The 554,225-nt window shown below is 36.0% G+C and overlaps 6 protein-coding genes and 1 long non-coding RNA gene across 23 annotated transcripts; 3 read left to right on the top strand and 4 right to left on the bottom strand.

The window, feature by feature from the left end:
- Positions 1-5,195: 5,195 nt before the first annotated feature.
- On the top strand, positions 5,196-10,521 carry LOC105253957 (ATP-dependent RNA helicase DDX54). Of its 3 annotated transcripts, none has more exons than XM_025412602.1 (12): positions 5,196-5,310; positions 6,985-7,096; positions 7,198-7,574; positions 7,654-7,969; positions 8,064-8,274; positions 8,378-8,604; positions 8,687-8,878; positions 8,954-9,095; positions 9,250-9,445; positions 9,662-9,800; positions 9,892-10,045; positions 10,302-10,521. In XM_025412602.1, the coding sequence occupies exons 1-12, from the start codon at positions 5,225-5,227 to the stop codon at positions 10,490-10,492; spliced, it is 2,343 nt and encodes a 780-aa protein (XP_025268387.1). In that variant the 5' UTR covers positions 5,196-5,224; the 3' UTR covers positions 10,493-10,521. The 3 variants fall into 3 exon arrangements, with proteins under 3 accessions (XP_025268387.1, XP_011260645.1, XP_011260644.1); XM_011262343.2 differs by lacking the exon at positions 5,196-5,310 and adding an exon at positions 6,502-6,569; XM_011262342.3 differs by lacking the exon at positions 5,196-5,310 and adding an exon at positions 6,627-6,730.
- Positions 10,522-18,386: 7,865 nt separating this feature from the next.
- LOC105253958 (phosphatidylinositol 4-kinase beta) lies at positions 18,387-29,683 on the top strand. The gene is made up of 12 exons (XM_011262344.3): positions 18,387-19,030; positions 23,625-23,870; positions 24,850-25,847; positions 26,092-26,209; positions 26,317-26,451; positions 26,566-26,732; positions 26,860-26,990; positions 27,062-27,292; positions 27,375-27,668; positions 27,754-28,130; positions 28,221-28,693; positions 28,785-29,683. The coding sequence occupies exons 2-12, from the start codon at positions 23,689-23,691 to the stop codon at positions 28,970-28,972; spliced, it is 3,294 nt and encodes a 1,097-aa protein (XP_011260646.1). The 5' UTR covers positions 18,387-19,030; positions 23,625-23,688; the 3' UTR covers positions 28,973-29,683.
- Positions 29,684-31,727: 2,044 nt separating this feature from the next.
- On the bottom strand, positions 31,728-33,852 carry LOC105253959 (protein ST7 homolog). Its single transcript, XM_011262345.3, has 2 exons — positions 33,082-33,852; positions 31,728-32,901 (listed from the first exon to the last, which is right to left on the bottom strand). The coding sequence occupies exons 1-2, from the start codon at positions 33,509-33,511 to the stop codon at positions 31,778-31,780; spliced, it is 1,554 nt and encodes a 517-aa protein (XP_011260647.2). The 5' UTR covers positions 33,512-33,852; the 3' UTR covers positions 31,728-31,777.
- Positions 33,853-51,305: 17,453 nt separating this feature from the next.
- Positions 51,306-215,312, top strand: LOC105253960 (serine-rich adhesin for platelets). 3 transcript variants are annotated; one of them, XM_011262347.2, is made up of 14 exons: positions 51,306-51,617; positions 53,455-54,027; positions 110,318-110,457; positions 134,825-134,909; positions 156,750-156,863; positions 205,301-209,527; positions 209,839-210,150; positions 210,225-210,285; positions 210,498-210,904; positions 211,298-213,166; positions 213,287-213,412; positions 213,498-213,664; positions 213,807-214,021; positions 214,140-215,312. In XM_011262347.2, the coding sequence occupies exons 6-14, from the start codon at positions 205,319-205,321 to the stop codon at positions 214,562-214,564; spliced, it is 7,791 nt and encodes a 2,596-aa protein (XP_011260649.1). In that variant the 5' UTR covers positions 51,306-51,617; positions 53,455-54,027; positions 110,318-110,457; positions 134,825-134,909; positions 156,750-156,863; positions 205,301-205,318; the 3' UTR covers positions 214,565-215,312. The 3 variants fall into 3 exon arrangements, with proteins under 3 accessions (XP_011260649.1, XP_011260652.1, XP_025268364.1); XM_011262350.3 differs by lacking the exon at positions 51,306-51,617 and having other exon boundaries at positions 53,284-54,027; positions 210,642-210,904; XM_025412579.1 differs by lacking the exons at positions 51,306-51,617; positions 53,455-54,027 and adding an exon at positions 90,406-90,589.
- Positions 215,313-219,784: 4,472 nt separating this feature from the next.
- Positions 219,785-468,045, bottom strand: LOC105253961 (disks large 1 tumor suppressor protein). 13 transcript variants are annotated; one of them, XM_025412584.1, is made up of 22 exons: positions 466,890-468,045; positions 447,220-447,356; positions 408,978-409,082; positions 402,405-402,572; positions 340,743-340,778; positions 311,693-311,728; positions 290,141-290,416; positions 287,049-287,261; positions 283,899-284,061; positions 281,896-282,034; positions 230,693-230,906; positions 230,200-230,357; positions 229,767-230,016; positions 228,866-228,968; positions 228,155-228,193; positions 226,655-226,696; positions 225,078-225,194; positions 223,253-223,402; positions 222,971-223,143; positions 222,733-222,842; positions 222,555-222,646; positions 219,785-222,294 (listed from the first exon to the last, which is right to left on the bottom strand). In XM_025412584.1, exons 1-22 carry the CDS (start codon positions 467,311-467,313, stop codon positions 222,185-222,187), a joined length of 3,255 nt encoding a protein of 1,084 aa, XP_025268369.1. In that variant the 5' UTR covers positions 467,314-468,045; the 3' UTR covers positions 219,785-222,184. The 13 variants fall into 13 exon arrangements, with proteins under 13 accessions (XP_025268369.1, XP_025268370.1, XP_025268372.1 ...); XM_025412585.1 differs by having other exon boundaries at positions 283,899-284,058; positions 466,890-468,044; XM_025412587.1 differs by lacking the exon at positions 228,155-228,193 and having other exon boundaries at positions 466,890-468,044.
- A 1,894-nt stretch (positions 468,046-469,939) lies between these two features.
- LOC112639252 lies at positions 469,940-547,014 on the bottom strand. Its single transcript, XR_003123395.1, has 3 exons — positions 546,398-547,014; positions 545,955-546,127; positions 469,940-470,016 (listed from the first exon to the last, which is right to left on the bottom strand). It is a non-coding gene; the product is annotated as an uncharacterized LOC112639252 (long non-coding RNA).
- Positions 547,015-551,669: 4,655 nt separating this feature from the next.
- On the bottom strand, positions 551,670-553,408 carry LOC105257385 (elongation of very long chain fatty acids protein AAEL008004). The gene is made up of 4 exons (XM_020029342.2): positions 553,329-553,408; positions 552,769-553,040; positions 552,116-552,418; positions 551,670-551,900 (listed from the first exon to the last, which is right to left on the bottom strand). The coding sequence occupies exons 1-4, from the start codon at positions 553,375-553,377 to the stop codon at positions 551,670-551,672; spliced, it is 855 nt and encodes a 284-aa protein (XP_019884901.2). The 5' UTR covers positions 553,378-553,408.
- Between the last annotated feature and the right edge of the window lie 817 nt (positions 553,409-554,225).

Genomic DNA, 554,225 nt, shown 5'->3' with positions numbered 1-554,225 from the left:
TACGAATACAATACAATAAATCAATTATATATTCATAGATATTTGTTTTTTTTTATCTATATAAAAAATTTATTCCCCTTTCGTTCCAATTCAAAAATTTATCACAAGAAAATATATCGCACAAAATGTCAAAGAATTACACATCGTCAAACTTAGCTTTTAATTAAAAAGAAAAATTAACTGTGATGATTAAATATTAATATTTATTAGGATTACATATTTTGCAGATTTAGATAACTTAAATCAACGATATTCGCGCTATCGCATGCGCCATCTTGATTTTTAATTGCAACATAAATTCTTTTTTCGTTACAAACTATTTCAATCGATGTGTAATTTCGATGAGCTTTCGCTTATATTTTACGAGGACAATATTCGTTGTCACTTACCAGAAAAAGGAAGACAGGAGAGAACGCTGTAACAACAGGATGCTGGTTTTATCGCCAAATATTCAATACACTCCGAGAAAGTCTTGAGGAAAATTCGCCAAAGTCTATTTGAAAAACACAACCGATCACATAAACGCACGCAATCATATAATATCGTAGCAATCGCGTATGTTTGACCGGTTCCACGGCGATCTCGCGTTTCCGAAAATTAATACAAACCGTGATTTCTCTCGCGTGATACACTTTATCGCGTTAATCTTGAAAAACTTTACCCGAAATCGATCGACGTACGTTCGCGCGCTTGAACGGCTACGGAGACGAAGGAAGAAAATGGATTCCAATGGAGCCAACTGCGAAAAAATTTAGTAAATATCTAGGGTGTGTTCGAAAGACAGAGAAAAAACAGAAATGTCACGGCCTTTTAGATGATCTTTGAAAGCGATACTCCCTCTATGAAGATTGAAAAGATATGAACTACAAACATTCGTGCGACGACATTCAAAAAAAAAATACTGGTGCGAGACATTAAAAATTCATTTTCTTGACACGATCGCGATCAATATTAGAACATTGTTTGTTGTATTAAAATACGTAAAATATATTTCGAGGAACGAACAATAACACGGTGTTCGGCTCGATTTTTACACTAATAATATTTCTATTTAATGATGTATAATAATATAATTTGCTCAACATTTAAACGAAGCAAAATCATGCATTATTCGATTTTTATACTAATGATATTTCTATTTATCGATATATAATATATTTACACAATAACTCGAATCAGTTGAGCCTTAGAAAGACTAAGATTAAAAAAGACGTATGCATTTTTTTCAGATATTTCTATTGAAAAAAACGCATCAGATAAAACTTTCCTGTACATTTTAAATGTGCCAAAAGATTTGCTCTTTATTCCACTTACTGCAATAATGTACACTAAAAATGACAGATCTATATTAAAAATGATAGATCTATATGTAGTAGTTGGAAAGAAAGAGAGGAGAAATGAAAAGTGCATCTAGAGAATTTAAAAGAATAAAAATCTAAAAATAATAATACATAAAAATTAATATTATGTATTTTTTTCATGAGGAATGTGGGGCGCACATTTATGCATTTATTTATTTAGATGAGATTTACTTTAGAGCACATTCAGTATTCAACTTTAATTTTATTTTATCTTTCTTATGATATATAAGTATAACATAATTACCTGCAAATGCTATCATTTTTGTGTGCTTACAGTGATACAGAAACAACATTACAAGTACTATATTTACAGATAACATCTGTATAATAAAAAAAGCACCAAAAAACTAATGATGAAAAAAGGATAAATATTGTAGACCAGCATAAGTATCAACCAATTATTCCACCGCTCTGTTTCATTAGAGTTGCAATTTTCTTTTATATCATAAATATTATAAATAAGATAAAGATTTCTGTACGTTTCAAATAAATTTATATATTTTATGTATGTAATACTGCGCACACATATTAAAAGGTGATAATATCGCAGTTATAATAAGATACAATCCTGGCAATGTAGTGATTTTTGGATCCTACTTAAAATAATTTAATTTGATTTATTTTTGAGAAATACGCACAATACTTGAGAACAAATTATTTTTGTGCCATGTATTACCTGTGTAAAATTCCACACACAGTATCATATTGTCTGCGATATATGAAAAGCTTCATCGATGAAATATGATTGAGATATAAGAAAAGTAATATAGTACTTGTAATGAATAACGTTAATGTGGAATACATAAATATTTTATATTTTAATTTCATATAATCAAGATGAGATAAGACACTCATGATTACTTTAAAAATGTGTCCACAAATATCATGTAACTTCAATAGCTGCACATTCGTCAAATTAATCCTATTACGTTAAATGAATCACAGCAGCTTGTTTTAATTTAATCTAATCTAACCAATTATATTATATGCTTCTCATTAAAATGTGTAAAACTGTACGTCGCACATTTAATACGATTAATATACTACGTAATAAAATGTAATACACTAATGAAATAATTAAATATTATTTTTGAAAGCATGATAAAATCCAGGCAGCATACGCTTGTGTTTACATTCGACAGCCAAAGCATTGAGAGGTTAGGTTAGGTTAGATCGAAAACATTTATCGTTTAACAGTTGGCAGCCCTACAAGATAGGCTGTGCAGCACTGCGCGTATATAAAATAAATTTGAAATCGCTTCTAGCCTAACCATCTTCACGCGATCGACTTTATTTGAATTGCACGGCATCACATCGAATTATGATGCGGCGCCGATTTGTTCGAACGTAATTCAAGACATCGCGATGCTGTATAAGCGTCGAATGAGCACAAATTGTCACACAAATATGATAAATCAAATCTACTCACCGTTCACCGGCTGTTCCACAGGCCGCTCCACTCGCTCGCCTCGGGACGTCCCATTCCGATCTTGATGCACACGATATCATCAACGCGAACACGCGACACTTTATTCGGCACTCCCGATATTCGCTCGCATCCGATAATCATCATCAAGGGCGCAAATAACGCGACGCGACTTCGCTCCATCTTCGCGATCGAGCTATCACTGAACTGTTAAAAACAGATGTCGCGCACTTTCACTGACATATTATGAATGTCGCGCGATCATCCTTGAACACTTTCGACGCTCTTTCACTCGCGATATTCGTTTAAAAACGGTTAAAAGACGTGAAAAATGCGGACGTTCGACGATCCGTGTAACTGCGTATGACTCCGAGTCACGTATGACGCGTATGACGTAGCAGTCACGCGCTAACATGGCGGCCGAACCACTGCGCATTCGTTTCTGCGCATGGCCATTCCTGTGCTCAACGTTCGCACAACTTTGATTTCTGAATATTGTCTACGGCTTTAATTAATAGCACATAATGATAAATATATAAAGATTGAATCAATTAATCATATTGGTCATATATGTAGACTTGCCTGAAGAAAGAGAGAAAAAATTGAGAGATATTTTTAATTTTTTTTTTTAGTAAGAAATGGAAATGTCTATTCATAGGCTTGTTCTTCTTTTCCTCTTTTGTGCAATTTTGATTCAATATATAACGTAGAAATTCGCGATCATTTTTTGACATTTACAATACTCGTGTACCTTGTTCTCGATGTTCACTTTTAAAAGAATAAAGAGAATTATATATAAATGTAAATAAATTGTCCGAAGAGAGAAAGAATTGAGGGATATTTTTAGTAAAGGTTGGAAATGTCTATTCATGATAGAAATGCAAAGAAAGAAAATTATTATGTTTAAAATAATAATTTCATATGAAATACAAAATTAAAAGTTACATTATAGAACCTGACCTTGTAAAAGCGTAATAAAACAATCAAATAGTAGACAGAGAAAAGACTAATTGTAAAAGAAAAAAAGTTGTTAACTTAACTAAACCATTTAACTAAATTATTATCTTTTTAACTGGAATATTTAACTATTATAAATCTAACATGACATTTATTTAACTTAAATATTTCGATATTTCAATTAAAAAAATAATAATTTAGTTAAACGGTTTAGTCGAGTTAACAACTTTTTTTTCTCAGTGTACGTGTGTGTGTGAGACTTTAAAAATATACTTGGATATAAATACACTTATATTATTAAATGATTAATACATCTCGTGAGGTTTAATAAATAATTAATCTGTGTACACTGAGAAAAAAAGTTGTTAACTTAACTAAACCATTTAACTAAATTATTATCTTTTTAATTGAAATATTTAACTATTATAAATGTAACATGACATTTATTTAACTTAAATATTTCGATATTTCAATTAAAAAAATAATAATTTAGTTAAACGGTTTAGTCGAGTTAACAACTTTTTTTTCTCAGTGTACGTGAGTGTGTGCGTGTGTGCGCGTGTGTGTGTGTGTATGACTTTAAAAATATACTTGTATATAAATACAATTCTCACATACGTCACAGTACGCGTTAAATATTTCGGCAGCGAGCTAACACGTCATTCAACCTTGTGACGTCATTTGGCCTTGTGACGTAGCGCGCTATTGTTTACATACGCGACGACCTCCCCTCATTCGCACGGCGACATTCCAACGGAGAAAGTAGCGATACGGACCGCTCCGTATTATCGAATTCTTTTCCTAAAGGTACGATCGCGATTAGATCAAAATATAATAATTTGACTATTACAAATGACAAATAATTAACTCTTATAATAAATGCAATTGTGGCGACGATAAATTCATCGAAACGCGATCTTTCATTATTGCAAATAAAAATTGAAGCAAAAGGGGCAAAAATTACAAATTTTCTCGCAATATTCTCCGATTATCGAACTTTACGAATAATAATTATTTCTTTAACATTGCATAGAATGAAATTCGATTTCGCCCGATGTTTTAAACTTTCCTAAACTGCATGCATATACATCATATTAATTAAACGATTGCTGTATCAGCAATTTACATTACTTTAATATTTTAATCTTATGATTCGCGTTATTAAGCATATATTATACATCAACAAATAGAAATAGTTAATTAGTGTAAGAATCGAGTGGTGCATGATTTTGGCTTCGTTTAAAAATCGAGCGAATTATTGTAATTTTTGTGTTCCTCTCTTGCAATAATAATAAAATAATAATAATATTATAAATAATAATAATAATAATATTATAAAAATACGTATCTCGTATGATTATTTTGCGATCGGGAGTGCCGTGCAAAGTGTCTCGCGATCGTTTCTGTATATGACTGAAATATAATTAACTGAAATATAATTGTTTGTTCGCGAGTGACTGCTACGAGGAAACAACAAAGGATGAAACAACAAAAGAGAAGGACATCTGAAAAAGTATCGGACAGTCAGAAAGCAGGGAGAGAGCCTGAAGCAGCCAGAGACATGCGGTGAGTAATTTATAAAAATTATTTATTATTTATATACACTATTTTTAAAATAGATATATTGCTTATTATTTTATTATCGTTTTATTTTTCGATCATTTAAATATATAATTCGGATTGAAATGCAGTAAAACAATCGAATTGTAGATCTAAATAATTAACTTAACAAAAAGATCCATAAAAGATATATCAGTTCTTTTAATAAATAATATCGTATACTTAATCTATAAAAATGAAATATTATCTATTTATTTCTAAATATTAAATACTATAAATTTAATAGTTATATATTTTGTAAAATTTAATTAAAAGAATCTTTAAGATATTCCAAAAGAAACGAAGAACTTTTCTCAACGTAGAAAAAGTTAATTATAAACAAATTTATATTTAATTATTATAATTAATTTGTATTTAATTTTATTGCATTGTCAAACTCTACTCGATCTCTGTAATGATAGCTATTCACGAAATAGGTACAGTGAAATAATCAATTATTATCGAAAAGAGGCAATAATATACTTTTAAATCTAATTTAAACTTTTGATAAACGATATACAATTCTTTTATTATGATGAGAAATCTTTATTAAAAATCATAATTGCAAATAAAAATGGAAATAACTTCACGAAGTATTAATCGTTTAATAAATAATTAACCGTGTACGTGTACGTGTGTGTGTGAGTGTGTGTGTGTGACTTTAAAGATGTGTGTTTAATAAATTATTAATCCGTGTATACGTGTATATCTATACTATCGGACGCCATTTTTGCTCCAGCTTATCTTATTGAGATCAAAATTGCGGTACTTTGTTAATCTAGTGACTTTACATATAATCTTATGCTATGCATATGCAGCTATGCAATTTTGTGTGTGATAGCCTTATTACTTCCAGGGATCACCTAAAAGCGGGCCATGACATCTCTCAGTCTTCTCTGTCTAATGTGTGTTCGAAAGATCTTGGGGTAAAGTGACATTTAAGTGACCAATCAAATTAAAAGGAGCAAAGATTTCTTTGCTTTGATTGGTCAATTAAATGTTGCTCTTCTTGAATAGAATTGGCCGCAACAGTTGAGAAATATTACTAGATGTAATTCGACACTGACTGGTCAGATCTGAAAGTAGAAACCAATCATATTCGTTTGCGTTTTAGAGGTTTTTAGTCCGCTCTTAATTTTTTTATGCACATGTGATTATTTTTGGTTATGTTTTTCTGTAGGGTATGCTGAGAGAAATAGTGTGCACAGTTATTACAACACATATAAGTATTGACTTTGTATACAATATTGCACATAATTCTAATAAATATTAGAAATTTTAATGACATTTCTTAAAGTTAAATTTTTCCTTGGTAAAATATCAAGGCACTGTATAATTTTCAAATTATAAGCAATTGGAAAAGAACTTTTCACTAATTAAATTTCAAGTAAGCAACAAAATTACATTTTTTATTAATTTAAATAAATTTTATTCGAATAAAATTTCAATTATAAATATATAATTGCAAAGATTTATGATATAAGAAAATTGCATGTTACAATTTATAAAAAAAAAATTCGACTATAAGTTAATCACAAATCTCTTTAGAATTAAGATTATGAGTTGTGAAAATTTTGCATATTTATTTGTGTGTATGTGTAGTAAATTTATTTTATATATTTATGATAAAATCTTCAATAGAATGAAGGGTCCCAAGAAATCTGGAGGATTTCAATCTATGGCTCTCAGTTTTCCAATATTAAAAGGAATTCTCAAACGGGGCTATAAGATTCCTACACCTATACAAAGAAAAGTATGTTATTAAACGAAAGATATTTAGATTTACATTGAGATTATAACATTCTAAGTATAATAAGTCTCATTCAGCATTAATATCAAATTATTTTTCAACAGACTATACCATTAGCTCTCGAGGGAAGAGATATAGTAGCAATGGCTAGAACGGGTAGTGGAAAAACTGCTTGCTTTTTAATTCCTTTATTTGAAAAACTCAAAACAAGACAAACAAAGACCGGAGCACGGGCATTGATATTATCGCCTACACGTGAATTGGCATTGCAAACATTGAAATTTATAAAGGAATTGGGAAGATTTACAGGATTAAAGGCAGTTGTGATATTGGGTGGTGATAGTATGGATAATCAATTTAGTATAATTCATGAAAATCCTGATATCATTGTAGCTACTCCAGGAAGATTTGTACATATATGTATAGAAATGGATCTGAAATTAAAAAATGTTGAGTACGTTGTCTTTGATGAAGCTGATAGGTAATAATTTTCCTCTTATGCGTGTTTTTAATATTTGTATTTCTGTTAAACATCTTAAAAATGAGATTGTGCATTCCAGATTATTTGAAATGGGATTTGGAGAACAGATACAAGAAATTGTAAACAGATTACCCGAAACGCGTCAAACATTGTTATTCTCTGCCACTTTGCCCAAAATCTTAGTGGATTTTGCAAAAGCTGGTCTAAATGATCCAGTTTTGCTTCGTTTGGATGTTGAAAGTAAATTGCCAGAAGGGTTAATGTTATCGTTTATTACATGTCGCCCTGAAGAGAAATTGGCTGTACTTCTATGCTTGTTAAAAAGGATTATTAAGCCTGATTCACAAACAATTATATTTGCAGAGACTATGCATCATGTGGAATATATTCATCAGGTAATCATTAATATAACCATTTTTCTCAAATATATTTTGTAAATTACTTAAAATTTAGTAATGAAATATACAATATAAAATGATTTTTAAACAGATATTGGATAAAGCAAACATCTCTAATACTTTTATTTACTCGAATCTGGATCCTTGCGCGCGTAAAATAAACGCAGCTAAGTTTCAAACTGGCAAAGTAAAAGTTCTTATAGTAACAGATGTTGCTGCTAGAGGAATAGATATACCATATCTAGATTATGTAATTAACTTTAATTTTCCTGCAAAATCTAAACTCTTTGTACATAGAGTGGGTATGTTTGTAATTATACTTTTAATTACTATATTTAGAAATCACAAATATATATATAACAAGCATTTAATTGTATTCAGCTATAATAATAATTTACTTTTTAGGACGATGTGCTCGAGCTGGACGTGTTGGAACAGCATATAATATTGTGAGTTCGGACGAATATCCTTATCTACTAGATTTACATCTTTTTCTTGGTCGGCCTTTAACGATAATGCCGAGTACAGGATCCATTGAAAACGTAGAATCTGCTGTGGGCAAAATGCCACAATCTATGATAGAGGAGGAACTAGGTGAATTAATAAATTGGCACAACAGTTCTACAGATCTTGTAAGTATATTAATTCATAAATTAGTATTAACTAATTCTCTTTTCCTTTTTTATTTCATTAAGTGAGTATTTGTATTCTCAGACAAATATGCAAAGGGTGTGTAACAATGCTTATCAGCGATATGTCAGATCACGTCCAGGTGCTTCAACAGAAAGTGTTAAAAGAATCAAAGAACTTTGTATAAATGAAGCTGGAATTCTACCACAATATTCTGATGTTTCTCCTACAGCAGCAGATATAATATCCAAGATGAAAAGCTATAGACCAAAGGGGGTGAGTAAACAAAAACAAGTTATATATCAAGTTATATTTCAGTTTTAATATTCAAATCTTTTGTACATATAATAGACGATATTTGAGATTGGTACAAAAGCGAATTCAGTAGATTACCAAGTGATGAAGACGAAACGAATATTTCACAAGGAGAATATTTTTAATTTTCACAAAAAAATAGAAGACCGCAAAACTGAAGAAGTTAACATGACATCAAGTAAATTATTATGCTAATAAATTATATTATATGTGTGTTTGTGAGTGTGGGTGTGTGTGGGGAGATATGTGTGTGTGTATACATATATGTATGTATGTATGTATGTATGTATGTATATGGAACAACCATAATTGAGTTTTTTCAACCTTTATAGAAAATTTGCCAAAAAAGATTAATCTGCCATCCAGCAGTGCGGAAGAAATTAATGCTGCATTCAGTACAGTGATAGTTCCGAAAAAAAGAAGTGGCGATGATTTATATAAAATTTCAAAGAAAAAGAAAACACATACAAAACGAGATGAAGAATATTATATACCTTATTCCGCACCAGACAAGCATACAGAAGAAGGGTAAAAAATCAGTTCATAAAATCAAACACAATAAGTTCACAAAATCATTTTTATATCATATATTTTATATTCTAATATATTTATAACTTTTATATAAATATTATTCTGAAATAATAAAATTATTCTCTTATTACACTATATTTTAATTTAAAAAAATGATATTTTAATCTCAGTTATTATCTATATCCTATTTAATATTTTGTTTTATTTTTTCAGTTTAGCTGTTAACACTTTTGCCACAGAAGCTGATAAAGCACAGATGGATTTGATGGCAGATAACGAAGACAGCCAACATCTTCAAAAGCAATTAAAAAAATGGGATCGGAAGAAAAAGAAAATGGTCACCATTGATAGGGTACATATATGATTAATGATTAATATATATCTTTATATGTTATTTTTCATCATAGAAACAAAATAATTTGCTATGCATTTTGTCGAAACAGGATCCGAAAGCGAAAAAAATACGTACCGAATCGGGTGTATGGATACCTGCTACATATAAAACAAATCGGTATAACATGTGGAAGGAAAAAAGTAAAGTTGATGAAAATGACAATGAGAGTGATAGTGAGGAAGAATCTTTACAGACGCAAAAATGTAAGTAAATATACGACCTTATATTAAAAAATATTAAATCTAATCACAACATTTGTTCTACAAATTTCTTATACATATCGATTCATTCGATGCATTCGTTATCATTACATAATTCTGTTTTTTCGTATATGATACACATGAAGTGATATAAAATCTATAACATATGTAACGCGATCTATAGATTTTTTATTGCTTTATGCGCATCGGAAAACGAACTCGAAAAATACTGTAAAATGCTGTTTTTGTTTTATTTCAGTGCGAACAACAGCAAATACACATTGGGCGCGACACAATCAAAAACTGAAAGACAAAGTTAAAACAAAGAACGAGCTGAAGAAACCTGAGCAAATCTTAAAAGCGCGTAAATTACTCGAGCGAAAGCGCCGAAGAAACGGTAGGAAAAATAGTAGAGGTAAAGGTCAAAAAAATCATAAGAGGAAGCATTGAAACATTTTTAACTTTAAAATATGTTCATATTTTAACAGTATATGAACAAAAAAACAATTATTATAATTACATTTTGTAATATAGTATATTTTTTCTATCTGGAAATTATTTGAAATATTTGAAAAACCCAACTTTTCAAGTCTTTAATTATAATCATTAATAATGTTATATATAAGATAAGCATAAAACGTAACAATTTTTTAAGCTTAGAACAAGATATAAGGTGTATAATAAATTTTACACACATCCATGTGCATATATGAAGTAAATATTTATTTATATATATTTATATATAGTAATGCAAATATGATATATTTATATATACAATGGATGACGCAAATAGGACGCATTGGCTAAAAATAATCGTGATCAATAATATCTCTCGAAAGCACAGTGACCTTATAAGTGAGTGTTATATGATTTAAATTTGATCTTGCATCATCATAATATAGTGTCTATGTTGCACAATTGTGGGGTCTCCATAAGGTATTACGAAGACTCGCTAAACCCGCTTTTGCGCGAAGCCTTAATAAATTTTTGCGTCATCGAGAAACAGACAATTTATTTGCAGTTATAAGTCGCTAAAGAAGACGTTAGTAAGCTGATGTCATAAATTTTATTGAATTAATCGTTGGCGGAAACTTATCTCTGAGTTCCGTAAAAATCACGAAATGTCCGCATGATGAAGCAGAAGAGCAGCTTCCGCGAGAACATAATGTATCTGGTTACTTTACATCTAAACATGTCTTAAAAAAACTAATAACTATTACAGTCCCGTGTCATCACTTTGTAAATATATCATATAACATGCGATGTTTGTCGGCGTTTTCATATTATGGACAGAACTTGGCGTGAAATAACAATAACAAGTTGATGCGCAACATTATATCTTACGATTATCTGAAATATGTGTTATCGCGTCGATGTTATCGTTACAATAGCTGTCACGTGAGCGACAATTCCTATAATTTAGAGATTGTATATGTATATGAAAAAAAGGTACAATGCAAGTAATTGAGATATCGATTTCTGACAGGTAGTTTGTATTGACTATTATTAACAGTCAATTAACATTGGATATGCTCGATTAAGCTTGCTATCTGTGTCATAACAAACCCTTCTCCCTTTATATCTGTTTGCCCCAGCTATGATCTGAAAAGCAACACGACGCCAATCGCGGTTAATATAAAGCTAGGATAACGATGTAACCGGATCCCAAAGAGACTCGAATTACTCCGATTTCAATTTCTTTCAAAGCCAATGCGTCCGACAGTATCTTGACAACATACGTAGTTTATACGCAATATTTCTTTCGCCGCTAAATACCTCTAGAATCTTTTCTTATCAGCGAAAAAGAGATAGATTTCGTGCTTGCGATAGCGTTCCTGTAATCATGACTAACATTCCTCTTCTCTCTTGTTTGTCCTTTCCTTTTTTCATCATTTTAATTTCCCTTGTCTTTCTTTTTCGTTCTTGTTCTCTCTTTCTTTCTCTTTTGCCCTCTCGCTTCAACTATCGTGTTGCAATCTCACTAGTCTTTTAAACACGTCTAACTCGTCTATTTGTCTATTCGTCTTCTTCTCGACCGTGCTATTCGAGCTCGACCTTCCCCTACTCGAGTGCTTTTAACTCGGAACGAGAACATCTGCGCTGCTACAACAACGCGACTCAGCCGACCCTCCGGCCTAAAATAGAGATTATTATGATAGAGCATCTGTGTAGCGCGAGTGTTGGGACGAAGAGAACTCTCGGCGAAGTACGAGAAAAAGTACAGCGTCGAACGGCGAGTTTACTGGCGCCGAGGAAAGCCGTGTGTATATTTTTGGACGTATGCACGATGCACGTGCAGCATAAAGTACGACCGATTGCATCTCATAAAATTAGCTGCTTTGTCTGAAAACATTAAAATTAAATTGAAAATTAAAGTGAAAATTAGTACATATAAGATATCATTCTTCCTCATTCACGTGGTTCGATTTTGGGAAGAGGATGCAAGAAAGGACTCGAAGAGACGCGAATCTGCTTCTCTCAACTATCTGTCATATCATATCATTTGCAAATTACAGACATTAGCATGGAGATTGCATCGAGACATTACATGCTCGGAGTTTACGTAACAAGTATTTTTCGCACATTATAAGAGCTTGCTTCGTATCATCAATGATAAGAATTGAATGATCGCGATATTTTCGCTTTTGTTTTCTATCGTATTTTTTCATCATTTATCACGATTACATTCACAGAATCAAACTAAATTTAAATTTAAAATCCCGTCGGAATAATCAACAATTATGCGCGACGAGTTGACAGGCTTGATTCTTCTATCAGCCATACGCATCTCCGAATCTTATCGTGTATTCGTTTCATCGTGGAAAATAATTCAGTCGCTAACGAACGTGCGTGAAAAAACAAAGCGTACGCTCGGTGGTCACGTTACTACGTATATATTACACGCACTGCGCGAGAATCACGTGTCGCGTCTCTGCCGCCCGTTGTCCGCTCCCCCGACATCGGTATGCGCGACATTAATTCATGCGCAAGCGAATGCATACACACGGACGTGCTCTCATTCTTACGCCGGCGTGTCCAGGCGGCGGCGCGGTGTCGATCGTCGACGTCGTCGACGAAAACAATCGGAGGAAGTGGGGAAGAAACAGTGGCGTAATAGAGGACGAGCGGAATATATTCAGGATCCCGCATAACTTAGATACCCCACAGAAATTCCACAGTATATACTTTCTCACGATCTCGATCATCCGACTTGCAGACTCGATGTGTAAATATAGCGAAGTATTAGCCATAAAAGTTTTATGATTTGTTTGTTTTTTTTTATTTTCTCTCTTTTTTTCTTTTTCATTCTTTCTTCTCTCTGCATTCTCTGCATTATTCTTTCTATCCTTTCTCTCCTTTTTTTACCTGAAGCGTGCGAGCTTACGTTATTTCGTTCAAGGTTCCATGATTCATTATTACGTCTCTGAGAAGGAATGTCCTCCGCAATTCACGAGCCTGATCACTAACGAGCGTAAATTTCAATGAATTCAATATAATCTCTGAGAGAGTGGGAGACGGAAAGACGGAGAGAGAACGATGATTTCATTCTATTTTAATATACGTTTTTTGTGCCATCCGCTTTATTCAGATCAATGACATATCGCGATAAAAATAACTCTTGTACGTATTCTGATATATCAAAATTCCTCAGCTTTCAAATCAAGAAAGTTGGTTGATTATATATGTGGCGCATTTACACTTTCTAAGATTTTTAAAAATATATTCGAGATACATGATTTCTCCACATTTTATCTAACTGAAAACTAATGAAAATTAACTCTTTAAAAAGAAGAAAAATGTCATGTGGATAAGAAATAGTTTACACATTAATTTCTCCGTTTTTAATTTTTTTATAAATAATATAAAGAAAAACTTTAGATATAATTTCTTATAAGGAAAGATGTTATTTTAAAATTAAAATAGATGAGTGCCGTATCAATCTGAAAGATTTCATTATTCAGAAAAAGTAACATCTCTGTAAGAATAATCTGTGTGTGAAAAACGAACAAAAATAATGTAAATCAAAGTATCTCAGTTCACAGTTCATAGACCGCCCTTGCGTCGATCCATTATACTTTGTCGTGCACTTGGCGCAGGGTCAAGTCTGGTCACATCCCTATTGACAGTTACAAGCATCGTCAGGTGTCAAATTCCTTAAATAATATCTTGCAATTTTTATAACGAGTTTCTCATCTACAATGAGTTTTTAAATTGGAGAAAGGATTAAGGGAAAAATATGTTTTTTAAAAGAGAAATCACACACGTACAAAAATGAAAAGTTTGTTTTGTTTTTTTATCATCAAAAATATCACATTCCGATTTTTTTCAGATTTGATATGAAAAATACAAAAAGAAACTTGCGTGCAAAGACTGTAACATTAATAGAAATTTTGTGTTAGACATCATATCAGAGAGGATTAAAGATAGTTTCAAATATCAGATTCAACTAACAGCTTTTTTTGAGTTAATTTTAAATTAATGACTTAATTAAAAATTGTTCTTTACTCTAAATACAAAAAAAATTTATTTTTTATCCAAGTAGTGACAATCTTTCATTTCAAATATATATGAAAAATACTCGAAATTGCCTCATATTTAAAATAATATTACTCTCTCTTCTCTGCAAATCTTAATGTAAAAACTTGTTACTAGGAAAAGATATCTGATATATTATTTAAGTATTAAATTTTCTTGATTCCAATTTAAAGAAATAAATATGTAAGAAAATATATATATAATTTAAATATATATTAATTTAGACTTTAGACTGTAAGTCATATTTAGATCTTGGCTCAATACATTGTCACGGGACCTAACTAAAATAACAATTATAATGCAACATTATTGGCTACAGTAATTTTGGAAAATTTGTGCAAAGATAGAGAATTAGAAAACAAGACAAATAGAAAAAATACAAAAATTACTATATTTCAAGAGAGAAGAACATTAAAAAAAAAAAGAAAACTCGCTACTTCTGGCATTGTTTTATATGTTGCATGTTGATCAATGATATATAACTATGTATACCAATGGCAAAATATTCAACTATATCGTGCCTGTCGCATATATCGTGTTCTGACGCGCAGGCAGGTAGAAAGCGGAACAGTCCAGGAAGTTGCCGATACTCGCATCTCTCGGGATTCACAGTCGTTATATTGCCAAGCAAAAACAGCGGTACTTTCGTTAAGAGATACGTGCTGTTCCAATAATGCATACGTGATGTTGCAAGCTTATTATAATTTTAGACGATGTAATAAAGATAACAATAAGAATAGTGATAGTAGCAATAAGAATTTACCTTGTTACTTGAAAGACATTTGCTTTTAGGACAAACTTTTTAAAAAATCAAAGAAAATTATTAATCCATTATTATCATATGATTACAAACTTTAATATATGATTTTCATCCTAGCGATCTAAATAGTATCAATGTATAACATTTTTGAGAGAAACAAATATTAAATAATTAAGAGATTATTAATTTAATGATTTGTATTATGTAAAGGATCGTATCAATAGTTATATAATCACAGATATATAAATACGCTTACAAACAGTTATGACTGTTTAGAAAAGTTAAATAGATAACAGGATAGCTAATGTGTGACTAACAGCAATGGATAAGCGATGCGATATTAATTAATAATATGTTTTTCATTTTCTTTCAATTTTAATAGATGATAAAGACTAAACCTTACAAGATGGAATAAAATTGAAAATTATTATACGATCTATAATGCAAACGATCAAATAAATGTGTGTAAACGCAACATACTAATTTGCATAAATTAATTGTAAATTCAAACAAGAAAAATAAGACATAGAGATTCTTAAGAATTATTTTTTAGCGAATAAAGATCTATCTCTAGCATTATGCATATATATTTAATATATATATATATATATATATATATATATATCAACATGATAATTATGAAACGATAAGAGCTTAAAAACGATGATATTGCGTTTTTTTTCCCTATATATATATATATGTGTGTATAAATTTTTTACATATATATATATATATATGTATAAATTGTTTTACATATATATATATATATGTATAAATTTTTTAACGCAAGTAGCATTAACATAAATGAGTCAGCGCGAGCTGTTCCACGATTTCTTCATTATCAAAAAGCCATTAATTTTGTGTGCAGCAGTGATATCACGCGCGATAGTGTTTACGGTGAACGCTGAGGTATGCATGACTGTTTCAAACACGAACGTCATAATCCGGCGACGACGCATCGCGTCATAGCTCGCCAAATGTCACAGCTGGATGACGCAGCGTGAATTTAAAGTCCACTTTTACGGTAAACACAAAGTGCAAATGACAATACTACGATTATCGTAATCTAATAAGGAAAGAAAAATATGTTCTTTATTATCTGTAACAATTTTAATAATATCTGCAGCACGACTCGCGAATATGCATGTGTGTCTGTGTGTTCTCACACATGAGAACTAGCAGAATGCAGAAAGTTTCATTGTCTGCCCTGGTTGCATACGCGCGAATGCATACGAGATACGAATCGAGCAAGGCAAGAGAGCCCACGAAGAAAGCAAAAGGCCGTGCTGTTTGAAAGGAAAGCAGCATACAGATAACACAACGCATGGCTGCATTTGGAGCACCCAATGCTCCCAAACTGCCTGGCTTATCCGGCCGTTCTACGTTAAGTTGCGCGTCGCCAGGTACAGCTGCACTCGCGGCTGCACGACCTTTCCTCCTCCCCCTCCCCCCTCCCACGCTCGAGTAAACGTCCCCGTCCGTTCGGACTGTTGCCAACCTAAGCGCGCGATACTAACGCCCCGACGCTGCCGGGGCCGTTTGTTATTCAGGTGCGGCACTGCAGATCGTCGCCCACAATCTAGAACAAATCTGAAATGAGAGAGAAGAAAGAATCGCGCGGCAAATTCCACGAAAACTTTTCACTCGAAATTGTTAACATAAAAAAAGATAAAGAAGTAAATTTCGTATCATGCGTTTATCTCTGAAAGCGATATAAATGATTAAATTCAAGATTTACGAGAGGCCGATAAGGCCAATTTTTGTATACTTTGAATTATATTATAATTATTGTTTTCATTATTGTATTACTATTATTATTATTAGTATTATTATTATTACCTGTTATATAATATTTCATTATATTATATATTGCATTGTTATTGTTATTATTATTATTATATCGTAGATTTTGTTGTTATTGTTATTATTATGTCGTAGAGATCATCGTTTTTTCCTTCACGTTTTATAACTTTGCGATGTCATATTTTTCTGATAAAAATGAGCGTTAATTAAGCCAATACTATCCTGTAAGATATATGATTGTCAACGATTTTCTTATCTCGATGCTGCCATCCCGTTCGGTTGATAGCGCGTCGGCTCGCATCTCAGGACTGTCAATGCCTCTACGTCGAACAAAAGTAAAGTGACAATGAGATGAAACGCTGTCAATACGCCAATGAATATTGCTAACGCTATAATATAATAGCCGTCGCTGGAGAATTATGTCCGTCCCTTGTATAGCGAGAAGGCGATAAAATCGTCCATTATTGCTATTTAAGAGTGATTTAAACTGTCAATAGAATTGTTACGTGTGCATCTTTTTCTCAATCATTTTTTGTGGCATCCGGGTGTAAATCGAATGCATAAGCAAGTGCATAAGCAAGTGATATATAAATTATTTGAATTTTTCGAACAAAGAATTATATATCCGGACTCTTGTATTAATTTCCATTTAAATGGAAAATTATTTTTGCTACCACGTGTTTGTCTAATGACGCGCAAGTGATGTAGTGTTACACGCATATACATAGTCAAATCGAATCAAGTGTCTCATGCTAATCAAAATGAGAATATATATATATCGTTTTATCAGCGAATTATTTAAAGACGCAAGCTTATGAATCATTTGGACTTCACGTGAATTACAAACTAATTCTAAAATCTTCACGCATTATATATATATATATATATATATATATATATATATAATATCTCGTTTTTAAAATTTAATTTTAAAGCATATCGAAAAACAGTCGCATACGAAATTTATTTTCTCAAAAGTTGATTAAATTATGCTTTGTAACGATATCTAAATTCTTTTATTTTTACACTTCGAGCGCAAAGTTCAATTCGAATCGAGGCGCATCTCCAATGAAACGAGTCGACGGGAAAAGATAAATGCGTCGATCGCTTTCGGTGCGATAAAAAAAAAATTTGCCCGCTGTCAGATCGCGCGCACGTGGCCCGCCGATCCGCTCGTACGTTCCTGCAACGGCGCAGGCGCGCTCCTAGATATCCCCGAGTCGCGTCCGCCGCGTTGATAAGTTGGCAGCAGTGCGTCACCGAGTTAGTGTTGAATGTGTCGTGCGACGAGCAACAACGTCGGGCCTGGCGAGCAGTCGTTGTCGTAGCCGTCGCCTCGAGTAAGCATCGGTGATACATCGGAGCGGTAGACGCGCTCGCCCCGCGTCAAGCCCGGCCGCGTAACGTCGAGTGTCGGCGAAACGGTGGTGCAACGTGTCGTCCTCGCTGTCGTCATCGTCTCGCCCGTCAGCTCGTCGCCTGACGATGCATCGTGCGCATCACGTCCGCGACGACGGAGCCGCGATCGACGCGCGTTGTTGGGCGTAGCCGGCGGCAGCGAAAACCGACAGGAGCGTGCGTGTGACAAAAGCCTGTGGGAACGCTGCCATTGCGAGGGAACGAGTGCTCTCACCCGTGCTCTAGGTGCGCCTGCACTCGCGTGAGAGAATAGAGACGCGAGGCGAGCACGTATATACGCATCGCTCCTCTCCCGTCTCTCTCCAGCGTCTCGCGCTCTTCGTCCCCGGCCGCGCGACACTTCCGTGCCCGAAAACCCGACGCGCCTAAAACGACCGGAAGATCGAACAACGAGAATCCAACGTCGCGAGGCATGTCATCGTAGCACCGTACACGACTCGTGGTCTCGAGATCTCGGATTCGAGCGCGAGGTGAGTGCCGTTGACGTTGTTGACGTTTCGCGTCGCGGCGGATTGATCCTTCCGTCGAAGGACGGCGAGAAGGAATGTGCGAACGTATATATGCGCGTAGAGGGATTTTCCAGCATTGTGTCAACACGCTCTCGACGACACGTAGGAAGCTCGCTCTCGCGCGCACGGCACACCCATCTCGCTGCGTGAGCGAGCGAGAGTACGAGCGTGCGAGCGAACGCATCGTGTGCGGCGCGGAGCGGCGTGTCGACGCGGTGGCGGCGGTGCCAGGAGACGCTCGCGCGGCGCGGCGAGACGAGGAGGCGGTGCAGCATACATAGATCGAAATCGCGAAAGATCGCCGCCGCCACCGCCGTCGCCGTCGCGGATTCTGCGTAGCGAGGAAAGAGCACGCGATGATTACCACTCGGATTTTCACCATGTAGACGCACCAGATTGCTTTCCGACTGTCTGTTTATGTCGGTAATGGTTGTTAAATTTTAAGGATATTAAGGTAAATGGCTATATCTTCGTCAGCGGATATAATTTCGTCAAGTCTTCTCGACTTGTCGAATTGAATCAATTAAGCAATCTCGCGTATATCGACGATTTCAACATCGTTTCAAATCGGGAAATTAGTCAGTCGATATACGCGAGATTGCTTGATTTATTTAATTTTAAGAAGGCTTGACGAAATTCCGCTGACGAAGTTATAGCCACTTACCTTATAAAGAATTATGGGGTTTATATATTGTAGAGGCACGCTCATGTCATTTATTTCATAATCGCGACGATTGATATGCTTTTCTGGTTGCTGTAGCGTCGAAAAGAACTCAGAATTTATGGAGATCATATCATTCCCCAGGCTCTATTATAACTGATAACCCAAGTATAATTAGCCGTCTCTGCGATTCGTTATTTCTGATAATTATGTTTACAATTAAATGATTACTTGATAAATACAAGTCTTTACAGTGGTATGTTTTGAATAGTGTCACGTGCATGATGAATGTAGAATGTCAAATGGCACGATTAATTTGTAGTTATCCGAAACCTCGGATACTATCTCTCTCTTTCTCTTTGATGTTTATTACATGTAAAACGCGAGAAATTCGCGCTAACCGGCTCGATACACATTGAAGATTTGACATACGCAGAAAACTTTCGCAAGGTCTTGCGATGTCGACGTTCAAATTTCGCGGAAGCCGAAAATGTCATCCAGCCAGAGACCGAAATGTAATTTAAAAGAATTTACATTGAACTAAAAGAATTAAATCCACAGTCCAGTGTGCCATGTAGACGCTTAATCGACTTAATTTCCGCGATATATTTTTTATTTGTCAAAGAATATCGAAAATTGGAAAGTTAAATGGAAGCTAAATCACTTTGCATCTTATAATTCCTGTTAATTCAATGTAAAGCGATCTTAAAAGCGAAGAGAGTTTCAAAATTTCAGTTTCGAGATATTATAATCGAGTCTTTTTTCCAGCCATCGTTTCAATTTATGCATCTAAACATTTTAATTTATTCAACATTTATTTGACATTTTGCGTTTGCAGTTTATTTTATATGGACCACTATTTGACCATGCGATACTATATAAATGTTCTCTTTCGCATTCGTTCTTTGAACGTCGCGAAAAGCTTCGCAAAGGGAAATTCTACGCTCGACTTTATTCACCATGATGCGCGTTCGGCTTTCTAGCGCGAGTTTCACGCCCACGCGAGTGAAGACGCGCGCGTAATCACGTTCAAAAAGTCCATCGAGGCCCGGTCGAGTTCGATCACCAACATTGATTATTAGATCATCGACGGAATTTACGTATAACGGCCCGCATTCACGTCCGCCTCGGTGTTTATACTAGACGGGAATTAGTCATTAAATAAAAAAAGAAGCATATCGATACTCTCTTATATCTAGATATTATTAGTATGGTACTAATCATCTATAAAAAATGTTAATATCGAACCATCTCGATAGATACTGTGTCGTGATCAAAGAACTTGATTGTTCGATCACGCCACAAATTTCTCCTTTGATATTATCTCATGAGTAATTATAAATATAAATCAACATGATGTATGTCATGTACTTAATGATTGCAAATCGTGAAAGTTGCGAATATTGCGAATTAGACGGATTTGTTTTTATATTCGACGTGTGTCGATGTTCGATTGTGAACGGGATACGGGTCGATTCAACTATGGAAAGGACGGAATACTGGGAAATATATATGTGCATATTGGGAGATATATAATTTCTCTTTACAAATTATTATTTTTTATTTCACGCTGTGACTCTTGATAATGCTTGACACTTTTAGCGTGACTACGAAAGTATATTGTCTTGTTTAATCTACAAATGAAAAAAATGCAGGAGAGATGAGTATCGATGAACTGTATTGGGGTAAAAATTGCAATTTTGGAACCGGGAATACGCTCGTAACATCGAGTACGCGCCGGCACCGAAGCAGATCGGTGAAAGCATATGGTTCCACGCGCGTCGTGAGTTTCGAGTCGGCGGAATTTTGCAACGCGCAACCGATCCGTGTGTCGAGATAGAAACCTCGGTTCCGCACCGTAACACTCGCGCCGCAATCTTTAAAATAGTACGTTTTATTGTGTGTCACGTGGAAGGTATTTCGTATTCATTATTTCAACGCGTGAAAAAAGAAAAGAATTATTTAATCTCGACGAGAATTTAGCGGTCAAATCCCTGATAAAGTAATTAGCATTGACTGATTTCATACGATATGTTTGTATAATTATAACGATTATCCAGAAATGACAGTTTAATATTTTTTTTATTCCAAATATACGGACTATAAAATTTATCATCGAATCCAAACGTTTTTGCAAATTTTACATATATGCAATTTTTTCTGAAAAAATTAAATTAATTATTGAAATTAATAATTGAGGAAAAGCACTGAGAGCGAAGCTTTTGATGTAACGTCTCGAAGTAAGTAAATATAATTTGTGGTTGCATAGGATGCATAAAAGCTCACGTTCACGTAGAAGATTAAAATTGAATGAAGCAGTTTTTTCCTCGTGGAAAAAGCATTTGTTTTCCACGTAATTTTCACGTAACTCAAAAGTATAGGATTTTTCTTTTTTTTCTACTTCCGTTTTATCCGCGGGATAACTGCGTAGAATGGAGCCGGCTTCAACTGCGTCAGGAAGAGATCCTAGAAAGTGTTCGAATTGATAAAAAGCCGCACTTTCTAAATGTCTATATGTATTGCGGCATCGTAACTTTTTCCATTCGTTACCGTCAACGTGGACATTCAACGAATCCGACGACCTCTTGTCAACTTTAACATTTCTTCCGATTGTATTATCTGAAATATGCGTGTGCATGTATTTTCACGATTAAAATATTTCACTACAATGTCAGTTAACTTTGACAAAATTACTCAATAAGAAAGTATCGAGATATGTCATGTGTTTAAGATAATCTGAAAAAAATAAAATCTTTAATTAACTTGAAGTTTTTTTTTTCGATGACAGGAAAGAGTTCTGCAGCGAGAAAATTGCACGATAAATTACGTTCGGTTATTTATTGCTCGAAAAGAAATTTCAATCGCACATTATCTGGGGCACGATCGACCTTCCTGACAGACGCACGATTTCCGGTCGCTCGGTTTCGCAGCGTAAACAGTCGAGAAGTCCTCCCCGTCTTCTTTCCGCGCGCTGCATCGCATTATATAACCAATTAATTTCTCAGCGCTGCGCGCGTGAATCGGGAAGAGAGCGTGTGTCGTTTGTTGTGTATATTAATAAAGATACGGCACATTTCTCTCTCCGATGCGAGACACTGATTCCGTTATCGCATTTGACATATCGCGGCTTGATAACGACGGCGGACGCGTGTTCTTCTCGTGTCAATAGTTATCGTTGACGTTACATCGAGTACGTAGTTTTATTCGTGTCGCGATATAGTGGAGATCGCATGCGGAAAATGATATCACTCGCCATTATCAGCCTACGCTCCCAAAAATAATGAGAATACCGGAAATGTGTCTCGTTTCTCGATGTGCTCGCGTTGCTTTTCGTGCAACTAACTCCGTAAATGTATCGCACGAACTGTTGACTTTCCTTCGCATATGATATTCGAGGCCACGTCTATTATTGATTAGGATCTGTCCTTTTTGATATGATATATCCGTTTCTATGCAATCGATCAATTTATCATGATATTATCACGATGTCACTTTAAAAATCATGACCGAAGAATCTACACAACAGTTTGTTTCATTATCTATTTAATTATTAAATTACCGCCTACGATACATACCGTGGTGTGTGTCACTTATAATCAATCATATATACATATGCATATAATAAGACCACTTTTTTTCTCTTTATCGCGATATAATTATTTTAAAAATCACAACAAATACAACAATCCATTATTCTCTGCTATATATATACCATCGTACGATGCGGTAAATATGTAAATATACACGTAATAAGTTCCTTTTTGTGAACTCAAAAAGTAAAAACATGACGTACGCGTCGAACGTGCGTTCTCTTTCCGCTTTCGCATTCGAGTTACGTGCATTCTTCCGCAAGAAACGAGAGACGACGCTGATTTAGGGGTTTACGTTTTACAGGTGAAGCCACAGCATGGCCAGCAGATGACTGTTAGCCGAGCCGGTGCTCGTACTCGACTCTAATATGAGCGAAGTAGTGGCAGTGACGCCAACTGGTGGACCTACGCGCCAGGAAAGCGTGACACACATCAAGCGGCACAAGCTGGCCAGCTGTAATGTTCCTCTCGTGCACGGTCGGCCGAATCCGTCGATCAGTCCACGTAGCAGATTGACCACGCATCAACGAAACCACAGTTTGGACTTCAGGTATATATATATATTTTGATTTCGTTATACCTGTCATACCTGTCATCGCGCGCAAACTCGAATCTGTCTCGAAAGACCATTTCCCGAATATTTCCGAGCCACTTTGCGAGCCATGCGCGCGAGCTATTTGCGAGCCGTGACGCGTCTGGCGCGCGCGTCTACACGTCCTGGCACTTGTTGAATAAGCGATCGTAAAGTCGTGTTATGTATGCCGCGATTATGCGATCGACGCCACTCGTCTTCGACGGTTAGATCGGCGAGGAAATATGTGAAGTTGTGTCGTATATAAATTGAGGAATACGTGGAAGTATTTAAATTGGCTCTTCGTTGACAACAATAGCGATGGAGATGTCATCAATATTAATAATCGCAACCGGTCTATTCGATCTACTATTCTCTTTATGCTTTCGCAGCCGCCAATTGCACGCATACAATCTCCTTCGATCAAAATATATACGTCACATAATTTGATTCACAAAAGACTAACAGGAAATAGACACAAATTAAAGAAAATAATTTAAATGTTAAAAAAGTTATATGTCCCAATAACACAGGTAGACGAGTAGCTTCATTTTGTATATCTTGAGATAAAATTTTTCAAAGTATACAAGAGAAAAATATAAAATGTATCGAGATAAAAAGACATAACGATAACATTAAACAGTGCATGATAAAGATACAATTGTATGAGTGTAATATTAAATAAACACATATTTTTTAAACACATACTAAAAAAGATAGAATACTAGATTATAGAGATAGCAGATCAAAAGTAAATATACAAGCAAATTATAAAAATTATAATCTAAAGAGCATATTTTTGTAATTAAAAAGTTAAAATAACGTTTCATATTTCTTTTTCATACATTAAAGAATCAAGAACACGTGCAACTCTAAAAAAATAGCCTGTACAATTTTTAATTAAAAAAATTAATCGAGTGAATACTTATTAACTAAAGCCATTGATTATTATTTCTAGATCAATGGGTATCTTACTACCACCGGTGCCTCAGGCAGCCGCAACGACGTTGACGCACCATCACAGGAACCGAAGCCTGGATTCCGCTTTGCAACGGATTCCAGAGGTGGACGTGACACCGAGCCCGGAATGCGAGAATCCCGCCCCTTCATCAGTCTCTAAGACGACAACCGTATCATCGTCGTCGTCATCGTCATCATCGTCATCGTCAGGACCATGTGGAAAAGGCACTCGCACCGCGCGGGAACGCGAGGACTTGGCCAGTCTCGGTTCTGACGACTCCGGTATCTTGTGTGGCTCCGACAGCGGTTCGAGCGACGCCACGAATGCGCCCGCGACCCGAGAATCCAGCGTGGATCATTTGCACAGCCGTGAGAGCCTCGACTCGTCTGTGTCACAGCCAGGAGACTCGGTGTATTCGATCGATGTGGTAGACGGTATTGAAAACGGTGCCGGTGTAGTGTCGGTGTCGATGTCAATGTCGGTACCAGTGTCGCCCGTGGAACTGTCGACGCGTCTTAGTGATAATCCTATGTCTCCTGTATCTCCCAATGACGAAACCAACGATCGTAATTGTCCGCGATCGTACAACGACACGAACGTTGTTGGTGAACCTTGCTCGCAAGAACCGCGAATAACTAACGCGAATGTGCGAGAACACAATAGTGACGATTATCAGCGTCAGGAATGCGTCGAAATCTATCAAAGCGTTATAACGCAAGTGGCGTCATCACCGCCAACTGTGGCTGACACAAGCCAAAATGAATTGGCCGGAGCGGCCATGACTCTTTGCTGCGGTACGACTGCGACACAGCAACAGGAAGCTGAGACAGTGAAAAAGCAACCAGATGTTATCCGTCGACAGCAACAAGAAACAAAACAACCGAAACCATCAGAAGGTTGTCTACTGCGACTCTTCGAGAGTCAAATATTCGACATGTCCATGGCTATTTCTTATCTGTTCAATTCGAAAGAACCCGGCGTTCAGAGTTATCTAGGTATAATAAATAATAAAGAGAATTAATTTGTGTTGCATGTTTGTTAATTTTATCTCACTTGTCATTCATAAAGCAATAATTATTGTAAGATAAACAATAATGAAAATAGCATTTACTATTTTCATTTTACATAAACTTCTATGTCGAGATAATAATATTAATGATTAAAAAATTAAAAATGTTCTAACAAATATATCTTATATGTTTGACAATAAATATGACTAATATTTATGATGTGTTCTAGGTAACAAGATGTTCAGTTTCCCGGATAATGATGTGGACTTTTACTTACCGCAGTTAGTTGTGATGTATATACAACTTCACGATATAACAGAAGTCCTTTATCCATATCTTGTCCATAGGTAAATATAGGAGATACTGTCAACAAATTAGAAGATTATTTGATTGCGCATGTTATGAATCGCGATAAAATTAAAATGAACTAAAATTAAACGAATCAATTTTGCAGATGTAGACAATCGGCAGATTTCTCTTTAAAATGTGCTTGGCTGCTAGATGCGTATAGTTCCGATGCTCATTTACCATCAAAAAAGAAGTCTCATGGGACCAAATTGAAAAATCTTATCTTGTCAGATGAACTCAGGTAAGATCAATAAAGATTTAGATAATAATAAGGAGATTACGCGCGAGTTTCGGGAGATCATACGTGTATGTGTACACTTGAAACAAATTAATTTTTAAGCGTGTAACATTTCAGGCCAAAGGGAAATGAGAGTCGAAAGCAGCGCATAGCTGGATTGCAAGTTCCTGCACCATCACCATTGCCCTCGGCGCAAAACCTTACGTCGCCGAATAAAAAAACCCACCAAAGATCTCAGTCCGACGCTACTGGATTGTTCCAGACTATCCGCCGTAGTCATTCCGGTAATTATCCAAATAAATATATGTGCATGTGAATATAATAAATTACATATTATATAATGTTCGGAATGTGAGATCATTTTTAAAGAGGTTTATTTAATCTTCGTGTATTCTCTATTTCCCTTGAAAGGTATAATAAATAAAGTAAGTCTTGGGGACCTGAGCTCGGGTCGAGCGTTTGACAATGGTTGTACCTGCTTTTATTCCTGCCAAGGTGTGGTGAACGATTTGCGAGGCCAAAAGACAGATTGTTTCTGCAACGTGAGTTCTGTTGTGCAAGAAAATAGATGTTGTATTTGAAGCGATGCATAAAATTTATATTCCTTATACAGGCACCTCGACTCGCGCCAGAATTTGAATTTATACAAGCGTTAATATCAATTGGTAAATTGCTCGGAACTATCCCAACAAAGGAAAGTAAAACCGTTCAATTAGTAGCAGAGCTCAACACGCTTAATTTGAATCTCCCTGCAAGGGTGTGGTTACCTCTGCATAGTATGATACCGCATCATATCGTGCGAGTTCCGCCACAGTATGCTGCTGTTCTTAACAGCAAAGACAAGGTACGCGCAAATATTTTGCTGCAAATTATTTGTTACAGAATTCATCATTCGAATGTTGACTTTGATAATAATTATTACACAGGCACCCTATATAATATATGTGGAGGTATTAGAAGTGGAAGATTTATATACGTCACCCGTGCCGACGAAAATAATGGGTAGTTCATTGAGGCATACCAAGTCTGAAGAGAACTTAACCGGCGGCGAACAATCCAACATATCTACTTCCGATAGTCAACAAAATTTAGCGGTGCGACAGACACCTGTAAAAAATATTTCGCCTTACTCCGTTAGGAATACAGACGTAACATTTAATTTCCCCGACGATGATCCTAACGATTGTTGGAGTCAGGAGGACGATGAGATTACGCAGCAAGTGAGTGCATATTCGAAATAATCATATATAGTTTTTCTAACTTCTGCTTTCTATTCTAACCTTTTTCCCATTCGCTTCTGCTCAGTACTTACAGCTTCGTAAGCCGAAAGATCGAGATACTATCTCACAATTGAGTCAAGAATCGTCCGACAGCAGAGAACCGATTTTTGTACCGGGCGACATCAAGAGAAGATTGAGCGAGATGGCAGCTACGCCCAGTGCGACATTTAGTCACGATCCCGAGGACCCCTCGGCAGCGGTTCTTAAGGAGCCGTGGGAGCAAAAACAACGACGCATAAGAACTTCCAGTCCGTATGGGCACTTGGCATCTTGGAGATTACTCGCCGTCATTGTGAAATGTGGCGATGATCTTAGGCAAGAACTTCTCGCTTCGCAATTGCTTTCGATGTTGCAAAAGATTTGGCAAGACGAACAAGTACCTCTCTGGGTGCGACCATACAAGTAAGTTCGATGACATTACTAAAAAATTTTCATTGAAAAGTTTTGATGCAAAATATTTTTCTTGAACAATGATTTTTTTTTGTCTTGCAGAATACTATGTTTATCTAATGATAGTGGTCTGATTGAACCGATCCTGAATACCGTCTCGCTTCATCAAGTCAAGAAGCAGTGCCAATTAACGCTTTTTCAATACTTTGAACGAGAGTTCGGCTCTTCTACCTCAGAGACGTTCCGCATGGCGCAGAAAAACTTCATTCAAAGTTGCGCCGCGTACTGCCTGGTCAGCTATCTTATTCAAGTGAAAGACCGTCACAACGGCAACATTCTACTGCACAGCGACGGTCATCTGATCCACATAGATTTCGGATTCATTCTTTCGACTTCGCCAAGAAATCTCGGCTTCGAGACCAGTCCGTTCAAATTAACACCGGAATTCGTTGAAGTGATGGGCGGCAATCAATCCAAGTTCTTTGAAGAATTTAAAAGTCTCATTCTTCAAGGTTTAATCGCAGCACGGAAGCACATGGAGAAAATAGTCAACCTTGTTGAGATCATGTTATCGGGTAAGTAGTACTGAAGAACGTACGTATGTTTGCGTTCGCGTGCACCTTCAAATCTGCACATCTCAATGGGTTTTATCGATTTTTTCCGCAGGTTCTCAACTTCCGTGCTTTCGGAGTGGTGGGGCGGCGACTGTTCAAGGTCTCAAGAATAGATTCCACCTCACGTTAACAGAAGATCAATTGCGTCGGCATGTCGAGGATCTGGTCGAAGGCAGTATTCATTCGTGGTCCACTAAACTCTATGATCGATATCAATATTTCGCAAACGGCACTCTTTAATATCAAGATTAATTATCCTCTGTCTATCGCGTTTTGACTGAAACTATCTTTCCGTAAGATTGAAAAAAGACATTAATCTTGACATCAACGTGTTGTGGTACTTCTCCCACATCATTTTTTACACTTAATTGCGAGGTCGATCAATCGTCAATAAGCGAAGCGACTAATAAGTATACTCCTAAGTCAGTCTGCCGCATCGGAAAATTTGTTTTGTATTATAATAACGCGTGATAACAGCTAAAGAGAAATTAATTATACATTGCTGTTTGTTTTCATGCGCGTTATTTCCGCAGTTATTTGATAAAAGCATTTGCTTAAAAATTATGTTATACTGTGAAAGACAGCTTTTACCAGAATTTCAATGTGTAAATAAAGAATAATTTCGGTGAATACAACAGAGAGTTGCACGATAACGCAGAAAAAGACAAGATATTCTTTTTAGGCATGTGAGCCGATTTCGATTGAGCACAGCGCTGTTTTCTAGCATTCCACAAGCACAAATGACGCTTAGAGTGGAAAAATTGCTTTCCTCTTAAATATATAGATAGTCTCAATGAGGCTAGACATATAGGAAAATTGAATAAATCACTATTCTTCGAGTTTTATCATTATTCCTTACTTTCGTGGAGGGGTAGGAACGATATAAAATATTTTTAGCAAATTTCAAAGCAATTCGGCATTCGATAAAAATTCGATTAAAAAAGCCTCGATTAAAATAATGGAATATATATTAATATTAATTAATTTATATATATTAATATATATTAATATTAATATTAATATTAATTAATTAATATATATTAATATTTTAAGAGAACTAGAATTGGTTTAGCAAGCGATGTGAGCGCTTTGTTGAAAGTTAAAAATATTTATCGTCGTTTAAATTAGATAAAATGAAAGAAGGAATAATCTCTGTGAGAATTTTGGTACCCCCAACTGATTACATATATCCACTATATATACATGTATATACATATTATATGTATACATATATACATGTACATATTCATGTATATATATGTATATATGTATGTATACATATATATATGTAATGTTTTTTTGTTCGATACATTAAGACTGCTGTTGTTTACGTATGCCTCGATTGTCAAATTACGAATTAGCAATCACAGTGCAGACGTGGTGTCGTTGACTGAACGCGTTGGACTGTTAAATCGAGTGTAACTTATAAAGAGCGTAATTTGTTAAAGGTGCCTTATTTGTGTAGGTTCTACACTGTAAAGAAATAGTGAAGACGATCAAATCTAGATACAGTGAAGTGGCGTGGCAATCTTAGCGTGAAGTTGATCGATCGAGAAACGGACAATTTGTAATTTGTATATATAAGAGAGAAAAGAAAAAAAAAAGAAAGCAGAGGAACATTGCGTGGACTTTCATAGACAATTCGCGATAATAAAAAAGTAGAATCTACTTCCAGTACGAAGGATCGGAATAAATTTCCACTTACCAAGATTTTATCAGAATTCTGGCGAGTACGCGAAAGAGCTACGTACAAAATATAGGCTTGGATATTAGCGGGAGGTGAATACTCAAAATATTTCCTACTTCTAGTAGACTAGTATTCTTCGGTAAATACATCTAATTGTACACGCGATAAAGAATTAAGGACTAAGCATTATATACTAGCAAATCTTAAGGGTCACATTTGAAAGTTTTTACATGTTCTTATATTATGTAAAACATTTATTTCCTCCCCGCTCTCCCTCCATAGCCGTGGATGCGAAGAGTGTCGTAGCTGTATGTACGGAGGATAATATTATTTAATCGTAATTCTTCGCATAACGTTTTACGTATGTCCGTTTAAAAAAAAAAGTAAATTATATAGATATATAAGCTCTAAAGAGATATTGTACATAAAATGACAAATTTTATCACCTTATTATGCTATATTGTTTAAGAATTTAATCAAGGATGAATGTTCGAAGCAAAATCAAAGTTGCTGGAGCCCGGCGTACTGGAGAGACCTGGGCTCTCTGACTTCCAAGTGTCTTATATATCTCTCTCTATCTTTTCTTCTTCTATCATAACCGTTTCACATGACAGATAGGCAGACCAGAAATCAGATATGGTTGTAGAAATATCGAGAGAATGTGAATTTAATCCGTCGACTTTCTTCGACGTATCGATTGTCTCCTATTTTTGGTTTCAACGGATTCGCATAAAAATTGTATAATATTATACATGTGATTTAATGTGAGAGATTTTAACGTTCTCATTGTTATTATATAAGAATGATTACGGAGGAATATACACGGAAAAGTCAATTCCTCTTATTCCCAGTCAACTGAATACATTCGAATTTTCTGTTCTGTTGACACGTGAAACGTCAAGATCTCTGATTTGCCTTGATCTTTCACCTCATTACGAGTTATTAAGAATATCAATTATTGAATAAATACGAATGCGATAAAACAAAGAGAGTTTATTTAGCACCCAGTTGTCATTTCACATAAATTTGTATCGTCACGTTATCAATATTCGTATAATGTTAGCGATTGCTCGATAAACTATCGAGAAGTAAGTACCGAGAAAAAAAAAATGTCTATTACTTTTACATTCTAGCGTTTCGTAGATTCGATAAACTTACGGTACTAGATAAACAATCGTCGCTCTACAAGATATTATTATAATATCAGTCATGAGAAAATTGCAAATAGGAGCGTACACATTTATATACGTACCTGATGGGAGCGACTACGAAGAGATAGAAGAAATGAAGCAATAAGTATATCGCGAATATCACAATAAGTCTTAATTTAATGGAGATCATGTGGAAACACAGCCTTATTATATTCTAGAGAGCTGTTGCAATAAGTTAGAGGGCAATATAGTTTCCAGCTTGTCGAGAATGTAGTAAAATGGATGGGAAAACCAAGCGAGCATGGAGCGGGCAACTACGCCCATAGTGTCCGGATACTGATGTGTCAACAGGGCCAATAGTGCGGTGAACGAGCACAGACCGGCGGTGAAGAGGATGAAGAAGGGAAGTTCCTTCTTCGGGTAGACGCTAACATCGTGAAACGACGGCAAGAGTTCCCGGTCGGCACATTCAGTACACGTGGGATACGGATAGAACAGATGTCCGCGTTCGAGCGGATACGGCAACATTCTAAACGTACCCTCCCATGTGCAATGAAGCAGATTCAAAGCGCCTTCTATCTGCTTCCAGTGCGCTAAATGGAAGAACGCATATGCAATCGCCTCGGAATCGCCACGCTTCAGCACGTGTTCGGGCGGAAGAATGAGCGGTTTCATTTCCAGGAGATACTTGGGTACATGAGGATTGAATTCCACGGCCCGATGAATCGCCTCCACCGCCGACATCTCGGCGGTGGTCAAGCCGCGCTTGCTGGCGATATCAGGCGAAAACTTATCCGCTACCAACCGTGCTTTCAGCAATGCAGCTGTATAGCAAATGGTCGCCGATTTCGGCAGACTGATGTCGTCGTACTTGGCCAATACGGCCTGCACATCCGCATAGGCTTGCATCTCCAATAGAGTCTCGATCAAATTCTCATGGATGTTTAATACATTCATGATTGGTGGCACCTCCTTCGTAAGATCGCGAAACATTTTCACAGCTTCCTTCAACTTTCCTAACTTTCGCGCGCACATCGCTAATCTCCTTTTGATGTAGATCAACACATTTGTATCACGCCTGTGTATCGCTTCAGCTATGGAGCCCTGATGCTGGGTATTCTGCGACTTTCTATAATTGTTTTCAGCCACTTTTAGAGCTTGCTTCAGGATCTTTTCTGCCTCTACAATAGTAGTGGCCTCCTCCTCTGCGAGAAGAATGTAAGCTGGCGCACAATCAGGATTACGGTCGAGAGCACTATGCGCAGCTTGTATTCTTACTACTGGATTGCGCTCTCTCCAAGCTGTCTGCATGATTTCATATTCTGTTTTACCTGTAAGAGAAAAATTAATTAGCTAAATTTGATATCTTGACAAAGAGAAAAAAAAGATTTATCTTGCTAATCGACAAGACATTTCCATTTTATTACAACTTGATACAAATATTTAAATACTTTGCATAGTATTCACATGCTGAAAATACATATTGAATAAAAGCGAATCCAGGATTTTACCTGTATCACCCTCGCAAGTGAAAAAAGTCTGATGATCCTGAGCAGACAGATTCATATCGTAGTACGTGAGGGGCTCCTTGTTGGTGGCCCAGTAAAATCTCTGATACTCCGCACCCCTGAATAAATTAATCGGATTGCGCCAGACTTTACACTCTGGCACATTCTGCTGATTTGAGGATCCACCGGAGCCGTTTAGGCTGGAGGTATTGCTGTCATTAGAGCTGTCACCACCACCGATCCACGGTGAGATATGGTTCAAGGATACCTGCTCGATAAACGAGGTGCCGTATTTCCTGAAGTACCACCATTCGAAGATGAGGATCAGACCGGAGATGAGGGACGAGGTGCCGGTGAGCGCGACGTAGAACTTTGGGGTTAGGGTACTCAGGAACATCGTCGAGTCCCACATGCTGGTGAATAGCAGTGCCATTTATGCTCCTGAGGACCGACTCGCCCGCTCCTCGCGCTTACTCGCTCCGGCGAATTCGTACGTTTCTGTCACCGGAAAGCGAGTGTTCACCACATTGAAGACGATGACGAGCGACAGGGCGCGCGTAGTCCAGCTTTTATTCCACGACAGATCTCACGTCGCTTCGAGAATCTGATCTTACGCAAATTTCTCCCGTATATTTATCGAAGACAAAGAAATATTATTAAATTACAATCCTATCGCATGTACTCGATTCGACACGCGTACATCGCCACGCACACTCCCGGCGTAGTATGTAAATATTTTCGACGATGCTGAGAACATCACGTACGAAACGAGCAAATCAGCTTCTCCCTCGATCGATAACGTCGGAGACCGAGGAGAAGTTGAAAGAGAAAATCGACGATTGATATTGTAGAATACTCGATGGTAAATGAAAATTTTTGCTGCATCTTATTAGATGTCGCTGCATCTCGATCTAATGTAGTATCAACGATAGATGGAGTTAGTTTAGATATACTTCGAGGACATTCGACAGTTATTTCGGCGACAATTATCGAATTCGCGTATATTTATTGGTATCTTCTTACGGATAGAATATTGGTAAACTAATTTCACATGCGGTGCAAATATGCGTGTCAAGAAAATACGTGAGTATGTCAGATTTTATTCAATGCTGCGGGTATTTGATAGTATTTCGTCAGTAAGAGAATCCCGCTTTTTAAACGACCTACGATTCGCACCTAAATTCAGGATAGAATTTTTGTACAATTTTATATGTGAGATATAGAAAAAACATCTTATTCGTGATCAATTATTGAAATCGTATAAGAATAAATGTTATTGGTATTTTGTTATAGATGGAACATCAATAAATTAACTTCAGCGACCAATGGATGTTGAAAAAATTGGAAAAATGTGTGAGTAATATCAGATCTTACAGTTACAAGTTGTTAATACTATTTCCTCAATAAGAAGGGATATTTTTGGACAATCTATAATTTGCGATAGAATACGAAATAGAATTCTTTTTATAATTCTATGCGTGTCGTAAAAAATACATTTGAAGAAGTAAAACAGGCACACATACAAAATACATCAGCACACACACACACACACACACACACACACACACACACACACACACACACACACACATATATATATATATATATATATATATATATATTCGGAATATGTGAAATACATGTAAAATTACAAGTAAAATTCTGCTTTGAATTTTGTCGTAAATTATAGATCGTCTAAAGCAGATTTTAAACAATCAATTTCTTAAGCATTTTAAATACGAATATCATGTGTTATAAAATTACGAAGTTCAAAATAAATTTTTCTTAATGAAATATCACGTATTCAAATAGTTCAAATTTTTTATTAAATTTTAATAACTAATATGTAATAGATATGTGATAGATTATAATATAAATAATAGAATATATAATAATAATTATATCTGATATAACATATAATAATAAATATTATTAATTTTAAATAATTATTATAAATAATGAGAATATTTTAAAATATAAATATTGTGAAACATTTTCTATCTTTATCCAAGGACAGGCATCTATACCGGTATCTATACCGATTAGATAGAATAGAAATATTAAATTTTATTCACGAAGAATATGCGTTACGTAAGAAAATGAGGAAGCAGATAACCGGAATAATAGGAGCGCATAGTGGTGGACAGATAATGGGTTACTACTACGGTTATCTTATATGACGCCTTCAACATCAGCGAATCCTTCCATGCGATCTTTCCTTCTATCTTTCTCCCTCCGAGAGTATTGCACTTTACTCGTTCCAATAACCCACTTAGAAGAAGTTGCTTCGTATACAGGATGTCGCGTATATATATAATTCACGATCTTAATATCGGTGACGAATTTCCTGACCAATTTAGAGATCAACTTGCAATTGATTTTCTTTTCGCGGAAATATCATGAGACATTATTTATCATTATAAATTTTGAATTAAAATCCTATTAGACCTGATTCCCTTGATATTAACTAAGAAATAAAAAGCTTCCCTAAATTTATCGCTGATTTTTTTGTACTTTTTCAAATTGTTAGTCAAATGTTGAAATATTAATTTGAAGTAGTAGAAAAAAATCAAGGATAAATTTTAACAAGCCAAAAACTTTTTATATTCTTTAGCTAATATCAACTGAACTCTAATAAGATTTTGATTCAAATTTTATGACACATAATGTTTCATGATATTTACGCGAAAGGAAAATCAGTCGCAAGTTGATCAGAGAATCTTTCATTAAAATTAAAATCGAATTCTCTCGTTATGGACATTCTGTATAGCATTTTAGCTTGTGATGTATTTAGATGGCTAGATATACGTACAAACAGATGTCTCTAAACAGAATATTGCTATTCTAAACAGAATATTGCTATTTCTTTTTTGTTGCATCGCCGAGAAATTTCTCATGAGAGAACTCGGTTGATATTTGCAGCTGGCAATATATGCTCATTTTTATTACTCGGGATTATTCTTCGACCATAGTTATCTTAAATTTAGATTCTTCATTCAGGTCAATGAGATGTGAGAACATAATCGAGCGCGTTGAATTTTTCGCAACATTTTTGGAGAATTTTATTTGGATTTCTCAAGTCGATTATTTACTGTATACTTTAATCTTTAAATATAGACGAATTTCATTTATTCCTAAATCTCGTACGTGTGGAAAGCTACTTTTAAAGTATTCTACAGTAAAACTTCGCTCAGCCATGCAATAGGATGGATCGGCTAAGCCGATAAAAAGCGGATGTTCTCTCAGGCGAGGCGTGTGATCGTAAATAGCGATAAATACACGAAAATGTGAGAAAATAATTTTCGAGGAAAATATCTATTTTTCTTCCTAAAAATAAGACGATTTAAAGCTCTACGTAACTTAATAATGCAAAACTTTTTGACAGCTAGTTTAATACTTTTAAAATTGCTTGTTCATCTTCGGTTTCAATTAATGCTAAATACTAATACACATTTATATATTCATTTTGATATAACATATATTCACTTTCGACTTCTTTGTATCAAAATATCATTTTCTGCAATATTACTAATATAATAAGAGTGCATTTAGTTTTAAATGTATTTCAATATAATTTCGGACGTTTGCTTAGGCTTCTTCCATGTTTTCAAGAGACATTTTCCTGCGTCGTGTCATCGAAAAGATGATTTTCATAGACGATCTCGCTTGTCGCCAATATTTCCGCTGCCATTGTTACGCATCGTCAAAGAAAAGTAAAGAATGTCGGCTGTGTCGCTTCGTTTATCCCTCGAGCGCGAGACGCAATACTCGGAAACAGGTGTCGGTATAAAAATAGGATAGAAAATCGCGCAATTTATTCAGAGAGGCAAGGAACATATCGGGAAAAATGTAATGCACAGCTCCACATGGATATATATCGGAGGGGAAAGATGAGGAAAGAGACAGGGAAGATTCTTGAAAATGTTTCCAATAATTTGCATGACAAATATATAGTGTTATCAGCACAACATGTACAAAAATTTTTATCCAATTGAGACCTGCATAAGCAGATTAATCGAGGCAGATATATTTTTATTTAAATTTTCTCTTTTTCAAAGTAATGTTCAGATTGCAAATCGTTATTGCAATTTAACGTTATATTCTGTACACGCATAGCTTAACTGAAATCATTATTATTATTGTCACGATTATAATCGCAAATTTATATTTATTTTCGAAAAAGGGGAAATCTCATTTACGTACTACACCCTCCTTCATCCACGCTCGCGTTCGTCTTCCTTTCGGCGAGTCGATCGGTCGGTCGGTCACTGAACCGCCGCCATCCCCCGTCTCATTCCACTGCCGCTGCCGGAGCCGCGCGATCGAGCCGATGTACCGTTAGGATCTCGTCGCGATCCGCCTGGAAGCAGACGACACGAGAAAGCGAACCGAAACTGCGCGGACATACTTCGCGAAAGATCCGGAAGATCCGGCTGTAAAAATTTTCCGTCCGATTAATCTCGAGAGTCAGGATAATCGCCTGATTAAAAATTTAGACAATGAAATCGAATATAAAATTGAATTCTTTCGAAATACACATTATGCCACGAATCGTTTCGAAAATCGTTTCCTCTCTCGACTTTGAGAGAATTAGAACGGATGAAATTTATCTTAACGCGCGTTTTTCGCTTTCTTCCGCTAAATTATTTTTTTTTTTTTTACACAGTTGTATGTCTCGCAGAAATCGCGCGGAACTGAAGTTCCGCCAAGTTCCGCTTTCGCGATTTAAAAAATTCAGTCGCACGAAAGAGTTCAATGTTACGTCTCGAATGCGACCAGGTAATCGCGGAATTGATAACGCAATTAAAAATTCGCTACTCGATTCGTTAATTAAATCTCTCGGCTGTTCGGTCGAGTTCGTAATTACGTGTTGGAAGTTCGCCGCTGCGTTCGCGCACACTTTCGCCGCGTTGTATTCCTGTACCTCCCCCTCCCCCTCCCCCCCTCTCTCTCTCTCAGTTCTCGTATTTCCCGGCGGCCACGCCTCCACCTACCTACCTAGCTCTCAACGTCCTCGCGTCTCCCTTTTCCGGCAGTTTCCCCGGGCTTGCCGAAGGCAGATGCCAACTTCGCCAAGTTTCAGCATATAACCGGTAACCGTATAACGAGGTATATGACGCCGTACGGCAGTCAATCTTGTATCGCTAACCGTATGCATGCACGCATACACATTTGGAGAGCAGCGATGCCAGACATTTTAATGGCACGTCGATGAGAATCCATGTTCGACCGAGAACCAGACGATTAAGTCAGAGCTGCAAATGCGAGAGTAATTTCGCAGGAAAATCTAAAAAAAGAGGATCCATTTTTCCGGCATTACATTAAACTTTTTCAGAGGCGGGAGAATACTCATCATTCACGCCGTCTTTCCAATCAAACTTTCCAAACGCGATCGTGCTCTAGGTCGCGACTCATGGGTCGCCTGAAAGTGAGTTTCATAACTACGTCAATGTGACTAATGCAGTGATGAATTGGTATTTCAGTTTGAAGGAAGAGTTTCCGGAAAAACATTCAACCGCACAGTGTAATATCGTTGTTGTTATGAGACTTTGTTTCATCTATAGAGATTTAAAAACAATATATATTGCATACTTTATGTTTTATAGTATAGAGAAATTAAAATGATTAGTGATCCAGGTTTAATCTATCGTTTCAAAGTCTTTCTATGAATTTTATATAACCATTTTTTCTTTTTTTTTTTCCTTATAAAATTTCAATTTTAAATTCGTAATAATTTCTGGACCATACGTTTCATAAAAGATTAATTTAATTACACATATCACATGTCTAGGAAAAACGTGTTCGCGTGATACAGTTTATTTCAATACTTGTTCTTGTATCGAGAAAAAAGCCAAGTTAAACTGTATTTTTTGTAGCATCTATGTCCATGTATATATTTATAGATATTCCCCAATCTGACTTCTCAAGTAGTTAGCAACTCTGTTACATTGACCTAAATTAACATCGTGTCGTAAAATGTTGTACAATGCTGGTGCATACGCAAATATATGAGCCGATAAACTGCAAATATACAAATTCCGTTTCTATTTATATATCTTCTTATCCTCTCTATATAAATTTCTCAGGAAAAAAATTTTCAAATAAAATTACATAACTTAAAAAAAGATAATTTATTTGTTCTTTAAGATTTATGAATGTGAAGATTCGATGAAAGATAAACATTTGGAAGGAGATAAATATAATATGAAGCTTTTGATACAACTTTGAATTATGAAAAATCATTTTGTTTTATTATATGAAACTCTTTATTGAATTTTTATCAAAAAAATTAATTGTAATATACAATCCAATAAATACGTTATTTTCTTATTCGTTATCAAATCTTGTAAAGTTAATTGTTAGAAGAAGTCTTTATTTAGATTTACATTAGATTTCTTATTACAAAAATTTATTGTCGCGTCTAAAAAAAAAACGCGATCTCCTCATCTATATATAAAATTAATTCCACAAAAGATAGATTTTTTTACAAATAGCTAAATATCAAAAAATATTACTTCAATAAAATAAAATATTCTTATATCTGAAATATGATTTGCACGTAACAAGCCGAGATATTAAACAACATAGCAATCGTAATCATACCAGTGTAATTTAATTCTTTCTGCCATCAAACTCCGTTTGCCCAAGGCGATACAATTTAATTCGATATATTGAATAAGGATGTTACCGTAAATTATCTCTTCGTAAGATAACTCAACTGCGAGTTAATATCACTTTGTTTAGAGAATTTCAGCATAATATAACTATTATCATTTATTTATTGCTTTGATTGTTAATTCTATATATTTTACAAATTTCTTAGATCATTCAAAACTAAGATTTATTTTATTGAAAGCGCTATTTTAATATTGCTTTCTGGATGTAAATTTCCGATGTTTCCAAAATCTTCAATATACCGCTAACGTATTATCGTTTTATTTTTCTTCTTTCTATGTTCTCCGAAATCGTAATAAAAGATCCGATTCCGAATGAAAGAGATTTTCTATTAGCGTAAAATAAAATGTCAGAAAGGAGTTAAATGTAACTCTGTGCTTTTTGCGCGTCGCGTGCCAAATTGCAGCGACGATTGTTGCGGATAAGCTGCATCCGTGCGAATGCGCGCGTTTATCCTCCCTTCTCCGCGCCGCATCCCAATATTCACTCCGTCGTCCGACAAACTGCATAAAACACGTGCTCCGACCCGTAAATTCATCGCCGGGCTTCGTGCGGTAGTTTGCCGTCGTGGTAATTGATATCGCAGTTTGATATCGGTTGACGCCGTGTCGGAAAAGGGGATAGGGGATGCAGGGAACGAGGGGAAGAAAAGTGGCAAGGGGGTGTCGATGGCGTGGGGGTAGATAGGTAGATTGGTGAGGGTAGTGGAGGTGAATAAGGGGGATAGTCACATTAGAAGAGGGAGAAAGAGAGGGAGAGAGAAAGGGGGAGAGGATAGTAAGGGGAAACGTACGAGGGATGGTGTATGAGACAAGCAAACGAGGGGAGGATGGACGCGGTCACTATGGCAACCATGGCTGGGCTTCAGGCTCCGCGATGGTGAGATGGTTTGGGTAATGTTCCGCGTGCCTTGGAATGGATTTCTCTCGCTTTGCTATCAAATGGGGTTAGTCACTACTAAGCGCACGTCGTTTTCTTCGCACCTTTTTCTTTCACATTTTTCCTCCTCCTCCATTTCCATCTGCTTCAATGTTTTTTTTTCTGGAAACCGTTTAAACAGAGAACAACTTTGGAACCTTTATAAAAATTGCTACATTCTCGAACCTATTAATAATCATAGTAAATGGTATTTTTTAATTTTATCATACTATTATAGATTTATATATTGCGATTATATTCATGTAAATCAAGTAATAAATAATTGTTGCAATTATTTATTGAGCATTGTCCAAAGTTTTTTCTCTTTTTGACGGTAATAAAAATGTCCAATTAGAGTTCAATGTTTCTTAATAATATTCTCTATATCATCTTCATATCAAAAATATACTTATATATAAATATATTACTCTCTCTAAATATAATCATATCACTCTTGTAATTTATTAAATAATTCTTATTAGATAGTAGGCACGTCTTATATTGTGTGACTTATATTCAAATGAAATTAATACTGATTTATATTCAAATGAAATAAATTGAGACTTGTATGAAGAAACAACCTTACATGTATCTCTACGTGTCAATTGAATCTATTTAATAGATAAATTTATCTATTTATATATAATCTCTTAACAAAAAATCAGAAGGATTAGAATTATATATATATTCCTCGAATAAACAATTTGTAGTTTAATTGACATAATTTCTAAAGAGGTAAAAAATGAAAATTTGATACAACATTATAAAACTTTTAATAATCGAAGTTTTGGCTCAGTTGGAGGATATTCCGGTTTCATCATTAGAAAAAGTCCGATAACTAACGTCACGAATTTATTAAAAATCACGAATTATAGCTTATTACGCGTCGTATGTTATCTCTGACACAGCCCTGTTGACTGCGATTCTCACAACATAAGAATAATGATGGAGAAAGGAAAGAAAGGAACGTGATAGTGCTAGATGAGAAAGTGGCTATGGATTTCGAAACTCCAGGAGTAGGGACGAAAAAGAGAGAGTATATAAAAAAGTACAGCATTTATTACATGTTTTATAAACGCGCGTATGCATTTTTTAAAGACTTTACTTTAAACAGAAAAAAACAACAAAGAAGTTATACAATAAAGCCTCGACAATATATACAACATGATATACACTTTTTTAGAATATTTTGCATTTTCCGTGCAAGGATACACGAAAAAATATATCCCGCATCAATTTTGTTTTGCATAAATATCGATTGTTTAATTTATTTTCATAGCTGTACATATCAAAAAATAATGTATTTAAACTGAAAATTAAAAATATAAAAAATGAATATTTTTATTCGAATTATGTTGAAATTGTAATCATGCTTTTCGATACGAAATAACAAGATTCGGCTTGTGAAAGGTTTTTATAGTCGAAAATTAAAATGTGGAAAATTTCATTCATTCAATTGCATATGATCGATTCCCTTGATTCATTGAAATATGTATTTCAACGAGTTTCAATTTTCGATCAACTGTGAATTGTGTGAAAAAATTCATGTTCTATGTTGAATATACTAACATTCAACGCTGTCAGATAGTTCACACATGTTTGATTATCATCGATATAAAAACATCATATTTGTATAACAAATGTAAAACTATTTACCTTAAAGCTTATCTGATAAAATAAAATAACTTCTATTGGAGAGAGAGAGGGAGAGGGAGAGGGGGAGGGAGAGGGAGAGAGAGAGAGAGAGAACGATTAAAATATTGTTTTGAAAGGCAAAATAATATATTGTAACTGATGAAAGCAACATACACATATACACACACGCACACTATTACAAAAAGAACGCAAACAATATCAAAAATATCAAAAATACATTGATAAATAGGCACTTTCTTTAGATTTATGTTTTTTAAATATTCTTTATAATACTTTTATAAACATATCTTAAATAATTCATAAAATTTTTGAAATTTTTGAATCGCTTTATCAAAGTTTATGGTTCTCTATAGAAAATGATGAACAATATTCTTTATAAACGCTCGAAAGGATTAATATTTATAGCATACAAAAGAGTCGCACTATTTATGCAAAACGTTCAAAAGCTTCTCATCGGCACGATGAGAAGATGATAGAGGAAGCAGACAGAAAGAAAAAGAAAAATCGAGTAAGAATACGAGGGTATCGGTATCGAGGTCAAACGTCCAGCAAAGTAGATTCGCTCGTTTGCATTTGCATCCTCGTGTTTTAGCATACCGAGACTATCTACAGCTGTTAACACTTCAGTGATCGGAACGATCAATATTCGCGCTCGTATTATTTCGGCAACTTGTAAAGTATTATTGATCTTTAATGATGCGTCACGCAATTGTTGAAAAATCTTGTTCCTTTCCATAATACTAAATCCAAAATTCATTGTTACGATCTAATTTGGTTTTGGATGAAATTTGTTGAAAAGTTTGCTGGGAGTTCTGCAAAGTTTAAAAAAGATTTTGTTGAGAATTCTGCAAAGTTTAAAAAAGATTAGTCTTTTTAATTCACTGCTCAAATTAACAATCGGAACTTTTAGACCATTGCGCATTAATATTTATGCAAGTATATCTTCGCATTTGACTTGATTTTCAAGTGAGGAATCGAAATAGTAGCTAAAATAATTATTGCAATTCAATTAAGGTCTACGCCAAATCATTAATGAAATGGAGTGTCTGAATATATTATGCGATTATAGATTAAACTGCCATTATAGAATCGCAATTAGGATATAGTGCACTACAGATATCGATTAACATTTCACGCTTGTTAGACACGCATCCAATGTCCTCGATCACGCGCATAATCGTGACATATTCGTACATTTGTTTACATGCAAGATTATACGTTTCCGTTTGAATACAGTTATTTTTAGTTGACCTCAGTCGACTCGGGATCAATTCCAATTTTTTGCAATATTGCATGTTGATCGTGACCAGAGAAATCGACGGTCCTTTTGCTTTAATTAATCGAAATTTTTCTTTTATAAAAACACAAAACAATTGAACTTTTGATACATATATTATTAAAAAATTATAATTTGCAAAGTATCTAATTAACATTTAAAAATGATAAGAATGAGAATGTATAATAGATTTTATAAATAACGGTAATGTGTGACAGAATAAAATATCCATAAAGACAACTGTAATTGATATTTGCTGTTACATAAAAAGATAACACAATAAGATAAGTTACACAATAAGATAAATAATATAAATATAATAAAAATAAATTTCTAATATAAATTATGAATCTTTATATTTATTTACATATGGAAATTTATTAAAACCGGAAAAATCAATATTCGCGTAATTAATATTTGAATAATCAATAATTGACGTTTAATTGTGTTAAATACTTGAATATTTTAATACATCACATAAATATTTATATATTTTAATATATCTTAATGAGGATTGTATATAAGTTTATAAAAAATAAAAGCAAAGTATATGTATGATTAAACAAAGAGAGAAAGAAAGAGGGAGGTTGCGTAAGAAATAAAATTTCTTCAAATTCTTTAAATTCTTTGAAAAAAAGATCGAAATTTTTAAACTTTCAAAAGAATCTAAATATGAGACAATTTTTAAAATAATTTTTAGAATTTACATATGAAAAACAATAATTATTATTACAACTATTATTATTATAACTTCTACAAATAAGATTTTGGAGAACATAATATGTTTGTATAAATATAAATCGTACATGATTCAGAAACAATCAGCATATGCATGGAATTTATATTTAATATCAAAAGATTTTTCATTTATAAGATGTGTGGATTGTTTTACGTCATTGATGCTTTTTTTAACAATTATAAGAAAACAATTATATAAGAATTTTATCTTAATACGAAGCAATAAAAAATTGACTTTACATTAATTTGCACAAATTGAAAATTTAATAATAGAAATAATACTTAATTATCAACATAACATAATAAAAAAAGAATTTGAAACATTCGAAGTATTTTTCCTTAAACCCGATAAGATAAATGTCTTATGTTTTGTTTTTGCAGTCTTAGAAATATATCTTCAAAGGTACAATCACAAATATACCAGTTAGTTCGGATTATCGATTTTAGGATCTTTTGAAAGCAAAGAGTGTATATATTTCCGACCGTTTTTATCGGTTTAGGACGGTTTAGGTTTTCTACGTTCCTTAGAACGTATATATAATATTGTGCACAAAAGCTGTAGCGAGTAACAAAGTACTAGGTATATAATTCGTCCCACGCCATCACCGAGCCGAGCCGAACCGAACCAAGTCGAGTCGGGTTCAAGAATCTCAATGGAATTTTGTAACGTTTCTCGGTAGACCGACGAATTTCGGGCAACTGGGAATAGCAGGTAGGCGAATCCGGTTAGATGAAACCACCGGAGTCGAGTCGCGCGCAGGGAAATTCGAGATATCCGCGCATCACTCCGTCGTACAAACGATCATGTCTACGTATACACGAAAGCGATACGATCGATCGGATACACAGGGTGATCATTCGATTTTGCCATCATGCTTCGTAAAATAAAATTTTCGCGAAGGTTAATTAATTCACGGGTGATTTAATTAAAAAATCGAAAATCTTCATCTAAAAATCGATAACTTTCAGTTGCGATAAATTGCGTATAAAAAATATAATAAAAAGGATATCTAGAGCATTCTTGTAATACAACAAAAATATTGAATAAAAAAATGTTAAATTATCTATACTAATACTAATTTTTTAATTTATTTTAAATTTACATGTAGTATACAAAAATTTCCTCTCTTTTATTAAATTTTATTTACACAGGAATTTAATTGAAGATATAGTTAGCAAGACTTTCAATATCGAAAATCGGAAGATCATAAAAAGTAATGGCTTTTAATTTTTGAACAGTTGACGAGATTAATCGAAAAATTTTAGCGCAAATTTGAGAACACCCTATATACGTGCCAGGTGCGCGCGAAGTCTCGATCATGATGCCTGGTTGATGGGGCACGAATGCGTTGCCAACGCGTTACTGACCTATCTTCACCGAGTGCCGCACAAGTAGGGTTCATTTGCGGTGGTCACGTGCGATGTTGTGGATCTCGTTATGAGAATAACTTAAGCATGGCGAGTGCCTATATAATTAGCTCGGACTACTGATTGCTAAGCTATAATTTCCCGATATAACAAATCGGGATTATCCATCTTTTAGATATTGACAAAATTATTACAAGTAACAATATATATATATTGATAAATTTTCACATAATTATTTACAATTATGTATAGTGCTAATTATGTATAACAGCATTATTCATTCGTGAAAATGTTACTTTTAATAATTACGAAAGCAAATTAAACAAAGATATCCCGAAATATCGAATGTGAAATATTTGATACGATATAAGCTGACACGTTGATTATGCGTGAATTTTCATTTCGTTTTACATGTTAATAGAAAATTCATGGAGTCGCATTTTTCCCAGTTTGATGTATGAGCTACTTGTTGCGCGTTTATCTTCGATCTCCAATTAACTTAATGATTTCTCGGTTAACTGCTCAATTCGAAAATCGGTTTCGTTCTTTTTTCCATTTTCCACAGAAAAAAATATTTACCGCAAAAAATTATAACTAATATCCATTCGTGCGCGAGATACTCAGGAGTTAATTAACAATTAATTACGGGCATAACTTTAAATACAGCAATCATGAACCTCATGCCCAATAACGATATCGGGCAATTTGTTATCTTATGATGCATATACGATTTATTGCCGAATATGGGAGAAGGCATTTTGCGTTTGATGTGGGCTTTACTGCGAGAAATGTTGATCGTGATTCAAAGCCGATATGCTGTTATATGGGATAATCGCGTCGTGTGCGTTGAGCTTGCGCGTCGATGATGGCGAAGGGAGAGAAGAACGGCTTAATGGAAGAAACAAAGCGCGCGGCGCGCCGTTATAGGAAGTTATTACACCACCCCGTCTTTCTCTCTCTCGTATATTTAGCATAGTGCAAACGTGGCCGTCGGCGATACACTCGATTTGGCATCCAGCCACCGTTTCCATGCGCGCGATGACGTCGCAAGGCCGCATTATCTAACGCAATGCCGCCATGTCATCTTTTGTTCCTGTTTTACGCGACTGCACGTACGTCACGCGCTTTACGTTACGCTTAACGCTGCTTGCGAACGATCCATGACGTCAGTGGCGCATGTAGCATACTTCAACAGATAAAGTGACACGTGCTTCTGTGTTGCTTTGACAGATAAAAATTTAATCGTCAAGTTCTGCTGTGCGATATTCAGATCAACGGACCAATCAACAGATATATGTGATTGTATGTTGTGGGAAAATAAAATGACATATCATTAATGAATATTCAATAATAAAGAGAATTAGAAGAATGATAAATAATAGTATCAAAAAATATTAAAAGCAAGAATAAAATGGCGAGATATCATTTCTTCCTGGAAACAACAATGTGTATCCTTCGCGTAAAATTATCAATTATTATTATACTTCCAAGCGTCAAACAAAGCAAAGTGTAATTTCGCAAAAGAAACTATAAGAGAGACTCGCATGAAATTTCGAAAAGCAACAACATGCGACACACGCGACGTGCACGCGCAAGACATTTCCTCCAAGAAGGTGGAAAATGAAGAGAGAATCGCGCGCGGCCGATCGCTTGACGCAGCCCAGCAACCACGTGTCTCGTCCGATCTCGTCTCTTGCGCTAGCAATGTCGCGATGCATAATGCACGCGTGAACTATTGCGTGCGCGTGTATGTACATACATGTATGTACACGTGAACGTGTGTCGCATCGTTAGGACTGTATAATGCGATGGAGAAGCTTGAGAGCAGCGAAAGGAGAGTGGGGTTTCCGGAGGCATCACAGGCTAACGACGAGAGGGAAGAAGGGGAAAACGTCTGCGAACGTGGGACGGAGGCTGGGAAGAAAAGAGGAACGAGCCGAGACTGGATCCTCGTGCACGTCGACGACTCGCAGGGATGAAAGGACGACTTCTAACTCCCTTCTCGTCGCGTTGCTTGCGAATCAGGTGTTTGCGCGTCAAGGCTACCGCTACGAGAGAATTTCTTGCGGCGTTTTCAAGTCGGGAAACATTTGCAACCGAGCACACGTGCTCTCTCGCTCTCTCTTTCTCTCTATAATTAATCGCACCGTCGGCTCTTTATTCTGTCAGTTTTTTCTTCGACGACAACGATTGATTAAACATTGGCATTACGACATAATTTCGGGCGGGCTGTAATAAATTTGAGACTGTTAGCCATTAATTTGATCATGCTGATAAGATAGAGATGATTACTTTTTTCTATTTTATAGAGATGGGTATTGAAGCATTTAATTAAAAGTTTATAGTGTATGCTATATTTACTGAATTCGAAAATAATGTTTCCGGAATATTTTATTATCATCGCCTCAAACACGAGTATGATTTTTCGAATGTTTTATTGTTTCATCATTGATCAAAGATATAGCTTTTAGTAAAAAAATACTGGGAAATATATAGCTAAATTTTTGATGCTTCCTCTGTGATAAATATAGAATAATATAATGCACTTTTTTAAAATGTATTTTTAATTATTTTGTTGATAATATGTAGAAATTTTTGAAGATCAAATATAAATAGCACAAAATGCAATGTTATATATGTGTAACATAAAATATTTGTTTTTTATTAAAAAAGTCTTACGTAATGGAAAAAGATAGATAATGTTTCTTTGAAATTTGCATATTAAAAAAATATGGAAAATTGGTTGTTTTTTTTGAAGCAATGAAAAAAACATTCGTTAATTGATATTTATTATATATAAAATATTAATTATACTAATTAATTTTAAGTTTAATTAAATTATTGAAACATACATTTTTATTGTGTTCAAAATTTTACTTTACCTATTAAAAAAAAATTATTACATGTAAATAATTATATTTGAAAATCTATATATACATATATATATAGTACTTTATAAAAGAAAAGAAGCTGCTGTAATAAATGAATAAATTCTTTTATGTCATTAATCTCATTCTTTATACTTTTAAATAAAGTCATCTCCAATAAAATGCACAATTTGATAAATATATCTGAAGATATAAAAGAAATTTCAAATATATATACTTTATGTACGAAAAACACAAGTAATTTTAAAGAACTTGTTATTTTCTTTTTTAAATATATATATATATATATACATTTATCAGATTGCGCATTTTTTTTATTAGAGATAGCTTTATTTTAAAATGTTAAAATATAAAGAATGAGATTAATGGCACAAGAGAATTTATTCATTTATTATAGCAGCTTCTTTTCTTTTTTAAAAGTACTTCTTGAAACTTCTTGAACACTTTCGTGAATTGTGAAAGATTCAAATAGAGGCCAAGGAGTGTGTGATTTAGGTCATGACCTACATTTTGTACTCCTCCTCCAGTGCTCTCTTACTATCTCTTTCTCTCTTTCTGTCCTTGTCTCGGTCTATCTGTCTTTGTCTATCTTTCTCTCCACCTATAATGCCTGTTCAAGTTAACTCGATGTTATACGTGATATAATGATGACGCAGTATGAATAACTTACGTATGTGTGTCGTGTTTAAAAACAGCTATATATACATATATATTAGAATGTAAATAATCATTATCATTCGATAAATTCGGTAAATTACCATTCAATTTACGACATTTCTCTGGTTGTTATCAACTTCTGTAACGAAATTAAGTTGTTTTTGCAATTTTAACATGCCAGAAATAATTATATCACTACATGAATTTAAAGAACTGTGACCGATTCAAATCATTACATGTATAATTATTATTTTAGAAACATGATATAGACTCATCTCCTTATATTTTTAAACCTAATACAGTGTACAGCCTTTATTGTTATATTCAATTTTTTTCAATGCAATTGGATTGCTTTATAAGCATATTTTCGATAACATATGAGTAAAAATTTATTTCTCGCGACTAATTAAAATATATGTATCTTGTCTTTTCCTGTGCAAGCTTTAATAATGCTACATTTTCATTACTAATAACTAAATTTAATTACTAAACTTGATTATTAATAATAATTGTATTCCATTTTGTATAATTTGATTTTCTAAATTCTCAAGAGATAAACTGTGTTATATTACATACGCCTAACGCTGCGCTATTCCACTTGTTACACCAACTTATTCGAAGATTGCTTTACCGTTCAAAGAATATTGCGATCGTCGCAAATTACGCTTTGCCGAATAGTCAACGGTCGTTTGTCATCTTCACGGAAAATCAATTTCGGAGACGCGCAGAAATGAGTTTATCCCCCCCCCCCCCTCTCTCTCTCTTTCTCTCCTCGCGCTTCGTGCAAGAATATCCGGAGCAGACGCTATCGTTGCTCTTACGTGAGCGAGAGATATGGTGTCGGGAATCGGTGGCGCTGATACTTTATATCTCGCTCTCTTATATATCGTCATTGTACATTGCGTCTCGGAGAGAAGACGTCGTGAAGATCTCGAAATTGCTCACTTTCGTGCGGTCGCTTTAAAAAATTATAAAGCGTCATAGTAAAGCTTTTGCTCGGTGCGGATGTTGACTCGGTTAAACAATTATATCGCATTGTCGGGAAAAGTGACGAGCAAAGGTACACCCGGTGTAGCTCGGAGTCTTTTATCTCGATGCGACGAGTTTTACGCGATTTATTCGACGCGTATCGCACGCGAGTCATCGAATCCACTCGGTTATTTTCGATAATGACATTACTGTCTATCGAAGATCATGTAGTAGCATCGACGATTAACCGCGATTGACTGATCGACGGATAAGATTAGGGCAGTAAATTCGATCCCCGATCATTTGAATACCCGAAGCAACAAGGCACTTATACATGCTGAATATTTAGATCGGCCGAAAATTTCAGATGAAATAGTCGGGTATACCCCGTAATCGCTTAGATCGCCATAAATATACCAGAGATGGGGGAAGGGAACAAGAAGGGGGGGAGGAAGAAGTACCTATTATATATATATATATATATATATATATATATATATATATATATATATTCTTGGTCCTTCTTTTTCTAAAATACCAAACTTATTATTTTAGCCCATATGCGTGCTCCTCTCGTAAATATACAGTACGTATACTCGCAAAATAATAATCCCTCTTCCTTCGTGCACTCGCGTAATCCCTCTTCCCTCGAGGATCGCGAATTGGAAATCGAAATTACTTCGTCGCTCACTTTCGTACGACGCGATTCGATCCGGCCGTTCTCTCGTTATGGCGAGGTCGCGCGCAGATTTAGCGGTAATGAGTAAATACCGATAACTCACCAGTACGCCGGAAACTTTCTCGTGACTGCGGGCGGCTGCGCGCGGTAGTAGAAGGAGAAGGAGCAGGAAGAAGAGAGGGAAGATTCGCGACGCGAGCGTATGGACGTAAGAGAGCGCGAGGTCGAGCGTTATACGTAGGGGTTGCACGAGTCGAGAGGGGCAGAGAGAGAGAGAGAGAGAGTGAGAGAGATAGGGGACGGGGGAAGAGAGGAGGCAAGGGGATGGGAGGAGGAGGGGATGCTATCGGCAAGAGTCTCGGCCACAATCAGCAGCTCGGAGGCGCTCAGTTTGTGTCGGATCTCCGTCGCAGTCGGTTCGTTCCATCGTACGTTCCTGCTGTCGCGTTGTGTACTCCGTTTTCATTCTCTCTCCACCTTTCTCTCTCCAACTCTCTCTCTCTCCCTCCCTCCGCGCTCTGTCCGCCACCTCATTCCCCCCCCTCTCTCTCTCTCTTTCTCTCTCTCTCTCTCTTTGTCTCTCTTTCTCTCCCGTCAACGACACCGAGTTCCGCCCAAAGGGAAGCACAGCCGCGCTTTTCCCTGAACAAGGCGCGTCCTCGATCCTCATCGTGCTCCGTTTCACGTGTGCGAAGTGTACTTCGCCGATCGAAAGGTGAAACGCAGAATCTCTCTCGGATGCGTATGTGCGTGCGCGTGAGATGAAGCGCGCGATATTGTCGTTGCTCGCGTCATCGGCACTCGGAGCGCAAACATACAACGACGCGAGAGAGAAAAGTGGCGAGATCTTTGTTCGATAAATACGTTATAGGAAGGATAAGTCCGTAAATTCCTCTCGATCGATCCGGATAACGGAACGTGTCGAGTACACGCGGTCGACGACGCATCCTCGACTCGCGCGAAAGCGAACGTCACGCGCGATAAGAGGCCCACTCGGCTGACTCGGCGCGTCTTTAGCATCGAGAGATTAGCGACACGACGTGACTCGGCTCGTTTCGAGGAGGACGATTCTCGTGAACGACTGGAACGACAATCGTATCTCGCGCGAAGTGCACCAACTCCCGTTGCTGCCTGTCTACTTTCGCGCGTAATCCATCGATCGAGAAGATTTCGCAACATTCGATCATCGTGCGTGTTTTCTCGATGAATCATCGACGGCTATTGATTTATTGACGATTATTGATTATTGTTTTATTTTGTCCATCGTTTTCACGTTTCAAGGGTGACGGGTTATTCGTTAACGCGTATATCCGAGTTCGCACGGTAACCAGGATAAGAACCCGCATCCATCTGACGTGAAACAACGCGTTCCACCGTGTCTGAATCACCGGTATTCTCTGTTTCAAGGTTATTTCCGTCCGAAAGAAAAGTCGATTTTTTCGAAATTAATCACTTGAGCCGAAGGTGACGTATTAATAAACGATAACTTAATAACAAACAATAATTTGAATTAAATTTTTCATCCGATGTGTGTGTGTGTGTTAAGCACATGTGCACAGAGAAAAATGTATACTGTATTCAAGTAAATATTATTTATTTTAAGTATATCATAAGTTTGTATATTCGCAAATATATCATAAATTCACCACAAGCATTACATTTAATTGAATATATTCTGAATTTTAGTAAGTGCAGTATTTTAGTCAAGAATATTAAATTAAAACCAAAATTTGGTTTACTTACTACAAGAGTGAAATAAGTTTGATTTTTCTTTGATTCAACTTTACAATATTCTTGAAGAGAAAATAAATTCTTCTCTTGAGTACACGATAATGAGATTTTCTAACTTGTGATGAGTTTATTTTAAGACTGTTATCAAGAATATATTCTTTGTTGAAGAAAACTATTACTTGAAAAAAGAAAAATAAACTGAGTAATCGCTTTTCTTGGCAGTAGAACGATATTTTTCTCCGTGCGTTCTCGCGAAAATTCTCGGAGCGTCGATTAAAATTTGAAAATCGGCTCGACGACAGCCCGCAAAATCGATGCATCGTTTGGATGACGAGTGAATCGAGAAGGCGCGCAAAGGTTCGAAACGACGCACACTTGTTTTACGTAATGAAATCGCGTTTGTCAGGAGAAGCAAACGCGCTCGCTCGCTCGCTCGCTCGCTCGTTCCTTGGTTCGCTCGCTCGCGCGTGCGCCGCGTTATCTATCCGTCGTCGAGCCTTGCGTCGCGCGCGGTGGGGGAAGTGGAGGGGAGGCTCTTCGATCATCGGCATTACTGGCCTCCTCGTGCGTTCTCGTGTCTCGTCGGCGCGTCGGCGGCTCGGCGGCGATCGGCTGATTCCGTGCGTCGCCGTCAGTCTCGCTCCAGCTCGCGCGCGTTACGGATCGTTCTTGCGTCGCTCCCGGATCGCTGTCGTCCCCGCGACACTATCGCGAATATACGACCGTAAAGTAATTGCGCGTGAACACAGTTGCGGAGATCCCTCCATCTGCTATCCTGTCTGTTTAATTAATCATCAACGACGTGTTTCTGTGCTTTCCAGGGTGAGAGATTTCGTCGATTAGTGCGATCGACGTTGCGGCCGCCGTTGCTTTCGTCATCGCGGTGAGTACGTCGCATACCTCCTCATCGTCGGCCAGTGCGCGCTTCTCGAATACGCGGTCACGCATGCACGCATGGACAAGCAACGGCGACGCGGCACTGCCCAATGATGGCCGTGCCGGGCATTACCGTTGACGTAGTGATGTATTATTAGTGGTGCGCGTCGCGGGAAAGTGCTGTGTCGCTCGTCTCGCTCTCGCTCTCCCGTTGCTCACTTCGCTCCGTACATCTCGGCTTCGATAACCAACGCGAAGTGTGCGCCGGAAAATCAGTGATCGCGGTTGAGGGAAGGCACGATAATACGTACGCGTATTTCGCCCATCCCGCCCGCCCACGCGAGTTTACCCAGTGAGAGTTTCATATCAGTGTACGACAGTTTTGCTCTCTGTGTGGATTATCATATTGGATATACTCGTATTGTCATATTGGATATACTGCGCTCTGTCGCGACCCAGGACCACAACACGCGCGTCGTCCCTTGTCGCAGACGACGGACCAGGAGATCGAGATTCCGGTGAGTACCTATATCCATTATGTTACATCCTGTGTACTCGCTCGCGTTCCTTCTCCGTCGAGATCGATGCGAGATCCCGAAACGCGTGACTGCGACCGTATGTCGCGCGCCGTCGCGCTTATCGCTCTCGATCGGCTGCCATCTTGTTATTTGTAGTCTTCGCGACACTCCGCGAGCGTGTTTACGACGCGGAAACGTATCTCTGCTCGGACGTTAAACCGATATCATTTCCGCGATGCGAGAGAATCGCGCGTGGATCGCGCCCGCGTTTACCTGTCAAAATCCGGAACGCGTTCGCGGCGCAAAAAAGATTGGAGTCGAGGAATTTGAAAATTATATACATATCTCGCACACGCGACAACGTCATTTCTTAAACCGATATCATTTCCTCGATGCGAGAGAATCGCGCGTGGATCGCGCCCGCGTTTGTCTGTCAAAATCCGAAACGCGTCCGCGACACAAAAAAGATTGGAGTCGAGGAATTTGAAAATTATATACATATCTCGCACACGCGACAACGTCATTATATCTCAAGTTTTTCACGAGTCGATCTGTCGAGCGGAAAGATGTCGGATCGATGAGACGGAGACGTTTTTAACGTCCAACTTTAGGTCGGAAGCTCTGACGTTTACGACGATTTTGAACCGAGCTTCGCGCTTTTTTGTCCTTCGCGTGCTCCCGGCGAGACGCGACACACGATTTCGAATAAAAAGTTTGGTGACAGTCGTGTAAACAGCATTTAGCGCGCATCGTCTCGCTCAAGCTCTTTAACTTTGCGCTTTGCGCGAAATTACACCTTGTTAAGGCACGAATCACTTTGCGATAAAGTTGCGCGAGTTACGTGGCAACGCATGTTTCATCATCGCGGTAATTTCTCTCTCTCTCTCTCTCTCTCTCTCTCTCTCTCTGCTCTCGGAGAAAAACTACTCTCTTAAACTAATAATAATAACGTTTTACGACGAGTCTAGAAATTGTCGCAATGACTTTGCGTCGTGTGTTATACTTGCTTTTTTATTTGATGTCATACGATCGTAAATTGAAATGTTTACGACGATTTTTACTTTCAATTGCGATAATTATTTTTTTTTATGCAGAGAGAGAGTCATTTTCTCAAGATTTTTATTAGTCATATTTTTGATGAAATACACATGCGAATCGTTGACAAGGATTTCGTGCTAAAAGTGTCGGCGATAACAGAATACGAGATTACGAAAATAAAGTCGGTGGCACGATCGCCCTCGCGTCATGAAAAATATTTGCGCTTGTCGAATTAAATTTTTATTTGCGAATGATGGATGCGGTGAGAGAAGTTAACGACCGGTACGCGAAACTTTCTTTCGCTTTTTCGGCAAACTTATCGTCTCGCGTATGCAGTTAGTCTGATATTCGCGCACAACCGATCAGTCGACGCTGCAAATCGATTGTCCGATAAAATGTACACTTGATGCATGAAACAAGAAACACCTGTTACAAACAATCAAAAAGTAAGGCTTGCGAAATTTTCGAACGTTATTACCTTGTATCACGAAAAACGATTCAACTTCTAGACAGCTAATATGAAGAAACTGCAGAAACTGCGATAGCTTCTTAAATAGTTTTCAGAGACTAAGATTGTAGAAATATAGTGCTTTCTCGTTTAGCAGTAAATTTTTTCGTTTATTACGAGATAATTTCCTGTCTGCAAAGTACACGAATACACGTACAATACAATTGAAGAATTTATCGCGGGTAATCGATCACAACTTTAAACGAATGTTCTCTTTTAAGAACGTAACAGGAAGCGTCATAAATAAAAGTCGAGTCCTCCTAATTGAGGAAGAAATTAGCGGAATCGCAAATAAATGTGTCACAGTCGTGAATGAAGATATAATTGCAAGTTTGAGATTTGTGGTTCGCGATGACTCTCTCTTTATCTCTCTCTCTCTTTTTCTCTTTTTCTTTCCTGCGGATCTCCTGAATTATTCACGAATCCACCATAGAGGAAACGGAAAATCGCGAAGGATGCAATTCGGTGAAGTCAAGAGCGGCGCGTATCTCACCCGCGGGGAAAACGGAGTAATCCGTAGAATCGTATTATCTTCGAAAGATATTGCGTGTATCGTGGATGGGAATATTTTAGATTTGTGTCCGAGGAGAAAGCGATTCGAGGCCGGGACTCCGATGTCGCTCGGTCACGGTATAGTTCGCGTTCTCTTCGCTGCGAACGATATTATTTCTGGCACGGCACCAGCCAGCGATCGATCTCGTCCTCGAACGGGCGATCGCGAACGTCATCGTCATATGTATGTATGTGTGTGCGTGTATGTACGTGTATGTATATGCATGAGTATGTACGTATGTGTGTGTGTGTCGCGATCGATCGCAAACGAGCGCGTATCCGCCAGCGGGGAGAGTGGGGCGAAAGAGAGAGAGGGGGGAGGGGGAGGTAAGCGCGAAACACGTTTACCGAGACCCCGGAAATAATTACCGCTAAGCAGAGCCGAGTCGTCGGCAAATTGAATTGGCTTCGAGTACCGGCGCATAGTTCTCTCTTTCTCTCTCTCTCTCTCTCTTGGCAGCCATCGTCGTCGGTCGGCCTCGAATACATTCGAGAGACGATCCCGCCGTAAATTCTCTCCTCTCGCGATCCCAGTTTGCCAATGTTTGCAAACAAACTCGACGCGGTTCCCGCGATATCACGTACTCCACGTTTGGCTTGGTCGATTTGCCTCGTTCATACGCGTTCCCTTCTCAAATCGCGCAATTTCTACGCGATAGAAAGTCGCACGTGGTCGATTGTCATCGGCAACGAGATTCAACTCTTTATTATAGTTTTTTTTTTTTTACGAAAGAGAAATTGAAACGTTGGCACAAAGCTCTTATATTATATTTTGCCACTTAATCCAAACGCGCGCGCGTTTTGCATGATTTCGATGATGATTTTATATGTAACATGCAATATATAATTTCCTCCCCCTGATAATATTTTACTACATTATGTCCGTTTATGTTAAATGAAATATATTATTTTATTATGCTACAAACGGTGGTAATTGCAGTTAAAATCATTAACGTGTGTATACATATAAAACAATTGGTACGCAAAGGAATATATGAATAATCACGCTCATTAAATCACAGTTATTGCTTTAATAACAACCGCAAATGAGAGAAGCATACCGCATAAGCGCGTGTAATACGGTAAATAAGTCACATACGGCATATGCAATAACAAGATGAATATTCAATTAGCGAAAAACAGTCTCGTCTGCTTTGAAAATTCAATAACAACGAATAGGGAAACAATACTAGCAAACTTGCGACATATTTCGCCATGACTTGAGTAAATTCAGTGACTTGCATAGTAGCAGAGTATAATTCGATTACTATCGAGTAATTTATGCAAAGCAACTCGCTAAACGAAGCGAATAGCGAACTTTTCGACGGCAGAATTATTTCTCCCTTTCAAAGGCCGTTTTTATTGCTCTCGCCGGCTGTCCCGTCGCGCCGACATCTTTAGAACTTTTGCTGAGTTGTTCGGCGAAACTTTTTTTCTCGGTCTGTTAGAATTATTATCATCCTGAGAATTATCTACATCTTTTGAAAAACGCACTTTTATCGCACAAAGGCGAGCACATTTCTCATAGCTCGTCGAACTATATCAGTCAGCTGATGATAAAAAAATGAAAAAAAAAAATTGCGAATTATTATATTTGTATATCAGCGTTTGTCAGCGATATGCTACTCTTTCGACGATAAATGCGCACATATGCACGCGTTCTATATTTAGCTCGAGACATTGCTCCATCTCGTATGTTGTTATTATTATCGTGTTTTCGAAACGAATGTATTATCCCAGGATAGAGCGGCTGCAGTCGCAGAGGCAGTACTTAAAGTTCCGCAGCCGCTTCGCGCGTGAAAGCGGCCACGCTCGCGCGACACACGTGCGCGATTTCTCCTCTTGCTGTCGCACGCACATTCTTTCACGATCCATCGGCGAGCGCGTCCATTGGCCGACATCCAGTTTCGGACTCGTTGCTACCACTAGGAAGCTCTATTTAGCACCGAAAGTCTTTTGCGCGCGATCTCTCGGACTATTAAACGCGAGGAGTATTAAAATTGAAACTTTCTCAAATGTTGAAAAATAACGATACGTGTAATTAAACGCGATATGTGTGATTAAACGTGAGATTTATTTTCCATTTATTTTTCTTGGAAACAACGTCGCGTATAGAGATATAATATATTTGTTGACGGAATATGCGGTATTTCCTGTTTGGTGACTTTTCCGCTCGTCCGTGTATATCGTCCCGATAAGTTTTATGGGTCAGACCGTTTCTGACCGCGATTTCGTGTGGATTTGGTTGATGAACATACGGTACCGAAATTTCTCCGGTTCGGAATTTCCGCTCCGCTGGTCGGTCCGTTAGGTGCGTTAATGAGATACGCCGGAGAAGGAACGGGAGATAAAACTCGACCTAGATAGACCGCGTGTGACTTTGAGCAAGGGGGAAAGTTGTCGACCGTTTACGCGCGATTGATCGATTATCGTACTGATCATTCTTGCGCTAAGTAGCGATAATCAGCGATGCGATATCTTGCAATTAGGAAATGAAAAAATATAATTTGAAAGAATGTACACTGATGGAATGATAAATATATATGTATACATATGTATATTGTGTAATTCCAGTGGATCGATGTACTTTTGAAATAGCTCATTAAATGTAGTGAGAGTAATCGCAGTAAATTACGACAACGTAAATGATTAACATATATTAATTTCGACATTGGAAAATATTCTGCTACAAATTTTGCTTCATATTGGTGTTAATTTTGCAATCAAGTTTCTTATTTGATAGCGATTTAATTTATTTATTAACAATTTATTTTTATTAATTATCAATCGACAGATTTGGATTTTGTTTAATTAAAGTTTATCCAATAACGAGAAACCTAGATTTCGTGGTTTACCATTGTTGCGCGGAATCTTTAGAATACCGATGCTATTTTAACAGCGAAACGCTACTTTCTCTCTTTCTGTTCTTTTCTCAGTAACCTTGAACAGTCGTCGGGTTCTCGAAGGTTACTCGATCGGTTCAGCGTAAATGAATTCAAGCTAATCCTCTTGGAAGCAATATAAAGCATCAGCTTGACGATCGACATTAAAAAATGTTCTCCTTTAATAGTAGATTATATCTCGGGAAATACATTCGAGCGTTTCAGCTTTTATCGAATAACAGATGACATACTTTTGAAGAAAGTTATTTCTATCTTAAAAATTTTTCGAAAACTAAATTTTTCAAATAAATTTCAGATAAACTTTTTTTAGCATGATATTAAAAAAAACAATTTAGAATGCCAATATATATCCGAGTCTAAAAACATTTGTCCTGCCATTGTTATCAAAATAGAGTTTGTAACTATGTCGAGAGAAATAATTGACTTGGATAATCAGTTTTGTAAAAGAGCCGATGATATTGCTGTTAAAAGCTGGATTTATGACTCGATCCGCTTCGTTCTCTCCGCTTCTCGTTTCCGGTTATTACGTGAGAAAGTCGGGCAAGAAAAGTCCGACTTGCTTCGCGGAGGTCTTGTAGGAGGGGTGAGCGGATCCACCTCCTAGTGAACGGATTCGAAGAACGATTCAAAAGAATTCGCTTCGTGTCGTGTATAAATTTGTTAACTCGCTCCGACATTGTTCAATCTTGATAATTTTTCAAATAATCAACACGCGCTATCGAACATTTGCATTATCAAATGTTTTATTATAATTTGTTGCTTCTTATTTTCCTTCTTTAATATATTCTGTCTAGATATATTTTTTTAAGATAATGTCATGAAAATTAATATATTTTTTTACACATACACACACATACATACATACATAAGATATATAAAAAAGAACTTGGTAATGTTTAATAAAACATAATCTAAAATGATAAGATTACCTATAATTTTCAAATTTCAAATTCTTACGTTCTAATCTTTTATTTCCGCGAGTATAATAATTTATAAGGCAGATACGTCGTAATTCAATTTCATTTCACAGTTGCTCGAAAAAGTTCGTATTACTACGTGGTTATGTTATATGAAATCTGATCCAACTTGCAGACAGCAAAACCAGCACGCTCTATTCGCTCCTAAAATACCGCGGCTTTGTCACGATAGCATTTTTCAAAATATTTCCTTGGCGGGAATGAAAATTATTTACAGACCGCACGATTAATTCGATACAAATGTAGTCTAGTATCTAAGCGAATCTCCGGTATCGGATTTACGCGGTATATGACAGAAATATTGACTGCGCGCGATATTTGCCTATGCGCGAAGCTGGTACATACAATAAATATTCACCAAAACGGAGCAGATATTGATCTGACGCATATCGTAACATTTCAACGATTGCACACAATTATAAACTAATGAAATTTGTCACGTAAATCTTAATATATTAATTATAGGATATTACTTGAATTTATTATTTTGCGACTATTTTTAACTTTTATTTATTATAATTTGTTGTATTTTTATTACATATTCGTACGAGAGAGAATAATATACACATATAGAAATAATAATAATAAATCTTTTAAATGAAAAAGAGAGAGAGTTATTCACGAGGTATTTTTAATTTCTCGTAAATTTCTCAACCATCGCATTATATTTGTGTATCAACGTGAAAAGTGTAATATGGATTGAAATGGTAGTTTCGGAAAATACCAAGATAATGGAGGAATAAGATGCAGGGATTTGAGCGATTGGAAATAGAGATGTCGAAGCACGAGATTTATCGGCTCGCGAATACATGCATATGTCGCGTATACGTGTACGAATTTAACGTGTGCCTTTCGTCCTCCGGAGTTATTCGGATGCTTGACGTTGAACAATGCTCTCGGCTAGAAGCCATTCTGATATATTCGTAGTCTATCATCGGAGGATGACGCTGAAGTATTCCTCCCCTTGAACGTTTTATCGCGATCAACCGGAGGACGAGACGATGAAGAGACGGTTGAGAAGTAAAAATATGATTTGAATTTTTTAAAACAATCTTAGACAATTTTATACATCAATTATATTTATATAATCAGATATTTATATATTAATATATTAATATAAATATTATACATTACATGTTTATATTATATTTCTCTTATATAGAATTTCACGCACAAAATTTTACTTTCTAGTAACACTGTGGTTGTGTTTTTATTATTGTGTTTTTGTTATTATAAACATGTATAATAAAATTAAAAAATCATACATCATTAACTATTGTAACTGTATGATATCATTAAATTTTTTGATAATGAGAAGTATTTAAAATTTAATATCTTTTTCATGTTGGAAGATTTCTTTATACGATACGCGAAAATAACATTACTCAAAATTCAAAATTCAATATAAAATATTATATCCAATAATATTATTATTTGAAATATGAATTTTGAAACGTAATATTTTATAACGATAATCTTATTTCGAATGAAAGTCAAAAAATAGGAATGAAGATAACGCCTCTTAAGGCGACTATTTTCTTGAGTACGTTGACACAAACGAGATATATTCTTATCGAACTCGAACTGCCGTTATCGGAAACCGAGAGATGTAAGTAATCAGGAATATGAGAGACAAGATATTTAGATATTTCCTGCGCACGCGTAATCTTACGTGTTGGGCGATTGCGAGGGTGCTGCTTACAGTAGGTTTCGACGTCGGCGACAGGTCGGTGTCGTAGAACGAGAGGTAGGGATTGCCATTGTAATAAAGGATCCGATGACCCCGGGCAATCCTCCCATCGTGCTGTTGTACCGCGAAAAAGGATCAAGCTAGGGTGCAGTGCCGCGTTCTGTTACTAGTCGCCTCCGAATAGAATTTTTTCCGAAATAAACACTTGAGAAAAGGCGATGAAAACTCTTCACTTATGGAAATTAAAATTGACCTGCAATTTTAATGACATTACTTTGGCTTTATTACTCGAAACTTTTAATATTGGAATTTTTTCAGTGGCTTCTGCTTTAGCGGAGATAATTACGAAATGATAAATTTAACTTTGATATAATTACTTTAAGTTAAAAAGTGTGAAGCATTTTAATGATAATTTTTTTGGGGGTAGTTAACAAGATATTACAATGAAATGTTTGAATGGTATTTTGCTTGAAAATAAGAATGGTAAAATAAATGGTAAATAACGCAAGATATTTAAAAGTAATATAACATAATATACAAAAAAGTAATATAACACACACTAATAACTACAGAAAGGTTATTGTAATTTATCGCGCGATATTGTTGCCATACATTATATCGTGAATATGAATACGGCTATTCTTGGTCACGCATGGCGACGCCTTTGGCTTCGAGTTATTTCTAGTCGCACGGTGACGCGAATACGCTCTTCTACGAACGGCGGCGAGAGCGAGTCATTGCGTATCCGTTTTACGAATTTTGTAACACGGATTCTCATGTATTCTACACATTAGAGAACATTGCCTTGGCACAGAAAGCTCCCCATAAGGGGGAACGGCGAGTTATTTTTTCGTTACGGTCTTCATACAATTTGCTTTTGCGCGGAGATATCTTATCGGAGCTCGATCAAAGTATCCAAATCTTGCTCATTTATTCATTAGTCGCGTCGGTTTTTTTTGTATCCACTATGACAAGATAAAATAAGCTTATTTTCTACTTGTCATCGTGGAATCGATCGCGGGTCAGCCGAACCTAGGGGATGAAAAGGTGATGGCATCAGGTAACTAGGTAGAGAATACAGGGATTAACGAGGACGTGATGATAGATAGGATCGGACGATCGATCGGAAGACATAGCGAGTAAAAAAAGCGAGTAAAAAGCAGGAAAAGCGCAATCGCACGAAAAAAAATGAAGCGAAGTTTATTCATGTGCGATGAAAAAAATATTCAATAATTTTGGGATACTATGTATACGTAATAAAATAATGGCAACCGTCTCTCTAAGAGATTTTATAGCTTTTCCTGCTGAGAAAATTACACGCCACTTATACAAAGTCATCTTAATGCTCAGACCGTATCGAGGAGCATCGAAGATTTTATTACTCATCGCTACCATAATCATTTTCTCGTATTTTGTTTGTCGTATCTCTAAATTATATTAAGACCGATGGCAAAATATTTATACGTAGAAAAAGATAATGCAAAGTTAAATATACCGTCAAGTAGATTCAAGCAACGCGGTAATGTAAGCAACGCGTGCCGTAATTTTATCTCGCTAACGATGACGCGGCTAAATGACATATTTCGAGTAAATATACGCGCCTGCGAAGTAATATCTTCTCGAATATAAACACGTACACATGCATACGTATAATATACACGCAACACATGCGTAAACCAGACCCGCAGGCACGTACGATCGCGCGTTTCTCGCTCAGAGCATCGTCGTATTTCGTGGCGTGAACCTCGTTGTCCTCGCTCGTTCATAGTTTGTTTTCCGGTTTAACGAGCAGTCCTTGCCACACGATCGCATCCTTTGAATGGTCGCGTCTCCTCCCTCTTCTCTTTCTCCTCTTTCTTCTGGATGCACATCTCTTTAGCCTCTCTCTCTTTTAATCTCGTGCAATTGCTTTAAGGACTATTATATTGCTGCGTGTTTGACGGTTCGCTTTTTTCTTTTTTTTTTCGAGAAAAATCTTTAAATTAGTAGAATGTGTGTTGTTAGTTTATATTTTTTGAGCGAATAACAAAATGTTGAATCGTTGTTGCAAAGTATTTGCGCAAATATGTCTTTGAAACAGATTTATGCAATTCCTAAGATTGAATCATTTTAAAACGACTAGTGATCATGAAGAATAACGTTAAAAATTTAACAAAGAAATAATTTTTAATAAAGAAAATAAACTGATTAATGAAAATATATCATTATGTGAGAAAACAACTTCAATATTCTATGTTGTACTTAAATTAATTTATATGTAGTATTTAAATGTGACAATCTGTTAAATTTTTAACAATATCATGATCTCTCTCTTTAATATTGGATTAAAATAAAATTACTCGTATGGGACGGAATAGTTTTTAAACATATTTGCGTATTTTTTCACACATTTTATATATATATAAATGACCTTTTGCTTTAAATCGTATTCGAAAATATCACTTTTGATTGCGCGTATATGGAAATTTATTAATTGATCCAGATTTGTTCGTTATCTACAGTTTGGATAATTGCGCTTCGTTTTTTGGTAGTAACGTTTTCGCATTATTGGTATTCGGTCGCTTTCTCGTGTAATGTAATATATAATAGTGGCTGCCGCGTGCTTTAATTAGCATCGTAACTTTTGCGTATCCATTTGCATTAACTCTTTTTTTCCTCTCTCTCGTCGCTCTCTGATTTTCCGTTTCAACCCGCGATATCTTTTGTCGCCAGCCGGTGCTCGAACTTCACGAAGAATTATATCATGATGCGATAAAATCTCTCTCTCTATCTCTCTCTCTCTCATGGGCATTGGTTTTAATTAATTTTTTAACGAGTACATTTATCCGGATTAATCTTTCGAAGGATATTTCTATCGTAAAATATACTCAACGTATTATTTTTTTCAAAAATAAAACGAAATATTACACGGGTAAAACTCAATTTTACAATTATGTTCTATATTTTTCTATATCATTTCAAATTAACATTTGACATTATATGTTACAAACGGAAATTTAAGCTCGTATAATTCTGTTTTGTTAAACTCTCAAACTTTTGCAAGAATTTAAACTGAATTTATCGTGTTAATTTATATATATACATAGTCATAAATGCGGTATATTAAATGCAATTAGAAATGTAAGATGCGGATGATATTTTTTTGCACTTGAATAGCCGTATATAAAAAGTTTGCTTGACAACGGCAAATCTTTTATCTCTCTTTCTCTCTCTCTTTACGTTCTATCTTTTTCTCGTATTGTTCTGCGCGAGTCTCACCGTGGCTTTTCTTCCGTTGTTTCGTACTCTTTATTCCTCGCCGGTTCTCCCTTTTGTATGCTATACACAAGCCATGATCTGCTTCTTTTATCCCGTCCTCTTGATTTCTCCTTGCGGAAAGCACGAATTGTTTCGCTTCTACTGGGGGTCATTTCACCGTTAAACTGCGAAGACACCGTGCGTTATTTTGTTTTGTAAGAATTAGGCAAATTAATCGTTGATGGAAAGTGTTGTCTACTTATGAATATTAATGATTTTTTCTTCTTTATTTTACTTTTCCTCAAGTTATTTATATTCCGAGAAAGAGAATTCGATACCAAAGATTTTCTGTGATTCTTCTGAATTTATTTCGAAATATATTTCAATTATTTTAACGTGTTCCCAAAACAGAGGAACTGGATTTTTATAAAGAATTTTATGTGAAGATTTAAGATTAAACTCTTGAGCATCTACTTGACTTATTTTATAACCGTTCATATAGTCACATGTATGCACGCATGCTGCCACACGCGATTGCCACACTTTCAATGTCACGATTTCTGCCTAGCTTCTGCAAACTAACACGTAATCAAGCAGATTATTTCGCCGATTCCACTTTTTTAGCGTATTATCTCGACACGTGTCTGACATTAGTATTAGTTTTATATATACAATGAATACGGCAATACAAATAATATAAATTAACGCATTAGTGTAGTTTAAACATAATGACACATTTCATATTGATTTTATTTAATTCTAAATTTTTATTATTGGAAAAATAATCTTTTACTACAATGATATATATATATATATATATATATATATATATATATCAGGGTTGGGTAATAACTAGATTAGTTAAAAGTTAAAAAGTTGATCATTTTTAACTCAACTTAGTTATTTTAAAAAGAGTTAACTTTTAACTTTAACTAGTTATTTTTTAAACACACAAACTTAAACTTATTAACTTTCCCCCCAAATTTATTTGATGATTCGTATTATTATTATTTAGAGTAATCTAATTTTAAAATTACAATCTAATTTAATATAAAGTGAAATAATACTTTTCAAAATTTTAACTTTTATCTTAACTAACGTTAATTTAATCTTAACGTAACTTTTATTGAGTTAATTTTTTATTTGTATAACTTTTAACATAACTAAATTAATTTTTTAACCCATTAACTTACTTTAGTTTAAGAAAAATATAAACTTACTCAACCCTGATATATATATGTATATGTGTGTGTATGTGCGCGTGGTTTTTTTTAATTAAAAATATCTTGGCGAGATTCTGATTTTGTGCTTTTAATGAACAGTGAAAATCCTCGCGAGAACGTAGTATCTGTCGTCACGTGTTTGTTTTCTTCGGACGAAATCATTCGATTAAAGTGCACAGGTCGTCGAGATATTCCGACGAAAGTCGAGAGGATTTTAGTCGTTGACTCGCAGTAAAGCGGTACGTTAGTGGATAAGAAAGAGGAAGAGGAGGCGAAGAAACAGAGAGAGAAAGAGACAATAAAGCGAATAGAGATAGAGATATATTAGATATAGTTGCGAAGAAGAAGCGTAGCATAAAAGGAGAGAGAGAGAGAGAAAAACAATAAGAGAGAGAAAAGAAAATATCGAGAGTCCTAGTCCTTACTTTACCTCTTACGCACTTTACGCATACATGTTTGCACGTGCATTCGCGTGCAATATATCTTAAATGTCATTTTCGCGGCATAATGTATCGCAAAATCGCGACAAATCGTTGTCGCTTTCTGCATTTTCACGTAACGTTATATTATTAATTATCGACCACAGTCGATTGACGATTCAGAGAGAGAAAATTAGCGGAGAATAACACCGCCTAAGTCGTTCGTGGCAATCGGCGGAACGTTTGCTCGGTCGTTATATAGGAAATTACGAAGTTCATAGCGAGATTATATTCACGTGACGCGCGCAAAAGCTCTCGCCGGGATCTCGACGAAGTTAACAACGAGGAAAATCAACGTCGTACCTTCTTATTATTCTCGGCATGCGATTAACTTCCCGTATTTCACCTCGCTATCGGTCGCAATCCGAGATCCCGCTAATTATAAATGTCGCGCGTGTTTCGTCTACTTTTTAACGTTTCGTTACTTAATCTACTAAAACTTTGCGAAGAATTTTTTAACTCTTTATATTTTTTTTGCTTTGTTCCCGATCACATATGGATCATAATGTCTTATCGCAATTTTAGTTATTTCAAAGTACTTGAAAGAAAATCTATAAAAATTTATATATATTTCTTGATATAAAACAATGATTACAACAAAAGTTAAAAAATAAATTTTTTTTATTGATTAAGGGCTTTGGGAGGATTTTAGCGTTACAATATCGATAGGGTTAAGATAACCCATATATGTGACCTTTAAAAGTTAAATTATATTCATTTCATATGTATTTTAATTCATAATTGCAAAATTATGCGACTTGGCAATTCATAAAATTTATATATTTATAACATATTGAAACAAGTAAAAAAAATTTTAATACACATTTTTAAAAAATATTTAAGAATATTTTTTAAAATGTAAAATGAACTTCGTAGTTAATATTTATAAAATAATATTATTTTTGTGACCTATATATATTATAAAATTGCAATTCCCCAATAAAAAATGTACTTATTTATAATCTGATCATATTTCATTGTGGGTTTTGCGCTATTTTTCGTTTCTTATCATTACTTCGTATACGTGGTTATCTCCATTCATTGTTCGTCACTTCACGCTTTTATGAGCCACAGATTTCGATAAACGACATCGGGTCGCGACGTTTCCTTTCTTCTTGCGCCATTTATCCGACGATGTGCTATATATTTCGATGCTCCTCCTTTTTCCTTCTTTCTTTTTTTCTCCTTTCACAGCCGAAGATTACACCGGGAAGAGCTTTGTCGTACGCGAGAGAGCTCCATCTCGGTTTGTCTTCCGGCTATGGCGATCAAAGGATCGATCGTCCTTGCCGTCTGTGAGAGACTCCGGCAGCCGCGCGAAATCGTGTGTGTTTCCACGAAATTGGACGGGTTCAATCTCGAGAGGGGTATCTTCGCGTTCCCCTTTTGCTATTCTCGAGGATGCATCAGGCACGTATATGTATGTATACATACATATATATGTATACATATATAAACAAGCGTCCTGCATTAGGTGGACCACCTACTGAGATCGAAAGATCCTTCTCCCTCCGGATCTACGATGTCAGACCGGTCCTTGAAAATGTATCGCGGCCTTGAGCTGAATTTCTTATTATCATTTGATATTTATTGTTCATCACATGCTCGTAGATAGGTCCTATCTTAATATCACAATGATATCACATATTCCGCATTTCGGATGATTTTTAATTATTTGACATTTTCTTTTATAAAGTATATTCGTTTTTTTTTAAATTATACATGTACTCGTATTTTAACACGATTAAAAATTTAAATCTTATCTCATTTTCTTTGTCATTATATCTTGTTCTTTCTTTGATAAATCGAGCAACACAGCACGTATTATTTTAATTTACATTATTCGCGTATGAATAGCAAATACAGATGTAAATTGAGCGAAAACTTGAGTTGTTATTTATATGCGAAAAAAATACAAGTGCCATTCATATGGCAGTCAAGATGTTAAGCGTGAACGGATTCTTGTTATCGAAGATATCGGTTGGTCGCGAAGATATAAAGATGCCATTAGACAACCAACTCAATTATTCGCCATTCGTCTGGCAAATAAGCAGAAATAATTGGATCGTTTATCGGCCTTCTTTACCTTTCGACGACAACAATCAAAAAGGAGAAAAAAGGAGGAAAAGCGGGACAATATTATTAAAGATGTAATAAAGTGTGGAGGTATATATGGTGTGTTTTAAAAGTTTTATTACTTATATTTATAATCGAATTTTTTTCTGATAAGATTGTTGGAGCATATTTACGTTTTCTGAATTACGAGCTTCTCAATTCTTAAGTATGTCATATGTAAACAAACGCAGCGAGATAGAAATGTATATATGTGTTCTAGGGCACAAGCCCCAAAATATGAATTTCCTCAAATTACACACTAGATAATTCGAAAAACATGAACAATTTGCTGATTAAGGTCACGAGAGATTGTAAGCCCAAAATAGAAAATTATCATAGAAATTCAGTTTTTTACATGGATAGTAATGGTAAATAACGAGTGGGTAAAGCAAGCAATTATTAATGTCGCGAGTAAGGAAGAGGGTGTTGGTCAATTGCGAGAGGAGAGATAAGTGGAAAGGGGGATGAGGGAGATCTGGCGAAAAAGAAAGCGGCGATATACTACATCCGAGTCCGTATTGAGGAACAAGAGGCGGAGATAGCCGCGTAACGGTTAACGGCCGACGGCAGGAGACGGTGGAAAAGGCGAAAGCAGCGGGAGGGAGAGTGAGAGAGAACGAATCGCGAGCTCAAGAGAGAGGAAGAAGAGAGCGGAGGCGCTATGGAGGCAGTCTGCTTCTGCTAGCCTCGACTCCGGTTGCCGTGACGACCCATACCACCCGCCATCATGCCGTCCCGGCATAGTCACAGTTACGGTCCCGGACTCTCTCTTTCCTTCTTTCTTCCCCCGTCTTTCTTTTTCTCTTCTTTTACCTTGCGATCGACCCCTACCTCGCCTTCCGCCGCTACCCTCCTCTACATGACGGGCCTCCTCGTCGAGGGATCTTCGATCGTGCTTTCTCTCTCTTTCTCTCTCTCTCTCTCTCTCTCTCTCTCTCTCTCTCTCTCTCTCTCTCTCTTTTCTCTCTTTCTTTTTCCTGCTCTTTCTGCTCTTATGGAGCAAGGATCTGCTGCGGTTTTCGGACTGCATCCTATGGTGCGACCTGCAACTGCTACGTCGAGTGCCGGCGCGTTGTTTCGGTTTCGTCTCAGCAGGTTGGCACCAAATTCGATCTGCTCTTAATCTTTTCCACCTTAATGATCGTGGATCGTGGACCATAAATGGAGGGTTCGATGTAAAGACAAGTTGTTGAAATTTGGGTTTTACAAATTATCTTAATTTTGTTTGTATTGTATTCTTGAAAGCAGACATTATATTCTCGTATTATGTTTATTCATAAATACTAATATTTCATTGTGTCTTATAAACTTACTGGGACTTGAATTATTTGCCTTTAATAGCAGGCTAGAAAGGCTTTTGTGGTCTGGAAAAAATAACTTTATCACTGTTAGTCAATTAATATCGATAATTCGCCATTAAAATAAAAGGACTAATAATTATAAATATGCAATAATTAATAAATACAGAATAAGAAATTCCGTTAGACGAGCGAATAAAACTTGAGACTGATTTGAACGGCGATAAATATGGAAGTGAGAAATATATAACTCCGATTAAAAATAATCGATTAGTTGCGGTAAAGGGCCGCTCGTAGATCCTCTAGCTTGCGGCTTATAAACAAAAGGGCTTTGCCTTTCACACGATCCCGCCTCTCCGGTCTTTTGATCCTTTTATCGGCCGCCATCCGCTCCGATGATTTAGACAAGCCGGTGTAAATGCAAATGCAAACATGCAGTTTCAACACAGCCGGCGAGCGGCTCGGCTCGACTCAAATTCTTTCACGCGGAAGTTTCGTCGTGCCCTCCCGCCTTTCCTTCCGCTTTTGTACACCGCTGTACGAATCGTTATACCGTCTATGGGGTACGGTAATGAGGTTAACGCGGTTTGCACGCCTTATAAACTGTTCTTCTAATTGTCACGCGACACTGCTCTTTCAGAAACTCCGCCAATTCGGTACGAAATTATTTTAGCCTCTTTAATTTTTGCGCGTGTCGCTTTCAAAGCAATTAACGTTTTTAACATTTTATCGAGTAATTTTTTTTTATCTTTATTTGATTTGACAACAATTTAATCTTGTTTGAAAAATTTAATTATTTTAATTGAATATATGTTTTTATTTATATCAAGGATAATAAGGATAAGATCTATTAAGGATTGTGGTTGTTTCTCTTTATAACTTTTCTCTTTATACCTTCTATATACCATTGAAATATAATTTTATTATATTTCGAATAGAGGTAATTTTTTAATGCGAGTTTTATTTTGAATTAAATAATTGTCATTTTCATACTCACGTTACGAGACGATTCAAACTTTTCAGAATTCAAATATGAAACCACTCTAGGTTAATGTCATTATCATTCTCCTAGAACTTATATACATTATGACACACGCTGTCTTGAAAACGTATCATAGATATGATTAAGACTTTCTATTTAACTCTCATGATCCGTGTACGACTAATACCTAGGCAATCTAATCCGGAAAGTGTAAAGCTGTCATCCGTAGATAGATACCGCAAAACTCCTAAGAAAATAGAAGCGTCATCCGTATACATATACGTATGACAGCAAGTGCTAAGCGCGCTTTCCGGCCTCGTTTTCCCTCGTGGTTTGGAATCGCCGCGATTAGCAGGCGTTACGCCCACGCGCGCGCGCGTGTGTGCGGAGCCCGGGCTCTACGCTCGTGTGCGTACACGTGTGCGTGTGTATGGGACAATGAGGGAGAGCATACCTCGAGCTGGGCCGAGTGCACGCAGGCGCTCCGCCATGCGCCCGAGCGTGCCACATGGCCGCCACCTTGGCAATGCGTTGACCCTAAAGTAGCGCGCTACCATCACCACCACCGTCACTACCACTAATATCCGTCGTCACCGACACCGTCGTCGCATTGGCACGCGCGCGCGCGCGCGACAACGAGCCTAGAGGTACAGCCGAGGACGAACTGTCTGAGAAATCGTCTCGTGTAGAGATTGTTAAAGAAGATTGTACGATGAACTGAAAATTCTTTTTTTATTTCTTACGCTTTTGCGATCCTGCATCCAGATGAACTTTTGACATGGTGGATCACGATCATTTTCCGCGCGGTTTCTCAAAATGAGTGATTAATATTATAGTGGATTCTATTTTTTGAGATATTTTTCTTTCATGTTAGGAAAATATTATTAGACGATCCTGATATTTTTATAATCGAAAACAAATTATAATGTTAGTCTACTTATTCTGAGAAATAAAGCAGCGGAAGTTTTGAAATAAGTTATCTTTTTCATATAAATAATTTATATATAATCTTTATATAGATCAGATTTTGATAAAATGAAATTTTCAACTATTCGATAATATTTAGCTGGTTCGCTCTTTGATATAGTGAAATTATTTACGGGTTGCAAGTCTCGAGGAGTTAGATTTCGTTTATGAGGTATGCGCGAGTATGTCGTGGATGACGAGTATGACAAGGACATATATAAGATAGAAATGTTAATAATGTTTGCAAAGTTGCATAAATGAATATAATATTACATTTTGTCACTATTTGATATCGAATTTACATTCATATGAACTTTATTATTCAGAACGAGCTGTATCGTTGCAAGTTATTGAGTAGAATAATATATTGTAATTTCGATATTCCTTATTATTGCTGAAGACTTAATTGCTCGATCGAGTGCTCGCGAGAACAGACTTTGCGAATGTCGTTTGTGAGTCAATTACAAAGGTAATATCAACGATCCTATCTCGAACAAGATCGCAAATGTTATCTTATCGAAATCACTTGCGTATCGATTGCAGAAGTAGAGGGTCAGATTACAGAGCAAATACAACGCCAATAAGAAGACAAAGGGAAATTGGTAAAAAATGAGTCCCTTCAAAGGATGAAATACGTTGTGCGTTATTAGACTCTGGTTCTTTTTCAAGAATTTTTTATTGCATTGCAGAAATAAAACATGTTATCAAACTAGTTATCGTTCGATAAATATTGGAAAAGATTCTTTGTTCATAACTTCATTAAATTTGCATAAGAATTTCTGCAAGTTATAACAAGGAATAAACTATAAAAAAGAACGTAAATTATATCTAATATATTTAATATCTAATATATATTATATCTAATATATATTATAATTATATTCTATATTTTGTAAACAAAGTAAAAGTACAGTTATTTTAAACAAGTTATATTAAAAAATATAAATTTAGAATGTTGTATTTTATATTTCTCGATTTTATTAGATGTACCGTATATATTTTTTATATTAAGATTAGGATAATATAGGTTTTCGTTGTACACGGTACATCATGCAACCGTTACGTTTATGTATCGCAGTGACGTAGTTACTGTCACGTAATAGTTCTGACGCATCTACTGTTTACCGATAGCGAGGCATCATAAACGAAAGCCATAATGAGACGAATGGGGATCACAAGTAGAAGAAAGAGAAAGGAGAATGAGAGAAAGAGAAAACGTAGAAAATAAAGAGACCACCTGTAACTACTTATCTGTTGCCACTTATCTTTGCAGCATGTTTACATATTGGAAATAAAGTTGCGCGAACCAGATATGATATAAAATGAAATTATTAAAGTATCGCGTATATCACATTGCACATATATTTTTTCGCGATCTATTGTATTTTGAATGCGTAAAACTACACGTTTATACATTGAAACGAATACCAAACATCGAAAGGGAACTAATTATTTGCATATTAAAAAAATTAAAAGACTTATTAAGAGTAACTATATTAAAATTTTAATAACTGACACGAATTATCTTTTTTTATCGCTATATTATTTATATTATCTTTAATGAACAATAGAAATCATGATATTATCTTTAATGAACAATAGAATTTTACGATAAAAATTTTAAGATAAAATATTCTTACAAGATAAACAAAGAGAAAGTTACTTTGAACAAGTATCTTTACAGCATTATTCACGATGGGGATCTGGTCAAATATGTTGGAAATATAACTCTTTGTAGATCGAATAGTTGAGAAGAGAGCGATCGCTCAAACAAGCGACAAATATAGACAATAACGTTGCGAGATTCTCTGTACGTGTCCGCGCGTCATAATTACACGACAATTAGAAAGCAAGGACGCTCTTTGCACCGGGACAAGTCGAACGAACGCATGAGAGACATCTGTCTAGTTTAATGGTTAATTAGCAAGCTGGAAAAATAATTAGGGACAATATAATAATAAAAAATTTAGTAACAGGAGAGTTAAATAATAATTTAAGTAATTATTTATTAATTATTGTACGAGAGCAAATTCTGATTAATTAATAGTTATATTTTATGCAAGTATAAATGTAAGACAATTAAATAGATAGTAAGTTAATAATAGATAGTAAGTAAAAAATATATAATAATGTTTAAAATTATTCCGGTTATTACAAAGGGATCTATTTTGGATATAGTATAAATAAAGATAATGTTTAAAACTGGCTATTATAAAGGAATATATTTTGGATATGGCAAGGAACGTATTTTTGAATATAGCCCAGCAACGTTAAAAAAATCTATAAAAGTTTGCATTAGGAAACGAAGATCAATAAATTCTCGACTGCTTTATAAATATACTGTCGACAACTCTCTACAAAATCTCTGTAGCAGTCATTGAAGCTCATAATTATGCCTTACACGTCGATGATTATTGTCGTACTCAGGCGTGCAAATATCGCGATTTTCTTGACGAAAGCAAAATTATTGTGCGCATCGAAAGATTGATGTTTGTTCATCTCCTTGGAAAATTTATTCAGGAATGCGGTAATTGCCAGTGAGATAAAAGAAAGAGGAAGGGGAGGGGAGGGTTATGCTACAAGTACGATAATAATACGAGATATGTCACGGGCGAATAAACGCCCCGCGCTATCCATAATACATTGAGCGTATAACATGAGACACTTCGTACAGCACGCGAGCATATTCCATTGCGATTAACAGCGATTTTTTTTTTGCAAAACTGTACTCACCGCATTCGAAACAGTCTGTTATGTACGTACAATTATACCTGAAAAGTATTATAATTCGCGTAATAATTCTTTATTTTTTTATATAATTCTTTTATTTAATTCTATTTTGTTTATTAGAAATATATATTATTTGCACATTATTATTTGCGAATGATATATTATTTACACATAATGATGCGCAAAGTGGCAGTTGTATAAAAGAAGACGCAAAGGGGAAAGAAGGGGAGAACGGTTCGTCTTGAATCAAGCTTTCGAGACGATGTACGACGCGTAGCGCGACTAAAAATAAGCGGCGAATGCGGTGAGGAGGAAGCTCTTAACTCGTCGTTAGCCTTGTCCACCGAGCGAATCGATGGTTTAAACGCGGTCACGATCCTCTCTTCGCGAGGCTCTTCTCGATTTCCCCCCCACCTCCCTCCCTCCCCGCCCGTCCGGTCCGATCGAACCTTTTAATTTATTTGCGTTTCACCCAATTATCGGACGTGTATCGTTTACTAGCATAATTTATGCGCGATAAACAGCCACCGCTCGTGACACGCGCGCGTCAGCTGGCAATTGCGCGGTCAATTGTTTATCGCGGATAATAGGCCGCGCGATTTTTTTTACGCATCTCGAGAAGGAAAAAGCTGTTTGTTGACGGCGATCGTCGCGACGATTGGAATAATTGCTCTCTCGCGACGGCGGCGGGGGTAATCGACCGTCGCGAACGAGATGCGCGGTGTTAACGATAGATATAGAATATATAGGGCGACATGGGTCCACATCCCGCGCGCGAATCTCATTTTTATTCATTTTTTTTTCATACGAATGAGTGCGATTAAGAGGTAACATGGATAACGTCTGTATAAAATATAATGAAGGTTATTCGAACACGTATTAATTTTCACGATCGATGATGATGGACACGCAAATGGAAATTTTTAATATGCGTTACATTGTTATTATATTTATATTTTGCGTTTTAATTATATCCCTCGTTTACCTTCCTCCTTGTTTCAAAGTGTTTCATACAGTTAATCGATAACAAGTGTATTACTGCCCCCTAGATTGTCGGGATCGATTTCTTATTGTATTCGTGAGATGTGTGCTTGATATCGTCGTATTGTTTCAAGTAATCTTTTGCCGAATTGCTGGAATGATTAAACTTTTTGGAATCAACAAGATGGAAATTTATCAATTTATCAACAATAAAAATATAGAAATTTATCAATAACAAGATAGAAATTTATCGCAAAATTACGAAATATTTTTTATGAAAATTTATTATTATATTAATCAACATAAAATAATGATACCGTAAATTAAATGTGAGAGTCCGTAATCGATCACTCGCTAAAAATTTTACTTACTTTTACTGCACATCTCTATTCTCGATAGACATATTCTCGATAAATGCTATTTACAATGAAATGATTAATGATTGAATTTTTATTTTATATAAAGAGAAAAGTGTTCTATTGAATGCAAGTAAAGATAAAAAAAATGGTGAGAGGAAATCACATTGAATAAGGTATTTTTTACTTTTTTATTACATTTTGCGTATTCCGGTGTTTCGTAATGCGACGAGCACTCCGCGGGTTAAGAGCCATTACCGCTGGTAGTCGTTAACGCGAAGAATTATCGGAGAAGATTCTTTCGAGGAAAGGAAAAAGAAGCGTCGAAACTGTGCGGAGAGAGAGAGAGAGAGATAGCGAAGGAGAGAGATGCCTCGACGTTGTCTTGGCGCCTGACGAGACGACTGAGATAACGATCCTTCTCTCTCTTCATAGTACCCTAATTAAATTGAATCACGGAATTCTCCGGACCAGGAAATACCCAATGAAGACGTGCATTAACAAATTAAAGTGCCTTCGTTCGCGCGCACGAGGGCACGAGGGATCCTTGGACACTTGCCAGTCTTCTCCACGTTTTCAGCGCTTGTAAAAAACATGTCGTTGCTTCAAATGCTCGATAAAAATCGTGTTCCTATTATATATTATCGTTTATATCGATTATTGCGCACGCTATTTATTCTATAGCTTTAATAACTCTTAATTTTTCAAAATATCAATTTACAAAGAAGCTTGAGAGCAGATCCCCCAGTAACGACATATATAATTTCAAAATTCGCGAAGATTGTATTTTTGTAGGACAATTTAGCTGCATCTTTGATACGAATAATACGAAAAATAGGGAAATGGGGGTAAAGGATTTAAAAAGTGATCATATATCGCAACTGTGTATTTAAATTCTATTTGATAAATTTAGTACGTAACGAATGCGTTTTCTTGCATTTTGTTTTTCTTTTTTTCATTGCTTATTACTACGTTACAGAGTTATTTGCGTCATTTCTGCACGTACTTTGTTATTGCAGAGTGCGCTTTTCGAGATTTTTTTATATTACGATAATCCTACATAGTCCTACATAAGGTCACACGAATATAAGAACATGCTACAAGAGTCGAGTCTGGTGCGATCGATCTGTAAAGTGTGCGCGGTGACGTAGATTGTCCGCGTCACACATTTGCCGCGAGGTACGCTTGTTTCATCGTGAACTTTATCAAATTCGTCATTAGTTTACGTTAGTAGGTCGTGATATTAATACGAATAGTACATATTGTATCTGGAAGATTTCGCTCTAACAAAAAAGATACATCATCGATACGTCAAAAATATCAAATAAACACTGAGAAATTACAGTGCGAAAGTAGTAACGCAAGTATAAATAATTTTGTACAAAAAGAGAGGGAAAGAAAGTTTTCTCTACTTTTCGCAAATTGTTTCAAAGTCGACTGGAGCTCGAAGCTCGGCTAATTTATCATCGATTAATGAATACTCTACGTGTTGTCGTTTCCAACAAATTCCAGTGAGATATTGAATATGCACGTATGGTACATATGCATTTATGTGTGTTTGTGTGTGCGAGCACTTTAATCATGACCTCTCTCTCTCTCTCTCTCTTTCTCGCAATGCACAGAGTTCGTGTATTGCACGATCTTCGATCTAGTTTCTAACAAATCCCATCCGCGCGCACGATTGTCGTGCGATTTTGTACTCGCATTTGATCGATTACACATTTTCCACGGGTGAAAAATCGCTTTTTTGTCGAGCGATTGCATCGATATGGTGCGGATTCACTTTAAGTGAAATCGAAGTGGAGAAAGGTCGAGAGCGGTTTCTTTCTCCCTCGATTCGATGAAGCACCCCCCTCGATTCTTTCGTTTCTTTCTCCTCCACGAGTTTCTTCCTTTCGCATTTTATATCGTTGGCAACAACCTTTTAGCGTATCGTGCAATCTCATCCATGCGTATCACACGCTCATGTATATCACGTATATATCTCGTAGATATATTTATGACAGCGAATATTTTTTATTCCCACAGCATGCACGTGAAAAGAACGCGACAGGTTCGTTTTATAATGAAATTTTATTTTAGATAAACTAACTCGTTTTATTTGATTTTATAATGGGCAGTAGCGTATTTAAATTTAATAATCGAAGGCTTGCGTTTTTATTTGGTTATTTTATTTTATATATTGAACATTTGACATTTGGAAAATTCATATAAAATAGTTTAATTTATTAAACTTAACATTCTTTTATTATTATTAAATTCAAAGGTTTAATAAATTAAATTTTAAACCATAACTTGTTAAGTAATTTATCTCAATAAAAAGAGAAGAATTAAGTTAAGAAAAATGATTAAAAACATTAACGCTTATAAAAGGATTTATTTTGCTGAGAGTTTAAAATAAATTGCGAACGATTTTGAGGTAGAATTAAATAAAAAATGCGCAATATACATATTGTACGAGATTTTACAATGGATTAATTTCAATTACGACAATTATTTTTTTTAATTATTAATAATATATTGTGTGCAACTCAAATTTATTCGTTGCATTTTTTATTTTTTAGTACAAATAGAATTGCTATAAGTAAAAAATATATAGTTAAATAAAAATACACTTGTAGCGGTAAAAAAATATTATATATAAAATGAGAAAATAGCATAAATTGCAAAAAATGGCATATAACAAAATATAACAAATTTACTTTATTTTGATAAAGAGAGCAGAACTTTCGTGTAAAAGAAACAAAAAAGTTTTTATATTATTTCGATTTAAAGTATTTTTTCACGAGATACTTTTTTTTATAAATATTTCTATAAAAATAGTAATCTCTCATCGCATTAAGTACCATCGTATCAATTTCGTCGCGAAAAATATCTCAGAAGCCAATTCCTCGGCACGCAGAAGTTTCTATTCTTGTCTCGTTTCGCGCAAAAAAATTATTGAATTTGCACGCGGCGCAAATTCGTTATCACGCGAATTGAAGGACTAATAAAAAAGGATGTCATCGCAGGTACGCATAAAAAAATAGGTTTCCATTTCGCGGTAGGCGAGATCGGCGGCGGATCGAAAGCCGGAAACGCGCGGCGCGCCATCCAGTCCGATAAAAGATGAAAGCAATTTGCGATCGCGCACCTCGCGCACTGTTTTTCAATTATCGGCGATTCCTCCCTATAAATACGTTACCGAGCGTGCGTTATACGCGCGTGTGCCGGAGCCAAGGGCGTAGCTACTCTATAGTGGCAGCAAAAGTATAAACTAACTAAACGGATTAACGTAACTGCATAAAAAGACAAATTATACACATAAAAATCAATTACATACATAATGCATCGAATAGTATGATTCTGGATCGATAATGCGAGGTAGATTTCTTACGGTTCTACATAAGGATTCTAAAATCCCAGTTACGTAAGTAACTCTCGGGCGTGAACGAGCGAGAGATAGAAAGACAGAGACAGGAACGTTATCGTTTATGAGCGAATACCGATTAAACTGTAAAACGCAAATCACGAGATGCCTACGCCGCAAATACGTCGACGATGGGATAAACCGACATCGCGGCAACAGACGGGCACGAAGCGGGATGAATCAATAAAGCGCTTCGCATCGCATCGCATCTCAACGAGAGCGTTTACTACAAGCCCGTGCGCGCCTCATCTCTTTTATTATCTCTGGAAATCTCACGGGAGAAGTCTGTCTCGGCGATATCGATCGAGTAATGTCGACTTATCGCTTGCTTAAGTTCCTGTAAATGAGCGATGAAAATTTACTTCTTGAGTAATATCAAATTTGGTGCCTTGAAAAAGTTAATATTTTGCAATGTTAATTTGTTGATTGTAGTAACTTATACATTTGTTAGGATACTTGTATATATTAATATTCCCGTTATTTTCTCTTTTTATTTAAATTTGGGATATAAACATCGATCGTGAAAAAGTATGTTATAATATAAAATAGTTACATCTAAAGGAAAATGGAACACAAAGGAACATTTTGAAAAATATGTCAAGTATGTAAGTTATTGTATATTCATTAACATGTGACGAAAATGCGTTTTTTCAATTAATATTGAAAGTTCTGCTTTGAACAATAATCAATTCTTTCCAATATTCCGCAATATTTGTAATATGTTTAAATTAATTTTAAGTGATCCTTGTTGTAATGGAAATTGATTCTCTGTGATATTGCAATGTTAATATAATGGGAGGGAAGGAGAGATTTTATCGATAGGGGAGGTGTTTATTACATAACGCAAATACTGGTATAAATTTTAAATTTCGATAGAAATATGAACAAATTTAATGATTTAATAATGTAATAATTTCGAGACAGGTTTAATGTGTTAATAATAATAGGCGATATTGCCTTTTTGCGCTCGTTCGACGGGAAAAAAACGGACCAACATTTAAAAACGATAGAGAAAGATTCGGAAAATGCTTCGCGATGCAGTCTTTCGAAGAAATACCTTCGGGAGACGATTTGACAGAAATTCGAGACGGAATCGCTTCTTCTGCATCTCTCGCCTGGCTTTTATTCGTCGTTCTCACCAAGATGCTTCGTGGGCGGAAAGGAAGAAGCGTAGTCGTAAAGCGCGTGCTACGTTGGCGATAAGCTTTCTCGCGGGTGGAGCACCAGTTTTTAGTTTTACGATTGCTCAAACGCTCCTCTCGCTTGTTTACCGCGGTGATAATGTCCAGGAATCGCGCGAGCGAATCCGCGACGTCTATTTATTTAAGCTTTTAAACATATTTCAGTCTCTCACCATTCAAGTATTTTTAAGTCACAGCTGTATAATTTACGATATCCCTGTGCAAACTTTTATGTATAATATTAAAACCACATTTGAAAGAGATGATATCGTATCCCTTAATATTTCATAGACTTTTTTTCTTTTAATGATTAATCAACGATTACTTGACACGTTCGAATTCCTGTGTGAAAGGGAAATGCTCAATGAAATGATGACAATGATTCGAACAATCAGATGTCGATGGTTTATTTTTATCTGTTTGGTTTCGAGGCAATACTTCTTGATGCTGCACATGGGATGCAGGGTGAATGAAAAAAGAGACGAGTGCGTAACGCGCGCAATAAATTTTTCGATGATAAAACTAATCGCCATCGATCTATGATATCGCATGTGCGCGTACAGTTTACTAATTTTGCTATTGGAAAATGTCGCACCGTGTTTCATACGCACATGTGCGCGCGCGCCCCAATTACTCCGGTTAACTGCAGCGCACATGGCTAAATATCGCGAATATTCTGTCAAGTTGTACGTGCCAATTCGGTATTTTACACTTAAATTCTCGAATGCGCAATGCGTATTATAATAACAACGATAGAAAACGCGCGGTATTGCTTTTACTCTTATACAAGATATATATATATATATATATATATATATATTTTTTTTGTGATCTCATGTTTATATAAATAACGTGCGACTTTAAAAATTAACAGCCGCTTTGCAAGTAGTTTTCTCTGAAAATGTGGTGCAAAGTTTTTCTGATAAAGCGCAAGGAAAAACTTGCGTCTTTTTTGCACCGCTACGATTAATCGCGGTGTACTCTCATCCTCTCTCGTTGGTATCCTCTCGCGTCGGAAATTCTCTGTCGGCGTCAGCTGCATCTAGAGTTAATGTCTACCTCCAGTAGGATACAATGGGTATACATTCTTCATGTAAGACTGCACGTACGTTTCTAGCCAGACTATCATATAAATTTTCGCGTTCATTTTCGTGAGATTAAAAATTATCAGTTTCTTTGACTTTACGTGTTAACAGCATCGTTAGTAAATTTTACTTGAATTTATGTACGTAATAAATCCACTATAATTATTATAGAGGAAAAGAAAATTTTGAGGTTTAAAACAACATATATATATATATAGCATATATATTTTTTGATATAGTTTGTAAATATATTTTAATGTATTTAAATATATTTCAACATTTTTTTTTTCGTAATTGTATTCTTTTTTCATAGATGTATGGGTTTCTCTCAATTCGTTATTCAAATCTTTACATATTTATTCACATGTTGTCATGTTTCTATTATATTCTTTCTATTATATTGTCACAAATCTCTCATATTGTCACACATCTCTCGACACACGATTTAAATAAGACCTATACATAATTCGCTTTGAACTTTACTTGCGTAATAATGATGAAATCGCGTTCACACGTCATGCCGTTAACGGTTCTATCGCCAAAAATTCCGTTTGACGATACGCGTGCGCCGCGTGTTATCGCGAGAAAGATGGAAAGGGGCGAGCGAGCAAACACGAACGCAAGCAGCGGTGAGAGCGTACGATAGTGTCTGGCGAGGCATGTCCGCGATATACCCGGAGATCGATAATACCCGGCAACGTGTAGCTGGATGTGCCACACAGTTCCACCGCACAGACACGTACTCACACTCGGGCGCGAGTGTATTCGTATAGAAAGAAAAAGCGGCGGCGCTTACCACAGAACGTACACGTGTGCCGAGAATAGTCGGCCCGAAAGGCACAAGGATAAACATTACGACGACAGATCCTTCAACTCTCTTATTGTTGACCTAATTAATCTATTCTCTTTGCAATCAATGATAAAAATAATTTAGGAAATGTGTTTATTGAGAGAAATTTATTTATTTACTTGTGAAAATATTTTTTATTAAATATTAAAATCTCGTAATTGAATTGATATCTGTATCGATCTGTATCTTAAAATTGGGGAGTTAAGAAAATATTTTACATTTTGAATCATAAAAAATTTTGAAGTTTATTTGAAGCTTGCCGAGAAATCTATTGTAAAGATTAATGTATTGTAACTGAGAAGAAAATATATCGTTTCGAAGCTGTTCAAAAGAAAACAGTCTTTCAATTGCTGATTTGGAACTACGTTGAACGACATAACTGAAAAGCGTTTCCCTTTCAGTTTGAATAACCATGAACGATGCTTTGAAGTTTTCTATGCGAGGCAGAGTGATCACGCGTTTATGTCGTAGCCCTAAAAATATTTGATCGATATCGTTCATATGTGAAATTTTGATATTTTTTCCTTTTTCCATGGCAAAGCGAGTGTTATTTATTGGATTGAGGTACATGTTAAACCTGCGCGATTTAGATTCAGCGCTTGTATGTTGTTTCAGATTAGCAGTAATAGATAAAAGGATAAATATTAAAATTAACGATATATTCACAATAATCAATTATTTCGATAAATAATCCCATTAATTCGTTTGATTTGAGCTTTACGATATATATTTTTTATGATATATAACTGATATGTTCCATTTTTCGTTTACGTTATCTATTTCTCTATATTGGAGTATGTGGAGAAATTCGCATGATATATAGATTGCGTTCTGGAATTCACTGGCAGTACTGCCAGCATATTGTTATCCTTATTGTTCACCGAATATTTGACAAGAATGACGACATAACAGTAATTCCGGAACGCATAGATAGTTATTAGAGAGGTGATATCTTATCTCGAATATCTGATAAATTTCTATATTTATTAATAACGAAAATAAAAGATAAATTTTAAGCAGTTCACATATATTGATATTGCGAGTTAACGTTATTTTATTTGAAATCTTCATTTAATATAGTCATTTATTCGATGATCGCTTATTTATTGATGTATCATGTTATATTTGCTCTAATTATTTATGAAAGATAAGGAAAGAATATCGCACGTGTATCACCTTTCATTATCTTCGCTTCTTGATGATCTTACTTCTCAATCAGGGAAACGAATAGAAACCTGGCAAAAACGCGGCTCACCGAACGCGTCCGGCAGTTTTTTTCTCTTCCGTTGCGTTTCGTTTTTAATTGCCAGGAGCAACAGGTTCATCGGGAAGACGTGCGGCCGGATGCTGCTTTTTCAGAGATTCTCGTTAAATTGTTCTGCACAGTTCTGCACGGTCGCCATTGCAATGAGTGTAGGACCCGATACTCGAGGAGATACGCGTTAAAAACACGAAAGCTACAAATAACGCAGTCAAAGATAACATTCGGAGCAAATAAAATTTAGAGCGTTAATATCATTTTTCTCTATTTTTTTATGTAATCTTTTATTAATTTTATGTTCCCTGTTTCGTCTTTTTCAATCTTTTCCGACATTACGGATATTTAAATGACGGGCTCATTGAATGTACAAAACAGGGGTGTAAAGTAGCATCCCGACTGAGAATTCTGATAGTTCTATTAGAGTTCCAGCTTTCTTTTAAAGAGTTTTAGAATTCTTTTCTAATAATTAAAAGAGTTTCGGCAATTAACATTATTATAATAATGGGGTGCTAACTTTACATACGCAATATTAAGGACTCTCAGAACAAATTCAACATCTCACTAGCAGTGGCCTTCAGGAGATCGGATCGCGGATCGTCAGATAGGCTATTAAAATTAACACGCGTAGACACGGCGTGACTACGCGGCCGTGCACAAGAAAGCCAAGAAGAAGGTAGCCCGCCGATTCTCGCGCCTCCGCATTCCGAATGAAATATCGTTGCAGCAAACTTGCTCGAACTGGTTCCCAGGTTGGCAAAGAGATGGGATAAACGTGAAGAGAAAGACCATGGGCAGAAAATAGAAAGAGAGGAGGAGAGAAGGATAGAGAAAGAGGGTCGTCGAATTAATAGGAATTCCGAGCATAGTGTCAGGATAGTTTCAATCGGACAAATTGAGGCAATCCATTTTTCGTCGTCGTCGTCGTCGTCCTCGTCGTCCCCGCTGACACGCCCATGGACGGTAGAATCCAATCGCTAATGATTTCATTTCTCTCTCATAAACACTTGGTATAAATAGATTAATATAGCGTGATTATCTAGGCTGATTTAGGAGCTTCTGTCTTTTTGCTCAAGGTTTTAGGAAAATTGATATTAACTCTAAAATTATCTTTTGTATGTGTGTGTGTGTGTGTGTGGCTACATAACGATAATACACAACTAAAAATATGAGATTGATATTTTACATTAATAAAGATAGGAATTCATCGGTAAGCTTCTCTTAATTTTCTTAAGCTTTATATAAAAAGATAACAAAAGCAATGTAATTGATATTAAATTACAAATAACTTTGAATAATAAAACAATATTTTGAATTTGCATCTTAATTAGAGAAATGTACAGCTAATTATTCGAGTAAGCTAGGGGAGGAAAATGTATATATGATTATTATTAATTATATGTATATAATAATTATTATTAATTATATATACAAAACTTTTAAATAAAAAACAAGAAATATTAATCATAAAATAATATAAACAATAATAATTATATATTATAATTTTAATAAGTATATAAATCAAGCATTTTTTATTTATATGTTTCATTATTCGGTGAAATCAATTTTTTATAATTAATGTTTTATTTGCCAAAAAATTGATTATTCGTCTAACATTAATATTGATGTTTAATCACGTCAAGAAATACATCTTAAAACAAAATCCTCACCGAAGCTCCATCACGTCGCTTTTCGCTCTTTCGAGCAGTTCCCCAAAGTTTCACACTCGTTAAATGGTTTCGTCTTCGGGGCAACGGCTCACCGATCGATACATGCAAATTAAGAGCTCGTTTAAACCGGTGCGAACGACTGACTATTTCTGGATTACAATTTCAGGTCAAGATCCTGATTATTGAGTCGAGTCGATTCCCGGATCATGTCCTCTGGGGAATAATTCATCTCCCGGAACATGCGCGAATTCCACTTAATTTGCAATAATAATTGAATCAATCGTCTCTCAAGCAAACCTCATTTTTTGAAAATTGAGACAACTGTTAAAATGTAATACGAAAGAACAGAAACATATAGAGCGCATAAAAATGATTCAAATTTATACAACGCTATTAGAAATTACTTCACCATTTTTTTTACATCTTATTGTTGAGAAAGAGCGTTCTCTCTGTTATCAAAACAAATCCCGGATATTTTTTCTGGGTTACTTTGTCAAATCAATCGAATGCGAGCGCCAAATTACGGATACAATTGCATTGCACCGAATACGAGAGAAATCCAATCGTGGGATTGGAGATATACGTGTGTTAATTTCCGTATTTTTTTCCAGCAGATCTGACGATCGCGCATTGTTGTGTGCGGCAATTCTTCCGCGGCTCATAATTCTCGAGTAGTCGGGTCGTCGTCGTCGTCGTCTATGGTTTACCGAGCTTGATTTAGTCGGCTCGGCTTTCTTAAAGCGGATGGAATCGTAACGTCGGCGTCTTGGGAATCACCGAGCTACCGCGCCACTTAACCGCTTTCTGGGTCGTTGTACAAAGCGGGATTTGCATGAGAATACGTGTACATACGACGGGAATCGTTCGCGATATATATACGTTCGACTACTTGGAGAGATTCTCATTGTAAAATATGATCGGACGACGCGTCGATAGACGTTTCGCGGCGATCCGATTTCCGATCGGGGAAGAATAAGAGAACGGCGATCGATCGGTTGATGAATCGTGATGGTTTATTCCCGACGATTCACCGTAAACGCGCGTTTGTCCGTCAGCGAATCCTGTTGAAATTCCGGAAAGCGCTCCGCGCATTTTTGCGCATTTTAAACGCACGCGCTTGTGGCACGCTCGAATAATTTTACGTCATCTTTTTTCCATAACGCGCCATCGTGAATCATGATTTTGGCTTTTTTACGACTGACGGATTTATATGTTCTACTGTAAAAAACATAAAGCGATATATATCGTGGGAAATATTTATAATTGACTTGACGGATGAGCCATCAAAAATCATTGTTCGTTTGAAAAAAGAAAGAATGAAATTATATATAGAATATAATTTATAGAGATTTAATTAGAATTATTTTGCGATGGAATTTATTCTCAAATTTACGAATATATTGTTATATGATTCTGGGTTGCTCGATATTTATATATTTTAAATAACACAATGCGATTTTATTTTATTTTACGTTCAGCATTCATTGAATTATAACCAATTTTGATATATTTACATATTCAATAAAGACAAAATAATGACTGTTTCATAAACTGTTTACGGTTTTGATGAGTATGTTGATAAAAAAAATAAATACAAGAGAGAAGCGCGCATTGATCGCGTCATAGATCGTTTACTCGTAGCAATCGATGTAAACGTTTAGCGGCGAGGTATTTCGTTGATATTCATGGACACGCTTCGCGCATTTTTATTCGTTTTAACCAGCCCGGACGAATGGAGCGTTGACGTGCATTCGGGTAATCCCGCGTGATTTTATTTTTTGCTGCGCGATATTCGGCATGAGTTGCGATTTTCACCGTCCCGCGCTTAATAGGCTATGCATGTTTTGTAAAAAAAACAAAAATAAGAAAAACACGATAAATATTTTGTAAAGCATTCACGAGTCTGTTTATGACGGATAAAAACCGTAAAATTGACCGTAGTTTAATTAATCTTTAATGATTAAATATAGGTGGTTTGAAGAGGTATAAATAATTTACGTAATAAATAAATTTAAAATCTTCAAATTTTTTTCATCGCGAAATAACGTCAACAAAAGGGAGAATTTTTGTTTGGAGGAAAAATTGGAAAATGATAAAACAAAACAATATAATATATTTGATAAAAGTAGTTTGTTATTATATGTATATTTAACTATATATTTATGATATAGCGTGTTGTCTTTCCAGTCAAAATGAAAAGAATCGATAAAATGCCTGATTATTATTCGTTTCCTGAAGCCTTTTGAAATGAGGCATTTCTTTATCTCCAGTAGAAGTTTCCGATGGGAGGAAAAAGAAATTGTTTTTTTATGATAAGAGTTGAACATTCTTTTCTTTGTTATTTCGTTTTATTTAAGGGATAAATCACTGAGAATATTATAATATACAGATTCAGGAGTATTGCTTTGATTATAGTTTCAAAAAGTGAAAGAAAAATGTGAATATTATATATAATTTCGTCGAACAGTTTATTCTTCGCTGAAAAGACGAGATACAATTTTAAATCTTTCAAATTTCACGCTTGATATTTTATCAAGTGCGACTTTTCATTACGTCTTCTCGGAATAAGAAAAAATTATGGAATAATTTATTCATTAATTATCACGCATTTACCATACTATACATTTATTAGCTATTCGATCGATTCTAATTTCTATTTGTTTCAAAATTACACGAAGAAGATTACTTATACACATAACATACACATAACGCAAATTATGATGGCGTACGCAAATTTATCCAATATACGATTTAATATTATCTTTGGAAGCATGTTTACTCTTGTGTACACGTTTGCATATTCACTTTGAACATGAAAAAGAACTTCAGTAATATTCTGTTTTCCGATATAATTAATATTTGTGATGCATCAATCGATAAATAATTATTAATTACTATCGTATTAGCGAGAGAGGGAAACAGCTTTTTCCAAAACACCCGATATTTTAATCAACATCGTTTTACGTTTACTCGTTTTCGGAGAAAAGAACATAGAAACTTTGTATCTGTTCTTGGAATTAACTCGATGCGTGCGAGGACAAGCAATATAAACATTTCCCTATTCGAAGGACGTGTACCGTAATGTATATTAAAAAAATACGAGAGCTCGTCGAAAATTATTCGCGGAACCGATAGGAGGAATAAACGGAAAAGCTCGTATAAACACACATCAATCACTTTTAAATCAGTCTATCGAATGCATTCTTCCGAGATACTTCGCTTACTTATGAAAGATTAATTGCGTTTACAGTTAAATCTGAAAATAAGTAATATCAACTAGCAATTGTCGGTCGCTTTACGGAATTCGATCGATTAAAATCGAATGTGAACCTATCGTACGCCGGTGAATACTGGATAAAAAATTTGACAGATGTATAACCTCATTTTTTCTCGCGTTAGCCATCTCGAATAAGAAAAAAAACGAGAATGTTGAATTAAAATTTATTGTTAAAATGATATCGGCAGGATGTTTACTTTTAAATTGTGTCGGTTTTTGAATGGTGAAAAGTTTGAATCTACACTAAGAAAAAAATAATGTTGAACCAACAACATCAGTGTAATTGAAATTTATTTTATTAATTCAATAACATTTTTATTTTATTAATTCAATAACATTTTTATTTTATTAATTCAATAACATTTTTAATCAAATTAATAGACCATGTATTGATTTGATTAATAATGTTATCGAATTAATAAAATAAATTCCAATTACTGATGTTGTTAATTCAACATTACTTTTTTTTCAGTGTAATAGAATTAATATTTGTGATCGCAATTGTTGGATGCTTTGTTCTAAATTAAAGGCTTGACGATCGTGTGAGAAAACTTCATCGCGTCTCTATTAAGTTTGTCGAATGTAGTTCTTCGAGAGTGTCGAGTAAAGTACATATGTATTTTATGTGATCGTCGCGATCACGTTGTATATCCATTCTCGAGATTAGCCGGAGGATACGCAATATAAATATGATTTCCTCTCATTCGAAGGATACGCCTATTTCGAACAAGCATACTGTTGGAAAACACGAGACGCGGCGGATGATTCTTGGAAAGGGTGGGGGTCGCGGGGACGTGAGACGTGACCTTGTTTACCGCGCTAGATCAGTCTATCGAGCGCGCTCCTCCGAGACGTTTCGTTTGTTATGGAGAGCTATCTGCGCACAATCAAATCAAAATTCTTGACGAACGGCAATGGTGGAACTCTTTCACATGTATTTCTGTTAATTCGAGGAGCCGGATTTCGAGAGTGTCGAGAAAAATATTGCGATGGTTAAGAATATTTCGCGAGAAACAGCGATCAATTTCTAATCGCGAAGTAATCGGTAAAGTTTGTCGAGCCAGTGAAGTTGTCGGGTCAGTGAAGTTTGTCGAGTGTTTCCTGTTCATGAACATCTTGGTTATCGAATAGCAACCACAAATGTCACAAATATGACATATTTATGGCGTATTTACGGTGTTTATGGTGTTCATCGGTTATTGTGCGTATACGAGTTTTTCGCGAGTGCCGAGGAAAAGTACCGGGCGAACGAAAGTACGTAGGAAATGCGCCATATTTTAATGCTAGGTTAGGTTAGATCGCGAGAGATGATGTAGTGAATAATGTGATATAACGCGCTAAATGGATTGTCGCGCATAAATGTCCCCCAAAGTGCCGAATAAAAGTATCGGACGTTTATTATGGTTTACATGAGTGCAAGTGTTGCATGAATGTACGTATCGGTAATCGATATTCGATCAAATGTACGTCGCGCGTAAGATGAATATCGGGACTATCAGGAGAAAGTATAAGTGAAACACGAAATTTTATTTTGTATCTTGTTTGTTTGTTTTTCTCTTTTTGCTAGTGATTTCTCTCAATATCTATATAAATACATAGTGTGTATCGAAAGAATGAAAAATACAAATCGTGCATCTGTCGAATTTCAAATATCGCGAGTTTTGCAAATGATAGTAATTGTTACGCGATCGATTGAAGATTACGTGTGTGACGGATCATCGATCATCGATAATCAAAATTTCAGACAGAAAGATGAATGGATCAGACGACAAGAAAAATATAACGAGACAACAACTGGTGAGTCTGTAATTATTATATTAATTAATTACATCTCATAATTGGTTTACATGCATTGAAATGATATGCAAGGATTGAGTTTGTAATAATAAATTGTTTTTATGGACATATCAAGAAATATTTATTAATGATATGACATAAAATTATCTGAAAAATATGCGAGATGTATTTTTATACATATTTTTTTTATTAATTTTTACATCGCGTTATTTACATGATAATGATTGATGTAGAAATAACTCTATGTATTAAATTTTGTATCGTGAAAAATGCACAGAATTTATTTTCATATTTTATAAAAATGTAGATGAAATTGTTAGTATGTTAAATCCCAAACAACTAACAACAAAAGCATAACTGATAATAAAGCATAATTAATAATAACGTAAATAGGAATTGACATTCCGACAGGGGTAAATCACTAAAAACATTATACAGTCTCGGGGAATTATTTTATATTAATTGGATTTTAATGAGTATTGTTATCTTAAAGAAACAAATATTATTATAACAGATTGCATTTGGTACAAATGAAAATACAGCCATTTCTCTAATTTTCCTTAAGTATTACTAATAATAGGAATGGAAGAAATATATATATATATATATATATATATATATATATATACACATATATATTATATATACGTAAAAGAATATGAGTAATAATATTTGAACATATTATTAAACATTATTGAACATATTATTAAACATTGGTTTATATGACTTTGATTGAATTAGCTTTTGCTTTCTTTTCATCTTTTTTCTTTGTTTTCCTTTACGTCTTCCATCCTTTTTTCTTCAGAGGATCTGAAAATAACCATTCTGCGTTTCACTCAAATTTTTACTTTCGTCTTTGTAAGATTCTTTGGTCGTGAAGCAGATGGGGAAATGATATCAAGTAATCAGCGAATGGAAAAAACTAATTTCGCTCTGTGAAACATTCATCGTTTTTTTTACATTAGAATGAGTTTGCTTATTTCGCATGGAAAATTTTCTTAAAAGACAAAACAGATGATAAAGCCGAAGATTGACCTATTTTCTATTATTATCACACAATTATATAATGTATTTTTATAGATTAATTTTATTAATTTATAAAAATTATTTTACATGATTTTATTTATTATGGCTCTCAACGGGAGTGGATATTTAATTGTACGCCTCGGGTGTATTTCGAGGCCTGTTGAGGAGATGAGTGTCGTGTATATTTTCTGCCTTTGTCTCTCCGCGCAATTCAATCCTATAAAAGATCTTTTTTGTTCGAACGCACCCGCGCTGTAAATTCGCATCGCCATTATAAGTACGAGAGCGAGAGGCAATTTATGTCGATATACCGTGACGGCGGGGGTATTGGCGAACTTTATAACGAGTAAGCCGGTAAATTGATTCGGTATACATCAAAGCTTCGTCGAAAGGTTAATGGGTCCACGTGCCGGAGGCAACGACGACGATGGCGGTGGAATCGCGCTAACTCAAACGTCGCGACCTCGCCGAGGACACGCCGATGCCCGCGCCTTAAACTTTGACATTTCCACGGTCTCGGAGACGCCAACGCTCCGCCAATTTTCCCGGCTTGTCTTACTCGTTGCCGCGTCTCGTTTCTTCGCGTAGTTCCCGCGCCAGAACGATCGAGGCACTTCTCGCTTGACGCGAATTTCTTGCTACGTACATCGGAGATAAAAACAGTTATTAATATAATTTTTTTTTCTCCGTAAAAAGAGCGAATTATATTAACAGTGGATTTTTGTGCTTTTATATCGTGTGCTTTACTTTAGCAGGAGGTTCTTGGTGTTATTTCTATTTTAGATTGCAATAGATTTAATTTCGAAGTTTATTTGTCGTATCGATTTATTAATAAAATTGTAGTTTGGCTTACAGTTAGTTTCAATTACTTGGTTCTGCGCATTTGCTTTGTTTCAGCTACTCATCGAAATCAAAACTATTAAGATTGTTATTGATTTGTTAGCAATCATATTAGAAGTCACGATATATTGACATAAATTGCCTCTCATTTTAACGATGATTTATGCATTTGTACAAAAAATACGAAACGTTAGAAGACTCTTTATCTCTTGTTTATACATGCGAAAGTGCTCTCTAGCGCAAACGAAGATTATTAATTTATCTCATGCGCGCGATATTATATTGATGTTACACATCTCACTGACTCATTTCAAAATATATATTATATTTATATAAAGATGTAAACATTTATGAGATGTATTTATTCACTTTTATTATTCGATAAAATTGATAAGCGAAATCTATAAGTGATACTCGGTGATTCAGCTGCCTTTATTTTTATGGAATTCTTTCTTTATTATTTTACGTATAAAAAGGTGAGAGATATATTTGACGAGTTTAAGAAAAAAGAAATATCTGGAGATACTTGAAAAAAGGAAAGCGGGAAAAAACGTTGAAGGCAAATGAAAAATTGGTAAAGCAGCAGATTGTTGAAAAAAGTGCAACGCACCGTGAACGATGAATTTGGCGTTATCGGGTTTCAATTCGCTCGCGGTCGTCCTATTGACTCGTCATTCGGCGCGATCGCGAAACATCGGGTTGCAGTTGCAACCAAAATTCGTGCGCCGCCGCCCGCCACCATCGTCCCCGCGTTTCCGCCGACTATGATTCGTCGACGAGGGAACATCGGGAACGGGTAAAGAGGGGGAGGAGGAGGGGGGGGGGACGCGCGGCGGATGAGGCCTCCCGATCAATGCAGCGGCGGCAGCGGCTACGACGCCCGACGATCCCGACGCGGAGCGTCGCGACGCGACGCGACGCCGGAGAGAGCGGGAAAGCGCGGCGCGCAAAGCGTGGGTGCGCAAAGCGCAGTCCACTTCCGGTGTGTTTGCGCGGAATCCCGACACGCGTTGCGCCCTTCCCGGGGACGATCGCGTGCGTCGCGACGCCCGTCGCCCTCTGCGCCACGCCGGTATCCTCGCCGGGGTCAGAAACACCCACGTACGACCGTTGAACTTTGCGCGTTTGAGCTGGCCCGACAAGGGAGAGAGACAGAGGGGCGAGGCGTATATCCCGTAGGCGAGAATTGACCGGTACAACCCGCACTTGTGACTCGTCGCCCCGAGTCTCATGTTTCTATTTTAATCTTAATCTCGGGAATGCTCTCGCCGCGGGATGTAATACTTTTGCGTTTTATCGTTCTATCGTCCAGAGATTTAAGATTTCGGATAAATTTTGAAAATGTATAGTTGTATTTGATAAAATCAAATAATTATATTTATGTGCCTTTTTCGATTAACTGATTCTGCGGGTCTGGTTTATTTGAAAATTATATCTTAATGATACATTGAGCAGAAATAACATTTTATTCCAGAGATAGAAATTGATTAAATTTCGTGAAATACAAATTTGATTACTAAATCGTACGTGACGTTTATAATGTCATTAACATGTTAAATATATTTGTGACAAGCTATCTATAGATCGTTTTTGAGAGACATGTTAGTAAAATTATTAAGATATTAAAATCTATAGCTACAAAAATATAGAATCATACTTTTTGTTTAAAAATTCTTGAGGATTTTATCACACAGATATATTAACTATAAATTACTTGTTATTTAATCTATTAAAAAATTCACATTTTCTCACGTTATTAAAAAATTCACATTTTCGCATAGGATGTACAATTAGCTCGCGGAATTATTCTGAGAATTATTCGTCAATAAAAAAAGTATAATTTATTAACTTAGTTATTTAAGTATTTAATAAATGTTCAAAGTCTGGGGTTATTTTTATACGCGATTTTTATCCAAGAATTTCCGGCACTTTAGGATTCGGTTTGATTTTCTATCTCTGGTTTAAGCCCGAGCGGCCGCTGGACGTTCAGCTCGCTCGCTCGACGACTCCTTTACTCCGGTTCAAGGCTTATAATTACTCGACCCGTAAGTAGGTCGCTTTCTCCTCTGGTACTTTGCGCCACTGCGCGCAAAGACTCGTTCCCGCCTTGCGGCTCGACATGCCTTATTCCGCGAATCCCCGATTCGCTCCAACCGCTCGTTCATTCGGATGATCCTCGCGTTATAAACTCTCGCCGAAAGTAATTCGACTTGTGGATCGAGTCGAGGATCAAAACGCGTTCTTCCATCCAGTTTAAGGTCGCGATTTTACGCGATATTCGATGACACAAGTAGATCACAATAGTTATTATTTATAACGACTAATTCTTTTTTTCTATAATTTTTATCTTAATTTCACCAGATCTCGCATCGAGATAAACGAATAGTTTGTGCGATTCGTGCAAGTCTGATATTCTTATTATACAAGTACGCTGATTTCACTCATTGAATCTCGCAAACGTCAATTCCAATAACGGTGCATCCTCGAGCGACGACGAGCGAGGAAGGGAAACAAAAGAGAAACGCGAGCCGCTCGGGACAGTAATCTTCGCCGGTCGATACGCAAGCCAGACCGGGTAATTCCGATAGGTAGGATCCGCTTACAATAGCGAACAATTACCGCGCCGGTAATATTAACCTACGCGGGAAAATTACACGCGCCGGAAGAGCGGCCGGTGCACGCGCCGGGTCTCCCGCGTGTCCGTGTCACCGGTGTTGCACGACGATGCACAACTTGCATTTCGTTGGCGGAGTTTCTCTCGCGGTTGTGATTTTTCGACGGAAGCGGCTATTACCGTCGTGTATAACGCCGGCAAAAATTATTACTTTGCGACGTATCGCGTGTCCCGGCTCGGTTTCCTCCTCCGTCGATCGACGAGTCTTTCTGCGAGTTTGTCAGCGACGATAATTTGGAATCGTATAACAGTCCTTTCGATTATCGGGAATATATGTTGGATAATGTTATTTAGGCTTACATGACAAGCCTGTGATTTTAAGCAATTCGTGAGAATTTTATCGCGTGCAAAGTTAAATAACTAAAATAAAAGATCTGAATAGTCAAAGTTAAATAACTGAAATAAAAGTCGAATCATTATTTCTCTCGTTATTGGTGTAATGTATTTTAAATTTTTTAGAGAGACAGGGATAGTTCTAAAATATTAATCGCGTGCAATTTTACGTTTACATTATCCAACTTTTTATGTAATTACTTTCGAAAAGAAATTTTTATTTCATCTACGAATTAACGTACGACAAACACATATGTATGTAGTAAATTTACGTCTGTGAACTAATTTTAATTTTCTGAATAGAAAGTTCAACTTCTTAATTGCATCGATATATGATCGTTATACACCTATTACGCTATTGATTTTGTCATTAAAGAGAACGATCGTAGTGAAATATTAAACAAGTGCTTAAAGTTGCTCTTTAATAATTTATAACTTCGTTAATTTTCACTATGACGTAGACAATTGAAATTTGTTCCATTTCACGATAGCGTCATTAACATGAAAACAATGAATCGAGGCGGCGTGTGATTACAGTTATAATTTTATCTTTACCTTCACCGCAAAATATTGATAAAATCCGGAAGTGCGCATTGATGATAAAGATAAAAAAAAAAGAGTTAAAAGAGTTAAAAGAGTCGATAATCGCGACAGATCGACAGAAAATTCCATCTTGATTCTCCAATAAACAAGGAGACTTCATATCTTATATTTATAAGAGAAAGAAAGAGAGAGAGAGAGAAAGCCCGAATAATTTAGTTTCCGTATACAACCGCAGCGAAATACCCGTTGTAGCGTTGTACGGAGGAACGCGCGTAGGTAATTATAGCGTCGAAGTGCGGTCGCATGGCCACGCGGGCGACCTATTCTGCGGTGAGCACCGCACGTTGCTGCATATTGCGCGTTAGCCTGTGAACGATCAAGCAACCTACCACATGTATGCGAGCGCTCACACGTTGCTTGCACACGCGTGTGCCGAAAGAAGCGCGACATCTGTTCTCTACCTCCCCCCACCGCCTCTCTCTCTCTCTCTCTCTCTCTCTCTCTCTCTCTCTCTCTCTCTCTCTCTCTCTCTCTCTCTCTCTCTCTCTCTCTCTCTCTCTCTCTCAGATGACCAATCCGCGCCTCCCTTCCCGTCACGGCCTTGACACGTGTGCGACACACGTACTTAATCCCGCCTTTTTGAATCTCGACGTTCTACCTGCTTAATGCCTTATGCGATGCAACCTGTGCATGCGATCCGGAATCAGCGATAAGCTTATGATGAGCGTGTGATAAAAAAAAGGTTAATTCGAGTAAAATTATAATTTCGTAGATTTTGGGAGGAATAAAAAGCTATTTAATATGAATGAGATGGAAATAAAAGATATTATTCCTTCGTAAAATTAAGCTCTTGTGATTCCTGATGCAAACATATGATCTCTTATTAACCTTGAAGAATAATTAAATTAAACGTACTTTACAGGGGAAAGGAAGGAAACGTTTTAACAACTTGAAAATCACAAAAAGTATATATCGCGAAATGTACATTTTTATGTAGTTTATTTTATTTTTAGAAAAAAAATATATATATAATTATACATATTCTTTTTATATAATCTATAATGTGGAAAGAGCGGGTAAAGCTTTGAGCAAGCTTTGTTTATCCTTTCGAAGGGAGAGCCCTCAATTACGAGCGAAGCGTTAAAATCCGTTCGATACGAAATAAGGCAAGAAACGCGCGCGAACCGTTGTATCAACATTTGCACGCGATCGCGTTTAAGTATCTCCCCTTATCCCGTGCGTGAATCAATATCATCTGGAGTATTGGTCAATAATCCCGGCGTTGTATAATCGCGTTGTTGTACGATGTGTTACGCGTGTAACGTAATTAATAACGACGATCGTTATACACCGAATCGCTATGTCCGATCGATTTTGTTCGCAGATGTGTAACGAAATGATCCTATAACGCTGGTATTTCACTATTTGGTAGGATTAATTGTTCCTTCGATATTTGGCGAGCGGCGGGGAAGGAAAGGCGGTAATTGATAGCCGTTTATTGACCGTCGAAACAAACTTTATTCGTTCGGTATTGGTTTGTCGATCGCAATAAGAGAAGCTGTAAATCTTTCGTTACTATCTCGCATCAATGCCCTTTCGGGGCATTTAAATGATGATAATCGTGATAATGAATCAAGGATAATAGTAATATCATTTTAGTTCATAAATTTTAACATTTGTAATTTAAATAATTAAATAATATGTTATAAATATATTTTAAATATACATATATAATTGATTATAATTGGGTACACAATTATAAATACGTGATTTTAATAAGGATTCTCGATGTTCACGCTGATTAATTTCACGCTGTTAAATGTGTATTTTGCTGACAATGGTGTACAATGGAAGCAGTGACAATATGACAAAGTATACGAACAAATTAAAGATGCATTCTTCGTTAAAATCAATTCCGACAGAAAATGAGTTTTTTTTACGATTAAGAGATCTTGTCATGTTGATCTATATATTTTCCTAGAACATCGATGATTCTAGTTCATCTGACATTTAATCGCTCCTCTCATTAAACCGGTTTTTGTGCATATTGAAGAGCGCGGACAAAAACGTTATCGATCCTTTGTCAGCACTAATTATCCTTTTGTCTCTCCTTCTCTCTCTCTCTCTCTTTCTTTCTCTTTCTCTTGCTGTTTGTAATTGACTTTGATCTCGAAAGTTTTATTTCTGAAACAATATCGTAAAAGACAGTTTGACATTCTCTATTTATTTATGCGATATCGATACTTCACGTTAACGCGTTATCCTGGAAACAATATTGTTCCACACATGTAAAAATTCTTAGTATTATCAATCAAAATATAATATTTATTGATAATACTTATCATGCAACGATTATTCCATAATCTCTTTCCTAGAAATATTCAATCAATTAAAAAGAAGACATAATTTTTCGTTTGTTGCTCGGTTGTTGTTTATATTATAATCATTAGAAACAAAATATTTATATACATGAATATATTACCCGAATATTAAGAGAAGATAAAATATATCGAAATAAGTATTGAAACTATCGAATGCGCTTGTAAATAGAAGTTGGACTCGACAAGTTATCAATGATGAAATGTCACTCAAGATCCAGAGATATGCCAGCATCATTTCCGTTTACGATTGCGAGTTTTTTTGCATTTACTCGATTGAAAATCTTGTAATTCCTTATTGCGATTTTTGATCAATCTGGTTGCCTTCCGTATAAAACTCGTACTCAACCGACATTCCTTTTCACGCCGATAAAATTCGATGGCCGCTTACCTGACTTTCGCATTTTTATCTGATTTCTCGACTGGAAAAGAGAAAGTCGCGGGCAGTTGTCACTGGAGAGATACGCGCGAGTCACGTAAACGTATCTTGTCATTAACGTCATTTTCAAAACGGAAACAGCTACAGGGATAAATCAACATGTTTATTCTGCAGATTTTAATTAATTACTCTTATATAAAGTATCTCACTTTTGTCACATTTCATGATAATGATAAATTTGTTCATCAGCTTTTAATTTCTCTTTGTGAAAATGTGTTCAAGTGTCGAAAGTAAAACGGACGTTAATTTGACAAATTTAACTTTTAATTATTTGCGACGTATAGTCGGAGCATCTATTTATTGATGCGTCATTTTTGCGTAAATGGAACTTATGTTTTGGGTATGAGAAATGGCACGGTTTCACCGCATGCCCAGAACGAGAGTAACTTAAATCTGGCAGATTGGTTTCAGCCGTTGGTACGCTGGCTCCCTGGCAATCATCCAGCAACCGGGGATTTCGCTGTCGAGCATATAATGCCGCAAGATGCCCGAGTTTCAACATACACACAACTCCCTTTCTCTCTCTTCAAAAAATTCATATTGTCTTATTGGAACGCGCATTTTTACACAATAACACGATAATTAATTTATCCACTCTCTCTTATTATTTTTAATATTATATATAAACGCTCTAGGCTAATAATTCAAAGCAGTAATAATAACTAAATTATTTAAGGTATTGACGTATACGGATCAGCTGTTTAAACCCTAAATATTGGAAGTAAAGTTAAAAAAAATGAAAGAAAGGGCAGAATACAGAGGGGAATAGTAAAAAAATAATATAAAACGATGAGGATATAAATGACGAAGGTGAGTTTGCGCAAGTTTTTTAACGCGGCGCTTAATATCGTTAATGAACTCCATGGCCATCGCCGCGATAGATCACCCCTGACCTTTTCCGCCGAGAGTCGACTACCCTTGCGTCAGTCAATTATAACCCGGCAATAGTAAAAAAAAAAAGATTATATCTATATCGTGCGAACACGTCAGCTCTACCGAATCCGCCTACAAATTCACGATCGGCGATTATCCCCGCCACAAAGTGGATGACGAAATTGCGCGAACGTACACACGTTGAATGTGAATCTTCGAATCATTTACGGTAATGTTCTCATTAAAGTTATGACGCTTCTCGATCAGCTGCCAAAGGATTATCGTCCTTAATTACGTCTTCGGGACACTCGACTAATTTTCTCACTGAAGTCTCGCTGAAGTCAAACTCGCGATAGTTATAATCTTTTGTATTTAATAAAAATGTGTATTATTGTAAACGTTACGTGATAATTTTATAAATTTCATATAATTCGCTTTTAATATAAAATATTTATAAAAATCTTTCCAATATTAGATATATACTTATTTGATTATATGTTTTATACTTACATTGGATTATATAAATACGTTTTTATTTTAAAATAACGATTCGAATTTTAGCGGATCTTTGAGAGAGATCAGATTTATTAGCGAGAAAATGAGAAAATCCGGAAGACGATAAAGTGTCCGTTAAATATCTCTTAAGTGCGAAAGATGATGAAGGCAGCGAAATACTGTATTACTCGAGTGTTATTACATCATCGTAACGTTGATGCGATGCAGAGCCGCGAGCGAAATCTACTTCTCGATCTCCGGAGCGGACGGAGTCATTCGAGTCAACAATGAAGTCGCACGAGGCGAGGCATCGCGCGATACGGCGATTGCGCGTATCTCCGGCAATTAAAACGTTAAAAATACCGGAAATTTTGCCCGATCACGGTTTTAAATCACATATTTTATCCGCTTATCTTAATGAGAATCCAGATTGCACGGCGCTTTCTAACCGAGCTGGAGAAGCTCGTCGCGGTCAGGGATCTAGAAATATTTGCTAAGAAAATATATAAGACATACCAGATGGCTAGAAATACATGCTTGCGCGGGATCTTTCAGCAGTTATTTGAAAATAAAGTTGGAACAGAAAGTTACGGAGAATAGAATTGTAAACTCCATAAATGTTTCCTATTTTTCGTATCGATTTTCACTGAAACTTGGCGCCACTCTCGTGTGTTTTTTTTTCCCCCGTAATCGCCAGAACAAGTTTAACAAATCGCCGTTGATATTTTTAAACGTAAAAAAAAGATCGTTGAAAACCGTCAGTGCAAATCGTGAACGATCGTTCGAATCTCGCGCATCCTTCGCGCGTACGACCTTGACATACTGACAGACAGCCGGGAATAAGCGAGCTCCGCATCCAGGTCGAGCGAGCTAATGTGACAATGATGCTTGTTAAGAGAGTAAACGAGATTGTTCGTGAGCGAACGTGTTCGAATCGATTATTAGCGATTGTCGTGTCTGTAATCTCGTTACGTTCGTCCATCCGGACATCGGATAGTTCTCGCTCTCCAAAAATAAATGGCGTTAGAGATAATCTGCCCTTATCTGGCGCCGGATTTAGTGTCGAATGCCAACTGGAAAACCTTGACTAGATACGTGTGTGAAATTAATTTTGCATCTACGATTTGTGTAAAATATCACCTATAATCTTCGTAGATCGCTGATTAATGCATCGTAAATAATTAATGTAAATAATTAATGTATTCATTTTTATTTAAATAATGTCAATAATTATATTCGATGCTTTCTCGCTGAATTTTTAAGACATTTTTTAAACGAATGCGCAATATTATTAAAACTACATCTTTCAAGCATGATACAAATGCGTGCATAATCTGAGGCAAATTCATATTATGTTTATTACATCATTATACCACTTATAATTCATAATAAGCATATAATTCATATAAAGCATTTCATTATGATTTTGTAATGCGATATCTTAAGCGATCATTTAATCGCGTGACATAGATCAGCGTGTCAGCAAGATGACTTTTTTTAATAACTCCGATAATTTAACAATTAAAAAGTTATCTAGTAACGATGCATCGATTGGCTGTGCAATGAGACCAGATGCATATTCACCTCGCATGTTCCTCGAGTAGAGCTCCTTTTTTGACGGGCAAAGGACGACCGGATCGATTTGTTAACTTTGCGCGCGTTCCCGCTGTATAAATCGAAGCGACACGAATTCGCGCTTAAATTATTCTCACGTCATCCAATTTCTGAGAATCGAGTCGTATCATAGTCAACGGAAAATTACGCAGTTATATTATACTATCTAAAAAAAAATTAATTTGCGCTATTAATATTTTAATTCCATCATATATGATTAAAAAAAGAGTGATCACACATTACTTTGCACACATTTATATACAGGAGCTATTCTAATTTTAATGTTAAATTTACTTTTATAATTTTTTCAGAGGTACATTATAATTTTTAAAATGGGATAGCACAAATTGATAGAGTTAATTAATTTCATTTTAGTTTAACAAAAATTAATTTCAATTTAACAAGTTAGGTTATATAATTTATTTATAATATTTTCTGTTATTTATAATTTTTTATTATGTAATACAATATAATTTATAATAATTCTACATTATATTTTATAGTTAATTTATAGATTTATAGATTGTTTATTAAATTCAAATTATTGCGAGAGAGAAAGATCATAGATCCAAGTATTTTTGTCACATATTTTCATCGAATTGATATGACTTGACGCATATTTAAATTCAAATTTAATTAAATTTTTATTCTTCATATATCCCTATCGCACAGAAATGAGAAAATTAATTTAAGAGAACGGCAAATATCGTTATATTATTTTAATTTCGTTTGTTATTAAACTTGTTCTGTTCATATGTGTCGATTTAGCCGTTACGTTTTTTCGCATCAATCCGCCGTATTGATGTCTCTCTTGCGATATTCGTTGCTAACTCAGGTGTCCTCCAAGCGGCGCATTCGCCGCCGGTCGGTACAATGTCGAAGCACGCGCGCGCGTATCTCCACGTAAAATATATGCGGCCTTGACATCGCGGCTGATCGCAGAGCGCGCCGCCCGGTATATCATGCGCGAGCTCTCGCTCGCAGGCGTTTCGTCGTCGCGCGGCAACGTTTCGCAATCGCGCGACTGACTCTCCGACTTGGAGCGCAAAGACATGATTTATGATCGCGATTAGAACCGCGACCGTAACCGTAACGATTCGACGGCGGCGAATGAAGCGTCCGAGATGTCCGAGATGTTCCATCCATCTTCGACGTACATCTTCGTGAATTTCAAATGTGAAAAAACGAAGGGGAATTAAAATGTCTATATAGATTAAATTAATCACAAATGTGATTAGTTGATGAGATTAAAGTTAATTGAAATATGATCATTGGAAATTATGGTACACGCGAGCTGGACGTCGAGCAATTTCTGACAAATTAGATTCGAGTGAAATCGGTACAAATGTTTGTGAAAATTGTGTACATTTTTCTGTTTGATAATTTAGAAATAATTGCTCGCTCTTCTCTAGGGAAATGAGATACGAATAAATTATGTAGCGATATTATTATTTAATTAATTTAATTCTCCTCTTAGTCATGAAATATAATCTTATACTTTCGTAAATTGACATTCAACTTCAAAACAGATATAAAATGAATTGCTGTAATACATTTTCTCCGCAGCAAATTTTCATCGACAAATGTCGGTGTAACCTTCGAACGGCTTTCATTATTATTGACACGATAGATGCCCGCGATGATGTCAGGAAACGAGACACTGGTAATCGGATGTAATTTATCTTCATTCTCGCGTAAAGATAATTGATTTCATAAGGATCATCGCTTTCCACGAGAGGGATCGATTCTCCGGCCGCAAAGTGATGTTTTATTCCAGGAACAACACGATCGCAAATGTGCGCGCGATCGTTTAGCTTAAATGAAACATTCTTCTTAATAGCCGCACACTCGAGAAAAAGGAGAAAAAGAGGAATCGGCGTCGTGTATCACGATGTCGTTATGTACATATCCCGTCTTTTCTCCACGTGTTTTCGCCGCTGCCGCTCTCGCCGTTCTTTGTCAGCACCCTTACCGCTCTCTCTGCCCACGATCGGTCGACATAAATCCCGGCAAGGTGGAAAAAACGTCTGTTTCGGGCACGTCCGTTCGAGCGTGTCGAGAGAGATGGGGTAAAGAGAGAGAAACGAAGAGAGAGTGAGGACGTCGGGTCGACGACGCTTGTTTCGCGGTCGTTGATATTTCGGTACTGTCTGTTCTCGCCCCATCTTTATCTCTCTCTCGGTTCTCTTTCTCTCTCTCTCTTTTTTTCCTTTTTTTCCTTTATCTAGCTCTATCGTCCCTCTATCCGTCCTGCACTTCCCCAGCTTCTCCCGCATAATTTCGACCAAGCTTCCTCTTCTTTTTCCTCTTTGAACGCACGATAGAGATAGAAATCTGATGAACAGGAGAGGAGAAACAGAGAGAGAGGGAATGATTATGGTTCTGGTTGACCATGAGTATTTCACCGGCCATAATCTCCCAAGTAGATCCCGTGCGAGTGATCTCTTTCTCTCTCTCTCTCTCGCTCGCTTGCTCGTTCGTTTTCTTCTATCTCGTTCTCCTTCCGTTTCACATCCGTCCACTCTTCTTCTCGCTCGTGCGTTTCGTTCCGCTGGTTTCTTTCGGTCGTTCGTTGAACGTCATGGAAGCGTGTATGATATCGCCGTGTCGGCTCGATTCGCGCGGCGTCAACGCTCTCGAAAAACGACCGCCTCTTAAATTCTTTTGTTTTGTTATTTTTAAATCGTCGCGTTTCAATCTAGCAGTGCAACGGTATTTAACGCGGGCGCTAAATCTTCACGTTTTTACAAACATCTAAGTATCTTCCCTCAACATCTGATATGACGATATCGAGAAAATGAAGGGATCATTTTTATGTGAATTAAATTTAGATAATAAATTATTGCAATTTATTTTTGAATAAACGTGAGAAATAATTTTCCGCTCGTAGAATATATATTTGTAAAAATGTGTATTTTAAATTCATTATAAATTTTGACACATTATTAATTATATTCGAGTGAACGAATAATTTCCGTTTTTGTTTTGAAAACTCGAAAAGAGTCTCTTTTATTTCACTCAATCAAACAATCATATTTATTTAAACCGTTCACATTTTATTTTATCTAATTGATAATTAGCACTGTTTGTGTTATGATTTGCATACATCCGTTCAGCGTTTATTTACATACAATGTGTCAGATAAACTTTTTTAATTTTGAAATCGCGCCGATAAAGAGTTTATGCTAAGCCAGCTGAAGTCGAGCCGCGATTCTCGTTTTGCTTCAATGAATTGTATAGCGATAAAGCCGATATTAATGGCTCTATTTTTTATTAAATGCAGAAAGGATTTCATTGATACATGTGCAAATATACAAATATGTATCAATATATATATAAATTAGTATTTCTCAATATTTTCATATATTTTCGCAGCTATTAATCCTTCGAGAGATGCATTTTTCGTTGTTCTTTCAAAATTGATTATCTAAAATCTAAAAGTAAAATTTTAAAAGATGACAAATAAATTCAGGATTTATTTTTTGTCAATACTATTTGTACAGAAATGAACGAGGCACAATAGAACGTTCTCCATTTATTGTGGTTTTTATTTTTCTAATGTAAAGATTATATATCCGATAAGAATGAGAGACAACACAAACTTCTTTAATGAACTCTTTTATTTCTAACTGATGTCGATTGATTTACACTTTTTTCCTTAGTTGTTTGTCCGTTAAATTTCCTCTCATACACAATCATATTCGGTATATTCAGAAGCCATCTCGATATATATATACAGACAGGTCAATTGACCTATACGACAGAAGAGACTCGTCGCAAACGGGAATCACGTCGCGCGAGTCTTGAATCAATAGCAGGTCGACGCGCGCGGGCGGGATTGCATATGTGTATTCGTAAATGTGCGCGCGCGTGTGTGCGTGTGTCATATGTATATATGTTTGCCGGTGGTGACACCGGCTGAAGTTATCGGCCGACGATAACGATGACCGATTATCTTTCGTCACTTTATCGTGGTTGTTATTTACGAAGGCGTGTTATTACGGTCAGCCTGCGGCTCGCGCCTCTTCCTCTTATATCATAAACCATCCTTTATGTCTCGCGCTTTCGACATTTTCTCCGCTATCTACATTTGTTCAAATATTTTTCAGCGTCTCCTGGATTCACGTTGCTTGTTTTTCTGAGAGACTTTCGTCTGGAGTTAAAATAACCGATTGATTTATTATTTATTTATATTGTCTCGCACATTGATTCGGGCTCTTTATTTATTTCGCTAAAATCTCACGTTGTTTAAATGCTATAAAATATAGCTGTTATTTTAATTATGTACAGTTTGTAGACGAGATAAAAATTGGATCGCGTGTCGGGAAGTCGGTCGGTTCTATCGAATGCATAATGCAGAGCTCACCTCGCGCGTTCCTACGATCGTCTCATCTGCCGATTCCCATCGGGACACAGGCGTGCGATCGTACAATTCGCGTACTATCGGCCAACTTTCGCGCTCTGTGTTTAGAAGCGGTTAGGTGTATATTTAGCGACATTTGTGGAGCGGATGCTGGCGTTGGCTCAACGCCAGCCGACAACGCCCGGCTTCGGAGATTACACAGCAGCCGGCGCTCTTTTCTCTTCATCGTCCGTCCATCGCATTTTTTTTTTCGCGTTGCTGCAACCGACCGCGTTGAATCCAGTCTCTCCTCTGTCGCGCCTTCTCTCTCCCTCGCTCGTGCTCTCGAAACAATCGGATTTCGAACGGGAAAATACGTCCGCTGCTGGCGGATTTTTGCGTCTCGCGCTTGGTGATTATCAGCATGCACTTGTATTATTGTTTACGCGTTCTACTATAACGGTTACATGATAATTATACGCTCCCACTGTTATTACGCGTGTGTCTCAAATTTGCGATTGTTTTATTTATTTATACACGTCAAAACTTGCTATTCATTCGTGTCATTGATACTTATATATATCTGCGTCTCGATAATTTAATTCGAGAAAAGTCATTTGTAGCACGATTCTAAATTCGACAGTTGTATTATTGTTGAAATTTGAATCATTAAATTTGCGTACCATCTTTTATTATTAATACATTTTAATGTATTTCGCGTTCGATTAATTTAATACGATAATAGAGCGGCATTAACGCGATTTAATTGTACGGCACGATCATTGAGTTTTTTTTGCCGGACAAGGAGATTGATCTCAACCGGCCGCCATTCGTCACGTAATCTGGACGCGATCTCGTCAAATCGATTTCCGATGTCGAGCGACGAGCCTCACTTTCACCATCCGTCATTTCCGTTAGAATCGCCGCGGACTCATCTGAACCACAATGGAATGCATTACTACTCGTCGCGATCGTCTGTCGCGACCTTGAACTTCTTGAAGATTACGAGGTCGCTGACCCGGTTGCGTGAATCGCTAGACAATCGACTGCCTCGCTTCGCTCGTTGCATCTCGAACGAATACATTCCGATTCGTCTATATGTCAGAATAAAAGCGATTTCGATTCGCGAATAGCGATCCGGAGTATTATTTACGATGTTATTAAAAAGTCATTATAAAAATCGAGACAATAGAAAGGCTTTTTTTTATTATATATATATATATATATATATATATATATATATATATTGTACATAAATACTTTAATTTAACGACGATTTTTGAACGCATGCTACATGTAAGCTGTCCCCGTTCGCTATTGTTGGAATGTTCGAATTGATTATTGCACTGCACGTTGTTACGCATCGTTATATCTCTGATAGTTGTACGCGATTCAGATTTGACATGCGCCGATGGACGCATTCGCGTTGCCGTCAAGCCGTCCGACATTTCCACCAATTTGGTCGATGCGGTAATCAAACCGATGCATTTTGTTTGCAATATCTCCGGGGCGTGTCGTGTAAACCGCGAATCAACGATTGCATTATCCATCAGTTTTCTGCACCGGACGCGCGATTCCATTTCCATCGAATCCTTACTTAACATTACACGCGATACATGCCATCTCGCTTCACGTATTTAGCTCGATATATTATTATAGATTACATTACTTTATACGAGATCTGATTTGCTTTCAGTGATTCAGTTTGTGCGTTTTCTCCAGACGTGATACCGCGTTAAAAGCAGTCGAGTCGGGTGCGAGCGCTTCGATTATTATCCGATCCGAGTTGCAGGCAACGTAATTCGCGTAATTTGCATTCGTCGGGCGGCGTGGCCCTTTCGCAGATTTCGCGGAGGAGCGGATCGAGGAGGAGGCAGTGCGGCCCCCGCCTTTCTCATAACCTCGATCGTAAATAACCGTCCGTAAAACCCCGTCCTAGTTTCACGGCGCTGAAACGATATCGGTGCAGCGGCGTGCTCGGCTTTCCTTTCCGTGCTCGGAGCGAGAAAGAGACAAGAGGAGAAAGACCTGCGATTACTCGAAGCATCCGGCTTTATCGCGATCATTTAGTTCTTCGATATTCAGTGATCTCGAAAGTAATATTTTGTACCCTTCTCTCTTTCTTGTAAATATTTATTCGATATCCAACAAAATTTGCATTAGAAAATATACTGACGACGTTTTATATCTGCTGTGTATATCAAATTTATTGCGTCAACTGATTATCTTTATATGAATATGTGTTGACTTATTTTATATTAAAATTTTCTTTTAATTGTAGCTATCATTAACCTAACGCTGTGGTTTTTTTGCCTCTTTTCCTCTTTTCAATTTGATTGTTATCTTACAACCACTTTTATATTTTTATATTATCAAATTTATTCTTTAATTTTGCCTTTTTTTTACAAGTTAAAGATGCGAAAGACTGATTCCGATTCGACGAGATGTCATTCGACGAGATATTCATTTCCGCGCGATTGTACGGCGTCACGTCGTTTTCCGCCTTTCCGCGACTTAAATCCAATCGCGTAAGAGAAGGCAAGCGGGTAGATTCCGCATGAATAATTGAGCGTTTGCTGGCGTGAATGAAATCGAGGCGTGGCCGCCCCCGCTGGCCGGCCGGCCGACTACGATCGCGAGAATGGAGCCCGCAATATAAACTAGCTACTACCATCCGAGGGAGCAAGAGGGAGAGAGACGCGAAGAGTAATTCGCAACTTTGTTCTAAAACTGCGAGTCGACAGACTTGCGAGCGAAATTTGCGCGGGACGAATAATCAAGAAACGCGTAAAGTATATTATGCAAAATATGCGATATATTGTACATCGTGCGCTTTAATTAATTTGCTTCGTGGCGGCAAATGTACTTTTGTGAAATTAATAGAAATGCTATATGATTGACAAAGCTTCGATTCTCTTCTCCCCTAGTGAGAGTTATCTGATAGTAATCTTTATTATTAATATCTTTGTTATAATAATAGGGGCACATTTAAATTTGATTTTGATTGAGAAACGCATTGTGTATTCATGTGTGTAAATATATATATATAGTGTATGTAAAAAGCACCTGGCATTGTTTCATATATTCCGAGCATGTCCAGGCACTTTTATTCCGCCATTCTCGCTGTTCATTTTCTACGCTTATGAATTTCGAACGCGGTGGATCACGGTAACTGGGTGAAAACGGGAGGAGGGGAAGGGAGGTAGAGCGCGAAGCAGACGTAGAGAGACCGGGAGAAAAAGGAGAAAATAAAGGGAAAAAAATCGGAAAGGGGATCGCGTGTTGGCCGGCCATTAAGTTTCTTCTTGCTCGGCTCTCCGCGCCACATATTAACACCGGGATTTTCACTTATATTAGCCCCTTATCGCTTTATACTCTCCTTCCCTTCCAGCAGGAAGGGGGGAAACGACGAATCTCTCCTGCGTTGGACTCGTCCAATTCTTTTTGTTCCGCGGTTGTTTGCGATGTAAATTCGTAATAAATCGATCGTCCGTTGCTGGTTCGGATGTGATCAACGACCGTATCTCTTTGTAAATATTTTTCAAATTTCTTAATTTCTTCGATAATACAAAAAAAAGTGCGCCGCGATTTGCATTAATTTCGCTGTTAATTCATATCAGCGACATTGCGAATAATTAAAATATTTTGAAAATTAACGATAACAGTACAAGCTAATTGTTTAAAGGTAAAAAAAATTATAGATAATAAAAAATTATAATGACTAAACAGCTTTTAGTTAGCAATAATATACATTTGCATAAAAAAATATAATAAAATTTTCTGGGAAATTCTAAAGTTATGAATTTATAAAATTGTTATTGAAATTTTATATATAAGAAAGTATAATGTTGCGATCTCATAATTATATAAATTGTCATTTAGAAATTATTTTCTCCTTTTTTGTTACGCACTTCTGAATTAATTCCTTACATGTTTTTTCGTAATTTTTATGCGTATATTTTCGTCGTTATCGCGAAAAACAAACGAGAATTTGACCGACCAATTGATGTTTCGAGAGGACGGGAATCTTTTTCGTCTTCTAATATTTCCGTTTGGCAAAGTTTGTCTTGGCTCGGAGTATCGCGATAAAGATAACTGTCGTTAATACACGAATTACGCGATCGTGGGATGTGAACTCTTTTCTAAAAGTATACGTTTTCTTTATTTCCAGCTTGGCGGAGTCCTACCTCAAAGTAATCAAGAGTCAAGGAAAGCCAGAATTGACCTGGTAATAACCGGAACGATCTTTCACATCACGTCACCCGGAGAATAGAAGGATCTCGAGGATAAGGATCGAATGGGAATTTACATGTGAGTAAACAAATGCGATTACATAAATGCCGATAAACAATAGAAAAAACGTATCAATATTCAAATAAGACCGCATCAGCTAATATAAGCAATTGTGTACGATTATACTGTCTATTGAATATGCTCGTACTTTAATACGTAATTTAATTTTTTCTTCTCGCATAAATATTAACGTGTTTTCTGCCACGTTTTTTATTTCGACATCTAGTTTTAGCGACAACCGGGAGTTTCGCGTTTAACTTGACGGATTAGCTCCGGTTATACGCGCATCAGCTTATTTGCATAACTCTGTCCGCTGCGTCGCGTTTTACTGACACACGACGATTAATTTCCGCTTAGCGACGTTAATGTGGCCGGAACGTTAATTCGTCCCGTCTAGGTTTCATACGATATTTGCTGCTCGTGCCCGTATCATGCGTTCGAGTTTGAACCGTGTTAAAAAAATCCAAGCTCGCAACAGCTTGACGCAATTACGCTTGTCTCGCGCCAATGACCTTGTTACTGATTGAATGCGATCGGAAACGGCTCCATGACTGCGCGAACGGCATGATTTGCACTTTGCGCAATCGTTTAACACACTTTCGTGCAGGCTCCATTGATAATTTGCTCTCTCGCGCGATTAGTATGCCGCAATGCGCAAGTCGGCTCAATTCAGCATCATGTTGGAACATAAAGCAAAAGTATGAAAAGTATGATCATTGCTATTCGTGATTTTTATGCTAGTTTAGAAGATGTGTGATTGAAGAAAAGTGTCATTGTAAAAAAAACTGAAAAGAATTGAAAAAGGATCATTTAAAAAAAAATTCATTTTGTTCAAGTTAAATAGTAAGCATTGTGTGGATTGTTTCTGCAGTGAATATATTCAATTCTACTTTCAATCGTGTTGAACATTCCGACTTAAAAATATCTTTGAAAGATTCTAAACATTTCTTAGAATCTAGATATCAAAATAAGATTACATATATATTTAAATGTACTTACTTATATTTCATTTAATCAAATTATAATCATAATTATATATTAATAATGAAATATAAATAAATACATTTATAATTATACATTATCTATTTAATTAAAAAATGTAAGGTTTCATATATTTATTTTTTCATAAAAATATTTAATATTAGAAATTTATACATTTCTCACGTAAATATTGTTATCATAAGAAGAAATTTTAATTTGAAGCTATCGCATTGTTATGATTCGTCAGTTATTAATGACAATCACATGATATTATATGGATTGTAAGGTAGACCACTTGTGGGTTAATTTCTTGCCCCCGATTGTGGATGGCTTAAACTGTATTTAATTCGCGTTGAACTTTGAATGTCACGCGAATGAAAGTGGAAAGTAAATACAGCGCGGTTACGTGGGTGTATATGCGATATACTTGATGCGGGCGCATTGTGTACACGAGCGGTTTTCGCAAATAAACGAACAAAAGGTACTCCTTTTCTTCCCTACCCTCCGCGCGCTACGATTTTTTTTCGCGGAATCTACGCGTGAACTTGAGAGCAATTCTTTTACGTCGATTTATTTGCGCACGCGCAAGGAAGGACGCGTGAGTTTTTGCTACGGTGATCATTCAACGCGACGTGAGATAACTAGGTGCGACGAAGCCCGGAAAACCTTACTGAATTATTCATTAGAGAAACATTTTTGTAAACGCGTTGTAACATTACATTGGAATTCAAAATCGAAACATTAATCTTTCGGAATGCACATCGTTCTTTCAGTCCATTAATGCCAATTAATGCTTATTAGCGTCGCTTATTAACGTCACGTAACGTCGCAATTCCGTTTGTCGTTCTCGTGCGTCGCGCTATCATGCATAATCGATACTCGGACGAATTAATCACGAGGTTTAATGGCCGATTATTAATAATAACAGCCTCGATCTGATCGAAATTAAATGAAACTCATTAGAAACTCATTGTGCGTTTCGTGCGTAATATTTATAACGTGCGGTCGGCAATCGTTCGAGTGAATTCCAGATATCGGAGAGAGATGGGGAGAACGATGGGGAGAAGGAGCGCGCACGCATGGTGGTTGTGCACGCGAGAGAAGTCGGGACCGAGAATAAATAAATAACAAATCCATATATCTTTCAGTTACGTGCGAGAACCGCGCTATGCATCGTGCCGCGAAGCAATGTATCCACAACGGTTGCACTGGGCGAGCGATGAAAAGAGGGTGGGAAGGGGGGAAGGAGAGAGAGAGAGAGGTACGATTTGCGAGCTAGCACCGGCACATTGAATTTAAATTATCCTGCATCTCTCGGATACACGAGCATTAAAAAGGACATGTTAGGTGCTGCAACATACACGGACACATGTTTCAACTTTAATTTGCTGCCGCATCTTACCATTTGCTTTGTAGCTGCGTTTATTCGGTTTTAGATTCGAGACAAAAGCAAAATCCAAGAACAATAAATAAATGTGAATGTGAAATTGAAGATATAAGATTAAAGAGGTAAATCGTATCGCCAGAAGAAAAAATCTTAGGGAAGGCTGTCTCTCATATGCTTAATCTGGAAATTATTTTTTTAATAATTCGAAAGCATATACAGAAAAAAATAAATATATTCTTTTTGAATATTAATTTTCTTATAAATATTGTATTTACGATTTTTCACATTATCTAGTAAATACTATTGGGATACTTTAGGATTGCTGCTATTTGCTGCACCTATTGACAATTATTTTTTTCCCTCGAAAAAATAACATTCCATAAGTTCGAGTGAGCATTTAGAATAGCTATTCCCTCACTGTCTAATTCCGAGTGTTTTGAGAGACGGCCAAAAAATTTATAGTGCCTCGAGGAGGAATTCGTGTCTGCTCAGCTTCGTGAAAAGACTCTTCGGCCATTGAGAGGCCTTTCGGAACATTCGCCGGACCGACGACCGTTTTCGAATCGAGTACGTCTCCCGGTCTTTTCAATGTGTTTGTTTCTAACAAAAAAACGCGCTGTGCCGCCGTCAAACTTGCTCGTCCCCGACGCGCAACACCTGTTGAATCATTAACCCGTCTGCGAGCTTAACGAGGACGCAGGTAAGTCGGTGAATGACACGGTCGTGCGGTACACGTTTACGACCTGTCCGTCTAATTGCCATGCATTCGCTTTTAAACGCGTTGCGACAAACGGTCGTCGGCTTCGTTTGTACGAGTGCTGCAGTTATAACGGAAACGCGCTATTGCTGCAATGACTGTTAGTCGAATCTAATCATAATAAATGACAAGATTTTGTAAAACTCTGAAACTTTCCACAAACACCTTTAGTAGAAAATGGCTTTTAAATTCACTTTCTCGATAAATAATCTTTCGAAGTTACAAATATTTGTTTCAAAAATGATTACTCGAAATTTTCTTCAACGCGTGGTACGTTTATCATAAAAGAGTCCTTAAAACATTTATTATTTCCTCTCATAAAATCGATACGTTTGCTGGGCCATAAAGATACTAATTCCGACCCTTGTGGAAAATCGTGGTTATCCTTTTCGTATTCTTTCTAACCCTCTTTCTAGTAAGCTTTCTCGACCCTTCTCGATTTCCTTTTAACAGTTCTCGGGACAGTTGCAAAGTTTCGGTAAATGTTAGGATAAAACGGTAGGAAGAACATTACGGAACGCCGAATAAAGTGTTGATTCGTCACTTGTACAGAAGTACGAGTTTAAATCAGCCGTCGATATCTTCGCTAACGCTATCTCATCGTTTTATTTGTCTTATTCATCTTGTCTTTCGAGTCTGCGCGAGTTATCTGGCTCCTTATCTTGCCTCATCAATTTGTCTAACGTTAACGAAGAAAGTTGGACGTTTACTTCGACTTTTACTTCTCATCGCGTCTGCTATCGCAATTTTGTGTATTTCTTTTTATTCTCTTATATTTTTCGTTAAGATTCCGGATAATGAAAAAAAAATAATTATCGAGTCGGCCACTTTTAGAACATTATTAATAATCGACATGCAGGATATATATTATTTTATTTTCACGCACTGTTGATCTCCCGATATTATATCGAATCACGATAGGATAATAATCGATAATTCTATATCCGGGAATTTGTGGGACAAGTCTATTAGTCGCAAATTACCTTACATGCATGTCGATAATGACATAACGAGATGAATAGTGCCGGTTTATCTCGAAGATATTCAGCCGATAAGTGCGAAATAACAAGAAAGGGTTTCGCGTAAACGACTCTATTATACTTGCCGATGCGTTTGCTTCGCTGCGGCGCGATAAATCGTATCGCGTTCGATCGCGTTTGCGCGCTTCGTCCTACTTTGCCCCTCGTTAAAAGGTTCACCGTCCCTCTTCCTCTCTCCCTCCGCTTCTCTTTTACCTCGTACCTTGTCCGTTTGCCTTTTGAGCATCGTCCGGTGATTTAAATGGCATGGAGGTGGATCTGGACGCGCATTACGCTTGTCGCAATAGTAATTGCTGAACGCGTTTTATAAAGGACCAACCAACCCCCTCCTCCCCCTCTCGTCGCTTCCCCGTTCTTCCTTCTATTTCGCTCGTTCTCCGTTGTCTCTTTTTCGCTTTTCACGGTTGGCGTATGTTGGCGAAGGCGAGTCAGAGAAGGAGAGAGGGAGAGATGAGAGAAAAAGAGAATGGGACGTGCTGCTCGACGTTGTTCTCGACGCTGCTCATTATACGATACGAGGGTTTGTTTGCCGTGCATTCTCGTTCTGCTCGCGCACATGTACAATGCGCCGCAATAACACCGGTCCAAAAGTCAGTTCTATTCCACAGAAATAGATGGAACTCGCCGGTCCGGGTCTCACTTATTAAGTTCTGCGGATTTAAACGAAAATGTAATATACATATATCTATTTACGTATCTTTCGGCGTATTATTCAGAGCCGCGTCCAGACTGAACAAACAAGAGTGCGAGCGATCGCAAATAAATATCACATAATGAACGAGAGATATTAAAAATAATTTTTCATAAAATTATTAATTAAATATTTCTTTGCTTCGTTATCGATGTTCCTTCGTGATTGTTTTCGTTCGCTTGACGCGGATTCCGATTTTGCATCACGCAATTGCGCGTAAGATTGTATTTATATTTCAATCTTTCTTTTTTAAACACTGTCCATGTTTTGAGACAAGACATTCATTTTTCTGACTCATCCTTTACTATACCTGAGACTATTTGCTGTTATCTTATATCTGTGTAAAGAGAGAATTCTCTTTGTACGTTTACGTGTTAGAAAGTTCGAAATTCTTGTAGGGGTAAACGGTCATCACCGGGCGATAGCCAACGAGAGGAAGGGGAGATGTGCGTGCGTTCGTGCGTGCGTGTATGCGTGTGCGTCTCCCGCGTGTGCGATGCGTCATTCCGGTTGAAACGTACCACGCGGAGGAGATGCACGCGTGGGGTGAATGCACTCGCATGCAGCATGCGTGCGGGAGAGAAAGAGAGAAAGAGAGAGAAGCCATATCGACTGCGACGGGGAAGGTGAATGAAATGGGAGGGAAAGAGAGAGAGGAAAACAAACGGGATAGAAGGGGCTGGGATGAGAGAGCGAGAGAGTCGGAGAAATTGTAAAAGACGAGCGGCCATCGATCCGAACTGCACTCCCTGGCGCATCCGAAACGGAGAAGCGTTTGGTCGTTTGAACACCCTCTTCACCCTCTTCATAGTCGACTGAACATTTCCGACCCGAGTTTATCTTGTCTCCTCAGTTTCGGCCTGATTGATAACGTGAATGAAGTGTAAACCAAACTTGACAATTATACTTTTTATTACTCGATAGACGTGGGATATCGAATATCGAATGCTCGAAATCGTTTGAAAAATTAATTGTCAACACGAATAAAAAGTATTCTTTTATGAAATTCTTAGAGTTAAGAATTTCATAACAAGTCAGCCTCCAATTATTTGAAATTTATTCAGTTATGTGTGTTTAATATGTAAAATTTATACATTAGTTTATTATTGTTTGTACATTGTTTGATAAAATATGCTGAGAGATATATCGTTAATGCACAGAAAACACTGTAATGTGTATAGAGCTTGTCTTGTAATTTATGGCGTAGTTACCCAACTGCCGATCGAGTTTACAATTGTCGGGACTGCTATTGATTAGAACTTCGGACTCTCGTGGGAGAGAATACCGCGCTTTAAGTTTACCTTGATACTATTCATAGTTATTAGAGAATGGCGCTGATTGGAATTTAGAAGTAATTAGCCAATAGGGACGCGAAATCAAGGATGTCATTTCCACCAGCGATTCAGAATAACCGCACCTGGCATTTTCTATACTATTTTGCCACTATTACATCCATAATGGTCGATTAGAATTAAACGATATATCTGCTGTACTCGTAATTTTCTTCATAAATGTCACAAAAAATTGATCATTAAGAAATTCAAGATGTGTATCAATATTATTATGCAATATTATTATAATGTCAATCGATGAGTGAGAAATCAAGGTCAAAATGTGATGCGTAAAGTAATTAGAATTCAGCAATTATACGGAGAATTAACTGTTGTTTGTTGACGATCAAGAATTAGGAAAGTTCTAATGAGCGGAAATGAGAACGTAAGCGAGATTTTAGCATAAAAAAAAAACAGTTTATACTTCGATCCAATCTACCGGCTATTATGTTATTATTCGGAGCGTAATAAGGAGGACGAGATATAAAATGGAATAGAATGGAATACGGTTTGTTTGCTCCTGGTTATGAATATTTATCGCGGAAACTTTTACTTTCCTCAAAGTCGCGCGGCGGATTCACATCGGTACGAAAATGAAATTATAAACACGCATTGTCTCACGTGCAAATGAAAGTATCGCACGCAGCACATACAGTTCCAAGTATCGCGCATGATAGGATAAAGCGTAAACGGATTCGACGGTGCACGGTACTATGATTAACGATAACAGCTGCGTTTACCGATGGTGGGAACACGGAATACACTTTTTGCATTTATTCGTGACCGCGCGGTGAGCCCGGCGTTTTATTTATTTCGCGAGATACACAGCGTCTGGTTTCTCTCTCGTCGTTGTGTAGGTCCATCCGCTAAGCTCGTTGAATCGAATTGAAAAAGTTCCGATATATTTTCCAGTTTTGTTGAAAGGGAAATATTGAGATACACCGCGTACATTCGGGGCGCGTCTCGTCGCGTCGCGCGGAATAAATCGTCGCGCGATCGAATATATTTCTTGTCGAATCTCTCCGCGGACGGTTAAATGTGTAAAACGGTGATAAGCCGCGCATTTGTTCCAGTTAATTTGCGCCTCGCCTACAGATCTGCGAATAATGTTATTTTCAAGCCCATATTATTCGAGGATCCCGCTTAGAAATGTTATGAAAAATATTACATTTTGAAAACAAAGTTTCTCTAAACAAATATCATTTTAATTTGCATTAGTAACATCCAACCAGCATCAGACAAATTTTGGTACAAATTTATTAATCTTTTTTTGAAATTTCGGATATCATTATGTGTTATATATTATCCTTAACGTCGCATCGAAAGCAATCGACTCAATTATTTTACGGATTTTTGTACATGTCAATTCCCGGTATTTGAACTTTGCACGCTAATTAAATCCGATGCTTGATCACTGCCCGGCGGGTACTTGGAGGTCCGTGAGCTTTGAGCTCGTAAAGTCCATGAACTGTCGAACGCGAACCAATTACCTTAACTAATTAGCCATTCGGGCTTCGGGAGCCTTAGACTTCGCTAAATGATCACGACTATTGCGAACAGGAATGGAAATGGACTGCAGTGAGATATGGAAGGACAGAGGGAGAGAAAGAGAGAAATAAAAAGAGACGAGAATTCGTATTAAATGTAAACTTGGGTACTTGCGCGGAGCTTTTCTCGGTGGTTTAATCTGTCAAGACCTTAAATTGCACTTGTGCGATAAACGCTAACGATTTGCGCACTGCGTTATATTTGTATACACACACATGCACGCTCTGTGCTCGCTCTTGTAGCGCTATTTTGTAATCTCTCTGCTCGTTATCGCGTCTTGACGAGCATCGGGGCTTTTTGTCGCGCTGGGCCCGCGTCGAGAGCAGAATCGCGCGCGCACGATGTTAATTAATATCCGCGGGAGGCGGCCCGTCCAGAAGTGCACCGCCTGGCGCGCGGAGAAATCCTTATTGTAGGATTAAATAAGAGTATCTAAACCACGAGAGAGAGAGAGAGAGAGAGAGAGAGAGAGAGAGAGCTCAAAATGACGATGTCACCGTCGACTTAATGTCCCAACCAGATATTATAAGCGATAATCGTGCGCTCTCGCGAGCGAGAAATATCGAATCGATGTAATTCATCGTACATTTGTGCGAATGAAACAATTTGTCGCGCGCAGGCGAATATATCATCTCGCTTCCTGGCGATTGTTTCAACGATCACACGCGTGGTTTGCTCCAATTTCAATTTATCCAATTAATCCAATTTTGATTAATTAATACAAGTATGATACATTCAATTAATTTTTGTGTTTTTACGCAAAGTAATATTTTTACCATTTTTTAAATGTAATATCTGTTAATATACATTTTTACGTATGCAATTATAAATAATATCTATCAGTAAATAATTATGTATTATAAAAAGACGTGAAAAAAGAGGACGTGAAAAATGACGGCTATTCTTGATCTTACGAATCGATTTGTGGCTACCGGAGTTCTACAAACAGCAGCTGGACTGGACCCAAGAAAGAGGGAATTGGGGGGTCGAAATCTCTCCCGAAGGGTCGGAGCTCCGCTTAACACAACGAACTATGCACTAATGCATAAACATAGCGCGTACTTCCGGGCTTGCCGACAGAAGCGATTTCCGTATAGTTGCCTGTACCAATTAGCATCTACGACGATTAAACACGATACCGGCAACTCATGGCAGATAGTTGGAGAATCAACATTCTATTTGATTTTACGTTAAGTTTTACTTCATTACGTAAGAGCTTTCAATCAATTATTTAATACAAGATGAAGAAATTTTAATACGATAACAAGGAAAATGATTGCGTATCTAAGAGATTAAAAGACTTTATTTAAAGTACCATATTTTTATTCTTGTTATAATAAATATATCGTGTTTTTTCTGATGAATGCTAGTTTCTTTTATACATTTTTAAGGAAGTAAGTTTCTTCCTCTCGATGACTCGTCCGAGACATTTCCGGAAACATTGTAAAATTAGTAGCTCGCAAGGTTAACGAAGACAAAAAATCTGCGTCGAAAGAAACACGCGCAATCGTGTGTGGCAATCGAATATTTCGCGGTTCGATGAATAACCGATTTTAAAAGGCTTGTTTAAGCGAGCGATTATCACGAGTCTCCCAATGACGATGCGTGAAAAAATTGCAGCTACGCAGCCGTAAACTAGGACCGCAATTGCACCGTAAAATCGTCTGTTCGTCTGACTAACTCTTGACGGTAATATTTTAGCATGATTTACGTAATGTGTCTGAGCATCGGGGAAGAGGTTCAATCGAAAACTTGAAAGATATCGAATGCACGGAGAATTAAATAAATATTGAATTCGGACAATTTTAGATCGTTCAACCGAAAGTTTGTAAAAAGTGTCGATAGTTACTTATTAATATCCCGATCTATTCGTCATGTTTTCGCGCAATAGATACTCGTCATATTCGGGAGGAAAGAAGCTTGTAGCTCATCAAAAATGTCGTTCTTCTGCTCCGGAATATTGGCTCTATCGCGAGCATCTTTGTTTACGGTGATTTTCTTGCAAGGCAGTTCCTTCGACGACCTCAACAACGACAGAGACGACGACGACGACGAGCAGTAAGTAAGTTTCTGACGGGAAATCGATGTTTAAGCGCCATCGTGCACAGCGGCGGCTGCTACGGTAGATTGTGTAAGCTGGTTACAACGCGCACTGCACGTTATAACGTCGGTGGGCAGGGTCGTTTTACACTTTAGAGTACTATAAGCGCGGTTCCTGCAAAAGTGTTTGTCTAGAAATTTTCGATTCCGGGCAAAAATTTTCGAAAATTTAATTAAAACAATTTTTATTAACGTTACTATACACTTTTTATTTAATTTTACTAATATTGTTATATTTTAGCGTGAGATGTAAATGTATTTGAAAAAGGTTAAAGTATGACGAGATTGCTTAGAGTCTTGGATGAAGGAAGTGGCTCTAACTTAGCTATGTATTTTATTATCATAGGACATTCAAAGAAAAACTACGTCTCGCCATTTCCTGTTTTCCCTCTTTAAAAGGTGATAGCAGTTTTTATTAGTGGAATGCGCGGAGCGATTTATCGTCGGGCGTGTTGAAAGCATGAAAACCTGCGCGACGAGATTTATGCCGATTTATGCATTACGACATAACTCTTCCGCGTTACGGAACTACCGACGATGAAATAACATCGGCACAGGACTCGACGATATCCTGCGCGGCAAAATGGAGAGCGTCGGAAGACTCGTCGGATGAACAACAACTATAAATAACGTGAAAAATAATCGATTCGAATCACCGGAACGATTATATTATACAGCAAACAACGGACATAAAACAAGACCGGCGAATAAAATATAGTTTCGAAAATAAAGAGAGCGAAAAGGGAAGAATTAAAAAAAACAGAAAAGGAAAAAAAAATAAAACAACGTGTGTAGCCAGCGAAATGGAAATGGCGGGGAAAAACTGCGCGCGACCGTACTGTGATAAATTAATAATTTCTCGATACGAGGGAAGCGGCGGGAGGAGGAGGAGGGGGGGGGGGGAGTAAATCGCAATACGCGTTCAAAGTCGTCGTTGCCGCGCATGGTACACATTTTACAAGCGTACACGCATACATATACGAGGGAATACACGCACTCGGAGAAACCAGCATCGTGGTGCTCTCTCGGCGAGACCGTATTTTTCGCTGAAAACTCGCGGCCCCGCGAGCAGTCGGGCTGGCGGTGGAAGCGCACCGACAAATTATTAAACGCGCCCATCGGGGCTTCGACTACGTAAATTTTCCCGCGCGGCCTCCACATACGCTCGAGAACGATTTAAATAGACTGTGAATTTGCCGCTTCGTTGGATCGCACGAGAAGGAGGCGAGCTCCCGCTGTCGGAAAAGATGCCGCGCATCTTCTCTTCTTCTCCTCGACGAGGAACGCTATTCTGAAATTGTACGCGAGTGGCACGAAAATTACGGTGGACGTAACTCGTTGGTCCCATAACGGGTATCTGGGAATAGTTGTAATAGTTTCCATAGATATATAGCCGCGCGCGTTTCTCGTTTGGCCTTTTTTTTCATCGAATAACGCGAGGAAAAGGTCAAATTGCATGCTACTTCTCTACTCTACTTTAACTTTGTTTCATAAGTGTTTTTTGATATTTGACTGTAGCATTAAGTGTAACAACTTTTGCCTACTTTCATAATGTTGGATTTGTTGAAAATATTTCACTTGCAAAGCACGCAATCGATCATTTCTAATTTAATATTTTGGAATATTAATAAAGAGAGAAGTGAAAAATATTGCAAAGAGTATAAACAAATTTAGTTTGTTTTTTTAATTCTTTCTTGTTTGTTTATAAAATTAATATGATATATTCAAATTAAAATGATTATAAATTAATATGATTATATTCAAGTAATTTTTGAAAAAATGGAATAATCTATAAACGCATATATACATTCAGTGTGTGTATGCAAAGATACTTATATCTTTTTTAATTCGAAATTTAAATCTTCTTTTTATTTGCTCCTATACGTAATAAATTAGTGACTGTTCAAGTAACGATGCGATGGGCTTCTGCTACCTATTTGCAACTTAATAAATAGCGTGTGTAGAGCGCAAAGGCCGTTTCTGAAGAGTTTTCAGGTTCGGAAACATACATATGCGCTTCAAGCGAGATGCATTACAATATTACGTCATCGTGTTACGCTCGCGGTTTACGAACTTGATGCGCGTAATGTATCCTGGCGGCATGTCGGAGCGAGTACGATGAAATAGCAGTGCTTTTAACGAACGGAGAATAACAAATAGAACGTAATAAAACAGCGGGAAATACATCGCTTCGGTAAACGCGATTCCCGGTAACTCGTAACTCTTTCTCTCTCTTGGGCTTTGCTAGAAAAGGTTTAAAAGAGCGAACCTCTCTCGTTTGACTACTTCGAAATTTACTTGTTCTTGAACAATCTTGTACGCGCGCACACAAAACGTCGATACACTTCTTCGCCTCCGATTAATATGATATTTTACTTTGATTAAATGCATGTGTGGTGTGTATTTGTTTTTATTTTGAGATCTCGAGTAGATGGAAATTGTTCGACAAAATAGAGATTGGTATAAACAAAATTGCACGAATGCGTATATACGTAATATCGGTGCAAACTATCGCGATAACGCAATGGCTGCTTCTAAACGGATTCAGCACGGGAAGCTTTACGCAAGATTTCGGACTTTATCGCGGGCACAAAGGATGCAGCGAGCATTAACCACGCGGCATTCCTGCAAACTGGCTTTTGCAGTCGATCGAACGGGGAAATTTAGCGATCGGTCTTCTCTCTATGTGCCCTTTGAATTATCCGAGCCGTTATCGATCGACGAGAGTGTACAGATATAAGTACGTAACAGGCCAAAAAGAAATACCTCTGTGAGGAAGCGTTGCTGCATAAAGAAACGACGAAGGAGGCCAAGGGATGGGCGAAGAGAAGGCGATCGAGGAGAAGAGAGAGAGGGAGAAACGGCGGAAAATTGCGAAGCCATAGCAATAAAGTGTACCCAGACTCTCTCGTCGGCGTTCTCTATTTTGTGCCCTGGCATTCTGGCCATCCTGGCTAGTCTTTACGACGGTATCCTTCCGACCGTGATGTTAGGGATAATTTGTGCACGCTTTTTTTATGCTTCTTTCGTTGTCGGAATTTGACGGAGTTTCACAAATTCGATTGAAGTAATATTTTTAAAAACGTATCAATTCGTATTTATCTAGTCGTTATTTACATTTCAACTTTTATGTTTAAATTTATATGTCGTGTCTCTCTTGCATCAATTTATTATTCATAAATTTCTCTAGAATATTATCTTTCTTTCTTATATTTATTTCTTTGTTTAGGTCATGTATACATATATATTTTTTATGCGAGTTTCTCTCTCTTAATAGTTTGTTCAAGCACATTTTCATGAAATAAGCTAATTCCGTTATTTACTTATTCATTGGCATTGCTGATGGAAACAGGGCGCTCTCTATTATGAATGAACATTGGATTTAGAAAGAAATTTCTTATCGATCATTCGCAGGTCAATATCTTCGATTCGCCGCATTCCCGAAATCGGCGATTCAATTTCGCGTATTCCCCGTACGCGATATGCCTCAGCCGTCGAATCGAGCGTCCTATTCTCAAATTGAAAGTATCGATCCGATCGATATCGCCCAACCAGCCGCAAGACTTTGCGCTCGTGCGAGATTCGAGGAGAGGAGCATTTTCGAAAAGCATCGGAAAAGAGAGAGAAAGAGAGAGAAAGAGCGCCAAGGGAATCACGAAAGTGAATTGTTTTCTGCGCGGTGATAAATTTATCGTTCGACGTGCGGCAGAAGTTTATCGCTGAACCGAGGTGGAGAACGATTTCCGCGAGCGTTTTGTACGCTCGTTGGCGAGGAGAGGAAGAGGAGGGAGGGAAGAATAAGGCGGCGCCATGGACTTCGCACCGGGTATACGTGTGCGTGTTCACATTGTTACTGTAAGCCGGTCGCGCGAGATCGATAACGGTGAGAACTCGAAGCGCGTGCACGCCTCTCTTAAACTGCTCACTAACGCCTATGAATTATTTACCGTCGTCGTTATCGTCCTCGTCGTCGTCGTCGTCGTCGTCGTCGTCGTCATGGTAGTCGTGGTAGCCGTGGTAGTCGTTCTGCTATACTCGATTCGATTCGATTCGATTCGATCCGATCCGCGATCGCGAATTCGACACGCGAACGATTCTTCTCTTCGCCGAAATCGATTCCGTCGCTACGTGCTTTGCGGCTAATTTGCTCGCAAACGTATCCATCCAGCCAGCGTTGGTCAGAACGCTATAAAAAGGGAAGAGGAGAGAAATAGGAGCGAGTGAAAGAGAGAATGATGAAAGACTAGCCAAGGCCATCTCGCGCGGATAAAAGCCGAGCGCGTTTATTTATAGCTATCCTCGTGATAGGAATAACTGCATGGCGTTTACAGCTTACAATTTACAATAATACGTCAATTCCATCTTGCGTACGCGGTTAGATCGACGATTGACTCCTTCCTTCTTCTGTACGATTGATATTAAATTGGATCGATCGCGTTCGATCGATGTAAAACAGCTGTCAATCTTCCCTCCCAACTGACACATTTGTTATGAATACTTGTGTTTTCGCGTGACAATTTTATAGCTGTAAATTAGGGACCGCAGCTACAATTAACTTACTTCATAAACGCTATTTTTCACAGTCGCGCTGACCACGTCGACGAGAAGCGTGATAAATTGTTAGACTTCCGACTTGACATGGTCGAACGATAGTATCTTACGGAGATGGTATCTACGAGAATGGGCAGGAAGGGAGGCAATCGAGACCACTAATGGGAAGATTAATTCGATCTTCTTCTTCTAGTTCGCGTACTTTTCATCTTTTTTTCTCCTTCTTCTTCTTTCGCTATCGTCCTTTGCTTCTTCTTGATTTTATCGCTCTTTTCATGGAGAAATTGTTGGAGGGAAGCGTCATAAAAATTTCAACTTGCTCGATTTAACGGTCGAAAAGTTACGTTAGTTCAAGAAATAGCATTTTTTTGCTCACTCAGCATTCGGCGCGGGACTGTCGGAGGAAATAAAAATTGAGTTTGTCAAAAATTTTCAACTCGCAGCAGAGAGCTAGTTATTATAACGTGTAACAAACTCGCGAAATTTAATTATCATTATTTTCGTCTTATTAGTATTAAATTGGATCCATAATGCTCCTCCGCTCGGGTTGCTTTCGCTTATAACGTACATGAAGTTAACGCAATAATTAATAATATGTTACACCGTATGCGCCCGTAAAGCAACAATTAATTATATCACGTTACCGCTCGTGCGCATAATGGTGCCGATATATTACAAACAATCGTTAATTGCCAACAACTTGGCAAACTTTCTCCTTTTTCTCATTACCAGACATTGCTTATGTTGCTTTGTAATTTTTATTTCATGGATTTTATGTGTGCGTTAAGAAAAAATATTACACTTCCTGTGTGTTTCTATTAAAATGCCACGTGCAATCGTTGATTGAAAAGTAGGACAGACAGAATAGTATCAATGTTATGCGCAGAAAGTGAAACAATCTGTCAGATAAATTGTATAAAGAACGGATGTAAAACGAATCTATACGAAAAACTAACTCACTTATCTACACTTGAGTCACTTTAGTCCACTAATTCTCTCATTCGCTAGAAAACAACTTTGTTCGTTGTCGTTGTTATATGTGTACTTTTTCTGGGTGTCATTTTTTATTTTGATGTTTTGTTGGTTAATGAATTTTTTGTATGAATTTTTTGTAGCATATAATTTTTATATTTTATATTTTAATATATAATTTTTCGCTGCATTATGCACATTAAAATTTTCGTGTAAATTATTAATATTAGGGGAGAATGAAAGAAAAAGAATTTTTGTTCTCCAACTTTTGAATTATTATAAATTTAAGATCATTCTTTCGAATTTTTATTGTTATTTAGTATCGCTGGTACTTTTATAGTCTTCTGGATACACGAATCCATCAATTCCAATTTGTACCACTGGCGAAGAGTACTTATGATGCTGTCTCTTTTCTATTGATCGCCCCTGACTGCTTCGATCATCTCTCTTTTATTAGTTCGATGTAAGTACGTCTTTACGTCGTTGATCTTGACGACAATCTTTTCTTCGCGGAGATTGTCGAAATCGGGACAAAATCTGTCCCTCTTATCAACAGGCTCATAAACGAGCCATATAATGATGCTCGATTTTATAGATATCCATGAATGGTTTCAACAGAGCTCGAAAAGACGCACCGATTTTACGAGGAAAACCGCTATTGTCCCCTTTTTGCAAGCTTGTACGATTTTGACAAGGTTGAATGACGGTGAAGTCTTATCTATCTAATTTCTATACTTTTGAATGATTTCACGCTAACACTCGTTTATGAGAGTTTAGGATATATATTGAATCGGAGAAATAAAAAAAAACACTTTCTCTTATAAAAATTCTCGTACGATAGATAAATTTATTTGTAATTATAGATCGATTGTCAGGAAATATCATCGAACTATATTTGTTTGCTGATTAAAAATAATTTTTATCGCTTATTTTTTAGACATGCAACATGATTGAAATTTTTTACTATAATTTTATGTGAAAAAAATCTGTTTATATATAATAACAAAAAAGAAAAATGATCAAAAAATCATTGTTATTAACTTAAATTACAGTTTTCATTTATGATTAAAACAATTAGAAAAAATAATTTTATTTATTTTTAAAAAATAAATATATTATTAAACATAAACGCTCCTAGGTAGTTTCGTCATGTATCGAATTATCGATGCTTGTTTCCGGCCGAAGTTCATTTTCGACCGTTTTATCGACATAAGAACGTCACCAAGCAAATACAACTTGCTCGAAGCGATTATCGATGAAACAAACAAATTTTTGTCGACTATTTGATATTCTCGCAAATGACTTCGAGGCATAATGAATCAGACGACAAACATTACGATATCTTTATTATTTCGCTTTCTAATAACATTATTTTTAAAACTATCGTAATCATAGGCTCAATCATGATTTTGTTATTTTTATTACTATCAATTTACAATTTTTAAAATGAAGATAAAAAATATTAATATTTTTTAATTTTTTATCAAAATTTCGCTTTATACGAATTTTATTATCGAGCGTAATAGAAATTCGACGGGCGCAAATAATGTACGAATGCCTCTCATATTTCTCGTATTAAAATAAATTACAGCTAAATGAAATAATGCAGGCGTTATTAACAGCGATATTTTGTTTTACAATTTTTATACTGAAAACAAAGAAATGAAATTTTGACAATCTAATATTTTTGAATCATTAAGAATTCATCAATAAGGAATTCATGTAAGAAAATCATGTAAAAGAATTTGTATAAATTTCTGCGAGGACGTTTCGAGAGAACATTGAAAGAAGAGAGTCAAACTACTTGAAAACTAAGATTCCAAGTTTCAATGACCGAGTCATTTGTTTTCACGCGTCTGAGAACATTTTCAATTTTCGAAATTTGTTGAGCAGAATTACGCAATCGATCATTCGCGACAGAAATTTTCGTGATTGGAAAAAGCGGTTTTGCGAACGCGCGTGAAGAATCATCGATTCACGTAGCGGATGCTTTACGGTAACAAGTGGCTCGCGTACGAAAGCTCTAATTAGCGTTCCCGACAGGCAGGTAACTGTAGATTTAAAGGCGTACACTCACGTTGATCCCGCCTGTGGGTAATGAACTCCGTCGACGGCAGCGGGAATGAGTGGCAGAAAGGGGGGAAGAAGGAGCGGGGTGAGGGAAAGGTGAAGAAGGTGAAGGAGAGGAGGCGAGACGACCCGGAGAAAGCCGCGGCGAAGGTGGAACGGCGTTGGAAGGATACGTCGCCGGAAGCGGATCTTGCGATAGGGTTAACGGTATTAAGAAGACGTTGCCAACTGTCGTCGCGTGACCGGTTTAATTGGCAAACGGCTCTTTCTATCTACCCGTTGATGGCCCGTCGCGTTTTCTTCGAGACTGTCCGCGAGAGACTCGGATGCTCGCAACCATCTTCATCCACTTTGCAATTTAGACGACGAGTCTAATTAATGCCGTATAAGATGAACATCATTTTGGATCGATAAAACACTCTTTCGCAAGTTGCTCGCTTGAATACGTAATTGCCACGTAAAGAGGATCATAGGGGGCGGCTGCACCTTTGATTTCGGCGAATTACCCGCCAGCTATTCTCCAACTTTGGAAATTTGCCGGCAAACTTTCGGTCGCGTCAACTTTTCGATGAAACGGATTGGCAACAGAGATGTATGTACATACATACATGCACATCTACAAACTAAAAGTAAGAAGGGATATATAATTTGATACAAAGGCAAACATTTACTTTTCCGCAGTGAATCGACTCGATTTCTGTTGCCTCAAAATTCGCACTATTAAAACGTAGTTTTTCGCGACGAGAATCTGTTTCGTTCTCTGCGTGTATATAATCGCTTTTGAATTAAGACGACATTTCTCGCATGAATAGCAACGAGCTGTTCCGCCACGATTGTCCTAGATAATCCGCATAACTCTGTTGTTGAATGAATAGTTATCTAAACATTATTATAACATTATTAAATAAATTGACATTTCATGCATCAAGAATAAATGTAGGAAAATCGTGACATAAATAAATAATTCTGCTACATTTGTAGATATCAATTTATATGCCACGCACGCACGCACGCACGTACGTGGTATCATCGCTGACATCATTATTACTTAACATCACGATAATCTACAATATGATAAAAGAGCAAACATAATAATTAATAATTATTGATTTGTAAATAGCTTTGACGCGCTGTCAAATTGATGTTTGAAGACTCTATGAAAAGTTGCTCGAACAAACAGTTTGCGGATTTGCCTCGCGTGTCACTTTTAAACATTATTCGCATATTTAATCGCGATAAATTCTTCGCAAAACGATCATCCCTTCGTGCGCGCGTGTGCGTTCGCCGGAAGAAATTTGTGTCAGGTTTGAATAAAGAAGACAGAGTGTCTCGATCGTGCGGGAAACCTGTCGCACCTGCCGCCGAGGTCAGGGACGATCCTTAATCGAGATAAACTCGAGAAGGCAGGCAGGCAAGCAAACTGGTTGATTCGCTACTGCAATTTCCAGCACGATCGACGAGAAGGTCGGCGCACTTGCGAAAGCCCGCGATTTCTCGCAATGTAGATATTAATTTTTAAATTCTACAAGAGTGTCAGTCACGCACAGATAATCCCAGTTAATTATTAGTTGCGCGATTTGCGATAATGCGTCTTAGTATTTCTTCAAATGTGTAATTTCCAATTGAGCTTAAAGTCTGCTACAAATACATCCTGCATTTGAATAAATATACGAATATACATATTTTATAGATGTGTATACGATTATATATAGTGCGTTATAAGTGTGCGTATTTAAAATATTTACATTATTAATATTTAAAATACACTGTGATATTTATAAGAAGAATTCGATTAACGTTGTTTATAATCCTTAGTATGCCGCGAATAGCTATCGTCGTCGTCATTACAAAAAACTCGTCTCGTTAGAAATTCTTAGCAGCGTGTAGATATTCATGGATCGCATGTAGATCGCCGCGAGAGAACTTTAATAAATTCTCGAGTAAGTTTGGCATAAATTTGCTTGGCTGAATTTACGCGATGCTGCAGCAGCAGCATCGGGGATGTCGTCGTTCACGAACAAAGTGCGATTATTAATCGATAGCGGCGACAAATTTGTGCGCGCAGCTTCACTAGAATTCGGCGCGAGAGCGAGATGCGCGGACGTGCCTTTGATGGAGACCCGGGAAGGAGAGAGAGGGATGAGGGGGGAGATTTACATTCTCCTTTGACCCATATAACCCCTCGTTCGATTAATGCCACGGCTCTTAATTACGCCGTTTAATCGGCATAATTAATCGCACGGCGCGTTTACGCGGTGACAATGTCTCCCCTCTCCCTCCCCCCTTTGTTCCTCACCCCTGTTTGTTCGGACGCGATGTTAAACATGCCGTTTCCTCTCGCATGAATGATCGGTACTGCAAAAGTATCGACCAACGAGTACCAATTTACGGGCATGCGCTGGGCTTATCGGCGATTTTGCGATAGCGCGATGTAGACTAGTCATTGCAATTGACGTATAAACAAATTACTAAATTTTGGGAAAAATAATGCTTTGAATTTTGAGCAAATTTTGTTATTTTTGTTATATTCATTTTATTTCCGGTATCTTTTACAGTAATCTCGATTTCCTAATATAGTTGTGTCGTTTGGCTGATATTTCACTTTCACTTTTCGATAAAAGAGTATACATTTTAACATTTTTCTACATCGTAGATATGTAAATTTTAACATTTACATATCACTTTATACATGTAATGTTTAAATGCAAAATTTTACGTAATCTTTTGCCTGAAAATGCAGCGTAAAATACATCGCGCGCGATGTTTATCATTTTTGATATCACAATTGAATCTTATCAATATATAGATAATCGATTATAATATTATTGTTATAGCTGTACAGAGAAAACAAGCTCAAATATTCATGAATGGACGAAAAGATACACATTCTTACGAGAGAGAAGGGAGAGTCACGCATACAAGTTATTCTTATAGATAATAAATTATACATTGTCGGTCGTGCTTGAGTAGAATCAGAAAATGCGTCGAATCGAAGTTAACAACTCGCTTGTTGCAGAGAAAGTAATCGGGCGTATTATTCGATTAAGAGTAATTGCTTCCTAGCGATCAGAAGAGTCGGTAGAAAGTTAAGATGAGTGGAAGTGAGTCAGCACACTCTTTTAAAATTTAAAATGTAATTTACTCGTCAGTTTTGATAATAGGTTTTTTTGCATGATAATATATTCTTCCGAAAGTAAGATTTTTGGAAGTGATTGTCTAAACACATATTTTATCATAACTTTTTAAAGTGTATTTTTAATATTCTTATTAATAACTAACAATAAATTTATAATTAAATAACGTGTTTTAGAATGATTTTGCAGAAAATTCAAAATGTAAAAAAAAATAAAAATTAAAAATCTTGCATCGCGATTTTATTTAATATCAATATAATGTAGATATTTCCATGTCCACACATTATGTCAATTTTTATCAAAATACATAAGAATATTTAAATAGTACATATGATTACAGTATCAAAAGAGATAATATTATCATTAATATATTTATAATATTTTTCTTTTCCTTCAAATCTCATACATATTCCACCTCATTTACTTCATTGTACGAAAATTCAATAAATTTGATGACGGCGCATCGAGTGAATGCCACTCGATATATTGATGAATACATAAATTGATGAATACATAATTTCTAAATGGATCCCGAAAGCGTGCGACATGTGTAACCGCAAGGTGGGACCAGATTTTCTAGCGCCCGGCAACGTGTTGTTTCGCACGCGTGCACGTGTTGTTACGCTCGACGAACATCTCGCGAGGTGAATGCCAGCCCGTTCCTGCCGCGACGCTTTCGCTTTCGCTTTCTCCTTCGCGTGCCATCTCGCGGTAACATCTCAGGAGGCGATCTTCCTCCGCGGGAGAGAAAATTGATTGCGATTTATAGGAAAGCAATGATACACCTACGCTTTGAGCGTATCGGTAATTTAATAATAGATCGAAGTCTCTTGCACCGTATAACGATTATTACGAGTCGGATTCGCGAGTGACTGATGGATCGAAAATTACATAATACGTATAAATATAGTATGAATATGTATGTTGAAGTGTTCTGCGATATATTATTATTCAATGACGAATTATGCTTTTTTTTCCCTTAAACTAACATAATAAGTTAGTATCTGCATTTTTCGCATATATTTAAATTTTATTAATTTAAGAATTCTTTTATTTTTTAAATCTTTTTTCCTGGAATAATAGTCATAAAATGTTGTCATATGTTAAAATGAAAAGTTTCCGAAAAATTAATTTGTTAAATGTCAATTTTTATCGAGTGTCAATTTGCGATAAGAGATCGCGGACCGATTTCGCTGACCCGGAAACGATCTCGAGGTTCAATTCCGTCGCGACTCCTAATCAGCCGGAGATGAAAATTGGCGACGGGACATCGCGGATCGTCAGGTAGCATCGATTCGATTGTTCGGGCATTCGTCGAATGATTTAGCCACCAAGACCGCCCGAGGACGTTGCTGCCGAGCTTTTCCCTTCTCTCTCCTTTCCCTTTCTCTCTTTTTCTCTATTCGAATAAAAGTCTCGACGAGAGAGAAAGAGAGAGAGGGAGAGGGACCAGAGCTCGTAACGAAATTACTTGTTCTGAAACCCGGAGAAACCGGTTCTCAGAGTCGAGACTCTCGCTCGTTTGCCTCGCGTGGTTTGTGTGCGGTTTCCACTCTCACGGGCATGAACACACTCGCACGCACACACACATACACGTATAAACTACTGGAACATACCGAGGCATATCAGGATGCGAGGGATTAGAAGCGGGTAGGTACTTTCCGACTCCTCGAAGGCAGCGACCTTGCCTCGCGCGCGCCGCTTCAAGAAGGCTGTCTCCCTCTCGGATCTCTCTGTCGCCATAGATTGGAAAGCACGTTAAAAAAATTGCATAATCGAAGAAGTAGAGTGATCTAATATTTTTTCCTCAAAGGGATATCTGCATTTTTCTCTCAACAAACTCTAATTTGTACAGAAGAGATCAATTTTTTGCAATTTTTCTCTTCCGCATCACGTGAATAAATTTTTTATAAAATTCTCAACTTTACATCTAGGTGTAAAGATAATTACAGTTGGCATATCACGCAGATGCTAAAAAAATTAGTTTGATTAATCAAACATCTCGTCAACTATCTGTACGTATCTATCTCTACCTCTGCAGTAATATTACGATTATTTGTGCGACTAATTGATTAAATTACGCCACACGCAATTGCATGCTACGTCGCGTGTGTACGAAACAGCTATTTACTTTCCGAAAGCACGTTGCCTCGCAGATGCAACGAACATCTATCGCGACAGCAAGAAGCATTTCAGACTGCGACTGGTCCTTTGTTCAGGCTGCGGGATACGCATTACGATTCATTATAATGAAGATAGTCTGCGAGGTAGACTACCTTGAGGATAATGAGCCGATTATATACGGACCGTACGCGTAGCGAGACTGTCTTGATTATAATGAATTCGTCGGGACGAAGACGGGGAAAACGAAGGAGCGAGCGAACGAACGAAGGAACGAACGTTTCGCATCCTTTCCGGATGCTGTTAAACGCTGCTAGTCGATATAGCAGCTGATGCATAAGCAGTAAGTGGAATCTGAGAATAAGAAGACGAAGGGGAATGCCTGGAACGAGTACAATTACATGACTTACCGTTACACGTTCCTACGAAAAAACGATCTTATGGAAATTACCGTTTAACTTTTTCAATCTCGGGGAGAAAAAAAAAGATCGCGATAATTCTCCCCTTTCATCGCATCATCGCATCATCGAAAGTAAAAGATTGGAACGTATATTATTTTAATATAAATTGATTTATGAATGCTGTTTATGCTTTTTAATCTTTTTTCCTTTTTTTTATGATTGCTAGAAAATCAAAGAGGAGACATCTGAGAAAACGTTTTCAAATTGCAGAGGAAAATATCTTTTCTATAACGTGTGAAAGCTCTCTTTTTTTAAATGTTAATTTGATATACGTATCCGTTAACAAGTTAAAAGGCTCGTTCATCCTGTCATATTCGCCAACGCGACGAATTGTTCAATATCGAACGAGAAAGTATGAAAATGAAATGCACTCGCGAATTATTGTCGCTAAATGGATTCGGCTCACGTTCTCGCGAAATGCAGTCTTTGTGTTGAATTCTTTTTTGCGTCGCTGGCTGACGCGCATCCTCACTTTATGAATATTCAGTGTTGATTACGGTGATGTCGTGCCATTGTTATTTACCGGAACGTAAATCGTTGGTTGCTGTTCGCGATCTTTCTCATTCTTTCTTTCTATACCTTGCGATAATGTATATCGAATAAAAATCGAGAGTTGTTTTCATCCACTTAAAATCATATCGATTAATATAATTGTTCAATAAAAATTGAGAATAATCTTTAATCATCAGGAAATGATACTCGGGTGTTATTCATAATAATGACGAGATTAATTGTAATTAAAATGAAAAAAAATATAACGAATCTAATACATAATTATTGGCGCGAACGCGATTACCATTATTCAGGTACGACCCATGTGAGAAGGCGATCGTTCGCGTGTCTTTAAACCGGGATTAACCTTTCGCGAAGTTTTGATGGATCACCTGGCATTACAAATTGCCGCTTAATCCATCAACCAAGTTCAGCAGTTGCGGCAATTATTTTAATGTTCGCATGCGCCTCGACGCTCGCGTTCGTTCATGCGCTTGAACTACGTTCGAAATTGCATGCGCGTGTACGCACGTAGACGTGTACGAGACTCGTAACACACGTGTGATACTAGCATCTGATTCACCGAGGAGTAAAACGATGATGGACTTGGAATTTCACAGAATTACAGCAAGTTGAGCTTTGATTTCGATTAAAACTTTTTGACGTATTTCTGAAAAATGAAAACGTGTTTCTAAAAAAAGATTTATTGAGTTACATGTTTCTGATAAATTTCTTTTTTTTACTTTCAGACTTTAAATTCATCTCTCTGTGGGCCTCGCATGAATGATACAGCTTGCATAACGATCGTCGAACACATGGCGTTGCGATGAACAAGTGAGTACGCTCGAGTCATTTAAATTCAAATTGTAGAATTTTGCAAACTTTTATTTCGTTGTTGGAGAATTTACAATGTCCGCGAAACTCTGCGACGTTTTATTTCGCATCTCGTATACCGGCGATTAATCTCATGCGCTCGCGATCGATCGCCCCGTGAATTCCGAAGCGTCGGACGACGATTAATAAGTCTCCAATCAGGCCTTTGCTACGAACGGGGAGCGTTCCCTTTTTTTTCCTTACAGCGACAACCGTTTCTACAGTTACAATTACGATCGCGATCGTATAAATCACGCTTCGGAGAACCTTCTCGCGGAGCCTCCGTGCCACTCTTGTCTGCCGGAGGGCGCTCTCTCTCCCTCTCCTTCTTTCAATCGTGTCGTGGTACGACATATAAACATTATACGAGCGAGTGCGATACTCCATTGCCGTTGTATATATGTACGATCATGCGACATAGTTACCCGCATGGTTATAACCGGGCATTATCATTGCCGGTGCATGTAATTGCCTCTCTACGGTTGTACGCACGATCCACTACGAGGCCGCGGCGACTCTTATCTACGTGTCTACGCAGGCCATCTAAAGCAATCTTGCAACGAAATAAAAAACATACAATTACGTGTTAAACGCTAGAAGCACTTGCGTATGCTAATTACATCAAACGATCGATCGTTAGCAATTGTAATGAAATACAGTTCGAGAAATTGTGGAATATCGTTCAAGACCGTGTGTATCTTATCGGCATCATAAACAGAGAGAAGTGAGATGACACGACGGTGGTGGCAAAAGAGAGGCCTTTGTTAAGTCGAGCGTCGCGTTATCATCATCGTTGCGACGACGAGTTACGATGTAACGATGCTTTAAAGCTCGCCTTTCCTCTCTCTCTCTTTTTCTTTCTCTCTCCCTTCCTCCCTTCATTGTGCCCTTTTCCTCTCACTTTTTCGCAGCGGGTCGTGCGTGCAACCACGTCGCGTCTCATGCGTGTGTCTGTGCGATGCATCCTCCTCCGGTCATTAGAAATAATACCGGAAGCCGCGACTCACACGCGGCTTTGTTTCTGTTTCGACGATTTTCGCCGCGTGTCAAGCATGTGTGAAAATTGAAAAGATTTTTTTCCGATTATTACTGAAATTATACTAGTTCCTGAAAAGGATCGAAGAGTGTACGTTCTTGTAAATATTTAGCACGAGTGAGATGCATCGTGCTCCGTACATACGAATGGCTCGTGCGTTGCAATTTTGCGAGTTATCTTTATCGCGAGGCATTCTGTCGAGTTTACTTTGCTTCCCTGGATTCTCTGGAAATCCGAGATTCCCTCAGGAACTCTAGTATCTCAAAAGGAGAAACGCTTGCGTAAAGCCCATTTATGTAAACGTTTTCTTCAGCGAGGGGAAAAAAAGAGACAGCGAGAGAGAGACATGATTTCGCTGCGAATCATTTCTCTCCATCGTTATCGGAAGTCTAAGCTTCCGTCGAGAACAGGCATCGTATACAGGCAGTCGTAAACGGCACACGATAGTTTTCGATGGGAAGAGTTAATCCATCACCGAATCGAAAATAGCGGAATCCGGCATCGGCGATATGTATCACGGGGACGGGGGGAAGAGGGGGGGCAGGGTGCACGGGATGGGGGGGAATGTGGAATTGAATACAGCGAAAGAGCGCGCGTCGGCCGACAGAAATTGAAACGTCGCGCGGAAATTGAACGGCTTGTACGAGAGGCAAACGAAACCTTTCCACGGCCGTGCACTTTGCGATTCGGTCGGGCCGGTCCCGGCGCGGAAATGGAAGCGTCCCTTGTAAACTGGAAATCTTATAAATCAGTCCGGGGCGTTTTTTCGCGACGAAGTCGCGCCCGAAAGGGTAAGATAATATAGAATTTCGCGATTGTCCCTTTCACAAGTCATTTTCCTTCATGCGTGTTTATTTGCTGTCACGAAAAGAGAGATTCGTGTTCTTCTCATGTATTGTACATAGAATGTCTCAAAATAGGTTTAGGTGTTCTTTTCATCGTGGATTTTTTCTAACGAGATATCTGAATTACGATTAAAATTAAAAGCTTTTAGTAGAATATAGTAAAGGCTTCTGGTAAACTAAGTTTCATGGGGCGAGGAGATGATGGTGAATATCGTATTTTTTCATTCAAGTTCAAATTAACTTTATTTTAATGGAATTTTAGTTTAATGTTTAGTTGTAAAATAATGACTTGATACAGCTAATAAAAAATGACATTCTAATTGGCCAAAGAAAATATAATAAAAATATGATAAGAATATTCATTGAAAGAGAAGGGGGAAATTAAAATATATATTTTTCGATCGATTTTTTTTTATTTTGTTCTATAACAATACAGCGAAGTAATAAAATCAACGAGCCATAAAATCGTTCGAAAACATTTTCTATCAATGTCAGCGATGTCGTAAAATTATTGAAAAATGAGAGCTATCAGTTATCAGTTTTTGAAAAATATTGCGTTTTGCTATCCCAATTGTCCAAAAGTAAAAGTTATGAATATACAAATTTTTTATCTGTATTATTTTAACTTTTTTGCATTTTCTATTGTTATTTTTTCCAAATATGAAGTTTTAAAAATATGATATCGTAATATTTGATTTTCTCTTTGATCTTCTCGCAAATTACCGAAGTGTAATTTTGAGAGAAATGATATTTTACATAAATATAAAATTAGAGAAATAAAGACAATTTAGCAACGCAAAAAAAGAATAAAAAGTCAATTTCGTTGAAATTAAATTGTATATATATCTTTCTGAAATATTTATATTTCCATAAATATCTATAAATGGATCGTTTAAAGTTTCTATTCGTGTTAACGAAGTAACAAAAGCTTCTTTTAAATTGCTATTTTCATATATTGGATTCAGCAAAATAGACATGGATAATGTATTCCATTTCATCTAATATCTGAATATATATATATATATATATATATTTATATATATTCAGAATATATATATATATATATATATATATATATTTATATATATTCAGAATATATATATATATATATATATTTATATATATTCAGAATATATATATATATATATATATATATATATATATATATATTTTGATGTATAACCAGATGGAATATATTTCTTTGTCCTCCTGTATTTTGCACCGTCGCGTCGTACGATCTAGCACATTTGGAAATCAAAGATCCGATTACGTGACGAGACGATTTGCCGGTAGCACACGCAAATCCGGTCGTATATCGGATACATTCACGCAAACGAATCTCGTGTCGCTTACTCCGTCGTTTCTTGCCCCATCCGCGCTTCGTGTGAATTTCGCCCGAGGGCGGCATCGCCTTACGATACATTACATTCAATCACCTAGATGCATGCAGACAGTTGCAGCATGCGGCACGTGCTACCGAGAAGCAGCAGGTGATACGTGTATTTATACGAGCACTTATCGCCATGAGATTACGTCTCTCTAATCTCTATCTGGTACACGTACATACTCAATCTCGCTCATGTTGCCTCTGGATACGTTCATGTATCTTCATCGCGAATCACGTGTAAGGAAATTTTCCGTGTGTCGCATTCGCCATTATGATGAATTTAACATTCGATAGTGCCTGACAAATTTTGATGAATTCTAGGAAAATCTGATTTGTATTGATAAATGAAAAAGAAAGAAATACGATTAATGTTAAATTTTAGAAAAATGCGTTATAAGCTATTTTTTTTTATTTCTAAAAATGTTTTATGTTATTGTTTCTTTTTAAAAAGACATAAAACTTTATTGTTGTAAAAAATTTCTGATCTTTTGTCTTTCTATAACATTCTTGGTTTAGATTATATCATATTTATCGCGGAAGGGGGATTAATTCATTTCTTTTCTTTTTGTTATGCAATTCCTTCAATAAAGTTAGCATCATTTTATGCGTCACACCAATCAGCATCGTAGCAATCGATTATCGGTGATCATTTAATGTGTCAGAACGGATCGACACATCCGCCATTGATTTTACGACGAGTGCTCGGATACCAATTAAGAGACAGCGCGTTTCCCGGAAAGCGCACGAACGCCTTATCCTTCTCGGGGTTCTCACAGTTTCTCTTCCTTTATTCTTTCCTGCAGATCCTGTAGCTCTCAGGTTAAACAGTTAGAGAAGAACTCGTTTGAATATAATGCTGGTTGTTATCACGCGTGCATAAAGAGTTAATTCATCGTCTCTTCGATTGTTGTCTCTTCTTCAGTAGCCTGCGTCACATTCGCAACAGCTCGATGAATCATTGTCTTAGATTATCTCTGTTGATTGATACCGACTTTTAAGAAAATGTGGCAATTTTGTGCATTGCAGCTTTCGATTTTTAGAATTTTTTCTCAATTTTTCCTCAAAATTTGAACTGCATTTAAAAAATATAATTATATACAATTTTAGTTTTAAAAAATGTTTAGAAAATTATTAGAGAAAGAGAATGATTAGGAAGAGAATTTTTAAAAATTTCGACAACTATAATTTCGATTTCCGCAATGAATAACTTAAATATTTATCGCAACATGATCATTCCTCGCCGTAAGTGCTCGACTTTTGCAGAATCGTGAGTTGGCTTAGGACTTTGAAAATAACCATCGCGAGAGTTTTCGATCTCTGTAATACACTATATCTCTCATTATCGTGCACATACCCGCCGCTTGATCGTTTTTCCCCGTTTCGTCGACCAATCTTCGTCCCGCCTTCCGTTCGTGACAGATCTGCAACAGTTTGCCACTTACGGCACCTTCCGCTCCCTCGGCTATAACCTTCTCTCATTAACGTCCGTTACTTCGCACTCGATTCCGCACCCGGAACTATCTCATGCTCGCCTTTCTCTCCCATTATTTCGCGAAACGAGGATGTACCAGGATGCCGAAACCTAGTAATCTTTTTTTATCGTAAAACAGTATTTGTAAATGAAATATAAGAGAGCAAAAACAACATTTCTCAGATATAACATTTAAAAGATTCATTATTTGTTTTAATTTTTGATGTAAGATAAAAAATTTTGCAAAAATTGTCAATCCTGTAATAAGGCGAGAGTGTAAGTCATGAAGTTAACATTTCGTTCGACGCAAATATCCCGCATTGATCTGCAGTTCTTTTACACGAGTTTCCAATCGTGCTTGCAACCTTGCTCCATAAACATGTTCGGTAATGGGGTGTACGTGTATATATGTCTTCTTGATCATGCGTCACCACTTTTTCCCTGGCACAGCATGAACCAATGCCCTACTGACCTACATACGAGACATTTATTTCGAAGCGCGTGTCAACTCCTGGAAAGTCATGAAATTGAGTTTGGTAACGGGATTGTACATACAAAAAACTGTTTCAATGGAATCAAAAAACCTGACTGAAATAATATATAAAATTGAATCAATCTGACTAAAACAATATGTAAAATGGAAGTTTTTCTTGTTTCAAAATCAAATAATTTAATATATTTTATATGAACAAATTTATTATTTTATATCCCTTTTCATAGAGATACTATTGAGCGCTTTAATCTTTGTGTACGCGTTTTTGAGTTCTGTATCTCCGATTTTTAAATGATTTGATTTTATATATTTTATGTACTTTCACAGATTTTTTTTAGAGAATTATTGATGTAATAAATATCGGATTGAGTTAATGAAATACACTCTATCACAACGCATGTATATTTGATACGAGGATGCACTTTTGAGTACTTTATACATTTTTCATTTATTTACTACTTTCAATATATTAAGTCGTGATAAAAAATTAATAGTGATTCGATATTTCTCATTCTCGTGTCACTTGATGAAATTCGCGGGAAATGCGAAAGGACATTATTTATTTATTCTCCGAAGCGGGAATTCTCCGACGCGCGCGATCGGTATCGATCGCGTTCTCGACTCGATGATGGAAATGTCAGTGCGCGAACAATGTGGCGATGATTTACGATTATCGTCGTAATAAGCTCCACGTAGCTCCTCTTTTCCTCCTCGCGGCGCACCTGCGTGCCGCTGCCGCGCAACGGTTGCATCCTTACTGGGTCAACACGCCGCGCGTGCGATCGATATCTTCACCTTGCCGAGACACGAGCGTGCACCGGCGATCTGACCTACTGACTTACAAGCGGCGGCAGGTCGCCGAGAACGAGGATACGAGGCTCGTGCGCTGAAAACCGGACCGGCGGCAGCGGGCAGCTAGATGGGATCGGATACGACGATTCTCGAGTGCACTCGATGATTGCCGAGAGTGCATGATGGCTATTTTGATGCTCTCTCCAACCATCGTCGCTGATAAATCATCCTTGTGTGCCCCGGACATCAAAGTAAGCGAGAAAAATACATACGGCGAAGGTTCTAAAATTACAGTCTCAAATATGAAACTATGTATATAAGGCTGTTACTAATTAGTCTATTAATTTAATTCCTCGAGAGGAAATGATACGTGGTATATAATGTGCGATGAGACGCGAAACATAGAGAGGAGAATACATACATAAGAGTATTAGAGCGATAAAACAGTCGTGAATTATATATCAAACAGGCTATCAGCAGAGACGGAACGCGAGCTAATTAATCGTGAATGGAATGCGAGGAAATGTAGCGAGTGGTTATTCCGAAGAAACGACTCTGGCATGAATCATCGGATCCAGGATCGATCGGGGTTCCGCTAATTGACGATTTGTCATCCGCATCGATGGCTACGGTCGGTGACATATGGTTGATTTTGTGGTTAAGAACATGATGCGCCATGAGAGAATCAACGGGCCAAACGGACGGATCCGTATAACAAGATTGGCTGCATTCGAGAATAATTTCTGCATTGCGGGAAACTGCAGTTTCAGAATTTATGGGCACGAATTTTGCGTTTGTTGCACTTCTCTTAATAGAACTTATATTTAATTAGATGTAATTAATTAAATATTAAAAATAATTTTTTATAATTAGCACGTGCGAATCGTATGACAGGAATATGATACTGCAACCAAATTAACTGATATCCATATTTTTTATTATTATAAATATACATTTAATTGCGGTTATATCAATATTGCATAAAACTTTAATACTTTATTTGAAAAAATTATATATACATATTTTTCCTTACTCTATGATACGTACATATATTTGTAGATTGTGTACACGACTAATATTCTACAAATACGATATTTGAGGAAAATTTTATTCCATCCTTTTATCAGGATTTATTTTTCATTTTTGAATGAACTTTACATTTTCATATTTAAAAAATTATTAAAAGAAAATTAAAACTCTCGTTAACAATATTTCATACAACTGCATTATATTACATGAAATATTGCAAATATATACTCATTTTTTTCAAGCTCTTACGTTACTCTTAAACGCTCATTTAATTATAAATTGACGTCGATAGAAATTCAAGAGTGTCACTCTCTGTGCTTTATTCACGGGAGCTCGTTACAAAGTTTAATCTAACTGTGACAGTTTTCCCCAAATGAGATCACGTAACCAGATGTATAACGGATTAATTAGGTCTAGGTTTAAGTTACATTAGCTTCGAAACGTCGTTACTTCAACATCGACATAGACAGGTCGCATAACTTTTTCGACTTTATCCGCTGCACGAAGTGAAAAATTTCCAGCGCTCGAAATCACGTTATCCGGTTCCTCATGATTTTTTTATTATCACGAAAAGCATTGCAGCAATGCCATAAAAGTGAAATACAAGGAAAACATATATGCTCAAAAGTACTTGTATATTGTTCTCGTAGTTTACCAATAAACATGACTCAGTCTTTGTCCATTACGCTTTATCGTTCTTTTACGATCGTAAAATTTAATTTTATCCGAAGCTTTTGGGTCCGTTGTTTATGAGCGAATATCCTTTAAGCAATTGGAATGCATACATGTACATATATGTATCGTACATCGATAAACTCGTCCTTGATATAAGAAACATAAGGATTTCACTTCTCAATAAAATTCAACGTCAGGAGGGAAAAAAACATCGAAACTGGCGAGTGGTAACTAAAAATCGAGCTACGGCTAATTCGCGTTGCGTTTTAACGTCGATCGAGTTAAATTCGCGTGGAGTATCGTCGACACAAAACCGAAAGAGTTGCGCGGTTTTGTATTTCATATTTTTAAGCGAGAATAATAACCGATAACGAACACACACACACCCACACACGCGCGCGCGCGCGTGCTTGTGGATATAACGAGACGGAGAGAATACGAATCACGGAGTGGAATCGCGTGGAAAATTCATGCCGACATTGCCCAGGCAATTCCATTAACGGTCGGCACGTCAATTCGATCCTGTCCTTTACCTGTTTTCTCTTGCCTCGCTCCCTTCCTCTCTTGCTTCCTCTCTTTCGATCGCTCGATTTCCATTCTTCGCCCAAATGTGAGTTTTATGAATAGCGAATAAATGGTTTTGTTAATCGAACCGTAATCAAGAGTATTATAACGAGATAATTTTTAGTCTCTTATTGCGTCCCGCACTATTCTTTCCATGTGCTTTCTTTATTTTTTTCTGTTTTTCTTTTAATTCTCTCTCTCTCTCTCTCTCTCTCTCTCTCTCTCTCTCTCTCTCTCTTTCTCTCTCTCTCTCTCTCTCTTTCTCTCTCTCTCTCTCTCTTTCTTTTCTCTCGATCTACATGGATCGACGAAAGTGCAGTGCTGTTTTATGGCGCGGTATTATTTTCAGTAATTGCTAGAAAGATGTAATTAAATCAATTACCTTCGGGCTATCTATCAGTGTGAAAATACGCGAGAATAATGGAGCTAGTGATTATTTTAAATCGGCTTCATTTACTGTAGCTTTTGATTGATATCGAAAGAAAACAAAATGCTTACAAATTATTTCATAAAATTACTTACGTTTTTATATTTTGAGAATATGAAAGGAAAATAATTACAGAGGAAAGCTAGAAAACTTTCGTAAAGTCCCTTTGATGGCGTAATATTTTTCAATAATAATTTCTAATATATGAAAATATAAATGAATGAATATATATGTAATATATTGTTTTTAAATCACCGCGAGATCCAATATACGATATGTATTATAAATGTTTCCTTTTAGTTTTATCGCAACATTCGCTCTAGTAAGTAAATATATAGTCAGTTTATCGAAATATATATTTAAAAAAATCGATCTCTTATATTTCCTGGTTCAATAAAAATATCTTTTCGCAAAATACGGCGCCATCATAACGTCCCGTTCGACGATGCCTCATGCGCTTAGTTTTATTCAACGGTTCGGAAGGAAATGGAGCACGGAATACGATAGCTCGCCGCATCCGGGATTGAGCGCGTACCGGTTCCGGTATCGGATCGTCGTGTTGTAACGGGTGGTCTTGGAATTTGCTCGGCTACTCAGAAATCTCGTCGAGAGAGATAGGGATTTTCCGATATTAATAAACGCTCGTCGAGAAAAACGCGCTTCGGGTAATCGAGGGCGCTCGTTTCATACGTTATTAGACGCGGCGAGCGGCGAAAATTTTGACGTGGTTATTACACCCGTGGCTATCATTATCCGCGACAATGATTGTACAACTAAAGTTTTCCGTACGAACCCGATTGAGGCTTCCACCGCGTTCGCCAATTTTCCAACGCGCCGCTTTATCATATACGCTCGCGATCAAGTGAATCGTCCTACTCGAATAAATTACTCCAAAATTATGTCGACGATCAACTCACACATACAAGCTACGAGCTGAGACTTATCGCTTCTAGTTTATTAGACTAGAAAATCGAGCAATCGAGGATCGTTAAGCGATACACGACCGATTTATGGACTATTTATGAAAGGAATTTCGGACAAGTTTTAAGCGCTCCCTTCGGGATATGTGCGAGCTTTGTATAGTGTTTCGTGCGGGAAAAGATCAGGCGGAAGATCCCGAAAAGATTTCATTCGCGGACGAGCCCGCGCTTCTCGTCATTATATGAAGATGCTCCTGCGGGAAAATCCTGGCTAGATACGATATAGATACGTACGTTGGGCGGGTGCGAGATGAGCCCGGGCACGCGGCAGGAATAATATTAATCTCCGCTATAGATGAAAGGGGAGTGCGCGAGAACTCGGTGGAGCTTTCTCTCGTCTTCTCCCTCATCCGGGCGTCGGAGAGGGTCGGAAAGGACGAATACGACGACTTAGAAAGTGTTTGGAGACGCGAGAAAGAATATTGCTCTTGAGAATAGTTGCCGAGAATCGGTGGAAGGGAAAGAGAGAAGATAAGGTATATCGATCGACCGATACGTAGAGATTCGTTGCCCTTATGTAGAACGAATCGAGAGAGCCAACGAGACACACGCGGTTATCTAGAGAACGTGGTTATTGAAAGTCGCTTTATGGTTCTTTTGCCCGGCAATATCGAAGTTTTCGGCGACCCGCGCGCGAGTTTCATGCACCGGATGATTCGAAGAAACCATTTTCTATTTGAAATTAAACTCTGTGGATGTTATCATATCGACCGTCTGTGAAGTATCTTTATTTTGTTTGTGTGATAAATGAACTATGCGCAAATAAATTAGAATATTGTAGAACAAAATAGGAGACGAAAAGTAATCTGATGCTATAAAGAACAAATATGAAGATATATGAAACGTAAATGTCTCTATCTTCCAAAAACAGTTAAAATATTGAGCTTTCAATCTTTGTATTGTCTAAAATGTGTTCTGAAAAAAAGTATATATTGTCTACAATATAGTTTGAACGAAAAATTTTATTTTTTCAAAATATAAATTTAATTTTTGATCATTTAAAACTTATTGGGATAATATGATAAATGAGATATTAAATTTTTTAATATAAAACAATAGATATATCGGTGATATATCGTTGATAATTTCAGAAATCACGCCTTACACATTTATTATCCATAACTCAGAACTTGGCAGTTTTAATCTAAGCGATACAATCGCGAATATCAACGTCAAATTTAAGTTACTACAAATCGTACTCTAAATTAGAAATTGTTTTAGTACTTTGGAGAATTCTCTCGTTTTTCTGTCGCGAGATGAAAGTGCCCCATGGGACACGGGTTTATTAAAATGCCAATCTGAGGGAGAATGCTAGGGTTGCTGGCCTCTAGCCAGCTCTCGAAATAATGCCGATTTGTAGCGGGCGCTGTACGTTCAGCTAGCTTTCGAGTCGTCGCGACTATCCAACTGCAGTAGCAACCACAAAACTGACCGCAATGGAATAACGAAGCCACCACTTTGCTAGTTACTCGACCAGACATCACGCATTTTATAGTCCCGAGAAACGTACTAGATCTTGTATACCAGATAGATTTTCGATAAACGTTTGAATAATTAATTGAATCATTTTTATGAGAATAGGAATATAATAGAAATTATTCGGTACTCTTGATCTCGGCGAAATGGACGCGACTTTCTCTCAAGAAAACTGATTAAATAATTATTTGCAGTATTGTGAGCGAAATCGGATCAGCATTTTTCTTCTTAATCGTGTTTAAGAAGCACGAAAATTCGCGATGGAGAGTAATTCGATCCTCCGTGACCACAAAAGATCCGTAAATCGCGGTCGCGTAAATTCGCGCGACGCTCTCGTTTCTCGTCGTCGCGCTTTTATCCGCGAGAAAACGAAGCCGTCGCGATGCTTCGTGAATGCTGCTGGGGTCGGAACAGGAAAGGAGAACGCGAAATGTGGAAGGAGGATGGGAAAACAAAGGGAAACGCCGTTAGTTCGAGCCTGGAAAACCGGCTGCGGGAGTAGTGGATGGAGGGAAGTAGGGGGGAAGGGGATGGAGATGATGGCGGAATTCATACGAGAATCGAGAGTACGCGTTTTACGTTACGCGGAAATTCCGGAGTTCATTCCCGCATGAGTAAATCCGAGAACTCGATATCGGTGAATCGAAACTGGTGGACTTACGGGAGAGACGAAGAGAGAGGAGCACGAGAGAACGCGCTCGACGATTCGAGCACAAATGATGGAATTTACGATAATCTCTTCCGACGTGGCCGACGACCGATTATTAGTCTGCAGACTGCAGGTGGCCGTGCGTGTGTTAATATAGTTTTATTCGGTTGGCGCGCATAAATCGCGCGGATTTCCTCGTTCGTCGCGGACTTCTCGCGAGCCAAGAATCGCTTTTATGCTCCTTGATTTTTTTTCCCATATGATTTTTCACGACTTATACAATTTTTGGAATTTACACAATTTTTACAGCGGAATCATATTTGAAAAAGGATACATCAGGAAGTAGAGAGAGATTTGCAGTAATTTTTTAATAAAAAGTATACACGTGATGGAAGTTTAAATATTATGAAATAAAATTGGAATTCCGACGCGATGTTTGATCCCGACAGCAATGTACAGGAAGCTCCGTTGATATCATAAAGCTCCTGCCTGGAAGCTTCTAAAAGCGCCGGTTCGCGTTGATTTAATACGCGCCGATTTCCTGACGTCGCGTGCCACCTTGCACACATAAGCTTTAATAATTCCCGTTATTGATGTATCGCGTGATACCGTGCTTGTGCTCGTACGCCAGGATAGCTCGATGGATTTACCTGTATCAGGCCTTTCTTTATTGTGTTTTCAAATTTCAAGAGATAAGAACAATATATACAACTTTCTGATTAGAAGCATTTATCGCGATATTTTCAGATGCTAGATCAAAGATCTTTGATAAGATACAGTATACATGTAATTTAGAAGATATAAATATATTTCGCAAATTTGTAATTGTATACAAGATCACGAATTAACCTATAGACGACGATAAAAAAATTTTTAATATTTTGCTCGCGTGAAAATTAATTCGGAGCGCAGAAACGATTTATAATAGTTCGGCGAATTTGCATTTTTACGAAACTTTTAATGACGTCCCTGTGTCGTGCAATTACGAAACAAAAAAACTTCGTATGAGGTGGCACTGACCTTGATTGGAAAATGGAGCTCTCGCTATCAGTAACGAACCAACGAAATTAATTCCCGGCTAATTGCGTCCGGCGTTCTCACGATAACATCTAATCGAGACCGTGGCTGTCCTTCGATAACGCAGAACGATTAAGTACGTGACATTCATGGTGCATACCGCAGTCTAACCGCGTTAATTACACTCCAGACGCGCGCTTTCCACATACAGGGATTTCAATTAGGGCTCGGACGTAAATTCGAACAAATTGAATGGTCTTACAACTCGAGATATCAATGTTCCAAATTCATGAACAATTCGAACTGTTTGATTGCAACCTGATGGCTCGATTATTCAAACATTTCAGATCTTAAGAAAATTTCAAGCAGGATCAATATTCATCGTAGACGGAGATAATCAACTTTTCTGTTCTCTCCTTACATCGTCTAATTTTGTTTTGTTAATTAGGAATAAGATTTGAATTATTCAGACTTGGAATAAAAGATTTGAATATTCAGACGTATCTTTTGGTTCTAAAGATTTCAATGATTTAAAGTTCTAATTATTCCATTGTTCCCATCAAAAAGTTCCAAGCATTAAGGTTTATAATATTTAATGTCAATTTGTGAACCATCTGGAGGAAACGAGACTCACGAAAGGCGTACATATATGTGCTTGAGAAATATTAAAAAGAACATAAGAATATATAACGACGTAAAATATAATAGACACGAGGTCAATTATTAGGACAAAAAAGGAATTATCTATTAAGATAACGTATCAGCTATATAACATTTCATAACGCAGTGAAAAGCAGATATCAAATCTTGTTTGCGAGTGTTTATATACGAGTTAAATCACAGAGTTCATCCACTCTTTTATTATTACGTTTATGAGAAAGAACGAAATTTTGAGTTTTGTTGATGAAGTGTAATTATAGGACTTTGATTGGATCACTTGTTGCGTATCGCAATTCCAATATAGTGTGCTATATAGGGTACCACACCCGTTCACGTGAAGTTCCGGACTTTGGCATAGACTTTCCCTCGGTACAGACGAGTACAAGCCTGCGCGAGACATGAGAGTCGATCGAGAGTCAGCTGCACTGTCACCTACGCTCGATGCGTTCGAGTATATACGCGACGAACAGAGAAACGGTGCGAAAAAGGAGGAGAGAGAGTGTGTGTACGTGTATTCTTAGACGGCCGGCGAAATCGGCGAACAGCCGTTAGTCGGCGATGCATAAATAACCGATGACGTCAGGTCAGGTACGTGGAGCCGTGGGACGGGGTTCTTCTCGTCTCGTCCGGTGACTCTCGAACGCGTTAGGTATATATCTCGCTGAAATCGTTCAATAATACGAGAAGCTTCTCGAAGTCAAGCCTTATTCCACGACGCCAGAACTCATGTTTGACACAATTATTAATTTTTCTTCTTCCCCTCGATGCGCATTTTTATGGTGGGATAAATCCGCTCGTTAAGTCGAGAGATACCTCGCGTGGCGAGATATCGATTTGCCGGGGAATAAATATAATCTCTCGTCCGGCATTTTATTATGCAACGAGAACGTGGGACGAGCATCCCCCGTCAATGTGACGTATAATAAATCGCGCGCGCGCGCGTGGCATCTCTCTCGTCGCGACCTTTCGCTGGATTTATACGCGAAATCGGGGATATTGCCTTATAACGACGAAGAGGCCGTGACGTGGACTCTGCGAGAGAGAAGCTGGAGGACGGGTAACTTCTAACGAACACTGTGCGCGATTTTCGAGAGGGAAATATTCTCCGTTACCCATGACTTCGTTCCCCGAGGGCTTGCTGCAACTCCTCCGCCTCCTCACTCCGATAACTTTTCTTCGTCGTTGAAGGAATGTCGGGACCGATCCAATCTTCCCCCTCACTACGCCTTATTGTCCTCGTCTTCATTTCTGTTTTCTCCTCTCCTCTTTCTTCGACCGGTCTATTCGACTGATATCTTGAATCGATTGGTAAAAAAGAAATAAAAAGACGAGTGTTTTTTTTATTTATTAATCAATTATACAATCGAGTCGAAATTACAAATCAGAAATAATTGAATTTATTTATATTTGCTTATCGTCGATAGAAGTGAAATTAAAAATTAAAAATTGTAACATTATTTCATATCTGAGTAATTATTGATCTTACACGATAATTAATACAATTTTTTAATTAATATAATTAATACAATTAATTCAATTGCTATGAATTACAATATTTACTTTTTTAGTAGAACGATTTTACATTCGTGTATATCTCGTAAATTTATTAATTAATTTTACACAAGTTTTTCTTGTGAAATAATAAATTAATAAAAAGTAAATCTCTCTATTTGAATATTCGTAACAAAATTTAATTTATACAAAAAATTAATTCGCAAAAAAAGTGAAAAGAAAAAGATAGAGAAAATAGATAATAAAAATATGCGTTCCTTTCAGTTTTTTCCCTCTGAGAAAAGTCCATCTCTCGCGCAAATATTACCATGTACGGGATTAACAGGCCGCGGTTCTTTGTAACTAGGATTACATCGCGATATTATTCGATAAGTTTGCTTAATGGACGATCAACAGAAATCTCGTTGCCTGTGGAGTTCCATCTCTAGCGCGAAACTTTTTAATTAAAAGAACAGGAACGCCGCGGGATATCTTCCGTGAGAAGTGGAGAAGTTCGCGAGAATATTCAGATATTCAAGCCACCGTAATACACTCTCTCAGGTGAATTTATTTACGAAGTATAAAAGCGAGGAAACAGCATTGCGACTCGCCGTAAACGCGGACAAACATTCGTAATTCATGCGTTTGTTGACGCTCGCGAAAATCGTACGTTGTTACAATTTAATTTACAACGCGTTCCAACAACATATCACTTTCATAAAAGTATCACGCAGTTATTATAATGCAAGCAACAAGATAATAATTAGCAGCAGATATTCTTTTTTATTTTTTTCAATTTATCCAGAATAATAATTGTAATGAATAGTGGATGTGATTGAAAATATATGAATAGGAAGAGAATTCTTCCAATCTTTTTAATTCCGTCAAAGATAGTTGAAGCAACTAATGAACTTTAACAGGGCAAATTCCGTTTGCCTCGAATATTCACGCACGAATATTCACAGATTTGCGAATTACGGCGGATATAGCGCGAATAGCTATGTGTGTCATTGTGTATCGATGACAATTGAGAGCCTTCGGTCGTAACGAAAATAAATCGATATCGAATCTCACGCCTGAAATAAATGTACTCGCGGCGCTACGGCAGTAACGGGCAACTAATTTGTGTTCGAGCCGCGGAGTAATTAACGCCGGCCACTGGCCGCAGCGTTCTCTCTTGACGCCGATAAATTCGATGATGTTTTATCACTCCGCTCGCGGCCGCGACAATGCGGCGTAAATTTGTAAATTTATCGCTCCGGCTCGGTATAAATTGTTTCCCTTTTGTGTATTGCTGCGTCAGGACTTTTTAACACGCACTGAGATAGTCTTGAAACGATTTTAAAAGATGCCTCTTTAAAGCGTGGTTGTATAAAAATTTAATATTTTTTATCTAATAACAATGATCTCGCGTTCATAGCGACTGTGAAAAATGTGCAATTATTACTACAATTACTATAAATATATAATTATTACTATAATTATATATTTATAATTTATATATTTATATATTTATATTTATATATTATATATTTATAAAAGAATATTTATATATAAATAATCTCGCAGAATTTTTTGTTTTTCGACGTAGTATATTTTTGGGATGTATTATTATTTTATCACGCAATCTCGGAATATCATGAATTCATGAATGAATGGGAACATAATTGAATCATTTCCTTTCGGATTAGATTCTTTTTCACATGCTTCGTACCGACAATGATGGTAACGAGGTCAACGCGTATTTACACGCGTAACCCATTAAGTATTACCTAATAGCATAGGCGTGCGAGAGTCGGGAATAGAGCGGCAAATGTGAGGTCGAGTGATGTCATATGTTCGATGTTCTCCAAGTTCGTGGGCAACGAGTGCGTGCGTGTGTCGAGCGATGAACGTGTTACGCGTTAGTAACGTTTCGAAAGTATCACGAGGAAGAAAGACTTGCGATACTCGCGTATATTAATCTTCAGGAAACAGAATATGGCGATCGAATCATATTAATACCGAATGATTGATAAGTCACTTCATATAGATACATATATTGAATTAAAATACGTTGCAGAATGATATTTTTAATTACTTTATATCTCATGTATCGTATTTTGATTTAGATCTGCGCGTCAGAATTTCTCTTCTTTTTATATCAAATTTTAATAGATTATTATAAAAGTGAAAGGTTGAAAAATCAAACTCGTAAATTCCATGAAAAGAATATTTAACATAAAATAATTAACATAATTAGCATAAAATTTTAAATTTCTTTTATATAAAATATATAAACATTCTGACAATCATGTCTAATCTCATTTTAAAAATCTCTTTTTTTTCTCACAACATATATTTGACATCGTTTGCAAATTTTCGACTCGCGAGTCTCGAGAGATGCGATCATCGTCGTCGGACAAAAAAATTAAAAAGTAAATTCTGTACTCGCGGATTCGCGAGACTGAGTTTTCCGTCACTCGTGAAATTTTTTTTACCCTCCTCGAGGAATTTATCCACGAGTGGTCGGTGAACATCAGAGTGTCTCTCGAGTGTTTACGATTCAGCTTGGCCGCGAATCAAACGGAATAATCGTAAATCCTATAGAGTGCCTGTCCTGATTCTCTAGCGGAACCAATTGGCGAGAACCGTCTCTTCTCGTCGTTCACGTGGCTCGTTATCGTCGAGTTGAGACTCGTGCCGCTTCTCGTCGTTCACTAAAGAGCGTAATGCGACCGTCTAATTCGGACGGTCGATGTATTTTCTCGGAAATCCCTCAAAAGGACTCTGTGTCTCTGTATCAGCAGGTGGGTCAATTAACGAGTCGAAGGGGGCTTTATTGACCGGCTGCTCCCTTCAAGTTTCCAACGACGACAGACAAACAATGTAACTAGGAATCTCTAATTGCTGTAACGATGCCGGAACGTCCCATGATGCGGATGAATGCACGTGCAAGTAGCGTAAATGATTCCGTTTTCCTAAACTGTGATTTCTCTCGTTAGTAAGAATTCTCCGCCCTTTATTGACGAGAGAACCGTTGTTAGAGAAAAAAATATCGCATCTTATAACGCTATCGGGAATTGTAAATATCGATATTCCGTTGCCGATTCATTAATTAATCTAAAAATTTGTACGTTAAAACATTTAGCGCTCGTCGAGAACTTGTAATTTTACTTAATTGAATTCTCTCTTAATTATAATACAGACGATTTTGATTTCCAATATTGAACAATTGCAAGTAAGACTACTAATAACTTTGCGAATAAACGGGCCAATGTTTTCGCGCTGAACTTTAGCAATTAATCGAGCGCGGCGAAAGAACGGGTTGGAAGTAGGTGGCTAAAAGCGGCCGCGACGGTTTCTGCCCCTCGGAACTCTGTTCGTCCACCCATTTCTCACTCCATCGACCTCTCCCTCCCTAGTATTTCATCTCACTTTCTCGTTATTTCCGTTTATCCACCACATGCGTTCTCGCACGTTAAATTACGTTCGCGTCGTTCCAACGAAATCTAACGAGACGTAAAAAAAATTTTTAATTGCAAGAATTAAAGATCCGAGATATAATTAATTTCTTAAACAGATATTAATTTATCTGGAAAAAAATACAGAGGAGAGAATATATTTTTTGTATTATCTCTGCGCGTCGCACAAATGTTTGAGTAAAACGATCGAATTTTCCGTTTTTCGCGACGTTTCTCTTTCAAATAAAGAGCGATTTTTAGACGCGCGGATTTAAAAAAAGTCGTCCCGTCGTCATCGGAACCGGAGGTGGAGTTCGTCGCACTTTTCGCGGGCCATATACGCGAGAGCTTGAGTCAGCGAGAGAACTAACTCCGACATTTAAATTTATTTGAGGATAGTCGCGCGCAAACTCGGCACAGCCGTGAAAAATAACGGGAAAACGAATGAAACCGCGTTGCGACGCGTGGGAGGAGAGGAGCTTGTTTTTTTTTCACTTCTTGACGCAGAGCGCAACCGTCGTCGTCTTTCTTGCGTTCGCGCGCATCTAATTTAATTGACCTGCCCGACGTGATTCAATTTCCACGAACGAAACGATCCGGAGTCACGATCGCGGATCTCACGATGCGCTTGTATCGTGTCGTTTTCCATAATTTCAACGGAGAGAGACCTGTTTGCACAAACAGTATACAGAGTCGGACGATCAATATTTGGAAGCTCGATGCCGAAAGATGTTATATCGATGATTATTATCTAATGGACTTGATATTGACTCCTCGAACTACGATTGAAACTGACTCCTTCGATATTACGCTCGAATAATTAACAATCACATTTTTCTCTTTTTTTTCTCCTCGCATTCGGAATAATAAAGATGACGTCTGTCAGATTTGCACAAAAATGCAAATCGATAGAAGCAACGAGATTCGAAAAAGATCATTATCAGAAAATTACTTTTCCGTTCGAGGAAACTTTATGAAATAAACATTTAGCAAAGAATGAGAAATTACCTCGGCCTAATTGCAATCTCGATCGGTTTATTAAGGCATTATATTGTCGTAGCTCCGCGAGAGCAATTTGGCAAACTTTAGTCGACAGATTCGCGTGGAATGGAATCTGATCGGTTATTATTCCGTAATGATTGGGGTCGGCTGGTAGTAACGATGTTTGCAGAAAGAACGTACTTATTTGCGTCTATTACAGTTCGCGGGCGATATTTGCAGCGTGCGCGCGCGATCCGCTCTTGTAATAAGATTTATCGGGCCGTAGGCAGCAGCGCGCCGTGGATGTGTATCTCGCGCGGTCTGGTTTTGGTTAATAACACAGCAGGTCGGGACGGAGGCAGATACAAATTGCGAACGTGAAGCCGACGTGGCGAGAGTGCGAGCGAACTCGCGCGAACAATGGAGCCAACGATGCCCGGCGCAGCGAGATTGTGTGTTGTGTGTCGGGTGCTCTGGAAAAAATGTAAACGGAACGGAACGTTTGCTCGGTTAGGTTTGGGCGAGTTGAAATACACGATGAACGGACTGACGCTGACAAGTTTGCGATCGATAATCCTATAAATTCACCGTCTTCTCGCGTCCGAGCGCGAGATAAATCGATGCGCTGCCGCCGTCACGTTTCGGTCTTTTCACTAATCGTCGCCCCTTGCTCGCGAAATTATTTCCACCGCTCGCTCGGTGTCAATCGACCGAGGCTTTATTGTTTCGAAAGTGTTTTTTCCACGCGAAATGTCGCTTTTTCAAATCTTTCGTTTTTTATTTCACTACCGAATAAAGAGCGAATAATTAAGGAGAATAATACGTTGAGAAATTTAGCTGAAAAGTTTAATTATCTAAGAATATTTCTCGATCGATTACTCACTGATGCGTTTACCTTGCTCGTGTTCCTTCGCGGAAGAGACGTGGGATCTAAGGATGAATTGACGCGAGCTTAATTAAGATAATAGCCGCGCGAGTCATCGTCTAATTAATACACCGAGCTCTCGTCGAGGCGATTCTTATCGTTGATAAGGACGTCGGTTGACAAAAAATGGCCAAATGCTTATCGTGGGGTGGCTTAAGTCGTTTCGCGTGCGGAAGAGGAACATCTCCCCGCCGAGGAAAGCTGTAACGGGGGATTACGAGCTCGGCGTCCGGGTACCGTCTTAATAGCTTCATTCGATCGCGAAGAGCCCGTCGGGTAATTAATGGCCCTTCATTGTGTCCCGCCGCGAGAGCGGCGTCTCGGCAGGCGCGGCAATAAGGGCCGATGTCCTTCTCGCTCCGAGGAGGGGATAGGAAATTACCCTTTCGTGCGTTATTAATGGTTCCGCAAGCGCCATCCTGGCAATAAGCAGCCGGCAACAAGCCGAATTCCCGGCACGTACACACGCCGGCTTAGCTGTGTATTGTTGTGTTTCTTCGCCACGTGCCATGCCGCCGCGACTCGGCTACGCCTTCGACAAACGCCCGTATACAATTAAACGCGACGCGCCTCGACGTTCCTGGCGAGCATCGTTTTATCCTGCCCCGCTTCTAAATCTCGGTCCCGCTGTAAACAAGGTACCATTCCATTTTCATTTTTTTGCCATACAAATGCTTTAGGCGTTTGTCTTCAATTTTTCATCAGTGACGTTATCTTTATTTTCGTAAAGAAAAATAACAATTAACGAGATATAGAACGAATGAAATAAATTATTGATTTTTTTTAAAGATCAAATTTGTCCGAAAATTCATCGTAATCTTACTTGATTCATATAATGCATGAACAGCATAATGATTATAAACATTTTATTTGATACAATATAATTATTGGCGATTATTTGCGAGAGATTAAGTACGTATTTTTTTAATAAAAAAAACATTTCACAAAGATCGATGCGATTTTCGTTCATAACGGGTATTATCGCAGTTTTCACACGGATGATCCGTTTTTCCAACGAACGTCGTCTCGTCGTCCTTTGGAAATGGATAAAGGCAAAGCGCGATATCGACATATAAATAATTTATCTCGAGAGCGGTTTCGCGTACGAGACGTGACGCAACGCGGCGACGTTGACGATGTGCGTTGCATGAAATATGAAATCCAATATAAACTTTCGAACGATATAAAACCTTGAGCCTGACCACTATTCGCGTCGCGTCTACGACGCGAAGTAGCGCAATCCTTTTAACTCTCTAATCACTCTCTAATAACCTTTTCACTCTCTCCTTTACAACATTAAGTAGCCGATTAAAATTCATTAATCGGAAATCACCAGTAGGATACTTTAATCTCGTTTAGAGACAAATCCATTATATCCGGCGCACGATTGAATAAATTACGAGGCGTACCGCAACTTGACGAGCGTAAAACTCATTTCGCCATTTTTCTGTTTTTTTCAGGATGCAGAGACAAAGCCGGCGTAGCTCGGAGGTGGAGGTTGCGCTTATGCGCCCTGTAAGCACAGCTGGCTAATAGCCTCGGAGCCCGTCCCCGACACCCTGCAGCCACACCAGGTAAGGATTTCTCTTCTACTTGTACATACACTTGTAGGCTAAGGGCTTGCCGTTTCCTTCTCGTGTTTTTACCACACAAAATCAGGATCGCGCCGCCGCATTCTCGCGAGTGTGAAAACGCCCGTGTTGAGCACACACGCGAGGCTGCAATTAACTGTTAATTCTTTCGTTTGAAAGGAATTAACGTTCTTCGAAGTGAAGTGACCATGACGAAAAGATTATTATTAATATTCGCGCGGTATGTCCAATATATACTTGCTTATTAACCTCGCATGTTGCGAGACAATTAGTCATAAATCGATAGCCATACTTCAACTTCCGGATTTACCGGAAAATATTTGAAAAATTTTATTTGGAGATATCCTTTCTTTAAAAAATTATTTTTGCTAGATCTTGGGCCACTTTTTTATGTCTATGCAATGTATCGGGCAATTTTGTCTAAATCCGATACAATTTCTTAATCTTGCTCGGATTATGAACTTGAATAAGAAGTAAGATAATTGTTGTCTCTCATCGCTGTGTCATTACAAAAGAAATTGCAAATGTTCCAATGTCATACAATAATGGAGAGAATACAAATAGGTTCATTTATATTAAAATATCATTTATACATGTAATTATCGATGAATATACTATTAATTTGGAGCTTTTATAATTTCATGATATTTTGCGTCATTTGTGGATACGCGATAAAAAAATAGGCAGCAGTTTTTAATTACCGAATTAATTCGAGATATTAAAAAATCGAAATGTTATGAAAAAATAATCTTTTTTAATTAGATACTTGTTTCGAACATTACAAGATTCGATTTGTTTCATCATTTATTATATATGCGTGCATTTCAAATTATTTTCCTCCCGGGGAATATATTTTAAAACTTTTCGTTTATTTTTATTTTCAATTTTCTGCACGAAATATATGAATTCGCGTTTAAAAGCGATGTTTACGATATATTTGCTATTTTAATTTGAAGCAACTCGTGCTCGCGACTCGTACAATCGCATTATACGTACTCAAGTATATCGCACGAGAGAAACCGCGAATCGCCAAGTGAGAATAAAAAGTAAACAAGAAAAAGGTAGGAGAAGGGGGAGCGCAAACGGAGCGAAACGGTATTCTTTCGGCGAGAGCCCGACCAACCACACGTATATCTAGAAACTGTGCTGGCGCGCGCGCGTAAATCGCGCACGTAAATTGCATAATGCAAATCAGCGTCGTTCCGGCCGAAAGCTCCGCGGGGGAAAAAGGATCCATCAAAATTCATGGTCGCTATATGCCGGTGGATAAAGCGGTGCTTTCTCGCGTAAGCGCAACGACCGTTTCTTGCAACTGCATTTTTCGGCGAGCTGCAACCCGAATCGCCGCACCGGGAATTGCCGGCATTGAATGGACGGAGACGCGACTCTCCGTGTATTTTCTCCGGGGAACGAGCGACAAAGTTTTATCCGCCGTCCTCGTGTCGACGTATACACGCGTCCGGAGACGTCATTTTTCTCGATGCGCGCTCTTCTCCGCGCATTTTTCTCTCGTTTCACGGGGGGGGGGGGCGAGAGCCGCGGGTGAGATGCATTTATTCATGTTTCATCGTTTCTCCTTCGTCGCACCTCAAGGCGCGCGCTGTCACGAAAACCAGAAATACTCCGCCTCATTCGCTCGTGAACGAGTATTCATATTCACGGGTACGTTAAATAAATATCTCGTTCCGCGATAGACGGATCGGTCCATGAATCCGCTCCTCTCAATCATAGATTTATAATCTGTCGTAATTCGATGTAATTTATCTGGTAAAATTTATCTCGTTTGTAATCGATAATCTCTGCGAGTTGCTCGGCAAATTAATATATTTTATTTAAGATACATAAACAGGCTTATTGCTGTACATCGCATATAAAAGACACGCAGTAGGCACGTATCGTATGTGTATATTCTTCGGTTAATAAATATCCGTTATATCGATAAGCCGTTTAATCGAAATTTCCTCGGAGGATTAAATTCCTTCCTGGAATTAATTGAATTTTCGGGAATTTGTTCGCGAGAGACTCGTCAGACGAGTGAATTTTCCGCACCTCGTTGAATATTTCACGATCACTTGTTGTCATCGCTTTGCAAATTTACCGCTATTAGACAACTACTCTTGGCGGATAAGATTTCGCCCAGAACTTGTAGAACCATATAAAAGACCTTTTTCCGCTTTCCCATCGTGATCGACCGCGCAAAATTGCTCGGGAAAACTCCGGTAATAAGTCGTCGGGGCAGATCGACGGATTCTTTTCTATTGCATCCACGTTTCGAACGGACGCACGTGCTCGAATGTTGGAAATCTTTCTCCGGAAATCAAAGCACATTTAAGATAAGAGCGAGATGTCTTTGGCGATAATACGCTCTATCATCGATAATATTTTGCGATTATCGTACCAATTAATGCCAATAAATATATATATAATAATATATAATCAATAAATATATATAAGACAATAAATATTGCGAAATTTTTTCGTATTATCGATCGTGTTCAAAATTGTACAAGAGTAATTGTACACTGCCGTATTCAATCATCGCGAATGCCGGGGAAACGTATATCCAATTTCGGCAAAAATCCCTGATAAACACGTCCTCCGTGCGTGCGACTTGGCGGTCGAGTATCGAGCGACCTTAGAATTTCGCGTAGAAGCCGCGAGAGAGACCGATTCGCGAACAAACGAATGAAGGAGACAGTCGGAGCTATGTAAGCGATTCTACTTTGCATGAATATTCAATATCGAGAGCCGTGATTTTGCAAGCCGCCTACTCTTTATCGAAACTTTCTCGCGTCTCCCGACACCGTCAATGATAATAACCGTCCGTGAAAGGAATTCTTTTCTCACGCTTTTATCGAGAAAACCGATATGTGTTTTTATCTTTCCCCTCCTTGCTTTTTCTTGTTGCTTATTTCTTTCCCTTTATTATCTTGTTTGTTTTATTCAGATACACATCAATTACATATTAATTCCAAGCGTAAAAATAATAATCTTTCCTTTTCTTTATTTGTTAAGAAATTCGCGTTATATGTGTCATATTTACTGTGAAAAGAATGTTTTTCGTTATTTTATTATCAAAATTCTCTGATATATTGATATATTGATACATTGATACATATTAATTGTTTATTTACGCATTATTTACTTAGAATTTGTTATTGTATTATCGCATATTATATTAATTCCACAAATAAAATATTGATAATTTGTCTCTTCCATTATTATAATGAAATTTCATTATGCATAGTTAATCGAATCGCTAACAAATCGCCGACTTCGAAAATTGCACAAACCTAATTAAATCGACCGTGAACCGCGATCTGTCACTTGAATTATAATTTTCGCGACACTTATTAATTATGTACGATTCCTATACTTTTCTTTTTTTATGTCTTTTCCCCATGTCTCTTTTTATCTAATATTTTCAAAAACTAGCGTTTCTTCATATCGGTTGATGTATGCCGATTAAAAATTTGCCTTCTAAATCAAGCGATGATAAAACGTCGTGTCAGGATCGCTTTTTTAAATTGCTTTTACGTGCTCGCGTAATACATTTACTTACTAACACAGCATAGCTAAAATTTACGAGAGAGCTCTTACGTAAACTTTATTTTTCGATTCCTCATTTATTTTGTACAGGCGAAATTCTTCAAAATTAAATATGTATGTTGAAATAAGTGAATTCGCAATTAACATACTTAAGTTGATATGAGTTATGATATTCTTATATTCTTATATAAGTAATAACAAGAGGAGGGTATGTAAACAAATCCTGACAAATAAATTTGTTTGTCCGACATAGTTTCGACTTTGTTTTTTAGACAAAGATAAAAAGAGCTTGGAAATTCGTTATATTGTTCAAATCTTCGAAAGCTCCGCTTTTTCTCATTAGTCTTTCTGTAGGTTACGTAAAATTTCGCGAAATAATTCAACGGTATTTTCAATCGTGTCCATATGCGAGGAAGGGAAGGCGGAAGGACATGTCAGCTGCAACGATCGTCGGAGCTTTTGTGCGCGCGCTTGCGGAGGCTGTGCAATGAAATGAAATTCGGTCCTGGTGTCGATCGCTTGTAGCACAGCAGCTAGACCGGAGTTTATCTACACGCACATTCGCACTTGCACCCGCCGGCCGTATTAGCAACAATCGACGATAAACCGCACCGATAAACGCGCCCATTGAACGTCGTGCGGTCGACATGGCGTAACGAAACGCGCACTCGATGAAACACACTATGAGATGAGTTTTTCTATCTCTCAAATTCTTTTTATGACGCGTGGCTTTCTTCGCTTTAACGAATTTTCTCTCTAAGAGGATTATCCAATCTTTTTCTCTATAAATGATTCGTTTCACGAACATTAATTGAAATTAATTTCTCCCTCTTTCTCTTTTTGAAATAAAAGGTACATGTCAATTTTCACTTTTTACCAGAGACAAAATTAAAGTAAGAGCAACAGGGAATTTTAGATAATTTGAGGAATATTTTATTATATTTGCAATAAAGGATTAATTATTGGTCGTTCGGCAATAATCTGGCAATAACGAATCGATAAGCGGGACCGATAACTCTCGGCGCGGACACAGGTGGTTCGCATCGTTGCTAGATGCGGCCGCGGGCTCAATGTTGTATCGATGACACATTTGCCCGAATACGGGTCCGAGTCGTACGTGTTCGTGGACGGGCCGTAATTATTTGCGTCACCAGAATCGTAAATCACCATCGCGAGCGAGCGACGTGCGATCGGATTAAAAGCGCTAAACTTGCGGACGGTCCGGTCATGAATTTTTTCTTTTACCTGGCTATGAAATCTATTTCGCCCGCTCGAAATTCGTCATGGAAGATGACTTATTCACATACGGCGACGGATTGCGATTATTTATCGTACAAATTTGGACAACGAAATATACGCGCGAGCTGCCCGCGGGAAATGTGACTAAATAATGATCGTGATTTATTCGTAGCATTTATTATCATTTCGCGTTGGATTGATAGATATTCCTGTATTTACTAAATATACATACAATAGCAATCTACATATTCTGTATTAATTACTCAATCTAATTGTATTGTAATTATTTACTAAATGTATTCTCATGTTATGTATATTTTTCGAAAAATTATGGATTCTAAATGAAATTTTTCTTTTAATTTTCTTTTTAATTTCATTACATGCACACATACACACACTTATATATACATAAGAGAGAGGATAAGTATGGGCTTAGAAACCTTTCATCGACGCATCGTAAATCCAGATAATCAGAGAACAACGGAAAGAGTTCCGCTTGTTTCACTTGGACGACGTGCCGAGAGGGAGAGGATTTACTCGCACATTTTACGTCTCGAAAAAAAAGCAAAAAAAAGGATTTATTTACGAGCGCCAATTGTGACGAAACGATCTGATGGCCCGTAAATCCATCCGCCGAGTAATAACGAGCTACGTCTGCAGACGATCTGACTCTCGTTCTCGCTCGCTCGCTTTCTTCTCAACTCGCGCCCATCGTTCGATGGGTACACCATCGGGACGTATAATCGATTCTCGTCGTTTTCATTCGGTTTCATGACAACGTTCGCGTTGCAATCGACGTATTATCTCGACACTTTCGCCCCACAATTGCTCGTTTCGCGCGCATAAACGGGGGAATTTTTCTTCAATTTCTTTCTGCTCGCGTGACTGAATAAAACGACTTTTTTTAAAAGGGACGGTGTATCGAGATCGAGAAACGAAATTTTATTCTTTCTAGGAAAGAAACTAATTTAGTAATTATATCAGATGATGTATTTTTTTGTGTACAACACGTTTTTACTCGTTCCTATAAATGAATGCGCACCGATAATTCATATAAATATTTATATATGTAAACACATCATCCTATATGTGTCTTTAGGAAAAGAAAGAGTTTTCATTTACTATGCCTTGTATTTCTGCCGCCTATAAAAATTTACATTTAAATTGTTTATGAGTCGGTCATTGTTTATGAGTCATAACTCATTTTCATATTATCTTATCTTCAAGGAAGGAGTGCAAACAAGTTTCCTCGCGGTACCTCTACCGACACGCACCGAGAGCGGTGAAACTTGCGATTATATAAGCAGCCGGTAGCCGAATTTTGACGTTTCGTATGAGAAAACGCACGAGACATGGCTATGACGGGGAGGAATAACCGACGAGCGACCGTATGTATAAATTCAAATCACTCGTTGCACTATAAAGCGGCGCGTGAATATTCATCGACCCTGTCTGGATTACTGCTCCCCTCGTCCCTCCGGACATGTGTTCGCGACTACACCGAGTACACGAGACGAAAAGGCGAATCGGGGGGGGGAGAAACGGAGCTTTGGTTAAGGTTCATTTATATTGTAACATTTTGACAAACTTCAAGCGTTTCGAAACCCTTTCGAATTTTCGCACTTTTTGCTGAAATTGACGATATGAAATGTGAAAACACGCTTTCCCTTTTTTTTACGTGCTTTTTAATACCTAAACATTATGAAATATTTTTAAATCCTCGATAACTCGCAAAGTATGGCATTTTTCTTTCGTCCATTTGCATAAATTGCATATTATTGGTAGGCAAAAGGTGTTTATGAATTAAAGTTTCCGAGTCGCTCTTCTGCTGGCAATATTTATTAGCAATCGCACAGTTGATGAAAAGTGACTGTGCAATAAAACCGCATCGGCGGGAGAAGATTCGACATTATTATCCTTGAGATTAAATCGCGCTTTTGCTAATCTGCTAGATTTCTTTGAAAATTTACAACGATCGACTAAACTTATAATTAAATTCCATAAAGAGAAGTATTTTGACTTTTAACATTTAATAAGAAGAAAGTTTAGAAATTTATACATCATTACGTCATGATTTTAATGTCTATATCAGTTACGAAAATATATAGTTCTTGTAATATAAAGTTCACACTTAGAAAGCTACATATTAATACATGAGAAAAAAAAAATTCAATATTGCTAAAAATATTTTAAAAATTAATTAAAAATTATTCGGCGAGGATATACGAAAAATTAAAGATATAATTCTCTATTTTTACTCCTTATTACTATCCTGTATTTAATCGAAATAAGAATAAAAATTGGCTTCTATTATAAGCAACGTAAAACACATTATGAAATTTTTTATTTCTTCTGAAAATCCAATTTCTCTGAAAATCATTGATAAGAAAATGCGCATCTTGCACACAACAGTGCGAAATAAAAAATAAAAATAAAAACAAAGCGAATAACAGAAACAAGCAGAATACCCTTGCAATGCGTGTACCAAAGTTCGTGACTAGAAGAAAGAGATGTAACTGCGCGCCTCTCTCGCACTCAAACGCGGGAACACGATGTTTCCGACTGATTGGTTCGCGCAGGTTAAGCCAGGATGCGGTGAATCGGTCTTAACACGACCGCGTATCGCCGTATTGTACCGTGGTGGAGTGCCGTTCTTGCAGCGGAACCGGTTTTGCCGAGCGACGAGTCCGCGCTCGCGAGCGCACGTTTGCGTTTACGATAAGCGTTTCTCTAGTCGACGAACGTGCGCCAACGCTGTTATCGTTGTCGCTATTAATTTGCGGCAGATTAATGGTCGGCGAATACGCGACACTTGAACGATCATTGATCATTTGATTGCCAGTCATTCCGTTTAAGTCTTTTATTATCGGCTGATGTATCCATTTTATAATATTAACAACTTGGAATAAATGATTAAATTATAGATTTTATAATTATAAATAGAATATGTATAATAATATTAACATAAATTACATTGAATACGTTATATCCTAAGATATGATACGCACATTATTTAATTATTGATTAAATAATATTAACATAAAAATTAACGTGCGTAAAAAATGGAAATTTTTTGCCGTGAAAAGAAATATCTTTCGAGTTAAAAAGGATACGAGATTTAATTTTTGATGGGAGAAGTAGTTGAAGAAATAATAAACGGCTCTTTCTCGCGATGAAGCGTAATATCCTAAATTTCATCGAATTTAAATGCCCACCTTGAAAGACAACGAATTTGGAATTTGGAAAGAAACTCACAACGCGCGAGAGTGATTTACTTAGTGGCGAGGGAAAATGATCGCTGCAATAAATCTGAACGAATCTCGAGACCGGATCTGTAAGCGAGCGTATGCAAATAAGATTCTCAGCGGCTTCTCTTGAGCACGTTAAAAATCTCCGGATACTCTTCTTCGTCCACTTCGAAACGTGGATCTTTGAAATTGAGTCGACACACGAAGTCCTCCTGCAAACTTCAAAACTTCCTTCGACCTTACGATTTTTCGCTTTTCTCTGCTGCAACGATTCTGGGTTGCACTTTGCCGCGCTTCGGGAAACCATTTTACGAAAGCTAGAACAACGAGAATCTCGCAAGGGAAACGAGAAGACGTAGACGAAGAAAAATTGATAAGAAATGCGATATCGTTAATGGCAGTGTACTATTAATCGTTTTCCAGACATATTGGAAAACCAATTGGGGTAGAATGGACGAAAGGAAGAAACGTAAAGTTTTTAACGACGTCGAGAGAAAGAGAAGGAGAGAGAGATCTCATCCCTCGGAATGTTTCAAATGCAATCGCTCTTTTCGCGAACGATGAAATTCTCCAAGTTTTGCAAATGCACTTGAGCGAATAGATAGATCCACTAAGAAGAGCTCACTTCAGAATTACGTGCAATACCTTATTAATTTTAATTGACTTTATCGTCGCTATGTACTTGACATGTCGAAAGTCTGCTAAAGCGCGAGAGGAGAATTTCGCAGAGTTGCAGCCAACAACAATTCAACAATCCAACAAGAATGTAGTAGCAAGGAAATGAATAGAAGATCGAATCGTCGAGAAATATTTCATCGGATCGCCTCCTCCTCCTCTCGAACTCATCTTAGAAGTTTCGAGACGATACACACGAACGATAATCGAGATCAATTTGCAGCTCTCGTGACATTAATTTCTATTAAAGTCGATCTTGGTGCGCGCGGGTCGGTTAACAAAGCGCGTCGTGCCCGACGATTGATCGGAAAATCCGAGCACAAACTCGGGAAAGCGTGCAATACACTTCGACGTCCTGTTTTCCCACGCGATTCGCGATGCGAGAGGCAGAGGGATTTTACAGGCCAGCGTCCTCGAAGCGTGCGCGTAGAAAGAAACTTTTCGAAACTGCCTGCGAGAGTTTATCGAAACTACTCTCTCCACGTTCCCGTTTTTAATGAATACTCTGCGAACGAAATATTCCGATAGCCAGCGCTTTGTTTCGAAATTCAGCAACGAAACGAATGTTTCGTTTTAATTATCACGAACCACTTTAATGTTTCATAGGACTCGGCGACATTTGCTAAATTATTGACTGACAAGTCGACGCTGTATTTGCGAATGATTAATGTTTCTCGGTCGAAATTTAAACAAAAATAATTTCTAATTTCAAAACTGAAATCTCAATTAAGAAAAATTACATTCAAAAGGAATTATTTATTACCATAAAAAGGAAAAATAAAGAATTTCTTAATGTCACTTGTTTCTGGAATAGGTTTATCGAGTTCACTTTCGACGCCGAGAAGCAGAATTCAGAATCTATTCTCCAACGTTAACGATAATCACATGTAATAACGAGAGCGTGGATATAAACTTCATTACTTTATAATCACGGGCATCGATCGCCGATTGACCTTACAAGAGTTAACGCGATTCAATCGCTGTGGAACAGTTTGTTATCTTGATCAGCTGATCGAAGGGTCGATCAGCGATGAGATCGGGAGATCGTCGAGGCGCATAAATGATCTTCTCTCATTTGTTCCGATGCTCGTCGGCGAAATTATTGGGATTCTATGCTACCGGAGCGCAAGTTCGTGTAAGTAACTACGTTCGTGCAAGGAAGACCAAGAATCCTCATCACCATGTAGTATGGTAGTTCAATTAGTTTTCCCCTCTTTCGGCTGTTCAGTCTTATATGGTTTGGCTTAACCTGGCTTGTTTTGTTGATGACGTGAATCTCTCCTTCAACTTACGAGCTTAAAATGGCACAATTTTATTTTGCATTCGTTAATTCATTTTTTATATTTAGATATATTCTAAGAATATAAAATGGAAGAGGTATGGCGATAGAGGTAATAGTTGTTTCCAGTTTTTTTCTTACGAAACAATAATTTCTATGTATTATCTAATTTCTCATTGTTCTTGCGTAATTCGAAAACTGATTTTTCGTTTCTATTTGATTTAATCGTGAACTTTCCGACATCTTATTACGGAATAACACAAAGTTTTTGGACAAACTTTATGAATGGATAACAAATTTCCATAGTTTTATTCCTGTTTTTTTTTTGTTTATTTCTCATCTTTGATTTCCGTTCCTTCTTTATCCCGTTCTTCTACTCAGTTTACACCTTTTTAAGTGTTTACAATTTTATTTTCTCTTATTTGGCAATCTATTATTCCGACCAGCTTTTATTTCGAGTATAAGAGACACCGCGCGGATGTAATTTATCATGTTTTTTTTGTCAAAAAGCCTATTATTTTATTTGTTTGTGAAATTAATCAGTATTAAGAATGGCTTACAAACACAACATTTATTTCTTGTGAGAAAAGTTATTAGATACTTAAAAATTGGAAAAAGTTGATACAACATCCGCTTACACGTTTTTTTAAACACGTTTTTTTAAGATTTTATAAAGAAATTTTCTCGTTAAAATCAGTTGAGTAAAACATGGCCAATCGGTGATGCAAAAGTAAGAAACGTATATTTCTTATTGTTTAAAAAAATGCTGCTTACGATAAGAAGTCTTCTAATTAATTATTAAAAAATATTCCGAGTGCACCAAAAGTCATACGATTTTCATGAAGTGTGCGTAAACTCGATATAGTTTACTGATATGTAATTAGAGAGGCGAAGTTAGAAAAGACGCAATTATAAGAGTACCGTCCAAAGTCCCGCAGTTCCTTATTGGTCTTAACAGCGGCGACCGCGAGGCGATTGCCAACGGAGTTTCCGCGGAATTTAATTATACACAGGCATAAGTGAGGCGATCGTGGCTAACGATGTTTACGAGCTTTCCCCAAAGTTCCGAAACACGGAGACTCCGCCGCGGCTTGATTTAAGGCTTTATGCGATAGCTTTGATTTAATCCTCTCCCGCGCGCGTGAACTCTCTTGCTGCTTGATGACGATTTTAATCCTCCATATCCCGATTTGATTGCTTTCAACCGACACAATTAGATTTCCGGATTAAGTGGACATTTGTAATTTTTTAATAATTTTATTGACCCCCTATATTTATATTAAATACGAATAAAATATTTATTAATTCAAGATAAGCTATATTTTTTTTATTAATAATAATACGTTTTGTAAAACGTATTATTACTCGTGTTTTAAGGAATATGTACGTGCGTATGTGAATATTAAGGAAAGATTTTGCGTTCAATGGCTGAATGCTGTGCACGTTCAACCACTATTTCGTTTCAACGAAATGAGAAATCGCTGGGATACGTTGCCGGGAGTCCGGTGTGTGTGTGTTTCCAGGGTTAATACTAATATTACATCCTAAAGCAGATCTCTGAAGCGTCGTTTCTCTCCGCAGTAGCGATCTTCTTTCATCGGGAAGTGGTAGTCAAAGGGAGAAGAAACGGCCGACGCGGGACAAGCGGGTGTTTAATATTTAAACACCGCACGACACTGCTCCTAAATATTTATATCACCTTCTTCTGCTTCCCCATACCTCGCACCCTCGCGTTCTCATTGTTGTTTGTGGCTCGATAACGAAATTGCCAGCTTGAAACTGCCTCCCTTTTTCTCTCGCTCTCTTCTCGCGGATCTGTTTATTTTCGCGAATCTCGAGGACCTTCTCCTTTTCCTCGACTTTGTTCGTGGAATGTAGCATGCTCTCATTTTGTTACCTCGTAATGTTCTTCTTTCAACGTCCAAGTGATCTGAATTTTATGCGGTATCGCACAATTTTTTTATAATTACTATTTCCGTTTCTCATATCTCTAACAAAGAAAAACAAGGTTCGTGTATAGAGAAGTTTTAAAATTATTTTTAGAATCGACTCATTTATTTTTGCGATATGAAGACGCGTAAAAAACATAATTAATGATTATTCTCAGTTTCAGTTGAGAAACAAGTTTCACATTTGCTATTTATTCTCCAAAACAAAGTCGAACGACATATCAATGTTACATCTTGCTTGAAATATAACTATTTTTAAAACAGGAAATAGTCGACGCACATAATAAGATACGTCTCTCGTGAACAAACTCTTTATGAAAGATTAACTCTCAGTCGCCTGTTAAGTTATTCGCCTTCATTATTTTTCTTATCGCGAATCTTAATATACAGTTGACATTAAAATGAAATTAATTTGTATTTAGATTGCCATTGAATTTACAGCTGCCGTCGTCCGGTGCTCATTAATCGCGGTGATTATCCGCGATTAATTATATTTCTCTCGTAATCGTGTGATGCTTTTATTATTCCTAATACGTTGATTAATGTTTTCAACTTTACATTTTACATCGGATGACTTGCATAAGCGACACCTCGTCCGACTTTTGCGCAATTAATTCCGCTATAGTTTCTCGTGCCTCACGTCCTCTTCCACTTCCTCTTCGCATGTCTTAATCAATGCGCGCGGAAAAATTGCCTCTTATTTCGCGAGCGGTGCAAATCGCGTGTAAGTTAATGATTAGTGGGTTCACGATCGTCGCCCAGGCGATCATGATTATCGACGTATCCGCGTTAACTTTGCAGCATTCATGAACCGTGGCCGACACGCTCTCTTAACTAATCGGTCCGCAACCATCGCGGGATATAAGGTCTGGAAAATAATTTCACGGATACAGCTGCGCGCGCGAGACCGAAAATTTACCGTAAAATGGGCACGGACGGACAGGTAATCTAAATAAGAATCTTGTTCGCGGAAACCTGCGAAGTATCTCCTCCTGTTTCAAGATCCTACATCTTGTTTAAATTAAGAACGATCACATTGTGTACCGGCATCTAACCGGTCACCGGTATCGATTACCTCGAGAATTCTCGTTACTGTGATAATAAGCAGTCTGCCAACATTTACACACTCCATACATAGTTCTGTCGCCATTGTTTTGAATATCCATGAACAAGAGTTAATTCGCCGACGTATTACGATACTGTTCTCGCGACAATGGGCACATTACGTGGATTATACTTACGGATTATATTAGATTATATAAGGGCGTGCAGAGTAAAACGAGTGTAGGACGACATACGAACACAAAATTAGGGCGTCGCTTCCTAAAGCTTTAATCTCTTAATTCTATGATATTCCTTTTATTTTGCATCTTTACACGTTGTGTTCATTTGACATCAGCGTTTTGTTTAACATAATTTAATTTTCCTGTATGTCGAATTTTTTTAACGAAGTTTAATCAAAAAATGGCAGTAAAAACGCAAATGAAAAATATTTGAAAATCCAGGGTGGAAATATTTTCTGCAATATACATATAAATGTTATATAGACAGTAATTCAAAGTGTTATTTTTATTGGAAACTGATCATCATTGGAACTAAATAAAGCTAAGTAGAAAAAATAATATATTCTCTTTATTACATTTTATATAAAATAATTTGAAAATTGGAATTGGAAAGGATAAAATATTTTTTTTATAATACTTAAAATCTCAACATAAAATTAATTTTTTATTGGTTTCTATTTTAAAAACTCTGGAGCTAATCTAAAAAATTTAACGTCAGTGTTTATTCGCAGTGGTAATTATTTATACATAAGGATATGTAACAGCTTTAGCTCGTTATAATTTATCGTTCGCTATAATTTAGATAATAGAAATCTCAGATAATCCGCGTGCCATGTGGAGAGAGAGAAAGAGAAAGAGAAATCCGCACGACGATGTGCACATTGATTAGAAACGATTACGTCATTCGCCAATGATACTCCGAATTTCTGTCGGGGGAATCCTGGAATTCTCCCTCCCTCTTTCTATCTGCATATCGTATCCTGCGCCTGATAATACTCGCACAAACAGACGTCATTCATCCAGGGAGCGGCCGTAATGCTCTCGACGTCGCGTATATGTATCGTATATTCAGATACGTAACGGACGTGCATTGCGAATATTTGTCTTTTCATAAATATCGCAGCTGTGTCGCATTGAGTAAAATTTATATCAGTGTAGCGGTACGATGTAATAAAAATGGAGATGAATATAACGATGAATAAAAATGGAGATTCGTAAAAGAGCGTTCTGCGTTTTAAAATCTGGAAATGTCATCGCGTAATTTTACACGATTGCTACCCTTTAAAGGACAATGGTTAAATCAACATAGAAGTTAATATTTATTGCAAATTTGTTTTTTTGTTATAAAATAGAGTATTATATATACGACATATTTGTCAAAATTTATCGTTTAAATGTTTATAATTTATATCATTTCGCGAATATGTGAAATAGTTAAGTGTTGTAAAAAAATATAACGATTATATACTGATTTTGTCGATTTGAACATTCTCCAATTATACAGAAAATTTGATCGGATTGTTATTTTTTAATTGCCAAATTTGATTTTTTGTGACGCATTTATTCGGCCGGCAAATTCTGCATCTAGGCCGGCAGAGCCGTTCGCTTTCTCGATTGACCTCGATTCTCTTACAGACAGGTTTATCCGGAATTTGGGTCCGATAAATTCGATATACACGCGTCGACAACGTCGGGACGACTGAGTCGACTCGGCTCATCGTCGACGCCGGCCTGTATCGATCGTGTTACCATGACGAGCCCCACAGCCACGTGATTTCGATAATCCAGTAAGGTCGGGCACTTCCGATCCGAAGATCGAAGCGCGCGATTTCACAATCTAGCATGTTTCGCACCGCTTTTGATTTACTTTTATTAATCGTATCGCGCGTAAAAATATCGACTGAATCTTGATATCCAGCTGAAATAGCAAAATTGATTAGTATTATACATCGCGTATCTTTTTTTTTCACGACTTATACTTATAATATATTATATATAAGTGCATTATGATTGACTGGAGAAATGTATAATTTATTATTCCTTTTTTTTCAAACGCATAGTAAATTTCATATTTGCTCTCAATCAAATGATTTCGTTTGGAGCTTATTCTAAAGATGAAATCACATATGTTAATAGTCTGTGTTTTGTACGCGTTGAATTTCGATATGTTATTATTTGTGGAATATTTTGCATTGCTTTTAACAAACTTTGCAATAATATCAATTGAATATATTTTTATCGGATGGAAAAATCGGTGACACGTTATTAGTTGCGAAAAATTAAAACAAAAATTTAATTTAAAACTAGTTTAACTCGTTTCTTTTTAAATCATTTATATTTAAAAATTGTTTAATTGCGTATACAATTGTCTTGTCAGCTTGGAACTTTGTAAAACGTGTATATGGATATTTTTTCGCTTTTTTCGCTTTTTAGATAAATAATTTAATTACAAACAGTGTTGTATATATGTGTGTGTGCTCGTACGAGGCGAGTTATTATCAAATTTAATAAAGCCTCATCGAATGTTAGCGTAAAATCTCTTGCGAATTAATTTTACAATCTGTATTATATGTATATCCAAATGCCCAAATAATTATGTCTAGGATATACATTTCAAAACATTTACTGCATAACTGAGTTTCATTGTTAATAATTGCGGCATCAATTTAATAACTATATTCGTTTCAGTTAAACGCAACACAGTAGATGAGATTTTAAGAGGGATTACACGATCAATGTGCATTCCAGTGATTAATATTCCAAAAGTCGTGTTAATTCGATTGTTGCGCGTCATCTCTCATTTTCGTTTCCTATCCCGCTATTAATTCAATATTAACCGCGTAATACAATCGCGCGCTTAGAGAATTAGATTTCATATTTTAATACATGTATTAACATGTATAGATCGTGCACGCGGGAAGCCGGGATCGAGATGCGTCAAGTGCAGTATGGCAGTATCCCATCCGCCAATTCATAATTCATCCGTTTACGTTTAATGCGCGAAAAATATGTCATTAATCCTCAATTAGGTCGTCGATAAATCAGTCGTGCGTCGCGCATCGCGGTACTTAACCCTCAGCAACCCCGAATGCATTAATCTGCCGGTGAGTTAACAAGATCATCCTCGCTCGGGCGTAAATCCGTAAGCACCCGTTGCACGAGGCGCCCCATATCGACTCTATAATGCATGCTCATATACCTATACACGACCGGGTACATTCTGGATGTCCCAGAACTATTGTTGTATATACCCCGTGCAGTTTGCTCGGTCAATTTAAGATCGACTCGGTTTCAGAATTCCGGAATAATGGCACAACTATTGTTTCGTGTATCGAATTTATCGATAGAAATTGTTTCCTTCAGAATTGCATGGCAATATACCATCGTTAATACTGTCAAGTTGTAGCAAAATTTTGACTTGGGCGAAGCTTAGAATATTTTTCCTCGAGCGTTGCTTCGATTAATTTAAAAGGAGCTTCTTATTTTTACCTGCAATATCGAACAGAACGTTGAAGGTTAAAAAATGAAACATCGCGAAAAGAAATCACGATGAAACGGATTATCAATCCATTGAGGTAAAATCGACTTGAAATCAGTTACGGAGACGAGAGAAATGGCAACGGTAGTGCTCCGGGATAACCCGTACATTATATCTCAGCGTTACTGTCTGTGCGCGCTCGAAGCTGGAGTAATTACGTTACTCGGCGAATTAATTAGCCGGCAGGCGACGGTTATCAATAGTTGCTGGAAGGGTACGCGCGCGGTTAAGCAGATATCGATCAGCAACGCGATCGACTAGGCGCTAACGATTGACGATCGGTATCGGTCTCTTTCATCCTAACGTTATTAATACTAATGTCTCATTTTCCGATACGTGCATTCGTCGCATCCTTCTTCTCGTTATTTTAATTACGAAATCGCTTGATTAATCGATTTATCATTAACGTCCGCTGTGAGCGACTCTGCTGTTACCCAACAATTTTTATGGCACCAAATACTTTTTCTGAGATGTTGGATTCTTTGAACATTAAAGAAGCAAAGTTTTTAACTTTACTTGTTGTAAAGTTAGGAAATTATTAGATGTCGTTCTCAGATAGGAAATTATTAAATGTCATTCTCAGATAAAAATGTGTAGTAAAATAAATATCGAAAGTTCGATTTTAAAGTAAAAGTGAAAATCGATATTTAACAAGAATTTTATACGCATGTAAAAACTATTTTCAATCTTGTCATAAATCCTGAAAAGTAAAAAAATGTAAAATTGTATACACGGCATGTACTCGAGGAGCGCATTAATTACATAACTTGATTAATTAATTTTAATGAAATTATCTTACATGGAAATTATACACACGAACGTAATCGTGATTAAAGTGTTTGCTGACGTGCATCGCGTCGGTAGGAAACTCAACGGAAACGCCTTCTTCTTCACGATGCCGGGAAACAAAGAGCGTTTCAGTAACGCGAGGAGGCAACGGGCGGACGAGATCGATCCTTGCCATTCTCGTTTCGGGGATAAGGCCGTCTACCAGTCCACCTCATCCCGCAGGAATTGCGCGCTTATGCGCCACGCTCCTTCGTGCATTCGCCATAGGCGTCACTCATCGCCATTGTGCTGGAAGTACGCTAATCAAATGCAAATCGAAATTACATAACCCGCATAATGTAGAATTCTGCTACGCTCTCTGATCTGCGAAAGAGAGAAAGAGTTCTCGTTTCTTCCTTGTTTTCATCTCATTAATCCCAATTTACAAAATCAAAACGTTTCGCGTTTACCAAACTTAAGGATTCTTTGTATGTACAATCCCAGCAAAAAGTAGCTGAAAATCAATATTGACGAATATATCCACTTTTGGTGTATTTTGAAGGTGTATGAGAAATTGTGGAATATTTATTGCGTTTTTACTGAAATATTTCGAATTTTGTTAATCGAAATGATTAACTCTTGACAGAGAATTTCGCCTTGTGACAGATACATGGCTAATTGAATTATATTTAATATCTTTTTAACCAGTTCGTACTTGTATAATATTATTTGACCAAATATTTCCTCTGTATCTAAATTACACTTTTGCAAATTTTAAACAAATTCTGAATATTATTTCCATGTGTTTTTGTCATTTGAATCGACGTTATACGTTTCTTATAAGAACGCATGTTAATTCGGCGCAAATTAAAATTCTTATAATTTGTGAACGCTTTAATGAATCGATTTAAAAATTGTACTGAAAATTCTAAACATATGTAAGGATATTCTGCACAATTTTCATTAAATTCTCAATATTTTGAAAATAGATACGAAACATCCTTAAGATACTTAGGAAACTCTAGGAAAAGGCCGAAACCTTCATTTCGAAGATACAATATATTGAATGTCATATTGAATTAAATATTTTGAATAATGCAATATATTAAGTGAACTTTGATTCTAAAAATTTGAGGAGCACATTTTTTAATAAATTAGTTTACGTATATGTAAATGTAATATCAATGTTAGAGTCTCGTGCGATTTCTATCGAGATTTCACCGTTGCGTTTTCACCGCTAGATTACCACGAAGATATCGAGATATCTCAAGATATCTGTGTTTCCTCAGCATGAGTTCTACCAAACTTTCGTAGCATAGCGCGTACAACCTTGGGCAATCGCTGAACAATAGAATTCTTTGTGCGATAGCGAGAAATACGGTCGAAGTTCCTAGCCGGGATTACGCAAAGCGTTTGCATTCGATAACAGGTGGCTCCAAAGTATCATAAATAAATAGCAACGTCACATCACCATCGGAGGAATTCGAATATTAGCCGATCAAACTATCCTATCATGTTTAATACGGAACGATACACGGTTCGCAACAGATCTGATGGGAAGAATCATTTGGGACACAGATTTAGCAATCAGTCGAGTTCTCTTCTTAAAAAAGAATCACTCTAAAAGGTCACTCTAAACCGTTTAATAGTCTACTATATATTCGCTTGAAGCAGGAAAATACGCACGAAATGTTTCGATTTTTGAGATCGTAGAGTTAGGTGTTTACAATATTCTACAGCGGATTATTTTTATTTAGAGTCGGCGCCTTTGTGCGAAACGTACCGGGACTCGCACACGTACGCTTGTAAACGTGAAAGACGGAGCTGTCCGACCGTAGTCTGCGCTTTTTCCACACATACACACGCGCATACGTGCACACAGAGGGAGAAGATAAACCCATAATACGTTCTTGGAAACGGCCAACATCGTCGTACGGCTCTCGCACGGTTCCGTGCGCGCGAAAATACGGTAACGGCGACTGAAGCCGGATATCGCCATTGGCCATTACACTGTATACTGCACTGTCGAAGAACCGTTTATGCGAAATTTTCAACAACATTGAAATAATATTTGCAAAATAATACGCTTCTTTACGTCTCGCCCAACGGCAATGTAAATTTCACGCTATACACGTTACTTGTATAGGTTTCTTGTTGCCGTGTTATGTTACCATGTGCCAATTATACAAAATGATAACTGGCGTATGAAACGTCAAAAGTAGACACCCTAGTTGGATTTGAAAAGAAAATTTTTAAATAGAATATCGAAGCATTGATAGTTTTCTGCTAATGATTAAAAAGGAAAGTACTTTCGCGAATTAAATTTCATTTTAAAAAGATTGTAACAAGTTTTTTTCCTCATTTAAATCCATATTATCTTTCTTGTTTTACACGCGAGTATATATTTAATATACAGAGTATAAAAATTTTTTCTAAATTATCTCCTTGGTCTCGATATTCTTTCAAAACCTTTTTCGCTTCAGATTTAAATAAGAGATCTGTCCTATGATGTCTTAATTATTCTATCAATGAAATATGCACATTTATTTTTCGCTTTTCGAATGAATTACAGAAGATAAATTTGTGATTTAGAAAATACGATCAATTTATGTTACGAGACTAAAAAGAATCGGTCCAAGAAATCCGATAATCAACTCGATTACTTTTGATTGCGATAATCGAGACAAATAAAAAATCTTACACGAAACGATCGACGATATCAGATTTTATCCATTTTGTCAACGTGCACTATCAGGAGGAGCATGAGAGAGAGAAAAAGAGTCTCGAGAAGGGATGAGAAAGATCTTTTCTGCGTGTGCGTGCATCTGCACGCATAGAGAAACGATAGATAGATAGGCAGACTCTCCGGGGGTTGTTGGAGGCTCCTGTGGAACTGTATAATTAGATTAGGTACAAGGCGCATTAGCATGTCTCATGCATATTCTATGAAACGCAGAAGGGAAGGGGAGGAGGCAGGGAACGTCGCCGAGAATCATATTGCATTTGGTGACCATGGCGATGCAACTCGTCCCTCTCCCTCCGAAACTTTCCATTCGTATTAATCACGATAGTACAACGTTCAGTACAACGTATTAATATTTTTTTTCTTTTTTTTCTATTATTTAATATTCATTTAATACGCGATTACTGTCTTGCTGTCAGCTAGCTTTAAAAAACTTTTTTCGCATGGACTTTGAAATAATAAATAATCAAGTAATATTAATTCCAAGTTTTTTTCTCCTTGTCTCGCTTCAATAATTGTTTAAATATTTTATTATGCAGTGTGAAAAATATATTTAATTCAAATTCCGCACTTGAGAGAAAATAAATCTTTCTCTTGATATGTACAAAAACTGTTGTTTTTTTGTCCTTATGATAATTGAAGCAATTTGGCGTGGTCGATGGTCATGATTCAGTGGTTATATGTACATACACACGCATATACACACATAATCGGTATTTATCTCGATCTTACGACACATCTCGTTGTCGCGGTTGAACGGGTGAGCGTGAGCACGTTTGTCGGCTGCACATGCACCATTATGCACACTCGGAACGAGGAGACCAGGCGATGCGGGTCTTGACGTTGGTCTAGGTAGAGCTTCGAAAGCACGAGCGGGAACAATCGGGACAAGGTCACAGTCAGCATGTCGAGAGAAGGCGCGCCTTCTCTCTTACGATTTATTCGTTTTACAGCGTGATTGTCGAGAACGGAAAAAGGCAAGGAAAATAACAAATTGCATGAAAACTGTATGAAAAGTCTTTAAAAATTCTTCAGTTATACATTTTAGTTCAAATAAAGTTGAAAAATATATTTGGATTGACGAAAGAAGATGTAAATACTTAAACGTGGATTAATAATTTATTAATTTGCTACTTTTTGAATAGGATAAAAATCAATGGATTTGAGAAGGAATTTTTTATTAAATACTTTATATGAGAAAAGATATTTTTAATAATAAGAAAATAATTGAAAAAATAATAAATAGCTGAAGGAAAAAAGAGACAATAAGAAAAATAAAATAGTATGGTAAACTGTCTTCTGAAAATAGAAAACTTAATGTTTCTGAGAATTATTATGGTTTTAATAATACTCAAATAAAATATGTAATACATTATATTACTTTTTAATTGATAATTTACAAATTTTTTTAGTCAGTTTTAAAATCCATTGAAACAGGCGGTGCATTGTGTGTTTACATTCAATAAAATTATTAACGTTTTTGAAATGATGGTGAGCGATTAAACATATATATATATATACAACGTGTAACTGATAGAAATATTTTATTTAAATTGTAAATAAAATTCGCAGACACACGAGATGTTCTGTTTTTTAATATATAATATATGCGCGCGAGTGCTTGCCATACATGTGTCTTTCAAGAGAGATAATATCTCGAGGCAAAGTAAATTTCCTCGTGACTTCATTCGCTCTCCCATCTCGCTCGTGGAGTGCGTGCACTCTTGCGGATACTAACGAGAATGCACGGAAGTGCAGTTACCGTACTTCCGACACTGAATGAAGTGTAGTTTATATTGAAGCCCCCTTTGGCATCTCCCTTCTCCCTCCGTCCACAAAGTGGCGCTCGATAAAACGATTCGCGAGATAAAACAATTACGGTTTTGTTTACGATTTCGATAACAATCCTCGTGACATTGATATCCATGGATATAGATTGCAAATGCGAAAATACATATTTCCTACACCTAAATGTAAAGAGAATATTCGTTATTACAACAGAGATAAACGGAAAATAAATAAATAGAAATTCAATTTTATTATACGAAGTAAAATATTAATCAATTTAATAATCGATTTATACAATGCAATCTAATTCGCGCGAGTCTTTAATTTGATTCACGAGTCAAAGAAGCATAAATTCCTCCTTGAAAGATCAGATTCAGTTTTCCGTTACATCAGTATCAGCGTTCTATCGTGTTTATTTCACGCTTCTTTACAGTTTATGCGCGTGTTTCTCGAATAACAACGCGACAGTGACAATATATACGCGAAATCTAATGTTTCTAGATTTTTATTGGCGCCACGTCCTGTGATGCACACGAGTCTCTACGGGTGTGTATTACGATCCCAGGAATGCGATCTCGTGCACAATGCAACGCTGTAACACTGTCGAATCGCCGGTGGCGGTGGCTAAAACGGCGGGTACGTCGAGAATCGGCGGTCAATGCACCCGCACGGTGCATTCGAATAGGGTCGTGCGCGCGTTGCACTCCCGACTTGTATTGCACTTGGGCTGCACGCTCTCCTCCCGGCTCGTAATTGGCGAATGACGCGAGGAGGCACCCTTAGGGAGGAGGGAGGCACCGCGCGAGGATCGTTGCCGTGCTAGGACCGGGATCTTTACTGCCGATCTCAAGGTCAACTAGATGTCGGCAAAGGTCGCGGGTGAACGATCCCCGCGAGTTTTCCATGCCGGGATATCATGCATCGCTTTCTCGCGAGAGACATTAAATTAATGGGTTTTCCGCTCGATGTCATTGTCGTCTGAATCTTTCCAAAGTTTGAGAAAATTGATTTTAGCATTGCTGGTCAGATTCATTCCGACGCTATCGGAATAAAAAATATTGAAGTTAAATATTGAGAGTTACATTATTTAAATCAAATTGTAGTTTAGATATTCCTTGCTCTTTTTCATATTTAATACCCTCCAATAACTATTTCTTACGCGTTTACAATATAATATTTTATAACGTTAACGTATACACATTATCTTTATCTGTCATATTTATGGCAAAGATAGTATGACAATTTAACTGTCTAAAATCCCCGTGAAAACGTGAACAAGCGGACTAATCGAATCAAACGAGTCTATACGAGAAACACAACGGAGGCCATTCACGTATCTCGACGGTAGGGACCCTACAGTGTACGAGGGGCGAGAAGAAATGATATACGCGTAGGGATCAACGAAGGGGAATTCAGAGGATAGCACGATCGGCCCAGCGGGGGTGCCGAGAAAGGGAGAGACAGAGAGAGAGAGAGAAAGAGAAAGAAAGGAGGGAGGGGGGGGCCAGATTCATGCCTGCCGATCGGAGGATCTAAAATTGGCGGGAGTCAAAAATTAAACGTTCCTTTGCGCCGGACAGTTTTCTCGGAAGGGCCGAAAGAGAGCCTACTATACGATATAAGTATTCTGAATCGTACGGCGGTTAACTGCCAGCCTTGTATCCGCCTCCGGAAATACCAGCGGATCTTTTCGATCTACCGCCGTAACTAATTTGTAGCGAGTCACGAACTTTCGTCTAATTCAAAGCGGCGTGAAGAAGAGAAAGAAAGAAAGAATGAGCGTAAAAGAGAGAGAGAGAAAGGGACTCATCTGAACGCTCACTAATGATGTGAAAACAATATTGCGATTTTTTATATTATAAAAAAATAATTGATTTTAATTTATCATCATCTTAGAAAAACCTCGCTAGGATAATCAAAAGAATCGAAGAAATTAACGCGTATCGCAAATATAAAATTAAAAGTAAATCCAAAATATGGACTGGAACGTATTTATCATTGAATAAATCGATAAACAAAAGCAAAAATATAAAATAATTAATATTTTATTAAACCGGCTCGTTCGTATATAAATCTACAGATGTAAATCTCGCGAGAGATGTAACGAACGTCATTGAGAAGCAATTATATAAAACGAACCGAAAAAAACTACGATAGCGAAGGTTCAGTCTTTTATTTATTTTCTCTTATTTTCTTAGAGGAATCCTCGTGCATATAACGAGAAAGAGAGAAAGAGAGCAACAAAAAAAAAACGAATCTCCGAATCCGATTCCTCTCCGATCTGCGGTAATTTCGGAGTTAAAAAAGGGGGCTTACGGGTTAATATGATGAATGATCGAGCTCTGGTTCCTAATATAATTCCGCGAAGTGCAGGCAGGTATATGTCGCCTGGGGCATTAAATCGAAAGATAGCCGTGTATATATAAGCGCGTATAGATTCGTATCGTGGACCTCGGTTCGTTTGCTTCGGGAGCCTGTCGCCGATAAATCACCGATGCTTCATTCCGCGCGAATTAAAAGTGTCAATAAAGCTGCGTCCGACAAAGAGCGATCGCACAAAGTTCGCAAAAAGTACTCGATTGCGCGGTGCCGCGGGTTTTAATACAAGATTCTTCCTTAATTTTGTTTGCGAATGCGTACGTGTTAATTGCGTCATCCACACCACAAGTGCACTTTTGTTGAATTCTACAGTGTGTGTAAGCACGATTTTATATATCTCTGTTATATTTCAAATTAATCGGAATTGATGATTATAATGTGATTTGTTTTTATTATCAAAATTATTGCTTATACATTATTTTATTGATGCGACTTAAAATAATACTGCAATGATATAATTGTGGCCAATTTATTAAGCTCTATTGATCGTAGCTGCATTTTATATGTAATGTGGATGAAGAAGGACAATTATATCGTTAAGTTGTGAGATAACTCGTAAAGTTTAGTTAACAATATAATAATTATTGATGTGTAGTAATCGGCTGCTAATAACTGTAATTTGATGCGTCAATTTTCCACCTTATATACGCTAATGAAACGGTATGCATGGTTATTATCATGTCGATATTCCATACGTTCTTTTCTTACGTGATAAATAAAACGCCTAATTAGCCTTTCTTCGAATATCGTTTATTTCATTGTTGTAATTATTTGTATTAATTATTATGTAATTTTCATTATTGTAATTAATTGTATTAATTATTATTCTAAAAAATTATTAGTCTAAAAAAACATATCGATAATAATTGCATATGTATTATTCTCATATTAATATCAAAATAGAGATCTGTAAAAGTTGTTAAATTTTGAATTATATACTGACGAGATACACACATACATACGCTGTTTATGCGAACTATAATAAAATTCTCCAACATTTCAAAATCACGTGAGTGTTACTTTCGACTTGTTTGGAAGTTGTATCGATTCTATAACCACCACATGTAATTCTCCAGCTCATACGAACGAATTATCCATTTGATAGACGAACCTCCCTCGAAACTCGCGCAAATTCTCTATCCGTTAGCCAGATCCGATTCAACGGAGGCGAGAAACGCGCGACGATCGTACCCGTGAAATATTGGAGCTTGCAGGACGATTTGCCGCGCGCTAACTTATCCTTATCTCGGATATTCCACCGAGAATCCGCTCGCGAAATAGCTCTCGGTCGGTCGCGGCATTCCGCTCGGCTTCCTCCCTCCTCCCTCCCTCCCTTCTTCCGCGTTCGTTCGCGGGGCGTGCACTGAAATAACTCGCCGCGACTGCCCCGGCATCGATCGCGACTTAATAATAGTCCCGGCATCGTTCCCGTCGACTATTTTTAGTATTACCCAGTCATCGCGACCTACAGCCGCCGCAACAACGCGACTTTCAATGGCACTCTAAGTCCCCGTGCACTTCCATGATTCGAGTTATCGCAATGATATCTATCGGCTTATCTATCGCTGTCTCGGTAGATAAAAGTATTCCACGAATTGCATTAATAATATTTTAATATCTATTTTATCGTAATTATTAAAGGACGTGAAATAAAATGATAGAAGAGATTGACGCGATATCTTCTTCAATTATGATCGGAATATAAAATTAACTTGCTGTTATGGAATTATCGTAAGTGATATTGTTTGATAATAGGAGATAAATGAGTGATTTAGATGCCAAATGATATAAGTTTGAAAAGGTAAAGTTTGAGAAATAAAGATTTTGGTGTTTTTCTTTTACGATAAGTAACACATAAAAATGATTCAAATATAATCTAATTGATCCTAAAAACAGGTGAATTTCGTTAATTATATTGTTAATGTTATATCGCATTGTCGGTACCTCAAATCTGCTAATAACTCGAAATCAAATTTAAATGGATTTGTATCACTTGACCATTCGAATATTGCTAATATAATATAAAATATATGCATATGCTGCTGCATTTTTAATACCATGATAAGATAATAATATCGATAAAGTAAGTTTCAATATAAAAAATACCAATAAAATTATTCCCTTCTTAATAAAGAGATGATTTGCCGATAAGAACGTAAAGACGGATTTGTCTTGTATAGATATCTACAAGAAATTGGTATTCATCGAAATTTCAATCGCAGACAAATTGATAGATAGCATTAAGTGAAAGAGGAAGTCGAGTTCAATCTTGCAAAGACGGAAATGTGCGGGCAACGATCTTGTCGAAAGAATCATCGCAAATAAAAAGTACGAAACGTACTTTATGTAAATTGCATTTCTTTTCATGTCTTCAGACATGGAAAGCTATTGGTTTTCGCTATTATCTCCGTTTGACAAAAATTTCGCGAGCATATTGTTTACACCTCTCGAGCACTCTTTTTTTTATTATACTTAATAACTGTATAAATAATTTAAAAATTCGCAATTTTTTGTTATCTCACACTCGTATTCTTAATAAATTAACATATTTCTTTATGTAAATTATTTTTCTTGCTGCGAGAGATTAATTCTTGATTGCGTGATCGTGCATACCGAAACTCTCTCTCTGCGTTACACCCTCGGGCGCTCGAAGGGGATGCTCGCTTATGTGGCGAATGGATACGCGCCTATATATTTCCACCAGGGACACCATTTCCTGGCTAAGCACGACGCCGATAAATCTCATGCTCGGTTTATCGGATCCGTTCTATTGTGTCGGCCGGGCGGCTTCGGATCTAGGATAAGCTATACAGTTACTGGCCACTTAACCCTTATCCGATCCGCCGCATACTTTCGCTTTTGCGAAACTGTCGGACTTGTTATGTGTACGACGTATTTAAGATTTCAGAATCGACAAAAGTGTCGTGTATCCTCTATCGTTTTTTATATCTCCCACTGAAAGTGGAAACCGATTATTCCTTAAGCCACTTTAATTTGAGAAGTTGTATACTTTTTAAGACAATGCAAAGTGGAGTCGTTCAAATTCGTTGATCGTTTCAAATTTACTGATACCATTCTCCGTTCGAATTAAAGATAATAAACACATGAATATGTATGAATATTTTCCGCTACGAAAGCGCAAAACGATATTCATCAATCCCTGTGAGAGATTCAATTTTAATCAAATTCTATTTGTAAACACATACTTGTTTAATCAAGAGTGTATATATAAAAATGTTTTAATTTCCTATTTTAATATAAATTTTTATATAAATTTTAAAAACGGTTTTTTAGATTTAGTTCTTTTTCCATGTTTTTTTTTTCGATTATTGTAATTTTAAAATTCATTTCTATATTTTTGTTTTATATGTCTCAAATTTATTATTTACTTTATTTTATTTATATATATTTTTTTTCTTGAAAAGTTTTTTAAATATGCGGTAATTTGAGAAACAGAATTAAGATTTCCATCCATTTCATTGTGATGAGATACTTTTTATCAAGTGAAAATGTTTGGAAATGCTAAAAGCAAATCTATCGTTTCCCAATTATTGTACTTCCAGTGAATTTATAGCCACTGCCTCGAACTAAAAGATTAGCGAATATCGGTTCGGCCTTCCCATTCTCTTCTTCACTCGAGTACCGGTCGGGTATCTGGCTGTGTCAGCAGAGTCATAATAGGCCTCGCGATCAGCAAGGCCAAGTCACGCTCACGAACTCGTCGTTTTCGCGGTCGTTGTCGTTGTCGTCAGTGCGAGGAACACATTAATGTTCCTTTCCTACCTTCTTTCTAGCTGTTCGTGTTCGTGCCGGAGCATTAAGCGGCCATTAGAGACCCGCCAAAGACTAGCGAGAGCCACGACGACGATTCTCTACCGTCGCGGCTTAATTACTTTCCGATCGTGGCTGCTCTCGCTTAATCGAATCTCGACTAATCGCACTCCTGCTCTCTCTTCATTCGACTTTTGCGTGTAACGCATTCTCGTCGATCCGAACGGAGTGTAAAGTCGTTCATTCATTTGAAAATGTTCAATCACAGAAAATTATCGAATGGAGGATTTGGTCTTCTTTCATAAGATTTTTCTTTCTCTTTTTCAATATAATTTAACTTGCAACTTTTAATTTTTAATTACTTTTGACATTGAACGCTAGTACACATTTGTATAATAAATTTGCCTCATTTCTCTGTCTTTCTTTCTCTGTGATCGACAAAAAAACGGAGGAATAATTTATCGGTTTTTTGCCATTTTTAATTCTGAAAATATCGAACGGTATTTTTTGCGCTTTCGATAAAAATCCAATTAAGGATACGATCGGAGAATCTTGACTGGTAATGTATTTTTAACGAAAGTTTAAGGAATTCCCAATTCCGTAATCCCGCCTCGTCATATAATTAATCGGAACAATACGTTACCTGCGTCGTTGGGACGCAATTCTCCCATTCCTTAGGGATAAAGGGGAGAAGGCGGGCGAGTTGGAGAAGCCCGGGCACGGAGGGGTAAGTTTTCGGAACGAGGGTCGGAGTTACTAACGATGGCTTTTGTGAACGCGCGGGACCGTCGTCGTCGAAACGAGGGAATGTCGGGATTAAACGACGCACCAACCCCTCCGGGCTGTTTGTCATCCCCGGCTGTCCCGTTTGTATGCACGCGCAACCGCACGTGCGTGCAGGTGCACGCAGCTCGATGCGTAGTCCTGGATAAATATTTCTCATTGCGATATCGTCGGTCCCATCTCCACTTTTTCATCCTGTTTTTTTTCATTCGCGACGAATCCTTTTTGTAAATCCGTTCGATTATTGAAGCTTACTGATTCTGCAGGTTTTTCGGAATTTCTTTTTCGGGATTGTGAATCCCATAATTGTTATAGCGAACATTACTATAGTTTTACTGCTCTATATTTATTTAATAAATTTTATCGCTTTCATTAGCATTTTCTCATGGTTTGAAAATCGTACAAGACAAGATGGAGTAAGTTTAAACATGCTAAGAATTAATAATTTGCTCATCTTCTAACTTAAAAAAATTTATCTTAGACGTTTAAGTAAAATATTCTTGATTAAAGGTTATTTTAAACGATCTGATATTCATAGAACGATCTTTATTCATGGAATAAAAATTACAGAAACAAGTAAAAATAAACAGAATTTAATAAAATTCTATTTATAATTTTATATCTGTCATGTATTCTAATATATCAATGTACATTGATCCTTTATTTTCGTTGCGAATTGCAGGTCGTCTAAAATTAGTTTAATTCGTGTTAAACAATTTCATGTTATTTTGATATGTTTATTAAAATGACAGAAATAAATATAAATTAATAATTGTGATCGATAAAAAAGGGGAGGGATTATGTACGATATAGCATAAAGATAAATTACAGGGCTTGTTATCACGTGTTTATAATTTCAATAAAAGCTTTTAGTTCGGGATTCGTTTGCACTAATTGCATCCGCATCCTCTTTTTGGAGGATTGCTTCGTTCAAATTTCGGTTTATGACCCGCGCGATCGTCGTTGATAAATATTCTAGGCGGTTGCTCGCAACCGAGCCGGAAAGACAGGTTGAAGATCGCAAGGTCGGTCACTGCACTCGAGAATTGCATACGGTGCAATCCGGATAATCGTTGGCTCAGTGTGTTCAGGGCTGTACAGAATATGAAGGAACGTTACACGCGAATGTTTCCTTCCTCCGAATTTCTCACGTGCACTCGTGAAAGCGTATTCGCGTAAACGTTCTAGGACAAAATAATTTTGTTTTTTATCGGTAAATATTAATTTTCAGTTAATACAAAAAAGGCAGACTCTAATCATTTCTAATCAATAATTGTTTGAACATTTAAAACTATTTGAATGATTGACAAACTTATCGGTTTTTTATTTTTGCACATTACATTACGGTTTGAAACAAGTTGAAATTGAAGATTTACATCACTCAAAATAGGAAAAGAGAAGAAGAGGGAGGGAAAATATGAAAAGGCGTGAGAGGAAAAGAGAGAGGATGAGAGAGAGAGAGAGCAATACGACTTTGGTCGACTTATCGAGGATGTAAGCTCGTTGTACCGTATAAAGAAGAGGAAACGTCGACAAACCCACCTCTCGTCTCCTTTTCCCCTCGGCTACCCGCGAAACGAGTAACCCGCTTTACGATTCACAGGACACGGCGAGAACCGCCGCAAGGCAAAATCTGTGAGACGTCGGAGGAAATTTTCCGGCGTCTCTCTTTCCCCGCTTCGTTCTGTTTCTCTTTTTCGCTCTTCCACCCGTTTTTTCGTCTCTCCGCCCGATGTTCCGTTTTATGATCTATCTGCGCTCCGAGCTCTTCTTCCGGCGTGCTAGAGATCGCTGTGAATTGTTATATCGTATATCTTACTGAATCGAGTTGAGCTCTCTCGTCGCTTCCTCTTTGAATTTTTCCTTTCGCGACTGATTTTATAATTTGTTCGTTCTCGCGTGGATCGAAATTCGCGTTTATCGCGATGATTCGGGTTGCTCGAAAATTTGGAAAATTGTGCGCTTATTTCGAGCATCTATTCCAAATCTACTATAAATTGATTTCTCGATATCTTTAAAGTGGCACGGCTACTTTCGGAAGACGATGTCACATAAATTGACGTTCTGGTTAATATTAGGTCTTCATGATCAAAGATTCAAGAGGGAGTTTTGACGATATGTTAGAAATGATGTATCAAGATGGACGTTTAATTTAGTCCACTGAACATGTCAAGAATATATATGTGTCTTTAAAAATTCTTGCAGAGAATATCGAGAAACTATTTACAGTCGCATTTAAACGAAAGAAAAAAACATTTAATAATATCATTCCAATCGTTCGTTTCATTGGATCAGTCTATCGCATTGTATAAGCCATCATTGCGAGCTTATAAATTTGTGTTTGATTTTTGCGCGACCGGGCGCTGTATTTTCTTCGATTTGTTTCTTATTCCCTCTCTTTATCAATTTCTTGATTCATGCCACTCGAATTAGAACTTGGCGACTGCAATTTCGTCGCAATAGACGGTTGTCAGACGATGAAACAAAATGTAACTTCACATATATGTGTGTATATAAGTAAGTTTCTATTTTTGATATTATATTCTTAAGAATCTCTTCCGAGAATTTCAATTTGTCAATCTATTTTCTATAATCTATTTTTATGAAATTTTCTAATATATAATTATAATACTTTTATGAAGTTTTTTATAAGACTTATATATCAGAGACAAATGCGATTGAGAGAGTGAATGAAAAAGAATCTTATTGAATCTTTAAAAATTCGTACATGTATATAAAAGAAGAGGTGTTTTTTTAATATCGTGTATATTTTAGGAACTTTTACTTTTGATTAGATTATATTTTCTTTATGCAATTTTTGAAACGCGACTTTCTTGTTTATATGTTAATCTATTTTTATTACAAGTTTCTTTAGACAAGTATTAGACGGGAAACAAAAGTTTATTTAACTTTTACAAATCAAATAATTTATGTTAATTAATATGTTTAAAAAATAATTAATTTATACATTTAAGATGTATTTAATATTGTTTAAGCTTGATCATAATAATCTTTCCGTCGATCGTTCGCGTGTAAAAATCTTTACACGAGATTTGCAGTTTTTCTTGTCCCCTTCGACGGCTTCTCGACGAGCTTTTCCGACAGCAGCATAGAGAGGCACGAGTTGCTCGAACTTTAATTCGGTCATCCACCTTGTAACGGGTTCTCCGACTCAGCTATAGCTTGAAAACTAACTTCGCCGATGGAGAGACGGTGGGCGAGTACGATTCGGTCGAGATAGTGAACTGTAGTCGACAAACAAGACGGGGCTATTAAACTTTCGCGATAGAAATTTGGTTGTCGTTAATTCCGATCAATCTCGACGATGACATTTCCGATCATATGACATTTCGCCAAACAAAATATAAACGAAAATTCAATGACGAAATTATTTAACGTCCAGAATTAAAGAGTTACGCTGTAAAAGGACATAAATAGACGATGAAACTTTACGTTGATGGAAATTTAATTCGAAGCTTCATTCCGCTGAATTTTAAAAATGCGGCAAATGACGACTTGAAATGAAGACTTTCTGAATTTAAACTCGTCGAAGAAAAAATTCGCTGCCACTCGTAAGTGCAGAGTTTATAATTTGACATTTTTTAATGCTTTAACCGCACTCTCTCTCTCGTTATCGTTATAATTATATTCCGCTTTCACGTACGGCTAACGTTTCGTTAAAAAAGGTCACATGGTGGCGCGTGTACGCGCATAGTAACGAGTTCGAAGGAGCGATAGGGACGAGACTAATGTCGGTTGCGAACTCGGTGCAATCCGTCACGATTTAAATGTCGTTTGGAAACGCGCATGCATCGTATTAAAGGATCGTCGACGGCAACGTCTGTCTCGCACGGTCATTACGAAGATTATGGACGGCAATTAGTTGCAGCAGCGAATTTACCCCCGAATCCGAGCAATTAACGTACTCTACTCTTGCGAAGGGTGGTTTCGGGACGGTAATAAGTTGAATCCACCGGGAGAAAGTGGAGGGGATTAAAGACGTAATTGTAATTTTGTCACGACCAAAGTTGCCTCGAGTTGCAACTCGAGACTGCATTTCGAGAAATGCATCTTCGCGTCGCTGACGTGAAAAATGCGTCTTCTGGATATAAAATGTGTACGCAGATGTTACTTTACTTTGCGTTACTAGCAGGTAGAGGAAAAACATTTTAATTCGAAATATATTATAGCGAAGGAGACTCGTTTTACAGAAGAGAGAACGGATCGACGTGCATATATTTTTGAGACTCTCAAGAGAGATCTGGCACTGTATTTAGCACTGAGTTTCCTATGATTGTACTAATGCGCGAGACTAGGTTTAATGAGTTGTTCGAATGGAATTAATTTGACAGATTATTGGTTTCCGAGGCATTATGTTTATGCAATTGCACTATGAGCGTGTTATTTATACGCGAGTGATACGCGATTAAATGCAGAGAAATCGCATCTGGGAATCGGTATTCGCGAGTTTCCACGAAGAAAATCGACTCGATTCGCGTTTCTCCGTTGATTCGACATTTATTGATGCGAGAGAGGAATTTCTTCGTGGTGCAAAAATGTCGATGATTGCCGGTTAAATAAGTGGCATTTGTGGTATATCATTATCGCGTGCCGCTGAGAAATCGCTTTTCGTGTCAGGACTGCCATTCCTCTCTGCAACGAGTTCACTCGCCACGATACAATTTCGAATATAAGTTTCAATGCGATGAACGATTTTCGCGATTTATTGCATTTTACAATATTATTGCCTGATCATTACGCGGGATCGTATGTTTCAGGTAACCTGATAAAAAAGTTATATGATGGCGCGATAAAATGCACAGGGCGCTTCTGACTTACTCTCTACATCAGATGCAGTTTATTATTAGTCGTAAAGAGCAAGAGAGGAGAGAACAGATACAACGAGGCTTCCTTTACAAGGACCGTATCTCAGCTAACGTTACACCCGCGTATATCGGTCGTATTAGCTTGCAACTACGTGCTCGTCGACCGTTACAACACGATACAGCGAGCCTTGAAACACACGCTTCTCTACCCTTTGCCCCACTTACGAAACCTCGTTAATGCAAAATCGAGCGATGTATGTTTGCCGTGCGATTTTAATTTTCCCAGAGATTTTTAATATTCGGTCACTAATTTTTCGTATTATAACGAAACAATTCAAAATTATTGATAATCTGATTAACTGCTCGTGGCAATAATTCGCGATAAAATGTATTTAATGAATCATTGTTTCATTATAATCATCTGAAACTTTAAAACAGAATTCTGCTTTATTATCGTAAAAGTTTAAATATTTAGCATTACATTTGCTGAAATTATCTTTACAATTTATCATCCGTCAATTGTAACATAACGAAGGAAAATCGTGACGTTAAAGAAAGGGTTATCTTCTTCCTTTCTCTTATTCGTAACTTCTGCGGTCGTCCTGTCAGTTTACAAAGAGTAAATGAATGCGTGTCGCATCATTGTCCGGATGCAAATAGGCGACGATTACTCTCTACTTTTCTTCTGTCTTTTCTCAACCGCCTCGCGAGTCTACAAAAAAGAGAGAAACGAAGAGAAGACGAAGAACGCGAACGAATTAAACGAATGCAAATATTTAATTAAATCCATGTGACGAGACGCATGTCCGACGGCCGTTTATGAACGTTAGCATAATTTCTTCTCGGAAGTCGCAGCGAAAGTGGTAGCGGATGCGCCTCGAAGCAGACAGCTGCTGGGCTGCGTTCGAATCGAAAGTACGCATCGTTGTAATGCAACCCGAGTAAACAGTTTCGTAGTTTTATTTTAATCTCATTTGCTCCCTCTCTCCTTTCTTCTCTCTCTCTCTCGATTTTATTATTTTACATTTTGCTTTCTTTCCTATATAAATATAATGTAAATGCAACGTAAAATGTTGAATCAACGTTAAAAGCGTGGAAGTAGAAATGCACAGCCTTACATTTTAAGGATGCTTTGTATGTACAATCTCAGCAAAAAGCTAGCTGAAAATCAATACTGACGAATATATCCACTTTTGGTGTATTTTGAGTATGAGAAATTGCGTGGAATATTACAGTGCAGAGATGTATTTTTTAATATTTATTGCGTTTTTACTGTTTTTATTCCGAATTTTGTTAATCGAAATGATTAACTTTTGCCAAAGAATTTCGTCTTAGATACATGGCTAATTTCATTGAATTATATTTAATATCTTTTTAACCAGTTCGTACTTGTATAATATTATTTGACCAAATATTTCCTCTGTATCTAAATTATACTTTTGCAAATTTTAAACAAATTCTAAATATTATTTTCATGTGTTTTTGTTATTTAAATCGATGTGGTTATACGTTTCCCATAAAAACACATGTTAATTCGATGCAAATGAAAATCCTTATAACTTGTGAATATAACGTTTTAATGAATCGTTTTAAAAATTGTACTGAAGATTCTAAACACACGTAAGGACATTCTGTACAATTTTCATTAAATTCTCAATATTTTGAAAATAGATACGAAACATCCTTAATAAAAAAATCATAAACGCGTCCGATAATGGTACGATACGTGCGGGAGTCTAAGCAACTTGAATACATCGCGATATATAAATATCATCAAGATTACGATTATTAATCGTAACGAGCACTGGAGAATGAAGTGCTGGTCCTTGTATCACGTTGCGTTACAAAGTTGGCCAATCATTTTATGCTAATAAACCGCCGTAAAACGAAGCGAGATGAAACGACGGCGGCTCGAGAAGTGACGTGCACTCGGCGGAGCGCGCACATCGGATATATAGACCTCTCTCGCAGGTAATTCGGTATGCGGGGTTATCGTAGCATCTCCATATTCCCGGAGCATGCCGGAGAATGCTGCCGGGCTGTGCCCTCCTCTTCTTCGCCGTGATATACGATCGAACCCGACGGTTTTCTCGCGGCACCGGCGAGACAAACGAGCTCGCCGTCGTGGAAGAAAGCCAGGAAGGTATGTAAATCGGGAAAATAGCCGCGGGAGATGGATTAGCCGGATATCGGAAGGACTAATGGATATTACGATTCCAAGTGTCCAAGGATTAGCGCGCGTCCTTTCGCGGTCGCGTCATTAATGCACTCCAGAGGAAGACTGTTGACCATTTTGACTTATCCCCATCGTTCGTTGAATCCTCATAATTAAAAGGAATTGCAGGAACGTCGGCTAAGAGTGGAAAAAAACAGCAGGATATAAAGATGCGAAGCATCTTGTACTCCGTAAAAATTGGAAACAATTTTTATCTTCGCAACGTTACGTCGTTCATCTAAACGCGAAGTCATTTTTCTCCTTCGCGAATCCTGGAATTCTTCTTGATATGAACGATACGCGGATGCGTATGCATGCTATTGACGTCACGAGGAAGATTTACGAAGTATCGTTTAAATCAAGTAGCACCGCGGAAATTTCACGGCGAGGATCTCTCGATCTCCACCCGCGCGTATCGAAACAATCTCCTTTCAAATATCTGCATATCCGCGAAGACGGGTGTTCGATCGATTTAAAATCGCTCGAGGCAACCTGGTATTCAAGTTCGCGGACTTTCTCCCACCTTATCCGCGATCGTACGGTACTTTGCGGGTCTTAAATCGCGATATTATACGCGCTCCAACGGTGAAAGTCAATTACGCGTCCCGGCATATCTTTCAGCCTCTAATCCCACGCTAGTAATTCGCATCACTATACGTGCTATATTCCAAACAATAGATTCATACGTTATGATCAGGCACGAAGAATTCTCGTACAGGGTCATCTCGTGCATTGAATTCGCCGCATCGCGCTTACGAAAGTATTGCGCGAAAGGTTTTGCCGGCGCAAATGGAAAACTGAAATAAAATCTATTTAATTAAATATAATTAAATTTAATTAAATATATATCTATTCAATTAATATTTAATTAAATATCTACAGAGAGAACAAAGTGCTATTTATTCGACTTTTAATTCTCGTACAATCCCTTACACCAATAGTCGATTATAAATATACCTAACTATATTAATTTACAATTAGTTATAAAGGGCTTGTAGAGCAAGAAAACAAGTATATTACAAAAGTTTAATTATGTCAAGATGTACATCAAAATAAATCTATGTCGACGGTTGACATTACAATAATACCGAAACGAGCAAAACATAGGTACGTTATTAAAGGCGAACGTTTCGATCGATTTTTCGATCCTCATCAGCGCAATAATATAATGATGAATAAACAACGAGTGAAAATTAACGGAATAATGAGTTAAAATTATGGTCTAATGAAATAATTTATCAAAGGCACGCTGGCGAAATGAAAAAAAATAAAAAATTCGTCGAAAGCTGTAGATGTAACAGGATGCTCAGGGATTGTGAGGTGTCCTACATGAATGAAACGGTTCTGCTGCGCGTAGCAGCGACGCGCTTTTATCGCGCTCGCGATCTCCCCGGCGGGATACCTCCCGGGTACCGGGAGAACGCACATCTCGCGCCTTCCATTCATACGAGTTGCGCGAGCGGAAACGTGGGTGCACGCGCGCGGCCGAGCGAAACGGCGGAAAGACACGCCGGTTGCGGTGCGTTAAGTGGGCGAGGTATTGTGCGCCGGGGCCGGGAGCGCGCGGCCTTGGATCTAATTATTCCAAGCGGCTTTTACGCCGATATCTGCGCCGTTTCCACGCGTGCTCGTAGCGTGGGAGTAACCGGCAGGAAATTAAATGAACGCGTCCGAGCGTCTCTCGGACGTCGACTCCTACGGATTCCACGGATCTTCCTCAGGCGCGCGAGATTTTCGTCCCAGCCGATGAGATAACGGCATCGTAGATATCGATGAGATTTTCGTCCCAATCGTCCCTGCCAGCTGACGAGATAACGGCGCTATCGTGAAGGATTCGATGATATTGCACGCTTGCTTCTCGAGCAGATCGTTTATTGTACTTGAAATCTTAGGGGGAGGAATAACTATCGAGATTCAAAGCGAATCGATCGCTCGAAGACTCTCGGGCGGTTAAATGTGAACGATAATGATATCGCAAACGGTAAATGAAACTTCCATCCATTTGACTAAATCATATATAATCGTGTATAATCGTGTATTTAATTTTTAATTTAATTCAATTTTAATGCGTTTAATCAATCGTTTGAGTTTTAATTAATTATTAATCGTGTAGATAATCCTGAAGATAGTCCTGAAGATAATATGTTTCTGTTAACATTTTGTACAAATTAAGATTTATTATATATGTTTGACATATATTGCCAAATATATATACATTTTATTTTTCGAACGAAGCGAATATTTTATAACGAATGTCTTATAGCTCCCTTTGATCGTAATAACCGTAAATTCGCTTGGCGTTTCATGCGAATATACCGGAACGTATATCCGTAACGGGACTTTCTCGTTCGTAAACTTCGCCCAGTCAGCGAACAGAATGTTGACTTGCGAATATTCGAAGCAGTCGGTTGTTTTGATACATTGTGATCGAGGCGTTTAGATCTCTCGCCTATTATCGTTGCATAGGATCTTCTATAAACTGTATAGAACACATTATATGTATATCGTTTATATTATATATCGGAGATTGAGGGCAAACATTTCGAAGATGAGTTTGGAGCCGATATTTTGTTAGCGGGAAAGAGAGAATCCGATCGATTCTCGATAATTTTTAGATGAAAGCTTGTTTCAAAAGTTAGTTAATTACATATAGTCTAGGGAAAAAGTTAAACGGCCAATAACTACATGGTTTACTCGGTTACTCGTTAACGTCGCGCTGGAGCGAGCGAGTTCTCTCGCTTTATTTTTCCCGCATGTTACGGAAGTCGAGTTTTACGTTGCTCCATTTCGCCTTAATTCTATTTAGCTGCTCTCTGCCCGTCTTTCACGAGGGTGAGGTGAGGTTGAAGCTGGAAGCCACCGCATGGAAAAGGAATTGCCGTTATAGTAGAGCGAACACGAAACCTCTGGCGGTATGAAAACTGGATTTCGAGGTGGCAATGTCATCGTCGCTGTCGTACTGTTTACTCCATTAAATATGCTGATATTAAAATGCCAACGTAAACGTCCGTCCTGGCGCGTGGCTTAAAAATATGATTTATTACACTTTTCCATCGTGAAAAATTAGCGCTTATAATAATGCTACTTAACGCAAATCTTGATCATTTTTTAATCGCTTTTACACGACAATAATATTTATGATCATTAATTTTATTTTAATTACCGTGTCGACGCGATTGATTGGTATATCTACTTGATGATATGATGTTTGATGATTTGAGAAAAAATACACACGAGTCCCATGTATAATATAATATACGCGACGTGTTTGAAATTATTGCCATGCCAAGTGGATATTTAATAATTTCAAAAATGGCATCATCAATTTATTGTATTAACACATTAGCTATGACGAGTGATTTTGAGATTATTACCGGAATCATATAGCGGGCGCTGGCGAGAAGCACAGTCATTTGTAATTAATGACATTTGTTTCGCTTGGCGTGCGGGACCGTTTTATTCCACTCTGGCTGCCCGCAATTTTCCAACGAGTACTGCTAAATTAAGGGAGCAACGACTTGAATCGTGTTTACTGCAATTTCGTCTCGTTTTCGGCAAGTTAATTCATTGATGTACAACGCTTTACACGTCCGACAATAACGTGACGACATGGTATCACGGTGCTATTATCGCGAGAAAGAGCAGATGACAAGCATACTTGATGAACAAAAATCGTGAGAGAGATGTCCGCGGATTATCTTCCATAAAAATATTTTTTGAAAAGTTTGAACATTAAATATCAAGCTTTAAATTAAGAGGATTGACGTTCAATTTAAATACAAATTTAATTAACGTCGACCCATATCTTTTTACTTTTTAAAATCAGAGATTTGGAATTGCTTTAAAAATTTTTGTTCGACATTTTCGTGCTCGCAATGTAATTCTTCCTCTCGGCAAACAGAGGATGCGTTAAATTCTTCAGGATTGCGGTGGCCGGAGACGACAGATAAGAAGACTCGGCACACGACACGTTCGATCATCCGGCTCTCTCAGCCTCCTTTATTCATAACGGTATAGCTTGTTCTCCGGGCACTCGCAAGAAACTCGCAGCTGCCGTCGTTCCGCGCTTCTTCATCGGCTACCTGCATCGCCGAAGGGAAGGGGCGATCCGCGAGTCCTTGAGAATCTCTCACGCTCGCTGTTATCCGCATTCTCCGTTCTTTCGTCTCGATTCCGACAAATGAGTTGCAAACTGCAGATTTAATTACTCGTCCGTGCGACTCGAGACTTTCCAGCTCGTGGCTGAATGTCACTCGTTGAATTTCTTTTGTCCGCGAGATTAACTCCGTCCCTCAGACGGATTAATCGTGACGGACATGAATAAGTTATTACTTTTACACTCTATTTTCGATTATAAGATTTACCGATTTTATTTCCAACCGAGAAAGTAACTTATTCTATTGAGATACATAAATGCATAATTTGAGTGATAGGAATCATGTATAAATTTAGTAGACAATAATGATACTTGCGATAACGAAATTCTTGTTTTCTTTATCTTTTTTCTTTATTTTTAATATTAAATTATTAAATTAAAAAATATTAAATTATTTAATATTAAATATTAAATTAATATTTTTATTTTTAATTTTAAATTAATACTCGTATTTTTAATATTGTTTTTAACATAAAATATTTACGAGAACGGTTACTATCGTCAAAAATTCGATAAAAGAAACCTGTAAACTCGCAGTTTTATAGCCGCGATCGATCTGTCGATCGTGACGAGTATATACAATGATCTTATTGCATGACGATAAAATTCTCTCTCTTTCTTTCTCAATCCCTTTTTTGCGAAACTCTGTTCACGAGTGAAAAAACGGTTATAAGCACCGGCTCTTTCATCGCTTTCGCGGCATTTTTAATTCCGCGTCCGACTCTTGGATGATTTTTTTTACTGTGTTTTTATTTTTTATTTTTTAGAACGAAGTGCACGCGTGCTGCATCTCTCGGCAACATTCGCGCAGATTTTTTCTCTCCTGCTCTTTGTAACATTACGACCAACATTGTACACGTCGTTTTTTCTTTTTTTTTTGGACATTTTTTTGTAAATTCAACGTTTCGCGCAATTTCTCGCCTTTTATATATTTTCGTAAAGACGAATGCGCATCGATAAAATAGAATTATTGTTCAAAGCAGAGCGAGTTTTTGCAACAATGTCATTTCATCGATAAATGTTAATTTCAGGAATTGTAATTTAAAATTTTAATAAGGTTTCTGAATATTAAAACGTGTCTGCAATAATGTTCTAGATATATTAATGTATCAGATATACATGTTTGATTTAATCGATTATTCTCAAGTGATTGCATCATGTTGCAAATGTGAAACATTCTGCAGGCAAATGAAATTCATTATTGGTACAAGAATATAAAAACAATAAAAATATTAAATGCATGAATCGGTTAATAGTAATTGTTGATAATAATTGTTCATTTTTAAATAGCTATTTTTGCATACAAAGTAAAATTAACTGTTGTCAATTATTAAAACTTCAGACTTAAAGTTTCATATTCCAATAAATTTTCACGATATGAAAAGTTGCAAACAAGTTTAGTATTTGAGGTAGCAGTATTAAAACGATCGTCGTATTACACGCGTTGTAATTGTAAACTGTATAACCGAGAAACTTCCATGTGCGCGAATTCGCTGGAAACGGAGTGCATGCATATCCGAAAAATATTTCGACCAAACGTGCAACACGTGTGACCTCGCTCGCCCGTTTCAACTTCTGGAATGTCCTTGCGCTACTTGGAGCTTTGACAAAACTCCCGTTGGCACTCGATCGCGTTTTAACCCTCGTGTTGGCACCTAGAATGTCATACTTCAATGATCAAGATATGTTACACGTGTATGCTTTTTCCATAGAAAAGTATATATTAGGTTAATATATTTTAAATTTGTGTGTAAATAATAAGTTAATAGTAACATATGTTTACAAATAAATAAACAAATAAATAAATTATTAAATTATGCTAACAATTAAACGCATACATTAAGACCACATTAACAAATCTATTATTCTTCTATTATTCTATCTATCTATTATTATTATTATTATTGAAGATCAATATATCTTCATTGGAAAAGATATGTTTGTTTTTAAACCTGTATCTCATGAAAGTTTTAACGTTTTAATTATTTGCATTATATTAATATGCTGCGAGTTCACCTCGATGAATTACATTATGGATCTTTAAAGGCCGTGAGTACGATTATTTGCCGTCGGTTCTGGAACACACACACTTTTCCTTTTATTCAAGTGAATACATGAACATGTTTGCGCGATTGGCAAGGTACGAAAAGCTCGTTAAACAAACTGCACCGAAGTCACTAGTCATTCTCCGAGTGAAAAACGTTAACATGCGGCTATATAACGAGCTGCTAACTGTAGAGATTTATAGACAAGTTAGCTATTATTTAGACAATGCATATGTTTTCGCAACCTATTGTTTTAAGCTCAAGACTGATATAATTTCTGAAAAATGTTGCATTTCGAAAATTATATACAGGTTTAATAATTGAATAAATATATAAAGAGAAGTTTATTTTTAAAGCGTTATCTTGAAAATTAATAATCTGAATCTATGTAACTTTTTGCACGACACAATGTAATTTAAGATTAATTAAATATTGTTACGAATAACACATACATATTAAAACTTAATTCTTTATAATATCATTGGTATATTCATATCTTTTCTCTGCTAATTAGCATGAGATATACGAGCAGATTGTAGGAGGATTTTTACAATTCTTTTTTTTGCAATAACAGGCGCATGTAACTTCAGCATGCAAACATCTCCTTCAATATACTGCAAATTATGCTTGCTTTATCAAGAAGGTAGATATAACCGTTGATAAGGATGCAAATCTCATTACGCGATACTTGATCTTTTGAAAAAACGAATGTACCACATATTGCATTCATACATATAAATTACACAAATTGCGGAATCGCTGATATCTACGTCGTTATTTTCACAAGTTCGAAAAATAATTTGTTCAGTGTATTTAAATTGAGAATTCATTAAACAAGATTCTCGCCAAGCAATTTTTAAATAACTGCTGAGCAACACAAGCAATTCCCTAATCTCTTTTTTAAATCTCCGCTAGAATCCCTACGATACTTCAATTCATGATGCAATTTTGCACGATAAAAGTATAAAAAGACGAATCTAAAAGTGCTTCGTGTAGAAAGATGTGTTATGTGTCGGAAGCTACACTTTTCAAGAGCTGTATCTGGGGTATATTGCATTCCTCTCGTTGTCAATCATATGCGCGTGATTTCTCCAAGCGGAGCGATGAAGAGCCGAGAGAGGATTCGATATACGACGTATCGAGATAAGCTTGGACGGCAGTAAACGAGAAAGAGTAAACGGGGCAGATCCATTTAGCGAGATAATTTCCCGAAGCCGCATCGACTTTTATTTTTTTCTCTTTCTTTATTTATCGACGTCGTGAAATTCCAGGGGAATAATGCTTTCTTCCAGCCCTCCTTATGACGCCTGCGGCTCCGCCGTGAATTACGCGGGTTATGTCTTGCAACTCCCCTTTGGCTTCCCTGACCTCGTTACGTCTTGCTGCTCAAACACCCAGCTGAGACGCCGCGTCTGTGAACATAATCGTTCTTCGGGAATGTTACGTTATTCATTTTGTTACGAGATATGTAATCGTGCAAAGCTGAGAGGAGGGTCGATTCGCATATAAATCCTTGAACAGAATTTCACGTACATTTCTAACATTAATAAAGAGTATAGTGATGTAAAAAGAGAAATTATACAATATTTAAGAACAAAAAATTTGCAAACAGATTCTATTCTTTGTCTAATGATTTGATTGGATTAAATTAAATTAAATTAAATTTGTTTGAATTAATTCAAACGAAATAAACATAAACTATATGTTTCTGCGCATTTACCACAAAGAATATGAATCATCTTATTGACGAAAAATATTTCGATTTGTTTAACATCTTGTTATATCATTTATCTACGAAACTCAGCAGTAGAAAGACAAAACTTTTGATGCCGAAAGTGAGACATAAAACATGACTCGATTCTAGAGGGGTTAAAGACGGAACATTTTAAATCGGCTTAACGGGTCAATGAAGTCGGAAAGCACGATCCAGGAAAACGAGGTCAAGGGATGAATCGAAAGAAAGAAGGGCTCGCCGGCGAGTCGAGGGCGTATTTGTTCGAGGTATTTAATTCTAGAATAAATCTCCGTTTTCTCGACTGCTTCTCTCTCTTTTTCTACTTCAAGAGAAACAAAGAAAGAAGGCCGAGATCCAGAAAGAAATGGCTAACTGTGCCGGATATCATAATTCTTCTCGAGATGGCGAAAGTTGGCATATTCTGAAATTTCGCTGACCGCTTCTCATAAACGAAAGTGGAAGTTATCGCGATAAGACAGACACATTGTGTCAGAATCAGAAAAATGATTGGAACGAATTAGGCAACAGCTGTAAATTTCTTATCGATCTTATCGGTCATGTGTGTAATTCAATAGATATGTATCTTTTATTTCGGCAGGTATAATACCTTTGACATTTTGCTAAATGTTATCAAACTCGCGCATGATTTTGTCCTGTATTATAGCATATTATGTTAGTCAAATGTCAATCATAATTCAAAAATATGTAATTAATATGTTCATGTCTAGATAAGAAATAATAGAAAGAAGATAATCATTAAAAATAATCATTTATTAAATATTACTACACGTGTATTAAAATTTTTGTTCATCGGAATCAAATCGGTTGCGTGAAATGAAAAGTAATTTATATGAACGTAAAAAAGTAATTTATAAAAATCATGGGTGTATTTTCTTTTCCCTCGGCAACTTTATTATAAGGGAATAAATTCAGAATCCGATCGATATGAGCGGGGGGACGGTTTAAGTCGAGTTTTGAACTGATTAAGACAAGAGTTTATGAGCGATTTCGTTAGTCTTATTCCAGGTTAACAAGGTAGGGTAGGCAAGAACGCGTTTGCGGCATCCTGGTCGTCATTTAAGTCGCGGCTTAACTCTGCTTAAGGCATTATTCTCCGTCTCTCTTCTCCCTCTCTCTTTCTCTTTCTCTTGCTCAGACTTTGCTCTCTTCTTTATACTTCCGCTTCGTTCCGTTGTCTGGTCGCGCGGCTTTTAATCGAGCGCCAGCGAATTATCTTGGCGTCGAATCTACGGTCAGCCTGAAAACCACCAGTAAACTTCGGACCTTTGTGTGTTTAGTCCACGCGATTCAGGTGCTCTGTTTTACAAACTTGTAATCCAAGCACGTTCGCTGCTTCTCTTTAATATCAACGTAATAATGATAGACATATAAAATGAGAATTTGATATTTTAAGCCTAAGAAAAAAACTCGTTACAATTCATTGATAACTCATTTTGTCGAAATATATTATATCTTACTCTTCTAGTTCCAGTTTCATCTCGTGCATACGTGATAAATAAATAAATCTGGATAAATAGATAATGAGATTTTCTGAGGTAACAATAGTATATTATTAATTCGCACATGTGAAATTTATGCAATTTTAAAATTTTTTCATATTGATGTTTGAATAAGTAGATAAATAATTTATTCTGTTCGGAAACACAACAGCATTAATGTTGTAGATATTATTGATTAGAGTACTCTTATAATCAATTATTATACATCATATATAATTTAACCAATATACATTTGTGCCTCTCCTCAGGTCGGTGAATAATATGTTCGTGATCGAGAAGTAGGCCAATCATGAATGATATTTCTGTAGGAACGTTTCGAGTGCGGATTTCGCCGATGATCGATTACTTCCCGCGGTATTTACGAAGATTGCTTACCACGTGCGCCACATAATTTCGCAGTAGAGAAGAAGAAAGAGACAGAGAGAAAGAGAAAGAACGAGAGTGCCATTTGTCGCGGATCTTATCGGGAGGAGAGAGAAGGGTGGCCTTTTCGTTTTAAAGCGACTCGAGCGTAAATGCGCCCTCGGCCGAAACCCCCGAAACGCGCGTCGGGGCCACTGCTTTAGTCTGGATATTTATTACCCTACAGTGTAGCCTTATCGAGTGGCCCGGCCATGCTTGAAATCGTGAGAATTCCAGCTAAACCGTCCCTCCGCCGCCCACATACACCTCCCCTGGCCCATCTCTCTCCTCCCCACGTGCGGCGCACAACATCAGCGGTACGATCGTGTATGTACGTACGAGCGTGTGCTCGGTAACGGGACAGAATGTAATGGAGAACGGGACGGGAATGGAATGAGATGGAAGCGACGGGACAGATCGCGGGAGGAGGGCGCGAGGGGGTCTTTGACTGGCGCACGAAGGGGACCAAACCGGCAGCCCTTCAGGTTGCTTGGCTAGGGTGCGCGATATTGATTCCCACCTAGCCATTTCCATCGAGCGTGGTAGAGGCTCGGTTATGCTCGCGAAGTCAATGGGCACGATTCCGGTGCTCCAAAGGAAGTCCAGAATTTTTACCCATGATGATAATGATTCGATGATGCTTAATCTTCTTGCGTAAGAAATCGTTGAGATTCTATATTTGCTCTTTTTCTTGTGATATTTCTTACATCTTTGATTAAATCTTTTTCCTTTTCTGGATAATTTTTAGAGAAATTTTTCTTTATTTTTTTTACACACACACATATATATATATTATAGCTTAATATTTTATTATCAGAATATTTATATTTTATTATCTTAAATATTTAAATTATCAAAATTATTATATATATAAACATATATTTAAAACTAATCTACATTTGGAAGCTTTGCATGGATCAAACGATTAATTCGACTTGTTTTCAATATTTCTGTAGAATTTTCTGTAAAATCTTTTTAAAGATGATTTGCAATTTTGCATTATTCTAACTTTATTCTAATAATTTATAAATTATAATATGAATTACACACACATACCTAAAATAATGAATTATAAACATTTGATAATAAAAATGAGATCATAAACTTTAAAGGAATCAGAAACGCGAGGTGTTTGATGCAACACATAAATACATAAAAAGAGTATAAAAAAGCTAATTAGCAAAGTTTAAAACATAAGAGTTCTAATGTTCATTTTTTTTTTTACTTTTTGTGTTTTCACAAGAAAGTTTGACGAAAGCCTGGCTAATTCTTTTACAATCTCTTATAATTTTTTTACGATAACGTCGTCTTGATAACGATTATTAATTCCGGCAACAGATAAAAATGAAGCGCGATTACGACTGTTTGTTGTTTCGAGTATTATACGATACGTGAAATCCGATCTTGCATCGTAATTATATTTGTGCTTTGCCGTCTCACTTCATCTGATTGTTGCGAGCGTAAGCGATAGTCGGGACCTTCCTTGTTGGTCCATGCTTAATGATGTTGGTGCGTGTCTTCGACACGACGGTGCATGCCGCCAGCACGTACATACGGCTTCCCGTTATATATGTTTACAGCTTTCCGATATCTAACTTCTGCGCCCCTTTTTCCACGTCTCAATGAGTCACGATGCGAGATCGCTACACCTTCGAAAACCTTCGAACCGAACCATCCATCGCTTCCCTCTCTCTCTCTCTCTCTCTCTCTTTCTTGGCCGGCTCGATCGATAGCGATCTATATTATAGGCGAATGGCTGCCTCGAGTAGAGTATGACGGGGATCTTCGACGCTCCACCGATCGCTGAAGAGGCTATTTGCCTCGCGGCGAACGGTGGTGGTAATAACGGCGTGCAGCCCTATTATGATAACCGAAACTCCCATCGGAACTACTACTAACGCGCGATATAGCTCACCTTCACCCCGAAAGTCGCCCCTCAAACAAAAAGCAGTTATCGGTTAAAGTCAAGAACGTCGAGTCGTCCATTCACGCAATAATGGACAGATCTTTCTGCGATATCTTTATACCTATATTACACATATTTATACATACATACATATATATTTAATAAGCGGAAATGAATGATTATTTCATCTCCATCGATACTTGAAGAATCCAGTCGAAAAATGTTCTATTCATCGAATATAGTTCAGCTTCTTTTGTCACCTTTGTCCTTCTCTCGATAGATTACGATAAGAAATGATCTTATCTTTCACAATGCCATTCGATTAATAATGCTCGGTTGAGATCGAAGACGAAGGAGATGGCAAAGGGGGGAATATACGCCTGCTCTCTTCTCGTAACAGACAAATACAAGACAATGAAGATTAATGCTTCGGCCTGGTTCTCCTCCGCTCCCGGCATGTTCTTCGGGTCGATGGCATCGTGTGAACGATTCGGTAATCCCCAGAGAGAGGTGCCCCTTCGGGTTCGACTTTGGAGCTTTGCGATCGTATAACCCTGACCCTAAATCTGCCGTGGTCGAATCTTTTCAATAATTCAACGTATATCATGATTTTGTTTTTGATTGCAAATTCTGATATGATTTCGAATAATACTTGCAAATGTTTGCATTATTATTCTTGTAAAACGACGAAAAAGAAATATTTATTTTTAGAATTAATTATGTTCGATAAATGGATATCACGACTTTTATATCTATTTATCAAACGATTTATATAAACATTTATTACATATTCACGCTAATTCGGCTGAGGTTTTAATTCATACTTCTCTTGTTATTGTAGATTAGCAGTCGGCGTGACATGGATGTGAGCTTCACGAACGTGTTAGAGGGGGCTCGCCAGTACTTCCAGGGATTGCCCGTACCGAGTACAGGTGATGGCGCGGCCACGTCAGTGGACCTCCACGCGACATCCTCTACGAATTCTGCCTCGTCCACATCGACGACGACGAACGATCATGATGCATCGTCGCAGCCGACTCAGTCAATCTCGACTTCCGTCAATAGTAGCAGCGGTAGCAACGTCCAGGAGTCGAATCGTTACTCCACTGACGTCAGACCGACGTTGTCGGTGGAGAGCAGCAGTACTGCTTCCGGTTCTAGTTTCTGGAATCCGCACGTGGAACCTTATCCGCCGCAGCCGACCAAGGTTGAAGTCCCAGACACGAGACCAGGCGATGAAAGCTCCGCCATGGAGCCCAGCTCCTCTTCGGGCACTGTTACTTTAACCGAAATGCAACCTTCTAATCACCAATCCTCTTCCTCTTCCCCCGCCGTTGCCTCCATCGCATCGTCAACGAACTTCTCGCAGAGATCACCGCCAATATCGTCATCGTCTTTGTCGTCCACCCCATCCTCCAGCGATCACAATCATCATCACCAGATACATACTTCGACCGCAAACTTGTCGTCACACTTGCATCAGATGCAACCGCCTCAGCCATCACATTCCCCAGGACCGGTGTATCAGCAACTCAATAACGTTAGCAGGTCATCTTTCAACACGGCGGAGATGCTTGCCTCTTCTTCGTCACACTCCGTTTCGACTTATCAGGCCGTGAGCAACAATGATCGGCAGTCGCAGCCAATCGTCGTGCAGAGAGCTCAATATTATCCGCGCTATCATCATCCGGACATCACAAAATGCGCACCGGCTCCATACTCGCAGAGTTCCATTTATCAGTCCGCTAATGTAGCGCAGCCTTCGAGCACAGTTCAACAACCGAGCACGAGGCCGACACCGATGGAGCAGAACAATATGTCGTCATCCGGAATCGTCGCTCAAGGACATTGTCCGCCGGAACAGCAACGAGTACCCGGTACTTACGGCAACAATATGCCGTCTGTTCAGAATCCTCTCGGCGGATCTACTGTATACGGATCCAGCTCCTCTTCCTCCTCCTCTTCCTCTCAGAATTACCGTTCCGCGAGCCAATATCAACAACAAGCCCACCGTCTGGCAACCGCTTCCACTTCGAGCCTCAATGACAGATCGCATAGCTCGGACGGGCCGCATTCTTCCACCGTTCCTTTCTCTTCGTCGTCGGCGATTAGCCCGCGTCAGCCCGCTGCAGGCAATTCCTCCTCCAGTCACATTCCTTCGCAGTCGCAATCACAGAATCTTCCGGGGCACATTCCGTCGCCGTCCGCCGCCTCTTCGGTGCACCATCAACAACAACAGCAGCAGCAACAGCAGCAGTCGTCTCTACAACAGCAACATCCTAGTCGTATAAACGTGTCACCACACTCACACGGTTCCTCATACGGAAGTCGCGTGCTACCGCCGCCCTCGCACGGCGTCCCCACGTCGACCTCTTCCGCCGCGGCGGCGAATCATTCGCAGCAACATATGCCACCACCGAGCGGCTACCACGCGGGAACAACGCCGTCGCCGCATCATGAGATGCCGTCGCACCACGCCACGCCGTCGCCGCATCATGCGACTCCGTCGCCACAACGGCAATCGCCCCACGTGTCCAATCTACACAATCCGCATGCATCTCCATCTCCTCATCATACACCTTCTCCGCACAACAGCTTTCAGCCGCACTCGCCGACTTATCCGCCACCACCGCCGTTGCCGCCACCGCCGGCTTCGTCTAGGTCGACGCCACATTCGTACAACTTGCCATCGGTCACCTCTCAGCATTATCAGACGAATTACGCGGCGACTCGTGAAACGGCAATGGCGTTGCCTTATGCACCGCCGCCATCGTCTCAATCTTCGTACCATTCCTTCCAGAAGAGCTCGCAATCGGAGTCTCAAGGGAGTAATTATTATTCTCAGTCCGGCCGATCTCACAATCAGTCGTATGGTATGCAGCAGATGCTGGTACCACCACAAACGGTATTTCCCGGCACACCTAGTAGCAACAATCTAGGTAGCTATCAGCAGAGCGGCAGCAAACATGCTACATATAATGGTGCAGAGATTGCGAAGAGGAGTGCGATAGATGTTGCGACACCTTACGCTACGCATCGTTCATCCGCGCAAAGGAACAGTAACACGCACAATCTCCCACCTATCGCCGCTCTCTCATCCTATCATTCCAACAGGCGAGAATTTTTGGGAAAATCAGCACAGTCAATGGTGCAACGACAACGAATACACTCGACGAATGTTAACAGCAAAGTGCCCGCCGCAATGCCACCGACGACACCCTCGTCGATGGCAATGCCCGCGCAGAGACTCGCCGAGTATCCGATGACTCCGGCCTCGGTAATGAACCACGCGATACCGGTGAATGGCAGGACGACCACTGTGACGAATATGACGTACGGTACTCGATATAGCGGTCAACAAGGCTATCTCTCGTCGTCGTATGCCACTACGCTTGCGCCCAGTCATCATGGCAGCAACTCCACCGGCAGTACCACAGTGACTTCTATCAGTCATGGCGGCATTGGCAGTGCGAGATCTTCCGTTTCAACGATTCACACGTATCAGTCTTCCGACGAGTCGGATCGAACAGCAGGATCGTCGTCCCATCATCATCATCAACATCATCATCATCATCATCAGTCATCAACGCGAGTGACAACCGAAAATTATGGTTATAAAGAGTATCCCCCTTATCAAAATCCGGCATCGTCTAGTGGTAGTCAAACTGCTCCCGCCGCTGCTATGGCGACTTCTCCATCGCCGAGCAGCATAGTTCGGAAGAGAGAGTCGCCTCTGGATTTATCCGTAAAAACAGTTAAGACATCGGCCGATTCTACGGCGCAGGATGATCTCGAAACCACCAGTACTGACAAACATGTCAGTAGCTCGAACTTAAGTACCGCCAGGAGTAATGTGAATAGATCTATGCCACCTCCACCTGCTGTGCATCAGTCGACACCAGCTCAGCCGTCATATCCTTCGTCGTATGACTCTAGACCCTCGAGTAATAGTTCGAGAAATTCCATGCCCGTAACCTCTATCCGAGCATCGACACCGCAGACGGTGTGTGCACCCAAGGTCGATTTCTTGCCGGATTTCAACTCGACGCCGCTACGACATCAATCGCACCACGAGAATCCTCTTCGTAGGAGCACCACGCAGCTGTACGTTCCGCCCGCTCAGCCTCTCTCGTCTCATCATGCGAACAATACGGCACCACTGCCTCACATGTCCACATTCGTCAAGAAACGTCCACTGCCCACATCACTGTATGACGGTCTGACGATACCGCCGCCTTCGTCATCGTCATCCGCGTCGTCTGCATCGTATCTCCAAACAAATGATTCCATGTCCTCGAGATTTTCTAAGTATTCCTCGATGATGGACCCGTCGTCACGGGTCGGTGCACCTACACTGCCCGCGCAGGATTATACACCCGATCCCAACAAGTATTATTTAGGCGATAGCAAGGCCAAATTTGATCAGCAATTCTCTCAGCGTGAACGCATGCCATTCAAAAGGTCTGGAGAAGCGATCTATGGTGTAGGAAGTCCGAGCAAGCAGCCTAGGGTTTCTTGGCGAGTACCGAGTACCGACAAGCAAATAGCTGAACCGAAGCTGTCGACTGCAAGCGTATTGAACGAACAGCAGAAACGACAAGAGATGAGCTTACCAGTTCCTTTACCAAACGGAACTCTTGTGACACCCGGCGTTTACGATCAGAGACCTGACAGTGGCGGTTATTCCGCGCCGGAATCATCTAGATATCAGCCGACTTACTGTGATAAGAAGACCTATCCGGAGTCCAAAGTTGTGCGGAGCTCGCCTTCGTCGTACAATCACCCGGTAATCTCGAAACCTAACGCGAACATGCACGTGTTGCCGCAACAGTTAAGCGGCGCTCAACCAATCTACTCAAATTACCGTCAAGCAGTTCAGAAGACGACATGTTCTTTGAGTGCAACGTCTGGTGGTCAGCCGATAGATCAACCTAGCAATACTGGTGCTGACAAAAGAGTACTAAGTTTGCTGAGAAACAGTCTGGAGAACAAACAGCAGAGGGATGAACAGCTCAATAGCCAGCAGCCCATTTTGGTTAACCATAGCCAGCAAAGTTTCCAAAATAAGGTAATTTTGAAATTTTATCTATGATAAAAAATTCTGAAAAAAAATTTAAATTTATATATCTCACGATTTCAGATTTAAATCTTCACATTTTTTGCTTTTTATTATCGTTTGAATTATCATTGATAATATATTGTTATTTATTAATCATTTCTTTTCATGCTAAAATCGAGGTCTTTTAAAATGAGATGATTAAATAAGACATAACGCGGTTTAAGTTCCTTTAGATGATATCTTCATTTACTCTCTCTAGGCATAATCGATTATTATTCACTTAACATCTCTGACGACAATCCTCGATGAAATTCCCTTAGGTTGTCGCGCCAGTCGAACCTAAAACGAACATCGGCAGACATAATCTGTCACCATTCACGGCGGCGAGTCTGCTAGAGCGCAACAGTAATACACCGCCGCATTACAAGCTCCACGTTCCACGAGCAGTAGACTCGATCACTCAAGAGGCACCGCGCAGCATGTACGCCTCGAGGGTGAACGCATCCGCCACGTTACCTGGCAAGGAGGCTTCCCTCGTGGGACCTCGCGGCGCCGAGATTCATCGTGACAAAGATGACGGCCTCGCCGCGATCTTAGCCGCGAAAATTAGGACGAAGGCAGAACTCAAACAAGTATTGTTTGCTATAATTGTTGTATGTATTATTGCGATTGCCGATAATCTAACGATCATTTTGTTTCTATTTAGGTCGGAATCGGGCAGTTTACAACGAAAGCACCTTCTCAGGATATATCGTCTACGCCGAAAGGTAATTATTGGGTAACTTATGTAAGACGCCACACACACATACACATACACAGTTGATAGTTATCAGTATTCATTTCCATTCGAGTATAATTCATATATATTTATATATATATATGTCCGCGATAATTACGTTTTTTTGTATTCAATCGCATCGATTGTGCTTTAATGTAAATGTTATCATCTTTGATAATTGGATTTATATTGCATGCACAGAGATTGATAACGCGGCCTCGACGTCGACACCGCAGTCCGGCTCATCCGCGGGTAGCCCACCGAAATTAACGCGCGAAAAAACAGTCTGTTTGCTGCCCAGAAGACGTTTATTCTCGAGAACTGATGACGACAATATTCCTGTAGCTGCAACCGTGCCTGCCGTCGTTACAGTCGCATCCACGGTACCGGCCAGAGCGAGCGGATGCAGAAGTTCATCCGAAACGTCGGTCTTCGATTTCCGGGAGAGCGATTCCGAAGGCGAGATGCCGGTTCTCGAGCGGCAAACTTTAGAGGAGATGAGGAGGGACAGAAAACAGTTATCCAAAGTGCAACCCCCGATTCCTCTCAATGATGCGGTGTGCATGAATATGGCATCCTCGACGGATCTTGTGAAGATAGAACTGAAGGTAATGTGATAGTATAGTAATAGTTAAAAAATTAAATTGAAAAAAGAAAAAATAAATTATTTAATTAATATAAAAGAAAAAAAAGAGACGCAGATTTTTCTCAATATTTTATATTTAATGCCTCTTATATTTATTAATATTTATATCTTATTAATATTTAATAATATGGTGATACGGTATATCTATATATTAATAATTAATATTACAAATAATATTTACAAGATGTACATACAATTTTTTTTCATGGTAACTCTTTATTAAATTTATATTTATAACGTGTAATATATTGTAAAATGTGTTTTTAAATTCTTTGTCTCTTTAAAGTATGGTACATTATTATATTTTTGTGCTCGCGGTGTAATTTTATTTTATGGATGTGATCATTGTTTGCAGGAAAACGACAAAATCAACGATATGGATCCATTTTGGAGTACCGCTTGTGATAAGTTTATGGAACAATTACGCGCTGGCGACGCCGCGAAGAAACGAGGTCGTAGGAAAAAATTGACGTCGAAGCTCGAGGACGCAGCTAACGACAGCGACAAGGAATCAGATATCAATGTAGCGCAGTCTTGCAAGTCTGAAGATATTAAGGAATCGCTAGAAACGAATAAGGAAGACAAAAACTCGATTCTTAAGGAAATTAAAATCAAGACAGAACCTGGATTGAAGAAGGATGATGATAAACACTCAGGCGACGATTCGGACGAAGTGCCGCTAATTAAAAGAAAAAAGGAGATAAAGAAAGAGGATAGTGATTGTGACGAGGAAGTGATATGCCAGAGTAGACGAGTTCGTCGTGGCAGTAGAATCAAACTTGAATCCTCCAGCGGTAGTGAATCTTCGAGCGAGGATAGTGATGCCAGCACTGAGTTCCATGGTTCTTCGGTGGCTGACAGACTTCGGGCTAGGAAACGAACTACGGCTAACATGTCCGAAGGTATGAAACTTCGTTCAAGGGATACTACTCCCCATAAGAAGACAGAAAAGGAATCCAAGTTGTCCACGCCTCCCAAAGGCGGGACTTCGCAAAAAGCAAAACCAAAACCGTTGTTTGGCGATGGCAGTGACTTCAGGCCTGGGTGGGAAGAAGAGGTTTATGTATATAAAAAGTCTCTAAGAATGCCACCTAGGTTAATAACGGTATCGAAGCCATCGCGTTTTCACCGTCTGTCCACGTCGTTGCCAGACTTAGATCCCGGTTCGCCGGCATTGTCCGTTTCGATGGACAGTTCCGATATGTGTCTCAGTCGTAATAAAAGATTGATAGACAGCGACATGGAATCCAATTACAGCTTCAGCATTACTGGACTTGGTAGCAAAATTGATGACGAGGAGGCAACTTCATCAACCACCGTTTCTTGTCCCCCGAAGGCTATGATGAAACATTTCCGATCAGAGAACAATTCCATTGTCGATGTTCTCGCGCAAAAAGTCGGAAGTGGCGGTGGCAATCAGAAGGACTCGAAGAAGAAGCAGAACTCAAAAAGTAGTAAGATTCTTAATAAAAGTAGTAACGAGCCAGAACTTTTGCCGACGCCGAGTCTCACACCGCTTGTCTCTGAGATATCAAAAAATTCTAAAAATAAAATCTCGTTGAAAAATAATAAAAGTCCGATTAAAGTCGCAAATTCCGTCCTTCTCGGTTATTTCCGCAAAGAGACGGTTAATAATTTCCGTGATGCATTTAAAAACAATCATGCGCTACCCAACGAGTTCTCTACTATGGTATTGAAAAGCAGAACAAGAATGGAGACAAAGGTCTTGAAGAAAGAGGCAACTATTCGCGAAGTATTCGGTGAAGATAGGCCCGCATCAGCTCCACCGATGCAAAATCACGATGACACATCTCAAGACGACGATTCACAAAACGAGATACCGGAAACCGTGTTGGGTAAAGTACGAACGTTAAAACAGAAAGTAGTATCCCGTTTGAGAAACGCCGGTATATTACGAAGTCACAAGGCGATTGCGAACTCGAAACGTCGTTTATTAACTGCCGAAAGGCGGAAGGATTTGCTCAAGTCGCTTGCAAATAAAAAACTACATCGTATCAAAACTGAAATAGAACATGAAGAGGCGAATGACGTTAGGGAAGAGGAGAACAATGACGAGGATGACAAGAACGATTTGGAAATTCGTAATAAAAAGAAGTTAAAGCTCCGACCTGGTCGACGGAAATTCCGCTCGGGATTTGATTACATACGTAAAAAGAAGAAACCACTGAAGAAGGATGAGGCATTGCCGAAGGAAAGGAAAAGAGTATGTGTATAAGATTCCTACTTAATATTTAATATTTTCTTTTAATTTTGATTTTTTATTAATTTTCATAATACGCGCACATTATGTTTACAATACTACTTTAAATGCAATATTTTACAGCAAAGTCAAGCTAACAAACCAAGTCCGGAGTGCGTAGCCGATATTCAATCTGAAATCAGGACGTGGGTTATCAAGAAAGGCGTTGGAGAAACTATACTACACCGCGCTGCTCGTCTTGGTTACACGGTAAGATAACGATCATATTGCTACACATAGTTGATCAATAATTTGCGCAAATAGTAATCTATAATTTGTTCATATTTTGTTGCAGGATGTGACTGCTTATTGTCTGGAGAAGCTCAATAGTACGCCGAGTCCCAAAGATAATGCGGGATATACGCCACTTCACGAGGCTTGTTCCAAAGGTCATCTGGAGATCGCAAAACTCTTGTTGGCTTATGGCGCAAATGTTAGCGAGAGTGCTAACGGTGGTATTAGGTAATATTTTCCGTCAACATTTTCGTAATTATTTTTCTCGAGTTAAATTTGTGAATAACTCGACAAACATATAAACGACTTATTACTCGTTAAACTCGTTTATTACGCGTAGAAAATGATATATATCTTCTTTCGTTGTTAGACCGCTTCATGAAGCAGTAGAGAATGGTGCTACGGAACTTGTACGGTTACTGCTGTCGTACGGTGCCGATCCATTATTGGCTACTTATTCCGGACAAACGCCGTTGATGTGGGCCGTTGACACTGAAACTAAGTCTATTCTAGAACAACATTTGGATGATATCCAAGGTCGTGTCACTGTGCCATGGTCATTCACTGGTCCAGCTTCTATTTTTGGTATGTAATGGTTAACATAAGTTTTTTTTACACGAAAATTTTCAAAAATTTCGTAAATTTCGTATATTATGTATTCTAAATGCATAGTTTTATTAATTTTCTATAAACATATTTTCAGATCCAGAAGAAACAGGTTACAATCCACTCGATAACGTTCCATCAGACAGTTCTGAGTTAATTGAGCTAAATGATGTTGAGATAGAAGTAAGCGACATTAATTTACCTGTCCTCTTCACCCTGAACAACGATCCCGACAAATGGGTGCTGCTTCAAGATCTCATGGCAATTTTGCGAATAAAGAGTCGCGATGCTCTTCTCCGTCAAATTAATCCGAAGGCTCACTCCGGGCCACCTGCAATTGCGCATCGCGATGTTATGCGCGAATTGAAGCTGCCGGATTTTCTGGAACAGACGCGCTGTTGTCATTTGCTGAGTGGTGGCGAAAGAATTAATGTGCGTGGTTCTAAAGTCACGCTCATCAAGTATAACGACAAGGTGAAATCCCTGTTAAACGTAGAAAAAGTGTTGATTAATCTCAGGTGACAGGAGGCATCTCTGGGGCAATTATCTCCCCAGATATCAAAACCATCAACCTCGATTCTAACCAAGGAACATCATAAGAAAGTCGAAGGTAAAGGTAGCACAATTACTACTGTAAAACGCCAACGGCAACAGGGAAAGAAGCGACAAGAAACACGTAATAAAAATTCTAGTGGTTGATTCTATAGCAAATCATATATCCAGACTTAACAATAATTGTGAGAGTCGTAATTCGAAAGCTAAGAGTTTCACTTGAATGTGGATGTTACAAAGAGCAAAAAATTCTAGTAAAAAACTTAGATATGTTAAAAAAAAGAAGAGGAGCAAGTTCCTGCAATATATCGCAAGAATCCTACAATAATAAAGATCGATGACTTTACGCGTTTATAAAAAAAACCTCGGATTTTTTTCGGTTTGTTTTATCCTTTAAACTGATTGATATTGATAATTGATTTTCTCTTTTCGATCTGTATTTTATGATACACAATATAATGAAATAAAGCTTAAATAAGGTAATAGAAAACATATAACGGTTCCGTTCCTATATTCGTCAACTAATCATTGATATCTGAATAAATAGACGGAGCATTAGCTATCCGTTAAGACAAGGGAGGGCTTTGATATTCACAGTAAGGAGGAACTCTATGAATTTCGATTGAATTCGGTTATTCCTGATCGGTTAATAATTCGACTCCAATCATTGACATCAAAGTTCAGCTTACATATATTGTGCGAAGTTATGTTGTGATTAATGTCATATTATATTTATATTATTTTTAAATATATATATATATATATATTCGCTGTATATATATATATATATATATATATATATATATATATATATATATATACATACAGCGTATCCCACCTAGAAGTGGCTACCCCCTTTAATCTTTTAAACTAAAAGAGATAGACCGTAACAAATATATATGAAATTAAATGGCTTAAACTGAACTTTATAGTGATTAATTACAAAATTTATCTGTGTTGAAGAACGGAGAGATATGCAGAAAATGAAATGAACGTCGCCCGCGATATTTCAAGCCGGAAAATCTCATATAATATGTAAAATATTTACATTAAATCATACATCGTTATATTCGTTTCAAACAGCGCTATAACTTTTATCATATCAAAATATCTACATTATTATAAAAAATTATACATATCTCTCCGTTCTTCAATACAGGTAAATTTTGTAATCAATCACTATACTTACGATAAAGTTCAGTTCAAGCCATTTAATTTCATATATATTTGTTACGGTCTATCTCTTTTAGTTTAAAAGATAAAAGGGGGTGGCCACTTCTAGGTGGGACACGCTTATATATATATATATATATATATATATATATATATATATATAATATATATGTATATTTTAAATATTAAATAATATATATACATAATATTTTATATTTACACACACATGTACACACATATATGTATATTTTATACATTATTTAGTATTATTATTTTTATATTTAGCGGCATTTTCTCTAAATAAACACTCTAAACATTTTTGTGAAAAAATCTAGTTGAAAATCGATGACGTCAAAAGAATCGTCATGTAATGTCAAATTGTGCCGAATATAGTTGAACAGAATATAGTTGACGGAATTAACCGAAGTTCATGCACTCTCCCCCCTTTCTGCATTTATCAGTTACCCCTCTCAAAAGGATCCGTCTATTTACTTAGATGTCAATGCAACTAATGAATTTGTCGATCTATATCTTAAAGTCTTTCGCGCGATATAAAAAAAAAGTTCTCGTTATTTGGATCTATGATGTGAAATCATAAATTTTGAAGCATATAACCACTGCAAATATGATAAACGGAATGATCTAATATCTAATGCGCAGCTAAGAGTATGGAGTTAACGGAAACAGCTACCTGTGACATTATATAACAGTATTTAATTGGAATATACGTAATATACGCATATATCCATGGAACGAGGATATTTTATTAATTATCTTAAGGACTGATTAAATAATCAGAAATTTGTTAATATAATGTGGGCTTTTAGGCAGATAAAAAAAGGAGGGAAATTTTCTTTAAGTGTCGATCACTTAAAGGTAAAGGAAAAAAGTTTTTCTAACAAGAACTTTTTTCAGAATGTCGAACCAAGAGAGAGTTTCTCTCTCGCAGAATAGTAATAATATAAAATAACGATATAACGTAAATAATAATAAATTATCTTAGGAATGCGAAAAAATACACAGCTATGTCGTATCAGATATATTTTTATCTTGCACATGGCTTTAAGAAGTTCTCTCTTTTTAAGGGACGACTTCACTCCGAGATTCATAAACACACTCGTGCACTGTGTGCGTGTTAGTTTTCCCCTTTGAGCTACAATTACAAAACGCATTGGTAGATTACGAAGATAAAAATTAAAAGGGCGTAATATAATCGAAATCTTTCATGCAGATGTCATGTTACCACATCATAGTCTCATTTTTGTTTTTTCTTATGTTGTGGCAGAATTATATATTATGTCGTGCGTTATATTTATGAAATATGTTAATCCTTGGGAATAGGTGCTTGAAAGATTGAATGAATTGAGTTGCAATTTATTAAATTCAGAATTAATATTTCATTTGTTGAAGAGACAAGTTGATACTGTACGTGTATATCTTGTTCCTTCTACTATATTTTTAGCTTCTCTAGCGTGTATATACATACATGCACGCACAAGGATTTCAATCTTTAATTTCTACAAGAAGTTATTCTTCTTTCGTATAGTTACAATAGAGCAATTAGTTATAATTCGAATGAAAGATGGACTCGGCGGGTGTTAATGGCTCAATTCTTATGACATGGGAAGTGCAATTCGCGAAATAATGTTTTCGTTTTGTTAATTGCCTAGGTGCATTGATCACGTATTGTTTTTAGGAATGTAGAGAAAATATAGGAAATTATTATCGAGAGTATGTTTCTCTCGGCCGAATGCTGTCGAGCAATGCTCACTGTGCAATAATGTATTCTTTTTTACATTTTGTCTTCGAGTCCCTTTTATTTTCGCGATGTGTCGGCATAATACTAATGCATCGTATCGGCGATTCCAGAAAACAACTCTAAAATAAAAAAAGAATTTCTTGTAGTAATAATATCCACGCGAGAAGATGCAATTAAATATAATAAGATACAATAAATCACGAGAAGGCTCAAATTGAAGATATTTAATAATAACAAAGTCGCATATTTTTTATCGTGATTAATCAGAAATATGAAATTCGGAGACAATTTGTACAGAGAAATAAGATAGAGAGAAAGAGAGAGAGAGAGAGCGCGAGAGCGAAAGCGAAAGCGAGAGCGAGAGCGAGTTTCGATCACCGAAACGACGCAGTGTTCGATTGAAGCAATTTAGAAAGGCGTATTTCAGGGGGAGATGAGTTATTTTAAATCTTGACAGAACCAGTTCGATCAATTGTACTTATCGTCTCGTGATGTTCCTGTACGTTAATGTTTGAACAGAAAACGAATACACATTTAGTATATGCGAATGTCACGAGACGAGATACGGAGAAGAGGAGGCGCGGAATAGTTCGGTTCGTAATGCTTAAGATATACCGTAATACGCCTTGTTTTTGGCGCCGCATAGCACAAATGTTTCAATCGTTATAATCAGTCTCAGGGAAAAATCCACGTGTATTCTTGAAAATAACTCGATGGTGTACCGATCACAGGCGACGTATTCGTATGTACGAGCGCAGCGCATCACTGTGCGTATATGTGTACAGTAGTTAGCTGAAAAGAAAAGATTCGCTCGTTATGCGAGAGACGATTAATTGTAATATCGAAATAATCTCGAGTGATACTAATTAATGCGATGCAACGTCGCGCGATCTGCGTACGCTCAGGCGGCTTCTTATAATTTTATTTAGCTGACGCAAATGAACAGAGAGAGAGAGAGAGAGAGAGAGAGAGAGAGAGAGAGAGAGAGAGAGAGAGAGAGAGAGAGAGAGAGAGAAAGAGAGAGAGGCGCAATTATATTACCAATTGTACATATACATACTGACATATTTTCAGTAAAGAGAACCATAAAAACGAAAATAGAAATATAAGAGAAAGGAGTGAAATGCGAAAGAATTACATTTCTGTCTAATGATAAGCAACAATGGTGTACGTATTGTACATATATATACACATGTAATCTTTTATTTCTAAGTAGTTAAAATGTAAGATGTAGACCACGATTTTTGTTTATATTAGTGCATTATTATTTGTGTATAATGTAAAGCAATTAACCGAAATAGTCACGTTGTATAACATGATAAAGTATGTATATATCTCATGTTGCGATTACTAGACTATTACTATTATTGCTACTATCACTACCGCGAATATCGCTACTACTCTATTACTACTACTATTATTCATTATTACTATTACTACTACTATTATTATTATCATCTACGACTACACGCTTTTTTATTGTACTATATATACATAGTAGTTAATGATGAATGTACATTTTCTTAGTCGTGTAATATTCACACAACGCCTCTCCCCCCATCGTCCCTCTTGTAATTTATATATTCAAGAAACTTCTAAATGTGTTAAAACGCTGCTGCTTTTATGCGGATAAAGAAACAGAAGTTATATATGAATATAAGTATAAAGATGAGTAAATATATAAATATAAAAATAAATATATATATATACAAATATATATTTTATTTCAGAGATTTAGTTCGAAACAACGTTGACGAACAAATTAGAGTCTTACTGTGATTCGTGTAAAAAGGAATTATCGTTATTATTGTCATTGCCGTAGTCGTTATAAGCGAGTCACCCGACGGACTCGACGAATGACTTTCTAATGAAAAAATATTTGTGATTTTTTTTGCTGATAACAATGAGTTATATCTTATCGATGTAATAAAAACAAGTATTTTTACCGAAATATTTTTAAATTTCTCTCCATGATTCTCCTCCAATCATTTCTAGCATAAAACTATAAACTTATAAGTAATCCCAACTTTTAATTTATAAATTTTACATTAGAGATTTGTGCTTCTCTAATAACGAAAGAATACTACTTATTAAGTTTTTAGCGCAAAATAGGTTTAAAGATATATAATATCTATTTTAAATTGCTTCTTTTAATTCGAATATCTATTAATTATAATAGTGCGCAATTGCTAATATAGTTTTACTAAAATATGTTTTAGGAAGAGCAGGAGAGGATCGGAGATGACAGATCACAGTAGTAAAATTGGTAAAACGTTTATTAACTATTTAAAAACGATGAAACAAGGTGAACATGAGATTGACAATTCAATAAGTAATATTATTAAATAGACTATAGAAGGTGTATAATAGGTGTCTGCGATAATTATTCTCTTTATATACGGTCTTTTACATCGAGACAGACATCACTCGACAACTCGACGAAGCCAGGCCTTCTATCCTTCAGGCACAAGCCGAAACTCGTCGCTCCATATCTCGTTCTATCTCGTATTGTAATGCGCGCTTAATTATAATAGTCTAGGACTCGCGGTAGGAAAAAATAGCCCGAAAGCATATCTGCGCGATATTATAGTTCCTCGCGAGTAAATGTTACTACGAAATAAGGGAGAAAAAAAGAACGATTCTATTCCGGGCAATCATCGCCTTGTGTCAGGGCCTTGCGACCTGCATACGCTAGCTATGCCATCATTGTTATCATTATCATCGTCGTCATCGTCATCTCTGTGATCGCGACTTGGCATATCCGTGCATCACGACAATGCAGCTATATTACAATTAAATTGTCGTAATGACACCTTGTGTTATAACAATTCGATTTCCCGTTCGCGTTCCATTGGAGGAGAACCCTATTATTATATCTTTTCGCGCGATTAATGCTACGGAAACGGAAGAAGCAAGCGGACAAAGCATCGTAGCACGTAATCATGAGCTCATAGCTCGATGAACGAATGAAGGCCAAGCGAGAGATATTACTAGTGAGAATCGCTTTGTGAGCGCGATAATTCATAGATGAAAAATCTCCGCTTATTGTTGAAAAAAAATCAATTTCCAGTATAAAGTTCACGACGAAACTCGACCGAGATTACTGGCAATTTTCTTCTCTTTTTTTTTCAAACTGCCGCGGCTTTATCCGTTTACGCCTCTTATAATTTTCCCGCGACATCCTATAAGTACATCATTGATTTTCTATCATCTCTCTGTCTTTTTGCCAATTGCATCGGGTCCGCTGAAAACTCGTGCAAATTCAATCTCCCGTTTGATCAGCGATTGATCCGGTGCCAAGAACTATATCTTAAGATACAAAGGAGCGGCATAAATGCTCGCGTCGAAAATTTTTACGAGAACGCGACTAATGGGCGCGAAAATTCATTACTTCTTTACGATATTGTTATATCGTGTAACTGAGCTGCATATGAAGAAAAAGCTTCTTCCTCTTTCTCTCTCTTTTTTTTTTACTTTCTTCGATCCCTTATCTCTGCCTGCTACGTCTCTCCGTCTCGATATTATATACGCGAGTATAATATATTTACAATAATACACATATGTACCTACTATCATATAGTAATAATTTAGTAGTGATATTTAAATTACAATAGTGTTTTTTTGCTCTTTCTCTCACTTTTTTTCTCGTTTTTAGCATCGCCCATTTCGCAAATATAATGTTGCACATAACCCAATTACTGGCTTAGTTATCTAGCTGTACAAAACATTATATATCGCTATGTGTATCTAGCAGCTAAAGATTTGTCCTGTGAGGTTCCTTTTCTCTTTTTTTCTGTATTTTTTATATATTTCTTTTATAATCGTGAGGTTCGCGTTAACACATACACAACGTCGCTGGGGCTATACTTTTCTCTCCTAGCCGCGTTTCTCCTTCGTTTCGTTAAATTCGTCGAAACGAATTTAACGAGTTCTCGGCGCGTTAAAAACTGCGCTTAAGTACATTAAAAAATACCGTGCTAGAGTGTAATTGAATACACGCTCATTTTGCAGTCAATAATCACTTCAGTCGAGTTCTCCAATTCGAGAAAACTCTTCCGAATTGCCTGCTAATTCGAGCTCGACATACATCTTGTAAGTTTCTCGAGCAATTATACAAATTGCCTCTAATTCGCGAGGTTAATTGATAAAATTAAAGACGATCACATACGAATAATCGAGTCATATGATAAAAATTGCGATTTTTTCTCCGTTACTTTCTTTTTTATTGAAGACGTCGGTCGCGATAAAATTCAACGTAATGAGCACATACAAGTGCCCAGTCCCCTCGTTTCCCTCGGTGAGATTTTCCATTAGATTTCGAACTAAGGGAAGAATAAATCACGTCCCGATTAACTTATCAATTTTTCGCGGGAAAATGGGTCGGGGTCATATGTGTACCTCGCTACTTAAGTATTCTCTCGGCTTAATGTCTTACGGCGATTTGCGTTACGTTGCACGCCTTAAGTAGGGATCTTGTGCTATCTGAATAATTGATGGAATATGGAAGGGAGAGAGGGAGGCACGGGGAAAGGGCGGCGTTAGAGCGTTAATCGTATCGTCGTTAGTTACTTAAGTGTATTTATCATGAATAATTAAGCTTGACGCCTCGGCGGCAGGGTCCAAGCGTTGGGCCCATGCTGAGCGTGGGGGGCAGGACGTCACAGTTGCTGATCCCTGCATGGAACCCAGATGTTCGGTCCTGATTGCTCGGAAATGACCTCTTTTACTTTTATGTAGATCTCTTCGGGAGTGTCTCCTTGGACGACGGCTGTGAACAAAGCACAGCGATTTATTTACATGGTGACAATAACTTAAATCGTTGGACTGAATATTTTTTTTTATAAATTTTAATTTATTTTATAGATTATTATTTCTCGATTATAATTGCTTATATTGTTTAACATGTTCTATATGAAAGGACTTTTTTTATAATCAAAAATTAATACAATAACATTATAATACAATTATGTTTAATTTTTAAAGTTAAATTTAATAGAAAACTTTAAAACTTTAACGTAAACAACGTACCAGTAAAGTATTCACCAAATTCTTGTTCCATTTTCAGAGCGCGTTCGTATGTTTTCTTTGCTTGCTCCTCGGTCATCCTCTTGTTCATTTCCCTGCAATATTATAAACATCAATATTTAATAAAATAAGAAATGATGTAATTTAGTATTAAAGCGCGCTTGATAATTATTAAACTCACATGACAGATTCGACTGATTTAGGTTTGATAAAGATGGCAATGGGATAGAGTTGAGCTACTTGTAACCTTTTGATAGCATTTCCACTTACATCAAGAATACAATGCTTGCCCTGAAAGAAAAATGGCAAATTTTCTCTAATTCCTTACATTAATGAACATAATATTATGTATTTTTAACACAAGTAATATTTCCCGATGAAAAAAAGTCAAGAGATTTTATTAATAACATTATACGTACTTTTTCAGCTACTTCTCGCACAGATGCAACAGAAGTTCCGTAAAGATTGTCATTATACTGTCCAGCCTCTATGAACAAATGATTTTGTATATCTCTCTCCATTTGTTCCCTCGAGGCCACAAAGTGATAATCTCGTCCGTCCACTTCATATTCTCTTCTACTCCTTGTTGTATCTGCAGGCAAAACGCACAAAGATCGACATACAAATCTGTCGGAATAATTTTGTGCATCAGCAATGCACACAAGTCACATTCGTCATTTATATAATATCGGACAACTCACGTGGTACACAGCTGCCGAATTTATCAGGAAACTCGGAGATGAGATCGTCGTTGATACGATCCTTGAGCGGTCCGAGCACGATCACGGGACGCGTGTACTGTATCGTCAGCTGCTGCACAGCTTCGTATGAAAGCACGTTCTCTTCGCTGCCTGTAATGTTTTAATCAAAGATCATGTATACACGATTCTGTGACATGTTCCTCCTCTTCCCCTCTCTTCCGAGGAAGACGGGAACGCTCCTCGTTATTAGCAAATCTCACATTCCTTCAAACCTTTGAACAACACACAGGTTTGGTCCATTCAACAATAGAAAAAAGCAACAATCTCATCCCAAAGACATACAAGATCCCAGCGCGGTCCTTCAACCAATCCCGCAGGCTCTGTACGATCTCCTTCTGTGATGTCATTGATTAATCGACACTTTTACGAAACAAACGGACGCGGGACAATATCGCACACAGAGCGGAGCACGTTTGAAAGTTGGGGATCCATTTGAAACAATTTCTAACAGATATCAATTTACCCAATAATAATGTTAACTCTCGGACTGTTTCAAGCAGTCGGCTCTTGTTCCATCGACGTTTTAGACAAGTACATACACAAGTACGTAAGTTTTGTTGGACGAGTCACGAGCATGCTTTCAGCGTCCGAGAAATAAAATTGAAAAGCGGAGAGCAAGCTGTACCTCCTAATGACTAGAAAATTTAAGCGATCCAGGGATATCGGGTATAAAAATGGCATTAGTATATGTTTAGCGACTATATACACTAGTTGATACCTCTACTTGATAAAAAGGGGGAGATCTCTATACTTGTAATCGATATACCACGCATCCAGCTAACGTACGTTACTTGATATTAATGCGAGCACAAAGTGACATCGTCGCTACTTCCTCTTGGGTTTCAATATCGCGATAATCGAATACGTGTCCGGAACTTTCGCCCGGACGTGAGGAAGAGACACTGCCGCTTGTCTCTAGCGACTAGCGATTATTTTCGTCTATTTGCGCGCTCTCTAATTACACCTGCTGCTGTTAATATTCGCGAGCTCTACAATCGAAAGACGAAGAGCGGCGAAAAAAAGAGAGAAAACAGATCGTGGAAGCACGTCGCGCGGCTGTCTCAATTTCGCACACAAAGCTTCTGGACACGCAACCAGCGCGGGGCACGTTTCATCAGTAATTTAACGCGAAGAAAAGCTCCGGGAAATTAAGGCTGCCGAAGGAGAGATAGACGTTTCTCGATTAGTACCTTAAATGGAGAGAATTGTATTGGCGATTGCACTTCGATTGCGATTTTTTTCCATCATCGAGAAAAAAAATCAATAATGTTGTAAAAACGACGCAAAGTACTGTGCATCGTCTATAGAAATTAGTATAAAATTGACAATAAGAACTAAACGACGAGAAAAAAATATTAAAAGTATATCCGTTCCATCACTCGAATTGTCGAATTATATTTATCTCACGTAATTGCAATCACATTTAAAGGAATTCCGCGATCCTGATCCGTACTTAATTGAAATAGTAATGGAGGTGTTAATGGGAATAGATTGAAAGATTTTTAGATCGATAAAGATTAAAGATTGTTAGCGCTGACACACCCGGGGTTACAAACAACATTAATCACAGTTATTTATCGGAATATTTTTCTCGAGATAATCGCCCGTCGACAGGGTTATAACTGTTTACGCACAATCTGCGTTAATAAGAATCTGCGTTAATAAGAATCTGCGTTAATTTCCTAATAAGATAAAAAAATCGATTGTGTGTATACGCTTCGCGCTCACACCGCGATTCACACATTTGCTCTCGGCTACGACTTACTAAGATCGTCATGGGGCTCATCGCCCTCCTTTTCCAGATAAACTAACGTGAGTTCCTCCATATACGGCAGCTGAACGCGATACAAAATTTCTTTACTTCCTGTAGCGCTAGACAAACCTTGAATGAATAAGAAAAGAAAGAATTTACGTAATGAATGAGAGGCGAGTGATGGACGGCAAAGACGCGGCGGCGAGGAAGAGCATTCGAATAATTAAGATTCTAGGATGAAATCTAAGAGAGTTAAACGCGAAGCTTCCCGGATGAATAGCTATCAGCGCATTCAGTGCGACAGATCGCCGCAGGTTTTCAATAATCAGCATTTCGAGTCGACTCGAAATCACATTGGCAGCTTTTGATTTTACACATACAGTTTTCACTTTAAATTTATAAGATTTAGTAATTTTATTGATATGAATATTTTTTTTTTTAAAGTTGTTTTTTATTTTAAAGGGATATCAAACAATTCTTTGAAAAAGATATTTTCCTAACTATATCTTATATGTCATTAACTATTCCATTGTAATTCTATATAATAGAAATTTACTGTGTATTCTTTGGGCTTGAAAAATTTTTATAAATATATGAGTAGTTCAAATATCAAGAAAGAGTGGTACAAGTCCACTCAAATTTAATTTCGAGTTGTTATACAGATAATATGATTTATCATCAACCAATATAACTGTTATACACTGAATTCGTTTGTTTTCAAGCTCAATTAAATTGCATAGTTAAATCACTTATATATTTTCGGTAAGAACAAATGCAAAAGTTTTTATTTCTCAAACTTTTTTTCGAACTTGTACTACTTGATATCTAAACTACTCTCATATATATAATGTATATATGATTTGACTAAACTTTCACACATAGATTATATCATTATAAACTAATAAAGACTTCGAGCTTTTCATCTTGTATATGCTACTATCGGCACAAAACAATAAATGTGCGGTGCTATGCTGCCCATGGCGACGTAGATACATGTATATATATGTAAAGGCTGACATTTGAATTCTAAATTATTGCTGGTGAATGAATGCAAGCGTGATTGACTCTATCGCAAGAATGAAACGGTGGACCAATAGAGAATGCATTGTGATTTTCCGGTCAGAAAGTTTCACAATTATATGATGTTTAAAGGCATCTATATATCATTATTTAGCGAAATCTATATCCGTGCTTTATGTTAAATTTCACATTCTCTACTACATATTAATATCCGAGCACATTTAGTAAATGAAATTGTATTAGACAATATGAATATACCAGTGTAACAATTAACAGTAATGTAATTCTTGTATCAGTATTAATTATATAACACCTACCACGTAATTGTGAAACAATATCGTGACCGAAATTCATTATCCCGCATAGCTGACCCAGGCAATACGATCTCTTCGGTGTGAGGAAGAGTAGGAGAGATATGAATGTATAGAAAGAAAGGAACAGAAAGAGACAGATGGGTAGATAGATAGATAGATAAAGAAAGAAAGAGAGAGAGAGGAGAAAATAGATAGCGAGGTAGATAGAGCGGGAGCGAAGAGAGAAGAGAGAGAGAGAGAGAGAGACATGATTACCTTCAGTGTTAGTGTCGTCCTGGGTGTAGCACAGCATGAATGCTAGAACATAACAAGTTGAATATATTTCAGTATACGTTGCGTACTATAAGTAAGCGGCCGTTAATTATCGCTACAATTAATTAAAAGCGCTAGACTTTCTCGAGGAGATTTTCCTACTGCGCGCGCGTGCGCAATTTTGGACGCACGTACGAGATGGATTCGATGGACCATGAAGTTGCAAGTGCACGTTGACATGATACGCGAATCTGAAGCGTCGAAGAATTGTATCCCTTTCACACTTGTGATGTATTTTTTGCTCATTGAAATGCAACGCGAGATGCAACATTTCGTGCAATGATCACACTAAACGTTCTCGATGGAATGTTCGCATTTTTCACGTCCGTATATAAGCATCACATTAGAAGCGTAACGTACAGTATACCAGTGTATGCCAGAGTGTGTTCTCTCACGAATAGTCATTAGAATCTCATGCTTGAAAAAAAGATATCAGCTGTGTGTATCACTCCAGACTGTAATACTCTTCCTTTCGCCGTTATCTAAGCGTTATAACAAGCGTATACCTTTCAATATTCGTCAATATATCGGAATCGCGTATTTTCGAGGAACGAAAATTTTTTGGTAGCAGTGAGAATGCGTCATACATGCATCTAGCATTGAAACATTTAATTTTCGGTTTCTCGATCGAAGTGTTGACATGATCTGATGAAGATGACGATGACGTGCTTCGTGACACGATCCTTTGAGAATGAACAACGGGCTGCGTTTCTATCGCTACTCGCTGTCCTTTCGTGAAAAAAGAAAGAAAAAGAAAAGAGAGGAGCTACATTAAATCTTGAGAAGAACATCGTTCTACCGTGCTGGAACTACTATACAGGCTAGATCCTCCAATAGTGAAAAGCCAAAAGTTAGAAGCGAAGTCGAGAGCGTAAATAAAGAGCGTGTCGGATGGAGAGTTAGTAAACCAGAGACTTTGCGGAGCACAAAAGTTTAAAGTGCAGCGTGCAGACGCAAGCAAAATTGAGGTGAATGTTGTTCTCGTGTGGTAGCTCAATGATTGCAAGCGAGATTGTCTGCAACGTCATATTTGCGAAATTCGATGCTAATCGATAGATTCGATACTGTATTATTTGATACTGATCGATACAATTCAAACAACGCAAGTTAAATTATATTCAATTAAATATAATATAAATATATACATGTAATTTTATATGATACTGTATATTGTCTATATATATCTTAGTATAAAATTTTCTAGCACTTAATTTCAACTTTGCGATTACTTAAAAATCAATTATTTACTTCACTAGAACAAAATGTATAAATTTTTTACAAATTGTATCTTAGCTCGATACGTTGCTAGAATTTCGCTTGAATCATGTATTTTCATATGGTTTTTAAAGCTTGCGCGATGCGCCATTAAACATCGCGTATAAAAAATGATGAAAGCGCATATTTTTACAGTTTATTACTTGTCTGACTAATTAAGATACTTACGGGTAGGATCGTTCTCATTCTCGGGTGTAGTGGGCGTTCCTACACAAGCAGGCAAAACAAAACACATGTCACGTTTTCACATGATAAAAAACACAAAAGCTCATTCGGGATTTGGGCGTGTCTGATTGGGCCTTATCGCGTCGCAAGTTGGGGCATCCCATACTGATAATCTTACTCAAATAATTATTCTTGATCTTCGTATAAAAATTAATATCAAGCACTGATTTCTGTCAGAACTTCTAGTTCGAGTTCTTTCTATATTATATTGTTATATGCGTTATAAGCAAAGATTCGCGCGCAAAAATAGCGATTATAAAAATCAGGACGTATTGCATTAAATATTGTAATTAAAAGACACTACATGAAACAAAATAAAGTTACTTTACTTTCCTCTTAAAGTTACTCTATAGTACAAAGAAATATTTTTCTTTGATATGATATCTATCTTCGGAGTACTCTCTACCTCGTACAGGACATGAATCATTCACAAAAATTTCGTCCATCGATTATGAAAACGGGGGAGGTTTGGAACGAGGAACAACCTCACAACTTAGCGGTTCAAAATCATATAGTATATGTACTATACGATACATAAGTATAGGCGGATACATATGGCGAGAAAAAACACGTAAAACACAATAAATATGGGCCAGAGAACATGCACAGAACGTGCAGAAGAACGGGACAGAGGGAAACAATTTAGACACTCACGTTCCTGATCGGAGCCATCCTCGGACTTGTCGTCCTTGCTCTTCATAAACGGGAACTTCCTGCTGAACGAAAAGTTCTTTTTCTTCCGGTCTAACGTTGATTGCTGAAATCAATGAATTCACTGTGTCCGAAATCGAGCATTGTAATTCATAAATCGCGATTCGATCGAAAAAAAATATATTTTGTAATTTCGTACATCGATTATATTCATCTGTGTGATTTTATAAAATACGTATTTATGATCTTTGAAAAGGAATTAAGATTTTTTTTAAAGGTAACATTATGGCTTGTCATAAAGCAAGTTTAAAAAAAAGCGATTATCTTTGTCTTTAATCATACCGCAAATTTGCAGGCAAAAACCATGATTATCGATTGCAATAAATTAGCCGTCTCTCTTCATTAGTTCGAGGGAAACGTTGATAAACGAACATACTTCTTCAATTACGCACATTATAAATTATTTCATTGCACTATGAAATACACGGAAATGTAATTTATACTGCAAACTTTCCTTTTCAAATTTTAATTTTAACGCAATAGGGTGATTAATCAAATATATGTATTTATCATGTTGATCGTTGTTAACATTTTATTTTATATCGAGCAAAATTAACTTGAATATTAAAAAATATTGAAAAATGAAATTTTTGATTAAGAATTAATGTATAAAATAAAAGCATTATATATATTTAGAGGAAATTTAAAAATCTTAAATGAAGATAATGTTTAATGTTTAATCCCCCCATGTTTAATGTTTAATCCCAGTTATTGTTTGAATTTTTTCACAATAAAATATATTTATAATCTTCTCTAACAGAATAAATCGTTTTTTATTGTATTTCATGATTTATAATTATTTTCGGAGAAAATAGGCTCCAAGAAACATCTCAATTAGACTTACCTTATCAAGGATGACCGGCATGTGTCCCTGGAATTTGACAGAACGATCTCTGGCACGCTGCTTACGCTCCCATCGTCTGCGCGAGGGTATTATACCCAAACCTTCCTCATCCCCCTGGGGAGTGACCCTTCTTGCCTGCCACCATTCGTCGTCGCTGGCGTTCGTCACGTGTAGAATTTCACCGTAACGGAACGCCAAGCCGCGGCTCGGTAGACCATCATCCTTGTTGGGGTCGTAATCGAACAACGCTCTTCAGAGAGAAAATCGATTATGCAAACTAATAATGTTTGTTTTCGTATTTTAAATAATACGCGAAATCGAATAGCTCGCGAATATTCATTAAAAAAAGGATTTCATTAACGACTTTGATTAAGCAACTATATATAGCAAATATATATAGCCAGAAAATATAATAATAATCGCGAGGAATTACCTCACGTAGAGTGACTTCTTCTGGGAGGTTCTCATGAGGGTGCCTGTCATCACATTCTGTTGCGAGATTTGTTGTTTAAGATCCTGGATCTTCGCTTCGAATCTGTTATAATCCTCCGGTTTATATTGTACCACGATTGTCACTGTTTGACCAGTGCCCTAAACACCATCACGTCAACGAAAACAGAATATATTACTTCTGCTCGATTCCAAATTTCAAAATTTGTGAAGAAGAGATAATTTGCAAATTAACATGCTTAAAAATTATCGCATTTATACCTAAATTTTTATTCCATGTTCAATAATTCAATGAGAGAACTTCAATTGAAATTAATTTCACAACATGTATGTTACGATGAAATTATTTATAAATATTTTTTATATAATTTTATATTATTTTAAATTTTTATTATGAAAAAAAGAATTGAAGCTCTAAAAATTATCTATAAATTATAAAAAGTATGAAGTATAATATGGATATAGCAAGATCTTACCTTAAGGGCCGCGGCGGCCTCTTCATGGGTAGCTGTTCGGAGATTGATACCATTAACACTCAGTATCTGATCACCTCTACGTAATTCACCACTGAGATCGGCCGGACCTCCGGCTAAAATGAACGAGATGAAGATGCCCTCGCCGTCTTCACCGCCAACGATGTTGAAACCAAGACCGGAAGAACCTTTATTCAATATAACAGTGCGCACTTCCCTGTAATATACAAAAAAGTTTACATTTAATACTGACAATATTTTTAAGAGCATTATATTGTTGTCAATCGTTATTAACAATTATGTAGAATATCCTGAATTTAAATGTTAAAACTTTGGAAACGTAAGAGATCGATAAACTACGAAAAAAAGTCCTTCAGAGATTGACACGTTTTTGCTTTATTTTAAAGTAAATCGCACAAAAGCTTAATTTTATTTTTTCACTTATTTATTATTTATTGATTTATATGTATCCATTATATTTGTTTATTTGTTATATTGCCACTTTCTTAATGAAAGTATTGTATCAAAATATTAATCACTTGCAGCAATGCAAACATTGCACTGACAATTCACAGCTAGACATTGCTCTGATATTTAATATAACACCATTTGGTCTTTCAGCTGCTTTCTTTAATCAATTGACAACAAATTTTCAATAAAGCTAATAATTTTAGTGTTCTTTATATTTTTCGATGAAAACTTTTGTTTTTTTTGCGATTTTTTCCAAATAAAGCAAAAATAAATAACTCTCTATAAAGACTTTTTTTTAGTTTACAAATCCTTTACATGCTTCCAAAATTTTAAATTCAATTTCATTATTTTATGTTATTAATAATATATATATTTCTCATGAAAATATTTTTAGTTAAAACTGAATATCAAGAACTTTGATGAAAAAAAAAAATATATATATACACACACACACACACACATATGTAAAAGTGTATTTATAAATATTTATAAATTAAAATTAATTGTATGAAAACGTTTTCTATAAAATTTATCCGAAATATTTTGCATGAATGCATTTCATCTCGCGAACTACTCTGATGCAATCACGTCAAAGTGCAGAAACCTTCCGTATTCTTAGCTGCGATTATCATGTTAATTAGAAGATTCGTTGATAAATTCGATTACCGTCGAGCACTTGTCTTCGCCCGGATTTCAAGTGTACTCTGATATAACGAAACGCATAATGCGAGGACTCGCGTGAATAATGACAGTCCTCGAGCGGCGTCGGCATCTTGAGTATGCATTGGTAGTGTCATATTGCGTGCATAAATGCATCTTGAACCACTAAACAAGGATTCTGCGGGTGAAATATTGAAATTTCGCGAGATTAAAACGACGCCAGAGATTGACGAGTCGGCAATATGTATTTTATATATCCAGCATCGTCAACATCATTTATCAAAGTGCAATAATATCGCGTGAAATCAGTGTCACAATCTTAATTAGCAATCGTGAATCTTAATTAGCATTCGTGAAGTTTTAACGAACCGCATAATAGTTTTATCTCCCAAACAGAATTATTGGCGATTTTCTCACAATGCATCTTTACATATGAAAACGTACTAAAAAATTAATTATTCAAACTTAATATTCAATTTTTTTAAGAAGAAAATGATTGCAACAGATATTCTTTTTGAAAAATCGTAAAAAATGTAAATATTCGCTTTCTAATATATCAAGTAACGAAGCGATCTTGTATAATAATGAGTGAATTCGTACAACGAATATAACGCAAAAATGTCGTCGATCAATGAAACGTCCTACGTAAGCACTTACGTTGCATCGAGCATCCAAGTCCTTGGGACGTTTATACACTAGCTAAAATGCTTCTACATATATGTAACCTATAGAAAAATAATACCGAAAGAAATCAATTTCTAGAAAATGTGCAAAAAGTCACTCTCACATTTCGAATATAATTAAATAATTACAACGAAATAATTGTTTTATAATTTTTGAATACGAAAGGCGTTCGTTAATATTACTAGAGAGAGACTCTTATTTACAAAGAATAGCGTGCATTGCGTTGCATCTATATTCAATCTACAATTTCGAAAGGGACGATGGGGCAATTCCAGGAGTTGCGCATCATAACTGTCGCCGAACCGGGAGTGCATTATACGAGGATTTCTGCAAATGTCCTATGCAACCTTGCCTCGATGTAAGCCACCGCATTTCGTCGCAGCTTCACTTCGACCCCCCGTAACCTTCTCTCGCTCGTGTTAACAAAGACCTCGGGTTAACGCCGCCGCCGGGGTCGCATTAAAGTCGCGTTAACTGCGAATGCATCTGCAATTGTCCCTTCGCTTATCTTAATTCCGCGCGACAAATGCAATTCGCTTGTCGTGCACGCGCGACAATAGCCGGGTTACGTACGGAGGTCATCTACGGAACAACTAGTAGAATCAGGATTTCCGCAAGCATTACAGTCATTTCACACAGAATTTATTATTATTTATCATTATTAAATAGTGTGTCATCGCATGAGATTAATAATATAATTAAAATAATAATAAATCATTTCATAATTATAATTCATCGTATTTCATATTTTTACTTAACGTGACAAATAAAAAAGAAGTTTTTAATACTGAGACTAATAAAACTTTGTTAATAATAAGAGAGAGTAATAAGAGAGAGTAATATGTGCGTGTGTGTGTATATGTAAATTTATTCAAAAAGTTTGTTATTTTATCGTTGTTAAAAAATATTCATATATATTATTCAATAACGTCATCGCTTGTAAAAGATCACACTAAAAATGATTTCGACAGCGAATATAATATTTGTTATATTACAACAAATGCTTCCCGTCACCAATTACATAGTGTAACAGCACAATTTCTCACAACGCAACTCGTTGTTTATTACTTTATTAATAGTATCGATGGATAAAAAAAAACATCTTTTTATAAAAAAAAATCCAATAGAAAATGTGCTTTAATATACTATAATTTAAGATAAAGTATTGCTTATTCTCTTGTCACGTTCCTTATTATTTATCAGATCGTTCGAACGATTAACAGAGAGAAAGAAATTCCGGGTCAGTTGGATCCCCAAGGTTCCTTCCCCTGCGATTGACTCGCCCTGAGCGGGGATTTACATGTCTCCCCGCGGAGAGTGCGCGCCGGATGTGCGTAGACGTCCGTAGCATCTGTTTCCGCCAGTCAGATGTGCGCTTCAACGCGAACGCGCATTGCTCGCAGCTGTGACACGGATTGCATTATACAATAGTATGTTCTCGAGCCGAGACTTCAATTCCGAGCGTTCGTTGTCGGTCTCCTTTTTTCGCAAAATGAATGCATCATCGCAGAAAATGGATTTTCTAGCATCCTGATGTTACGCAAAAGGGCAGAGGAGAAGGTACATGTCGCGCGTTCGTAATATTGCATCATATAATATTGCTAGTAGGGGGAGAAAGAATGCGAATAAATTATAAAGGGCGTTTTCATACAATTCAGGAAGATCTCACTAATGACATTTAATGATAGACAAGTGATTTAATTAATGGATCAACATCGCGAAATATCGTGCTATTAATAAATCCGTAATATATATGATGTAATATTAAAAATTAATTTATATACAGGATAATCTATCCTTTTAGAAACGCGATTTCTTCTTTTTATAATTGACGTTTATTTTTCAACCGCGAGTTCACGTAACAATCACAGACATTACCGTACTCCATTTGCTTGCACGTCAACTTTTAAGATCTCCTTAAGCTCCGCTTCGTAATCGAATCAGGCGTGACATATAATGCATAATTTAATATAATATTTAACAGTATTTTTATCAAATCACTTTCCCCATTTCATCACATCAAGAATGACACATATCGTATTACATATATATATCTCGTTTATTTTTAATATTATTTAAACTATTCATCAAACATTGCACTGAATTTCGTGAACAAATCCGATCTCATTCTTTTTTTCACATCTTATTATTTATCTTTCGCTCTCGAGGAACAGCGCGACGCACTCAATCTACGCACTCGCACCCGAAGACGGACTGTCGATGCCATCGAACGCGCACCTGTTCCCTTGCAGCGTAGGCGGGCCGATGACGTAAGGCCGCTGCGGTTCCGGAGGATGAGCCGTCGAGGAGGAGTCACGACGTCGCGACGCACTTTCGTCGCGCTAACCGTCGATGACCACCCCGGCGCGGATGTGCGTGACACGAGGCGCGATCGCGGTCGATCTCGCGATCGCGTGTTGGATCGATCGCGGATGCGAGAAAGCAGCGGACGAAAAAGAGCGAGAGAGAGGAAACGGGAAGGGAGAAACGAGAGAACGAAAGGGCGCGCGATCCCTCGACCAGCTGATGCGACGTAGCCTCTGTCTCTCCCTCTCTCTTTCTCTCGACAACGCGACGACGACGACGACGGCGTCCCGACATCCGTTAGGGGCGTCGCGACGGATTAAGGGCCGCGGAGAGCATAGGTAACCACGGCGCCGTGTCGCCATGCGCCGCGTCGCGCCGCCGAGGCGGCCGCTGCGAGCCCTCCGCTATCGTCACAGGATCGATAGGAATAAGCTGGCTCTCTCTGGCGCGCGCTGCACTGCCACGGTCCTCCTTCCTCCGCGCCTCGCGCCGCCGCTCTTTCGGAAAACTAGGGCAATCTGCTAAACTTTTAGCCTTTTTCGCACGGCCACTCTCGGGGCCTCTCATGGCCTAAACGGCCGTCTATCGGCGAAAATTTCAGCTCTTTCATAGAAAATAAAAAGAATGTGATGCTCACGAGAATAGATGTATAGGATATATAGATGACACATAAAGATAGCCGGAGGTGTAAATTTACCCTACACCTGGGATAAATTCCTTTAAAGTATGCGAAGAATTTTACGTAGAAATTTTTCTTTTATATCCATGAAAAGAAATACGTGAAAATGTGTGTAATGGGATGAGTAAATATTATATTTACAATAACAAATAATGAAATGAATAGATAGATATGGAGAGCAAAATAATAATGAGAATATGAATAAGAAAACAAATTAGAAATATAGTGAATGTGAAAAAATAAAATACCAATTAATGTAAAATTAATAATAATAATAATAAGAGAAAGAGAAATGAAAGAAAAATATAAATAATATTTAATAATTCTTACGAACACATAATTATCTTTTCGTTTGTTTAAGAAATTTTAATAACAATATAATTAAATAATACATGCAAAACTTAGAAGAGAAAAATGGCTCTTTTTAAGGAGACGTAGATATTATGTTTTCGTCGTCAGATCAGGTAAAATAGAATATTCACTTAAATTAAATAAGCGAAATTTTCAATAAACAAAGGCCCCAGTTTAATTATAAGAACTTTTTTCTGGAATGTCTAAAAATGGCAGAACTTTCGGCATTCCTAATTGTTTGAACGGTTAGAAAAATCACGTTGCGCCTAAAAGCGATGAGTTGAAGAGGCGCACAGAAGTGTTTCGATCTATTATATGTCGACGAAACTTTTATCTCTGAATGCCAACAACCCAAGAAGAAACTTCGAAGCCATTAAAATGCTGGCGAATTCGATTTCTCGCGAGAGAAGTGTTGAATAATTTTAACTCGTGACTAAACCCTTGAAGAGAGACAATTTAATTATACGCCTTCTGTAAAAACTTATGTCTCATCTCTGTTCTCTCTTTCGGGTGCAATTTGGAGAAGCCGCAAGTAATATCCATCATTGATTTGTGCGGTTGAAACGAGACAGTCTCGCAAAACGTAAATAACGCAGAGCGTTAAAAACGATATTTTCGTGAAACAATTGCATCAATCTTACAATTTTTTAAATTTCTTATCGAGATTTAAATACAATCCAGTCGATAATAAAGAAACGATTGTTTGGAGATGTGTATTTGATGGTTTTATCTAATTCTAATAAAACATAGGAATTATAAATCACTTTATAAAACATACAAAGAAAATATAATGGATGTTTTTTTGAAGAATGTAGTTTTTGCGTCACTTCGATAAATAAATGAAATTAAAATATCAAAATTTAAACCTATAGCGTTATTATTATTAATGCGTTATTATTACAGTATATTACTTTTTAAAATACGAGATTAAAAAAATATGTATGTTTATAAGGTATACACATATATACAATTATTCGCAACGTTATGCTATCACTTGACTGTTTTGACAAAAAATAAATCTTTTGTTTGATCATCATTTGCTACTGTTTTGACAACAAAAAACCTTTCGTTTGGCAAAAAATATCAGAAATCAATCGGGAAACAGGATCCACGTTTTTAAGGCGTAGATATTTCCAGTTGAATTATTTTTTCTCTTTCAATTAGAAATTGTCGTTTGTATTTCCACTAATTGCAACGATGAGTGCAATCGAAGCCAGTCTCGCGAAAATGGAAACTCACTCCCGATGTATCGCTCTTCTTCGATTGACCTACTTGCGAAAATACGCGCCACGACATCCCAATACGAATACACACACATACATATACGTACAAAAACACGTGCAACACACACAATAGCATTCAGCAGTTTCTGTGTTTTGATACAAAAACAAGTTCTGTTTGAGTTGTCGACATCGTAATTTTGATGAATACTTATCGGCAAACCCATTGCAACACGTGTACCATTATGAAGCGTGAAAATAATGATAAAATGTATAGCCTTTTTTGATACAAGATTGTTTCGCTTGCTCCTTTCAGCATAAATAAATGTACTTTGTTATCTCATCATAGTTGCATTTTACGATTGTAACGCGATCAATGCTTTTTAAAATTGATTATTACTTTGTACGGAATGATCATGTTTTTAATCATTTGTGTTTGCGTTATCACTTTGAAACAGTATCCTGTCTTTAAAATATGTCCGTGACGATCTCTTCCTAATTATTAATATTTTAGATAATAATAAATAGAATTTTTATTACTTAGATAATAATAAATAAATAATCTGTCGCATAAAAATAACTAATTTCATTAAAAATATTTTTATTGTATTAATACAAATGTTAAAAATGCATTAAATCCTAAATTTATTTTTAAAAAATATTACTTTACTTAATATAAATATCTTTGGTCTGATAAACTCGAGTTTTTCAAAGATCGAAAACTCATGCTCGGCCTATCTTGAAATTTCATTAGAGATTCTGAAGCCTCCAGCAATATGCTGATAGAAGCGGATGATCCAGTCGAGAGTTGCATTAACAGCACGTTCCTCGGGAACAATAGAATAATCTGTATAGTGGAGATATGAATCTCCCTCTCATTCTCTCTCTCTCTCTTTTTCTCACAGTTCGATATCCACTTCCGTAAGATGCTTCAGGAAATTTCCGAGGACGAGAATCGATTTTCTCCTATTTATATCTCAAAGGTCGCCACTTTTCAAGAGTTTTATTAAGTAAATATAAAACGCGCGCGGAGGATAGGAACCGAATTTTATTTAATAACACAGCGCTTGTTCTTTACACCCACACACTTTTTTTCTATAAAATTCGATTAAAAATATATTTGGAGCTTTATCGCGAAAACGTAAAATAAAATAAAATACATTTCAAAAACATGCAAAATTTATAATCTTTAATTATTATATATATTCGTCTTTTTTTTTTCGAAAACTGTGTACATTATTAATACAACTTATTTCTCTGTGCACACAAGTAATTCAATGCGATTTAATCGAAAGCAGAATTTTTTTTCCCAAAACGAGGACACTTTCATCTATGAAGAGTCAATAGAGAACGTCAGAGTCGTTGTTTAATAATGTTAATGGATAATGGTTTAATGTTAATGGATACACAGTTGAATAGGGGTGGCGATCAGATGGATAAGCTCGATCGATCTTGACCCGAAAAGCTGGAAGTAACGTGAGACTGGAGTCACGGTCGCACACAGCAAGGAGTGGCATTTGACCCTGCTCCTTATTAAGGACATTGCGCGACTGCGTGCGAAAGAATGTCCTTGAGGCGACTGCGCCCCTCGGGGACTTCTCTCTTTGATCGCCCGGATGATTTCAAGGTTCGGTATATCACGTGTTCCATCCTGTGCTAACATGGAGCTATACACTCTCGATGGAAAAGAGAGGCGCCACGAGGAGTGGCACGTGAAACACGTGCGTTTTATGAGGGTTGCGTGAAATGAGACCCACATGAACAAACTTGATCGTTTCTTATAAGACACCCTCCCTCACGAAAAAGAAAAAATTTACACAGAAATACTCGCCTTATCTATTTTTTATTATATAATAGCAATATCTTTTTATTTTTTGTGACTGTTTAATTAATCTAATTTAATCATAAACGATGTACGTATTTCTCTCTTTATATATCCTAAACTTAATATTTATTAAATATTTTATTATGAGGGAAAAATTAATTTTGATACAAATCTTGGGATTTGTTTTTTTCGAAGATGGAGCATGTGAAAAGATTCTCCTATTTCTCTCACGATTTCAACATCTCGCTCCGCACAAGATGATTCGGAAAGGATAGAGAAAGATCTTACTGTTCATGACGTGCATAAGGGAAGCGGAAATGAAAGCATTGTGCAGCATGCCGAAGTTCAAGACTTTAATGGGATTTCCTCAAGCTCGTATATCGAACTTTCGCTACGAAATACCGCGGCAGTGTATTTCGTTGCGCGATCGCTCTAGCCTCAAGGTTGTCCTAACAGGGGTTGCATTCGCGTGTCTGCACATAAATTACTTTGGATATCTCATTCATAGTATTAAAGGCTTTGTCACACCGTGGAAACGGCGTTTCAGGAAAATGGCTTTAGGAAGGGTTTAATGAGTGGTCATGTTATATGTATTGGAATCTGTAATATTCTAGACTTTTCATCGGGCAGCCACTGACATCCATATCATATGTATCATTTTCATGTAAAATCTTTCAGGAATATATAAATAATATATAAATAATATATAAATACAATAAAAATGCATGTGCACACATTACCACTTTGCAATTTTAAACTTCGCAATCCATCCTTGCATTTGTTTACATAGATTCTTCATTATATTTATTCAGTTTAAATATTTTATCTATTATTTTATCTACTATTATTAAAACATTTACTTTTGTTATCCTATTTTTTGTCATGGAGGAGAATATAAATAAAAAAATATGTTTTTTTTTATGAACCTATTATACAGAAACAAACGTAGTAACACGAATTTTACTTCGTCAATTGTGATCGTAAATGCGAGTAGGTCAAAGTTTATTCGTATGAACAGTGACCCGGACCTCATAAAATCACGGTCATGACCTAAAGTCAGATTAAGGATTTCCCCTTGTTTTTCTTCTTGTAGCCAGAGAGAACCCTTTTTTGCTCTGACCTGGGTTAACTAGATCATTTGGAGAAAGAGATCGTTTATTTGAAGACAGCTTAATCTCATTTAGAAACGGTTGATTTGCCATAAAAGCGTCTTTGCCATTGATAGCATTATTTTACAAGTGAAAGATAGGAGATCGTAAACGTAATTTCTGTTTATTTAGAAAGATATCTTTCGAAATGGTCGTTTATACCAGAATGCTCCATGTTTTCCATATTTATTTATTTAGAAATAAAAGAGATAGATGCATTCATGTTTGTTTTAGATTTGTTTCAACTGAGCATAATATTTATGAGATTATGTATATATATATATATATATATATATATATATAATAAATATAAAATATTAATAAATATGATAAAATAATAAATATAACAAATAAATGCATAAATATATAAAAAACAAACATATCATATAATCATATAAATTGGTACAAATGCCAATATGAGTCTAGTGTCGATATTGTTACACCGTTATTTATTATATAAAGAAATAATAATATAAAAACATTCAATTAATAAATATACATATGAGTGGATTGCGAACGTTTCGACCCTATTTTTGAGTCATCTTCAGCGCAAATTTTTTTATATAATAAATAACGATGTAACAATATCGACATTAGACTCATATTGTACCAATTTATATATTTAATTTTATACTCGTGAGTCTGATATTTTTAATAATTATATCATATATAATCGTTTCGCAAACAAATAAACGTATGTATTGCAATTTTACAGTCGAGATGATGCGTGATGTCTATGAAATATTAAGGCAAAATTAGTCCAATTAATCGCAGAGCAGCAGTCTGCCAATAATTGGGTGTACTTTATGCAAAAGTTGGGAAAGCAATTAGCGTTTGATAAAGCGATCGGTCTAGTATCAGTACACAGAACATTTATATGATTCCCAGTGCGGAGACCGTACGTATAGCACATAACGAAAGTCCGGTTGAGCAAAATGAGCGTAAATCCCCGATGCGATGGTGGTTCGTACTGTATAATTTGCATTCTCTCTCTCTCTCTCTCTTTCTCTATCTTCCGTTCTATTTGATCTCTATTTGAACGCATCGGTAGAGCACGATTTGACGGCTCGACCGTCACAATTACATCGTCATTTCGTTCCGGCCGGATAATGCCTATTAATCCATCACCTCTTTCATTCCCTGTCGTCGGTGCCCCCCGCCTGCCTTCTATTTTAATGTCCTGTAACTTACTGTACGCATATTTGCGATCTGCATGCATACAATTGTTGCCATCAGTCTGTTCAACTGCACCAACTTCCGTTACATTTTGGAGCACTTTGCCAGATGAAGTGTAAGACATGATAACGAGCTCGCTGATGAGCGAAAATAAATACAGGAATTGATAAGAATAAATTAACGACATATGTCAGCTCTTATCATACCATGATTGGATAGCATGAAATTTTTTCTTTTTTCAAAATCATAAAAACGTTTAAATGATGAAAAATATAACGAGAGAAAAGTATCAAATTAGTTGCATTTTCTTTCTTGAAATAAAATTCGGTTAATACCGATAAGTTTTTACAGTCATATTAAAGTTTTTACAGTAATATTAAGTCATATTAAATACATTAAGTATGTATATTTTTTGATCGTATTCAATTTCATTTTTGACATAATCAATAGCCCCTAATTGAAGTTTAAATGTTTAAATGCAATTTCGTTTTTTATTTTACTTTAATCAGTATTATCTAAGTTTGCGATCGTAACATACATTGCATTACAGTCATAATCCTATCAATTCGCGTAACAAAAGAAATTAAAGTGGTATTTTCACTCGATTAAATCAACGTTTTTATCAGTCATATCATCGTGAAAAAAAATGATGAAATCGAACGTGATCCGAGCACCAGCATTATCATCATATCAATTAGAATTTCCGGTCGCGTCCGGTTTCCACGCACGGACGCCAATTCGAATCGTGTCGCGAATTTTACAGAGAGAAAGAGAACCTCACCCGTTGACTCGGCGTGACTTTCTTGAGGCGTGAACCCGCCGGCGATGGCAAAATCCGGGTTAAATAATTCTTACACGCAGGAGATATCATTAGATATTAATTTTCTCCGAGTATATCAGGTAATATTAGCTACGTATCTTAAAGAACAATTGACAATTTTATGTATTAAAATAATTTGTATTATATTTAATTAGCTTTTAAATATCATTAAAGCTTCTAAATTTCATTAAGTAATCTTTGTTTGATCAATCTTTTTTCTTTTAATTATAATTTAAAATTTTATCTTGAATATAGTTACGTATACAAATTAGATTATTATGTTCTATAAAGAGATGATTTAATTCACAATTTATAATTTTTCTTTTCTGATTTATTGTGAATTAATTTAAATATTAATGTAAATATTATTTATTTTTGTTTAAGTAAGAAATCTCAAGGCAAATCACTCATCTTATTATTATTAAATATTATAATCTATCTAATTATTCATTGCACATTTAACGTAAAATAATTCCACGGAAAATCGATATATTAAAAGTGATACATATCACGTTTTATCACATCATAATTTAATTGAAATATCGCATAACTGTCAACAATAAAATAAAATTATTATCCACTGTTTTTTCGCGCGTTTTACAACGGAATGCACGAATGTTATTTTATTTTATTTTATTTCATGTGAAAGCTTTTATCTGCGAAATATATATAATATTTGCGTAATAAACTTTATTTTTATTTTCTCTTGAATATAATATAAATATGCAATTTTAAATTAATTTAAAGCTCAACAATTTTCTATACAAATCGAATGGAAATTTGAACGATTAAAACTAAAAAGTTCAGATTAATTTAGAATATTGAATTTTTTTACACATATGTTAAACACATTGTGTACGTTCTTTTTATGTACATAATACGTTACCGTTATACAATGAGACCCCCCCATATGTCTCCCGACGTACCTTCTGTACAGTTTGTTCCGCAGAATTCGACGTCCTAGGGTTGCGAAGGGTCGTAGCGGGAAAATCTGCTGCCTGTTCCGCGTCATGTTTCTTCGTTTCCATGCCGTGTAAAATCACATGCAAAGTCACTTACACGTTACACGCGCCACTTTCGAGACACTACGTCACGTTCCGTAATCGCTAATAATCTCAGACGTACCACTTAAATACTCGTTTATAATCAGGCATCGAGACACGCGCGATGTACTGTTAATAATTTCCAACGTCTAGATCTTTTTCTTCTTGGACAATTACGATCGAGTCGAACGGATCGATCAAATTCGCTCGGTACTGCACGCTAATCCCTTATTAGGTGTAACACCTTGGTACTTTCACCTTTTCTTTTTATCGGCGTAATCGCACCCGTCAACCGCGCACTGGATAATTGATGCCTTTCTTCTAAAAATCGACACGCTCGCTTTAGACTTGGATTTAACTTTCTATACAGTGATGCCTCTTCATAGCGCGCACTCGAGGAGTGGTCATTACACAGCACACTCAAATTTTATAGAGAAAACTGTTACAGGTCGTGCCACCAGTAATTCCGCTGTCGTATCTCTTTTAGAAATTATCAGATATATTTTATCTTTTGTATCTCTACAAAGTACCTTTGACTTATAGAGATGTGTATCATACTTACATTCTTTGATAAATTTGAAATAAATTCCTATTAAACATGTCAAGGAGAATCAATAGTTTTTATGTTAGAGATGATTAAAAATGTTGAATTTTTGTAAATAGATAAAAATCTCTTTGCATAATCTTACGTGGATATTTTATTACTTTGAAGAAAAAATGTTTAGTGTTAAACATTTTGTAAATTTTTTTATCAAGGAAAAGATCAATCCCAAATTGACCAAAGAATCTACAGATGAAAAACTCGCTGTCAAAGATGTTCTACATATTAAACAAATTGATGTAAATCTTATCAAGTCTAAAATCATATAATATTAAAGTACTATCACCAGTAGCAACAGAGAAAATTGCTGTAATTTTATACATTTGGCATTATGAACAAGTATAATGTCGATTTATCATGAAGAATGTTTTCAAACAGTCGAGAAATTGCGCGACGATCGTTAATATGGCTGTACAGCATCGTTACAGGTAACCTCGTTAAGAACGCGATCGCGGTCAAATCTACCGTCAATCAAACTGCTTTCTACAAGCCGTACTATCGCGAACCACACCGGCCGATCTTTCCTTGAAATACGTCAATCTGTCAATGATCAGATTCGTATATACAGATGTTTGATTAGTCGACGGCAGAAATAAGTGTCACGTGACATTGAACTTTCCAACATTCTTCTGTCTTCTTCTCGACTCCTTCGTGTCTCATCTCGCCCGTGCGTTTGCATTCGGGTCTCTACTACCATCGTTTTTCTTTCTCGGACAGAACTGGTTCGGCCGACGTGTGGCGTGTATTTTTAGCCGCGTCGAGCCTGTTTATGGGGTCAACATCACGCGCGCGCCATGGATACACAAAGCGACATGTACATGTATATGTGCATGTGCGACTGACGACACGAAGCGAACCTCACAGGAAGAGACGATGCTTGTGAATGTTGGTGAAGGCGTCTGGACTGTCGGGATTCCTCGAGGAATTTTTATCACGTCGTCGTCGTTTGAATAATCTCAGGGTTATCGTAAAATTTCGCAGTCGAGAGATGGCCATTTTATACCGATTTATTTCCATCATCGAAAGAATGGGATTGTTTAAATGTTGGAATTGTTTAAATCGTTGAATTACTTCTAACGTTCCACTAGAGATCACGTTAGTTTGATCGCTTAATTTTATAAGGTTCCTTTGGAATAATTTTGTACTGAAATTATATTATAATTATAATATTATGTAATATTTACATTATTTCACATTCACATTTTTTTCGAACATTGCAGAATATCTAAGCACTAGAATAGATCACTATCGCGATATAAATTTGTTCATCACGGAGAAAGAAATGCATATTTCAAACAAATCTGTGTTAACTTAATTTTTTAAATTTGAAATTTGAATTTCAATTTGTATTATAGATTTCAATATTTTGTAATCTCGAATATTTAAACTTGCAACGTGCAGGTAGTTGAATGGGTTTTACTTTGACTTTCTCTGCGATCAAAACAATTAATATTTTTTAGAGCCCCAAGCGTAATGTTGAATAATTGGCTTATTCAATATGCTTGTAGATAAAAATCCAAATTATAAAATTTCCGGCAGATTCAAACATCAATATATATTTTGTTCCTTTTTAATATTAAATTTTTCAATTTAATACTCGTAAAAAAGTTAGGTATTTTGTGCTGTATTTTAAAATATTCATACTACATATTTTGTTCTTCTATTTCCAATTTGCATGAAAAATTTTAATTTAATTCAAAATTAAAATAACGTTTTCCTAATGTCAAAATAAAAGATACTTTTTTTTTTACAATCATTACATTTTTTCACAAGTTTTTATAAAACTTAGTTTATTTACATTACGGCTTTGGACAGTAGCTGCCAACGATAAATAGTAACAAAAAGGAACACGTTCTTTGACGAAGGTGAATTTTTTTAATATTCGCGGCATAGATCTGCGACGTGCGATCAAATAGAAAGCGAAATAAATATTTGACGTACGTGCCGATATTCGATTTGATTGCAAACGCGATCTCGCGTTCGATTTTTAAATTTTTGAAAAATCTCGACAGAGATTTTAAGGGATTAATTTTTTATTAGAAACAAGATGTGATATTTTTGGCGAAATAATGAAACTTCGAGTACCTCGCGCGTAATAATATATAATAACGTTGCAGATGAAAAGGTATCCAATATTAAACGAATATTGGATACCTTTTCATTGGATATTAATTCAGTGTTGTAAAAATAACAAAAATATAAGGCCAACAGAGATCGAGATACGTTAATTTCCATTTCAAGCGAATAATTGACAAAGGAATTCTTTAAAAATATTTCCGACGCTAGATAAGCTACAAGAAATATTGTTGTTCATAGAACGCGACTTCACAATCATGCATGCTTTCGAAATATTTTTAGAATAAGAAGCGTTCGTGGGAAATCGGTGTGTTAGTAGACAACGCGTGATCGAAGAAAATATATTTGTGATCCTAGATCACCGATGATATTTCTGTCAATTGGCGCGCCTTTACCTTCTTTCTTATCGTGCTCGATGTTTAATTCATCGAACATTCCATTGTCGCTGCCATTTTATCGCATATCTATTCTTCCTGCAGTCTGGATATATTCTACGCGTCCCATCTTTAATCTTTTGGACTTCGAATATTTAAATGGATTCCTTTATATTTCTCAACATACTATAGGTATTGTAATCCTTTCAATATTTTATTGTTACTGTTTATATTTATAGCCTTTTATTATATAATGTATTGTGTTACACGGGTTTCATGTAAATAATTTTATTTGTACGTATTTTATAAATTGCTTAATTTAATATTACAAATAAATTTCCTTCTATTTTTTGCATATTTTTAACATTATATAATATCGACTCTTTTGTCACAAATATTTTTAAATTAGTATTATTGAGTTTTTTTCAATTTTCTCTGCAAAGGTATTTATTTTACTTTTTGTTGCCGAAAAAGCAGTTTTTTCCTAGTTTATTAAAAAGATTTCGATTGTGTTGAATTCGCCAAATCGGCGACAAGACCGCAAAATTCGAATTGCAAAGCAAGCACGGAGATACTTCCGGCGTCGAGTCGAAAACCGTGTCCCGTTCGGAAAATCAAATGCACGTGGGCTCGTAAATTCAACGTAACTTGAATGCGCATTGCGGCCGTTTAGGAAAATTAGCGGTATCGCGTGGGTACCATTCGAGTAAAAACACAGGCTGGAGGCGGTTTTCGATATCGCTCCAGAATCGCAAAAATCGGAAAGAATTTTCGCGATATCTTTGCAAATAATCTCACATTCGCGATTCCAACGACTACAATCAACTATAAATCGTTGTAAAATATTTATGAAACAGTGGCAAGCTGATGGAGGCAACACCTTGTACTATACTATACTGAATTCCATGTATCTTTTATCACCGCGCACTTTGGAATTCATCACACGACACGCACGACCATTGATCCCTGGTATCGATTTACACTAGACCACACTAGCTTTTTCTTGCTTTTCACTTTATCAATACAAATCTCGCGACATCGCGAACGAGGAAGAAGCCGACCGTTCCTCTCGACACGTCGGTCGTTCTTCGAATGACAGTTACCGGACTTTTCTCCCTTCCCTATATCTCTTTCTCTCTCGAGGCTCGCCGCCGATCCTGCCTCAGTGCGGTGAGAGCCTAAGAATGTACCTATGCAGCGCGTCTCTTACACCGTCGCCAAACGGCTTTCTTATGCGTCAGCATAGACGTTCGCGCCGATCTCCACCCACAATCACCGCTCGAGGATTTCTTAAAGGTTCTCACTTGATGCGACAATTTATCTTGTAGAACATATTTTTGCTTCTTATATCTCAGACTTGGAATTTTCTCCTCAGAATTGGAATGTTTCTGAACATTAAAGACTTATCAAAATTTGCATTTGTCATTTCTTCTTATTATAATTCTGTTTTACATAAATAAAAATTGAGAAATTCATTTCTTTTTTTTGGTGGTATTATATCTCGTAAAACATTTGTAATATTTGCATTATTGTAATATGTTTTTAACGTATAAATTTAGAAGAATCAATCAAATAAATTTCGAGTATAATGCTCCATTTACCTCTAATTGCAATTGCGAATTACGTTACTTAGGTTTCGGCATCGAATGGTCCGAAGTTCCTGTTAATCCGATGGAATCGGCATCGTGCACAGTGCGATGATGTACGTGTGTGTGTGTGTGTGTGTAGTATAGTGTGGGGAAGAGCTTAGTAGTAAACGTAACTAGTATTGACTAGCATCGTCCATCTCGGAACTAGTTGCATCCATTCAACCCGATCGACCGATTTCATTTTAGGACCGAGCGACCGGTTTGGTTCGCCAGAATTCTCACCAACGTAACAAACGCGTTGAGAACCAGAAATTCGACCACAATTGGAGATTGATTTCGAAAGTGCGTCTCGCCATGACGCTTGTTCACCGGACATACCAGCAGTTTCTCTAGCAATCTCTAACCGTCCTTCCTCGAATTTTCGTTAACATTTTTTAACATTTATACAGATATTCGTCGGGATTGAAAATATTGACGAATTAATTAAATTATTTTCTTTATAATTAATTTATTGAATCTGAATATGTTTCGATAATTTAATTAATATGTATTTAAATATCCTGTATGTATTTAAATATCCTGTGAACCAAGATATCTGTCTGCGCGCAGCTGACATCTTACACGAGGCGTCACATTTTGCGTGATTATACGCGGCGGATCTCATAAAATTTTCAATAATGCATTTGGAGAGTGCACATCTTTGCGCGAACCATGGAAATTGCAGCGGCGTCTTATCAATTATTATGAATTGAAAGAGAATAGAAAGAGAGGAGAGAGAAAGAGGATGGGGGGGGAGGGAGACGGGGAAGAAAGAGAAAGAGATTGTAAGTCGCATTATTTATGAACCTGAAGCGTGACAAAGTTCTCTTGATTCAGTTGATGCGTTTTTTCACCGCAACGCTTGGTCGTTTACACTTTTATCATTTGCAGTGTTGTTACAGCAAATGCATTCCTCGCAGGAGTATCATAAATGTAATTGAAGGAATGGTAATTGCCAAAGGATTAACAATGCAACATTGAATATATATTATAATCATAATAATTTTAATATGTAATAACTATAAAAATACAATAATCATAAAAATAATAAGAATACTCTCTGTTAAAATAAATTAAAAATAAAATATTTAAGAAACAATTAAGTTAATTTAAATTTATTTAATTTAAAAAATTTATTTAAAAAGTTAAAAGATAATTTAAAAGAGTTATATGAGAAAAGTTATATGAGAGAGAGAAAGAGAGAGAGAAAAGGGATTTATTTGCACTTATCTACAATAACATTAGGCGTATCTAATGAAATAGATCGCGTAATCAAGTTTGATTTATGTAAAGTAGATATAAATATATATGTTTTTACAAATTGCTATGATTAAAACAAAGAGTTCTCAAGAAGACAATAAATGTATTTAATCATGACAAAGTTGTAGCCGAATATCTCGATCGGGGTAACGTTGCGATTCAAATAAATTTCGCGAATTATGTAAAACTGACGAGGAGCTAACTCAAGCGTTGATTATTACCGGACAACATAATATGACAGCAAACGGAACATGCAGTTTTAACTCGCGCTGCTTTCCTGGGATCGATTCAGCACTGCGCCTCTTGCCGAACGTTTATGCCCGAGGGAGTAGTGCCGCGGTTGCGAAAATGAATAATTGAACGGGGAAGGAGGTCGTGCGATCGAAACAAGGCGTAAGTATCGTGTCCGCCTCTACCAGCCCCAGCATTACGTCGCGCGACCTTCGTTTCGTTTCGCGATACACACTTTCTACCTCCGAGGCGGTCGAGATGACGCTTACAGTGAAAAAAAAAAAATAATAAAATTACCCCCTGCCCCTCTTTTCTTTGATACTGATGGTAAAGAATTATTCTCGGGTACGAAAATTTATGCGTCTTCGAGGAGGAGCTCTCGATCTCTCTCGAGATTGTTTTCTCGCGTTCAAACTCTCTTCTATGCAAATTGTTAAACAACGCTTTTCAGTCCCTGCTGATTTCACTCGCTCGAGCAAATAAATCAAGAAATAACATGCGTCTTTGTACATATATCTCAAAATTTTCAGTTAGTGTCGTTTGCATGCCACAATTTCATGATTTCAATATAATATAAAATTAAAATACAAAATTAGAATAAAATTAATCACACGCATCTCCCCCCCGAATTGAAATATTTTAATTATAAAAACCAAACGTTGATTCACATTTTAATGATGAAAACCAATATATACATATATAATATCACTATTTTAATTATAAAATCAATTTTTAAAAATTGTCCAGTTTATTACCCTTCGGTCAGTTATGTTATAGTAATTTTTTTTTATTGAACGATAGAGGTGTTAATTTTCAAAGGATCATATTGTATGTATATTCCCAAATACTCCCAAATAAAATTCCCAAATATTGTATAAAAGAACCATCATATGAAAATGCAAGTGTTCTCTGGCGACGACGTCGTCGGAGAATGTCGCATCGATATTGAAACACCATTGCTAACCACGTACGTGAAACGGGAAGCCGTGGGCATGATTCCCTTACGAGGATATACCGCTTGCGTACGTGCCGCAATTGCAGCGGCTAACGCAACCTGAAATTCCCACGAGGAAAGGACTCCGTTATACGGTGTGTTATACATTATACATCATACAGTCGCGTCCACGTAAGCGGAACGCTTTTGCACTTCCGAGTCTTCACGCCACTTGTAACGCTACTTACAAGATCTCTGGAGAATTTTCATGTAAAACAGAGCGGGGGATCCTGTCGCACGCGTTTAACAAATATATTTATAAATTCCTATTTAAATTGTATATGCATGGACTTTTTTCACGTGATATATGCCCATCACAAATTTTTTTAACACATCAAACTATCATGTAATCATTATTAAAAAAGAAAATATAATAATCCATGCAACGGTAATCATCTTCCCTCTCAATTTTTAATTATACAATATGCTCGGATCTTCATGAGTGGAAACTTACTTCTGGATTCAGTGCACTTTATTACTTCACCACTTTTGACGAGTCTTACTTGACGAGTCTTCATTGAATTTTCACTTTACGTAAAATAAAACACGAATTTTGCTGACATTAACAGCACTCGTTACGTTAAAAAACGATGATCGAACGAGTATTCGCGACGTATCGACGAGCACTAAGGTATTCTTTCCGTTGGAAAGAAGCACGCACCACCGGGCTGCTTCGAGGGGTTTCTCTCCCTCGTGCAGAGTCGGTGGGGAATATTCGTTTCGCTATTGTATGTGAACCCTCCCAGTTGGCTGATCCCCGTTTCACCCTCGGCGGTGACTCGTTGTAGCCCCACACGACACACACGCTCGACCTTTCCAACGATCCGTGGTCGGCTTGAACGCATCGTCGAGTCGATTCGGCTTTGTCATATCTGCTCATTCTATATAAAGGGTATCCCACTTTTCATGCATCATTCTTTTAACGGCAGCTTCGATTTTGGAATCGACTTTTCCTTAGAAAGAATGTCGATCAATTACTTTGAAGATGTTTACGCGAATTTAATTTTAGAGAAATTTTTACGTGAGAAAAGATAAAGAGATGGATAACAAAATTACACATTTTTCTTCTTTAGGCAGATCTGAATAAAATTTTAATTCTAGATCTGTCGCTACAAACATATATAATATATATAAAAATATTAAAAAATTGGGAAGAGGAGATAGATGATAATTTTCTTCATTTTCTTTCTGATATTTTTGTTAAAGAAATTGACTGTAGATTGCTTAAAAAATCTATCGTTAAAAGATGTACGAGAAATGGGACACCCTGTACATATTGTAATTTTGCTATAAATACATTGCTGCGAGGAGTAGCGATTTAACGGCCGACCTGTCACGATTGTTATTAAATGCCAGCGTGTTATGAATGAACGTCGACGAGCTATACGAATCGAGACTGTAATAAATGCTCAATAATTTTTATAATTAAATCATTTGCAGAAATATGTAGTGAATTTCTTTGGCTCTTTCTTTCATTTATACAATCAGTTAAACTACACATAACTATACTTAACACATTTAAAATTTATTAATTTATTAATTTAATAATACATTTTTATTTGTATTGGACTTTTCTATATATGTTCACATTAATGCAAAGTAATTTATGCTTCCTTGAGTTTTGCTATTCCAACCTTTTTAACGCTTTATTTAGTACTTTGTGTTTATGCGTAAATATCCTCGATAGAATAAATAACTTCTTCTCTCTTTTATTTCGTGGCATAATGACGAAGACGACGACTTCACCAACGGGAAACCCTTCGTGACGTTCTTCCACATAGGATTTGTTCCACTTCAACGAGGCGAAAAGACCGTTACAACTTCTCTCAGAGAGAGAATGCCTTTATCCCTCGCCCTTCTATAATCTCTATAACTCAATCACGAATCAGATTTTCGCGACTGCATTATCTTATTTATAGCGAGTTTTATACAACTTTTATTTTATATTAGTAAACTTGCGATAAAAATGCAGAGTTAATCTTTTTTTAACAAAATATTTGTGTAAAAACATTTTCAATATTTTCCTCCTTTTTTCAGACTTTAAGAAATTATATTAATTAAAATTCAAATTAATTTTATTATCAAAGTATTGTCTAGAAATATATTCCACAGATTAAAAGAATTTAAAAAATGTAAACGGTAATTCTTATAAAAAAGATATGTACACGGACATTTAGACGGTAGAATTACTTAATCGCAGTTATATTTTACGCGAGCCAGTTGCGAGAATGTGTTTACGTGGCTGCCTTTTAAATCGCTTCTCTACGCAGCATAGACATTCCACATGGCATACCAAACATTGTTGTCTCTTGGACAAAGCCGCATGACTGGTTCCTCAGATAATCGTGCGGCGCGTTCTTCAATCTTGTGTCATCGTATCGATGAAAAAAAATATCAGTGTGAAAAAAATAAAAACGTAAGATAGTCAGAAATGCGGTTCGTGAGAAAATAATTTTTCCACAAAGTTTGATTCGTACATCTGGACTACTTTTCCGCAGATTTTGACGTTATCTAGCCGCCAATATGACAAAAAAAAATAATTTTTTAATATAAATAAGTATTAAAATAATTTTTTAATATAAATAAGTATTAAATACATATGATATTGTATTGTATATAAGAAAAAAATAATATATATGCATATAAACTGGCTTTCTAAAATTAAATGGATATCTCGAACATAAGCATGTTCTTTGACAAGCTTAAGATCGATACAATAATATGTATGAATAAATGAATTTTTCTTATTCATACAAGATGTAATACAGATTATATCGTACATTTTTTATTACGAACACTGCGATGTAAATTGTCGAAATTCAGCTCTCGCGGCACTTTTGAAAATTACTCCCTTCCTGTTGTCATTCGTTAAATTTTATCTTTCAGCCCGATGATGAAACTTCGGCGAACGCTTTTAAATGCGACGTCGCCTGGTGACGCGGCCGGCCCAGGGCGACGCACATTTGCAATTCGAATCGTCGGTGAACATTGAAATTTTGGAATCCATTCGAACGAACTTAGCATGTCACTCGGGGCGACTCCAGAGTCCATGCCGATATTGCGCATTGTACAATAATTTTATTTCACATTTGTGCTTTTTTTACGTAGAATACCCCAACTTTGTACTTCTTTTTCAAAAAAAAAGTATTGGAGTAAAATATCAGTCATATTCTCAGTAGTGTTCTAAGATATTTTATAGATAAAAAAATATGTGTAAGAATGATAAAGCAATAAATTATGTATACATCCAATACATTGATAGATATAGTAACATCTGATAAACGGATAATTTAATATATTAGAATATCGCTTTGGCGACAGAATTTTTCTTTCCGTAACGCATTTTACACACATGCAAATGATGGGAAGAATTGAAGGCATTCCGGGTCGGAAAGTCTCAAACTTCCGGCGCTATACACGTTACCCATTCTCGTCCACGCAGCAAGGAAGGAATTTAATTATTAGTTTCGTAGCTTAGTTTCACGCTTGTACCTATCCGCCTACTCTCCCTGCTACCCCTGATTCATGTATATGCATGCAAGATGTAATGCGATTTTCAACGCGTATCGCCGGAAGTGTCGCGATATCTATGTCGCCGTGCCTTGTTTCATTTTTCTCCTGAAATTTATGTATTTCATACTACGATTATACGTAATAATTATGTTAACATATATTCCTTTTATAATCTCTGGAGTATGCGGTAGAAAATAGATAATTAAGAGCACGAATTAATACTATCGGATTAATCTCCTAGAATATAGCCCAAGATATTATTATTAGAATAGAAGCTGATGAGATATTATGTTAAGCTTTCACAAGCGAGAGATACTGACAAGAGAACACGTTGAAGGAATCCTCATTGCATTATATAAACACAAAGTTTTTAGCCTATTATTTGTATCGTTAAGATAATTGAGCTTTATATCAGATCGCCAAGTTAAGTCCCAAATTTAATAATAGAAGTTGTTAATAATAATAGATAGTTAATAATAATAGTTTAGATAAAAAATGTGAAAAATTTCAAGAATTTTCCTCTTTTACATAATATATTTTTTATTTTTTGTTTAATGTTGTATTATTTGTCTAGAAATATATATATATATATATATATATATATATATATACATTTAAAAAAATTGATTAATATAATCTAATCGAAACTCAATAATAGAACTGCTTAAGAAGCAATAGAATTATAAATTTCGCGATTACGATAAAAGGGTAATCATCTTTAATATATTGGCACCATAATTAGTGTAAAATAATATCTCTTTGCATAAGTCATTGAATTTAAAAAACGGCCGAATTTAATAAAGCAGATTTTATTTGGATTTAAAATTATATCTTTAAAGAGAAACTGGATCGATCAGCTATATCAAAAATTAATACATCTATGCATAATAGAATCTATAATGGATTTTGAAATTCATGAATTTGATATTGTGTGAAGCACTTACATATAATCTTTTAAAATATAAAATTAATAATTTATTTGTATGTATGAGTTAAAGTAAACATTTTCTCTCTAGAATATAAAATGTTTTCAAAGTCATAAATGTTTTATCTATCAAACTAGCTTTTTTATAATGACTATAAAATACAAAAATTCATGAAAATAAAAATTTTAATTCTATAGGACAAATCTTTATTTTTATTTTTTCATACAAATTAATTATTAATTTTATACTAAAAATTTTACTTTACGCAATCTTAAATTTATGAATTACGAGAGATAGATTTATTAAGTTTTGATATAGTTTATTCATCTTTATTTAATTCCACGTTTATAAGATACAACCTCATAAATTTCAAGATCATAATTTTTCTTTTATTACAAACTCCCTTTACAGCTTTCGAACGCAAACCATCGATTGATGAGTTCGTGCTGGGAATACAAAATCCTATTAATGAATATAAAATAACGGTAAAAAAAGACAAATTTATTGAAAGAAGCAAGAATAAAGGATAAGAAGAGAAAAAACATACTTGTTTAAGAATTTTAAATGAATATATTAAAAATTACGAAATAAAACATTAAGAACAAGAGGAAAAAAACTGTTAATAATAATAATAATAGTAAAAAATAGTAATTATATATTACATAATGAAAAAATTATTTTACTGCATGGAAAAATTTATATTTAAATGTAATTCTATCCTTTTTTCTCTTAAGACCGTGTGTATGTGTGCATAAAATATTTATTATTATGCGTAAATGTAAAATATTTATTATTATTATTATTTAATGTTCACGTACACAATGTCTTCAAAAAGTTAATTGATATTTTGAATGTTATATTATTGGAACATATAACGATCAATTATCAATTCTTTCCTTCAGAAAATTGCTATATGAACTTTCAATTATAAAACATAACGAAATTTAGAATCGCGCGCAAGAAACGTTTGTAATGAGAACAAACAGCTTGTTGCAATCACTGCAGGTATTCGCTTTTGAATAAGTTCTCGAAGAGCGTTCACCGAGTATTCTCCATGAGCGCTTTCATGTTTTAATAGTCTTCGAGTCCGCAATTCTGAAAGACGAAAGCACATAAGCTCTTTTGTAATAACAGGTTTTAATTGCTTTCCTGAAATGGGCCGCACTGCAATTTCCCAGGTTTCTCTACGTCAAGGCACGTTCTCGTTTATCACGGTTACATGTTTTATTTATGCTTTTCGCTTTGCCTCCCTCATCTCTATTTGCATTTTCGCGTAGATTTTAACTCTTTTTGATATCTAAGAAAAATTCTCACGTGGTCAAAGTGAGTTTTACTCATGCGAAGATGCAGACGCGCATCTACAATTTAAATTGAAAGTTTTTATCTCTTAAGATCATCAGGGAAAACGAATGTTGTTACGAGTAAACTACCATCGCGACATCATTCGGAAATTCGTGATTAAAATTCGTCGATAGTGTAATAATAGTCATCATAATTAATGCAGTAGAATATTATAAATTTATCGCTGTCGAAGCCTGGGGGAAATATATTTGCTTGGGGGATTTGAAATTTTACACGCTTCACTTTTGATTGTCTTTTAACGATTTTAACGAAATCTATCCGGCGAATTAATTACGATTAAACGTCATCGATATTTGGGTAATATGAAATTTGGACGGGCGAAGCGGTTATCAAAATAATTCTTACGTTTATGTACACATAACGAGCGATTTTCAATTTTACAGCGTTCAAATTAAACCGTGCGCCAATACGATTGGCAAAAGAACCGATGTGGATCACAAACGCTAGCGTAAAATGTTTTTCAATTCGGGAAATCGCCATCGGGCAGAGAGAACGTGCTTTTCCAAATATTTCCATTTACATAACCACGAGTGGATTTTAATCGCACTCGTTAAGCGAGTTAGCCGATCGCGACGGTTATTACTGAGCGCGAGTAATATTTGTACAAGCGACATATCAAATATCACGTTCGTTCGATCAAATTCGTGTGGATCAACCTCGCTTATTTACAAGCATTTGTAAGCCGCGCATATATTTTTACAAGTCATAATAAAATCGACGCAGTGTTTTCATATTATTGAAAAAAATATCGCGACAGAGATTTCTACGCGATAGTTTAAAACTTTTCTCGTCCACGACCATCCCTCTTTGCCATTCATTCTGAAGAACGATTGAAAAGTTGGCCGATGAATCAAACGATAAAGGTGATGAAAGCAGGAAAATGGTAAAAAAAAAGAAGAAAAAACAAAAAAAAAGGAGAAAACAGGAAAGAAGAACGGTTCCGAGGAAGTTTTCGAGACGGGAAATGACCCGCGAAAGGAATATTGCTTGTTCTGCGGTCCACGCAAAATCTTGACTAAGGAGCACTCGTCGTGTGTCGCGTATGTGTCTAACAGTGGCTAAACCGTTTTCTTTCGGCAAATCCCGTCCACTTCCTGAAAAGGTTCGAGAGCCGGGAAAAAGTCCGCGAAACTTTCATGCAGATCAAGAATGAATTTTCACATGTCACCCGGCGATCCCGGCAAATATTTCACCCGCACCCGATTTCCGTCCGACGAGCCATTCACGTAAAACGTCTCGAAAAGCTCGATCTATCACGATTTCGCGAGTCCCTTGTTTCTGTTGCCCCCGTCACTTGTCCACAATTTTTCCATAAGAAAGTCGCTTGAGGTTCGAAAGATTTGTATAAATTGCAAAAAGAATAAGTACGAGATGCAAATGACTTACCAAGAGTTTTACGGTTACGACTGAAAACATATGCGTGGACACTTACCTGAAACAAAGAAATACACATCGAGATTAATTAACAGGTTATATCGCATCGTTTTCATTTTTGTTGTTGTTATATGCAAACTTTACTTATTTCGCGTTTCAATTAAATTGCCATTCGTTATATTGCCATTTATTTCGTAAAATGTTGATAAATTCTTTGTTGTTTCAAGGAACATTAAACTCAATTCAAAATATCAACGATTTGATGATTCTGGTTACAGTTGTAAGCTCAATTTTGTGTTTATTTATGCGAAATTACATTTCATCCGTGATTGTTTTGTAAAACTACTGCATTTTCCATTACCTGTCGTTTACATCTATATGAGTGTATAGAGAGAACAATAAAAGTTTAAACCAGCGAGAAAATATGAGGCAAAACACGCAGGTAGGATAATGAACGTTTCGGTTCGACGACATTCGCCGATTTCACCGATGAAATTAAAACAATCGGGAGGATTCGGTAAAGGCAAACACGATCGCTGGTTGAGCGCGAGCGAGCCACATCAAAGGCTACCGGAAAAAGCGATTACGCACAAAACACTCGTTTTTTAATTTTCTTTTTCGGCGCATGTAACATTCGATACGGATTCTCGGCTCGGCATGTTCGTTTATTCAGGGCTGGTTTCGATTCGTTACGGAACTTTCTATTTTTTTCCTTTTTTTCCCCGCGTACGATGACAGACGATTAATATCGAGCGCACGAGAGTACGAATTCGCGTCACGTGTGGCGCGGCGAATTAATAATAATTTTATTCATTTCGCCTCTTCGAGCATAGGGTTTCGCCGGTATGTAAATTAGGTACGCAATTCCGTTCGTTACAAGTGTCCTGAGTGGCGAGTGGGCGGCGTAGTTACGCGATTTCGTATTGTACGTGGCGAACATCGTGAATACGCGCGACCTACTATCTGTTATTCTGCACTTGGTTTCATTGCATCGTATTCCATCGATGTAATCGATCTTGATGTTTATTTCCACTGTGAACATAATGAGCGAGTCGCAATCAAAATCGGCTATCAAAAACGTAAACATGTACGTGCTATTAAATTGACTTATTCTGATAATTCAAGTAAGCATCTTTAGAAAAAAAATTAAAATTATTATTTATTGGTTTGCCATTTGAAGAGTTTTGTTACAAGACGGGAGATTAATAAATGTAAATGTATATGTTAAATAAAATAATAATAATAATCAATAATGCCATGTCATAAATTGTAAAGATTATGCTTAATTTTTTCGACGATACGTACAATTTTATAATTATAAGAAAACGTAATGTATCTTTTTTTTGAGGTTCCATTTCAAAAATTTGTGATAAAGTGATCCGTAAAATTAAATTACGAGTCACACGGAAAGAGTAAAGGCACATCGGTTAACTTTGATTAGAAGCTAGTAAAACTGACGTTGGACGTCGGCGAAAAGGTGATGGCTCTTCCCCCGATTTCTCAAAATCCAATTTAAGATTCAATCTCGGAAGTTTCAACGAGAGACAAACAGCTTTTGGAGGAAACGAGACTACCGAGTATTCCGTAAGTAATTAGCCCGCCTGTAAAGGGACGACTAATTACTTATGGAACCCACAAGTCGCTGGCAAAAAAAGTAAGAGGATATATAAATGGTATAATTTGAGAGAAGAACGTTGAGAAGAAGTTGAAAAGAACGAAGAAGGCCACTAGGTTGTTTCCTCCTCTTTTTGCGGCTAATGTCTCATAACTTTCTACAAAGTCGCATCATTAATACAGATATCACGTTTCTAATTAAATTGTAATGATCCATCTTGAATAATAAAAACGTTTTCATAGAATGGAATGTGCAAAATAACTGCAATTATATGTACTATATTATAAAGAGAAAATGAATTGACAAGGATAAAAACAATCTCTGTCTAATATCTTTGCCGGCGACGTTTATATGGCTGCAAAAGAGCAATCAAAGAGCAAAATGATTTAGTCGTCAAACACTCGTCCAAAATTTGCTCGAGATTCAATGAATGTTTCTAGATTTCTCAGCGAGATGTATTCGCGAGCGCTAGTCGATTATAATTAAATTTGCCCCGTGCCGTACCCAATTATCTTTTGTTTGTGTTTCCTGCCGTCGACTCTGAACGCCCAAGCCTCGTCTTTATAATTGTTTTAATTAGAAATACGGCTCTGAGCCAGGACTCTGTACCGACTTTAGACCGGGATCTGGTCGAACAATAAGGAGCTCTTTGAATCAAGAAGAAGGCATCGAAGAGGAGGCGTTTCTCGATTTATTTCTTTCAACATATCGAGTAAAAAGTACGCGCGCGTACGATTGTTTTTAGTTTGTATTTACAGAGAAATTACGAGATGAATCGCGAATCTTGATAATACACAAGTTGTCCAATTCTTTTCTTTTGTCTCATCGCTATCTTATTAAATGTTGATATAACAAAAAGATCTAAGGAACTGCTCAAAAAATGAAAAAAAAAAAAAAAACACGCTCATCCTTTTCGACATTTTTCGCAAATCGCGATTACTTATTACTTTCGAAAAAAAAATATGCATACTCGGAAGAGTCTGTAAGAATATATTGTATGATAGAGAATTATATATCATAAATCTTCTTTTGCTTTTTTCGGAGTAATGCACCGCAAATTCCTGGAGCTTTTGGCGAGGTATTTATATCTCACAAAAATGATATAAGATTTTTTTTATATTTTCATTTTTTTTCATGTAATATTTCGAGTTAATAAACATTCTCAATATTATATTTTATATTTTTAATCGCAAAATTATTGATGTAAATAGGAGAAATTTTTAGTTGAATCAAACATCGAGCTATTTTTCGGCGTTCAGTTTCAACAGCTTGGCAAGATCATACTTGTGCAGTGAATTGAATTGCATTGCCGATGATTGGCTCGGTCGAGTGCAACTTAATAAAAGTACGAATCTCTCGAATGTCCAATTACGACAACGCAATCGTTACGATTTGCTCGTAAAAAACGAGTTCACGTGATTTTCGCGTGACTTGCACGGGATAACGAGGGACGATTGTGAGATATCATTCTTCCGCAACCTTAGTTCCCTGTTTTTCGCGTCACTTCCAATCATGCCGGAGTTGCAATATATTCGTATCACTTTAGCGTTACTAAATTCGTTCATTTTTTCCAAAAAGATCTGTTTATTCAATTTAGCGTATAACGTAACGAAAATATATATATGTATGTATAATATATATTACAGTGAGACAATAAAGAGTTCCACAAATTAGGATTTTTCTGTATAACACTAAGTAAATATCACAGATATTTTATAAATATTTTTATAAAAAGCTTATCTTTTTATAAAACGTATATAAACATGTTTTTTTCCCGAAAAGATTAGACTTTTTATTAAATTTTATTATTATATTTAATTCTATTATTTTATTTTTATTAAAATAGTTAAATTTATAAGGAATTTCTGCAACATATAAATTTGCATCTTATATTGCAATTTTTTTCAGATTCTTATCCTATATAGAAGAGATACAACTGATTTCTAAAATGTCATGCAATATTTTTATTATTCTTGTAATAGCAATCGATTTTGATCGACATGTAAACGTGACTGTTCCCTTCTCAACGTGAGCGCTCTTGTGTAAGACTAATCGCACGCGATATTTGCATTTAATGATTTTCCTGCCTGTCGATAGAATTCGCTGGCGAATTCTCCATACAGAAATTTAGTTGGATTATACCGAAGATCTTTATATTTATCTACTCCATTTGCTCGGCCAGAATAAAAATCACGACGTGATTCCACGAATCATTGTTGCCATTTGATATACTTCTTTGAGCGGAAAAGAAATTTCGGCGGAAGAGAGGGGCGAGGGACAAATATGTAATTCCGAGATGTCAATTCGATCAACCGCAGTTGCCATAAATAAACATTAGTGCTCGCGAATGCACGAGCAAACGGCACAAATAGTCGGATCCGTTTCGGGTTTGCGCCCCGCGCCAAGTGCTATCGTTCGTCTTGATGTCGGGAAATTGTCCGAGGCATTATTCAGTACATACATACGCACACAGATTGTCTAGCTGTGATGGAATTCTCGAGAGGCGGTCTCTTGAGACGACTGTTCTCAGGGAATTCTCGAGAACATCGGCAAATTCCTCGTAAAATACACACACAACATCGCTGCGTAGAATGTTATAGCTAGGGAACAATAAGATATTTGCATTGCAATCTAAATTTGTAAATAATATTGCATGCGATATCGAGAATCACAAAGAAATAAAGATTAGAAATAAAAGTGTCAAAAAAAATTAATATGACCATTTTATAGAAAGTCTCATCGAGAGATACATATCTCATCATATGTTGTTACATGCGAAATGTCAATTTTATCAAACATCAATGACTTTCACATAATTTCAGATCATTTTCGAGGAAACAACAAAAAATACATCCACGTAATAGATAAAACTCAAAGATGTAATTATATATGAGAGAGAAATCACATCTCTCTAACAAACTCGATATATATGACGTGTACATATAATATTAACGATCCAGAAAGGAAAGTTGCACAAACAGCTTCCAAGTTTCATGACTTTCTTCCGGTCGTTTGTTTGTATTAACTTTGGCAATGCATGTCAAAACGATAAGACAAACTCTGCCGCGAAAGAGGCATTATTATCACAGTGTGCCGCGCAATAAATCGCAAGAAGTAACCTTCGCGTCGTCCAATTTTTCGCGGACAAACAACCCTCCGCCCACATCTCCACCCCAGGGCGAACACCGCCTTCGTCGTTTCATAAAACGCAAAACAATAGCAGGGAGGAGCACTGAAATGCCCGTCACAAGAGAGATCAATCATCCAGGGAAAATGATATCGTTGCAGCAAAATTCAAGCACTTATCGCGATGCATTACAGAAAAATCGATGTTTAGACAATTTCCCTGAGATGTGTTCCGAAAAATCATATCATGGACACTTTTCGATCTAATACTGACCATCAAAACAGATTCAAACATTCATAACTTTACGTATTTTATTACCTTTTAATTATATTCTGTAGTATTTTTATATTCAGATTATATTGTGTTCGGAGAGAGGAGGCCGATGAATTCCATCATAATTTTATTAAATTACACAAGCCATTTTTCTTTTCTAAAAGGGAAAAAAACCTTCTCAATAAGGTAATAAAATTGTCTTGTCCGTTTTTATATAGTTAATGAAAATTGTCAAGAAAATACAGAACGCGTATAATTCATGTATTATTTTTTAGAATACTTTTGATAATTTCAAAATAATACAATATATTAATAGAAATATTTAATAAGAGCATTTATGATATATATTCTTATGTTCAAGATACATATATTTTGCACGATTTTAAGATTAATCATTATCTAAAAAAATTAAATATAAACCTCTCATTGATGTATGATTACACATATCACGACACATGATTTGAAGAAAATGGATAATTGTCAATAAAATTAAGTCGATAACGCAAATGAAGATATTTAGATAATATAATGTAATCACAGAAAAGAATGTGCGTAGGAAGTGATTTTAGTGACCTAGTTTACAAGTACAATCGTTGCTACTGCAGCTGTATCCTTGGCAGCGGATGTGAACTTTTTATTCGAGACGGAGCAAGCGCGGTAGACGAAGGTCAAGGACGAAAAATACGTAAATCCCGGACTGAGGGTTTCTCTGGAGGAAAGAACCGACGGGAGTGAAATAGACGGAACGTGCGTTTCTGGGTCGAGAAAACAGCGGTTGAATCGCATCGAAGGACGATTACAGCCGGGTGGCGTCCTGATAAAATATGCCGCTCCTTCGGCAAACGCGAGAAGAGGATACCGGAAAATGAGAGAATGATATCCTTATAGAATTTATTTTACGCCGCAAACTTCAATGCAAAAGGCATTACGCAAAATACTATCTTCTGTACGGTCGCTATAATGCTAAAGTCTGGATGCAGATAAAATATAGAATTTATTATATATTTATTATATATAAAAAAGCACTTTCTTTTTTTGTTTCTCTTAATTATGATATTTTCTATTTTTATAGATATTTTGAGATAATGTAAGGAGATATTTTTTAAGAAAATCTTTACATCTTGTGGAAATGTTAGTATTATATAAGTTAGTATATTCAAACATTTAAACGCTTATTAACTGATATTACTTTTAATAATTTTACATTATTATTTTTTGTAATCGTTTTGTAGAGATTTATTTTATACTATTTTATCTTTTTTTTATCTACTTTTTCTTTGCTCATCTTTGTATATTTGATTGTAGAGAATGTTTTTCTGTTATAAAAAAATATTTAAAAAATGTATAAGCATCACTCTAAGGATATTAATTTTCAAATCTATTAAAACAAATTATAAAAAGAGATAAAATTCAGAGCATGGCGTAACTTTGGTCCAAAAAATTTGGTTCGAAATTGTTCGAGAAAATTCATAAAAAAAAAGGACCAAAAAAATATTCGCATGGACATACGCAACGTACAAAGTCCAATTAACGGTACGATGGAGTTTGCGGTGTTAATGTTACTGCAGCTTCGTTGTCCGTACCACCGATGTGCTTTATCAGCTTTCCGGATTGCCCGAGATTTTCAACCCGCGGTCGGGACAATTATCGGACGCGAAATATCACGTTATTTCGCGACCTGCGGGCAAAACGAGCCGCAATTGCGACCACGGCGATCGCTCGTCGGCACAAAGGCAGCCACATAGAAACCGTTCCCTGCAGCGGATCGGTCCCTTTGGGAAAAAGCAGCATCTCCGTCGATGATACCCGCACGTAACATCGACTTTTGCAAACGCTTCTCAATATACGGTGTGTTGTATGATATGGCAAGTCGCCCATTTCGCGATAACGTATCTATTTCACATTTATTCTCCGACTCCTTTTTTCACTGCTGCTTTCATTTGCCTTTTTGCTTCGCTCTATATGTGTTACATATGTGTATGTCTATAGCTGTTTTTGTTAATAAATACAAAAGAGAATCAATATATTGTAGTTTCTTAAAGAATTTTTTTAAATGCGAATTAAGATAATTTTTTTTAAATACCAACATTTTTATAAATATTTTTACATTTAATTACATTTAATACAGATAGTACTGAAAGTAATTTCAGATAATAGAATTTGAATTTGAGAGTGAAATCGAGAGAAAAATATTATATATATATATCCAAATATATTACAAATACCACAAGTCGAGAGGAAAAAAAGCAGTTGGCAATGTGCTCAAAAAACGAATGGCGATATCAAACATGTACGTCACGTGCACAAAAGTTTTGCTTTTTTTCACGAGTTATCACTGATTTTTTTCTTTGATAGTCGGTCACTGAAACACAATGGACTGTCCAAACTGTCCCAGCTCTACCGTTTTTTACGATCGACTGAAATGAGAAATTTATGCGTTTTACCGCTAAAATGGACAAACCCCTGGTGACAATTTTCAAAAAAGTGAGATTCTCGTTTATCCATGAAAATACAACCGCCACGTGTAAAACGAATCAAAAAAAAGGACGCGTCGTGCGTTTCGTAAAATATGCGAGCATCATGGAAAATAATGAATTTCATAAATCCCTTCGACTCGTCATTCGTACAATGCGAGATCAAAATGAAAAGACATGCAGTTATTTGCAACTTCCGTTACGTAACTACGATGGAATTTGATAGACTGCGAAATACTTTGTATTCCTAAAATATTAAAGCTATAAAAAATAAAAAAATTTGCTTAAAGTATTAAAAATATGAAATTTACAAATTACAGTTTGCCATTTGTAAATATCGCATGTGAATGCACGGAATGCAATGAGATATATGCGTCGAATTAATGCGGTAAATACCATCCACGCGCAAAATACCATTATCTCTAATCATTTCATTCGGTCTTGCTGCAATATGTATTTTGCACGTGAGAATCGGCATATCGGCACGCGAACATCCGAAAAGAACGGCCATGAAAAACATAGCTGATGATCTTACTAACGAGCTGCGAATTCATGACGTAACAGATCTAATGCATACCTCGCAAGGCCATACCGAGCATAATTGACTCTTGACTTTGTGTTAATTGCGCACATTTTTCTCCGCTAGCCATATATACTCACTGACGGAATATGAAATTATTTGCAGAGAGCGAGTCGAGGCACGAACCATCATTAACCATTACGGTCGATATCCGGAATGCAGCACATCCGATAACAAAGGATGTGATGATAGAATAAATTATTTCCTGCGGATTAATTAATCCTTATCCTATATTGTCGATCTGTAGCATCATTCTTATCATTTTTTTCTTTTAATTCTGCACGAATGTAAATATTTATTTGATAATAAAATGTCATCTTCAATTGATAATATATATTATGAATATATATTATCTATAATATATATTATGAACTTTCGTTGTGTAAAAGATCATTGACAAAAATGACATTAATATCATGAATAAAATTTTCTATTAAATTTGCATGTTATATCTAAAAGTTACACATAATAAAATTTGCGAGGAGATAATTCAATTTATATCACTCATACACAGTAAAAAAAAAAGATTAAAATATAAATACATAAAATAAATATATGTAAATTGTATAATTTTAATAAATAGATATAATAAATAAATAAATATAATTTAAATAAATAAATATTACATAATATAAAATAATTGCCTAAAATAAAATACAACATAATGTAAAAAAATAAAAGTTTTCAGCAAAAAAGAATTCATTTTTGAATAAATAGATCAGATATTATATGGCATATATAATAACGTATGATACATGATTATTTTACGCTTAATACACATCACAGCTCGCCGAAATCTGGATAAATCACGTGTATTATGGAGCTTTTATTTTTATCGTCGACGATGTGTCGCGGGAGTTTCGCACGTGCTTTATAGGATACAGATAGATAGGTACGCGCCGTTGCATCTCCCGATGCTGCCGACTGCATCGCGTGCATTCACAATGCAACACGCACGATCGGCGCAGGATACCGGTCGCTGGAAAATATACTACGAGAGTGCGATGCGAACGAGCGGAACGGGAGTACGGAAGTACGAGAGAGGAGAGAGCGGGATCGGGAAAATCTATCGATGCGGAACGATACTGCCAAGGCAAATAATTGCACCACGATCGCTATCGACAGATATCTCTCGATAGAGGGGAGGGGGGGAAAGAGAGAGAGAGAGAGGGAAGGATCTTCTCTTTCCTTTGATACCCGAATTATTTGCAATTTTCGTATTTGCGACTCCAAATTTTGCATGTTACCAATAATGCCAATAATAATGGGATTGGGAATCTTGGTCGTGCAATGTAAATTGGAAACATTAACTTTACGTGCGTCAATATATATGAATATTGTAATTCGATTATTAATTTATTCCAGCGATTGTGTGTTTGAGGTGCACGTGATACGATTCGCATCGTAGAATGCACTCACGTTGAACTCGCGACGTTGCATGCACGGAGGAGGAACGCGTCGTGTGTGCAAGGAATAATGATTATTTGTCAGCCGATCGATCGTACATGTCATATCGGCCTTAATTCCGCATCGCGGATCGTTTTGCATTAATATTATTATAAAAACGATAATTTAAATTAATTATTTCCCGACGCGCAGACTTTTCTTCGAGCCTGTTTAACAGGTTGCGAGCACGTGACACGGCAATCATCTCGTATGTTATCACATGCACATATTGCGTACATTTCGATCGTCGCAAAACGTTGCACCTAGAATATATCCTTATCGCGTATGCGCAAGTCGCATTCGAGTAAGATAGGATCGTTATCACAGTAACTCACTTATGCACCAGTTGCGAACGGAGAACTAATCGGGTTACCCTGCCTCTCCTCTCGTCGCGATATACTCGTCCTTTATGCACTCGCACGTTGCACTATACGTAATCTCGCCGGTTGCGAGAGGCGCGATAAACGCGTTGGAGCGCGTAGACGACGCGCGGCGTAAGAACGTAAGAACGTGTCGAGGTGGTGTGTCGAGGCCGAAGAAGAGGAACCCTCCCTTTCCACGTCGTTCACGCGCTGTTTTCTGACTCACGATTCTGACACTAGGTAGTGAGACAGAGAGGAGAAAAGGGGAGGGGAGAGAATGAGCTACTCGATTACGAATGCAACACGTGTGGAATACAACGCGCCCCCGCCTTTCTTCGTGGACGTTGCCTTCATCAATGGTTCCCTTCCTTTTTCGACGAGATTCTGACCGGTTATTGCGTTTCCGGCCGAAATGTGCTTCAGTAGCGTCGAAATTTTACGGCGAAAGTTTAATTTGATAAAAAGAAAATGGTATCGTCAGACATTTTGATGATTTTGACGAACGCGCGAGAGAGAGACACTTTATAATTAAAATTTTTTTATTTCTTCGATATTAATGAAAACAAGCTAATGAAGTGTCTAATAAGGAAGAAATAAACGACCCGTTGAGTCAGGAAATATCTTCGAAAATATATATATCAGCAATGTGTAAATTATTACTCGAAAGATTACTGTTTTAATTACGCATATTTTTATATATATTTATGTATAATTTTGCACTGCATTAGAGGAAAGAAAGGCAAATAATTAAATGATAAAAACAATTACATAATAAATCTGATATATAAGTGACAAAACTAATAAGAAATCGATTATCGTTCATCTGTCGATTTTTCGATGTATTTTTACTTTCGCAGAGTCGGGAGAAAATTAAAAAAGGTTAACGACGGTCTCATAATTAGAAGAGAATCGATCTGACGCGACGGCCGGACGAGATTGAAAACTTTCCACTCTATTTCTGTTATAATGTAATGATCGCGTGATATTCTGACATATTACCAATGTATGTCGTATGCCGTATGTATCGCAAATACATGCACATCGATAGTGACAGGATGTCGGGAACCGCAATGATGACGACAACGAAATACAAATAATATAACGATAAAGAGCGTCGAGGATGATATAGCATTTTGGTATGTTTACTGAGAAACCTCTAATGAGGGCACCTGGTTCATTTCCCTCTACAAGCTGTATATAGTGTATTTAAGTTATATGTATATGTGTATGTTTAGATATATATGTACATATTTACATGTATACGTATGTATGCATAAAATGTAGACTTAAAACTAGAAAATAGGGCTCTTCGTGAATGCTGTTAGTATTAATAGCATGTATTTGCACTTCAAAATTAGAAGAATAATAAGGTATTATGTGCGTATCGATTAAAAATTTTAGAGATAAAAATTATAACTTCAAGATAAATTTAATCAAATTAAAGTTGAATGTAAAATAACATAACATTTGCTGCATATTCGAAAAATTTGTATAATTATGTAATGTAAATTAAAATTATTGTATTTTGCCAGATAATTATATTTGCGAGCTTAAATTCAATTTATTATTCTTTAAATAATCGTACAATTAGCTTACAATTAGCATGACACAAATATATCGTAGCTTACAATTAGCATGACACAAATATATCAGAACCGATATGATCATAAATTCATTTTCTTCAATTTCTCTTTTAGACATTTGCAACATATGAAAAAAAGAAAACAAAAATTGAAACTTGGCAAGAATTCTACGCGCACTTCCTATATTTCATAAATGCAAAAGTATTTTACGTAAATGCGGTAAATTCACATGAAAGTCGTATTTGCAACGTGGCATTTTTGGATTGACGCTTTTGCGGAGAATTTATCGTAATCATTTGCGAATCGAACGCGAACTGTAAAATAATTTATTGATCACTTAAAAAGTAACAACTGCATTACGCGAGCAAATTTATCGTATGTTAAATTGTATCGTATTCAGCATCAATTATGTTCTCATTAATTATCTCTAATAAATTATGTATTATAATGATATTCGGAGAGATTATCTTGTTTAGAAATCAACATTTAATTATACGCAATAGTTAATCTATATTTCAATAAAAAAATTCGCAATATATTTCGTCTATTTATAACAATATATTGGAAAAATTTTATTTGTTTTTTTCCGAAATTTTCATTTTCTATTTCCATGGCAATCTGTTGTATATTGTAAAATACTGATAGCTTTCTGATCGATTTCTCGTAATTTGTCGAGATTCTCTTTCGCATCGCTGGAATGTGAAAATTTATGCCATTCACACTGTGATTTCATCGAGTGAGTCATTAACGGATATTCGAAACATCGAGCAATCGTTAATGACGATTCGATTCTCACCCCATCATCGAATTACAAGAGATTATCGATTCTTAATTATTCCATCAAACCAGTTTTAAGATAGATTCATGTATAAATTACATATAGCGTTTAATTTTTATTATATTGCTTGTACTAAAACTGAAAATTTTAACTTAAATCGTAATGTAAGTTTTTAACCTGTGTGCCTTTAAATTTAATAAATAAATTATATTCAAATAAAATGGGAACATAATTAACATAAATTATATTTGCATTTTCTCGCTTGACACAGCACGAAACTGTGACATGGATTTGTGGGATGAATCAGTAAACGACTGAGTCATCCACAAGCTATTAGTAAGCTTGATATAAATCTTTATTCGTCATAGTTTCCCTGATTAAGTTCGATAATATCATTATTTCCGTCTTGTACGAGTGTTATATAATTAGATTTTATATTTTCTTAGAGATTAATGCAATTTATTATAGTAAGTACATATACATATATATTTTTTCACGCATATGTATGTGCGTGTGTAGGCGAAGTTAATGCTGTAAAGTACAGTCAAGGTCTAAGAAAATGTTGCGCTCTCGTTTAGCTAGTTGCTCCCAGGAGGCAATTTGCTAATGGACGAACTAATAAATAAATTATAAAAAAATTATCTCAACGTACAAAAAAAGAGAAAGAAGAAAAATAATGAAAATTAAATTTCAGGTTTAGTAGTTATCATATCATTAAATTTTGTATATTTTAATTTTTAAAATGAAGAGAAAAATATTTCGTCAATATTTGTAATTCAGCAAACAGGTGATGGGGAAAAGTAATAAGAAATTCGTAGCGGAAAAGATGTGTTTCGCCTTTCACGAGTACAGACACAACTAACAAATTCAATATATCACAGAATTATATACTTATATCCGACATAAAATTACATTCTGCGAAACGTTCTAGCATCTATATATTTTAAAAATCGCACTTAAAAATCTCAATTATATGAAAAATATACAAAATGTACACGTGGGTTAAATTCGTCACGAAACCTAATTATCAAGCTATTTTATGTTGAATCAAAACCCTATGAGAACGAGAAAGAAAGACTGCGAAAAGAGCGAAAGAAAAGAGAAGGAGCTTGATTAAGCTGAAGGAATCATTTTCGAATCATCGAAGGAAACGGTAGATGAAGCTCACAGATAGCATAGGTAGATCTCGGACGCATTGCATAGAGAAACTGCTGATATGCGGAACGCAGTAACAATAAGAGGAACGTTAAACGGTCGACGCTTCGTAGCTTATTGTTCGCCACTTCGCGTAACGGTATCATCTTTGTCCCAGAAACGCTCCCGATCTCCGTATGCACTTGGTGACACACTTTGGCACAATGGCGCGCACATTAATCGCATAACTGGCGGTGTGGTTGCGCAACCGCCCTTCCCGCATTGTTGCCCGCGAATGCACGCAAGCACGTACGACACAAGTATGTACACATATACATACACACGCGGGCACGCATCGAAGAGATCGCTCCAACGTGTAACGATCTGCCCTCTTGTCGACTTATATCGTAGCTTCGTTACCGCGCGACGTCAATAATTTACGTTCGTGCGCGAGAGAATTATGACGTTTCGTCGACAGCGTTACATAACTTTGCTGCATTACGTGATTGATACGTCGTAATTGCTGTCATTTGCTCAGTGGTAAATTTTGTGCACGAAATCCATCGCGGTTTTTTTATCGACTTGACACGAGAGAAAAACTTTGTTGGTTCAATCGATATATGTTAATATTTATTTATTAACTTGAAGTATATTTGTTGTCACACGCAGTTTTTGGCAAAAATCGAATTAAAGGAATCACTGATAAGATGGCTACTATTCGTTAACAATCATACTTGTAAAGATATTTTATCAGAGTGCATACTCTTAAATCTTATAAATAAATTCACTGAGAATCCATGATTTTTCAAATATCTTTGTTTAAAATGTCAGGTAAAATTAATATGTTTGTATAAATACCATTTTAAAATAAATTTATTTTTTACGCGTGAACTTTATACTCTAATATAAATAAAACATTTTAATATATTTTAAATATATTTTAATATATTTTAACTTAAAAAATTTCATGAAAATTCTATGAAAAAATTCTATGAAAATTCCCCGACTTTTCGGAGTAAAATAAAAATCTCTGAGAATTCCAGGTTTTCCAGATTCTTTTCAGAAGTATACATCTTATTTATAAAGGCATAGCCGTATATCAGCAATTAAAAAAAATAAATTGTTATTTATCCTGTCTCATTCAAAAAATTCTTCGAGTGTATAAACTTAAGTTAATTTTATTTATATTTATTATTTTAACTTTTCGCATTTTATGTAAAACTGGAAATATGAATTTTCATCTATCGATTTGGCCAATCAATTTACGGTCAATCATCGCTTAATTAACAATCGCATCTTCAATGACGACGAAAGATATATGCTCGAAATATTCATTATCTCCGGATAAATCCTAACGACACTTACATCCCGTTGTAGCGGAGCTTCGTTATGTCCCATACCATCACGAGATTGACAAATCCGGACTTAGAGTTTGCCGAGTCGATAAATTCGCTAATACACCGAGTCACCGACAACTAACAACAGATATTATTCAACAACGAGGATAACTGGATCACTGAGCATTTCCTAAATCTCCACGAGTGGCGTGTCCCGCGAGTTTCCGACCAACGAAGAGTACCATCGCCAGGATAGGCCCGCCGACTGTCGCTTCCAACCGAAAATGTCGCAAACTTGCCTAATGAATGTACAAGGTTCGCCGGCCGAGAGAGCGACGCTCTCGGAGAATATACATTCGGGTTTAACACGCGTCTTCAGGTGAAATCCGTCGTCAGATTTCGCCAACTTGGCTCCGATCTCTCGGCAATGTTCTCTAAAAGCATCTTTGAGCAGTGTAATAAACTCGCCTAATGCAATTCCGCGCTCGCCAGGACATGTGCTGCAATTTCTCGAGACAGAATGTAATTAGAAATAGATACACAGAGATTTTGCGCATAGTTTTGCGGATTATTGAATGCGGTAAACGTTGAGTGACGCATAAAGTAAAGTACTCATAATATATTTATAATATAATTTATTAACTTATATAGTGAGACAGAAAAATAAATGAACTAATTTTTGTTCTCGTGGAGGAGAAAAATGAGAGCGCGGAATGTAATCTAGAAAGACACGAATATAAAATTGCAAATCTAAAATTCTCGAGAGCTTCAAATATACTTAACATAATTATTGAATATGCTCTTCATACATTATAAGATTTAATTTCATCATTATAAGATTTAATTTTCAATTGTAACTAATTATATCAATATTATATTGTATATTATTTATTTCATATTAATCGCGTGATTTATATATTGAATTATATTAATATAAATTAATAATCATTCCTCATTATTATCTACAAATAGAAAATATAAGATAATCAATCAAAAAAAGTAATTATTCTACAATAATAGAATTGTCTTTTATCTTATTAATCTGAAAATAAATGGTAAAGAAAAGAATTCACTTCTGTGAACAGAGAAAGCATTTTCGATGCATATAAAATAAGACTTCTTCACGGCTCTCATTTTGCGATTTGTCAGAAAGATCGCAGATAGTAATCATGATTATCTTTTTAGAATTTTACGTTATAATATCTGGAAATTATCATGCTTTGTTCGTAGTGTATAGTTCGCGGATTAAAACAAAAATATAACTTAGTTTTTTATAGAAAATTGCGTGAAAAATCGGTTTCATTGTTTTTCGGACAAGAAATTATTCTCAGATTCACTGTAAAACTTAAATTGTAAAAAATTAATTTTCTGTTATTGTCGTTTAATTTTTTCCCCATTCAAATTCCGAAAAATAATGTAAATAAAATTAGTAATTAATCTCAAATTACGAGAAAAAAATTTGAATTTGAGTATCTTTTGCTTTTTTTGGGGAAAGTCAATGAATCAAGAAGTTGTAAAAATAATTTGAGCGTAACGATTCGAGCCTGGCATTCTTTAAAAAAATCATCAATCAAGTTTCTTAGAGTGATCTTAAAAAGCAAAGAACCGGACTATCTCGTCCCAATTTTGTCGCCAGACGCGACAACAGAATGATTTTGATTAATTCGCGATGTCCACATTTTCACGACGAAAGAGCGTCATTAATAACGCCAAGCACTTGTTTTCTTTCGAAGCTCTCGCAACGTGTGTGCGCGAAACGCGTATGTGTTTGCCGGAAAAAGATGGTGAACTTCCGGATTAATCGTACGCCTTAGTAAAAAATTTAATTGCGAGCTTTCTGCGAAACTGACGTGTCTCTCATCCAGCCCGAGAAAAGGCGCAAAAAGAATACGTCGAAATAATATGACAGGAGATCGGTCCTTGCGAGGATCAACCTCGGAGTTAAACGGCGGATGATGCGGAAAGAGCGACGTTATGATAGGCGGAAAGATAAATGAACTAATTTTTATTTTCGCGGAGAAGAGAGATGATAGCGCGGAATATTCGAGAGAGACATAAAGTACAAGACAAATATTGCAAATCTAAAATTCTCGGGGATTATAAATTTACATAATTATATTGTTTAATACCTAATTGCAATCAATATCAATTAAATCAATATTATATTATATTTTATTTCTTATTAATTGCGTAATCTCATATGTATGATTTATATATATTAATTTATATATTAATATAAATTAATATAATAACCATTCCTCATTAGTATCTATAAATTAACATTACACACATCTATGATTTAAATAATATAATCCACTTTAGAAAATTAATTTATCCATATAAATGTTAATCGTTTAATTTTCTAATAAATAACTTTAGAGAAATATTGATTTGTATTTTTAATTTGTCAATCAAAAGGCAATCATCCAAACTTGATTTATATTTATATCAAGACTTTTTTATTCTATATATTAATTTAGATTATAGAATGCAGATATTACAAAGGTTTAAGTGAAAATACTAGTTTAATGCTACTGTAATCATCAGTTACTAATCGGATAACATAATGATTATTTCACGAAACAATACTTACAATATATCATTCGCAATATTTTTCGAATTTGCTTTCTCTCGATAGCAACTTCTCCTTCGGTCAAAATATATTCGGTATATATTCGGTTGATAACTCATTGAATAAAACTAAATTTCTTTATGTGTTAATAATCTCAAACAAGTTATTGTAATCAAGTTATATTTATATTTTTGAGATTCGTCAATACAGTTAAGAGACTATGTCGCGAGATCATTTCGTCAATGTAAACACCAATAATTAACGAATTGTGTTAGCTTAAATATCTTCATTTCAACTAAAATGATGATCAATATTCTATTTCTTTTATTTTATTTTTATTTCCATTTCCAAAAACGTAGTTAATATCTTAAATTATAAAAAGGATAAAGAGTGTACATGCATTTATCATATATTTATTTATATATTTATAGAAGATCGATAATTGTGTCCAACAAGAAAAAAAGATTATTACATGCATCATGTAAAAATACGGAAATTGATGCAAAGTAAAGTTTCCTTAAACGAACTTTCCAAGATAAACGCAAAATAAATTGAAGCTCTTCCTGCTATCGAGATTCTGACGGCGACGAAAGGGTTTGACAGCGTGAGGTATCGAAGAAGGGTTGCAGAGCAGCTTTAGGTTCGTGCAAGTTTAATTGGTTTCCGGAATCCATTTTGCCTGGTTTTTAGCCTCACGACGACACGTTTCATTTTACCCCTAAACCCTTGTCTGCTACGTCCGTCCCTACGTCCATCACTTCACTCTGTCTTCGGATATCGAGTTTTACGATCAACTCGCTGCGGGCGTTGAATTCGTCCGGACGTAACTTCCGCGAAAAGTGCCTCGTGCATCGCATGAAATTAAATCAGGAAATTTTCGTGACGTACGGCAGCGGGTTCGGAAAATTTTCAATCCCTCCGAGCGGACGTTTCGTAGCGAAGTTACCGTCACGGAAAAATCTATATTTCCTGGTGATGCTTTTTGATTTTTCGCGATTTTTGATCTCGACGTCACATATTTTAGTGCGCAGAAAGAAAGACGTAGTTTCTCCTTTTATATTTCTTTACATTACTTCTGGTTAATAAAATATCTAGATTATTCATCCACCACTTGATCCGCCTACTTGACTCCGTTTAATGAGAAACTTTACATACGATATAAGAAATACATCATTAAATAGTGCCACAATATCCCTGATCTTATACGTACGAAAATGTCATTTAAAAAAAATTCCACTGGCTTTACACACATCCAAGATATAATTTAACGATTAACGATGTCATAATTGACAGAATTATATAAGTTTTCGTTATTAACGAACGAGAATAATTGACAAATCTAAGCTCATATATTTTTTAATTTCTTATTACTGAGTGAGAAAGATAGAGATTTGTATTTTGAGATATATTTTTTTTTTCATTATTTATTTATAATTTATTTCTAGATAAAATAAAAATTTTTTGAAAAATAACTTATGTAATGAAGAAAAACAAGGAAAACTTTACGTATTGCCTCTTTTACTCTTTACCTTCCATTCTCTTTATCTCTCCAAATTTTTTCCTTTATCTCGCGAGTAAAATCGCCCTCGGGGTTATGCCATGGTCAAATCTTTACCTTGCCATCAGATCGATCGAAACGAGAGTAAGGAAAAGAGAGGACCAATATCTTGCTGACTCGGCGCTGCTGAAAAGCGTGCGCTGACATCAAAATCTTGCCGGGCCGCAAAAGCAAACGCCGCTAAACGACGCCGGCCTTAGTCGATCGCGGAAAATTTCTCTCCTCTCTTCGACGACGGCGTCTGGTAGCGTCGCGACGACCTCAAGACAGCTGAGCCAGCGTTATCGCGCCGTCGCCAAACCGGAAGACTTATTGGTCCGTGGATTCGATGACCGCGAGTCCATACGTCGGTTACGAGTCGTTCTGCACAGGCACTTCCGGCGGCCGACTCGTTAACCACCGATCTCTAGCCAGTTTACGCGGGAAACAGTCATGTCAGCGAAATTCGCGACAAGTCACAACAAATCGTCTTTCGATCACGATAGGTACTTTGACGTATTTTCTTTTCATGCGGTCGCGCGATATTGTCATCCATGTAAAATCGTTCAGCTGCAACTTTAGCAATTTTTTGGCAACGTGTTAGGAATTCTTTCTCTCTCTCTCTCTTGAATGTTATTTTATTTTTTTTAAATGTATTTATTAAAATAAATACAAAATTAAATTAAAATAAAAATTAAATTAAATTAATGAAAATTTTAAGTGCATTTATTTTAATTCTAAATTTCATAATGTATGTGTTTTGATTTTAAAAGAAACATGTGTTCAATATTGATTGATATGATGTAAGTGAAATTAAAAATATTCACCATTTTTTTAATTTTTGCATGTTTTATAGATTTAACTTCCACTTTTGGTTTTGTTATTTTTATTTCTGCATTTGTTTTATAACATGAAGGAATTTTATATCATAAAGAGAGAGAGAGAGAAAATATATTTGGAACATGAATGTTTTAATCTCTTGATGCAATATAAATTAAAGAGACATCTCTTTTTCATGGTTAAATTGGTCTAATCTCAAGGAACATTTATCGCTTAAATTTCTATGGCTTTTATTAAGTACGCCTCACAATGCCACGTTTCCTAGACAACGACCCTCTAGAGATCGTGCCGCAACAAACGATACATTATACAGAACGGTCCAGAATTGGGTCGTGCAGTGTAAATTAAACAAACTGTGCAAATGCACCCGTTGCGCGGTAGCAAGCACATATTTCGTTGCAGATGGCACGGTTCAAAGACGTATGCATTATGCGTGCTATGCGACAGATTTATTTTAGTTACAATGTGAACGGTAAAGAAGATTAAATTTTATCCTATTGTTGATCTAATTACAGAAAAGCATCGCACATCAACTTTAATGCAATGAAAAAAATTATTTTACCGCTATATATTTCTTAACACTGTAACATCAAAATAGCAAGATGTTGGAATTGGAGAAAAAATTAAGCGACGAGAGAGATGTAATTTTTCAATTATATTATTGATAGGACGAATGTTTAGCAAATGAGTTATGAAAATTGATTTAATATCGTATTTGATTGAAACGAGTGATGGAATAATGTACGAAATAGGATACTTTTTGATCCTTGAATGGAGAAAGATTTCACGAATTAAAAGTAGGAAGTATTTATAATCGTATCTCTAAGCAACACGCATGGGTTAGATATACCGAAAATAGTGCGGAAATTCCCTCAGGAAACCCCGAACAATGCAACGATTCTCGGTGTCGCGTCTGAGGGAGGAAAGGGAAAGGGAAAGGGAAAAGGAAAGGGAAAAATTCCCCAGGAAGTCCGTGGAAAATTCCCGGTTAGTGTACCACCGCTTTGCCATCATCTCACGCCGGGGAATCCATTATTCTTTGATGATGCAAAAGCACCGCTTCCGCAGCCTTGGAAACTGTTCGGCGTGAAAGTGTTCTTAATCCTCGCTACACGTGCTTCCGTTCAGCATTGCTACGTAATTGCGAAGTGCGAGGTTCGCGAAAAGCTCATTGAGAAGTGTGTTAAAAGTCTTAGAAGCGATTATCTGTATCGCATTGTTCTACGAAGATTCTATATATACAATTTTACGATAAATTAGTATTTGCTATAGAGCAATAAAAAACAGTAGTAAAACATATTTAAAAAATCTCTGTCTCACAAGATGTAAAATAGAATGGAATAAAATAAAAAGAAGATATATTACATATATATTTTAAAGAGAGAGAGAGAGAGAGATCTTAATTTTTACAAATATTGAAAAAAAAACCAGAAAAGAATATAACAAAATATCGAACGGAAAATATAGAAGAATTTACAACCTGAAGACACAAAAAGATATCGTTAAAAAATATGAAATGTCAAGAAAAATTGACAGCGATAAGATTCATAACTAAAATCTCTAATAAGAGAAAGATCATCTTTTCTGATTGTTTGATGTTAATATTATTCACAATGATAATCATTTATTCATGCATAAGAAAATACACATAATTCATGAAGCTTTCTATGAATATTTAATTGATATTTCTGGATGCAAAATTGCCGAATAAATTTCTCGTTTCTTTCGCACACGTCATTGTCTAAGAGTATGCAGTTTTTGCGAGTTCCCTTATTCCGGACCAGACATCTCCGGTCGGGATGTCCGGTGGGACAAGAGCAGGAGAAATTAAATTTGTCCCGACATACGAGAGTACGGTACAACGAGCCGAATGAAAAGGGGAATTTTCTGTCGACCATCAAAAGCTAGCAAACAAAGTACTCGTGATAAGTCGCTCAAGAGCAAAAGCGAAATAAAGAGCTCTTCTTCAAACTCAGGAAGTATCAGACTCGAAAAGCTATGATAATTCACTCATAATTTAACATATTATAATGCAATAAATAAGTTGCCAGTTATTTAATTAAATAATGGAATTTGTCGAGTGTTCCTTCCGTTGTTTTAAAATTAACCCTTACAAATGTGTCACAATTTAAATTTCTTCGCTGATATAAGAAAATAAACGCGCATTGTCATGCAACGTGCAAACACCCATTATTCGGCATTGCCCAGTATCGCGATGACCAGAATTCGGCGGTATCTGGCGAGGATGCAGTAGGACGCATTCGGATCGATACAGAGAGGATACCGCATCACGTAAGCGAGATTGGTCGGATCCGGTAACTCGCTCGCTCGTGACCCGGGCCAGATGCGACCTTGGCCCGCATTTCGGAGATGCAGCTGCGCGCATGCCGTTACATGCATACCCGAATGTATCCATTCGCGTGCCTACGTGATCATTAAATTGTATCGTATTATATGGAGCATATACCGCGCTAATCCCATTATCATTCGAAATACTATATTATTTGAAAGATTTAAAGGCCAAATGAATTTTGAAAAAAGCACCAAATCAATTCTTTGATTCGTGAAAACTCGAGATTTTATGTTCGAAAATACAACTATAAAGTAGATTCGACAAAAGTTTGATCATCGATCAATCATACCGAAGATTACAATATATTTTAATTAAATAATAAAATTCTCAAATTGATATCGTCAGACATATATGTTCGAATTAATATTTCTGGCGATATCAAACACTAATATTACGGATAAAAATGCATTTGTATTTCGCAATCGGCGCGATATCGTCGGCGATACGAGCGAATCACGCGGATAAAAAAGCGAGCAAAGGATTTATCTGGGGGAACCGGAATGCGTGCGTCAAACGAAGCTACGGAAAACAAAGTCCGTCAATCAACATCCGGGATTGTTTTAATCAAAGGAATAAAAATAAACAATTTACCTGAAGTTACCTTTGAAGTGCGCACAATTATTTTTTCATAACATGAGATGTCACGTCTTGCAACACTCAATACTTCAAAATGACAGGGCGGTTAGAAAGATTTTTTTTCACGGCGAAACATTGATTGAATTCAATTAAACGTTCGAGTCCGGCGCCGCCGCTTTGTCGAGTTTTTAATCGACGAATCGGTCGAACTTTCACAGGCAGCAAAAAAAAAGCATTCGTGTGATTTCTGCTCTCGTTATTCATGTGTTTTTATATGATTTTAATGTCAAAATTGAATCTGTTGAATTCGGTGTTAATTTTACGTAAACGACATGCGTAAATAGTGACAAACAAACGCTTTGATGTGTGAAAATCAATAGGCAGTATCGTAGAATCGTTAGCCAATAAACGAGCGTAGAAACTAACTCAGGTTCAAAACATTGGCTGGGATTCGAATAAATGTGTATTCAGGAAATACCGGGAGTGAGTCTATATTCAGAAAAGGAACAAATGCAACGATGGATCAGCGGCGCACAGGTGCGCGAAACTTTTGCGGCTGGCTTAATGAAGTATTCCATTCATGGTAATGTAATGTTTAACTACTCTACTGACTCTAGCAGACTCGTGCGCGCGGAGTAGCCAAGAGCGCAATTAGTTCTACCTCGCGCGCCACCTCATCCCATTTTCTCGATCAAAGTCGAACTTTTTTATACGTCCTACCACCGAGCGAAAACTCCACTCGCGCCAATGGGATTCTTCGAATAGCAAATGGAAGATTAGATTAGATTACATCCCCACACAAGTAAATTAAATTAAATTTGTTAAATACTTTATATAAAGACCGAAATTTCTCGCTCGAAATATTTCCAAATACGGCATTGTAAGAATCAATTCACAGTTTGCGGTGCACTTGTATAAATTGTATATCTATAATTTAATATTATATAATTTTTCGAAAATATGAGAAATATTGCATACGAAAGATGTAACTTCATCTATCAATATTTTACAACAATGGAGATGAATAAATAGATCTTGTTATACATGATTAAGTATAAAAAAATCTAATCTAAATAAAGCACAATATAAAATTTTAAGAAAATTAATCTAGGAACAATATAAAAAACCGTAAAAAGAAAAATAGAATAAAAAAGAGAAATCGAATTAAGACTCATAAGAATATAATTTCGAGTGTTGTCGCATCGTATCTCTAATCTCGTCTAATTTTCTACTCCGTTTTCGCGACGTCCAACGGTGACCTTAACTCGAGCAATCCTGGATACACGATATTGAAGCCTTGTGATAACGTATGAGAAAGGTACGACAAATAGACAAGTCAATAGGAATTAAACTGGCCGGAGTAAGTCTAGCAAAAGTATATAACGTGTCCGGACAATCCCATTTCCATGGCACAGCCGAGCTCGGGTTCGATGAGCTCTTAATCCATCGACAATTAGCTCGTGCAAATTGGACCGATCGTGAGCTTTTCACCATTCATTCGTGACCCTTCCTCGTCGAAAATATCTGTCCGATACAGGCGATTTATCCGTTTTATTCGGTTTACTTTGGAAATTAGCGTGACGAGATTCATTACACGATTACGCGCGAGTGATCGAAAACGTGAGATAAACGGTTTATATTTAACGCGTTAATATTTTTTAAATCCCTATCGAAAGAGGTATAAGACAAATTTATTTTTGTGTAATAAATGAGTGAATTGTGACAAGACGAAAGTTTCATATAGCTCGAAAGTTTCGGATAGAACTGACGAACAAACTTCGTTTTCAATTTTGAGAGAGAAGGTGTAACTATTCGTAAAAAATCTCTAAAAAAATGATGACCGAAGCTACAGCTGGGCATGATATGTGATGAAAAATTTTAAGAAAAGAAACTTACCGTGAGACGTCTTCCTGGGAAACAGCCCGCGGTGTTCCGGTGCCGTGTAGAGCGAGGGAAGACGCGTGGCGTGATTCCTGCGAGTACGGTAACATCGAGGTGTTGTTCTCTAGTGCCGACACGGAGCCATTTTGCTTACCTGTTGGTACAAAAGATCGTTATTTATCACTTCTTACCCCCACCTTTTTCGCATGCGCAAGAAATATTGAAATCATTTCGTTAACGGTGTTTACGTGAATCGTTCATCTTTGTTGACATCGAACTTGTCCCACAAAAGATTTGACTGCCAGCTTAACCGATATATATATTTTCACATTTTATAAGTAGAGAATATATTTCTTGAAATAAAATATATTTCTACAAAAAATCATGATAATAATTATAAAAAATTAATATTATATGATATAAAAAAAAAATGTAGATTATATTAGTGACATGTATAAATATTATTTACAAATTAAAATATTTATATAAAAATAAATATTTCATACAAAAAATTTTGAAAAAAAAATCCAGTTAATTTCAAATTATATAATATTTGTTTGTACATATCACTGAAATAATTATCATATATTTCCGATGAGATATTTTTATTTATATTTGTTATTATTTTTATACAATTTAATCCAATTCGATTTTATTATTGCATTAAATGATATTTTGACGAGTTTTTCATCTAAATATATTATTTATTGTTTCATATAAAAAAAGAATAATTAATAAATAATAAAATGGAAAATAATGATCTTAATTTAAAGCATGTTTATTTATTCGTGTGGAGTCTTCTTTGGAAAATTCACTGACCTCTCGGGCAACTGCTTGGCGATTAAAGCAAATATTCGGATAATCCCGCAGGACATACCGATCTACCGCAGCATTAAAGAAGCAATTTGAATTCAGTCGACATTAATCCACTACTTTTTCATCCATATTAAACTATGCTATTGCATTTTTTTTATGTTTGAAGAAAAATACAAAAAAATATTGTCCGCTCCACAATTATCTTTAATTTAATTTTAATAATCCATCATCGTTCATAAAGAAAAGAATATAAAGAAAAAATCTTACATTCGTAATCGAACTTTTTTATTCGTTCGCCAATTTTGTCCATAGATATTGAGAGAAATTTCGTTAAATCACAAACGAGTTCGGAGCTTTCCTTTTTTTCGTCCGCGCATTTTTCCGCAGCATCGAATTTTAACATTGCACTCTCGAGATTTCCCCGATCGGACATTTCAGACGCGTGGTGCGCCGCATTCGAAGCACACGATAAACGGAAGAGGGAGATAAGACCGCCCGCGGGAGTGCGATTCCAAGTGAGTTTACGGGCTCCGTTTTACGAGACCGATGAATAAGTTACGGTCGCGATCGTCGGTAAAGCTCGACTGAGGGAAAGACTCGCGGATCAAAAATTCATTTCCGTACCCCTTAAAAGCAGAACCGGAGAGCTTCGTCCGTGTTACTTTCCAGCTGGCAGGGAGTCATGGTAAGATAGATAGGGTCGCGGTTCATTTGAATTACAACGCGTCGTGCAAGCGTCTCTGAATAATTAATAGAACGCCGTAATTATTATTTTAATCGGGACTTTGCGATGGCGAAAATTACGATTGCGACGACGGAGATGGTGCTACAATTTTTATTAAATCAATTTATACGACCGTACGACCTTCGATGTAAATCATCGACAACGAAATAAAGACTTTATACCCTTGATAGTCTAGAAAATCGTCTTTGCATTTATATTATGTAGAATATTCCGTCTTCAAAATGACTTTATTATAAGAAATCAGAATATCTTAAAAATTGTAAATTCAATATCATATCTAATTTATAAGATCTATTATATTTAATCTTATAGAATCCCTGAAATGTATTTAAATTTTATGAAATATTAATTATAATCTCTCTTCGCATGAAATTATTACTATCGATTTAGTTTATTATGTTTTGATCTCGCTGAACAACAGTTTATGTATGAAATGATCGAAAAATTGATTACTTACGTGGCTGAGGCGATAGAGAATTGTCCGTTGCTATTGGAGGAGGAGGCGGAGGTACGATTCCACTTTCCGGTTTGGCAACCAGAAGCACGACGCGATCTTGGGTCGCTTTCAGGGTCGCCACGGCCTCTTCGTGTGTCACGTTCTCCAGATTTTTATCGCCCTGCTGAAACCAACATGGTTCGATTTGAGCGATATGTGCGCTTTTTTGTTCGTGTGCGTTTAACATTGATTCGTTGACGATCAAGGGCAAAGGAAATTATTTGAAACATTGCCAAGCTTCTATTTCTTCGCAGATTGAAATTTAAAGCACAACGCGTCTCGCCAATGATATCGTATAGAATGTATAGAATGAGTCATTAGAAATTCGCGTCTAGTTTCTGGTGAAGTCGCAAAATGTTAAAATATGCGTAAATAAACAAGATATATTTCTGCATTTATGCTTGGCATTCGTATTAATTCTCCGCGCGATTTATTCATTTTTCGGGTAGGTATCATTCATTGGGAAATGTCCTTTTCCGTTTTCTGTTTATCGAGAAACCGACAAGAAAGAGACTGTTTCTGAGATACGAACTTGGCATAGTCATGCGACGTACACAAACGACTCGATTACAGTACTGTGAGCATTCAATAACTGATTTTCCCCGTTCAATTTCCCCTGTCAATCTCTCTTTCGTTTCTTACCTTCTTTTTCCCTCTTCTTTCATTCATCGCAATTGTCTCTCTAGAGATACTGAAGACAATCGGATTATCGAATTGACGCGCATTAAAAAATGATTAGCGGACATTGCGATGCTCTTTAATAGATCTCTAATCTGCGATTTGCTAGCATGATATAAATTCAATAGCATACAGTATAGAAATAAACATGTGTATCTTAATCAAGACAGATTTTAATTTTTATTAGTAATATATTAAAGAATAAACATTAAGATTATATATATAAGAATGATTTTTAATACCATCATCTTAAAAGATTATATTTCCATAATTTTATCGATGATTATATATTAAAATTTGTAGATAACTAATTTAAAATAATTATTTTTAAATTATAATAAATTTATAAAGAAAATATATTTTGAACAAACATTATATAAATGAAAAGAGATGTAGGATCGCGATGTAATGAAGTGAGAAAGTTCTCTAGAAAAACCGACGATTAAAGTGCGGATAGGAAAAGTAGATTAGAACGGTTTTCCAAGACGCCGCCAAAGTAATTGATAGCTCTTCCATCAACGTTATACAACTGGCGTTATATGGCCAACGGCAGCTTTCGCTAGTCTACGATTTTTCGCTTCGACGATTTCACTACTTTTAAGGCACCCTTTTGGGAGCCGCGCCAAAAAAGTGCCGATTAAAGCTATCGCCGAACGAATCGGCTGGCGTGATTTATGACTATCGGAAAGTGAAGTGTAAAATGCACGTGTACAATCGAAAGATGCTTTCTCTTTCTCTCCCTACCTCTCCTTCTCTTTCTACGTAACGGAAGTGCGTTGTAAGTCAGCTTTTTCATGCCAATGTCGAAGGTAATCATCGGTGGTTGTCGATTATGAAATTAATCAAAATCTGAACGATTCGTCCATTTTCTCATAAGATTTCGCCCTCAATTTATTTATGCACAATTTATTAGGAATTTTTTTCATCTTTCACAAAATGATATATTAATGTAAGAAATAAATAGAAAAATAAAAAGTTAAAATCTAACGATAAAATTATTTTTTTTTATCTTAACAGAATTAAGATAAGTGAATTTAAAATTACATTATTGCTCGATCTATCAAGAAAAAAAATTGAAGAAATTTCCATATCGAAAGTTTAATCGAATCCTGATCCACTCTAAAAAAGAGAGAGAAATCCTTCCATTATAAATTTTAAAATTTTATAATTAGATGAAAGAAACTTGTGACATGTTCCGTGGGATTGTGAAAAAATATCTTTATTACTTTTGGCAATCCACTAGGATCTCAAGTTTTTTTATGGTTTTTTTATAAAACTGTAAAATTTATAATAGACAAATCTCCGGAGTGGATTAGAGAGCGATTAAATTTTTTGAATGAAAATTTGTTTACAATCAGCTGTTTACGACAGCGTCCCGAAACTTTCTCACCGTTTACGTTTTATTCTTCCACATGGAAAAGTAATTATCGATCGTACGTAATTAGTTTCAGCGTGCGCAAGTTCGAAGTTTTCGAGAGTAATTATAAAACTCGAAATGTGCTTTCCAGATTCACTCGAGCACAAATACTACAATTCACGTTTTTTTCACGGCGATTTATATGCGCGTTTTCCAATTGCAAATATAAATTTTCTACGCTTTCGAAGCAAAAGCCGCTTTTATTTTTATTTTAAACTGTATTTCGAAGTAGATGGAAGATTTAGATAGAGTCATTAGATTTTATTTCAGAGCAACAATCGAAATTATCTTAAATCTTTTTGGCGAACCTGTGGAATCATGTCACAAAACTCTATTTCTTTCTGTTATTATGAAATTCTTAAACATCATAAGGATGTGATCTTTTGAGCATGAATTGAGATTCAATTAAACTTTCAACATGAAAATTTTCTAAATTTTACATTAATATAAAACTTTCTCTTTCATGGCTCTTATTATATTTTATTCAAATAATATAATAATAAAAATATTACTCTCCCATAATATATCATTGATTCTTATTTTTTGGACAGTAATATAAAAAATACATGTATATGTAACGCGTGCGATAAACATGTTATTATAAAATATATAAAATAATCCTCTTTATTACCAAAATCAAGTAATATTGCGGGAAAGGAATTCGATCAATTACTCATATCTCTCTACATGTATATCTTTTTAGTAGAAAAAGAGAGAGAAAGAGAAAAGAGAATGTCACACATATGAAAGAGTCGCTTTTTTAAAATGAAAAATGGTTGAGACTTTATTTTTCTACAAACACACGTGCTGTTCTTCAACTGCGGAAAACGACCAAAACATAAACAGGCTTACATCGTTTCAACCTATTTATCTCGAAACGAGTGTTTGTGTTGTGCGTTCAACATATATATTTTGCAGCTTATAATTTGATCCGGACAAAATATGATATTTATACTGATATTCCGACAAAACGCAAACTTTCGTAACGCGAAGAGCAAATGATCTGATTTACTTACCAGAGCGTTCCTGACGGCCACCAATTTGTCACCGACGACGAGACGACCGTCTACCTGAGCGGCTCCGCCATCCATGATTTTGGTTACGTAAATCCCATTGTCACCCGGTATATGCTGATTGCCGATACCGCCGGCAATGCTGAAGCCAAGGCCCTTGTTACCCTTGATAAGCTCGATCTCCATTAGCTGAGTGTGTCTCCGTCGACGTACATACTGAAAATTGATGACATAACATTAATTGAGCACGGACTCGAAATATCTCGTCGATCAACGAGGAAATTTAACATTTTCAAATTTAAACAATACTCGTTTCGTTTGAGAGACCTTTGAAAAAAGCTCCATGCGCTCTTTCATTCCTTGTGTAACAATGAATTCACATAATTAAATGCTTGCCCGATAGCGGAGAGATATATACCATTCGAACTACTCTCGTTTACCTGGTGAGATTTATAAAGTAGATTTGTTTCTGTTCGACGCAATGCTCCTTAAAGATTCGTTTATATCGCCGTTAAGATGGCTCGGTATGTTAATTAAACTTTGTATAGGAAAAGCACTATTAAATGTTTCGTGAGAGAGATTTATACATTTTACGATAATATAAATAATTAAAATATTGATTAAAACTGAAATATACAAAAAAAAAATTTTTATCACTTAAAATCACTGATTTTATAATACATAAACTAATGATTGTAAATATAATGATTATAATATGATGATAAAAATAATAATTTAAACAGATATATTAAATGTATAAATCAAGCATTCTCATTATTTTATGTCGCAATATCTGCAATGTAAAATAACGACATTTCTCTGTAAATCTATTGTAAATATTTAAAAACTTGTGTTTAAAATTGAATACAATAATTTACATGAACTAAATTTATTGCGTATCACTAATAAATCTAGATTGTATAAAATCAAATTTATTTCGACGATTATTCTTGTATAAGATGTGTTTACGCGCAACGAGAAGTAGCTGCAAAGCGAGGATTTATATCTGCAATAATAATATTTAGAATGTTCCAGCCGTAACTGCTTTTATGCTTTTCTCATAGTTATTTCCAGATTCGAAAAGTTAAAAGTACGCGGAGACTCCTCGAATGTCTCTAAAATTTCCGGCGATGTAAAGTCATAAAAATCATTCGTCAGTCGTTGTAAAAGTCATTACTCCCGAAATATTTTATTAGCATTGATATTCTCATTTGAATTTTTCGAAAAGGAAAATGCAATCTCATAAATTTTAGGAAAATTTTTAGTGAAAACTTTCATAAAACAAAAATGCACGATCGATATCTTTGATTATCAGATCAAACTATCATCAACCTTTTTATTCCATCGAAAAAAAAACTACAACAATACCTACAATTCACCTGGGATTTTCATCCAAGAGTGACATTAATGTATATTCGAGAAGCGTGTAACGAACGATTCCATCGCGAAACTTTTTCTCGGCGACTTTGCCGGGTTACACGAATCTCGAAAGGCCTGGATGAATGATCGTCGCTTTGGGACTTTTCTCAAGCGTAAGCCCAAGATATTCGATGCGTCTTTATGACAAATATGGAATCGGGGAAAGGCCGTCAATCCCGCGAAACTTTCTGCGACTCGAATGTCGCCATGAAATTGATGACACCGGAAAAAAATCGAAAGACACTTTGACGGGAAAGTTTGGGATAAGCGAAATTGCGAAAAAAACACGCGCGATAATGGCTTACAAAATAATTAAAATATCGTTGATTATTAAAAAAAGACTGCAAGTGACGGTGATACACAAGATAATCGCTAATATTTCATGAATGTCAATGTGCACATCTTAAATAAGCTGCAATAATATACTGTTAACATTTACCTAATATGTGGTTAATTTAGTACTCGGCTATTAACTATTGGCAGATAGCTCAGAAATTGAATATGCATACGTAATGTGAGTTTAACAGCAGAAAGCACATGCATTACAACATTTGCAATTCAATTATTCCTGACACATTCGTCGCGCAATTAAATGTGCGCACTTGAGATGCGCATATGATATGGTATGCCATCGTAGTATGTAATAATGTACTGTCGTTTTAAGGCTCGTGCGATTCAATTAAATTCGGATTTGACATTTGCATGCGTTCGCACATGGCAAGATAATACATCAATTAACATAATCTTTAGAAAATTGAATTTTTCAATGTTGTAATTTACGTATTGCTTAACTTGTAAATTGATACCATTAATTAGAAATATCGAGATATTATTCTTATATATATATATATATATATATATATATATATATATATAATATGAGTCACAAATACATTTGCATACCTTAAATGATCGATTTTAAAAAATTGATTTTTTTTAGAAGAAACGTGTGTGCTGTGAAAAATATATATTTATGTATTTTTCGATACAGAGACACTTTGATAGAAATATAAAGAGGAAAGATATCAAAAAGATACACAAACGAAAGTAAACTCTCTTAAACCAATATAATTTCTCAGCAATTAAGTGATGCACTTTATCAGAGTTGATAAGAACTTGATCCGCGTAATTAGTTTATTCAGAAGTTCATATTTTATACATTAGTTGTTCATTTGCATATTGACTCTTAAAGTTTGAAAGTTTTTTACCATGTAATTTCCCTTGCAACAAATTAATTAAATATATAATCTAAATAATCACATATTAAAAGGTGGAGATTTTTTTTGGTAATATTATTCTATATATTTATATAGGTTTCTAGTCTGTTTTATTTCTATTTTTATCTTTTCTAACACGACTTTTATTATTTTTGGAAAACAATTTCTTAAAAGATTGAAACAATCTGAGAAGATAATCTCTATTAAATATCTGAAATTTATATTAATATCTGAAATTACATTTTTATTATTTGGAAAGCCAGAGCTCGAAAATAAAATGATGTATATTAATCTTTTTTAAATACTTTCCCTGCATTAAAAGCTTCCAACTGACTGTTACTGTTCAAGTGCTTGCAGGTGTGCCTGCTAATCAATGGTACAAACGATTGGGCAAGTTTCGCAATGAAAACAAGTACGTGCGTTCGTATAATGCTTAATGGGATTGGCGGTGAAGCTTACCAGCTTGACGGTGTTCCCGGCCCGCTTGAGCGCATCTACGGCGGCCGCATGCGGTACGTCGACGACGGACACGTCGTTCACCTGCAGTATCGTGTCGTTGACACGTAGGCGGCCATCCGCGGACGCCGCGCCGCCCGGTATGAGCTTAGTGATGTAAATTGCAGTATCGTTGCCGTAATGCGGATTGTCGGTGCCGCCGGCGATACTGAAACCTAGGCCCGCCCCTCCCCGCTCCAAAACGATCTCCTCGTACTCCCAGTCGTCATCGCCATTCACCTGAAAGCATAAACGCGTGCGCGTCACATTATTTTCGCCCTTCGCATCTTCAAAGGTGCAAGTTAAGAGCCCGCATTGAATGTGTTAAAAAGTCGATTGTTAATTTTTAAATTTGTAAAAATTAAAAATCATAAATAATTGTCAAAAGTGCCATTGTCATAGTAAGAAAAGAAGAGTCTTATTAAATCTCATAGGAAAAAAATATCCTTCTGATAGGCTCTCCACAACAGTCTACGTCGCCAAATACCTACAAAGTGATGGGAGATCCACAATCCTAATTGCGTGGGGAACTTAAGCCCTACGTTAGGGAGAGGTTAAGCGGTTAATTGATTTTGAGCCTCACATGAGAGTAGATTAGATTGTACAGCGTCCTGATCGATGCCGGTCGGTTACTTGGGGACAGAGAGGGTCGTCTAATACCCTCGACATCAGTTGGGGCGCGTTATAAATCGAAACATTATTCTATTTATATTTCAGCAAACAATATGAATGTTGTTTGTATTGAGCATACAGGATGCTCAGTGATAAATATTACGTTTGCACTATACTTTTCTCGAAGAAAATTTCCAATAGTTTGTTGTTCAACTGAAGCGAACTCGAGGAAACATCGCGAGATTGATACTTTCGAATTACTTATTGATTAATTTCACGTAAACTTTATCTCGTTACAAGTCGTTATAAATTGATGCACGTGGAAAATTCTGAGAGGCGTCTCATGGCGTTTGGCTGGCAAAGAAACTCGTTACCGAGCGTTCTAAAAGACCTCGTCGTCTAATTAACTTTAGGCAGCGTCGGCGCGAAACATTATATTAATATTTCCTACCGATGGGATAATTAAAAAAGGTTGGTCGCGAATCAGTATCGGCGACTTTCTCACTTTTAAATTACACGTCAAAGTGTACATTAAGGTAAGTCAAAGTAAATTAAAGTGAAGAAAATACAACATCCAAAATTTAAAAAAAAGGAAGAGAAGAAAAATTGTGTACGATCAATAAGAGCCTAATGAGAATTATTATGCAAACGCGAATTAATTAAATCAATAGACGAAAACGACGGAAAATTTGTACACGATTAACACGATTCCCGGAGGATTATACATCTAATGAAGTAACATGGATTTGCTGCAGGAGAACAAACACTAAAGATCCTTCATGCGCGCGATCGCGTAATGTAATTATCCACAATCCTGCAGAACGTGCAAAACCATTTTAATCGGATCGGAAGCCAAGTAAGCCGTAGGATAATATGCTAAGCGAACACACGTTCTCGTACTGCGCATCTCCAAATGTAACAGTGTGTTGTGATACGTTTATATTTGATAGAATCGAGCGATATGATTCAACGAAATACCTTTGGAGATGCATTACACAGATTACAATGCATCAAAATTTATTTACATTAGAAGATATCATCGTTGTTAACGAATGTTCGTCAAATATTTATCTCTAATTAATATTCCAAGTACCTTATTTATCCGGCGTTTAAATTGGATATAATTAAAAAAAGGACACGTTGAATTAATTTCGTGATATCGAAAGTCTTATGTGATACCTGATAAATCAAATTTTATACGCTGGACAATGATTCATCAGGAAAATTGCAAGACAAAAAAAAACATAGCAATCGATTCTTCCTTCCGTCGACGTCAAAGGGGATGACCGCGATACTCGACAACGTATCAATTGCACGTTAGGTTCTTCATCTCGCCGGATGCAACGTACGGGGATTAAAGGCCTCGCAGAGAGAACATAGAGACCAATCATCATCATCACAATTATGCGTCTAGCCGCGTACGTGCCATTCCGATCGCGTCCGGTTTTGGCGCAAACGGACTCGATACGGAAGGCGAAAGGATCCGCGATGCGGTGGTATTCTCCATCATATTCTCTCTCTCTCTCTCTCTCTCTCTCTCTGTCTCTCGTACGCACGCGTGTATCGGAATGCATCCAGGGATGCATTCCGATGCGTCTGCACCGGCCGCGCGTGGACAGATTTGACGCACGCAATGCGATTGCCCGATGCATATTGCGGGAATTAATCGCGCCGGAATTATGCTATTCTGTTAAACTCCTCTATTCGTCTCCCCCTTTCCGCTTCTACTCCGTCTCCTACCCCGATGGATCGCTGCAACACGAGCCAGCTGAGCTGGATCGTCGATGCACGAACGCGGCCCGTCAACATCGCGTCGCGGCAATTATGTCCGCGCGAGAATTAGCCGGCGATTAGCGCCAGCGATTATGCAGCCGCGCTAATTAATTGTGCGACGAGGAGAGATTTGGGATTTCGCGTTACGGCCAATAGTGCCGATTTATCCGATTTGTTTGACGGCTGGTTACCGACGCCGATAAATTGAGCTGCGTGTTTCGCGTCGATGCACCACACGTGCAGCGATAGATATCTGTCGTAGCAGCCTCATGATTTGAATGCGCCTCGAAATTAATTATTAGCGATGATTTTCTTTCGATGTAAAAAATTCTGTACTTTCCTTGTAGACACTGAGACACTTGTCTGCCTCGTAAATATTAATTACTTTCAAATATTCGCGAAATTCCATTCAAATTACGCAATCAATGTGTTCTACTTTCTTCTAAAATATACACATTATTGTAAAATTGTTGCCTTTTTTTAATTGATTACTTCTTTCTCGGGTGTTTCTAAAGTCAAAAGTTGCAATAAATAAGTGCATATTCCACATGAAACTGTCAAAGGTTTACATTTGCGGATATCGTAAATTAAGCGATGTCGTAAAAAAAATCGCGTGTGCATGTCCAATCAAGTGGTCGTAATCAAGAGCCATTAATTACCATTTTCCGAATCCGGTTGACCATGCCGATAATCATCATCCGTATCAAGTGGATATCCTCGACGTCATCCTAGCACTCGCGCGAAAATTAATAGCACCAATGTATTCGCGCGTTGCGCACTTCCGCTTCGCCAGATCCGATTATACGCGGCGACGAGTGGCGCTTCGACTCGAATAATTTCAATAGCAAGCAGGTGTTGCTTCGTTTGGCAGATGATTTATTACAGGCGACCGACAGATTTATACGTTTTACATAATACGCGCCAATCCCGTCGTCGCGCCCTCGCTTATTCATTGGCGGTCCACGATTTTCGCCTCTCAGGATACGCGAGGATACATAGGAATTGCATAAATCCACGTTGCATTCCACGCGACGCGCGTGTGTTATTGACAGTCGACAACAAAGACGCCGATGTCGCGGGTGTCCTCTTCAAAACTCGAAAGCATGTGTTGCGAAGATGCAACATGCACGCGTGCAATTTTGTTCAACGCTACTTTCCTTGGACACCTGTCACATGACAAAAACATTCGTATCTTTTCACGACCTGATAATCGATTCCAGATATGAAGATAATAATTATATTCGATTTAACCATATATTATCAATATTATCGTTTCACAAAATAGAGACACCGATGACACTAACACCACTCGCGCTCTTCGATCGAAGGAGACAGAATTGCCGCATCTCGGAGCGAGCGTTTTAGTTTCTAGACTGTGGGAATGAGATGCAGCCGCAGAAGAAAACGCGAAACTAGCCGTGGAAACTATCGACGCACAACGGCCAAGAAGAAGTAACGTTATCCGGCTCTCGGTTCCCGCAGAGCGTTACTTGCCCTGTCGCGCTAGTCATCGCTATTATAATATCGGGCGGGGCGCGCGCGCGTTTCCCGCCGGCTATTTCCGACACGCTGTAAAAATAAACGCGGCACGCGTCCTGATCGCGTGGCGTGGCACGGCACGGCATGACATGGCTGCCTAAATTAATCGGCCAACTGGGATGTAGCGAAATTTTATCGACGGATCGTTCATTGACCGCGCATGCTAATTTTATGTCTCGGTAATTGTACGAAATAGGCTAACACGCGAAATCTCGACTAGGAAAACTATTGAAATAAGCGAAAATAAATCCCGCCGCGCATTCTCTGTCACTTTTGTACGCGAAGTGTTATTTTTAACCCTCGCTATGACGCGAAGGGCTACGTACACGTGGATTCGGAGATTTGGCTCGGGATACCGGGAGACATATCGTCACAGAGCGGCTGTCCGTGTTTCGAATTAACATCTCGTCGTGTCAGAGCCGGCTATATTCGTCGGCCTTTGTTGGTACATGCGCCGATTCCAACCGCGACGGGTAAAGATAGCCCCGTTTCGTGGCAAGTAGAGCGAATTTTAGGCTACGACGACCTTGAAGATAATCGCAGCGCCGTTCATTGTCTATCTCGAGCTCTTCAACGAGAGCTTTGAAGTAGGGAAAAGCAAAGCTGCCTGTTCAAACAAAGTTTGAGGATTTTTAAAGTGAATATTTGAGATCGAAAAATTGAAATGTCGCGCGAGTTATCCCTATAATTTTATTGCCCTTAAGGGAATAAGATTTAATGAAAGCAAGAATCTACTTTAGAGAATCTACTTTAGAGAAATAAATGAAGATGACATCGCGATAAAATCATGCGCGACGCGAGACTGGGATGATTTTGTGAATTCAATCTCCGAAGTTTAGACGCGGAATGTCGGCGGTCAAACCGATAATTCAATGTGAAACCGCGAGTTCAACAATGAATGAAATTACTGTCGTCGGTTGAATCCAACTTTCCTTTCTCGCCTTTTCCTGTCACTCAAATAAACGACGGATTTTCCGAGATGCTAGTAAAACTGCTGTAATAGTCGAGAGAGAGTTTGCTGGACTAAAAGGTACCTGATGTACGAAGGTCCATTGCTGCGTCAGTATTTTACGCTTCGTGGACAGTGAGAAAGAAAAACAAAAAAAAATAAAAAAAAATTAAATTGTGAAAGACACAAAATAGAATAAAATTAGATAGAAAGAGAAAGAGAAAAAGAAAGAAAAGCAGAAATTTCTCGATAATAATTTCGATTTGTAGAAAAAATTTTTAAACTAAATATTTAAATATCATATTTCTTTCAGTTATTTTTCGGTATCGAGTTTAGTTCTATTTATTGCTTTTATTAAATTTTACACAATTTTAATTAAATATTTTTATGTAAAAACTGTTAAATCGTGTTAAAATAAAAAAATTTTAATATTATATACAAATATTTTTTCTAAAAAATCTGTGTTGAAAAATAATTACAAAAATTGTACAATAATATAATAACATGAATAATTAATAAATAAAAAGTAAGAAAAGTTATTTTATTTATATAAATTGTAGATTAAATTAAAATGATATTTATATTCATTGTAATTATTTGTATACCTTTCATGTAAATTAATATACAAGATTTTTTATTTATAATCAGATGTGTAACGTGAAAGCAGCGTGAATGTAATACGAGAAGAGATACACATTTGCGCAATCCTTTAAATTTAATACTTCCTCTTTTTTCTGGTAGAAGCATCTGTGGCAAGTATTACCTGCGTACAATAGCCACGCCAAGGTAATGTAAGTAACGTGCTTGGCTAAAAGGTAAGAACCAGGGCATATTAAGAGGAATTACCGCCAGAGGTAATCCGAACCTTTACGAGAGTTGTGATGCGCTGTTTTGTCCGGAAAATCACGACAAAAAGCACCGTCCTTTCACCTGGCTCTTGAATTCCGGAGACATTTACAGAGTTTTTCAAGAAGAGGTAGCGTCAGGCGAGAAATTATACCGGACATATCTCGAATCGATTGTACAAATTGCATGCAATTGATTTAAATATAAAATTTTATATCGTCTGAAAAAAAATATACATATACGAATATTTTTTTGTACATAATATGTCACGATACGTTCCATCATATGCGCGATTATTTCATCTTCTTTCATATAAGACATTTAATACTTGTCCTTCTCTCCTTCCCAAAGCGATCCATCAACGTATATACGTATATACATATATTTCAAGAATAATGCAAATCTGTCGACAGCAAAATAGCCAATCACGTAAGTGGACTATCCTAAAACTCGCAATAGCGGCGGCCGGCCGATTAAATTCTCGCGGGAGACCACTTAAAGGTTGTCGCCGAATGAAAGTTCGACGAGCTCTGCCACAAACTAAACGACGTCGTGGCTTAAGGTGAGGTCTCCGGAATATGTATCCGAATGCGGCAACTCGAAACTACCAGTCGCCAGTGGCGTACATTAGGAAAATTGGAGCTCCTCCAACCAGCCTGGCATCAGATCGAAGGTTTATAAGTACGTACCGTGTTTCTCGCTCGAAAACTTATGTCGCCGCGACTGGCGCGAACTAATTGCCACTCTGTCGGCAAGAAAAAGCGCTCGAGATTGTCTCGTGTAGGGCGTCGTGGTGTCTGTCCAGGCCGGCGATTATTTCGTCCAATTATGAAGCGAGCCAGACCGCGGAAGTGTCGTTCTCTACGTTCACGCTCTATGGTTATGGTGGAGTCGTTGCTGGAATTTTTGGAGCAGCGGCCATTTGTTCCGGATGCACGACGGTCTCACTCTCTCGCGCAATCTCCGGTTTAATTTCGCAAAAAATTATATGGCTTTTCGCGAAACTGGGCCGGCTGCTGGGAAAAGTCGTACGTTGAAAATGCGCGGAAAAAGCCAGGCAGGCATCTAATTAACGTTACTCAAAGCTTTCGCTTTTTTTTTAAATTTAATAACGAATAATAACTTTTCTTATTCTCTCTAATTTGTAACGTAAAATATATTGCGTTTTATATTTACTATGTAAAAAGCCGTGCGAATTAAACGTTTTTGAGTATCATTTATTCTCGCGATACAGTTGACGTGTTAAATAAATACAAAAGTTAGCGAAAAATTATCTGCTAAAAATATTTATAAAGGTAAAATAATGTGAGAAGAGTGTCAAAAATTCACGCGAAACTCTGTCATTTAAGGAAATAAGGTGGGGATTTTGCGATACAAAAGTACATTCGTTATGAAACACGTTGCAGCGGATTAACAGGTACGCGAGATCACGTTTCTTGGAAATGGTTGTAGAAAAAAAAACGATAGTTAAACGCCTCAATCTAGCGTGTGCTTTCATCGCCGACGGATTTTAATTTTGTTTAATCGCGGTCGTTTAGTTACTTTTTGCATACTCGTTCGTGGTTTTCCTCGCGTACAATAATTCTGTGGATTTGAGCGTCCAATGAACTCTTTGCGATCGTGACTTCGCATATATTCTAGCATGTTAAATTTTTCCCTTAAACTAGACCTGTCTTGAAGTTCAACAGCAAGTAAAGTTACGCCCTCGTACTCGCGCTGCAATAAATATTTTTATCTCGAAAAATTATAGTGTGCGATCTAAATAAATGATATATATGCATGATGAATATTAAAAATGCTATAGAGAAATGTTTTAATAAATGTTACATGAGATTCTTCCGCAAAAAAAATTATAAAATAATGAAATATATTTCAAATATTATATTTCTTTAATAAATGTTAGAAAAAATTAGTCTACATAATGAGTCCGTTGGCTATTGAGGTTCGTATTGCAAACTAAATTATATTCAAATGTAAATTAAAACAGTATTTGAATTAATATTCTTAATGCGTCTTTTTTTATTTTTCTTATTTTGATGTAAAATCTTGCTTCAATATTCTCTCCGTCCTTTAAATTTAATTAAAAATCTGCCCGCATAGTCGTGTTTCTTAATTGATCTCTGAATAAATTAATCTTGTTACGTCGTCGATCTAATCTTGATTTACGCTCTCTCTGGGAAATTTCGTGCTTAAATTTAAACTAATCAAAGTGAGCCAATATTCATCTCCATTAGTTGCTTTATACACAAGTTTCAGTTTTGCATCCTGATTAAAGAAATGACATATGAATATATAAATATTGGCCGCATGAAAATGAAATATGTTATTCATACGTGAAATTATTGCAATAAAAAAATTTATTGCTAAATCAGATTATATTTTCCAGAACAGTAATCTCAGTATTTAGTAAAGTGCATAAATTTGTAACAGTTACATAATTTGACAAATGGAATACATATGGTTATTTAATCTGATGCTGTCGAATCTCTCTTTCGGAAAGTTTAAAGTATAACATAAAACAGCATTTTTCCAGCATTTTTTAAATGTACATTAAAAACCGAGAGTTAATTATCTGTGTATCAATTTCGCTCCATTGGCGAACTTTTTTTTCGCTGAGAGCAACATCCCGCGATAGTGGATTCACATTAAACATGTCACGGCATTTTGGCTCTCTGCAGGTGCGGGTTTAATTTATAAAGCTTGCGCACTCTGGGATTTAATGACAGCGATCCACCGCTTTTCCTCTATACTCGAATTCGATGTTACCCCGAGCGTAAACTCGCGATACCCGAAACGCGCATAAAACACGGACTATATATGAATGCGGGATCTACGAACGCGTGCATTTATGCTGATATCTCTACGTGAACGATCGTGTGTCTTGAAAATGTGAATGCTTTGACGGCTCACATCCTCAACATACATCGGAAAAATATAAAGTTGCATCTTTCTATATACACGTTAGTTTATGCATCAAATCAATTTATAACGTAATATAATAATAAAAATTATTAGATTCCCAGGTGACAATAAATTATTGATAATAAATACATATATTGAAGAAATAAATTGAACTTTTAAAATTCCTTAAGAATAAATTTTGATAGATACGATCGAGATATGTACATATATTAGAAATTGATAATCAAATAAAAAATTCAATTAAATTAAGAGACTTAAATAAGAACAACAAGACAAACAATGTAATTGGCTCAAGAAAATACAAAATAACCTACTCTTTCGAAATTGATCTTGTACAAATTTATCGGCTGGCATTAAAAGTCACGGCGCGCGAAATTAATTTCATACGCCGTTTAGAGTGTGATTAATGACTTCGTATCAACGATCCAATCCTTGAACGGCGGGTCTGCAAAGTTTCTTCGAGCATATAGGAAAATTCATGCGGTGCAACATATATGTTATAGTTGAGAGTTAATTGATAGCTTCAACACATACTTAACGCCTAAAGAGCAACAGTCGCTGGAAACTCACAACAATATTCGCGATCGAGAACTCTCCTTCTGCAAATATCATTCTCTGATAAAGCGGTTCAACGTCAATTTCCTTGGTTTGTAAATAAATTAAATCTACCTCTATTCAATATTTTTAAATGAAATTTTTTCTTCGACGACCAACGCACACAAAATTGTTTAATTCAATTCTCTCTTACAAAGTATCCCTAAATTTTCAACTTAATCCTAGTTAATTTATTCGAGTAATTTAATCGCAACCCGCTGCGACGAGATTGCGACGGGACTCAATGCTTTTGCACGTTTTTCTCGGTGAAGAAATCTAGAGGACGATACGTTCGCCGTTTTTCTTGGCGCCTCTTTGCCGGGCCTGAAAAATATGCAGCGAAAGTGGAGAAGATCGGACAAGCGACAACGCGTTAAGCTTTCTTTACATACGAAGAAACAGGTCATGATAATGATATAAATATTCATTAACGGTGCTTCTGCCTGAGAAAATCCCGCGGGCGAACGCTGGAGAAATAAACATAAACAAATTGTAGCCTTTTTACATATCCCGGAGTTTGTCTCGCCATCTCTTATGTAAAATAAATGGAACTGCAAGTAATGTCATCGCGATATCTTTAGGACACTTTATTAAATCCTTGTTGCGTGTTATTTAAAGTTGTGTGGTTAGAAGCATGTTATTTAGAATTTTATAATCATTATTATATCTCTCTCTGCATATCTGAAATTTTTTTTATAAAATATCGATCTTCTAAAAAGTGTATTTTGCACTAAGATATACATGTGAAAAGAGAAAAATTTTCCTCTGCACAAGAATGCATATCGGTAAATTTCTTAGCAACATTAATTCGCTCTATAACCGACAATGTAAATCGTCCTTTGCGCGTTAATTTTGTCGCAAAAATTGATACTTATATGATAATAAGATCAAAGATAACAAAATTTTAGATTAAGTATTAAAAATATCAAGATGTAAAGTTGAAATTTCATATTAAATAACAGTTTATTCTTTTATAAAAAATTGTAGCTATAATCTAGATTTGATACTAATTTTCTTTTAATTAAGAAAGATCTAAAATTTTTAAAAACTTAAAAAAAAACTTGTTTTTTACTATATTAATGATCTCAATGATATTATCGATAGACAATATGCATACATATTTAAAAAAGCGAAATAAATATAAACTATTTTTTATCCATATGTATCAAGTATTTTAAACGTACGTAAAAAATATTACGGCCACTTAAACGAGAAATTCCGACCGTCTTCTAAAACGAAATAAAAATTATTGCCGCCGCATAAACCTCGAAGATGTTCTGTGGGAATATAAAGGATTGCCACTGACATTTATGATAAACCGTTCACAACCGCGATAATTTTAATTCATCGTGTATCATAAAGGAAAATTTTCTAGAATAAAACTATGATAATTTTTTTTGTAAAAAATCGCGCAACATGAAAGATGTCAGGCATTAAATAGTATTGTTGTAAAGCTAAATTGCAAAAGTAAAATGTCAAAATAAAAATGCTCTGCGTAACACGCGTAAACATTTGCACGCTGACATTTGCATGTCCGAATTATTGTTTTGCTCGGAGAATTTTATTTAGAACCATTATATATGTACTTTTCATCTCCAAGTGTTGTATTACAAAAATCATATCGCAAGACTACAAGTTATTGTGCATACATTTTTTAAATAGAAAATTTATTACTGTTTCAAAAAATGCCAAACATAAAATAATTGTTTCATCTTCCATTTTCCTTAAATTCTTCATTTCTTACTCATAACATGATAGTGTAATTTGTTTCTAATTATTATTAGTATTAGTAATATATTTGAATTTGATTAAAGCAAGATGACATCGACTACGAATAAAATATTCTTTTAAGAAACGAAAGAGGAGGAAGAAAAAGAAAGAGAAAAAGAGAGCGAGAAAAAGAGAGAGAGCAGTCGAAATGCTTAATATAACAAAGCACGAAAGGCCGTAAATTTATTCCAATCCTGTATTTCGTATCAGCAAGGTAAAGGTTTCACGGAATTTACAGGCGAATCGGAAGCGAAGAAGCCACCCTTATCCCAGTCACGTCCGGCTGCTTTTCTTTTCCCATTCTTTTCTGACTACCGGCAATGCCTAGTGTTTTTCTACGACGCAGAGGGGATTGTCAAACGTTGCTTCCCCTCGTAAAAATCCATTCTTTCGAACAGGACATCTTTATCGGATTACACGGGGAATCGAGTGATTCCAACGCGATAATAGCATCGAGCTGGGGAACAGCAAAGCCCCAAATATCTCATATGAAATGATATGTTGCTCGAATTTACCATGTAAACTCGTAAACTGGAGTTTAGTCTCAGAATTACACAAATGTGCGCCTCTATCTTTATACGAAATTGTCGATTCAATCGAGGTGCAAAATGCGATTTCTATTCTTCTTATCGCACGTTTTGTCCGATAAATAATCGAGTCTGAATTATTTCTCTTGCGCGTAACATCGATGAGTTTTATAGCTTTTTTCTAGTTTTTCATCCATAATTTTTTCGCTTATAGAATCCAGATTTCTTTCATTATAATAGCTCTCTCAATTTGTACAAGTTGCGATTCAATTTCGAACGAATTAATGAAAATAAATCCACCATATTCCTTTTATTATTATCTCGCGTTTGGAAATTTAATTTTTGCTCTTTAGGTTCGCTCTCAATCGTTCAATATTATACATTAAATATTATTATACATTAAAGTGATGAAAATGTATGTCGCACAAATACGGATCCACATTTTTTATGCAATAGATCCTGCTTTCTTTGAGAATAAAACCATTTATCGACGCGGAAATGCATCAGATCGAGATTCAATTTTCACGACGATGATCGAGATTGCGCGAATTTCTAATTATTTTCTGATGCCTTGGTAATTTCTTGATTGCTATCGCAAAGAAGGGAGGGATCTGTCATCGCGTACGTGCAGCTCCAAGTTTAGCAGCAGCGAACTTCAAACCGCGCCACATAGTTGCATACAACCTCAAGGTTCGTGATATAGATCGTAAGGTAACGGAGCGGACAATTTCTTGGGAAACACTTTGACGAGTTAATCCACGGAATGCCCAAGAACGTCCTTATGGTGCAATAAACTCCCGCTATGAGAATTTATCGAGACGCGGAGAGTATGAATTTCCTCTTCTCGCGCTCGCTAACCCTCATGCTTTCAAGAATTTCCACGAGAATTAAGACACTTTAGAGCATCGTTACTTCTAGATAGTCTGCAGTTAACAAAGATGTTGGCCTGGAAGGGCTGACGCGTCCGAATTTAATTATCGCGTATAAACTTTAATTATATCATTTCGGCCTCCCTCTTCTCTCTCAGCTTGTATGAGATCGAAAAGAGGATAAATTGTGAAATGTGTCAATAGATTATGTACTAATTCCGTTTATCCCTCTTTTCACTCAGTATAATATTTTATCGTCGAATGATAAAATTCACATAATCTGTATAATATTGATTATGTATAAAAAATATTGAAAAATATTAAAACATATATATTCAGAGTAATTAGAAAATGGAAACGTTTAAAAATATAAATGAAACTTTCAATATTTTTTAAACGTTTTAAAAACATTGTAAAAGTAAAACGCTTGAAAAAAATTAAAGCAATTTCAGAACAATTGTAGTATTGTATCGATGTAGTGCGATATTAAATTGGAAACAAACGTAAATCGAGAATCAAAATATCATCTTCCATTTGTTCGGGAATAAATGATGAATTGTTTATTCCATCGTTGGTATTATTTCTATATATTTCATGGATTGTAACGTATATAACTATAACTGTAATCGTCGAGATTCACGAATCGAGCAGGAATAGAAATGTTTTCTGATGAGCAAGAGACGAGCAAGAGACGAACTACACGCAATTCCACGAAAGACCCTCTCTACATAACTCTCTAGTCTAGTTTTGACTAGTAATTCTAGCACGAGGAGTTACAGTATCGTGTTTCATGGTTTACGTAAATGGAATGTGAGCTGGTCCGACCATTAAGGCGATCGGCCCAGACGCATCTTCCGACACGAATGCCGGCGAATTCCATTCTACAACACGTACACCATTTACCGGTTTACGCCCGGAAAGTTTACGACTTTATTCCACCCCGAAATCCACGCAAATACACAATGTCTTCCTCCCTATATCTTTATCCCCTATCACCGCAATCTTACTTTGTGTTAACGAGATATCGACGGAATGGTTTGAGTCAAGACGCGTCAGCTGATTGTATGTATGTGTACTTGTGGTAAATAGATTCATCCTGTGTAAAGATTAATTATATATCCAAAATTTGCATAAACATTTGAGATAAGTCGAATGTTTAAATAATTCGTCTCATTTAATTCTGAAGATTATTTGATTTATAATGTGTCTAAAGATTATTTTATTTATAATGTGTCTGACCAAGTATTGTACGTCACGTACTATTGTATATAATAGTCAAAATTAAATAATGTAATTATTATAAGAAGGAAAATCTTGATTTGGGAAAATGTTTGATTTGAAAAAACTGAAATTGTGCTCCATTTTAATTGAAAAAACTATAAATAGGCAAAAACGCGTCCAATAGTTAATCATTCGTAAAACAATAACATGTAATATAAATATTATGTTAGAACGTGTGAATTTGCAGTTTTAATAATATTCAAACCGAAATAATAATTGTTGAAATAACATTTAGAGTTTGTCTCAATTTCACCAGTTGAGGCACAGTAGTTTCTTATGCTGGAACGCAAGCTAAGCAAAATACAGACCTGCGGGGTTTACTTTTCGTTCAAATTACTCGGCGGGGCTTTACGCGCGCGTCGAACAAGTTTCGCGAAGATAAACTTACGGAAATTGTCCGGTAGTTTTAAAAAGTCAGGACAAACGAGAGTTGTCAGAGACAACGAGACGTCGACCTAAATACACTTCTGAGATTTTAAATTTCATCGCGGCATCCGTGATCTCCTTAGCTTTGGTTGTTTTTTTTCGCTTCTCTAATGTTAACTTATCGCTAAATAAAGGTTTCTTCTGTAAAGGGCGTAAATTATGAATAATTCATTTTCTTCTGCTACGGTAACATGCTATTGAAATAACGACTCGTTATTTCGTTGTTGTGTCGTCATTCAAAATAGCTTATGAAACTTTGTGTAAAATTCACAATATAATCGTCATTCTTTGCCAGAATCTTAATGTTTGGCAATGTTTAAATTATCTCGTTATAATCGACGTGACTGTAGATTAGCAATGTACATATTTCGAATGACAAACACTACGTATCGCGCAGAACTGTATTTATTATTTTCATGATTAGTTTACCGTACGCTTATTTTCCAAGAGAAACTCGGTCACGTTTGCAAAACCTCTCTTGGTCTTTATCTACTTGATAATTCTGATGCAGATGAGCCGGAATATATTATGATAATATTCTTCAATTTTCAGATGCAGGCAAACCGTTTCTGGTAGGAACCAACATCTGGACGCGTTTCCTGCTTCATAAATCAATTCATAAACTCGGAGGCATTATATCGATCGTGGAGCGAAGAAACGAACGAAAGAACGTTTTATAAAAGTGAATTATCCATATCCGCCAAAGCATTAATTATTTTCGCACGATGAAGATATTCGTTGAGGTTGATTAATATTTACGACGTCTTAAAAATCTCGTGCAATATCTATAATAAGATTCGTTTTATGCTATGCCTTATGCATTGAATTGAACGCGCACGCGTTCTTAATAATTCTTAATAAAACCATTCTTAATAAAACTTTTAACAATTATTTTATTTTATAAATTGATTACTCGCGAATATTCTGTTCTAATACAATTTTATTATCTGCAAAATTTTGTGTTTACAAAAACCAAAGTACAAAAATATAGTGCTTTTTGCCGAAATTGAATTGATTGCGTTTGATCCGGATGCAATCTGTGTTTGCAATTTGCTTGGATGTAACGAACCGCGACCGAGTGATTACAGAATTTGCGAGTGAAGAAGTTTATGCACCTAAAAAGAACACGTACCTGCATGTGCTACCTCACAAAAAACACAGCTGCGAATTTTCTAATTCCAGAGCAAACATTTCCGATCGAACATATCAAGGACACGCGTTTTCGCTTAGTTATTTTGATATTTATTGACACGATCGAGAAATCTATGAAGCAAAAAGTGTATATCCTTTTTATACAAAAAGACCAAAAGCTTATTTTTACGCTGATTTTCATAGCGTCTTTTCTCATCCTATCCGCTATATCTCTATATGTACAGCGTAAGCGAAACTTTCTCGGATAATTTTTGCATAATTTGCCGCGCAGAAAACTCTAACGGATATAATTTTATTAATTGCAAAGTGAACGCGGTAAAGGATTAGTATCAAAGTACTTTTTACAATATTTATGTTTGGGATCAATGTTTTAATAGTGATAATCAAAATTAAAATAATAATAAAAATTACGTCTATCAAAAAAAAGGATACACCATAATATAAAGTAACAAGAGAGATAGTTCCATGTACAAACCTAATGATATTTTTCATATTAATAGAATCGCGCGCTCTGCAATTTATCTCAGTATTTTCCGTATACAATAAATGCTATACATTTATACGAATATGAGTCCCTCGCGCACGGAATAGCATTTCAACGGAAAAATGTAATTATTCCTAATATCTATGCGTGCCACCATTAATATAAATTCCACGCCTCGTACGAACCGCAACAGAGTATTCCCCGTGAAATAAAGATAAATGATTGCCAGCACGCAATATGCCCTGCATATCGGAAAAATGATTATTAAGAATTGAAGAAACACGTTGCGTTAATTTAACCTTGTTCTCTGAAATGCAAGATCAAAAATAAACAAGAAAAAAAAATTGCTTTATTTAAAAAAGTAAAAAAAAATTAAAAAAAGACGACAATGTTCAAAAGAATGGAATATTAAATTACAAAGAATCATTAAATTTCTGGATTAAAGAAATTGTTTATTTTAAATTGATATTTAAAAAATGTAGATTAATGTATAAAATTTATGTATAAGATTACGGCAATCTTATGATAATTTCTTAAGCATATAATTTATTTTTTGAAAACATGGATCCAAGATAGTTTTGAAATAAGCTTTTTTTTAATTTACATTAGAATTAATTTTTCGATGTTCGACAAAGATGTTTCAGATTTAATAAATAGAGATTATCTAATGATTAAGAAATGATTTAACAAAGAATTAACACAGCATTGAATTATTAGACGTGTGAAACTAGCACGAAGGGCAACACCGGTGATGATCTTCTCGGAACGGAAGGATCAGTCATGATACGTCACTAACGAGTAATGTCGGCAATTTGCGTCGACGTCAGGGGACGCACCGAGAGAGCAAAGCATGCACGTCATTCGACGTGATTTATATGACGTGTCCCGTTATAGTACCGGCAGCCTATAATGCCACGCTTGGACCGGAAGCGGCAAGTGCCAAGAGGAGGAACACCACGTGGTAATCAATATGAGCTACTGGCCGATGATCCCTAATCACTAATGGATCGCGTCAGGAGGAAATACGATATCGATTATTCTGATGAATATACAATAAATAATACCGAATATATAATATAATTTAATTCTAAAATAAAGAATGCTTCGTGGTAATAAAAATTATCTCAATGAGAAAAAAAGAAAGAGAGCAGGAAAAAAGTTTAAAATTTCTGATGATAATTTATGATTAATTATATTAATCGTAAATTATAAATAATGTTTATAAAACTTTTAAAAAATGACATATTCTTAATATTATTACCCAATCAATGAAAAATTATACAATTTGAAGAAATTTCATAAACTCAATAACTTCCATACTCCCCAACTCCCAACTTCCATAACTCCAAGAAAATATATATTTCATATACCACAGAGACATTTTAGCGTTGTTTTAGTTAAATGAAGATCTAATCAAGATAGACATAAGCTCCTGAACATAATGGCGCAATATTGAGAGGAAGCATGGCGGGAGGCATTGAAGGGAGGCAAAATGAAGGGCTTGATGGGATTTCGACGGGTAATGCGAAATAGGATATTTTCCCATGGGAACGTGTTTGTGCAGTTCAAGTCCCGAATTTTAGATGGCGATCGAAGTTGTGACTTTGCCTCGTGGAAAATGAGTCTCGGAATGACTCATGCGGATAAGCTCGAGAATTCTCATTATCAGGAACGAAATTATGTTACCGTTCGTGAATAATAAGTATCCTCCCAAGACATTCTACAGTACTATTTCTATAAAGAAAAGTGTGGAATTTGTTGAAAACAATCGATAATTCAATATATTTAATCATCGGAAATTTAATGACAAGCTTTAAAAATATGCAAAAGAGAAGAATGATGAATTCAACATTGAATCGCGAATTTCAAACAAATGCGACGTACAATATTGAACACATTTATGCGATCGTCGTAAAAATAACGTTTTTAAAATATCGTCATCATTATTCGCATCAAATTGAAGATATTTATTATTCTTTTTATGATACATAAAGAAAAACAAATTTTTCTCCGATATATTATATTTTAAGTTGAAACATTCAACGTACAGTGTTAATCCAAAAGAAATGAATACCGGGACCGATATTCACCGCGTATTGATGAACGCCCGTGGGATCTGCCAAGCTATGCCGGAATTCGCTCCACGCCATGAATCTCTCTATTCACGGGGCAGTCATTTTAGCGCGAGATTTTTCCGTGCGGTGAAGGAAGGCAAACAGCTCTCCGGGAATCCACGACGGAAATATGATTCCCGCGCAGACGGGACGTAAAAAACGACTTGGCTTCATTTCACCGGATCATGCGGCACCAGGTTCGCCTGATTTACTGCCAAGGCCAAGGGGAGGAACGTCGCGGTGAGATCACGGCGACAGGAAGAAGACAGCCCCCGAAGACAGAGGAAGAGGGGTGAGAACAGAGAGGTGTGATGAGACAAGAAGCGGGAAACGAAGCGGGAAATAAAACGGCGAACAAAAAGAGAGAGAAGGATAATCGACGGCAGACGGCGACTTCCGGAAGATTACACGAGCCGGAGGCTGCAGTTTACTCCATTTGGCAAGCTTGATATTCATCGGCCGACTCCCTCCCCTCCCCCTCTCCTGCTGCATTCACCCCTTCGTCGACCGTCGACGAATGAAATACGCCCTTGCCTGAATTTCAAACGGCGCTGCAAATCGAATCAAGCTCGCTATGAATCTTCCGTCGAGGTCGAAGAGGAGGAGGAACGGTAGGAGAGAACGAAACCGGTGAAGTTTTGCGAAGGAGGCGATGGGTCTGTTTGCACATTCGAGAGACAAGGGTGATTTAAAAGGCTGGCGACCAACGGGAACTAATCAACTCCGTTGAATGAATAATGTGCCGAGATAGCAGGACTTGGGGTACGCAGGTTCCGCGTACGTCTCGATTAAAATCCGAATGTCTGAATGTTTAAAACGAATTTATTTCAATAGAAATTTGTAAATGGCAGGTGCCAGCAAATGCAACTGCGCGCACGCACGTACACACGATCGTTAAAATTCGTAATGTAACTTCCTCGATATTTAATGCCAGCTTTAATTCATCGAATAATGGACCAATCAAAATATCGACACGCGCGCGGATTTCCACATCTACTTAATATAATATAATAATTAAATGCAACGCGATAGTTAATTAGCTTGATGTGCGGATTTACGACAGTTAGTGAATATTTTGCATCGGGCTATGTACACGCATACGAAAAGGGAAATGCTTGTATGTAAATATGTATTGTACATAGGGGCAAGGGAGTGTATTGTTGCGCGACTAGGTGGAGGTTAACTTTCATGTTACGGGATAATTATTTTAAGCTTGCCTATTGGAATTTAGCGCTCATGTCGAGCGGCACGCTCGAAATATTGTATAAATTAACATCACTGTCATTGTAATCCGTATGGAATTGCAACGTCCGATTTCACTATATTTCTCTTCGCTCGCAACAAATCAAAAATCAAAAATAAAATCAAATTCTTCTTTTTTTTCTTTCTCTTTCAATGCAATTGAAAAAATTAGACTAATTAAAATGATCAAAAAAGAAAAGCAAAATTACTTCGATTAGAAATGTATAAATAAAAAAATACCAAAATTTGTAGAGAGAAGAATAAATATTAATTCTAAGATATATAGAATCTTTCAGATTCTAAAGTTCTGAAACTTTGTCTTTTACCGTTTTCTAATAAATAAATAATTAAAGACGTTACTTTATCTCAATATAGTAACATATTTTTCTTATTTTCTACTTGAAACATATTTTTTTTATATTTTTTACTTGGTATTTCCAGATATTTAATAAAATATTCTTAGATAAATAATAAATCGAAAAATTATACATGATGTAATAATGTAAGTCGCATTTTACGAAATTATTGTATATATTTTATTTTCAAAATTTTTTAATTTTTCAATAAAGTAATTAATAAATAATAAAAATAATGTATATAAATTCGATGTTTTTATATTAACATTTACATAAAAAATTAATACTTAATTATCTATTAACTAATGAAAGAATATTAAAGTTTGATGTGTGTCATGTTAAAACGATTTGTGTAATATAATTTCCCAATATTCGAAAAAGAATTAAAGTTCTATATATCATTTAAATGTACATTATTTATATAATAGTCATTTTTCTATTTTTGCTCGCTATACCTCCAGAAAAAATGGCTGAATATTATTATGTAAAAAAAACTTTGAATACGTTAATTAAAAATTAAGTTTTATGAAGTTGCGAATTAATGAAGTAGCCTATCAATTTTTTAAATGTAATAACTATTTTTTTATAAGTATTTTTATAAATAAAAAAAATAAAAAATGATAAACATGTAAACAATATATAATCAAATGATATATAAAAATTTAATTTTTTCGAATGTCTGGAGCTAAATTTAGATTTCGAAATATCGATTAAGTCGATTATCATCGTTTAAGAGATAAAAAGATTTTATAAATTTTACATAAACATGCCTTTACAAACATGTTACTTAGGTTGTTATTTAGACAAATTAGATGAATTAAAGTTCTGGTAAACTTTCTCGAGAAGCGATTAGATTAATTTCACGGCAAATTAAACGTGACCGCTCGACACAACGGAAGCAAATGAGGGTAAAAGGAAGCCACCCGCACGAGGGAGATGACATAATTTCCTATATACATTACGAATCGATTTTCGGAAACTCCCGAACACTTTCAGATCTGCCGTCTACTCTGATAAGAGTTCATATCTATTTAAAAGATCCGCGGATAATAATCATCGAAGTTAACCGATCAAATAGTGATTAAGGAACGACATGTCGAGAACGAAATTGTTACACGTAGATTAGAACGTACTACCAGGAAGGGGAATCGTTAACGCTAATGACTCAGGGGCAAATAATTATCCGTTACGTCTTCTTGCGCGTGTAATTTACGAGGAGCCGCACAGTGAAGCGATATGAAACTGCAATTACATCACGATAAACTTCGAAGTACGCGTTGAGACCATCACGTTATCTTATGAAACGTTTGTAATCCCATGTCTCTCGATTTAGTCAGCTGTAATTCGATTTCTGAACCTTCATTCTGTCGCGCTTGTTAGTGAAACTTTTGTCTTGTAACAAAACTATCTGTCCTATAATAGAAATTGAGTGGATCACGTTATTAAGGCATTTTGTTATTAAGTATTTGTACTTTGTAACATTTGTATTTTGTTATTAATTATAGAAAAATTAATAACCATCATAATATTGTGTCGAAATTATATTATATAATATATATTATAATCTTTTATATATTAAAAATGCACATACATAGCAGCCGAGCAATTAGTAGAAATGCAAATAAACGCATAACGCAAGAATTGTTGTATCATCTGTGTGATTAATAAAAAAATACTTTTCGATTATCGCAAATATAATCGTCCACGTTTAAGTGATATATAAATTCGTTCAAATTTTGCACCGAGAGAAAAATTTATACAATCACGTTAAACAATTTAAATGGCTGATAGAGCTGATATTATATCAAATTTGTAAAAAGTCTTTACAATATGACAGACAATATGACATATCTTTACAATACCAGATGTTTTTAAGATAAATTAATTTTTATTAGTATATAAGTAGGTTAGTTGACCTACTTTATCAGCCAAGTGAAACGTATGAGATAAAGGGGACGCAAACTAGGCGCAAGTGACGATTGCAATTCTTCTCTCGGTCGCAACCACTCGCTAAGGATCTTCTTGTCTCTGCTACTTTTTGCTACCAACTTTCTACTTACGTGTCTCGTGTCGGCCGCGAGAAGAGGAGTGTGTGCCTGCAACAACCGAGCGTCCAGGAAATTAGAAGAGAAGTCGCGTGATTTTTTGTTCTTTGATTAAAAAGCTTCATGCTTCCGGCAAAATCGTTCATCTCGCGCATTCACATTAGATTCCAAAAGATAACAAAAAAATATCACGGCATCATTTCATTAGCAATATCGTTTACGCAAAAATTACACGAGCTCTACATCAAAGATTTGCATTCAGGAGCGTACTCTTTGATGAATTTCAATGGATGCACACAATGAATTATTATTGTGAAATTACCTTACGTGATAACTTACGGGATTTTTATGAATTAAATTTGATGGATAAATATCATTATTATTCATTACACATGCTCTTACTTTAACTGACTTATAATCAAAGTTTAATTTATCAAATTATTATTTTTAAATTCATCGCAGTATGCAATTTAATGCAAACTCTTTGAAAAATGATTTATAGTATGCGCGAAATATATATTTGTTCGAACTAATCTATTCAAATTTTTGTTTCTACATGAATCGTTATAATTAACAAATTTACTTTTCCTTTTACGATAAGCGAGCAAGATATGCCGAAAATCATAATTGCAATCTCGCCGGGGTGATAGGAAATCTTTGGCCAGCTATTTGAAAGTTACCTAAGGAGTGCAGCTCAGGAATCTTGAGAAGGTTTGTAGCGAGCCGTGCTTGCATGCTGTACAACATGCATTTGCATTCGAGACGGGGATTACTCATGCAAACTTAAAGAAAAAAATATAAAGGGTTTCTTGCTGGGGCGGGGCGTCGACGACGCTTTTGTTGACTCGACTAAACATTTAAACTGGTAGGATTCAAATACCTTCTCCATGATGCAAATTCAGTCCTTTTGCATACCGCGCGCTTATTAAACGCAGGGAGCTCATTAAAAGCGCAAGTTGGCAACCGCGTGTGCACGAAATTTTCCGCTTCGCATAATTATCATAGCCGCACTGTAATGTAACGACGAACTTCACCGTCGCGTCGTTACTCTGATAATATCGCGGAATGGTAGATATTAACACACGCGATACGTTAATGACGAATAGTCTAATAACGAATGTTAAAAACATCACAATCGATATCGCAGTAATTTCGAGCTCACCCGTTATTAGGAAATGCAAACAAGATTGCTTGTGTATGATATTTCTAGATAAAAATATCTGCATTACGCATTCTAACAAAGGCAAGAAAAAATAAAAAATGAAAACAAGGAAGAAAAAATTGATTCGAAGAAGGAAAACGACGTTTTACGTTGTTTTCATTCGAAATCCAAAGAGCAAAAGGCACGTCGTATTCATTTAAAACAAAACAAAAAAAAATTCTTGGCAATTAAACGAGATTTCTTAATAATTTTCAAGGTTCGCTCGAAATAATCGCGCACACGTAAATCTATTGGTTTTTCAACAATGGAAAAAAAGCGAAATATGTTAATGAAAAAAAAATTAATAGAAAAAAATTATATTCAATTAATATACAGCCAAGTGCCAATTATTAAATTAGATATATGTAATTTTATAATGTGACCATATTACATATGATAATTATATATGATTAGAGAATCGATGAAATATTATTAGAAACTGGAAATAGGTTTGTCCATAGTTATTATACACATTTCGCTTCTTAAGCCGAGCTTAATTCAACGTCGCAAATTAATTCCAATCGTGTATTTTTATTACACCATCTAGTTTACTAGGAGCACAATTTTGTTAGAAATTTCCTTTAAAGGAATTATTCACCGAGAGAATCGTAAGCAAAAGTAATAACGTTATCGTTACATAAGATAGTAAACAGGGACATTGATTATATTACTTTCCTGGATTACATTACGTAATCCATTAATTTAAGTGTGGATTCCGGGCATCTCGAGGAGAAAGACATCAGATTATTAATCGACATGGTCGTTATTTTAACGATGCACTATCTTTCCCAAAATATTCCTTACCAACATGGCAACCTTAATTTTCGAGAGCCATGTACATAGGCAAATTGAATTTCATATTTCGCTGCGTATCATGAATCGAGTTTCGGCCTATTGCTCCATTTATTCGTAATTAATTACTATTCAAACCTACCCTGCCATAGTGTAGCGTCTGATGAAAAAAGGCCACGAAAAACCCCGCGGCGAGCGAAATCAACGTTCCTAATTTCCCTTTCTTGTCTCTGTTGTATACGCAATCGAAAAAATTACATTAATGAAGACTAATCATCACGATTAGTTTGATTATGGAAAGTTCCTTCCGATGAATAAGCGGCGAGATAGCTTCAATTTTTTAGTGTTTCGTAAAAAAATTAATAATAAATTCTTTGCATTCTAAATATGATGATTTAGACTGTGAATCATGATTAATAATTAAGAGATTTATCATTTTGGGGACGTAAAATAATTTTGTTCTGTAAAGCATCCACAAACCTATCATGTGTCTCAAGTGTTTATTATTATTATCATTTTATTATTGCTTAAATATATCCAAAAATATATAAAAAAGTTTTCTGATTGATTAATTGAACTACGTGACATAACATTCCCTATATATGTACGATATCCCATTTATTGTTTCTAACTGAAGCTCGATGTTGAGAAACACTTCGAAGTCGCAAAATAATAAACCTCGCTCGCGTGCAAAAAGAAAAAAAATATACAGGGACGAGCAGAGTATGTTAAAATAAAACGTGATACGATACATTTTTTTTATTTCGAAACGATGAAAAAGGGCATTCGTTCCTCCCTCCCTCCCCGGTATTTCTTCATTTTGTTTTGCGCACACAGCGGTGCTATCATATTCCGGGGCCAAAACGTTGGGCCTCTTTTCCACGGAAAAATTGGGAGATTGAATTTTCGCCAGCGAGTAAGCGGGGAATCGGAAGCGTAACGATATATGTATAGGGGAAACAGGCACGGGAAGACAAAGTGACAAGCGGCCAGGATGCATCGATCGCCGGAAATGCTCGTGGACGTATTACGCCGTGATTTCCGGCGGCAGCGCGATATCGATCGCGATATTCAGCACGCATTCCCGAAACACATTTGCGCGCGCGCTTGTCTCCGCCCCCGTTATCACCCCGAATTTTCCGTCGCAAGGGATATTGCCCATAAATCTGTCCCTCGTGAGTTAGCCTGATACCTACATACAAACGTGGAAAAATTCTTGTTTTTTTTTTAATATATCGCAACAACATATTTCTTCTTTTTTTTTTTTTCGAATAAACGTAAATTACTTTACCTCGTGCGCGAAAAATTTGGAAATTTCGAAATCTGCCGTTAAATTCCATTGTGCCGCGATTGTGTAAAGTGAACCGCAAATAAAATCTACCGAAACGAAAAAAATATCTCCCGATTTACAGGATAAAATTCTTTCGAAAAACAATCAAATTGCGTCACGTTTCTCCGCGAGAAAATTGCGCGATAGTGAATTTAAGAAACAAAATTTGATTTTCCGATTTTTCGAACATGCTATATATTATGCAAACTTCGAACATTCTAAAATCAATATGAAAAATAAAACAACAGGAAGCAGGAAATCATAATGTCGCGAAGAGTCATAACGACCGAAACAATTTGTATATCGTTCAGTTATCGATTCTATTGTCGGTCGAAGATTGTTGAAGATGTTGATGCAGACGATATATCACGTACGATGATGCCGCTAATGCATTTCGGAGCACACGCGATCGCGTCGCCATTGCAAAGTTACATTCTTTGCTTAGGCAAAGAGAATCATCCGGATTCAGTTACACATTTACACATTTATGGAATATCGATTTTCCACGACGGACGCCATGTCGGGGGGGGGGGGGGGGGGGAAATTATTCATATATTCGTCGTCTGTGAGACATGCCTGAGGGTTGTCCATGTCAAAGCCACGCGAGATTGCCACACTGCTGCCACGTAAATCGATCTACGCGGACAACAAGCAAGAAGCAAAAAGAGCGAATTGAAAGTAAGCTCTCTCTTGTTGTCGGGCAAATTTTTAACTTTTGTTACAAGACGATGCGCGCGAAGCAAAAGTTCGCGCGACGTTGGCGCGTAAAGTTGCGAGGGCCGAGTCTTCGCCGGCCAAGTTTTCCGGACGTGAAAAGATTAAGGAGGATATTAACTTCCGAAAGAAGAGCTACAAGAGATGTGCCGGTTATAAAGAAATAAATTTCCACGGGGGTCTCTCGCTGTGAGTCCGTATGACCTAAAAGAATCCGAGACGATCGTGGAAGGAGGGCGAAATATGTACAATAATTCATTTCTATTTCTGAGAAAAGGGTAACATAGATCTCAGGTATGGATTCGAGCTTATAATTCTTTTAAACAGATGGTGTACATATCATCCATTAGTTATCAATGTAAAAAAATAAAATGCAGATTATATATAAAAAGAGCGGCGCGTGGAAAGATGTAAAGATGTCATTAAAAAAATTTTGCTCGGAAAACTGTCGTATCATCCCCTAAGAGAACAAGAACGTACATCAAGCAAGGTGCCTCATGACGGATTATGACGTCAATAGAGGATCAAAGAGAAAATTTTTTCCGAGCTGCCAGTCACGAAGCTGAGAAATTTAATTACCCAACGAACGTAGCGCGTCGCGCTACGAGGACGAAAATATTCGTCTACCCTTTCAAGCGCTTTTGGATAACTACACAAGGGTGAGAGAGCTTTCGAGGCTTAAAGCGGCAGCAGATCAATGTGAATATGAAATGTGGCCAGAGGAAAGTTGTTACAAAAAACGAGTTTTCACGTCGTCGTAATTAACGAGGTTGAATCTATGCAGAAAAACGACGTCGCGATAAAGAACAATTTTCTCATAAATTTGTTTAACCAAAACAATCCACCCTTGTTTCCACAGAGCTTAATTAAAATTATTTATAGATGTAATTATCGTAAAATTTTTCTACAGCGACAGGAGATTAATATTTCTAAAGTGTGACGCGTAAAAATTGTAGCATAAATTAGGAATCGATTTATTGTCGTGTTTATGACGAGCAATTTTAAAATGTTGATTAAACGGCGGTCTGTAATTCTACGCCGCTAGTCTGCTTATTATTATGTATTTCACGCCGCGACGTAATTCATAGATTTTATTACGGCGATAAAAGTTTCAAATCTTTTTATATCAACAATAATATAGGAGTTAATTCTAAAAAATATAGTATATATCTAACGTCATATTTCTATCAATTTTATTTTTAAAATAGAAAATTGAGTCAAGTAAATGAAAAAAAGCGAAATGTACTGTGTAATTTCTGTAGTGTCCGATTGCACATTGATATATTTAAAAGATATAAATATAAACAATAGATAGAAAATATCTCAAAGAACGTATCAATTCCAAGCTATTAATGAATCATACTGTAAGATTAGATAGTCATAATTATAAACAGCATTTATCAATTATAATGATGAAAGGATATATGTATAAAGAAATTTCAGATAAATTGGTGTCATTTTCTTATCAGCGTCAACATTCTTGACACGATAGAATTCTCACGCCATTAACGTACAAAAATTCGATGTTTTTATTAAATAGCATTTTAGCATAATTGAAATTTTCGGTTCTTGATACAAAATTTATCAACTCAAACCTATGTCTTTACATTCATTATCGCGAATAATTTTTAATAAGTAACCTTATATTTAAAAAAGACAGATTATATTTATTTTAGTAAAGTATCAAAAAAGTAAACTATGCTATTCCGCAAAGTGTGAAAATAGGAATTGTCATGTGCTATATTTTGCGTGATTCATGAGACACATTTTTCGCATTTGTGGGCCAACCCTCTGAGGATTAGATATCAATGAGAGTCAAGATGGCGGCAATGGATCGTCGATGGAATTCAATTACTGCTCCCATAAAACTGATCCTAAACGAAAATCATTAAATTTTGCGTTCCTGATCACGCGATTCTCGGTACGAACTATTTTAGAATCTAACAATCACAATTCTTGTGCTGCTAAATTTCCGATATTAACACCATTATTTTCATAATAAATTTAAAAAATATTTTATAATATCTTTTCGTTAAAAAGCGCGTAGAGACATATTTTCGTATCATAATTTAGGTAAGAAAAGATAATTATAAGGAAATTAAACGCAAAAAATTTTTAGCTCGATATTTTCAAGGTCGACCATTTCTGACGAAGATACGAATTCCGGAACATGTTTCGTCCCGAGGATGAAGGTCTAACTCCAAAATTACTGTCTATGTCCGCTAGGATCGTCGAGCGTGAAGTTAGAGGGTCTATTTCGGTAAGGGATGACGGTAATCTCGCGGGTTAGGATCACTTCACATCGAGGATGAAACTAGTTCACTGTCAAAGGAAATGTCGCCCCATTCGCATTCCATTACCCTTTTGTTTTATCATTTCTTGAATCAGAAATTGCTTCCTCTCTTTCGTGTTTTTAAATATACCGTTTACGAAGCCGATTAATAACTCGATATTTTATATTTTATATTCATTGTTGCGCGCCATATTATTTCCTTTGAAAAGGAGAATGAAATTTAAAGACTCACGATATTTGAGATAATCTTTAATTTTGAATTATTATCGACAAGATGTTTTCCGAACTAGTTTTCAAATTTTCTATTTATTAATACAAACAGATTAACAAATTTTATTTAAAAAAAGTATCATCCGATCAAATTTATCGATCAAATTTCAAAATGTAGATTTGACACATTTTTATGAAGCCAGAATATTTGTCATGTATCCATGTCGCGCACAATCTGATTACATCATTCGTCTCGGAACATTTATCACGTTTCCTTTACGTCTAAACTGTTGTCATATGCAAATCGGCAATGTCGAAAGAATTTAAATGTTTGGCAAGGCGTACGTATTTACGGAAATGGATAAGTGTTCACGACAGTAACGTAATTCCGGGGCAAATTTACAAGGATTCCTGAAACAATAAATGCTGAAAGAGAATGCTGAAAAGATCGTAGAGTACCGGTTTTGATTATTGGCTTCCGGGGCAAGCGGGGAGAGGGGGCAAAACTGGTCAGTGAAATACGTCCGAGGATACGAACGGTCGTCCATTTGTCCGCTGTCGACCATTTTACCCCTCGCAAACCCTTCGCCCATTGCCACCCGGCCGCACTGCGGGACGCTCGCCATTTCTCAGCTCGGTTCAATTTAAGGAAAATGCCTGCCATAGCCACGTACCGATCCATTCGTACGGATTTGCCTCGCGTCGATACCCGATACTCGGTGTATACGACTCGTCCACGAAATTTGCATTTCCACTTTCTTCGACGTTTGAAATGCCACTTTGGCATTTCGATACGCGCAATACAATAAAGCTTGACAATTGTTCTGTGGATTGTTTTGGTACGACAAATATTATTATTCAATACGAATATTATGTTTCGCAAATACCTATAATTTATTCGATCTGAATCTAATAAAGATGCAAATGCATGCGAAGAGATTTGCGAGCTTATTGGCTAATTGATATTGATAAAATATAAATAAATTAATCTGAAATTATATCCGAGCTGCATTAAATTAATTTCAAACGTGAATGGTTTTATAAAATTAATTTTTTATTAATTTTGAATAATTGTCTTGATTATTTTATTATATCTTGATTATTTATGTCTTCTCAAAATTATTTCATGAATATATAATTATTTTCGATAAAGTTTCTCTTGGATCTTCGATAATCTTTCGCAATATAACTTCAACATGTTGATATATATATATAATTTTTTTATCAGCATTTTTATCAGCATAATCTCGAGTAATCTTAGAAGTTTTAATAATTTCTCATTTATTAAAGTTTTTTTTAAGTTTTTAAAATCATTAAATCTATTAATAAACAACTGATTTTTGAATATTTTCAATGCATCCTTTATAATTATATCTTAAATACATATATTATTATTTATACACGATTATTATTTATTAAAGATAGAGATTATTATTTATTAAAGATAGAGAATATGCGCGGAATATAAAAAAATGATAACTTTTTCTATTTTTCTAGAAAAACATATAGACATATTCTCTGTGACACGTGTGCTTCCAAATAGCAAAATATTTTGACAATATAAATAACTAATCTAGTTATATTATCTAGAAGTTTGAGCATTTTCCAAATTTTTCTACCGCTGTCATGCCACACGCCACTCGCCACTTTTCGAGTTGCCGGACAGTTCTTGGAAAATACTTGTCAGAAACACGTACGAATTTGCCTCGCGATACGACAAGGGGCAGAAGTTCACGAACTTTGGGCATGTCGAGCACCGACCAGACTGTCTTCAAAGTATCTGCTGTACAAGGTGCTTAGTTTGTGCGGCAGATACTTGTGTCGCACAGCCTCCCTCGCAGCTTCGACAACTTGCAACAACTTCTTACTACAACTTGCACTGACTGTTAATGTATACGATCATCAGTGGGAAACACATCGAATCCGATATGTTCTTGGTCTTCTACGAAGATAATTATCTTCGCGTAATATTATATTGCGTATTATACACTTATCAATTATAAATATTTGATAGATCATAAATAACAATCATAAATATTTGATAGATTTTAAAAATTATGAGAATACTCTTCCCTATGATTTGTACAAAATTAGAAGTTATGTTAAAATAAAAATTTTTACCTTTTGACTTAACGATTATTAATTAAATTAAATCATTAAGAATACTGATAATATATTTTTGGAGTAGATTAGAAAATTTTTCATTGTATATTATATTAAATCATATAATTATACAAATTTTAGGCATCATTAATTCGTGCTTGAACATGGCATGTAACTACATCACTGATCCAAAACACAATTCGGAAGATCTTTGTACAAATATTAATTATCAGTTATTCTTCTGTTACAAAAATTTTACACTTAATGCAGAATTTAAAATCTGCAGATATTAAACTACCTGAAAGCTCTTTTTAAGATCGTTGAAGAAACAAGAGAAAGTTATTTTTACCCGACAGGAACAATGAATTCTGTTTCAGAATTCGTCTGCAAAATCCGTCTAACGTTTTCTCCGGGGAACAGAGATTTTTGTCGGGGTTATTTTTTCGGGCAATGGGTTCATATTTCTAGTGGTTCTAAAGCCGCGGTGGCTAGATTATACACGTTAAGACCGGGAAACTCATCGGAGACTGAAAATGGACAGATGAACGAATGTCGGGCTTCCAATGTCAAACGAAAGCACCGACAAGTGCGGCAGCTTAACGTAGCCGACCCTTTCATCCGCGCTATTATTCCGGACTTAAAGCTCCGACTCGATCGTGTAGCGTTGTTCGTTCGCAACAATGAGACCTGCAAGTCCGATATGATCTACAGAATGACCGCGATTAACGAATGCACGCGATACGCTCGATGTTATATGCACGATTTAATCGTGACATTGATAAAGCCACCCTCGCTTTCTCATATGTTAGCAGTATTAAAATTATTCTGTTCTTTTCTTTTATTATTCCATTCGTATCACGACTGTGCATATGATACAGGGTGTTTCAGACTACCCGTACCACCCATTTAAAAGCTAGAGAAGTGGTTATTTCAAAAAAGTAAAAACATTTTCTTTATAAATCGGCTCTATCAAATGGTGATATTTTCAACTTCCGGCCGGAATTGTTAATTGCAAATTACATATTTTTTCTTAGAAACAACTATGTGTTTTCTTTACACCAATTGATTCCTCTCATTATTTTGTACATAAAAGTATTGGTAAGATAATCGAAAAATGAATATTTTACAAGATATTTTATGGTTTATGTAAAATTAAGAAATGATTTCAAGCCTTATAACTCGAAAAATACTTCATAGAAAAATAATTTATTAAAGTGTTTTGGAAAACTCTCGAGGTAAGCTACAAGAATATGCAATGAAAAATAGGGGTTCCATTTAAAAAAATGCGATCTGAATCGCCTATTTTCGGCCGAAATCAGAAGTTGAAAATATCACTATTCGATAGAGTGCACCCGATTTATAAAGAAAATGTTTTTACTTTTTTAAAATAACCACTTCTCTAGTTTTTAAATGGGTGATACGGGTGGTCTGAAACACTCTGTATACAGAGGATGAATTTCGTTCTTTTTACTTTTATTACTTTTATTTAGATTACTTTTGTGGATTGGAATTGATAATTATGTGAAACTGGATGGATCGTAATTTATTTGTCAATTTTTAAGTTGGATGTATTTGAAAGTTAAGTCTGAGAAAAATTGGAATTTTGTTAAAATAGATTTCGATTAATATTAATTAGGCAATTTTTTTTCGTTTATTTATTTCCTCGTTTATTCGAAATCTAAATCCATTTAAAAATCATTAGTAATGAAATTATAATTTTCGTCCTTAAATATCAATATAGATAATGTAATGATACAGGTATTGTAAAACATCGTAAAATATACTCGATAAAATATAAGCAATCTTAAAAACGGCACAATTTCTCTTTTAAATCTCCTTGTGCATTCGATTATAAAGACCTAAATGTGTCATCGTGAAGGAAAGGGAAAAAATGAAATAAAAACGATTAACGGCAGGTCCGCGAGTTTTCGAACACGGAAAGTTCCGACGATCAAAGATAAAGGTCCCGAGTGTATTCCGCGACATCGTGAGAGACGTGAACGAATACGAGGAGGATGAGGAGAAGGCAGGGGGAGAAAAGGGGGAAGAGGAGCGTCTGACACAAAATGTATGGCGTAAGCAGCCTACCATGAAACACTCCATTCAATGGCGTTTGGATACTTTCGATTGCGGGGATGTCGACGGCGAGCAAGTTACGCGACTTTAACATTGAACGGGCGGCATACTTTGCGAGGTTTGTTGAGCAACCTTTGTCCAATCGTCAAACAAAAAAACTATTTCGTGAACGTCTGTCCCAATGATAATCAATCATTACTATAATTGACATAAATAAATCGCGAAATATTAAAATATTCATTTAAATCAAGGATTTTGTAACTCCCCCTGCAAGAAAAATTTTAATAAACTCACAAATATGCGCGCGTTAATGTGTATTCTTCAAAGAGGATCCCGTAACATTTTAGTTTCATCTAAAGCCCTATTTGTGCTTCAATTAGCTCTCAGTTACATCTAAATTAAAACTAAGTTACGATCCGATTACCTTCCTTTGAGATTCAAATTAAGTCTTAAAAGACTCTTCTTTCTATGAGAGGGATTCTACGCGCTTGAAAAATATTTCACGTAAAAATATCGATTGTGTTATTCACTAATGAAAACGTTTTATTATCACGTAATATAAAACAAAGGAATTTTTAATAAATATAATAATAGAAAACAGTCGCGACAATTTATTTCACTTGATATAGCATAAATAATGCAATATTTTATGTGTTAATTCTTTTAAGGGATCTTTCCGTCAATATAAGTTTTCATAAATCTAATAAAAAGATTATGTACACATATATATATATATGAAATTTAATATGCTTTAAATTTGGAAGGTAAAGCTTGAGCGGACAGAGATATAAAAATCTTTGTTTTCTTGGTATTTTCATTAGAACAAATTCAGATATATGTGTACATAATTAAATTCTGATTTATTGCTAGTTTGTTGCTTTAATTCCAAATTTATTGCTAGTATCAATTAACAATAAAATTAATATTATTAAAAAAATGCTTATCTAATAATATGTTAGTACTTTTCTTTTCGACAAGTATTTATGGCGAATCGTAAACAAGAAATAAATATATATAAATATATATATATATATATATATATACATATACATACACACTGTGTAAATACATCTTATAATTATTAAATTCTCATCAATCAATCACTACACAAACATTATTATCACATAAATAAAGTGTTCGAAAGTACGAAGCTAACATTGAACTAACTTGACACATTAAATTGTCTAAACTGTATTATCGCGAATATAAACGAGCAATTAATGTTAAAAAAAAACAAATATAAAGTAACAAATTTATAAATTATTCACCTCATGAATGCTCCGCTATCATTTGATGACTCTTTAGGCTTCTTTCTCTTGTCTTGTTTATTCTTTGATGTTCTTTCATGGCGGCACTTACACAATATTCACTCGTGAAAACACGGTTAATTACAATCACAATACACATCATTGAAATACAATGATTACCCGGCACGTACGACACATTTTCTAACGTCTTGTCACGATCGTGCTTCGAGAAATAATAATGGGGGGGGAGCGTCTCATATCATTCAACCTTCCTATTCGAGTTTCGTCGCGAGAATGACAACAAGGGTATAACCGAGTATGACCGAGTATAAACAACAGCGTGCTACGTATGGTATGTTATATCGGGATACGATTGTGACAAGTACTAGAAAATATTAATCTCAATCATTTTCTATGATTCTTCTTAGCGATATATTATTAATTGATACGATTAATAAATTTCTGACATTATTGCGTCGTAATTAGCAATTAATTCGACTGATATAATATCGCGCGATATAAAATCACTGATGTATAGAAAATGCGCCAAATATATTATCATATATTTGGCGCATTTTCTATACATCAGTGATTTTTTGATAAACGCATATTTTATGATTTATTCGCTTGAAATAAAAATTGGTAAAGCAATGGCATATTTTTGCATATTACATTCCATGAATATCTACCTTTAATATAATTTGTATACATTTTTTACTCGTAATGATGTATAGTAAACTTGCTATAAAATACAAGCATTATTAGCAACGGAAATACATCGTGTGAATTCGATCACGCGATTTTTTGAATGCCAAACAAATCGTAGCTTTGTGTAGTAATTTGATTTTCGCATTCTCTCGCAATAAAAGTACACATTGTAACGTATCGCGATTAATGTCGAAAATGCTATGTAAAGTGATCATTGTATTCTAATGATTAGCACGTACATGATTGTAATTAATCGTGTTTTCACGTGCCGTGTGCATGCCATTAAGGAATATTAAAAAACAAACAAAAAAACGAATGAAGAAACTCAAGAAGATATCAGACAACAATGGAGCCATGGTATGAATAATTCATTAATTTATATATTGATAAGATATAATAAGATATTGATTATTTTTAAAATTAATTGCTTGTGTATCTTTTAACATATTTTATGTTTGTAACGATATAAGCGTTGAAGAGCTTTCGATTTTTTAAACTTATTTCGCTTGGTATTAAATTGTGTTTTAAATTGATTGTAAATTTAAAACTACAATAAATTTACAATCAATTTAAAACACAATTTAATACCAATTAATTTGGAAAAAATTCCGAAAACAATTGAATATCAAATTGATATTGTTAACTTTGTACTTTTACTATTATTACAGTATTTTATGCTGCCTCGATAAAAATTTAATATTTCTGAAATCTATTTGCATAACATCTCCGAGCAATTAATTCTGATACATTTATGTTTTTATAATTTGTTTTAATTTTTCTTTGGAATATGAGATATTAGCATAATATTAAATCAGCGAACAACTCTTTTAACATTAATTTTCGGCTAATTGGTAGAAACAATATATATAAATTCGATATAATTTAATAGTAAATTAGCAGTTAATTATGCTATACATAAATTTGAATTCTCATGTTGCGGTGCCAGATTAAGTGATGTAAAATAAACGCTGCATATATATTGAAAAAAATGTAATGCAGCAACACGCGATTCACCTAACTTCGCGTGCATTCGGCAAGGTTTTTGCGGGTACAAGTTTTCACTATCGATACATCACTACCTTCAAACGTCATCTGATATTCAAGTTAGTTACAATAAGCACGCGTGTTTGCGCGCATTTGCGGATTTACGTAAGCGATGCTCCGACGAGCTGGAAATAATGCGCATTCGAGAAGATAACGCGAACGTAACCGACAGCAACAACAAAGATCCACTTTGCCTTTCGATTGGTCGTCAATCCGCCGAGTCAATTAACGACAACCTGTTCGCTTGCTTCGTGTTTCGTAACGTATACTTGGATGAGCGTGGAGAACGCATTAATTGGACCGTGATAACCTTGCTATCATTAAATATAGCGCCCGATGATTAGAGAAAATACGTCACACAGATTCTCCATATAAAATATTGCCGAGAAAATATAAATAGTATAGGAAGATATTGATATAATAAAACAGAGTCAATAAAAAAAGTTCTTTGATATTGAAGTTTTAGTAAGAGAAATGTCAAGTGAGAGTTTAGGCGTACATAATTAATAATAGATGCATATACAACAATAACAATTTATAATAATTATAAATATTAAAAAGTAAGTACATTTATAATAATTATAAACATTAAAAAGTAAGTACAAAAAATATCAGATGTCGATTCGGATCTTTCCTCGATGCTGCAGAAAAATTACAGAGTAATAGGCAAATAGAACTGACACGCCAATATGAATACAATTTACAGAGAGACATGAACAATTGACAATAAAGTTTTCATGGTGGCAATATTCGAAAAATCGATAATATCGTTCAAATGACTTTTTGCGCGCACTATCAGCAATCCATGCATGATTTATTGACTCGCTCGACTTCACTCATCATTTTGTCGTTATTCATCATTTAGTCTGACACAACAGCGAATTGTCTGGCAGCTGATAAAAAAAATCGAGCAATCCGCTTAGGGATGTCGCATAACGTAAGCGTCCCTGGACAAGCCACATTTCGTGCAAACAACGGTACAATGTGTGAATATCGGCTTACGAACATTGCGTGTCTCGGAATGCAGCATCGAGCGTTTGTTAGCTCACGGTGGTGGTTTGCGAGACTCACGGAGAGTTCGCGTTGACTTAAGGTTGACTTAGGATTCTCAAAGCGGCTTGGACCGTGTCGGGATCGGGCGTCAATGTAAACTACACCGTGCAGCGCTCGATAAAGTCAGTTAACGCGCCGCAAATTTTCCTAAGAATAATAAATTGCCGTCTCTTTTGCAGAAACATAGATCCGCAAATAAAGTGGCGCGAGGATCGATTGTGTATTGCGCGAAAAAATAAATTATTAGACTCGTCAATATCGTTCCCATTTGCTAATATTAGTATATCCGAATTATGCGATGATTACTGTTCGATTATTCAAGCATACGAATTTTAATTGCAAAACAGTCAAATTTATTAAACTCTACACATTTTTTTCAAATTATCCATTATACAGATATAAATAAAAAATTAATTATGTGAGACTAATATATCAGAATTTATTGAAATTGAACAAAAAATATCGCGATAAATTCAATTCTTCTAATATGAAAATCCGTATTATTCGAATATAATTTCCATATTTGAAGTTAAATAATCGCAAAAATAATTTAGATATTAAATAAATATGAATATTTTGCACAATCTAATTAATATTTTATTAGAAACTCATGTTTAGAATTATGTCATATGTTAGAAGACACTATTATGTTGATATTAAAAGTGTTTTTTAATGTAAAAATGATATCAGAGCTTCAGTAAATATTTTACTAACAAGTTGTTAATCATGATAGATAAGGATGACTATCGTAGATAAGAAAGACGCGACTTCGTCTTCTTCCATCGAAGTTACTCTTTAACGGTGGAAAAATCGACAGGTGTTTCTACGATCTTGTTTATGTTCCACGGTTTCTCTTTTATTCCCGCTCCCCTCTCTTTCCATACCTACCTCTTGCATTCACGAAGCTATTCGACACTCTTATCGCATGAAGCCGGTCGTGAAACTAGCGAGAAAAATGGTTCCGCGATTTTCCTCGCTCTTCGAACTTCGTCGCGACGACGTTTTCCGTCTCTAACTGTTTTTGCGAACTGTTTTTCCTTTCAGCGCGTTGCTACTCTCCGTTTTTCCCATGTCCCCGAAGCTTTCCTACGACATTTCGTTTCGCGGTGCAATCGTATTCCACAGAAAAATGTAATAAATGGCTTCTATTCGTTAACTGTCATAAAGCAGGTAAGACGAAAACTTTTTACATGTCAATAAAAATGTGGATAAAAAAGAAATATAAATCTTTCTCTCCCTTTCATGGAACCTCCAATGACAACAGGAGAATTAAATTGATGCAAATTCAGTAACATTTGCCTGTTCTGCGCAACGTTTATGCAAATATTATTTTTGCATTATGACCGAGAGAATTACTATGCGATGTTAACATACATGCAAATATCTGATTAATTTATGTTTAATATGCTTTATTTCAATGCGCTGATATTCGTTTATACCGTATGTACCATACAACGAAAATAACAGATATGCAAACAGCTCTTAAGTATTCATAATCCACTTCGACACGAAATTATTCAGTGTACTTATATATACTAAGAGACCCATCTTGCCATTCAATTCAATTTGAGTAACTAATTAATTCAGTATGCAATACTGCATATGGCTAGTACGCCTCTATTTTATGAACTATTGTTCTTATAAATCGAACAATAATAAAGGATATAGATGTACAAAGATAATATGTACTTTTATTATTATAATATTCACCCATAAATAAATAAATTACTCTCATTTCCCACTTGTTCAAAACTAAGACTACTTATTGAGAACTAAGTTTAATATTATTCGAGAGAAATTAAAGTTTTTTATAATAATTATCCTCTATTATTATAATACACAAGTAATCATATTCCATTTCTAAAACCTGTTAAATTTATTGAATTAAATTTAAAGAAAGTTACTTAAAAAATTAAAATTTTACATTAATAAAATTATAATTTGAAATTTTGTATAATTTGTAGATGTACGTTAAAATATATTCTAACTTCAAAGTATTTTAGTTTATCATATTAAAATAGAATTAATAAATTATTGTTCACAATTATTTATTATTTCGAGAAATAATATTGATAAATAAATTTTTTCAAATTATTGTACAATAAATATCTTGAAATAATCGACCAACAATTTAATAGAATTTGTAAAGGAGATACGCACAGCCAAGAATAGTATATCGTAAGTTATGTCTAACGCAACTTCTGTTTAGATACGTAAATGTCTAAATAGACGTAGAACACTTTCAAAAAAAATCCTCAACTTGAAACACGTGAGTATAAAGCAAATACGAGGCCGCGGTTATATTTATAAATTTGTTCTGAACTGAAAGAACCTGATAGAATGCAGTTTGATAGTATTATTTTAAAAGCGAGGAAAAAGAGATTAAAAAGAATATTATTTTCAATAGATTGCGAAAGACATATCTTTATTACGAAAGTTAAAAACTTATTGGATTTTTATGAATATCTTTCTTTTGCATGATAAAATACCTTTTAATTTAAATACGTAGACTTAACAGGAAATTAATGTTATCATTTGATTTTTTTGCCTTTTCATAAAGGAATATTTTTATAATGATTTTATATTAATTAATGTAACTTGGACACAAGTATTTTTGGCCACGACAAGTCACAATCACTGTTGGATTAAGATTACAAAAAATCGCTATCGAGATGTGAAAGTTCGATTCAGTAAGAAATGACTCACCGTGTCGAGATTGAATAGGCTAGAGACCTTCTTCAGAAAGCCGTCCTGCGACTTCTTCTTCCTTCTAGTAGTCATCCTACTGTTGTATTATTGCAGATCCACAGAGAGCGTTGTTCTATTAATCCAATTAATCCTGCCGCTCAGATCGCACCGAGGCACATCATATTTTTTTTTATTCTTCTCACAAAACGCACGAGACTACACAACACACAAGATAGATGGACGATCAACGTTATGAATAATGCTTATGTTTTCGCGGATATGCGGAGGACACGCGGAATTTATATGTTATTTCTTGTAATTTATACGATTGCGCATAAATTTCGGTTTAATTGTATCGAGAAAAAACTTTCTGCTTATTGATCTATGTGATTCACTGGGGTTGCATTCATCAAACTATTAAACATGGTACATGAAATTCCTCATTTTCAATGTTAATTAACTAATTATAAATTCCCTCTTGATATTTTTAATGCTAAATTTCTTTTAATAATTATAAAATTTATATTTATGTAAATTATAAAAAATCTATCATTTTTATTTTGTAAAAATTTATCCGTAAATTATGTTATTTAAAATGTTTCTGCGTTTAATTAACTTTCACCGAAATATATATTATTACATACTATTATTATATTTTATTAGTGTAAATATCTAAATACGCACGTATTTGGCTTAATATTAAGGAGGATATTAATACTAAATTAGGCTCTTTAAAATTCAAGGACCCTTCCTAAACAACGGTGTCGAAACGGCATGAGCGTGACGAAACGGTACACGTGATACTATCTACTCGTATTTCAGATCCAGAGACCCGCCAAATGTCGTTCCACCAGGTGAGTGTTAGTCTACGTTATATCATAGGGCAGAGAAAAAGAAGGAATAGAAAGGCGGAGGATTCATGTCACCGACTTACATTCGCATTCTCTAATTACCTTCAGGTGGCAGGTGTATCGGCAAGGCAAGGTATCGAATTTTGGCAATTGTAATGTGAAAAAATGGGTCACATCTGCCCAAACTTGTATTTTCATTCGATCGCGTGCTCTTTCCGATAAATTCTCATGTGTCTTCAGTCGTAGCGACTATTGTATCTTACGTTTCAACGTTGTTGAAAATCAATTACTCACATTATATCGCGCTATTCGGCAATATCGCATGCAATAAACGAGAATTAATTCGATTATGTAAATAGATTCAGCGAAGGATATAATTTATATGGCATATTTATTTCATATGGCATATTTAGCGCTCTCGAAGTTCTCTCTTTCTATCTCTCTTTCTGTCTCCGAAAAAAAATACGCCCTACACCTGCGCGTAATGAATGTATCATACGAGTTCTGCGAGGTGACCTAATTGATAAATCTCAGGGACACATCGCTTCGCTTCGGAAAATTAATCTGACTAACGCACGTGAAATTATTTTACTACGTTGTACGCTTAACTAGTGATTTGTCGGCTGCTCGATTATCGCGTGTCACGGCGCGATATTGCGTCACGTGATTAAAATGAAACGCAGATGTGTTTCTCTTATATTCATCAAACGTAAAATACACTCTAATCCACTGAAATCCAAATCCTTACGATAAAAAACAAGATTAATAAATAATTAATTCTAGAATTTCAATTTTAACCCCTGTATTATATTCTATTAGAAATCAGCATAACAGCGACGATTTTTATATACGTTTCTCCTTGATTTTATAATTACTGCAATTTAAATGCAGATGAAATGCAGTCGCGAAGCTCGCGCGTGAGAAAAGTCTTGCAACGGAAACTGGAGGTGACTGATTTTTGCAGAGCATACGAATAAAAATTAATATGAATGACATCTCGTTAAAAAAAAATTCTCCAATTTGATCGGCAACACTTGAAGTAATTGATCAATTAAGTAAGTCGCAAGTAGTCATCGATGCGTTTTTCAATAGGATAAAAAACCGGCTTTAAATAATAATTAAACAATAATGAAAAAAAACTGTTAACTAAATAATGAATCAATTTAGAATCTATTTTTAGAAAAGTGGTTAAACTAATTCTTTGTCCATGCAAAATTTCAAATAATCTTGATTAAAAATATAAGAAACAAATGTTTTATAAATGTACAAGAGACAACATCGATTAAAATAAGTTAATATAATAAAACGGAAAAACTTATGACACATCGAGTTTCAAAGTCACGTGTATTCTATTGCCAACGAAAATGCTCGATCAATCGAATAAATTATTAGATCTCGCCATCTCGAATGACCTCGTATTATGCAACGTGTATTGTCACGCTCAGGATATTCTCGTCTCTCTCGAGGAAACGATAGGAAGGGGACACGTCGTGTGCCCTTAGAAAAATCAATGCTACTACTATGTACCTTAACTAATATGACGGCTATTTTAGCGATAAATTTCCTCTCCGCGAAAAATAAAAACAATAAACCGCATCAACATGAAAATGTTATTAATAATCAGCAAGATCCGTCATTGTCATACTTGATTGTTTTTATTTTTATATTCTTTTAAATCTTTAACACAAAATAACGCGATACTTCCTATCCGTTATATTGTTCGTCAAATTGAAGGCACAAATTAAGACTCGACCTTCCTCATAGAACGTTTTCCTAACGGTTTCGAAACATCGCGTATGTACGCTAGAGTATCCGCGTCCTCGTGCGCGCGCTGGATATCGTAAACAGGTTGTCTATCCGTCTCGCTCTGATGCACGAGACGCGTATTTCCGTCGAGGCAACGAGCAGCAGCCACCCCGCGTAGGAAAACCCCACGATGTAACGTGGCGGCTTCCATTTCCACGTGGACGTCCCACGCGAACGCGATGCGTTTCCCACGACACGCACGCACCGAAGAGGAGAGAAGCGCTCTCCATAGGAGAACGCACGCACACGCACGTATTCGACATAAAATGTCGTTTTTTACGGGGATTTTAAGTTAATTTTACAAATGAACACAAAATATATACGCAATCGCAATAATTTTTAATAGAATTTTCATGTTTCGTGAAATGAAAAAGTTATTTTAATAATATTTTTGTTAAAATTTTCACACAATTTAGTCCTGATAATATTTATCATTTTTAATTTTAATAGATACACTGTTTCATATTTTATTTCTTACACACTTCTGTGGCAAATTTATAAAATTGAAAAATGTTAACTTTCATTAGACAAAAAGTAATAACGAAAATCAGTTTGAAAATTATAACATTTAAATTACATGAAAACGTTTAAATTGAAAATTAAAACATTTATATTTAAAATGGATAAATATTATAATTTTCAAATTGGTTTTATATTTAAAATGTATATTTAAATAAGACATTAACATTTAAAATTTACCAATTTTTAAAAAGTATATAAAAATATATACGAGAATAATTTGTTGAATTTAATAACAGAACGTGGGAATAATAAATTTTGCAGTAAAGAAATTAAAAGCAAAAGAATAAAACGATAAAAAAAAATTCTTGTCTCCAACAAAGATGAAACTTCAGCATTTCTTTTTATTTCCTTATGAAAAGTGTAATATCTCTCTTAAAATAGAAAGCGTTACCTTGTATAGATAGAACACTTTATGAGGGAAAAAATTTTATTTGCAACGCCTTTTTTTAAATATATTAAACAGAGGGAACACAAAATTATGTAAAATTCGCCGACTTAAACACCATTAAGAGTCGGTAAACGACAATTACGAACGTATAATTATCAACGTATAATTTTATGCATTCACGTAATCTATGCAAGGATTATTTTTACATATATAAGAAAGATTTCCACGCACTAGTTCATTATATCAACCGGCAATAAAGAAAATTGTAACGAGTACATTAGAAAACGAGATTAAATAAACATTTAACAGAGAGATTTATCAGTCGATTATTTTTCAGGAATGTTTTTTTCAGAATGTCAAAATATTTCATGTGAAAATATGCGTCGATATACTCCGAAAAGAGAAAGAATAATTTTCCGCGTGTTTTCCACAAAACCTACCGAAATCGACAAAGCCAGGCCGAAGCCGACAAATTCCAAGGCTCGCGTTCTACCTGAGTCTTTTTTTTCTTAGAAGGCCACGGTGTCAAACGCGACGGGCGACGGAGGCGGTGCCGACGTCACGACGGCATCGAAGATCACCGAGCGTCGAGCCGTTCCTGCTGCACATGCGAGCCTCGCATTCCACGACGGCGAGCACACACGAGCACTGCTGCCACACACGTACGACACATACGACGCTCGCGGGCGCACACAGGTGCGCGCGTACACACACTCACACGAAGTCGCGCGCGCGCGGGCGCGCGCTCGCGCGCACCGAAAACAGGTTGCACACTTAATCCCGGCGTGTTTTATTCTCACGACGTGACGCGACGCGACGCTCGGAGGAGTATCTCGAATTCGCGCGCGACAGATTCTCGTTCACCTTCGCCTCTCGTTTCCTCTACCTCTCACCTTGATCCTCGCACGGTCGCATTCCAAATCACTCGTGCTCCAAAAGGCGTGCTCCGAGAGAGATCGGCCGCCGCGCACTGCGTCCGAAAGATCACCACCGGTAGAGGTTAGGACGCTCCTGTCGCCTCTCTCTGCGTCTCTCTCTCTTTCTCTTTCTCTCCGATTCCTTCTTTCGGTCTCGGCACTTACGATGTCGGTGGAATTACGGCGGCGGATACGAGCGGATTCGCGTAATCGCCGAAGACGCGCACAAGCGATCCTCGCGTTGGCAGATAATCAATGACGCGAGGACGACGCGAGTCCGACACGTCGCGATCTTCGCTGAGGAGAAGCGTTGCAGCGGAGCCCTCGTTCGTCGGCCGCGTACTCGAGTTGGCCGCTCACGATAGACGACGGCGGGGCCTCTTCGCTGTTGACGTCATCGGCCGACCGAACACCGGCGTGAAGCTCGCGTTGCACGCACGAGAGTGACCCGAGCATCGACGGAGGCGCACGAACCTTCACGGAAACTGCGGTTCCGAGGCAGGATCGTTGCCGCCAGCATCGGTACCCCACGTGAAACAGTCTCGCGTGTTTGAATCTTTATAAGAGGATCGCGTGCGATTTCGAGAGATAAAGGAACGTGATATGTATATTCGAGAATAATCAAAGTTGCTTATATTTTTGCGTCTTTTTTTATATTAAATCTGCACAAAAAATCTCTTAGGAAATAGAAAAAAATGGAGGAAAACCTCCAGAGAAAAGAACAAGTATTAAAGAATGAATATATTATACCAAAAGTTATTTTGCGATAGTTATTTATATTTGCATCTATACGATTTTATCTGTAGATTTTATCTGTAGATCTGTAAGAGTGATCTGTCAAACGAGGCTATTGAACGAGACAAATGTGGGCGGAATACGTACGATGGATGAGTCAGAGCACTCATAAAGATTCTCACTTTTTTCTTAATACATGCACGTATCTTTTTAGTTAACGCTTTCTCTTAATCTATCCCTCCTCATCTCTTCATTTTTATTATTCGTTGGATCTTTAATCATTTTTTAACGCTCACATTTATCTAAATATGATTAATTTCGCCTCACATTTAATTTCCTGTCCTCGTCGTAATCTCTTCCGGTTTTAGAGCAGCAGAAGTTGAGATTTTTTTCAACAAACTTTTCTGAAAGGATCAACACCGGTACTATACGCCTAGCGGTCTCCAGCTGTCAAACTCGATCCGGCTCTCTCGCGAAGGAGCCAAGCTTCATTCTTCGAAGGGTGCGATCGCGTACACCTTCGTTCCTGGCGATTCTAGCTCGTCGTGTGTAGTACGCGAGCCCGCGAGAACGGGCAATCGAAAGAGTTATAAACCATGCTAAAAACGTAGACCATGACTTCTCAGGTTCGCGCGAGGTCGATCGTGAGAGAGCGACCAACCGACAGGACGTTTCACGCTTTGGCTTCATCGGCCGCCTCTGGGAATCGCGACTTTTTGCACGCGGAATTCGAGGCGCGAATCCTCGCGATCGCCGCGCACGATGTCGAATTCCATTCTTGTCACTCCGACCACGAAGCGCGTTCTTTCCTCCTTTCCTCTTGGCGCTCGTAAAAATTATGTATCACGTTGTGCGGTTCACGGTCAGATAAAACCTTCGTCGCAAGTTTTCATCTCGGATTAGAAATTCTCGTCTATCCTTGACGTTTGTTTTTCCTCGTTGCCGTGAATATTTTATAGTAGGAACGAATCCAAATTATACGCTGATCATGCGCAATGAAGTGGAATTGAACGAATTGACACTCGTGATTGATTCCCTCAAGCTACGAAGTAAACGTACACGTAAACGCGATCCGCGAATATATGATGAGATTTTTTTCATCGCTTATCTTTCATGAATCTCTATAGAAAAAAAATAATGAATATACCGCGTGAGCCGACAGCCGACTGTATCGTCAACAGCAGGAACCAGTTTTTTACCAGGGTCACAGGGCATTCAAATCCAACGAGTCCGCTAAAGCATACAGATACCACGTTTTTCGCGAGTAATGAGCGAAAAATCTAAGCGCAATAATAATCGAAGCATGATAAATCTCATTTGTTTTTTTTTTAATAATTCATTTATTTTTAAAATTGCACGAAGCACCTATTTTTTGATGATTTAATAATTAAAAGAATAAAAAATATAATTATAAATAGTTTGCAATTATTTAAGTATTGTATATTAATATGTATACAATTAATATGAAGTTATACATTATTGCATATTATTTAAGTATGTACTTTTTTACATTTTTATTCGGTGTGTCAATAATAATCGAATCGTGTTTTTATTTCATTATTTTTTAACTTGAGCGAAATCTAGAGAAAGTCAATGCAACGAACGGTGCATCGCGAAAGAATTCTTAATGGGGCTCTTAATTCGAATTGCAATTTACATTCCGGTAGAATTCACCGTCGATGATCGAGAGAGAGAGCATCGATGAACCGGGACGAGTTGTCGCGCTTGTTTGAGTGGTCCTTTGAGGATCGATCTTGACGAAAATTTCGTCAGTCACGGGAAATTCAACAACGAGAGCGGCTGACGTTATATGCGAATAACGTGAAATTGAGGACAGGCGCTGCGTTCTGTCCGGCCAATTAAAGTGAAAGGGTTGTGTCCGGTAACCTTTGACCGAATTTCGCATAACAGCCGCACGAAATTGCCTCGAAAATCTTTCGTAAGTGTTTCAGTTATCTCTCGATGTTTTAGTTATTTTTTTATCAATCCTAGGAAAAAGAAACATAGCGTCCTATATTAAAAATATTTGCCATAGCGATGTTAAAAATATATTTGAATAGCTTGAGGCAGTAATAACGGATAGGAAAACGAAAAACGACGTGAGAATATCTGGTATTTATCTACAATTTGATATTTTCAAAAATCTAAAATTTTTGGTAAATATTTTACACCGAAAAAATATGTTTTTATTCAACTTTATAGAGATTTAACAATATATTCTACAAGACATCTGTATATTTATTGTTACATTGATAAATTCTACAACATTTCTCTTACATATTATTTCTTATCATAATAATTTTTGTTTACAAATCTATTATTTTATTCTTATCCAGTTGGAAATTTAAAAAATCTTATCTCTCTTAGAATCTAAATTTTTAATTTTTACCATCTACAATTCTTGCGTAAAAAAAATAACATTCATATCAAATAAAACTACAAGTGACACCTATAAGAAATTTACGATTCATACGTGTGCACTCAGTTGATAAAATAGCGATGATCGATTCTCCTGGACGGCAAGAAAATATCGAAAAGCGAGTGGTGATACGCGGCGGAATTAATTTGAAAGCCACGAGTTAATCACGGAACGTGTATAATTTTACACGAATCGGCAAAGCGTGTCGGTAAAATCACGACGTTTACTTTAACACGCGGCGACGCACGTGCATTATTCATGCACCGCGGGATTTAGCGATGCGCGAAATGCAACAATACCTTTGCCAACGCATTGCGCCGACTACGCGGTGATACTGATTAATTAATGTACCTTGCGCAATTAGAAGCAGTTTAAATTAAAGCAATTGCGATCAGCAGGCGATGAAATATATCGATTTGCATCGTTAAAATACTGATTAAGTTCGCGCGCGAGCGAGCGATTAGAGATTAAAAATATTAAAAATAAAATTATCAGCACAAACCTGATATGTCATAACTCATGGTATTTAAAAAAAATCAGAAAAAGAGGGCACGACATACGTTAAACTACAATTTTCAAAGGATGGTTACGTAAGGAAAGAAAAAGTGCATAACGGAAATAGAAATTATATAATTGATACATTTTATATACGTCTAATTAATATGTCGACCAATTAATATATTATATATATTTGTATATTTTTGAATAAATATAGAGATAGAGGAACAACATAATGTGTGTGCCAAAGCCACAAGATATATATCGCTTAGTTCTCCATTCATTTTCTGAGACAAAATTGTCATGTTCTCATGAAGAGATCACGCGATGTAATTAGCGCGTGTGTTGCGAACGGTGTCCTGTTTTCTTTTGCTTTTTGTAGAGATTCATGTACTCTGCCTGGTCTCGATGGTCCCGGCACGATTCCTCTCGGTCCTGATAATGAGAGAGAAAAAAAAAAGAAAACCAGAAGAAGAAACTTAGGCTGCTAACGATCCTATCCGCAAAATGAAGTAGAGCAGAGACAAGGCGAGAGAGAAATACGAAAGAAAAATAAGAAGGAAAAAATTACTGTCAAGCTGAAGCCCGGTTAACGAACGTATTGCGAAAATGTTATTAGCAATGCGAAAGAAGTAGTTTTCCCGATCGAAGCAAAGCCAAATGTCCCGATTGGAACTTACGTCAACAAAAGTCTCGCGTCGCGCAATCACCATCACGTAAATAGATATAAATCCGAAATCCCATTTACAGTCGAGTCGTCGTCGTCCGCCGTGCAGCAAAATTCCCCGACAATAAGCTTCGAAGTTTGCCAGTGGCATTTAGAGCGCGATAGTGTGATTCGAGAAAAGCGAGAGAAAAAGCTTCGAAGGAGGGTTTGGCTCGCGGGAAAACAAAGAGGACTCGGAAGAAGGGACGGTCCCTTTGAGAGACCTTCCACAAAGCGGAGAGTTGTGTAGGGTTAAAAGGAGGGAGAGTAAGCGAGAATCGGGAGACGAGATGAAGTCGATGCACGACAACAAAGGACGTGCTCTTTGTACTTCCGGAAAAGAGAATAGAATTTCTCGCGGAGAGAGCATTGGATGACGCGGTGGATGACGCGTATTGTGGATATCCGAAACAAGAAGACGGCCGGAGAATACTCTCTCCCTCTTCTCAGAAGGGTTCCAAGAGGCCATTGAAAAACAACACGGTTCGCCAGAATGCAAGGGTTTACCTATAGCAAGAACTCATCGAGCGAGATTCAATTTTACGTATCGCGCTCAAAGCAAAATGATATCTACATTCACGGCATTGAATTTCGAAATAAATAAAATTTTCATCCAACGAGACTATATATATTTTTCCATCTTATATGAATTAATAATTTTTATGATTATACATTGCAATTACATTGAATATTATAATTTTTATACATATTAGTTTGTATATATTATATATATTTTTTATATACTAGTTTATATATATTAATTTAAAAAAAAAATCACTATAAGAAATTAAAACCTCACTATTATGATATCACAAATATATTTATATATTGTTCTTTAAAGCTAAAATTAGTTTGAAATCTGTCTACATATAATTATTTCTAAATTCATTAATGTATTAATCGCTCATATTGGAGTGTCAGAAATTTTGTAACGCGGCGAAATTCTGTAAGGATCTCTCGACGAATTCGGCGTGCGACAATCGCGATAGCATCCTGAATATCTTCGTCGCCGGAACACTGGCGGCATAAGACACAACAGATGCACTAAAATAGATCCGATTAAACGCCACACTAAATCACATTCAATGTCGCGCCATTGTTAAATGTCTCGCCTGCCCTCAGATTTCTCTCCAATGGCATTTCGCAGACTATATTGTATTATCAGAGGGATGCTTCGTAGCCTTCCAGCAATGCGCCTGACATGCCTTGGTCGTCCATTTATAATAGCATGTTTCCGTGGTGAAAAATGCCGAGCAATAACCGTAAATTGCTCATATTTATAATATAAATATATTTTCTGGGGCTCATTAGAAAGGAGTTAAACAGAAATATATATTTTACAAATTATCAAATAGCCTGCATTACAGTAGAATGCAGTATTTATAATTCTTTCCTTCACATGTTTCAATAATATATTATAATTCTTGCTCTCGTATCTTCCAACTTGACTGTTAAAATAAAAAATATATTTTTGATTTTAAATTATGAAATAACCTGTATATAATAAAGATATTACGATAGAATGCGTATTAAATCTCCCTCGCATATTCCAACTCGACGAACTATCGCGTTTAATCAAGCGATCGAGCATCAGATACGGCACTTCTATGTAATAAGGAATTAATTAATCCGCATCCATCTACGAGAGTATTGTACGGAGAAACTCAACGGGCGAGCGGAGGAGCATCAGCAGCAACTGCGTTGTCGGCAAGCAGTTGTGATCGAAAATCGATCATCGGTATCGATGGACGTCTATCTTCTCTCTCTCCCTCTCTTTGTCTGTCTTCCGACAAATATTTTCGCAAGTCGCGCCGCAACGTCATTAAACAGCTGTGCCCTTAATAACGGCACTCGATATAGCGCACATTATGTAACCGTGTAACCAGAAGACGATATAAGAGCTCTACAGATCGCATGCATCACTGTCATGCAAATCGCTCTTCTCCTCTCCTCCTCGCTTCTCCCTTCCTTCATATGTCTAGCTATTCGCGTTTATAACTATTCACGCGTTTTATGTTCAGATTTATTTAGATTAGTACGTAAGTGATCATATTAATTATTTGTAATGTTGTTTGTCGGTTGATAAATTCGATTTTGTCTATTTGTGACAGCTAAATATAGATAAACCTTACATTACTTGCTTTTTAAGATTCATGTTAAAGTTGATAAAATCTTTTACACACATGTGTAAATTTAGAAAATTTAAAGTTAAACAAGCTGAATTTTATCTCGAGATTAAATATATGTTAATTCTGACGCATATTTATCTGAATGTAATGCACAAAAATGCATAGTAAAATATACATTGCTAATTCAATATTAAAATAGATCGAAGAATGCGAGTTTTACGCTTCAATATTAGAAACACTTTGATAATAACGAACACATTTATTACAAACGTGTCGTATAAAGGCATATAGGAAAATCAGAACGGGAACAGATTGGGATACATATATTACAAAAGTGTGCATTTGCATTCTACTGGTTCTACCATAAAGCCCAGAAAAATTTGTGCAAGACACGGAGCTAGGTGAACGAACAAACGTGACATTTCTGCGCAAGACTAGCACATCAACATGCAAATTGCGAAAGAATCTCATAGAGTCAGAATGTCTTTCCGAAAGAAGCAAGTCAAACGTGGTCGATAGGGAATAGTATGTGTAAAAAGAAGTAACGCATAGATGATTTTCGAGAGAGAAAAACCGATAAGTATTAATACAAATTATACTTTGGCAAGCCATTTTTTCAAATTTTGAATGCTTACCTGGTCACTATCGTGTCCCTGCCAGCTGTCGTGACTCTGTAACAAAAGAAAATACGATTAAGAAATATTATTATAAAAAAAGAAAAAAAGAAAGAAAGAAGGATATATATATATATACATATAAATATTTAATTATATATATATATATATATATATATATATATTTAATTTAAGATTTATTCTAATTATATTATTATATATTATGAATGCATTTTGTATTATATATATATATATATATATATATATATATATATATATGGAGATTCACAAACTAATGTTCAATATATTATTATCATAATTACGTTCCTATATTATTTTAATTAGTATAGTATTATTATTGTATCACATAATATGTAATATGTATAATATTAGTGCACTATTATTTCATTTGACAAACAAAATATAATAATACAAAATGCATTCATTATATATAATAATATAATTAGAATAAATCTTAAATTAAATATCTCATATATAAATCCAATTTAATTTGACATACAAAATACAGAATTTTTCAGCATGAAAATGTATATTATAAAATATTAAATATATATTTCAATATATATATGTTAAACGAATATGTCACAATAACACTATAGGCCGTCAAGGCTAAATACAAGTTTCTGTTATCATAAGTACGTTGTCGAAGATATTTAGCCTCGAGGCGTGTTATTGTTGACGTACGCGCTTAACTTATTCCCTCGTCAGTCTTATGGCGACATTCGAATAGGAAGGTTGCTCCATATCGCCGGATTATTTGAGAACGTGAATATTTGCTACATTTACTATATTTAGCGAAATGTAAGCGTATCGAAACCATCGTAATATCGCGAAATATAAGCGTATCGAAACCATCGTAATATCGCGAGTGATGAGAGTCAAGGTATTACCTCTCTCAAATTTATCGTTGATATTCTGATTCGTGATTGACTCGAAGTATAACCTTTACGCGAAACAAGATATTAATTCGCGATATCGCGTTTTTCGGGAGTGCCGCGAATGATTCGTTATATCTTAATTACTTTAATAGTGTCATGCAGAATGTTGTGTCGTAATTTGAGCTGTGTACAAAAAAAATATTAAATATATATTTCAATATATATATGTTAAACGAATATGTCACAATAACACTATAGGCCGTCAAGGCTAAATACAAGTTTCTGTTATCATAAGTACGTTGTCGAAGATATTTAGCCTCGAGGCGTGTTATTGTTGACGCGCTTAACTTGTTCCCTCGTCAGTCTTATGGCGACATTCGAATAGGAAGGTTGCTCCATATCGCCGGATTATTTGAGAACGTGTGAATATTTGCTACATTTACTATATTTAGCGAAATGTAAGCGTATCGAAACCATCGTAATATCGCGAAATATAAGCGTATCGAAACCATCGTAATATCGCGAGTGATGAGAGTTAAGGTATTACCTCTCTCAAATTTATCGTTGATATTCTGATTCGTGATTGACTCGAAGTATAACCTTTACACGAAACAAGATATTAATTCGCGATATCGCGTTTTTCGGGAGTGCCGCGAATGATTCGTTATATCTTAATTACTTTAATAGTGTCATGCAGAATGTTGTGTCGTAATTTGAGCTGTGTACAAAAAATCACGATGTTCCAAATTCGGGAGTGTCGTACAAAGTGTCGCGCGTCTGTTCTTATTACATAATCGACAATAATGAACTGTAATGAACGGTAATATATTCGCGAGTGACTGTAATGAATCCTGACAGCCTAAGAGGAGGAAACACAGGAAACATCGAGCACCAGGAGCAACTTTGAGATCAACGTAGCATCAATATCATCAATTACGCTGTTGCGGTGAGTGACAAAATTTTATTTTATTTTGAAATAATATTGATTTATAAAGATTATAGATATAGATTGTTATCCGATGTCTTAAGATAAATGAACTAAAATAAATTAGATCGAATAAACTTTAATAGATTTAATGATTAATTGGAATAACTTTTAATATCTTCTTTCAACATACATGCTCATTTTTTGCGTGAATAAATTAAAATATAAATTCTAAAGAAAGGTAGAAAACATTTTTTCAAATTGATTTTTATTCTATATTAATAATTTCTAATTTCCTAATTTATAAAAAATGTAATTCATAAAAAATGTACTAGTGATTTTATTAATTAGGCATAATGGTAATAATTTATTTTTATAACGCTTTAATTTTATACTAATTTCTTATAGTTCATTTGTCTATATTTTAAAACTTATTTAGAGAAATTGTTCTTAAATTTTACTTTAATTGATGCAAAGCCAAATTATTAATCAATTAAATTATATATATGATAATAAATACTATAATATTGAATTAATAAATTTATTTAATTTTATGTTATTATAAATCTTATATATGTGTATATGTATATGTATTATATATATATATATATATATATATATATATAATACATGTATATACATACATTTTATTTTAAATTATATTATATTACTATAAAAATTTTAATCAATTAATTTTTGCTGATAACTGGAGTACTATATCAATTAAAGTAAAATTATATCAAAATGAATATCTCAAGGATGATCGTAAGAAACATAAAATATTATTGCATCTTCTAGTTAATAATATTTCGCTAGTGACAAACATTTCTCTGCTTTCTTAATCTTTAATCATAAGATCAAAGTGTGTGTGTATGTGTGCGATTAGAAATAACATAAATGCAAGCAAGATTAGCAAAAGATATATACTGGTTCGAATAAATCGACAAATTGTGCAATGGGTGATCAATATTGATAGAAATGATATCTAAAGCATAATATTTTGCGTTTCCTATTTTATCAAAGCATAATAGTACTTAATCGGGAATGTGTTAGCGGTGCATTCGGACAGGAATTAATATGCAATTATAATGTACAATTGTACTTGCACAAAACAATTTAATTTAATATATTAAAACAAAATAATAAAAAAAATTAAATTCTACGTACACATATAATTATTCTCAATTACAATTTTCTAATATATTGTTTTTGCATAAGAAAAGCAATAAAAATTTAATGAATAAAGATTTAATTATAGCAGGTATTTAATTGTAGCAGGTATTTAATTATAGCAGATATTTGATGCAATGTTATTATACGTGATTATTGTCCTCGGAATGAATAAATAGGTCGACACAACTGTAGGTATTGTATCTCACATAATATTCAATGAGAAAACAAAAATTTAAGCATACAAATATTATTTACTCGTGTAAAATGGTTTTCTTGCTTGTTTATTAGTCTTTTTAAAAAAGAACCTTTTATTTTTTTAATAAATGGAATAATTAATAATAAATATAATTTTTTCTTGTCGTTATGATTATTGTATGATATAATATGATGAGATATATTAACGTAATTCAAAATATTAGAAATTTGCGTTAAAAATTTACGTTTTACGATGTTGTGAAATTCACCGACCGCAAAACGAGCGACCGAAATTGCGCGAAAATATCTCGTGACAGAGTACAAATTCCTTGTTTATTGAATATTAAAAGCAAGAAATGCTGTCGTGAACCAAACACGGTGACGAAGTCCAATTTTCCACTCTACTGATCCACGACGAATCTCGGCAACATCCAGATTTATTTCTCAAAATTCGATAGTTCACTCGCTTGCGCGATCGCGCCAACGAAGAATCGTGAAAACGACAGATTGGCAAACGTCTTCACCAGTGAAATACATGTTATTTTCCCGTCAAATATACGATATGATGCTAATGAATCTCATGACAGGCATGCGATGATATTTCGCTGATTAAAGAAAAAATTTAGTTTGGTGAACGGGAAAAAATTGATCGTAGCTGTTTTGCATTGTAAGTTTCGATCATGGGAGACTATTGGAAGAAAGAAAATTTCATCTGGAATATTTTCCCTTCTCATTGTTTACGCAACGTTGCCATTTCCACTGTTGTGATGAGAACGGCGTGCTTTATTAAATCAATATGAACAATATTTCTGACGTTTGCAGCACGTGAGAGCTCGTACGTTGTTTTTATTGCAGCGAACACATTCGATCGATTGTCATAAAAATCTCCATTACTGATACACTGTATTCGCATAACTGTAGAATAAGGCGAACATGTTTATCAAGAATAGTCGAAAAATGCACCTGTTTTCCAATGTGAACGATAATGGTCTTAATATCTGGCTCGCATAGAGATATTGATTTTTCGATTTACGAAATTAATGTAACAGCACTAATAATTCCAAATGCAAATAGTTAATGATTATTTTATAGAATATAATGTGCGACATAAAAAAATACAGCAACGAATACCTATATAATTTCCCTTCTTTTGTAATTATACATATAATTAAATAAATAGAACAAATAATATAAATATATAATATCTCCCCTGTGCGGTAGAAGGAAATATTTTTCACCTTATTTCTATTATAAGAATATAATACGAAAGACGGATAAACTGGTACTTGCACTGTGACAAAATAGAAAAAAAATTTATGAATTGACTTTACAAAATCGCTGCGATTTTGAACGAATGGCTCGCGAATGGGACGTTTCGCGCCGGTGCTTCGACGTGGTTCATTAAATCGGCGTAAATAATACGAGGGAGTGTATAGACAGCTATTTTATCGGACATGAAGGTCGGATCGGTGTCGTGGTCGGAAGTATAGGCGGCGGTCGGTGGTTAATGTCGGGCCGCCTTGTTAGATTTATGACAGCAATATAGGAGGCAACGTTGAAACGTGCTCTGTGTACTCCGAGTTAACGTTTGTTACGATGCATATTCGATATACACGGCCCGGGAATTTATGGAAATCGGGCCAGTCGAACACATTCCTGTAAGCATATTCGCTTTTTTAATATCAAATTTCTTCGTAACGAAAATACACTAGCCGAGGCTTGTTGTTGGCGAGATTAATTGCATTACTTTGGAATTTTATCTTGGCGCGATAGGTAGGTACTCGCAACAATGAGGGATCGATAGATGTGAAATATTGAGAAATAGGTGAGATTTTCACGGAATTTTTCAACACCGTTCTCTCTCCTTCTCTTGCCATAAATTACGGTGTTCAAAAATATTACATAGCGTTATATAAATAATGAAATATTGCAATATTTTATAAGTACTAATATAATACCTTGTAAATAAGTATAATATAATACCTTATTAAATATAATATAATATCTTGTAAAGCTGGAAATGTTTTATCTTTGCCGCACTAAGAAGAAAGAACTTCGAAGTGGCTGCGATCAGCCTCTTTAAAAACTCACGCTTTAACGTTTATCTTCACGCATTATTTATCCGCGTACAAAGAGTGATTAAACTAATTCACGACGCTTTAAAGCAGTACCGTTCTTTTCGCACTGCGACAAGAAGATTGCATATCGCGAGGATACTGACAGTTCCTCTTTAAGCGCACTTTATTATCGGTCATCTTGAGTCGTTTTCGGCAAAGAATTAAAAAATACTTAACTCGCGTTTGTGTAATTATATACGGAGAAAAAAAATATATATATATATATATTTTACAATATAAATTATATAAAAAATACACTCCTTTTCATAACATTTATTGTAAAGCTGAAATATAACAACATTAGAATATTTTTATTATTATAAAAATTCTCCAAATTATACATTTGTTTTATTATTTTACCTTCGTTTGTTTTGGTTAATATTTTATTATTTATTAACAACTGTTTAAATAACTACAATATTTTTGTAAAATATAAGGTATATGCGTGAATAAAAATATCGTGATATCTTTCATGCGTTGGTATGTTTTACGATTACATAAATTATATTGTAATTTTTACTATAATATTTTTACTATAATATTTTTTCTCCGTGTATAAAAAAAATGCAAAATATTCCATAAAATATCTCGGATTGTCTTTTATTTACGTTGGAAATCAAAGCACTCTTCTATTCGAGATAAATTGCATACCGAGCCAAAATGCGCACTCCAATAACACGGACAATCCTTTTTAATGTTGTCGCGTTGCATAAAATTGCTTTTCCAATTAATATCGAAGGGCGAGCCTGAACATGCAAATGAAATGAAGGCGGTTTGCCGGTTGCGCTTCGTAATGATTCTTTGCGGCGGACAGATCGGCGGATCAGATGCTCTCGCGGCGAATCGAACTTAATCGCGAGCCCCGGGCAAATCCGTGCATTCGTAACTTTCGACCGAGACGTGGAATACGTACATCAACAATGGCGAAAAAGTTTTCTCGTTTCCAATCGACTTTCAGCTCCCGAGGCCCTGCCCGTTTTACTTAAACGCGTGGCCCTGATTTGCATTACGTTTTATCTTTATTTAAAGTTCTATTATTGCGACCGACGATTTCCTATGCTATTGGATGCGTAGTTTTTTTATACGAAAATTAAAGGTAAAATAGAAGAAATTGTTCGATCAATTATAATTGATAAGAGTGTACGATTGATTTTTAAGTTTCGATTCATCAAATATGCGCTCCGAGATTGAAAAAACGCGAGATTTAATTGAAATAAATAAATTTGAACGAATAATAAAAAAAATATCTGCATTTCGGTTCGATCGCAAAAAACAGCAATATGAAAAAAGGCGAGACTTAATTGAAATGAATTTGAACAAATGATCAAAGAAATATCTGCATTTCGGTTCGTTCGCAGAAACAGCAATATGAAAAAAGGCGAGTCTTAATTGAAATAAATTTGAACGAATGTTAAGAAAGAAATATCTGCATTTCGGTTCAATTGCAAAAACAGCAATAAACTAGTTAAGCAGAATTATGTGCGCGTAATGTACTTAGCGCGCACCCGAGTTGCAAATTCAACGGTTAAGGGAAACTAATGCCACAGAAAATTAACATTTCGTTGGTACATTAGGTGGTTAATTAAAACTAAGCGGGAAAATATAAGGTACGCAAAGGACAATGGAAACGGATGCCAGCAATATAATTAGAGGCTGGAATATATCATGGGATATTAAAATACCCAGCTTTTTATGTGGTCATGTGCGGATATGCCGCCTTTCGGTAATCCTTCTACGGCTTTCTATCTCTCTCGCATTTCAGATTAATCATAAAATTCACGTTGATTCTCGGCCTCCGTTTTACAAAACACATTTCAAGTTTCAGGACATTAATTAGACAAACTTTATAATGTGCACTGAAGGGACAGTTAATGGGAAGCCATAAAATTTAATCGTGCAAACATAAGCGCGAAATTATTCATATTCTCGTAACGATTAATTATAGCTCGCTTGACTTACGTACGCAATAATTATCCGATCGTTATTTATTTACGCTAAATAAATTGACGTGAACGATGCGAAATTATGATGGATAAACGAGCGACGTATATTGGGAAGCGTTTTTTCGCTTATCTTACGTGCAACGATAATCCACGGAAATAGAAGAAGCTTTCGCTGGAAAGATGATTTGTTGAGCACTGGATTGGGAAAACGTCCCGCGAGCGGATAGCGTCGCGCGACGAGACGAGGGCGTTCGTCTCTCGTGAGACACGCGGCGAGCTCGTAAATCCGGCTTACGACTTGGATGGAATATCAGCGAGAGGGGAGGCAAAGAGACGCCGCGGATAAAAGGCTGCTGTATTGCTGCGAGGAAAAAGAGGAGTTACGCGAACATTGGGAGCGAGGGACCCTTTGGGCATTTAAGGGGATGATCTTAAGTGGAATACTATTCTTCTCTCGTGAAATAAATTACGCGTCTAAGAGAGGTATGACCTTTAAAGTATGCCTTCGTCCGTTTGAGAAGAATTCGTAAAATATGTCTCTGTCTCTTGTTTCGCGCGATTTTTTCTTTTTTTTTTTTTACGGGACGCAACAATCTGGGTAAAATTGCGAATGTTAACCTGAAGAGAAATGTAAATTTGACGTTAATCACAAATTATAACTAGTATATCTGTAATATATACATGAAAAATTTAGATTTATATTTCTTTCGGCAGTTTGATGAAAATTTTGTGGACAAATATTTCATCTTGTAAAGAGAGAAAAAGAAGAATTCCTCATTTCATATTTTCTAATTAGCAGAATATCTCTTCATAACTTTCATTCAACTTTATTTATCTTTATTTATCTTACTTATCTTTTTGTTAGCAAAACTGATCTCTATGGTAATAAGTTATGTAGGATTAGTTATATATATGTACGTATGTTATATGTAGTGTGTGCGTGCATGTATAGTTAGTATTGTAGGATTAGTTATATGTGCGTATGTTATATGTAGTGTGTGCGTGCATGTATATATGTTAGCATGTGTGTGAAATGTATGCCGGCGAAAATACAAAAGACGCGATCGAAATAATATCAATTGGCGAGGCTCATTACGGAGATAAGTCTTCCTTTAAGAAATCGCGAGACTAGTTCGGAGGCGACCAGCGAAACTAGCGAAACGATATCAATTATCAAAGAGAGCCGCGAGGCACATTTCGGAAATAAGCTTTCTTTTTGGAAAGCCGCACAAAGGATGCGGCATAAAATATAAATCCGAGTATAAATATAATAAATTATATATATAATAAATTATAATAAATAATGCACTAGAGAATAATTTTTTAATGGCGCATAAAAACAAGAAATATATCAACAAACATTTATATAGATTTATATAGATGAACAATTTGAAGATGACATTGATGTAAAAAAGATCGGGAGAAGGTAAATAGGCAAAGGCAGAGTATGAATAGCACAATACATTTTATTGCAAGCGCACAATATACTTTTCATCCTTGAAAAATCGCTATGATTTATTGTTAATAAAAGGAGAGCAACACTTATTGCGGTGCCCGGGGTTTAAATTGCTTGAGATACGAGAATACGCATTTTCTAAGAAAGTCCGAGTTACGAGCACGCGATTTAAGTTCTAAGTCAACGATTTAATGGTTAAGGGAATTAGATCAACGACATATGAGCTCGAAAAAACCAGATTAAACTTTTACCGCTTATGTTTTTAGTACCGCTTATCGCTCAATGTCACAATTTTATCGGTGTGACGAAAATTTAGGCCAATATACTTTGAGGCATAAAAAATTTTTCAAGAAATTTTTCGATTTTGGTGTATTTATCTTTAATCAGGAATACGCAATAAAAAATTTATTATATGTCATTTACATTAGATATTTATATTATATTTTAATTCTTCTTTATTCGTTCTTTAATTAAATTTATCAATCTGTTTCCATGTTGATTTTATTGCGTACTCCGTTCTAATTTTTCGATAATTTTTCCTGACATATTTTACACGGCGCAGAGTTGATTATATCAAGTATTTTGAACCATCAAAACCTTTTGTAAGCATGAAATAGCTCTGTACGTTGATTAAATTTCATAGATATCTCGTAGTAAATAAAATTACGTCATAGAGGCACGCTGGAATTGTGAGGACGGCTCGTAAATTCTATGTCGCGAAGACTCCCGAGCACACCTCGACTTCCTCGACGGTTCAGGAATTTGCACGCGATAATATTTTGTCAAAATTACCTAATTGCGCGAAATTATTTCATGGTATCGTGCGCAACAACTCTGTGTCAGCTTTGTTCTCGCGCGCAAACATAATTAAATTAAGGACAGAGCGCGGCTTATATTAAGTCGCTGCTATAAGGGATTCTTCTTGCGGATGTCTCGCGACAACAGTTCGATCGAAAGGACGCCGACACGGATGGACGCAAAACATCCAGGTGAAAAACTGGCGCGTCGGCGCCAAACTTTCTTGCGAAAAACCATTTAGGCGAGCCCCGAGGCTGCCGGGCAATACTACCTCTTAATTATGAACACGCGTAGCTGGCAATAATTAATAGACGTGGCCCCGGCCACGCCTTCGCGACGTTACGTAGACGAGCAAATACCGAATTGTTCTTCGAGATCGAGAAGCGGGGGCTTGTTCGAGTCGCGACTCACCGGCTTAAATTATTAACGACTTCGTCCGCCTAACGTCCTACCAATCTCCTTGTCGTTTCTTAATTATCAAACTTGGCTGGGACACGAATGCCGGAGAGAAAAACCGCAGATGATTTAATAATCACCTCGAATAATAACCGAGAGATATCGAAGATTGCGCAATAAAATACGAATAATTCTTAGTAATTCCTCTTTCTCTTCGATAAATTTAACTCTTATTCGTTATATATAATATAACTACAAATCTTTCTATAAAAAGAGGAATTCAAAACTTAATATGAAATTTAATATTCGAATAATTAATTTTTGCAATTTCATGTCTTATTTAATTGTTAAGATAAGCGATAAAAATATAGCATTTTATTGTACGTCGGCATCGTTCGTTTGCACTTTAAAAGGCACATAATAAAAAAAGGCATATAATAAAGACGTATAATAATAAATCAATTATCGAGATTTCTGAATACACGATTTTTCATCATAAATATTCTATTGAAATATATTTCAATATTAACAGGCAGCTATATACATGATATTGCAATTCGAGACCTGTTTGTAACGTACTTTCGAGTATTCCCGTTGTAAATAAAATTTTAAAACAGTACGGTATCTCTCAATTCTATGATTTATCACATAGTCATGGCATGTGTTTAACGAAATGGTATCTACAATAATTTGATGTAACTATTTATTGAAAAATATAAAATTTTAAATGCCCCCACGCGATCGCACAGATGATTTCATACTTGAAATTAGTATATATTTAGCGAGTTTAAATTTCAAAACTGAAAAAGACGAAAATAATTTTTGTATTTCTGTTCATAATAGAAACATGATATAAATTTTTAGGAGTAGTAAGATAGAGAGAAATAAATATTTTAGATATCTATTTTTTGAAAAGGAAATATTTCAAATCTTTCTAATTTGGAAAAGCGAGATATTATTCTTCTCCATCTCTAATATGTTGTAACATTACAATAATTAAATTAGAGAAAAGGAGAAAGAAAGAGAGAGAGAGAGAGAGGTAGAATATATAAAGGATATAAGAAGCTTCCTGTGGAAAAGGTTGGAAACAAGAAAAAGTAGAGAAAAATCGGTATTGGAAAGACATATCAATAGTCTGGTATCTATACATATAGATATATTTCTTCTTTAGAGTCGAAAAGACATAATATTTTGAAATAACCAGAAGAATTGAGACAAAACCAATCATCATATGGAAAGAATATCACAAAAGCATTTCATCTATAAACACACTACGGACACACGCTTATGAATAAAAGTTGCAATTAATTATACTTACTATTACAATCTATAATTTTTATAATATCGAAAATTTTTTTGCGGTATCTAACGATGAAAATTTAATTCGCGAACATTATATCGCGATTTAAAAATGTCTTATGTCTTATTTAACTGTCAAGATAAGTGATAAAAATACGGCATTTTACGTGGGCATTGTTCGCTCGCACTTCAATATCGAACAGGAAACTTGCGATCATGTCTGATATTCTTCTTTACGATTATGGAAGACTGCGGTTACGAAGGGAAGGAAAGGTAAAAATGCCGTTACAGACACGACGGGGCTTAAAGGTACATCGTTAATTCTTTCCGCGTGTAGCCGCCTTTACCGTGCACCCGCCGCCTTCGTTATTTCATTCTTTACGACGCGATCTCGATCCTTTGTCTTTGCTATTTCCATAATCTGGCCCTTCGAGAAACCAGTAAACTCACGGGAGCACGAATCCGCGACAGTATTTCTTTTACTCGCAAAGTCCGCATTTTTTTAATACCGTGATATATAGTCCGGTTATTAAAATAGAATAGCTATGCCCATAGGCAATGTCTACACAACGTTTGTTATAGCTGTCGTTAAAATGTGTTGAAATATCATTGAGGGGATTACATAATATATTTCCTGCAAAATTCCAGTAAACTATAGAAAGTAGAAGATAATCCCCAGAATAAAATTATAATGAATAAAGTGCTTATAAAATATATATATATTTATTTATTTATATTTATAAAAAAATTATTTGATATATTTATAAATATAAAATAAATAAAATAAATATATAATTAAACATATAACATATAAAACATATAAATATTATATTAAAAATTTAATGTTCTATCCTACCTTAAAAAGTGTTATATGAAGAAGAAAGATTGTAAAAATCCAACTGTTATTGCTTTTTAGAATTTAGGATTTTAAGAGAAATCACTGGTCAAAATTATAGTCGTGGATTCAATACATTCCCGTTCAATACATTCCATATAAACGTGCTACAGTTCACGCTGTCGGCATATTCGAAATAAAGTATCGCGATCTAACGAAAAATCGCGTGTGTCCGGCGTATTGCTGCAATCGCGCGTGTATCGCGTTAAAATTTACGGTTGAATATTTTCGCAACAAATGATACGCGTCTCGATGTTTCGCCGTCGTCGTCAGTCAATTTCTGCGCCGTCCGTCACCGGAAGGCCGGATCGACGATCCTGGGAAGCGAAGGCAAGGGAAGGGAAGGTAAAAGAATTTATCGATGTCGCGGTGGTTCCAGACGATGATAATAAAAAAAAAGAGAATAACAAAGGACGGCAATTGAAAAAAATCGTAAATTCGATATTTGTTATCCCGTCCCCGTTCTCCCCTCCTGTATTCATTGTTGATTTATAATTCCACTTCTGCTGGTCGCGGTAATAATAAGAGTGCGATGAAACATACCCTGTATCGGAATTTCATCGAATCCGAACAATAACCGACCGTAGTGAAAGAGTAATAAAAAAATGATCCCTTTTCCAACTACCATTAAAAATTATCGTATGTGCGATAAAACATTTTCGAATTATTGCACTTTTTCTGGATGTTTTTCCACTTAATTGAATAATTAAAAAACTTGTTATTGCCTGTTATGTATATATGACATTTCTCTTGACCGAATATCATATTGAGAATATCTTGAATAATTATTTTTTATACGTAATACAAAACATGTACTATGCATGAACGAAAAATATTGAATAAAATTACTTGAGATATAGCGTGGGGGTTTTTAAAAATGTACAATAACAAATGTCGTACATTGAACTATAACTTAATGATCCTCTAAATGTCTTGCATAATAATTATAATATCTTTTGACAATGTTTTTATTTTTTTCATAATACTTCTAACGCTTTCAAATTATTTTTTCTTTTAGATAATTTTTGAAGAAATTTTAAATGTCATTTAATTCTCAATAATAATCGGTTTAAACTTGTCAAAAATATTATGTGTGCTTCTATTTAATATTTTATACAGTTTTATTACGGGATATTAAAATTAAATTAATAACGATAAATCGTCGCGTTCTACTTTGCAGAAATTAAGTGTTTGTCTCGAATTCAACGGATGGTCGATTAACAAAAATTGTAACTATACTAAGATCGATCAGCTAGGAAGAGTAGATCCCATCTTAATTAATGTTTAACGATGAGATCCCCGAGAAGCCATAAAGCTGCCGCTGGCCGGCGTTAATGGCGGAGTAAAACGGAGCAGACTTCCGATGTTTAATCCAATAACGAGACTTCACTACGCTCGTTATGTGTCATTTGATAATATAAAATAAAAAGCCACGTTTCCTAGATAAAATGAAGAAAAAATCGTTGATTTTTCAACCGCAAATCCTGTATCCAATTAAAAGTCTTCTGGCGCGCGAAACATTTCTAAGGAAAGCCATATTTTTGCATATAATCAGTAAATTGAGAGGAAATTTATGCATTTAGCTCATAAATGACTATAATACATGATATCGAGTAACTAATTTAAAATATTGCGTTGTGCGAATGGTTTATGAAGAAGAAAGGTACAAAAAGAATATCTTTCATTAGATATGTCCTTCATATCTACAAATGAATGCGTCTAATTACTAGCATTAGCAAAGTTTTAATTACACATTATTTGAGAGGTAACATTTTCAGTACGAGAATCCTCAACGCAAACAAATGTTGATATAGACGCTATATGTAGGTAATAACATAATACGCATGGCGGTGGAAATTTCCGTATATTCGCGAGACAATTAGCATTATTTTTAATAACTCCCCCGCATTACGTCGTTTGACGTGCGCGGGTTTTTAGAGGCGAATGCACGCGCGTGTGCGATGGCGTGCGTTACGAGAGACCAGCCATTTCCTGGCAAGTAATATCGCATATGATGACAATGACGACGCATCGAACCATATGGTAATGCAGCTCTAATTAACCCGGGAATTTGCATGCGTTTCCACGCACGATCGTGTTATGCGACGACGCGATACACGTGCACGTACGCTCTGCGAGAGTTTATATTTTCATATTTCTCTCTTCGCGCTAGTCCACTTGCAACGACGGATAAATTATTGGATAATATCGCCCGCACGAACAAGTCGCAATTAATTGCGATTACGTTCGCGCGCGTATTTAACGTTAAGAGAGGTAAAGCTTTGGCACGCGACTAAATGATATTAATAAATTAGATTAATTTTGATTTTAATAACGATTAAAAATAAATTTTTAATAATTTTATCAATTTTAACACTGCTTTCATATACATGCATATTTTATATCATTTAATAATTTTCTTTTTAGTTTTTTTTAGTCAAAGATTTTTTAAAATAAAATTACTTGAATAACTATCTGTCTATAAATTAAATATTTCAATTATATTTTTGTGATAATATGAATATAATGTAAAATTTTTATAAAATACGAAATCCTACAATACCGCGTTTATAACAAGTTTATTAAATATATATTTAATAAACTTGGCATTTTAGGATTTTGCATTTCATAAAAATTTTATATTTTATTTTATTTTAATTTTGAAACATTTAATTTACAGATATAGTTATTCAAGAAACTAATTTCAAGAAACAAAAAATCTTTTACTAAAAAAAATTAAAAAAGAAAACTACAGTAAACTGCACACTACAATAAACTATAAATTGAAATGAAGTATCATCTAATCCTTCAAAAGGCATTTTTACATTGGCCGTTTTGCATCCCTTTTTATCCTCTTTTATCCCCTTCTTTCTGTCAGAATCAGCTTGTGCCAGAACCCGACATCTTTATTGCGTTTCGAAGTACCGGGAAGCGCAAACAAAGTGGTAATCTGTCGCACAGGATGTTATGTCGCTGTATGCCATGTGCCACGTCGGCACGAAATTGCATTCCGTAGTAAACGAGCGAAAATGGCGAGAGAGGAGACTCCGTGTGCGAATGTATGCGCGTATCGGTGATATAACGCGCCATGTCTTTGTGTACATTGTAAACATTCGCGCGCGTATGGTCGGCGAACGGCCGACGAAATTGTGCGTGGATATCGCCGACGGCGCGTTCGCGTTGCCTTTGCTTACTTCGCTCGTGTCTTTGTAACGCGTTTGCGCAAAAAGAAAGAAAAGCTAGTCGGCTTGTTACGCCAAGTGTAATCACTTGTGCTGCTTCAGCTTTGTGCTTGCGCTTCGTCGCGGATCCCATCGGTCGTGAGTAGTCGAATGATCCGGGGGTCGCATTTTTTGTATTTCGCAGATATTTACTCCCCTGAGCGATTTATGCTAATCGTATCGAAAAGATATTAAAAAAATATTTTTAAAAATATTTAAATAAATATGCCTATATATATATTTTTTTTTTCTTCGTAAGTATATTTTTTTTATCGCGAAATTCACAAATTACCGATATCTTCATAATCCAATTAAACGCGGAGCGAGGTAGGTGTGCAATTTTATTCGCGGACACGCCAATTATTTTTTCGCCCGCCTTGGCGTGTTTTTGTACATTTCCTTTTTTCCTATACCGCGGAGAACTTCATTAAAATTCGAACCCGGTGTGGTCCCGCTACGCGCACCGCCGCGAGGCATCCGCGTCGGTTGACGAGTTCGCGTTCGTCACAATTATCGATAAAAACAGCGGGCATATGCGGCGGCGATGGTGGCGGACGAGTCGTTAGCAAGCACGGATACGGAATTGGATTCGAATTGATTTTCACGATGGGTAAAATTAAAAACGGAATCGATTTGCCTTCGATTAGCGCCGCTCGCCGTGTCGCATAACGGAAGTACTTTGTGTTCCCTTTTTTTTTTCAGACCCATCGAAACCGCCCCTCGTTTCAACTGTCTCGTTCGCTTCATTCCGCTACGACATTATATAATCGTTATACACCGCGTGCACGGGGAAAAAAATGACATGATCAGCGATGCATCGGATATTGCATAGCTATTCAAAGTGTTATGGTTTTTATACTTTAAATTAATTTCTTGCAACGTTGTTTATTTTATTTTTTTATCTTTGTTATTTATTAATTTTATCCTGTATTTTTTCTCAAATATATTTATAAAAATATATGTTATTTTTTTTACAAATATTCGCTCGCGAGATAGCACTTTCGGATCCATTAAACGTCGACTATCTCGGCAGTTTGCCGAAGTCGGCGTAAGAATCGAGTCACATCACTCACGGCTCATTTATTCAAGCATCGCGCAGCAGAAAGTCCCGCCGTTAAAAGTTGCCAAACACGCTTATTAATGCAAACTCGCTTCCACTCGGCCGCTCACGCGAGTTTCCGGACTCGATTCAAGTTTAATCGCTGGGCACGCGCAATCAAACGCCTTTCGATAAAGAGACTCCGATCGAAGCGGACGATATTGGCGGAACAATCTGTATATGCATTCATGATGCGAGCAGTTTGTAACGATCGCTATATGTATGTACAATCCACGCGGATGCGACAGCCGTGATGCAAATCGAAGGGAGAGTCGCTGTGGGCGCTCGATCGAATTTCTGAGCTGAATGCCCAAAACTACATACATAAAGGACCACAAAGGCTCGTTATCGAGTGGTATTACTTGATAGACCGAAATTACCTCGTCCAAAATTTCCTACAGGACAAACATCACATCAGGATCTCAACGTAGATCTGTATTTGCGATGGAAAAATGTTGCAAACTAGTAAATTATAGTCTTGAATTGGTACATGCTAGAAAGAAAAAAAACAGAGAAAGAAAGAGAGAGAAAGAGAGAGATATAGAGAAAATGTTATTCCCTTGAATGTGTGTGTGTATGATATTGATTTCTTCTGAATTTATAAAGTCCGTAGTATTAGAATAATTATGAAAATAAACAATTCTAATAGTATTTCAATTATATTTTACTGCAGCTGAATAATTTATATATGACTACACATGTTATAAAAATTTATAAATGTGTAATTTAATAATGCAATTATCAGCAGTAAAAATATTTATTATTGAAGACAAAATTAATAGCATTTATCGTTTATATATTATTCTCTAGATAAAAAAAAACATTTTCTCATATTAGTATTCTATTTTAATCTTGTTTAAACAGTAATCTTTGGTAACTTTTTCGAAATATTAAGAATTTGCATTCATAAATGTTCACATAAATGCGCGGATTGGAAAACTGATGGAAAGTTTATAAATGTAATTCCGTAAGAATCAGCATTTTTTGCACATTAAGTCGCGAAACTTGTGACTGCTTAAATTGCAAACTACTTCCGTTTCATCAGAGACTCTCATATGTTCGGTATACTTTCAATAGTGGCATTGCAACAATTATGTTTGTTAATAATGGCAAAATTACGATGTACGGACATAATGCACGCATACACACAACATACAAACATACATACATGTTATACTTATAAGTATATATTGGAAACGCTATCATCGGAAAATACATACGCGCCTCGTAAACATAGAATAGTTGGTTGATTTAATATTAACAAAGCAAACAAAAGTCGAATCGAGAGCGAGATAGGTAGGTAGATCCATCCATTTACCTTGTATTTATTCGAGAGTTGACTGAAGGAGAATCGATACACACAATAGATAGATATTTTATTTCGAAGATGCTCTCTTATACGAAGCTTTTCTCTTTAGTTCAAATATTTTGTCAAATATTTTATTCATGCAATTTTACTTCCACATTAATATATTAATTTTAATATCGCGCGGTTCTATTTTTCCCTATGTTTTCCTATTTTTTGCGTATTTCTTTGAAATGTCCCCTTTAAAGTGTCGCACATTCGCATAATAATCAACGCTCCGTGATTGCAATTCCATACTTTCAACCATACATATAACATTATCTTTTCTGACACGTTTCTCTCTGCTAGAATTCATCATGATTAAAAATTTCCGACGCGTGTTTCCGAGAGTTTTCGATAAAAACGCGGAACGTTATATGTGATTCGAGCTCTCTGCAAATTCTTCGATACTACATTACTCTAGGTACAAAGATGGAATTTACATGAGCGAATAAACAGTTTCATGAATAAATGTACTGGCCGCATCACAACGGATTGATAAAAATGAAAGAATAAACGTCATCACCATTTTTCACTTTGTTATCGACGAGATTTTATATTTATTCGATCGAACGATTTCAATAGTCCGTTTTATTTGATAAGTAAATAGAAGAAAATACAATAAAGTAGTCTTTTTTAGACAATGGGCAATTTCTTTTCTTCGAACAATCAGATTATTATATATTTCAGGCTTTTCTCGAACAATTCTTTAGTGCCATGTTACTGAACTTTTCAACGTGGATTTTTTCTTCGCTAGAAGAAACCGTTTGTCATTTTTTTTCCTTTCTTTAATTATTTATTACCGAAAATATTGAAGAATAACTTGTTTGATAATGGAACACATTGATGTATTCAAAATGGAATACGTAGGGAATGACTGTCAAATATGACTACTAATGTAGTCGGCGCCAAATTTCCTATGAATCAGAAATCTTTCAAGTCGCAGATGAAGAAAAGAAAGATATCTAGGACTCATTTCGAGATTGGTCAGCATTTCAAGGAACAAAATTTGCGGATTTAATTCTTAAATGAAATACAATCAACATTACGATGAAATGCCAAAGATAATTTTTCAGAAAAAAAATAAAATATTGTCATATTTTATATAGGAAGTAAATATCATAGGATTTAAATTACCTTCATTAATTATATTCTGTGTTATTATTGTACAGATAATGTATATATTAACAGTTTCAAGGCGCACGACAAAGAATTAAAATGCATATAATTCAGTTAATAATCAAGTAAATACCATTTATATGCATGTTATCATACAAACAATGTACGCAACTTCCGCATCAAGCGATTCGGTAAATATCAAGGTAACTGGCAGGTGCACATGTTGGTCGGCCGATCGATTCTCAACAAGACACCGTCGTCAGCAGGCATTGGTCTAAACGGAAACGCCTGTCAGAAACTTTGACTATAGATTGTTCCACGTTATACGGCAATGTCGGCAATAACGCGCGATTTTCATAACAATGCAAGAACACAGTTTTGCAATTAACCTTTGGCAATTCGCGAACGCTTGTTAATCTCGATCCGCCCAACTAAACATTGTGTATTCATTTGAGAAAAAATCATCGCGAATAAACGTATAATATAACAAAAAAATATTCAGTATCTCCGTATTCTACATAGTACACACACATACATTTACTTATTTTCTTTTAATATAATAATTCAAGATTTTGTGCCAAGAGACTTTAAAGCAATTTTGTTTTTTTAATTACGATTCCCGAAGAATCAATTTTTAGCAGCTGCTTGTAACATCTCTCACTGACAGTGCGATATTACGTATAACTTCCGGACAAGATGAAAATTGAATGGCCCATTGAAGGCTTAGCGGGAGCTCTTTCTAGCCTTTTAAAGAATTCGCTTCGATGACGTCACATTCTTCTCTGTTCCTCTCTCACTCGTATGTCAACCTACGAGGATGGCGGTGGTCGTTTCTATGGAAATGTGCGTGCAAAATTTGTATCTCCGTAGCCTCGAGCTGCCGAGAATTCGAGAAAAGCTCTCGTTGAATTACGAGCCACTAAAGAGGCTCCGTTACGAGCAGTTTTCCACTCTCCTGTCTTCCGTCCGCGACCACCTAACCCCTTCTTCAGGCCGTTTCCGCACGAGTTTAGAAAGACGGAGCCATGTATCCCGGTTTGCAGGTGCAGGAAAACGGGGAAACGAATTTCCTCGAGAAAACGCCGGGATAATGGATACATCCTGCGTGGTGTCCGTCGTGGCCCAAAACAACGCGTGCCATCTTTTAACGACGCTCGCGATATTTCGTATTTTACTTTAATTTTCACGTGCGAAACTTTATTATACAGCACAGAAAAAGCATAGTGCGCGAGCTCGATCTTTCACGCGAAATTTTACGCGCCTTTATGATGCGCAACAAATTCAATGGATAGCAATAAGTATCTGATGTCGCTTGAAACTTTCGAAAATATATTATGTGCATAAAAGCAATATTTTTATATTAAAATGAAAATTATATAATTTGAAGATTATATAAATATAATGTTATATAAAAAAAATAATGGTGTCTTTTCTAAGAGATATTCTCATAGCTATCAGACTATTTCAGATTTCGATAGAGAAATATTCAACTGCGATATTTAAAATCACAAAACATGACTAGTCAAGAAAAAAAAAGAATGAAATGAAAATTGTGCATCTATATTTGTTTTAGCATGTGCTACTCTATAATTTTGACTGGCAGAAGCGCGAATATATATGATGTATAGACAAGTATAGGTTACGCAGGCGTATAATCCAAGTTGTTGCTGTCGCATTGAAGTTGCCAAAGTTACTTTGTAATCGGAGCTATGCCTGGATGTGTTACTAAACTGTGCGGAGATGAAAATAAAGATTCCCTCCTCTCTCTCTCTTTTTCTCTCTTTTATGCTATTGCTGGTTTTTTGATATTCTATCAATTTATCATCACTTGCATATAATTGTACATCACTGATAAATTGTTCACTGTCAGAATAATACACTGTAAAAATTTTTTGTGTAAATTTACAACTATTATAGTGGGTAATATTGAGACCAATTATTAAAGGTGTATATTTACATACATTAGTAAATTTACATTTCATAGATAAAATTATTATCTTAAATGATAAGTAAGCATCTTGTACTAATAAATTTATATGTTAGAAGTAGATTTCTAGAAATATTTATGTAATAATATATTTTGTATATGTATTTATATAATTTCACATATTAACTTTAATTTAAAATTACATACATAATTAGTGTAACAATTACGCTATTTATAACGAAAATATATAAATTCATGTACTTTTACAAAAATTAGTTATTTTACTCTTTATTGTGTAAATATTTGTTTATTAAGTGTAATTTTTAAATTTTATATAAGTGTTACAAAAAATTGTACATTTACATAAAATCCAAAAATTACACTTTTAACCTTGTAATTTCTCATCAAATATAAACGAATATTTACACAATAAAGAGAGTAAAAAAAATAATTTTTGTAAAAGTACATGAATTTATATATTTTCGTTATAAATAGCGTAATTGTTACACTGATTATATGTGTAATTTTATATATTTTTTTTACAGTGTACTATGTTACATACTCTACGTTATTGTACATGTGTTTCTTTGCTAATCAATATAGCGTAAAGAAAATAATGAGGATTACACGAGTATATGGAAACCAGTATGGGATAGTTCAAAGAGTCATTCAACAGAGAAAAAATGCAGGAATATTAATGCATTTCTTCGTTTTGTAATTTAATTTTAATTGTATTACTATTTTTCTTTCTTTCTCTTATCGGGATAATTTCAAATTAATTTTGCAAAATATAGAATTAATACGCTTTTTTCCAAATCTGGAACGATAGAAAATTGTAACTCTCTCGTTAAGTAAAGCTTGACAGCGACGCCGAATTCTTCGAGATACATCGTTATCGTTCATCCTATAAAAGTTCGTGATGATAACGGATCGAAAGGGTACATGAAAGTAATTAGCTGAAATTGGAAATGGCAATTAGCAAGCGAGAGAGGGGATCTTGACGGAGATGCGAAAAGTACGAAGAGACTTTAATTACCTTCGGAAATATATGCATCGGGAGACAAACTCTTCTTACGTCAATGGCGAATAAAGAAAGCTTCGTATCGAAGATCGAGAGCATAAACTTAGCAAGATCGAAAGGACTTAACAAGAGGTAAAACCTAATCAGAATAAAGCACGTTATATCGTAATAATTATATATTATACAACTATTAATGTGACATTAAAGAGACTAACATAAAATAGCAATAATTTATAATTTGAAAAGATCAATCATAGCAAAAACTACTCAAAGATGTACGTGTATAAGATATTATATATATATATATATATATATATATATATATATATAGTGTGTGTGTGTGTGTGTGTGTGTGTGTATGTATGTAAGATATAAGTAAACGCGTATATTGGCGATGGTTCAAATACACGCATGGAAGCAAAGCATGTCGAGTGATCCAAATTATCCGGAAATGCATCGAGAGCAGTGCCTGCATGGTCGGCCTTTGGTCGGACATCTCAAAGCAAGAGCAGCCTCCAGTAAGACCACTAATCCGCATGTCATCCACATCAAAAGGCATCGAAAGCTCTGCATGTGTATGTGAGACTACATGTTTTCGAGGTAAATGGACTGATTCAAAGCGCTCGATCACGTGTATGCAAAATATAGAATATAGACAAAAATAGCAACAAGTAATTAGCAGATCGAATAACGTGTCACCGAGTTATATTTATTACTATATCAAACGAAATTATTTTTATCGATGCCAGAGAATCAGGTTAAATCACAAATGATATCGTTGCAAAGATCGGTTATCCAAGATTGCGGTCGGTTAGCACTTTACGCGCAAATTACCGTGAAAATCGTCAAACGAATTTGTGGAGAGAATTTCTTCGGCAGATGAAAAGAATCGCTGAAAGGTGTGGAAATTGCAACGGCTGTGTTCAAAAATAAATTTGCAGCGAATTGCAATCGTCGAAGAGAAACTCTTTTTGCTCTCTCAGGAATATAGTGTGTTGATAAAGGACCGAGAATGTCAAAGACACTCTCTTGAATTAACGGCTCGTTTTCAAGCGGAAATTCATTTGGAGCTTGGTATCTTGAAGTGTTTTCTTTTTAGAGGATAGAGCTAAAGATTTTTCAGTCTCTTAATGAAGTAAAAGAACCGCTATATAAGTTGTAATTTGTCGTTCAAAAGAATATGAAATTATAAAGAAATAAGATAAATATATATAAGTATAAAGTAACAAAATAATGATCTAATTGATAATAATGAATATAATTAAAAGAAGATTATCAAAAACACTCATTTTAAAAATAATTTTGTTGAAATAAAGTATTATTTAAAAATTTATTTTTTGTGAAGATGATAAGTATAAAAATAAAAAAATTTATTTAATTAGTTATCACTACCTGTGACGCAAGAGAAAATGAATAAAAATCGAAACTTTTGCTGCGGAGAAAAAATTTGGATAATACCAACGAAAGACATATAGAACAAACATAGTTTAATAGCTTGTAATGGCCTTAATACTTTCGTTTAAATTTGGGAAATGTTTATTTTTTGTGTATAAAATCAACTAAATATATTTTAAATAGGATTATAATTAAATATGTAAATATATAAATCATATTTTAAATTAATCATTTATAATATAGTTAAGTATTATAAATGTATGTAATAAAGTATTATAAATGTACGGTAAAATGTTGTAAAAAGTAAAAAAAAATTGCTTATATACAAATTTTTTTTTAATTTTTTAAATTATTACTTTGCTCATCTCTGATTAATAAAGTAATTACGAGCCAAATGTCATTAGGCTTTTCAATATTTTAATTGACAGTGCATATATTACTAATTAATGCGCGTGTTTGAAAAGAGGCCGTAACAAGAACATATTTCATGCAATGAAGGTTCGCGTGACGATCTGTAACAGTGAGTATCGATCAAACGACCGGTGGCAAGTACCAAAACGCAATAATATTATTGTTGTCGGGTGCAATGCGGTATTTTCGCTTTGGGATTCGTATCGCGCGTACCGCTAAGCAATCAACTCAGGATCATAAAAGTAATCGCCGTGAGTGTTTTCTGTGTCGCACGATATAAAAACATCTCGTTTACGCATTTTTTACCATTTTCCATTAACCTGACAACGCTTTATAGTCTGATCGCGACATTATTTGCAAATGATCAATCGCAGGCGAAAAGAAACAGGGAAACAGGTCGATGAAACGGAAATACGGGCGTTTGCGAATTTTCCAATCATTTTCCAATGATTTGATGACTACGACGCAAGTCGAATCGTTATTTGATTACCGCATCGATTCGTTAAATTTGTTGGCGCATGTAAAAAATCAAAAGGACATTAGTTCGGTTAACTTTTATCGAGCTATCGACTATTCTTTTGCCAATTTCAAACATCAGGAATAATCGATGATGTCGAGATAGAGGAAGAAATCGTTTAGCGTTTAGTGAAATATTCCGATTTATTGATGCACTAACGCAATTCTATGAGATGATGGAATCTTTGATTTGACGTGCGTATAAAAATCAGGACTATATATGCGTATATATATATATATATATATATAAATATATATATATTTTTTTTTCAATATTCTTTCAGCGTTTTGAAAATTTTATAATTGTTCATTTTTCTTGTTGATATTATGATTTTTTAAAATTATAATTTACTATTCCTTGAAAGATGAGCTTTTCTTGCTTAATCTTCCGTGATATCAATGGACAACAAGTAAATAAATATTTTTATCTTGTTTTACTAAAATTATTAGGTAATTTTTATAATTTAAAAAACTAAAATTAGGAGGAAACATAAATTTGTCTACAGACAAATAATATAATAATATTATACAGTTACCACATACTTTCTATAAATGAAAAAATTAATAAAAAAGTTTCTTAAAGAAATGCCAAAAATATAAAATCACTTATCTGGAAAGAGCAAAAATCATATTGTGTAGTCAATCAGAATTGCTCGTATATTTAATCATGTTCCGCGATCAAACAGAAATGTATGCAGTTCCGCCAAATTGGCCACGTCATCAAAAACGATAAATTCTCCATCGAGTTGAAATCGTGCCACAACGACTATTGCACTCAGAAACTTGGCAAACAAGCAAACCTCTTGCGCGTTTTTCCACTTTTTTCCGATCTCGTCGTCACTTCATGGCACTCAAGAGAGCGCGGAGAAAGACGAAAGTCAAACAAACCTTTTGCAATCGTGGCAAAAACGATCTCTATGAGAAACGTCACGCAGATGATTATCTTCGTCTATTTTCGACTGACGAAGCTATCCAGATCATCTTATTACCGTCGTCTGAGCTAAATTGGCAGAATTTCAGAGCGTTTTGTCATGGATTTTCGAGTAAATCTCATGTCTAAACGTTTCATATCAATAATACTAAGAAAGATTTTTACAAAATTAGATATTTGTGTATGTTAGAAACTTATGGATAAGAGCTGATTAAGCTTTATGGAATGGAAAAATTATTTGCATGTTGAAGAAAAGCGCTTACGTAACCTATATGACACAGATAGATAAAAATTGCATTACTTTAACTTATTAGATTTGACATTTTATTGTTTATTAATCTTTATTTATTCAGCAATGTACTTTTTTTCGATTTGATTATCGTATCTGATAAACTTCAAAACTAATGAAATGGCATGTAAAATGAGATACAACACAACATGCAAATGCCATTGCAGTTACAGCGAATGTAAAGTGCAGTGAGAAACTGATATGGCGAACAACTGAGTGGTCAGCCGATGGCTTCAATGAGTTAACCACTCGACTCCGAATATATTCGGTCATTGATCACCGTATTGATGAATTGTTTGGCTCTCAAACGATATGGAATCGATCCGCATTTTGGAGAAATTATCCACAATGATGCGGTAGTGATAGAGTTGTATTTAAAATCTCGATTCATATTTAAAAACTAATTGCTAAATGATCGCATGATTGATTTATTTTGTATTTAGCTTAGATCTAGTTTCTTAAAATTCATCGACTTGAAAAATATATGACTCATGTTTAGAAAATTATATTTTTATCTTACATTATTAGTTGTTTACGTATTTATTTTTCAATACATTATATTCATTTTTGATATATTTGGTTCACTACAAGATTTAATATCAATAATATTGTGATAAAATAATATTGTTTTGAAATATTCACATTTGAAAAATAATAATAAATAAAATAAAATTGTTTTATACCAATATATTCATAGCATTTATAGCACGATAAAAAGTCATATATAGTCATATATTATTGTTGAAATGTATGTGTTGTATTGTTGTATTTGACATGCTTCTCTGTAAAAAATAGTGAATGTTTGCGAAGCCTTCAAAACGCGGGCATATAATAGTAACTGATACTTTTCAAGTCATGTTGCAAATATGAAATAATATTGTACAATATGATTGTGTGTGTCATTTACACGGTGCTCTATAAAGGCAATCGCAGTAATGAAAGTGTATATTCCCCGCATACCCGACAATTCTCGTTTACACTACCTTCTGTATTCGTTATTCAGTTTTCGTTATTCGAGGTAAATCGCGCATAAATTTCATTCAAAATATGTGCGGAATAACATGTCAAAGATTGAAAATCAAGCAGCATTTAAAGTACTCAACATTTGTTATTTGATATTCGATACAAATAATAAAAAAGATTAGTGTTGCAATTATGTGGAATATCGGATATGCTCAATACGATATTTTATCGATATCGATGAATAATTTTTCTTAAAATCTATTAAAAATATTCCAAGATTTTCGAGCATCGGCTAATCACATGTATATAATAACAGTAAAAAAATGTTAACGATCGTAATATTTTAATTGCAAAAGTCCACTAAGAAAAAATATTAGAATCCAAAATTGCTAATTTATAAAAATATTCTTATAATGAAAAAAGTTGCCTTCGAGAATTAATTTACGATGCAATAATAAGAAAATCGCTAATCCAGATTCCCAACTATTTAAACCAACCATTGAATCGCCGGACTAAAAATGAGGTCTTGTGACAGAAAACATGCGCCGAAGTTTTCGCAGAACTCCATTTCATGTTCAGTCAGACGGCGACGAACTTCGATTAGAAAAATCTCACTTTCAGGCGTGGGGTTTCAGGGATTCGCATTCGACGCGAATGTTTTCGGGGTTTAACGTCAAAAGTTTGCGAGCCGGACAACCGCGATGGTGTAACACGAGCCAAATAGAATGGAGCTGAGATACTACGAAACAGTACTTGATAGGACAAAGAGAAAGAGAGAAAGAGGAAGAGAGAGAAATTGATCTTTAATTGAACGATACACAATTCGTGTGGAACGGACGCGTTTGTTTCGCGCTGCCGCGGAAACAAGGGGCTGCTAACGACCCGATGAGAGTGCATCGTCGTACGTCATTTCCCATTCGACAGCGAAATTTGCGGTTACGTAAATACTGTTTGCTGGGAGTTCATTGCGTTGTAACGCGCCAAACTACGGCGGTAGTTCGATCTCGACTCTGGCATAATGCGCGTTTATTTCCTTCCTGTTGACATATAGCTTAACAGTTTGTCTTGTCTTGGAAGAATGCAGAAATTGCAAGATGCCATTAATTAGATGGCGATTAAAATACCGTGAGAATAATTAATGTGTGTGTGTGTGCGCGCGCCATTCCAAAAGTTATAATGAATAAAAGGAGAATATTATTTGATAGAGCGAGACAGATACACATATGTATAATTTCACATTTTCCATGCAAATATATTTTTTCCTCATATCGCAATTGATGTAATATCTTATTTGTACAGATTGAGATTATAATTAATGACTCGTACACGCGATACACAGCCAATACCGCCCAATACTTGTGTTTGTTCAGGTTGAAAATTTGTTTCGCCTGAAGCGTCATCGTGGTGAATGATTCAATGAATCTCGTCTGTTTCGCGGTTTCTATGGGGAAGCTATCGATAAATTATCGGCCTCCATTTGAACTCATATGGCAGTAAAATTTTAATTACATGAATCAATTGAAGTTTGATCGTCATTGCGTTCGCGATCTCAATATGTCAATCTATAATCAATTTTTCCGGTCGAATTGGAAAATCACGTTGCAACCAAACGCACTTTTCTGAAAATGTTGTATTAATGCCGGCGGATATTCCGCATAATTGTGTATATATATATATACATATTAAAGGTAGAATATGTCAAACGCATTGCATTTCATGAAACAAATAATTATATTAATACATTATTAAATATATTGCGACAGACACAAAAAATGTCTGCAATGGATAAAGATACAACGTATCAAAATATTTACAGAATAAATAATAAGACTGAAATATAAGATTGAAATATATATGTAATTGTATGTATATATATAATTCAAGTTATATTAAACAGAGATCTATTTAAATATAGATTGGAAATTATAAATGTATTGCAATATATATGTGTGTGTGTGTGTATTGCAATACAATATAATTTCCAATCTATATTTAACTAGATCTCTCTTTAATATAACTTAAATTTTATTTTTTATTTAATATCTTCAAATTTATTTTTGAAAGAATAAATTTTTGAATAATAAGATATTTCTTATATAAGTAAAGATAGCTTTGGATAATAAAATATATATAATATTAATAAGATAAATAAATATTTTTTTCTCACAATATTTAAAGAGTGCAATTGACTAAAAAAAAAACATAACAACAGACAAATTATCTTAGATTTAAATAAGCCACATATAGCGTAAGTTGTAAAGTAACTTGCTTATATAAATTTGACTCGTACTTTCCTAATTAAATGCTGTTTCCAGGATCTTTCCTTTCTCGTTTTGCATACGAGGATTCATGGATAATGTACACGTAGCTCTATGTAAAAGCACCTAGTATTTAGCGCGAAACGACCTTGAGTGTTTTTTATACTCATTGGGCACGCAAATTATTTCTAAATGTATTTCGTGCAGAAACTGTCATGTATATAAAAACATTTTTTCGGTATGTTCGAATGTTAAACGATTGATTTTATTTTAAAAAGCAATATCATAGAAGAAAGACGAGATAAAATAAAACAAGATAAAAAAAGAAACCAAAGCTAAACAAAAATTACACAAAGAGATTGATTTTTCATTATGATATTTTAGCAATCTTTTTCATCAAGCTCTGTATTTATATCGGTAAAACAAGTACGAAGCAGAATCACGGATGCATGAATTAAAGCACGTCAATATAAAATAACATATTCTCTTGCAATATACGACAGTGTACTCTTCTATACCATACATGCAATATTTTCGCAGTTATTATTTATACATTTTATTCTATCATAAATAAAAAAACGGCGTATTATTTGCATTTGTGCAAATAGCTATTCTTTTAAGAGCAGATTTTTCAATTTTTTTCATAGAGCGAGGATTGTAATTTTCTTTAGCGATTCGATTTATAAAATAGTCATGCGCCGGCAAAAGCGCTTTTCTAAAGAAGAAAGAACAAGGGGAGGAGAAGCCGACAATAATACAATCAGCGGCATTCCTTTTTTTTAGAGGCAACCCGGCGGCGCGTTAAATTAGTCGCTTTTATTAAAAACGTCCATATTTACGATCCTACCGGGCAACTTCGCTCTCAGCTTCGCAAACGACCAATAGTATTGTTATGCAAAACGCTTTAATCAAGACACTCTCTTCGCCGCACGTTTATACCGCGACACAAATAATCGCATAATTTCAATATATTCATCCTAGCACAATCGGATATACGTCGAATAAGTTTCTCATACAGTTAAAATGTATTATCTCATAACATGCCACTCGGGATCTATTAATATTATTAATTTATGAAAATAATACTTTAATTCACATATTTTAGTGTGTAGTTGTGCCTATATATTAAAAAATAATTATTTTAATTGATTACAAATTCCTTAACCAGATTTTTATGTTTAAAGTATTTATTTCTTTATAAATTAATTCTTTATAAAATAATTTTTTTATCAAATAAATTGTACACAAATAAGATTTTAATTAAGCTTTAAATGAATTATTATTAAATGAATTATTAGAAAAAGAAATAATATTTTTTCTCTCTCATACTAACTATTTATAAGATTTCAATTAACATACAAATGAATTATATTTCATATGAATTTTTTATAATATAATAATAAGGTATATAGTTTACTTAAATACGTTTATTTTCTATTTGAAATACTATTATCTGCTAAAAACATAAAATAAATATTAATATAGCAGAATTTTTAAATATTATCCAATGCAATTTATCTCTTTCAAACTTGCTTTGGACAATTTCAAAAGTTTGATTTATTTCAATATGTTAAACAACGTTATTATTAATCACGTTATTAAAATTAAAGCTCTAAAAATTGATGTACAAATGATGACTACGCGGATATATTTCAAAATAAAGCAGGATTTTTCTCTAATCGCCGTGAAGAGCTCAACAACGCGTTCAATGTTTATTCAATTTTGCGCAGTATAATTTTATTATTTGCAACGCACCCGCTGCATTTCTCTAATGCATCACAAAGGCAAAATCCCGATACGATCGCCCATAGTTTCGTGCTACGCAATTTTGCGCACGATGGAAGTCCCGATACATAACAGCCTGTTCATTCGTGCGTAATTCTATAATTTCATGATCAGCCTATTAAGCGGATCGTTAAATATTCCAGAAACGCGTGCACCTCGCATCGGCGCAAGCGACGCGGAAAAATTTTCAGGGACCGATGAACTGTATTAAATCTGCGAATTTTGATAAGTGATAAAACTGCCAATTTCCCCAAGAATAATCCGAATGAAAATGTGTAGATAAATAGATAGTCCCGAAAACTTTATTTAAATTTCGACAAACTTTCGACGATTTTAGAAAGTACTTTAAGTATCATTAATAAAAAGAAAACGAGTCGAAAGATGTACCCGTCAGATAATGTAGGATCCTTATAGAGGGTCGATGCCCGTTAAGGTCTGCCGTAAAGCGCCGATATACGTCTTATCGCGCGCAATTTTAACGAAAAATTAGGGGACGCAGATGGCCGCTCGAGATGGCCGTGGATGCCTGCCTGCCTCCCATCCGGAATTTTTGCATGTAGATTGGAGCGTAAGCGGGCGATTGAAGCCCGAGCCGAGCAACGAGGAGGAAGCGACGGAAGAAGGTAATTTCGGAGTTCGGGTAGATGTATGTCCGCGCGATAAAAGTAATGAGATCCATTATAACCGGGACGTAAGTTGCGCGCTCGGTCGCACCACGGCAAGTATCTATTCTCTTCCCCGGCCAAACTTGCACTCGCGTCGTTACACCGCTAAATTTACACGAGCTCGGTCTTCTCATCTCTTAAAGTACCATCCGCTGTGAATTATGGCGCTCGATAGGCAATCGTTAATAATTGTAAATGGCTGCCGCCGCCGATCGAAGCCGACAGCTCGTTTATTGAATATCGGCAAAACCGACAAGTGTCGCATCCGATCCACTTTCCGCAAAACCATGTGTCGCTTATGCGAAAAATAGTTTGTACGAATTTCGAACGCGCGCAGTGTGATTAATAAGTTTATATTTCTAGCTCCCAATTTCAAAAAGCGTTAATTGTACCGGTGAAGCCAAAATACATGACAAAATTACGCGAAAATGGATTCTTTCGATATTTATAACTGCGTTAAATATCTCTTCGTATATTTTGTACATTTTGTATAATTATGATCTAGATAGAAAATGTTGAGAAAAATTTAACGAGAATTGATGTCGAAATAATTGACTCTTAAATGTCACGCGCAGATCGATCATTTCATTAAATTCGTAATCATCGTCATCAAAAAGCGCTCTTCTCGCATCATGTCCGACAAGCGTAGAGAGGATGCAAAGCGTACCCGAATAAATTGAAATTCGCATGAATGCCTGAGAATCCCTTTGCCGAGAAACGTATCCACTACCGGATATGGAGAGAAGCGAAGACGAACCTGGAGAAATGCACGGCGAAGATGCGTCGCAAAAATTGCGACGAGACGACGGAATTGCTCGTGTGCGAAGTGGTTTCGAAAATTGATACATAGATAGTATAAATAAACAAGCATGACGCATATAACATAACGGATAAGATAAATTGAAAAAAAAAAAACTGGGTCAAACTCTAATGACAGTCGATCTTGATACCGCGATGTCGAAAGGCGGGTAAAATCGAGGGCAAAATGGTCGCACATAAACGCGACAATCGAACGCGGGAAATCGAAAGGTTGATGAAGAGAAAGGGTTGACGAGAGAAAAGGATGAATTGCAAGGAGATGTACTACTTGTGTGATTGAGAAGGGAAATGGATTACGGTGTATATTCGAAAGTACTCGCAGGTAGATATGAGCGTCGTTTAGCTCCGTTAGATGTTGACAGTATCTATGAAAACAAAATGGAGTTGGATATATATATATATATATATATATATATATATATATATAACTCTTGCAATCACACTGTATTAAGCAATGGCATTAAAATGCAATGTATATTATAAATTCAATTTTGTTAAAATAATTTACGAGCGCAAAGTTATATTATATAACTTTGTTATATAACGATTAAACTGATATTAAATTAATTAATAATAATTCAACATAATATTCATTTAAGTGTTAATTTGAAATATATAAGTTTTATTTATCAATACATATAGTATAATACATATAGCACTATCTCATTTTCTTCAAAATTGGAAAGTCTCTTCCTTTCAGTAACCCCTTCAATTTGCCAGACACCGAGAAAGTGCTTGCGTTACGCTCGTGTTATTTTCGGAGATAGTATATTTTGAGAGAGAGATATTACTTTTGATTAAAAAGGATCGTTATACGCGCGAGCTTTTACGATTCGGCCGACGACTGCGCCGTTTCATATCTCTTCTCCGTTTCCATAGACGCGGCCCGTTGATTGCAGCGAATCGGAGCGGAAATGCAACAAGAGATTCTCAACATTTCCGCGATATAGCATGCAGTTCCATTCTAAAATCGCGACGCTGCTGTGCATGGATGCGCTTTCAGATCCTCTGCAACGCAATTCTTCATTGTATCGAGCAGAAATGTGATTAAAATTGTAATAAATAGTTAATTCAATAAACTACTCATACGCTATGATTACTCGCAGAAGATAATTTAATATATAATTATACGAGACTATTATTCTATTTCAGAGTCTAGATATAATAATATACATCAACAGAATTAATATAAATTGTGCACGTATGTACCGTTTAAAATTAAATTTGTCAATACGAGCATTTTCAAATAAATTTGTCTAAAATAACGAGACATTATTAAAACTCACAAAATAAATACAATCAACAATTGTTCGAAATTCAGGTTCGACAAATACGATTGAATTTATATCGCGACAGATAGGAATAACAAAAACAGATGGAAATTACGACAAAGAGAGGAAGAAAAGTTACGACCTAGATCAGACAAAGATTGACGATGCGGCAAAATTTTACAAGCGACAGTGAAACAACGGTGATTCACGTATCTATGTAAAAGAATAAATGTCTATCAATATTTGTAGGTTGTACGTGCAGTTGTTACTCGTCGTTGCCGTCGAATAAGTTTGCAGCGGAACAGGTAAAATCCGCGCCGTGCGATATCCGCACGTAAATCAAACGCACACACGATGCATTGTACAAAGAGGGTGTAGCGGTATAATTTTCTATCAGACGCCAAAGCGCGATTTATTCATGGCGTGGCGCGGCGAAACAGCGGTTTATCTTCAACGTTTCGCTAAATTTACAACAAACGCTAGCCAGAAAGCTTAAACGTTGCTAGAATTTTAATTAAAATCAAAATTATGCTACTTACAATAGACAGTGTCCGAAGGAAAAATTCGCACGATAATATATATCATCGTATTTTATTGAAGTCACATTATAATTTTATGTCAAAAATTCACCGCAATAAAATATACGAATGCAATTATCAATATTAAAATAGATTTAAGTAATTGATTAATTGATTGTAATTGAGTGGCAATATTGAAGTCATTCAGTCGAGCACGCGCGAATCGTGAACCGCATAGAATGTCTTTTGACCGATGTCCAAGTATTTATTCGCAGTCCGGCAATCCCGAGACTGCCTCGAAATTATCTGTAGACTATCATTCCAGAGAGGTACGACATCGCACCAGAACTTTGATAATCCGTAGCATTCGGATGACGCGAGCTGTTTCGAGAGCTACATCGAGAAGTGTACGAAACACTAACATTCCGAGTATGCATACACATTAATTCTTTAAATATTAGTTTAAACAATCCCTTAAATTTTTATTTAGTTATATATAATACTCTATTTGTCACTATTTTGAAATATAGCAATATTTCCCTCATCAAAGCATCAGAAATTTGCAATATTGTTCTCTTTGCATATCAAATTATAATTTAATACAAAGACACGTTCATTCATTTATTTACAACAGTAAGATTTCGAAGAAAAGCGTCCAAAGACGTTTGCATGTTGCAAAAGTGGCGGATTATATGTATTCCAATGGCACATCGAAAATCCACAAGATCTCTATCTAAAATTGCGGCCAGAAGTTAATATTTAGCGTATTCTCGATAGATAGAGTTCGATCAGATAATCGCGTTCTGTTAGAATCAGCACTGCGGCATTTAAATTCGGTCAAGCACCACCGATTAAATCGGATTAAGCGAATAGAGCAGGAAGATGCGAAGCGAATAGCGACCTTGGTAAACTTCTTTTAATTGCGGCTAACGAGTAGAATTTAAAAAGTCATCGTGCCTTGAAAATGTGCTCTTTAGCGAACGAGAAAATGTGTCTTTCTCGTTAAAAGGAGCAAAAATGAGATGGCTCGAAGACGCCATTCGAATCGCGGACTTGAAAAAACAATGACGACAACTCGGAATCATTTTTAAGTGAAAGATAATTTGTAAATGTGATATTTATGATTAATATGAATTCCCAAAACCTAACGTGAAACCGCAATAGTAATTAGATTAGATAATTGCGATTGAATAGAAATTAGATTAGAATAATCTTGTTTGATTGATATTTAATTATATCGTCCCAATGATCATTATTGTTATTGGGAATAGAGAAAAAAAGGTAGTTTGCGTAGTGGAAACTCGTAACAAGTGAAATAATTGGCAAATCGAAGGGCTATCGTTTTCTAATGGCTTGAAAATCGTTAGTACGCTAAGCGTAAGATAAAAATAAGCTCAGCGGGTCAAACAGCTGCCATTGTCTTGGCTGTTATCGTTAAGGCTCATTCTCTTGAAGATGAGCGTACTCTACGTGATTCGCATTGCGTAATCTCAAACTCTGATCTCGCCTTTTTACGAGCAAAGCACCAGCCACTCAAATTCTCGTAGAAAACGCTTTTTGGATCGACACGCTTTCATTCAATCGCGATTATCTCGACGATTAATTTTCTAAGATCTTTTTTACGATTTTAAAAAATCCACTAACTACATTAATTTTCTTCGATATAAAAAGCTTACGTCTGAAAATGACGCAATCAAGAAAGATCATTAAGCTTAAAGAATTTTAATTAATTTTTCAATCTTTTTAAAGATGGAGGATGTTTTTAAATAAATACGACTTGTAATATATAAAACACAAATAATCAAATTTCCAAATAAAATATAATGACTTATACTGAATATATGATTAGCATTAAAAATTCAGTTATAATGAAACTTCTAATGAAACAGATTGACGAATTTTATTCATAAATGTTGATTATTTCAAATTACATGATATATTTTTGCACGTATTTATTATCTTTCAACGATAAAAAATTAGCTAATTAACGAAGCGTTAAAATTCCAATATAACAAGAGATAATAAAAAAATTTTACACAACTTAATCGTTATTACTGGAGCTGAAAAATATAATTACAATATGAAGAAAACAAAGTAATTTGTATGATACACCCACCAATTGCGGCCAGTGGACTGTAAGGTAGACTTTGGCGCGGCCAAAAAGCCGCAATCTTCGTAATCTCCTCAGTTTCTTATCGTTAAAGCCCATCCCCATGAAAACGGGCGCCACACGTGATCCGCACTGGCACTCCAGGTTGACAATCGTTCTCCAGCCCTCACCACAACGACTAGCCTCATCCAACAATAACTACAACAGCCAACAATCGGTGCCTCGCGTTTTTCACGCCGGTCTCGTAGCACCGTCTTGTCCCGTGATCACAATCCGGCTGATCGCTTCAGGGAAAAAGTTTCGATGAGGAAGGGATCAATCTCGAATGAGTTTTTCTGATCGAAAGCGAATAAGGTTGAAAAGCTCTGTTAATTAAACAATCTCCTAAAAGAAAGAAGCTTTCTAAGTGTGAGATTGACTATTAAACAAGACGAAAGAATATTTAAAAAAATTACAATTACAATGTATTTTCTAATTTCTTGCAATAGTCTTATTAAGACTATCTCAGATATAAAATTCATAAAACATTATTTGATTTCACGAATTTTTTTATTCTATTCGATTTGAGTTAAGTGATATGTAATAATAAAGTGGCTAGAAGAAATCAATTAAATAAACGAGTGACTTTAAGTACGTTGAAATCTTTTAAAGGGAATGGAATTTTGAAGTTTCCCCGAGCTTCAACTTTGAACGAAGAGAAAAGCCAGCAGCGATTGCCGCCACGTGACTTTCAAATAGATCTAGCGCAACCTTGAACAAGTGACTCGACTTTCAATGTTCTTTATACACTCGTTACTATCGATTGCATATGCATAATTGTGTGTCTCCTGATTTGTGTCACAAATTAGTTCGAACAAATTTGCAATAATTGTATTGTATGCAATTATAATCAAAACCATCTACTGGTGCAAATTTATCACTTTTGGATAGAACAACTAAGAAAATTGTCATTTTTTACACATACATAGCTGCAACAAAATTATAGTTTGTGATGCAATCTCAATTGATTTCTTTATATTCCGACTAGCACGGCATTCGATATTTCGTGACCACAATATAATCGGGAGAAGCATTTACGTGCCTTTATGAAATGGAGTTTCCCGTCTATGATTAGACAATTGAATATATATGTCGACTATAAACCGGTGATGGTCGAGACTGGTACGCGCAGAGGTAATATTTTGTTACTTTTACGTCATTCATATACATCTCTAAAATAATAGAGCTAGATATTATTTGTAAATATCCATATGCAGATCCTTACATTTAATAATCGCGTAGCACGGAACATATTACGTTCGTTAAAACAGTATTTTATCCCATTCGGAAAATGACAAGTTTTTCCTCACTTATTATTACTCTCGCAATATTTCTATTGTGTATCTCGATATTTAGTTTACCTATGAAACTCGAGGTGACTTTTAAATTCCTGTAAGATGCAAAACAAAAGTGCATATCATATTCTCTAATTAGCTTTCAAATTCACTTTAAATCATGTATAATTCGCGGAAAAATTCGAGATTGAATTTTATTTATCATTTATAGTTTCATGAGTCGTATAACAAAAATATTGCGAAAAAATAAAATATATATATTAAAATATATATGTACATAAAACTACAAAAAGATTTTTATCTTGAATTTTGTAGCAACTTATAAATTACTAAAAGTATGTATGACACAAAATTTTCAATTTTGAAACAGATAAATTTCATTCGTCTCCAAAACTCAAAAACATGATGTGCAAACTAAAAACCGAGTGGCTAATTCAATAGAAAGACAACTTCACACTTGGAGCAAATACTGTGATAACTGCAAAAAAATGTCAAAATTTAAACGTCTTCTATAAATCGTTAAATCAAATCTACCTAAAGTAAAATCGCGATTTAACGAGAAGAAGAAAGAACGAGATTCGTCGAAATTTGGAAGCTGGTCAGGCGGGACCAACGACAACGTGACCGTTCGCGCCAGGCACCGAGGAACGTACTGGCAGCCCCGGAAGAGGGAGCGGACCCCGCGGGTTGCGAACCGCGCGAGTGACTGCCGAGTGGCGAGGATTGCCAACTACGAGGGGGGTGCCGAGAGGGATGCTGCCAGCTGGAGTGGACGGCGCAAGATCTACCTCCCCCCTTCCCTACGCGTGCGCGATCTACATCTCCGATCTGCCGCCACCGCGCCGTTATTTCTCCGGCGCAGCTTCTCTTGCAGCGCCTCCCCCCTTTCGCCGCGATGCAGCGCGGAGGTTTCAAACAACTTCAGGACTCATCTGCCGCCGCTCCCACCGTCGCACGACGAGAAAACGGAAAAATCATCCCTTAGCTTTGCTCGTCGAAGCGTAAGCGACGGGTAGCCATCAGGGGTTGCGGGGATGGAAAAGCGGCGGATATTACGCCTGACTTGCTGGACCTCCAAATGTTTTCGCCGCGCAAATTTTATGTCCGCCGAGAATTTCGCTTATTTGATGAAACGAGATGAAATTCTCTTTAAAGGTAAGACATTTTTATATTAATTACGTGAAAAATAACCTTTTCAACATAGAAATATTCGATCATATTTTAAGAAAATAATGGAAAATATAATTATATAAAGACACGGTATAACATAATAATGAAAAATTAAATACTATTAAAATACACAAGCAAAGGAGAGGCAAAAGTTATTTAAACTTATTTTAAAATATTTTAATTTATATATAATTTAATAATTATAATATCAAACTTTTCACGTAATAGTTAGAAACTTTTAATGCATATTATACACATTAATATATTCAAATATTATTTAATAAAAACAAATTATGGATTTAAAAATCCCATAAAAGTTTAAAGTTATTGATTAAAATATATGTAATTTAGAATATTTTTATGTTTCCTCTCCGTACGATTTTATAAGAATTAAAGTATACATTTTACCACAAAGGAAATAACAAGGAAGAGTAGCTGGAAAAATTCATCGGATTTTCATTGGATAAAATGCTATGTGTATGACAGAAATTCTGATTAAAGGGAAAACGCATGCGATGACAGGTACTCGGATAGGACTGCACTTTAACGGAATTTTCTACGTTGAAAAGAGCGACCCTTCTTCTTACCACTTACATCCGCAGTGGGGCGTTTTTTACATGTCGATAAGCAAAGTAAAGGGATGATGTTTCCGTCTTCTCTCAGTGGCACAAGCCGAGGAGTTGTTTCGACATGTGATTTCCTTTCCCCTTACAAGAGCGAATATGCTTTTGCATATAAAGGTGAAAAACACGACTTCGCGACATATAAATAGTCCATCGTATTATACGGACTTAAATCATAAAGAATAAAGGAAGAACAAATGCAAAGAGAGATTTAAGAATTCGGTGACACATCAATATATATGTATTTACAAAAAATTGATAGAGGAGGTAATTACCAGCGTTACATTATCGCATCGCTAAGTTTCGTGATGATTTCGCAAGTAAAAAACATCAAGCTACATGATCTCGTTACGCGATAGCGCTCCTTTAATATCCTCGGGCAGCCAAGAGCGAGATACAAGAGCCGTAAAGAAGAATCTCGGCAACGAGATGTAATTCATGATGCGCCTCGTAATTTATACGCGAGGTCGGAAATAAAAGAGTAACGCGCAACCGCAAAGGCGATGATGGGGATGGAAAAGATGAAGGGGCGGCAAAGGAAAAAAGTTGAAGGGAGGACGTTCTCTGCCGCTAAGATCTTTGCACTCTATACGTAAGTATAGTGACTTACGTTGCGGGCCATCAAATACTCCGACTTCACTCCGCCCTGACTTTCAACCTATCTCGCACCAAGGCTTCTTCGTTACCCTCTTGTTTCCATTAGGAGTGATGTAGTGCGTGAAACGCTTTATCTACCCCTCTTACGATCTACTACGGTCACTCTCTGTTTCCGCCCCTCCTTCGATCTTGTTGAATAAACGTCGAACTTTTATTCAGGCGATACAAAAGATGAAGAATATTCGCGTGCGAAAGGCATATATTTGATTAGCTTATATTTAACGGTGAAATTTCTCTACAATATTCATAGAAGAAGCATATCTTTCTACACGAATGATTTAATCGTTTTAATAGTTTGCAAAAAAAGTCTGTCAGTTGCAAACGAACTGTTCAAAAAATTATATACAATATAATAATTATCTCAATTTCGCCAAAGTGCAAGATAAGATTTTTTAAATGTAAAAAGAAAGTACGCGGTTATTATTTTATTTAATATTTCTATTCGATAAAATCAAAGAAGATAATCTTTTATGAATTTTGCGAACTTACATCAATATTTCCCTCGCGAACATTCTATATTTCTTGATCGCGTGTCTAACTTTGATGTACTCTCTCGTCGAATGTCACTCCCTGATGTGCACGCTATCATTCTCGAATGGCACTTTTGACCTCGCAACCGATGTCGATTTCGCATATATAGAAAGATTTCGCTTTGCTCCTTCGGAGAGTGCATTGTGCATTAGCCGTGCAAAGCAATGAATGCGCAGAACGAAAAGCGGATGGTGCAATTCGGATATATGAAAAATTTCCGACGCAACGGCAAGATCAAAGATTTTCGCAGACATAGACGAGAATGCATTTGCGCATATAAAAGTGCACACACGAATGATCTAGTCGCTGCGGATACCGCATAACTGCGGACATACAATGAGAATCATATTTTTCGTTCACTCGTATTGTAAGAAAAGTGCTGACGCGTTAACAGATAGAAGGACGTGCTAATACGAGTAACATCAAGGAAAGCTAAAATTACAATATTTTTTTTTTTACTAAATATTCGATGCAAGAAATTTTTTAAACCTGCAAAATTTCTACAGATATATGCAAAAAAATATAGAGGAAAAAAATACCACGCTTTATATTTTCTCTGTCGTAAAAGTTAAAAGGTAACATTAATTTTTGAAATGTTTCCCTCCGATTAAACGCTAAATTGCTGTTTCGCGAAGACTGTACAGACTCACCACCAACCGCATCGGCGAATCTGTTTACCGGCGATGTTTGCAGGTGTGTAGCGGGCTTAAGAGTCATAGAGCGACATGCGAGTACAGCAACAGCAGCTCGGATAGACTCGGTTATAATTTAATATGCATCGCGGACAGGGTAATATCCATTAGGGTTACTACGCAAAGCTCGTTACTTGCTGAAGAGAGAAGGAGTGTGTACCTGAAATGAGCCGCCCACTCTACCAGCCGGCTCTTTCGCAATTATTTACCGACCTGCAGCCCTCGCGCTTTTTGCGACGCCCGTTTTCATACGCCGTTTTATGCAGGAGATTGCAAAATGACCGCGGATGTTGCTGCTAAGCGAGAATGCTTGGCCGAATGTGCTCTTGTAATAATCACATAAATTGAACGAAGAACTGGAATTTTCATTCGCCAACTACTTTATTATGGGAATATTGTGGGAAGTGTTATATTACGTTTTACGGCACACGCATTTAAATGTTATACTGCTGAAAAGAAAACACTCTGAAACGATGCAAAAAGTGAAATAATTAATGACATAACAATCGTTATCGTTATATTATATTTTTTCTCACTAATCATAATATGAGAATGGAATCACATTAATTTATTTTTCGTATTATTTGAATTTAATGCACTCATGTGTCAGTTTGCCTGATTTAATTTAAGGAACAAGGCCCTCGCGAGAGTCTACAAACGTCTCGTATTCTTGTTGATGTTCGCACAAGTAAACTAACAAACTTTTGGGAAATTTATCATAGAACATGTGCGAATTTGGACGAAAGAGAATAGCAGATATGTCACTGCGAAATGTCAAGAGAAATTCAGGTGAATAGCGAGTCTAATAATACTACTACTCGCGCGAAAATGACTATAAAACGTGAACCATCCCGTTTGTCAGATAAAATAAATTTTTAATAATACCAGCGGAATTTAATTTTACAAACATACATGTAGTTGACGGAGTTTATATACGTGTCCGTTTAGCGTCCTGGCTGTCTCGTTATACATTTTCTCGTGAATTTAGGAAGATCACTTTAATCTTAATTAATAAAAACTCTTCTAAAGATATAAACTATCAAACTGCCGCAAAGTTACAATTCGCATTTCAACGACAATATAAAAAATTACAGCAAACTTAAAAACATTTATCCAGATTAACAGATCTACATCCGAGTGATGAAAAGCTAGATGTGTCTGATACGAGTATATCGCGTGGGTTTAGGATTAAGAGCGCGCTGGTGGACGCGCGATAATCGGATTATCCTGGCGGCGATTAGCGGCGGATTCCTAAATCCGGGCTATATGAGAAAGGCGAATGGATTGCGGCAGGACCGGCCGCGAAGTTCGAAAACTCGCCGCTAATTCCGAGCGACGACCGATTGGACCGACGAGCGACAGGACGGGCGCGCACGTACGTTTTGTTACGTGATAAGCCCGCTCTATTCGCACCGAGCACGTACGTACGTTACTCTCGGAGCGATACCGACGCGAACATGTTCGAACAGCCTTAAAATTCCCGTCGCGTCAAACTGATTATAAGAGAAGAATCGGGAAAGAAGTGGCCGCGCGCGAGTCGAAACGGACGTCGTAATTTAGGTCGACGCTGATAAGGAACGTGCCCGTTATTTCCGCCGTTATTCCGCGTCGGATGGTTCCTTTTATATCCGTCTTACGACGAGATTAAATAAAATAAAAACGCGACGGGGTTGTGCGCGAGATCTCCCTCGCTCGGTCCAATATTTGCCTCGGGCGCGCTACAGCGGAAAATTCGTTGGTAATTTTACGTCTCTCAAGATCAGCAGTCGCGAGCGTGACATAATTTTATACGACAGGACGTCGAATTGGCTAAAAAACGGGATTGAAAGAGACAATCGACAATGTGCGAGAAATTCTTTAAAAAATTTCGAACGATAATAAATGAGACTAATTCGAAGTGTACGAGGTGTCAGCGTGATCTCAAGATAATAATAGTAGGCGAGAGGAGCACAGGGCGAATTATCGAGTCTGCAAATTGTACAATTTTTTTTGGATACAATTTTGACGAATGATCGCTACGATACACATGTGTATTTGCGCTGAAAACAAAAGTCTCGCAATTTCCGCGCCGAGTGACAAGTCTTGCTATATTTTCTCTCTGGCCTTCCCTCTGTACTGCACGATACAATCATCCACAGTCGGTTGTGGGGCAAGAGCTTTGAAACTGACTTTCCATCGCCATCTTTGTCGCATTCGCCTTTGTCGTCGAGCACTAACTTCGTTCGAGCACAGAGTGGCGTGCGTCTTTTCGAATTAATTCTAACGAGCGCTTTGTACCTCGTGCTCCCGCGTATTCGCTTTTCTGAACGACTAAGAGAATCGAGGTGAAAGATTTCACCGCTACAAAGTGATGCCGACTACGCGTATGATATTCTGTCTAGGATGATTATGCTGTTTGTCACTGATTTACGAATCATTATTAAAAAAATCGCCTTCAGTAAAACAGAGACTTGCAATGTTTTTTTTTAAATCGTGCACTTTTGATATTAAACAGACAAATAATTTTTTTTTATAACTTAAAACGACTGTGATGAAAATTTGAATATAAAGCTAAATTACGCTGATTAAATTGTCATAATTTAATCGTAAGCTTTGCTACTAGAGAGTTGCAATCAAATCGATTCGCATTAATTAAAATTATTTTAAAAAATGTATATTTAAAAATTACTCACATCTAGCAATAGTGAAGGGAGAAAGGGATGACTTACCTGCAACAAAATCAAAACAGTCCATAATTATTAACAAAATAAGAAGAAAGCATGCAGATACAAATAAATATAAACGTAGAGTGCCAGAAATCAGTTCGGATTTCGCGCAAAGATGCGAAAAGAAATGAAAGCTTATGGAATAAGAGGACCTGGTAACATCATAAAGCGCAATAAAAGATTAGCCGGAGGAGACTCTCTTATTTCCGTCCTCAACAGCTGGCAAATATGTGCGCGGAAAATAACGCAGTTAATTGCGGCAATTTTGTATCACTGCAGCTTATGTATAATATAAAAGTTATGTCCTCGGAGTATCGCCGTTAACTGATAAAAGGGTAGGAGTCGCGGGAGATTCATAGCTTTCGCATTTATATCGTCATTTTCAACGGCAAAACACTCGTAACAAGCTCGTTTTGCGCGCGAAAAAAAGTTGATGAGGAACGCGAATGCGCGAACGACAATTAACATTCATTTCATCGGCGTTGTTCGATATGACGGCAACGAAACGGAACGACGATAAATCGCAATTTACGCGCGCCATTTTTCATCATACAAGCGTCAGTGCTTTCTGCGCCGGACAACTTTTTTTCGCCGTCCGAATAATATTTTCGTTATTGTAACCAACCGTGATTGACTCGCGAAACGATAAAAGTATGAAGCAATTGAAATTGTACATTGAACAATGTAATTGATTTTGCTTTTACGCGTTTCCGTTAAGCGGTAAATAAAAGCTTCGCCGGACCTTCCGGCGGAATTGAATTAGATTTATGAGACCGATCCTTCCTTCGAGATACGTCGAGCGTTGAATTCGCAGGCGCGTAAATAGCCGACAATGCGGTTATGCTAATCGGCCGCCACCGCGTAACTCGGCCAATCGCTCGATAAATCGACGAAATAAATTGGTTTTCGATAACATTACCGTGAAAATGCTTGCGCCCGGAGGAACAAGAAGGGGTCAAAAGAGAGCAAGTCATGAGCGTCCCTAGGGAGGGCCTGGTAGACGAGGATCTTCGAGAACGAAGGAACCTTCGGCTCGCTCGAACGGGTCAACTCTTTGTCACTTGAGGGTCCTTTAAGCCACTTTACGTGTTAGTTGATCCCGTGTCGACACGATTACACCTGATCTTCGTTTACCCCCGTCCACCTGCGCCACTACACTCTTAACACGGTCTTAAAAGTCGCGTAAGATGCGATACATGAGGGAAGATCAGAGAGATTAATTTTATTAAAATTTCTATAAACTAATTTGGATATAAAATAACTACCTTTTTATCTCTTTCATATATTGTACGATTTTTAAAATCATTTGAATAAATGTGCAATAATTTTGATATGTAAAATATTACATATGTTTAAAAGCGTTTTATAACAATAAAGTAGAATTGGTAAAATTTAATAAATATTAACAAATGTGAACATGGCGCAAGAGATATTGATTTTTAATAAACGTAAATCGCATGACTAGATGGAAAAAATATATAGGTTGTCGCGGATATTGACATATGCGAAACATTATAGAAAAAAAGAAGGGAATAGAAAAGAGAAAAAGGACTTGGTAATTTACATTTTGGGGACACATCACGTCAAACACGGGCGGTGTTACAAAAGAATAGTGATAGATATAGCTTGTAGGGAAAAGGGCATTATCAGCCACCTGCTGTTCTTCTCACCGATTATTCTCCCAATAAAATGTGCGAAAGGTGTTGGAGAAGCCTTCGATTTCGAGGGTGTTAAAAAGAATATTTATACAACGTTTTTTACGTTGAAATAAAATGACAGAAATATTTTCAAAAAACAAAGTTAAATATGAAAAACTGCGCTGCATTTTTATAATCGAAAATGAACTAAAATAAGAAATCATTCGAGATAGTTATATTAAAAAATAAAATTTGGGATTATATATCAAGATTTCTAAAAATGAAGATTATGCTGTCATATATGGATAAATATTCTCTCGATAAATCTTAAAATCTCGAGAATAAAAAAAAATCTACTATATAATACAACTTTATAAAAGCAGTAAAATGCGATAGATAAAAATCAATTTTTATGCAAATGAATAAAAATAAATATTGCAAAAAATACTGTACAACTTTGTTTTGAGAATCATGTCCATTTACATAAATTTTTTCAATTGATAATGTTTTCGTGATTTAATTTTAGAAAAATAATAATAGAGTTTCTGATTTACATTTCAACATATTTAAATTTTCCGCAAGAATTGGTAAGAGAATTTTAAATGTATAATACATTGTTATTTGTACCTACTGTATATTATATGAATTTAATGTTAAAAATACTGTACCATTTAGAAGAGAGAAGAAGAGATGGATTGTGGTTGAAGAATAGAAATTATTTGATTACTTAATATATACAATTCACAGTTATTAATTCACAGGGTATATTTTACTTAAAATACGATTAACTTTTTCTAATCTCTCTTGTTCTCGATATTCTATTTAAGAATTAATATATTTAATTATATATACTTAAAAAAACGAACTCTCTTCTGAAATTACATTTAAAAAGGACTGTCCCCTTAATAAATAATCTTGTGTAGTCTTAATTCTCTCTCTGTATATAAAATAATTATTTTTCCGCTAATTATTGTAGCGATATAAATCAAATAATGGAAATAAATTTCAGAGTCCGATTCAAATTTCATAAAAGTTTGCAAACAAAATATATCCTCTATCATACGACATACATCGAGTGTTTATAAGCGATATATCGGAGAGGGTAAAAGATGTCTCGAAATTTTTGCCCAAAAAGACCGATTAGGCGCATCCTCTTCGCGCGCTTCTTTCGAGAGAAGTTTTTGCGAGGACGAGCTCGTGCAATCGCCATTTATACCTCGAGCATATATTATACATAACGTGCTCCGCATTCGTGCCGTGCTGTCGATAGGAAAGTCGTAAAGATAGCATGAGCGAGCGCATTTGCGGATGCTTCCTGCAGTGTGCAAGACTCGTCGAAAGGCAAGTACGGTGATAAGGGTCGGATACAACGCGTTGCTTTTACGCGATTACGCGCACATATAAGTGATCAAGTAGAAAAGGATTCTATCTGTATGAAAGCAATGATAGCTACGTGAAAATGCTTTCGTCGTTCAACGCTTCACATTGCGTTAAAGATCGCCAAAATATGGCTTACGTAGAAACGACAAGAATTTCTTACGAAAATAAGCGAAAATCGCAAAACAAGTAAAAGAGAAGATTGCAATAATTGCGATTAATTTTATTAAAATCACTGATCATTATACGTTGGATTAAAATTGAATATCACGTTGGAGCGTGAAATATCTGAAAGTCCTATAAAAAAATTTTTGCGAAATTGCATTTTCGCAAAATATAACAACTTCGTTGAGAATCTGGGCCGAGCGGATGCAGTTAATGTAACGGTCGATTTGTTATTGCGCTATCTTTAACATTTACACGTCATTAACAGCGTTAGCAACGTCGATAACCACATCGTTGAATTTTGCACGGAAATTTCGTAATGTATGAGAAAATTTGAAAGTCCTCCATTTATCTTCTTTTTATCCTTTTTTTTTTACATGCCCCGACAAGACTAACGTTATTATAATAAAACGAGAAAGAATTTATGTGCAAAAATTATTATTAATGCGAAAGTAAATATCATTCTGTAATTCTTCTCAATTATATATCAATTAATTACATCAAATAAATCAATTTATTTCACTTATCATATTATCAAAAAATCAAAAAGTATATGTATCGTTGCTTTAAATTTTTTCCGCAATTATACACGGTATGCTAAAATTCTCGATTCAGTCTAATAATAGGATTAATTATCGAGTACGCAATAAATAACACTAGGCTCAATCAAGATTGAAAGGACATCCTGTTTAATAAGAGCCATAAAAACAACTTATAGCGGAATTATGCAGCTCTTAAAATTCCGGGAATAAAACGAGATAGAAAATCGCTGGGCCTTACCCTTTCGTTGGTCGTCGCATTGGAGTCTGAGATGGAGAACGTATCGACGATGGAGTCGAAGCGCACGAGCTTTTTCGGATGATGGGCTTTCTTCGAACGCGGACAAAGCGAGCACATGGCTGGATCTGTCGGCGTAGTCGGGGGCATATTCGAGAATTCGTTTTCTCACACGGTTTGTGTCGACACTGCGATTGTTTTCACTGCGAAATCCGGCGCGAGTCACTCGACGATCGCGAGTCGGATACCGAAAGTCGCAACAATTGTCGTTTTTGCGAAGACACACAACGAGACGCTTCTCGCGCTTCGCGTAAAATCCCGTTTTCGTTATCTTGGCGATGCAATTTCAGCCGCGTAATTAAAAGACCGTTCGCTGCGAATGATCGTTTTTAACGCGTCCTTCGTTTTTCACGTTTATCGGTGTTCTCGCAACGCCATTACCACTTTGAATGTTTTCAGTGTTGCCAACACTTGGAACGGTTTTTACAGATCTAATAATTACAGAGAGCACTTTGCGTTAACATTCTTACCTTTTAAATGAATCTTTTAAACACTTTCCTATATTTACGACGTTTATTAATTTTGTGAAGAGAATATTAGAGATATAATTGTGAAATTTTATGTATATTTTGTATTAAAATAACTGTTTTCGAACTATGCGAGTAATATTGTTAAGTGTGTCTATTTGAAAAAAGCGCATCTGGCATGAGACAAAAGGCGACATCTGACAGCAACCGGTGTTCACCGATGTGCATTGGTCGATATAGAAGGAATTCACGCCGTAGATGCAACTGCAAAACTGCAATACCGCCCGAATAAATTGATCATAGAGCACAAAACTCGATCGTCCATTTTTTTTTTTTAAATATGAAAGCAACAAAGTGTTTCCTCCTTGTATCTCTTCGTAAGTAAAAGTGCGGTTTCGATTTGCGAGATTGTTTTATTTACTTGACAAGCTACATATTTTCTTCAGTTCTCGAAATATATTTATGCCACCCTCTCTCTGTTTTACTTCATGAATAATTGCGCGAGCCATTTTTCTCGTATCGCAATTTTTCAACGGCTATCCATTTGGATTTCGGTCAGTTACACGTCAGTCCCTCTTTAGCATATATTGCCTCTAATTGCTTGCTATTTTCTGAGCTGTTCCAGTTAGAAGTTTATACTTGTAAATTACTCGCAGTAATTTGTTGCGCAGTTTTTTCTCGTTTCTTCGTAAATTGTAATACGATTCATTATAGAAGGACTTCATAACCTAATTTCGTTCCCTTAAAGTCGTACAAAAACCGAGTAAATAAAAATTTTATTTCTTTAATCAAGACAGAGATCGATCTTTTTTTCTGGTAGAGATATTTAATACATTTTATTATATATTTTTAAATTTGATATAAAGTAAAATTACACATACACATACGAACATACACACACACACACATACATCTGCATAAATACATATACATACAAGTGTGCTCAAATAATTTAAGATTCTGAAATGAAGTTTGAGAAGCCAATGTGGACGAAAACAATTTAATTGCATAATGTGCAACCGTATTACAGGACAATGCGACGAAATTAAGTTACGAGCGAATCGAAAGGACGACAATGCACGCTTCAAGGCATATTTGATTTGACGTGCATCTGACGGAAATGCAATTGAGTTGCCGACGTCGATAGCCACCGCCCATCGACTTCGTTTCTCAACACGCTTCGGTGAGTTAATTAAATGTTCCTCTTTTTCATAAAAGTAGCTTCCATTCGAGTTATGTATTCTCTCAATATATTGTAAATAATTGCGATTTATATGCATTGAAAGATATTCGACTGGTACTTGAGAATAATGAGTTTATTACCGATATTTTAATTTTATCGATTTTACGATCAAATCAATTCAAAAGTCTATCTATCGGAGAAGGAAATTATTAGAAGAGAATAGAAATATTTCTAGTAATATATTTTATTAAAAATAGAAGTGTGATGTCTTTTAAAATCTGAAAAGACATGAAAAATTCAATTTTGCACTACTTTATATATATATATATATATATATATATATATATATATATATATATGTATATATAAAATATTTATACATATATTTATATATTTATTTATTAAAAAAAACAAGAGATAAAGAAATATCTTTCACAAGTTAAAGCCACTAATTTTTTTAAAAATCATTTAGACAATGAATTATTAATGACATTGTGTTTAATACGTTATTAGTTACACATACATATATATGTAACTAATGTTTCATAAAATTCAATGAAAAAAAAGATTTGTCCTTTTTGTTAAGCGTATTAAAGTGTGAATAACTAGATTTATGTTGACTAGTTTGTTTTATATTTTTCGTAAACACATACTTTGTTTGTATGAGCGCGCGGAGAGTGACAAATTGATTACGAACGAAAATTTCTCCGTTACTCCGTGCACGTGTAACTAATCGATGTTCTCCCAAACGTGAATGAATTGCGCGTGTCTGCCGCAGACGGAGGACTAATCGGCGCGGTTGTTTTAATTACTCAGCCGTGAGAACGCGACGTAACTTCTGACGCCAATGGTAACGCATGAATATTGGAATAGTTTACGTGAATTTCGCTAATTGAAAAATATTTCTACATACGCGTTTGCTTCCGCGTAAATGTACAATACTTGTCTATACGCGATTGCCTATTTATTTTTTCACAAAAGGTAAAGAATTATTTCGAAACAATAATCAGTATCGCGAGTTGTTAATCAAATTTATTAAATCTATCAATTTATAAAGTTTCTCGATAATTCATGCTTTCTCTTTATTAATATTAGATTTATCCCTTTCATTTGTTTTTATTCAATTTTTATTACAATACATATAGAGATTTATTATTATTATTAAATTTATTCTCTTCACTTATTTAATATAATTTTTATGCAATATAAAAATTGATCCTATGTTATAAGTAGATAATAAAAATAAAAAAATATCTTTGTCATATATGATCGAAAAGAGAAAGTGTGCATTTCTGTCATTTCTATCAAAGTGCTAAAAGACAGTGCTTGTTAATAAGAATGAGTTAGCATTATTATCATAAAGAGAAAAGAAGACGAGAAGTTGACTTAATTCACACATTTTGATTCATCGCGTTTGAAATCTCGCTCTAATATTCGTTATCGATCATTACTGTGACTTGAAATACGTTAAATATAACATACAATCATTCCTAACCGCCTTTATACGTACATTAATATCGATTTGAATATGAACAGAACACGATTATAGACCATTTGCATAATTGGACAGTGTCGTAATAAACTCATTGTCTATGTGATTTTTATAAAAAAATTTAGCGGCTTTAACTTGTGAAGATATGTTTTTTCTCTCTTCTTTTCTAATCGTTTGATAAAAAATTTTATAATTTATAAATATATATCTATATGTCATATAATATAATAGAATAGTTAATGCGATTTCAAATTCCACGCTTTATTATTATAAAAAGAAAAACATGTACTATAAAAATATTTATAATTCACATATTTATCTACCACATGATGAGAAGCGAGTATAAAAAGAGAATTTAAGGTGATTACAAAGTTTCTGCGCGTGCTTATAATTACAAGGAGCGCAACGAGTATTTCACAACATGAAAACGTATTTTCCGCGATGCGACTTTAATTAACGCGCATTTTCTCGTATACTTTGAAGTAATATAAAACGTGATAAATGTCCGCTTTACAAACCGCTGTACGTTGCACGATTCAAAGGAAAAATGATAAAATCACTCGCTTGCTTAAGACGAAGTTAATTCGATGTGTCTGGCTTGTTAAAATATTTTACTGGAGATGTTTTTAAAATTAATTGGATTTATAATTTTTTTTACTCCATTTGTGTTAAGTTAAATATTTACCGCTCGTATTTGATATTGACTATCTAATTCAGTAGCATCAAGATATAGATTGACCTATTTGATTCTTAACACCATTTTTCCCTCCTTTAAATTATGGAAATGGCCAATTTCATTTGTACTAGAAATAATTCAGCGTGTCCTGAAATTACATAAAAATTACTTTATAAAGAATATTTTTGTATGAAAATGATCTCTCTTTTTAAATACGGTTAATTATTAATTTTCTAACGACCTAGAAATTTTATATATCGCTGCAACTATTAATTATTTGCTATTATATAGCATATAATGATTAAATAAGCCTTATTATTGTCTATAAGTATGCTATTATTCGGAATAATTGATAAGTGTACATTTCCACATAAAAATCGCAGATCTGTAGCTCACACTCTGGCAAACCATGGAGGTCGATCGATAACACATTAGCTGGAACGACCCGATAGTCCGATTGGAATCTTATAGTCGCGATAGTACACGACGATATATTTATAAAGTTGTACACTTTACAATCTTGGCAAAAAATTGTTTGCCTTAGTTTCGAGTTTGACAGCAACAGAAATCGGAATTCTTGCGATTATATTTCTGTTGCTTTAAGAGGTCTCTAAAAAGAATTATGAGAACGATCGTTTCCCTTCGACGTATCCGTCACAGGATCGATAAACGATTTGAATTATTCAATCAGATATTCTCGATGGATGCCACGACGGAGCCTTGCATAGACACGAGTTAAATTTACACTAACTCACCATTGGTATTTCCTTAAATAGTCTACAATGGCCCTCGTTTCTTTCAATTTAATTGAACGATACGGAAAGAATATATTTACAAAACTGAAAAAGTTTATTATATAAATATTTAAAATGATAAATATTTAAAATGATAAGAGAATTATTCTGAAATATTAATGAAATATTATTTATATCGTAGACAGATAATTATATCCTGAATTTTACTCCGGAATTAATCGTTACTATTTTTTTGGGAGGGAAACAAAGTAAAAGAAATACGTATTTTTTCAATCATCTCATTGCAATTATGCTGTAATCAAAACATGACGTATCTAATTTCGATCTGCGCCTCTCGCGAACGCCAGCTGTTCCCGAAGAAAGATCGCCGGCAAGTTTCTTAGTGGCATATGATTTATCGTCGCACCATTCTATTACAGAGATTGCGTTTCAATAAGCCACGACGAAGAGTAAACGTGCACGTCATCTCGCGCGAGGCACATCCGTGCACGTGTGCACGTAGGTATATGACGTACCTGTGATTTGCGACCTGCGTAAGGAACACCTGCGTTCGCAGGAAGTCGCGCGTTAGCGTCTCCGCGAGAACAGCTTGTCGATAAGTAGCATGTGCTCATTGTCCGATGACTCGCAATGATGAGAGACAATGTCGAATCGCAAAGCCGACGATACGTCGCATTGTTTTGCAAAGTTCATTACACATACAATTCCTGTTTATTTATTCGACCTCATTTGCAGAATTTCGCAATGCTATTTGCATATCGCGCGAATACACACACGACGAATTACATGTGACTTTAATTAATTGAATCCTGTTATACAACCTCAATTTCATCTGACCCTATTACGCGAATAAATTTATTTCGTCGCCCGGCTCCAAAATGATGCCATCCGTTGGGGAAAGTAAAAAACGGAAGTAGGATAAAAGAAAGTTGGACTGAATAAATGTTTCGTCTTAGAGTTGCATTAACCAGAAACGAGGCGAAGGAGAAAAAAAAGTGTTTAAGTACCCTGCGCTTACATCGGGATTTATATTCCGCTATGAGATTAACGCCTTTCGGAAACGTTTCGTTGGAAATGTCAAGTGTTGCAATTAATTTCACGTTACTAATTTGCGATGGAGTTAATCGGACGCTATTGCAACGAATTCGCGACGCGGCGCTTTAAAAAAATGCAATTTCCAGGCAGGTTGCTGCGTACGCTGACCTGCATCACTGACCGTACTTTTTACATTCCCGATATGTATTTAATCCGGACCGTCCACAAATTATGCAGTCTTGACACGTGTGTTTGTCCGAGTGCACACTCTGCATTTCTCACATAACCTGCATCGAATGCATTCACGATGACATTTTACGCGACGGTATTATCGATGACCCGAGAGGTATCGAGAAATCGATTCGCCAAATATTTTGACAGTAATCAAAACCGGACGATGATACGTGCAAAGTCACATAAATGAGCGAAATCAACTGTATAGTATTAATTTAATAATATAACGGCTGTTTGTGCTGGATTGTTTTACGAGCAAATGAACTAAATTTTCAAATTCCTTCCTAACAATCAAGTTTATTCAAATAGAAGTAAGTTAATATTTGCTAATAATGGTATCTAAATCTTGTAGTTTCACGGAAATGTCGTTTCTTCATATAACTTGTTAATGCATGCGATTGAATTGCATAAATATCTGTGTGTATATGTGCATTTTTTTATCTAATTAATAAATAAATATAATTCAAAATTTATTCCCCAACATTATTAATAATGATATATTAAAAAGTCCTAATCATCAACTATTCATTAATTCTCGAGATTAACAGAAGTTAGTGAACTTTCAAAGGGAAAGTTCGGGTTCTATCCCAGAGATAGTCGATCTCGCATCGCATATATATACATGCACGTATACACACAAGGGAGACGAGAGCTTAAGTGAGCAACACGGTTAAGTAACACACACATGCACGTCGGATTCACCCCAAATTAATTCAACATTTCATCACAATTTATCAAAGAGAAATACAATCGCGAGGAACAAACAATGCACGGAATAATTATCGAGTCGTCTTTACGACGTGCGTTTTGGCTTGTCCGACGCGACGCGAGAAGACGGATACACATTGTGCACTTGCAAGCACGGCTATAACACATGTGCACACTATGTGACAACACACTCTTTAAATACCTCATAATAAACAGCCACGCTCTCGCGCGAGAGCATCTTACGTACGCGCCTCTGCATGACCGGATGCTGCATATAGAGATAACGACGGCGCTCCCTCTCGCTTTCCCAGTGGAAAGCGCGAGCTTTAATCTGGGGAAGCTTGCGGACCGTAGTCGCGAGCACTGACCTACGTCACTGAGCGCACTTGGAATACTAGTGAGCACACATCGTTGGCTGCGCCGTGTGTAGGTGTGTTTCCCACGTGCATGTGGGTGGTCCTCGTTCTCTGTTTCTCTCTGGGTCGTGTCGCGGGGTACTTATATATCTATCTACCTGCCTATATGTGTATAATACTCGTATATACATATATATCGAGAGCTATGCATGCATTCGTGTCAGTGCGGCTGACTGCATGGCAGGGCGAACCGCACCGCCACCTCGCGAAAACTGCATCCACTCGAGGGAGAGACCGCATCCAACCCCGAAACAATCCCGCTGGAATCCTTTCGGGGATTTCCCGGCCTTACTGAAACGGCGACTCGCTGCGCGCCGGAAACTTGAATGCTGACAAGTGCATTGTTATCGTGGCGCGCGTCGCTGCTGGCTGGTGTTTCATCGCGATGTTGATGATTACTTTGAAGCGGTTCCGAGACGGGCGCGGAGCTGAATCGTCACGAATATTACTTTCGAGAGCTAAGGCGGTCGCGACACACCGAGTGTCATTACGGGGAAAAAGATTACATCCTGTATAACGAAGTTCAAAGGAAGAACTTGCGCGGGATTTTTAATTAAAACGTTTAATTCGCTCGCGCAAAGAAATGCATTTTACTAAAATTAACAAAACGCAGCCACCGTGTAACATTCGGAAAATAATATATTCATCGAATAGAGAAATCTCACGAGACAGTTGTTTTTTCCACAATTTATAAATTTCATTTTTCTTTCTTTCTCAAAGTCTTGGGTCTTTGCTATGATTTGTGAGAAAAGATCCAATTAAGTCGTCAACTTTGCAATCAGTTTGCAGCGAGATTTTGCGCGGCATATGTCGTCCGCAAAACAACGGGTGAAAACTTCATTATTTCCGATAAATGAATTACGAGCGGTTTTTGATAAACGTCTAGAAATGTTTGCGCTGAAAAATACAGAGTCGAAGGCAATTCGGCGAAGAGCCCTCGGCGTTCGCGGCCGTCCAAAATCGATAACGTCTGCCGGCGTGAGGCTTTCAAGAGCACTCTCGGCAAATAAAAAATGATAAAAACAAAAATGAATATAAACAAGAAAGGAAGACAGAAATCATTGCGGAAGCTTTTAATTAAAAGCGTCCGCTGTGCGGTGCGAACAATGCGGCCATTGTATTGCGTGCCATTTGACAGTCGGCCGCTGGAATGCGTCGCTTTATGCGATATTTTCCGTATATAAAGAGAAATCACTCTCAATGGGGAGACATTGATCATTAGCGGATCGTCGCTTTGAATGAAGAATTTTCTGTACTGATGCAGCATCCAACGAGATGTCCATTCATGTATACATGTTTATTCACTTAAGTCTGTGAAGGATATCGCTTGGACATCTGTCAAACGTTTACGACAGATAAAAAGAAAGAATCTTTACACGAGGATCATTGACAAGAACATAATTTACAATTATATACTCTTCTATATGAAAAATGTCAATTTTATATACGCTTGAAATATCTATGCCTCGAATGAATATAGGTAATCGCGACAAGAAAAATAAAAATATGATGTAACATTTAACGTGAATAACATTTCATTTAATTCCTGATATTTCGATATAAAGAAACAATTTTACTCTTGTCCTGTACAGAGAATTTATTATTAATATCTGCTTACACCGCTTTTTTAATATATAATTTTATTATCAATATATATATATTTTATATTAATTATTTTCCAATGATATCATCGTCTTAATATAATTTTTTGCGGTACAATTTTTGTGAGCAAAATAAAAATATATATTTTTATTGTTATTAATATATATATATTTTTATTTTATTCGCAAAAAGAGAGAAAAAATTACATTAAGACGATAATAATTGAAAGACGTGACTGCTCCGATTTCTGCATTTATAACAAAATACGCGAATAATACAGCAGTCGAATAAGTCGAGGGAGAGTTCTTGAGAAAAGGTGGTACAAGGAGTAGTTTAGTCAGACGCAAGTCACGTCAGAATCACTAGCGAGTCACGAAGTCGTTAGGCGCTCTAGCTTTCGTGTCGCGCGATATCGAGCGATTGTTCTCGTCTTCGTTTCTCGAGACACGCATGTTCGCGCGACTAACCCGAGTCTGCAGTCTCACGAAGTTTCCCGATTGATTTGCTCCTATCACGAGAATACGCTTCAATAAATATATTCAAAGTAGGAAATCGCGCGTTCTTTCCTCCGTATTCTCGACAATTTACAATAATCTAATTTTGCTTGCAAATATACGTGTAAATTGAAATACTGTTGAAATTCGTACATTTTGTATTTTGTATCTGATTTCCGTTCATTCGCGTTTAAAATTAACATCTATAATGTCGCTTGCAAATACAATAGACCTTCAACCTTGTAAAAAGGTCTTTAATGACCTATTTGTAGGTAACGTATAATTGCATCGAATGCGATATCGCATATTATGACTCTTACTCATAGCTGGCTCAATCTGTGCAGCTGCCTGGACACGAGCGGTTAATCACGATTAGATTAGAAGTAACATGACAACGTTAAGTTGATCGTAACACATATCGTGCAAATTAAACACGTGTAGCGATAACGCAGTCGTGTTATTTAATTTTGTCGCGCGGTCTATTCACTCGAATCATGATTCATCGAATGATTGTAGACTGATTTGCAATTTGCATCCAGCCTGTAATTTAACTCTGCTGACAGTTCTCGTGAGTTTCCCGATTTTCCATACGAAGCAATTTTAATTGCATCCCTAATCAGATAATTTTGATCATTCGTAATCAGTGATAAATAATGCAAAATCCGAGGGTGTAAGAGATTTTTCATTTAACATTTAATTAGGAATATAATCTGCTCGATAAAGTTAAATGTCAAGGCGAGGAAAATTATGGACAAAATTATGAACTTTGCGTACTTGTGCAAAAATTGCGGGTGCGCGCGATAAAAAAATGTGCGCACGATTGTTAGATAATTATCTAAATCGGTTTTCGCCGCGATAATTTGCGAGACGCGTAATATATTCGAGTGCAATTATGAGTACTTAAAATAAATGTCAAGTACATAGTACATGCAAAAAGTTCATTAAACTATATATTACATTTCTGTGACTTACTTACTGTTTAACACGCATGCACATTTGCATGATCAATTTTCAGATTATATAATACGCATAATTACATATTAAAAAATTAAACATATTCAACACAACGTGTTTATATATACAGCAATTTAAAAAAAATTAAATTAAATTTTTTATAATAATTTTTATTATACATGTAATTATACTCCCTTATATATTAATATCTAATTTCACAATATTTTTACATTTACTCTCGGCATAATATATATAATTTAATGAAAATTATTCTTTTAGCTTGTTATTTTTAAAATATTAAGATGATGTTATAAAAAAGCTTGGATAATATTGAATAATTTTTTGTTCTATATAAAATAATAATCTAATATAAATCTAAGATATATATCATTAACTGAAAAATTTATATTCGCTCGCAATTTATTTGAGCTCGCACTACGCTGGCAATTCAATTTATCCATAATATGAACTGAAAATGATAATTGTATCTAAAATAAATGTCCTGGATATTTCAAATAATTTTACAAGATTCTTAAATGCATTAGATTGCATTGTTATATATTTACAATGATTTCTGAAATAACTTTTCTCTCCTGTTTTATTCACAAACTTAAAAAATATCGCGAATTCTTCGTGTAATTCTGACAATTTAAAAATGGATCTTGCGCTTGAAGAAAAGCGAGGTTTATTGTCGAACGTTTCGCTGACCGAGAAAATGGACAACATCGGAGGTAATATCTAGGTCGTTCTAGGTCATGCGAAGAACGATGATTATCCGGTGGAATCATACGTGGAAAAGAAATATGTTTGACCCTCATATACCTTAATCTTTTTCACTTCAATCCTTCACTCCGTACTTTTTGTCGTATCTAGATCATTTTTTGTAAGATTTTAATGAAAGCTTGCAATTTCGGAAAACTCGTGCTTTCGCGTTTAGATGTAATGTATCCTCGTTTCTCATAATGATACTCGTGCAGGGAAAATTTAGAGAATATTTTGAAATATTTATCGTTCATCTCTTGCGATTATTTTCCTCGTATAAACGCAAAAAAAATCATTACAAATCTTAAAAATTTTTTCTAAACACAAATTTTATTTTCTTATATTAATATGAAATTCGAATATATAAACTGTTTTATATTATAATTATTTTCCATGTAAAAAGTCACGATATGGTCGCCGGATATGGTACGGACTTCATGGAAGTTCGATCTAGAATATCCCCTCACTTGGCCTAGATTCGATAGACGTCGCAGTAAGAGAGGTTCTCATAAAAAACGCATCGATAAATTACAATCACGAAAGAAGAAAGAAGGAAAAGGCAAATTTTGCGCAGAGACAGCGAAGAGAAAATGTCACGGATAATACATTCGTGCTTCGCCATTTACTTGTTGGTAGAAAATTATATTATCGTGCCGTTCGCGTAGCGTCGTGTTAGATTGAAGATGATGGGAATGGTAATTTATTGCGCGACATAAATTATGTATAATGTTGAAACGACCCTCCTGGCGCGCGACGAGTTTGTAGTTACCTTCGTTATAACCGGTGTCTCTCGCCTTAAGTAGCTGAAACTTGGTCTTTAACGGGTGCTTGAAACGCTCGTGCTCTTGTAAGAAATTATCTGACTGCTTCTGAACTTGCGATATAGCACGAAGAAGTTTTATTGATTGACTAGATAGCTTTGAAAAAATATTAATGCACCTCGCAATTTAATTATAATGAACTTCTGCTAATATAAAAATATATTAATATATTAATTTACAAAAATATACATATTATGAGTAGGATTATTGGAGTAAATAATTAAAGAAAAGAAATTGATGTATCCAAAAAAATAGAGAGTTTTAGTAATAAATATATGTTTACATGAAAAAATTTGTGCGAAAAAATAGTAACGGTGAAAAACGCTATAAAAGTTAAGAAAACGCGCTTTGATCGCATGTCTTAAATTGCGAAATAACTGAATTCGCAATGCGAGATATAAAATCATTCGATTCGAAATGAGAATAACAATACATCGACCACTTGTAGCACATGTATGTGGCTTATCGTTACACTTTTCTCATCCCCAAATCTCGTTCAATGCCGCGCGAATGCGCTGTAAAGACAATTGCAACCGCTTTGGAAAATGCACGCCTTTTAAAACGTCCTCTCTTTTAACGATCACCGTTCAGGAGAACGATAAGAGCGGTGCGACTTTAATTTGCGACTGTGACAAATCGCACGTAAATCACCGATTAATCCCGTGGAAATGACTCGTGTTCTTCGACGCAGATACATCCATTAAATTATCGCACGAATGAAAATCTCACATTGTCACGCGTCTGCACAATTTATATTTAACGATTCCGCTCGTTCTCTCCGAGACGGAAAAATGCATCAAAATTCGATACACATCGATCGATTCGCGCGATGAATACAGAATGCCTACAGGAAATTTCAAAGGTTCACAGCTTCAAAGTTTTAGTTTCAAAGTTTCCGGACAGATTTTTATATTTGACCTTAGAATAAAAATCTATGATATTTTCGATATTTTCAATGTCAATAGATAACTTGGAAAAAATGGAGCATTTTAAATATATACTATAAAATACACAACATTAATAGATGTATATGATAACGAATCTAATGACGTAGACATAAATATGAATTTTACCAAAATTCAATTTCGTGGGCTATTTTTTGAAAATGATACAGGCATTATTACACAAGCTCGCGCATATTTTCCATAATTAAAACCGCGTAATTATCTATTTGATCGAGATAGCGATGACGCGATGAAGCTCGCGCGAACGTTGAATTAATTAACCTAATTCCTGAATTATTTATATATGACCGAAACTATTATAACTGTATACATTTGCGGAGACTCGCTAGCTGGTCAACAGTCGACGTAATTAAATATCGGAAAACGCGTGGTAATAATTTCAATGTGCACTTTACAAATCGTGCCAATCACCCAGCATACGCGGCCGCGAATGTTTCGCTCCACATCGGTCCCGTTATCGACCGGTCAACGATAGAAAAACATTACACCTCGGGGAGAAGCGCGATCAATAAACGCCTTTCGGTTTTTCACACCCGAGGTATCCAAGGACGTCGGGTTCGATGCGGGAAACACCCTCAGGACACCCTGTATCGTACCTCTCCGTCATAAGCTTACAGTCGCGCAGTCCTCTTTCGCGATCGGATCGTTCACCGCACCATCGGAACCACCGAACCGCCGTCGAGTCGCGTCGCGTTGCGTGTCCGACTCTCGAGGCCGACGAGCTGCAAAGTCGCGGCCGAACTGTTTTGTCCACGTGTTGCGGCCAGTCAACGGGGCCACGGTAATGCAGATGTCGATCTTACCACGTGGTAGACGGTAGCGGGATCATGCGGTTTTGCGGGGAGTTCCCAGGTGATTTTCCGCCCTCTGATGAAGGGTGCGCCAAGTTATTTCCGGGTAAACGTGCCTCAATTATTTCGATCAAGATTCGAAACTACGGCAATCATAATTGGATCTCAATAAATAGGAGTAAAAAGTACAGAGACTCAAATCGCGAAATTTCTCTGCTTTCCTAAAAGTGTCGCGATCGAATTTTTAAATCGTCAAAATGTATCATTTGGATTTTTCATTTTAATTGTATTGATACGCGCATCGATAAAATTGATATTGCACTATATGACGTATGAATGTTAGAGTCTCGGTACACCTGTACATTAGTCAGTTCACGTAAGTCCTTAACGTTTGTCGGGAATTACAGCACTCGGTAACGTGGAAGGTCTGTTCTCCAACCGTTACCAGCCATATGGAAGCCGCATCCATCGATTTCGCGGTAGAGGCGAGTATCTTCGGGGATGAAACCGTAGGTGGCGAATATTTCGAGCTCGTATGCGCATGCGCCAGGCATTGCCTCTGAACGAGCAATGTGCCTTTGATCCGTTACTTCATCCCCTTTCCTCCCCCAATCTTTGTTGCACAGAATTTAATTTTTCCAAATCAAGCAACGAATCTAAATGTTCAAGTTACAAAGATAGAACTTTCCCTCTCCTCTCAGTATGACTTGTATTGAAAAAAAAATTTACGCAGTTTCTACTTTTCCGCAAACAGCTTATATCTGTTTGGCATGCGATTATTAAACCGCGATGTTAGATAATATTTTTCTTTTCAATCTTTTCCGCATTTTAATATTCTTACCTTGTTGAGTGCCTCATGGCTGATGTGCTGGATACCGTCAGACTGAAGGATACGGTCGACCGAATTCGGTCTAGGAACTCCATCCAATTGAGCCGTCTCTTTTAGTTGGGGCGGCGACGGCGGTGGCGGCAACTGTTCCTCCACCCCTGCATTATCGTATCTCGTTTTCTGTAACAAAGAGAAAAACAATTTCATCTCTCATATGTTATCCTACAAACATCAAATATTGTAAGATTCCCATGCCGAAATGTCATAACAAAATATTGGCTTTCTGACATATTGATATCTCAATCATTAGATATTAATCAATGGTTAGATATGAACTTATAAAAGCACGTAAAGAATACTTTCTTGTTAGTTTTCATAATTAATTTTCTTCACATTTATTCGGCTGCAGAACAAACATCTTTTTTGGCACCGATGCAAAATTTTGCTCAGAACTTACGTGACTCCAACAGCATTCGCAAGCATCCCCGCTGTTCTGGGAATTATGCGAAATCGCGTTATTAACGTCGTGATCGTTGAGCAAAACCAATTTTGGATTTGTATGCCGTCTCGCTCTTTGACGTTTTCGTATTTTGATCGGCACGGCGAACATGTAATCACTGAATCGACGCCTTGAATGACGTACGATCGACACCCAGTCTATCATCGCGCAAAAACAGTCCGCGGGCGATATTTCGCGAATATATGTATTTTTCAATGTATACTGTCCATCAAAGTCCACTCGATTTGCCGTTGCACAAATTTTCAGCGAAATAGAAGTGCTATATAAATGTCAAAAAAAAATGACAAAAATTAAATTGAGATGTATAATTATCTATTAGAATGTCATTTACGTTTTATTAATAGAATAAAAAGTATTATAAAAAGTTATATTACAGAAAGTTGTCTGTAAAAATGCACTCTCTAAATGTACATTAAAATACATATTTTACATATTTCAAAATGTATATTCAAATATACATTTTTACGTTACATAATTTTAGTTCTCTCTCGCTAAAAAATCTTATGTATTTAATTCTTGTATACTGAGTTCTATATGACACTGTTTTACATTTTTTCAATTGCGAGGGCAGCTTTTCCGTTAACATTTAAATTTTTATTTTCGAATTCCGGGATAAATTTTTATGATTTGTTTAAACTGTTCGGCGTTTTTGTTAAAGCTGCTCGAATGAGTGCTTTCAATCGAGTATCACGGGCGTGCCCATCGCCGGGGAGATCGATACCAATGGCGAAGAGAACGTCGGGAATATATGTCACGAATCAAATCCCTCTTTTCTCTCGCTTCTCGTGCTCGGAAAGCGTGTCATAAGTATCGGATTGTCTCTATATTCCTGTCCCTCTTGTTCCATCGCGCACGCTTTTATTCCCTCGACATAGTCACATCAGCCATTATTGTCGAGTACATTCTGCGAACGCGAGTAAAGGTACCACAATGACATTGTAATCGAATGCGCATTAATACCGTATGTTAACAGGAGTGTGAAAATAATATTGCAAGTGCTGTTCAGCGAAGCGTGTTAATTGCATTAATCAATTCATTAATACGCCTCTAATAAATGATCTTTGAACACAAATATCATTCTACAAAATATTTTTTAATCATCGCACAATCTTTCGAATATATCAAACCGAGTGTATTTTTCAAGTGTAGGAAATAACATATTTACGTGTATATATTACATACTTTTGTTATCGTTCTTTTGAAAAGGAGATCTTTTAAGTTACTTTTATCTTTTCATTTTAGATCAGTTATCTTTCGTTTCACGTGCTATTTTTTAGCCATTACATCAAAGTATAAAAAAATTTCTATTATTTCTCGTTTCGCGTGTTATTTTTTAACTATTACATCAAAGTATAAAAGATTTCGCGTATTCCACATATTAAATATTTTATTAAAATGTGCATTCGCACTTTTACTTGATGGAAGCCTGCAAAAATAGATACGTTTGAATGCAGCACCATATGGTTGTGCGAACGGCTTGCGAAGGAAAATTTCAGAGTGATTGAAGCGTTTACAAGCTTCCAAGAATACCAAACACCGCCGCATATTGTTTATGGAGAAGCCACGCGTGCGAGAGCGAAATAGTTCAGACTTGCAGCTTCAGCAAACAATCTCCATCAACATTCTGTTCCGTGAAAATGCATCCCTTCGTAAATCCCCTGATTTGTTACATCATTGTACCTTAATTTATCGCACGATATCGTTCTTCAATATTGTAGTTTTATTGAAAAAGTATTTTATACGTGACGCATAATCTTTTGTATTTTTAGTATCGGAAGAAAAATGGATGGAGCTTTTAAAATGACGGGTATTCGAATTTGTTACCGGAAGAGAGAGCCACGGATTTGTTTCCTTTTTTTATGACAGTGTTTTAGGAAGATCGTTTTTCGCTTCACTTGTTTCACCCTACATTTTCACTGAATCATCTCGATAACTCTTCCAGAAGAAAAACATGATTACTCTCATAAGCAAGGCCTGTTATTCGTGATCGTCAATTAATAGATCTCTTTTTTTTTATTCTAAAAGCCGGAAGCTTTAAAAATATTGACTCTTTCAACGAAAATTTCCCACGTGTTAAATTCTGATCAAATTAATGTAAATATAAATAAAAAAAAAACTTTCAAATATCAACATTTTAAACTTGCAAATTTTTTGAAATGTTTTTAGTTTTGTAAACACAAAAAAGAATTTTTACAAAAAAGAATTTTTACTCTTACAAATTTTGGAGTAAACATAATCTCGCTATTCATATTCGAATCGATGCATTGTACACTCCCGTTGGATACACTTCATCACACACTTTCTTTGATGTTGCCGAAATAAAATTTCAACTTTTTCGCAAATACTTTTTCAAAAAAATAAAAGCTCTAACAGCAATTGTAATGTGGAATATTTATAATTAACGGTATCCCGTTTTTGAGGTAATTAAATCATTGCACTTAATAACAACCGATCGATTTTTGATAATAGTCCAGTTTATATATTTCAACGTGAACGAGAACGTGTGTCAGCGTCGGTTCTGCTGTAAAAGCGGCTCGGTACTGATATCAGTAGTGTCGATGCTCCGACGAAGGTGTCGCCGTCTAATTCCGAGCGCATCTTCGCGATTGGACGGTAGTCTAAAGGAGGATTCCCCGAGGAGTTTGTTTCTTTGGCGGAATGAAAACTCGAGAGAATCCTAGATGATTAATTATGATAGTATGCTATTTATCAATTTAATGAGTCGCATTATTTATTTCATAGTTCTCAACCGACAAGCCATCATCAATTTCACGTTTAAATGTTGAGTGTGGCCGCTGCCTTACGTTAAATGTAATTTTCGCAGACAATAGTTACTATGGTGTCTCTCCAGTGACATTACAAGGCTATAGTACTCGGGATCGATGCCTGGAGAAATTGCGTCCGCGCGTAAGTTCACATCCGGCCTGATTAAACTCCCGCTTAATTAAACTTCACGTCGCAGGACCGTCGACCGACCAATTTCTTGAAATCGTATTTTAAGCAAACAACAATTTACAACTTTCGCATTACGTTCCGTTACATTTTTGTACGAGTTTTATCTCCGAAATATAAAAGTCATGCTACCTCTCATATATATCACTGATCAAATTTCACGAATTAATTTTACGGTAGATCGTATCTAATAAAAATCTGCAAAAATAACACCTTCTATCTGATTTCGGATAAAACCCTGCAATATATATCGCGATATCGACAGTTTCTAACGAGTTAATTAAAGCAGCGAAAAACGATTCAGAGGCTGATTAAATGGTGATCAATAACAAATTTCTGCTAATGGGTATGTCTTCTCGTATGCGATGACATACAAGCTTGCTTCGATCATTGATGGATCAAACAAATATTTTGCCATAATTGCTGAAACTCTGTTCTAGGAAGTTAACTAGGTTATTAAAGTCAAACGGAATGCATCATAATGTAACCGCTTCAAGCCAATCATGACTGCGAGCAGTTGTTTGTAAACGTGTAGATCCCAAAATGACATTAATAATGGCATGCTGATTTTCGGTACAGCTTACGAATTGATACATCGCTAATTAATCGGGGAATAATGACGATGGTTCCGATTAATCAACGGTCAATCTCGATAATAGATTACGAAAGCATAACACATGAATAAGTTAGCGAATATTTAGAAACAACATTTACAAAAGAGCGTATGTGATTTATTATTTAACTTGTCACTTTAATCAATGAGCCGATCAACGAGTCTTTGCTGAGATCATTCGGATTTATTCGCAAGCATCACAATACACGAAATATGTTGGTGCAAGTTAATTAACCGTCATGCACAGCCGTCTATCGCGCAAGTCTTTTTACGAACTCCCATGGCCGTTTCATTTTGTGAATCGGATGTCCATTACGAGCACAATGCTGAGGCACAATGCGGCGCCCCGCGGCTTTAGGAAACCTTGGATTTGATAGGAAGAACGTGAGGAGATAATCGAGAACCGCGCGGATCGTGTTCTGAAACGAAGAATTGTACTGTGAGGCCTTGCGCAATGATAGCGAAAGAACGAAGAATGGCGGAAAATTACCGTCTGCCGTTGACGTAAAGTGAATTAATTTCTATGTTTATAGTTAAACTTCTTATGATTTTCATCAGAGAAGCTCAAGTAGACGAATGCTCTTTTTACATTTAATTTTAAACATTGCGTTAAGCTCGTTGAAAGCAGCAAAAAGCGACATTTGAGTGCTTGGTGATTTTGTATTTATAATCAGCAGCGTCAAAAGAAGAGTGGTAGCATGTAAGAAAAATGTGGCTATAGTCGCAAAAAGATATCGCGTGTGAGTCGCATTGTTAATCTTAATTTTAAAAAATGATAAAAATCTGATCGCCGTAATTCGGGAAAAAAGTTGGGTGTGTCCTTTAATCCAATTTTGCAAAAAAATAATTGTAAATAAGATTGTTATAATAAACTCTAATTAATGAAATGCTGAAATTTTCGTCGAAATACAGAATTGTAAGCACTTATAATTCTTGTCGGTGATATGTCGATAAAAATATATCGATATTTTGGTAGAATGGCTTCCGTTGCAAAGAAGCCGATGAAATTCGTGCCAGTTTGAAAATTGTTGATAGCATCGTTGAAAATGCAATCCATCGAGTATTCATCGAGATTTACGTATGTGCTTATTCAACCCGATTTCCGCGGAATGGCGAGATACGATAGATATATGCATTAAATCGACGCTTTTATTCTCGTGAAAATCGCGCTACTCGAATGGACAAGCGTGGCAGGAACTACGACATGGCGAATAGATTTAAGTGATAATAAAAATACGGCGGCCGTGAATTTTTCAGTAGCACGTCGCATTATATATATATGTAAATATACGCAAAATTAAACGCGCGTGGAAGAAATAAAAATTTTGAATTAGCCATTTCATATTATGCTCGCACCGCGTATACAATATTGCAGGTTGATATTATGTTTCAATATTTATATGAAACACCATACGCGCTACTGTGTTTCATTTCAAAATTTAGCTCGCAGCAGACAGAACATTTTACATTCGTCATGTTACATTTTCCGTCGTGTAAACTAGAGAAAATACGATCGCAAGGATATGTTTCCCGCGTGTCTCTTTCAAATGATTAGGGTCGATAGTAGACACTTTGCGATAGCTATTCGAGTTTAAGACTCTTACGAGAGTTTAAAGAAGCTCCCGTTGGACGCTCAAAATTAAGTATGCGTTCGTCTGACACTTATATTCAAAATTTATATCCAAAAATTTATATTCAAAAATTAATTATATAAAATCGTATAAAACGCAATTTCTGCTTTTTTTCTTTACTTACCACCAATTGAAGTTTGGCTCGACAAATCTAAAATAAATCATATCTCGAGAATAAAAAAAGAATTGAAGAATTAAAGATTATTCAAATAAAACAAATACAAACAATGAATTACAGACACAATATCACCTCGATATAATTATTATGTTTGAATTTAATTTTACGGTAATTAATTAATATATTATATAATAAAAATGAAAAAATTTCTTACGAAAGGAGATTAAAGATTTATTTCTTAGGTGCTTTTTTGGATTATCGACGAAGTTTTAAGAAAAGCTTCGGACTATGAGTAGATTCTAAGTCGTGCTGCCACGAATCTATCGAATAAGCGAGTTGGTAAGCTAGAGATCTTCGCTGTACATTCAACTACAGAAAACAGATTTACCATCACGAGCTTATAAACTGTATTCTGTGACCTGAATTAAAATTCTATGAAATAAAAAAATCATTGCGTGTACATATACGTAATTGTTAATTAATTCAAATAACGGTGATTGCTTTTTTTGAAACAGCTTTAAAACACAAAAAAATCTTGTTAAAAGCACTCGATTGTGATTAGATTAATAATAAACATATAATTTCATTAGTTATGTTATAATGATTTGCAACAGTGTTATTTTATGAATCTAGTGGAACAGGTTTTAGTTTGTAGCTACGGTACTTGTCACGAAAGTGTGCAGAAATGTGTATCTTCGAAACGTGTTTCAAAGATTCGCAGTTTACTTTTGCATTTTACACATTTACGAACCTGAATCTCATCTACATCGGTGCCTGGAACATCGGGACTGGCCGATCTGCGGCCATAAATGTTCGATAGAGTCTGGGTCAACGGCAAGACGGAGGCTGGACCATCCTGAAACGATCACATCATCTGAAAAACATACCGTCGTGTCCCGTATCGATGGGAGAAACGCGCATTGTCGAATGTCCTTTCGAATCTTCAGTCGAATTCCAATCCAGTTTGAGAAAATGTATTCTTATTCTCGAAAAATTGCGACCGTACGAATTCAGCGTAGCCCGAAAATATTGACATAAAGCTGCGAATTCAAATAATCGAAATTCTTTTTGAGATTAAATTTATTAATAACGCAACAATATATCTCATATTGATAACATTAAAAGTGTCTAATTAATAGACGAAATAGCATCAGAAAATTATAAAGATATCTATATACAAGATAGATTTTGTTTTCCGACTTGTTAGCAATTCGAGAGATCATTTCCTTAATAAATACATCCTCGATCTATTTTGTACCTGTAAATTTATTTGACATTTTATTGATTATAGGGGAGAAGGAAGAATCTGTATGTGTTGTGAATTATTCCAAAGATCCCGTGTGTTACAGCGCAGCCCTGACTGCGCTCTAAGTAAATACTTAATAACTAAAGTATCAGGTTTTTTAGCGGGTCGACCCATTTGGAGTGGAATCGATCGCAACAGGATATACGTGCGCTTTCGCTGGCCGGATACAAGTGCAGGTAAAAGGAGGAGGAAATAAAGACGAGCTGCGCAAGGTCAATTACGGGGCTAAGGGTAGGTTGACTCGACGTTGTCACCCGAGCACGGTTGTAGTTTCCTAAACGGAATTATTCATGACGAACTTTCGATGTGCGCAGGTGCGTTTAACATCCAAGAGTCGTTTTATCTCCGCACGGTCCGCTCGCCACCTTTATTAAACATGTATCGCGACTGTCCTCCCCGAAATTTGTTCTTTCGGAACGTTTTCCAACGTGTACCGACGACGATTCACCTCGCGATTCACGACGCGGACCACAATTTTATTTTTTCCTATGTTTTTGTTACGGTGGGATCTGTTATTTATTAATGTTGGGGCGGAATAACGAACGAACGCATTCTATTTAAAATGTAGCACGTGAGGCACTTACAATTATTACTACGAGAAGAATGGAAAAGACAGAAATGTATGTCGATAACTTTCCATTGTGAAATAATTAAGTAGTAATTAAATAAATTGTTAATTAGAGCTAATTGCAACGATATACCATACATTTCATCTCAACTTGGAGTAATAAAATTTTATATCATAAATGTGTGTGTGAGAAAAAACAAGACAAGAGGGAAGGTCAGTTTTACTCGCAGCATTTAAATTCGCTCACGCGACGATTGACAAGCTGCAACGTTACTTCGACAAGGTGAATGCCGTCGAATATATCCGACATTAATAAACGTCCTGTCCGAGCATCGAGCGTTATAAATAAAACTGCTGAACGTCACGCGAAAATGCCGTTGCTCATGTTCCATCTCTCAAGGATAGAGCGCGTATCGGATAAAATTGAAAAATAAAATAGCCTGCACTAATATTTTATGCTCTCTCTCTCTCTCTTTCTCTCAGGTGCATTCTCGTACATTTCGTACGTACATTTCTCCCGAGTAGTTTTACTTTACCGAGCGAGAATATACTATTTCGTTATCGCGTGCCCGTGCGATACCGGCAATCTAAGCACTCTCTTCTAGTGCATCAACTGTCGCATATATAACCGTCGCATATCTCTCAATATTTAAAAAACATCGTAACATTGCTCTTACGATGACTCCCTACTTGCAAAATGTCGTATATAATACGACGCTTTTACCTCAGTTTCTTTATATAATATTTTTACATCTTTTCTTTTATTCGCGATATACGCGAGTCAACTTCTTAAGTAGACGCATATTTACGGCCCTTTATTTTACGTATTTCATCCTACTGCACTATGAAAATAACTGTACTATACCACTTTAACGAGTATCAAAATTATAGCGTAAAATTGATTTTACGGACGTAATATCTTCTCGTGCATTTTCGCTTCTCCCGCGTTATAATACAATTTTTTCTCTATTTGGGCTCGCGCGATTATTTCCCGGATCCCTTGTAACCGGATTAATTTGTTGTTGTCCCGAGTAATGAGAAAATAGGTTGCCCGGTTTGCACCGACCTCGGTAGAGGGATTTCGCGCATAACTTTCGAAACCGCACTTTCCGTTCGCGGCTCGAAATTTGTATCTGCCTCGCGGAAGGAACTTATCGAGATTAATTCGCGAATGCGTGCGGAGGATATTCACAGTTGCATTCGTTATTCCGCGACTGACACAATGAGTTGTACGTAAACGATAATGCGATGAGCGTGCTCGATTACCCGCCGGTGACTACTGCTTTGATTTTATGACGTCGCAATGTGTAACGCACCGATAATAGAGAATAATCCTTGAGCGATGCATTCCACAACCGAACGATTGAATGACAACGCGCTTCAGCCGATTTGATGAGAATCTATATCGTCGATCATTATTGTTGATCATGTCCTGGAAACTATCGCTAAAAGCTAAGCGTGTTTGGCCGAATATGATATGCGAATCAGGTGGATATTTCGGGGAAAGGGTTTACCTCAATGTAATAAATTCTGAATAGAACATTGTGCGTCGTATTTAATGTTAACACGTTTTTCAAAGCCTGAATACTGCTCGGAAAGTTGCGGATGTTTCTTGAAATTTATTTACATTTATTTATCTCGCACGTATTTATTTATTTATTTATTTATTTATTATTTTCACGTTTAATTACAATGCACGGAAACGTTTATTTGTAGCGCAACTATTTACGTGATTTACATCCGGTATTGAATGTCGTAAGGTGGTGTTTGACTAGCTGATAGGCCGCCACGGTGCAAACGTATGTCACGTCTGACCATGACGCGACCATAACTACTGGCGGCCTCGAAACGTCAAGCTACGACCAGGCGACAACTGCGTGACAACAGTTGATGCGAACTGACGGGGTGCATTTACGTGTGGATTATTCCAACACTCTTCACATAAACGTCCACATGATATGCAATTAAAACGCTGCGCATCAAGTATTGTGACGAATATTGGCGTTGAGAGAATTTGCGAGGTGCGTGAGGATAAAATTCAGCGTGACGAAGATTTAGGATAGCTCAATAAATTCCAACACGTTTATACGCGTAGAGTTTTATTCGTTTCGGACCTATCAGGGACACCGTTTAGATATCAATTAATATTTGCAGCATTAAGTTTGTTGACGTAATAGCAGTTACGATTAATCGCCATAAAAATTAATTATCGATATAAATAGTAAAATTAATTGCTACGATTGTGTAAAGATCTCGTGTCGCAGCGCACAATGGAATTATGATTTAGCTATAGCCTGTTCGTTTATTTATTCATTCGTGCAATTCGCAAGTTATTAATCGGTCAGACAACAAATTGCGACAGTTGTGAAAATAATTACGCAGCAGCACTTCCGCTCGCACATGCTCATGAAAATCATTTCATTTCCTTGTAAAATTAATACAATTTCATTTATTTAAAATTAATACAGTTCATTTATTTTTGTAAAATTAATACAGTTCATTTATTTAAACTTTAATAATTAATTTTTAATCGTTTCATCGTTTCATCGAAACAGTTATATATTTTATTAATTTTATTATATAATTATATGTGTTAAATTAATGCAAGAGAGAAACTAAAAATTTTAGAATTTAATTTAACGAAATTAAAAGTAATGAAAATAATACGTACTTTATGTTAGATTTAAATTAAAATTATATATATATATTTTTTTTCTTTCTATCTTGTTCTAACTTTGTGTGTATGTGTTTGGAACAATTTTGACGATACGTAGTTAACTATAAAAATAAATAAAACTAATGTCCAATAAATACAATTATGATATTAAAGAGTAATATTATTGAATATATTTTGAATGCGCGAGTTAATAATTTTTTGCAAATTCGCGAAGAGGTCTAATAATAGTGCCCAAATGTACGTTCGATGGTGTGTAAGATCGTGCAACACGATTGGAACGGTAACTGCTGGCACCTCTCTCGTTGTTGAACCCGGTCGCCTCGGTTCGACCGCAAAGCGACAATGGTATCCATTCGCCTTGCCAATACCAGCCACGCCGAAAACATCCGCACAGAGCGACGCGGAGATGAGAACGCGACACTTGGACGCGTTTCCAATAATCCACTATCGTTGATTTCACGTCGCCGACGTGTGGAACACCCACGAAACTTCGTGTGATTCCGCAACGCCATAACGCGTGCGAAGTTTCCACACGAACGCTATGTGGATCTGTCGCACGTAAAGTCCCCTAATCATTCGCGAAGAAGAACGTGATAGCGAGTTTGCACTTTGGATTGTTCGTGTGTGCAATTTATAGGCAAAAAATGCGAGAGATAATAATATAATAATGTTAAGAATGTTTTGTATGTACAATCTCAGCAAAAAGTAGCTGAAAATCAATATTGACGAATCCACTTTTGGTGTATTTTGAGAAATTGTGCGGAATATTACAATTTGATCTTAGCTACAGAGATGGATCTTTTAATATTTATTGCGTCGAATTTTATTAATCGAAATGATTAACTTTTGCCAGAGAATTTCGCTTTGTGACAGATACATGCTTACTTCAATGAATTATATTTAATATATTTTTAACCAGTTAGTACTTGTATGATATTATTCGATCAAATATTTCCTCTGTATCTAAATTTTTGCAAATTTTAAACAAATTCTGAATATTATTTCTATGTGTTTTTATCATTTGAATCGACGTGGTTATACGTTTTTCATAAGAATACATTAATTCGGTGCAAATTAAAATTCTTATAACTTGTGAACGCTTTAGTGAATCGATTTAAAAATTGTACTGAAGATTCTAAACATATGTAAGGACATTCTGTACAATTTTCATTAAATTCTCAATATTTTGAAAATAGGTACAAAACATCTTTAAGGAGAAATGCGAGAAATGTAGAAAAAGATGAAAATATGAAGCCCGAAGAAAAACAAAGTTAATTGATATTTTTGCAAGAATCTTTTTTTTAACTCGATATTCCGCGATTATATCGAATGTAGAAAAAAATTCGCAAAGCGAATCGTGCGAGACTTTTTCCTTCAAATTCAGTCCGCACTTTTTACGACAGAACGTCATGATTATTTTCACACGAGGGTTGGAAAATAGATACTTCCGGTCGGGCCATTGAAGATTCGAAGCACGTATTCTATTCCTGTGAGGCAATAAGCATATATATCGATAACTTGGAAACTTTACTCGATAAGTTTCGGCAGTCACGCCGAAAGCATGCGCCATGAGTGCATGTTGTTTCGACATAGTTTTGTCTTCTGGATATCAATAACGCAGATTTCCTACAACCCACGGGCTTATCGTTCTCCAACGTTGCCGCAGGCGCGTGGATTATCATCGCTTCCGGGATTTTAAAGCGAGTACAAACATCCGTGCCTTGAAGGAGAAATAATCGATTAATTTTATATTTTCTATGCTTCTCTTTTATTAAGTATAAATTGAAAGAATATTGCAAACTAATTGTGTATCTTTCCCAACATTTCATAAAGTATCTTCATAAAGCATAATTTAATCAGATTATAGTAATATTTATTGAAAATCTTTTTTATTAAAACTGCAGAGATTCAGCGCCTTAAGTTAAATATTTTTGATGAATTTAATAAACGCCATTTTTGCCGATCCATATCTTCAAAGCGATTCCAACTTTAATTTTTCGAATGAGTTTTTCACAGAGTTTATTCGCCATGTGATTCGGGGTTGTCACAATAAAAAAAATTTAGATTCTCTGATATTTTTAATTGTATCAAATATTTACAACGAAACAAAAGCAATCGTTCAAGTTATACCGCGTGCGTTTTCCAATTCCATGCCCCAGAAATAATAGCTGAGTTACCGAAATATTTTTAAATTTTTTATTTCAGAGAGAAATATTCGCGCGACTACGCTAGACTTCATCAATTTTTGCACTTGGAAAAGAATAACGGACAGAATACGGTCTCCGCACAGTGAGCAAAAGTAATCTACGTTACCGTATTTCAAATAATGAACATCTTATAAATGGTATTAAAAGAAAGCAAGAGATGTGAGACAATATCAGTTCAATTTCGTAGCGCGAAATTCTTACAACTTTGTAATTTTTGCTTAATGAAACGAAAACATTCGTTTTGAAAGGACAAAAGTTTACTCTAAAATATTTTTCTTCTATGTTTGGAAAAAATATAATAGGATATTTTCTTTCTAATATTCATTTTTTCTAAAACTATGCGCAAGAAAAATATCTTCACCTTTGCAATTCGCTCTACTAGTTCCCTCTCGAAATAATTTTTCATAATTAAATAGTCTGAAGGAGAGTTCGGTGTGATAAAATCTTCGTTAGACATAGCGTTTCAACGTCAGATTATTCAACTTAAAATACTTTTCGGGATTCTCGACGGAAAATCCGTTCATTAGAGAACTCGATTCAAGTTCTTCGTTTCCTACGGAGTTCGATTTCTATGTGTTCTATTCGTCGTGAAGATTCCGTGTCCGTTACCGTTACTGTGAGATGAGAGGGTTTATATTTGGCGAATCTGAAACGAAAGTGCGGATTGGAAAGCTTCAGAGCCAAAGTTCCACCATTCTTTTAAAAAGCTTATCGTTTCTTTTCAATCGTTCGCAAAATAATTCTCATATATTTATATATTTGTATTCACATATTTATATTTATCTTTTCATTATGGATGTTTCTTTTGTATTTCGAAGATAAAATTAAGGCACTAAATAATTTATCATCCTCGCGAAAAATAGATTACTAAAGAATCTATTTTAAATTCAAGCGAATAAATTAACATGGTTATTAGATATATCAATAAAACTCAAATATTTTCCGATGTTCCATTATCTGTGCCCCTTAGCAGACTTAAAGTACCGACTATCGCAAGTAAGTTAAAAGTCATATTATAAAAGTATAGCGAGATATAAATAATAAGATAGAATAATATAGAGATAATAAGCTATAATAATATAGATAATATAGATAAATTATAGAATTATAGAATAGATAAATTATAGAATTATAAAATGATATCGAATAATACAGATAAAGTAGAATAATATAAATAATAAGCTAGAATTTCAAATATGATTTTTCGCGCATTCTTGCTTTCAACTAGACTGTTGTTGAAAGTTGCTGTTATCGATGCTAGATAAATAATGATAATAGTTTCCATAAACGGCGATAAATAGACCCGCGAACATTTCGGTTATCTAATACAGAAACGATCGCTGGAATGGGATTCTTGGTGCAATTCTGTGTTCCCGGACGTAACTCGACTATCGTACGATCACATTCGCTTCCCGAGGTGGTGACACGTCGATAGTACACGGCTTTACACACCAGCAACGTGGATACCGTCGTTGAAACTAATTTCGTTGGATAGTACCAGGAGGAGTTATCGCGCAGTGTCGATGACGCCTCTTAGAAGGGCAGAAACAGTTTTATCGCGAGATGAAAGGACGACGTTCTAGAAACTGAATGGAATGAAATATCGTTTCTCCGCTGCCAAGTCCTGCTACTCAGGTCGTCGTAATATCGGGATATTGCTCCATTCGTATCGTCGCTATTTATTTAACTGTTCCTCACGATGGCAGAACGGAATTACGCGTAAGCGCCTCGTCGATCAAATCTCTTATACGTTCCCTCTCGCGGATCGTTTCCGCGTTTAAGTGGATAGGGAAATTTTCATGGCACCAATGCGAATATTACACTCAATGGCCATCGTAATTCTAGGTTATTTCCTGCCTGAGATATTCGAATGGAAAAGTATCATCTTTTAAGCTGCGATATTGTCAACTCTTCGGGAAAATGTTAACGATATTGTGCATTTGTAAATACATATTGCATAAGCATTTTCAGGAATTTCATAGAAATTAAATTTTACTTTGCTTATAAGAATAATATTGTTCGGAGAGAACCCGAGTTTAAATACGAAGAAATAAAATCCAAAAGGTATTTTAATTAAAACAGAACAAATTTACTCGTACCTCGTCATTAGAGAAAGTATATCGCGCGCTTTTTACAAACCTTATTCGAATGCTTTGATAAGTCATAAAAGAAGATTCAACCTTTAAGAATATCCCGCGGTGTTGACGATAACGCGATAACAAGGTGCGGGGGTTCGCGGGGAAGTCGCAAGAAACGAGAGAGTGCGAATGAACACGGTAGGAAGAAAGATAAGAAGGGGGGAAGGGGGAGCTAAGGCCATTGAATGCGGGGCTTAATAAAAGCACGCATAAATATCGGGAGGTCTAATACCGCCGCGCCCGGCAACCAGCTGGTGGCTGATAATGAGGTCGTTATTTTACGGAATATATATATGTAACGTTCTCTCCTCCCCTTTCTCCTTTTCCCCCGCGTCTTTCGCGGCGCGCTGCATCCTCCTCCTCCCACGCTTTTCTCCCCTAAGTCGCCGTAATAACTCCCTGCCGGCAATGGAGTGCCATCTCTTTTCACGCTGCGTTCCTCTACGGTCGGCGCCCTTAATGATATATACAGCTCCCTCGCTATAATTACGTCTTCGTGGGACGCGCTGCTATCCTCGCGCCGCTACTCGAGGCGAGAGGCTCGGGATGTTGCGAAATAATGCGCGTGTGAAAAATGGGAATACTCGAATGCAACAATTTTGGAGATTGCCGGTTAAAAGCGACGAAACAGTTCGTCTCTCCACGAGATATAGCACGCGAAGCGCAAAGAATACATTCCAGCAAAAATGTATTACACCGAATGGACTTCGTCTCTCAAAGGCAAATTAAATTCTATTTTGAGCACGAAATTAATTCTCGATCTATTTGTCACATTTTTTCATTTTGTTTTGTTTCAGATCTGTAGGGTTCAATATAAATTCTGTCCGTTGAATCCGAGTATTTTCTACGTTAATTAAGATATCGTTAATTAAGATACAATAAACAAGCGGTTTTTAAAAAAATTGTATTGACATTTTAATTACATTTGATATTTACATTATCGAAAATATTATTAGATGATTTGTTAACGAGCTTTGATGGGTTTTGAAATACATTGCTCATCAGAGGTTCCCTCCAATAACATATCATATTGCCTGTGATTACATGCTTATATGTATACAATACTTCTATATATTAATATATTTGTATATATGCAACGTCGAGATATTCAAGTATTAAAATTTGAAATTAATAAATCAAAATATTTTACAATAAATTGCCAATAACAATAAAGGTTTCCTATATTATAGTTTTCAATAAACTCTGATAAATTTTTTTCACATTATAAATTTGATATATTTTTCAAAAGTCTGATATATTTTTTTCACATTATAAATTTCAATAAAATTTAATTTAAAACAAAAAAGTTAATAATTCACATATAATATTATATATATTCATATGTAATAAAAATTTATATTACAAGAAAATTGATTCATTTTCCGATAATTAGAATTACAATATTATTTTTTTATTTCACAGAACATATTATATATATAAGAATCATGCAAGAAATATTAGAGAGTGACGAGTATTAATGATTAATGTTAACGAGCAAAACTGAATTGCCAGGAGATACGTCTTTTATCGTTGTGTTCGACTTTGCTCTTAATGATATTTCCTTGCTTCGTGTACTAATTACGCGCTTAGAGTATAATCCCGTGCTCTTTGCGAGAGAAGGGTGATATATATCATGCTAGAAACCTCTCGTGTAATACTCGGACAATGGAATTCTGAAAGCCGATATAAGCACTAACAATTATGAAGTGAATCAAAATTTTCTTATAATCTTTTTACTTTACCTAATTTTAAAATTAATATATGATTTATTTATGTGTTATAATAAAATTGTATTAGTTGTGTGACATAAAAAAACGAAATTAAAAAAAAAAATATGTAAAGTAAATCATCTATTACGTTTATACATAGAGTAAAATCGATCATATAATAAAAGCTAACAGAAATATTTATTATAATTTCGCTAGGAAAATTTTAGAGGAGAAAAGAAGCAATTGTTCATCTCTTATATCGGATATTTTCAGTCACACTTTGCGATGGGAGCAATAAAACATCCTAAACCTCCTGCCTATGTAACTAGCAACTTGAACTTTTATGATTCTCGAATTTACATACAAAGGTGCTTGTCAGTTCGACAGTATATGATAGAAGCGTCCCCGAATTTCTGTTTCATTCGAAGAGATGTTACATTTGCGTCCGAAAACGTAGTTTCCGTCGGATCCAATCGAGAGCAATGCACTTACATTCTCGTCATTTAGCCGGGATGGAAGCGACCGATGCAATGTAACCCGCCACGGACGGGCCATGTAATTAACTCCGAGCACTGAATTCCGTAACGCTCGGGACATCGATCTAGATTACAATTGTCGGCGCACTAAGCTTCATTCACAATGAGACGGTATTACAGACGACTTGATATACACTGTACTGATTGGCAGTGCCGAAGTGAAGCTCGTATTTACGTCCCGCAGCTCTCTGTTTATCTGCCACTGAGACGATCATAAGGAGGCATCTAATCTCACTGTTGGATTGCTTCGCGCAATCTCCGTGCAAGCTAAAGATATGCCAGTTTTGTTGATTATCTCGCCGGAATATTCCATCGACCTTAATGCGATATCGATGTCAAGCGCATAATACGGGTGTTTTTGCTGTCGTTTTTGCGCTCAAATTACTGTTGCAGAAATTTATTAAAATGTTTTGTAATTAATATTCTCGCTTGTAATGCGTCGGAAAGATAAAATGTTTCATAATATCGAAACAATGTGCACTTCGCGCTCTTAACTTGACAATTCTCGTGATGAATAAAGTCAAGTTGCGTAACCGCGGAAACGAGGGGAAAAAGCGCCCGATTTCATCGCGGTAAAATGCATTTTGACGATCACGAGGTTGCCCGCTAGGCGGATTACAATGCCTTTTTCCAAAGTGGCAGTGGGACACGACAGGTTTATAGGTTCATCGATCGAGCAGGCAACCGCCGCCCTGCGGCTGTAATATAGGCCGGAGATTTAGGACGTCAACCTTTACTGCGCCTCTACTGTGCAATACAGGGTGTAACTGAAAATACCCGGTATCAGAGAATTTACTTTATCAAAGTTTACCTGGTTGATAGCAAGGAATATTTTATCAAGTTTCGTCGCGACCTTTCTTTGTGAACAGACTTATTTTACATAATATTTTTTCATAATTTCGTGTAATTTTGCTTCTGCATCCAACAATTTTTCATGCAGTCATTGAAAGCATCGGAATAATATATTTGCTTCTTGATTTATATTAATAAATTTCATATTACAAATTTAAATCTCTAATATTGCGAAATTTTGTAATGATTAACTCATGTCATATTTCTCGAGAATATTTGAGCAGTGACAGCTCCTATTGGACGCTCGGATATGACTCCCAATCATTAATGACGAATAAAGGAGCAAATGTACTCTCGCCTCTTGAAATGTTGCGCCACTTGGAGTACACGATATCGCGATAAAGTTGCCGATGACAAGCTCTTCGAAGCTGTGCTCTGCCGAGCTCCTGTCACATCGCTCCTCCCCATCCGCAAGCTTTGTAAGCTGATGAAAGGAAGTCACGCACCGGCACGTGACCGGATATAGCCGAGCCTCAGCGAAGTGCATTGTTAACACTAGCTCGTGCCTGTTTCGCAGCGTCCGGTCTCAAAGCGGGATGTAATTCCCGGCGCCGTGTGCACGTTTTCCTCCCCTCCCACCATCTTTCCCCCTCGCGTATGTCGAGTTTCATCGCCGTGTGTGCTCGCATGCTTTCGCGTCGCGGTTATATCGCCAAGCTCACATCAAAAGACTGATCGGACAAGCGAGCCAATAAATGTTTCGTAACTTCAAGCGTTATATCGTTTCCTAACTGATAGCGTGCAATCCGGCGTGCAATCGCGGTTTGTATAAATAGCATTTAACTCCCTCTGTCTTCAATGTTAGCCTTTGATAGCGGAACAAAATTCTGAATATTCGGCGCGTTTTCGTGAATGAGAAATTTTTGCGCGCGATCCATGAGTGATATTTGCATGCATGCAATGTAATATAAGAAAATCTAATCCCCTCCGCCAAAAAATGATATCGATTAATGAAATTGATATTATAAAGTATCCGTGCAAATATTTGAAAAACCTTGCACATGTATCATAACTGCGGAAAAATAATTTGTTTTATAATATAATTTTTTTATAATTTTTGAAAAATATATTAAATCTGATAATTAATATATTTTCGCGGAATGAACAGTTTGTGCAATGATTTCGTCGGTACAATCATATCTAAAAAAAAAAACAGACTTGGAAAATTTCTCCGACTCATTAACCGATATTCGCAGCTCTCGCAATCGCGCGTATAATGTGCCTCGAGAAGTGCCAATTGGAGAGATGTTCAATTTCGAAAATCCATTTGCTATCTATCTATACGTTATCTCGCGAGAGTGGAAGGCGATGGCATGAAACTGCTGAATTCCGGTAATCACTCTGATAATAGTGAGTACCATAATCGATTGTAAGTGCAATATTATTATACTTTCGACATGATGAATCGTAAATATAATCCATGAGTAACGCGAAATTGAAAGAATGCGATTTGATTATATAATGTCTGTAAAATTAAACTAATACATAAAATAAAATTAATACATAATTTCATAACCAAGATTCCTTCATGATGTCCTAAACAGCTGATGATGCCATCGAGTGCGGTAACTCGTGATAGTCGAAATCGATCGTGTTTAGAACAAGGACATAAACACAGCCAGTATGGGCGCCACAAATTGTAAAGCTAATGGCGTATTCGAGTAAATCGCTCAATATCCACGTTGATATATTCAAAGATATTAAATCTGATGTGGATGATCGCGGACATGCGTCTCGCGTGCGTGTCTGTGCGAGATGCAGCAGTCGTATCCAGTGTACCCGGAGGTTGAAATGTACAATTCTGGGTACGATTAAACCATGCGAATATCTGGTATTCATTGCAATAGCAGACCGAAATATTTTTGGAGACAAGTGGCGCGAAAAGACAGTGAAATACGAGTCGCGACTATGTCGCTGAATTTGCGAGGTTTCGATATATCATGTTGCGGACCACTCGGTAGCGTAATGTCGCTCCTGTATATTTTGGCCGCAATTTAATAACGCGCCCCATACGCGAGATGCGAGGTCGATATTAAGCGCGGCGTTTTGCTTCGCGGGTTTTAGGACTGCCGAGAAGTCGCTTTATCACACACCATGAATTCATTACAGTCGCAGAACGGAAAATGATTATTAAGCGCGTGCGGCGGAAATTGAGCTGCTAAAAATATTTGAACGAGACATCAACAGCGTTTACGTGAACAATTGAAAAAAAAAAATAATACGTTTCAGTAAAAATACATTTTATAATAAAACAAAAAAACTACGCAATGTCCACATGTTAATATAATTTCAAAAATATGGAAACGCCGTCGATGTGGACTTAATGTATGTAAAAATATTTCTCTTTATTCCGCTTATATGCACGTTTGCATATACACACTCGTGTGTAATTCGTACGGAATATTTTTTTATCCGAATCATAAAACGTTGTACCAATTTTTAAAAATTTAATTTAATTAAATCGCGAAAGATTGAACCGTCAAATTGAAAGCTTCACGATTGATTAATCTGTTGTTGGACTTTGTCGCAGAAAAGTCTCATCGAATCGCAGTTCTTCTTTCTGAATGACAATCAAAGTAAGCGCGGTTTCAATCACGAAATTCTGCGAATTCGTAGCTAAAGTCCACCGGACATCGGATAACGAGATTGGCTGACCATGAGCGCGTTCACAGTTTGGAACGGCGGTTAGCATCAACGGCGTGGACTTCAAAGCGGAACAAATTCCTTGGAAGTTTCTGCAGAAACTGAACTGCAGTGCAGTTATGCATGAGAGCACGGGACGACTCCCTGCTTTTCGTGCGACTCCACGCACACGAATAATAATGAAATAATTTGATTATTAACGCGATGAATCAGGATGACTTGCTTTTTCGTCGTGAGCACACGAGAAACGTGTATTACTTCCGAACGATATATTTTATTTTCGCTCGATGTTTAAAATAAAAGATCGATCTTTAATCATTTATATATTATATTTATATTTATATATATTATATATATTTATATATTATTTTTTTAATCAGCTTTTCCATGGCTAAATATTTTGATTAAAATAAAAACATAGGAAACGATAAAATTGATTCATTTAATTTTTTTCCACGAGTTTATGAAGCATGAAGCAATTGAACGATTATTACAATTTCTTTAATTATGCAGTAGTGAGCTATAAGTAATTAAAGTGAACAAAGAAACGAGAAAATGAAATTCAAAATCCACAGAGTTAGTCTTCCGAGGATTAAATTCCGCGATCAGAAATCTAGGTTCGATTTTGGAACAATCCATTGATTGTGATGACGCGCGGAAATATTCTCGAGTCTTATGAAATTTACTTTCGGTTTGTGTGTAAGAGATGTTCGTATCCATCATATAGATTTGACCCGACTTTCGAATATTTTATTCGGCGATTGTACTCTTTACATATAATGTAATTATCAACGGAGTTAACTTTAAATATATTCAATTATTAAATTTTCAGATTATCGAAGTAAGAGCGTGTTATGCAAATCTCGCAAAATTTGCATACTTCTCTATCTATCTTTTAATCCACGAGTTTATAAATGTATGAACGCAGGGCAAAGTTAATTTCGTCAGATTAAGTTACGTTACATTAAGTTATGCTACGATAAGTAGCACCGAAAACTCTCTTCATAACTCGTCAGAATTAATTCGAGACCACAAAGAACGTCAAATAAATTATTTTAACTTTAATAAAAATCGATCAGAATGTAGTTATGCAATAAATTATAGATTACTTTTTTTAATAATATTTTATAATATTTTTTTTATAATATAATATTGCTTAAATTTATTATTTACTGAAAGTATTCAGTGGAAGTGCGTCTGTATAATTTTATCAAAGTATTAAATTGCGAGACGTTCTTTAAAAAATAAAAAATCGAGGATAAAAACTTTAAGTAATATTGGAAAGTAATTTAATCACACGAACATCAGCATCAAGAGATTGTATACGAAGTTTATGTTAGGGATATGCTCTTTGAGCTAGTGGTTATCGATCTGTGAATACAAGGTGGATTAAGGTGTACCATAGTGGGTAATTAGTTTAGTCGGATCGTCAGCCCACAGTTTCAAGCGACTCGAACGCATAGGAACAACTAGCGCGCATTTTGCTCGAGACACGCCCTCTCGTCAGGTCATCAATCAGTAGGTAACTAAACGCGATATAACCTCTGCTTTTGACCCACAATAGAGGGAAGATGTCCCTTTATGTACGCAGCCTTACGCTAAAACGCTACAACGATGCCATGTAATCCTCCCACGTCATCCTTCTCCTTCGTGTGATAATCCTACATCACGAACATCAATTAACGCGACAACTTACGTCTAATCTTCTCACTGTATCATTTCTATTGCTATTAAACAATGTTCTATTCTGTTATCATTTAAGATATAAAGAGATAGTTGGGGCAAAGATTTTGTGCAATATATAAATAATATTTACGCAGACAAAAAGACAAAGTCAGCTACACGTATAATAGAGATATCATTATTATTACGCACACGCACAATATAATAATACATTATTTCGGGCAATGAGGCAAATTTCAGCGCAAACTAGTTCGAAACTTTCAGTACCTCTAGCTAAATGCTTGAATTTCGAAGGATGATTTCTTTTGTCGCGCGAGTTACTCCACAAGTAGAAGCGTTATCCAAGTTCTCTCGTCACAGTCGAATACTTCGGGCTAGATATACTTCTGGGATGCGTGTACCCATCCAGGAAGAAGTCCTCGAGATTCGCTCGAGGGTAGTCGGTGTAAAACATCGTCGAGGAACTACTTCCACGTGGGAAATAAAGGGAACTGTTGACATCTCCACTGGAGAAAGTTCCTCAGTCAATTTCTCCTTTTTCCCTTATCTCTTTTTACTTTCTCTCTCTCTCATCTTTGTTCTTATTCAAAATTATGTTTAATATTAAATTAATGCAAAAAAATCTTTATCCTTTTTTTTAAAACAGTGTTAATTGAAATAATGTAATAAACACATAATTGCATTTTGCTTTGATATGATTTAGCCTAGGAAAAAATATAAAATTGCCCGTTTTATTTTTATGCTAGAACAATTTTGCCTCTCCAAAAATTTCTTAATTGCAATATATTATTCAGATTTATATCATCTGCCTCTCTATTGTGCACATTCGCATTATCGGAATTTAATGTTCGAAATTTGTCCGAGTGACGATCTCTCCGAACGTGTTCCGAGCTAACTACCGACCGAAGTTTCCAAAACGGTAGGTGAACTTGGTATAACGTCTTTACGGGATTAATGCGGCGACGGCGTAATGCGTGTCATTGTTAAGCTATTCCGCACGAACTAGTTAACTCGAGGAACGGCTAATCAGATTGAAATTCAACCGGAGATAATATTGTATGGTCTCCAAGTTAGCTCCAATTTAAGCCTTTCAACAGAGTTTCGCCGAGCGCAAAGCGTTCTCTCGAAATTCATGAAATTGCGCATTGATTTTATTCAATAATTTTATCTGCGTAAACAAATAAACAAATCGCAGTCAAAAATATTCGTTTAATGCAGAAACAGTGGCAGTTCATTGTAACGCGAACGCACGAGTGATATATATATATATATATATATATATATATATATATATATATATATATATATATATATTACGATTACCAATCAGATAAATAATCCTGAAGCACGAAATAAATTTATTAACGCCATCATCGAGATGATTCGTCCATTAATTGCGTGAAAATAATTTTGCGCGGCGATAACTTTCGAAACGAAGGGGAACAACAATTTTATATGTCTACCCTATAGATTGTCACCGTGAAATGCCTCCTCACACGAAATGTTTCTGAAGCTACCTTCCATTTTCCAGCAACATCCAGATAACAGCGAATATTTCGATATTCGCGACAAGCGCAATTTGCTCGCTTAATTCGTCGGCTGAATCCACGCCATTCAACGTCGACGATCGACTGTTCCTCTCTCCGTGTTGATTATTCAGGCGCTTGGGACGCGCGGTGGTACGACGTGGCATTAACGTTAGTTTGCTCGGAAGTCATTATCGATCCATGAATCTTTCACTTAACGGCGAACGGAATACGTTCCGAAGTGATGCGCGCACCAGGCGTTATACGTCAATTATTACGTAATCGAAAGTTACGCGATCGTCGTTGCGCTATTTCCAAGCTCTAACATCGATTTCGTTGTTACGCAATATATAGCAAAATAATAGTTCAATTTTCGATTATTACAAGATACATGTATATGAGTTTAATGATAAGTCTTCTTCACCAAATAAAGTCTTGAATAGAGAAATTATACGATAAATTTCTCTGAAAGCCGTCAAAGCGTTGAATCAAACATCGTCAAACAGGAGACCCTGGCATATCAATTATCGTGTAGCGACTATATCGGTTGCACCGTTTCATTTTACGACAAGTGCCAAGTAGACCGTATCAACGTTAAGCACTCCGTTGATGGATTGAGCGTCTTACGTCGTCAACGTTAATGCATCACCTGTCGATAGGCAAAATTATACTAGGATCGTAGCGACTAATTTACGACGGTCTGATAGCGCATCGGTAAATACAATGCAAATGACAAACAATATCCTAAATTACTGGATATCGCAAATCAAATTGAGCCATACGTATTTTCGCACATCCGATATTTTTCACATCGTTCGCACATAAATTCACGAGTTGTACGAGTTGTACGAGTGTCAATAAACAATTTACGCAGCCATTGGCACTTGATATAGGATGTATGATAGTGCATTGTATTATCTACGTCCATGATATCCACGTGGCGTATATCGGATATTATTTATTTATTTTTTTGAGTGAGCATTCGAATTGAACGTTTAGCATGGACGAATATTCGCGTGAGAAACACATATGTTTACGTGAATTTACGTTTATGTAAATGTTTGTAAAGGTATGTAATGCTCGATAAATGATAGTATGATTAATTTAATAATAATGCTAATTAAATTTGAAGAAGATTTGAGGGAGTAAACCCCAGAAAATCGACTGTGAGCGTAATATCGCTTACAACTCAACAAACTCGTACGCTAAAAATTTTTCATTGTAAAAGGAAAAAAAAATTTAAATTTACTCTCTGTGCGCAGAGTTAACGCAGAACTTTTATTTAATTCATTGCAACCTACAGACAGAGCCGCATATAGTATGTTTGCTTAACTTGCGTTTCTCGCGGATCGATCAATTGAGCTTCACCGCTTATATTTTTTTACAGTTGCTTTGATAGACAATTTACAATGGCAAGCATCCCGATGTAATATTTCGGGCCATTTATTTATTAAAGCTCCGCGCAGCAAGTTTCGACGTTTCTATGCTCGACGCTTTAAGATGGCTAACCGAAGCACTCGAGCGATGAGGAAATCGCGACGATTTCGAACTCGGGCAATAACCCACGTCGATGGGCACACCTTTCGAGAAATAGAACTTTCCCGTGGAATGCGACGTGGGGTTAACCGCTCTTTCCCGAGGGAAAGGCAAAGTTTCCAGGCTGGATCGAGCACTTTAATAGAGCGGAAAATCTTACCGGTCCGTCTGAGTGAAACTTTAATTCGATCACATTCGGCGATAAACTTGAGGATTGCCTGCATGAAATATCGAGCCGAAACAGAAAATCAATAACATGTATATTTAGCAAAATATCAAGATTGATTAATTACTCTTAATGACTTTTTCTTATGAAAAAGATGATAAATATGGGATATATCACGGATATATCACGTTGTAAAATTTAATTTTTCACAGATGAAATTTAAATTTTACATCATGACAAAAATTATTGTAATCACACACAAAATAAATATAAAATGTTACATAGTGCATATTATTGATAATAAAAATATTGGATTTTCTCTTGTTATCGTATAATTTTTGTCCAAGAGCAGTAATACAATAGACAATGAAATCAATGCTTATAAAAGGCATGTTATAACAAATACATTTACGTTAACTTACACACGTCAATTCGTACAATTAATTCGTGTTCGAGCAAAGTTCTGTGCGACGAAATAATATTCAACAATATTCATTTATTTTATTTCATTTTATAATTGGTTGTTCTGTAACAGCAATTTTTCAATATTATTATATGAAATAAAAGTTTTAACAACTAACAAATGAACGAAAAAATTAAATCCCGTCATTCTAGTACAAAGCGATTTTCACTAAACTAGTGTGATATGTTTTGCCATTATTTCTAATAGTGGATGAAAAGTTAACAAAATTTTGCAAAAATCACGCAGAAAATTGTTAAAATTAATTTAAGTGCGTAACATGGTTAGCTACGCTAATTAATAATTAAATAAGAGAGATAGAGAATGCGTATGTATAAAAAATACAAGCATTAAATTTATTAGTGAGAGAAATAAGAAGAAAAAATAGAAAAAATAAAGTTGATATATTAGAGATTAAGACAATATATAAGTGGTAATTCAGAAGATTTAATTTCAAGAATCTAATTTTATACCATAATTAATTCAAATAAATTAAGATTAGAAGAATATTACTATTATAATGTTAAGTACAATAATTATATTGTATAATTATTGTATATATGTGGAAAAATTATACAATTTATAATTGCAATTAATTACATTTCTTTCATTTCTCATTTCAATTTTTAAGTTATATAATTTAGAAAATGTTATTATATTTATATTTTACATTATTTAATTTTACATTTTTAATACATTACTTATCGTACTTAGTGTCAATTAATATACTCAATGTCAAGTAAGAATTGCGCTGAATTAAATCAATGTAATCGATTACGATTTATTTAAATCACTCAATATTAAAGACGCTTTCTATCTTTACTATTATTAAGAGTATATTTTAATATATTAAAAGACGATTGTATTTATTTCCTTGTTAAATTGATAAGAGATAATCGTAGACGATAATCAATAACTTCTCAAAGAGGCAAAATCGAGAGCTTTTCCGTCGTATAAATAATCACCCGCGCTTTCTTTCCATCTATCTCTTAATTTTATCCACCACTCGCTAGAAGTTCCTATTTTTACCGCGTAAACTGGATAAAACGGATTCTGTCCACTTCGAGTAGGGGAACAACTGAGAAAGATATCGTTTCCTTTTGTGTTCAGTACGCCGGCAAATGTGGAAAAAGACGACTGCGGCGAGTGAAAGCAAAAAAAAACAAAAAACAAAAAAGAAGAACTACACGGGGAGATAAAAACAACGCGAGGGTACTGGGAGATGGAAGATGCGGAAGAAGAAAAAGAAGAGAGAAGAAAGAGGGGATTCCAGTAACAAACGGAGGTTGCTCACGGTCTAATGAATCCCCAAGGTGGAACTCGACGGGAAACAAAGAGAGAGTAAGAGGCAGAGAGCGTTTGGGCGGCTCGGGGTTGCTCATGTTGGAGAAGAGAGTGGAGACCGATTCCCGATAAAGCAAACTTTACCGTAAAAACAATTTCTCCACTACTATCACCCCTCCAATTCTCGAGGGAGGCAAAAGTTGTTTCGTTCCTCTGCTTCCTTCTTCTCTTATTCCCTCTCCTGTAAAGAAGGCCTAAGCTTGGGATCCACAATTTGATTTGATTTACGGAAAATCGATTTGGATGCCTGATCTAATCGAACGACGATATCGAATTATATTGCTCCCCTTTATCCCACGCTGAAGCTGTTAATCAAGAGAAAGAATTGGATACAAATTCTCGACAACATGTAAGCGATATCAATTTTGCGAATTTTTTTTTCTTTCTAACGAATTTTGAAGAAATACGTGCTATATAAATGTCGTGTCAATTTCTTTCGTTTATTCGCTGGCGACTAGTTGCAATTCGGGACCGAGGGAGGCGGCAAATCAAACGAGATCAGTCTAGGATCCTGTTACTTCTTTGGTTTACCGAACGGATGATCCGATAACGCGAACCTGTTTTCCAAATCAAGAAGAGTGTTTGCCGCGCACTTGTCGGTAACGCGTGGATGGGGAATAAATCCTTCTCTTGTAGCGAGACCCCCGCCTTTCCTTTGCAATTCCGATTCCAAAAACCGTGTAATCTGAAAGTCGATTCATATCGATCCGAAATCAGCGGAGGCGACGACGGGAAATGGCGATGAGAATCAGCTAACCGGTTTTCTGCCTCACGATCCAGTTGATTTAAGATATGCTTCCTCCCCCTCACACTCTAACATCGGAACTTCCCTCTAGAATCTCTCCTCTCGAGCTTCCGGCGAATGTTTGTTCGATCTGATCCCCCGAATAAAAGCTTCGCGCAGGAGAACTGGAAGATAAATACCGCTCTCTTTTCGTGTCGTCTTGCAAAATAGAATAATGCGGGCGCGCTTTCGCGTTCTCTTTCTTCTCGGGCTCGCGTGTTCAAATAGCTCGAGTAAAACGCATTTGCCTCGGCAAGTCCTGCAAAGTAGATTCGAGGATACCATGCATTCCTGCCTGAAGTTTACGAAAGCAAAATCAACATTTTTATTGTTGCGGAAAGAATAAAGTATCTTAAACTTTGTCGTGGAGGAAAAAATTATATTAATGTACGTACACAATTTTTTTATATTTAGTTATTTCGAATAAATAAATCGAATAAATAAATTCGCTTTAAAGAGAGGTAGAAAAGTTGTTGACCTAAAAACATACATTCAAAAGATTAATAAGGCTCTATATATGAAAACATAACTTTGAATTTTGCGGCAATTAAGAGCCAGACACGACGTGAGGTAGGGCGTCAGTTTCAGAGGAAAATTAATTTTTTATGAAACTGATTAATGTGCACGAGTTTTTCTTGGTCCACATACCAAGAGTAAATAAATCTCAATACGAAATTTTTAATAAACCCCTCTTTATTCTCCTGAAGAGGCGTAGGCGAAAAAAGTTTTAGAGAAAAATTAATTTTCTGAAAAATTGAAAATTGAAACTAACACACTACCATATCACATGGCTCTTAATTGCCGCAAAATTTAAATTTAAAAATACTATTTGAAAATTGTACGATTGATCGAGAGAATTAAAGTAGCCGATCTATAAAAATAAAGAAATAATAATGTAATAACATGAAAAAATACAGAATCTTTATCCGACATGTAGAAAGATATAGAAATATGGAAAGTTAACAAACAATAATATTTTGCATCGTTCCATTTACATCATTCAATTTGCAACGATACAGCAAAAGAGAAAAGAGTTTTCGTTTATACAAGCTAATTGAATGCAAAAATTTCTGAATTTATACAACACGCATCAGCCTAATAGCAGAGGCAAATAACCTTTCGCAATTGTGAGTGGCATTTCAACTCGAACGTAATAAACATTTGTCGATCTTACTAATGCACGCCGCATATCACCACAGAATGGTATTCACGAGCGCATGAGTGTGTGTTCTTAGTTGCATCTGCATATGTGGGTGCGTGTGTGTATAAGAAAATTGAAAAAAATTCGCCTATGACAACGAGGAGGTCGCCGCTGCCGTCCTCGTCGTCGTCGTCACGTGAGAAATGGGGCCGTGCACGGGAAAAGGCGGATGCCGCCTTTTCTTTATATCGCCTGCAGCTTTTCAGAAGTCGGTCGTAACCCTTCTCGAGTGCTTTCAAAAGGTCCGCGAAGAGATGCCTTTTTGCCAGGACGAGAGAATGCGCGCCGCCGCGTATAAAGCGCAAAGGCAAAGAGTTTATGCGACTGGCGACGATCTTAACGTAAGCTCGCCGGAAAAGCTTTCGAGTATGGGTTTCATAATGATGTAAAACCATATGATGTACGTAATTTAAAAGTTAAGCGAGCGTGTGTACAAAGAGTATGGACATAAAATTTTATGTAATATTCAAGGTATTAAGATTTATAGCATGATTACCTTTCTGTGAACTCCCTTTTTATTTCTTATTTATTTTCTTTTATTTTTTATCCTTTATTCTAACTCGAGAGTTAGAATCGAGACTCGCTCTTCGAATTTTTTAATTACGATTTCAAAAATTAAAGGGCAAATTTGATGGTCTAATTTATTGACAGTCTTCAATTTAATATATTTAAAATACGATGACATAATTAAGTATTGTTAAATAATTAATTTAATAATAAAATAATTGTAATAAAGCTTTTTCTTTCGATAAGCTATAATAAAAATCGAGAAATCTTATGTTGAGGTAATATGACTTATATGTAAGATAATATGACATTTTATTGAAAATGTATGTATGAATCTGCAATATAAGTTTTTAGGGTGACTTGGGTGTACGGAGTTAATCGATAAAGTTAAAAGGCTATAGCAGCGGAGATCAAATTTGAATAGCTATCACCGCGTTGCGTTAACTATTTACCCACGCTAACCGCTCGGCGCGTGAATGCAAGTTTCTGTCCGCCCGGCGCTATCAGGCTGGATACAGATCGGTTAGTTACACAGCGTTCGATAATTATATCACCAAAATTCAATTCCGCGGACTCGTGCCTGAAGAGGAGCCGCATAGGACGCATATAGGGCGAGTGCAATCGCATCCCTCGATGGCGCGTCAATATTAGCATAGAAGCGGAACCCCGAATTCTATTCGACCGTCTGTCCGGACACTGAAAGCCGCGGGAGCATGTGCATATACACACACGTTCATATATACTCTGTGACATATATCTCTCTATCTACTTACGCCGATATCGGAATTGATAGAACCGTATAATAATTATAACCATCCCCGGAGCAAGCTCCGCGATATCCCAATTCTACGATCGTTACCGCTCGCACTGACCAGTGAACTGAACGATGACACGTGTTCCCGGATGCATAATTCATCCATCGAGAAGCCTATCCTCCGAACATCGTAAATCACGAATTATCGTGAAGATGACAATCGAATTGCCGATTTTCGCTTGCTTCCTTTCGGATCGTGCATTGTGCATGCGAGATATAATTCTTTTGATCCTGACGTGTGGACTCGAGTCTTTCCGCACAGAAAAAAAAGGACATTCTTGTTTTGAAAATATATTTAGTTTCAACATGGAAATCTTGAAATGAGATTAAATTGCGTTAATTAAAGAAAAATATAATTGCTTGAATAATTGCTTACTTGAATGAAGCCATTTTATATAGTTTATTTAATCTAGAAAAATATATTCTTATGATTTAAGATTTAATTTCCCTGAAACGGAAAAGAAACAATGTCGGATAGAAAATAACATTTTCAAATCAAAGATTATAATTTTTCTTAAAGTGGAATTAAATAATTATATATTCTTGAGGTGACAATTACAATATTAAAATAAGACTACAATATTGTTGAAATTTAAAATTATTAAATTCTTCTAAGAAGATTATAAACTGTTGCGTATATACGAAACAATGAACACGTTAGTTTAAGTATATAAGTTTTGACTTGACGCTTATTTTCTTTCCGTGCGAGTTATTTAATTTCGCGCGCGCTATTATGCGTGTAAAAGTAATAACGCTGTCAAACTTGACGGCATTATTACTTTTTAAAGCTCGAAGATTTTTTTCAAAGGTCGAAACAAGGAAATAAAAAACAATGTTTTACGCGACGCACGAGAGCTCTTGTTTATCGTAAACACGTGCGATTCGCTGTCGAAATCTCATCAAAGCAATTAATTTATCGCCGGTGACCCGGTGTGCGAATTCTTTCTCGTCGGTCGTGGCAACGTGAAGGTACAGAAAGGTCGGATGGACGGTAATTTCCCTGAAAACGGATAATTACGGAGCGAGGCGGAAGTCGGAGCTTATTCCGGTCCCCCCTCCCCTCCCCCCTCGTCACCGTGAAATTTCATTCGCCACGATTTCTCGCACGTTCCGCTGCGGATAAAAGCAGCTCGCTGGCTGGACATGAAGAGGAGACAGAAAGAGAGTGTTTCTCCTTTTCTCTCTCTCTCTCTCTCTCTCTCTTTCTCTCTCTCTCTTTCTCTGGCTGGTTTCGGAAGCAGCCAGCCATGACTAGCCAGACGATGTACGTCACATCCATCAAGCGGGATGAGGGCGTTGTTTCGCCATACGGATGACGTGATGTTGCAAAGGCAGACATTACCCCCCGTCGACGTTGAAGGCGATACACTTGGATGGAAATTACGCGAGAGGCGAAAACGATGGGCTATGCGGTTGTCTGCCGAGCACGAAGGTGATCCATGAATGACACGCGCTCAATTTCCGCGGCCGTTTTTCGCTTATGCGCGCTACGCTAGGCTCGCTTTATTGCGAGAGCATTTTTGCAAACGTTGTCTTTTCACGCTGCACGTTAACGTCCACTATTCTCCACTCGACCGGCTTTCGGTCTCGATCCAGTAGTTAGTCGACGCCAAACGCCGACACTGTGTTCCGATGATTTGTTACACGGTTCATCATGGAAATTTACGAGCTTTTTCGCGTCCGTGTCTGCTATTCCCTCGTACCGCGTAAAACTTACGTGCGTTTACTCGATTTATATTTGTCAATCTTAAAAGAATACCTTCGCCCTCAAAATACTCCGGCATTTATAAACTCCTAACGATTTCATTAAGTAATTTCCACTTGTAAACAGTACATTCTTATTAATTCCAACCTCTCTGGAAGCTACTTTACAGTGCGTTATTTTAAACACGCGAATGTTTGTTCCGCGCGTGGAAATGGCAACGAGCCAGATAGCGTTTTGCGATATTTTCCAGCGGTAAAGTGCGATGAGACATTTTCCGCCAACAGAGAGTGTACATTTAGATAAAGCTTTTCGTGGTTCTTCCATTGTTTAACTGTGCTTTCACGTTATAATAAATTATCATATTTTTCTATGTCTATAATGAATGTCTGCTACGTGAACAATTATATATAATTGTTATTGAAAAAGAGAGCTTTCAACGAATTACGTTTTAACGAGATATGTATGTAGAGAGTGAGAGCGAGAGAGAAGAAAAGAGAGATAGATACGGAAAGATTTTGCTGTATGAAAAGAAACGCAAACAGACACATAATAATATGTAATAACTGAGAATATGCGCGGCACGTTTTGTGCGTAGAAAATATGACATAGAATATCACGCACAATATGTCAAGCTCGCAGACACATTAAAAATTAGTTTGCAAGATGGCATCCAACGTCGGCGGTATATTTTTTCGCCGGTTTATTTCTTCAACGTTAACCGTCAACATGCGCATGCCACGCTCAGCAGCAATTCGTCCGAGTAAACTGTCGTCTACTACTGCGTGAAAATTACTTTATTGCAGCCAGACGCGCATCCGCCCCACGATACAATGTCGACCAAATTCATTCTCGACGTGAGCGTTAAATTTTTGTTCCGCCATATTGAATTCCGCCCGTTATCAACGTCATATTTTACGGTTTTTTCGCATTTGACATATATTCGCATTTAATTATCGATCATCCTTCATTAACGAGTTATTTATGGAACGTAAAATATCGGTAAGCCTATGGAAATGTCGCGAGGGTGCCTTCCGAGTCTCGCAAAGTTTAACGAAACGAAGAAAGTTCGGTCATAATCGCATACTGAAAAATGCTATAAATATTCTACAGTAACGTTCTATTCTTCTCTCGACGAGTTTTTTTTTCCAAGACGCCCGTAACGGACTCTAGCGCGACGAATCTCACTTTACTCTTCGCCATAACGGTTTTGCTTAGTTCCGTGCTGTAAAACTTCGAGCTATTTCAGAGACTTAATACGAGGCTTGAATATACTCGCTCTAAGTATAATGGTGCATGTATATACATATATATATATATATATATATATATATATATATATATATATAGTGGAGATCAGACTTGCGAATAACGCTAAATTAAGTCTAAGCCTTCTTCCATACAACTGTCGTTATAACATGACTCTTTCTTGATGCAAAAGGTTCGCAAGCTGTTTTTGCTGGATTTACAAGAATGCGAGAAATTGTTTAATGCGTAGCAAGAAATTACTCGTATCGCGACCAAAGCAGCGAAACTTACATTCCAATAATTCTGTGCGATTTATCTATAAAAATCAGATATAAAATATATAAGAACGACACAATTGTGTAATTATTTTTCAGTACTTTTCATCAATTTTGTCAATACACTTTTTAAAAACATATATTAATTTCCTAAATTAATGTATGTATAATTATAATATGTGATTTTTATTACAATCGATAAAATAAAATATTTTTATTATAATCGATAAAAATAAGCTGATAAATAAGCTGGAAAACTAAAATTGATGTAAATTATTCTGCAAAATTGTCCTATTTTATATAAAATATTTATAAACAAAATATGTATATTGACAATAAGAAAACATGTATATTGACAGTATTAAATATTTTATAAAATATTTTCTTGTGTTAATAAAATGTTTTCTTTCAATGTACACGTCAATATATACGTTTTTAATAAAAAATATATTGAATATGAAGATATACTGATAGTATCACAAAAATATTATCTGCAAAACAGAATTTTAATTAGATATATATTGTAACACATATTTCATTAGATATTTTATTACTCTAAAAAAATACTCTTTTTTTTTTCTCGTGCCGCGCATATTCTCAGTATTCTCTCATAATATTATTACATTTCGAATCAAGTAGAATTACATTTAGAGTGAAATCGCAAACTGCGTTCGTTTAATATATATGTTTTTATATATCGAATTTATGACATTACTTAATAATTTCTTTCCTTTAATACTTAATTTTTCAGCATACAATATATTAGCTCGTAATCCAAATAGAACACGAACCGGTGCAAATAGATATTCCTTCCGGCAATGCCGAAAATGGAAACGGCCCTTCCATTAGCTCTCACCGACACGAGAGCCTCTAATAAACACCGTAATCCTCCATTTCCTCGGCTTGCGTGCTTCCGCTGCCTGAGCATGTCTCGCGGGATCCTTCTTGCGTAATCCAGCAGCAGGAAGGTGGAAGGCGCCGCTCGCGGAGGCAAGCGGCCGGCAAGAACACGGAGCGGGCATTTTCGAGCAAAACACCCGGTTCGGCAATTTGTCAGAGGGTGATTAATTGGCGAGCCGCCACCGCCGCTCACCCTCTCACTAACCTTCCAACGCTGGCGACGAAGGCGGTGCGCTATCCGCCGCACTGGTTGAAATTTATGCAGCGAATTCTCGTCGGATAGATACTGGTGCCATCACATGGGCGCTCCGACTGTAGCAAAATCCACCAGACGGATGCAGTTTGTGATTCGAGTAAAAAGAGCAACCGCACATGTCGTACATATTCGGTATAATAATCATACATCAGCGAGAGAATAACGATATCCGCTCCAAATCTGGCGAGGCTGATAACGTTAAAATTTATTCGCGAATGAGAATGCATATTATTGTAAAACTGTAAATTATCGGGGGGATTTTTTGTACAATAGATATTCTTTCCCTCTCAAATTATATTTGCTTTCGTTGATTATATAATAAAATCAATATGTATAAAATTATTACACGAGATTGGTATTATGAAATTTTCTGCCAAAAATACCGTTACCAATTTTTAAATTATATTATTGAAATATGATTAAAATAAAATAATATAAAATAATCGCGCGTAATAACATGAAAAATATGATAAAGTTACAATGGCCTTTAGTGTGTGCTAGTATACTACATATAACATTTGATTCTCTATTCATAATTTTATACATTCTCGTTCGAAAGACTTTACTTTCAGATAATGATTGGCTAAAACTGGTAATCTAGATATACGTAACGCAAAAAAGATTGCGAGTCAAAAAGAAAAACTTGCACGCGCTGCAAAACAAGTAGTGAACAAGCTGGACAGCGGTGAATTGTGATCATGGCCGGAGAATGCCTCAAGGACCCTCCGTGAGTGGGTGTTCCGACTGTCGCCCATACATTTCGTGAGGGTGTAACGAGATGTCGTAACTCGCGTCGCTCGGGCAAACTTCAGCTGCCATTGCGGTTGGAAAATTTAACCGTTAAATAAAGATTGGATTTCTAAAGTAGAGTATCAAATATTTAATCCACAGTTATAACAAAAAATTTGCATTTACCGAATTACATTAACACTTAACAAAACAACTTAATTGTTACCGGAATATAATTGCGTCCTCTAATGAGATTTCTATAAATAAATATTATAATAAATGTCATAAATGTATTTTATTAAAAAATGTTTTCAGTTTATTTAGAATATTTGTTTTAACTTTATAATATCTTTTATGATTATAAGATAGAAAATTGCAAAAAATCAACTATTCAAATCCTACTCTTAAATTGATATCAAAGAAAAGTTGCGGGAAATATCGCACGATACATACACACACACACACAGCTGAATATTTTTTTTTTACAAAACAGCAGGCAGTTTCTCATGTAAACTATTAGCAAAATTAAATGCATCCTGTTTTTCCGGAAAGTGGTTCACACGAGAGAGCAGTAATTTTTCAGGGTGCACAACACATCGCGGAGTAAAAATGTATTTCCAAAATATTCGCATCGTATGCAAGAATATTCTTTATATAGTGAAAATTTAATGAAAGCTCTCTTGTTACATTTTTCAAGATAAACCACTCGTATGTCGTTATTACAAAATTACTCACAAAGCCGCTTTCGTTTCTGTCGTGGCAGTAAAGTACCGCGATAAGCTGTAAGTCAAATGGTTTTCCTTTTATCACGGATAGTAAAAGATACGAAAAGAACCCAGGGGAAAGTTCATCTATCTATTATGGGACCTTAGCTCATTGTCCAATTTAATTTTATAATAGAATCGATAGGATGATGCACTTAAACGGCGAATGTGCGTAAATATCGCGGGTTAATTGGCGCCATTATTTTTAACATAATACAAATAATATGGAAAAAATCCATAATTAAAGTCTGCGTAAATATTTAGTGTCATCTGCTTTTCTAATGTAATGTTACCTTTAACAGCTAAATATAATGTTATATAGTATCCATCGATTTGTTTAATCGTACTGATCTGAAGACTCTTGAAGCTGCGATTATACGTCGAATTGCGACAAAATTTAACCATTAATTTAAAATACGAGTTACGTTAATCAAAATTGCATATAGCGCGATACTAGAGAACTAAAGTTGGAAAAAGCCAGTAGAGAGCAACTTTAAACCGTGTCTGTTCGCATTAGGAAAATTTAGATTGGATGAACTCGCGTATGAATACGAACAGGTTAAAGGACAGGCGGATACGCTACTTGTTGGACGAGAATTCAACGATGGCGAAGCAACAGGGAGTGCGTACAACGTCGCTCTCGCTGGGAGTAATTTGCGAATATTTTACGGCTCCCCAAAGCCGTAAATGCAACCGACCGCGTATATTTGCACCGTGCCTGTCGCGGATATTAGCTCCCAGTACCGTGTATGCTCAGGTAGGTCAGAAGACGTGGAGATAACCGGGTGATGAATGTCCCGTCAGCAACGAGGTGGTTTGCTAACCTTTGAGAGGAGAGAGGCAATAGTCGTCGTGGCCTCATCTACTATCGTCTCACAGATTGCGCCTTAAATCATTTGACGGGACGACGAATCACCGGAGATCTCCTATCCCAAATGATTCGCTTGCGTCCCTTCGTTCGTCTGCCGACATGTTGGTAAAGGTGAGAAATCGCGCAGACTGCATCAGCGAGGAATTGTGGCTAGTGGAAGTTTCGAAGATTCGAATATCGTGCAGCTCGAATGAGCGAGAAAGAGGTCAAGATTTTTTATTGATACCTAAATACATCAATGCGATAAATAAAAATGCATAAATATGTAAATAAAGAACGCGAAGTTATGATAGTTAATTATAATGAATAATATTACATGTATATGTAAATATATTTTTAAACTTTTCGCGGAATTTATTGCAAACAACTGTAATTTTACATTATACAAAAAATTTTATTTTAATTAAAAATGTTCATATTTAAATTTTAATATGTGAGCACTTTACATAGAGCTTTATTTAAATTTTAATATAAGCATTTCCAAAATAAATGTAATAAAATTTGAATTATATAAATAAAATAATAAAATGTGAATTATACCGATGATAAAAAGATCGAAGATAGAATTTATGTTTAATACAGTATGTGTAAATTTAGATTTAATTCTGGAGCTTCTCGATGTATATTTATCACGGTAATTAAACGAATGTCATCTCTATGAAACAATATAAAAAAGATTACATTTTCTTTTTGCTAACAACTTGCATTATTTGCAGTTAATGAATTTTCGCGATTACAGCTAAAATCTTATTATTACATAATATCTCGTATAGATAAGGCACTAAAGCAAGGTGTTTTGTAGTCAAAATTGATTTTCTATTTACTTTAACATGACATTATTTCAATCTATGGTATCTTGATTTTTCGGTGTACCATTATGTCTTATTAATTCAAGAGTGATGGGTGCATAAGATATATATTTGGCATTCAAATGATATGTGTATCATATCAAAGGACATTGCTTTCAAATATTATATTTGGGAAAATTGTATAGGAAATATATGCTTGTAAATTTAAATCAGGTGTATAAAGATTGATAGATGCTATGAAACGCGCGTCTATGATAAGCGCGATTCCCTATTTCCCGCGATAACGTCATATAGCAAAACGGGAAAACAAATTCGACGATGTCACCGTGCAAAACACGTGCGAGTGACACGCGCGTCGTTATCCCGTGGAGATCAAATTAAATGCAACGAACGTCGCCAGAGTCTCTCTTGATGTTATTGCCGACGTTATCTTATCGTCGAAAGCAAAAGAGAAACGAGATACGGCCGACGTTTCGGCTCTTACGGGCTGACGCGATAAGAAATAACGGGCTCCTCGTTAGGAAGGATAAAGTCGTATGACGGTTGGGTTGGAAGTTAGATAAGCACGGCACTCGTAATTGGGGATATTCGTGAATGATACCGTTTTCGGTAGCCCGCCCGTTTTTCCTCGCTAATAAATATCGAGGGAGACTCGTTCTTTTTGCTAGTGGAAATAAATAGTTTGGGAAATGAATAGTGCACGCGGCATTAATCGCGGTAACTTTCGCGATAACTTGATCGCGAGCTACATATGTTTTTTCAATACGCGATATCTTGAAATAATTGAACAACGAGTGTATCTCGTGTAAATGAATAAAATTGAATGCGAAAACCATGCGGAGTTAAATAAATTAATTTTGAAATAACACATGTACGTACGTATCTATCTCTTTTATTTGCGTGGCGATTTTATTCCATCGATTGAACAATTTTTTGCCGTATTTGACGGCGTACCAATGCAGGAAGCATATCGTGTGATAAAGAGTTGCGTAAAATAGCTTGCTATTACAAAATTTGAATTGTAAAATGAGAAACGCGGCTTTATATCCGATATTTCTGTGATGTTATCCGGCACTTTTATAAAACTTGAAATGCGACACGAGTCGCGAAATTCTCTTCGGTTGCCGGGACAGCAACAAATTTTTCAAGTCGCGCAAATGAATGGATCGAGGCCGCGCGATGCATTAAATGGCCAGCCGCAACGCGTGCATTTTTAAACGAATCGAAGGGCCCACTAATGCTTTCCAGTCTGGACTTCCTTCCATTTATTCGGGAACGCGTTTTCCGAGGCGAAATGGGTTTCAATGCGAGCGACGCTGCTGCTATAAATTCCCTTTGTCGCCGAGAAGGGAGAGAAGATTGCGAGCGACTGGGATCTTGGCGCTTGGAGAAAAAGTGTCGTAATTCCACGATTAGGTAATCCGTTTTTAAATCGTGACATCTTTCCGCGTCTATCTACGGTGCTGAAATAATTACGATTTGAAATCCGTGCAGCTGGGCACCAGTTTAAAGGGATCCCCGGGACTTGGCGAGCAGTGAAGTAATGCCCCATCTGTCTTGATAGCGTCCGCGAAATGTCAAGTCGCCTGGCGGAAAAGCGGAAAGCACCTTTGCGTCGTCCGGCTGTCTGTCTCGCGGCAGCTTTGTGCGTGAGACCGGCTTAAAATATCCCGCGCTCAAAGCACGAGGATTGGAGAAAAGTTCTCGCATTCTTCAGAGCTCCGCGCAATTCCGCGCCCTTAATCGGGCTTGCTAGTAGTAGCCGGTCGTAGACGGGAAACTGTAACGAAAAATTCTCGATGGAACCTCGCGAGAAAGTTTCCTCCGACAGAAATTGTATCGCGGATTCCGTGCAAATAAAAAAGTCCGAAACAATATTACAGGCATTTCTTTATCCTACATATATTCCGCGCGTTCTGATCTCTCTCACCCGCATTAATCGAATTAGAGGAAATATTTTTTGCGAAAATACATTTTGACATTGTAAACAAGAAACTGGCGCAACGAAAAATAACCCGTGTATGTTTTGTACGTACTCGAGTTTAGAGCTAGCGATGTGAGAAACACGCATTCGTCCGCGCTGCCGTTTGCAGGGAATTTAGCCTCCGGCGCTCGGCCTTTGGAAAATTAAATTACTTACTGTCCGATATTGTTTACCGATACTTAAATCGACCGACACGACGAGTACCGACAGTTTAATCTCTCCGCATCCCCGTCTCCGCCCGCCGTCTCGCGGAAAGAAGAAAGGTCAGAAGAACGGAAACGAGCGACCTTTATCGATTTCAGCGTTTCCCGCGGGAAATCGCGTTCGTTCGGCAAGGAAGAACCGGGGCGGATACCGTGGAAGGAAGGATATTCGCGACGAACGGTGGTGCACAGAATTTTCCATTACAGCGAATGCAAGTACCCTATCCTTATCATAGCGGTGCATATTCCACCGACGGCGATGACGAAGACGGCGACGACTATCTCTCGCCAAGTAATGGAAAACAAACAGGGAAAATATCGTCCGTTTACAATACCGCAATATTCCGTGCCTGATACGCTCCTTAAAGCAGGATTTGCGAATATTCGCGGGGCGTGGCAAGGAGCACGGCAAAAAGTGTATTTGTTAAATTCACGATTATCGTCCGGATATGAGCAATCTAAAATTAATTTATTTAATGTGCTGATCTCTCTTCCTGTAGAATCATTTTCGAGTATTTATGTTAAGAGGATCCTTTTCCCTTGGTATCCTTCAAAATTAAATACGAAACTTTGGTATTTTATATAAAAGTTGCTCGAGATGAAACATTTAGTTGTACATTGCACAACGTTGGTCTATTAACTGTAATTAGGATTATTTATCGTAAGTGTGTTATTTCAGGAAACGATGGATACTCGTCAACCCGCTTGAATTTAAACTTGTAAAACCTGCGACGAGCAAATATACTATCGATTAGCAATGTGTATCAAAGTTTTGACAGTTAGGCGAATGGCAGAGCGATTACTATTACGAAGAACAACGGCATGTTTCGCACGACGGTAATGACCGTGTTTAATGTGCCATTAAAAGTTGTTAACTGTTGTTTCGGACAAACGTCACATTATACAGATACGATGCGCGTAGTTCGACATTGTTTCGTTAATTTATCGTTTTCCGATCTCGAAAACCGATACAAAGGATAATTAAATGCTTCTCAATTAGATGGTTTCTTTATGATAATCGTATGAAATCCTACATTACTTTTTGTTTAAAAGCAAAAATTATTTATCCTCTTTAAAAAAATATGAAAATGATTTTTCTCTTGCACATTCTTTAAAATTTTGTCTAAAGTTAAATAATTCAATCCGAGATGTTATTCAAACTTTTGAAAAAGCAAGATTTTATTGTGTGCGTGTGTTTTTTTAATTGATCGCAGAAAGTATTCACATATATTTAAGGAAATATTCCAGTTTTCGGTAAGAATTATTATTTCACATGTATTTCAAGTGTATGAATATATTAACAAAGTATCAAACATTTTACATAATAATCATTAAACATACATTCGATAATTACAATTGGGACAAAATTTTTTTTCACAATCTTATTCAGAAATCATTTTCAAGCAGCTAAATAATTTGCGGTTGTAATGAATTTTAATTATCGGTATAACAACAGAATATTTGGTATATATTATAAAATATTAAATTATCAAATATGCGATAAAACCACAACTAGTTTTATTTCCAACATTTTTGCTTCCCCGTCAATTGCCATTTCAAATTCAAATGATATAAAAGAATTGCTTTTGTTTTTCGCGCAATGGTTATTTTAATTAAAGCTTGAACATGTGATTAATTTGAAAACTATTGTAACATTATATTACACTTTTTACTTATTGTAATATTATTACATATAGAGAGACTTTTAATATTTTTTTAATGATAGTACATTTTTATCATATTCTAAAAAAAGCAGCAATTTAGATATATGTAAATTATTATTATACAAAAAATATATCAAAATAAATCATATTAACAAAAATATTCAAATTTACAGTATTCGAGAAAAATTACGATGGAATATAAAAGCCATTTTGCAAATATTAACATAATAAGTCATATTACAAATATAATATAAGCCGTGTCTTTTTTCGTATGTATTTCTAAGTAAACGAGCATCCAAAGATCCAAGTTGGAACTATACATGATGATTACGCGAAAAGTATTTTACCTGATATTTTAGTTGAGTTTAGTTGACATAATTGCGGGTAATTTAGCAATTCATTCCACTCAAGTAGCTCATTCATTCTATAATAAAGAGCGAGATGTAATTAGATTTTATTCCTTATACATTTTTACATGTACTTTTATAACGCAATTTGTACGAGTTAAATTTATTATTGCAGCGATTTTGATAATGTATCAGTTCATATTTAATTTATCAAGCATTAGTTTATCATAGCATTTTACATATATTAATAAAAATAATTTATTTAATTTATCGCGCACGTCATTAAAAAAAAAAAATATAATTCTAGCTTTAAAACACCATCAATTTTTTATTGTAAAAATGTTTGAACAGATTAAATAATTTTTTATAATCATCGATAGGCTCGCCTAGATGAGAATATAAATGTTGCTTGAATTGTACAGGATTAATTTATTGTTGAAGAAACAAGGTGCAAGTAAAATATATGAAAATGGAGAACGCAATCTCGCGATCTTCCCTCGTGGCGAGCTACCGCGCGTGACGGGTTAATCCAATCGAAGCATGGATGTATGCAATAACGTTTACTTGATCGTACGGGTACTACATATTAGATCGGTTTCGTATATATATATAGTATCAGGCAAGTGTACATACGCGTGTCGACACTCTGCCTATCACGCAGCTTATTACACGAAGAGAGGTAGGTGGTACTTTGCTCGATAGCACGAAACATTGTTATCCATCGGTATAATCCGCTTTTGTCGATATGAATGACACTATTTAAGTAAACTGATATAATATAGCTTGTTTTTTTCTTATTAAATTTTTATAAAAAAGAGAATTAGTATAAAAAAAGAGAATTTTCACTTAAATTTTAATTTAAACATCAAAAAATATATAACGGGAACGCGGTAGAATCGCGTATGAATTTTTTAAATTTTACTCAACGCAACATCCGTGCGGAAAAAAATACGGTGTATAGGATATCGCAGATCTCTCCATTCGTGTGTAATATCCTACGTTTTCTATGCGTATCCGAAGAGCATTGTGTTAGAACATTTAATGTCGCTTTATACGACGTCGCACGTGATACGTGGCTCGTTTACGACGCTCCTCTATGGAGACAAGGATTTCACGGGACGTTTTTCACACATACATGCGCAGGATATCCGTCCACGCGTTGAAATAAACGCACGGAATGCTATATAAACGTCACGTCGTCGTTTGTGCTATGCGTTCAAAAGGAAACTGAAAATGGGCGGCTACAAGACATAATGATGATAAGAATACCGAAATTTTCCACCTCATATTTATTGTGCTGCTATTCTCAATTTGTGTTATTAATGTCCTTCATGGAGTTGTTCAAACGAAATTAATTTTGAATTGTCTTTGATAAATTATGTACAAAGTATTTTCTTGAATGCAAATTAAATGCGTTAAAAAACATATTAGTAATTTAACGAAAATTGTTGCTACAATTAAAAAATAAAAACATATGAGTATTATATTTACATCGATGCAACATTTAATTAATCTTGTAAAATTGAACCGTTCACTTTGAGAAATAGTGTCAATTAAATAATTAAATAACAAAATCTACCAATGTATTTGCTCGTTTCTGCACATGTTTTACATAAACATGATTAAAGTTTCAAAAATTAAAAATATAAAAGGAAGAAGAGCAAAAATATATTGACTTGTAGATTTAAATATATAATAATTAAAAATGTCTCTTAAAAGAAACTTAATAAAATATGAATATATTGCGAGTGTAGCAAGTTTTAATATTTTGGAATAAATTTTAATTTTGAAATATAATAATACTCGATAACAAAAATCTTCCAAATACAACGCATCGCCATCAAAATGTAATATTCGTCATTCGGCACGTTCCTTTTTCAAACAACATATATGTTAATTGCGCAATAAACATGAAAAAATGGTGACAATAGCGCGCAAAATTGAGTCTCCACAAACAACAGAGCCTGTTATTTTCTCGATTTTTTTACGAAATGACGACAATATCGCAGATATTTTCACCGTGGCGACATTACACTAATGGTCAGGTTAAGAGCCGAGGCGTACGTGATCGGGGTGCAGTAAGTGCAATCATCATACCGACTGAATGTCACGTCGATTGTTCGTCACTATGACATCGTCGTCGATATAACGTCGCAACAACGTCGCATACAACGTCGATTGCGGGCGGACGCCTCGCAATTAGCAATTAAAATTGGTGGTTTGACCGATTGATTGGACCCGCGTGATATCCTATAGTCAATCGATTCGGCGATCACAATTACCGGCGCTAATTACGCGATAGTACCGTTGCGCGAGATATGATTAGGCTCGATAAATTATGCCTAGACGCTATCGCAATTTTATATATCGTCGCTTCGATATTCTCTCTCCGGAGTAAACGGATGAATAAACAAGAGATTTCTTTCTGCGACATCGAGCACGTGTCATCTCGAAGTTATCGCGATCTCCACGTGTCAGAAACGTCACACGACTTAACGAATAAATAACACGTGTAAAAATGATACGTCGGGAATAATGGCATATGTTAATATGGGCGCGGAGTATACTTTATAACCGTACTCACGTCATTCTGGGCGAAGGTCGGCGTGATTGGCCCGTCGCTGGCTTCCCATTTATCCGCGATGCGGATTGTCTCCGCAGTCTTCTGCTGCACCGATTTCGACTCGTCGAGCAGCGTCAGCTCATAAAACTCCTGAATATCTGCAACAGTCCAGGGAAAAGGAAAAGACGTATTATCTGCCATCCGCCAGAGCGTACGCGAGCGTTCGGAGATAAAATCTCCGTGGACCGTATGACCGGTTTCCCGGTCGGTGAGGAATTTCATTTCGTTTCTACCTATCTAGACTTTCGCACGCTACGTGCAAATGCCGTGATAAATTGACACTCCTCGCCTGGGGACTCGACTCATTCCGCGTATACACCAAGTATATCGAGACAAACCTCGAAGAGATATAACAGTTGGGGCTAGTTGGAAGGCAAATTGATCATATCGTATAATGAGAAAGAAGCAGACTTGGTGTTTAGTTGATCTTGGTATATCGTCATGAATGTGTGTCGTTGAAACGAGAAATGCACGTTGAATGTTGGAGGTCGGGAGACAAGCGAGCGAGGCTTTCGCACGTATTTCGGTAGCCGAAGATCTTAACGGCCGACGTGGATGTCGAGACGTGAATGTGAGAGCTACCTGCGCGATAAGGCGGTCACATAATTTTCAATAGTTCCTCCGCTCTCGCGTAACTCGAGTGGACCCTCGAGCAGCGCGCCTCGCGCAACGCGATGCGCTCTCGAATATATATTACCGGCACCAGAGAGGACACGTCGGGCGCAGGTCGTCTGGGTCGAAGGAGCCCGTAACTCTCCTTGCCACACAGGATGCTCGCTCACCGCGAATGGGATAAGACTGGCTCGTGACAACACGAGGCTCGGAAAACGTAAAACATTATCCCTTTAAAGCGTGCGCTATCTTGAGATTTTGCACAAATTTCATCTCTTCTTATGATCTCATATTGCGATCGCGTTCTTCTTTCTCTGTACTTTGTACTTTGCTACGTGAATCGAAAAAATTTCAAGAATTGCGAAAGATATATATATATATATATATATATATATATATATATATATATATCTTTCGCATATATATATATATATATATATATATATATATATGAAGAAGATAGAGAAATAGATGCATAGATTTATTTATCATGATAAATGCACAAAAGATATCTATTAAAAATATCTTCTCTAGAATGTTTAATATTGTACCGATATTCTTTTAAATATATTTTAATTAAAATATTTTATATCTTTTTACGTCTTATGTTGTGATCGCATTCTTCTTACGTACTTTGAGATATTCAGAAAATTTCAAAAATTCCGAAAGATATACATATATGTAGACAGAGAAATAAATGCATGGATTTTATCTACCATGATAAATGCACAAAAGATATCTGTTAAAAATATCTTCTCTAGGATGTTTAATATTATACCGATATTCTTTTAAATATATTTTAATTAAAATATTTTATATCTTTTTACGTCTTACGTTGTGATCGCATTCTTCTTACGTACTTTGAGATATTGAAAAAATTTCAAAAATTGCGAAAGATATATACATATGTAGAGAAATAAATGCATGGATTTTATCTACCATCATAAATTTACAAGAGATGTCTATTAAGAATATTTTCTCTAGAATGTTTAATATTATACCGATATTCTTTTAAATGTATTTTAATTAAAATATTTTATATCTTTTTACATCTTATATTGTAATCGCATTCTTCTTACGTACCTTGAGATATTGAAAAAATTTCAAAAATTGCGAAAGATATACACATATGTAGACCGAGAAATAGATGCATAGATTTTATTTACCATATAATGCATAAAATGTCTAGTAAAAATATTCTCTCTAGGATGTCTAATATTATACGGATTCTTTTCGTTATATATTTTAATTAAAATATTCTCAGAAGAGAATCGATTTTGTCTTGTCAGCAAGAGAGTTATGCATAATTGAAAATCGAAAAAAGTATATACCATGAACTTTTCATTTCTTTTGTTTGTACCAACGAGATCGGAAACCGCATAGATTTGCGCAGGAGATTCAATCTTTCTTCCTCTTAAGAAAAGCTCAGCTCCAGCTACATCTATGCGGTTTAATTTCTTCCTTCAGACTGTATAATATCTTCAAGAGTTAAAGTAATCTCCCGCATAACCTGTAATTTTCTACGCTTATTGTGGCGAGCATTACTCTCAATTTCTTTGCCAGGCACACGAGTGTCTTGTGCGTGTGGTAGTCGTTAATGAATTGAAATTACGGTTAGTGCTTTGAGGCATCGCTCCCGAGAGCGTCGCGTATTAATTGCTCCCGCGCGAGCAATTCCTAAAGGTAATTTCCAAGTTACATCATTACAGCACCTGTGTATTTCGCGCTATACCGAGCTCCCTCTGTAATTATGCTCGTTAGTCGGTCAAGCGGGCTAAGTTTCTCTGTCCTTTCCGCCAAGATAATGCGGCTGTTTCTCTCACAAAAAAAAAAAGGGAAAAACCTTGCCACCCCTGATGAATAATTAAAGCAATAAGCACGGTATAATAAGTAATAAAAAAAAAGTTGTATACAATTTTACAATGCAATTCCCGTTATTCCGTATTTCTTTATATCTATTATTGATTGAAAAATAATTATTATTCGAATTATTTGATTAGATAGTTCATTGGACCCGGCATCTTCGATGAAATTTGCAATTATTGGAATTATAAGCTGATGAAAAATTATTTTATTTTTTAATTTTCGTACTCTGTAATTTTTTACGTCGATGAAGTAAATTCATTTCGCTACATCTCGCCTTTCATTTCCATATTCCGACGATAATTTTAAAACTACATACATATATTCGTGCGCGAGTTTACCTACGTAGTTCGTCTAGTCGCTCTAGCGTCTTGAAAATACATTTTTCCCTTTTGCCTCAAGGTACGCGTATGAATGCACGAAAAATTTTTAGATAAAAAAAGCTATAGAGAGGAAAATATATTTTATTCGTCAGTCGAGAGAAAATTCGGAGATTTCATTTTCGTAAATTCGCTCTAACTTGTACGTCCCTCCCCCCCCTCCCTCGCAATGTCGCAACTTGCATCGCGAAAGTAATTTGCCCCATACGAGAAAATTTCAAAATATCGTCAGTATCGTGTAGGACTCGCGCTCCTTTTCTTTGAAGCTTTCACGAATACTCTCCAGCAAAGTTCGAATAGATGTTGAAGTAATGGCGCACGATTTTCTCAAACTATCGATAAGAAAAAGTCACGAATTCTCGATATTTGCAAGTCGCTTTTCATCTTTGCGACGCAAACATTTCGCATGCCGCGAAGCCGGGTATCCGCGGCGCCGGCATCGTCTCGAGGGTGTTATTGCATTATAAATTTTCAAAAGGACGTTCTGATTCCACCGCGATAAAAATGTACATCAATCCTATTCGAGCTCTCGGCGGCGCGGACGGCCCCTCTTTTCACCATTCCTCGCGACGAATGGTACCCTGTCTAAATATAACCCGACGCATTTCTCACGTGGAATGCAAGAAATATCGGAGACTTATTTCAATTCCCCTCCGTCTCTCCCCCCAACCCATGCGCGCGACGTTGACGTCGGTATGTGAAACGCGCGTGGAATTCTTTCCGATGACGGGTATTCGGTGTATAGGCGCCTTTCCCATTGAATGCAGGCGCCATCGTGACGAAACATATCTGACGTTTCGCGCTCTGTGCGAAGGGAAAAGGTTCAACGTTGCTGCGAGAGCGAGCTGCCGCTCGTAAGCGCGTAAGAGGATTTATGTCTTAATCTCGGAATACAAAACGGACGCAATAAGATAGGAATATAGTATATAAAGCCTGATCTTTCAATTCGCGACTATTTTTGAAGAAAATAATGGCATCTTGAATTTCATATAACACTGATAAAGAGTATTATACGGAAATAAAATATTAATAAATTTCTCATAATTGAATACACGTGAAACATCACTTTTTAGTTGCAGTTTTGAAGTATGGTGTTGTTATGATTAGAAATGCCTTTGCATTGCATATAATGGTAATTGATTGCGAAGCAATCACATATTCCCGTAGCGTCATCCCCTTATAATTAGTCCAATGTAACCGACGCCATCGCGGCTCTTACTAGGCCAACGGCTGGAATTGCAATTAGAGACGCAACCGTATCGATAATCGATGCACGACGTTGATGGGCACGGAATAATAATTAGATTATTGGTACTTAAATCCGATTCGTGACATACACAACCACAATATCACTGCAGCGATATCGCAATTTGCTGCAACGTTGATGTTCCACTTATGTCATGTCCACGTATGCGCGATATATATATAAATATATTTAGTCATATCGTATTCGCGCGTATCATCACTGTATCGATAATTTTCAATATTTAAATCAAACTTGTGTAAAATGTCGCTGCCATTGTTGCAAAACGTCATTCGAGCGATCTCGTTACGATGGAACAAAAGCAAATAGAAGAGAAAAACATACCGCTAACATGATTAAAATGTACTCCGAAGCGACAAAATACGTAACTTAAAATTTCCCACGATTTATATTTTATATTTTTGCATTTCCCATCCCCTCTATTCCTTTCGCGGCTGCCAACTACGAAGTGCGTGCGATGAAAAAAGTTGCAACTGCGCAACGTCCAGGGAAAATATCGCCAGTCCGGCTTTTCGTTAATTTTCCGCCGTTTCGCCTGCCTTCCCCTCGTTCCGCCCTTCTAACCGCAACATTATACATTAATTTTTTTACCCTCTTTTGCGGAATTACGAGTACAGTGTTTTATTACATATTATGGCGGTGCATTAAAAAATTTGTGTCTTTTATGATAGTATAATGTAAAAAAGGTTACGAGAGAAAAGACGCGAGATTAAATTTACCTGCTTCCGGTTAACGTCGAGTTTTTTTTAATTTGCTTCGACAGTTGGAATATTTTCGAATACTGATGCGTTTTGCGCTTGATGAACGCAATTATGTCTGATAAATATAATGATATGGGAAAGCTGCATTAACTTAGAATTTCCGTCGAAATACGTTGCTGAAATGAGACACTATCATAAACATTTATATGTAAATATATATATTAATATTAATTTTTCCACGCATATTTAATTCAAAAGAATAAAGTAATATAATGTATGAAAGAATAAGTAATATATAAGATAAAATTGTTAATTCACAGTGTAATATTAAATTTTAACTATCCTTAACCAAAATGTTAATGCTGAATATATTTTTCAAATTTTAAAAATGTAGCTTTAATAAGAAAATTTAATTCCGCTTTTGTGAAACACGATTTCGATTAGTTTAATAACGAAAACATGCTTTCGTTACTAGTAATAGCGAAATAAGAATGGGAGAATTAAATTTATATATTTAAAATTCGGCGTACATCAACTCACTACATGCCTCGAAAATTGAAATATTTTAAGCATATAGCAGATAGAATTAATATTTTTCTTTCATTTTTCCCTAATCCCCATCGCTCTCAATCGAAGATAAAATCAAGCAGCAAATCGTTTTTCCACTCAATTGTTCGTTCTCAATTCTTCAGATGGGAGGAACACTGTGCAAACGTTTGCATGCTGAATAATTTTTAACTCCCCGCAATTTCTGGTGTCGTGAAAAAATCGTTACGTAGGTAACTATCTTGCCCCTTTGTCAGACTTTTGTTCTTCTTCCTCCTCTTTAAGTTGCGGACGGAAGTGGGAAAGTTCGCTGGAGGGACAGGAGGGATGAAAGTTATTTACAGAAATGGCGTATCTTGTACGGGCAGGTCCACCGTTGATGTTAACGAGCTCCAGTTTATCGTCGACTTTCCTCGTCGTCGTCGTCGTCGTCGTTCTCTCCGTCTCTCTCGTCTCTTCATCGTCCTCTTCATACGCGTGTAGCACACAGACTGGAAAGTTCCGCCGTGGAAATTACGTGTCGCAGGAGCTAAACTTCCGTCTTCGGCAAAGTACATGGGGGACGTTAACGCGTCGGCGCCACGTGTAGTCGACCGACGTCGGGCGTCGCGACGCTCCGAGCGTGCGAAATGACTCGTGATGTTCACGCGTGCATATTTACCGTGCGCAAACTACTAGCGCGTGGATTAAACCATGAATTTATATTGTTGCTAATGTATTTCGAAGATGCCTTATTTTTTCCAACTATCAGGAGCAAACTCAGGCGAGAGTAAAGTTGTTAGACAAAGGGGGAGCGAGAGAGAGAGTTATTTTCCTAATTTAATATATACATCCGATCGCTGCCCTCAACTAGAACCTAAACGCAATTACGTAATCCAACAATTTCGATTAGAGTTTCGAATCAATCTAACAGCATAGTTATCTTCACAATCAAATTAATCCAAGTATATTCTTGATCATGAGATATAATATAATTACACTGAAATTATCAGAGTTTCGATGATATAAAAATTGCATTAAATAAAATTGTGGTATAAAATATGAAAATTTTTGAAACAATCGCTATTGTTTGCAATATCTGCTATTGAACGCATTATCGTACTTTCTACGCTGCGAGTGATATTCAAATCATATCCCACCTCCCAATCTGGTTTCTGTTAATTTCAAAACTGCAATGAATTTTACATGGTAGAAGCAAAGCGAGTGAGGAGAGAACACGGAATTATTTCCCGGCTCGACCGTTCATCGAATTATGCTGTGTCTCGCTCTTCGCATTCTTAGTCGCGCATCCTTTTCAATTATTGATCCTGCAAACTTGATAGAAATGACGCTTGATTTTGCGCGAGGTAAATCTTATGCACTCGACTTGACAGGACCGCAAAATTTCACGAGCACGACTAATTATATTCAAGCACGCAGGAAACTCGCAGGATATCAGCGAAATATGCTTGAAATATGCTAGAAATGAGAGAGATATCTTCTTAAAAAGATGAAGTAATTACTCATTTTCGACGACTGAATAATAGATTAAATAATTTGCGAATTTTTCACTTGGTATTATTTTTACATCGCCAAAAATAATAATCTTTCTTCCATTTATGTTACAGTCATGTTCGAATAACTTACATTAGCTTCTACATATCAAAAAGATTCTATCCTTTTAGATAAGAGATAATCTATATAAAAAAATTTAATAATTAATACATTAAAATATTTATAATTCTATTGGTTTAATTTATGCATCATTATATGCAATATATTACGAATATATTACGACATGATTTTATTTTATTTTACACATCATTGTCTGTCTTACCATCGTTTATTCTGAGAAAAACTCTTGGATCGTACGGAAATCTTCGGATATCAGTTTCGGACTATTGCGCGATCATTAAAAGGATCATTCAATCTATCCATCACTAATGCAATTTTGCACTGCGCTGCGAGACCTGCGAGTTTCAGATAGAATGAAGCCGTGCGAGAGAATCGCAGTGAGGCTCGCATAGCTTCGTCGGATATCGCGTGAAATGTTCACCGTAAAGCTACGCGCGCGGTGCAGCACGTAGCGCGCAGTTAAATCACTTGCGGTACGACCGGATAGAACGAAAATTCTGTTGCATACGGTAAATCGCTTACAGCGATCAGCAAACATTTATTTTCGCAGCTCGCCAGAATCATTTATACTCTGCGCAGTTCCGAAGAACCGTAAAAGAACGTATGAAATGCAGTAACAAACGCGAAAATTGAACAAATGCAACGGAATCAATTAGATTTGAGAAAGAACTGTAGAGCAAATTCGCCTTTCTGCTGATTCAATTCTATAAAATTTTGCATTTTAGTATATTTATGAAATTATTATATTTCTCGTGTAATTTCATGTATTCTGTATAACATGTTTCAAAATATGAATAATCAATGTAAAAGATATACATAAAAAATTATTTTTAAGCACACATTATTTATTTATACATTATTGAACGAGAGTTTTAATTTTTTTGTTTCAATCAAGCGGAGAATTCAGGACATTGTGGCAGATATGCAGATTAGTGTATTATATACTCGCATACAGATGCAATATACATATTGATCTACACATTGATCTAAATTTGCTACCGTGAGATTTGTAATGAGCTTAACTGATTAGATTTGTAATTGTAATTATACGCAAGAAGGATACTAAAGAATTAACAATTAACGTGGTGATGGCAAATAAGATCCAAGAGGCTGTAATTAAAGCTTAAGAAAAGAAATACAAATTTTTCTCTTTTTTCATTTATCAATATATTATAAAATATTCAAAATGTAAATTAAGAGCGTTTTGGACTATTTTTTGACATTTTTTAAATATGAACATTATTATGCTGAAGAAGGAATAAAACATGGTACAAAACATCCGTACTTAATTTACATTTTGTAACGAAATTGAATATTTTGTAATAGAAAAAAGGAAAAAAAGAAAATTTTTTTTGTTCTTTTTGCTCTAGTTACTGTGCCTCGGTTGTTCTTATTTGCCATTTTCGTCATTTAGCAATTAAGTTATTATTTTGAATTAATTTTTATTGTGTTATTTCATCTGCATTGAATAACGTAAAGACAAAAAAACACATTTCTTGATTACGCTATTTCGCTGTTAAATAAAAATTATAAAAGCACAAAATAGAAAAATAACATTGCATGACTTCAAATATTTAATAAAACATGACATTCTTTTGTATAATTCATAGAAAAATAAATTTTTTAAGGTTAACATAATTTGATCATTTTACATATTTTATACATAATTATAAACATGTGTCTTGGTAATATATTGTAAGGGTTTAATGTTATTATCTATTTTATGTAACTATGCGACTGCATCCTAATCTTCGTAACATAGAGAGATTGCTATAATGCGACCTGGATATTGCCAATCGACCGCAGGGCATCGTCTGAGTCTGAGTGCAAAGCATCGTATCTGAATATAGCGGTTAATGGCTTTGTTACGTAGTCAAATTTTGCTAAAAGGTAGCGATATAAACTTGCTACCAATTCAAATACATGAAACTTATTCTAAAGAAATAAATTGTAGCTTTAACGTTTTGGACTACATGTTAATATTGTCTCAGCTACATTACATTAAAACATTTTGTAAATATTTACTATTAAATGAAAATTGTGCAATTAAATTATACAAGATGATTTTTTTTTCATGTATCAGTTACATGGTAATTATGTATACGCATATAATTATACACGTATGTACATATAACAATCATATAAATGTCAGAGAGAAAGAAAGAAAGAGAGAGAGAACATAATTTCAGAATCAAAATTAATTGCCTTTTGGGTATCTATTAATTGCACGATTTATTTTTATTTCGAATATAAATTTAAAATAGAAATACTTTTTTGTATTTGCAAGTAATATTTCGATTGAGATTAGAGATATGCATTGCTCATAGTCTATTCGGTTTTTTTGTTAATTACAAGCGGATTTATGAAGACGGTCGGAGGCAGTTCATCGAATTCACCAACGAAACGACTCTTCTCATGAACTTGTTCAGAACCGCGAATGGCCCGATACCAATTCTCGCTGAAGATGCGGATCACGTTTATCGGATTATGTGAACGGAATGGCACACGGACGAGTGGAAAGAGACCGTTGGCGAATAGCTGGCGTAAAAAGCTGGAACAAGAGACATTCGAATACCATCGCCGACATTTCTATACCGGGTACGTTTTACAACTGGCGACTTAATTACATCCCGGCGCTTCGTTAACACGCGACCGGGCATTCGACTTGCAAAAGTCTGACAAAGTCGAATGTTAATGCGCTGGTGCCCCCAAAGGGGCTGATAAAAATCATAACGAACGTTTATTATACTGCGCGAGACATTTTCCCGCCTTTCATAGCTACTAGTCGTAGATATACGACATGCTATTGCAATTACAGGTCGAATCAAACTCTATTGTTTGATTATTTCGATATTATCGTATCTCTATTTGACTAGAAACCACGATTACGAATGTACACGAAACTTGAATAAACTAAAAAAAAGATAAAATCAAATCATTTCGTATGTGCATCTTCTTTTTAGTGTGCGATACTTATAACCTAATTACAGTAGTATAATCGTTTTCACTTTCAATTTGCTACACAGTAACGCGTAAATAGAATATTATTGATTAGTATTTGACGAATGTTTACATTTGCTCGGCGCGCTGTATTTTGTTTGCATTACTTGCAACTTGGTTCCAATGATTAGAAATTTTGTGGCACGAAATAATATAATAATTAATACGGATGTTAAATTGAATATGCATACGCGTGTTAACTTTCTTCAATATATACGATCGATCGAAAAATAATATATAATATATTCTACAATTACGTATTAAATATTATTATGAATATTATTATATTATAAATATTAGGTACGTCTAAATTTATGTTATGATAATATTTATATTGTGATACATCTAATTTAATGATCAAACTTGTGCCACTTAAAATTAATAATTTTATGTTTACTTAATGAAAATTATGAATTTCTAGAGAAATTATTTCAAGATATTATTCTTCAAGTATATTTTCGCAAATATATATTTACATCTCTCTTATAATCAAATAATATTATCTTTCTCAGCGAGAGGACTGGTCGGCTTAATTTTTTTTCTTATTTCCTTCCCATTTCTCGGACGAGGAAGTCACATTGAATATTTCCTAAGATTATAAACGACGAAATCTTAAAAGTTTTAAGGCCTCGCGAATTAAGAACGTCTTCGACGTACGTTGTCTTCAACACACGTTTAATTTGCACGACTTTAATTCGAACGACAAATCGCCAATTGTGCATTTTACTGACATATTATAATTTGATGGTAAATAGTAGCTTATCTCTGTTCTTGACTGACCTATATATATAGCGAGTGCTACTTGATTCAGTTTTTTTATTAATTTTCGGATGGTGCAATTCTTCGGTAAACAAACCGTAGCTACGATCAATCGTCAATATGATTTGCTTTTATATAAAATAGATGTACATCATCCTGTTTTTAATAAATTATTATATTAATGATTTTTTATATTAAACATCCTACATTAGCAAGGGACATATATATATATATATATATATATATATATATGTATAGACCATATATACATACATAAATATGTGTATAATTGTATCTATAAGTATACTTGTAAAAAAACTTGTATTGAAACAATAACACAGAGAATTCATTTTTAATCCTGGTTTGTCTCATGAGATCAGCAGAACGCACGTGCGATTGTTTGTCTCTAACTTTTATTTTCTTCTAAACTCGCCCGCTGGAGAATAATTAATCACGATAATCTTCTTGATAATCTTCTCAGAAAAACGAAAGACGTGATTTTGCACGATGAAAGATCGAAGAAAACACGAAGCATGAGGTGCATATAATGCAAAGTCGCATAGGGAAGTTTCTCGTCACGATTTATCAAGTAAATGTGTATTACAAGAGTACGTGGAGCAATTTGTTCTTATTTCTCACAAAGTTTATCGATCAAGCGTCCGAGATACATTTGAATTTCTTGAATGAGCCGCAAAATTGATGCACGTCAATAGAATTATGCAACGGTTAATCTTCAACTTGCTTTCGCAAAGAGCTCTGTCGCTCGAAGATTCCTCTTCCGAAAATGATCAAGTTCCATATAGTCGATGGAGTACATCGGATAAGATAAATGGCAGACGTCGTGCGGCGGTAGTGTCTGAAAATTGGTGTGTGTATGTATTTGTGTGTGTGTGTGTGCGCGCGTGAGTGTGTTTGTGGTTGCGCGAGAGCAATTTATCAAACCTTTCATATATTTATTATCGGACCGGCTACGGCATTGGTTGGTCTGCTACGCAGACTGACGCTGATAATCGGTTTAAGCTAACGCCGTGAAGATGAATTCGCTATCGTGGTGGACGCAGTTTTCTAATTATTCACTGGAAATTATTCCCGGCGATGCAATATTAATACTTTATTGAATTTTTCCTCGATCATTCGATTACCACCAACCGTCTCACCTGTCGCTATTTGTTCTTTTTCCTCATTAATAAATTTTTAATTGCTCTAAATTTGCGGGCGGTATTTGTTTCCTCATTCGTATTTTGTTTCTTCGATTACGGAAAAATTAAGAGGTATGGAATATAATTTTAAAACACAACAGGTCGACGATTAATGTTCGACAGGCAAATTGCCTGTCACGGGATTGACGAAGTAATTTGAAAGAAACTGGAAGATTCATAAATCAAATTCAGAGTTGACAACATAATACAGAGCGCAAAAATGCTTTTGCGCGAAAAATATACAAAGTTATATCCGTACGTAGAATATGAATTATGTAAAAATGTTAAGGTGGACGGAGAAAATAGTTTCAATAATCTCTGAATTAATAATGCCGCCCCCACCTTTAATCCACGCGAACATTCAATCGATCAGAAGGCTGTAGAAATTTCATAGGAAGAGAGATGAGATTTCCGCTAACGTCACATTCTCAGGTTGGCGTAATTACTATTATGTGGCGGTTCTGTCGAAGGACCGTCTGGCACAGGAAGTTGGGCTCTCGCAGGAGTCATAACGTATAATAATAGCTACTTAATCGTGAGAAAATCGAGTTTCCTACGTGACATCACTACTAGTCGAGCCTGGTGCTCGAGCCGAGATGGCAGCGTCAGAAATGCTGCCATTGTTGCCCGCTATACGCAGTGCTGCCAGGGTATTGTGCAAGAAATTTCATTGTACGGATTGGTTTTCCTTCATGTGAGAGCAGACGGAGAGCGAGAGGGAGAAACAGAGAGAGAGAAAGAAAGAGAGAGAGGAAAAAAGGGAATCGTATCGCGCTACTTCTTCCATTGTCTATGAGTATTGTTAGCGAAATGTAAGTAGAATAAACACGATTCTCGCATCTATCACGCTATTGATTTTAGCACAATATATTTTTCAGTTAGTAATTCCCACAATTTATATCGTCAAAACTTGCACAGCATCGAACAATTTTATCTCGTGATGGAATAAAATTGTCGAAAGAGAAAAGAAAATTTAGTTTACATTAACTCGTCATAGGAGATAGCAATAATTTCATCAGTTGATAATCATCCCCGGTGATGTGTCATGAGGGATGCGAGTCAGCGATCGCGCGCCGATCGAATGGCTGATGAATGATGCATCATTGCATTTAAGGGAATGCCAGAAACGCATTATAGGTCGTGGCCGAGCCGATCGTGTAGACGCGATTCTAACAGGAACATTAGTGGGATTGCATCGACTTCGTTTCTTCCAATTCCGCGAGCCGAACTCTACTGGAGCTGCATTTGTAGCTTTCGTCGTTCATTGCGTTTCGCGATTCCAGTTATTCTCGCTCAGCTACATCGTCTTGCGCATGGAATGGCGGACAACATAATGCCGATGTTCTGATAAAGCAAAATGAACCGAGACTAATGCATTTTCACATCACTCGATATAAGAATAACATTTTTTTTACGGTGATGGGTAATTTTCAATTGCCCGCGCACACACACGCGTATTTATTTTAATTTAAGCGATTCAATAATTTTATATTTTTTTTATTCAACAATGTGAAGAAATCTTATTCGAAAAATTTATAAAACCAAAAAACAATTTTCATGATATTTTTCATCTCTCTTTGATATGATTGTATTCGAATATTTCAGAAATAATTGCAATGCCACCGTGTATATTTCGTTGCATTATTTTCTTGATGATGCACCGAGTGCAGCGTAATGCATGTTGTTAATATCTGCCGTGGTTGAGAGAATATAAATGTAACAAAGTTGCATAATCCGGGAAAGAATATTACTTTAATACGCTTTCAGTTTATATATAATTTAAGTATTTTTAGCGTTCAATAATATCAGAAATTATTAACTTAATTTTCAAATAGAAGAAGAAAATATTTTTCTGATGCAATAGAGAAGAATTTTTTCATTTCTCTAATCGAGAATAAAAAGAGAAAATAGTGCAATTTGTTATGTGTGTTTTAGTCAGGAAATTAATATAACAGTTCAAATAATTTCAAAGTCAATCAGATAATATTTTGACATAATTATAGATAAGTAATTGTCAAGTTATATCATATTCATATAACATATATTTATGTGTGCCAGGCATATTGCTTGGAATAGCGCGGTTAACTATAATATTATTGCTCTAACTGTTACACTCGTGATATTCGTATGAAAACGCTGACGTCTTCATTAATGCTAATTATCCATTCAGTCTGAAACGCCGTTCATGCGAGCGTAACATTGCACGGAATTCACAGACAAATGAAAGGCAAATCTGGTCGTTCGTACCCAAATTAATATGATACGTAGAACCTATTACGCGGATGTGAATAATTAGTCGAATTCTATCTTATACATTTCCACTAAATCGCTCCCACTTGGAAAATTCGTATAATTATGTCTGTATGTTTTTTGTAATTATATAATAAGTCTATTCATGTATTATATTTGTGCAATAATTCATGAATATCATGAATATTTGCATCATAAGTCGTGAAAAAAAACAAGTATTAAAAACTAACACTATTAAAAAAAGAGTCGCTTTACTTAAGTCCATTACTGAAAAGTCTTGAAATTAGAGCAGAAAACGGCCGGGGCAGCTAAAAAAAGATTGTAACAAAAGAGATTGTCCTTTATAATAGTCGACCGCACATGAATGTAGCCCTTGGGTCCTGCGATGTTCAACAAGACAGTGCGAATTTGTTCGCGAGAGTAATGGCAAGCGTCGAACAAGTGCTGCTAATTGCTTTGTAGAGAAGGAAAGAAAGTGATACATATATATATACATATATATATATATATATATATATATATATATATATATATATATATAGAGAGAGAGAGAGAGAGAGAGAGAGAGAGAGAGAAATTAATTGGCGCAGTTAGTTTCGTAAGCGATGAATAGGGCTCACTGTACTTGTTCGACATGATGAAATACAAGATACTTCGCATTTTCCATCGTGTCGTCTTTCATCAGCTGCTGGATTTCTTCAGATAAGCATCGATTTCTTAGTCTAAATTTTATCGAACTTCCTATTTTATAATTTTATATCTTACAATATCTTAGTAAACCAAAACTAGTATAAATTTAGATTTGAAAAAGACTAAAATTATATCTTAAAATGATTTTTAAATTTACTCTGAATTAACTATAATCTTGTTGACGTTTTGACAATTTTATTAAAAAACTGATCTGCGGCTCCAGATTAATAAAATTAATAGAAATTTAAAAGAAGAAATTAAAAAGAATTGAAAATTAAAAAGAAAAAAAAATAATAATGAAAAGCTGTATATATGAAACATATTGAGAGAAAACAATCTTTTGTAGTAAATAAGAAATATAAAAATCTTCGCAAGATCTAGAGTAACCTGTGATAGTTTTATGTTACGAAATTCGTGATATTTTAATGTAATATGAGATTCATTAAAAAATGCGTTGTTTACACAGTGTATGCAGCATAATTAAATGCATATAAGATTTAATTAATTTCGAAGAGTACCAGCAATTTTTTTTCTACATAATTAAAAAAAATAACCTTAACAAAATAACGATAATAATTCTAGACAAACATTTAAAATAATTAGAATAATGTATCATAATATTTATTTTAACATTTATTATACACATATTGTAATTTATAACTGTAATATAAAATGCATTTTTGAAGCTTATAAGATGAACCATCACAGATTTTTCGCAAGAAGGTTTATGAAACGTGTAGTTTGGATAAGATTCAAAAGATAAAAGTTTTCAGATATGAAATTATAACTTTTGGGAGAGAAATTCTCTGCGGATCTATTGAGGATGGCTCGCAAATTGCTCTTCTCGATAGATTTCTTTCGACTATTACCTGCACATTTTATTGGAATAGCAACGAATAATGGTTAATTGCCATGCGTTTAATGTTCTTCGAAAGTGTGCAATTTTTGAAGTATCTGCAATTTACGGAATCGCATAAGAATCACTATCGTCTATCGTGAATTTGATATTCATACGTGAAAAATCGGAAACAGATTATACAGAATATTATAAGTAGTATTATCAGTAATTGAAAAAATTAGCTTAAAACGATTATATACAAGGAGATTTTAATATCTCATCCGTTGCAGAAAAAATGTTTCTATTTTGTCACCAGATGAGTAATTAAAATTTCTTAAAAAGAAGTGAAAAATAATATTATTTTATTTTATATTTTAAAAATAATATTAAATAATATTATTAAAAAAATTGCTTAAATATACTTCAAATACAAAATATGCTCGTTTTTTCCTGTTTGCAAAGGAATTTTAAACATTTTATTTGTAGTATGCATATAGGACAGCGTGGAAATTAAAACTGAGACAAACGTATGAAATCGGTGCAACCTTTGTTCTTCAGCTAAAAGTACTGAAATAGCTTTCACAGTGTTTCTAACTTTTCCAAGAATCTCGAAATTAAATGTGCAAAAAATTGTTTTTTATTCACAAATAATAAGAAACTGCAATAAATATATCGATCATTTTTAATTATATCAATTTCAGATTGTTATCTTTTCGATTTTTTGATCAATTAAAATTTCTTTGCAAAGAAGTGAAAAATAATATTATTTTATCTTATATTTTTAAAATAATATAAAATAATATTATTTAAAAAATTGTTTAAACCTACTTCAAATAAAAAATATGCTCGTTTTTTCCTGTTCACAATATGCAAGGAATTTTTCATACGCATCGTATTCAATTTTATAAATAATTGATTTCGAATTAATCTACTGGAAAATAGTTTAAATTTAAATTAATTTTTATGCCTTAATGAGAGTAGAGTGAAGAATGCGTCATTATTTCGCAGACACATGAAATTCTCTTTTAATATAACATGTCACGTATGTAGAGCGCACGTTGACAGGTTTCAGAAGCAGACTTTTTTAATTATGCTCATTAGTACAGCATAACGCTGGACGTAGGTTCGCCTAACTACCTTTATTTTCGCGAAATGACGTATGCTGAATATATTCAGAATTACGAAAGAGCGTACGGACTCTTGTCCGTTATAATCGCTTAATTGTGGCAGCTGACTAGGAGTTTTTTTTCACATTTTGAAAGATTTGCCAACCACTTTCGAAGGCAAAAATTTCCACCGAAGAAAAGTATCATAAATTGAGTAAAGTTAAATACTTCGTATTTCAAATATTAGAAAAAAAAACTAAACATTTTCCAATTTGTTTTTTCACAATTTTTTTACATCATCGAATTATTCTCTAATCAGAAAGATCCTCAATCTAGAAGGAAAATAATAAATTTGAAAAAAGAAAAATCAATTTCGAAACATCACGTATTATCTGAATTATTTTTGGTTACAGACTCGCGTATTGTACAGAAAGATTGCGTTCCAGCAGTTTCGAAGCATTATTATCGTGAAAGTCCGAAACTTTTTTCCAGTCTTCCTTGCCTTGCTCCACTCTCTCAATCGGTCCTTCCGCCATTTTATCTAACCTTTTCGCGTCCCCCTCGCGGGACAGTCGCAGGCTGAGTGGAAGATAATAAACTCGAAACAATACGGCGACCACCACTCGCACACAACACGAACATGCTTTCAGCTTTAAAGCGCGATACCGCCGAGTCGCCGTTACGTTGCGCGCAAGCAAAACTATTTCATAACTAGGTCGTACGTGATATGTGTACGTGTGCGAATAGAGTTGGCTGATGCCTGTGTGGGTGCGTCCACAGATAAATGCCGAACGAAGAGAGAGAAAGGGGACAAACCCGAGCAAGAGGCTTTTCCCTCTTCTCCCTCAGTCGCTCTTCTTTGTTTCCACCGGAAAAGCTCGACGAATTTTAGTTATGTCGCAGCACAACAGACGCGTAAAAGCGCTTTGGTGCGCGAATGAGATGATTATCCAAGAAGGATAAAATTTTTGTCCAGCCTCTGACTCATTTGTTTCAACTCGTACTCCATTCGGTTCCTTTTTCTCTCGAAATCGCGACGACGAAACTGCATAGCACGTGTATTTTTTTACTTTATTTTATTTTCTTTAATAAAATAAATGTTTCACTCTGATAAGAGATAAAAACACTATTGTAGAATAGAACGAATTTTCAGTTAATACTCTCTTCAAACTTTCTATCCAATAATTAAGTCTTAATTTTAATCGTAATTAGCTCATTTTATCGATGCTGTAATAAGCATGGAAAATGTACGTATACGTACGTAGATACAAATTAAACCTTTTCCATACTGTAGACTAGCTCTTGTTAAATGTTCGCGAATATTAACATAACAGCAAGTAATTTTCGCCACCGTCTGCTAATGTACATACTGGAAACGGTTATTCTCTAAGCCTCAGCTGTGAATGCTGGGAGCTAAGAACGACTGTTCGTTTATCTGCTACAATAACCGAAAACAATTTGCTCATCTGTTAAACTGCGTCTCGCGGGTGCATTAGCATCCCGCACGCTATCTTGCAATATTTTCCAGCCAGAAGCTGCTGTAATGAGAAACCGTTGACATTCGCGTTTCGCGAAACGTGGAACATCTGGCGCAATTCCGACACATTTTATCGGAGGCTAATAATAGCTTCAGCATGATTCTTCGCTTCGCATTATTTAACATCGTAAGAGAACAGAAAAGGGACGCATTCTCGAGCATTGTCCGCGAAATAACGAGAACGTCCCATATAAAAGCACAATAAACTCCTTCAGCAACTCGTCATGTAGCCGCGACTGGCAGATGAAGGGCGTCGATAAATATAACAGCTCGTGGAAAACTCCGTTTATGCCCAACGAACGGAAGTTTCATCCGATTCGCAGTCGTTATCATGCGTAACAATGCGGATCGGCCTGTACCACTTTTCACACGAGTCCTTCTTCATTATTCGCGCAATAATGTCGCTCTAAAACGCACGTGCGAGCTGTCATCTGTCACCGACTTGTCGATAACGTTTCCTAACGACCGAGTTTTGCGTTTTAACTTTATCACGACAGATACTCGCGAAACGTTTTCTTCTATTCTTGCAACACGCCGGACTCGCATTACCGGAACAAGATCAGAAAACGGAGGCGTAACAAAACTTTTTGAATTTATGGCGTAAAACTGACTAGAATGAAAGTAGGTCGTGCGCTTCGGGATGGTGTAGTAAAAATAAAAATAGCGAAAAAAGCTTTTTACTTGTGTACCGACGTGACGTCGTAATTGTGAGGATAATCTCCATTATTTATCACCGCAATGTGTTTCATATCGTATTTCACGGTATCTTTATTTCAGAGATCTTTATTTAATCATATTTTAAGCAAATGCGAAGAATGGTTGAGACTGTTTGTTTCTCTTTGCCTGAAACCATTTCTCCCATTATCGGGCGCCGCTGTTTTCGCCGCGCGAACAATAAAAGCCGCACAACGCCCCGCTATATTTCGCACAATTTCTCTAAAAGTTCCGTATCTTTGCTCGTTCTCGACTCCGTTCCCTAAGGAACTTGGAACTTTAACGCGAAGCTCACATTCGAGCGATCAATGATCGACTTTTTAAAGAATATTCGATATAGGCGCATGTCGGTAACGATAAGTATAATGCATACGATACGCGACTGACAGTTTGAAAGAAAATCAAAGTATAAATATTTTCCTCTTATCTCATATACGCGCTATTCTGTATTGTACTATAGTAAAAAAATGTTTAGCATACACATCAAATTTTACTTAACAGAAATAAACTCACTCCGACAAGAACGATAAATTATAAGAGACATGAAAAGCACTCTACCTTCTTTCGCCTGAACGTATCCATGTACTTCGCAGTAACTTCCGGCCGGACCAGCCGCTCCAGGAGTGTCCAACGTAAACAGAGTGTTGGCGGAAGAGCTAACACCGTCGTCGGACATCGTCTGCAGCAGACTAGTGGTCTGCGATAAAGTACGTTGTTGTTGGTGATGCTGGTGATGATGATGATGATGATGGTGCTGCTGCTGCTGCTGCTGCTGCTGCTGCACTTGCTGCTGATGCTGCTGCTGCTGAGCAAGCATCTCTTCGTGCCGACATTTCGAGCAACGACGCATCTCAGACTGGACGCGCAGCAGCCAAACCATGCCGAAGAGTGCCATAGCAACCTCGAGACCCGCTGACCTCGATGGGTGCTTCATGCTCGCGGGGTCAAGGTCATCGAGGCTCCGGGAGCCAGCGCGACACATATCACCGACTTCGGTGCGGATTTGTCTATCGCTCTTTCTTCTTTCTGTCTACTTCCTCCCGTTTTTTTAACGCCCACCTATTTTTGCAGGATTGCGATTTTAATTAAGCAAGCACGCGCGAAGATGTACTTTCCTCAAGCTGCGTTTTATTACGTATAATTAGTGTTTTTTTTTTTTTCGCGGCTTCCTGACGAGACTTTGCGATGTATAGAATTATTAAGCTCTCTTTGGCAGTGGACCGTTCTTCGTTATCCTCAAAGCGATTATTTCGTGTGTTCTGGATTTGAATCAAAGTTTCGTTTAATTTCGTAGTTCGCCGAATACTAATAATTATTCACTCAACGAGCTTTACTGTTTCTCAAGAGTGACTTCTATGTTCGCGTTGGCAGAGAGTTTCCGTTGTTTGTTGTTTAGTGTCCTCTTCTCTGACCTAGATTCACGGTTCCTGTTGTCGTCTCAACGTCGATGTTGTCGCGCTACAGCGATATACAATTCAATTCGACGTTCGTTCCGAAATAGTCGGAAATCGATCGCATCGAAGGGTGAATTCAGTCACATCTCATCGATTTTACTTCCCGACAATTTCATCCGTAGAAATTAAGATCCGCGTTCTATGAACATTTCTTGTCTGAGATAGCAAGAGCGCGTTCTATGGCCAGCACTTCGCATTTTTCACAGACGATTTAACAGGATGAGCTCGTACCGCATCTTAAGAATATAAGAGTATCCAGCGAGCGGTCAGAAATTTTTCTTTCTCTTCCCGTTCACAGATAGAGTTCGACTTACGAATCACTGAAAATTGAGCGAATGAGCAAGGCACCGTTCTCCTTGAAGGCTGCTCGATAAGTGTCGATAAATTAGTGTATCTAGTATTGAAATGATAGCGCATTCGCGCGATTAATATGAATTTTATATTTATACTAAAAAGGAAAACTATTATTTAATTTAATGAAATGAAGATTTGAAATCACCGAATAATTTCAAAGATCCTTATAAACAATGGAAAATTAATTCCTTCCGTTGACTTAATCCTTATGCAAATTGGAAATGCTAGTCCAACATCCGCAGATTTTTCTATTTGCTTACGATTTATTTTATTCGTTTCTTGAGGAGCGTTATCAATTAGACAGCAATCCGATTGGAAGGAAAATAGCCGACGCGGAAGTCTTCTAATTTATAATTCGCTTCTCCAAGTAATGAAAAAAGACATGTTGGATTTCCAATCTCGTGCGAATATCAAGAAAAATCAACCAAGGCACCAGGTTCTTTCGAATATCGACGAACGAGGAGGACGAAGATGATCGATACAGCCTTAATACGGGAGGAAGCTAAGCGATTGGTCCCGGGCACACTCCGATGACGGTAATACTTCTATAAAAGTATAAAAGACGTCCCCGAAATGCGATCCTCGCATATTTCCCAGGAACTATCCCAATAATCGCCATTTTCATTTCCAAGCCGTGGCTACGCCTCGCTCATCCAACTTTCAACGATCGAGTTCCGTTCCCAGATAACGTCCCCGGCGACTTCTGCCATTTCTTCCTCTGCCGGATTCCGTCTGGTGGTGGTCCATCGAATTACGCGAGGCTGACGTTCTTCTTCTCTCGATAACGTCGCACTGGAAACGCGATTCTGTCCCATCGGGACGGCAATTCCGGTTTCGCGGTCGTCTCACCCCTTACGCATGAGTGAATTTTACTCGGTGTTCATCCCCAGCATTGGCGAGAAAGAGAACAGGCGGAGAAGAGGGTGGAGGAGTAGAAGAGCGCTCGATACAACGAGACTCCAACCTCTTTTCTTCGTATCTCCTTTACTCTCTACGAGATTACACAGTGTTTGCAAGCGGAACGTAGCTTTTCAGCTGAGTATTCAGATGCGGTCTTTTCTTCAGGATTGCGCTTGCGTCACGAAATCGCTGCGAGAAAAAGGATTCGCTTGACCCCATCGCGGCGACGGCGGAATATCAGGCATACTTGGATCCTGCTTTTGCGGTCGAACAGTCGGCGGATTTAGCTAAAATGAAATCCTCACGCAGGCTTGAGTGACTGCTTGCATTCAAGCAGCGGCTCGTTATCAATTCCTGTCGAGTCCGAATCTGACTGAATGGGTTCACTCCTGTCAATCTGTCGACGACTACGTTCGAAACGGGAGCTCGTCTTCAACAACGATCCAGCTTCGACGATAAAAGGTGATATTAATTTCACCGTCGGCTATTCAAGGATTTTATTTTGTAACCACTTTGCAGCTTGATTATACAAAATCTTAAGATAGAAATCATCTCCCCCAGTATACATCTCGGTTCAATTTGATTTCTCTTTCTGTACAGAATCCTCTTGACTCGATTGAAGTTCGCGTTATCTCCTTCGTGCTCTTTCAAATAATATTTACCATTGAATCTTACGTCGAAATCTTTTTCGATAAAAAAGTTCCTCGTACTAGCATCTGCATCTTTCCCACAGAGTATTTCACTCTGTACACGCAAGTGACCGAGGATATTATTCCAGGGATGCGATCGGATTTGATATCCGGCGATAACGGGACTTTTTAGATGTGAAAAGAAGTTTCGGTGATTTACGGGTGAAAACCATTCGCAAGGAACGTTCGATAAGTGACCGATTTCTTTTTCTTCGGATCTTCAGTTGTGGCCTCGATACTCCCCTTGAAAGGCTCCGCAGCCTCAGATTTCCGGCCGATACTTCTATCCTGGAAAAGTCGTGGCACAAACCTTCGAGCATTACCGATGCGAGAGAAGCGCGGTCGATTTCGCTCGCGAATTCGATGCTCGTTCGAAAAGAATTTTTCAATGGACTCCCTCTACGCAACGATGGTTCGTAAATAGCGGATTGATCGATTCTTTTGATCGATAATCGATCGATAATTTACAATATACTTTTCTCGCTTATAGTCACGAAACTGCTGGTCTCTCGTCGATGGAAATTTTATTAACTACATCATATTAATAACTGCATGATTTATTTCCTTATATCGGATTATTCTCGAATTCATTTAAATTTTGCTTTAATATAATATTTCATATTCTAAAATTTATATAAAATAATACACAAACAGCATATCAAAGAAGAGAAGGCGAGTCAATACAGCTTTCAGCGATGAAATTGGTGACAACTTATATCGATCACGCCAATAACCTACCGCAATGCACAGGGACAATGTAATAGCGATGGAATAAAATGGTCCATCGTCAGAGCCGGCTCGTAAATACAGATTGCGTCCAATAAAACAGAAACGTCAGCAAAGTTCCAGAGATTGACTTCGTCGCTAAAGAGAAAAGAAGATAGAGATAAAAAGAGAGAGACGGAAAGAGCGCTCCTCGCGAGGAGGTTGTAAATTACGAGAGGGGACGCGATATATAAAGGAAACGACGACGACGACGACGACGACGAGGTTGTATGTCGAGTCGAGTCAAAATGCTCGAGGGGTGAAAACACTTGTGCGCGCGTTCTTCGAGCACCGACAGCCTCCTGGCAGCAACTACCCTCTCCGTTAAGTTGACTTCGCGATAGAGATTTTCCGTCTTGCGCGGCGGCAATTAAAACTTGTGTAAATTCCATTTCATGCAACGCCGCAGAGTATTCATCCGCAACGCGCGTTGATCCATTTCATCGCCACCATTGTATCGCGGGGATGGAAACGAAAACATGGCATATAAATCGAAATACGCGAGACTGGCGCCGCCGATTTTACACATATCGATTTTGCACGGGGATTTACCGGATCTGCGTTACCTGCGTTACCACCCACGACAGGCTGAATAGCTCGATAACTGTCTCGTCGAGCATCGCTTTTAGCATCAGTGCTCACGGTGATTAAAAACGGTACTACTACTGTGGTTTCATGCGAATTGAATGTATTGCGCGACGAGTAGCGTATATTTATTTAAATATCTCAGTGTACTGTCGTCAAATAAAGCACATTGCATAACATGAATGTACAATACACGTATATTTGTTTTTACAATTGTTCAATTTTAGCTCCTTCTGCGTTTATTATTTTCTCTTTACATTTCAAGTGATACTCGTTTAATCTTTTTTATTGCTTCGGCATCCTTTTGTGCATAAATAAAGGCTGTCAACGAGCTCTTAAATCGGTTGAATAAGTGACAAATTTTGTGGATGGACGAATTTCCACCGGAAGAACTCATTTAGCCAGTTATCCTTTCGCGCACGCCCGATATATCGATTTAACGACGAGCCAATAAACCGCGAACGAATGCGATTATGTCGGAAATAATGCAGCAGGCGGACTCGATGACCGTGTACTCTCGACGCACCATCGTCAACCCTCGCAATAACGTGCTCACGGGGATTGTCACGAGGGATGGCAAAAAAGGCCGGCCGATTGAACGAGGCTTGATACATCGTGCTTGCACGATGATTACCAGACCCATCGTATTTCTTCGCGGTAAAACGCCCGAGCGTAATTTCGCAGGCGTGTAAATCATCGGAATTGGAATTGATGAATCATTAGCCCGCCCCCCATTCCCCACTGTCGTCCGCATGCGTTCGACCGGCAACGGCGATGCCGTTTAATCGACGCGGTCGTAAAAATTAATTTTGCACAGGGACACGAATTATTGTTTACGGACCATCGACAACCGGCGACGGGATTAATATTTGTTTCTATCGCTGTGTACGTAAATATTATAGTTATTAGCTCATAATTGGAATAGAAATAATTGGAATAGAAATCGAGTATAATATTACATGTAGTGTAATAAATAGGGGCATGAGCGGATATAGGATATTACCGTGTTTCATTTAGCGAGATTAACGTTTGTTATAGGATATTTTAATAGTTTTATTATTATTATTCGTGTTTCATGCTTTTAATAATCGCCTGTTTCCATTATGTCCGCCATTTACATCCCTATCTTAAAAAAATGAACGAGAGACAGAGATTATATTTTTTATTCTGAAACCTAGATTATTCTACTTACAAACTTCAAACTAAAGTAAAATCAAGAACAGGATAACCCGATGAGAAGATAAAGGGAAGGAAGGAACATATTTTAAAAGTTTCAACGACCCTTTTTAGATGAGAACAATTTTATTTTCTTTCTTCGTAAGCCCCGATTTTTCCGGTTCCTTTTACATACCTGATAGGTTAATCCAAAAGTATTAACTAAAGACCTAAATTTACGAAGCGTAAGAATTTCAATATTTATTCTTTGAAATTAGAAACAGAACATCTTAAATTTTCTCTCTAACGAAATTATTTGAATTAATTTACTAATTATTAATTAATTTACTGTGAATTAATTTACTGTGTTTTTATTATAAAATTACCTATAATAAGAGGAACGCAATAAGACATTTTATATAATTTTTCAATCAATTACTTTTAAGCAACACACTTTTTTCCAATTAACTACAAATAAAATAAAATGTAAAATATTTTTATATGTAAAATGCATAAAAATAAATTATTTCATTATAAAAATATAATTTACTTTAAGCTTGATAAATGAATAATTTCATTTTAGAAAAATAATATAATTACATCGATTTCAATATAAGATGTTTAAACTGTAAATTATTTGTAACTGTACATTATTTGTAATTTGTAACTGTAAATTATTTGTTTGCATTCTCATTTCAAACAACTAATTTATATAATAAACAAAATCATAATAAAATAACAAATTGTGATGTGTAACAAACACATTAACAAATATAAATTCCTTTTAGCAATATTACGAATTTCGCGCACATCAATATTTTCATTCTTTCTTTTTGCAGCGATAAATAAATTGTTTCTCTCGAGCAACAAAGAGGCTTTTAACGATTCGCATCGTTAATAATAGCTGTGCATTTCCTTTATCTCAAATGATTCAGCGATAAGCGATTTGGAATTAAGGTAAAAAAAAAAAAATTGCCGGATGTGCTGAAAAATATCACATGCGATTCGTATATGCGTTAAATAATTTCGCATATGCGTTCGTCGACTCTTTTTTCTCTTTCGTCTCTTTTTTATCGCAATCACGACACCTGCATATATGAATAAAACGCTGATTTGAACTCTGCTGCTTTTTTTATGGTGGCAAATATAAAAAATTTCGTGCACAATATACAAGGTATGTTTCAAAATCTTTGATCTTAATTTTAATAATTGCCTTGACGAAAACAATAATGCGGATATTCTAAATAACTTTCGATTTCGTAAACAGACGATATTTGTAAAATTATAATTCGTCACAGGGTATATTTGGGATTTTAGTTTTACATTTTTCAATCTCGTATTTCTACAAATATGCAGAAAATTGTAAAATGTCCAGACATTATAGATTCGTCCATCTATTACCAAGCCCGATTAAACTCCATTCTACATTTCAATCATTTTCAAGCATTTCGTAGTCGTAAAAAAGAAATTTATCGGATAGAAACGAGCGTCTCCGTCGCTTTCAATTCCCTTTGTGGATAACAGACGGAGTACAGTGCCGCGTCGAACCACCGCATAGATCTAACGAGCAACTGAGAGAATGTAGTAAACTCGATGCAAACTTGATGGGGCAGCGGCACTCGAAAACGCGGGGATAGGGGTAGCATACGGGTAGCATAATGCAGATTCCGGTGCGCGATTACAGCAGTTTGTGCAAGTTGCAGAAACAAACACGCGAAATTGTGTGCGTCCTTTGACGGTCGCTCGCACGTTAATAATTTTTTAACAAAGAGTCGCGACCGCGAACGAACAAACGGAAGGCGGAACGATTCGATCAAGATTTTCACAAAGAAATGACGGATCGTCAATCGTTTTAAAGAATTTTGTAATTTGAGTAACTATCTTCTTTTGCCTCGATTGATATTCTCACAAAATTTATATTCAAATATCCTAAAATACAGCGGCTAGAGATGCACACAAAGAGTGCAATTTATTGAGATACTTAAAATGATAATATTAATCTATTCCTTAAAATCAAAAAGTAAATATGTAAATAGTATATAACTGCTTAAAAATACATGACACATTTTTATATTTATATTATTTCATGAAATTTTCTACAATATTAATGTCAAGCGATTACTTCAAGTGTTTTTGTTCTCGGATCGAGACATATTAAAAATAAATAATATTAATAATATACTCTTTACAAATGAGTTTCTTGTAATTTCCGGCCAAGTAGCTCCATTCCGAGGCTAAGTAAAAAGAATGAGAAAAAAGTTGCCCGTAATTTCGGATTAAAGTGAGTGGAAAGAATGTGCTTTTTAGCGCGACGCAGGTGCGTCTGCATCGTTTGAACCACGAATACACCTTTGTATTTTTTCCGCTATCTTGATCACTGCTCTCTTTAATCTTTTATATTTAAAATCCCTAGTTTATTGCGTATAAAAACTTATTTTTACTGTGCCATGAGAGAAAAATGATTTTAATAGGTTTATTTTTTATCTAAACTTTTCTGCCAATTTTTTGTAAACTTTGCATTTTATTTAAGCTTTCCAGCAAAATTTACACAAATGTCGCTTAGATCTACATACTAATTCATGCATTCGATAAATTTGGTTCTCAAGCCAGCACTATTTATTTTAGGCATTATACATGCCAAATGTTATTGCACGTCGATCGACGCGTGGTGCAATGTTCCCAAATAAATTGCGAAAATACAGGAACGTCGGGAAAATCCTTTCTCTTTTTTTTCAAATTTTGCATGAAAAAAATCGATTTTATCATCAATTCAATTAATTTCCGATCGCTGAAAGCGAAAATTATTTTGTTAAATGTTTAGTGAAAGCATTCCTCGCCATTCCTTTTGTAATTTTTTAAAAATTTATTTTATGTATTTTAAAGCGTAATCGAAACAAAAATTTTTGCTTGTATATTTTGTTTTCTTTATATATTATTACAATTTTACACTATATATGTAATTGAAATTTTACACTGTTATTATAATAAAAAAATATATATTTATATTAATAAATATTCAAATCGTAACATATTATGTTTAGTTTATATACAAATTCGAATTTTTGGCATCGAACCATAGTGTCTTAACAGAATAAGAACTTGAGATGTTTAGTACTTGTTATGCTATAATGTTTCGCATAATCGTGTGTGAAACGTCGAAATGTTTATAAGTCCCAAATTATGTAAACAATCAAGTGATAATTTTTTCAACCAGATTCAATTTTTAAAATACAACAGTATATAAGTTTTCAAAAATCTGTGAGATGAACATTATTTTATATTTACACTGAATAAATTTTCCTAGCTTTTTTTGGTTTCTAGAAAGAGTGTCAATGTTCCGAAAGTTTAATTAAGAATAAATTTTGCTTTTTCTTCCCTGTTTTGATCTTTGACTTTTCTCTTTTTGCAATCAGCCTCTACAATTGTTAGTGCCAGAAGTACAAGATTTTTATTCGAATTTTTATTCGACTACTTAAGCATTAAACGTCGTTATGTGTCTATATAACGGTAATAATTCAATATTCAGTAGTAAATATTGTTAGTCATATTTTCGGAAAAAATTTCTCTCAAAGTCGAATAAAACCGCATAAAAACTTTTGAGCAGAACTTCAACGTATGTAAAAGCGAATAATATTTCCGAGTTATTTTCTATAACATGCCGTTAAAGTTGTATATGTAAAAGTTGTATACCAAATATTATTTGATATAATCTTTGTAGAAATAATGAATAGGATAAACTAGAGCTTATCGTTTTTAATTACCAACATAAATATTTTCAAGTACTAAAAACTATATGTATTAAATATATATATATATATATATATATATATATATATATATATTTTAACGCAGCTTATTATATTTGTAAGAGACTACTTTTCAAATAATGAAACATCATCTAATAGATGATTAAATAAAAAACAAAAAGAGAAAATTCTTTATTCTACGAGCTTTCTTGCCATGGAAAATGAAAAAGTTGCGAAAGTGATCACAATTATTTGTATAATGAAAATTTGCAACAAACAAGCTGCAAGCAAATTATCAAGATTTTTTATACCGATGTGTGATTGACGTGCGAGTAGTTATTTTATAAATGAACTTTGTAATCTAAAATAACATCTTGGTGCTATCGAGTAATCATCAACGAGTACACCGGCATATTAATTATCCTATTATTAATTAGAAAGTTTATGCAGAACGAATTTGAATAGCGACTCTTCAATATTAATATTTCTTTTTTAAATAAAAATTAAATGAAATTTTCGCACAAAAGGAAAAGCATACTGGTAATCCCATTGTAATCGTAAAAGAGAGAAAATGAAGACCGTTCCTTTGTGCAATTTACTGCGAATCTTTCGAAAGATGAAAAGAAAAACAGAAAGAGAGAGAAAGATTTCGCGTTATAATAACTAGCGATGATCTAGCGTGCAATCATCGCGTTGCGTGTTGAAAAAATGCCCTCGATATCCGCGCATAATAAATTTTCTTTCTATTTCTTTATCCATGGTTAACGCATTTTCTCTATTCTGTGATCATTTTCAGCGCGATGCAGTGTTTATCTTCCACCTAGTTTAATCGAAACGTAGGAGAAAGCAACATTGATTAGTTCCGGTGCTGTAGGCACAACCGTTCCTCCCGTTGAAAATGAAGAAAGCCTTCGGAGAGTTATACCCGCGCAAAGTTTGTTTGCCAGAACCAGGCTCAGGTAACGAAATTTGTAGAGATTCCTCGCGAGGTTCTTGCTTCGTTACGTTTATTGCTCGCCCAGTAAGCACGACTTTATAACTCGCAGCGAAACGCTAGCGAACTCTCGATCCCGCTCATGTTATTTATCCGCCCACGAGTTACATACAATACGACCGAATTAAATTTCATATCGTTCGCGTATATAATATTTTTACATCGATAACGCAAAAATTTAATAAAGTATCATACATACGAATCGCGCGAAGCGGATATCGATACATTAAGTCGATTAATTTATTAGACGACGTAATCGATGGCATGACGGTGTAATTAAATTTTAGTTAATTTCGCAACCATAATTAAAAAGGCATTATATGCTCGTTTAGAATTCGTATGAACTATAACAATACATTGAGAGGCTCGATTTAACTGGCAAATGTTTATCGTAACATATACAGAACAACGCACGCTACTAGAGCCGATTTAATTAAGTCCCGTTTGTACGCGACAGCCGTACTCTAGATGTTTCCTCCCGCGTTGCCTCGACGCGAAGGCGCATTCAAACACCATCACTGCCGCCTCCACCGCTACGATTATGTCTCCTACCTCACACGTGCGAATTTCTGATCCGTGTGCACCCGCAGGTCACCATTGTGCCGGTGCGTCCACCTTTGCATTGAATTAGGGCGTTGTAGTCCGTTGGAAATTACGTCCGCTCGGACTGCGATCTGAATCCCGGCGAGAAATATAGTGATATGAGATCGATAAAAGAGGTATGTTCCTCGAATCGTACATCGAAAACATCCGTAATGATTACGGAATTTTCAAAAAAATGACAGCGAATGTACCAGCAGTATATTTTCTACAAATCCGAAATGGAGGTTAATATGTTTATATAAACGTCTGATAAATATTCAAAACAATTGGTATTGTATTTTATCTCGGTTTAATAATTTTAATTTTCCAATTTCTCGCAATTTATTATTTCGTGTCATTCTCCCAGTATTTCTGCAACTAGTTCTCCGATATAGTATGTTATACTTCTATTAATATGTCACACTGTGTATTTACGCGACAAGCTCGATATATGCGTCTGCGAAATTAAACACGAATGCCAAGAGCAAATCTACATTTCCGCAACACGTTAACTTCTCACAGCTTTATGTCCTCGCGATATATATATATACATACAAATTGTGGAAGTTATCTCTCTATGCTAACTATAATATGCTACTGTGTCGGCATTAGTTAAATTAATGTAAGAACCGCAATTGTTCGATCCTTGAAATATAAATTTGACAAGAGGAGTCCAGCTAAAAATAAAACTTTAGGAATAAAAAAAAAATCATCTTCTTCAAGAAATTTTTGAAACCGGAGACTTAATCGATATTCCCGTTGAAAAAATATATCGATTTCAAATTCGCTCGCAGGCAAAATAAATGCGCGACTTCTGGCGCAACACGTCTATGCAATATCCATCTATCTCGCTGCAAATGGGACCTTCAAGATGTAAAACGGCATGTACATTTATATGGCTCGACGGCGGAAGAATATTTCACGCGAGAATTTCCGCGTCGATTCACGCGCCCCTCCGTGCAGTTTCCACGAAATTAAGCAACTCGCTGTCGCGTGCTCGATTACATTTTTCGTCCGGTAAGAAAGTGCCGGCAAAAAGAATGAATGTCTGCAGCCGTGAGAAAGCGCGACTTGAAAGGATGTGCGCGATGGCACCCTGCCATTGGAGGAAGAAGTTTTGGCCGCCTCATTGACGTCGACTCCCCGAGGACTTTGCGTCCTTAAAGTGTTCCCACTTGGCTTGCCTCGCGCAGATTGGGCGGTTGGAAAAACTCGAACCTACCATCGCCTCATCTTGTTATAAAATTCCCTCGTAGCGTCCCTCGGGGACCCACTAGATTTTTCCTCCCTCGTCGCTTCTCATCACAATTCCCCTTTCTCTTTTCCATTCGTCCATTTCTCGCGTGAATCTCACGATCTTGACCGGATCGCTCTTCCCTTTTTTCATCGACTTCCAATCTTTTCGGAATAAAGATCCGTTTGCGCAGCAGATTCCATAAATTTCAAACGAGCGATGATTGCGCGAGAGTGTTATACGATTCATGATCTTGACCCAATCTTTCATCTACAGAGTATATCATGAGAAATATTTATCGACTACGTAGAATATCATTTATTATATTCTTCCAATAAAGCTCTCTTTTCCACGTGTGATTTTATAGTATCTGTGCGTTTTTCTACATATTATACATTATAAAACGATAAGAGAATCTTTGGTTGGTAAATATTAATATCGTTGGGAGAAGCGATTAAAACAATCCAATTAACCACGCATTGATAATTAATACTATATATATTCTCATTAAATCACTCCGCGCACCAGCGATCTCTTCTATATTGTACATCATATATGTAAATGCTGAATCAATTTCAATTAAAATTTCTCCATGCTCGGATTTAGGTGGATTTATCACGGTCCATTATTCGATATCAGCAGAATCATTAACGCGATTAATACACGATTAACATTGAGCATTGATCACCGTTTATTCTGCCGATCGTTCCTCGTTCACTCGACAAAAGATATCGTAAAACATTCACTTATAAGATTAATGAAATCATAAAATAAATGCAGAAACGTGATTAATAAATATTTCACAATTGAAGGTGATTTATATTTCAAGATAAATTGCAACTATTAATATTAATAAAATGCATAATTTTTAATATATTAACATATTTATTATATGTTAATATATTTAGATTTAATCCATGGAATAAAAGAACACTCGGCGCATCGCGTTTCTTCTGAGCGCATTATTTCTCTCAAATATATTTTCCTTTTTTGTATACGCTCGATCTGCAGAAGACAGTCAGCCATCAACATTGTTTTTAGTGTTTTATTTTCTCTTTTTCTGCTCAGTTCCAGATATATTGGTAATTAAATTGCATGTCCGGAAAAAGAATCTTTAATGAAGAGCATGTTTTTATGTAATTTTTTTACATGTATACACACATCATATAAATGTGATATCCTCGGAAATATTGATTTCAAGTAAAACAACCTTTGAACGAAAAAAGTTTCAGTCAAAATTTTTATTATGGAAAATATTGAGATTTTCTTTTAAGAGTCGTAATCTAGTCTTTAATCGCATTATAATAATTTTAATAACTACAATTCCTTTATTCACAATTTTTATTTCAGTAAACTAAACTATAATAATAATTAAATATTTTTCAATGACGTACAAATATATATAAATGATGATGTACAAAAATTCACATGCAAAAATTCTCTCTAAATGTATTATTATTTATTTAATTTTATTTACATGTAAATGCAATAAAAAATCCGAAATTCTTTAATTTGCGAAATATCTTTGTTGACTTTGAAAAATTAAGTAATAAAGCAAATGATAATTATTTTCAGTGTTTATGAAAAATGTCCGTCTCGTTAACTATCCAAGTTTTCTTGCCAGACAGTTCGTTAAGCAATTCTTATTCCGACACGTTTAGCCAATTCTAAATTTTTGGAAAGTCGTAAACGAGATAGTGGCATGTTATGCAGTCCACGATACTCAAGTGGATCGTGACATGAATTCTTTAGGGCCACATGCAACACAACTTATACAACGCGAATTTTTGACGATTTAAACGCAACAACGTCGTTTTATTTATACATGATACTTGATTGCTCTACATACGTACATTTTTATCATTATTTTTAAAGGAAAATTTTAAATTGTCCTTTTGACAACGATATAATCATGATATTGCAAATTGTATAATAATAACACAGGAGTCCATCGAATGATTTTATCGAATTATCGCGCATTCGCTCCAATAAGTGATAATCGATTGATTAGCACGATGACACGTCCATATTAGTAATTACTGCGCGATCAGATCATGGAAATGTTTAATAACATACGTTTGTCGTAGCAATCTACGTGTAAACGCGCAACACGCTCAATCCGCCATGCAACACCACGTTTATCAATTAATGCCGCGCGCGTGTCTCGTATCAAATTTTTATTCAACGCTACAGAGACACGTCGAATTTCATCGTGAAGCAATTTGCACATGACACGTTCCCCGTATAACTTTCGGCAGAATTACCCGTGGAATTGCCAGAGTTAAAAAGTAGCTGGTGGTCTGTGCTGCAGAGTCTCTCTCTCTGTCTCTCTCTCTCTCTCTCTCTCTCTCTCTCTCTCTCTCTCTCTCTCTCTCTCTCTCTCTCTCTCTCTCTCTGTCTCTCTCTCTCTGTCTCTGTCTCTCTCTCGTACGGACTTCATTAAATTGATAATGGATCGCATTCCACGCGAGTGGAGTACAATAGACGTCCGGACGTTAAACGACGCGACATTAAAACTTGCTGGGTAACGTCAATGAGCCGCCCACACATGCATCCCACTTCCGTTGTCCTTCGAGCAGCTATATCACGATGCGTGTTTGTTACGATGCGCGGAACGTTTATATGACAAAATATCATGCCTGGCATTTTATGATATCTCCAGTCAAGTTAGTCAGCTTTGTAGTCAGTTGCACAACAACATTATCATAAAGTTATGGAGCATTTTGAATCGTTCTAAATATACATTTCGACGAAACGCGCTAATCTGTCACCAGCATTAGAGAGTATTTGTTCTGAATGATTATAATTATATATCGGCGTTATAAGTAGTAATTATAACCATTAAATTATAATAGTAATAATTATAACAATTAAATTGCAATATATAATTAATTTACGCTTATGAAATAATAAATGCAACAGTTTTATTCTACGAATCGCAACGATAATTACGATAGATAAAAGCGCGAACGTATTATTTGCCAATTTATGTTAAGTGTAACACGAAACTCGCGTCTTCATTAAGCTCGATAATAACTCGATAATAGCTTCTTTTACGAAAAGCATGCAATGCATCTTAGCTGCAGCAAACGCGTGATTACGTTAGGACCACCGGAAACTAGCCGAAAGAAAATTCTTCTATTAGGAAGGAAATCGAGTAGTTGTTATTATACTTAGCCGTGGAAGAGATTTCGATAATATATTTCATCGCTTCTTTAAATTTACGAAGTTCTTTTCTCAATACAATATTAAAAAGTCAGCGGAAATTCAATATTCGCATAATAAATGCAGAAACGAATAATAATCGATTCTTATAATATCTGATATATTTTTATTTTTATCATAATTTTACTTTTCGATTTCGATTTTCATATTCCATATCGCATAATTAATTTTCATTGCATGTGAAATAAACGATTTTATTAATTAGATACAAATTAGATACAATTAGATACAATTAGATACAATTAGATACAATTAGATACAATTAGATACAATTATTAATTAGCGTAATTGTAATTTAATAATGTTAATAATTGTTAATAATTGTTAATAATTGTTAATAATTGTTAATAATTGTTAATAATTGTTAATAATTGTTAATAATGTTAATAATTGTTTTAATTTAGAGGAATTATTGATAGTCTATTCATTTTGTGATTTATAAATTGCTCTTGTATTCCATTATATTCGTTGTTTTCTAATTATCTCGAAAAGCAGACCCGGCGTCCTAGATCGCGTTGCGCAACATTGTTAGAGAAACTTTAAGGAATGCGATATATGACGAGCTCCGGCGCAGTAGTGAACAATCGATCGAGCCCGGCATCGCGAGCGATCGCAATATATGTGGACAAACCTCGTAGAACCGCGGGAAAGAGAGCGGCGCGGACGTTAAGCTCGTATAAAGTTTCATTTCCAGGAATTCAATAATCGCTTACATAGCAATAACTCGCGAGCCATTCGATTTTACCTTGCTTCGTCGTTTCTGGAAAATCTCGCGAATCGCGTGGAATCACGTCGAAATCTCGCGATCGCACACATACACGCGCGTGCGCGCGCACACACACACACACACATACATACATAAGTCGGAACATAATACCAGAAACAAATAACAATAATGCGCGCTCGAGGGACCGATGACGAGAACCGCACCATTGAAAACGAAAAGAAAGGCGATACGAAGACAATAGCGTAATAGCATTTCGACGAACCAGATATGCAAAAGCGACTGATACAGGTCTGCATTCATATCAAGATAATGATCCTCTTATTCTACAAGAATTGGAATAATAATTTCTTTTCAATATAAATATATGGAATACAATTTCTTTTCAATATAAATATATACATAATATATTTAATTATATATATATTATATACGTAAAATTCATTAAAATATTTTCTGTGCTTAATTTTTATACTTTATTTTTCATAACTATATTAATATATGTATATATGGAATAATTTATATAAATAACTTACATAAATATCGGATGGCAGGACGATAATTCAAAATAATAATAATGATTCGCCGCACCTATATCATGCAATTTGCATTAGGCATGACAAGTGATTAGAAGATCCCGTCGTGTGCAGGTGAAGGATGCACGTTTCGTCCGAGATAATTGCGAGGGCAGCAAGTGAGAAGTAAGGAGGGGAATGTGTTCTCATCTTACCAGACCGTTATATCCAACGCAGATCGACTCCATGGAATGTAAATTGAGATTTATCTCTCGCTTAGGGAGAGACTAATTAAACGAGAATCAAATGTCAGACTTTATCTCTCCCGGCGATGACTGAAGCAAGCTTCGGAGTAAATTCTCGAGCGGATCTTAACGAGAAAAGGGACAAAAGGATGGATTACAACGGTCCGAGAAATTAGATTAAACCGATGTCGGACGATTATTAGCGCAAGAATACGATTGAAGCGAATATTATGATAAATATTTTTCATATTGACCAAGTAATTAAGGGATTATATGTACGAAGCTCGATCATTCGCACTCGAACAAGTTTCAAAGAAATAAAATTTCTGTAGAAAATTCCACGGAACATCTGGTCGGGCATCCATCTTATGGAGGAAAACTTTAGAAGCGTTGAATGATGCACCACCAAGCGCTATTTCCGCTTGGAAAATTTAACGAGCGCGATTTCATCTGGTAAATAGTTGAATTAAAATAAAAAACCTCGATATTCGCGATTATTTAATTACTTTTAATCGTCAAATGATATGCTTCGTAGATTTCTGTTATTATGGATAATTTATTTTTGCGTTTGCACCGATTTATTTGATAGGAGTACGATTCATCTTAGAACGATTCATGTTAGATCGCTTAATATTTATAGAGTATAACGAAGTATTATCGGGGTTTATGTGTGGTAAGATATTTATGGCGCGATTAGGAGCGCTCGCGACCGCGTGTTAGTTAAATTTCGTAGGAAAACACTTTTAACGAAAGTATTTCCAGTATTACGTCGAAAGAGCATTGCGGGGTTGAATATACAAGGCGGTAAGTAAGATTTGTGAGGGCAAACAACTTATCGCTGTATATATTACGCGACGACAGTAGTACGGCCTTTAAATCAAGAAGACAATTGCTCGTGTCCCGAACAAACTCGTTCAAAAGATAAATTTGGCTTGCACCAATCGAGCAATATAATCCAATCGCGTAAAAAAGGTGTAAATAGGGAACAAATATATACGATTTCTCCGTGGCAATAAATATCAATGCGAATATTTTTTTTGCAGAAGCGCGAATAATTGATTTTTATGATTAATTTATGACGTTGCTGAAGGCTGGAGCACTTTTTTAATGGCATGTCGATTCTGGATAAAGAATCGGAATGAAAGGGAATGTATCCCTCGAGACTAGTTACACGAGAATATTCATGCAAAACCGATAAAAATTATCAGTGAGAAACTGGAACCAAACACTAGCTGCGGTTCGTTTACCATTATCGATAATAAATCGCAGTTTATATAGCTCTAGTTGTGCAAAATCGCGTTCAGCTTTTAAGCTCTTGCGTATTTTCGAGTCATCGAGGCCGCGACCGCAATATGTTCGACTAATTTACCACTGAAATTAATACGAAACAGTACTCGATATAATGAGAGTAAATAACATTTGTGGTTATGATATAATGTATAAAATCTTGATGATTTTAGCGTTAAATAATGACGTTTGATTGATAAATTAATTTCGCTTTATTCGCTATCAAATAATGTGACTTGAAAGCGACGAATAAAAATAAACAGCGGACGTTTATCTCTTAGTACGAAGCATTTTATAAATTTATATTGAAATTTATTGATATATATTACATATCTTTCCATTTTTATCAATCTTGTTATATTCTAGTTCAAATTCTTCCTTAATTCAAGCTATCTAGCTTTTTGATTCTTTCATCATTACTGACATCTTTATTGATATTCTCTTTCAATCTTTATAATAATTCACTCGTTAATTATTAAATACTTAATCTAACAGCATTAATTCACACATGAACAGAACATTGACACCCGACTTGCGCTCTAATGTAGTCAAGAGAGGACGTCTGCTTCATTTTAGGAAACTTGTCTCAATCACGTGATTTAACGAGGTAACAGGGTAATAGATGCAATTTGGAAACTTCCTGCTTGACGAAACGAAATTTAGAACGGCGGAAGGTAAATGAGAAAGTCGTCGGCCAGTTAATCTTCCGTACGGTAGACCGGCTCGGAGACGCCTCTAATCCTATAAAGACTTTAAAACTGTTAACGACAAGGCGACCGTATAATAACCGACTGCAAGAAGTAATTGAGAAAATAAAATGGGAAGCGAAAGCGATAGAAATAATCGCGCGTTTAATAAAAAATAATTCAAAATTTGCTTATTGTGATTTTGTCAAAATTATAATACAAAAATAGTGTATTATTTAATATTAGAGTTTTCAGAAATTTCCATTTTAATTGAATTGAATTGGAAGATTTAAAAGAGAGAAAACATATATTGTACATGTATGATGACATTTTCATCATTTCGCAAAGAGAATACATGTGCAACATTTTAACTTAATCGATTATTTGTCACTTCTGTATCGCTGCTTCCTTTTAAGCGAGCATAAATTTTATTTTATCTATATATTTCATAATTATATACATGAAATGATTATATACATGAAAAAAAGTTATTAATATATAATCTGAATTTTATTTAAAGTAATTTTTTAAGATCAGTGAAGTCAACTTTTTCTTAAATGGGTTAATTAATTTTTTTTCATATTAATCAATGTAATATTCGATGTAATCTCTAAAATATTCATTTTTTGATTATTTTATTTTAATCCTTTTATGCCAAAATAATAAACAGAAAACATAGTTTTTAAGGATATATTTTTTCTTAAAATGCTATCAATTTTCTGGAATATTTTTTATACAATGTCAAATTTTGAGGAAAGTACTTTGTAACACACTTTACGAGACATGTTTTATATAAATGCCTCAAATAATTACTAATTACTAAAGCGCAGAAAAAAGGACTTTAAAGGGATGGAAGACGGAATGAGGCTGCAAACCCGCTTATCTCTGCGGAAAACTTAACATCCGGTTCTTCTGGCGGCTGACAAAGGTCAGCGTTCATCTCCTCAATTCCCGTTTTCTCTCATTTACCGTGAACTGTCGTAAAAATGCTACGTGATGGTCGGTTAGAAATCTCGTGACCACCATAAAACGATAATTACGGCGATCTCTTTTATCAACGACGATAGTCGCGCCAAATTTGCAATATCATTAAACTGATGGTACAAAGTTGAAATAGACCATCGTTGACTGAAATAGCGTGTGCATTAAATTTTTAACAATACGAATTAATGCTATATGATTGTGATAGAAAACTATGTGACAATGATATTATTGTTTTTTGTTTATATAGATAGATTATATTTTATTTCATTATATTTTATTTCATTATATCTATATTCTCAATAGCTTGTAAACGTATAATAATATTTGTTTACGTATATAGAGAAATATGATATCGACAAAGTTGATTTAATGTTAAAGTAAATCATTCATTTGCAAAAACATTCTCTCTCTAATTTATTTACAATTTATCAAGAAATGCAAGCGATAGCTCATTCAATATTTAAACATATGGAGAGAGCGATATTATATTTTCTTATAAAATATGTTTTATTTATAAAAAGGATCATACACAATGTTTGCATATATATATACATATGTGTATATCGAGAATATTGGCAAATAAATCTTTTTGAGGGGACTAGTCAAATTCGTGCTGGATAGATAAACGATATATGTTAAAAAAAAAAGAACTATACATACAACACAATTTTTCGACAGGTCCGGTGAAAATTGTTTCTCGCTACCCTTTGGGTGAAAGATAGACAGGTGAAAGTTGTAGATTTCCGTAACGGACTCGGAGTTTTGGGACGCGAAAAGCTTTCCCTCTGTGTTTCAACAGCGGGACAACTTCAGTGCAGCCAGCTAGGACTTGTTTACAGTGCGCTTGATTTATTTGTACGAGTGCAGTGTTCAGGGTGATATATATTTATCGTCAAAACAGTCGCTGACAATTTGGAATATGTATTCAGCCATGGCTCTTGCGCGTTCATCTCGATCCTATTTAACATCCATTCGTTTGTGTCGCGCGCGCGCGCGCGCATGTGTGCGAAGAATGTGTTACATTTTGCGCATAATATGATTAATAATACGAGTAACGAATACCCTCGCCTACTCTCGCCGTTCATTTGCCGTGACATTAATTTATCGCTCTCTGGAATGCGATTTTTCAGATTGACTTAAACAAATGCTTCCGCAAGAAACGATCGTGTGCGAGGAAATACATGTCTCACTGCCATTAAATCGTTTGTAAAAAACAAGATTTGGCAATTCAATTCAACATATATATTTGGATTGGATAAAGATAGATCCGAATTTATTGATCAGAGGGAGAGAAACCCCTCTTCCTTATTTTTCCGACATCCCCTTCTTCTCGTTGCTCTCTTTTTTTTTATCGTGGATTAAAGTGCGTTCATTATTTTTCCTTCCCCCGTGTATCTCCCTTTATTTTGCGGCTTTCTGTCGCGGCGATTTGTTCTCGCGAGAGCAATCGTGCCCGTGATTGTAGGTTCATCGAAATTCCGGCTGTCGCGGATTCGATTAACTTCTTAGCCGTTGAAGTTCCTCTCTCATCCGACGTTATCCATTTTCCAATTCCGTGTCGTACGTGATTGCACTATTGTTGTTACGCTTGACTTGTTTAGAAATATCGCGCGCTTTCGCAAATCATTATTTTTTCTGAAAGTACGAAGTAAACTAATCAATTTTTCACTTGATACATAACACGTAATACTGCTTTATATAGAAACGAAACTATAAAAATTTATCCATCATAATTAAAATCGCATTAACTTCTCGTTTTTAACCTCTCGCGATATTTTATTATTGCGAGATGTAAAATTCGAAAATATTCACATTTAACGATCCCTGATTGATCGATTTTTCGTTTGGAATAATAAAATACCGTACACTTTGTACCAATGAAACATTTATCTTTCTGTAAAGTAGTGCACATAAAACCATAGCACATTTGCAAAGTATTAAAATCGGATAAATATGTATGAAGGATATAATGTATGAAGATTTTTGCGCGAATTATTGCGTGTGAAAGTAGCTTTACGAGAGATATATCTTCCCTCTTCTTTTACAACTGCTTTTCAAATGTGCAGCAAAGCCTATGAGGTAACATGGAACTCGATAAAAAGCAGAGAAAAAAAAAGAAAAAGAGGAAGAGATAAAAATGCACCTGCAACATGCAGCCGCAAGTCTTTCGCAGTGCTTTTGCCGGACTCTTTCGACGGCTCGTAAATAAGAGGGAGGGAGACGTGCTCGTAAAAATCTTTATGATCGTCACATAATAACATCACCGGGGGACGACTTCCCTCTTCGTGATTTGTACCACGTCAATCCGACGATGAAGCGTCCCGTAAAGCGACTTATGTACTAGACATTAACATCGCGTACCGCAGCGATTTTGATAGCAGCGATTATTTATTAAAGCCACGTGAAATTCATCGTACCTAAGACACATCAATGTCGTCGAACGTTCATGATTTTAAAGCATAATCGAATAGCAATTCGAGTCATGCGAATTTATGGCGTCTACGTTTTAACGCTGATGCAGGTAATAACTGATAACGGCCTTCTTGGGCATAAAGTATAATACGAGTAAAACTTTTGCGACTGCATAATGATCCGAATGCCAGAAAAATCGTTATACATTGTACATATATCGTAAGCGTATAACTGTAAAATTCGTTAGAGCAACGAACTTTAATTTGTCGTATCGCTGTGAAAATAATTGCCGAGCGTAAACGACAAAACGCGCAAAAAAAACGTTATAAACATCGTTGTTATTATTATTTTGTCAACGTATATTTTCTGAAAATTGCAAAGTGTTAAAACAAAGAAAAAAACATGACGTAAAAGAAACAAAACGATGTGATAACAATTGTAGCCGTGTATTGTGCGTTGCGTCAAAATATACGCTCGCTAACAACGTGAATCGTACTGATCGTCTCCAACGAGGTGTCAAGTCGATCAAGCAACGTGCAACAAGGTTCGTTTGACTGCTTAGCGTTGCATGAATCAATCGACCCCTTCGCAGCTGCAACTGCAGTTGCAACAAGCCGCGCATTAGTTAACGTACAGACGAATGGAGCCGGTCGATCCCGAAATTGCCACCGTTCGCAGAAATTGCAGCCGCATCGACATGTCAATATTAAAGCTATATTGTACAGAGGCGGAAATGTCGCGCCGGTTGCAAGGCGGGATTGATAACAGATGTCGCGTATCGCGAGAGATCGGATAAACGATCAATCCCGCGCTCGATAATACTCGCGTCATCAATAAACCTGGTAAACTGCGGGGATGAATGTATCACGACTTTTTGGGGAGTTTGTTTTTCGAAATATCGTCTGCGATAATTTATCCTCTATTGCGCATTTTTCGCTGTGCAATAAAATTCTTTCGCCGTAAGTTGAGAAAATTTGTAATTTTCTTCAACTTTCTTCTTGACTAGAACTTGCGTAGAAGCGACTCATTCGAGGGGCTTTTTCTCAATTCTAGCACGGTTTTTTTCCCTTTTTTTAACCGCAGCATCTGCTGCAGTTAAAGAAGATCCGATAAACTACTTCGAAATAGGATAGCAAACTTTTTTTCGCTGTTCTTGGATAGCGAAAAACTTTCGTTAAATGAACTGTGAATTTCTTTCGTTATTAAAAACAACATTGAGAAAATTTGAAATAGTTTGAATAGTTTAATTGATTGTGTAATTATAAATAGATTAAATCTTTTTTTTTCGGGATACAAAATTATTTTTTATCTCTCTTTCTTATCTTACTCTTCAAAATTCAGTAGAAAGAAATTTATAATTTTCGTATCATTGATAATATTATATAGACAATGTTGTATTAAATCATTAAAAATTTTCTGTTTATTATTAATAATAAAGGAATTTGCAGTCTATTTAACAAAACTTTTCGTTATCAAGAACCGCGAAAAAAGTTTGCTATCGTATTTTCAGAGTAGCTTATCGGATCTTCAACCCCGGCAGATGCTGCGGTTAAAAAAAAAAAAGGAAAAAATCCCGGGCTACAATCGACAAAAGGTTGAATCCGCAGAAGCGAGACTCCGGTAACGGTTCGTTCAAAGGGCGATGAAGCATTTTGAGCGGCAACGAAAGCCAGTCTCTGTAGTCCGGCTTCGTCCGGCGCGAAGAAAAGCACCGTCCCCCCCCCCGCCAACCCTCTTTCCCGCGATCGTATGATTAAAAAGATGTCCGGCATCCAGTTCGCGTACTATGGATTCCATCCAATCAACATCCGCGAATCTCTTTATTCTCCCTCTTCTCTTCTGAAATACGCGGTTCGCTACATTGTAACGGTGTCTGTCGATTTCCATTTTTGCCTCTTCTCTTATCCCTTTCCCCTCTTCTCCTTCTCTCTCTCTCTTTCCCTATGCTTTTCAGGCAAAGTTTAATTTTCCGTCTACAACTTCACGTTGACGGTGGCACAGCCCCTGCTATTATAACTCGCGCGCAAAGCATTTGCATTTTCTCAAGCGCCTTTTACGCGAGCGACCAGCGTGATGTAGAGAATATGTGGGTGATCATATTTCGGACGGGAGAACGCAACAAAGAGAGTTGTTTGTGACAATATTGCATGTTATTCCAAAAGAGTTGAGTAACATATTAATGATAAAATTATTAATTAACCGTAATAGTTACATGAAGCATTCTACGTGATTACAATTGAATATAAAGCATTTTAATGTGAGAGTAATTTCATGAATACATAGGGGCTATTTTCGCAAACAACTCTTATATATGTACCTTGATAATAAATAGTGTTTTCGTGATTAGTAGAAGGTAATCGAATAATAATAATTCTGTAGTATGACGTCAATGAAGAAGAGAGAGAGAAAGAATTAGCGAGGGAGCTAGTGACATCGCGTATATGACCACAAAATTTACATTCGAACAAGAAGAACACTTAGCTACTATCGTTCACGCCGATCGCAGCGAAACAAAAGCCGCTGATATTGTCACGAACGAAGTCAAAGGGGTTTTCAATTAAACGCTATCGCAAAACCGCCGCAACCGTTATATTGAAATCGAAATTCTAATTAATCCGCCGAGTCGGGAAATACGGTTCACGTGAATCCCTCACTATTCGCTCAAAAAGAAGAGTATATATCTATTTTCGGAAAATTCCTCTCATCTCTCGCCGTATGAGATCAATTCCTAATTCCACTTTTTCCATCGCAGTCCGCATACCGGCAGCTATCGGTGCCAATAAAGTAGTCGCCTGAAAATTGATTTTTTTTCCACCCGCCATCGCGGCCCCTCTCCCCTTGCCCTCCTTTCTCAGCTTGCGGCCGGAATAGGAAGAGGCGGAAGGGATTGACGGTGCGCCAAAGTGCTTCTCGACGAGTAGATCGTCGAGGTTCCCGCCAATTACCGCCTCCTCTTCGATGAAAACGAAAGAGAGGAGACGATGAAAAGCGAGGAGGAAGACGAGAAGAGAAACGAGACTGATTCGATCTAGGGTCTAGGTGGATTCGCGATAGGCGAGAGGAAAAGAAAGATAGCGATATTGTAGTGTCAGATATCGTCACGTTTCGACGATGAGAGAGTACCTGCAAGTGAGGTGAGTTGTTTTCTCGGCGATGCTTTAGCGGAATTGAAAGAAATTCGCACGAATGCGAGTCAAAGTGAAGGTTTTCAAGTGCGAAATAAATTATAGATACCGGAGGATAGCAAATGCGCAGAGAATTTACGCACATGTCATATCGACAAATTATTCAATAAATGTTCGTTACATGTATATATTTCGAATATTTACGTAAGAAATAAATTATCTTCCAAATAATATCGAAAACATTGTAGAATAAAGTTTGTCGTTAAAATTATGAGTTTCGATCATTAATTTTCATATAGAAAATTAATGTCTTAATTTTATATGCGTGTACATGAAGGCGTGTGTAATTTTTACACGTACGATAAAAATTTAATACGATATACATTAGGGAATCAACGGATGTAGAGAGAGAGAGAGAGAATAGAAATTTTACTAGACACTTCCGAAATATCGCCAAGTCAGCAAAAGATGAATATGTGAGTCATATGAGTCGCGCGGAAATTTTTCTTCAGGTTTTACTAGAGCTCTTGCTCGCGATTGCACGTAACGCCTGATTCGGTTTCCTTTTGAAGAAACGACGAATTCTCGACGAGCGAAGCGACCGGAATAAATGACGAGTCTGCAGCTTGATGCGATGCCTCGATTTTCCTCTTGACACGCAGTGCGATAAACCTTCACATTACAGGTTATCAATACAAAAATTCACTATACTTATATATTCACGATCGTATTTATGCGTTGCACATATGTAAAGATAATTATTCGATATCTGATTAAATTCTCGACATTTAGAAATCGATTACATCAATGCTCATAATTAACACTGGAACCTAATAAAAGAGAATACAAATCATTGGAAATATATAATTAACTTGTCTATAATAAATTCCATTTAATTCAAAATTATCAAAATAATCAAGAGGGCAAATAATAGAGATAATATTTCTTTTTTTTTAAATACAGTTCATAATTCAAATGCTCGCGATACATGCATGGTTGCGTATATGCAATGTGTATGGCTGCGTATATTGAATGTCTTTGGGGTAATTTGCGGCTTGGGGCGCGAGTTTCTCTCTCTCTCTCTCTCTCTCTCGGTTTTGAGATTTCGTATACGATTCGGCATCCAGCGAATTTGCAATAATGCCATTGATTGTTGCAATTTCGTACGCAGCTAAATGTGTACGAATAATTTAAGCGAATGCATATTGTAGTAATGCTTTTCCAGAATACTCCTCATTGACTCGAATGCTTCGGGCTGATATAATAAAGTCAGGGTACAATTTTATCTCGTTAATTATTATTAATTCATTAGTAGACTTATCTTAATAATCTGATTATGAAAATAAATTGTAAATTTTTAACCATTGGAATATATTAGTTAGTATATAAAGCTAGTAATTAGTATAATGGCATAAGATACATTATACAATTCTATTATATCCTACGATTGTTAATAATCTGCGCGATAAAATATTTGAAATTATACTCTCATTCAAAATTTTACGAAATATCCCAATGCAGGATTTATACAGTACTTTATTAATATTTGACAATAATAATTAATCAAGTTTTATAATTACTCCTGTCCATGCCATGCGCTGTAATTCAATTGAAAAATATTAGTCCAATTATAATATATTAATCAAGATGTAATTACGTCGTGTATAATCGTTGCAACTTGCTGCAATTATCCAAGATTCTTTGCGGGTTCGCGAGCAATGAGAAATTGAATTAAGTTGGAGTCTCGCCAAACTGTCGGACATTTTAAAAGTCCGAGAAAATTTAAGAAAACAAGTTGCAAAAATGGAAATATCGCGCGTGACGATTTTCATCAAATTGCCATCGTCGTTTTGTGTTGCGGTTAAACATATACGCAGTGACGCATAGATTTCGAGTTTCGAAAACACATACGAGTGGCGCATCTGCAAAATTTCGGCACGCATGACTAAAATTGTTCCGCAAACGAGGGAAAATGAGAGAAATAAATGGGAATCGGGGCGAGAGCCATACGTGACAACGAATCGAAATGTTTTTTTCTTTTTTTTAGGGGGACAAAGCAACCCATTTTTCGCGTTTTCATACGTGATTCCGTGCGCCGCAATATATCTCGACCATAAAACGATATTAACGGCGAATTGTCAAAGAGACATCATGATCATCGGCGGCAAGCTTTGAAAATAAATGCGAATAACACGTATGAATATTTTCGAATTATACAATAATTAAATATGCGCACGAGATTTCTTTATTTCTCTCTGTTATCTGATTGATTATGCAGTCAATTGTATGATTACCTTTGGTGTTCGATTTGGCGAAATCGATCATCTTTTCCCAAACAGCATTAAATTGAAACTGTCACTATAGAATTACGATGTTTACACGATATGCAAATTAAAAATTTTCATCGGATAAGATTCACGTGAAACAAATTGAGAACAAAATTCCGTTATCTATTTGTTATCTGTCCTCTGGTGACTTTTGCTACTTGACGGTCTTCCTTTGGCCTTTCGTCTGCAACAACAACGCACAGTACGACGACAAGACTAAAGTTTTCGCAGGGGCACCGATGCATCTTCGCGGATAAACTTGGGCGCACAAAAGACCGCGATGCAATTCGCGAAGTTTCCTTTCGCCGAGGCTTACGCCCGACTGCAACTGCATTAAAGCAGCTGCAACGCGAGGGAGGGAGGCGTAAAGGGGACGGGAAAAAGTTGCGAGAGCGGCATTTGCAAGTTCTTCGGCCGTGCAGGGCTGCATAAATCTCACGTTATCGTTGCATTCCGTAACTCCTTTCTCCTCCTACCCGATTTCTCGGTGAACGCCCAATCCCCTCGCCCCCTTCCCTCATTCTTTCCGTACAGCCCTGTCGTTCCTTTAACACCAGTTCCTTCAACGCCGATACGGAAACAGACGTGTATCGATATCGCGTCGGTTCTGGCTTTGTGTTGCGTATAAAAGAATCCATTATTTGTGCAATATCGGCAACGTTATCCCCCGCTGCTGTGCGCTTTTAGAGTTTATTGATTAGGTCCTCGGAAGTTTGGGAAATATTTCAACACAAATATCAGGATTTTGTGATTTTCAGGATCATGAGTGTTACATAAAATCAGCTCTAAATCATATGAAAGTTACGAGTGTCAGAAATAATGAATATGATAAATATAACAGATACTTAAGAGTGACAAATCGCTTCATATTTGCAATAATAAATCGTATAAAATATTAATGCGAGATACTGTCAAAAATAATTGTCGTAATTAGTATAATTAATCAATTGCAAGCGCTAGTATCGTTGCGCCTTTCTCTGAAATCGCAGGAAGAGTTTATAATTTTGGTCGTAAAATCTTATCGTGGATATAAAATTTTACAACAGCACTTGGGAAACGATATTACATGCCATTTTCGACGTAGATATCTCCAAGTTGGAAGGATAATGGACAAATTTCTTTTGACCCTTAAGGTAGCTTGCTGTGCTACTGAAAATAGGCGCGTGAGACTGTTACACTCTCTTCGTGACTCTTTTCTTCTTCAATAGTCTCTTGAATGTTGTTTCTGTTATTTGTGGACAAACGCGCAATGTTGTTTCGTCTATTTGCGAGTTGTTATATCACGGAAAAGAAAATTCAAGCACTTGTTACAACAGCACAATTTATTTCTCAACATTTCTAAAGGAAAGTCTTGATGTATCTTTAATAACAATTAGAAAAGGAAAATTGATTAAATTATTCACCTTTCTTTTTGTGTGTTAATTGAAGATAAAAATTGTCAAATATTGGAAAATCTTACTAAAACGTACTTATTTAAAACTACTTAGTTGATCATTCATTATTAATTATAAATTAACGAGTCGAAAATAAATAAACGAAAAATTTTAAGTGCTCTTAAATTTCCTTCGAGTCGTATTAAAATCAAAGGAACATTTCCCGGCATTTTAAACGGGATTAAACTTGTATAAAGGCACGTAAATATGAGAAATCCAGATGAGAAGTCGCGTTTCCAAGATAGCTGAAACTTTAATGCCGAGCATTTTAAACTCGTGACACTCGTCGTTCGATTTCCCTCTGGGAATTGGCGGAGCTTCTAAGAGAGCGATGCTGCGAGAGCGACTCCGCGAGAGAAAACTATAAGTATATTTCTCGACTGTGGCGTGCAATTCGGAAATGTCGATTGCCAGCCACATCGACACGGCATGGCAAGGCACGAAGACAGCAAGGCTGCAGGGCAAGAGTAACGACATCTATTTCCCTTTCGATGCCTAGCGACGATCGGTTGACTATCGCCCTGGAGATATACGCTCGGAGATAAAGCAAATACTGCACGAACATTCCCATCTCGTCTAGATTGTTCGATTCTCCAAACGAGTGAGATAAAAAACATGGCCGTCTGATATAGACCGATGCGATCTAAAAAGTAATCTCGATCTAACTCCCTTAAATACTCGAGAGATCGAATTAAGCTTCTTTCCACGTCGAGACAATTTATACTTTCCACACTGAGAAAAATCGTTTGATTGTACCAACAAGACGTATATGATTGAAGGCATTTTAGTTAAATCAAACAAGAATTTCTAGTTATTACGAGATAAGACTCGATTTTTTATAACTAGAACGTTTAATAGATTTTATTATAAGGATTTGGTTAGTATTTTCTGGTTGGATCTATAAAATTTCTTGTTACATTAATATTACATTAATATTTTCATTAATAATTTCTTGTTACATCAATATTTGCCATAAAATGTATATAAAGAACTAGTATTAACGTTAAATCCAAAGTATATTTTTTTTCTCTTCTCGAGCAGTAGTGCCAGAAAGAGGACGCTAGCTCCTCTGATTATGTGTGCTTGAGCTGCATCCTCTTCTCGCATCACTGTTTATCAGTTTAATTTCTAAGAAACTGAATTTAAAATAATTTATTCAATAATCCGCATTGAATTTATCTGATAATCTTGTTGGAATTCAAAATATTATATAGACTTTTGAGATTAGATGGAAAAAATTTTAGATAACTTGGTGCTGATGAGTTTAGTATTTTATTAACCAGAAAATTTGGTAAATTTAACAGGAAAAAATTAATCAGATTCACCCGGTAATTCCTACAAGAATTCTGGTTCGTCCATTTTTCAACAGACATACTGGTTGAATCTACCAGAATTTTAATTAACGCAACCAGATTTTTTTCTCAGTGCGGCTAATGTAGCAATCTTCAAACGACAGCATTTTTCAATCATATTGCAAATTTATGTAATCTTTAGATGTGTATTCATAAAATATTATAAATATCTATTTCTCTCTCGCACACTCGCATACATATGCGAGTACGCAGCAAAGGATAATTAATCTCGTAAGCCCCGTCAAACCACACGGTCGCTCCGCGACGCGGTCGGCGTCCGCAAAATATTCATGGCGGGCCGAGAGAAGTGTCACGCGGCCGGCGATAAAAAGTTCCGCGGCTATACATAAGTCATTGTAAAATGGGGGACGTGCCGCGCAAGAGGCAGCGAAAGGCTCCGCCGGGGGATTTTCCGTGCGAGAGAATAATGGAACGACGGAATAAAGACGCCCTTCCATGGCGCTCCGCGATACGAGATACCGTGATGGTGTGTCGGACCTCGGTTTCCTCAGTGCGTATGCATTATGCAGATGTGCGCTCATGTGCGCTTAAGACACGCGAGACAAGCGTGTGTGCGCTTGATGGTGAGGGCCCCTCTGGTGCACTCACATCCGAGCGAAAACGTTCATGGTGTATATAACAGGAAGAATACTCGGACATGTATATTTAACAGTGAAAACGGTCAGTGTATGCTCAGACAACATCTACGGGCCAAAACGATGGTTCCATATATCGGTAGATACGGTCGGACAACAAAGATATTCGCTCTAACGTATAAGGTAAGGTGTGTAAGTAAGTTAAGTGCCCGTGTAACGCTACATTCTCTACATCGCACGTACAGGCGCGCGTGTTAAATATACAGAGTCCCGAAGACGAATCTGATAACTTCTTTGGTAAAGCTTCCAAGAACTACAAGTTAGTTCTTTTAAAACGCTTAATTACTATTTTCATAGCTTAATTCGATATTAATTATTTCGTTTAGTTCGTAACAACTTTTTTAAACATCGTTTAAAAATTAATATATCACTTTCGAAATAATTACTTCGATAATCATATTATTCCATTTATATTAGTATATTATTCTATTTATATACTTTTGCGGATAATTATATGTAGATAAAAAATTCAATTAGCAAATATAATTATTCAAACTCTCCCAGCTTTTTTATTTAGGTAAATCAATTTCGAATAAAAACTTATTTGTCACATTTATGCATAAGTATCTTCGTCATTAGCAAGTTTTTGCGCACAGTTCTATTATGCGTTTTCAAGCGTGGTAAATAAGCCACATCACAATATACGATTAACGATATATTTAGGCAAACTTCAGACTAGACTATTCTGATGGTCGTAACTGATGGTTACAGAGGCCAACGTAATACAAGACAGGGGACCATTTCTTTTACCCCCGACTGGAAGTAATGTCAGTGGTAGCAGTCAACGTAATACGAGGCAGACGACCATTCTTTTCCTGGCGACAGTCCTGATGCTGGGTAGAGTTGGATTGGGTCGGGCGCTCCGCCGGGTTACATATAAAATTCCACGCGTGGCACATGTAAGAAAAGAGAAAAGAGAGAAATAGGGAAAAGGGGGAGAAGAATGGAAAGGTACGGCCCACGTTCTCTCGCACGTCTCGCTATTGCTCGACAGTCGAAGAGACGCGATGTGTCAGGAATTTCGCCATGCGATGACACTCGTGGAGGCACACGGGCATGTCTCTCACAGGTAATTTGTTAAATTCTGTTATGAATTACCTTTCACCCATGGGATACAACATCTCATGTATGTTTCTCGCTGTCAACCGTGAATTTGATGATATATTCAAGCTGCATTGTATCTGCGCACGCAATCTTGAAATATATTATCGAGTTCCTATCAATTTTTTTCGTGCCAGGCAACAATCGCGCGTGTGTGAATAAAAACGAGAAGTAAATTTATGAAAAATCGAGGAATATAAAATAACAAAAATGTCACAAACCTTTTATATCATATTCGTGCAATGTGAGACAAAATATTATACTCGTAAAAACGAGGATCGATTGTAATTTTTAATTAACGTATTATATTATTCGTGTAAAGAAGTTTAGAAAACTTATTAATAAAAATTGTATACCTTTTCGGCTCTTTTTATCATTTATACTTACATTTACACTTATTCGTTACATTTTTTATTTCTGCGTATATGCATTCGAAACATTTGAAATGACGATATCTTTTGACGACATATTTACTCGCAAAAGAACTGTCTCGTAGATTGTGGGTGATTTTATTTCGCGAATTGAACAATGCAATTTTCGCAAATTATATTATTCCATTAATTGCTCGATCGAGTTATTCGCATTGAAATTTCACGCGTGTGTAAACAAATCTGAATGTGTGATATATATATATATATATATATATATATCAGCCCGGTGGTTAATGACAGCACCGGATGGTAGCAACTATCTAGCTAGCCATACAAACCCAACTCGCCAACAATTTGCGGAGGCTTCTGCTTACATCCTGATACATCCAGTAAACTCGGTTTTGTAATTATCTGCTCGTCTAAAGCCACACCATCGCATCGAAGGGTGTGCTCTTCCCTAATGCTGTGTGACAGCGTCCTTATATCAGAGATGATGCTCTATCTCTGCCATCAATTTTTTAAACGCTCGATTATCAAACTCGAAGCGCGCCAAAACTATCTATGTGTAAACAAATATGCGTGGCCCAACCTATTTCTTTTTTGTAAAATTGTTACATATGTTATTTAATATCAGCTATTAAAAACAAAAATTTTTTTCCGCTCATTTATTTAAGCTCTTTTACGCGTCGCAATTCGAGTAATGATTCAGTTGGATTCGAACACGATTCATCAAAGTTAAAAGAATCGTGCTGTGAATGGAAATTCGCACGAGGATGGCGGCAAATGGGGTCGAAGCGAGAGAAATGGAAAATGGGACATCGGAAATAAATGTGCGATGAAAGATATCTCTACCGGAAAAGAAACTAATCATCCCGTTTCTGATAATGATATTCTTTGTGGCGCGTGGGAATCTGCACATATGTTTTGCACGTATAGATTTGTCCTGGAATATTCTATACGCGTATTTGCTCGCAGATATTTACACACATCTACCGCGACGCGTATAAATGAATTTAATCTAACATTCTCTAAAATTCATACATAACGTTCGCATTGCGATAATCCTCCAAATAATTCCGGGCATTATTCTAAAAGTAAATCAGATTGCGCGAGTGGAATCACGATGATGCATCAAATCTTCCGTCAGCGAACGGAAATTATATTTCCCCACCTTACGCGAAATATGATTTTTACGAAGAGAGCGTTATAAAAAAATTATCTTCTCGATATCGACTGTGTTTCGCGATTCGATGAAAATCCGAGTGAACACGGAATGATAAATTCACGACATGCCATCGCGCGTTGCTTTTATATCAAAGGCCTTTCGGTTCGTTTCCTCGAATCATCCACTCTCTTTTCCGATTTCCGCAATATCGTTCGGAATTAAAAAAATCCGTACGACAGACACAGGATGAAAAGGATGCAACGGATTCACTGTGAATGTAATAACGTAAGCAGATGTACATCGAGGGAGTCGCAGGGAAGTCGATCTCCCGTACTTTCCTTTTAACGCGACAAATAAAATCTTTGAGGAGATCGTACGAGGGCTCGAAATTGAACCTGCCTTCCGTGGTCGGTCCGCAGCACTCCGTAGGGAGTTTACGTCGCGCTAAATAGGGTCGGCATTACTGGCCGTGGTACGATAACGTGTATACAAGCGCGGGAATGACGACACGTTGCTAACTGGTCGGGGCGGTTTTCTCTCATTCGCGGGGAAAAGGATAATTAAATCAGTTGTGCCTGGCGCGTTTCTTTGATATATGTTAATGACAAAACCGCGGCTCTATGTTAATAAGCGGGGTACGCTGTAGATAGTGCGACAGATAATATAACAATTGCGGTGAAATAAATGAAATTATCCCGTCAACCTTAATGCTGGTGTAATTAATTGACGCTTTGTATCATTGCCAATGCGATGTTTCGTCGGTAGGACAGAATGCATTTATAATTCTGAATTACTCTCTTTCTATTTAATGGTTCATGAGTATTCTGATCTAAAATTTCAATCTACATTTAAAAACTTAATTCTCGATACAGAGCTAAATAAAAAAAAAATTAAAAATTAAAAATGTATTATTATTATGTACATTTTTATTATTTTTTGCTTTTAAATTAATTACAATTGGTATTTTCATCATTTAATGATGCTAATTTGATGCTTCCTCCAATAAATGTTTTTTCATATCCGCAGGAATAATCCAGGGCAATGAATCAGCTACATCTTCAAACATGTAACGTGAAAATATAATCGAAAATTATAAAATTAAATGATACATAGCATCACCTGCGGATAATCGCAAAGTAACGTATAAATAAACATGTATAAACAGTGTTTTAGCACACCTGTTCCCTGTGCATAACAGCGAAAAGAAATTCAAGAAAGTTAAGAATGCTATAAGGGAGAATGGGTAATGGTGTTTTCGCGGAATGTTCTCTTTTTTCCAAGCGGCAAACATAATCGTAAGCGAAAGATATGCGGTAACCGCGAATCCCTACGGATTTTCTTACTTCAGGTTGTTCGTCGAGCGGAGGCAGGCGTGTGCCCTCATCGTCGTGGGGAAGAAAAAAAAGGGAAAACGTGTTTTTGGACATCTGCTTGTACCTGGCTCTTTAGACAACTGCGCAGATAACGCTTATATAAAAATAATAATCCCGGCAGCTTTTACGCGAAGAGCATTTTAGTCGTAAAATTGGTATGAGCATGGAATGCGAATTCGATTCCAAGTCATTTCGAGATTATTCACAGCTTTACGATGATTCTTTATTTCAACATACCGTAAAAAGAGAAAGTTATGTAGAACAAAATTGGTATTATTAAAGTGAAGTCTGATTCCTAATCCTATAATACTTTAATGCTGTGCGTAAAAGGGATCAATGGGCATTTTAAGGGATTAATAACGAAAATGTTTCTTTCGAAATATTAACAGAGATAAGTTTACAAATAGCCTCATATACAACTTTCTCATATACAGCTTTACATTACATGTCGACGATTTACATTATCCGCGCCAACGCATGGGAAACATGGTAATAAGGAATAAAATGCCACGATCGCAGAATTGATATTTACGGCAGCTTGAATTTACGATGTTGGTTTTAATATTTTCAAGTTTTAAATAATATTTACCTCTGCAGTGTAACAATCTCGTTATATTTTCGCTCATAATAAACAACACGAACTGCTACAAATACGAACCGATCAATTATTGCTTAACGAACGCGCTGTCATTATCACTGATGCTACATATATAATAGTGCAATAATATATCGGCATTTGTTGATGCAACCGTTAAAAATTTTGTTTGAAGCAAAAACACGAAGAGAAATAATGAATTCGCACGTGAAAAGTTTTTAAAAATACGTCTCATTATAATGCATATGTATGATTTCGCATTTCCGCGTAACGAATCCTTTTATTTTTAACAAAATCCGAACTATATTTGCTGTCACGATATTCTAATAGAACATTATAATTTAACACTATTACTAGAAGTTGATTATAATTATATTAGTCATATAAATATTTTTTCGCATAATTTTTTTTTTTAGGTAAACCAGTTCATGTTTATCGTGATTAATTTCAACATGTATCATTGTCACGAAATGTCGGCGATTTTAAATAATCTAAATAATATTTTTATTGGAAGAAAATTGAGATACGCATTCTTATATTTTTTATTATTCTTATACTTATGTCATTTTATTACAGAGAGACAGAGGAGAGCGATATCACGTGGAATATATCGATCACCAGCAGTCACGTCGCCGTGCGGTAGTTAAAAGTTTCAGGCAAATTTCACCGTTTGCCGACAGACCGGATTTCGTTCCATCGCATTTCGTTCGCGCGAGTTGTGCAAAATCGGGAATTTATTCATCGCGATGGAATTTTCGGGGATGACGAATTTTGCGGCTCATCCCGCGGGCGCGCGCGACCGCGAAACTTGCTACATTTTTTGCCAGTCGCGAAAGGGCGCAAAATGAGAAAATTCCGTGGATATCTCCGACATGCTGTTCGAAAATTAGCGACAATACTGCAGCAGTCCCCTTTCTCCATCGCAAAAAACCGCATGTTTCCGCCGCGATATTTCATTGCGGTGCGGCTTGGTTTACGATTTCACACGCAAGCGTCGTGCACAAAAGAAATCAATCAGAGTTATACGGTGAATAGTCTGAATTGTAGCGTTCTTCCTGTTTTTGTAGATAAACGAAGAATTTTTTTAAACTGTTAAAGGAATAATAAACGTGGATTTTAGCATAGATAAGTTAACACAATTGATACTTTTATCTTTCGTTGAAATAGAAAATTAATTTATATATTTTTTCAAAGAGGTTAATTAGTTTTCAAGATAAATTAATTAAATTGATTTGAAAACTTTCACTTATCTTCTTTAACGATAAAAATCAAAATTTCTAATTTTAGAAGATTAAATCTTAATAACTATATATCAAATATACCTATATATTTCGTCAATGCATGAATAATTCAATATGGCATATTTAATACGCATTAATATTACGCGATTACATGTATTTTAACAATAGTATTAGCAAAACGTTACGCTGTATTAGTTAAGCACTGTGATTTACCGTGATTATAGAATTATATTTGAAGCTTGAATAGCTATCTCTAATTCAGCATACGTGAAAGCGTTGTTTGTTCAAATTTTCGAATAAAACTTAATTTTCATTAAATAAAATAAAGTAAAAAGATATCATACGATTGTAAAATTAAAGATAGTAATATTATTTATGCAACTTTTCTCCAGCACCAATAACTTAAAAGGACATTTGAATAATACGAGTTTCTTTAAAATGGCAAATCAGTCGTTATCGATCTTTTTACCGATTGTTCTACGATATTTCTGCTATTTAATATATTCAGAAATTTATAATTTTTCTTCGCACAATTTTTCATGGTTTTGCGAATCAAAAAAAATTGCGACTCATGAATAATCATCACGACCAATTTATCGAAAATAATACTAGTAAGACTTTTTGCAAATTCGGAGTGAGAAATACAATTCGTTATATAATATTTGCACGCAGAGTAGATTACATCATGCGAACGAGTGGCCACTCATACGAATCGAGAACTCACGTCTATGTAATTGACGACCGCCGAGGTTACACATTTGCGAGGCCGCGCTGCGCTCTTTGATCTGCCCTGTAATCCGAAGAGCGTGGGCGCTCGATAACGCGACGCAATTATTACGCCGAAAATAGGCACCGTTAAAACCTTTGACGTGATTATTTTGACTCGCAAACGCGAACATTCTATGCGAGGCAATTATATTGCACGAGAGTACTTGTCGAGTCCTTTTCTCCGCGATGTTTTCATAGATATATTCATTGCAATACGAAAAACACCCTGTTCAATGCATATGCAATAGCTTGTATTCCACAACTCATCGTTTCCTAAATAGAAAGATCTGAATATCTCAACGCATCAATACTTATTCCTGATATCCCGGCTCGATTCATGCCGAGTTATACAGAGAAAAAGAAACAACCGGACGAATAATATCTTGATCTACAGCATTTCACGCACTAAAACGCACCGGACTGGCCTTCTGCCGCGATCGTTACTCACGTAACTCGGGCCATCATCTCTGGCTGCCGTCAAACGACCGCAATTTCCAGCGCTGCAGTTGGAACAGAGGATACTTGCGGAGGAATAGGTACAACTATCCCGATATTCTCCGTGTTCCATAATGGTTCAAAGGGTTGCGCAACGGACCTCGTCAATTATATCGCGCCAAATCGTTATTTTCGCACGAACGATCGTGGAAAGTAACTGCATATATGCATACAGATGCGCGGCAATTATTGAACAGCGTCGCTTGATATTACAACAGACACTTCCGGTCAGCGATTTGCGCGATTATCGGAAATTTATTAGATTAAGCAAGATGTGGTACATTTCGATACATCGCGTCCTCGCAAGCTCACTATGTTAAAATTTACTGAATGTTAATCGACAAAGCATATATTGAATTAATTACAACAGCGAGAGGAATGTTGTCATTGTACTGAAAATTACATCAATTAAATAATTCCATCTTTCGCAAGATGTAACGTATAAATAAAATAGCGAAACAATTGCAAATTTGCGCAATTGCAGGAACGTACTAATTACATTCTTTTCGTACGGTATCCGAAAAAAGCGCGAAGCGATTTTAGTGCTCTCGTTGAGTTACATGCAAATTTAGCGACCAAAGTTGGGGGATTTGAGGATCGATCGACCTAAAGGAAAAGAGAAGCGTGAACATTCTCTCAAACAAAGGCGTACAAAAAGTAACGCTAATTGCAAAAGTCATATATAAAAAAAGTTGAAAAAAGAGCACCTCTTTCTCGAGAAAGCACGAAGGAAATTCCGTCTATATTTTATAGGATAAATAATATATCGCTTTGAAACATTGTCCGGCTAAAATTTTCTACCTGATAATTAATGATATGCACAACATCGTTATAAATTATCGATATTAATAGAGGCATAAAGTGCCACAAATTAAATATCGCATTATTTCTAATATCTTCCAGTCATATTTAGTCGTTAAATTTTCAATTATATTAATCATACGCTTCATAACGCCACGATAATATCGAGATATGTAATTACCGAAGATATTTCTGTTCTGATGGTTTCTGATGGTATTCATAAATTGAATATTAATTAGTGATTTAAATGATATCTGTATCAATTCTTTTTCCCTCCTCTATTTCAAATCTAATTCCATGTTTTAATCTTCGCTTTTCTCCTTTTAATATTCCGTAAATTTATCGCAATTACAAGAAAATGATATGTACGTATGTACGTATGTATGTAGATGTGCAAGTTCAGTTTGTGTGTGTGTGTGTGGATCGATCATAGTTGCGACATATATATTTTCATGACCTAATTTCTCTTAAATTTTATCACTTTAATTTCATCTCTATTTTTTTCGCTTCTTAGATATATAGGAGTACGAATAATCATCGTTTTATTTAAAAATCAAAATAGGATTTTTGACATATATATTTTCATGACTTAATTTCTCTGAAATTTTATCACTTTAACTTCATCTCTATTTTTTCCGCTTCTTAGATATATCGGAGTACGAATGGTCATTGTTTTATTTAAAAATCAAAATAGGATTTTTGACATATATATTTTCATGACTTAATTTCTCTGAAATTTTATCACTTTAACTTCATCTCTATTTTTTTCGCTTCTTAGATATATCGTTTTATTCAAAAATCAAAATAGGATTTTTGATCGCGTAATTAGTAAAAAGATAACAATGAGACGCGGAAATGAGTGTAATCTCGCCGTCATCTGCCGCGGGGATCCCGATGTTAATCGCAATCACGAAATACACATTCGAGATTTCTCTCTATTTCGCGCGTTTCCATTTTCTAAATATCTTTCTTGTACTCTGCACGGCCGATCCCGCCTCCGGGGATGGGCGATTCCTGGGGACGCAGCGAGACAGCGGGAACTCGAGCGGCGGACCGCCGAAAGAGACGCCTGCCCCGCAGCCTGGCTTGCAGTTACTTTTCCTACACATCGTTTGCATACTATTTGTGTAAGCAGCAATGCATATGCATGCAGCGGCGCATCCGCCAGAGAGGCAGTCGTTGCAATTGGATTATTCGATGGGGCCGAGCGGATAGAGCGCTTATAATGAAGAGAAAGAGACAGAGAGCGAGGGAAAATGCGCGTGGTAATATCGTCGTAATTAGCGCTGGGCAAGCATCGCACTAGGTGTTCGTTCATCGCGATTATGTACTAATACACGCGCAAGTGATAACGCAAGCTGCGCTCATAATCCGCTTCTAATCTTGTGAATTTCCGAAAAATTAAAAATTCAGAGAGAGAGAGAGAGAGAGAGATAAACGGATAAACAGCACATGATCGAGAAAAAAATCAGCGGTAATCGCGTGAGATGCACGAGAGAAAGCCCAGAGTTGTACCTTTGAGCGCTTCTTTAATGCGTCGTTTCCGTTCATTGAACCGATCACTGCATCTCAGTTTCCAGTCTATCATGCATGAGACGACGACAAGGAAGCACCGGAGGTCGTGCTATTGAGCCGATACCTAAAGGCAGCATCAAATCAGCTCTACGATATCCTATGTACATACTCCTATGTCAATCGATGAAGATTCTCGGCATGAATACGTACTCGCGTATGCGTCATCGAGCCTGAAAGTGTTCGGTGTAGTTTCTTTAAAGAGACCGCTTCTTTATTTAGCCTTTAGTTGAAATATTTTTGAAGAGTTTCTACGATAGATTTCGCCAAGTTGAAGGGCATCGCTTAGAATACACGGTTCTTGAAAATCTTTCAAATTGGCAGATCTTTTGACTCGACAGATGTGTCGTTAGCCGCTGCGAGATTGGAAGTATCTCCTAGTGGGATAATTCGCGACTTCGATCAATTACTTTGAGATCCTACGAAATTAAATTAATAAAATAAAGGTGACACCCAATTTTGCGCGAGACATCTTCGTAAACCCCGCTCAATTTTTTCGTTCATTTACAATATATTTTTTAATACGTCGCAATTTAAAAGCGTCACGCATACGAGAATTACAGCGTCACTGCATTTCCACCGCTGCGGCCTTTGTGTGTCCCGGCGCAAAAATGGCGAAACACGACGAGACGACGCGGCGGGGCTTAGGTTGTCGCCCGACGCCCTCGGCGTCGTGGGGAAGATTAAACGGGCTCGGTGATAAAAGGCGAGACACGTACAGAGGTAACGCCGCGGATGCGCGCAACGATCTATCTCAATAAAACTCACGACGTATCATCGGTCCAACGGGTTAGAAGTAATTCCGAAGAAAAGGAACGAGTAGCGCGCTATAACGAGAACGCGTAGTTTTATTTCATTTCGTCGTTTCACTCGTTTCGGAAAATCCACTGCGGGTGTCAATGTTTCTGAATTGAAATGTGAGAAACGATTTCCTCCCGTGATGGACTGTGCAAATTGAAAAAATGAAAATCGAACCGCGAAACTATATGCGATATGAGCGAAAGAAAGTTGATGAATATAAATTGCAATGAATAAAATCTTATACATATTTTGATGAGATAATGTTTCCGTTGTTTCCTGGATGAAATCTAGCATTTAATGATCTTTTTATTGTACCTCGATTGAATTAAATTGTATGTATATTGCACACACATGTATATAATTTATATATATATTTTTATATATAATTTTTTTTAATAAAAATTTTTGTTATATATTTTTTATATATTTTTTTATATATAATTTTATATACATACTTTTTTCAATTAAAAGTCCTTGAAAGAGTGAAAAGTGGCGAAGTGTGAGCTTTTCTATCTAATAATTCGCGTCATTGTTCTTTAAGACCTTAACGGATTTAGCACTCTAGGATTATCGTGCTTTCCATTTTTCATTGTCGACTATCCACGGGAAGAGTAGAGTCTAATTCGAGACAAAGTCTCCTGAAACTGAATGCCGCACCTATAAATGTAATGGCTAAAGCTCTCGCAGATCGGGAATATTCACTTTAAAACTCTGCTTTCAAAAGTTTACAACTTATTTAAGATGTTTCTTTCTCTTTCTCATCATGCAATTTTTATTTATTCCCTTGATATGGACGCTGTCCTTGTCGCCTCCTTTAGTTACCCTATTACATATTTTACGTAATTCAAAAATTTCTTGAAAAATCTTATTTGCAAATTATATTCGTTGCAAAGTTTTATACAGTTAAAAAGTTTTATACAAGTATATATTTTTTGAATAATATTCTAAATATTTTTACACTAAGAAAAATCGTTTGATTGTACCAACAAGATATATCTAATAGAAGGGCATTTTGGTTAAACCAAGCAGAATTTTTGGTTATCACGATAAGACTCAATTTTTTTATAACTAGAACGTTTAATAGACTTTATTAGAAGCATTTGATTAATATTTTCTAGTTAGATCTATAAAACTTCTTGTTATATTAATTAAACATAAACATAGTGCTGTCATTTTTTTATAAATTTAATATTATTATTAAGAAAATTTGATAAATTTAACAGGAAGAAATTAATCATATTCATCCGGTAATTCCTAAGAAAATTTTGACTTGTTCATTTTCCAACAGACATACTGACTGAATCTACCAGATTTTTAATTAATGCAATCAGATTTTTTTTCTGTGTATCAAAGTACAATAGATATTCAAGAGACATATAAAAATTATCTACAAAAAAATGTTCTTTAAGTCCTTGTCTTTTAAAAATTTTTCTTTAAATATATCTTTTGAATATATTAAAGCAAAAGATAAAAATTAATTAATTAAAAAGATCGAATGAAAAGATATGTCTCGCATATTAAACTAATGAACATGATAGTAAGCCAGCCGCAACTGTGAAGTCAAATTACGTGAGTAACTATACGATTGAGGATTCACGTGATAATAGTTTTCAATAGTTTTCAAAGTAATGAAACGTGTTTCCCATTTTCTATATGAAGGCTCGCGGTGACAAACGAGAAGATAATACAAGTTTTGCCAGAAATTTAAGGACGCTCGACTACTTCGCATCGTGTCAATATAAGTTTTTAATTAATGACGTTAAAATATTTTGCAGTCGATAGTTTTGATCGATAAATTCTTATTAATGAAATATCTCTCTTGTATTAACAAAGATAAGCGGCAGAACAATTTTGAAAACAATAAAAAAAAAGTTTTTTTCTACCATTGATAATTATTTAAATTCTTTAGAAATGATTTTATTGTATCATTGTGTTGAGAAAACTTGTTAATAATAGCTAGACAGTCAGAGAAATATCGGCATTTGAGGTTTTATAAAAGCGATCTTAAAAATCTGCATCTGGAATATTTCTCATAAAATAAAATAGCGAAAGAAACACGAGGAAGAGATGTACAAAACGATTTTTACGATGACATTATGGCTTCAATAGTGTTCTCAATGCAGCATCGATCAAAGCACACGGCATAATGGCTCTAAAATATCTTCTTTAGATTTCACATTATTTTCACAATAATATGCTGGAAGAAAAATGTGACAAAGAAAAATTTCTCGCGAAGGGAATAAGACTCATTTCTTATGATCGAGACAAGAACAAATAAAAAAAATGTTGTCGATTGTTGCCATTATAATGAATCGTATATATCGTGAAATTAACACAGATTAAAAACTAACATGACAGACTTTTTGATTTAATGTATCAAACATATTGAATAAATTCCCGAGTTTTATATCGTGCTTATTTTAATTTTTTCTTTCCAAGAGAATATCTGATACTTTCAGAGTATCACTCATATGCGCAAAAAGTTATATCAGAATTTAAATGGAATGTATTTAATTAATGAAAATTTCGGACTAAAATTTGAATTTCGCAAAATTTAATGAGAAAGCGTACTATTTTCGACAACGGATATTATTTAAAGTGACAGCTGGAACTCGTTAATACAATCCATTGCATTGCACTTTGCAAAAGATTGCTTAATAATTTATAATTTCGTGTTTATGTCTGACTTGTTTAACGGCTTACCGCATTTTCCTGCCTGCTGACGCTATAAAGCTTATTAAATTCCACAGGCGAAAATGAAATGCCGAATCTTGCATAAATGCATAAAATCGAGCTGACTGTACGTTGCTCTATTAACTTTCTGATTATCAAGAAATATCCTGATAAAAAGTAACTGAATTTTTGTATAGCTACGTAATGACTTTTTTACGTAGAAAAATATGCGGATAAAACAAAGTAAACAATTCATTAACAATACATGTTATAATTATATTAGGGATGCATAAAAAATAATAATAAAATTTTCTTTGTAAAAATGAAGTATTAAAATTTTCAGCCTCAAGCGATACGAGATCTATACGAGAAAGACATAAATGCATTTTTAATTTACATTATCTCTCCAAAATTATAGAAAACTTTGCTTAATCTCAGTCTTTTGAAAGAAATAAGCGGTTTGCATGATAGAGAATGCATAATTGAATAAATAATTATATCTCAGTGTCTGTATTGGACAAGCATGAGATATTCAGGTAGTAACTTTTGACGAGTGATACATCGATCTCTATCCCATTGCAGTTTAAATGCGTACGCTTTAACGTCGATCTAGTGCTATATAGCCTGCTTAAGGTCGCGACACGATATGTTTTGAGCGACGTAAATCCAGTCAATTTCCTGACCGCTTTCCCTACCGTCGTTGTCAGCATAATCTACTCAAAAGCCGATATCGGCCGTACATGGACATTTTGAAAGCGCGCGATGTAGCGAAAGCCATCGAATGACGTATTACGTATCCAGAGAAATGTCAGTACGCTGTGAATATATTGGAAATGAGGGTCGGTATTGCATTAACTTCGCGGATCGGGAATCACAAACGCGCCATGAAATGTAACATCCGATGGTTGAACGCATGTAAAAAAAAAAAAAACAAAAAAAAACGAATATTCGCGCGCGATCACCAACTGCTGGTTGAAATTAATGTTCTTCCTTTATTGGACGTTGCGACTGCAATGGCGGACCGTATTTCCTCGGGTTTCGCGCGTGTTATTCGGATAATAAATGCGACAAAATTGTATTTGATGCATTCTATTTTCAGGTTTGTTCCGTGTCTCCGATTCAATCTGGATGTATTCTTCGCGCCGCGACATTTCATAAAATCACGGATAAAAACTTACGGTATTCTCCACAATCCTTATACAAGTCACACGACAATCGGGATATCAGTAGCTAATTCTGTATAAAAATGCTGTTATTTCGAATAAATTCTGGCTGCAAATATCTCTAGCAAAATTATTGCAATCCCCGAAAAATATCGAGAATAATTTTAATCTAATAATAGGAGTTCAAACATTTATCTTCTAATTTACTGAACTTCTCGTAAAAGTATTAACACGAAATATTAAGTTTAAGTAAATATTAGTTCGAAAACAAATTATAAAAAAAGAAACGTGACGAGAGTTAACAAATAGACGATGAACGAGAAGGCAAATACGTCAAGGGCAACTTTTCAAGTCCCCGGATTGCCATTTGCCTTCGCGTCAAGATGTTAATGCTCTGACAAGTGTAAGCGCATAAATAATTCGTGAAGGAGAAATGGTGTCGTGTAATAAGTAACGATGGGCGTGGACGCGAATAAGAAACAAACGGGAATGAAAAAAAAAAACACGCATATGAGGTAGAGTAAAAAAAAAGAAAGGCAAAAAAAAAAGAAAAATCCCGCGAACGGGAATGACCGCGCGGATGAAATATGTTCGTTCGAGTGCAGCAACGTGCAGTGCAACCGCAACTTCGGTGCACCACATTTTCCACCGGTCGAGTTTTGTGCGTGCCGTGCAAGAGGGAAAAAGAGAGAGAGAGGGAGAGAGAGAGAAAGAGAGCGCACGCGTTCAAGGATATTTACGATCTGCGGCTTGTGCGGGCGTATCGATTTGCGCAAACGGTCGGTCGATGCCGGCGTATCGGATTCACGCTTAGAATAACAGACGGACTAGTTTGGTATTCGAGTGATTTTTACCGAAGAGCGTGTCAGGACAATTTTAAACAACAATACCTTAAGAAAGACAATATCTTAAGAAAGAGAGAAAGAAATCGAGGAAGATATATATCACTCTTACTACTAATGGATTAATTTAACGAGGTACGGAACAAGGGTAATATTTAATACGCTCTTAGTAGCGCTCTTAAATTATCCGATATTCATCGCACCGGGCGCTCGAGAGGAGCTGGATTTTAATTAACATCGATGGGGTCGCATCGAGATTCGTAGAGGGCACCGGTAGAGGGAGAAAGGAATGACTACTGCCGCACAAACTCTCGAATTATTCTGGGATATCTACGGAGAAACGAAAAGACAACGGAAAGAAATGGAATACGACAAAGGGTGGTCCAGGAGCGGGCTCTCCTTCGAGAAGTGGAGGATGCCGGCAATTATAGAGACTGCTTCGTCTGCGGGGAACGTCTTAACGTTTTCTCCGGTAATTGCGTCGTATCACCCCCACGGAAAAATAAAGAATAACAGCACCGAGTAGCTGGGGAAATAGAGCGAGAGTTGAGAGCGGTGGGAGAGAGCGAGGTGAGGTGAACCGAGAAAATCGTGAAGGAGAAGAAGAAATGGCTGAAAACAAAGGAGCGAACGATGGGACGAAACGGGAAAAGGGGTTCGAATGCTGCAAATCGTCGGTCATCTTCTCAAAAGGAGTTGTTTTCCGTCCCAACGTTCCGTCAGTCAAAGACCAGGACGGATCCTCCCGTCTCTCTCTTGCTCGTTTCTACCTTTCGCGATTTACTCGTGAGAATTATGAAAGCTCGTATTTTACCTTCCATTGTGCGCGATTCGACAATGCCCGACATCGTTTATTTCTTTCATAAAGCCTAAATAAAGCGACCAATAACAAATCGCATATCAACGTCAGCTGTTTGTTGCAATAAAATGTTTGCGCCTTTTCTCGCGTAAACCGACTTACTTATCTCATGTGTACACTGGATATTTTGCCAAAGTTACTTTTGTGTCGTTCATTGATTCGCAATTGAACTTTTCTTAATAAACATTTGGCCTTCATATAATTCGCAGATTAAAATTGTTCGAGGAAAATATGTTTAAATTAAATATAGCTCTTCAGCTATATAAATCGCTTATTTCATCGAAATAAAATGTATGTATGTGTTCAGAAAAATATAAAATCTGTAGCGATTACAATTTTCATAGAATATTAAGTAAAATATACATAGCTCTTATAAATATAAACATTATTAATATACAAAGCTCTTATATTTTAAATTGTTTACTAAAACTTGATTAACATGAAATATAAATTATATTTTATATATTAAACTTGCATAAATAAAAAGTTAAATTTTGCAATACATTCACGTCTTTGACGAGATAATGATATGATTCCGCGTTGTAAATCGCTTAATAGAAGGCCATCATTGCCCTAATTTCTATTAAAGAACAATTTAACATAAAATATATTTTTTATAAATATCTCTTTGATTTTTGACGTGTGCTAAATATAATTCAAATATGTCTCTAAAGCGTGTCAAGATATCTCACTTCAAAAGCCCATGCATTTCCAGACACGGTAATATCGACTGTATTAAGGAAATAAATCTGAGTTTCTGTTGTCCTACGTGTTGCTTGCCCGTGAATGCTTTTCCCATCCCCAGGTGGTACGCCATGCATTCAAATGAGCTGCAAACAGGATATCGAGAGTATCGCAAGTGAAGCGGGGAGCGAGGAGCGGGGACAGAGAATAGGGGGGAGGGGGGGTCTGGTGGGTGGAATAAAAACAAATGCGAGGGATATACGGAAGGCAAGCGTGACGGAAAGAAGAACGAGCGATACAACGGAAGAACGATAGAACGGCAGTTGTAAAGGTGAAGGGAACGACGATAAAAAGGAGATAGTTGGGATAGAAAGATGGTGGACTGGCAAGATGGAACCGCGCGAGGGAAAATTAAGGGCAACAAACAGGACTAAAAAGCAGGCTAGTCGCTTGTAGCTCCGAAAAATTGAGGAAAACAGAGAGAGATACGAGCGTGAAACGCAGAAATGTAGAGTCCGTTGATGGAACATGTGAAACGCAAGAGAGAATGGAAGAGAGAGAGAGAGAGACGGGGAAGGGGGAGGGGGAGAGAGAATTATGAGTGTGCTCGAGAAAGCGTGGGTGGTAATGTAGAGAGCACCAGTGGACGAGAAATAAAAATGGAACGAGAATAAACGACTGGCTAAATAAGGGGGAAATATTATGGCAGTGGTAGGAGAGCAATAGATAAAGGTGGACGCGACGAATAAGGGGAAATCGTACTAACCAGGAAATATAGGAAACGCGGAACACGCCGTGGAAAGAGGAGAGTTTACTCAGGAGAAAGTCTGAACTATGAGAAAGACGAGGTATCTCCGAGTGAATTTGCTACGGATATATCCCGGCAGGTATTCCTTCGAGAATTTGAAAAGATATGTAACATCGTCGAAAGAGGTCTTGATAAGACAATGTCATATTAAAGAGCAAAGAATATCAAAGTACGTGTTCGGTATAAAAAGACCAAATATTTGTTCAAAAGGAATGTTCACCTGTAATTCTTCATCTTCAGATATAAAATATTTTGTTTATTTAGAGAATTTATATATCATTATATATTATATCAATTATAATATTACATCGATTATAATATAATTATATCAATTATATTATAATCGTTCCCATTTAACACACGCCGATATTTTCGTTTGAAAAATTGCGCATAAGATAATCAAGCAAATATTTAATATATTTGCTCTGGTAAAATCTCATTAAACTTCAATGTTTAATATTCTCTATTATCGCGTCATTAATTATGATGAAATTCATATTAACGGGCTTATTAACGTTCGATCGTCGCATTAGTTCGATAATATACATGCAGTTTCCCTTCGCATCCTCGAATTACTTGCAATAGCCACACCTTTTCGGCAATTTATGACGCATAAATGAGCGTTAACGATTTAATTTCGACGAGAAGCTTTACTCGTTAACGCAGAATCTCCCTCTTTTGCCGCTATCTTGTATCGGAAAGAGTCAGAGAATAATCTAAAGAGAAAGATAGAAGGAAACGCGGAGGGACGCGACACGTGACGCGACGTTGGAAGCGCAAATAGGGACGAAAGATAAGAGTTGATAAAGTCCTGGCGAGAACGTAATCGCGTCGCGGACCCGCCGCTTTAAGCCCCGATGTCTACCGATGTAATTTTGTTTGCGAATCCCAGAGGCGAACGTGGATGAGAACAAATTAGATTAGGGGTAGCTCTTTGTAGGTGGGTAGCGGATTGTGGCATTTCACTCGTAATTCACGTAATTCTTTCCTTCCTGTGCTTACGGCGCAAATTAGTCTCCCTCCCCCTCACCCTTCCGTCTCCCTTCCGTGGCGAACCTTCGGCAGAATCTCGCTTTTTTCGCATTCGAAGCGTAATTACGCACTTAGCGCACGTCGCAATCTACAAAGTTTGTCTTAATATCCTTCCATTTATCATTTCATTTATTTAACTAGAATTAAGTTATTTTCGTGTCCCTCCTCTCTCCCCTCTGAGAATTTGCAGGCATAGCGGTCGGTTATTTAATCTCTTAAATCGCTTTGAACATTATGCAACTATGATAAAATGGACGACCCTTTCGCCATATTAGCCTTTGTTTACTGCTATGTGGCGTGCTGTCGACGATCTCATAATCAAATTTCTCCGCCATGAACTGGATATAAAAGCCTACAAAGGCCGAACTATTAATCATAAGATCAAAAATGTTTATGCTTATCACTTAAATATGATTCTATCTCCATAGGGGCGTCAAAATATAATCTATGTATGTGTAAGATGTAATCTGATTAGTTAGTTTTTATTCGAGTAATCCAGAGTTTTCATAAAAATTAAATATAGACTTAATATTAAGAATATTTTGAATTTCTATCTGAGCGACAATATTCTTTAATTGTAATGTGTAAGCCGAAAAAATTTTAAATGATGAATGTGTATGCAAATAAATGCGATGTTTTATATAAAATAATTTCAAAAAATATATGTATTAATATATGTATGTTATTATTATTATTTCCTATTCAGTTTCTCTAATGCATGTAGCTCTCTCTCCCTCTCAATATTAATAAAACGAAAGATTTAATAAATTATTTAAAATGTGTGCTTATAAAAAGTAAGCTCTCTCTCTTTCGTATTAATTATGGTCACTTACTTTAATTAAACGTGTTCACGTAACGTGAATTAATTACAATATCACGATATAAGGATCTTTCCTACCATTATTTAAAGACACTAGAAATTGCGCACAACCTCACGACCAATCTCGTAAGCGTCATAATTTCACAATAATGTTCCACATCGATAAAGGGGTCGCACTGCAGTTTCATTAAAGACGCAATCCATTATATCGCAGCAGGATAATATGGAAATGAATCGCAATGTTCTGCAAGATGAAGTTGGTCGAGGAACACGAGGAACAAGAAAAAGAAAGGGCGAGAGTGAGCGAAAAGGAAAAAGGGATTACGCGAGCTAAAGATCGGTACAATAATACCAGATAGGAAAATAAAAAAGAGATGAAGCTTCTCGGCTGTAACCTTGCAATAATACTTTCAGCCAATTCACTCCATCCACGCCATTCATCTGTATCTCCCTCATCAACCACTTGACCGGAGTTATTTGCCTCGTAGATCTCAATCTCCATTTGTCGTTGTGTTTCATTTCGCTTATACTATCGCGTTTTAAAGCTCGTATAACTCGTGAGTCATCGTGTGTGATTCTCAACAATCACCACCTATAGAAGTCGCAGAAATAATATGCAATAATATGAAGTAATATATTTCTGTCATATTATCGATGTCGCTTGGAATTAGAAAGATTACGATGACTCTTTCTTTCTTTTTAAATTTATGCAAACGACATAATTGAGAAAGAAAAGACCGAATGAATTCTCTTTTTTTGTCGCAGTAATATTTTTAGTATATTTCATCTGGGAGAAAAGCGGAAACGTGTCGAGTGCATCACATAGAGAAGATAAAAGACGAAGATATGAAACAAAAAAATTAGAGGGATAAGGAGAAACGAATGAAAAATTTTATGCGGGAACGATTAACCTGGAAAGCGATCGTGTACAAGATCAAAGCATGTCAAATTATTCAGGGTCGAGAAATTACGGGTCAAAACGAAATGTTTGTCGCTTTGACTCCTAATTTTATGCAAAACAATTTCCAGACGAGCGATTGGACCATTGGACGAAATTGTCGTTTTGTGTAATCACGGGAATTTAATTATCCTACTAGACGGAAACGCAATTTCGCGGTACATTGTCAATATATTCAGGTATAAATTAGGGAATTACTACATCGATTCAATCAAATTTACGTCATTCGCATTTTATGAAAAGTTTCTTTTAACATGCATTTGCAATGGAAAATACTTCAACGAGCACTTTTCGAATGGTAATAAATGAATAAATGGTATAATACAAAATACAAAGTCGCCATAAAATAAAATCGACAATTTGATCGAATAATTAAATATAATAATATGTGCTAATGACGAATATTTTTACATATATTAGGTTCTATAATATGTATATCATCAAAAAAATTTATATATAAAATTTAATTAACGAAACATCGTTAACTGAGAACAAATATTCATTCGCATGAAAGATTCTTATTGCTAAGACAAATAGAAATCCCAGAGGCAATTAAGGCTAGGGTACGATTATGCTGGTAAATACGAGCGTAAATAAGAGACATTGCTCTCTGTTGAAATTTAAAGGAACGTCTTTAACTATGTATTCCTGCAACTATGTTGATTTCGATGTACGTTTCTCTCGTTGAACTTTGCAATTACATAGCTTCCAAAGAATTTCTAAGTTGGATAGATTGTTGAATGATGCTTCTCGAAATATTACATTTCTACCCTTGTATATAAAATCAGTAACTATTACAATTCCTTCCATTCATGATTTTTTAGTTATGAAAGCGTATCAAAGAAGAAAGAGATTTTTAGCGTGTTTTAGCACAGGATTGAATTTTAAACCTCGTTTATAATCAATATATTGATTGAGAATGATGTATTGCTACTTAAATATTTCGGAAAGATATGTATAATTATGTTTCTATATCTGATGCATATAAAGGCAAAGAGGAAATTAAATCAATAGCGCATAAAATTAATAGCAAAATAATAGCAAAATCTATGGATTATTCCATCAAATTATTTCAAGAATTAAAATAACAATAAAACTTACTGTACATCCTATATCAATCAATATTAACAAATATTTGATGAATCACGCTAACATAAGTTGGATTATACCGAATAATTCATAACAGAAACACGAAATGAGTGCACTGCGATTAATGCATGATTAAAATTAACTATGTATATGAACGTGTAGATACATATTTAGATGAAAACTTTGTGCTATGTTGCGCTGTTTACGTTCAAAATAATTATTCCCAACATATTTCCGACATATTTCCCCATTAATTAGCTTTGAATGAAACATTCCTGAAAACATTGCATTTATGACCGTATTTATGCTAATGAATACATTTCCATCGACAAATGAAATAGACTGCATAGTTATAGTTATATAATTATTTTACTGACGCTTTAATTACATATATACAAAAATTTTTAAAAGCTCACGTTATTCTTGTTTGCTGTGATAAATGTGATTAATAATGAATTAAAAATGAAAAGTAAGATAATATTTCAAATTGTAATCATCGTTTCACACATAATTGTAGAGTTTAATAAAATATTAATATACGTATGTATAAATAATATGAACACAAATACAATGTTTAAAGATTTCACGATATTCTTTTAATAATAAATCGAAGAATCTCTTCAATTTTATAATCTGGAGATCACAATTATACTAACAGAATTTATATCCTGCGTGAAATAATAACAGCGAAGATTCGCGAACGGACCTAAAAGAGAAGCTTTTAAAGACCTCCATAAACGTCGATAATCGCTTCCTAATCGCGAGCTCGATGAAGAAAATCCCGAGCGCTCAGGACTAATTATCTCCTATAATTAGAGAGCCTTTGACAGCGAATAATCGAGAGGAGAGGGGAGAGTGAAAAGTTTCCCGTAATAATTTCTTTTCTTGCTGTTCGTTTTATGTTCGCATCCCGCATCCATCTATTCTACCATCGTTTCGCTGTCACGAAACTTGAAAGAGCACAGACTGGAAAGTTCAAGTTACAAAAGCAAAATTGCAAAAATTAACTATGCTTGCGCTTTGATCGCTCCAGAAATTAATTATTCTGCTGTGAAAAATGCATATAAAATTATCGGAAACTAAACTTATATTTACATATATAAATATAATATATAAGTTTAATTATACGGTTAGATATAATTTGATTTGTGTGCGTATTAATTCAAATATAATTATTTTTTAATCGTATAAACATATTATAAATATGTTATTAAAATAAATATCAATATTATTATTTTAATATTCATATTTTATTCGAAATATATCGAAAATAAATAGAGAGATTTGATTATTTTCAATTGGGAACCCCAGAAATCTCGCGAGAAAAACTTTTCATTTTCAGCCATCTATAAATATTTCAAAGGTAATTAAGTTTTTGAATACATAATCCCACTATTTGTGTAATGATAAAAAAAAGTCGACTGCGCATTAACTAAAGACTCTGCCGTAAAAACTAATTATAAAATCAAGAGATCTTAAACAGCTTACGTTTCGGAGAAGAACCGGCAGCGTCTTTTCGTTTTGGACTTTCGAGAAAGTGAGGAATGGTCGGCACGCTCGATGAAAAAGCCGAGAGAAGAGATTTCCGCCAGAGAATCGCAAGTTATCATTCGGATCGTGCACGACATTTTCCGTCACTTGCACATACCTCGACGACGCGCTCGATGAGTGGAAATTCGCCGTGACCCGAAGTGAGAAGAGACAAAGCGATGCCTCCGGGATGATAATTAATGTTTAACAAGTTCCCCCCCGACCCTCCCCCGTCCTCCCTCTGTCGAGGAGAGGGAATGTCCGTCGTGGCAACACGCCAACACAGTCTTTGTCGTTTTCGCCGCGTCAACAGAAGAAAAGTGAATTTCCACGAATTTCACGCCATTAGCCGCTTCGCAGTTTTCCCCATCTCCGTTCAACGATGCCAAACGAATTTTATCCCGTTCCTCTCGTTCACATCGATCGGTTTCCTCAAACGGACTGATTTTCTGCTCGTTCACGGTTTAAATATTCGCGATATTTTTAAATCTTTAATAATCATAAACTACACGCATTTATATGATAAAATATATTTAAATAAATATTTTCAATTAATTCATAAAGTCCCCATGCACAAAATAAATAAATGAGTCACTTAAAAAAATTGAACAACAGTGTTTCTTAATACAATATTTCATGACGAGGCATTATTTTACGTCTAAAAAAAATGCATCGGTAAAGAATACGATAATTTTCAATCAAGCTCGTACACGTTATGCATTCAATTATATTCATTGATAGACTGATTGTGCAAAAGAATCGGGAAATGTGATTGAATGCAACAATTCAATCGCAGAAACTGTGTTTCTCTCTTTTACGGAAAATCTTTTTCCTTTCAATCGTTTTTTATTTCTTTCTCGATAAATGCTTTTTTAGGAGGATACTTGTTTCATAAAATTAAATTCTAGTAGAATATAAATCATTACATTGCAGATGTTAATTATTTAAGAGAAATGTTAATTAAAGTTAATTTATTACATGTTGATTTTTTAGACGCGAAAAGAGAGAAATTGCGCAAAATGAATTATTAAACGAATAATAATGCGATAAATTGATTAAAATAAAGTAGCAATTAAATTAATTAGTAACATATTGTTACACTTTTACACAATAATACTTTTCATACAATGTCTGGACATGTGTATGTAAGTATAAAATGCGCATATGCTTTAAAGAATTTGTGAGTCATTAAAATTTATAATGTTTATGCTTCTCTAAAAAATTCTCAAGAGATTCTCGCAGAAATGACAAGATTCTCTCAGAAATAAATTCAGAAAATCGATCTCCCTATCAAAGATATTCCAAGATTCAAACAGTTAAAAATACATGCGGGCTACCATATAGCTACAGTTCATTCACTTTTCAAAGAATAGAGGACCACAAATAAATCCTCTCAGGATACTTCTTATCCTTCTTTTCTTTTTTCTTCACTCGGAAAACCCAGGGCTTTGTCCCTGTAGCCAAGATATTATCCGAGCTATTTCTGGAAGATTTTCTCCGTTATCATGCAAATGGATTTCCGCTTGGTTACATAAATATTTGCTGAAGACTAATGAGATATTATACTTTTGTTGAGAGCTTTAACGTAAACATCGCAAACGTGCAAGATATACCAAAGATATATAAATAAAAATGTTTATATACCGTAAAATAGAAATCCGTCAAATAGAATTTAAGATAAATCGCGTATCTAGTAAAAAGTAAAAAAATAATAAATATGACATTTTCAGCAAATAAAAAAATTGTCTGCTCTAGAATCATGTATTCTAATAATAAAATAGATATTATAATATTTTATAAAAATGCCATTTTTGAAATAAAAATCGTTATATCATTTAACAGTCCAAAGTAGTATAGTCTGTTAATTTCAGATGCGATCCCTTTCTACAATTTTCTTTCTTCAACAATTTAAGATAATCGAAAAATTCGATTGGAAATGTCTCGTAAATGCACGTATGCGACACAGCAGGTTAATCTACAAGAAATGTATCGCGTAACGATCTCTTATTACTAAAAGGAAAAAAGCAGATCCGTGTCATCGGCTCTTTTTACCTTCTCCCCGTCCATCCTATATATCGATATAGGTATTACTTTTGCAAGCGACGTTGTGGAGAAATAGAGAGAGATGTAAATAGCTACGTACTAGGGGCAGAAAGGATGTAAATATGTACGGACATTTTGAAACGCCGGTAGCTCCCACGAGACGAGGCCTGAATGGTCGAACGAGCGCACTTCCGCTTTCAGCACACGAAAATGGTGCCCGGGGCGGTCGCCATTAGCCGGAGAAGGAGGTATTAAATTCGGCTTGTTGCTTAACGACGGCGACGAGCAAAACGGAGCCGATAATCGTCCCCATGACACGAGAGATAAATATGGTTTTTTCAGGATTTTAACGCGAATTATTTCAATCTCGCACTATCATCGCGTTCTTTGGCCTTCAATATTCTAACTCGTCTATTTTTCGTCTAATTAAAATTCTAAACCGCAATTTATAAAGATTAATTGAAGAAAACCAAAAATTTTAAGTAATATATATCTCTTATACTTTTTAAAAAATTTCTTTTTGTATTAAAATATACATTCATCTGATATACAATTAACAAATGACACAAAGGAATAATCAAACTCACAGAATATTTTTGAGAAACTCCAGCTTAGAGAAATGTCGTAGCATGACTGCAGTCTCTCATGAAATGCATACATACTTAAAATATACATTCTCTATATGTTTCTCTAAAAAATATACTATTCCTATAAATAATCAATGTGATAAAACAAGTGAACCATCTCTATTCTCTTATGTTGCACATTCTGTTTGTATATATAATATAAGAAAGAGCCGTATACAATATGTAAAGCATCATATTTCAACAAATATCAATATAATGCTATTTCTTGTTGAATGTTGTTTGATCCATAACACTACTCTTCGTAAATTCTCTCTCTCCTTCTCTTTTCTGTTCGATACTTATATTTCAAACATATTTAATTCATTTATAATTTTCATATTTTTCATCTAATGTCATAGAAAATGCAATTTCTTTTTTTGATATTATTATTTAAAAAAAATTGTAAAATAAATGTTTGTATAAAATCCTGCGACGTTAAATAAGTGTCTGCAAACGCGGATACTTCCCTGCATCAGTTTAGACGTAAAAAGATAAATTTTTCTATACATATGTGTTCTTCTTGTTCAGCCAAAAGTCAAAGTAAGATTCAAGACATCACGGACGTTCGATGCCTCGGGGAATCCTTCGTCAGTTACATCCTTTCAATCTGTCGAGGATGAAACACGCACATCGTTGAAATCGATATCGCAATCCTCCCTCATGTGCATAGTTCGTACACACGGCAATTCATCTATCCTCGTAAATTCATTGCCCGGCGAATAACGCCTGAATTTACCATTCAGACACCGTAGACCGACCAACGCATATCACACACGCGGACAATTTTTAATACTACGTTTTATATTCTCTTATAATATTAAAGCATGTCGCGCATAAATGTTGAAGATAACGTTCCGTTGTAATAAATGTCAGTGCACTACAATAAATTGAAATTTCCCGTCGCGAATCGTCGTATATCATCAAAATATTTTACGATTATCTCGTCTAAAATATCGAGATTAATCATTACCGATATAAATAAGCATATTTGTATAAAAAGACACATAAATCTATTCTCAATATAATTTGTTGCCGGTTTGCCTTTTTCTATTCATTTTATATTTATGAATATGTAGATTTATTTATCTCGGCGTTGCTTGATCGAACGTGCATATTTCCATTTTAAACGATCCAATTTGTGAATTCGGAAATATATAGATAGACAGATATATCTTATTGACTATTAAATTTTATTAGGATTGCTCTAGAGATGAGAACGTATAGATATTACTATAACAGTGCAATTTTCTCGTACAACGTGTATCAAGGCTGGGAAATATCTTAGCGTTATAACAGAGCTGCAAGTACATTCGAGATTCTTGCTTATCGTTACACTATCGAGAACGTATATAATATCCTTAACTATATTATTATATTGTTCTCTGAGATATATTGAGCAATCGAAACGATTAGTAGGTTCGAATAATAACTTTAAGCATCGCTGCAAATCCAAAATTTTAATACAAAAATATCTAAAATGTAATGAAAATTTTTTTATAAAAACTTTCATTTTCGATATTTTTCTGCACGCACGTTGGAATTCAAATAGCTGCATATATATTAAATGTTGAATAAAGTAAATGATGAATCGCGTATCAAAGCTCTCCCATCAAGATTAGTGTTCATAGCATGCATTCGATGCATCAAAGAGCAAAGCGAATGACGATATGTCATAAAATATTAAATGCGCAACGGATAAACAACAGTACTTTAATAATGTGCAATATTATTCGATGCTTCATACGAAATACATGTAAATTATCTTCCAAAGCCTAATTAATCTCTTTATGTATTTCAACGCGTGGTTAAAATAATTGAATTATATAAACTAATCTCGCGATATAAAAATAATCCTTTGCGCGTTGCACTTTAATATTTTATATTACAACTATCGTCTTTAATACAATATTCGTTTTTGTCCGCAGTTTCTTTCATTAAACGTAACTTCAAAGCATTTTCCAGGGCGCGAATTCTGTGCGAATAACCGTCAATTAAAGCGAGCCTGTTTATCTCGAGATCAAAAGGGTCAGCCACAAACCGTTCGCAAAGAATTTTTAATGTGTTTATCTCTTTTCCTTCCATAAAAATACAGTATCCTAAAAAGGATATCTTAAAAAAAAGCTGGCACACACATACACATAAAATGCAGCTCACGTAGAAAAGTTTGCGCGATTATGGGATGAAGAAAGTTGATGCCTCGCGCGCAATCATTAATAAGATCCGCAGCCAATTAACAATTCTAGGCTCCCTGACTCTTCATTATGAAGAAACTCTCTTTTCACGATCTACTCGCCGTGAAAAGTTACATTAAACCGATAAGTTACGGCTCCCGATCCCATCCGCGGCGTCGATTCGTTTTCTCGAATTCCTCCTTTCGACTTCTCGCTGAATCGCCTGGGAAATTCATCTCGTTCCGGAAAATTCTTTCATTGTAAACTGGTCGGTAGATGAACGTTAGGAGCCGAATAATTTCACAAGTTATACGTAAAATAGTTAAAAATAAAATTATACATACTGATCTTCCTGCGAAATTATTTCTACGAAACTTAAGTTTTGCGTTTCATTTAAAATTACGAGAGGGGAAAGAGAAAATGTAACATTAATATTTAAAAAGATAATAAATTTTAAATATTCGGCGCAAAACCGATAGCATCGAAGCGAAAAATGGCGTTAGCCGGCTGCAAATCGCTTAATCCGAGATTAAAACCGACGATTTTCCCTCGGCAATATGCGCGCCACCTGATATTTTACCGTATAAGTTTCGCGCAAAAACCGGAAAGCGGATTCGCACGAACAAGCCGGAAATACTCCCGGTGACCTTTAGACGAGCCGTGCATAAGACAACATCACGGGGCATTTCACACGGATTGTGCCGCATATTTACGAGCAGCGGTAACGACTGTTTCTCTTTCTTCCTGTCTCTCTGTTATTTTCACACCTGTCCGTATATATGTTGCATCACGAATACCGAACAATTTTACGCTTTAACGCGCTCAACAGGATTTAGCGCGACTACCAGTCATTTTTCGAATCGTTTCAATAATTATCGAGGGATAAAGTCATAAATTCACGTAGCGGAAGCAGAAGCAAACATGAAAAATAAATACAGTTAATTAGGAGTATAATTAATTATGATAATAACCATAGATAAATAAATGTATCCTTCCGTTTCGCGTTAATTCGAATTAAAGAGAAAAATAAAAGTTAAAGAGAAAAGTCAAACATGCGTTTACGCGAGAAAAAAAAAGAGACCCCGGATAGCTCAGCTCGGATATGTCGGCAATCTAGAAAGAAATGAGATCTCTCCCTCTGCTTCTTTGCTATACGTAGTTTCACCCCCTGAGTTATTAACAAGATTCACCGCGACGCATATACATATATCCTAGCTATAGTTATAATTTCTCCCTCTACGGAATTATCTCCGCCAAAAGTTTATTATACAAAAAAATTCAACGTGCTTTATATTATATTACTTCTTTTTTTTACGTTGCTTTGACATTTAACGCTCGTGTTTGATATCAAATCATGTCGTCAGATAGATCGTAATAAATTTCATATTAGGTTTCTTCTCCCGATAGTGTACCGCGAAATAGGATGTGTATGTGCGTTGCGTATTTACTTTCGACAAACTTCCTGTCATTAAGCTGAGCTTACCCAGTTCCTGTAAACACGAATTCTAACATACTCGTCGTAGCAGCTTTACCAAATTACAAGATTATAGTCTGACAAGCATGAAGGAAATAGCTCTTAAAGAGAGTGAGTGAGAGAGAGAGAGAGAGAGAGAGAGAGAGAGAGAGAGAGAGAGAAATATTGCAAAATACGATACCTTATAATCGTAAAATATCGCGTAATAAGGAAACTGTAGAACAGAAAAATCAAAAATGAAACATTTACGAAATATTATAATAATATCGGCAATATTTTCCCTTGATCCGGCTAACAAAATGTTGCGTCACGTCGCACATATTCGCATTACATCGGATTAAATCGATCGCGGTTTTTCGATAAAATGCAATCGTGCGGTGAAAATCGGTAGGAGACACACGCACAAAGTCGGAGAAAAATCTCGCACGTCGGCGATAACAATATTTCCCGCTTATCCCCCTTTTTTCGCCTCTTTCGATATACGAAGAATGTAGACGTAAGAAATATCCGGATCACACGATTTTACCCTCTCTCTCCCTCCGCATCGTTAGAATATTTTCTGCGATCGAAATCCTCCAACACGCAACGACGTGGAAATAGCTCGCATAAAGAAGTACAGAAAGCGCGAGCGCAAAACGCGAAAAATTCCTGCCACCTATATCAAGAGAGAAATCAATATATCGAGAGAAAGAGAGAGAAAAAAAAATACTGAATTTTCTACAAATAAAATGTTGATGAAGACATAACTTTTGTAAGCACCAACTCGATAAGCTTTAGCGATCGACAAATAACATTTCCATCTTACCGCGAGTCGGATTTGTACAGAGCTTGAACCATCATCGCTTACTGCTAAGCGGCTCTATGGAAAGGATCTAATTTGCATTATTGACACAAAATCCTGTCACGGCGCGGATGAGGTTCCACACGTCTGAGAATATAACCGGCGGCGTCGAAGCCGTCGGCTCTTTCAGAGTCGCTTATCCCTCGAAATCCCGCGGGAATCCGCATAAAGGCAGAAGCTGCCGCCGCCACCGCCGCGTCACGTAGGAAAAAGGACACGTGGAGAAAACGTTCGCGAAAGGACGACGTTCTCCTTTGATGCGGATGCAGTATCGTTGGCGACGGTCCAAGAGGAGGCAACGACCGCCCGCAGAGCAGGCGACCTGATAATCGGGTCGTTGCGGAATTGATATACACGCGCGCGGATCGTAAATCACGGATTTGATTCACGGCCAAGATTCCAGCGGATAAAGGAGAAGCACACGGCTGTTCGAGTGCGGCGATAAATTCGACGGTTACATCGCATATGAATATCCTCTTTTTCTCTTCCTCTCTCTTTCTCTCTTCCTTCCCGTGATTCCCATCTCTCCGAATTTCCCCAGAATCCTCTCATTTCCCATGCGCTAAGGGACAGGTCGGAGATGCCAGGTCTTTTATGGCCGATCGAATTACAGTCCGCCCCGCCGCGTTTTATATAATCCCTGGAGATCAAAGTGAAACAAGTACGCCAATTAATTTGACAGTTTATACGGCCATCGCACGTAGACGCGTCATGTATACGAAATGATGTACTTTCGCGTGAGAGAAATTAATTGCACATTTAAATTGCAACTGTCTTTAGAAGCAAATTAATTCCGCCTCGAGCAATTTTATTGTATTTAAATTTGTTTTGTATTTAAATAACTCTCATTCATTTTTCATTGAAGTGTTATATTTAGATATATTTGAATGTTATGTTATAAATGTATTATTAAAGTTGATAGATATAAGTTTAGAGAGTAAAAAAAGAGTAAAAGAATATTTTTTTGCTAATTTGTTGCATTTTGTTTCATAAAAAAATACGATGTGTGTGTGTGTGTGTGTGTGTGTGTGTGTGTGTGTGTGTGTGTGTGTGTGTGTGTATATATACATATATATATATACAGGGTGTTCCAGTTATCTTCCGTCATCTTCTAAAGACAGATTCCTGGGATCATCCGAAGACGATTTTTCCTCAATGAAAATGTCGAGGCACTAATAATTTTCGAATTATAAGTGATTGGAAATAAGAGGTTTTTCGTAAACTAAACTTTGTAGAAATAAAATATTAACAAAACCACATTCCTCGATTAATTTTAAATAGAGTTTACTTTAGTTGAGTTTTAATTTAAGACTTAATTGCAAAGATATATGATGACAAAAATCGGGAACATGCAAAAAATGATGGCCTTCATTGACATTTTCGCTGAGGAAAAATCGTCTTCAAATGATCCCAGGAATCTGTCTTTGAAAGATGACGGAAGATAACTGGGACACCCTGTATATATATTTCAATAAATATATTACTGATACGATGTATTGCATGTTTCGGTGTCATGCTGGGCAAAAATTGTGGCAGTCTAAAATTACAAATATATTATCGCAAATAACAACTATGTTTTAATGCGAAAGAAATAGGGTTTTACAATTTTTGATCGATAATTCTTCCGTATAGAAAAATGATTAGATGGTGATTCTCATCGCATCTATATCCTTCTGCGCCACGTTCAAATTTTATGAGATATCCAAGTTTCTTGGCAAAAAATTTTCGAACCAGTAACAGCTCATTCCTTGCAAATTTTTCGAACTAGTAGCAGCTCATTCCTTGCACATTTTTTATAAACTATCATTAACGTGCAAAAACTCGCGCGAGCGAGCTTTTAATCATTTAATCATATATCGCGTTTTTGAAATACATTAATAATAGCTTAATAATACATGTTAATACGATGCATGCATTATCTGCTAATTTATCGATGATATTTTTTTATAACGCACATGCTGTTTTCATGTAGTTGTTAATTTTCTCATTTATGCGACTCATATATTATACATTATACCACCGTAAGAGGAGAACGGCATTAATGTAATAAATTTATTTGTGCTCACCGAAAACTCGATATTCGCAGTGATATTCGCATCGTGAAAAATACACGGCTAACTAATCTACTACGAATTTTGTCTTTTTGCAAACGGATGACAGCAATTTTAGCGTTAGCTATGCTGCTTCGTAGCCGGCGACCGAAACGAGAATAAATAATACAATGAAGTGTGCACACGGAGTGACGCGCCATCATGTTCGTCGTAATGTGTTCATGTTTCCAACGTGAAATATTATGAATGATAAGGGTATATGTGCATTGTACGCGCGCCGAGGAAGAAGAGCTCGAGATTTATGACACTGAGATATATTCGCTTTTCATTTAAATAATATTTTTATTCTCGTACATACATCGTAGTAGAGAATGTCTCTGTGTTGTCTTTTAATATACTTTTCCGAGGTTTATCACCGTTATAGAGAGTTATTAATATCCCGGATATGGATATCATCGCGCGTGCATTACGTTATTAATAATATTATTAATAATATTGAGACGACTGTCTATGATTTAACGAGAGAATATTTAATTTTCAATAGTTAGGAAATAATACACTTCTCGCTCATTGAGAAAACGAATGCATTCGATGCGGTAATCGTATGTATGGTTGTTTAATGAACCGATGCGGGCAATATCTGCTATCCCAAATACGAGCAGGCAGCGGCGCAGGCAAAGGTAAATGATCTGCCCAACACATTCCCCTCTCTCCCATTCTACGTATAATTTACCAGCACAAAAGGGATGACGATGATGGCGATAAACTCACAACAGTTATTTCGGAATATCTTGGAAGCAAAATAAAGCAAGTTTAATCGAATGTAAAAAAAAATACGTTTACGAAGAAAAAGAGGAAGAAAGAAATCTCCTCCGCTATGTAATGCCGGCTAATTTGAATTCCACCTCGGTACTAGCTATCAACTCTGCCGCCTCACTTGTTCTTGAAGAGGAGAGTCGGGCTGCAATTAATTAGAAACTCGGCCACGCCAATGGTCGTTGGGATGACAAAGTGCAGCGGAGTGCAAAGTACGCGACGTTGCATTTTCAATGTGTAGATCGAAGTGCGTGCATCAAATTCAGGTTCGTGATTTCTTAAGGATGTTCCGATATCCGATAGTACTCTTCGCCATTTCATTTTAGAGATTATTCAAAGTTTTCCGACTACTCGATAATATTAATTCCTTCCTCTCGTCTACATGCTTTTTAATTCTGATTTTATCTTTCTTCTCTCATAAAAATAAGTTGCCAATGTCAACTAACGATAAAACGAATGCGATTTAATTAAAATAAACTACGCTATAAATTCAAAACCTTTGTTTATCTTCAATCTGGCCATCATTATCTATGTATCATCATTAAATCCAGTGATTGATTACATCGTAACGTTTAAGCAATGTTTTCAGAAGCTCTTAAGCATGACGCATAAGATGCATTTAAAGCAGTAATCAAAGGATGAACAAGATGTAATATAAGATCATGATTGGCAGGCTGATTAGAATGGTGGACAAGATGTAATGTAGGTCATAGGATATAATAGCGTAGCTATGAACGGGGCGTACGAATATCGGCTGCACTCCGCTGGATTAACTCTTATATCATTCCGGAACAGGGTACGTTGGCTATTATTGCGCCAATTAATAATGTCGGCGGTCTCGTTACACCGATTCCTGTCGCGTTTCACGTTATTGAGAAAAGACATGGTTTCTAAATAGTATTTTAAAATCCAGATGATCCATTATTCGTAATTACTATGTGTAAGCACTATACATATTGTTCTTTTTCGATCGATTGAGTAATTTAGAATAGAATCTTATTTGACGTAAAATCGAGACGCTAGATTATCCATTATTTGTCGTAATGTTTCTCTTTCTTACATTCATATTATTAGATATTCTGTTGTTTTTCAGATTATACGTTTATTTAAAAAATTTAAATGTTTTTCTAGTCTTGCCGAAATTGTATAATTTTCGATTTAAGGAATGCTCCTCTTTATATATATTAATTCTCCGCTTTATTACTTTATGTTTTTCGATCGATCGAGTAAATTAGGATAGAATCTTATTTGATGTAAAATCGAGACGCTAGATTACCTATTATTTGTCGTAATGTTTCTCTTTCTTACATTCATATTATTAGATTCATTATATTCTGTTGTTTTACAGATTATATGCTTATTTAAAAAATTAAAATGTTTTTCTAGTCTTGCCGAAATTGTACAATTTTCGTTTTAAGGGATGCTCCTCTTTATATATATATTAATTCTTCGCTTTATTAAATCTCCGTTTTTCATAATTCACTCTGAGAGATCTACAGCTCGAAAAACATATGTAATAAACAGTACATCCTATATATGCACATACGGACACACATAGGACACGCAAGTGTCAGATGATGCTCTCTCTCTTCGTTTCGTTTTCAGCAGGTCACCGTATTTTTTTGGAGACAAAATCGTGTCTATGGCATTATGCCAAAACAACTTTGCAGGTTACCCAGGAGATTGTGTACGCGCCTAGGGTGGCAATGCATCATCCTAACGGATGTCCTGAGCTTCGTCCGCGTCTTTGCCGTGCCTTCCCGTCCTTTTCGACTTCCTTTTTCCATCGAAGGAAACCGGCAGGAAGATACTATTCGACTCAACCTCGTGCAGCTTGTAATCCCCTGCCCTTCCTAGCAGAAGTTAAGCAAATAAAGTAAACTTTATGATGGTCGGACGATATTTATGACCCGTCTGAAGCGTCTCTCTTGCGCCACAACATTGTGCCGGATACGCATTGTTGTGTCCCCATATCGTGTGGGGAGAGGTGACACTTGCAAGAAAAATGCACGCGACTTCTCTGCTCGGGCTTTGTATGTCGCTAAGAAAAATATATATCGATACAAATTTACTCGCTACGCAACAATAGTCAAGATAAACGTAACTCTTTTATCTATTCTAAATTATCAAATTACTCTCAAATGCAATATAAAAAATGGTAGTGTTTATTAAAATATTTTTATCGTTTCTTCTGAAGTATTGTTTAAAAGTTTGTTTACGATTATATGCGGATCTTATTTTTATACATTTTTAAATTTATAAATTCTTATACGTCTCTTCATTTTTCTCCACCGACACATTTCAGTTAAAGTCTTTACATTTGAATGCATTGGAAATTGTAGGCAAACATATGGGAGTCGAGGCACGTTTTGGTCATCGCGTATCGAGATTTCAAGACACGATAAAAGTATTTGATTTAAATTGCTTAAGATCGTTGACATTTCACTTATCAACAAGAAATTCAAAACTCTCATCATCCATTTACATACGTGCAACGAATTCTAATCAGTCTCACCAACTAACTCAGAATTAATAATATATATATGCTAATATATATGCTAATATGAATTAAAACATGAGCTATTTACTCGCATTATTTCCAAATCGAAAACAGATCGTATAAAAACTTAAAATTAAATATAAGTAAATGGAGATATAATATAGAAGGATACGATTTACGGAGGAATTTTTTCGCAAGATCTTTTTGCGCTATTTTCCGCACAATGTTGCACGCAAAGTATTCTTCTTATCAAAATTGCATGGATCTTGCGTGAAAGGATTGGAAACTCATAAAGTGAAGAAAATATCTTCTTGGAATTTTATCCGGAATCCAGGCGAGGTTTGATAAAATTTTTGGTTCATCCTAGTAATATCGGATCGATGCCGGAGCCGGACGTGAGCAAGACTCCGCTTTAAAGAGCTTCTCGGCAGAGAGTAAATCGTCTCTGATCGGAGTGGGATGTCGGGAGATCGCACGTACTCTACCTTGCTAAGGAAGTGGAGCGCATATATCTTACGGAAAGAAAATATTTTCATCTCGTGAGAGTAAGAAAGGATCAAGGCATCAGATCAAGGAAACAGTTTTTTTACGGCTTGTCGATTAATGACACAATCTCATTTGTGCTGCTTCATGTTTCAGACGAAGGACTAAAACTAAAATGATCGACATTTTACGCCGACAAGTCGAATCGCATCGGACTTGCTAAATTCAGTTTCCATTAACATGATATCCTCTTTCGCGCGTTGCTATGTAAATTCCCCCTTAATAAACACGATAGATATTCTTGTGTAAAACAGCGAAATGAGTTCTATCGAGTTAAGTAAATTTAATTTACGATAAAACATTCAATTTATTATAACGGAAGCTTTCATGACGCATTACTTTAATTAAAATGTAACAGAAGGAAAATTTTGCTCTTTAGAGAGAATAATATACACTCTGCTAACTACAATTAACTATTACAATAAATTTATCTCCGATATTATATGCCATGTGGTATACGACAGAAGTGATGTTTATATCGAGAACATGAACAAATACACACAAATTACATAATGCCTTCGTATTGGTGCACTTTGATAGTATACGAGACATCGAGTTTTGATATACTTTGATCTACATTGATCCCAGTCAAATTGATGCTATAAAGACGGTCAATAATGACTATAACGATATTCGCTGCAATCGATTCGTTAGCAAATATTGTAATTAAATAACAGAGACCAGCATCATCGCAACAATTGTATTTCTTCGTTTTATGTAGTTCAAAAATAAATAAATAATATAGATTAATAATTAGTAATTATAAAGTAATAAATAATAATTAGTAATTACAAAGTAATAAATAATAATTAGTAATTATAAAGTAATAGACAGTAATTAATAATTATAAAGTAGAGAGAGATAGGGAAGGGGGACATTTATATTTGCGCTGCAAGATAAAAATGTTTTTACTCATCTTGATAGTTATTCGCAGTACAGCATACCCATTTACATTGTGCTAGGTTGTTTTCGTCATGAACAATTCGCAAACTTTGGTTAGCCGATACATTTATGCATTTACTTGCGAATAAAGTCGGGAATATAGAGAAAAGAATAAAGTCACGAGTAAAGTCATTTGATGGCTAAACGGACAAACTTCGCGGCCGCGATATTTCCTCGTCGAATTTTTACAGCTTCTTGCGCAATATCTATTTTCCCGGAAAACTTTCCGGGCAGCTTCTGAATTCGAGCAACGAGCAGCGCGTCTGAACGTACGTGTCTGCTATCACTGCAGAAATACACATTGTGCAAACTCGAGAGCGATATATACGGCCGCGGATAGATATACGACGACAAAAGGAGCATTAAGAATGACAGAATGCAGCAGCAGAATAGCCGCGGATTTCATTACGTTAAGAACGTTGTCCCACAGGGCGGAATATGAAAGTTTCCGCAACGAAACGACGCGGACGGGATGCGACGCGACGTGGCGGCCGGGTCTGTAATAACCGAATCTAAATCCCGACTAGTCGCTCTTCCGCATTAATCAGGAGAATTTCATTCGTGCGTCTGGAAGTGCCGGATTGTCGGAAAAAGAAGAGAGTCGATGGCCAGCTGCGAGTGGCAAGTTTCAAAAAGCGGAAGATCGCGCCTCCCGATTTTCCGCAGGGCTACTTGCGAGACGAAATTTCAACCGCGATCATTATACGTCGCACCTCGTTATACTTAACGTCGGTGCGGTCGAACGACGAACTTTGAACCCGCTACGAATTTGGTACCGGACATTAACGCGATTAGTCGACTTTCGCGAGGGATGGTAGACCACGAGAAAGGGAGAGGGAGAGACGCGTGGGGGAGGTAATGGCAAAATATAATAGCGCCGCGCGCCGACAAGATAACCGCGGTCACTTTAACCTGCAAACTTCAAAGTACATTACACCGCCATTATCGTTCCTCTCCGTTTCTCCCGCATCGTAGCAGAAAGAAGCGACGGGGAGGGGGATGGGAAGGAGAGGACTAAAATGATTTACGTTTCGACTTCTGCGTTAGCCGGGGGGGGTCTAAACGTGATCCTTTTCGGGAACGGGTATGCGCGAAACGAAATTGGTTTCCTCAGGACTTTCAACGATATTTCTTCGCTCAGGGACCTCGAAGCATCGTCTCTATCTTATTGTTAGTGTTCTGAACGACCCTTCTCAATGCGCCAGACGGCATACATCGTCCATGAGGACGGCAAAGCGCGGTCGGAGTTTCCCGAACAAAAGGAAGATTTTCTAGATGGAATATCATTTGATATTCGTCGCGTGGCATGTGTACGGAATTGAGTTATAGAACGATGTTATTCGGGAAAATGTATCTCTGGAGAAGAAATAAAAAATAATTACTGAAAATAGAGAATCATGTAAATACAGTTTGTACGAATTTTGTGAGAATTTTTCAAAATTTAAAATATTTTAATGGAAAAGAGAAAAACTTTCTCATCAGAGAGAAAAACAATAATAGTCGAGCTTAATTAACGAGATTGAATCTTTACAAAATATCTTATTACCGTTGTTATTTCACATTGTTTGGATATAAAATCTGCTAACAAATTGCATATGTGTGATCTACGATGGGTGATAGAAAAAACGCTGAGATTTTTTTGTGAAAGAGATATCCAATTTCGCGCGTAAATGCAGATGGAATACAAAAGCAATGTTTGTTTTCACGTGAGTCGGATATCGATCTATTGTCAGGTGAACAATATGGTTAGCGCGCACAGATGTCGAGTTTTGAAACCACGTAGCACACTCAATAGAATTTTTCTCTCAGCAGCTAAAGATTTCCGATTAGAATATATTTATGGAAACGATTAACGATGCAACGGCATCGACGAATGCGCGAGGGTGATAGAAAACGTGTGCGACAAAATCTCGAAAATCAATCACGCACGACGAATCCGTCGAGGGTTTAAAAGTATATATATGTTGAGATCGACAAGGCATCGTGATTGACAGTGAACACACTGTGTTGCGTTTTTTTCTAATTTTTTTTCAGGAGCAACGCGATTCTCTCTCGTAGATTTTACGGTTAAACTTTCAACTCCGAAAAAAGAAAACATGCGTTTTTACTAATAACAACCTTTAACTGTAAAATACGTAAAACAAATGGAATGAGTAACATTTATTATTTTTTTATTTTATTTAAAAAAGAAGAAATAAATATATTAAAATACGTCAAAATATAACACACATGCTATGTATATATTTTCATATAATTTTCATATAAAATTTTGTGCGATTTAATATATTTTCCAAGAATTTTTATTAGCTTTTATCATAAATTCCAGTTAAAATTTAGAAAGAAAAAGAGAGAATAGGAGCTTTTATAAGTTTATAAAGTCGTATAAGTTTGTAAAATAATTTTTTAATAAAATTTATATAATAAATTAAATGAAACCATATAAAATATTAATAGCAGATTTTTAAATAAATTGTTTCGTAGAAATCGATTCATTTTTTTCTTCTTTTTTTAATAAATGATGTTATCAAATTTATGAAAAAACGCAATTTTGCGCATAAGCATGAAACTGTGCATCGCTTAATTTTCGTAAAAATATAAATAACTACACAACGAAATAGTCTCTGCCGATGCTAAGAAGCTTTTAGTCTTCGAAAGGTTAAGATACTTAAAGACTCATTGGATATTCGACACGAGGTAACTTTTAACATGGAACTGGAATTACAATGAAGCATCGTGGTTATCTCATTTTAAAACCATAAAATACAACTTTCTTTGGATATTCATGGTTGACTGAAAATCAGTGTTGCGTACAAACATCTAATTAATTCGTTTATTTATTGATATTTATTAAAATTGATAATGAATTGATAGAGTCTCATTTTTTTATATCTCGACATCGATATGATATATAATATTGCATCGTGTTTAGCATATTTTCTAGAACGTTTCACTTTCTTGATTCGTTTATCTTCGAAATATGATTTCGAATTTCATATCTTTTCCTTGCAAAGAACACCGCAACTTATATTGACATTTTTCCAAATAAATGTACTGCTAGAGATACAAATAGAGCTATGTCACTCGCGAGCGACACGAGCTACGTCAATACATAACTTTTGCTTCCGAGTTTTTTGCCATTAAAATTTATGCCTCTCTAACGCACGGTATCCAATCAAGATAAAGTGTCGCGATACGCAAAAACATGTTATTCGAGCGAACGAGAAAGATCATCGAACATGTGTCGTTGTCTTCGACACGTAAATTCGAGACTCGTGCACGAGTCGCGATATTTCTAGGGTGCCATACGCGGTCGTGGTTGACGGGGAAAAGAGGAAGGCGCTTTTAACGACGTCATAAAGTACCCCGGGTACACCAGCATATATCCATAGCAATGGAAAAAAAAAGAAAATGATAAAAGCGGTTTTCCATGCAGCAGCGATATTCTTGCATCGTCGTAAGCGTCCCAGTTTTGTCAACGAGATCTATATTAAATATTCTAATGCTCGCGAATATACGCGACAAGAATTAGCCGAATCCTGATTAATAATGTTTACTATATTTTAGGCGCAATTCTTTTTCAAGAGCATTTTGCGCACAAATTTTCTATACATCTACATAAAATAATTTCTATATAAATAAAATAATAAACGCAGTTGTAGTTGATGAGCGTGATTGTAAGCAATTCGTTAGAGAGGCGAAACAATTCGTGAACTTGCAGTCGCTTCACTCACGACGTATGTATCAGACTAGAAGGATTAGACCCGGATCACTATCCGTTGTCGAACACTGTTCGACACTGCGCTCAAACGTTGCCTGTGGCTAATATCCAGGGTCGAAACACCGGAAACTGGCGCTGGTTGACCATTAGGCAGGCATACGCTGGGTCCCGCACTAGTGGAAAGCGGCCCTCGAGGGACCCATTGTATCGTTCCGGATGCATCGATATGGATTTCGTTCAATAAAGCTGAGGTGTACTCGATACAACACACACATCCACTGGATCAACGCGCGATGATAAAATTTTTCTTGAATTATGCAGTTAACCATACAAAGGAAAACAATAAAGGATTTCCTTCGACCGCGATTGAATTCTGTTCGTTGATTTCATCGCGTGTGCATACGAGGTAGCTGCAGGTTCAAGAGAAAACACCAGGCATTATAAATAAAGCGTTCAGTCGTTTAGTCGTTGTAACTGAACAATATGCTTTAATTACGGTCAGCTGATTGAAAAGTGAGAGATTAAAGTTTTTAATAAGCAACGTGACAAAACGCTTAAAGAACACGGCGACACTTCGCACGCGACATAAATTAAGCTGCAACGCGAGGTAAATATTATTACGAACTTTCTTGAGTAAAGCATGTTTTATAGAAATGTTATTAAACTTCTACTTGGCTTTACAGCCTGCCGTCTTCTCGATCGCAATCTAGCCTAGGACGGTGAAACAAGACGCGCGGAGGAATGAACTTTCAAAACTCAAGGCAGCAGAGGCTTGTAGCATTAAAGAGGAAGTTCCTCTGAAAAAAAATGTGCAAAACGAGGTATAAATCTGCCATTACGTCGGAAACTTCATTGAGTTCACAGTGTCTTCGTACTCTCGCTCGACGTGTCTGCCCTAATCGATTACATTTTATTAGTTAAAAAAAGTAAGTCGTATATGAAATGAGCAAGACGTCCCTTATTTTAGATATACCTATCAATATCGCGAGAGCGTTACATATCTTACAGATAAAATGTTTAATTTTGAGATGTTGAATTTATATATATTCGAGTGTATTATAAAAATATCTAAATTATGTCTGCATCAGATTCGATTTTTTTTACGTTTGTCTTCGTTAAAAAACAAGAGTGTGAAATATAATGATGTTTTTCATATTTATATTTATATATGTATAAATTTATTCCCTCTTTTTGTCGCGCGTTGATTAATTCATATTTATTCCCACGCTAGAATTCGCGAGGAGAACAAGCCAGAGTTATCCTAGCGCGATGCGTTTCGCGAGCGAAAATTCCACCCTCGTATTTATTCATCCGAGCATGCAAATACAAGAGCGGGTTGTCCCGGAAATATCGACGGGCCATAAATATCTTTCGCGATCTAAATCACAAATTAAATCCGCAAACAAATCTGCCGGCGAATTCTTGTTTCCGAAGTAGTAACTCCCGTCCTTTTCCATACGGCGCATGCGGTTACCATACATTTACAGAAATATCGCCGGCGAGGCTCTCCGACGGAGGCTTTTGCGGGATGAAACGCGGACTCCCTGTCAGCCGAACGGAAGGAATACCGACGTTTGTGCGCCGTCCACGTCGATCCCAAAAGGGAAAGTATGGAACGTCACAGGAAATGTCAAAATCGCGGACGCCGATGTGTCACTTCGTTTCGCTCGGATGTCCTTTCACGATTCGTCGAAGGGCTTTCAAATAATATTTTATACGAAGAAAAGAATACCGAAGAAAACACGAACGGACCGATATTGTCGATTCAAAAGAGAATACGTTAGAGAATTTATCTTCGAAAGATTCAAGACACGATCAGATTAATCGTCGTTGTTCCAATATATACACATGAAATTATAATATCTATCTGCATTCCGAATATCACTCAAGCGATAACAGAGCAGTTATAAAGTGCGCGAAGTTCGTTTAGTTTCGCTTACACAAGCTTCGACTTTAAATTCGTCGCAAGATCTGAACGACTGAAGTAAATGACCTCTGGGACCGTCTGCGTATTCGTGGAGCTGTATTCGCTCTCAAATATCACCGCGAGAATGTCCGTCGCGTATTCGCCGTTTGCGTGACGAGAGCACTCACGCACAATAGGTCTCGTGACGATATCCCACGTCGGACGGCGAACATTTAATTAAACCGACCCTTCTGCGAAAGCAAAAATGACGGACGACTGTGCATTCGCGCACGTACCGCGTCCTCCTCGCACAAGATGCAATTCCGCAAGAGTTCGCGGAATTTAAAAGATCCGAGGAGTTCGTCGCCGGCGCTGTCGCCGTTCAAACATGCCGCAGACATCTTTCTTCCGCGGTTGTCTCTAGAACGCCACCAGACACTCTTTCTCATTCGGCTATTTCATCTCCATTCCGTGTTTTCTCGCTTTTCATTACTCTGCCTCGCCCTCTTTCCTTCCCATCCTTTCTGCCATCCTTTTCCTCCTGCCTCTCGAATCCTCTACTTTCTTCAGGATTTTTCCGTCGCACCTCTCGTCCGCCCCGTAAGTTGCAGCTCAAGAAGATACAACGGAAGTTCCGATTTTCCTCTCTTTCGTTTTCGTGAAAAACGTTGAATATTCTGTTGGCATGACGCATATATTATTCGTCAGAAATTTACAGCGAGGAAAGGATCTGTTGGAGAAATGTCACCCGATTTCGATCTTAAATAATTCCGTTGTACCCAGGATCAACAATGCCGGGAATGTACAAATGTGTACGTCATGTGCCACAAAAGAAAACTAGATTTTTTTTCGCGACGTCAACTTACTATTTTGAGGTGTTTATTTTTTTTTCACGCAGAATAACGGGACGTAACAAATAAAATTATTTAACAAAAGCGTTCCGAAATTAGCAGCGACCGACCTATCGTTTCCAGAGTGGCATCCTCTCTTCAAAGAGATCCTGTTGAATTAAAGCCACCGAGAGACCATTGTAATCAGTCTTGACGCTCGAGCAGAAATAATTACGGTCCTCGTGAAATCCGGCGATTCAAATTTGCAAATCCCGGCCTCGTTGCTAGTGAAATTTGTCGGATTAACTTTACAAATTTATCCTCGCGTCTTTCCCTCCGCCTCTTATTCAGTTTCGTGAAAATCTCTAGCGACAAAGTCGATTATAACCCATACTCCTAAGCTTCCGTTAAAAGGCTTGGAACGAACCTTCACGTCTAAGGAGATTGTCTTATATAAATGATACTTTAGATACGTTTGCTAATAAATTTCATGTTTTAATTAATTAGTAATCAGACTGATCAGACTGATGTTTGATCAACGCGATATATCGTGGATATTTTGCAGACATGGAACATTTCGGTTCACCCTATACGCGCGTTAGAACATGCGTTTGCCGCTATCGATAGTCAATCCGTTTAGGGAACGCCGCATTTAAATAACACATTTTCCGTCCGGCACGTTGATAAATATTTAACTTACTCTAGCACGTTGCAAAATCGATCGGAAGTTTACAGGATGGGACCGACGATAGTGCGTTGTGACAGGAACAGAGAAACGGAATTGCTTTTGACGGATTAACTTTTTAAACCGGTCACAGGAGAGAGGAAGAGAGAGAGAAAGGGGTATTCTGATTGGTTGTTTGTTGAATAAACTCGTCGCGAATACGGGTTTCATTCGAGCGCGGTTCGATCTCCGGTACACTTTCGACAGATCCTGTCCTGCATTGTAGAGATTATTGTATTGTACGCAGTGCGGCGTCGTAATATACGTGAGAAAGATCAGGAACGATAAAACGAGAGAAAAAAATTTTCTAAAAAATCAATTCCAAATCTACCTCACAATATATTATTAATATAGTTTATTATCATTAACTTAGAGCTTGAAAGACTTTCAGAATAACTTTTTCTTACATATGTATAAATTATTCTAAAATTATTCTAAAATTCACAAGATTCTCAAATTAATGAATAAATTACATATATTATTTTTATTTTATTTTATATATTATTTTTCTCGTCGCGCACGTTGATCATGAGATGAGAGATGTATAAGTCTTTTAAGTTACACGCATATTAACCACTTACGGAACAAAACACGAAAATACTGTATAAAAAAAAGAGAGAGCGAAATATATATATATATATATATATATATATATATATATATATGCATGTATGTATATCCCATTTTCGTGCGTAAATATACAACATGGAAGGGAATATTTCGCAAGGTACAAAGTGCATCGACGAACTTGCGCTGTTTGCCGATTTTCGAGCTAGAATCGACGTCCGATCAGCGATTTGCATATCCGACGAATATCGGCTCCTCCGGATTGCGCGCTTGTGGCAAACCGACAAACACGGGATTAGTTCCAGACTATGCCGTCGCACGTACATATATATTTGTATTAGTCAACCGCGAGATATTGAAGCGTGAATAACGAGACCCAATTCGCGAAGGATGTCGCCGTGGCAAGATGCGGAAGGAGATTTAATCGTGGCTTGTTAAACCGACGACAGTTTCCACTAACACCCTAATTCAATCCGATGATTAGATAAAATTGAATGAATATCGTTATTATCTCTCCTTCCTTTACATCAATACTCTTAGAGCACTCATCCTATCTAAGACAGTGTTGGAATTTATTGGAAGAAATTAGAAGAAATAATTATAAGAATTATAGTTCAAATGATATTCTCTTTAATGATAGTTTTCAAATAACACAAAAATAAAAGAATATTTATGTATAATCTGATTTTAATATGTAATTGGTATTAAATCTCGAAATTATTATAAAGATAATTTGTATTAAAAAGTGAATATTTTTATAATTTATAATGCTATCGAAATGTGTGATAAATATTATTGTGTAACTATATTCTAAGAAATATTTTTCCCGAAATATGGAACAAATATTTAATACACACATGTGCATAAAATGCATATATAAAATAGAGAATATATATTTATCTACGAATATATAGATGCCGGAGCATAAATTGGTAATTCGAGAAACGCATCGAATTAACGCAACAAATGTCATAAACAGACTATTCGATTAAACACGGATGTATAGTCTGGCGGAATCACTCGGCGCTATAATGAAGCAAGCTCTATTAACACCTCGCAATTAGTTTAATTCACGTATATGTGTACGTACATACTCCCATACATTCCCTGCGCCGGAAAATCTTCTAACGTACGAGTTTAACGAACGACATAGGTGAAGGAATAATGCGCTAACACAATATCATGAATATTACATCAGTAAACAATGCTCTCAACGCGATAAATCATCTTCAAATCTGTTCCGTTGACGATGCGATTTTACACAATTTAATTTTCCCTCTCCTAGAATCTCTCTCGTTGTCACATTATTATTTACGTTCTTATTATTATCACAACCGTAAATTTTATCGTCGACCTGTCTTTATCACATCGATCCGTCAATCCCATAATTAGAACAAGATAAAAGACAGGCTCGGCTCTTTCCTCTTTTTTCTCGCTTTTATCAAGTGGCTGACCCGCCGACCTCGATCGCGAGGGCGGACAAAAGAGACCGAGGGTGATTTTTTTTATGTCCCGCTCGTTTTTCACGCCCGCTCCGTAATATCGCCCGTCAACTTTACCAAACTCGCCCCCGACTGCGATATCTCTCTGCCCTGCCCCCTGCTCTGCCGGTGCCACGCCGCTCTTCCCTTTTTGTTCTCGTCTCTCCCCGCCATCTAAAACCCCGTACCATACGCTTTTTTTTATCGCGTGCGCTAGCAATTTATTTGGCCGATCGTTCTTTCGAGAGTTGGCCATAAAAGTCGTTACACTGGCCAATCGTGTCCATCGAACACGTTTTGTTCGTTCAATCGCAGGCGTGACGAGACTACTGGATAATGTCCGGTGGAGAAAAATGACAAGAGAAAGCGTTTTCTTTTTTTCTTCTTCCGATCCTTGACCTTACGTTCTTTTTGTGCCGAAAGAATATCGATGACAGTATTTTTCATAAATGCCAATGATTTTCCTAAACGATTATTTCGTTTTATTACTGACAAATGGCGGTGTCAGTGAACGTCATTGATGTACTTTTTAATTTTATCAAACATGGAAAAAGTTTGGATTTATCTTTACCTTGTTTATTTATGTTTCAGAAAAATTCTCTAAGTTTCTAACATTTAATTTTATCAAACATGGAAAAAGTTTGGATTTATCTTTACTTTGTTTATTTATGTTTCAGAAAAATTCTCTAAGTTTCTAACATTTGGAAAAAATATTCTCTCGAAATAACATTAACTGTACCACATAAGAAAGTAATCATGAACGTTATTCCCCTGACAAAATCGACGTGTATTTATGATACAAAAATTGCAAATAACCTGCAACATTAACTCCGAAAAAGTATAGATAAAAGTACGTTTCTCCAATTCACTAGTAAATTCTTATAAAAACTTTTTCATGCGACATATCCAATGCTGGCGAGAGATGTACTTAGTTCGTGGTAAAAAAAATAAATACCCCATGAGGGGAGCCAAAGCGTCGACTGCGCGCGCTCTCGATGTTGCCCCATGAAAATGCTTCCAGTTTGCCAACGGCTTTTCTTCCGCCGTAACAATGCCACGACATTCATATAAACCACGAAAACAAAGGACGACGGTTTCTTTCTTACTCACGCTCCGTCTGTTTTCTCGTTACATTGTTCAGAGAATTCGCTTAACTTTCGACGCGGGCCGCTTGCTCCGAGGAGCGATATAGCTGCATGCGCAGTCGCAGTTTCATTATGCTTGCGGTGCAACAGTTTTATGTTCGAAAATATAACACCTTTTTCTTCTTCTGACATGATGCCGCAAATAAAACGCCGTAAATACCGCGTAAATGTAGCATGGTGGCGACGAAGTGAAAACGCACGTAAAGCTCCGTGGAATTAGCGAACGCGTATTATCGATCGCTCGATAGACGAGGTTCGCTCTTAATCTGATTATTAAATAGTTAAGATAAATGCGATTAAATTTATTGCCCTAATTAGGAGAAAAATGCCTAATATGCTTTACACGGGAATTATTTCTCCGATACGTAATTATAAAATAAATTGAAAATAAGATCTATATTATGTATATCCAATTAAAGTTAGAGAACAAACGGTTGCGTGTACAATGTGTACAATCCAAACAGTTTTCATTAATTTCCTCATAATTATGTTTCCTTAATTTAGAGCATTTCGAAATTTCTCATACAGAAAATTATTATATTAATATTAAATTATCTTTTTATACGTAATGTTTTACCTCTTTTATACAAATTATTATTTACATGTTGAGTTACGACGTAATAAGGTTTAAAAGATATTTTAGATTCATCACAGACAGAGTTTTATATTGCTCGTTATATTTTCAATTTATTATATTTTTATTTTAACGCGTATGAAATAACGCATACTTATAATATTATTTCAGGATTGTTGTTAGGAGCGCTCTTTCTTCTCTCTTATAACATTGGAACACAAGATATAAAGTTACCTATTTGTCGAATGACGATAATAGCATTAGAAAGACAAAACTTTCCCGATTTGAAAAGCACGATAACTATTACTCCAGGACTATACTTAGATAATTGAGGCGTTTCACGTTTTAATTTACATCGAGAGATATCCTGTTTCTCATTTCACAGCAATTGCCAGCAGTTTCAGTAACTCGATGTTTTGCACATGCAAACACTATTTAGAGTGAACCGTCGCGTCGAAAGAAAAATTCTTCTCTCACGTGCTTCGTCCTCGTTTACGTTACCTTTCTTTTGATGTTCTCGTTACACGTGTGTCATGTACGCTAATTATCGTCGAGAAAATCAACGCCCTTTCGCTTGTTATCCAGATGTCAAGAATTGCTCTCCAACACTACTGTATTTTCGCACAATCGGTAAATCGTCGACTCGAGTCTCGAGATTCAAAGATGTGGTCCTCCTGTCGAAAACAACCGCAATAGCAAACTTCGGAAAGAATTTTCCGCACATGCAGATTCACTCGCGGAAATCGGATGATATTTTTTTGCATGTAAACTTTCGTTACGTTAAAATCAATTATGAATCAATTGACGCTTTTTAATCGCTTAAACGTTTCATTATTATGCAAATCTAATTTAAGAATATCGTATCGACAATTTTACGCATCGATTTCAATTAAGGAAGCGTGAGTTCTTGGCAGCAACACAAGTTTACGCAAAAAAATACCCACGTAAAGAGATCGAGTTACATATCCGCTCATTAATCACGTTTCACAAAATTCACATATAATTTTCTTCACTGATTAAATACACAAAGTACAGCACGATAGAGCCTCTCTAACGCACACAATGATCGTCGTTCGAAACAGGAGGTCGAACGAGACGTTTCATCAAAGCTGAGAGATCTTAACTAGGAATTCTCTGCTCGCTCGAGCATTCCTGCTATCCGATCTGTGCCGTAAAGCTCGGTACACGTCGAATTACTGCTCTTGGCTCTTGTCGTCGTTCAAAAATTCTCCTTTTGATTTTACGACGCGACCGGTAAATCGTGTGTGTACAAAAAAAAAATGCACCAAAGGAGGAAGAAACTTCAGCAACGCGTTAAATAAAAGCATGAAAAACGTCAAAACTACACTAGAGTAGGTCGCTTATCTTTCATATGTACGTCGAAAAATCGATTTTCTTTTTTTTCAAGCGCGAAATCACCGTCGACGAAACAAGTAGAGTCCCTCGCGAGTCCGAGGCGCACCGAGATAAGTAGAAAAAGTCAACGCCGATGTCCGGCTGTCGTTGTGGCGCGCGGCGAGCCACTGACTGCCTCCGCCAATTCCACGCCTCTCCCTGTCCCCACCCCCACCCCCGTTGTACGCCACCACCTACACATCTATCCCTACCACCTAGACTACCCTCTCAACGCACCCTTTCCTCTCAACGACCGCCGGCGCAAACGCCACGACCCTCCTCATCCCTCTTTGCGCGGAGGATTCGAGGCCACCGTTTCGGTTGTACTCCCAACTCGCCCGAGATGCAGTTTCGCTCCTCCTTTTGCCGAGGGCCCAGCCTACGGGTCTTTTTTCCACTTCTGATGGCTTTACGCTCGTCTCAATCTTGTCTTATAATTTAGACCTTAATCTCGAAAGAGAGCCTTCCCTCGAGATTACGCGTGTTTTATTAATTGGTTATCAAGAAGCAGGCTAATCAGTTAATTAGTAATTATCCGATTAAAGAAAGAGTAAAAATTTCTACATAATTTCGTATTTATATAGAATAATTTGATGCTATGAGAAAACTTATCTCTACCGATGGCAATTTGATTTCCTAAATTTGCTTGTTACGACATATAGTGCATTTATCATACGTGACCGATGATATAGAATTTTCATTAACCTGACACCCCACTATAAAAAATCATGTTTAAAAATATTGTATAATTAGTATAATTAATTTATTGCTACTTGCAAACGTGGTGCTAGCTTGTATACAAGACTATAAAGTACATTAATGCAATTAATTGGTATTATAATTTTGGTCTTAAAATGTTCCTCAAATTAACTGTGTTCTCAACATACAGAATATGAAATTTATTGTTCCTCGTTTAACTTAGTTTATTCTTGTGCGTCAGTTAGCATTGCTACACTGATTTTTCCAAATTAAATGATTGTAAAAATAATAATAAGTTCGATATTTTAAGAGCAATTAATTTGGAAAACATTTTAAGACCAAAATTATTACAGCAATCAACTGCATTCATATGTTTTATATATAATAGACAGTTTAACCATCATAGATTTGTTTTATTTTTTTTCTAAGTCTGGTGAGAAAAAATTTGAAAATAGTGATTTTGAGAGCAATTTTGAGAGCAGTTAATTCAAAAACCAATTTTATAACAAACTGATATTGTTAGCTTTTTAATTTGGTTTTTTCTTTCGATGATTTTTCTTTTATATTTTGTAGTATTTCATGTTGATGAGTTTATAAAAATTAAATATTTTCGAAATCTGCAGTATCTTTGAACAATTAATTAACAACAAATTTTAGTATTTGTTTTTTATTTACAGCTTTAAGTGTGTTTCAGAAGTAGAGATAGCGTAATGGCAGTACCTGCAGCTTTAATTATCATTTTCCTGCTAATGGATAGAAGTAATAAATACGCGCTTAGAGCAATAAATTAGCAACAAAGTACTTAGCATTTAATTATGTAGTAATCTATCTGAACTTGAATTTTCGTGGTAGATTAATAAGAATGATATTGAATATAACTATATATAGATAAACGTAAATTTATACTTGTCGTATTTATGTTTGTATAATAAATTAACAAACTCCGTAATTATATATTATATTTTTATATCCTTAATTCTATAACCGTCACTCTCCAAAAAACATACTCGCAAATAATCCATTTGTCGCATTACAATCATTTAGCTGCGATCGCAAATTATACTACTCTTACATAGCCCATTTTCGTACTTAATAAAACGTATAAATATTAAAATATTATTATTTTGTAAAAAATATTAGAAAAATTTTTGAAACATTAATAATAACGTCTTTGATGTTTGTCATAAATAATTATTGGAATGCGACTAATCTAAATTTTTAACTATATTTAACTATATTTACGATATATAATATTGAAGTAAAAATGCAAGACAGTTGACATTACAAGCAAGTTCTTTTCAAGCTTATTACCCGTTTATTTCACGATTGACTATTTTTTGCGAAAAAAGTCAACAGACAGTCAATTTTTCGAGGGGGACATTTAAGTACATTTTAAAAAGTTGCTACAGGATAGCTTTGCATTCTTGTATAATTCTTCGATGCAATCGTTTATGTTTTTCATAAACAACATATTTTAAGTATCCTCACAGATAAAAGTCTTTTTCAAAATGTTCATTCAGAATTTGAGAATTGTTTAGATTATTTAGAAATTCTTTAGATTATTTAGAAATATTGTTTAGAAAACAATGGGAAACATTTTGAATATTTATTATAATAAATGACTAATAAATAAATTCTACTCTAAATTGTATCTTTGTATGTAAAACTTTTGATACCTAAAACTTCCAAATACAATTTTTCAAAAAATATTCACTTAAATAAAAAAAAGAAAGAGAATTGTACACAGAATCAAAAGATCTTTAAAATGATATATCACTTGATTCTTATTGCCATTTATTTAAGATAGCATTTTTCGCAAAAAAAAATAGTCAATCATGAAATAAACGGATGGAAAGTTTTGAAATGAACACTGCATATACAAAATGTATCAGAGCGACTGTAACAGCAGTTTCTTGAGGAATCTAAGCATTTTAGAGAAAAATGTTTCATAAAAAAGTTATAGGGCTTAAAATAATTTATTTAATGATTATATTAGTTTGACTTTGAACAGAACTGTCAAGATTATATAAAAAATACTTTGAATTTTTTAAATGGAAACCCCCATTTTTTATCGTTATATGACATATTCTTGTAGCTTACCTCGAGAGCTTTCCAAAACACTATAATAAAATATTTTTCTCTTAAGTAATTTTTGAGTATGAGGCTTGAAATCGTTTCTTAATTTTACATAAATCATAAAATATCTAGCAAGATATTCATTTTTCGATTATCTTATCTTAATACTTTTATGTAAAAAATAATGAGAGGAATCGATTGCTGTAAAGGAAACACATAGTTGTCTCGAAGAAAAAATATGTAATTTGCAATTAACAATTACATATTTTTTCTTCAAAACAACTATGTGTTTTCTTTATATCAATTCATTCCTCTCATTATTTTGTACATAAAAGTATTAAGGTAAAATAATTGAAAAATGAATATTTTACAAGATGTTTTACGGTTTATGTAAAATTAAGAAATAATTTAAAGCCTCCTAACTCGGAAAGTACTTAATGAAAACTAACTTGATTGTAGTTTTAGGGCTACAAGAATATGCAATAAAAAATAGAGTCCCATTTAAAAAATTCTAGGTGAGACTTTGCTCTGATCTTGGCGACGCCACCCAAGGTTAAACTCATAACGTCAGTAAATAGACCTTTGGAAATCCTACAACTTTTATCTGAAACATTTTTTTCTGAAATTTTTAGTTTTCAAGATATTCCACCGTTCCGGTACTTTTTATACACCCTATATAAATATATACAGAGTGTCCCAGTTATCTTCCGTCATTTTTCAAAGACAGATTCCTGGGATCATTTGAAGACGATTTTTCCTCAGCAAAAATGTCAATGAAGGTCATTATTTTTTGCATGTTCCCGATTTTTGTCATCATATATCTTTGCAAGTAAATCTTAAATTAAAACTCAACTAAAGTAAACTCTATTTAAAATTAATCAAAGAATGTGATTTTATTTCTACAAAGCTTAGTTTACAGAAAACCCCTTATTTCCAATAACTTATAATTCGAAAATTATTAATGCCTCGACATTTTCGTTGAGGAAAAATCGTTTTCAGATGATCCCAGGAATCTGTCTTTGAAAGATGACGGAAGATAACTGGGACACCCTGTATGTATATATATATATATATATATATATATATATATATATATATATATATATATATACAGGGTCTACCAAAAGTGTGGAAACCCCTAAATATCTCGGAAAATATACGTTTTACAGAAAAGTGTTTCCAACAAAAGTTGTAGGGTTTAAGAAGATCTATATACTGATTCTATCAGTTTGACCTTGGATGGCGTCGTCAAGGTCAGGTCAAGGTCACATTGACTTTTTTAAATGACACCCCCTACATTTGATTGCATATTCTTATAGCTTAATTCAAGAGCTTTCCAAAACACTATAATAATGTTCATTTTTATTAAGTACTTTGCGAGTTATGAGGATTGAAATAATTTCTTAATTTTACATAAACCATAAAATATCTAGTAAACCATTCATTTTTCGATTATCTTACCTTCATACTTTTATGTACAAAATAATGAAAGGAATCAATTGGTGTAAAGAAAACATACAGTTGTTTTTAAGAAAAAATATGGAATTGTTAATTGCAAATTACATATTTTTTCTTAGAAACAACTATGTGTTTTCTTTACACCAATTGATTCCTCTCATTAATTTGTACATAAAAGTATGAAGGTAAGATAATCGAAAAATGAATGGTTTACTAGATATTTTATGGTTTATGTAAAATTAAGAAATTATTTCAATCCTCATAACTCGCAAAGTACTTAATAAAAATGAACATTATTATAGTGTTTTGGAAAGCTCTTGAATTAAGCTATAAGAATATGCAATCAAATGTAGGGGGTGTCATTTAAAAAAGTCAATGTGACCTTGACCTGACCTTGACGACGCCATCCAAGGTCAAACTGATAGAATCAGTATATAGATCTTCTTAAACCCTACAACTTTTGTTGGAAACACTTTTCTGTAAAACGTATATTTTCCGAGATATTTAGGGGTTTCCACACTTTTGGTAGACCCTGTATATATATATATAGATGTATGTATGTATATATACATCGTATTTTTTAAAAATTTACATAAATGCATTACATTTACAGCGTACATTTACTTTTAAATCTTTTTTAAGCTTACATTGACAGTAATACATGTTCTTAGATTTTATATAGCGGTTCCTATAGAATCTGTAGAATAAGAACAGATTTATTATCAAATTTCCAATAAATACAGGTCCGAAAACAGCTGGTACTGGACAACTTGGCAGTAATGTTTGAGCTAAGTAAATTATCTGTATGGTAAATTGCACCTGTTTGAATAGAAATCAGAGTTTATTAAATAATTCATTACACACGTAAAATTTTCACATGCCATCTTAATTGTATTTTTATTTAAAGATGTACGTACGTGTATATAAATATATATAAATATATATATTTATACAGATTTACATATTCACGAAACGATACAAATGTTTCGTGAATATCTCGATAACAAATCAATAAACATTTTATGTTAACTTGCCATTTGTAGGATAGTTATGGATGGTTTTATCGGATTAATGACTTTCCGTACAGTCGGTCCAAATGTCGCGAGCAAATAGTAAGTGTACATTATAACATGTACAAAGCAATTAAGCAAGGTGATAAAAGTCGTCATTCCACCAGCGACATACTTTGTGTAAATCCAGCTAAACACACAATTGGACACGTGATGATATACGTGTAAAAACGAGATCTGATTGTATTTTTTTCTGAGAACATATATGCCTGTTTCGATAAGATCAGCCAGCTTCAAGAGCGATATCCACCACATAGTCGTAGCCAACTAAAAAAATTCGTACGATTTGTTAAATGTTTATGATTCATTTATAATGTATACATAATTTATAAGTAGATGTGTGTGAAATTCACACATACGTAATAGTTTTTCATTATTCAATTACGGATTTTACACATACGTAATAGCTTTTAATATTATACGATTAATTTAGTATATCATTATGACTATGACAAAAAAAATCAGCAAAATCACATAAAAATTTTTTTAAACGGATAATGTAATTTATTATTGAAACTGTAAATAAACTAATAAAATGTATGATTAAACATATTATAGTTGTTGACTTTAAACGTTTGTTAAATTTTTAAAGAAGAGATAAATAATTAGCAACATACTCTATAAGGATCAGGCTTGTAAGAATAATCAACCGGCACACAAGTTAATGGTATTTTCGTAAACCAACCCGCGGCAATGTGTTCGTACACTAACCATGCATTTGCAATTATTTGAAAAATATTATAGAATTTCATAAAAGTTCTTAGCGAATATGGTGGCCGATTCTTCATGTATCGAGGTCCGCATCGTAAGACAAAATATACATAAGCAATTAACAGAAACGGTATTTGATACATAGAATTCATTAATAACCAATTGTTTGTTCTTTGATCTGAAAACTCAAATACAGATTTATAATGTGCAGTTATTAGGTGATATATTGAGAATATTATTAAATAAAATCTATTCAGTGAAGAAATATTTTTCGCTTTTTTAATTCTAAACTCAATCTAAGTCATTTTGATGTAAAATAATAGCTCTAATATTATTGCTAATATGTAAATTATATTTTTTGAGAAATATGTAATTTGCTATTTTAATAACATTTTATATTTCTCAAGAACAACAATGATGAAAGAGGAAATGATTATTATTCTGATCAATGTATATTTATACTCACCGGCAATTTCTGTCCAGTAATAGTGGAATGTATTTATCAAAGTCATCATGACACACAAATCTACTATTGTAGCGTGACAATGCACTCAATAATCGATTATCACTGCAATTTTTCGAAATATTTTAAACCAATCGAATCTTTAACAACAGTGATATATTCGATTTTATTAAAAAAATGAACTCTATATATTTATACCACTTTATTTATACCGTTTACTTTGTATCATTATATTCATTTATTATGCATTTTATATGCAATGAAATCGTGAAGCCGAATATATCGAATGTCCAAAAAGTTCGTGTCCATTTTTTATTTTAATGTTAATTGTTGATTACAATTCATTATTAATAACAATTTTATTTTATTCGCAAAAAACATACAATCTACTTAAATGCGTAATTGTATTATTTATATATATTAAGATAATATTAGTATTAGCACAATTGCATTATCATAATCATTAATTTAAAAAAATTTTTTAAATTGTAATTAAATTTGAATCAATTGTCGTCAAAAAAATAAAAATATTTTCATTTCTTCAAATTGTTATTACTTTTTATATAATTTTCATGAAAGATATAAAAAGCAATAATAGTTTCGTGTAAAAAAAATTTTTTATATTTTTATTAAAAAAAATATGTTATTTTTAAATTTACTAACGAAATATCCATTGTAGTTTGCGAAACTACCAGTACACTGCATATATGCAGGAATTCAATATTTTAAAACATGCAGATGAAAACATTCAACAATGCCGAATCAATCTTTATTCAACTTTTAACATTTAACCTTATTCAAATAAGCAATTTATTGTCATACTTTTCTGAAGAATTGTAAATACTTAATGTTTATTTTATTCAAGTCATTTGACTTGACGTCAAATAACAAAATAAATAT

Source organism: Camponotus floridanus, unplaced genomic scaffold (assembly GCF_003227725.1).
Source record: "Camponotus floridanus strain SB8 unplaced genomic scaffold, Cflo_v7.5 scaffold53, whole genome shotgun sequence".
In the NCBI taxonomy this organism is placed as follows: Eukaryota; Metazoa; Arthropoda; class Insecta; order Hymenoptera; family Formicidae; genus Camponotus; species Camponotus floridanus.
The sequence above is the reverse complement of the archived record's forward strand: the minus strand, read 5'-3'. Positions and strand labels throughout refer to the sequence as shown.

Bases quoted from the DNA above. Each gene is read 5' to 3' on its own strand.
- LOC105253957 (XM_025412602.1), top strand. From the start codon at position 5,225: ATGAAACAACAAAAGAGAAGGACATCTGAAAAAGTATCGGACAGTCAG. The intron at 7,575-7,653 runs GTAATAATTTTC...TGTGCATTCCAG, and splicing joins GTCTTTGATGAAGCTGATAG to ATTATTTGAAATGGGATTTG. The intron at 8,879-8,953 runs GTGAGTAAACAA...TACATATAATAG, and splicing joins AAAGCTATAGACCAAAGGGG to ACGATATTTGAGATTGGTAC.
- LOC105253958 (XM_011262344.3), top strand. From the start codon at position 23,689: ATGAGCGAAGTAGTGGCAGTGACGCCAACTGGTGGACCTACGCGCCAG. The intron at 23,871-24,849 runs GTATATATATAT...TATTATTTCTAG, and splicing joins AACCACAGTTTGGACTTCAG to ATCAATGGGTATCTTACTAC. The intron at 28,694-28,784 runs GTAAGTAGTACT...TTTTTTCCGCAG, and splicing joins TGTTGAGATCATGTTATCGG to GTTCTCAACTTCCGTGCTTT.
- LOC105253959 (XM_011262345.3), bottom strand. From the start codon at position 33,511: ATGGCACTGCTATTCACCAGCATGTGGGACTCGACGATGTTCCTGAGT. The intron at 32,902-33,081 runs GTAAAATCCTGG...TTTCTCTTACAG, and splicing joins CACTTGCGAGGGTGATACAG to GTAAAACAGAATATGAAATC.
- LOC105253960 (XM_011262347.2), top strand. From the start codon at position 205,319: ATGGATGTGAGCTTCACGAACGTGTTAGAGGGGGCTCGCCAGTACTTC. The intron at 209,528-209,838 runs GTAATTTTGAAA...AAATTCCCTTAG, and splicing joins AGCAAAGTTTCCAAAATAAG to GTTGTCGCGCCAGTCGAACC. The intron at 210,151-210,224 runs GTATTGTTTGCT...GTTTCTATTTAG, and splicing joins CGAAGGCAGAACTCAAACAA to GTCGGAATCGGGCAGTTTAC.
- LOC105253961 (XM_025412584.1), bottom strand. From the start codon at position 467,313: ATGTGTCGCGCTGGCTCCCGGAGCCTCGATGACCTTGACCCCGCGAGC. The intron at 282,035-283,898 runs GTAAGTAATCAA...TTGTACCAACAG, and splicing joins TTCTCTATCGCCTCAGCCAC to GTAAGCAAAATGGCTCCGTG. The intron at 222,647-222,732 runs GTGAGTTTAATA...ATAATATTGCAG, and splicing joins AAATCAGTCGAATCTGTCAT to GGAAATGAACAAGAGGATGA.
- LOC105257385 (XM_020029342.2), bottom strand. From the start codon at position 553,377: ATGATGACTTTGATAAATACATTCCACTATTACTGGACAGAAATTGCC. The intron at 553,041-553,328 runs GTGAGTATAAAT...TTGAGTTTTCAG, and splicing joins TTACTGGACAGAAATTGCCG to ATCAAAGAACAAACAATTGG. The intron at 552,419-552,768 runs GTATGTTGCTAA...GAATTTTTTTAG, and splicing joins ACAAGCCTGATCCTTATAGA to TTGGCTACGACTATGTGGTG.